The sequence below is a fragment of the Melospiza melodia genome, chromosome 8 (genome assembly GCF_035770615.1).
Source record: "Melospiza melodia melodia isolate bMelMel2 chromosome 8, bMelMel2.pri, whole genome shotgun sequence".
Lineage (NCBI taxonomy): Eukaryota > Metazoa > Chordata > Aves > Passeriformes > Passerellidae > Melospiza > Melospiza melodia.
Window position 1 is genome coordinate 23,665,006 of NC_086201.1, and position 488,431 is coordinate 24,153,436.

General features: G+C 39.3%; 7 protein-coding genes and 2 long non-coding RNA genes across 15 annotated transcripts; 6 read left to right on the forward strand and 3 right to left on the reverse strand.

Moving 5' to 3' along the window:
- Positions 1-6,700: 6,700 nt before the first annotated feature.
- ITGA4 (integrin subunit alpha 4) lies at positions 6,701-41,362 on the forward strand. Its single transcript, XM_063162259.1, has 28 exons — positions 6,701-6,896; positions 6,983-7,104; positions 13,098-13,204; positions 13,295-13,418; positions 14,704-14,771; positions 15,420-15,549; positions 18,957-19,042; positions 19,370-19,429; positions 19,523-19,660; positions 20,311-20,422; positions 21,984-22,078; positions 22,391-22,481; positions 23,783-23,828; positions 24,197-24,351; positions 25,702-25,856; positions 28,386-28,535; positions 29,908-29,984; positions 32,215-32,365; positions 33,058-33,156; positions 33,588-33,667; positions 34,006-34,092; positions 34,683-34,773; positions 35,454-35,561; positions 35,773-35,892; positions 37,278-37,397; positions 37,915-38,013; positions 38,220-38,339; positions 39,056-41,362. Exons 1-28 carry the CDS (start codon positions 6,712-6,714, stop codon positions 39,146-39,148), a joined length of 3,069 nt encoding a protein of 1,022 aa, XP_063018329.1. The 5' UTR covers positions 6,701-6,711; the 3' UTR covers positions 39,149-41,362.
- Positions 41,027-93,146, reverse strand: CERKL (ceramide kinase like). The gene is made up of 13 exons (XM_063162260.1): positions 92,924-93,146; positions 71,859-72,101; positions 63,917-64,048; positions 58,890-58,953; positions 56,111-56,253; positions 50,039-50,113; positions 48,815-48,992; positions 48,486-48,554; positions 48,140-48,165; positions 47,949-48,057; positions 44,967-45,063; positions 43,651-43,817; positions 41,027-42,749 (listed from the first exon to the last, which is right to left on the reverse strand). The coding sequence occupies exons 1-13, from the start codon at positions 93,144-93,146 to the stop codon at positions 42,668-42,670; spliced, it is 1,608 nt and encodes a 535-aa protein (XP_063018330.1). The 3' UTR covers positions 41,027-42,667.
- Positions 93,147-102,790: 9,644 nt separating this feature from the next.
- NEUROD1 (neuronal differentiation 1) lies at positions 102,791-105,120 on the reverse strand. Of its 2 annotated transcripts, XM_063162262.1 has the most exons (2): positions 105,030-105,120; positions 102,791-103,945 (listed from the first exon to the last, which is right to left on the reverse strand). In XM_063162262.1, the coding sequence occupies exon 2, from the start codon at positions 103,934-103,936 to the stop codon at positions 102,848-102,850; it is 1,089 nt and encodes a 362-aa protein (XP_063018332.1). In that variant the 5' UTR covers positions 103,937-103,945; positions 105,030-105,120; the 3' UTR covers positions 102,791-102,847. The 2 variants fall into 2 exon arrangements, with proteins under 2 accessions (XP_063018332.1, XP_063018331.1); XM_063162261.1 differs by lacking the exon at positions 105,030-105,120 and having other exon boundaries at positions 102,791-103,951.
- Positions 105,121-107,597: 2,477 nt separating this feature from the next.
- On the forward strand, positions 107,598-116,708 carry LOC134421000 (uncharacterized). Its single transcript, XR_010028486.1, has 3 exons — positions 107,598-108,342; positions 114,356-114,486; positions 115,357-116,708. It is a non-coding gene; the product is annotated as an uncharacterized LOC134421000 (long non-coding RNA).
- A 27,690-nt stretch (positions 116,709-144,398) lies between these two features.
- Positions 144,399-163,862, forward strand: LOC134421388 (uncharacterized). Its single transcript, XR_010028589.1, has 7 exons — positions 144,399-144,507; positions 150,858-151,067; positions 153,757-153,881; positions 154,457-154,650; positions 155,006-155,079; positions 160,990-161,073; positions 162,107-163,862. It is a non-coding gene; the product is annotated as an uncharacterized LOC134421388 (long non-coding RNA).
- An 8,833-nt stretch (positions 163,863-172,695) lies between these two features.
- ITPRID2 (ITPR interacting domain containing 2) lies at positions 172,696-212,397 on the forward strand. Its single transcript, XM_063162263.1, has 18 exons — positions 172,696-172,930; positions 173,027-173,078; positions 178,039-178,088; positions 178,925-178,981; positions 181,614-181,650; positions 182,855-182,953; positions 183,412-183,620; positions 184,407-185,101; positions 188,619-188,691; positions 194,795-194,883; positions 197,928-199,142; positions 201,674-201,754; positions 202,122-202,249; positions 203,255-203,405; positions 204,684-204,749; positions 205,396-205,776; positions 210,642-210,766; positions 211,157-212,397. Exons 1-17 carry the CDS (start codon positions 172,708-172,710, stop codon positions 210,750-210,752), a joined length of 3,717 nt encoding a protein of 1,238 aa, XP_063018333.1. The 5' UTR covers positions 172,696-172,707; the 3' UTR covers positions 210,753-210,766; positions 211,157-212,397.
- Positions 212,398-220,230: 7,833 nt separating this feature from the next.
- On the forward strand, positions 220,231-261,369 carry PPP1R1C (protein phosphatase 1 regulatory inhibitor subunit 1C). Its single transcript, XM_063161386.1, is given in 6 exon segments — positions 220,231-220,397; positions 220,400-220,572; positions 222,885-222,945; positions 239,834-239,871; positions 241,656-241,716; positions 261,012-261,369. Coding segments are annotated over 6 exon segments (501 nt in total). The 5' UTR covers positions 220,231-220,318; the 3' UTR covers positions 261,101-261,369.
- A 6,260-nt stretch (positions 261,370-267,629) lies between these two features.
- Positions 267,630-456,121, reverse strand: PDE1A (phosphodiesterase 1A). Of its 6 annotated transcripts, none has more exons than XM_063162266.1 (17): positions 456,103-456,121; positions 408,740-408,853; positions 321,559-321,672; positions 311,537-311,719; positions 311,019-311,085; positions 309,968-310,084; positions 307,929-308,069; positions 302,859-302,959; positions 300,206-300,331; positions 294,217-294,318; positions 293,977-294,097; positions 290,239-290,320; positions 288,852-288,972; positions 286,944-287,128; positions 276,272-276,547; positions 271,117-271,233; positions 267,630-270,791 (listed from the first exon to the last, which is right to left on the reverse strand). In XM_063162266.1, exons 2-16 carry the CDS (start codon positions 408,841-408,843, stop codon positions 271,160-271,162), a joined length of 1,914 nt encoding a protein of 637 aa, XP_063018336.1. In that variant the 5' UTR covers positions 408,844-408,853; positions 456,103-456,121; the 3' UTR covers positions 267,630-270,791; positions 271,117-271,159. The 6 variants fall into 6 exon arrangements, with proteins under 6 accessions (XP_063018336.1, XP_063018335.1, XP_063018334.1 ...); XM_063162265.1 differs by lacking the exon at positions 456,103-456,121 and adding an exon at positions 419,229-419,248; XM_063162264.1 differs by lacking the exon at positions 456,103-456,121 and adding an exon at positions 409,080-409,533.
- Positions 456,122-464,415: 8,294 nt separating this feature from the next.
- On the forward strand, positions 464,416-486,491 carry DNAJC10 (DnaJ heat shock protein family (Hsp40) member C10). Its single transcript, XM_063162278.1, has 23 exons — positions 464,416-464,504; positions 464,778-465,136; positions 466,716-466,881; positions 468,590-468,640; positions 469,959-470,041; positions 470,209-470,340; positions 471,241-471,334; positions 471,554-471,631; positions 472,814-472,857; positions 473,212-473,349; positions 474,672-474,761; positions 475,498-475,611; positions 476,380-476,494; positions 478,228-478,355; positions 478,618-478,734; positions 479,479-479,580; positions 480,591-480,746; positions 481,657-481,790; positions 482,250-482,303; positions 482,673-482,820; positions 483,292-483,411; positions 484,518-484,634; positions 484,905-486,491. The coding sequence occupies exons 2-23, from the start codon at positions 464,936-464,938 to the stop codon at positions 484,914-484,916; spliced, it is 2,394 nt and encodes a 797-aa protein (XP_063018348.1). The 5' UTR covers positions 464,416-464,504; positions 464,778-464,935; the 3' UTR covers positions 484,917-486,491.
- The last annotated feature ends 1,940 nt before the right edge of the window (positions 486,492-488,431 follow it).

Consider the following 488,431-nt stretch of genomic DNA (forward strand, 5'->3'; position numbering starts at 1 on the left):
CTCACTGGAAAGGGGGAATAAAATTGGTCAGACCTGATCCCAATGTAACTAGAATTTGTAAATTTTTAGAGTAAGTGAAAGGAAAAGTTCAAGTCAAAATGTTATGAATTCTCAGGTCCATTTTGGAACAGAATACATAGCCCATAGAATATGAGATAAAAATACAAATGTACATGGTTTATACATGTATACTGGGCAATAAGTCTACAGATTTTACAAGTGCACAAAAGGCCACATACGTTTCAAATACATCCAGGTACAATTAAAACAATTCAGAAATAAACTGAGAATTAGGACATGTCAAAATCAAACCTAAAAAGAAAATATTTAAGGTACTACATGCAGTACTCTAAAACAGAGCAAGGACAATTCAGAGAAACTTTGTCAAGCAGAACAGCATCACATTGGTTTATTTCATTACAAGTTTTCTAGCAACAACATGTAACATTGTTTATAGTGCCCATTATATAAACAGAGAAAAAAACCCAGCCAAACAAACAGGCAAATAGACACAGCCTACTTTGGCAAAATAACGTGAACAACTAAGGTTACCTGTAAGTGGATGAACTCTTAGTAGTATATCCTCTACATAATTTGTTGTCTGCCTAATCTCAATACTACTACCTTTTCCTTTAATGTAAGTGTAACTTTAAAAAAATTCTCTTTCAAATTACATGACAATGATACAGATTTGGTCTTTTTTCTGCAAGCCAACAAAAATTATTAATGTTTAAATTGTCAGGGTCTAAACTTTTATTGGACCTGATAACTGTGAAATCACAGATACAAAGCTGGCAAATGACTACTTATGAATGTAATGCCAGTACTAAGGGCATTTTAAGTTGAGATTTTAACAACTAGAGCCATGATAGCTTGCCAGAAAATTTTTGTTTTCCCTAATTTTTAAAGAGGTTAATAAATTAATGAAGACACAGTATGGGGAATGGATGGGTTTTGGACTCACACTAAGAGTATCCATGAAAGGCGTACAAGAAAAATATTAATATACATACATAAGAAACATAACAATTTAGAAAAATCTTTTATTTTCATCTCTTCTGAAGAATTCCAAAAGTGTCAAATTGTTCATATGGCTATACAAAATCACCCAGTTTTCACTGTCTTCTACCATAATTCCTTCTTACCATATTGTAGTTCTGAATTTAGCTGTGGTTTGTCCTAGACTTTTCTCTGCAACTCTCTTGAACTCTCAGGCCTGGCTCCTCTTTTGAGATGCCTGTTTCCATTTTTACATAGATTAGGAGTTTGTGCAGCAATCATTTTGTGCATATCTAGGATTTCATGCTGGCATCAAAGAAATGACCAGTGGATGAGAAATATTTTTAATATGCTCTCTCAGGAAGCAGAATCAGACATAATGACTACCATCCTTCATAAAGGTGACCTGGAGTCCATATTCAGAGGTATGATCTCATTGTGATGTTGTCTGATGAAGCACAATATCACATCTTGAAAAATGTATGTTATAATATACTGAAGACAAGACTGAAATTGGAATGGCATTTCCTCCAGATGTTTCCTTTCAGCAGTTCTCTTCCAACAACTGTTTCAGTTTTGGTTTCTGGTGGATTATTTTCAAGAAATAAGGAGGTCTTGTGAGGTATTTTTTCTATCTGAAATATTAGCTGTTGTCACTGCTGGAAGAACATGGTCCATACACATCCACCCTTTCTAATTTGGGGCTGTTTTCATAGTGCTTAGTTTTTCTATGGAGCCAAAGGCTTTCAGCCTCAGCATCATTTCACTCAGTTTCTAAACTATTAATTGCCCAACTTGCACCAATCATTGACCATGCCTATTTTTTGTTAGAAATTATTTTATAAAACCCTTAAAAATAAATGAGAGAGACAACAAAGAACCTTACACTCCACTCAAACTATTTATTTAAGTTCTTATATAGAAACCTTTGGAAAATAAAAACAATTAGGGCAGTCCTGCATAACATAACGCTGTGATTGTATTGACATGTGCACATACTTAAACACTGATGCAAATTGAAACTAACATTAATGGTAAGTGCCAAATTCATTCATACCTGAGTACAGAACTGATCCTTCTTTTCAGCAAAACTAATATCTACTTGTTTAAATAACCAAGATTGTGCTTGTACCTTGTGCTCCAGCTTATTTTGCTTAGCAGATGCAACAGACCAATGTTTAGCTTAAAATTGCTTTGCAGCTAAGAAATAAATCTAGGCAAAGTTTTTTCAGATTCTGTTCCATTCCCATTGCATCTGATCTCATCAGCAGACATGTGGAACCTATGAAAAAATAGAAATATGAAAAAAATAGAAACATGAAAAAATAGAAATACCAATAAATGGTCAGATTTTTTTTTCTGTGCAGAGATGAATGTGTTGAAACATTAATTAATTATGGAAAAATAATTATGGGAAAGCACTGATTTAAATAAATTATTAATTTTTTTTAAAAAGAAAATTACATTTTTTTATGTTGAAATTCTCTGAACATACATATTTCCTTTTTATCTCAAAAAGATTAGATCTAACTAAAATATTTGTTTAAAAAACTGATAATAATGAAAAAATGCTGCAACTGTGCTGAACCAGACTTTTACAAAGAAAGACACAGAAATGGTGCATGAAAACACTCTTTGTTTGAATTTCAGATGGGAAAGTTTCAAAAGTTCAGCAATTCCTTAGGGATGGGAAAAGAAGTTACTGCCCAATTCTGCTCAGAACCAGTTATTTAGTCGTGTCTGGTCTCGCAACTCAAGAATCTTTGACAAAATCTTAAGAAATAAAAATCACATATATGCATGTAATGATTAATTTCCAGTTCTACCTATCTGTAAATCAAAATGCAGTTATTAGTTAGGCCGTTGTTAACTATAATTATCTTTTGTTTGCTTCTTCTAGTCAGGTTGCCATAGTCATTGTCTGTATGACATTATTATATGTTTAAATACTGGAAGGCTCTTTTGGCAGATCAGTCTTTATTTCAGCAGCACAATTTTTCAAGGGAAGAAAAAACTTCTTTAAAGAACTTCCTAAAAGCACATTATATGACTGTAAATATATTATAAGCTGATTAAATTAAAAGATTGTTTCTCTTTTCCTGATTCTAAAGGAAATTCAGACCTCTAAAGAGAATATAAGCAAAATTATAAAATTAAGACCCTTGCTAACATTTGTTTCTTTTTGGTGCCTCCAACATCTGTGCTTAATTATACTTGTCAGTGGACAATACAACCTCTTCATGAGAGCTCACATGTATCTTACAGCAGAGGGAAGATGAAGTTTCTTGAAGACAGCCTTAGAGGTAAGAGTGTATTTGCCTTCTCTAATTTCTCAGATGACAGCATATGAGTACTAGACTTTGTGGCCCACTGCCATTGTTGGGGGTGGTGGGGGAGAAATTTATATAAAAATAAGACATAGTTATGGTCTGACCAAAACCCTAGATTTTCCATGTTTCAGTAAATCAGAAAGGTTTAGAAACTTCAAATTTGAAATAGGACTATTTAAGTACTTAGACAATTTAAAAATTAAACTTTCATGTCTTTCTAGTTAGGAACAAGAACTCAACCACTGATTGTTTTTATTTCTAATTCAGAGTAGATTTGGAGACACTCTTCCGTAAGCAGCAGTAGGCTTACACGACACACAGGAGACTAGGGACAGCAGAAAGCAGCCATATCCATGACAATTTTTAGCAGCACGTGCTTTCATGTATTTATAACACAGCAAAAACAATCATGTGATCAGTTTCCCAACACCAGCCCATACACAGGACTTAATTTAATACAAATGCCTTCCAACTTAGGGAATCAAAAATTATATATTCCAAAGAAGAAAGCTGACAGACATTCAGAATCAGGATGTTCTTCCTTCAGTAATTTTCTTTCCCTTCTTCTCACTTAAGAAGGGAAAGAAACTGCTTCATTTTAAGTTAGATGTGTAGGTTTTAACTTTATAGACTTGCTACTTCTAGAAAGTTAAGGCTGTTACATGAGAAAGCTCCTAAAGCTGCAGCATCAGTTTCAACCATCCTATAAATGCAACCAGTATAACTGTCCAGCTACACAATATAAAAACTACAAATCAGATCTAGGTTTGGGGGATTTTGCTGAGTTATTTTTAACTCAGATCACTTCTCTGATGTGTTTCACTGCTCAGACACTGAACAATTTCAGTATAACAGGGGCAGCAGTATGACTCAAGAACAAGCAGCAAGAGATGAGGACAGTCAGATGAAATGTACACATCTGCTGTAAAATATGCTGCCAAACTGCAGACTAATATAATTAACAAATCATCCCACTGGCTCCTCTGAAATTGCCTTAGATGGTGAACCAAATTCAAGCACAAAAGCAAGTCACTGTTATATTTTGCTTCTAGTGTTATTAACCCACAGAAGACTGTGGGAGATGTGCTGTTGCGAATGAATAGCAGCAAGACATTTTGGGGAGGACTTCTTTTATTATTTCAGGATAACTTAGATATAAACTGATACATAACTGATATTTGATTTGTAAATACGGTACTTGGCTTCCAGTGTTGGTTCCACCTTTTCTGCAAATTCTCTTAATCCCTAATAAAACTCAAGTTCTCTCTCCATTACTCCATTGTCAGTTGCATTTATTCTGCTCTCTGCCTGGTACCTGAATGGTACTGAAACCTAAGAATATTTCTCAAAGTATGGATTTCTGACTCTCCAGTAATTTATATTCCTCTGATTTCATTGATGCCTGGTGGATCATGATCACATCCATTCTAGCAGAGTCTAGGAAGACAACACACACATTTCCTCCTGACAGGTGATGTAGAGGTCTCAATTTCATATCATAGCTGGTAAGCAGCCATGTACACACCAATAATTGAATCCCATAACTTTACAATCTACCTTTTCCTGTCAGCTAGGAACCCAGCCATCATCTCAACATGGTTCCTGCATCATGGTGGAACAACCATGTCACAATTTTTCGCCAACTAAACCACAATTTAGCATTTCAGTTTTGAATCATGTTTGTTTTGCTGCTTTGAAAATGAGGGTGAAAGCTTCTTGAGTAGTAGAAATGCAGATTCACAGCTGCTGTTGATTGTTTTAACTCCTTTGATGTCAGTAATTGGAAGGAAGATGAATAGCAGCTGAGAAGCTGTTTGACTCCTTTGCACGAAACAGCCACTGCTCCACATCAGTGTCATCCGGAGAAGCCCTCTGATGGCTCAAGAGATGAGGACCTAAAAAAAGATACACTACTGACTGGCTGTCAGATCTTCCACTGTGCTGATCTCATTCCAGAAGCTACACATCTGCATGTGGTCAGGATGACAAGATGTTTCGCTCTGCATTGCCTCAGTTCCCTGCTCTGGTAGTTGCTCAGCATTTTGCAGAAGTGTGAAACTTTCCACATTTCCACTAACTTAATGGAAATCAAAGGGGGGTATTTTTCCAAGAAACTTAAAATGCCACGTTCTAAATTTCCATTAGGGAAATCTCACTGTTATTTCTAATGTGTATAATATTTGATAGTTGCAATCATACTGGATTTTATTCCAGATGCAGGAAGTAATCTTTGTAACTAAAATTTTCATTTACAAGTTCTTCTGTTCTTGTTTCTCAGATTCAAAATACCATTACACATAGGTCATTCATATACAGGGATTATTATAGCAACAGGGAAGCCCTGGTATTCAAACGACTTCAGTGAGGCAAGGTTGGCAGATAGAAGTAAAAGCCTTGATTTCAGGATGAACTCAACTCAATATGAGCTAAATCAAGAGTCAGCAACTGATTGCCGAAAATACACAGAAAAGCTCCTCACCAAGATCAAGGGAGCCCTTACAAGGTCTGCCAAATACCAGATCTCTTGCAGAATGCTCATTTTCCTTTGTTCCTTTGCTGTCTGGAGGCATGGCTACTAACTTTGTCAGCAACTGAAGAACTGAAAAGGAATGTGAAAAAGTTACTCTAAAATGTAAAAAAAAAAATGCGACGGGGTGCTGTTTTGACTACACCACACGTGAAAGGAAGGAGCCATCAGCAGTGAGCAGTCTTGCGCAACACGGGTAGGCCAGGCTCACTGTGCTCTGCTGCTGCGGCACTGGTTTCAGGAATGAAATACCCCCACCGGGGGTCAGTAGGCAAGACCCCTCAGCACACCCACGGTGGGGAAGGCTTCAACACAGGGGTACTGGGATTTTCCTAAATGTAACGGTAAAACTCAATCCTCTCCACACTTCCTTCCTCAGAACACAGTCCTGCGCTTGGGTGGAGCTGCCCGCCCGCTGCTCGGCGGGAGATTTCGGGATAAGTTTCCAGCATCCCCTTTTGCCGGCCCGGCCGGCAAGTGCGTCGAGGCGAAGCGAGGGGGACGCGGCCCTCTCTGCTTCGCCGGGGTCGGGATGGTCGCGTTCCACGGGGCCGTGCACTGCCCGGGGACACGGGGGCCACGTCCCTTCCGCAGCGTCCCCGTGGGCGCGGACGGGGCGGGGAGAAACCCGACCCCCGCCGCCCGGGCAGGGAGAGGGGCTGCGGCCGCGCGGGGGGAGGCGGCGGCGGCAGAGTGTCCGTGTGACTCCCCCGTTCGCGGGGACACCCCCAGCAGGGCCGCGGGGAGGGTGACCCAGGGCGGGGCAGGGCGGGGCGCGGCGCTGCCCTGCCCTCTCCTCTCGCCGAGCTGAGAGGCGGGAAGCCGGCGTCGGTGCGCTGCCGGTCGGCCGTAGCCATGCGGAGCTGCGGGAGGGCGCGGGGCGCTGCGGGCTGGGCCGCCCCGCTGCTCCTGCTGTGCCTGTGCCTGCTGACGGCGCGGCCCTACAACCTGGACACGCAGCACGCGCTGCTCTTCCGCGGGGGCAACGGGACCTTCTTCGGCTACTCGGTGCTCCTGCACCGCCACGGCCAGGAGCGATGGTGAGTCCCGGCCCGGCCGCCCCCGCGGGGGCCCGTCGCGCCTTGCCCTGGCCGCGGCTCCTCACGCTGCCGTCTCTGCCCCGCAGGCTGGTGGCGGGAGCGCCCCGGGCCAGCTGGCCCGCCAACGAGTCGGTGGTGAACCCCGGGGCCATATTCCGGTGCCGGATCGGGGGCAGCTCCAGCGGAGAGTGCGAGCAGCTCCAGCTGGGTGAGTCGGCGGCGGGCCGTGGGCGGGGAGACCCCGGCGGGGCGGCGGCCGGGGACGGACGGACAGATGGACGGACGGAGGGTGCCCGCCGCCCTGCGCGCATCGCGGCTCCGCTCTGCTGCCCTGCGGGGTGTGCTGGGCCCTTCCGCCGTAAACTGCAGAGTGCTGTGCCTCTCGCCAAAGGGCTAATGCCCGAGGACTGTAGCGGCGGCATCAAGAGAGATGACATGACCAAAACTTGATTTGGGGAAGTTAGGTGTGACAGATGTTCCCACAGCCGTTTCTCACCTTTCAGCCTCCGAGTCAGAAGCCCCGTGAGAGTTTCGGTGTGAGCCCGCTCTGCCCCCGCTCTCAGGGCAGTGGGTGAATGCAATAAGCTCAGGGATGGGAGGGTGGAAGTATGTGCCTAAATCATGTTTTCTCCTGCAAAGCCTTCTCTTCGTAGAAGCCACCCTAAAGTAACTCTGAGCCACAGCTGTCTTGCTGATGGGTTCCTCCTGCTTGCAGATTTATTGGAGTTTCAGGCGAACAAAGTTCTTCTTGACTGAATCGGTGTTTATGGGTGCTGCATTTAACTTGGCTTCTCTCTATCTCCACGGTCTCCATACTTAGCAGATGTAACTGGCTGAACTTACTCAACTTTCAAGCGTTTGATACTTGTTAAAAAGGGGAAGGCTTTGCACTGGGCTGCCATGAACATGTGTGAATTGCTTTGGGCTCTCTTCCTGTCCATTTGCATACAGTGCTGTTGACGCTATTCATGTGCTATGGAGAGAATCTTCCCCAACTTGTACTGTGCCACCCTCCGACCCAGAGTATCCCATCCGTTATGAGCACACCACCCAGCGCGGGGAAGCGCGGGAAAAGGGCTATCAAAATATTTGAAAGCAATGGCACACCATGAACTGGTGGCTGTCAGGGCGGAGCTCTGTTTGGTGACAGCAGTCTGTAACCAAAAAAATACTAAAACAATTATTTCTCTACATGTCTGTGTATAAAACTTAGAACTGACAGGTTCTAGCCTTCTGTCAGTTTGTTTTTAGTCTTTTTTTGCTACAAATCAATATAAGAGTTTCAATTTGTAACTGGGCTACAAAAACCTAAGGTACTTCAGTGGTGTATTAGGTGTAGTCCTATAAGAAAAAAACAAGCAGTTGCTGCTAGAAAGAATGGAAATTAAATTTATACCAGCCCAAGTAGTATTTTGGGGGTTTGTTGAGTAATTTCATTCCAATACTATATCTATTAAAAAGTTATACATAACAAAGACCTATTTTTTTTCTGGCTGTCTGATTTTTAGGAGGCTTGCAAAAAATCTAGGAGGCCAACTAAAGTAGTGTCTTTATAACTTATGCTAAGAGTCAATAAATCCCTGTTCCTAGATTGGTAGTAAAAATAGTCCTTTACTGTGTGAGGGAAGAAAAGGAAGACTTGAAAATTTCAGATTCTTTGAAAACTACAAACATCTGCAATGCCTTTCACTTTGCTCATTTAGCCAATGGAGAAACAAAATCTCCAAAGAAATAATATGATGGGTTTTTCTTCAATAGCCTAAGGGATTCTAAGTGAAATGAGGCAACAGATATATGAAAAAGTTTATGTAGTTCCAAAGGCTCAGCTTAACATGGCCTCTATTCCCAGAATTGAAGGCTGCAGGTTATGCAACATACTTTTTAAAACAGTTATGTAGTTATGCCACATTTTTTCAAACTAGGTTTTCATTACTGCAAAGATGACATCTTTGCATCACTAAGGTTTGTCTGTAGTATTTCTGAAGTTAAATAGAAGCTGAAAAGAAGTGCTGTATTGTAAAACAGGTCATGGAGGTCAATGAAGAAGCCAAAGGCAGCTGTGCAACATGGGATGTGAATGAAGTGGCATAGTATCTGAGGTCAGAGAAATGTGCAGGGAAACTTGCAATTACAAAGCTGAACTTAATTATCTTTGTCTAACTCATTCGAGTTTGGATTCTGATCTCATAGAATAGGGAATTTCCTTAGAAAAATGTGTGGCAATATATTGCGCTGCTGAACAGGCACAGTAAGAAATAAATGTTTCTTTCTTGCTCTTAAATAGTTGAATTTGCATTTTGTTCTGGTAAAAACCTCTTTGAGGTGGTAAGTTTCTAATTATAAGTCATAAAAAAGTAGAGGTGATAACAGGCAATAGAAATGGCTTTCCAAATAAAAAGCTTGGGCTTCTGTAATAAATGGATGTGAATTACTTGGAGACATAAATATGTTAAAATACTTTGTCACTCCTTTTTGCTAAAGTAGCCTTGAAACTGCCATGACTAATTAATGAAGGATTCATGAACCATTAGGAAGCTTCTGATCACACAAAACTGCTCTTGTATTTTTACGTGTCGCAAGTCCCTATCTGCTTTCTCAGAAGCAAAAGGTCTGCTGGGAGCAGTCTTATGCTGCAGTCATCACAGTATCTGGGATAACTCATCCAGACATACTTTGAAGAATTTTAATGTTCTTCAAGATGTTGCAGGCCCTGGGCTGGTTTAAGAGCTGAAGAGAGCAATGAGATACACTAGTAAGGCTTCCTTTTCCTAGCCCCTCATTAACACTTTTAAATCTCTCTCTGATTGATGAATAGAAGAGTTTTCAGTCTCTTTTTGAGTTCTAGTACTTCTGTTTATGGTGTCAAGTGTTCTAGACTGCAGATTTATATGTATTCAGAGTATTTTTAAATAATGGCTTATGTTAGATGCAGAGGCTTGTTTGATTATGAAACTTCAAGTACAAAATACAATACTTCAGGTTGAGGCACTGTGTCCATCTTCTAGTCTTGAGTTTCAAATCCTTGCCCACGTCAGCTTGGGGTAGTCACAGATTATTGCAGAGGAATTTACACAAAGTTTTCTATACATTTTGACCTATTGAATTTTGGACATATAAAATGTTACAGAAATTCTTCAGTAGCACTGCTGTCAGATTTGAAACAGTGATTGACTGGCGAAAGTATATAGGAAATAATTTGTGCAATTTGCCGTCCTGTCTAAAGAAAAAAATAGTTTTAGCTACAAATGAATGCAGTAAATTCACTGCATACTGTTTAACATAAGGCCAGAAAGCTCTGCCTGCAGTTTCAGTCTTGCTCCCTCCTTTAAGTCTCTGCTACAATTAACCTGTGAACAAATTGCCCTCTAGCTCCCCCAGCTGAATCATTACAATGGAAAAGTGAACAGTTAATGGTTTTCCCCTAGGCAGAGCTGTGTCTGTTCAACTTTGATTTCAGTAAGTTTGAGTTTTGGTAGTGTGCTTTTTATGTTGCTTGCATTGCTCATACCTTGCAAGTGACCTCTTTCAAATAGCCATACTATTCCAAGGAACATGGGATCTTCTGGACCTAGGTCTGTTACAGAAAGATGGAAATGGATATAATTTAAAATGTTTTGGGTTGAAGTCATTTGAGGGACATAAGAGGGATAAACCCCATCAGGTCTGTTACAGAAAGATGGAAATGGATATAATTTAAAATGTTTTGGGTTGAAGTCATTTGAGGGACATAAGAGGGATAAACCCCATCAGATCTATGAAAGCAGAAAGTAGTTCCTGTGTGAGTAAAACTAGACTCTTAGGCCCTGACACCTAGGAGCAGGATATCAAGACGCTTATTGCCTTTGCAGCAGACTTCATCATTTTCATCAGTTAGCAATGAACCAGAGGAGTTATGGAAGGATAAAGTGGGTGATGAGAGGCTGTTGGGCATGGAAAACACTGGAGCAAGTTATATAAAACTGGTTTCTCAGATGACATTGCAAACATCTGTATTATGATCCTTGAGGCCAAAACCAGAAGTGGCTTTTTAAGTTCTGACCATATTTGTGTGCAGTTGCATTGTTTCTGTGGATGTGTTCAGAGGGGATTGCAGCAGAAGTGTATCTTCCAGCTGTGTAATGTACACAGGCATGGGCAATTACTTATTTCTCAGTGACTTTATGACAGCACGTGCTCCTTTTCCCTGAGGCAACCAAGCTGCCATGTCCTCTTGAGCTTATGCAGTGCTGCTCTGTTGCTTGTGCAGAATGCTGCATTTTCTCATTTGATAAAGCTTTTATAATGTCATACCCTGAGCAGGGACTCATCAGGCTGTCTGGGATGTCAGGTTCTTGCTTCTCTCTCCCACGAATGTCTGTAATTTCAAGGTGGTTGAATACTTGCCAGTCAGAGAAAGATAGGAAACATAAGGCCGCGTTTCAGTAGAGGGCCAAAATAATCCTGAATCAACGTATACTGGAGCAAAGGAAAAGGGGAATGCAATCCATTGAGTGTCAAAGAATGGTGGTGCTTTTTCTTGTTACAAACCTCTGAAAGAGGCACAGGAAGGAAACACTGAGACAGGCTGAACTTACTCATCTCTCACATCATCATTGTCTGGTTTTATTTGATTTAGTGATAAAAAGTCTCAGTCTCTTGGGGTCTCAATTTATTGCCCTGGTCTTCTCTATTTCTCCCATTTCCTGTAAGTCCACATAAAAGCAAGTCCCAGGTAAGTCATTATTAGAAGAGGATGGAACTCATTGCTAGAAGGGAATTACCAGAAGTGCCTTGTGCAGTTTAAAGGAGGACTAATTCTTACACATGGGAGTGTAATGGAGTTTTCTTTTCTGAGGATATTTCAATCAGATAAATCTGCTTTTTAATTCATGTAAACCATGGAAATGTCTCCCTTAGGTAGTGAGAAGTTTTCCATTGCATAATTCAGTTCCAAAACTAAATTCCACACTTGTTTCTGAAAAGCAGTGTATATTCAGTACATGGAAGCGTCATCTCTGACATTAGCCAATAGGATAATCTATATATTCATTTAAACTCTCTAATGCATTGGACAGTAATAAATGCCAGTTCTGCTCTCAGCACAGGTGTTTTGTTTGGTGGGTTAATTTTTGCAGGCTTTTTGGTGGGGCGAGGGGTGAGAAGGTGTGGGGTGTGATTTATGGGGCTTTTTTCTGTGCAAACAATATCCCATCAGCATTAGTACTCTGTGGTCTGTACTGACATCCTCTTCTGGATAACTAAACTAACACTTAAACCTCAAACATTTTGGGTTCACCTGTAGTTGTATTCAATCTGAGAAAGTTTTAAAAATTATGCAAAAGAGTTTGTTCAAATGAACTAATGTGTTTCCTTATTTTATAAGAACTTATTTTCATAAACTATCACGCTGATGCATAGAAAATACCAATTCAACAATTTGATTAATGCTTATTCATACAAACATCTTAAAAATTAAAAACTTCCTTTATATAACTTAGAATAAATGCGTAGCTTCTCCTTACTGTGGGGTTCGCTACTGCTTTCCAGAGGAAAGCAGATGTTTGCTAACTTGGCAATACTGTGGCCTTTTGAGCTGTGGGGCAGAATTAGAAGACATTTCAGTGTGTTTTCTCAAGGTTTTAAAAAGTAACTCTACTTAAGAACCAACACTAAGAGCTGCTAGTGAATAATTGCAACAGTGAAAGAAGCATGCAGGATGTGCATAGGTAATGATGTGCCATCCCCAACAGAGGTGGCAGTTATACAACCCTTATTTGATAGCCATTTGCAGTAGAGATTGTTTTAAGATCTGCTACCAGTAGACACACAGTTGGAGGGATGTTTGCTTTAGGCTAGAGTTTAGGTGGCACTCACAGTTATTACTTGTGTTTCTTACAAACATTTAGGCTGAAGAGCACTTACAGGGACAGCCCTTCACCAGAATTGAGTGTAATGTCACTTTCTATCTGAGTAATGATGGGGAAGCCCATCCTCACTGCCAGCCTATCACATTCAGAGCCAGGATGTTCCCTTTGGCTACCCACAATCATAACTTTGCTCAAGAAGAAAGTAAAAAGTCTGTGTGACCTGTGTGAGACAGAGGTCAGAGCCACCGTATCCAAATTGCAGCACCGTCCCCCAGAGTTCTTGGATTCTCCTGTTACCCACCACATTGTTCTTCACCTTGTCCCTCTGTTCAGAGCCCTGGTCTTTGTCTCCTAGGCCATCCCAGTAGCAACTACTGTGGGAAGACGTGTGTGGAAGAGCGGGATAATCAGTGGCTGGGTGTCAGCTTGTCAAGGCAACCAAAGGAGGACGGATCTATCATTGTATGTATTAACCACTGGGCCTGTTTGTCACACTGCAGCCAGCTTTCTTGGGCTTCCATGTCAAATGCTGTGTTTGTTTTATATCTATAGGCTTGTGGACATAGATGGAAAAATGTGTTTTACGTCAAAATTGAGCACAAACTGCCACAGGGCATTTGTTTTACCATCTCTCCTGATTTCCGAACTGTCGATGGAATACGCCCATGCCATATAGGTAAGCAAAAGGCTTGAGTCCTTTTGTAGGGAAGGGTGAGATACGCAATTGAATGGTGCAGAGTTTGTGAAAAGCCTGTGTTGTTATGAGAAGGTGTTCTGCAGCCAAAGGCTTGGAGGCTGAGTGCTGATGATATGAGCCCAGTTTGTGATGTAAAGATGTTTATCACTTCAAAGAAAACCTGCTTTCAAAAGGCAAAAAAAAAAAAAATGGAACAGGGCATCAGAGTAGTTTTTTCCCAGATTGCATTGCTGAAGGATGTGTGCTTTTCAAAACCAGGCCAGTAGAGGACATCCTTCCTTCCTTTACTCTTGTCATTGCTCTGGAGAGTCTCACAGCAGAGCAGCAGAAATACCTGCAAGTGATTGTACCACCTGCTCCTTAGCCTTTGATGCAAAGGTGCTGCAGTGCCTGTCACATTGCATGTCCTTGTCCCTTACTTGTCTTCTGCCAAGGCTGCTGCTGTGGCATGAGACCTTCAGGGGTTCTTCCTTGGAGAACTTCAGGGGCAGAATAAGAGGCAGCACCAGAATCTATCAAATGATTCCATCCATGCTTTCCCATTGTTATCTACCATCCACCCAGGAGAACAATCACGTGCCCTGTGCCTTGCCAATGCAAGGATCAGCTGACAAAGTGATCTTCCTGTGCAGACAGAGTAGTGCCATCAAATGTCCCACTGCTGGCTTTGGAGACTCTTACAAGGGGTAGTGAAATCATGTGTTTTTTATCTTTGGAGACTTTAAGTGTACAAATCTGTGTATGGAATGAAGGGAACCCTGATGGCAGGCAGTCAGCAAAGAATTGCAGGAAAGCAGAGCTGGGACAGTGTTGGATTGCTAGGATGAAAGCAGGATGTCCGAGACTGCCATAACACAAACCCCTCATGGCACCAGTGGAGCACAGGGCAAGTTCAATCAAGCCTGTCAGAGTATGCCTGAAGTACAGAGTGGAAGAGTATCCAGACGTGGTGCTCAAACTATTTGTCTGTTTCATTCAGGGAACAATTTTGAAAGTATAGCCTTTAAAGTCAATATTTCAAAGGCAGGTGTGATCAAGTGACACACAGTGTTTTAAGTTTGTTACAATAGTATATTGCACCTAAAGGCTATCTAGTAGAAACCAGTCGTTTTAGTTTTATTGCAGAACTGAAAACCAACTTTTTGGGGAGGTGTTTGTTTGTTTGTTTTTTCATAAGTTTTCTGAACTTCTATTGAAAGCCTGGTGACAAAACTCTGGAAGTACTTGCTTCTCATCCTTTTGAATATTTCTTGCCCATTCGCAGATCATGCACGAAAGTATGGAGAAAGACATGGGTCATGTCAGGCTGGAATATCTAGTTTTTACATTGAGGTGTGTATTAAAGATACCAGAAGTCTCTCTGTTTATATACTTACTTTTATGTATAATGTCTAAAAAGGGATGTGTAAATGCAAACATCAATGCTGTATTTTATTGTGGGAGGGAAAAATCACTTTTTAATTTATTTTTAATTAAATCTTGCTATGACTTGCATGGTAATTCCCAAGTAAGGCTTTCATTTTTAATCCCAAGAATACTTTTACACCTTACTAAACCTAAGTTATTTTTCATCTGGAAAAAGGGCATGGATATAGCAGAGGATGAAATTTTATTATTATCTTTAATATGTTTGATGTAACATTTATAATGCTTGCCTTCTTGCTTTACAGAGTAATACTCTCTATTATTTAATCTTCATTCCATCCTAAGATTGTGATTTCTAAAAAGCTCATTTGAGAAGAGAATATCCTGAATTGCTGTATTTTGTTGTTACAGTTTAAAGCTTTTAAAAATGGTATTTTTACAAAGTCTGGAAAATATTATCTGTAATTTAGTAAACCCCAGTGCTGAGCCAGATGCATCTCCAGTAGCATTTCATAGAATTCACAGGAGATCTAAACAAGAACATTTTACTTGTTTTGCTTATTTTCATGAATATTTCAATGTGAGTAACATGGCTTTGTTTTGCTTTTCTTTTAGGACTTAATTATAATGGGAGCCCCTGGATCATTCTATTGGACTGGTTCTGTGTTTGTATACAACACAACTGCACGTACAATCCACTCTTACACAGATTCCAGTAACCAAGTGAAATCTGGCAGTTATCTAGGTACTTAAAGGATTTAACACTTTACTAAAATATAAGCTAAATGGCTGGTCTTGGGGGGAGTGCACAATGTTTTTGAGTGTTTTCACTATTAACCCCAGAAGCAACAGTTCTACAGATGATTTCTAATTTTGTGAAGTATTACTCATGTATAAGGCTTCCTCTCTGTTCTTTTTATGAGGAAACTTCTCAAACAGTGGATTTCTATTCTTACCATCTCTCCACTGACTTTTAACCCTGTCTTGATTTGGAAGGTAGGAATGCTTCTGATTAGCAATGGTTTTCATTTTACTCAAGTCTGCAATGCTGCCACGAGCTTTCACAGAAAAGACAGTGGTTTCACATTTAACAGAAATATGAAAAAATTTTTACAGTGAAAGCTGCAGGGAAATCTTAATTGTATTGTCAATAAGGGGAACTATGCTGTGACCTTTAGAAACAAACTTTCCTCCAATGTTGTTTTTTTTTTTTTTTTCCTTTTTTGTTCCAAACATATTTTAGCCTGGATATGTGGGAAGGCAACCCTCATTTATGAATGTCTGTAACCAAGGCCGTGAAGTTCTACTCATGTGCCTATATCCAGTAACCAGCTGAATTTAGTGCTACAGTTTGGAAAGGTTTATGCCAAAAAAACAGCAGCAGCTTCAGAGTTCTCACTGCACTGAGAAAAGCTCATCTGTCCTTCCTGAATTCCTAAGCAAGAAAATTTTTGCTTGTGACCATTGGGTTTTGCATTTTCCCATTCGAAGTTCTGGTTCACGTGGATAAATATTTCCTGTTTCTGATTCCACTCCTCTGACAATAGGAAGTTGGCATATGTTATGAAATAGCTATTGTGAAACACAGTGAAACTAAGACTTCAGAATTCAGTTCTGGGCCTGCAAAGGCCACAGGGACTCTGTGGGAAAGTCAAGCAGAAGAGAGACTGACTGGTGAAGGGGGATCAGACACGCAGATGCCTAGGGTCAGCCAGTAGAACTTCTAACCTTTCACAGGACAAAAAAAGAGCTTCAGAGAGTGGAAAGCTCCAGTTTTCCAATAGTAATCAGCAGGAAAAGTACTGCACCTGCCTAGGGAAAATAAATTCATTCCAGATTTCGGCTTCTGAAAGTATAAGAATGAGAATTTCTGAATGAGTCAAATCATTGACAGCCAAAAGCCAGATCCAGGCAAATGGGTAAAAACCTGCATAAGGACTGTGTTGAGGAGAGGTTAGCGAAGGCCTTTGCACACAAATGTGATCTCTCTTAGTTGCCCTGGCCATCCAGGACCTGAAGTCAGCTAGAGTTTGCTTCACTCTAGTGATCTGGTGCATGTTGGCTCAGCAGAGCCATATGTCTTCTGAACTTGCCCTTCTACAGGAAGGTGAAGAAGAGCACCATTAACTCATCTGTATGTCTGTACAGTAACAGCTGTGATAAACTTGGAATTTTGCAGTTTCATGCTACTTTAACCTCTGCTCCTTTCCCTCATATTGCAGTTGAAGCCCCATGGTGTGGTTGAAAAGGTTTAAAGGTACCTTCCTTCCCTCCCTCAGCATCTGTGCCATCTTTATAATTGTTGAAGACAAAAATCTGTTCAGGGTTAATTCTGTTACCAAATTAATTTTTTAGAAGTCTGAGTCTATTGCTCCCTTAAGTAATGAATGAAATTATCCCTACCAAATGGTGGAAGTATATTGTGACCAGAGTATAATTCAAGCATGTAAGGAGATAGCATTATCTACTTACTCTATTCTTGCACTCATAGGGACAAAGGCATTGGTATCTTTAACAGTTTAATGAAAAACATAAATAAAGAATAATGATTAAGAACCTAGAGACTACAGGAAGTGCAGTAGTATTGTAGCGTTTTCCATAAGTTGGAGGAAACAAGGGTGTTCGTGTGCCAGACAACTGAAAGAAGGAAGGAAATTAGATATTTGTAATACATAACACTAGGTAATATTTTCTTGACTACTTGAAAATCTCTTGGAGAGGCGTAGCTGACTTCTATAAAAGGAATTTTCAAAATTATTCAGCCTTTCAATTCAGCTGGCCCTGATGAAAAAGTAACCTTAAGCACTTAAACTGCCGTAAAGAAATCATAAAGTAGAAGACAGTTCCTTTGAGAAATCTGAGAAGGGCAAGTAACATTTCAGAAAACTGAAAAACTGTAGTCATGGTAAAAAGGAGAAAACTATGACGTTGGAAATAAAATTTCATTTCTCTATTCCTTTAAAGGGTCAGTTATGTGATTTCCCGTTCCCCTGCCAAACATTTTAATACCATTAAAGAAAAATGAGAACTATGTAATTACTGTAATTCTTGTGTATGTTTGGCTTTTTTTTTTTTTAAGTCCTTAAGAATTAATAATGTTTGCACTTTGGCAAAACAAAAATAACTAGAAAGTAAATGTCAGAGGAGGTAAATTAAGGTTCATCCTTAATTTTTTGTTGAGTAAATAAAAGCTAAATGTTGACCTTCAAATGATAAATTGCTCTGTTCATCTCTTTTAGATTAAAATATGAAAAGAAAAAGGTGGCTTAATGAGAACTTTAATTCTAGGCAGTTGTGTTCACTGACAAAAGATTCAAAGCTTGTTCTCATCTATCTAAGATGATTTTTCCATTTCCTCTGCATTCAGGAACATCAGCAGTCATTCAGTAAATGCAAGAGTAGTGGAATATGTTATCTGTCCTGTATTCTGAGTTGTGATGTACTCTGGAAAGAGTAAGGATGACTTGTGCAGCTACAGGTTAAGGTGTTAGCCTTTATTTTGCAATTCTGTGTCTGGATGTCTGCACCAAAACATGGTCCTGTTTATAATCTCTCTCCACATACAGAAATGCTTTGTAATGTAGATTTATTTACTAAAGCTGATGTAATGGCTTCTTACTGCATAATAAGGCTTTTGCAGTTTGTTCCTGACATTTTCATGTGTGTGTCCATGGTGCTTTATGTGTGTATGTGCACATAGAAATAGCACTACATTTAATTTTTCTTAAATCCAGTTATAATAGTCAGAGTAACAATTGAATCTATTATTTCCACATTCCAGTGCATCTACTTGGATAATTTTTATTTGTATTAATAGTGTAGACTTACTGAACAATTGCAGAATATGCATTATCAGAAGGTGCTTGCAATTTATTTTATAAATAAATTTTTGAAGTATGACAGATAATTGAGTTCTTGGGAAGAAATGAGTGTTTCTGACACTTTTTCGTGCTTGATGGAACTTACTGTCTGTAGTGACCTTTTACTTATACTTCAAAAACTTTCTATTCTGCTTTCATTGCTGACTTGCATGAGGTCTGAATGTCAGACTCATGATAATTTATGGTGTTGAGAGCTTTTATAAGGCATGCTCCTATTCTTTCTTTGTTACATAGCATTCCCAGTATTGAATAGTGCATTTCTGATTTGCAGGATATTCTATTGGAGCTGGACATTTTCTGACACCATCCAGTATAGAAGTAATTGGAGGGGCTCCCCAACAGGAGCAGACTGGTAAAGTAAGGAATTGTCTATAATATTGACTTAATGAATATAACCCCAAAAATACTATGATCTTCCAATATAGATTAATATATTAAAGACAAGTATCAGATGTGACTTTTCATGGGGGAAAGTTGAGTAAGGAATTAGGGTAGGCAATCTGGATAACATTGACGTGAACTGTGGTGTTGAAGAAAGATGCAGGTAGGAGGCAGGAGGTAGCTGTAATTTGTGATACTGAGCACTGCTGTGCTGATTCTCTAGCACATGCTGTAGAGAAAGCACAGGGAAGTGTTCCAGATTACAGTTTGCTGAATTCTGCTTGTGTTTTCTTTTCCTTTTAGGCATATATTTTTAGCAAGGAGGGGGAAATAAATATTCTCTTTGAAGTAAAGGGCAAAAAGGTAAATCTGTCCTATTGCTTTTCTGCACCTCATAACTTCTAGTGCATCTTCATTAAAATGCAAAAATAATAATGATTTCTTGTCTGCACACAGCTTGGTTCTTACTTTGGAGCTGCAGTTTGTGCTGTGGACCTGAATTCAGATGGCTACTCAGACTTACTGGTTGGTGCTCCAATGGAAAGTACCATCAGAGAAGAGGGAAGAGTTTATGTCTATATTAATTCAGGTTCTGTAAGTATTTTCTCTTAAAAACACACGGCAACACAGCCATTCCGGTTTAACAGGGTAAGAGGAAGAGTTTACCTCTCTTCTTATTCCATATTTCCAGATATGGAAAAAGCAGCATTAGGGCTGTGATGACTGCCCCAGCAGGAGTGCACAGCCCACCCCCAAAGGCTGCAGTGTCAGCTGTAGCACAGTTACTCCCACCAGTCAGTGCTGGAGCTGCACACAGACTGGGTTCGTTTCCTAGGAGCTGTAGGTGGTGACAGCCTGCCCCTGCAGCCCCTTTCCAAGCTCTCCTCCACTGCTGTGCTTCCCACTGAACTGCCAGCTGAAGAGCAACTTACCAGGCCCTTCAGAAACAAACAAGGACTGAAACATTTGCATGCAGTTACTGGTACCAGTCAGGAAACAGACTGGTACTCCTGTTTTGCAATTGACATGGCTGGACAGATCATGCATTAGAATGGGCTTCTTTTCATTCTTTCTAAGGTTCAGAAGTGGAAGTGTAGTCGCTTTACTATTCTTACACTAAATACCATAAAATGTATCTGAAAATGCTTGCTTCTACATCAATAAGTTTGGTGGGGGTATATATTGGCAGTTTTAACATTTTGAGTAATATTCCATTCATGTGCCATGTGTCTGTTTTCCTTCAGGGAGCAAAGATGGTAGAGCTGAACATAGAGCTCAGTGGGAGTGACTCGTATGCAGCAAGGTTTGGAGAGTCTATAGCCAATCTAGGAGACATAGACAATGATGGCTTTGAAGGTAAGAATACAAAGAAAACCTGTTGGGTTTCATTCTCTGTGATCAGTGGAATGCCATGATAAACAGGAGGATTATGGAAGTCTGAGAATTCTTTTGGTTTGGGATTTGACTTTTCTTTTCTGACTGGAAATACAGCTGCTTCACAGTCATTGATGTTTAATACCAAGGCACCAGGTTTTGTCTAATGGAGAGCATGAGCATAAAGTGATAGCATAATCTGTAACTTTTGTAACTCAAATGGAATCACTAATCATGTTTTAAATATCTGAGATGAAGGTTGGGGAACAATTTGGCAATTTTGTAACAATCATAAACAAAAATGGAGTCAAAATCTGCTTCTTTGTCCCCACTAAGTACTAAATACATGGAGATATTGAAAGCAACCTTCATGTTGGGAGACTGCTATAAGAAAAAGGCTGGAAGCGAAAGATAAAGAGAAATTGGGTAATATAAAGCATTTTTCTGTAATAATTAAAAAGCAGAGCGGAGCCAACTCCTTCAATGATCTAAACCATCAGTATCAGCCCTGTAAAGATAGTGATGTGGGTGGTGGTGTAGAATCCGACCTCAGGAATGTGTGTGTAATTTTAACAGGCACAACTTGACTGTCCCATTTTCATCTCACTAGTAGAGAGATGTATAATGTGCTTTATGTGGTTTAGTCACCACAGTATGGGCTCAGTCAATGTGGATTCAATGAGAGAATTGCTGTGTAAAACCAAACAGTCAAAGGTTTGGGTTTTTTGTGATTTTGGTTCAGTGCAGCCTAAAGTATTTCTGATTTGCAGATAGTTCAGTTTTTGCTTATTTGTAAGTGTAAGCTCCCAGTTATTAACAGTGACTTTCAAGATGGTGTACATTATCTCCCCATCCCTCCCTGGTAAACAGCCTCTGGCTATTTGAACCATGGGAGTTTTTGGTAAGGGCTGTTGAGGGTGGATTGGCGTGTAGGTATGTTCATTCAGTTTGTTACAAATTGCCATACCCCTCTGGGATTAGGTCATCTAGGCATAAAACATATCCCTTTGTGGCAATATCCCTTTGTACTTTCATTTCCTTGTTAAATGCCTTTCCAAGATAATTATTAACTGTTATGAACACTTCATAGAAAAATAAATGGATTTTTTTGGGCACTGTAATAAGAGTACTTGTGTTTCAGTGACTTAATCCATGTGGGAAGAGCAGGAAAATCATCACTGTTCCATAAATATAAAGCTTGGGTTTTTTCTCTTTTTTTTAAAGATCATGATAATTTTGCCTTCTTTCATGGTAACCTTTTAACCTCTTAAGGGTCAAAATTAGTATTGCTAGAAATAGACTGTGTCTTTAACAAAATGGCAGTACTTGATTGTTGCTTTTCACACACAGTAATTAAGGTAGAATCAGATTACTGAGCTGGTCTGTATTGTTTTTGTTTGCTTTATATCTGTGTTCACAACTGCCTTTGAATTCAAGCAAATAAATCTGATCTGGCATTGCGTGCGTCAAGATTTGCATTTCCTCAGCTGCTCAGTGGTCATATTTCCTAGTCCATGATCATTGCTGAATTGTTTTTTCACAGATGTGGCAATTGGGGCTCCACACGAAGATAATCTAAAAGGGGCTATTTATATATACAATGGCAGGAAAGATGGAATAACACCAACATTTTCACAGGTATGCTTTTCCAATGCAAAATACCCAATCCAGAAAAACCCCAAGTTTAAATCTGAGAGAGTTTTCCCTTCATTTAACAGTCTGACCATCTGAAGTATATTAAAAGACTTCAGAAAATTTTTACATGGTCTGTGATTTCCAGTCATAATATAACCTGTAAGAGAAAAAAAAAATTGTTTTGGGAGCTTTAAAAAAGGTTTATCGGATTTAAGTTCACCATCAGGATTGTTCTGCTAACATTTTTCACTGGAAATTGTAACTCAGAGATTAGCTTTCCAGGAATAATTTTCTCTTTTGCATTTTTGTCCTCAGAGAATACAAGGAAAAGAAGTGAGTAATTCTTTAAGCATGTTTGGACAATCCATATCAAGTGGCATTGATGTAGATAACAATGGTTATCAAGGTAAATTAAGCAATTTTGTTTACTTTTAATTTTTAAAACAATAAAAATTCATAGGGAACAACCCTACTGTCCTACTTGATAGTTTTATCAGAAGCAGAATCTGTTATTGAGATGACATGTCACATCTCATATTTTGGGAAGAAAAAAGAAGAGGTAAAGCCGAGGCCAGGCAGTCAGGTTTCATGGTCACCTAACTATTATTTAAGGACTGAGAACAATGTAAGAGTGAGATCATAGTGCACAAGGGGAAGAGAAATGTTATTTATATTTTTAAAGCAGACATCTCATTTACAAATGTCACAATGAGGTACTTTGGGCACTGGAAGCATGTTTGTTGTCCAGACTAGTGTGCTAACCTGAATATATTGCTGGCATTCCCAGAGTCTGGATTCTGACAGGAGTCATGGGCTCCTTGACTCTCAGTCTGAGTGAACACCACTTAGGGCTCATGGCATTGAGCTAAAACCATTGTGGAGTTCTTGTGGCCATGACAAAGTAGTGCTAACTTGGTGCCAAGAATATATTAACTGCTTTATACACATCATCAAAACATTCTGACATTTTGCAGATAAGTCTTAGGTCAGGTCAGGTATGTCTGTCCTGTTCTTGGGGTGCAAAAGCACAAAGTTACCCTGTTGTGTGTCTGGCTCTGTCCACAGAAACATTTTCCAGGTTAATTTGTAATGCTGGCCTAAAGGACAGGTTACAAGTAGTCTGCTCACAGGTCAGCTGTTGGTTACTACTCTGGCAGTCACATCCTCAGGCCCTTAGATCATTTAGTCATCTGACAATTCACTTTTGCTACCTGATTTGGGAGGTATATAAACTGTCTATATTTCTTTCCTTCTTGCATGAATAGAGTTCAGTTCATTTGGAATAAAGGAAATACTATTATCTCTCTCTATGTACAATTTCATACATATAATAGACATAAGCAAATAAATTCTATGTATTAAAATCAGTATGTATGTGCATGTATAGCAATGTTGAATATCTGGATGGAGAAGAAAGCAAGTATCTCCTATTTAGCTGAGTTGTCCTTCAGTATCAACCACTTAAATGGGAAATAGAAATCAAACCATCACATTATCAATATGTGGAAGTCCAGCAAATTAGCATGCAGCATTTATGGACAGTGCACAACTATTTGAGGAGCTGTCTTTAAATACTAGTATATCTAGTAAATAAAGGGCAAATGGTGTCTTAATATTCACCAAAGTTGAATATGCTATAAAATGCTTGTACCTAAGAAGTAATTCCTCTTGACAAATTATGGTTATTGATACATTCTTTTTGTGCAGATGTAGCAGTTGGTGCATTTTTCTCTGATTCTGCTGTGGTGTTGAGGTGAGATTGCTGTGTTTCAATACTTTTGAAGACCATACAACTCTATTTTTTAGTGGAATTTATTAAAACTCAGTAATTTAATTTAACTCATTATATTCTTGATATCTTCAACTTCACCCATTAGGCTCTAGAAGGCTCTACAAGTGAAACATTTAAGTAAAAACATTGAAAAGATGAAAATATCATTCTGTAACTTTTTGAAGTAAAAATAATTTGCATACAACTGTTTGAAACTATCTGAAAAATGCAAATAACTTTAAAATTATAATTCTAAAATATAAGAATAGGTTGTCAGGGATGATTAGTTTTTGCAGAAATTCTGTAAGCTATATCTGAACATTATTTGTGTTACTCTTTTCTATTCTTAGAACAAAGCCAGTGATAATTGTTGAAGCTTCTTTGAAGCATTCTAATTCAATAAATCGAACTAATTTGAACTGCATGGAAAATGAGCAGCCTGCCACCTGTATGAATTTGAAGATATGCTTTGCCTACAGAGGACGGGAGGTACCTGGTTATATTGGTAAGCTACTGGAAAAATAATCCCCTGTATGTACTGATTTCAAATGCACCTATTTACAGAATAATGCTGCTGGCATTCAGTAGAGCATTAATCTGACTTCAGTATAAAATGAAAAGCTGAAAACGTGGATACCTTTTTTATGTCATGACTACCCTGTAACGTCAGGCCACTACACTTCTGTTCAGTTTGGAATAAGAGCACATCCCTGCTAGAACTGCTGCTTGGAGAGACAGCAGCATTAAAAGGGTGATATTTAGATGTCCTCTAACAGCAATCTTCTCAGGCAGGGACCAAACCAGATGGGACTGCTGGAGGATGCTGCCTTCCACTCAGCAATAGAGAGAAAGCATTGCTTCACAAACCAGCTCAAGCAGCTGATCATATTGTGGGGCACTTTTTGAAAGAGAAGGAATCCTACCAAAATTACTGAAAAATAAATCTTGTATTGTGTTTTATATAATGCATATTTTGCTTTTGGCAAAAAACTGGTCTTGCTAGAAGTGGTGTCTTTCAGAGGGAATATTCATGGTGAATTAATTTAACATAATTTACTGTCTAAATTTGCCTGTATTGCCTGAGTGCTTTTAACCTACTTGTCATGTGCTATTTGTAAACTGCAAACAGCCCTTCAAGTACATGGTATATAAAATTAAATTGCTCAACTCTTCTAGGTGAGAACAGACAATAACCTTAGGGAGCATGTTACAGAGAACACATGCAGTGATGAATTGTTAAGTTATGCATCTTTTGATCTTTATCAGATCTTTTGAAACTCATATTAATTTTGAAAGAGGAGCAGTCAGACTGGGTCACCCTTGCTGGACTTGTACATAAGACTTTTTAATTTAAAAAAAAGTACTGGTAGAAATTGTAGATAACCTAACCCTTGGCAAAAAAATTAGAAGTAATAGATCTGTAATGCTCTGAAACTTGTTTGCAACTTGTTACCATAGCAATTCATGCTAACTTAAATAGAAAAAACTGTGAAGGTAAACAATATTTGTCAGTGTTAGTTGACTTAAGTGTTTGTTGTAAGGTACTGTCAGCCCTGTAACTAACTGAAGTGGGTTTTCTGTAAATAGATTTTGGTAGAAAATATAAATACCACCTGATAAACTATCCCTGATATAAATGCATGTATTGGGGAACAGCCATGAAGCAATTTTCAGGGTATTAGAAGTTTTTCTTAGTATGGATTTATGTCAGTGTTTTTAAGCCAAGCATTTTAAAATGGATGTTTAAATATACTTATGGAAGTGAGTCAGAAATTGTAATTTCTACCATAAACTCATTAAGATTGCAACACTTGAAGATTTATAACCTTTATTTTCCCTGGGTTTTATTTTGTAGTGTTGCTTTATAATCTGAGTGTTGACGTGAACAGAAAAGAGGATACACAAGCAAGATTTTATTTTTCCTCCAATGGAACACACGATACAATCTCAGGAAAAGTAAAGATTTACAGCAATATTACTACCTGCAAAGATCATCCAGCATTTATGAGGGTAATGTAGTTTTCAGTATGTATTGTCTTGTAAATCCTTTGTTCTCCTCTGAAAAGCAGACCTGCTGCAAAAGAACCTATTCTGTTTATAATTGCACCACATAATTTTGGAAGTAAAATATTTGTATTCAGAACTTCCACAGTTAATATATTTTATTTCTGATGCTTTCTCAGCTTTCTCTGAGGAAATCAGTAGATCTGCCATCTCTTACATTGGTGAGATGTATGATAACAATAACCACAGTGATTAAGTTGGACCTTGAGCATTCTTGAAATTTTTTCATCATTTTAATGCATGACAGATCATATATAGATTGAGGTTGGTTTGGCGCAATCATGAAGATTCAACATTCATATTCTGCTGAACATTTTTGATGGAATTTTCTTATGTATTCCTTAATGCAAAGTCTTAAAACTTGTTTTGTCATCTGTAAGTATAACAAAGAACATGCATACGGTTTTGCTTCTGTTGTTATTGTGAGTAGATAAGGTAGACTCAGCTAAAAAGGAAAAACCCATTCCTGATCCACAGGAAGTGAAATGAAGATGGTTGCTAGAAAAGTCTGTAGTTCAAGGTCTGTAGTGGGTGTGCTCTGTGAGTGTGCTGCAAGGAGCCAAAGGCTGGCAGGGTGTGAAGCAGAGCTTTGTTTGGGATTGCTTGATTTTTTTCCCTTCAAGGAATGCAGCACTCACCCATAAACTGCGGGTGGAAATGGGGTAGGAAGAGCACTCGTGCATGACCTATCCCACTGAAAGGTGAAGAGGGACTTGCCTTGAAAATGGAATAAAACCTGTAATCAGGACAAGGATATAATATTTTTAAGGCCATTTAAATAACAAGAAAAAAATTAATCACTTTTATTCTATCAAACATTTTAGAAGCTTGTCTTCCAAAACAAAAATTTTGGAAAAACTTGGAAGTCCTAAACCACAACAAACAATAAAAATCAGTGGACACAAAGGAACCACATTTTATTAAACTCAGAAGAAATAGACTTCTCTCCTGTCAGACCTTATCTAGGAGGGAAGAGAGGGAGTATTTAGATGTAAGGGGAAATAAAGCTAATAAAATAATGGACTACTTTCCCTAACATTTTCTTTGAAATCCTCAAGGTAGCAATTCTGTGACCTTTTGAAACAAACATCTGTCAAGGTGACCGATGCAGTTGATCCTGCACAAAGGCTAGAAAATAAATTTTATTTTCTACAACTATAGAAAAACCTGCAGGGAAATATTCTTCAATGTATTTTTCTTCTTCCTTGATTTCCCTTATTTTTTGTTTGTGACATGATTAGAAGCCAGTTCTTCATCACAAAGCTTCAGGGTAAAAAGGGAAGCTTATGTTACCTACTGGAAAATTTCCCAGATGCATCTCAGCTGATAACTGCACCTAAGTGAATGTTGCTTGCAGGAGCAATGGCAAATTGCCACTTACTTTATAAGAGTTTTGTAAACAAATGGAGATGTGATTGACAGCTGACCTTGTTCAGATTGCTGTACCAGCATTAGCAGGTATTTGTGTAGGAGGAAGGAATTGATTTGCCTCATCAGTTCCTATAGTCCATCATTAGGGAGTTTTTTCCTACATAGAATTCAATTTTCGTTTCAATTTTTAATTAATAACATTATAAGCATCTCCTTCCACCCACTGAGGTTCCTGTACTTGTGTGAAGCTCCTAAAGTTAAGTAAGTGTGAATGTCTGTCAAGTACAGTCCTTGCAAGAGACAATATAAATTTTATGTATTTTGAGTAAAGGCTAATTAATAGCTAATTAGTATAATGGAAGTAATATAAAGCAGATGCAGAGAAGACCTTGTGGAAAATTATTACAAATTAGATAATATGTGATTTGGCCAACACAAGCTTGCAGATAAGAATTAAAACAGTGGCCATGTGGAAGGACAATCAGTGTCTGTCTATCCCCTACACTAAGGGAGTAATTTAATCAGGTTTGTTACTGTTGGTGCTTCAAGCTGTTCAGTTTTCACAAGTAGGTAGTTGGGGCTCTGATCTGAGCATTCCTACACAGGTAAGGCTTCATGTACAAAATAATCATTTATTTAATCTTCTTAATACAGAATGGAAAATTTTAATTGTACTGTGGGAGAACTAGTTTTGATTTCATATGTAAATACCCACTGGGTTTGTCTGGCCTCATTCTACTGGTTAGCTTTCTTCATTTTAGCCAACTTTGCCTTTTTTCCTACTTGGGCAGTGCAGCCTTTCATAGGTGTGTGAGGCAGGATCATTGACAGAAGTGGGTTCACTATTCAGTAGGATTTCTTATCATAGAAGATCATCCATTCTGAAATGGCTGATGCTGTCACTGAATGTATTCTGCCTTTATGCATTTCTGATTGCCTCCGTCAGCAACAAAGATGAAAGTGTATTAGCCATATGGAATTATTTTATATGTGAAAAATAGCTTATGCTGCTTTAGTGAGTTCTGGGCAACCTTGTAAGTTTAAAACATAAGCATACATGTTTTGTCTTATATGATTAACTCATTAGGTTTCCAATTTTCATAGAAAGATGTAAGGGATATCTTGACTCCTGTACATGTTGAAGCGAGTTATCATCTGGGGCATCATATTCTACAGAAAAGAAATGCTCAAGAATTTTCACCACTTGAGGCTGTTCTTCAACGCAGGAAAGAAAAAGATGTTATAAAAAGCAAGGTTAGTGTATGAGTTCTCTTTTTTCCAATGCAGTGAGTAAATATTCATGTTTTAATCTCCAGTTAAAAAAATTAATACTGATTCATAGCATGTGAAAGAATGCATTTTCCAGACCTACACCTAGGGATTGTGTCTTGATATTAATTAATAAACCAGAATGCTAAAAAAATGCCTCATTTTTTGCTAAAACAAATCTTTGTAGAACTTGTGTACCATCTGTATTATGGTTTAAAAATAAAGAAATGTGCAGAGAACTTGCCAGCATAAATAGTACTATATATCTCAGAACCCATATATGAAATACACTCTTTGAAATACCCATTCAACTACACAACATAAAAATTGTACTTTATTTCTGTGTTAAATACACAATATCAGGTTGGTATTAGTCTTGAAGTGTTGATATTGCTGAAACATTAGTTCTGTAAAAGTACTGCAGGTTTTCAAGTCTGTGAGGGGAAAGAAAGAGTATATTCTTTAGTAACTATGAAATTAACCTTTTTTCCCAAAAAATTCCAACTTAAGAGACTTTGACTTTAGTGAAAGTCAGAATATGCTGAATTTTTAACTTTTCACAATGGTAAGCTCCCCAGAAAAGTGGTCAGAGCTCCAAGCCTGAGTTCCAGAAGTGTTTGGACAATGCTCTCAGGCACAGGCTGTGACTCTTGAGGATGTCCTGGGCAGGACCAGGAGCTCTGATCCCGATGGGTCCCTTCCAACTCAGCTTTCTCTGTGATTTCTGTAACTGAGATACAGTTGGCCATCAGTACTCCCAAGATATGTAAGAGCTTCTTTTAAATGGCATGCTCTGACTTCTCATTTTCATTCAAAATTTTGTTTTAGAAACCTCAGAGTTATAAAGAAAGAAAGAAGGAGGGAGATGTTGAGTACAGTGACAGAAATGTGCTCTGTAACATACTGATAAACCAAGACATGGACACCTGCAACTCATGGTGTCTCTGCTCTCATCAAACCTTACTAACAGTAGTATAAGTAAGAGTTGTAATTAAACTCTTGCAAAAATTAATGTGCTGTATTACAGGAGAGACTGCACAGACATCAGTTCTGGATCTTCTAAAACATTCTGCCCTCCTTGTGTATTGCTGTAAAGATTGTCTGAACATACACCCACAGGTTTCACTGTGACAGACTGAGTCTGGAAAGCCTCCTCACTGTTACTCTGGATGCACAGAATGTGTTTGGAAAATGGAAAATCGTAGCCTGATTGAATTGTATGTTAGCAGTAAGAGCTATTAGACACTTCCTGGTGCTTAGTTACTAGGTGATGGGTTTCTTTCTCTGGAAATACTGTTTCTCACCATTGGAAGCATAAGACACTGAAGTTCCTTTTTTTTTAATTTGGCTTTTACAGTTTATTTTTGCAAGATTTTGTTCCCAAGAAAATTGTTCAGCTGACTTGAGAGTTTCTGGAAAAGTTGTTTTTCCAAAGTAAGTATAATGTAGCTTTCATTTTTGTGGACAATTTAGTAAGATTTTATTTAAATCGTTCTTTGATCTTTTGTATGTAAATTACAGTAATCCACAAATGCTCAGGACTCTCTGAAAAAAACAAGATGTAAAGCTTCTTAATTGAAGACTATTTGTAAATCATAAATCTTGCAGAAAATGTAACATAAATTTATATGATTGAAGAACTGTTATTGCATAATTAGAAGATTTTACAGCTCAAAAAATCATCTTAAATAACCATAAATTTGTGTTCTACGCTTCATATATAAATGGGCTAAGATAACGCTGCACAATGCCTACTCAATATGCAGACATCATAACTAAAATTGTAAAATTGACAAGCTATTGGTTATTTCTGCTGCTCTTTCTGGATATAGTGTACTTGCACTGAATGAAGTCTCAATCAGCAGTATAAAACTGAAGATATAATATTCTTATATAAAAGAGCCACTTAATTGTTTTAAGTTGTATTTTATCATCACAACCTTTTTCCTTACTGACTATTATATTTCAAAGTAAGGAATACATGTGAGCAAAAAGAGGAATTGTAGCTGTTGTGAATCTCAGCTATTTAGATATTTTACCTATAGCGTAGATTTTCTCATGTCATTCATCACTTTTAAAGTCGATGCTACTCAAATCAAGATTCTAGGTTGAACAACCTAAAATGGCATCAAAAGATGCTGACAGTCACCTAATGCAGATTAATCCCACCTGTGTGATCCTGAGCACAACCTTTGTCATCTTCACAGATTTCAGAGTAAGATGTGTATCTTTCTGCCTACTTTAACTTGTGGCCTGTAGCATGAGTCTTAAGCCCCTTTCATTTTCTTAGGCTGGATGGTTATTTCATTTAAACACTCATAAAGTTCTCAGAAAGAATGGTTGTGCAGAATTTGCATTTGTGACATTAGAAATGCAGTTTTGTAAGCACTTCCAAGCTCTAAGAAAGAAAAACACAGATTATAACATATCTGCTTGACATTAGGCCCAGTAGCAGATTTGCAGTGTAAATAAATAGTCTAAGTATCTTGATAAAGTGTGAAGTATCACCTTAAATTACCTTGTGCCCCTAGAATCTCGATTAAAAACTAGTTAACTGTGAAGTGATAATTTATTTTGTCTTGACAGAATGCATTCATTATCCTTGAAGAGCAGGGCAACCACCTTTGACTTTAAAAGAATGAAATCAAATAGGGATGGCAATGTAATGCTTTATTTACTGAGTAGCAAGTCTTCATGTATACACTATCATGTTTTGTTTAAATTGCTTAGATTTTGGCCTGCCCTGTAAGTTTCTAGTCTGCATCATGCATTTTTTAATGAAGAATGAAATATGATTACCGGGGAAAAGCTCTGGTTCAGCTTTGTTGTAGTCCCAGATGTGCACCTGGTGCTTTTGTGTACTTGTGTGTTAAGCTGGGAGGCATCTTTGTGACAGCATATTGTTAATGAGCTTGGCTTTAACGTGGGTAAGAGGAGTGAGTGCTGGGTATATAAGTGCTAAAACAACGTTCCAATTTAACCTAAACTTGACAAGCTACCAAAATGTTAACATTGTGTTTTTCTTTAATTTGCTTTTGTCTTGGAACCTATCTGCTTATGCAGTGCTTTTGCCTTCTGTTGCTTTTGTAAGTGCCAGCTTCTTTCCCAAAGGTGTTCAGTGACTAATGCTTTGGTTTCGAGCCAGAATATCTGATAAATGTCTATTTCTAGGCACCCTTTCTGCAAGTCTTAATTAAACTTTAATGTCAAGCTGAAGTTTACTTTCAGCCCCCGACAGGGTGTCTGTACTTGTAACATGAATATAGAACATTACACAGATCATAAGAGAGGCACGTTCACTCTGCCCCTCTTCACATTAACTCAGTCCCACATTTGAGTGCAAAGAGTCAATGTTGAAATAACATCTGAAAGTGCTGTAGCAGTGACACATTGCTATTCTGGCCTGTAAAGGAAAGGACTTGTAAAGGCCAGGAGCACAGCTGGACCGATGACAATTCCCTTGCTCCCTCAGTAACCACTCCAGCCTTTCAGGGGTGACCATCACGTAACTGGTGTCCTACCTTAGTCACAGAATGGAGTAAAACCTTCCCTTACATCTCCAGCTGAGCTTTGTCAGAACCAACTGAAACTACCTAAAAGAGCAGCTTTGCCTACAGGCTGTTTCTAAAATTACTTTCCATTTACATTGTAATTATTTTTATAGGTCTCACGAAAAGAAAACATACCTTGGTGTTGGAAGTGTGAAGACTTTATTGTTGAACATTTCTCTGCTTAATGTTGGAGATGATGCATATGAAACTCTCCTCCATGTTCAGATCCCTAAAGGTCTTTATTACATTCGAGTTTTAGAATTGGTAAGGAAAAAAAAATCTCTCAAACAGTAATCCTTTGATATTTTTATTTTTCTGCCTGGTGTTTTTCAAATTCCGTTTATGAATTGTTGAGTTTCTTTAGATACTGAACCTATGACCCTTCATCAAAAGCTGCCAAAGCATCAATTTTTAGATTCTTAGACTTCTAGCTACCTAAATCAAGTGCAATTTATCAATACAGATGATTTACATAATTTCAGTAACAACTAAATAATTTAAAAAAGTTTTTAAAATATTTTCAGGATATTACAGCTGTTTTTTGGCTTATGGTCATGTTTTCAGTGATCACAGAATATTTCCCAAATACACAAGCGTACAAAAAGTCATAAATCTAACTGTGCTCTCCTTCTGCATTTTAAAAATAACTGTTCTCCATGTAGAATGCCCCAGATCCATCTTGGTGAGTTGGCTTTTAACATGGGGGGGTCTGGGTCTGGTGCATGTGCCTTAGCTTCAGTAAAAGCAAGAAGCAGATGAAGTAACTGATACAATAATCAATATAATCTGTTATGTTAAAGTGATCATGGGTGTTCTGGATATTGGCATCAGTGAAATAACAAACACCTGGTTCAGGAAAATATAAAGCACCCAATTTTAGTCTGTGCATGTAATTTGAAGTGTCTGAAAAAACACCTTTTTTATTTTAATCATTAGTAACTTGTCCTTTATTTTAGGAAGAAAAACAGATACATTGTACAGTATTAGATAAAGAAATTAATGCAGTGACACTTGAGTGCAGTGTTGGCTATTTATATGTGGATCACAACTCAAAGGTAAGCTGCAAATGGAGTTCCTAGCTTTAGAAACACCCTAAATTTGCTATGAGGATTTTCATGGGGGGAAAAAAATCTCTGGCTCTCTTCTTCATTCCCAACTACCATCTCTTATCATGTTGGTGTCTGTATCTCTCCTGCTACTTTTAAATTAATTGCTTAAACACTCCCTGAAATAATACATTAAGGGCCAAGAGTGTTTGTTTTGTGCATTGATTGTGCTTGGCTTCTAGACAAGTGGGCTGACCAATGCCATGGACATATGTGTTAGGTCAATAGAAAGGGACTAGAAGACACAAAAATTAAGTATTTCCTTAGTTCTGAATTTTTTAGGGCAGAGAGTTCTAAATGAGCTTAATAAAATATTTGCATTGAAACTATGTCAAGATACACTATCATTTAATATAAGGAAAATTTTATTTGTTCTACAGCTGGATTATAGTTTCCTCTTGGATGCAAGCTCGTTAACCAGAGCAGATGAGGACCTCAACATCACCATTAATGCTACCTGGTAAAGTCTAATAAAAATTGCTCAATGAAAAATACTACTAGCTTTGGAAAACAGATAACTGGAAAGACCCAGCAAAGCAGGATTGCAAGGAAGTAAATTGGCTGCAAATCAAATAGAGAAAGAGAAACTACAAAAAAAAGATAGGTGATAGACATTTAAATTATTAGTAGGTTTCTGCCTGTAAAAATGTGGGGGGCATTAATGCCTGACATTTTGTTACCAATTAAATATGTTTATTCTAATAAGCTAAAAGGTCTGCTTAATATTTTTTACAGAAATAGTATATAGCTTATGATGGTGCCTTCAATGCAGACTTTTTTCTCTTTGCATTTTTGTAGTAAAAATGAAGATGGGAACATGTTGCTGGATAACACGCTGACTATACCTATACCTCTAAAATATGAGGTGGAGTTAAATACTCATGGGTGAGTCCCCTATTGGTATTACCTGCACATCACAGAACTGTTGTCTTGTTACTGTTCTAAATTCACTGAGTCTTTAAGCAGAAGTGTGACATAGCTAAAAAATCCTGGGACTGAGTTGGCACAGCTGTCCTGGGCACTGACTTAGACACTTGTAAGAGCTTTTTTCCACTGCTGTGGGGTGAGACCGTTGGTGTCTGTGGTGCATCAAACTTGTCTCTGAACAGACTAACATGTCTTAAAAAGTGGATTTTTTCTCCAGAAATATGTGTTTAATCAGAGCATAACAGATCCTCAGATTTTTTGCTTAACATGAACCATGATATGGGTTTGTTGTGGGGCATTCATGGAGTGTAGCTTTGGTGAGGATTTATGACTTCTTATGATTCATCTGCCGTTTTCAGAGGAAAGTACAAATGTAGAGGGTTTCTATTCCAAAGGCAGATGATTTCTACTCTTATGTTCTTAGATTTACTTAAAAGCAAACTTGGATGTTTTCTTACAACCAATCTTACTGGAGGTAGCATGAAGCAGAAAGCTATGCTAATGATATGTAGGAGTTCTGTTTATTAACAATTTCTAAACCATTGTAGGTTCGTGTCACCAACCTCATTTGTTTATGGAGCAGAAGAGAAAGATTCAGCAGTGACATGTATGAAGGAAAATATCAACTTCACTTTCCATGTAAGTTTTCCTTTGTAAACCCTGTCATCCTTGTTTGAAGGTTAATGTTTAGTGCATCTAATGATAGTCTAGACAGTCAGTAAGGAAACTTAAGAGTACGAGGGCACCATGAGTAATTTTTGTGCATTAGTGATGGGAAGTTGCTGTTAATCCCTCTTAGAAAACTTTTTTTGGCCTGGCAAGTCTTCCACTGAGTGATCAGAGAAAAATTTCCTAACACAAGCAGGATTGAAAATGCTAGAGCAGTTCTGACTTGCCACTTCTTCCTTTCAGAAACACTTCAAAAGGAATTATGGTAAGAAAAAGGAATTAGGAGCTTCTTGTAAGAGTACCTATGGCATGAAATTTGTCCTCAATGGATTAAAAGCAGGAGTTGGGTCATAAATCTCCCCTAGTTCCTTTTGCATCCTCTCCTGGCAGGCAGTCTGCATGGGCTCAGGTACTCATCAGAGATTAGCACTACTTACTCATCAGCTCTGGAGGAGGGAAGGGCTCAGTAAGCCCACAGAATGAATGAACAAGATGTTAACACTCCTAGCACAATCCACTTTCCTGACAGCACACAGAGCAGCTGCTACCCCATTCTGTGCAGTTTTATGTATTTGTATATGTGCAGTTTTGTTCCCTGAATAGCTACCTTGAAGTTTTAACTGTTGAACTCTTCACCTCTTCCCCACAAGGTTATCAGTGCAGGACCAAGCATGTCTCCAAATACCAGCTTGGAAATAATGATACCAAATGCTTTTCCACCCAGGGACATCAAATTATTCAACCCATTGGATATCAAGGTAAGCAAAAGCTACTTTATGTATTAGTAGCTGTATGAATTCTATGAAAAAGAGAAGCCAAACAAAGTCAGCTAGGCCCTCAGTCTGTGTTTGATTTGCTAGCCATGGTGAAACAGAGTGAACTAGAACAGGATCATCTTCAGCCCCATGTGTTTCAGAATTCTGGAAATAAAATTTACATTTTTAATAATGATGTTATATTTATTTTCAGACATCAGCTGGACACTGCTTCTATAATGAATATCCCAGAGACTGTACTGCAACAGAAAAAAATGAAAGCATATTAAAGGATGTCATCACTTTCTTTTCAAAGCCTATTAAGAGGCACATGGTAAGCTCTGTCTTTTGGCATCAGTGGGAAATGACTGTATGAATAAGCCTTAAGAAAAGAGTGTATCTTATATAGTGAAGTCACACAGTCATCTTCCAAGGATGTGTGGTGGGACCTGTGGTAAGTTCAGGATAGTCATAAGTGACTTTAGTGAAAGGGTGAGAACTGAGCTGAGAAAGTTGATTAATGACACATTGCTGAAGTCAGGGTGGATGACAGACACCTACAAAAAACTGCCAGAGGGGTATGAAACTGAATGAGTGGGCAAGCAGAATGGCAGAGGAAATTCAGTAACAAACAGAAATGATGCATAAGGGAAAAACAGGCTTTATTTTAATTACATGAGGTATGCAGATCAAATATTCATTGTCTTTTCCTCATCAAAGCAGTGCCAGCAAACATAACTAACAGGAGCCAGGTTAAAAAAAAAAACCCCAGATGTTAAAAATAACTGAATTCCAAGGAAGACTATACAAGTTAATGGAAGTCAAGAATTACAAAATACGTGGAAATCATATTTGGCTGGGAAGCAATTAAAAATGTTTGGGAGGCTGGGAGAGTGCCATACATGTGTGGCCTGTTCCAGCTCATCCCTCTGTTCCTGCTCACAGACCCTGCTGGAGATCAGACACTCCACAGTCCAAGCCGCAGCTGCTGTGTTAGCATTGCATTGCTGGGGCTTTGTCCTCATAGGAATCTGTTTCCTCCACTTTGTCTTTGACAAAGTACAACATTATTTAATCTGTCATCTTAAAAAATAACAAAAACAAACAAAAAAAAAACCCTACCTCTTTTTGAAAATTGTTAATTTGGGACTTTTAAGTAAGCACATTACAAGAAATATCAGCCAATGATTGAGATAAAGCCTGCACTAGAATATCCAGTCAGTATTCAGCATGGTAGTCTTGGATAAAGAACCATGTTAAAGATATAATAAACATAATCATGTACAGCCTTGTGTTTTTGTCTTCTCCAAAGCTATTTGAAGTGGTACTAGTTGTCAATGTACAAATGTAAGGATCAACCAATTACACTGTTTGCACTGGACAGCAAAGAGTTATTGTCATTCATCATTATTGATAAAAGCTAATTTGAAATAACAGTGTAAAAATAAACCCTAAATATGTAAACAAATTATGACACTTGTTCTTTTTCAGTCTTAAAATAACTGAATTTTTATTAAAAATTATGTATTTTGTATAACAATTAGGTGGTCTCTTGTTACTTTACCTTTAGCACCTCTGGAATGACAGTGATGGATGACAACCTCAAGTTATATCCTGAGTTTTCAAGAATAAACATGAATCCTTTTTAGTCAGTTTTTATTGTCTTGAAGATTATATAGTTGATAAAGTTAAGTTTTAATCTTTCCCTCCCTTGTACAGTACTGCATGAAGAATGACAGCCTTTGCTTGCAAATACACTGCACGCTGGGAAACATGGAGAGTGGAAAAGAAGCAACTGTTCACTTGCATCTGGAGGCTACTCCTTTACTTCTACAAATGGTAACACATGAATTTCTCATACTTGAGGGGAATATTTCAAGGCATATTTGCAGTATTCCCTGCATATAAATTCAAGTATTAGTATTTGTTTTCTATCAGTGAAACATGATTCAAACATGAGTAAATCTAAATCTTCTAGGTTTTAACTTATTTTATGTTGCCAATGCTAAGGCTCAAGGTGATGTATGAAAAACAAAAATATGTATTTTAGTTTGTCACTTTATGGTATGTATTGCTTTGCCTATTCTGGCTGGGTTATGTAGGATGGGGATTTAATTTCAACTCATAATTGTATTTTTCTAAGAAAAGCAGCATGGATGTGGACTTAAGTAAAATCCAACCTGGCTTCATTCCAGCTTCTGGTACTAATTTGTTTTGTGCTCAGAAAAAAGCACCATTCTGTGTTTGTGTGAGATTCTGGTTATGTCAGCAGCTGTACTATCATTTTTGCTGGGCAAGAATCAGTGTGTTAAAGTTATCTTTTAAAATATAGATTTTTATTTTTATTTTTTATCAGGATGATGCATCAGTATTGAAGTTTGAAGTAAGAGCAACGGCCTGGCCAGAAAAAAGTGCAAAAGTTATTGAACTACACAAGGACAAGCAAGTCACATATGTAAGAATTCTCTTATGAATTTGTGCTGAACATGTTAAAGTAGAAAAACTAATAGCAATTAATATTGTAGAATTCTATACAAACCTATACACCAGCAATGAATAGTGTTAATTACTTCTAAAATTAATTAATTTTCCTAGAGTTTTTAGTATCTATTAAGGAAAAAACCCCAACGGTTAGCACTAAGCTTATTTTCTGTTTTTCAGGTCTATTTGGAAGGAATGCACCACCAAAAGCCAAAATACCGTGTTACTGTGCTAATTATTTCCCTCGGCTTAATAGTTGGTGTTGCCTTGTTATTGGTTCTTTCATTAATATTGTGGAAGGTAAGTTTTGAGTATTCCTTACTTGCTTCAAGTCGGGAATTCATACTGTTGGAGGATTTTTGGATTACAGAATAAATAACATTTTACTATGTTATGTCCTCTCTAAAGAAAGAGAATTCCTCCTGTAACCTGGGGTTCTTCAAAAGTGTTTCTCCATTTTTTCATTTCATTTCATCTTCTGTATGTTCTACATTTTCTGTTGCTCAACACCACAAATCCGTTTACAATATTTTATATGGTATCTCAAACTGCAACATAAATACTAAAAAAATTCTGTGCCTAAGTAAAAGACAAAACTAATAAGGATGCAGATCCTCTGACAAGTGATTGAGAGATTGTTAACTTCTTTACCTATGCGAAGACTTTCTCCATCCATCATTTTTACATGGAGAAATGAAACATGTAGAAATGAAACAAATTTAACATTTTATTACCATATTTTTAAAAATACTGGATTCCATGAACTGTTAAAGTTCACAAGCCCAAGTCTTTACTCCATACAGAACAGCATTAGCCTCCCAAAAATTAAAAGAAGGAAAAGCAAACCTACTTTTTTGATTGATGAGTAACACTTGATTACTTGGTATGACAAAGCACTTGCAAATACCATACTTCATAAATACCATACATAGGCATTTTTATTTTAAATAATCTTTTATGGTTTAGATTTGATGACAAAGATTTGCTGACAACAGATTCCAAATTATTTATTTCAGATTGGCTTCTTCAAAAGGAAATACAAACCGATCCCTCAGGATGAGAACAGAAGAGACAGCTGGAGTTTTAAAAGTGGGAACAAAAATGACTAAGATGGCAAATAAACATTTGATTTTAAAATGAAGAAATTAAAATTCAGATTAATTCACAGGAGAAACATCAGCAACAAGAAATCTAAACCTTGAACTTACTTGCTCTTACAAAACATGCTTTATTTCCTTGAACTATATGGAGGATACACCTTACAGTACTGTTCTAATATGAAAATGGTAAACCACTTTGTTCTGAAGTCTCCCAGTAATATTTGAAATGCCATATATATATGTGTATATATATATATCTGGTTTCAAACAGACAGAAGAACACTAAAGATAAAGACAAGAATTACTTACCAAAAGGAAGTATTTGTAGAAAGTAATAATTTTGGCCAATCCTGGAAACTAAGATCTCAAACACATTAGCAGGAGTTATTCTCTAATTTTTAAAGTTTCAATAATATTTTGATCAGGCATTCAAGAAGAAATCCTCTCTCATCTTTGTCTGGCATTTTACCAAGGGTAAATTAGCTCAAACCCGTAGGACTGTGAGTAGGACACACAGACACAGAAAACAGCTCTCAGAAGCTCTGGGCTTCTGCAGGTAAGCTGGTAAGCTTTGGCTTCACAGGCACAGCCACATCACTGAAGGTACTCAGACACCCAGCCAAGCCAGAACCAGGAAGGCCAAAGGTGAATTCAGAGCAGGGAATTGTGTGGGGTAGCCTGGAGATGCAGCTGTAGAACGATTAAAGTATTGGAGAATATAATTTGTAGCCATCCATAACGTTGTACTTGCAAGCATGGTCAAATTACTTGTTTCATCCTTTCCTCAGACAGTGCTGCCATAAGGTTTTGGACTTCTCAAACGAATTATTTCTATGTGGGTTTTTTTAAAGCAAGTATTTATTTATATTTATTTGCAGACTTTTCTATAGTACTTTTTATAGGATTTAGTGCTGGCATTCTTCCAGAACCTGAAAAAAAGAGAGGCTTCAGCTGACAAAACAGAGACACAAATACCCAAAAGACACCAACTGCCAACCACAATGGGCCAAATTTTATCTTTAGATGAAGTACTTCAGAAAGTACTGAATAAGGAAGTCACTTGGAGAGGCAGCTTGGGTTCTTGGAAGGTGTCAGATAAATACCATCCAAACAGGCACCCTCAGCAGCCACTCAGAAGAAAGGCAAGGACTCACCAGAAACATGGATCAAACCACTGCTCTGTACTCCAGGAACTTTCTTCAGCTAGCTAAGTTTGCACTACCACCCAGCTTTGGTGAAACAGCACAAACCACAAGGGAAACAAACCTTCCTTTGCTCCCCAGAAGAGCTGGAGAACGTTCAGCTTTTTCAGTGACAGAATTTATTGCGGCAGAAGGACAGAGTGAGGCCAGCCTTGGATGTCTTTGTGAACTGCACCCAGAAAGGAATGTCCCCTGTGCAAAGGCTTCAGAGCTGCACCATCCATCCTGTGGGAATTAGCCTGAAACTCAAACCCACTGCAAGTGCCTTCAGCAAGCACTTCTGCTACCAGAGTGCTTGGTGCCATAAAAGCCATGTTGCCCACAGATTCCAAAGGTATTTGGGACCATTTTGTATCTTCCTTTCACTTCATTTGATGCCAAAGATGTAGATCACTCCAAAGTATGTTTTCCTCTAATATCTACAGTGCAAGGACAAATGAATGTGCAAATATTTTTTTAAAAAGGCAAAATGAAATATGTAAAGAATTAAATACTTTCTTGCAAATATGTGTGAAAACCGTACCAAAAACGCTTACCTTCCAAATGGCTTTAGTGAATTTTTGCACTTTAACCAAAAAAACCTTTGAACAGAAATTAGCTTGACATTACAGCATACTGTGAAAAATATACCTCAAATACTGAAAGAAGCATTCATGTTCTTTTGAGTACAAACAATGCAAGGAAGTGAAACAAAAGCATTTTATTTATCTTTGAAATAGTTTACATAAGTCAGTACATGTGATAATGATGCCTTGGAAATTGTACACTTTCTATTCAGGTTTGATTGTTAACATGTATATGTTGGCTGCCTTTTCATAGGATATGAAGCAAAGTTATGAAGCTTTTATAAACCAAGTTGACAAAAAATGAATGTACAATGTCCTGATGGTGGCAAGATTATGAAGTATTACTCAACTGCATTTTATTTAAAAAAACCCAAACAAGTTTAACAGATGAATGCTGTTGATTCTGTAAGTTCAATTCTTTTGTTAAATTTCATTTAATAAATAAGTTAAATCTACTAAGTGTTGCTGGAATGCCTTTTTAAACAACTTAAAGAAGCTTAGTTTGAATTGCCTTAGCATGTTAAAATAACTTGATGGGATAGAGTATGAATTTTAAGTGGAGACTGCTGCCTGTGACTTGGACAACAGGCAATAGCTTGGGTTTAGGAGCCAAATCCTCACCTGCAGTGCTTCAGGTGTGGTACTTAGTCCTGTGTATTTATCACACATAAGAATTTTTACAACTATTTAAAATCATAGTAGCTATAGAATCTCTTGAAAAGGCTTAACCCCTTGATTTAGCAACATCATACAAAGACTGGATTTCACATTACACTTGACAGCTTCCTGAAGAAAGCACCAAAACCAGCTCAGTCTTGCCCTGGCCCAATGCATCTTTCGTTTGTGCACTGCCTTCTGAACGGCTCCCAGAGGAGGGACCAGGAAAACGTTCATTACCCATGGTCCTGCCAAAACACAGGGGCTACTTTTCCTCAAAGGAAGCCAGTTCCTAGAAATAATATAGCCTTAATTTGCTGTCCTCTGAAATAATTGCCTTTAATATTAAGTAAATTACCAAAACCACAAACACTCAAAAATTATGTTTATGCCCTACAAGGAAATTATAAAAATTTAAGTCAACTATTACCTTATTTATCACAACTTTAGTCTCAGCAGCAACAAAAACTATGCTGAATAACGTTTCAATTCTAAACAGAGAAAATACTAATTTTATACAAAGAGCAGGTTTTAAAATACATTTTCACAAAGAAAAGGCATACAGGACATCAACATATTCTTTTGTATTATTTGATTAGAAACATTTTGAGAGAAAATATATTAAGGCAACGTTAAAAAATCATAACTAGAAATAGAAGCAGTTGATTAAAAAAATAAATGCATATATTTTTTTTTTGCCACTATTCTTCAGTTAGAGCTGGTGAGTAGAGGTATGGTTCTTCCCTGTGCTGAACTGAGTTACCTAAGGACATAAATAGCAGCAGCAGACTTAGAAGTATCTCAATCTAAAACAATCTAGACTAATGGAAAAAAAATTTCCTCTATTCTGATGGACACTTCTCAAACCCAATACAATCAATTTTCACTTTTTCTTTTTAAAGCCTAATACCTTCAATACAGTTAAATAGAACCTGCTAAAATATATAATTTAATAACAATTTAAACCTAGAATTAGAACAAACCCTCACCCTTACCAATTAAACTTCTGCTACAACTGATATCAGTACAAGTCCAGACCTTGGAAAGCTGTGCATAGGGGTGAGAACAGGATTCTTTATTACAGAATCTCCAGTTTGTCCCTTCTATATGCAGTTGCACGTCACTTGGGAACTCTCCAGGTCATCAGTGTTCACTCCATAGAGATCAATAAGTTGAGGATGCACCCTGGGAAGCAAGGAAGTCAAACTTTATCAATCAAGTGTCATCAACTCTTGCAATGGGTGTGCTGCTTTTGAGACTGGCAAGGAGAATGAACATGTACAAGCTTTTATATGGAAATAAATCCATATAAAAAGGAGAATTACATTTTGACAATTCCTATAGGTTCATCTTTAGAAGAATATATTAGATTTTGACAATTCCTATAGGTTGAATTACATTTTGACAATTCCTATGGGTTCATCTTTAGAAGAATATATACCCTACAACGTGATCTGCCTTTTATTTTACAGACCAGACTTACTCTGAGCTGTGTGCCTTCAACTAATCCTGTGTGCATTGCAGAAAAATGAGCTGCTGCCCCCTTAATTCCACTGATAATCCTCCCATTTGCTATGTATTTGTAGTCTCATTCTTAGAGCTGGATATGGGGACTATTCTCAAGCAGCATTAAGATTTCCACAATTGAAGAACTACATGTTTTTCTTAACCTTACACATGCTGCTTTCCAAGTAGGAATCCTTGTCCCAAAAGGAGCTCCTCATGGAGTCACATTATATACATCTGTTCTCCAAGAAATGGAAGGGTAAAGTAGCAGGAAAGAAGAAACAAGAAGTAGTAAAGTAACAAGAAAGAGGAGAAGTGGAGTGGAAGCTGATGAAGCACCAGGAAGGAAAGGCCATGTGAGTTATAACAAACCTTTCCAAAGATGAACACAGGGCAGCCAAGGCAGAGGCCCAAACGATGGTGGGAGAGCCAGACCCTGCAGTGCAAGCAGTTCTATGTAGGAGCATTTAGCTCACCTGACTGTGGGACCATCTGTGCCCTACAGAGATGTGACACATCTGAGATTGCAGCACTGATCTGTTGTGGGGATGTGGGCCCTAAATGGGACACTGAACCTTACCGGACATGAACCTCTGATGCCTCCTTCATTAGGTCTCCATCTATATTCCAAGGGTAGTTTCCTTCTGCACTCAGACACACATTTTCCTTGGCATCAGGGCCACTTTTAAGCCTTGGTTGTACTTTTACTTCTTGAACTGTGTAGGTCTCAACAAAGGGAAAATTGAACTAAACCAAACACAGAAATACAGCAAATAAAAATTAAAGATACAAGGTGATAGCCTAAAACAAAATGGGTTACTTGAAATCAAAAAGCTGGCACATTTTTTGTTCTAAGTAGGAACATTTAACTCAAGCTTTGACCACATGAGCCATTATATATTCCATCTAGTACTTATATATTAATGTGGTGTTTATATCCTAAACAGTGCCTCAGGAAAAAAAATAGTGTTCCAAATACTTTCAGAATATGTGAAAGTCCAAGCAAATTGTTTCCTGTGCTCTGCTCATCATTACCAGTCATCTTGTCCTAAACCAGGCTAGTTACAGTTCTAGTAAATGGTTGTCTCAAGCTTAAAGGAGGGCCCACATCTCCTTGTCTGATTTGTAACTACAAAGGCAGAGAGAAAATCAAGGCATTCCTTCAAAAGTACGCCTGGAAAGCTTAAGCTATTTCCTCAATTCAGCCATTAGTGTTGTCACCTGGAATTGTCACCCATCTCTCCCCCAAACTCCCTGTCTGTAGATGAATTCAAACCCAAACCTTCCTGTTACAGTAATTTCACATAATCCCAGAACACTTGAATGAGTACCAGTGTGCTTGGGCCATGCACTGGGGCTTTAGACAGCAATAAGATCTATGTTTGAATATCTCATTTTTCTCTTCCAAGACAGAATTATGACTACAATTTTGAAATACAGTTTTGCAAATATAACTAGATGGGATACATACCTGCTAAAAATCAATGCTCACAACTCACTGCTACCAGCAGAGCATGCCATGACCTGCTGAAATTACGAACTGTACCAATTTCTGACAGAGTTGTGTGATGCCCCCACAGTTCTGCATTTTTCATCTCTGCACTACACAAAATTCAGACACAGCATGCATTTCCTTATTGTGGTAGAAGGGCTTTACACCCATAAAACTATGGTACAACACAAACACAATTTAAACCACAACAGATGGACTGAAATAGGCTAATCTGTATTAGTCTAGTGATTTAAAAAAAGAAAAAAAATCAGCTAAAAAGGGGCTAATGTATTCTGACAGGAAGCTAAGTCTCCTTACGAGGATGCTAACATTAACTCTTGCAGCTTGTCTACTTTCACGATTAACTGTTCTTTTCGTAATCGCCAGGAAAAAATTAACAGTACCTGATTTTTTGCAGTGGTGTATCTTTTCAGATGCTTTATAAACTCTGTTCGAGAAGTATTTTGTACAACAATAAGAGCCATGCTTCCATTGTTCAACCTGAAAAGCAGACCAAAAAGATAATTATCTTTCATCACTAGTTTGGAAGTACAGCAGGCTCTTCAATAGCCTAGATTAGAAAGAAAAAATTTTAAAAGCCTACAAGAGTAAATTTATAGGATAGTCTCAATGGTTTTTCAAATATTTTTGCTGACTCCCACCCCATCGATCAATATAAATTATGCACTGAAGTTATTCAGCATCAATATATTTATAGCATACATTGTAATAATAACTTGTAGTTCTTTATCAATAGCCATAATTTGTTGAATACAATACATACAATCTAAGAAAAACTTGCTTTTCTACTTAACAGATGGTTTTTAAACATTAGGGATCACAAACTTCTCATTTTACTTTTCTCTCCAGCACCAAGTAACAGCTACCATAAGTGCTGTGAGGCAGAGCTGTACCCAGAAAACAGAGCCATCGTGCATGGGAGCCCCCCCAGCACAGAGCCAGTGCAGATGGGCTCCCTCACCCCCCCACCAACACCCATGCTGCCCTAACCAAGGCTGCCATCTCCAACTCACACTCTCATAGCAGTTCTTGGTACAGCTCTATTTATACATTTCACAAAACAGTCATGTACTAGAGATTAAACAAGAAGAGCCCCCACAGTGCAGATGCTCTGTGGCTCTCAGTATCCAGTCTCCATGGGTATTTTAGCATCTCTGAGAACTGTGAGCCAGTATCAGTTCCCCCATTCCTTAATGGAATGTACTTGGGCACAGAAACTAACTGGAATATCCATGCAACCATGCCTAAGTCCCATTTGAGTTATAGGGACAGATCAGTGTTCAACAAGAGTATCTGATGAACATGGCAATCCCTGCTGAGACTGCCTTCTGGAGAGAGCTGGTGTATTTCCTATCTTCTGCACTTATATACATACATATAATTATTTCTTTATTCAGCAACTATCTTAGGAAAATATCTTAAGAGTGTTAAAAAAAATTACTTCCAGCCTACCAGCCCTGAATGGGATAGTTCAGCTAGCCACTGAACAGCTGCATCAGGAAAGTTCTCAGACTATGGTAGCAGCACTATCTGGGAGGATAATTGTTACATAAACATTAAGCAAGTCACCTGGCACAGCAGTACTTTGCTGATTCAGGAAAGAGTGATGATGACATTTAAAAAGTTGCCTCCTTATCATATTTGTTTCAATAAAAGGGCACAGCAGACTACTGGGCATTCAGCACTAGGGCCTTTCATCTTTTGAAATGACTAAGAATTCTCATTAATTCTCTAAAAAGCCCATCTGCAGTGAAGCACAACACCTATGCTGTGAAAAAGACATCCCACAGGGCTCACAGAGCACAGACAGTTAAATGCATCTGGACACATTCCTGCAAATTTAGACCAGTGTAACTGGTGTCACAGGCAGCAGCCAAAGCTTGCACCCCACTTCAAATGTCTTCACACGGCAGAAACCTCGTAGGAAAAAAGGAGAGAGAAGAAACCTATGTGAGTTCCTTCCATAGTGGGTCTGGAATCTCTAACAACCAGTGCCATGTTTTTGTTTCCCAATTGGAAAGACTTACAGTCAATATGCCATTCACTATGACAAAGGAAACTCCCGTCTGAGTGTACCCTTCCTACTCTACCATCTGACCACACTTCAAGATTATTTTTAAAAAGAGATAAAAGAACAAAGGCTATTCTTACACACACAAAAAAATAGGGAGATCCACTGAGCAGCTACACTGGGATGGAAACTGGCTTATTCAAACCTGCAAAAACTGCATGGAGATGTCACAAAATTCCCTGTCACTGAGAAATGGGGAAGAACAGATAGAAAGAGAAAGCAAAGCTAAAATTCTCATTAGAATTTCCCAACTGACTAGAAAATAAAAACACTAAATGCAGAACAAAGTTTCTAAGATGGGACAGCATCAGAGCACTATCTTGAGGACTGTGAGACTAGCGGGACCCTGGGAGCAAAGAAAACTTCTCATTAAGAGTTTAATCATAAATTATTTGGTGCTACATTATTTCCAAGAAGTCAAATTCTACCAAATAGGCCAGTAATTTTGAAGAAAAATACTTCATCAATTCTTCTCTAATTTCAGCTAGTGACAATCTAATGAAAGAAAAGGGACTCATTCCATAAACTTCCCTGAGTGTTGAGGTTTTTCTGGTACACATTCATGCATGTTCACGTGAGTCTCTGCATTCTTTTTATGAGGGAGCATTTTGTACTTTGCATACAACTACAAAGTCTGTACTTGCTATTCTGCTCAATTGCCAACTGGATACAAGAAGTACAAATATTTACCACCTAAGAACTGGTTTGGTCAGCACAAAGCAGGCTCTCAACAAGGAGCTAAAGGCAAAATGAATAAATGTCAACAACCAGGTTACATACTCCTTTGCTTCCCCAAACCCTGCATGTAGAAGCTTCATTTCCCAAGTTCTGAGGGGAACTAAACAAAAAATAATAAGAAGAAAAAGACAAGTGTGATCTTTAGTCCTTAGTAACATGAGAAAGACTCTTATTTTTGCTGGCTTTAGAGCAGAAGACAAGGGCCACTTTTATATTTGAAAAAATAAAATTAAATCTAAGCGTGAAGTTTCCCCATAAAGCCAAATCCTATGACAGATGACTGCTCCATGACTACTACTTAAGTCAGACTTGCCAACTAATTTAATCACAGCAATTATCCACTCATAATTCTAGTTAGACTGCTTGACCTTATTTGCCTGATCCAAAAACTGATTACAATTCCTGGGATTATCGAGTCTGCTGCAGTCTCTGCTCCCTCCCCCATCCAGAGGGACTAGACTACCTAAACATAGGCTCATATTCTCGGAAAAGCCAAGGTCTTAAGGTAAGATGTCAGAATTTATAGACATGACTAATTCTCTAAACCCATACTGACCTCGTATTAGGTGCCAAGCCTCTTGGTGCCATTGAACACAGACAAGGGATTGCCATAATGCTCACATTCAGGAAGTGACCCTGAATTTTCTGCCATTGATCCTTGCTACCTAAATATAACAGAGTAACGCTATATTACTCCAGTTAATCAGCCATGGTTCAGTTTTAAAAATCCTAAAAGCAGAAACTCACCTTTTTTCGTTCTCTCTTTCTTCCTTCTAAAAGGGTGGAAGCATGTAGGTAAAAAAAAATTAAAGTCATTTGCACATTTAAGCAACACATAACTTATAAAAAAAGTAGCATATTAGTGGAACTGAAAAAATCAATAATACTGACTGGAAGACTGTCTTGTAACAAGATCCTCTATAACAGTCTACAGAAAACACTTTACAATATGTAAAAGTTTGCAGTTGTCAAAATAAATACTTTTTAAGCTTATATCACCTGTTGATTAAATTTGAACAAAGTAAAGAATCTGTACAATTTTATTCTTCTTCATTTCTGTAGCTTTGGAATTGCTTGAGTCAGTTTTACTTACCTGTCCTTCTCATGAGTGTCTTCCTGCAGAATTTGTAGAGGGAGAAATGATAATTCACATTCCTCTGGCCTAGAAAAGTAATGACATTTACTAGGATGTAAACAAGTATTCTGACTGTTAGACACACTTTTATCAAAGTTAAGATGATTTTTAGGAGATTCTGAATGTATAGAATTTATCTCCTCTTTGACTTGTAAGATACATCACATCTGAGTTAAATCTGTCTGCAATTAAGATAAACTACTGCTCTCTGTCTTTATGAGATTTATTATTTCCATTTCCTCAGGAAAATAAGAAACACTAGAAAAACATGACATCTCTTGGCATACCTGAGATCTGCCAGGGTTTTGATGAAAGCAAAATCCTTCCTCTGGCTGGAGGGCATCCAGCGGTGCCTCTCTGCCAAAGCCAGCGTCCTCGCCCCAAACCCGAACATGGCCGAGAACCCAAAGCGCAGCAGCTTCCTCGGAGTGCTGAAGGTGCACACATCCACTGCCTGGATGTGTCCTACAGGTGCACAGAGAGACAAGAGAAAAGAAAAACCTATGTTTCAAATGACACACAACTTACCATTTCTTTTTCCTCTACTTTAGCTAAGGGAAAAACCTGTCCAGACACCTCTCTCTCAGAATCAAAACCAGAATCCATCTAGATAAAATTAAGACTCTATCAAAGTAGTAATTTCAGATGCTTGAAAATTTTAAAGCTATAGTAAAGCATTCAGCTACTTCATAAGGCTGCAAAGGGTCTGACTCTTAATTTTTTGCACATTTTCAACAAGTAGAATCAAGGAAAATGTAATATTGCTAATATTTGCATAAATCTCTGCAACTATTTCACCAAATAAATGTAATGACTGCACATTGTACTGGAGGATATATGGGAACTCTTAAACATAGGTTTGAAATGTATTCATGTTTACAGTTATAAAATATAATTCTGTTCAAGATAGGATATATACATTTTTTCTTTAATAGACCCTGCATTCAGTGTCTCTGATTTCTAAAGAAAGACAGATTTAGATTTTGCCTGTAAAGGGTTTTGTATTATGACTTGAGAAATAGAGCAAAGGCTCTTCCACTGCAGACTGCAAGACCAAGAGAAGAGATACTCAAGAAGGACCTTAATCTTTTTTCTTTTTTTTTAATTTAAAATAAAATTGCTAAAGAAAGACTGCCTTGAGAGTAAAATTAACATTTTCTGACAAACTATTTGCTATTTCTAAGACCTAAAAATAAGGTTTGCACTAGCAACCTACTTTTCCCTTTCAGCATAATTACATTTTCACATTCAAAACCCATTTATTGTGCAGACCCAGTGGCAAAGGATACAGTTTTTTCTATGAATAAAGCTTTCTTATAGAAACTGTTAGTAATTAAGGGAAATGCACCTGGAGCTAAAACCAGGATAGAATCATTTGGGTTTAAAAGTCTTAGAATATAGGTTACAGTGACACAGCAAAATGCAATGTCTTTACTGAGCAACTGGTTATGACAAACTTCTACACACTGCTTTATTATTTATAATATGGTAGTGAATGTAAAAATATTTACCCATTACAATGTGCAGTGCTGCTGTCACTGCATGTTTAATACCATAGAGTGTATGGGCCAAAATATTTGTAGTACCTGTAAAAGTGAAAAAAAAACCTGCTGTAAAAAATCATGAGAGATAGAGAGTAACCAGTACAAATATACACAGCATTTTTAATTACTGCATTTTATAAAAAATAAAACCTGCCCATAAATTCTCTTGTTAACAGCAGAAATGCTGAATAGTATTAAATTAAAACCTTTAAAACTTCCAGAGGTCTATGAAATCTTCTCTGCAAATTCATTCATAAGTGCCATAAAAACTAAGCAGTGGGAGAAACAAGTTTTTCAAAATATTGCCTGCTTGGATCTTTTTTAAATCATCTCCTTAATCATCACCTCTTATATACCTAAGTGCTGTACTAAGGAACTGGAGACAGATTATCTAGTAAGATGCATTTGGGGAATATTTTAGGTTGGTAAAATAATACCAGACAGTGTAAAACTGTACATTTTTCAAGCCAAATGATATTTAATCTAGTCAAAGATAGCTGCTGTGCTTCTTGCAGGCTACATTTCAGACTCCTGGAATAGTGAACAAAATTAATTACTGCACATCAGCTTCACAAGTAAGAACTCAATGACTGAAAAACAGGGCAGGCAGAATGTGACATCTGACAAAGAGGGGACTTGCACTCAGTGCACCCAAACTGATCCTTCTCCCTTTTATTTGTCACTGCCTGGATGCTGGCAGCAGCCATTCTGCCAGCACCAGAGAGAAGAGAAGAACAGAACTTGACACAAGGGCGTGAATAAATCAGGTGACAAATAGAAGAAATAGTCAAAACCCAGCAATGTCAGCACTGAGTTGAAAAAGAGAGTGGAAAATCAGCTGTCAGTTTGCAAAAGAAAGAAGCAGAGTTCTGAAGGCCCACGACTGCTGATGATTGATATCTCAAGGCACTTTACCTGGGTAAGAAACATGGAGATATGTATGTAAATTTTGCCCTTCTGTTTTAATGCTTAGGACATAAAATACTGTGCATCAGCTGACTTTTGAATATAAATTTATTTTTAAAATCATGAAGAAGGAGTAGTTGTGTCTTTCCTAAATAGGTGTAGTTTAAAAAAAAATTCAAATTGATTTTTCTCACTTCTGGCATTAGCCAAGCAGCAAAAGAATTCACCTCTGGAAAAATAAAGGCCTGCCACCAAACAGGCAGAATATTGACTTCTTCATATCACTGATTAAGAGATGGATAATTCAATACATTTTTAATTAAAAGAACAAAAATTACATAAGAACAGTTTAGAACCTAACATTCTCATATAAAAATGAGCTCACATATATTTTATAATAATTTTCTTGTTTCAATTATTTAATAATCTACAGCAGCAATGGACAAATCTGGATGTTAAATTTGCCCTAAGTTTTATGGAAGATAAATACTTTCAAAAGTGAAAGATAGATACTTTCAAAAGTAGGGGAGAGAAGGGAAGAAAGGAAAAGACTACCGCATGTCAAGCAACAGGCACTCGATATTTAAATCAGCACTTTAAACCATAATGTACCAGATTGAAAAATTTTGCTTCTCCCCAAATTCTGCTTTTATGTCATACAGAGTGTAGAAAAAATACTGAATTTGCAAAGACTGATGTACATAATTACAAAGCCCTAAGGCATCATGCCATTCTTATTCAGAAATGTATCTTTGATTTTTTCCAAAAATTTCTTTAAATAAAAATTTTAGTGTAACAGGGAATCTCACAGATCACCTGTTACATCCTTAGTGCACCCTAGCCTCTGAAAGCAATTTAGAACTTTATGGAAAGCTGCCATAACATCAGAGAGAGGAGCTCTGTGTTCCTGCTATATGAAGGAAGTGAGGTACATCTTTTAAGGTAACAGATACCCAAAACCTACAAAACCCCCTACATTTGACCTAAAAAGCAATTCTTCCCAGAATACTACAAGTGTTTGCCCAACATTATCTCATGTTTGAATGACTTGACAATATTTCATGTTTGAATAACTTCATGTTTGATTTAACTTCCAGATCCAACTAGTTCTGCTTTGCCAGTGAAGGTAGCTAGGGATGTAATTAAAAAATACTCAAATATTTCCTTCAGTCAGTATTATACAGCTCTTATGAACTGTTATGAGTACCTCTCCAAAACAAAGGAAATCACACATACAAGCAGCAGATCGTTACAAGTCAGGCACATCATGTTTACTTCCTGTGTGTCAAGACAGGGCAGTTGTTATTGTAAAAAAATGTTTCACTTCTCACTGAAGATCAAGCTAATTAAAGAGCACAAGGTGGAATATAGTTTGGAAGATCAAGCTTGGTATGAGTTTAAGCTGCAATCCTGATTTAAGAGTAATTTATCAATGCAGATGGCAGCAAGATACCAAACAACCACAGCTGAAGTCGGTACCAATCTTCAAACTGGCTTTAATGAGACCTAAATCTCATTCCTACTAAACAGGATAGGCACAAGTAATTGCATCCTTCTCTTAAATCTTTGGAGCTTATTAACATTTGCAGAAGTAAACAAAGCAAAATCCCACCCTTTCAGGACTCTGAGGAAGATGAAACAAGTTCTGTGTTCAAAAACAAAAGCACCACATCCATCCTTCCACAAGCTGAAGAACGAGGCCAAGCGCAGTTTTGTGGGAGCAAGCACCATCACATTCTATAAAAACTCCACTTAGCACATGCCTAGCAGCAGTTTTAATCCCAATAATGACTGAATAATGTGCCTTATTAACTAAGTCCTATACAAGCAGGATGCCAGACAAAATAATCCAAACCAAAACAAACAAGCAAACCCAAACATGCAGCCTATAAACAAGGTAGAAAAATATACAAAATTAAGGACCCAAGCCCTTCTTATTTAAATAGTGATTCAATAATGGTTTTAATGCCATTATTCAAACTCCCAAGTAATCTCTTTTCCCCTATGCAAGCTCAAGATATTATTTACCAATAACAACAGTTCCCCTGAACACTATCATGTTACTTCAGAACTAAAAGCCTTTGATGTCCATGACTTGCACTGCTCACACATTAGTAAGTCACATTTTTAGTTCTCACTTCAGCTACTCAATTTAATGTGAAAAGATTTTATCCATACAATTCCACCATCTCTATCATTAGCATTTTTTATAGAAACAATTATTTTATTACTCCAAAATGAAATCCTGTTCAAAATATCAACCGATTTTCCTGACATTACAAACAACTTCCTACCACCTCCTTCCCACCAAAAGTGCAAAAGCATCTCAGTAAGAACAGAGTATCTGCAGGTCATGTAAAGCATGACTGATGAAGGTACCAAACAGAAATTGTAGAGAAAAAAATTGTCCTTGGAAGTGCAAGCACTTCTGCAGTACAATTAACTTAATTAACCAGACAACATGAATATTCATAAGGCTGTTAATGTCTCCCCCATCCAAACAGATAAATGTGATGTAATGACTTCCTAGTCAAGCATAGCTAAAATTCTGATGAAAACTGCACCAACATTTTGGTTCTTTGCCTGAAATATCACAGAAATTAACAGTTCCTCAGTAATATTTTATTTTCTGAATTAATTTGGAATCATGAATTTATTTATATGAACCCCTTTGGATCAAAAGGTTCGTAGGCATCAGATAAAGATTGTCTCTTGTTCTGTAACAACTGGATAGCTTTTTTAATGTCCTTCCACAGTTCCCCCTCCCCTTTCTCTGTTTCCCCCTCCATACAGTTTCTTAGCAGTAGTTCCCATAGCAACTAACACTCTTGCTAATGGCCAGCAGTACAACTGCAGGCTTCCCCACATCTCATCCATTTGATTTGGACCACAATAAGGCAGCTCAGTAGAGTATTTCAGTAAAAACATACTCCCCTCTGGACCTCTCTCTTCAGGAGGTAAATTGTTTCAAAAGCATCTTCTTCCCATCAAAAGGACTGAAAGTTCAAAATGCTGTCTTAGGTACTTATTATGGAGACTAAAACCAGATTTTAAACCACCCACATAATACTATCCTGTAATTCAGTTGTTGATTCTACTTGGCTGGAAATTCCTAATAATTTTGTACAATGGATTTCTGGTGGGGAAAAAAATGTTAACTGACCAGAGTTGCATCCTCATGAGAACAAGTATCATAATTACCTGTTTCCTAACTGAGCACCTCATGGAATATGGAAATCAAACAAACAACAGATTGTTTTTAAGAACCTATTAGGAGTTTCTCACAATATCATTTTATGAACTGTTCTGATCCTCTTTCACAAAATCTATGCCATTCTGTGTAAGAAACCCTACAGAATTCTTTTGGGTTTACAAGCCCTTTCTGATCACAACATATCTGTCCTAAAGTGAGGAGAGAAAGCACCACTGAGAGGCACAGTGACCCACACACAACATGGAGTCAGGGGCTGCAGAGACTCTGTCTCAGCACCCTTGAGATATTCACAGGAACGGAGCTGGTAAGCGATGGCCCAACTCAAATTCATTACCTTCATGTCTTTGACATTGCTCTCTCTTTTACCAAGGGCTTTTAACCTCAGAGAAAGCTAATGTAGTCTTGCTCCTTAAGAAGAAACTAATGGTCCTTTCATGTGTGGAAACCAAATCAAAGCATTTAAAAATCTGCTGGCTCGGCTCAAAGTGACATGCCCCTTTTTTCTGTAGAAAACTCAAAACAGTGATTTGCTGTTTTACTGGCTGTAGGAATGTTGTCCTTACCAGTTAAAAACATCTGAGGAACTATGTCAAGTAGTCTTAGCACACATTCACACCAAAGAGTACTGTTCATGCAAAAACACCTCTCTTCTTTTCAAGAGAAGTGATTCATATAGCAGTCCAGAATCAACCCTGACTGTACTGATTTGTGCTGCTTTTGGCTGGGGTAGAGTTAACTTTCTCCCCAGTGGCTGCTATGGGCTGTGTTCTGGATTTGTGCTGAACACAAGGTCGATAATACAGACATGTCTTTGTTATTGCTGAGCAGAGCTTACACAGAGACAAGGCCATTTCTTCTTTTTCTCACTTCCATACTGGTGAGAAGTTGGGAGTGCCTGGGAAGGTGAGAGGAGACACAGCCAGGACAGGTGAGCCCAGCTGACCAAAGGGATATTCCAGACATATGACACCATGCTCAGTAATAAAAGGGGGGAAGGGTGGGACATTTGGAGTGATGGCACTTGTCTTCCCAAGCCACTGTTACGTGTGATGGGGGCCCTGCTCTCCTGGAGATGGCTGAACACATGGGAAGCAGGGAATGAATTCCTTGTTTTGCATTGCTAGTGTAAGCAGCTTTCCCTTTTCCTATTAAATTGTCTTTATCTCAACCCAAGAGTTTTTCAGCTTTTACCCTTATTATCCTCCCCCAGTCCCACAGGTGGGGCAGTGATCAAACAGCTGTGTGGGGCTGGGCTTAAACCACAACATCTCTTGCTAAAGCCTTCCTGCTGGGCACAGCTACACCCCAAGGAGGGCCAATACAAACACTGAGGAGAAGGGATACACAAACCCCCCAACACAAACAAAACCACACCACCAGATACAAGTTAATAAAAGAGCAAGATGACTTTTTAAGAGAGATAGATTTTCATGTCTGTAAAGGAGAAAGTCGTTTTTTGCACACAATATTTTTTTTTACTATAATGCACACAATGTATTCCTGAGACACCATTTTAAAATAGACCCTAACCATGAATCCAACTGAGAAGAAAACTAGAGATGCAAATAAGGAAAATCTAGAAAATAAAGTTTTCACTTGGTATAATTTCTGTCGGGAAATAAGACTGAAACTTGATCTTGTATGGATTAGCTGAAAATTATTTTAGTTTTATTCTTTCTCAGCTTCTTCCTTCAGGCAAAGAGCTCATCTGTGCCATTACTATAAATTATCATTACAATTTAAAATCAAGTCATTTGTAATCAATATAAATGACCAATTTAGGACATTTATTCAATAGCTCCCTTACATAACTGAAGCTTTAGCATCAAGAACTGCCTTTAGTAGCCAAAACTGTAAAACATGCCAGAGGGACTAAAACCAGATGACTAACAAAATGTAACAGTACCTTTCATTCTCACCTGCTGGTATTACTCCAAGAGGAACTGGTGCTCTGACAGGCTTTGACACATATTCTGTGTCTTTCCCAGCATCTATCTGGGCTCTGAGGAGTAGCCCATGAGCAACTTCACTGACAGATCCATCTCCACCAACACAAACCACCCTATTACAAAACAAAAATGCCAAACAGTTCAAAACAAACTCTTTCATAGCTGAACAAACAAGTGGAAGGCAGCTACCCACACCATATACATAATGGTATTTCAAAAAGCTAAAAACATTCTTTCTTTAACAACAAGCTTGGGTTTCATTGTCAGATCAGTAAATGTTACTTGATGCTCCTTAAGCATTCTTATTTCTGCTTTCTGTCTGAGTAGGAGTAAATACACTTAAAAAATGACAAAGTTTTTCTTACCTTACCACACATCATGCACATAAACTGATCAGATGGAAGAACCAAACACATGTTTAAGTGCCTCAGTGGAAAAGCTCTTTGCATCTTTCAATGCTGACCCATACAAACATTCCAATGCCTTTTAATTGCCCTTACAATAACAACTCACCAAATATTGCAATAAAATAAAAAAACACTTGAAAACAGCTATTTTCCTACACTATGCAGGCAGTTGAGGGATTTAGCAAAGTATAAAATCCTGGTGCCAGCAATCCTTTGCACAAAGGTACTTAATCACTGCTTCTGGAGCACATAATTAAACTCCCACCTGCTGTGGCTATAGAGAGCAACGCATTTGTCTCTAAAAGCTCTGTTACAGCAAACCTTTTTTTCCTTGTTTTTGTTTATTTAAGTACATATTACAGTGATTCTCCAAGTTAGTAAACATATTTTAATGATAAGAATAGTAATAATACATTCCAAGCATTTATGACAGAAACATCAGAATTACTTTGGGAGCAATTCACCTAAATTATATTCTTTTCAAATATCTGTATGAATGCAGTTGTGAAACTGTGCCAAATCATTCAGCCAGGTAAAACTGGTCAGATCTTTATAAGAAAACACTCATTATATTATTAATGGTATCAAATACTTAAATTCAATTACCTCATCACCTTTCACATTTTCCTTCAGTTTCTATTATTATTTCCAAGCCAATTTTTAATCTCTAATTTTTAGGAATATTTCCTCTATCTAGCTAAACACTGCCACATTAAATTTAAAAAAATACAATATATAGCTGGAAGAATAGAAAATAAAAGTTTGAGGCACATTTTCTTCCTGCTTGCAATCAGGAGCCTTTGCCTTTCTTTTGACTCATTTTTTGTTTATTCCCAGGCTTAAAATTCTCTGTCACAGTAGCAAAACCAGTTAATCTTTGAAGTCTGAAAAACTGTATACCTTCTTGTATACAAGAAGGACTTGTGTCGATTGTCTTCTAGCTATTAAAACTTTTGAAAACAGATATATTTTCCTCTGATTTTGGAGCGCTGTGTAGAGAGAGTCCATGGAATAACATGAGAATGCTGCTAATTTTGTTTTTTACTATTTTAGCATTAATCATCAAGAGTTGCATTTTTGGCTGGAAATAGAGATACCAGCAGGCACCTGGGATTCCAAAGCCAATCAGTGAGAGCCTGCTATGCATAAAGAGTAGAAAGTCTTGAGCTAACAAATTTTACTTAGACCTTGAAGAAGAAAGAGAGAAAGAAACATCTTTCTGAGAAAAAGAAACATCTATTTAACCATCAGATGCAACTTTATTAATCAACTATTCACTAAGGACTGACTAACCCAGGCTACTCTAAATATTCTTGATACTTTAGGCTCCTGCCTAGGGAAGAAATGTATGTATGGGCATTGTCTATTTCTTTTTCTGTTCAGATAGGAAAACCCAGCTGAGACAGCAGCATCACAAATGCAGCCTCTCTATTTGTCACCAAAGCTCAGCCACAAGTCAGGGGCAAAAAGCCAAATTAACAAAGTGCCTCAATTTTCAGTGTCCCTAAAAAAAAATGTGGATAGCAAAAAAAATTTAGAGGGTATAAGACATCTGCCTGTGGTCTTTCAAAATAGAACAGTGACTAGGTAAATCAGAGAAATTATAAATACAAACAAACAGCTTTGACAAAGAATTAACACGTGGGAGTGTCACTTTCAGAAAGCACTGAGATATAAACTTCCAATTTTCTACTGCAAATCATAAACTTCAGTTTACCTCATATGCTGTTAACATGGAAGGAATCATAACTTTCCTAGTGAGAAAATCAAGCTCAGAAATACCATTGCTAGATTGTTTCCATACTGCAATAAATAAAAAAACCATGTTGTCTTGTCATTTCTACATTTTTGGGTCTCAAAAAAAAAAAAGGATAGCAAAAAAGGTAGAGGCACATATGCCTGTGGTCTTTCAAAAGGGTTCCAGCTTGGATCTGGTTACTGGAGAAAGCCTTATAGGGGAAGTTCTCAGTGTCTACCCAAAGATCAAAGATGAAACAATTCAAATATGACTCAGTGTAGAAGATACTTGTGAAAGAAGATACAATCCAGGCTTCGTCTTCTTTATCTTTGTATTCTTACAAATACAGAGACTGAAACCCTCATGAAGCATATCTTCAGAGAGCTTTATGTACATTTACCATTATTTATGAATCCAAGATGCATTTCTATTGTCAGTAATTAATAAACACCAAAGTGTTTAATGAGAACTGAATTTCCCAGGTTTCATATATATGAGAAACAGTGTAACTTTTTAAATACCCACGGACATAGTTTTTATTGGAATACCAATGAAAAACAACCTGATGCGATTTACCAACCTTCATAGTCACTAACCAACTTACCCATCAAATGCCTGCAGTTCACATTCTTTAAGTACTGAGAGAGCATGTCCTTCATATTCGGTTACTGTGGAAAACATCAATTAGCAGCAGATTAGATAATTTAAAATTATTTTGTCCATCCAACATAAGGAACACAGAGTAATTTGATTCAGATTATTTTTAAGTCATTAATGCATTAAAAGGATAGAAGTTATATTTTACAGTTATGCTAGCTGAAAGGCCAAACACTAAATTACAGCTGCTATCAGATACATGGCTATTTCATGCATTTAAATTTGGATAATTCAAGATGTTTGTTGCATCAAAATGCAAGTTCTAGCACTGACAGAGTTGGTAAACTTAAGGAAAATAAGCATTTCCTCAGTTAAGATAGAATTACTTCAGCATCAATCAAAGTTAATTGCCTTTGTGTTAGGATATGCAAATTGCTAAATCAAAAATAAGAGGAGTTAAACACAGAAGTATGAAATCAAGCCAAATACCAGTGACAACAGCATATAACACACAGAGGAAGGTGGCACAAGTATACACCAGAGTTCATAGCCTCTGGAGGAAATGAATCTGTCACTCCACATAGATGTCTCTGTGTTTGCTGATACCCCATATAGTACTGTAAATGCCAGTGAAGGCAGGATAAACTGGCATACTACAGATGGCACGAAGCATCATAACTACATTTAGCATTTTCTAGGGCAGCTTTGCCAGAAGAGACAGCCCAGCTGCAGCCACCCATCAAAGATTTTTGCTGACTGACATGACACTTGCAGATGGATTTTTTGTGTAAGAATGTGCATCATTATATGCAAAATTACATTAATCTTTCATGCTTGTCTGTCCCTGGTGCTCACATAGTTCAAGGCTTTTCTCCAGTGTTCCTAAACACTGCTAAAAATATTAGTCTTGATGTCTAAAACAATCATTCCATAGCTGTACCTGTTCCAACAGTATTTCTACAACTATTCAAAAGCTGCTTACAAGAATTGAAAATATCCCTATCTCTTCCTATTTAAACAAACACACAAGTATGTGTGTGGACATAGTGAGTGTATATATCTTTTCTCCCAAAAAATGAGAAGGAAAACAAAATCAAAACAAAGGTGATACAATTTTTACACTTCACACTAAAAATTTGTTTATATTGTCTGTAAGTTCAAAATCCCCCAATCAGTACCAGCAAAGTTCTCATGCTTTGTGTTTTGAAAATTCTTAATTAAAAAAAACAGAGTTGTTTTGATTATATGGAAGGCAGAGATTTATCATTTTGCTGCAGAAGCACCTATCACTGTAATAACTTTTGGGAATTATTTAGAGAATTTACTTTCATGCAGGGTCTCTCTGGAATATCAAAGCACATTATATAAGCTACCATATTCAGCCTTGCATTGCCAATGGGAACAATGCTTTTATCAATATCTGTAGGCTGTGTGAAAAGTGACCAATAAAAGTGTGCATCATGCAAAAATGCAGAAAGGTTCAAATATCTTACCATTGCTTAGCTGTGAAAGAAATTCTTCCCATGAAAATAGAGTTGGTTACCAGGTTACATGCCTTTTTAAATGAACACGATGACATTTAGAAAGTTATGAGTACAGTCTAATTAAAATGGAACAGTAAATAAGATTTATTTTGTAACAGAAAACATGCTCAGTGCTTTCCTAATGTAATGTAAGTTATGCTTACTGTTACAGAATTAATTCACTCAAGGAACAAGGACATAAAAATAAAGAGGGCTCATGTCTACGGAGAAGTCAATAAAGGCAGTAAAAATGACTACTGTTAGCCAGATTGAGAGCAAATCCATCCTCTTTGCATCTAATTGCTTAAGTTTGGAAACTATGTAAAAGTACTGTTAAGGCTTAAGACTGGGGAATTACAAGAAATTTAAAATTTGATGAGATTATGACAAAGGATCTATTTTGACACATCATGACAAAAAGGCAGTGAAAAAATGAGGTTTTCAGGAAAATCTTTGTGAGAACATATAGAGAATAATTCGAGTAGAAAAAGAACCTAGAAAAATCCAACACAGACATAAAAAGACCATGTGTAGAAAGTTTTCTGCAGGCTTGACAACCTCCAGAAGGGCATGTATAAATCATTCTGATAGCTGGAAAAAAAGCTAAGTGTTTGAATATTTGGCACTGTTCCAATTCAGGAGGAAAACAAACAAACAAAAAAACCTACTGAATGTGTTTTGTTAATAGGAAGAAAGCTTCTTTCATTGTTTGAGAAGGATCCAAATCTCATCTTTGTCAAAATCATTATCACAAAAATATAATTTGATTCTTTTTGACCATTTGTAATGCATAATTTAGAAAGATTTTCTCTTTCTTTAGTCCTTAAGTGCCAGATAACAGCATTCTGAAGGAAGGACACCAAAGGTGCACCCCATTTGAACAGAGTCACATACTCCAAAAACACTTCAACATCCTCTTCACGTGGCAAACAAGAACCAAGGGCTTGACCACTACACACAGAAAAAGCAATATAAAATTAGTTCAACACTTCAAAACAGGGGATGCTGTCACATGGCACCTGAACATGCTGGCACTCCTGCCACAGACTAAAATCAATGGGATTAACTGTTTCTGATGACAGCTTTTTCTCATCCAGCATCAACACCAGTTATCTGTTGGTATTTACCATATGCCAATGCAATTTACCATAAACCAGTGCTGTTTGTCCAACTCTCAAATATTCCTTTCTTTTGTGGTTCTGCCCTAAAAATAGGAGTTAGGGAAGGCTGTTATTTTTGCCTAAAAGTCCAGGTTGTAATAGTGCATAAGTGGAAGCAAGAGATTCAAAACTAGGAAGAGAAGTGAGACAAGCTAGGATTCTGTCAGGGTTTCTTTTATTTATTTTTCTTTAACTATGAGTAAGATTTTGCAAGACACTAATGTATTTCTAAAATAATAGTTCCAATTATCACAGTTTGCCAGTACCTGCAGGTATCTCAACTGTGGAGTGAGCTTTTGTAGAACTCAATTTTTGGAAGAGTCACTGTTCTTATCCTAGCAGCCACATCCCAGCTGCAGCACAAAAAAATTGCCCAATTCTTAAAAGAGGTCAGATTTTAACTATTGTTTCACCTTAGCCACAATTCAAAGTATTGCTTCAGTTTAAATTTGCTAATTCACACTTTCTAGAGCTCTAAGCACTTCAGAGGTTTGCTTACTGCATGTGACAAAAAAAAATCTCAAAAACCCAGCAAAACACAATCCACTCCAGAATACCTTTGATTATTTTTTACTGAAATTATTAAAGTGTTCCACACAAAGCTGTCTGGGAAAAAAAAAAAAAAAAAGAAAGAAAACTCTACAAAATTTTAAAACAATTAGAAAAAGTAAGTGTTACTTCAGCACTCACTTATTTACAGACATGTCTTTAGATTGCCACATGTCCTTGGGTAGGAGAAAATATTTCCACTCCAGACTTCTAAACACATTAAGAAGTTTATTCCAAGAGAAGCTATAATGAAGAATAAAATCTGGAAAGCCTCATCAGAGAGGAAGCAACAGCTACCAATGTACAAGACTGGCTGAGGAGAGCTCTGCCTTTCAGCACTCCACTGTCAATCTTTGATGTTCTGAAGTGGTTTAAGTAACCTGAAAATTTTTTATTTTTTATGCACTAGAAGCCACTTCAGAGGTTCAAATTTGCTAGAATTTTTTTGTGCTCAACAAATTTTAACTTCTCATTCAATGAATTTTAAATATGTGCATGTGGAAAAGTCTCAATGTAAACTATCTTCAGTGAAAAAATTGTACAAAAGCCTTCACAATTTCAGTGCCCAATACAGCTTTGTACATCACCAGTTATGTAAATATTGGCCATGCTCCAAAACAGCAGGAACAGCAGGAAGCACACTCCAACATCAAAAAATCCAAAACAATTATGGGAGGAAAAAACCCAGTTCAATTTACTTGAAATAAAGTGCTTGGTTTTATTAGAATAGGGTACCAGTGGACAGGATTTTTATTCAGCACCCACCACCACCCTCTTTAAAAAAAAAAACAAAACATAATCCTTAATTATTTAGTTCTCAACTAGCATTGAAAACTGCAATGTAGTTTTCTCATTTTGCCTGTAGGAGGAGTGTTAGGCAGCTAATAAGCACAGGAGTATTTCAACATTGCCCAAATAACCTTAATTAAAGGACAGGCCATTAAACATTTTTCTGGCTTCACTCAGAAGTTTCCTATTAAAAATTCAAAGACAAATACTTAAAAAATAAACTTTAAACTGTTTTTATTCCACTAGTAAAAAGGCTTTTGAAACCTCCACAAATTATATTCACAACTTGTATTAAAACATTTTTTTTAAATTGTGACCAAACAGGGCTAAGTCAATTTATAATATGACAACATAATTAGTCTGTTCACACTATGATCCATGCCTTCCAGGTAGAAAAATATGTCTGTGAAAATTAAAATTTATACAAAGCTGCTGGCATTCCCTCTCAGTTCAGGGTAGTTAGGAAATTATTGCTACAGAATTCTAATACAGACCATCATTTTCACATTTCTTCTAATGTGTCTTTAATCTTCAATTGCTTTTACTTTAAATTGTGGGCTAAGTAGTTAAAAACTACATGGATACAGGGAATAAAATTAGCAAGATAATTTTCATCTACCATTATTGCACTAGTATATTCTCATGGCTAAGTGAGATCTTACCAGAATAATTTTTGATTATTTTGCAACCTGAACTAGTCATCATTTCATAATAAATTTAAGGAACAACTACAAGATGAGATCATCTATAATTTTTCAAGTCAGTTACAACAGACATAGGAAAAAAGACTAGATTACTAGTATTGATTGCTACAGGTGAAAAGTACTGAATCAATAAGAGAATTACTAAAGCCCTTTTCGACAAAATAAAAATATATTGTGTTGTATTAACTAGAACTCCAAATGCAGTACTTGCAGTCAAAGGCAATAGGGATAAGCAGTAAATTGAATTTGTCTCACATGCTTAACTATTAGTTTCACAAAGGATTAAGTTATACTTCTGAAGCAACTTACCTGTAACATCAGTTTTTATGTCAGCAAGTTTAAAAAGAGGTGCAACTTTTTCATAATAAATGTCAGTGGCTTCTCTTTTGTGGCTGCTTGGATTAACAAACACTTTCAAGGATTTAGGTCTGTTTTGAAAACCTAAAATTAAAACAAAACATTCAAGATTACACACAATCTGACTATTTTTACAGCTTAAATGGTTTTTAGAAATCAGAACCATTACAATACTTTGACAGGACAAGTAAATTACAGTCTAAAAATGTCTCAATTTCTTCTTGCATTTGTACTACTTACCTTTAAATTACAGCATTGATTAATTTTGTTTATACAGGTAATAAATAGCTGTAGGAACCAGAAAAAAGTGCTTATGTCACAGCCCAGTTAAACCCTGATTCAGGAGCAGGGTGAATGTGAAGTTTGGGCACCAAAAAAGAAAAGAAACCCAAACATAAAAACGCATCTTTGTTGGAATTTAATGACTCATCCCAGCAGGTATACGAAAGTAACACCCAACAAAACTGACACAACAATCCAACTCTTTTCTTTTCTGAGAGTGCAAATCAAACAGTCCAAAGGAAATTTTCTCATAGTAAAGGAGGTTCAAAAATATAAAGAAATAGAAAATTGGCAGTACCATTTGGAAATCTGCTCATTTAGGCCTTTGAAGCAACAAACTCCAAGGAAATAACACTGAAATAACACTGTTATGCAAAGCTAAACCTTGTTTCGCACATTGAAGTAATTTTATTATTTGAAACATGGCATTTTGTTGAAGAGTAAATAACTCATGCTAAACCAAAAACATTACTTTTTAAATTCCCTTTTCTAGAATTCCTACAATGGCCATGGTTCAATGAGGCTGCTTTGCTGCAAGAAGCAAGCAGTAGTGTGCAATACTGCTCTTCTTATGGTGTTTATTCAAAAGACTTGATTTGAACGATTCTGAATTTGGTTTCAGGACCAGGGTAGACTATCACTTTCTTAGTCAAAAGCTAGAATATCTGGCAAGTGTACTGCTTTCAACATTCAAGAACAAAATTAGTAGTAGCCAAAGGAGCTACATAGGGAGCCAGGAATGAAAGCACATTTTCCTGCCCATGAAGAATACTACTTCAATTTTTGCAGCCACAGGTACCTTCAGAGTGTCAGCAGGGACTTCCTGCAGCTCGTTCCACTTACTCTACCTCAACAATTGAACAGAAATAGTTATTAAAGAAATTATAGCTAAACACTATTTCAACATTAAAGAGGAAAGTATTCATTAAGATCAAAACATAATTATAGAAGTCACAAAGATAATTTTTCCTTTTATTTCAATGCATCAAAGAATCGTGAAAGGAAAACTAGCTCTTTATCCAGTTTGTGTCAGAAAATTTAGAAGAGTTTCTTAATAATTTCTGAAGAAAATTATTGTATCAGTTTTCTGCTATAACCTCAAAATCTTACACAAAAAAATGTATAATCATGTTTATGTGAAAATGTTGCAGAGAGTGCCAAGTCATTGCACAGCAAGTTAATCCTGGAGAATCCTGAATGCCTGCAGTAACAAGCACCTGTGTTCAGAAGCATCTCTTTCAAAAAGGAGGAAAAAGAAAATAGGGAACTTGGAGAGGGCTACAGATGTGCTGTAGGGAAGGGTTGCTGTTCATGAGGGCCCTGATCAGCTACAAGAAAGGCCTGAGAAAAACCTGACGATGTTCAACAGGACAAAGCCAAGCCCAGCACATGGGCCAGCCAAACCCTCTGAGCATGGGATGGGGCAGGGCCCAGCAGGGAGCATCTCAGGGAGCACTGGCAGCTCCAGCAGGGAGCACTGGCAGCTCCAGCATCTCAGGGAGCACTGGTAGCTCCAGCAGGGAGCACCTCAGAGAGCACTGGCAGCTCCAGCAGGGAGCACCTCAGGGAGCACTGGCAGCTCCAGCACCTCAGAGAGCACTGGCAGCTCTGGCAGGGAACACCTCAGGGAGCACTGGCAGCTCCAGCAAGGAGCACCTCAGAGAGCACTGGCAGCTCCAGCACCTCAGAGAGCACTGGCAGCTCCAGCACCTCAGAGAGCACTGGCAGCTCTGGCAGGGAGCACCTCAGAGAGCACTGGCAGCTCCAGCACCTCAGAGAGCACTGGCACCTCTGGCAGGGAACACCTCAGAGGGCACAGGCAGCTCCAGCAGGGAGCACCTCAGGGAGCACTGGCAGCTCCAGCACCTCAGGGAGCACTGGCAGCTCTGGCAGGGAACACCTCAGAGAGCACTGGCAGCTCCAGCACCTCAGACAGCACTGGCAGCTCCCAAGGGACCAGACCCAACATCACTGGACGGTGCCAGGGCAGCCAGGAAGGGCAAGGGCTCTCTGGGCTGCAGGAACAAGAGGGCAGCCAGAAGTCCAAAGGATGGCACTACAGCCTTGTTGTCAGCACCTCCCGAGCCTGAAGTTGAAGAGCTGCCCCCCTTGCAGGCTCCCAGCCCAGGAGAGATGAAGGCAGCAGGTCCAGCACGGAGCTGCCCCCACAGCAAGGGGCCGGAGCAGGCCGCGGGCAGGAGGCAGCGGCAGCCGGCCTGGCCAGCCCCAAGGACAAATCTACCAAAATCTTTCCTTGAGCATCTCCTGTGCAAGCCACAGGCCTCCAAGCCAAGGCTTCCTGCAGATGCTGGGACAAAGAGGCCATGGGCACAAGTGGCACAAGGAATATTCCACAGTGAAATAAAGAAAAACACCCTTCACAATGAGGGCAGCTAGCCATAGATGACACTGTCCATCCTTACAGATTTTCAAAACTTCTCTGGACATGGTTCTTAGCAACCTGATCTTTATTAGAAGTTCACCTGCCCTGAGCAGGAAGCCAGAACAGATCATCTCCAGATATCAATTCCAACCTAAAATCTTCTTGATTCTCTGGAAACAGAAAGAAGCGCTGCAGGTATGTACTGCAGTGGAATGTCTTTTTACAGGAATTACAACACAAACAAGGAAGTCTAAATAAAAGCTTCCAAAGACAATTAATACATATAAATAGTTATCAGAAATTCATTGTGTCTTAATTGAAATCCACTAACTGGTATTGTTGCAGTCCTGTAGAAGTTATAAAAATAACAAGACCAAAAAAACAATTTCTGTGACTATCATTTGCCTAAAGCATCAAGCAAATTATAAGTTTCTCATTTCAAAATTAAATTGGAAACTTCTAAGAATAAGGACCCCTGCTTCAAAAGAGAAAAGATTTAACCAAATTCATAAATGTGCTGTCATGTTTCTTATCTTATTTACAAGAAACTGTGATCAGCTGGTCCTCCTAACACTCAACTCCCCTACCAACATCCACAGCTAAAAACTGACTTCAGTCATGGATATCTGAGTATACCTTTAAAGTTATAAAAAACAAACAAAAACCACACCCCCAAACATACAAATAAAAGAGTGCAATGGACAAAGCAGAGGGAAAGAATAGAAAATTAAAGTTTGTAGAAGTAGAGAAGGCAGATGAAGTGTCAAAACTTCTGTTACCCAGACAGTGTGAGTTACAGTTCTGCAAAACAGACATCGGGAGAAAAGTGAAGGGAGAAAAGCAAATATCACTATCTCACTTCAATATTTTTGCATGTGACATGTAAAAATTTAACCCTAGGTGGCAATATAAAGTTTCAAAATAAATCCTACGGAGGCAAAAGAAAATAGACTTTTCAGTTGGGGAAAAAATCCTAGATTTTTGAGGAAATGGTTGAATTTAAGTTTTTAAGAAAAATTAATTCCTTAAAGCATTCTAAACTAGAAAATTTATTTATAATTATGCATATTGGGCTATTGCTGAAAAGCATATCAGACTTAATAGATAAATCCCAGCAAGACTTTCAAGAACCAAATGAATTCACAGGATCAAAGTATTAAAATATTCTCTTTATGACTATTTGAACATCAATTTACTTTTTTAGAAAGATAAAATATTTCATTGACAGATATATTTTTCACAAACATTTGAGCAGAGATGGTGCCCTACTGAAGTGATTTTATTTGTGCCAAATAATTGCCAACTGACATGAAAGGATGATCATGACAAAATTTATTACTTTATCATTCCTGGTGTGCACTGGACACGTTAGAACGCACCAAACCACTGAGTTTAATGAAAGCATATCCTGCAACAGCCAAAGACTAAACTTTCACACAACATAATTGTGAAGCTTCTTTAAAGTGTTTTTGAATAATAATCTTTTAATTGTCTTTAAACAACATCTGTATGAATGAATCAATGTCATTGACTACCGTGTGCAACTGATCCCAGTCTGCCAGCCTTTTGGGGCTCCCCTAACTGGTATTCTGTTATTGTTTTCCCTGGCTGCTCCATTTGAAACGAGCCAGCAGCCTAAAGCAGGAAGGCCAACTGTTCCCCTAGTACTAACAAATGTGCTAATATGCACTAGTTTAAACTTGATCTATCAAGTGAATCAGTGAACCATGAAGGGTGGTGGGTCAATCAGGGTGTTCTGAAAACAAAGGCTCCTGGGGCAGCAGAGACGCTGTGCTCAGACATACATCTGTGCTGCTTTCAGGCCCCAGCCTCAGCAAAATGGGTTTATGTTACAAAAGTTAAGAGCCTGGAATCATGTCATTACCACCTACATTTATAAATACTTTATACAACATTAGGAATATTATACATGAGAAAAACTAACAATATGAGACAGAGTCGTTGATGTAACTATGGAGACACTGCTGTTAATATTAACTAAGCTAAGTTAATGTTTAACATTAATGGTTTAATTAAAACTTCATGCATGAAGTTTCAGGCTTTCATATCAAATCCCCATGTGATAGATACTACAGAACAGCAGATAAAAATAAAATGCACTTTGTGCTTTTTTTGCTACTTTATCATTTATTCTTAACCACATTTACTGTCTTGTTAGTTTACAGAGTTTTAAATCAAGCTTTTTCAAATCAGCTGTTAGTAAGTCTTATCTTGTTAAAAACAATTGATGAGCATTGACAACTGTACATTTTCTCTCATTTTTGAGCCTGCCTCAACCCTTTCAGAACCACTATGTATTTGCACGTGCAGAGGATTTTAGAAGAAACGGTGAATTCTACTGACACAGTGTGCCCCCACATGCCATGCCTGTAAATCCTGTACAAAGATGTGATGTATAAATGGAAACCACTGAGAGTGCGGTGTGCAGCAGGGCTGACACAAGATAACAGCACCCTAGACCCTGTCTAAGCTGCCCTTTGGGGCCTTACAGGAGCCAGCCCAGAGCCAAGGCTCCAGAGGTGCATGAAGATGGCAGTGGTTATCTTACAGCAGTTTAACACACATGTGATGTACAGATCAGATTTCAGGAACACTCTATCAATGAGCAAGCTCTTCATGTCTAGCTGGCATGCACTGCAACAGCAGCAACAGCTGGCAGAAAATAAGAACTTCCTCAAATATGGGAAGATGGTGGTACATTTATTTTGTTACTCTGTCACGCACAGGAAGAACCATAATGGCAGTCACTGTGACTAAATTCTAAACACTTATATCTGTGTGTGCTCACTTACATGATATCAGGCTTCATAAAAAATTACAGCTCAGTTAAACTTTAAATTGAAGTACTCTGAACACAAAGTCAAAGCAACAGAGGGCACTCCCTGTGAAGATAATAAGAATGAACAGGGAAAAACCATTTATGACATGACATGTGCCATGACAAACACAGATCACACTGTAAAAAGGAAACTGTACATGAAACTGCCAAAAAAAATTAAATCTTCATTAGAAACCTTCAGATAAACTTTGTCTCATGCTTGTATCACCAACAAACTTGCCATTGTTGTTCCCTAATTAATGTATATGCCTAAAAACCTAAAAAATTGTCAAAGAGTAAGGTAAACAAGTAGAAATTGAATTTATCTGCAGAGGAAACATACCTGTCAGTAATATGTGCTCCCATTTGTCAGAATGTCTAAATATTATTGACCAAATCTATATATATGTATATGTTCTACTTTGATAAATCACCTCCTTTTAATTTGATATAGCCCAGAATCAATAAAAAAATCCTTCATGTAAATAATGCAGCTGTTAATGAAAAATTACTTTGTGATCAGACAGACTGAGGGAGGAAGGAGGGCAGGGAAGTAATATTTACTACTTCAGAAGGATAAAACCAGAAGCAGCCAATTTGAATTCATGAACAACAATGATTCTAGCACTATTACAAAAAAAAAAAAAAAAAATTAAAAGGCTGCAGCAAAAACTATGAAAACCCACTATAGCTTCCCACAGAAATATCAGCCACTGAGAAATTAACAGAACTCAGCTGCTTTTAGTTCAGACTTAGGTGAATATACACATCAGCAACTGGTATGATGAGAATTTCATTTGGTTATTATTATCTGAGTCCTTTTTATACCTGAAGTAGAAAGCAAGGAGAAAAAATGTACTGATCAGAGATCCAAAAAACATCTATACAAGGTCTGAGCTTCTAGAGAAAGACTGAAGCAAGAACTTGAAACAGCATTGCACAGAACACATTTTTGGGTTCAGGTGGCTTCCAGTTACAAAGCTCTAAAGCACAGACTGCACCTCGAGGTCAAGGCAACCTGAGCTAGAGATACTGCAGCTTTTTTTCTGTGAACATATGGTATCACTGCTCCTGATAGATGGAGAGTAATCTAGGAACAAAACAGACATTTGCTCCTTATGCAAATGTCCTTGCCTTTATGGGTAGCTGGAGATCTACAGGAATCCTGGCACTTGTGCAGATTGAGATATTTCATCATAAAGCCTTTTAAAAGGGGAAAAGGGAAGGCACTTCTTAATGCACATCTTCATTGGGAAAACCCAAACCATACTGTAAACAAACAATGCAAGAATGTACAATTAATAACTTGTGTTGTTTCTTTAATATGTGCTTGTGAAACTTCAGTAGAAGCACACCATAAATTCTTATTCAAAGTATTGTCACAAGCACTACAGATGTACAAGATTTGAATTCCGTAATCTGGCTCAGTCTTAACAATTCAGCTGGAGTTCTAATAGTGTGTCACAAGATAGACTGCTTTTCTTCTCTAATAAACTCATTTTCTATAATCTGTAAATAGAGGCACCTTCTGGAGCTAAATCAGAGTTTGGCATTGGGGAAGGGATGTAGTTTTGGTTATTTAAATCAAAAGTGTGCTACATTATGTGCCTTTCAAATATAAACTACAGTGAAAGGTTTGGATTTCTTATGAGGCTCCTTTCCCTATATGGTGAATATTTTTCTCATAATTTTGATAGAGCTTCCATAAAATAAAATAAAAAACCCCAACCAACCAACCTTAGAATTGGTTAAACAAAGCATCCTGAAATTGGCATTAGCCTAGGCAAACACAGAAAGATATTTTTACAGTAAAGGATTGCATCCCATCACTATTGTCAATAAATTTTGTATCAAATCTAGCAACAAGAGTCATACAGAATCTTAAGAGCACTGCCACCTGTGAATTAATGAAGATGAGGAAATTCTCTCCCATTATGTTGCTAAAGAATATGGAAGCCTCAAGTGGGATTTCCTAAACCATCACCAGGAAGTTCCTGAAGAGTTCCCAGGAGTGCAACTACTCTAGTACTATCAGGTGTGATGTAATTTCAAGTGAAAATATCAGCTAAATATGTTCTTTCTCTCAGAAGCAGATTTCTGAACGGAACACTCTTCAATCAAAATAAAGAAAACCACTTCTTTTCAGTAGCTTCCAAGACTCTTCCAAAAATAACATCAATTTGTTTCATTTTTACAGATACATTAGTCAATTATTGTCACCTTCCTAGATTTTACACTTGACTATGTAAAACTTCAGTAGTAAACATTTGCCAGAAGTAAGATTCATGTCTGTGTTTTAATTTCCACAGGCAAGATGTTTCTGAGCTCCAGTCAGCCTCATGTATTGCCAATAGAAATAAATATGACAGCAACCTCTATTTAATGCTTACCATTTAAAATTTCCTTCAGATGTCTAAACCATGACTGACAATGATCTTCGCTTAGGTTATTTAAATGGATAGCACAGTCTGTAAGCTTGTTCTCCTCTTTATGCAAGCATTTAAAAATTGTGATACCCAACAAAGTACCACCTTTTTGCTGCCCTGCAAAACGACGACGCTTCAGTTTTACTGAAAATACATCCTTCATTTCAATAATCTCCTCTTGAGCCTTTAAAGCCACACTGGAATCACCTGTAAGGAGAAAAAAATTAAAAGAAAAGCATTACCACAGTGACTGGGAGTAACAACTAAAAGTATTGTTAGGACTTCATCTCTACGTTCACTTCTTGCATCTGTTCATGCTTGCATTGAAACTTATGGCATATCATTTCCCTCAATCATTGGTCTTTTGTTTTACCAACTTTGTTATGTATCCAGCTGTACAAACAAAGCAATTTCAAAGAGGTTATTTACTCAGCTTTCTGGTGTTCAAAAAAATTAATAAAATTTCACACTCTAAGAAACACCTTTTTTAATTTGGATTCAAAAAGCAAATTCTTTATTCTATTCACCTAAATCACAGCAATCATAGCAGTCATACTTGTAGTGTCATAGTGTGCTATGACCCAAGCTGAGTATATTTTTGCATTTGATACAACCATTACCTTTTGTGTTTACAGCAGAAACATGTCAGAAAACAGTCAAGGAAAAACAGACAAATAAGCCAAAACTGTGTTACTCATCTTTGCTTTCATTTTTGATTTATGAATTCAGTTTAGAAGACAAAACAGTTTCCAAAAAGTTCTTGTCAGAGTTTGAGATCCTCATCCCAGGGGAGACTTGTGTTAGCCAAGGGAAGGTTTTGTTATCTTGGGGCTGTTATTTGCATGGATGCTGTGGCTGCAGATGCTACCACCTCATTTCCAAGTGCCTTTTGGAGATGTATCAACTGAGGCACTGTGGTACAGGCTTCTCCTTTTTCTGCTCTCTTGAGCTGCATTCAGATTCCTCAAAACCAAAGTCAAATACACAAAGCGAAGGAAAAATATCACCCTTCCTGTAGGTATCAGATTCTTTGGACACAGAAAGAAAAATTTCCCTGCTTTCTTCTTAATTACAGCAGATCTCATACAGCACATCAATAAAGGTCCTTTTGCAGCCCAAGGCAAGAAATGCTAGAAAGCAGAAAACTTCCCCAAATCTAAAAACAACTCTGGTTTCTCAAGAGAAAAAACTACAGCAGATTCTGTTTGATGAATAGTTGATACATGCTGTACTGGAGTGTTGGGAAAACTATTTTAATTGTCACCCAGGGAAAGATGGACAGCACCCCCAACTTCATTACCCCACTTGAAGCTGAGGGTTTCAGAAAGTCATATACTTTTCCTGGGCAGGAAAAAGATGACTTTGTCAATTCTTGTAACAGTCTGACACTGTCATTGCTCAACATCATTTCTTAAAGGAGGCTAGGAGTGATCATTTCTCTGTCCAGGAATCCTGGATGACTTCTCCTCAGCCATGCTAACACTGCTAAAGCTCAAGTCAATATGACTTCTCCTCATAATTCTCAACCAATTCATTTTCTCCTGCTCTGAACCAAGCATGACCTTGTTATACTTCCCACATATTTTTCACCAACTTGTTATACTTTATCATCCTAATATTTCCATAAATCAGCTACTAAGGTGCAAAACTGGACTGAAATCCACTCTTAGCAGGAATACTGTGACAAATAATTGAGAGTACTGTGCATTGAGACAGAGTGCATATTTTCAGAAGTATACAGCAAATAAACTGGAGAAAACTCACCTAAAGACTTTTTTTAAAAACCCCAACATAAATCCTGAAGTACTGCAACAACTGTTGTAAAAATATTTTCAGCCAATGTATCCTTTAAAAATGAGGGAACTGAGGGGGAAGAAATACTGTATGATTCCAATTGAACTATGATGTTACACAAACTCAAAGTGGACATTGTACAAACAAACTTGGTACTAACATTACCAAACCCAAGATCTTAATTTCTGTCAAAATTTGTACTGCTCTTCTGAAACATTTAAGAGCAAATAGTCTTTGCAGGCCTGAAATGAAAAACTGACTGGTGATGTCCCAAATTACCTAGAACTACATAGTTTAATATCTACATTAAAGACTTATTTAACTTTTAAAATAGAATTTTTGAGGGGTCTGCTTAGGTTTTTTCACAAAGTCTCACTGTCAGACATACAGTACACTGAAAATGCCAGCACACTACCTCAATGTTTCAGGAGAAAGGAAATATGCCCACAACCATTCTGTAGCAATAACTGAGCTGCAACACTCATTCATTAGAATACAAATATTCTAAGTGGGTTTGCTTTTTAAATTCTTTAAAATAAATCATATTTTGGATTTAACTCTTAGTTTTGCTGAGGAGATCATGAACTCTATTATACCAATGTTATGGATGTGCACCACATATAAGTTACAAACATTGGTCTATTTATCCCACGCAAGTCAAGGAAAATGAAGGCCTGACAAAATACTTTTTATTCTCCACTTGCTTTCATAAAATGACGTTTAGTCTTAAGTCAGGTAAGGTCTGCATTTTCTTTTCACGGCTACTTTAGCCAGTTACTTACTTGAATTTATCAAACATTCTTACTAGCTAGAACTAGATTTTCAAAACCATCATCTGACTTTGCTGATTTTACAGGAATACATTTCCAGATGAATCTTGGAAAATGATATAAACTCTAGGAATGCTGAATTGTAAAAAACCATCATCCTTGAGTTTTAATTTCTAGAGGAAACATTGAATTAGCTAGTAGGATTAGGATAGCCCATTTTTTTCCTAAAGTTGTAAAGAAATCTGCATAAAATCCCAGGCATATTCTATAATTTTCATTTTCTCTGCTTACTGAAAATAAGACCATCTCAAATGTAGTAAAATTTTATAAAACAACTCATCAAGATAAAGAAAATTTAGGTCATAAACTGTGTTTATAAAATATTTCTAGAATGAGGTGACAACCAAGCTTACTTGTGCAATAAAGTATATATTGTAGTAAACACTTTTTAAACTTTGAAAACCGTATTGGCTTGTTACTATCATATTGGTTATTGCAAGCAGTTTCAGGACATTAACTGTCCTCTCACATTACTCAGAAAGATATTGGGTACCATCTGTTCTTGCAAGAGATTTAAGTGTACATCTATTAGATATCATGCTATTTATTTAATTCAGTACCCACTTCCCATTGTTGTATCTTCTGAAAAAAAAAAGTCAATTTAATTACAAGGAATAAAGATAATCTCTTCTACCAGGCTGCCCTGTCATCAGGAAAGCAGAGAGGCAACCTGCATAAAGTAGGTTACAGGCGTTAGGGAAGAGCAAAACTAACAGCACTTAACATTTAACAAAGATCTAACAAAACCAGAATATATGGCACTTTAAAAAAAGTTACTATAAGCCAAGGGCTTGTCTGAATCAATCTCAGCACATCTGTCTGATGTGGAGCGTAAACAGGATTAGAGTTGGATTTATCTGCTTGACGCTAATTGTACTCACAGTTTCTGCACATGTCCACTTTTTTTTTTTTTTCCCAAATACAGCATGAAAAAAAGAAAAATCTGCCTGGATAGATGAATTTCTAGGAAGTTTTATGCTGCTATTTATCATCTCACTAATTTCAAGCAATGAGACTATCCTATCTTTTTCCTATTTATGGTGATCAAATCTCTAATTTAACAAAAAATTATGTCTGAATCAACCAGACTGAGCTAAATCAAAAGATGAGGAACTAATACACTCAAATAGAGTTTAATTGTAAATATTAAACCAAATTTTACTTAGTTAAGAGTGTTAACTACCTCATGTCTACAGCAAAATTGATGAAAATATACACAAAGAAAAAATGCAGTACAACTGAAAAATAGAACAATTTTAAAGAAAATGTGCTATTTAAATATAAACACCAACACTTCAACAAGGAACCACTTTTTGGACTGTTACCTTACCACAGAAGCCCAGCATCCAGATATGGTACTTAAGGACTTAATTTCCGTAACAAATATCTGGAGTATATGGAAAATACCAGAAAACACACATAAAATGTGGCAATAATACAAGAACTGGACAAAAAGCAAAGAGTGTCACAAATGCTTCCTATGACCTTTGGCAAGATACCTAGCTCTCCTGACTATAATGAATAAATAAAGCTTTTACACATTTTAGGCTCTCTGCCCCACTGTGTTCTCAAAGTTTACTTCCTTAATAGTTGATTTAGCTGAGTGCAGTGTAACTTAACAGAAATAATTAGAAATTTTTAAAAATCCTCAAGACCATACTAAAGAAAATACAGTGATCATTACATATTAAAGAAGTGGTTTATTATAAAACATTTATTATAAAATTGATCACAGACCATCCTATACTGTATGAATACTACTTTTAAAATAAGCATTCAGGACATACAATAAGCATAACTATATTAATATAAACCCAAATATAAATAGAATTTTAAATTAATTTTTGACAGTTTGTCAATAAATCTATGTTTAGGAATATTTAATATAATGTCTAATGCCTATAAACCAGCCCATCAGTTACTAAGCCCATTTTTCCCTCACTGTAAATCAGCAAAGCACAGAAAGCAGCATGCAGCTGATTCATAAAACCTCTACAGTTTTCAGCTACTTATTGATCAAGAAGGGCTGGCAGTGAGAAAAGCAGATATGATCATTCTTGCCAGAAAAGCCAAGAAAAAGTGTAAAGCTTTTCTGGCTATTTAGCACTTATTTAACTACCCTAAACATGAGACAGAAAATCTATTTCAAAACACATGAATTTTGAATGATTTCTTATTGCAAAAAGGTAAGTCATGCAACACTTCTGGCAAAATTTGATGCTATGCCTCTTACTGTCTTCTGTAAGCAGAGAGATCAAAATTCCAGTTTCTGCTTGCCAAAAGTATCCAATAGTAAGCTGAAGAGAAGGTGGTACAGCCAGGGCCAGGCTGGGGAGGGGCTGGTTTTTGTTTGAAGATTAGTTTTACATTACTCTAGTCCTTTTTAAAGGAGTTACAGGAGAAGTTTAACACAAGCAAGGGCCTAATCTAGAAATACATTTCTCAGACTGTGCAATGACCTGCTTGGGAGCAGCAAGGAGCTCAGAAAGTATTACAAGGGACTGAAGAGATGCATCTCAGTTTGTGCAGAGCTGGAGAGAAAAAGCAGGGTGCAACTACTCACTTCACCTTTTAATGGCAGCTATTCACTTGCAGCAGCAGCTGTATTCCTTCAGGGCAGAAAACTGAGCTTAAAAACATCTGACAGGGATACAACCCACTTTCATTCTCCTTCTCTAGAGAATCTTAGGGAGAAGGGATGTATTTTGCCAAGCAAATGCAATAGCTTCCTGCTAATCCCTCTCTCAATAGACACCCACCCTCCACTCCCCTGCCATGACTGCGCAGCCCAGCCCTTTTCCTGAAGTCTGGCTCTGGACAGAGCCCAGCTGAGTCAAAGCAACCCCTAAAGTAACAGAGATTGCCCACTTTTCCCTGGCTTAGTCTGCTGACACATTGTTTAGTACAATCAGTTCAACACAAGTCCTATAAAACTAGAGATGCTACAAAGCGCTAAGAAAATTCACAGCAGGGAAGAAGGAAGAACTGGGACTGTCTGCTTTCATCAGCAGGAAGTCAACATGGCCTGAGCCAATCTGCTGTGCATTTTCACTTCCAATTGCCAACTCCCCAAAGATCACACAGATCAACAAGAGTCAGTGAGAACTGGAAAATATGCACAATGGCTTCTCTTAATGCTTCAGAGCTCTAGTGACATCTCATACATTAAAAAAAATAAATTACAAGTCTCAGAATAAAATTCCACTTTGCAAAACAATGACACATTCAGTTATGTTTCATTGGACAAGGAGTTATTCACTATTCTAGCTTAAAGTCATCTTATTTTAAACTACTAAGCAATTACAGATAGCTAAAAAGAATATTTTTATGAAGAATAATGGACATATTTAAAAAATAAAATTCCAGAACAAATTTGTACTTGATGTTTCAATTTTTCAACACAATACTAGCCAAAAACCCAAGTACTTTTCCAGTGCAAATCTCAGTCATGGGATAAAGGTTCACATTACATAATAGAATAATTCCCTTGTTCCTAAACAATTTTGCTATACTAAAAGCATGGGTAAATGTAACCTCCTACCTTTCATCTTCCTCTCTTGTCTCTCACCACTTTTCAAACGGGTCTTTCCCCAAGACACCACAACCAGCTGATTCCAGCCCCTGTTCTCCACGATATCTGTTAAAGACTATTCCTCAAGCTTCTGAACACCCCCACCAAACCACAGGGCTGTTGCACACACAGCCCCTGTGCACAGCATCCTTCCAACTGAAAGAAGGGCAGCCTTAGGGAATGTTTGGTGTAGCCCTTGAAGTCTTGAGCTGGATCAGACTCAAGCTGGATCAAGACTTAAAATTTGGTTACTACTTAGTTCTGGCTGAACCAAAAGAAAAGAGGATCCCATACTGTAAGAGCATAGTTTAGTACAGCTCAGAGGCTGGCTTTGCTGGAGCTGAGGCCTTGTGGAGAAAGGCCAGGCTTGGGGACTTCCCTGGGAGCATGACCAGATCTCAGAGTGACACTTGTCACTCATCAGAGTGAAACATCCTCCTGAGTCTGCTTGGTGCCCAGCAGGCCATGGAAAAGGCCTTTCCTCTTGTAATGAGGCTCATCAGACATCTATCCATCAAGCTTTCATTAGTGCCTCGACTCAGCTCTCACATAGAGCAGTGAATTACCTTGCTTATTAACTACAGGCTAATGGCAGAATTTCATTAGAAAAATATACTGACACTGGCAGTTTGAAAAGAAGTCAGATAGCTTATTGAATAAATACCTCTGAAAAAAAAAAAAAAAAAAAAAAAAAAAAAAAAAAAAGTGTGATTGAAGCTTTAGCAGAAGGCCTAACACTGTCCCAGAGAAAAAGCTTCACCTTAAGGAAGAGTTTCCCCCTCATTCTACACGTACGTTTGAGGGAGATGATCAATTTAAAAATAGCATAAAGATCTATCAGGAATAATGCTAGAACAACAAGGTAAGCTGAAAGGAAGCAAGGCAGACAAGGACTGATTCCCCTCCTGAAGCATTTGAGAGGATGCATGAAGCAAAAGCTTTGCTTTTAATAATTACACTTCCTTATTAATACCAGAGCAAGAAAGAGGTCACTGGAAATGTACTATAGAAAGCTCTACATTTTATATTAAGAACATGGCCCACATACTGCCTAATTTCATAATATGATTTGACAAGTAGCTGCAAACCGTTTGTTTAGTGGCTTAAACTTTGAGATTTTTCATTTAGTAAGTAAGAGGACTTATGGTAGAAACTTCAGAGCAACATTTTAAAAAGTGTCACCGATTTCCATCATTTCCCAAAACCTCTGCAAACATATGTATCATATAAAATGACGAGTCTTACACAGACCAACCCTACATCCATCATAAAATGGAATTTATTTTGAGAGAGATTTCTCAAATAAAGAGAAGACTGGTATCTAGTAGCCTGCATGATTTAATAGAGTGGGCTAGCAGAGCTGAAATATACTAAAGAATTCCCAAAGAGGAAACATGAGCCTAATTTTACATTTCCTCAAAAGCATCTCACACATACACAGTGTTTGGTACCCACTAATTTATGTTACAATCACAGCAATTACTTCTGTCATTTCAGAAAATAAGGGAAAGCGGAGAAACAAATGACTTCTTATGGCCACACAACATTACTGAGTTTGATTAATACAAGTTAACAATTACTTTTACTTGGAGCCTTACTTGCACCAGATCTGCCTCAGCCTCAAATACAGATTTATAAACTATCCATATTGCTGAATATCAGTGGTCAGGGAATTCATTATATCTCAAATATCTGAATTTTAGTCTCTTCTGGAAAAGGCTTTCAAGAAACATTTTCTTCAGGAAAAAAGAACCAGCGGCCTCTTCTAAACACAATTTCCTTCTGTAAACTGTGGATAATTCAAGTACCCTAGCAAGTCATGCTTTTAGTTATCAAAGCACAGCTATCAGCTGCTAGATGACCTCATCCACAAATTTCTACATGTTTGGCTTTATCCTCATTGATGTCTGGTCTGTTTCTTTTTTTCCAGAGATTTATGAAGGAAACTCTGTGATCCTTTGTATCAGTGTATCTGCATCTCCTGCCCTAGCCCAAGGGCAAGAGATGGCAATAGCACCACCAGAATCCTCTGACAAGCATAAAACCCTTCCCTCAGCCCAATGCTCAGTTGCCACTTAGGAACAGGAAGAATCAGGCTACACCACTTTGCCTGCAGGGGTGAGTGAATCCTATTTTGTTCATGTACACCACACTTGTAACAAACTTAAAAGAAAAGGGCCAAAAAAACCCCCCAGAATTGTATTGGACGATCTCTGTAATATAGATTTTTCCCCCTTTCTCCTTATGAAGACTGTTCATGTTTCTCTAACTTTATAAAATATTTTGTCTTAACAAAAACATAATTTATACTACATGATAGATGTACAATACAAAAATTACTTAGAATGCAACACCAAATTTAAAGTATTCTTAGTCAATTGTGCAGTAAAGAAATTAGCACTTCATATAAAGAGAAGGCCTAAAAATGCAACACTCCAGAAGCTTTCCAGTATTACAATTATTTTTATTATCTGGAATTGACTCCATTTGCAATGATGCATAATTCTGTGACTGAGGAAATTACAATCTCAGACTGTCATAAATTTTAATTTTTTTTTTGTAGCTTAACACTACGACATGGCTCTCACAAAAGATTTGATACCAATATGATGTGACACAACTGAACCAAACCTTAATTTCACTCACAGTGAGAAATCACAGGATTAAGTAACACTGTGCAGTCTTTTAGAAAAGTTTATTGCTTCCAGATGGATGCAAGTTTCCTTTCAGCACTGATTTTATCTTCTGTACACAGGGTGCCAATGTTACTATAAATATAGTCAAAAGCAGTTATAAAGATAAATTATTAAAATATTGACATAAACAAGCTCATACAATAGCTCCTCTCTGCACAAAGTAAGGACAGCTACATTAGAGTGCTGTCTGTCTCACAAATGTTCAATACAACAACACGCACTCCCTTTTCAGAAATTACAACCCATACATGAACAAGCACAAATTTCCAAGGTATCCACAGAATGATTCTGAATTCCAACTGCGTGCTCTTTGCCCCATGTTGTGTAGTGCCATGTGTTTCCCTGCGTGGTGCCACCAGGACACCCACCTGTGCCCGTGGATCTGCACTGAGCTCAGGGCAGGCTCACTGCATCGAGCAGCAGCACTGCTGCACACACACTGCAACACACCCGTGTCAAAGGAAAACTGGAGATAAGAAATATCTCTGAGCTAATTTAAATTTTGGTACATTGCATCACACACATATAAAGTCTATCAACAGGCCTACACAATGTTTAGCAGAAAAAATAATACTAGGGAATATCTGATTAGTCTATAAAAATTGTATATATTGCTATTTTAAAAATTAAAATACACTCAAAATGATCAGGTGAAGCCCTTAGAGTTGTTTTAATATTTTATGTTATACCATTTAGAAATTATAATTCTAAATTATAATTTCTATTACTATACCTAAAACAATATTTTAAATTACTCATTACCATTAATAAATGGTAATGAGTCATTTAAAATATTGATTGAGATTTTCACGAGATTCTCAAAAATCTGGAGATCTCAATTTTGAAATGTGACATAACCAGTCCATAAAGTAGAATAAGTTAATGCATGCCAGAGAACATGCAGAATTCATAAAATGCTTTATGAATAAAAGGTCAACATTGAGTATCATGAAATTCAAAATTAGGTATAGAGATAACTTGCACTTTGATATCAATCTAAATTAGTGTACTAAATATATATACAGAAACTTACCTATTTTCTGACTGCTTTAAAACAGAGCTACTTGCCAAAAAAGCAGCCAAAAAAACCCACCCCAAAATGCTCCACAATGTCTGCTTTCCATCCTGGCATGCACCAAAAACTTCCAACAAACCTCTCCAATGTACTTTAAGCAAGTCCTTTGGCATCTACCACCAACTCCTCCTATCTCCAGTATGGTAACTGCACACGCACTTCACATTTACATATCCTGGTACGAAGTACTAAAATCAAACAGAAAGATTACTTGGCATATGACAACAAATACGATTGACATATAACAACAAACAAACAAACAAACAAACAAGCCATTTCTGATCAGTCTTCACTGTTGAATAAACATGTCAGCTGACAAAGATGCGCTTCAAATCTCCCATAATACACACAAATTTTTACTCCCTCAAACTTTTAAATGCTAGCATTACACCAATATGCACAGGGATTACCACTACGAGGCTGAAGTAAGTATCTTACTTGCAGATCCTACAAATTTTACTCACAGCATCACAATCCTGCATATGGTTGCAGAGTCAGGGGGCAATTCCCATTCAGAGCACCCACACAGCAACAGAGAGATGCATCTTCAAACTCTTCAGCATGCACTTGCACAGTGTGTTATTGTTATATTCCATGCAAGTTTTCCTCTATCTCAATATTAAACCTATTTTTCTCGTTTAAAAGTAAATTTAACAAATATTAGTTCTTGCACATATCCAGCCACACATTACACATCATACAATAATCTTTGACTTAACCATAAAGGGAACTGTGCAATAAATTATCACCACCTGTGTTCAAGAAATGATCTGTATTGATATCTTGGCACATATCTTTAAGTGGCTGACAAAACTAATGGAAATGGATGTTTTGTATTAAGGGTTTTCTTCTGTGAACATAAGAAATCTTCTCAAACACATTTACGGATAAATATAATTTTTTCCATAAATAATTTTTAAAATAAATATATTTTTTCCATAAATATATTTATGGAAAAATACCATCAAAGCATATTGAAGTTACACTTTTTCCCTATTCTGAAGTTGATCAAACTAAAACATTTGTAATTGTTTCAGACTCTTATCCTATACAAGTCTAACTATGTCTTTGGAATTTACCTTCCTATCTCCACAACAAAAAATAAATATATAAAAAACCTCAATACTATAAATAATTAGAAGCAGTCATATGAACAATATTTTCAAGGGAATTATGGCTAAGAAATTCAGGTTTCCTAAACATTCTGCTACTGCACTGTAATACTTAACCAACATTTAATAAAAGGAAATGGTATTTTGTTAGGCAAAGAACATACTTCTTTAAACTGTATTGTTCCACCAATAAAAAGAAGCACCTTGCAAATGGAAGACTAGGCAAACTGAAGTTAAGATTTTATCATTAAATTGGCACTGCAGACACTGGTGGAATTGCAGACTACTGATGTGTGTGCTTTTACTCAAAATATCATTTAAATATAATTTAACTGGTTTCTGGTATGTAAGAGCAGCAATACCAGGACAGAGCAAACGTCCATCTGTGCCAGTATCTTATATCAAACCATAGCCATAAGCAGATGCTAAGAGAAGAGAAGGAATAAAGGAAGCATTTATTCTGTTTCCCACTAGTACTTTTCCATTCCCCACCTGTTTTCATTTGGGACACCCTGAGCTGACTGTGGTTTCTAAACATTTAAGAGCAGTAAAATGAGGCCTTCCATATCCATCTGAATCCACAAAATCTTTTAGCATTAACAATCCTTTGGCAGTAAGTTTTACAGTTCTCTTAGCTATCCATTTGGTCTTCAGCCTGGTTCTGCTCAGCCTAATTAGAAGCACCATATTTACTCATGTCCAGAGCCCATCTCCAGTACTTTCCTTTCAGACCAAGAAGTGCCAGCCTAGTCTGCCACTCTCATCCAGAAGCCATTATGCACCTTTACCCATCGTCATCCCCTGAACCTTCTCCAGTCCCACATTGCCTTTGCAGACACCAGAACTGCACACAGTATCCAAGATGTGGTTAAATAACTGCTGGTTTATAGAGCATACAAACATCTGCTTTAGCCTCTACTTACGTTCTAATTATCCTCACCATAATAATCCTAACAACTGTTTAAGTGACAGATGACATTTTGCACATGATAAAATATAATCGCACACATTAGGAATGGTATAGCTACAGCTCCTGATCTTTATTCCAAGCTGATGGCATTCAAGCAAGAGATCAATACACTAATAATTACACTATGTGTAATTCTTCCCACTCTTGGACTCACTGTCCTGTTGCCTGGTCAAATCTGTAAAACTGCCATGGCTTTGAAGTTGGGCTGTAGGAAAGAACTTACTTTATTGCTCTGCTCCCACATAAAATTAATATTGCTAAATGCTGATGAAAAAAACAGTATCTGTTTTAAGCAAGACAAACATTTGTATACATATAAATAATTGTAAATTCAGTACTGAATTTCTGTGTGTACCTTCCCCAAACTGTTTCCATAAAACAAGTGAGACCTGGGGACAAAATTTCAAAACCACCACCTGCTCATTTCCATCATATTTTAAATAATTAAGTACTCAGCAAATGCAAATCCTAAAAAAAACACCCACCTCTTATTTAATTTTAACTTGTACTACAATTAAAAAAAGAAACAAACATCGATCAGGTACTCATTTTTCTACTAAGCATTGTTTCCCAAACCAACTCCAGTTACTACTGGCTCTGTTTAATGTGTGTGTTGCAGTCAAGTGTCCAAGAAACATTACATTTGACATTAAATACTCTGCATATTCTTTTTCCTTAAATAAAAACAATACAAAATTAAAAACAGACATCTGTATACAATCTTTTGTATACATACAATACATTTAGGTTCACCAGAGAATGTCAGCTGCAGAATCCACGGAATAAATCTGTTCAAAGTTTGATGTTGACATGAGCTACCACCATCTATAGCCATCTAACTGTTAGTGTATTATTCACTGGCAGCACAATAATTTTGATCCCTAGCTAATCACCTCACTCCAAGTTAAATTACATAGATGTGACAGAGCAGGCCTTTGGGAAACCCAAAGCCATCCAAGTGTGAAATCTTCCAGTACCTTTCTTGACAGAGCATTTTGACAAGTCTCCAAAAGGCCATGCAACAAACAGGAGAGCAGGGAGAGGACTTGGACAGGAGCAATCTCATTTTGAACCATCTTCAGATCAGCCAGACAAAAATGTGCTATTTTCACATAGAAACCCAGCAAGTCACCTTGAATTTTTTCCCCATTTTCTGTTAGCAATTTATTTACAAGAATTTTCACTACCTAGAATTACATAGGCTTTTTCAAAAGTCATTTTCATATGTTATTTTTAAGTGAGAATATTCTATTTCTACTATGCTGTACTAAAACAACACGGAAAAATATAACTACAAGATAATTTTTAAACTTTTGTCAAATGACAGGAGGGTGATATAACAATAAGCATTTAATTACCCAAACTCAGATCAGTATGTGCAAAACAGCATTATATTTAGTCATAAGGATTTCTTGCTGTTACCCTTAACTTGATCATTCACGTGTCAAATTTTGTTTTTCCAAGACCGCCTGCACTGTGTAAAGACCTGTTTCCAGGATACCTATAATTGTGCAGTACATAACATCTGTTGCTTTGCATTTTGAGAGCCTCACAAAGAATACTTTCCTATATTCACTTGAGTGTATGGACTGGCAGAACAGATATATTGTCACAGTTCAAATAAACTGACAACTACAGCAACTATTCAGTACTGAAAAGCATCCAACTAACTACCATCTGACGTTGCTCAAACAGGCAACAGCCAGGAAATTCAGAGTTCAGCACTGAATTCTGTTAATGAACTGACCATTTGTTTAAACTTGCAGCACACAGGTGAGAAACAGCCACGTGCTGGACTGGAAACCTGTGAGTTACACCAAGTCATTGAAAAAACTGTTGTAAGTGATTTAATATATTCCTTTCAAAACTAGGTGAGAAGCTGGGGAAGGAGGAAGTTCCATCAGATCTTAAACATAAGTGAATTGTGTTTCATCAAATCCCTTACAGGTCAGCTACCAGACATCAAATCTCACAAAAAAATTCAGGCTTACAATTTCAACTTTTTTAATAACACATGGTTTTACTGTTCAAATCTGCTCTTCAACTAAAGGGGGAAGAGTTCCTAAATTGCAAGTCTAGAGTTCCAAAACTACTTCCCTAGAGAAATAGTTTGAGATGTACCATCCACACTTTTAGTCCCCAGACACCTGTATTTTTGAAACAACCTGAACAATTGAATTGTAAAATATTCTAGTCACTTATTTCAAGTCAGCAGTTTTAAAAGTTTAAAAAAAAAATCACAACCCCAAAAATTGACAGCTAATGTCTATGAGACAGGAATCAATTTAGAAAAGGATCCTGGTAAAACACAATTCTATAGCAGTCACAGCACTAAACGACAAAAAGGTCAAATTTTGAAAGGAAACAGCAGATACCACCACAAAACTAGCAGATGTTCCTAAAGGATCATCTGTACAAAAACATAAGCATATGTGAGAGAAATCCAACACTATCACGAAATCAGTTGGTGTCTAACATAATAGCAGTTCCTTATGGCAATATGGTAATACATGTATCAGATACTCAACACATTATGGTTTTTTGTCTGCACATACTGCTACAACATAAGTCATAAAAACCAGGACCACTGATTTTCTCAAAAGGAAAACATTAGTTCCACAGCCCACAAATGTTAAGGTACACAGACTACTCTGTTCTTCAGGTTATGTTCTCAGATTTTCAGCCACTTAAGCTTTTTCATAAATTGTCTTAGTAGGATAAAAATACCTTTAGAGAACTGCATGTCCTGAATAAATACTTCCTCTAAAGGCAGTGCATAACATAGCCAGGCATACCTAAATGAAACAGCAAACAAAAAGGGATTTCTTCTATCCAATATCTATTTGTTTGGGTTTTACATAACTGCAATTATTTACCTGCTGCTTCTGTGACATACATAGTTAACAAGACATTTACAAGGAGAGGAAGATTGTTTTTCTAAGTTTACTTTTATTGATTCCAACAAGAGCAGATGACAGACTTCCCTACTTTTATTTCTGTTTTGCAACTGCAGAAAAAAATTCATTTTCATGCGTCTGCCAATTAATTACGTTTAAAAGTTAAGATAAGCAGGCAATATTTGATGCAATAAAAAAAGACAAAGGTGCATAATAGAGGGTACAGATTCGGGGATGATATGGTAAAAGGACAATCAAAGAAAGAATACAACAGCATCTAGGATCTGAAAGAGGGGCTAAAAAAATTAATGTTTCTGAAGGGCCAAAACCCAGGATAATTAAGAAACTGAGACAAGAGATTCGACTGCATATCCCTACTTCAATAAGGGATTTGACTGCATATTCTTCAATAATTTTGAAAGAACAATAATTTACACTGAGAAAGGGACTCAGTGTTACAGCACCATTGTGGATATGAAAACATCATTAGCATGGGCATCAAAGATTGGTTAGCATATCAACTTATTTTTTAATATACACCATGATTCTCTCCATCATGCTCTGTAAGCAGGACCATCATTTGGCTCTTGCACGCCTTTGCCCAAAAGGCATAGTCAAGAGTGAACTGTGAACAAGATAATTATGGAACCTTGATACCTTTTTTTAAAATAATTCACATTCTACTCCTCATTACCTCATGATGTCTCCTCTAACTCTCCAGTGATTCCCCAGGCTGTATCACACACCCCCTCACTGCACAGCACCACCCTGCATGTCTCCCTGTCTGCCCAGGAACAGCTCCAGTGTCCCCTCCAGTCACTTTCATCCCTCCCGCACACATCAGCTGCCCCAAACCCCCCACGCTCCCATAACACATCCTCTCAGCCCCACCACAGCGCTCCTGACTGCCCCTGATGCCCACCCATCTCCCTGCAATCCCCTGCTCAGCAGCCAAAGCCCAGCACCAGCCACGCCTGGCTCGTTCCTGGTGTGCCAACTGGCCCATGGCGCACAAGGTGCTGTGCCAAGCACCCAGCCAGGCACCAGCCTCGCTCCCCAGGCAGGCAGAGGAGAGCAATAAAGCAAAGCACAGCCTTATCTCTAATAATACGACATGGCAAAGACCTAATTATTACACAGCGCCACAGGAGAAACAAAGGAAAAAATCTCACCCACAAAAACAAAACCCAGCACCTTTATCCAAGCCTAAAACTTGCTCAGTTTATGGCCTACAAGAGCTTTAAGATAACACAAACCACAAATTCATCAACAGAAAGTCTTACATTAAACAGGCCATAAAGTAGACTTACTTTCCATGAAAGCTAAATAAATCCTGTTATTTCAAATTTCCATAGCATCAGAATCCAGCTCACTAACACAGGCAGAACTTAATATGTATGCAAACCTGAACACACAAATACAATTTTCAAGAACTAGCACAGAAACTTTTTTCCTGAACAAAGTTTTAAATATCTGATCTCTCTCTTTGGAGGTAGAGAATTAAAGTGCACATAAAAGGCCCTATTAGGTATCCAGAGGATGTTAGCCCTTTTCAATGGAAGCAAAGAGGTGGATAAATGTGTGAAATACAAGAAAGAACAGAAAGAATGAAACAACCTAAGTTGTGCCACAAACACGTGAACTGATCTTCTGATAAAGGAAAAAAAAAAACACATGGACAGTCAAGATATGTTCAAAAGTCCCCTGAAATAAAGAACAAAATTTAAGACTCCTTTAATTAGTGTATCCTATTTCCATATATACTTTTCAATTTCCACAATAAATTGTAGATTAGTAAATTATTTTGCAGCTTCATACAGCAGTTTTCTAAAATACATTAATTTTACAGACTTCCTGGAAAAATATTTGAGTGCTTTATAAGTTTAGATACCATGGGATTGTTTAAAACTGCATGCTTTCTTCCTTCAATTTACATCCTAAAATGTACATATGTATATAAAATGTCACATATTTATGTGGCACATGTCACTTTCAGTTACACTTCATATTTCTTACGTCTCTTCCTTAAAAATAGTTTTTCTGTTTGGATAACAGATAAGCCACTTAGAGAAAATATGCTCTCTACATGTCAGAAGTAGAATCAAAAGCTTTGAATTCAGTCCTCTTGGAACTTCAGTAATTCACATTTTGTAACAGCCAGTTTCCATTTCCATTATTCCTGACTGACCGATAGACTGACAGATGTCTTACTTTAGAGATCCCAAGCAGACTATTGGTATCTATTTCAGCCACATCTGTTCCTAAATAGCCTTGGCAACAGGCCACTATGCACTCGGAATTAATTTTAAGTCCTTTATTGCTGACTCTTTCACTGTTGAAATACATCAGTGATTCTTTTTCCTTATTGCTGCACTTAGATAGAATATCTGTAAATCTATATTTTAGATTAATAGCAACAAGAACTACAGCATGCTATAGAAAAGAATACTATACATAATATATTGATTAGTTTAAATTCATTATATAAATATAATTTTTTTATTATTGTTTCATTCATTGTGAAATGTGTCTTCAACAGTACATTAGCCTCTGGATTGCTCCAATATCTTATTTTCTTGTTCATTAATTAATTTAGAAATTATGTTCAATTACTTATAATTAAAAAGAAAGTTTCATCCAAATTATTACTATTATTATCCAAATAGCCCAGCCCAAAGGCTGTCAGTCAGAGAATAACTTCATGTGCAGTTTAGTACACTACACACACACAAGAAATTACACTTATAAAGTTTATCAGGATGATCAAAATCCTCCAGGCTTCACATACTGGTAAAGCACTGGACAATTGCCAGTTTTGTTACATTTCCTACCTGACAGAAATCTGCTGAAAAACTGCAATTATTGTTAATCAGGAAACTCAGTGGCAAACTTTAAAAACATGCTGGAGGCTTTAAAAATTATCAGAATTACAGTCTTTATTTAACAACAAAAAAACTGTGTGCATAAAGAGGATACAAATGATCTTCTAGGAACTTAGAAAAATCACATATAATATTCAAATCTGTACTTAAGATCGCTTTCGCTGCTGTAGTTTTGAAGCAGCATTCAAAATGAGAACCTCCACAGTTCAGGGCTGGAATATTAATAGAGAAGTCTTGCCTTTTTCTTAATTGCCATGATTATAGCACAGGAATGCCACATAGAAAGAGGCTAGAGAGAAAAACTACCAACTACTGCCTGTGAGCTCTGTGTCTCATTGAGGCACCCAGTGCACTGTCAAAGGCAAGCAGCCAGCTATGGGCCAAGGGGTTCTGCCTCCAGGGAGGAGAACAGGCTCAGCTGAGCTGCACACCCAGGCTGGAGCTGCAGCCTTTCCAAGGGGGCCCTGAGCTGTGCCTCACTTGTCCACATTCCCACCTGACACATTCCACAGGCTCCACACCCAGCCACCTGCCCAAGACTCACTTCTGCCATAAGCTCTGTGATAACAAATAACACACAAAACTCATAATGGGCCATGCTTATTTCAGAGGTAGGAACTTTGCTGTGGAGTGAACAGCAAAGGAGGCCATCAAAAGTCATCAGCGAGCATGGGTAGCCAAAAACCTCTTGGAGACAAGAGCTGCAGAACTCCAGGACAGAGTAAAGGAGGAAGTCCTCCTGATAATCAGGCTGCCTAGAGCCCCCAGGAGCAGCACAGTGGAGCAGAACTACACATACATACATCCCTGTGACATGACTGGGCCCAGGCACAGCAGATGTCCCCTGCCTGGGGACTTTGAGCTACAGCTTTGAGCTCTGGTGGAACCTGGAGGAGCCAAGGCTGCACAAAATACCACGTGTAAGAACAAACAATCGGAACCTCAGAGCTGTGGATGACAAACGACAACTTCAGCAAGACAGGAATTCATCTGGAGACTATGGGGGATAGGAGGTTAGGAAAAAGGGAACAGAGTAACTACCTTATGGTTCTCTGCTTTTGACAGACTGTAGCAATTGCCACAGAAAAAAGACCTTTCCCTAAAATAGGAAGAATTGCTACAAATGAGTCCAAGCAAGATATTCTGCAGTGCTTGCAAAGCGTGAAGACCTGGCTTGACCTCTTAGAGCCTCAGGCAAACTACATGAGGAAGCTTTTGGGTTGGAGAGAACATGCATAAGCCAAATCCCAGTGGAAAGACTTGTCCAGAGATCCTTTAGCCATCTCTGAACACTCCACTGCTGTACTTATCTACGAATGAGTCCCTACCACAGATGGCTCCTCCCAGCACCGGGACAGAACACCCCAGGGTAAGTGCTGCTGGGAGCCAAGAATGAGGGAAAGAAAAAACATTCAAGCTCCAGAACCTGCGTTTGACTGCTGCAACTGCAGCCTCTCAAAAATGAAACTATTCAGCAGCTCAATGCCACATAGTATAAAACCAAATTACCAGAAAAGAAGTTTCAGCATATATTTAATACATGTGCAGTAAAAGCTCAAATCCTGATAAAATTGGCAGCAGTTTGTCAGTGCTGCTTTTCATAGGACTCCTGAAGTCCTGCCATCTGCTACAGGTCTGACTATAGGCACTGCTAACGTCATTACCTCTCAGGAGCTATGAAAAGTTTCTGATGTGTGGATGAAAGCAGCTGAGAGGGATGAATTTTTTCCTAGGAAAACAAACAAACCAAACCAGCCAAACAAAAAAAGCCAAAACCACACAAATTCCAAAACACAGAAAATGCTCCCCATCTCTGGAAGCATGAAGCAATATACACCAGAATCTATTCTTCCTGTCTGCACCTTAATATCCTTCCCTGAGGACAATTACAGACCCTAGTTCCTGATATACGGCAATTTAACCTACATTAAAGGAGGCAGAACATAAAGTGACACTCATATTAGAGCTCTACACACAGAACTAAATAATTAATAAATCACACTACAGATCACATACACAGAGACCTGTAGATAGTCCCAAATGAGAAGGGAGAGAGCCTCCAGCGCTAGCAGCATTACCTACGGCACCCAGACCGGCTCCCCAGGAGGAAGGGCTGTGCCCCACACCGGGTGTGGGGGCGATCAGAACTCAGCAGTCCGGCTGCAAAGCAGGTATTCCAGTGTGAGTGCAGCACTGCATTAACACGGTTACACTGTGCACAGGAGAGGAGTCAGCAGCAGGGCACGACTGTGTACTTGATCAGTTTCCATAGCTCTGCTATCCCAACATTAAATGAACCATAATGACTTCACCTGCGAGCATCTAACTACTTCTTTGCTTCACTAAATGCTGACTCTATGGCGATGAGATCTTACCTACAGGAACTTTTAATTTCTGTCCAATACAGTTCTAAAATAAATGTGGTATTTTAAGCCTGGACAAGCAAACCATGCCATCCCGGAAGGCAAACACGCTGCCTGGAAACTGCATTCCTGAATACAACTTTGACTTCTCTTTCATGTAAACACTGGGAGGTCACTGAAATAAACAAGGACGTTTAGGAGTGTGTACGCAGTTTTACAACTATATGTATGTTTCAACAGTTTCTAGGAAGAAGGTATCTATTTGGATATGTTCAAGCAGCACTCCTTTGCTTCTTAAACTTTCGTATATAATTTGTTTCACTTGATCAAATCCTGTAACCACACTTTCTCAGCGTGTTGCCGTGTGAACGCCATAGAGCAACGACGACCTGCAACAGAAGCCTCATCACAAAACTCAGACACATCCCGCAAAACCATACTCTCCTCTCTGTGCTCTAGCTTATGTACCTGCCAAAGAGTATAAGCCGGGAAAAGTTGATGCCGCAGAAACAAAATCAAATCCTCTTACTGCTCTGCCTGGGGCTAAAGAGGCCATACAAACATGCTCTCTACCTTCTGTCCCTTCCGTATGACCCACAAAGAAGACAAGACTCTTGCCAGAGAGAGCTGGTTCAGGTACAAGACACTCAAAGCGTTATGAATAATTTCTTTCTCTTTTCAGTCAGCAAAGTAACCCCGAAGGGAACAGAGGTGCCCGCAGCACTGCCTCTAAGCACTCTACTGCAATCCCGGGTTAGGGTGCCTGTTCCGCGCTGCCCGGAGGGCCCCGGCCGCCTCTCCCCGCGGGCCCCAGCTCGCCCCGCCCTGCCCCGTCCCACCTGTGGGGCTCTCGGGCAGGATGGGGCTCCAGCGGAGCCGCCGGGCGCTCAGCACCACGTCGCAGCTCCTCTTGCCGATCTCGAAGATGCCCCTGAGGAGCGGCTCGTCCCCGGCCCGGGCCGGCGGGGCCGCGGCCAGCGGGGCCACCCTGCGCCGCCGCTCCTGGGGCGCGGCCCGGGCGCGGCCCACCGGGCGGGGGAGCGGGGCGGCGGGGCCCGGCATGGCGGCAGCGGCACCCCCGCTCCGCTCCGGCCCCGCCGAGCGCCCGCGGCCCGCCGGGCCCAGCAGCGCCCGCCCCGCCCCGCAGGCGGGGCCGCACCGCCCGGGGGCCGGCGGGAGGGCGCCCGGGCCGGGCCGGAGCTGGGGCCGCGTCCGTGCCTCGCCGGCAGCCGCGGGACAGCGGGACAGCGGGTTCGGCTGCCGGGACAGCGGGGCTCGGCTGCCGGGACACCAGGACAGCGGGCTCGGCTGCCGGGACAGCGGGTTCGGCTGCCGGGACAGCGGGCTCGGCTGCCGGGACACCGGGACAGCGGGCTCGGCTGCCGGGACACCGGGGCTCGGCTGCCGGGACAGCGGGACAGCGGGACAGCGGGCTCGGCTGCCGGGACAGCGGGGCTCGGCTGCCGGGACACCAGGACAGCGGGCTCGGCTGCCGGGACAGCGGGACAGCGGGTTCGGCTGCCGGGACAGCGGGTTCGGCTGCCGGGACACCGGGGCTCGGCTGCCGGGACACCGGGACAGCGGGTTCGGCTGCCGGGACAGCGGGTTCGGCTGCCGGGACAGCGGGCTCGGCTGCCGGGACAGCGCGGGCGCCCCGGCGCCGGGCAGAGCGCAGGGCGGCACCGGCCGGACCCGCGTCAGGTGCCCTGCCCGCGACGAAGAGCGGCCCGAAGGCACTCGGGCATCGCAGCGCTGTGCTCTCCTCAGTTACTTCTGCAAGGAAGGAAAGCTCCCACTACATAAATTAATTTTCCTTGTCAGAGAGCCAAGTCTTCCACTTTTCTGTTATCATTAACAATATTGCTGTTACTTAGCTTCAGAAAACTACGACGTAAAGTTCTAATAGCCCTTCCGTACTAAAAAGGCTGAGTCTTTCACAAGTTGTGACTCTGACATAACCTTAATGTAAATTCCACGCTGGCATTCCTGCTGCAAAACAGATTATTGCCATAAACCCGGGTGGAGGCATCATCCAGCTGTACCCTTTATTCATAAGAATCCAAAACATTGCATTCGAGCAAAACAGTGACTTGAGGTCTGCTACTCACTCGTACTAGAACAGATCCACTGTCAAGTGGGCCAGTGCCGAAGGAATACCCAGGAGGTTGCGTAGTCATCCCTCATCCTCAAAGCTTGAAAGCAAGGGAGGAAGATCACTTTACTCTTGCTCTATGAATGATAGAACTTTACTGCTTGGAAATACGACAGTTTTACTCACAGCTGCTGTAAGGTTCACTGGTGACAATCATGTTAGAGTGCAGGGCCAACTCCCGTTTATAAGGTGCTTCTGAGCCTGTAAGGGCTAAACTTGGACAATTATAAAGTTTTATAATGTCATGGTGGCTTGCTAGGGCGTGAAAAGGATATTAGTTAACAAAAAGTTCAGTAATTTTAACTTTAATGTTTGTCACAACACAAATGTAACTGTCCTCCTGAGAAATAAGCAATATATTGAAAACATTGCCCTTTGCTGATGGATACAAGATACAGTTTAAGCCACATGTTAGAGTATCCTGTGATGTTTAGCCTTGTAGAAGAGAGTCAAACCAGCCAAGAGCTCACAAGATGATGCATGTTTTCAAGGCATGTTGCCTTCTGTCATAATTCCATAAAGAACAGTAACAAGCTACTTATTATGTAGCTGAGAAGACAGGTTTAAGACACATTTTAAAAAGTCATCATGGTACAACTTTTTGATACTTATTTCCATCTATTACTTTGCCATGTTTAATGTATATTCCAAATATTTGTTAAATATGCAGCCTGTTTTCAATTTGCATCAAGCCAATTATACAGCTTTTACTGAAATGCAGGCCTCACCAATTTGCCTTTCTGAATCACATGACCACATAAGGTTTAGGTTTGCTTAAAACCTTTAGTACTTATTACAATTTTTGTTTTGTTCCTTAGGTCTTTTTTGTTGGGATATAAATATCTCAACTGCAAAGTAATCAGATAGAATAAGGTATAAATAATTGAAATTATGTGTAGAGTGCAGAAGTTTTGTGCAAAATATCTTTAAAAAAAAAAAAAAAAAAAAAAAAAAAAAAAGACTGATGAGGCAGGAAAAACTGTGAGCCAAACAAGCTTGCCTTAACTTTTATCATTCTGATACAGCAGTAGATGATCCTATTCAATTTGTGCCTGTTATTTGGTGTCAGTGATCTTTAATGTGTCTGCACTGATGTCATTCAAAAGGAAAGCTAAATCATTAACTGGAAGATAAAGCATAATATGAAGCTAGGTATAGTCAAATCTCTTTTGAGGCCATATGCCCTCTATAATTCCCTGCAGTCATTTGTATTTGTTTCTGGGACAATTTATTAGCCTACACCACCTAGTGTATATTATATATTACCACCAGAAAATTTCTCCTAAGGTAGAGGAAAGGGTAAATTGATAACTGGCTTAGAACCCTAAAATAATAGTGTTTTCAGTACCACCAGTGGGAAAGTACTGCAATCCCTCAGAGACTTGTAATATCCTTTGACTGATGTAATTAAAACTTCTAACACCTTCTTATAGGCATTACTTTGAAAGTCTATTAAATCAGTAACAGTTAAGGTACTAAATATATTAGATAAAAACATAAAATAGTAAGAGAACTTAATAGAATAGTAACAAAACCCATAAAAGTCTGTTCATTGTGTTTTGCTGCTGTTCAAAAATCCTCAATGACCACAATTCTTTCTAAATCTGAGACAGACACTTTTTTCCTGGGGGAAAAGATTCCAAACAAGTCTATTATAACAGCCTTTTTTTTTTTTTTTGTTTTAGTTATCACAAATTTCAGGTTGCACATTGAATTTGGAAATGCATGGAATAGTCCAGCAATATACTTTTATCAATTTTTCTAGGCTATGTCTGGAATTATCACACATAAAACTCCCTTTAACTTTCTTGTAAGAAACGGTTATTTGTATGGATGATCTATCTTCTGTTCTTGTATCAGAGAAAGAAGATGCAAGACAGTCAGTAGGAATTGTACAGCAGGCATTCAAGCAGCATGGAGCACTGAGCCTACATTCAACAGAGCAGGGAAGTCAGGGGAGGGTGTTAGACTCCATCAAAGACCCAAATCATCAGCCAGGTTTGCAATGATGAGGCAAGTCTGCATCAGCAGGGTTCAGAGCCAGGTCAGGATTGTGGCTGAGCTGCAGAACATCATCCCACACCATCTGGAACTGAAAAAGTTGTAGTCCCAGAAGGAACTTGAATAGAGCTCCAGGCTCATGCTTAGGGTCAGTGAGGGGATTGCAGGTGGGGATGCTCAGGGTTCTAAAGGCTCAGTACTGGCTTCATGGGCCTTGCAGCCAGAAGAACAAGAGGAGGAATTCTGAGCAACAGTAGGAGCAGGCTGCTTCAAAAAGGAAATGGGGTTTAGAGTGATTACAAGTCAGGTAGGAGCCCATATACCTGAGCAAGGTAAACAGAACTGCGTGTAGCTAAGTTCAACAAGAGCCCAGTCAGCCAGACAAACCCCTTGTATCAAGGTAGGTCCAGCATCAAGCTGAAAAGCACAGTCATTAGGCCAGGTCAGGTGGCAGTAGCAGTGTCAGTGCTAGCCCAGCAGCCACCAGGGAAGCTTGTGTTATCAAGGCAGGTCCAAAGTCGGACAAGAATTTTGAGTTTGTGGGTCAGGACCCAGATATGGCACAGACAGGGCTGCAATAAGATGAAGGCAGATACCACGCTTAAGAGCCTCTTCCAAACCACAGATCTTGCATGAAGGAGAGGAAATCTCCCTTGTGGTTTCTTAGAGTTTGTTCTCATCAGTCTGGACCCAGGGGAGGTTTTGTCCCAGGTCAGGGTGCTGGCCTTGAGCACAACCAGATGGCCTAGGAGAGGGAAGCATCCTATGGAAAAAGAGGTAGTAGGAAACAAGGAGAGGAGCTAAGCTCTCCTTAGCTAACAGTGTCTCTTTCTGGAAATCATCCCTTGCTCTCTAAGCTACTAAGTAGTGAGAGCCTCAGAACTCTTTTGCAGAAGAACCCTGTGAAGTGAAGAAAGAGGTAGGACAACCTGTGACAGAAGTAGTGAGTGAGGGAAGTGCAGCTAGTGTTAACTGAAGGACAGCAAGTGGGTAAAGCTTGCTACTGGAAAATATGTCCTCCCACCTCAAAAAAAGTGTCTGTAAAAATGCAGTGAGGTATCTAGGCCAGCTTTGGAGTCATAAGAAATGTGATGTTCAAGTTAAGGAACAGGAATTTAGACCAGAAGCAATAAGGGGACACTCTGGGGAAAATATCCCCATCCTAGAGCTTTTGACTGAACATTTCTGGTAGCTGACTTGTTTTCTGTAGCTAATGGAGATTTCCTTCTGGAGAAACCTGAATTTTGAAGTTGGCAGCATACCCTTGGCTTGTATGTTTTTCTGGCTACAGTGTGTGTTTATACAATGAGGGTTTCGTGTATAGTCAGTTATACTTCAGCTGTTCATTCACAGATATTAGCCCTCCTAAGTATGCTCCCTTCTTACATTTCTACTTCAGAAAATAATTTTTGTAACTCTTAATATTAATTCAGCTCTGTTGAATTGGTTTACCATGAAGAAGCGACATTAAGCAGAACACCAATTTTTGCCATGATAAGCAAAGCCATAATTATTCTGAAGGAAAATGGTATAAATGGTCTGTAGAAGAGGGCACTACTATTGCTGTACATCTTCAAATTTTCAAAAGAAGGAAAGCCTTAAAGAACAGAGAAAAAAAAAAGTAGATAAGGAAATGGACAAACCTTTGCAAAGAGATCAGTGAAATTATTATGCAGGTATAAGAAGCTGCAAAACTGCAGTCTGAAGTTGCAGACATTTGTGACACTCCCATGAATTGAAATTAATCAGAACAATAGAGAAAAATGTGGTAATAGGAAGAATATTAAATGAGAATGCGTTGCTCAGGGTATATTGTCTTTTCTTTGCATTAGGGCTGGTATCTTTTTAAGGTAATTTTCTTCTGCTGAATCTTATTGTCTCTTGCTTTGTCACAGTGTTGGTAAACATGTAAATATTAGTTGTTTATATTTTATTTCATGCAAAATGCAGTGAACTCTATGCTGCAAACTATTACAAGCTAGGGAATTGAAAACTAGGGCTGATATTCTATGTTTTACATACCCTTTAGGCAACCTAAATACTTAAGAGAATGCTTTGAGAGCATTGTCAGTTTTAATTTTGTATTGCATAGCTTCTGACAGTTTGTTAAATACATATATGAATTATTTAAAAAACACTTATGTAGATATTAGTGTATTTGTAGATCTTCAGCTCACTGTTTCAGTATGTATTTATATACTGTGTTTTTCAAGGATTTTTTGTAATATGGGATTTTCAGATAAGGAGAAACTGTAGACCATTTTTAATTTCTGAAATAATTACCATACCACCCATTTGGTCAATAAAAACAAAAACCAATTTCTGCATATTTTCCCTGATACGGCACCAGGCAGAACTCCAAGTTTCATTTCTGTTCTTCCTCAATAGAAATGACTGAGAAATTAGGGGGTTTTGCTTGATTTTTTAAATTGTAAGATACCTTTAATATATATAAAAGAGAATGAAATGTAACTCTGTAATATTTAAAACTATTTGAAAGAATGGTTCTCTGACCAGAAGTATTGTACTTTTAAAAAAAGAGACTTGTGCTTTTAATATGTCAAAAGCAATTGATAAGGTCAAGGTGGATCTAGTTTTAATCAGTTACAATATTGAAATAATTGTGAGATGTCTTTACTGTTACAGAAGATAGAATTGTTTTTCTTGCCCTCAGTACTTAGTTTAGAATTATTTCTACTAACCCTTATTGCCTCTGGAATTGCATGTTGCTTTTCCATGTTCGTTTATTAATATTCTTTAACAGTATCTTTTGGAGAAAGAGGCTGTCTGTTTTCTTCTGGTGAATCCAGGAATCTTGGTTCTCCATGAATCGACTTCCCTTCACCTGGAGACTCCTTCTGAGTGCACTGGGCCAAGGTCTGATGTTGTTCAGGCACATTGTTCATTTGGGCTGGGTAAAACCAGAGAGTTCAGTCTTTCAGGCATCTTGTGGATGTAACCTGGAATTCCACCATTTCAGACTCCTCAGCTGTGTCTGTCACAGCCAGCAATGGGTCCACAACCTCCACAGATCCTCTTCTGTTGTTCCAGAACATCAAGAAGGGAACAGCTGCTAGTCACGACTCTTTCTTGTGTACTGTACCTGCAGATTTAACCTCAAGCACGCACTGGTGGCAGAGCAATTTCTGCTGTCAGAAGAATGTCATAAAGAAGAAGGGAAAGGCCACTGGTCACAACCAGCCCTAAAAATAGAGTTTTAGGCCTGTGCTGGCTGACGCAGTGTGCGTGTGGGCACAAACCAACCCCAGAGTTGTCTCTGCATGCGGAAGTTGGATAATCCCTCAGTTAATTAGCGATATGTTCATAGGATAGGAACAGTGTGAGTAATTCTTTCCATTAAAAGAGACCTTGATAGACCTTCCTGTGGGAGTCATGAGCAGAAATTTCAACATTTGGCTTGATGTTAATAATATGAAAGAAATATCATGGAGACATCAGAAGCATCAGCAAAGCAGGGGATGGGGGAAGGTCTCCAGTATTTTATAAGGGTGGTGATGGGGAAAAAAATCACCCAAAACTAATCGAAATAAGAAAACTCGCAAGTGATTTGTAAATTAGAGCCTCTAGTTACTAAAATGCCTAATTAATTTTCCTTATTAGATTGCTCATAACATTAAAACATTACTTTCTCTGAAGTATCACAGTAGCAAATACTGAGATAGCCTAGATAGATCTTTTAAGTAGGTTGCATTGGCTGGAAGAGTTGAATTTTGTTATCAACAGTGGAAAAAGAAAAGGTAATTGAAAAGGTTTCTTGTGCTTTGGAAATGCCTTCCAAATATTCATTAAACATTTAAGCAACTAAATTTGCAGAATATGTTCCTGACATTGGCACTGGTTCTGTGGTATTTCTCTCATCAGATGGAAGTACTGTGTGTTATGCAGAGTGCATTCATGCATAAACAATATCATTTTCATAAATTAAAACCTCCCCTGCAGAAGGAACATCTGTGCCTGCCTTTGAATAAAAGATGGTGGCATGTGAGTTGCCCCTTGACTGACTAGAAGAATCCTTGTATTTAGGAGGAAGGTGCATAACCAAAAGGCAAGCAAGCCTGGGTCAGCTTTTTCAATTTTATCTGAAAAATCATCATTCCTTTATCCCCCTCGGCTTATCTAGGGCACCCTTACCTATATTGCCACTGACTGGGAAAGGTTTATGGGTGCTTGAAAAGTTGCCTTTAGCTTTCTTTCATTTCAGATTCAGCAACAGTTTTCGCGTGTGGAGCTGCAGGCTCTGGCGAAATGCAGGGAGATGCTGCAAAATGCATCAGTCTGCGTCGCAATTAAATTTTAGCATGTTTTTAAGGAGGAAGCCTGGCAGCAGGGGCTGCTGAACTGCTAGGGCAGGTTTGCTATGCTTACACGTTGGATTTCCGTAGCTACAAACACCTTTAAAATAGACGCCAAAAGCTTGATTTCTCCTGGGGAAAAAAATGCCCTCATCCATAGGAAAGCTTGTTTACTTTCTGCTGGGTTTAGCTGAAATATTTATGAAATACCCCTGCTTTGCGACAGGCTTCATGTAAAGTATTTCAGGCAACGTCTTAAATCTGTTTCTGACGGTCGGAGGCAAAGACCTGTTGATAATTGTTCCCGGTCATTAGGGGAATTGCCCTCCCGCAGGTTGTGTCTCCGGCTTTCTTAAGCCTCAGAATAATCAGCGAAGATTAAAGGAATACGTTTCCCGTCTGCAAAGGGGAAGGGACGATCAATCGATAGCGCGGGTCCAGGTCTGCCTTGCGGGGGGAAGGCGCACCTGCTGCCCAAGCGCGGGGACCGAAGCGCCCGCTCCCGGTGTGCGGATCCCGGCCGGGGCCGGCTGCGGACACCCCGGGGCCGGGGATGGCTGCGGACACCCCGGGGATGGCTGCGGACACCCCGGGGCCGGGGATGGCTGCGGACACCCCGGGGATGGCTGCGGACACCCCGGGGCCGGCGGGCAGAGCCGCGGGCGGCAGGGCCGGCACCGGGAGCCCGGCGCAGCCCGCACCGGCAGCCGCGGCTCCCAGCGAACGGCGCTCCGGCCCCGCTCCCCTCGTCCAACAAATCAGCATTGCAAATAGCCGGGTCTATCTGTAAACAAACGAACGCCACCCCCCACCCCCCGCCCGAGCACTTCTCAAGGTAAGTAAAGAACCCGTGTCCTTTTTTTTTAGACCAATTTTATTCTACAAATAATAAGTGTTGCACCTTTCATGAGCTATCCGAATAAAACAATAATCCCATAGGAATTACTTACACTAAGAAAAAAAATCACATTTAAGGAAAAATGCAACATTCGACCAAATGTTCAATACTATGTTGTTGCCAAAGGATGGATTTTTTTTTTCTAAAATCCCAGTGTGCATTACACCATAATATACAGGATTACAAACAAAATTACAGTACAGATTGATTCCAGTTGAACCAGCGTTACATTTCAAACAGCACTTATTCTGGACTGCATTGTACATGCAATAGCTATTGTTCTAATTACGGATTAAATGGTTTGAATTTGTTTCAAGCTACCGTACTAATCGACTACAATAGGTATATAGCCCGACTTTAACAACCTGATTAGATTTCGGTTCAGATTTATAAGATGAGCATATGACAACCACGGATTGTGTGAACGTGTATAAAATCATGCATTTATAGCGCCTGGAAACATTAACATCTTCAAGTTATCTTTAAAAAAAAAAAAAAACAAAAAACAAACAAACCAAAACAAACAAAAAAAAAATCCAACAAACCAAAAACCACAGGAATGCCAAGGGGTTCAAAGACTAAAAAGAAACAGTGCAAATTGTATGTGATAGTCAAGCAGCTTTCGATTTAAAAAGGGTGTTGGCATTTGCTTATAATCTTTATATACAAGTTTGTGCAAGTAATGTGTTGAAATGATATGTTTTAATAGAAAATAAGTCTATCGTTCTTATATCTTCTCAAGACCTAGGGGATCTGGTTCTTATTGTACGGGGTAAAGGAAAAAGAAATTAAAAAAAGAAAAAGAATGAAAAAAGAGACTTGGATAGGAAAGAAATTGCCCGGATTGTGCATTTTTTTTTCTTCTTCATCTATTTGAAAAGGAAAGAAGTGCTAAGGCAACATAACTTCTCTAAGCACTTTTCTGCTGGTTTAAATTAGTTAAATCATTTTGTATAAATTAGATATAATTCTACCTTTCCAATATGTATAAAAATTGATGAAGCTGCATGGTTTAAAATAGGAAATTCACGTTATAAAAAGTCATTAAAAATTCTGTACAAAATCACAACAAAATAATTCAGCATGGGAAAGGTAACAAGTAGTAAAACGTTGGTTGAAAAATATAGATTTCATATATATTTTGTAATTGGCCCATCGCTAGTTTAAAAATTGCATAGATCCTAATTATTGCTTGTGATTTTGTTATCCCGATCAGGTAATTGACGCGATCCCAATGCCCCTACCCCAATTTACAGCGTCGCTCCGAGGAGCGGCAGCGCGGACAGCGGGCGAGCGGGCCCGGGGCGGCGGCGGGGCCCGCCGGGCCGCCCGCTGTAAACAAGGCGGTGGCGGGCGGCGGGCGCGGCTCCCGGCGCTGCCTGCGGCCCGGGCGGGGGGCTCAGTCGTGGAAGATGGCGTTGAGCTGGGCGCTGAGGACGCGCTCGTGGTGCGGGTGGCCCTCGTAGGGCGCCAGCCCGTCCACCGGGATCTCGCAGCGGGAGGCGGCGGGCGGGAAGATGGCGGCGTGGGCGGGCGCGGCGGCCAGCGCGGCGGCGGCGGCGGCGGGGTAGTGCATGGAGAAGGCGTAGCTCTTGTCGAAGTCGGCGGCCGGCTCGTGCTTGAAGGAGAAGTTGCCGTTCACGCTGAGGGGCGGGCTGAGCGGCCCGTCGAAGGCGGGGCTGGCGCCCTCCGCCAGCCCGCTCTCGAAGAAGGGCTCCAGCGCGGCGCCGTAGGCGTGCGGCGGCTTGAGGTGGAAGAGGTGGGAGCTGTCCATGGTGCCGTAGGGCGGGCTGGGCAGGCCCGGAGACTGGTAGGGGTAGGGATGCGCCGGGAAGGGCGCGCCCGCCGCCGCCGCCGCCACGTGCGGAGGCACCTCCTGGCTCTGCTCGGGGAGGAAAGTCCGCGGGTTGAGCTGCAGGCAGCCGGCCACCAGGTTGGTGGTGGGCTGCGACAGGCCCTTGCAGAGGGTCTGCACGAAGGACACCAGGTCCGGGCTCTTGCCCGAGCGGAGGATCTCGGAGAGCGCCCAGATGTAGTTCTTGGCCAGGCGCAGGGTCTCGATCTTGGAGAGCTTCTGCGTCTTGGAGTAGCAGGGCACCACCTTGCGCAGGTTGTCCAGGGCCGCGTTCAGCCCGTGCATGCGGTTGCGCTCCCGGGCGTTGGCCTTCATGCGCCGCAGCTTGAAGCGCTCCATGCGCGCCTTGGTCATCTTCTTCTTCTTGGGGCCCCGCCTCTTGGGCTTCTGGTCGTCGTCTTCCTCCTCCTCCTCTTCCTCCTCCTCTTCGTCCAAGTCGTCCTCCTCGTCCTCCTCCTCTCCGTTCCGCAGGGAGTCCTCCTCGGCCTCGGCGTGCAGACCCTCCAGGTCCTCCTCCTTCTTGTCCGCCTCGTGCTCCTCGTCCTGGGAGCTGAGGCACTCGTCCGTCCAGCTCGGGGGGCCCTGCGGCTGGGACTCGCCCATCAGCCCGCTCTCGCTGTACGACTTGGTCATGGTGAGCCTCTGCATGGCGGAGGGGACAGAAAAGAGACGTGTCAGCACCAGGAGCAGCGACCGTGGCCACCCGCGGGGAGAAGTTGCCCGCACTTCGCTCCCCGGTCCCGCCGCCCCCTCCCGAGGGAAGCCCTGGATTCCCCACCGTGCCAGAGCAAACTTTTAATTGTCTCCGCGTTTCTGCCTTGTAATTAAATTGACATATGTTCAAATACCATTATGTAACTCGCCGATATTAGCGGGGAATATAAGCAGATTATGCGTGCGGGAGTCAGCCCGGGCGGCACGACGCAAGTGGACCAAGAGTGGGTTGTTTTGTTTTGTTTTGCTTTAGAAAAAATCCTCAAACATTTTTGCCGAATAGGGGAAGGGGGAAGGAGGACACACGCGCACACAGGGCACCTGCAGGGACGGCTGGCGCCTGTGTCGCCTGTCCCCGCCGCTCTCCGCCGTTCCCCCTCGCCGCCTCCTTGCGTGGGGCTTGTCCGCCCCAGCGGGCACCGAGCACCTGCTCCCCGGTGCCGCCTCCGTCCGCAGCACTGTCACCGGGCTGCGCGGCCCCTGCCCTGCCCCTGCCCCTGCGGTAACAGGTGCGGGACTGGCCCCGGCTTCCCGTCTCCGTCGTCCCCTCTGTCGCAAACGAGCATCGGTTCCCCGCTTCCCGTGCGGGGCTGGGACCGCTCCCGGTAGCGTCGGGCGCACCGGGAAGGAACAATGCCCCACGGCCGCCGAGGCACAGCCTGCGCCGGGACCGCGGCGATCGCGCTCCGGGAGGAAGGGAAGCCCAAAGTTCGGAGGTGCATCGGTGGAAGCACATTAACATATCTAACATGCGGCTGTACAAACGGATTTAAATGCGTGCATGGACGCACACACACATTTACATATATACATATATAAATGCACACACACACGTACGTGTGTATGGATGGATACAGGTGTGCCCGCGCACACCAGCAGGAACGACAGCAAGCGACAATAAAACCTGAAGCCGTTCCGGCAGAGGAATATCCCGTCAGCCCCGACGTCGCAGGGTCCTCTCCCACCCCGGCAGAACCCTTTTCCCCGGGGATAACACACGGTTTCCCGTTACCTCCGTCGCTCAGCCTCTCCTGCGCGGTGACGGTCTCATAACCCCGGCGCAGCTGTCCGTGCGAGGGCGCCGCGCGTGTGTGCGTGTGGCGTTTATTTCCCGAGGTTGCCCGGCGCCGGGCTCCCCCCGTTATATAGCGGGACGGAGGATGCGCGCCGGGGGGCCGGCACCGGGACCCGGGCCGCGCGCGCCCGCCGCCCCCCGCGCGCCTGCGCCCCGCCCCGCGCCCCGCCCCGCCCGGTGGCACGCGCCATATGGCCGCCCACGTCAGGCGCGCGGCGCCCCCCCCACGTGACTCCCCTTATTTGTATGCGGCCTCGCGCCCGCCCGCGGAGCCGCCACGCCCGCGCTGACTCGCGGGCCGCGCCATCTGTCACCAGTGACACCGCCGACACCGCCACCGCCGACACCGCCACCGCCGACACCGACACCGCGCCGCTCCGCACCGCTCCGCGCCCGCCGCCGCCCAGCCCCGGCCCGCGGAGCCCCATTGTTCCCATTGTTCTGGGGTGCGGCCACCGAGGGTCTCCGCCGGCCCCCCCGTTACATCTCCTCACGCGCGCCTCTGGCCCCTCGAGACTCCCGGTCCCCGTCCTTGTCACAGGCCCCCTCCTCTTTCCCCGGTTTGCGCCGGTGCTGGGGAAAGCGGACGTCCCGGGGCTGTGACACTCACGCACACACACACACACACACACACACACACACGCACGCACACCTGCCGCTCTGTCCCAACGCCCGGAGCAAACGCCGGCCCGCTTTTCCCGGGTTTTCGGTGGGAATGCTGCCGGTTAACGGAAAGTTTGGAAGAAAGACGCCGAGTGGGGCGGCTTTAGAGTCTTCAAATGTCTCGGCGGAGTTTGCAAAGGCCGCCAAACCTTAGGGATGCGCTTTGAGGAGGGATGTAACCCCCTCGCATGATAGCTGTGCTACCGGCACGCGTTATCCGGATATTTATTCAATAAAAATAAAATTATTTTCACCTCTTGAGGCTTTAAATGCGGAACAAATCATTCCCCCCTGAGGAGATGGATTTGGACGATAATTTTCCAGGTCGGGTTATTTCTAAAATGTTTCTCTCCTGTTGGTGACCTACATAGCCCGGGGCAGCAGGAGGGGACTCCGGGGATGTTCGCCTTGTCGGTAATCAAATACAGAGGGCAACCGGCTACTTTTTGTTCCGCCGAATCTGGCCGGTTCTCGGTGGCAAGCGGGGGCCAGCAGCGCGGTGTGCGCCGACAGGTCCGGCGGGCGCGGCTGGAGCGGGGCACCCGCGGGTCCCGGCGGCTGCGGCCCTTCCCTGGGGCACGGAGGGGACGGAAGGGACACACCGATGGATGGCCCCTGCCCTGGCCACCGATGGATGGATGGCCCCTGCCCTGGCGAGCCTTCTCCGGCCACAGAGGCACCCCCGGGCCGGGGTCCGGAGCATGCCCGTTCCCTGGGCGGCTGGGCCGGGCCGGCAGCCCCCGAGAGCGCGACCCCATTAACGGGAGCTGCTGGGGCGGCCGCGCTGCTGGAACGGACAAATTTTGGAGGCAGCGAGGTTCAAACAGGTTTGGAGCGTGCAGGAGAGAGATGGGTCTGGTCCAGCCCTGTCTAGATTACTGGAAAATGTCCCTTTGAGTGACTCTGTCTGGGAAGACACCCGGGAATGTGGGCACTGGGGAAACACTAGACAAGAATATTGGGAGGAGGACACTGACAGAAAACTGCATCTCGGGGAGCGGTGAGAACTTTGGGGTGCTCGTGTGCTTCTGAGTGTGATGAACACAGTCATCTTTCCTGGGAGCAAGATAAAATCAACACGTTGTCGATTGGCAGGTAACTAGAGGGACAAATAAAGAAGCAGGCAGTCGGACAGAGGGGCTTAAGCCCGGCGGGCCCGGCTCGTCCCACCCCAGTGGGTGACTGACGAGGGTACCGGTGGCCGGGCCCGCAGGTGCGGGGCGCTGCTCCGGTGCCGCCCGTCGGGGCCGGGGACGAGCGCAGCGCTGCGGGGGCCCGGGGCTCTCCGCCGTTCCGCCTTCACCTTCCCGCCCTTGCCGGGGCTTCGGCGCTGCTTCTGCTCCCGGTCCCGCAGGCAGCCGGCTCTGCCTCCCCTACTCGGGCCGTCCCTGGCTCAAGGGCTCCAGTTTCCCACCTTCCCCGTTCCTCCTCTTCCCCCAGCCGCTTGATTTTATCGCTCCAAGCGTGCCTATTTTTTTCTCCCTGACCTACAGACTCCTCCTTCTCCATCTGGCTTCTAATTCGGCTTCTGTTTATTTTTCCTCCCGAATCCTTTGATTCTCTTTTCTCTCCCTATTATTTTTTAATTATTTAAAAATTTTTTCCCTTTGTCTTTTCTTTTCCTTTTCCCTTTATTTTTTTCCCTTTATTCTCTCTTTTTTTTTTTTTCTTTCATTTTCCTTTTCTTTTTCCTTTCTGCCCCCCATCCCTCCCTCCCTAGCTGGCTTCCCGCCCCCCTCCCCTCCTCCCGCTGCGCGGCACGCGAACCGCACGCGTCCCAACAAAGCTCCGTCCGTCCGTCCGTCGGTCCGTCCGTCCGGCCGCCCCCGCTCCCGCCTCAGCTGCCGCCCCCCGGCGCTGGCAGGAGGCGCTCCCGGGGCCGCCGCTGTCCCAGCCGGGAGCGAGGGGGGCTCGCTGCGGGGGGAGGCAGCGCTGTGGAAACGCCTTACAGTTGTCCGGAGCGCGAAATCCGCTCCCGACGAAATCTCTTGGGTTTGCGGCATTATCTTAATTAAGATAATTGATTCATATTGCACCTGCGAGAGTGCGGGGAAAAGATGCCTCCCCAAATAGCTTGGAGCTATTGGAGAGAGGAAGCCGCGCTTATAATTGAGCGAGTGATTTACTGCCCGGGTAGCCCGGGCTGCTCGGGCTCTCCTTGCGCTGCCAGGCTTCCCGTTCTCCCTCTCCAGAGAGGCACACACGCAAAACAAGGAGGTTATCCTGAATAAAAAACAGAGAAGGGAAAACGTCTCTGCCCGCTGTCCCTGTCGGTCTGTCCCTCCCCAGGGCACGGCACCGCGGGGCCGGAGCCCGTCGGGCTCGGGAAGGGCCGGCTCGGGTCTGCCCGCGGCGCTGCCCCGCTCCCCAGTTCCAAAGGCTGCGGGGACAGGAGGGCACGGGAGGGGAGGGCAGCCCCACCGCCCGGATCACGCCGAGCCGGGGCCAGCCTGCCGCGGGAATCGCCGCGGGAGAACCGCGCCCTGGATGAGCCGCGCCGGTACCGGTTCGGCGCCACCGGCGTGAGACCGCTCCGCGCTTCGTGGCGTCTCTCTAGGACACAGTGTACATCTGGGCTCCAAAACTGGTACGGCTGATTAAGGTGCCTTTTCTGCTCTTTCTCCCCTTAAAACTCAGTGTATTAATTTTATTGAGCCTTTCCCTGCTAGATAAACGCTGTTGTTATTTTAATTCTATAAATGTAAACTTCTATTTAGTTAATGGAAAATACATCACCACCGAGGTTTAATTATCAGCTTTTTAAATTACTCTTTTAGTCAAGTGCACACAATTATGAAATCACAATAGATTTAAAATATAATTCAAATTGATTAAAAACAAACAATTCAGAGAAGTACGTACCATTAAAGCAAATGTCTAAATTGTATTGGTAGGCCGGCTACCTCCTGAGCTACAGTTGAAATAGCGTCAGCACTCCGCTATCGGTGTCAAACCACCTCTGTCATTAGGAAAAAGGATTCTTATCAGAAGGGATTTAGATGCTGTTGTAACTGCAAAACCTAATTATTTTTGATCCAGGCATTTACCCCCAGAGTCCCACCTTGTTTAAATAAAGTGTTTTCTTTCCTCTTGAACAAATGCATTTCCATTTGAATTAAATATTGATAATTTGACCTTTTAGTTCCTTTAACTAATCAAAAGGAAAAAAAAATCCAAATGTAGATCCTAGTGCCTTGCCCTAGTGGGTCTTTCCGCTTGAATAGACACTGAGATTAAATGAGTCAAACTTCCTCTTTCATTGCACTCTCTTTGCACTAATTGCTTATGCAAAAATGCAGATTTGTATTAATTAGTAACTCCACTGATTAGTTCGGTGGTATTTTCACGTAATAAATCATGCTGCAGACACGATTTTTGGCACATCCCCAGTAGTGGCTCAGGATGCAATAAGTTTTCCATATTAAATAAAATCTTAGCCTAAATCTACCTTTTCGTTGCAGGTACACTGTGTACCACCTGCTGTACGCACCTGCTACGGGAAATTACCTTCTGTCCCTGGCAAGGCTCTTTCCTTGATAATGCACTCCTCTTCACAGGGTGTAGACTTTAAAATGGGACACGTGAATCACAGAATCAAAGAAGGAGAGAAATCTGATGTTATTTTTAACCCTTTCAAGTGAATAATGTTAATTTTAAAGGGGATGAAAGATACATGTATCTATGTAAGATACCCCAATGTAGATTTTTTTTCCTTTTCTTTCCTATGCCCGGCCACATTATTCCCTTTTACAGCATCACTCACTGCATGCCCAAATTATCAAACCCAAGCCCATTTTTATTTTGTACATTTCTTTCTCTTTCCTCGAGCTGCAGAGGCTGAATTTGTACAAATATCACACTAGTTAACTGGAGCCCACATCTCAGTTGGATACAGAGGCCTCAGCAGCAACAAGGCTCCACAGCATCTCTGATGGTATCTACACAGTCCCAAACCCATCCCTGCTTGCTTGTATCCTGAAACCTCTATAAAAATCTCTCTAGATCACACACAGCCTCCAGCAGCTGAGATCTACATGTGAAAAATCTTTCCCAATTCTTTCTAAAATCATCCTAGACATTACCTTTCTCCTGGTTCCCTGAGACTGAGTGCTCTATACTTCACACTGTGTCCTCAAGCAAGGCAGTGCAAGGCATTGTTGTGATATTTGCCACAACAAACAATGTCAGTTGGTGCAGTGCTTGTTAAAAAGGATATGAGGCTCCAGAGGAGCATAAAGGATGATGACACTGGTGTCATTTCCTTACAGGTGATATTTCCAGGGCGGATCCTGACCAGTCTTTTTTTCCTTTCTGATAAAACTCTCCCTCACTTAAGCAGTGCTGTTGCCACAAACACACTCGCAGGATCTGGCCTTTGGCCTCAGTCTAAGGGGTACAATGGGGTGGAAGAGCATCAAACACAGGTGCCAGCAGATTATCCAAAGCTTTGCTGAGATTAAAATCTTGTCTCAATATGACTTATTGCATATTCTCTAAATAGAAATCTCCTTAGTGGTGGCTTTAAAAGGTCTGCTTTTTTTTCCTCTGAGAGAAAATAGCAGTTGAACCCCAGGCTGTGCACATAAAAGCTTATGTGTTTGTTCCCTATGGCCATCCAATCTGAACATTTTGCCAACATTTTACACTTCCTGGAAAAGCTACTGCTTCTGTTAGTGTTCCTTTACTGAAGAAAGTTAAAGCAAAAACACTCTTAAAGGGTTATACACAAAAATGGTCCTGATTAATCTCAGAACACGGTTACTTGTTTAAGCAATATCCTGAGAACAAAACAAGAAAGGTTAAATCAATGATCCACAGGGATGGAAAAAGAGATTCAAATAATCATTAAATCTTATTACGTAATGCGGCTTTGTTTTTACCTCTTGGAATGAGTTCACACCTGGATCTGTGCTTTAAGTGCTCCACAGTGAGCTGGGCACGATGGAGAATCATTTCCCATCACAGAACAGTGTACCTCCCACAGCTGAAACTCTTGCTAAGCACTGTAAGTGTATATGAGGATATTCTGAGTTATACACATCACCGCATTGTAAGGGATTGCCTTCCTCTGCCGTTCCTGTCATCGCTCCCCTTTTACCCCCTGACAGTCGCTGTCAGCTCACAGCATTGTGTGAATGCCTAGGAGTGTGTGTCACCACCTGTGGCTGCTTCTCAGAGATGCTCCTGGGACATTAACCATCCCAGCTATGGGTGTGACTATCCCAAAACTACACTGACATGATGTTCTTCTCTGTTTCTTGAGGAGATGTCTCAACCTCTAATCCACAAAGGACAGGATAAGCATTAGATAGGACACTGTGTTTTCCCTCTTTCACTGCAAAGATTCACAGAAAAGATGCTATCTTGTCATCAAAAAAAGCACTTTTGTTCTTATATCACTTCCTGCAGAGTGTGGTTTTATTGCCCTTCATTGTCTGGAGGAAATCTTAAAATTCACCTACAGGAGGTATGTACATATATATGTATATACATACCTATATATTTCAGCCCTAGGGCTGAAACCAAGCACAACCTAGACATAAATAAACTGCAGTCATGTCCCAAGGGCTTTCAAAGGCAAATGTCCACGAGGACCAAAAATATGTCCAAACCCCAAAATATTTTATTGTAAGTTCTTGTGCAAAATTAACTTTCTGTGATATTTCAGGAGGGAAGATGCAAGCCTTGTTGAGGTGCTCAGTGTCAGAGAACTGATGGCTGCGACTCTAAGTGACTGTGGGAGAAGTGTGGACAAGGAATGGTCTCCACACTGTAGCCTGTCAGGGATCCTTTGGAAAAAGACTGGCTGTAGTGGAGTTCTGGCATGGGCAGGCAGTGATGCAACAGTTAAGGATGTTCTGGCTGGAGTAATCTTGCAGAGAGGCATCCTTAATGCTGAGCTTTAGCCCAAAGCTCTGGGTGGGACTGTTTCTGGGGTGCTGGGACTGAAGCTGTGTGCCACAATGCACAATAACTTCTCTCATGTACCAGGTAGATCTTTCCTGTTAATTTGTGATGACTCGTGCCTAGGAAAACATTTCTCTTTGCAAATCATCATCTGATCCCAGAGATGTATGCCCAGTGTGTCCTAAAATCCTGTAGCTCTCTCATCTTGCTTAGTCCTTCTGTCAGAGATTTTTCTCAGTGCTGAACCTTTGCTTGGTTTATGTGGATTCCCAAGAGAGGAGGAACACACTTGTAAATCACTGTTTTCTCTACAACTGAGCTCCAGTTACATGCCACTATGATAATATAAATATTTACTCATTTTGTCCCTCTTCACCCTCGCAAATGGATAAGAGCATCTGGCCCTTTCTTAGTAGCCTATTGTGAGTTTGCTAGAGCATCCAGTTGTTTATGCTCACTTGAACAAGAGAAATAACCCTGCTCTCCACTGCTTTGCAGAGTGGGGTCACTGCTGAAAGGGGGTGTTAACCTCTCCTTCCAACAGGAGTGGGGAATTCTCACCTGGTCACTCTTCAGGTGTCTTGCAGATATGTAGTTCACAATTTCCCATGTGAAGCAGTGGAGAAGAAATCCATGATTTCTGTATTTCTGTATGTTTATCCTCAGACTTCATGCTGTGTTATTTACAGAATCCTTTTGACAACACAAATAACTTAAAAAACCAATGACAAGACAATGGAGAATGAGATCTAGCATTTTTAAAACTGACTTTTAAAAAGCGGTGGAAGCAGAAATACAGAGCATAACATTAAGATGTATTTTCAAAGATCTATTTCAAACTATCATCTGTTGTTCTTCTGTATCCATGTCACCTCTAGGTAGACTGATGCTCTGTAAAACTATCAGTAAAGAGAATGACTACATATTCTTTCCAAAATTATTTTAAGGGTTGCAGTTGTCCAGAATTGAAAGGCAGCTTTCAGTAGGTTGTTTCTTTTTGTTTGGTTTTCTTTTAAACTGAGGGGTTCACAACAGCAAGAATCCCTACTTCTGATAGATTTGTACTTGTAAAATGATTTATTATTGAAAAGGGTTGGCAATTTCAGCTGGTGTCAGGTTTACTCTATCTCAAGTAATTTATAGTCCATTTCCTCTACTGTAGATCCACGGGTAGTTACAAGTTTCTTGGATCACCTTGATTTCCAATTTTCTGTTGCAAGTTTGGGGCAGCTCGTTCAGTGAGCAGACATTGGGAGCTGCGAGCAGGAGGGAGCAGCAGCGAGGAGTCAGCCCGGCCAGGGGTGGGCAGCACCGCTGGATTCCCACCCTCGCCTTAGGGGCTGAGGAAACGAGCCCGAGGGGCACAGATCGGTGCGTGCAGCACTCGAGGGCTCAGTAAAGGCCATTGCAGGGCCGGTGCCACCTGTGCAGCTGGGGAAATGTAACAGCTTGCTGCTGCTCAGGAGGGGAAGGCTCACTCCCTCTGCCTACTGCTCTGTTTCTCTCTTCCCTTTGCTCTTGTTGGTGGGATCTGCTCCATCCCCTGATACAGATCTGGTGTCGTGGGACTCAGCTTAGAAAACTCTTTTGACACTGAACTGGCTACATTGGCTCATAGAAGACCTGACAAACACCCCTTCACAATGCAGGATAAGAAGCAGAAGCACACAGCCAGGAGAGAATAAGGACAGGGAGAGAGGGGGAAAAGGAGCAGATGGAGACCCTCACTTTTTCTGCTGCAATGTGGTTCTGCGTTGAGCCATCATGACTGGTGGCACTGCACCGTTTTCTGCTCCTTGTTAAACAGTCTGGGATGGATGTGCTGAAAACACCATCACCAGGCTAGATGAACCTTTGATCTGGCCCAGTATGGGACCACATCACATTTACAGTATTTTGTACTTTTTCTCATTTTTAGCTTTGTAGGAATGGCAGAAGGGAAGTCCTGCCTGTCCTAGTTTGGGTCTCTGAAAAAATGATCCCTGAGAGGTTTTCAGTGAAGCTGAAGTCTCCCTGGATGGCTTAAGCCCATGCCATCCTACCCATTACATTGTTCATCTGCAACGTGTTTCATTCTCACTCCAAGTTAGCCCCAATGTGTCACCTGTGCTCATCACCCTGAAGAACAGACACACAATCCTGCTTAGTTCTGCATTTGCAGTTTGAAGAGATAGCAGCTTTCATTTATCTGGCCAATAGATTTGTTTTAGTCAGCAACCAAACTAGCAAGAAAATATCCAGCCAAATTCGGAATTCTGTAAAAGGATTCACAGCAATATTTGGGAAGAAACAGACAAGAGTCCACATCAGACTCAGAGAAGAAGGCATTCCGTGTCCATCTCTAGTGGCACAGGACTTCATGCATCAACCATCAGAAGTTGCTTCTAACAGCCTTAGGGCTAACATTTATTTGAGAAAAAAACTAGTATTTTCTATGAATTCCTTTCACAAATGATTGAAATTGTTAAATAGACTTCATGCTAAAGACAACTTAAGCAAGGCTTTACTTTGTTTTGTTTCCAGTTAGAGAAGAGAGAACATATTTTCATTTCTTTGCATTGAGATGCAAACTAGAGATGTTATTCTTGACCATTATGGTGAGGTAGTTTACAAGAGACTGAGAACAAGACATACAGACATTAGAATATTAAAGGGAGCATAAAAGAATTGATCAGATATTTTGCTTCCTACAGGCAACAGAGAAGAAATGGAGCACCTGCTGGAAGTTCATTTGTATGTATTACTGCTGTGGTGGAGAGATGGATGACCGTGGGGGCAGAGCTGTGCAGATGAGTGGGAGGAGTGGGGGAGGCCGTGGAACAAGGTAACTCAGAGCCATTTCTGTGCTCATTTGCCTCCCGCATTCCCAATCAACTTCCAAAATAAATTAGAGAAGATGAAGAATATCTCCAACTCACACCAGCTGCCAGTTGCCTTGCACAATTAAAATGTGCAGAGAGGTGCTGCCGTGCTCCATGATCTGCAGGGGCCGTGGGAGCCCTCAGCCCTCACTGCTGTATCCTCAGCAGGCCCCTCTGCCTGCCATCCAGGACAATGCCACGCTCACACAGCTCAGGGTTCTGTCTGTGGGTGCTCTGTCCTGCTCTGGAATTGCAGTAATGTCTCAGCACCAATTTGTTTTTTCTCCACCTCTGTTCTCTGTTCACATATATAATTCAAAATGGCACAGAGGGGTTGCTGTAAAGTCAGCAATAAAGTGATGATAATGACAGTGACTCTCTTCTCCTTTGCAAAAAATTGCCTGATTTTTGGGGGCAGAGAAGATGGAGATGTCCTTTTATTGTGTACTCAATAGAGCAAATTGTTATTAGATTATGAAAATAAGAAAGTTAACTCCCCTCAAAAATATTCAATCAAACAAACCCCAAACAAACAAACAAAACCACTATCTTCACATTTGCATTTATTTGAAAAAAAAATCTTTCTCCCCTATTCTAGACATGAATGCTCTGTGTGCTCCATTTATTTCCATATAAGTAATTTCATACATAAGTAATTTCAATCATATATATTTCATATATATGTATATATGTGTGTACTGGAGGATTACAAAGTATGGTACAAATCTTACAATTCATACACACACACAAAAAATTATCTGCCGCTAGATTGCATCATTCTGTTTAATAAGTTGGCAGAAATAAATGTCTATTTTGACATTTCATCTTCTCAGCCCTTCATGTGGCTCGGCTCCACACTCGGTTCCCGCCGGTCGCGCCCACCAGGAGATGGCACTGGAGAACCTGTCCTGCAGAGAGAAGGCAAAAATGCCGCTTCACAATCCGGCTCTGTGCTTGTGAACACGAAATAATCCGGAAGGTATCTCTCCTCCGCAGTATTTGCTTTTAGGAAGGACTTAAGGCTTTGGCTTTTTTTCATTTTGTTCTCAAACATGATGAAGAAGAAACTAAAAGGAAGCCAACCACAGCACCCAGTGAATGCCATCTGGGTTTGCCTAGTGAAGCACATTCTATTTTCTCAAGTAAGTCCTACAACACTGATAAGCTTTCAAATAGAAGATTTTATCAGCAAAAAGGGTTTTTCTCATATAATAACAATTTATAACACCCATTTTCTGAATGAACAATCAGTTAATTCAATTTTGAATAGAACTACAATTGTGACTGAAAAAAATGCACTGTAGCAACTTAATGTGGGAACTTTTTTCAAACTTTAATAAAAAATGCAAAGGATTTTCTAGTGGCATGAACATTTCCACCTTTTAAACACTTATGTGGTACATACTAAATCTTTCTTTGGATTCTTGAAGCATTTTTCAGTCACTTCATACTCCTGTCTCAAAATGCAGAACCATGCTTTCAGATAGGTTCCTCCTATGGAATGACAGCTGAAGGGATGTACATCTTTCAGATTTAGCAGCACAGATATGAGAAGAAAGTAGCCATATATAATATTTTGGGGAGCAGCCTAGTTACTTAAGAAAATGTAGAGATTACAAGATGGAAACTTGCTCACAATCTCTTTCTCTCCAATAGCTGTTACTTCTCGTGAAGATTGATGAAAATGTCTTCAACACGATCTAAATGGCACTTATGCCTCAGGGTTCACTTCGTGTCTTTTGATGTGTCCCTGATCAGGCTTTGTTTTGGGAGGTGTGATGGTATAGGACCATTAACCGTTACCAGTAAGTGCTAATGTTAATTACATTAAGCACAATCCTCCAGTTGGTCCATCTGTTACTCATTTTTTATGTGCTACCTATTATTGTTTGGGGTTTTCTCTGTGCTCCGGGAAGATATCTTCTAGCTTTCTTCTCGGCTTTATTTAAAGTATGTTAATTTATGTATGCCTCGATGAAATACTTAAACGCATTTCAAATTTAGTTTTCATTTTCTAGGGATTTTTAAAATATTATTTTTGCCTGTTGTTTTAGTATTTAGTTGCGGCATTGCACCGGAATGTATAGCTTAGTAAACCACTACGGCATCTTGTATTTCATATAGTGTGCGTCTTGAAAATGATCAGTGTCATATTTTTAGATGAATTTGGGCAGTTTTCCTCACATTTCAGCATCACAATTTGTATCTTTGTGTGCAAATTGCATGGGTTTCCGTTTCCCTCGCTGTATTTCCCTTTATTTTTCGGATAAATTCTAAACTGTAATTTGTATTTTCGGTGTTATTCACCTGCTGCTTTACTTCTGGTAGCAATCAGCCGTGCCGCTGGCTGAAGGCGCAGGGACAGGGACAGGGACAGGGACAGGGACAGGCTGCTGATCTCCAGCTCTCGGCCCGCGGCGCTTCGTGCACCACAGCCAATTACTGCAGAGCCACGGACCGACACAGAGCGCTCAGATCAGGATTTAGATAATTGCGGCGTGCTTAAACTGCGGCTCCCGGCTGCTGCAGCCGCCTCCCGGGAGCGGTGCGGGGCCGGGGCAGGAGAGGGAGAGGAGCCGGGATAGGAACGGGAGCGGAGCGGGGCAGGGACGGGAGCGGAGCCGGGGCAGGGACGGGAGAGGAGCCGGGGCAGGGACGGGAGCGGAGCCGGGGAAAGGACGGGAGAGGAGCCGGGATAGGAAGGGGAGCGGAGCGGGGAAAGGACGGGAGCGGAGCCGGGGCAGGAGAGGGAGAGGAGCCGGGATAGGAACGGGAGCGGAGCCGGGGAAAGAACGGGAGCGGAGCCGGAGTAGAACGGGAGAGGAGCCGGGATAGGAAGGGGAGCGGAGCCGGGGTAGGAACGGGAGAGGAGCCGGGGGAAGGATAGGAGGGGAGCCGGGGCAGGGACGGGAGCGGAGCCGGGGCAGGGACGGGAGAGGAGCCGGGGGAAGGATAGGAGGGGAGCCGGGGCAGGGACGGGAGAGGAGCCGGGGGAAGGATAGGAGGGGAGCCGGGGCAGGGACGGGAGCGGAGCCGGGGGAAGGACGGGAGCGGAGCCGGGGAAAGGACGGGAGCGGAGCCGGGGCAGGGACGGGAGAGGAGCCGGGGCAGGGACGGGAGCGGAGCCGGGGGAAGGACGGGAGCGGAGCCGGGGAAAGGACGGGAGCGGAGCCGGGGCAGGGACGGGAGCGGAGCCGGGGCAGGGACGGGAGCGGAGCCGGGGCAGGGACGGGAGAGGAGCCGGGGCAGGGACGGACGCGCAGCTCCCCCTCCCGGGCAGGGGGCTCTCGCCGCCCCGGGGGAGGCTCCTCTGCCCGGCCCTCTTCACCTTCGGGTCGCTGAGCCCCTCCCGGAGTGCCAGCTCACTGCCTGGCCGCTGGACAACGTTAGCGAAAATCCGAAGAACTGGGTTTGGGACGGGTTTAACCAGCTCAGGACAAGTTCTGGAAAATCAGATCTCAGCAGCAGTTTCCTGTGGTGACTTGAGATGTCCTCCCAAACAGTCACATTGGAAAATAATTGAATATCTTTATTATTAACTTCCACCCAAGTCTTGTGTTCCCTCTTACGGGCTTACACTTACAGGTAAACCTAAGGGGACATGATACACTGACCAGCACACTTCTCTTTCCTATCTGTAGGATACTCTGAGGCAAATTCAAAGCTGGGTTTGAATGTTGTATTTCTACTTTGCAGGAATTGTAGGTGATCTTGAGTTTTCTAGAAGTCCAAGAGTAAGCATAGCACAAGGAGTTAGGGCAGTAGGGTTCACAGATGGATCCCCTGCAGTGTTTGGCAAAGTTGCATGAGATCATCGGGGACTGGCCTCATGAATCTGATGCCTTATTCTCAATTTTCAGGCAGGGGTGGTGTTAGTCTGCTTTTGTGAAGGCTTTAGGAGAATATGAGACAACTAGGACTGCAGGATCAGATTTATGTGTTCTTACAAGGTCTCTTCAGAGAGGAGAAAGTGTGGTACAAAATGAAGGTTTCACCCGAAATTTTGGATAGGTCTCCTGGAAGTTAGGATCAAGATTTGGTTTTGGGTAGCCATACAAATAAATACCAAGTTAGGAAGTTAGGAGAAGCTAATGTGATATTTTTAATTTTGGAGTAATTTTAGCAACAGTTTATCTTATCTATTTAAAGGTTCTAGTTCCAGAGTAGAGAGCAATACCATGCATTTCAAAGTGCACACAGGGATAGATGAGATATCCTTCAAAGCAGCCATGAGTTTCTGGGCTTTGGTAAGGGCTAGTGTTAAGGTTGGAAGTTCTGCAGAAGCAAGTTAAGATCTGCAGGTTACTTTAGACTATTAGATGACGCCTGTTGCAGTTAGCTGGGGATCTGCAAGGCTGGATGTAAGGAGTTTAATTTTTCGGGCAGCAGGTGGTGCCTGGTCCCCAGGATGCCGCAGTGCCGGGAGCCGCAGGGCTCGCTGTGACTGTGGTGGGCCCTCGCCGGGGCTCTCCGCAGCCACAGGGGCCGTCCTTGTGCAAATCGCCACCAACACCGGCATCTGTTGGAGGAGGGAACGGAGTGTGGCTGCGTTTGAAGCAAATCACGAGCAGAATGGTTATGATAAAGAGTATCAGAAGTTAAAGGAGAGAGAACTCTCCCCCTTGTTCTCAGCCAGGCTAAGCTGCTGACACATCCAGCCAGAGCTGTCTCTGGAAAGCAGGACGGGGAATCCACATCCAGAAAGCACGCACACCCAAAGATCAGCGGGTGCTGGGGATTTCCAGGATCCTGTGGATATCCATGGGATAGACTCCCCAAGAAAAGTGCTGAGTACAGTGGTTTCCAGCTCATCTTGCTTGGCCACAGCATCTTGAGATGGGAGTTTGCCCTCAATGCTCTCCTTTCCATTGCCATGAGTTGTGATAATGTTTTCAGACTTGCACAAGAGACTTGGGAGGCTGTGTCCTGTTTCAGAAGGTGACATAATTAATCAGAAGGACAGGGATGTCCTCCTGTGGCAGGCAGAGCAGTGCCCAGCCCAGCACTGGCTGGGAAGCCGTGCTAACATGATGCTCTGCCTTCTCCCACTCTGCCAAGGAAGGGATGCTCAGCAGGGGAGTGTGCAGGACTGGCACTGGCAGCAACAGCAGTGTGAAGCTACAGCCAGGCAAGACAAATTAGGAAATGAAAATCATGAAACAATAGACAGAGCTTTGCTTCCAAAATGTGCCATGGAAATAGATGGGCTGTGAAAGTTTCTTTGTCTCTTCATTCCTGCTGAAGATTTTAATTTTAGATCAGAAAAACAAGCTCAAAGGAGTAGAAGGATACTTTGGTTTGTTTGGGAAGTTTGTAAAGGCACCTTGGATAAATGCTAGCAGTAAGGGACTGAGAATATCACAATGCTTGGAAACAAAAAAGTCATCAGTTATAATTTTTGCTTACTGTACCCTGAAAAATAAAAGCAGTGGTGTCACTGGCGTGCGGTCCCTGACAGCTGCTGACAGGGCAGAGGCAGGTACCTCTCCTTTGGGGCCACTGGCCATGCTCCCCCTCTGCGGTGCAGAGCCAGAGGCGGCACCCCGGCACGGCAGCGTGCGGCCAGAGGAGGCGACACCCGGCTAGCGGGGGCACTCGGGTCCTCATACAGAGAGGGGAGCTACGTCTACAAGCTGCATTCTGACACATGTGTGATAACATAACACAACACCCAGAAAAGAGAAGGATTTTCCCTGAAGCAGCCTCCACTGGCAGCTGCCATGTGCTGTGTCTGTCCCTGTGACACAAAGCAGGTCCCTGCCCGCGCTGCAGGCAGTGACTCCTGCACACCTTGCAGCTCGTGGCAGCAGCTGAGAGCTTGGGGTGTGCTTGTGCCTGAATAGTTAACAAACACAAACCCATTTAAATTGTTGAGAAGTTTTAAATCTAAATTTCTATTTAAATCATTCCCTCGTTAATTAGAAATATATTTTATTTTCTGAAAATACTGGTGTTACCTTGTCAGAACATAATGGATCTGGGCTCTTGGAAGAAGCCTTACAGCTTTCTTTGACATTGAAAATTTTCAAAATTGATTTTAAAAAATTTTCAAAATAAACTGTTTTCATTTAGATGCCAACGAGTTGGTTAAAAATATTTGCCTCTGCAATTCCTGTAGAAATTGGTATTTTCCCGATGGTGGTGTTTTCACTGCTGACACTTGGTGGTGCTGCAGCTAACAGGTTCATATTTTTCTGCTGTGACTTGTTTACTCCTCTCCTCCATTTGCCGATATGCTTGGGCCGCCGTCGAGGTCCCAGAGAAAAAACTTTATTCACATTCCTGAGGATCTACAACGCATTTTTCAGCAGTTCTTAAGTGAATAATAAGAACGGAATAACAACAACAACACAGCTGCATTTATGGTGCATTTCCTTTCAGAATGCAGAAGCATCGTTCAAGTGAAGAAGTGCAAACACAGGCAAGGCCCTGGAATTATAAGCATCAGCGCAGAGGGGAAGCTTCAAAAAGGACCTCGAGAGATCATGGAGTCCATCCTCTGCAAGAAGGAGCAAGGATAGCTGGAGGTCTGCCCAGCTTTCTCTGGGATAATAGCAGTGCAGGCTTTATGGGCACACCTGAAATGCTCTGATGTGTTTTACAAGCACTCACCCACGCGGGATCCTCGCCCCAGTGAAGGCAAAGGTGAGGCACAACGTGGTGTTTGGGTATTTCAGCCTGAGAGAACAGAAATAGTCATTCCTGCCAATGGACAGTGCAACTGGGGCTTTGGCTTGTTCCAGCTTTTCTGTGGGCTTCATCTGTTCACCATCCATGGGTGCCAGAGGAACTGCAGGACTCCACTGCTTTGCTCTGAGACTCCCCAGGTTTTCCTCTGGACACCCCAGAGCTTGGCATGCCCCCTGCCCTTCCCCCTGAGACTCCTCTCAGGTGTTCATGGCTTTAAGGAAGGCACTGCAGGTGATCCTGGCACGATCCCAGCAAGGTTTCTCTGTCGGGAAGGAGGTGCATTCCTGCATGGCTGTGATGGAAAGCTGTCTCTGCTCCCACTGCCACAGGCACAGCCCACCACCTTTGCACAGCTCCAGACTCTGTTTCAGACAGAAAACAACCCATAGGGACAAATGACCTTAATTATGAGGACAAAGGTTAGTTGTTTAAGTGCAGAATCTTAGTATTAATACAAGAAATAATCAAGATATGTTGTTGTAATTAAATTGAATCTGTTCTTTCCTCCCCAAAGATTTCCCTCTCAATCTAATTTATTATTTGGTTGGTTAATCAGTATTAAAGATCCAAAGCAATAGTGGTCCACACATGATAAGCATGGCCTAGAGCCTGACTGCTATTACAGGCTTCCTGGGAAGTGCTCAGGTTCCAGGCTCCAAAAAAACCAGTTCTGTACTGACAAATTGCAGTGAACACACATGCATGGAAGCAATAAGAGCACAATGAATGTGCTTCTGCTGAAACAACAGGGACACTAAGCTGATGTGGAAAAATTGTCTGCTTAGGCAGGAAAATATGTTCTTACTTGGTGGTTCTGTGTGGTGGAAGCCTCAAAACATATGGGATCAGTTTTGGACACATTTTAATGCTTTTTAACATGCCAGCTTCCTTCATCATTGGTCTTGATAGGTAAAAGTGAGCTGCTTGTCACAACCTGCTGCTTCACAAAGGCTCATGTTATGTGCTGACTTTGGATTTGGGGCAGAAAAAGGGAATTATGTGCCAAAAGGAAAAAAAAAAGAGATGCCATTGACAAGTTATGAATGGGAGAAATTGGAACATATACCATATATCACCATATACTATATACTCAAGCTCTCAAAAGGAAAAAAAAGGGAAGAAAAAAGGCTGGAAATTCCATTCATAATCTGAACAGAATTGTACTTTTTTTCCCCAGAATAAAAACATGTTTGTACCTTTATTTGTTTCCTTGGTTTATTTTTATTGTAGCTGTTTTTCCCTATTTTTCTTAATATTTGAAGACTAGATATGTTTTCTAAGAGAAAAATTTTTGTTTAATCTTCACCTGGGGAAAAAAGTTTGTTTTCCTTTGCACTATGAGGTCTGTCCTTTTTACCAAGGGATTTTATTACATGTGATTTTCCCCTGGAAATTATAGAGACACTCTCACTCTTCTGGGAACGAAGAGAGTAAAATGTAGTCCGACATATTGAAATGGTTTTGCTGAACTCTTCTTCAGAACTGTGCCCTATTTTTTATTTTAAATCTGCTTTAAAACCAACATCAAACATTGCTTGAGCTCTTATTTTGGTTCATATTGTACCCAGGAACCTGTAGGTCATGAATTTACAGATGCATATTTACAGATGCACTTGGATATCCTGTTACCCCTGCTGAAACTCCCTTACCATGGCATGGGAACACTTGAGGAGGATTTGACTACTATTCTCTAAGAATACGTTTTCAGAATTATTTCCAATACTTTTCTCAGGAAGAAGTGTCTGGTTTGGGGTTTTTTTTGTTTTGTTTTGGGTTTTTTTGTTTTGTTTTGGGGTTTGTTTTTTTTTTTTTTTTTTAATTTGCTTTCTATTTTTATTCACAGAGAGATATATACCTGTTAGGCACAGGTACATATTTCTTTCATGTTTTCAAGATTGTCTTATTTAGTCTTCCCAGTGGATTTGATGTAGACACTCCCTGTTCTCAGGGTGGTTTTCTCTCACAGAGTTGGATGCAAGCTGGACCTTGCAAAGGAAAGCAAAGACACAAATATCATGAAGAAAAGCAAGCAATAGCTATGTGTACACCATGTACCCTGTGCATACCTATCTTATCCCAAATCAAGCAACTCAGCAGACAATAAGAGCGGATGTTGCCAGGATCTTGCTCAGCAAGAGCCCTGAGATGGCCAAGGTTCTTCTGCATTTTCCTGGTGCTGTTACTCTCTGTCTTGGTTGGAGATGCTCTGGAGACAGCCAGCACCTCCACCTGGGCTTGGGTGCAGGCAGATTGTGTCTTTACCTTGTTTTGTACACACTGCTACTCATACCACTGAATTAATTATTAAAAATATTGGGGAAGAAAGTAATCTTTGGGAATGATTGCATGCTTTTAGATTCGAGAAGGTGAAAACCATATTAAAAATATATCTTCAGTGGAGAACAAAGATTTGAGACAGCAAAACCAAAATGATTCAATCCATTTTGAATGAGCCCTGTATATCGAAAGGTATGATTCATTGTGAATGAAGAAAAACTTGCCTTAAACCAACACTTAGTAGTTATTGAATAGAAAATATATGCACTCACCTTTGAATAAAGATGACCAAGAAAGAGAGAAGGACCTCAGCATGAACCTCACAGTAATATTCTATATATAAATAATTTTAATATTATTATGGTGCAAGCCTTTTTGCAGAATTAAAAGAATACCTGGTGTTAGCACCCAGCTACTCAGCAGAAACTGACAGGGAAGAACTAAATCTTCTTCCATGTCAGATGTCCTAATATGTAGATTGTATTAAGGAGACAGTGGGAATTGGATAATCCCATTCTGAGCCAAAATGAACACTCCCTGAGGAAGCTTTGCTGGCTGGCAGATAATGGATACAGTGGCATGACCCTCCCTGGAAGCACAGCTATATCCAAGTCCTCCTTTCTAGACCTTCTGCATACCTGGGTACTGTGGCCCAAAAACATCTCTCTAGGCTGTGATCCCCCTGACAAAGCACAACATTTAAGATTCCAGTTCATTCCAAGCTTTCCATGGAGGAGGTAAGAAAATGCTGTAGGGGTCCTGTGCCTGTATGGGCGTGTGAGAGATACCCTCAGCTGCTGGAGCAGCTCTGGCAGCTGCTGAATGACAAACCCTCACTGTGACTGAAGGTCCAGCCTCTTGCTCCTGCAAAATGAATACCTGTGGGATAGAAGGTGGTTTTTTCATGTTGCTGGTTGTTATTGGAGTTTTTCCCTTGGAGGTAATTTCTGGCCTAGTCCCATGGTTCACACCATGGTCAACAGCCTCAGCACATATCAATGACTGAACTAATTTAATAAACTATTCCCCATAAATAGGAGAAATGTGGTGTTAAAATGTCCTGCTCCTCAAGACTTCACTCTTACTTGAATGCAATGCTCCTAACCAGAGCTGGAAGTAAAGCAGTTTACTAAAGTATGCATGGCTCAGATTACAGTGTGTGCCTCCTCCAGACCGTGCCAAGGCAGATGGGAATCTCTACAGAGCATTACTCCATTAACTGCAGCACCATTCTTTTCCCATTTCATTTTTTTTAAAAACCTTCTTTTGTCTTATCTATGTACCTATAACCTAAAACCTGACTTCCTGAGGTAGGTGATATTACAGCTTCAGTGAGTGGAGCCTGTGAGACACAGAGCAGTCTGAGTGCTGCTGCTGAGCTGCCAGAAGCTTTTGAGAGAAAACTTTCTTTTGAAAGCTGTTTTGATTATTTTTGCTTTATAAATACATATAAATGCTAGATCTCATTTGCAGACTGCCAAAGTGCACAAAGGGATCATGGTCAGATGCTTTCTTTGTGCTTTGTGCTTTGGCTGAACCTTGTAAACAAGCTACAACCCTTAAAGCAAATTTTGGGTTATGCATCCTGTAGGAGGTGTATGCCTGCTCTGCTTTAAAACCATACACTCTGAGAGTACTACCTTTGGTTTTCCTCTTCTAAACATTTAGTTTATTATAGCCTAAAAATAAAAGTTTCAGTCTTTTATCTGTGCTGTGCTTGAAGCATGTAATATTTCTCCCAGCAAAATGAGATAACAGTGAGCCAGGACTGAGGGAACAGCACAGCATATAAGAAGAAAACACAATTTGATCTGTCCTTATGGACTCATGGCAGTGAATTACAGCTGCCAGTGGGATGTGCTCAAGAACAGCTGAGGCTGCCCTACACCCTGTGAACAGCCAAAGGGCAAAGGGGCACCCAGGTTCCTTCATGTAGAGCATAACTGGCTCTCAGAAGCATTTTGTGCATCACCTTGGTGGTCACCTTCCCAGTGACATCTGGTGGGCCAACACCTGGGCCACCATGGGGAATTGTGTACATCTCTCCTCCCCACAGGTGTCCCACTCTCTCCCAGAAACCACATATGAGCCTGGTTTGCTGCATCCTGCAGGAGCTGGGCTGGCAAAGCTGCCAAGTCCTTGAGCCAGCAGCGGCTGCCAGGCACCGTGCATGGCAATGCCTTGCCCAGGCTGAATGGAAGGAAGAGGTGGTGTGTGGGGAACACCCAGTGCTGCTGGAGCAGGGGCTGGCCAGTGTGTACACCCTGGCTCAGGCAGCCTGGCCAGCAGAGGCTGCTCTCAGGAACTCTCCCTGGAGTCAATCAGCATCCCTTGTTGCTGCTGCCGCTGCCCTTTGTGTGCAGGGTCTGTGGTGTTGGGTGAATCCCAGCTCTGAGGCTGCTTTGGGGACTTACATGATGTGTGCCTGACCTCAGCTCCTCTGGCTGTTCACCTGTGATTTTCCAGCCTGCCTTTCCTCGAGCTGCTGTGCAAAACAGAAGCTTTACCCCTGAGGACTCTGGGTTTGTGTCCCCCAGAAATACACATCTCATCACACATCACCTGGGCTGCTGTTGCTGCTGCCCATCCTGGCCCTTCTAGGGAGGTTCTGCTTGTCCAGTCTCTGCTTCTGCTTGGTATTCTTAGCCAGAGACACTTTATAGAAAAAGACAATTCTATGAGCAGTTTCCTATGGATTTACTCATGTGTATTTGTGTCTGCTGAGCTGCAAATTCCATTTAAAATAATTTTTCATGAACAGAGCATTCAGAACATCCCCCTCCAGAGTGGCCTCCTGAGTTTCTAGCAAGAGGTGGACTCTTACATCACATCTCTTCTTGAGGTCATTAATAGGCCTCTCCCCTTTCCTGTGAAATGCACAAACTTAATTTTATGTCTTCTCCTCTAAATGGGGCAGAAATAAGTCAGAGGCTCAAGAGCAGCTTGGGAAGGAGGGGGAAAAGGTGATGGTGAGCACAGATCCCGGTTTCCTTAGGAAAGCAGCCCAGAAACAGGATGAAGGTATATATAGAAAGAGGCTTGCAGTTTTATCTCCTTTATGATAAAGCAGTGCCATGGAAAGTAGCTGGGCACAGGGAAAGTGGCTTTTCAGGACGTTAAGTTTCCTGCAGTGTCCAAGCGGGGACAATGTGTTTTTTAGCTGGGTAAAAGAGCTGTTTCAAAAGGCCTTTCCTCCCCTCCAAAGCCTCACAGCCCCTCCTGTGTTTCTGAGATTGCATCTGGAAGGAAACAAAAGATGCAAACACCAGACCCAGCGTGCTAACTGAAAAAAGATATTTTTTCAGTCAAGCAGATGGTGAATAGAAACCTGCCATAGCAACCAGCTTACGCAACCCTCCCAGCCCCTGTGTGCCTGGTAAATACAAACTGCCAGATAGAGCAGCCAGATAGAGCTGGGCACAACAGCCCCTGCTATTAAAGCACTGACCCCAGGAGCACACAGAAATTCATAATGAACTTCTGAAGGAGACATAAAAGTGCAAACGCGGTGATGTAATCTGAGGGCTGTTCCAAGGCGCTACAGTTATGGCTTCTGTTCATTGCAGGGCCCCCCAAAGCCTGTGAATCACCAGCAGAGATGTGAACAAGCCCTCTGTGGGAGCACAAGTCAGCCAGAGGTGACAGTGGGGGCTGCTGGAAGCTGCACAGGCTGAGGCTTGGCTGGAGGAACAGGAGAGAGCAGGGCAGCCCCCACCTGGCTCTGCTCCTGGGCACAGGGGAAAGCTGCACCAGGAAAGGTGAGGAGGCAAAGCTGAGGGTGAGGAGGAAGATGGTGAGGCAATCCCATCTTCGCAGGCTCCCCACTGTGAGGATGGGATTGCCACAGCCAGGTGCCACAGTGCTGTGCTGGGAACAAGCCACAGAAGCACTTTTGGACAGGCTGGTCTCAGGTGGGCATCAGAAGCACTGAAACCCAACCCTTTGGCTTGTCCTGACTCCTTCCAGCAGGATGGCCAGGAGATACGAGGGCAGCTGAAGGAGAAGAGGCAGCCCAGATATTTGTCCATCTCCTATGGTATGACATGTTAGAAATTAATTATGTGGATTAATTGTTTACTACAAGGACCTGAGTCATAAGACAGGATTTAATGTTGGATGGCAGACAACTTCAGCTGGGATCTTCAGTGCATTATGTTATGTTATCCACCTTCTATTTATTCAGGCCTCACCTAAAAATTTGGGGTATTTCAGAGGATAAGTGCTGTTCAAAGCAGCCTAGTTTAGCTCATCTGGTTCTGTTATGTGCAGAAAAATAAATATAAAGTTTGAATTTTTCTGAAGTGTTAGAGGGTATTTTCTATTGATGAGATAACAGGATCCAGTGTGGCAAAGACTGGCATTTGAGTTTTAGATACTCTGAACAAACCTATTGATTTTACTGCTAGTTGTCTAGCTCTCACTTCTTTTTTCCCTAGATTTAAAAACTTTTATTTAAAACAGTCACTTGGGCCTCTCACATGGGTTGCAAATACTGACAGCAACTCTCCCGTGTCCACATCTTTCCTTATAGAATTGTATTTTTGATTGACTTTCATACAGCAGAAGCTCCCAGAGGATCTGGTTGAACCATATGGGTCCTATCTTTTGACATAACAATTATTGCCTGATAATAGCACAATAGCAATAGCAGCATGTTTGGGAATCAACAGTGAAATACTAATGAATGTTAATGCATTGTTTTAATTTACTACATTTGTTTTGTTGATGTACTTATTAACCTTCAGGTCTGTGGTTAATAAGGCATTCTATTTTAAGGTACTATTATCTGGGGGAAGAAGAGAAAAACAACACTGATCAAGTTAGACCATTTGTTCCTAATTTCATTCATACTTTGGTAATTGACAGCAGATTCACCCACTGACCCACAGACTGAAGGGACATGGATGTAATTTTAATAACGCAGTGAGAGAGGGACAGTTTCAAAAAGAGGCAGCATAGCTTATTCTAGCAGTGCATTATGGCCAGGAATGCCACCCACAGGCATTCCTGCCAGCCCAGTGAGGCAGCCCAGGGACTCTGCTGCTCACACAGAGCCCTGCACTGTGCCCAGAGCACTCCCAGCAAAGCCAGCGGCCACCACGGCCCAGCTGCAGACAAAACCAACAGTGAGGGGGCACAGGGCTGTCCTGTAGTGCTGTGGGGAAAGGCCTCCTCCTCCCTGCTTAAATTACTCCCTCCCAATCCTTCTGCCATTTCATTGTCACTCCTTCTGGCTGCCATGGCCACACGGATGTATGTGCACCCTGTTCATGCGCACTCAGCTGGGTTTGTTTAACTGGCACAGGATTTGGGAGTTCTCCAGAGAGGACAGAAGGATTTCATGGGAAAAGAAATACCCTTAAGGCTCCTTCCTCTCATCCCCCTTTCTAGAAAACTTTTCCACTCTGGATGAGATTTATGGAAGTACAAAAGTGGTATATTAAAGAATATAAGTTTCACTGACAGATATCAAAATTCGCACTTCTAAAACATTCTGGCCTATTTAAAATTTCCCTCTTAGTGACTTTTATTGCCATGGTAAGGAAAGCAGCATCCTCATCTACATTAGCAAGGAAGATGCCCTGAAAAACTGGGAAGATGGAGTGTGATTTTTCAAGCACAAACTGTGTGTGTCTGTCAGAGGCCTTGCTCCAACTTAACAACCTTGCTCAGCCTCATCTGTGAGCCCACACCCCCTGCCTGGGCCCTATTTAAGCACAGCCAGAGGCCGCTGCTCCTTTCTCAGATAGTGCTGTAGAATGCTGCTCTCAGTCCTGATAGTTTTCTGCCTTTGCACTGCCCACATCCCTACCAAGGAGGAAAGTTAAACCTTTCCAAGGTTTTGAAAGAAATGGTAAGGTAGAGAACAGCTTCACAATCTGGGTTCCTAAGTAAATTCCCTTTCTTTATGGGTGCAAAGTTTGTACTTTGGGTCTTGAATTGTATACTTATGCTGTGTTATTTGAAACAGCTAAAGCACACTTGGTTTGCATTAGAATTTGGATGTCTAATGCACTTGAATAGATTTGGTGGCCTCTCTTTGAAACTTTCACTTTAATACCATCAACAAAATGCATTTAGTGTTTGACTCTCATATGTAAGTAGACTCTGTGGTTCCCATGAGAAAGTTATGGGTTTTTTCTTCCCATTAACATTTCTTTTAAAAGTTTTCATTTCAAATAAAGGAAAAAATTCTTGCATGTAGGGTGAGGGGCCTGGATTTTATATCACTGTTTACAGAAGTATATATGCATATGAAGCAGAACCTGCCATTTCCTGCAGTTCTTATAGTAGGGCAGCTGAAGGAAAGGGGAGAAAGCAAACAACAAAGGCAGGAGGGCATTTCAGTTAACTTAATCACTAAGCTGTTCTAGAGACTAAATGCTCTCTTTTCTGAAATGGAAAAGCCAAATTCCTGTTAAATCAGGTAACCCCAAAAGAAGATATTCCTCTACCCTGGGTCTGTATTTGGGTGTTTCTCTCTAGGGACCATGACTGCACACCCCTGCTCAAGCATCTCTCTGGGCAGAATCTGTATCCTTGTCTTAAGCTTAGAACTCCTCCTCAAGGGCTGTGCTTGAACAAAAACCTCAGATTTTACACTGAGACTGCAAAGTTTTGGGACGGGAACACACATTCAGTATCCATCTGTGGGCTAAATAATGTGCCTTGGGAATACTGGAGCCCACCAGTCTGTTAGTGGCTGTGTGCATACTGAGATTTTTATTTCTGTTCACAAATGCCAGCAAGAGAATGAACAGGGTGGAACAGAACCCTGCATTCATTACACTGGACTCTCCTTTTGTATTATTCCTTCTCATTCCTATTTCCTCTGAGGTAGCTGTTTATTATATACCCTGCTGGTGCAATTAATGAGAAAAACAAGTTCTGCTTGTGCTGACTAATGCAGAAACCCCACAACTTTCCAGCAGCCACAGTGGGAAGGAAAGGTATCCATGTCATTTATCTCCTGGAACAGGGATAGCTGCAGCCTAAAAGTGCTGGCATTTGGTCTGTGCTCAGGAAGTCCAATCCAAACCTTAATCCACACAGGTTTCCATGAAAAGCAGTTATACTGTCAAGTTGTCATTCTTATTACACATACAACCACTCTTCAAAAAACTTTAGACATAACTCTAAACAGATAGAGTTTGGTGCAGAGCACAACAATCAAATATTTAATAACCATTTTTCCCCATAAAGTAATCTAAAAGAAAATGCACAAATATTTCCTTTGAAGTTTTTTTTTTTCCTTTAAGCCCTTTAAGTATGTGCATTATACAACTACCACCTCACTCTCTTCAGAGTTATGCATACAGTATGTTGCTTTTTCTTCACAATCTTTGATTCCTTGGAAATTGTATTGATCCATGGAAGAGAAACATCTGCAATTCAGTAGCGTTTTCTTGTAATCATTTATTCATTTCCACCTAGATTCCAGTGCCTGTCCCCAGCACAGGCTGGCACATTATTCTATTATCACTGTTCAAAGTATCCTCCAGGTTTTTGAAGATCTGACCAGCATCAAACAATTCCAGTGCACTGGTATTATTGATTTGCTCTATAATGTCCCAGGTTGGCTAGGGAAACATATTAAGGGTCACTTCACAGTGCTTAGAAAATAGACAAATGTATCAGCAGACCTCAGATAACACTAGAAATGTAGCCCCATGTCTGTTTCCCCTGCTCTTAATTTTTCCTGTTGTTAGGACTGGGATGTAAAGGTTCCTTAACTGCAGAGAATTGTTTGCTTTCTGCTTAAAAGTTTGATAAAGAAACCTTAACTTGATCCTTGGATAACTTCGAATAAGATAGTTGCTGTGTGGATTCCAGGTTCATCACACTGCAAGGGAAAGGCTTCTTAGTGAAGACCAAACCTTAGGTTTTTGTGTTTTCTTTGAAGTCTGGAAGTGAGTGGTCCTGGTGATTGAGAAAGATTTTGCTGTTCAGCAGCTCCTCTGTGTTTATGCTCTCAGAAGTTTGGCTCTTCCCACTTCTCCATCCTGTGAGAAATTGTGTAGGTTCTGCTGTGTGACTGTGCTTGACTGTGTCACTTGCTTGGTTCCGCTGTGTGACTGTGCACAAGCTGCTCAACTCTGACTTTGCTCACTTGGAGGAAACACCTGAGTGCAGCTCTAAGTACAAGACAGCTGAGCTTTGTCAAAAGCCAACAAAAGGGTTTAAAACTCCACCAGCTGAAGTGGAGTCATGCAGATTTAACTTCCAAGGTAACCAAGTGTTACAAAACACAAACCAATATAACCAGTGATGTTCTGTAGAACTGGCTTCATTAGAGGGGAAAAAAGTCTAGTCAAAAAACCATCAACAGAGTTATTATCAAACAGATTGATAAGGCTCTTGTCCATCAGAAAGGGATGTGACAGTATACAGCAGTATTTTGTCATTCACATCTCAAAAAAGCAAAACCCATTCTTGCAGTCCTGTGACACCTCTCCATCATTGCTATATATTAGGAAAAGAAGTCACACTTTTCACAGCTTTTTCTGGAACAGGCAAATAAAACTGGGTGTATTTATAGTCTCTTGAAGAATACAAGCACTGATATTTAAAGTGCAGTTGGTGATTCATGGAACACTGATAAACATTAATTTCAAAACAATGGTATGGAATGCTCTCATTGTGCTGCCTTTAGCTGCCTTTTCTTCTATCTTGCCTCTTAGTCATGCATCCTGAAACACCCTGAGATCTTCCCTATGGCAGGCTCTATTTGTGCCATGTGTATCAGTATTCTTTTTAGGTTACTTGTGTTCTTAACACTGTCCTTAATATGCCTGTGAAAGAACAATTCTATCTCTAAAATATGAATTTGTGAACATCTCAGACATGCCAGTAGACTGTCAGTAGCACTATCACAAAAAATTGTTACTAGCCTAAGTGACACATACTTTTGCAGTTTTACAGAGCTATAGGAATTTTAGACAAGAAAATTACTTTTAACTGGTCTTTTTGTACTACAGCTCAGGGATTTTTTTGCTTTTTTACTGCCTGTGCCTTGTGTGTCTTGAATAAACATAAGCTGCCAGAATGGACAAACCAGATTCTTTTTTAAGCATTTAGTACTGTGAAAAAGATGGTTGTATTCACTTGAACTCATTTCCTGAAACATTATATAACCTTTTTGTTTAGCAAAGATAAGAGGCAAAACACAATTGGTACTAATCTCTCCTCTAAATTAAAACAATGAGGACTTTGGGTCTACAGTAGAAAAGGGGGAAGTTAGAAACTGTAATTCTTCAGCTCAACCATCCTTTGAGTTGCCAAAGAGCTGTCACCAGTGTACTCTTCTGAGTAAGTGATTATAGGTGGGGAAGCAGGGATTTAGGAAAGGGTCTGGGAGGACTTTTTTTGTGGTTGTTTCAAAAAAACGAAAAGAATTGGCGAGGATGTGATGATCTGATTCATGTGGGATTAGAAACCACCCTTGTGTGCAACCTGCCCAGGAACCTGAGTCTGGCTGATGGATGAAAGCATCTGTGAGGGAACACATGCAGAGTGAGGGAATGTGCTTTTGGGTTCCTCTCTGCAGCGTGCTCTCCCTGGTGAGAGGGACAGTGTCCTTTCCAAATCTGGAGGAATTTTTGGGCTCTGGATTTCCTGTGTGAGTGCTGTCACAGCTCAACAAGGAGCTGCAAAGAGCCCTCCCTAATCCTCTCTTCTGTGATCAAGGCATAAAGTTTCTGTTGTGGCAGACCTGTTGGTTTCTGGCTCTCTCAGTCTCATAACACAATGCCTGTAAATAAAAGGTGTGCTATGGCCTAGGATGATTTTTATTCACTGGGTGTTACTAAAGCTTCTCTTGAGTCAGTCTCAAGGAATTATTTTCTCAGAACAATTTTAATCCGTTCTCTGATCAAACCAGGTTCTATGTAGCTACTATAATAGTATCTGAACTGAATACACTGAGACGTGATTGATATGGCTCTACCAATTAAGGATGTGGCTTTTCCTCCCCAGCTATATCAAGGCAGAGTAACTTTCTGATAAAACATTTCCCTGAGAAGCATACTCAGAAATGCTAATTCCATTGTTAATAGAAAACTTAGCAGGACTTTTTGGCCTTGGAGCTGAATTGGCCTGCACAGGAGTCCCAGGCTGTGCTGTGTTTGCATTAGAGTAGTCTGGATCATGGCTCCTTCTCCAGTGCAAAGCTGGAATTGGCAAGGTGAGGAAAGAAGTTCTTTCTAGAATATAAAACCTGTGGCTTGCTTTCTGTGTGGTGCTAAGATCCCAGTGAACAGGAGCTGACAGATCATCTGTCTGCTGAAGCATGAGACTGGCTCACAGCACTTGACTCAGGATTTAATGAGTAACTTCACAAATGTTAATGAATGTAGAAATGTAGTCTTCTTCTGGGCACTGCTGTGGGCTGGGTTTGGCTGCTTGCTGCATCCCGAAATGCACCTGCAGAGGGTTAATGCAGTTCCAGCAGTGAGCTGGGCCTGTTACTTGCGACCCTTTGTCCTCCTGAGTCTGAGCCACCTCCTGAACTTGGATGGGAAGTGACAAGGAGCTAATTGTTTAGGTGAAAGCTAATTACATTCTTATTGTATGTTCACTGGTCAATAACATGTACTGCTTGTCATAAATAATGGTGCTGGAAAGGAGTGCCTGGATCAGTTCAATTCACCCTCAACATCAACCAACCTACTTTTCATTTTTGCTGTGTGTGCATACAAAGCAGCAAGCTCATTCCCTCAGCTCCATTATCTCTTTCTGTGTCAGTGCTGACAGGGAGGAAGGCACTGGGGCAGCAAGAGCTGCTCAAACACATGCAGGTTTGTTTGGAAGGGTGAGCAAGAATCCTGCTGCCCTTCAATGTGAATTGTGAAAGGAGTTATTTTTATCACAAACAGCTTGCATAAAAATATATTTGTAAGCATCTCTATTGTTTCTGAACAATGGAATACAGCAAATAATGGAGGTAAAGTTATGAAAGAATGGGTGTAGGTCTTTTTTCTACTCAGATTTTGGGGTTTTTTAAAAGATATGAAACTTGCATATAGTAGCAGAAGAATGTTTTTTGTTAGGACTTACCTTCCCACAGCAAATTAAGAATCTGTGCCAGAGCCTGTCAGTGATAATTGCTGTGATTTAATGACACCCAGAGCTTATGGATTCTGGCCCCAAAGAAGGATTTCTGATTTTTTGGTGCAAAAGATTTGAGAAGCTTACAGGTCCCAGTTTTACATCAGTAGTATGCAATGACATTAAGTGTTTCTCATTGGCACTGGGGAACTCTCTTGACACAGGTGGTTTTTCTGCTTGGAAGAGATGCTTGTTAGCATGACAATCCTGTAAAATACGCAGTAAACAGCATCTTCAGACAATGCTAGCCAGAGTCTGCACAATCACTTTGGGTATGCAGAAGTACAACCCATGGCATTTTCCATACCACTTGTGTATTTTCCTGCAGGAGAAATGAGAGCTGGGAAAACCACATCTGTCTTTATTTTATTACCTTTTTTACTTATCCATGAGTTGTCTTCCCTCAGTGCTGAAGGGATCCCAACAGTCAGAGGGTCATAGATATTCTGGGATAAGAGAACCTCTTGCAATAGCATCTCTCCTCTCTGCCTGCACTGTAGGGAACTCTCCATTTCTTTGCCAAGTGATTTAAGTGTTCCCACCTAAGCACTTCACATGAGATATATCTTGGGTAAAATGTGCAGTATTTTAAGGGACAGCAATGAGGTTTCCTCAGGGGCAACCGAGAAGACCTTCAGTTTTGGGGTAGCTTTTTGCTCTGTAGTTATGTGCAATACTCAGTAGGAGTTTTGGTTTCAAAAGCCTGAAACCTCTGAGGTATCCCTGGATTGGGCAGAAGTGTGAGAATCTCAAACTCACAAGAAGTCACCTTGACTTTTGTTGATCTTGCTTACCAGCTCATTCTTGCATTCATTATCATTAGGGAAATTCCCTATTGTGACAGCCTCCACCTTTGCCATTCTTCCCTTTCAATGTAAATTTTTATTCACTATTTTTGGTTCTTTTTCCTATTCTTAAAAAGTCTTCGAATTATTTTACATATATATTCCATTTGTTTCTCCACTTTCTGTATCAAAAGTTAATATCAGAATCATTGTAGTAAGACTTTAGGAGCCCAGTATTTTAAGAGCATGTCATTGTTTTCAGATGAAATCTGGATCTATACGATATATTGGACCATATACTAGTCCACAGTGGTTAATTTTCATAAATAGTAGCACCAGCACCCTGATAAGTTTGTTTTTGTCCTGTTTGTATAATGAAAGGTTAGACTCCCAAGATTTTTTTTGGAGTTAGCTGAAACTGCTGAAGTGGAACAGATACCCAGTATCAGTGCCCTACATTTACAGGTGCCTGTGTGAAATCAGATACGCTGGGTCTCGAGAACACTTTTGCAACCTGCATAGAGGATTGGGAAAATAGGATTGGATGCAGCAGGCCAAACAGGAAAGAGCTTGTTTGTCGTGGGAAGTGATGTTGTGTTTCTTCTGGTTGCTCCTGTGTTGCTTTTCCATCCTATTTCAGTCTACAAGTGCCCATGAGGCTCTCAAAGGATGCGCTGTTTGCTGCCCTGCATCAGCGTAGCATATGGGGAATTTCCTGAGGGATTTTAGAGGTATAAATTGGAGAAGCACTGCAGAAGAGCAGGATTTCTGCTTGCAATCAAGTTTGGGAGTGATTGCAAGAGCCCAGACCTGTAACAGCAGATCCTGCTCTGTTTGTTTATCCTCGAGGGGTTCAGCTGGACCAGTCTGTGATACCTGCTGCTATCAGGGGTGGTGCAATGCTCACAGCGCTCACACAGTACTGGCACTGAGGAAAGCAGGTGCATTTTGAAGGAATGTAGGTGAGGTTCATGCTAAAATACTGTCCTCTTGGATAAGAAGCAAGTTAGCAAGGTAAAAACTTTAACAACAAAAAGAACTTGTCTGCCTGGGAAAGCCAGTTGTACAATGCGTGTTTTAATGTAGCTTATACAATGCCCAATGGGACCTAATTTTCATTAATGTGAACACAAGTGACCTGTCTGTGGTTTGGAAATGAATTCAGCTAAAATATCAGCTTGAGTTCTAAGGGAATTTGCCAGCAGAGGCAGTGAAGTGGTTTAATGGAGCTGCTCCTGGTCAGGTAAAGGTATGAACTGCTGTTACTTCTACACCCCATGAGGAGGATACTGCATGTAGACTTGCTTTAATAAATACAGAGATAATTAAAAGCATGTGAAGATTTTAGCCTGCCATCAGTAGGTCTGACCCTTATCCCTCATGTAGCCATGAATTCACCTGATGTGAAAACCAAGGACTTTCTCTGCAGTCTTATAGAAGAGCTGGAATTTTAACACCCTTTTTTAATTCATCATGGTGAAATATGTCCTTTACCCAATGAAAATAAAGCTTAAAGTTATTGCAAATGTACTTTCATCTCAATGTGCCAACTAAGAAACATGTACTTGAATTTTTAGGATCTGATGCCTGATAACTTGTTGGAGTTGTTTATGTGCAGAGCTCAGCAAACTGTTTTGGTTTTTCATTTGTTTTGTGGTTTTGTTTTGGTGTTTTTGTTTGGTTTTGTGTTTTTTGGTGGTTTTTTGTTTTTGGTTGGTTGGTTTTTTTGCTTAGCTTGGTGGACCAGACTCATGGAAGAGGAAAGGATGTCTCTGGTTAGCTGAAATATTTCACTTTGGTTTTTAAAGTGTGCAGTCATTTTTTGAAAGTAGTCAAATTTTTGAATAAACACATGTAGAATTTAAAAACCAGTTAAAAGTGCTTTGTAGTGCTATGTTTTCTGGTAGATTATTTTTAAAGAAACTATTTCACAGAGATGTGTAGGGAGTAGAATACTGCTGCTGTTTTTTGTGCTCAATTTAAAAATTAAGGTTAAAACCTGTCCTATGTTTTAACACATAAGGGTTACCCTTTCTTAACATTCATTGAAGCAAACTGCTGTGATAACTGATATTTGAACTGTAGTCACGTGCTTTGGCATGTTTCAAGATTCTTTGCCTTATCATGCAAAACCCCTATTAAAGAATATTAAATCTAATTTCCTTGAAAAAATTTCTTTAGCAATAGCTATACTTTGAAGGAAGTGTAGCAACTTATTTTACTTTTTACAGATAATTTTTTTCTGTTTTCTTTATGCAGTCATACTAATGCTTTAAGACTTTCCAGTGAATTTAGGGTTTTACCTAGAAATGGCCTGACTTGCCATACTGTGGGAAGAAGGGATAGCAGAGAAGTCCTGGAGTGAGAAAATAATTTAAATGCTAATAAATCTGGCCCAAGACAAGGTGTTTACCAAACATGAAGGGAAGGAATGTAGTTTGGAATTACAATGAGAGATCAAAAGATGTCTGAAATAGGATTGCAAAAGGAAATTAAAATATGTATGGTAAAGTATAATTAATTTAATTAAAGGCTTTGTAAAACAGATACAGAAGTAGGCACAGAAATGGAGGAATGTTTGAGATGAGCAGCTGATGTAATGTTCAAACATGTTAACAAAAATATGGCAGCTTTTCTCTGCCAAGAACAAGAGAAATATAACTACAAAGTGCTGATCTGTGGAGACAGAGAAGGGCTGGGCAGAGACACACAGGGATTCTTGAGAGATGTCTTTGCCAGAATTTCCCTCTTTACTGGAGTGTCTCAGCTGAGCTGGGGCAAACTCTTGTCTATGAAGAGACACTTGTGTCTGCATCTCCTGGAGCAAGGGCAGCTCATATGAGCTGCTGGAGGTGGCCTGGCTCTGCTGGGAGCACGAGGAGGAAGGAGTCTGGCTTACCAATGCCAGCACTGGAATTGGCATTACTTGGCTTCAGCTAACTGGCTGTGGGCAGCAGATGGTGATCCAACACCTTTCCTGGCCATCTCTGAAAGGTGCCCAGTCACTGTAGAGGTGGCTGTGTCCAAAGTCATGGACAGGGGAACCTTCTGGGTGCATCCTCCTCAAATCAGCAGGGTTTGAGCTGGTGTTTTATGGCTCACTTCAGTGTAGCTGTGACCCAGGACAGGGAGAGTTCTGCTCCTGCAGAGCAAGGACAAGAAAACATTTGGCCATGCTCTTGCTGTTTGCATCTCAGCAGCTATTTTCAGACCAAAACCGATGTGTGTAAATCGTTTCACCCTCAAAGTGAGAAGAGGTAGCTTTGCCAAAATCAACAGCAGGTTTCAAAGCCTTCCAGGTTCCCTGGAACACAAAGGCTGACTCAGAGCTGTGACTCACCATCAGGAAGCAGCGAGGGGGGGCCCTCCTTATCTGCCTTCATATCTGGGGTGTGGGACCAGCGGCGGGGTGGGGTGGGGAGGGTGCGTGTCGGTGGGAGAATAGAGGAAAGGTTAAACATTATGACAGCTTCCACTTCTTTGGAAAGCAATTTGGAAACAGTCATCCTTGCTTATGTCCTTCAGCAGCTGGAATTGTTTTAATAAGCAAAGCATGGGAGCATTGTGGATCCAGTGACAGTTGTACAGTAAATCAGTCTCTGGGTGAATTATCCTTGTGCAAAGAGATAGATTCATTTCTAAAGTTTTAGAAGTGATGAGAGTAACTCCAGGCACACAGGGAATTGTTGTTGCTAAGTTAGTGATGGCTCTGGGCTCTGTCATTCTCTTCTGCCAGGTGCTATTTGCTGTCACTGACTTGTGAGCAAGATATTGCAGGGCTTTTGCATCTGACTTTCAAGAGGCAACTTCTTGGGCCTGGATAGCAAAATTATAACTTTCACTGGGGATTTTTAAAAGCAAAAAGGTGCTCCAAGTCCTGGGATATTACCAGTGAATAATGAGGCACAGCATCTCTCTTGGCAAAGGTGCTGAAGGATGCAGAGACCTTCCTGCTTTAGGCCTGTCTGCACTATGCGCGTCTTTCAATACTCCTTGGCTTTGAGAAGAAATCGTTACTTCAAGCTTCAGAAGAGGCTTAATGGTTTTTCCACTTTGATTCTAGGCAACATTATTCAATTATTTCATCTCTATCATTGTTATTGGCTTTCTGACAAAGTGTCCAGCGGCTGGTCAGCCCTCTGCCTGCAGCAGATGTTCCTGCATTGTTCTTAGTGGGCTGGACATCTCTTCCCTCCTAGCTCTACTAATGAAAAGGTTTTCTGACCTCATTGCTTATGTCTCAGGAGGAATGACCTTCACTCTCTTGGCATGCCCTGGATTAGCTATGAGTGCTCAAAGTTTTCTTTATGGCCTGGCTCATGTTTTGCTCACCAGGTACCCATCCCTTCCCAGCCCCCTCTGCTATCAGGCTGTGTCTCAGATCCACGGCCGGGCTGGGCAGGCTGGGCTTTCCCTTCCTTCTTTCCCTGCCCCATGCAGAACTGTGTGCCTAGGATAAATGAGGGTGGTGATTTAAAAAAAAAAACCAAAACACCAAAGGAACATTTCTTCCTTCTGCTGGGCCCCAAGGAGACAGATGTTCCGGTGAAATGTCTGCTGCAGAGCAATCCAAAGAAGTGACTGCAGCTTGGACTGGTTTGGGTGTACCTGTACAAAATTAATTTACCTGAGTAGCAGCTGAGCCCTGGCCCTATGTGTTTGGCCCAGGCTGCCACACAGGCTCTGCAGCTGGGGCTCAGCTCTCCCCAGACAGCCCCTGGTGAGCTCCCCAGGCAGGCTGTGAGGTGTGATGGGCCCCAGGGCACCCTTGGGGCAGCTGCTCCCTTGGCTGCCCCTGCCAAGAGGTCTAGCTGACCCTGCTGATGAAAAAGGAGGGAGAAACAAGAGAGGAATACCTGCTTTTCATACAGCACTGGGTGATGCTTTTTGCAGTTCTGTAGGCTGGGACAAGCAGCCAGAGAATTGCTGCTGTTGTGTTATTAGTGGTCACATTTGGGAGTGGTGCAAATGGTTGCACAGGTAAAAGGGAGTGGTGGCTGTGCTCACAGCAAAGTAAACTCTAGAAGGTATCACCTGTGCTTTTCCTCAAACACCAGTCTTGGATTGACAACACTAGAGTTACCTGCTGATCTACATTTAGTGTGCAGAAGTGTATGTGAGAATTCTAAATTTCCGTGTGTGTGTGCTTTAGATTCCATCTCTATTGCAGAATTCACTGAATAAAAGTATGTTCTTTCTAGCATAAAGTCAATTTTGTGAGCAGAAGTGCCCTCCAAGCAAGGCACCCTGTCATGCTCTGTCCCAAGTATCAGTGACTGCAGCTACTGGACTCCTTTATGCCTGCAGCAAAAAGCAGTGTACAGACCTGTGCCATTTTCTCTTTTTTAATTCAAATTTTCTACCAAAAAGAGACCTGTTGAGAGCAAGAAGAAATATTCATCTTAAAAAAATTAGTAACTTTCTACCTTCTTTTTCAGGTCTTCCAGACACTTCCCTCTTCAAGTCCTATTTCTTCCTTTCCTTGATCCTTTGTTGAACATTATAATCCTGTGTTTATATCTGTCTGTTGCCATAGGAATAACTGTTGCTAACTAAGCTTGAAACTTTCTTGAGGGATAAAAGAAAAGGTTATTCCTTGTGATTGTTTCATCCGTGTGAAAATAAAAAGTCTCCCGATGGATGTCTCCTCAAAGGTCAGGAATAAACTTCTCTGCTGTAACATGAAAGAAGTGAGGTCCTTCCAGTGGCATTGCACTTTCCTTTTCCCCAAGAGCAGCTCTGACAGTGTGCTTCTGCATCCTGCCTTCCCAGCGGCTCCAGCTCTGCCTCTCCAGGGCTGAAGGATGGGTCAAGCTTTCTGCTCATCACAGCTTTGCTACTGACACCACAAACCAGGTAAAGGCACCAAAGCCCCTTCAGAAAGAGCCTGCGTGGTCAGTGCCATGTCAGTCACTCACTGCTGGCCAGGATCTGAGCAGGGGACCTGCCAGGGGGTGTGAGGAGTGACTGTCCTGTCCCCAAGGCCCCCATGCTTGTTTGCCTCTGAAAGTCCCTGTCTGTGTGCACTGCTGTGCCACCCTGCCTTGGACACACCTTTTAAACTCCAAAGATCATGTACTGCACTTGCCTTAATGCTGCTTTTGGGATGTGTGACTGCAAGCTACCTCAGCATTTAGGTAAAGATGAGCTTTGGGGGGAAACAACAGTGGTACTTCTATTTAAATCCAGGTAACATCTCACCTCTCTTTTTGATTGGAAAAAGCAGAGAAAGGGGGTGTGGTTTTTGTTTTTTAGTTGGTGTGATTTTTATTTTTTTTTTAGCTTATTAAAAATGTTAGTTTTATGAAGGAGGGGGTTGTCTTTTCCATTGTAGGGAGAAAGAAAGCAAAGAATTGTACAAAACAATGCAAATTGAAAAGGAAGTTTGGGGCTGCTTGGGAGGCTGCTTTACATCCAGTGCAGTGTGTGGAAACCATGGCCACCCTTGGGTAGAACCATCTCTAATTCAGCAGCTGCTTCATGAAATAGGGCAGTTGTAGCTCTGCCACAGCTGAGCAGCAGGAGATTCTTTGGTCTGCTCATTTCAGATAATCCTGAAAAATAAACCAAGCCCCATCCTGGTGGGCATGTGCAGCTGTGGGTATCCCTTCATATCACTGGTCTTTAAAGCACTGTATAATGAATTTTTCTTCTTCCCTGCTTTTTTCTGAGTTTTACTCTATATCTTCTCCCTCATCTCTAATGAAGCCCTACCAAATTTTAATAGTCCACCTGTTCACTCTCTATTCTACCTAAACTATTCCTTAACATTTCTTCTTGAAAACACTTGAGGAACTGAAATGTGGGCTCAAAATTTCAATAGTCTTGCACAGCTCAAAACTTACTACAAAAACATTCTTAGGTATAATAAGCTTCACAGCCATTTAGAAGGTAAGTAAATATGCTGCATATGAGTCAACTGAAGAATAGACATTTTTTAAAGGTCATAAATAATTCAAAGACAAAACAAGCAATGAAAAAGATCCTGTGGTAAGATAAACTTCTCCTTATACTAGACCCAGATTTAACTCTCATTTTCATTGTAGCAACATGATGCTCATGTAGAAAGAATAAAGGAAACAAGAAATGTGATAATTTGGGAGGGATGGGAAGAGAATAGAAACAACAGGAGTGGGAGAAATGTGCAATGCTTCTGGCCTGGTTGCTTCAGGTTGTGCCCAGAGAGGCCTGTCCTTTTGCAGAGCAGAGCATGGTTTTGCTGTTGAATTTGTATCCATAACCATACTGACCTTGAAATATCCAGATGTCTCCATCCTTCATGCGCTGGTCTTGGAAAAATAAATTGAGAGTGTTGGGAAACAATTGTTTTAGCACATCCTAGGCAATAACAGTTGCTTTCCATAATTTTAAGTAATTGCTGAGCTCTTTGAGATGTGCATGTGTTCGGGTTTGGGTTTTTTTGGAGTACTGACCTCTTCAGAAGCAGCAGGATGTTGGGGTCCACACTGACTCCTAATTTGACTAGCAGCCACAGATTTATTTTTTTTTCAGGAAGTTTTTCATCAGCTATGTCATAAAGACAAATCTGCTCTGACTTGATAAAAAATTAGTCTGAGCAGCAGCAAGTGTAAATGATGAGAAGCAGAGCTGGCTGGTCTCCAGCTCCCCTTCCTGTTTTCCTCATTAATACTGATTTTTGGGTAATGCCTGCCTCCAGAGCAACTCTAAAACATCACAGTAGTGATCAAGTCCAACAAGGCCAGGTTTTAGTCTTGTCTTGTGTCTAGAGAGGGACAGATCTGTCCTTTCAAAACCTGAGGTAAGTGCAGAATGAAACTATGACTCTGGCTGCCTGTTCCTAATGATCTCCTGTAAAGAAAACAGATGTTGAATACAGATTTTCTTGGAAGCGCAGTATAGCAGTAATTTAACCAGCTGGAATTTGGTTATAGCATGCTGACCTTTAGCAGTCCTCTCATAATTTATAGCAGTTTTCTGGTTAAAAACTTGCTTGGATAAAACCTTCTTCCTTTATCTCCAATTTTGAGCTGAAAACCCTTAAATGAATGTGAAAATAAAGTTTTCTTGGTTTTTGTTCCTTTATAGATTGTTTTCTAAGTATCTACAAGAAAATCAAAAGCAAATATTTTCTGGGATAATTAAAGCCAGTATTTGAACAAGTAAGGGAAGAAGTCCTATAAAAATATGCAGTCGGAAGCAAAAATTGAGGAGAAAAAATATATGTTACAAAGCATAAATTGAAATACTTACCTCGGCTTGGAAAGCTCTGGGAGGATGATGTCTGATTCAAGGAGAGGCAGGAGGAATCCTGATTTCTGCTTGCTGGCCTGACCTAGCATTGACTCCTTGTGGAGCTCAGTCTGGCTCTGCCGTCCCTCTCGGACACGGAGTTGGTGCCCGGTTCTTGGGGAGCTGGTGCTTGGGGAGTTGGTGCTCGGGGAGTTGGCTTTGCTCAGTGTGCACTCGGGGTCACCTGTCCCTGCCAGGGCCTTCTGTCCTTCTGCCATGGAGGGGGAGGTTTGAAGCTGTACAGACAGGAGCTGCCTGCCAGCCAGCAGTGCAGGGTGGCTTTTGCTGGGGATTTGGATGTTGCTGAGGTGCTGCTTGAACCCAACCCTTTGCACTGGAGCAGGATTGAATCATAGCAGTGACCAATGTGCTCCACCTTAGGCTGTGGTTCTGTCCCTAAATAGATAATGCTGGAAGAGTGTTGTAGTAAACACTTGACCTATTCCTCATTTTGCTTATGGTTAAATATTTAATATAGGGTAAATATTTTTAAATGTTTTTCTTGTGGATCACAATTGCCTTAATCATCTGGATTTTCCCACTGGATCCCTGCAGGACGCAGTTGTGCCCTGGTCATCCAGATTTCAATTTTAAATTCCCCTTGGAGCTTTAATTAGTGTTGTTAGTCGGGAGGTGAGCACTGAAAATGCAGTTCCTAGTCATGGAAAACGTTTGTTTAATTTCAGTGGATAAGATGTACCATGCTGGTTTTTAAAATGCCACTTTCAACGGGACACAAAGGAGCCCTTGGCCCCCGTGACAGCTGGGCTCTTATTACCAGGGGCACAACTTGTGCTTCTGCTCATGGGCATGGCTACTTACCAACCTGAGGGTGCCAGCTGAGAGCATGGAAAGGTCAGTAATTCATTATTTTGTAAATTGTTTTGTTACTGGGGCTATAAAAGGAGTTTCATCCTTCAAGCCCGGGTCAGTTTGTCACGAAAATACCCTGAGGTGACAGGAGGCTGAAAAAGGTGCTTTTGAACTTCCTGTGCTTTCAGCAATAACTTCCAACCCCGCTTTACAAAGCGCAGAAGAAAGGAATCTGAGGAATGCACTCAATGGCTATTGAGCAGAGCCCAGCTCCTTTCACTGAAGGTAGCCAAGTAACGCTGGAAGCTGAGCTCTGCCCTCCCGTGCCAGGGCAGGGGGCTGGCAAGGGCTGCCTGGAGGAGCCCTCCCCTCCTGGTGAGCCCCCTCCTCAGCACAGGAATGTGGGAACACACGGGTCCATTCCCCTTGGAAGGGAGGCAGTCTCCCTCCTTAGGTTAGAATCATCAAAGCACTGTGGTTCTGCATTCATTTTGTGCTGCTGCTGCTGAGATTTTTGGGCACGCAAGAGTAAAAATGGATATTGTACAGAAATGCTGTGCTAGCTGGGAGCTGCTGCAAAAGGAGCTGCTGCATGTGCCGTTTCTGGGAGAGGAGCCTGGAACAGCAGGGCCACTGCTGTGCTGGCACAGCCAGCCTGCACCGTGACCTTGAGGCCTCTGGCACACAGAGTCAGATGAGCAAATTGGTTCTCTCCAACTGGGATGGAGTTAGGAATAGGGGCAATGGTTCTAAACTGAGAGAGGGTAGAATTAGACTGGATATGAGTGGGACATTTTTACAGGGAGGCCAATGAAACAATGGAACAGGCTTACCAGAGAACTGGGAGATGCCCCCAGCCCTGGAAACATTGAAGGTCAGGTTGGGCAGGGCTCTGAGGAACCTGTTCCAGTGGAAGTTGCCCCTCTCACTGCAGGAGAATTGGCCCAGATGACCTTTAAGGTCCCCTCCAACCCAAACCATTCTAGGATTCTAGAGAACCCCAGGTTTTGCCTGAAATGGAGAATGGCCTGTAATAACATGGGAGTTTATATTTATTTAAAAACTTTTAAGTGCTTCATTTTTATATCTTAAGAAGTAGAAGAAACAGAGGAACATGTGACAAGCAAACACTTCAGTACCTGAAGTTAGATTGGCATGCTGCTAAAAATACTTAGCAGGGATGGGAATGTGCACAGCATGGGCTGGGGAGGCCTTCAATTTGCACTGGCAACATGGGCAGCCTTGTATGGACTCTGCCATGTGTGCTGTGGTAGACTACAAAAAGGGGGAGATTTCATGCTGTGTAAGTAGGTGGGATCTCTAGTATAAACTGGTGCTGAATGTGGGTCATTAAAATATTTCAGTGGAATTAGGCTTGTGTGAGGAATTTCATTGAGGTGTGGGATACACAAGATACACAAAGTCAATCTGCCCAGGTTGTAAATTTAATGTTGCAATCAGCCATACAAACTGTACCTAGAGCTGTCTTTTTACAGAGGTAGTGCTACTTTCTGTCATGGTTTGAGCTTAGCGAGATTTTTCACTGCTCAGAAAGGCAATCTGCATTCACCAAAAAATTAGCCAGGGTTAAAATCTTTATTGTAGTCAGTTCTTGGACTGAATTGTTCTTGATGGGCTACCTGTGAAACTGCTGTCTAAGCTATAACATTAAGCAGAAGAACCTAAAGAAAATCACATAAATTTATTTTATTGCCTTGCCAAGTTCCCTCTCTCATGAAGGGATTCAAGTCCCTATGAATTATTTGCACTGTATATATGTTGGTTTACACCCAAGATATGCTCTGAAGTAAGTTAACCAGAGTTCTATGTGGGCAGGGAGCAAGTCTTTCTGCTCTGCTTCCAAGCATAGACAGTAGGATAATGTACATCAGAAACCAGGACCCACATGAAATGCAATTGCAGCTTGCATCATTTGCATCATTAATCCCATGGATCATGGTGGGCCACCTACATAAATAACAAAGGCAGTGTAAAATTATCCCTTGTCTGGAGATGTCTGTGTAAAAGCATTAGCTGGTGCACAGTGGTTGTGTCAGAACACATCAGAAATTCAAATTATCTTTCATAACACACTGAGTGTAAGTGTTAGCTTTTCACTGCATCTGCAGCACTCTCATGGCTGTGACTGAGACGTTGCCTTCATCAGAGGCCATGTTATTACCCTAAATAAACTTAACTGGAAACTGCAGTGTCCCAAAAACAAGTGAAGTTCATCTGGATCTCTCCCACTAATGCCCTTTGCAGCTGTGTCTAGGCAGTGACTCACAAAGGAGGAAACCTGGAGGTAAGTGGGGAGCAGGAGCTCCTCCAGCCAGAGCTGCCTGCAGCCCTGCCAGCGGATCCCTTGTGCTGGGATGGTTTGGGGTAGCTGGTCCCCAGCTGTGGGGAGTGAGCAGGGCACTGGGACTCCCAAGGAAGCAAAGTCTGACAATCCATCAAATCTGTGTATCCATTTCAAAAGTGGCAGAGCCATAGATAGAGCCTGGGCGTTTGACTTCCCGTGAGGTCTGTTAGGACACTCCATAAGTCTGGTGTTGCTGGGCTTCTGGACAGACAGAGATCCTTCCCAGTGACCCTACTGGTACTATGGGAAGAACAGCTTTTGAAAGGACAACATGGCAGAAGCTAAAAATTGATAAAAACATGGTGTAGCATTAAATGTTTAACGTTAAAAGTTAAACGTCTGGCCAAATTCTATTCCTGAGATGTTAACACAACTGTAAGGACAGAAATACCTAATCAGTCAGAGGAAGAGAAGGCATTGGAAAGACACCTCTATTAACAGATTTTTAAGATAACAAGGAGTGTGGGGGATGCTTTTGGTTAATCCTTTTGTTTGTCTTTTCTCAGCATTGGCTCATGTTTCTTGCTGGTTTGGTGTTGTGAGCATCAGACTTGTCATATTCTTGAAGCTTAAAAGCAAATGGGAAGTTAGCAGTCCCAGTCCAGACCTTATTTCCTGTGCTACAATGCAGAGACAACTCAAGGGACCTTTAGGGTCAGTAAAACAGACATTCCTTATCCTTCTGTTCAGAGGGGTTTTTTACTTGCTCAGCCTAAGTGTTGGCAGCTGGAACTGTACATATTTCATCTTGATCTTTGGCTTCACCTTTCATGAATGGCCAGCTCTACACTGCCTGTCCTTATCCTGTGCACTCAGGTCTGTAGCTGAAGGCAAACTACCTGTTGTTAAACATAAAAAAAAGTACATAAAAATCTTGTCTAGGGCAGAGCATTGGTATTTGTGAAAGAGTGCTCAGGTATAAAGGCAGGAGAAAGTGCTGAAGGGCATCCTTTCTGTCTGCCTGTCCCATCTGACTCTGCCCTGGGCTGAATGAGTCCCTGCATTGTTCCCTTGTGCCAGGGATGTGCTGCTGGCAAAGCCTGGCTCAGGACCTGGTGCTGCTCTGGCCCCATGTCTGCTAGCACAGTGTGTACCAGTGACAGACAATGTGCTGTGGGGGATGTACACCATGTCCTGATGGAAAAAGTCCGCTAAGGACAGCACAAAGGGGAAAAATCAGCATTTTTGCTGTCGCCAAAATGTTTCAAGGAGCTGGAGTGAGATGAATATTGACAGTCATAGAATTTTTAAATAAGAAGTTATCCATATTTCTGCTGGAAAGAAAAATGTGTCAGGAAAAGATCTTTGATTTTCTTTTTACAACATCCATCTACAACAGCATAAAACTAACATGTTTAGTCCCAGTAAAATCAACTAATGGGTGAGCTAAGATGATGACGCTGTCATATGCAATAACTCTGACAAAGCTGATGGAAAAGTGACTCTCGGTTTAATGGAATAAATTCTGTTTTCCCCACTGGTACTCTTTTGTACTCTTTTAAGAGGAAGACAAGGATTTCTCCAGCATTTGTCTTCATTAGTTGCATATTTATGATCAAATCTCTTGAATTCAAACTTTGCAGTTGGTTGTACTTAGGTGAAACTCCATATAACTCCATAAATCTAGATAAGGGAGCTACCCCAACTTTTTAAATAGGAATTCTTAACTGTCAGAGATGATGATTACACTGATTTATTTAAAAAAATATATACTTCTACCATGTGTTCTGCTACTTAATTGATTTCCTACAAGGCTGTCTAAAAGCCCTCTGAAGCAATTTGAGTAAAACTTGATAACCAGATTTGAAATGTTGCACTGATTTAATTGAGTTATTTGTAGTTTGGATAATTATTTGAAATCTCATCTATCTGGAATGAATAAGTAGCATTACTAATTTGATAAAGGTTGTATGGCCTCTCTTGAAATGGTAATTCTTCACTGTTACTTTTGAAGTATCTCTGGTAACAGCCAAACAAACACACAATTTATGATGTCACTTAAAACTATGTTAATTTACTGGCCAACTTCAGATTTTAGTTAAAAATGTCTGGTAGCACTGGAAAAACATACCTATTTGGCACACTGTCAACTTTTTTCTGGGTCAATGCTCATAAAAATATCTTTTATTTACCAAGCTTAAACAATAGCAGTTTGTTTTCCATTTACTATCATAAAACAATCATGGCATGAAATCTGGTACATTCTGCTAAGAAATATAGGTCCAATTAGTTCATTTATTTCTGTCAACTCTTTGTCCAGGCCTGCACTTACAGCTCTTGATGGTTCCAGATCTATTTTTATGGATTCAATTTTAGCTCTGAAGACTGGAACAAACTAGTGTACAATCTATCATTCCAGTAATATTTATTTCAAAGCAAAGCAAGACCAAGTCGTCTGTTGTATTATATATTTGTTTCCTTTTAAAGCCATAGCAATTATACATTTACCTGAATTTGATTGATTGAACATTTCTAGGTTGCTACGTTTCTGGACTGAACAAAGAGTCCTGCACCAAGGATCCTTAGCAGAACATTGTTTTCTTGTAACAACTGGTGTTTGAAGCAAGTAGAGCCTCAAAGTGATGTTAACCAGAATATTATCTGTTTGGGTTACAGGATTTTCTTACATAATACTCTTTGCTGTTACTTCCAGAGTTCAGCAGCTGTTAAACAAATATTGTTCCAGAGTGTCTGCAGATTTCAGTGTTTAATTTCCCCATGGCTATTGTTTGTCATTCAACAAAATGGAAGTGTGAAAGGCTGTTCAATAGGAAACGAAAGTGGCTTCATTAAACAGTGTCTCAGAAGGAGCTACACCTTTGTAATCAAAGTTTTCTCTAGCTTTCACTTCAAAAGAGGCAGTGTAGGAAGCAATAGTTATTTTTAAGATAGGAATTATTTTTTTACATGATGACATAATAAAAAAATCAGGAGGTTCATGGATAGAGCAGAGCAGTAATAATGTCTGTAATGTTCTATGAGGAGCCCCTTCATGAGACTCCTGGTGAAGGTTTATTTCCTTGTAGAAGTTTGGAGCTCCTGTGCCCAAGGTATATATTTTTAATGATATTTACTTAATGTTGTTTTCTAGGTAAGTAATGACCTTGTGAATTATATTTACTTTGTCTTAAGCAGTGACTGCTTTGTGCTGTAAGAATTTAAAAATCGAATAAGTTCATGAAAATCATAGCAGGCAAGAGAGATTTAGAATATAAAAGTCACTAAGTAGACTGAGGGGAGTGCATTCCTCTCATGGCTAGAAATGTCTGACAGTTCCTTTTAGTCACAGAAATGTGTTTACAAGCTCATAAAGGATATTTGCCAACTTTTGAACTTTGCCTAAAAGGCAAAGCTCCCACCACCTTTATTCAAGCCTTAAAATGGAGAGAGCTGCCTGTGAACTGTAAGGCAGGACTCTGACAAGTGTTAGTATTCCACAAGTGTGAGGGGGAGAAAGCATAAAGAACATGTGAAAAGGAATAAATATATATGTGTAAAAACATAGCCACTGGAGATGAAACACAATGCTGTGGTCAGAATGAGCCTTGGACACAAGACCATCAAGTGACCCTTCAAACCCTCCTGTTGCATGTGATTTTTGCTGAACCATAAAGGAAGCAGGTATATTTTAACAAAAGTTCCAATACTCTGCCTTGAATTACTTGGAAAAAACCCCAAACCAAATATGTTTTTTCCTCCTTTCTTTTTCATAACTTTGCAGCAAGAGATGCTACAGAAGGGGAAGGAAATGAAACTTGAATCATGAACTTTAGAAAGGGTACAAATAAAATGTCCAGGCTATTAATTAAACCCATTTCCAAATGAACAATCTAATCTCTTGTCTGTGTAATTTCATTATCAACAATTTGAAAGGGCTCAAATATTCCCTCCAATGTTTGAACAGCAGCTGTGGACTAGACTGCATGAATTGAGAGAGATTGTTTTTCCAGTTGCCAAGAAACAGACAGCTTTCTTTGAGAATGCAGAGTTGTGCTCACAGCCTCAGCATCCTCCTGCTCTCCTGCAGGGTTTGGGAAGTTGGTGTTCTGGTGACCAAGCTTCCCCCGACAGCAGTGGCATGAGCTCAGCTCCACTAAAGGATACAGAGCACCAGTGGGCAACAGCCGATGGTCAAACATGTTGAACATTTAAAGAGAACACTGCAGTTCTGCCAATGACTTTATACCTTCAGGAAGGGAATTAGATTTTCATGATGAAAAGAAGGGAAGATACATATGTAAGTGAAGATTTCTGTCAGAAAGTTTTAATAGAGTAATAGTAAATCCATTCCAAGCTGGCTGCCAGGTACTGTGAAAAATTCTGTTCATGTTGTCTGAGTGCTGTAGTTATACTTTGTGAGTTTGCTTCCTGATGCCAGTGATTGTGATGTCTTGTTGCCCTTTTCCTGACATAAAATGGGCCAGGAAATCCGGAATCTTTAACTCATAGGACTAACAAGCCAAGAATTGTGATTAACTTTGAGCTATGAATGTTTAATAGAATGGATGATAGATGCTTGATAACCTTTTCTGATGTGGCATGCTTTTTATGGTATTTTCCACTTTGTAATTGAGCTATTTGTTCATTAAATTGCAGCCATCACTTTTGTCAGTCATCCATGCCTTCTGGTATTTCCAGCTGTTTGTTTCCATCTCAAATGTCTCACCTTCCTACTTACAGTCTACCAGCTTGCTGCTCAAGCTGCTCCAGGTGCTTGTGCTCTGGAATTCTGTACCTCAGCTCAGGGTTGCAGCTTCTGGAGGTGCTGAGCTCCCAGCTCAGGGTGGAGCAGAAGCTCATCCGGCAGCCTCGGTGCTGAGGAATGCGGGGTCACCAAGGAACCTCTCCCTGTCCCTGCACTCAGGCTGCCCCACCTCACCCTGGCGGTGATGCCTGATGGCCTGGGCTGGTGGCTGTCACCAGGCTGCCCTGCTGCCTCTCCCAGGGCCCTGCAGCCGTGTCCCTGCTCCAGAGGGAGGCCCTGGGGCTGATGCCTGCAGAGCAGGAGAGGCTCACCTTGCCCCCAGCTTGTGGCATCTCCAGGCTCTGCTGCTACCTGCATTTTCAGAACTGACAGCAGCAGAAGTTTCTATTGGAAACATTCAGTTTGAAGAGTTTTACAATCTGTTTTAGCCATGTATTTTGTTTGGCCTAGTGAGAAACATGCCAACCTTCACCTTTCCATGTCTTAATGCCTTTTGGAGGGTCTAGGCTTCCTGTCTTTTTGTAATGTACAGTGTTCTGTACCAATTACTCTTATATTAAGATGATTTAACTTTCAGCAAACTTTATCCTGGATAATCTGGAGAATTAGTTCAACAGAGTTTATGTTAGAGAATGTCAGGCCAGATTTTCAAAAAAGAGGATCTAGAGAGCTAAAATGCAAATTAAGGCCAAATGTATTCACCTGCATCTAAGATGAGCCTCGAAGAGCTCCAGTAGTTACACACAGCCAGACATCCATGGGTACCCATATTTGTGCCAGACAAGCTGTGTAGCTCTGGGAGTTGCACTCAGCCTGGTCAGAGCTACTGCATTTGTAGATAAGCCTCTCTGCCACCTGGGATCCCTCATGCAGAGCCTGCCTCTGGGGCTGATTTGTGAAATGTCATGTGAGGATTAGTAGGATTCAGTGATTAAAAGGAGGTCAGCAAAAAGCACAGAACTTGCATCCCTACTGTCACTGAAAATTACAGTAGGCTGCAGAAGGGAGCATTGTTATTGAACAACCTGGAGGCCCTCGCTGGGATGTGAGAAATGAGCTCAGCCCCATTTGCAGACAAAAGGAACTGCAGTTCACATTCTTGCTAGACAGGAAACCATTAAACTCTGCAGCTCCTCTGCTAAAGGGACCCTTTCACCCTTCTCTGGGAAGAGCATGAAGCCATGGTGTTCCAATAAGATATGCATGGCGCCAGGAGGGCCTGGCACTGTGGTCTCATCATAAGAAAGATTTACCTTTAGAGCTCATAAAAGTTTTGTTCCTGGTTGCTCAGACAGGAGCTGCTGCTATATTTTGTGTGAAGGCTGGGAAAGCAAAGGTATTTTTAAAAGAGCAGAATCAGAGTCCCTGTCTTGGGCCTTGAGTGGGGTGAGCTTGTTCCCTGGAGAATGATAGAGACATTTCACTACAAAGCAGATTTGATCTATAATCTGGCATTTGGATGGTGCTAACACCTGAAGAAGTTTTTCAGGTGTTCTTCCATGAGGATGTTGTGCATGCTAACTGCAAGCATCGAAGACTTTCACTGCACAGAGGATGTGAGGACTCAACTCAGGTTTGCAAATTCCATTCCTGCAGCTGAACACCCCCTGTACCATCAAATGGAGCAGCCATCCCACAAGCCTCAGCACAGTACAGCTGGGGCTGTCATCACAATGCTCAGATAAACTGTGGGATGGGTTAAGGCTGTAATACAGTAGGCCCTAGGAGATGTGATTTGCAAGATAATGTAGTTACCTGCTATAAAATGGAAGAGCATTCTTGGCATTTTATAAACATTGCAACTTGGCACTCCTGAGAGATGAATTTGTGCCTGAAAATCCTTTTTATCAATACTTCATTGTAATTGGAGCTGTCTATAAGCTGTATCTCTTCTTTCAATTAGAAGCTACTGGACAACTCAGCTGAAATTCCCTTCTTTGCATTATCAAACCACAAGTTCACTCTTCAAAAAGCAAATGTTTTTAATATTCTGTCCAAGCTATAGGATTAAATTCTCATGTTTTGTGTTCCTTCAACAATCTGTTAGTCAGATATGCCCTTTGTATTAGTATTAGTGTTTACCGGTTTTCTATGTAACGAAAGTAATTTTCCAGCAGCTTGCTTGTGGGTTCAAGGTATCCATTATTAAGAATTAGACACATTTGATTTGAACCTACAGTAGCTAAATGTAAAAAGTGTAATATACTCTGTCCCTTCACAGTGCTGGGAAAACCTCCAAAGGTCTGGATTGAAGAGAAGAGATGTAATGCCCATACATGGGGGTAAAAAAGCATGAGGGACTGATTGGGAATCAAGCATTCAGCCTACAGCCATTAAAGGGAAACAGTAAGTTGAAGCAGAAGCCTTTTGATCTTTTGCTTGTCAGACTTCTCAGAAGTGCTTGTTCTTACTCTGCTATCTTCAAGCTGTCTTATTCTCCCAGGCCAGGGAGCAGTAATTCACACATCCCTGTGCCTCTTTCTCTTAATGCCTGCCCACACTTGAGTAGCAAAAAATGTATCCTTGCCTAGCAAGGAACTGTTTTTAAACCTAAGGATCTCCAAGACCAATATTGTTCTATCAGCTACATAGAACAAAGCTGCCCTTTGTTACAGTAAAAACTTCTTATCAGTCCTGCAAATATCTCTCTTGTCTCAGCTGTTTTCTTTTTCTGGCTGGCACTTGGCTATTGCTGACCCCGGTGCATGGTGAATACAGTTGTTCTCAACCTTCGGCTACAGCACAGCCCTTCAGGGGCTTCTGAGAAAATGTTTGCTCTTATTGCTGTCACCTCCGTGGCATTTCTCTCTTTACTGTGCTTAAGATAAGTAAAATTACATTTTCTTCTAGTTTTGACAATTCCTTAAACTGTGAGAATGAAAAGGGCTATAAAAATTATTCTGTTGTTTGCTTGTTTACAGGTTGGTTTGTCTTTTTCTTAAAGCCATCAAGTTTCAGCTACTATTTTTCATGCAGTCACCCCTCCTCCAAGGTGTGTTACATGTGGCTGTAACATGTTTGTAGCCAGAATTTTCTCTGGAACCAGCACACACAGAGCAAGATGACTTTTTGGTGGTTCTGCAGTGGGATACAGCTGCAGAGTGCATCCAGCCAGGTAATGTGAAGGAAACTTTTCACCCCTTTCATAACAAAGCCTGAAATTACAGGATCCTAATTCTTTTCAAACTTTAAACAAATGGCCTTGAGCTTCTTAAGAAGGAATTCTTGGGCTTTGTTATTTTAAGTTAGTTATGCCTGAAGGGAACCACATGCTGTGTCTCAAGTCTAACTCAACAAGCTGTAAAATAGCTTGCACAACTGTGTGCAAATAAACAGCTGTTAAAACCACCCAACAAAGAGAGAAGCCAAATCTGATAGAAATGAAACAGCAGAAACAATGTTCATATTTATTCAAATGCCAAAATTACATGGGTTTTTTTTTCCCTTATTCACCCCCTCCTCCACTCTAGGATGAACTGATGCAGATGCTTTCTTGGGAGGAGGAGGAGGAAGAGAACACTGAGAAGTGTCTGGTTGTGAAGAGGTAAGAGCTCTGTGAAAAAAATAAAAGCCAGGCTGTTCTGTTTGAGATTTGTTTGCCATTGTGTCTTCTTGTGCACATGTGCAAGTGTGTTAACCTTTGAGGATTACTGCTGTGCTCTATCTTAGCTTTTTCTCAGATTGTGATTATTCAGAAAGAAGTGTGGGCTGCTGGGCCTGTCAATGAATTCACTGTATGCCATCATTCAAAGGCAAACACTGGCCTCACCCAGGATGCATTTGGTATACAACATGCCTTTCTTAGAGTCAATCTCATCATGACATTTGCATATTCAACAACATCCATTTAAGTTTTGGGGTTTTTTTTCTGAAATGCCTTTACTTGCTTTGAAGAGAAAAATGATGAGGAATGTTGTCCTTTTGTAAGCAAAAAGAGGTTGAAGAAAGAGTGAGCTCTTGCATTTGTTAGTGCTGTAACTGAGGGAAAGGCGTAGAGCCACACTGTTCCCCATGGCTCTGCACATTCACTAGCCCAGAGCTCAGCAGCTGGAGTTTGGATCCATTTCATCCACTCTCCCCTTCTACTGACCAAAATTGCATGTGTGGCTGTATACCTGTCCTCTCTCTGCCTGTGGCAGGTCCTTGCTTGTTTTACCAAAGGAATATGGAAGAAGGTTTGAAAGCAGATCTCCTGCAGCTAGGCCACAACCTGAAGAATAATTTCACTTGAGCTCTCCTTTCTCTCTTCTCCTCAAACCCATCTCTCTCAAAATCAGAGGACACTGACCTCTAACCTTTCACAAGCCCTTCTGGAAGCCCTGCCTTGGTTTGCCCATACTCACTGCTTTTTGGAGAAACAGGAAATCAGCTTGTGCTATTTTAATCCTGGTGCTTTTATATAAATATGTGCTATTATTTTTAACAACTTTGCGGAAGGAAAAATATGTTTACAAGCACCAAAAATTGTGTCTCCAGTACAAAACATTTATCTGAGAAATAGTGATGGGAACTTGATACTGCCTTATAGAGACTGTAAGGCAATGCCACTGTTGTTCATGTCCCTTTCATTGGTTCTGATTCTTCTATCTGTGCAAAATATAAAGGAGGTGTCATCTTTTCATGGATATTACTAGTTGATATTTTAGGGATGGCTGTCATTAATTAAAGGGCTGAATAGCACAGCTCTTCATGCCTTACATCCTTCACACTCTGCTCTAAAGCACAGCCATAATCACAGCAGGAACTTTTTTGAGAACAAATAAAAGTGAAAGGGTAACATAGCTGGAATTTCTGCTTCAAGTCTCCCAGTACTATAACTTTATTCGATCCAAACACTTATTTCAAGCAACCACAGTATGTTTCACTAAAATTTTTTACTGGACACATTAACTGCACATTAATGGCTCTTGCATAGCTGATGTATTTGTAGCTCTAGGGGAAGGAAAAGCAAGGCCACTTTGATATTGGTTTATGTAACACAGATTTTGTTTCTTGGAAGGCTGGAGGCCATTAAGAGTAAAAGCTATACTGGAATATGTTCCATATGGCAATTTCTCAGGTATTGTGATAGCTAATCCAAGTTAATAATTAAAATCCACTTTTATCACTCTTTCCTTCAGGATGCAAGAAGGGGTTGGAGGTTTCCTTTTAACACCATATCATATTTTTCTGACTATGTGCTCCTGTCCTTACTACCACAGCATTCTTAATGTTTTATTATGTAATATTTCATCTGGGTAAACTAGCAAAAGGAAGGAGGATTCATTTGTTCTATAAGATTTTTTTTGACTAAACTGAGCCCACAATAATATCAGTGATTGATGGAGCACTAATAGCACTGGCAGCCCTAAGACCCTGTTTCCAGAATAGTAGTGGAAAATGTCCTCTGCTCCTTTTCTCCTAGCTGCACACTTGATGATGTTTTTATCTTGGTTTGGGCAGCCACAGAGATGCCGTCCTTGTGCCCAGCAGCTGCTGTGCTCAGCTTGAAGTATTTTTGGATTTGTCTAAGTTGGAGGAACTTTCAGAGGTTGAAGGTATAAGAGTAACCATGAAAGCAAGATTAAGCTCAGCAGCCTGGTTTCATGCTCTTGGCACATTTCACCTCCTCAGTTATAAAACATGAGGTTTTGTCTGCCTGCCTGGCAGGATGCTGTGATCTCATGAGCACTGGATGGTGCATCCCTATACTCAGCCCATAAAGGAACAATCACCGGTACAAACACAGGAACTAGCTGGAAATATTCAGAAACCTGAACTTTCAGAATTATTGCACTTCAGGCTTGTTTCTTGGGATTTTCCGCCCATAAAAAGTTCTGCTAGGAAGAGCAGGCCATACATGAAATGGAGAATATTCAGTGTTCTTCTTCAGTATACAGAGATAGGTCTTTGGGGTCCTATCACCAAACCAAAAGAAAAGCTTTAGACTGCGTTACCAAAAATGTGAAAGAAAATAAGTGCAATTCCCACTTGGCAGGGCAGCTTCTCCTCACAGCTGTAGGTAGAGCTGTACAGGTTTGCTCATGGCAGAGCTGCAATTTAGTGACTCTTGCACGCGACCACCAGATAATCCTCACAAAGACCCCACAATATCAACTCCTTCCCTTTGCCTAAGAATGGCAAAATGAAAAGGGTTTACTTAAAAAATGTCCAAAGAGCAGGAGAGGTTGGAGACTCAGGAATATCCACTTGCAGATGCTTTCACCCACTGTCAGGAGTGGTGTCCAACCTGCTCTCTGGCATGTGGGCTGATGGACTTGCCCTGTGCCAAAGATTTTCATGTTCTGTGTTTTTTCTGCTGCATAGCTGTCAGACAGCTTTGGAGTTCACAGTGGGAGCATTCAGATGTAGTGCAGCTGTGCCTGTTGCTCCAACAACTACTTTACATCCCAGGCAGGTCACAGAACAAGACAAAAAGCAGCTGTGCTGCAGTCCATGAGTCACAAAGCATCTTCCACCTGGGAAGAAAACAGTTGCATCAGTAGATTATGTAAATTGATTCTCCAAAGTTAGTATGAAAATGATAATCAGTTGATTTCTACCTAATGTTGTAAACTGCATGGCTAGAGCTAGCCCATTGCTAACATAGGCAATACTTTTGAATTAAGACTTTTTTCCTGTATTTTCACTAACATGAGATAATAAGCTAAGTTAAACATCTTTGCTAGGTGTGCATCTGATTTCAGATTTCAGCAATTTATTACTGAAGACTTACCAATGAAAATTTTTATCAATGGAAATAGTTAATCAGACAAAATAAAGTTAATGTTTTTTCTCAAATAATGCATATTTATGACAATGTTTTGGCTTATGATAAGAGGAAAAAATGGGTGAATTTTGAACATCACTCTCTTTTTCTTCTGGCACAACTTTTCAGGTATTTAAAACCAGCTGCTTTCTCCTTTCAAAGCCTTGAGTGTTTGTGGTCAGAGGACCATATTTGCTGACACCTGGGACCAGAGCTGCTGCCAGTGCCCACACAAGACACTGTGTGCAAATCTAGATGGGGGCACTGGCAGCAGCTCTGGTCCCAAGTGTCAGCAGATCTGATCTTCTGACCAGCCTGGGGAGACCTGCCAGATTTCTGCCCATATCCAGTGCCTGAGAATGCTGCACCAATCTTAAAGGGACTCTGCTTTATTTCCTCCTTCATTTTGAATTAATGCTTTATGAGAAAACAGATTGTAAATCTATATAAGTGACAGGTTTGTTAGTGCTTATCAGATAGCTTAAAATTCAGAAGAAGCAAGCACACGTATATACCATTCTCTCTGGGGAGAAAACCTACCTGCAGGAATTTAGCTGATTCCATTTATTTATTTATTATTACATTATTTATTTAGCAGATCTGGAAGAAATTACTTGCATTTTTTAAAAAATAATTTTCATATTTCTTAGAGGAAAGCAATAACAGAAGTCAAGTTACCAGGTACATGTTGCATCTGCTAAAACCACCCCCAGCAGGTGGGAACAGCAGCTTGCCACTTCTAAGTCAGGAGCAGCACTGCTTCTCCCATAGCAGTTCACTGGTTTTAAGATGTCTGGACTTGTAAAAAATTTTTGCTACTGGTTGTTGGGAGATAGTACCTGTATATTCATTTCTTAAACATACCACAACTCCATGGTGGTTTTTGTAAGCTCTGGGTAATGGCCCAAGCTGAACAAGTTTCGTGTCTTTTCTCTGAAGCTGCTTTATCATCCTGTGAGGAGGGTGCCCAGAGCTCTGAGGTGTCTTTTTGTCCCCACTCCTTCCAAGAGTAACATTTGGCTATGCCCAAGGACAAGAACTCCTTCCAAAGTCTTTCTGGAGTGTCAGCATGCAAAATGTGCCATGGAAACTGGAGGGGACAGTCCCTGCAATGCTTGGAATAGTACAGAATGCTCTCTCCAGGGCAAACAGTTTGGAAAGGCTAAACTACTTAAAATCCCTTTATACAGCAAACTGGTGCAGTCAAGGAAGAGCAGGAGAGTCAAGAATCTTGCAGTGTTTAATATACTTTTGCAAGGATTATTTGACAGTCTCTTATTTTTGTGATGCTTAGGAGGGAGAATTGCTGTCTATCATCTTAGCAAAGGGTAAAAAATACTTGGGTCCTGCACTGCAGCTGTGGTGATTTTATATGAAGACAAATTCCTGAGGCTGGAATACTCTGACTGGTCTGAAAAAATGTTGCACATTCTTCTTTCTTCATTTAAATAGAAGCAGCATAGAAATTTTGCAAAGAATGGGGGTGGAAGAAATGTCTTCTGTTTTCCAAAAGTGGGCGAGATGTTGAAATACAATTGCAATTACATTTTTCACATGTCATTGATGTAGAGATGAAGCTTGTTTGGATGGAGTTTTTCACTACTTCATTTCAATCGTCTTAATCACAGTTTTTGAGACCTTATGTACTGTATTTAGAGGTGAATAGGAGCTTAGCTGGAAGGCCCCACAGTTGGAAGCTGAGTATCTGACTTTCCAGCAAGCAGTAAGATCAGCTGATATATATATATATCCACAATATAAGTGCTGTCACAGCATTAGTTTTCAAGAAGTGACATATTAGGAAACACATTAATGCACAAAAGACTTGTAAGGGGCTGCAGTTTGTATGTTGCAAAAAATAGGGATCTGTATTTAGAGCCATTAATTTCCTCTTCTGACAGATTTCTGAAGTGGGGATGCTTTATAAGTCTTTACTGCTGAGCGCTCTGGGACCTCTTTTTGAAGCATATCAGCTTTCCCCTGGTGGAAGTGGATGAGCAGGGCGGTGTAATTCTGTCACTGCAGGCAGCACAGATCCTCAGGGCTGACTGACTCTGCTGCCTTTGGAGTCAGACAGAAAACAGGAGCTGATGCAAAGTGTGTTTTTTGAACCATCACCCTTTGTCAGAGGGCATCGATTCCCTAAACACCATCAGTGTGATGGAAACAAACTGAACTCCTTTGCTCTGCTATTATTAACTGCTAATGAGCTCTGTGAAACCCAGCAACAGGGTGTTACCAGTGAATGACTCTGCCAAGGCAGCAAGGTGGAGTTGCATGTGGGAATGAAGCCCTGTTTAATCAGGTTTTGTAACTACTTTGATACAATTTTAGCTGCAGCGTGTTCAGTCAAGCAGCTCCTGCTGTAATGCACACACTGTTTCGACTTCAGTTGCAGCTTTCAGAATATACCAAATACCAATTCAATAATCATTTTTTACCATTGCACACTGATCATCTACAAATATGCCTGCATTAACTGTACATGGTGTTTTTATTTGTTTTTACTTAGGAAGACAGTTTTAGATGCCAAATCTCCCCTGAAGTCTACTAAATTTTTGGGTAGGCTTTCAAGATGAGAAAATTCAATCCTCAGCTTGAGCTGCCAATAAAGGCAGGTGAGCACAGCAGTAGCAGAGCTTTTCCCTTTCTAGTGTCAAAGCATGGTTTAGTTTAAAAGGCTTTTTTTCTTAACTTTCCCCTTAGGTCAAGAGGAGGAAGATCTTCCATTGTGAGGTGTAGCGGGGACAGGGCAGTTTGGGAGCAGGAGCACCCAAGGGGAGCTGGCAGGTGAGCAGGGTCTGAGCTGCACAGCAGCCTGGCAGGTTCTCAGCAGGGACAGCCTGCTATCGGGGCACACCTCAGCCACTGGGAGCACACACACAGCTACAGAGAGTTTCTAGCAATGGAAGGTGGTTATTTATAGGCAATGGGAAAGTTTATGACTTGTGTTTGCAGTTTCAGTTGAGTAAATATACAGTGAAATTGTACTTTATCCTCTTTGTTCAGTTGTTAAACCCCCAGATTCCTTTCCCAAGAATCATACCTGTTTCTCTTGATTTTTTGATTTAACATCTATAACCAAGGAACCCAGCAATTAATCTGAGGATTTATAGAGCTGCTTTTTTGGTTTTGTTACTTTAAAAACAAACAAACTAAAAACTCAAAAACTCCCAGATTCTAAAGTGTTTCTGAGGAAAAAAAAGTTGGGGTTTTGGTTGGTGGAGTGTTTTTTTTTGTTGTTGTTTTTTTTTGGGGGGTTTTTTTTGGTTTTTTTTTTTTCTGAGAAGAACATCTTATAATTGGGGAAAAACCAAGAAATTAATGTTTGTAGCAAGTGAATTATAGCCTGCAAAGTAGCTTGAATGTTTTCAGCTGAAAGCTGCTTTGGAAGCTTAACATGGGATTAATTTTTGAAGTCTGCCTGGACTATCAAGAAGTTAATTGATGGAGTGTGAGCAATACCCACTTAAAAGGCACAGACAGGGAAATCAGTGCATTCTCTGTGAGAGGCTCTTAATGATTTCCTTTCAGAGAATGTGCACACTATCTTAATTATACAGGAGCCTACGTAAAGGTACCCTTGGATTGCATCCAATGAAAGCTAAAACAAACAATATGACAACAAAAAGGGCACTTGCGTCATTTCACTTTAGCATTTATAAGACAAACAATAACTAGCAAATAAAAACCTCCTAGCCTATGGTGTGCTTACCAGTGCCAGGATACTTATTCCTTCACATGTAATCTTTAAAACAAAGAGCTACATATCAGAAAATGCTGGGACAGTATTTTTATTTTTTTTTTTTTGTCTGCACAAAAGCAAGACCATCTTACAGCAAGGAGACGTTTCCTGTGGTGCTCTGCTGGCTTCATGAGATTAATGACCTCAGCACTTCACAGATAAGTCTTTCTGTGTGAATGTGATCTTCTCCTGTGTGTACAAGGGCACGCAGCCACTAAAAAAACACATGCATGAGAAAGAATGGATGATAAAGCTAGCAGTGAAACTGAGGTGCTGGAGCATTCTCATTAGAGATGCCATTGTTTTGTGTAAAGTGTAGATTTCAATATATTCAGTAATGGTGATTAAAATGATGAGTTTCCCTACATGGTAAGCCTTGCCACTCTGATCAAATCCACCTTGTGAAATTCTGTATGCATGAGATCCCAAGATATAGTTTTGGCAATCTCAGCTTTAACATCTGGGTTCAGCTGTGGCAGTGCACTGCTCACATGCTTATTCTAACAACCAAGGGGGAAAATGTCCAGATCTTTGCATATTAGTTCCTAAAAGGGTACTGATATGGCTTAAAATGTCAGGCCACTCTGGCATTTTTCTGAACCTTTGATCACTTTAGGAATATTTTGGTGATGCCATTCAAATGTTTCTCAAAAAACTGTTGCCACAAAGAAAAATTTATTGCCGTGTTACTTAGAACCATGGCATAACCAAACCACCTGGATGGTCTTGGGGAACTTCCTTCAGAGGATGGAAGGTAGAGGAAGGGATTCTCTCTCATCCCCCATCAGCCTTTTTTACCTTCATCTGAGCACTTTGGGAGCAGTTCCTGTCCATGGAAAACTTCAGCCTTTCCTTGAAGCTGCAGAGTGCCATGTCAGGCTTCGGAGGCACCTGCTCCCACTTCTGGGAGGAAGACCCTGTGCAGTGTGTCCCGTGCTCCCTTCAGGGGACACCCAGACACACACTTGCTGTGTCCCAGGGTGGTTTGAGGAGTGCAGAGCACGTTTTCTGTAGGAAAACAGAAAGAAACACATCCCTCTTCCAGCTTTGTATGAGTCAAAAGTTCTGAAAGGTCTGCACTGCCAGGACAGGATCCATAGGCATCAGCATGACAAGAGTGACACTCAATACATGTTAGAGATTGATGTACAACACCTCTCATCTCTACAGAGTATGGTACAGAGGAAAGGAGGACCACAAATGGCATGTTTTGAGGTAAAAAACAGCTGCCTCCATTCATGGAGGGGTCAAAATCATCTTCAACATTAATGACTTTTTAATTTATGTTTTCCAGTGCTAGTGAAGCCTAACTAATATATGAACAGTGTTTTAAAACCAAATTCTTGTTCCTGTCAGGAAGCCCCAATTCAAGATGCACTGATCCATTCCTTCCCATAGTGAGATTAGGAATTTGTTGAAACGAGGGGTGTGCACAAAACACACCACCACAGTCCAGTGTGTCCTGCTATAGCAGCACAGGTAGGAGCCTTGAGAAAAGTATGTCATGTTCTTATCCTGCAGCTAGTGCGTTCTGTAGCATCTCCTCTATTCAAACCAGCTCCTAACTTATTTACACAAAAGGTGGAGTCCCCATCTTTAGTTGGACAGGCTTCTTTCTCGCCCTTCCATATCTACCAGCCTGCATTTTCTATCTGTGATAATTGAACCATTCCCATAGTAAATGACTGTGTGCTTGGAGAGAGGCCCAGGTACCAAAGTGTGGGAGTGCTGCGTGACTGCAGGGAAGTGAGGAACTGCAGCAAGAGCTCTGTGGGTTTAACCAGCTTCCTGGGGAACATGCAGTCACTGACTCTTCCCAGCGCACAGCACGGAAGGAGGGTTTTCTTCTGTCTGACAGCTAATTTTCAAGAGATGCATTTATATTTTTATACACTGCACTTGGAATTCCAGTTAATATTTCAATCTATCAAATGGATATGGACAGTTGATGGCAGAATTCAGGGACTGGAACTATGTGAGTTTGAATTAATACTCTAAAGGGAGCTGAACAGATAAAGCCCTCTGATAATGTAACACCAGAAGGCTTGAACTTCCTTGTAACAGAACTAGACAGGACAAATTTTGCTCCCATTTATTTTTGGTGTCAGTTTTACCACTCCAGCCCCTGCTATGCCCTTTAGGGAGCTAAGTTTAAAGTTAATGGGGCTTCCTGCACAAAGGGCTGGCCAGCCATAACTGCAGAGAGCAATGAAGTGCCTGATTAGTGCAAAATGTGACGCTTTCACCACTTGGCCTCCTGCCCAGTGGCAGCTACTTCTGCTGAGCACATCAAATGAATTCATATAAGCCACCAAAGAACTGCAGGCCAGGAATGGCTGTTGGTTGTTACTGGATCAGACCAGCTTCTGACCAGTCAGCTAAAGAAATATCCTGTGCTTCAAACACTGGACTATCCATTTAAAAACATTTAAAAATACATACAGTGAAATAGAGTTGTTAGACTGGAAAATCCTCTTTAGCATGATACCATCTGACCATTAAATGTCTGAGGAGTTGAAATAGCTTAGTATCTCATCAAGGACTTATTGAATTGCGTAAATAAATCTTTCTTTAGAATTTATTGATTGGTGTGGAAGAGCTTGTGAAGTCAAACATGCTTCTTTGTTTTTAGGCAGCTTCATGCAGGAAATTTGGCCTTTACCCAATTCTGTGACTAACCCCAAATTCAGAGTAGTTATGTTAATGCATCCTGCAAGAGAAAACCACTATTTTCTTCCTTTTATTCCAGCTTCATTTTAATGGGATTATAGACTGGCCTTTTAAGTGCAGAAACAAATTTCTTCTGTTGCGTGCTACAATAGTTTTTAATTGAGAGTCTGCTGCTGGCCAAAGGTAATCTCAAAGGAGCTGTAGCACCTGGATCCCCTCCCTCCCTCTCTTCTTCCCATGCTACTGCTGCCATGGGTCAAAGGGGTACCAATGCCCTTCTGAGCTCAGTCATTTAAACTGATGTCTCAGCACTGAGTGAATGAGATTTATAGGAAATAATGTGAATTTTTAAGACTGTCTAGCCCACCTTAGCTGTGGTTTTGCTTGGGAACTCTTACTAGTTTCTGTTTAGAATTTTCTCCTGATGCTTTTTGTTCTACTGCTTGTCGCAGCTATAGGATAACTTGGTCAACACCCAAAAGTCAATACTATTATCACTCTGGAACTCCTTGTACTGCCCAGGGAAAGGAAATGCATTAATTTTAGAGCTGAGTCAAGCCCAGAAATGAATTAGCACATTGGGTAAATATCTGACAGTACATTTTTAAAAGTAACTAGTCACGCACCCTGAGCAGATGCCAAGGAAGGGACATGTCCTCTGGGCTGGCTTATGGACAGCCTTTGTGCCAGCTTTCTGCATTTGTTTGTTAATCTCATTTGCTATGAAAACAGGTATTAAGTGGATTCTTTTCTTCTCCTCCTCCTGTCATAATTCCTGATCTCGCTGGCCACTTTCAGCCCAGATCTGGAGAGGGAAGAGGACTCAATGATGCTAAGTATTCATTATACTTCATGATATAGATGGTTGGAGAACTGTGATCTGGTGCAAAGGTTGAACCACCATGAAGTTGCTCATTATCTGACAGTAGGCAATATATAGAAGAGACAGATTACAAATGGTCCAGTGATGAAAGACTTAATGGAAGCAAAAATATCCAATCCAAATCCATAGAAAATATGACTGTATTCATTCTGGAGCTGATGAAATTTTATTTCACAGATTCATTGCAAAAACCCAAATTGATTCAGTGAATTGATTAAACGGATTTGGAAGGAAATGTAGAGTAAGTTGGTCAGATCTGGATATGCTGTGTTCCCTTGTTTTGTATTCCTGCAGGTTGCTGTGAATGTGGACAGTGAAATGCCTCCCTTGCTCAATGCATGTTAGAAAGCTTACTTACCCTAAACACACACAGCTTTATCAGGGATCCCAGTGAGAGCAGAAACAGGACAAAATATCAGCTGAGTGCTTTTGAAAGATAAGATAAAGAAAGATCTTTTAAGTGCAGAGAAATATCTCTCCTTTATTTTTTATGTGTAGTTCTTTTATCAGCCTTTTGGAACACATAAGATTTAAAACATATGAGCAGTAACAGTACTTGAAATTACCATCTTAATGTACTTCAACTGTAAAAGCAGAGAACAGAATCCTACAGTAGAGGAGACAGATGCATAAATGGACATGGCCCCAGTGCATAGTCTTGAATGGGCAGTGCTCAGAAAGGGAATGAACACAGTCGCTAAATTTAAAGAAAGACAGCATTGAATGAGAAAATGCATGGAATTGGCTTTAAAATTACCAAAAGCCTTACTTTCCTGAACCTGTGGATTTATTTCCTTTGCCTGATCTCATGGTAAAGATATGGACATCAAAAATTACAGCCACCCACTGACATAATTCAGTGACATGAAGTGCGTTTACTTCTTGAGAGATTTAAAGCTGCTTTTCACTCTTCCCCATGCTGCTTGTTTTCACACATTTATGTGTACTTGGCCTCAGCTCTGTCCATCTGAGTTGGTGGTGCAGCTGTAATCCACTTCAGTACAGATATCCGGCTCTTCCTTTAGAAACTTCCTCTTGCTATGCTATAGCTCTTGTAAACGCCCTGGCGGAAGTGGCTTTTTCCTCCTTCCTACTCCTGCAAGAGGTCCCAGAAGTACAAGTGGCTTAATGAACCAGACAACATTTGGTTTGAAAAGAGCCTGAAGAGATGTAGTTTGCATAAACTTTAATGCTTTTTTTTCTTGCCTTATAGAAACATCATGCATATCACTCATGTTTAAACAAAATGACTGGCAAAGCTGTGGAAGCTGTAGACACTGTCCTAACACTTTAATTTATTAGAGCAAAACTGCCAGGTTACTTTCCATCCTTTCTACTCTACATGTTTGAGAGAGAACATCTGTCTCGCAACAGTAATTTTTCCAAGTCAAGTATATGATTTCTTTTCTCCACAGAGAAAGATAGCTGAATGATACTCTAGATGTAATTGTCTTTCACTTGCAGCAGTAATTTTAAAAATAAAAATTTAGGAAAAAATATGATGCACATGTTATTAGTGTTTCATGGCACAGTTTTGATTATTTATCATCTTATGTTAAATATATTTTATAGGATGAGAGGAGACAGTCTGTTCTGCCTTAGCAGTACTATATTAGCAATATAGTACTCTGGTTACTCAGTTTGGTTCTGGCAAGACAGGATGGTATGAAAACAAGTGAGGTTCTCATTTTTAAGTATGTTAAGAAAATTCCCCAAAGGTCTGAAATGCCAGATATAATGGGTGTGCTTGGTGTCAGCACTGTGAGAGAGGCAAGGCCTTCAAAAGGCCTAAAATAACAGACAATGGCTTAAAAGGCCAAAAAAAAAAAAAAGAAAAAAAGAAAAAAGAAAAAAAAGAGGCATTTTAATTGGTAGAGAGAATACTTCAGATGCTCTGCAGAAGACAGAGGTGCTGGTTGGGCTCCTACCTAGAAGGACCAGGGAGGTGAGATATACATGGAGAATCTGGGAAGTTGCCAAATCTGCTTGAAGAAAGGCAGCAGCACCTTCCCAGCTGCCAACACCCTGGAGAAGCTCTGCAAGGACTGAATTCCAGCCTTTTGCTCTCCTTTGCAGATGCAGGGTGCAAAAGCCAGGAGACAAAACTGCTCACCCCTGTGGCGGGCCATCTGAACAGAAGATTGCAAAAGGCACTGGTGGGCCCTTTCTCTTGACTGGGAATAGGTACTACCCATGTCTGACCAGGTTGTCTTTCTCCTTTACAGCATAGCAGAGTCCTCAGTAGACTTTTAAATTTTTTTATTTAAATAATCTTGGCTTAGAAAGAAATTGCTTAATTTAACAAAGCACGTTTACTAAAATGGAGCTGTGGAAACTTTTAAAGATGTGCATGACAGTGGGTTGTGTGTTTCTTCATGCATTCTTCAGCTCTCAAACACCCTGCCAAAGCAAATAACTGCACAGTATTTATCATAGTTTTGTTACTATGTAGGAATATTTTTTTTGTAACAATGCTTGCAAAGGTGAACTATTTGTTAGCTCCTCCTCTCTTCTGTCTGCCAATAATATGGAAATCCAATTGTGGTCATGAAACATTGCTGACTTGGAGCTGCAAGCCCCAGGACCAAACCACATTAGGCAGCAGCATGGAGTTTCTCCCCCTGTCAAGAACCGGTTCTACTGCCACGTGAAAGACCAACAGAAGGTTTTTGTCATATTGCACTACATCTCTGAATGCACACCTATGAAATAACTAACTCTCATTACTGCTGTCAAAGGAAGACACAAGGCACAGAGAGTTTTGGGGGGTTTTGGTGTTTTTTTCTTTCTGGGTTTTTTTGGGGAGGGGAGTTTTTGGGTTTTTTTTTAGTTTTTTGGGGTTTTTAATTTTTGTTAAATTTTATTTTTCTTCTATTTTTGTCTATAAACTTATTTGTAATTACTCAGTCTCGTAGCTTCTGTATGTGTAACCCATTTGTCAGATATCTTCTCTGTGGCAAGATCTGCCAATGGGGCTTTGATGGCTGGTCCTCCTGTAGATGGTAATCCCAAGAAGGTGGGCTTAGCCCTCAGCTGAGCTGGAAAACGGAGGAAACAAATTCCAAATCTGACCAGCCCAGATCTCATCAGCACTTTTTGGTCTCCTTTCCTCCAATCCTCATCCAGCACTGGACGCCTACAGTTGCTGGGAAGGCAGCAGAGGACAAAGCATAGGCTTTGACCATGCTACCAAGGGCCCAGATTTGCAGCCTGGCAATATTTCTTTGGTTTCCAGAGGCTTATCCCTATCTCCCCATACTGTATGGAGGAATATAGATAAATTGTGTAATCCTTCCTGAACACTGGAGGCTCTCCTGATGTACACAACTAGCAGGGACACAATGTGCTCAAAAGCATGGGGAAGCCTAGCCCAACTGTGGCAGGAAAATGCTCCTTACAGTGCACTCAGACATGGGAACAACTGCCCATGGGAACAGGTGGAAGCACCTCATTTGTATCTTTGAGTTATGTAGGACTGTATTTTTTCACACAATACTTCATCTGAAAGAATTCTCTGCAGGCAAAAATTGCATAAAGTCCATTCAAAGGTTTTTGTTCTTTTAAGAAAAAAGTGACTTAGTGGTATTTCTGGGCTAAATTGTATTTCTCTGTGTGTGTATTTACACACATATTTATTTACTCAGGGCCCAGATGAAAAATGTGAGAATTATTCTTAAAAAGTGGGTATCTGTGTGCTTTTTACTTGGTAGTACTTAGTAGTACTGCTAATGGTTCTGTGGTTATAAATCTTCCTTTAGAAATTTACAACATAATGTAAAGCACAATTTATCCCTGATTTAATTAATGCCTATACAATGTTTTATTTGAATAGTTTCAAAATAATTTGGGAGAAAAAAAAAAGTTGGTCTAATTTAAGTGATCAGATGACACGATTTTTTCCCCAATTTGTGCTTTGAAGTACAACTACCAAATTACATTCTGATGCAAGAGAAACTTTTATTATAGAACAAACTGACTTTTTGATGACAAATATTAAAAGAAATAACAAGCCACATATTTTCCTTGAAAAATGTTCTGCTTAATATAGGATTTGATTGTGCAATCCTTACTCATATAGAGACAAAAGGGATTTTCCTGGTATGGGATGAAGGTGCAAGACAGAGCCCAGTGCTGTACTGGCAGGACTTCACTGCAAAAAGCTATTGGCTGCTGTTTACATTTCTGACATTCTCTGAGTAAGTGTTGTCACAACAGACAAGCAATTATAGACAATAATGTCAGTAATTTGTGGATTAAGAACTCCTTAAGGATGTATTGGCACGGTCAGACAGTAGCTGCTTTTAGCTCACAACTGTTCACCCTTGGCTGTGCCAGTGAAGCTGAAACTTTCAAGAAGAAATTGTGCTCCCTTTTAGGCAGCAAACAATGGCAGGGGTTAAACTTCTCTAGGCCCTCCCTGCCGCTCCTACAGCTCTCATGCAGGCAGCTCAACCTCAAAGGGCTGCTTTTTAATAGGTATGTGTATTTATGCATACACATAAAATGGAAATATAGGCCATTATGTTGGAGAAATACTGTGCTAGGCACTTGCAACAAAGCCAGAAAAAATCAGATTTTAAGATACCAGTACTATAAATACGCCTGTAGGAGCCTCAGCTGAAGTCCAAGCCCCAGCACAGTGGTGGAGGATGCAGGACCTGAGCTGACCCTCTGACTCACCACTTGGGACACCCGTGGCTCAGGACACGCTCCATATTAGCTTATGCAAATCCTGCACTGTGTGACACATGCCCTGCTGAGAAAATTATTTGATTATTTTGAGGATCAACGAGAAAGATTCAAATGTAGTTTGCTGTTTTTTTAAGAAATTCAAAAATACCATCTCAAAACATGCACAGAAATGATATGTACTTTCAGGGTCAAATTAAATACAAATAAACTTTTTTTGTCCTTTGTGCAACTGCTCTTCTGGTTTTATTTCAAGACAAACCATTCAGAAAATTAGAGTGTGTTTAGGAAATTGACTTGTGGTGAGGGGAAATTTACTAAGGCTGTATATGCATAAAGTAGTGGGTCGGCTAGAGGGGTTTAGGAAAAGCAAGAAATTTCTTGAAAGATTTTAACTATAAAATTAGATAATGAAAGAATATTGATTTGGTACCATTAATTTTTTTCTTCCAAAGGCAGATTTGCCTTTAAACATGAAGTACGTCATATGCCTGGCTGTCAACACCAGTTTTACAACTCCAGAAAACATGTGTCCATTTTGCTGCTTGTGCTTACTAATTCGGCATCTTTTCATGAAAATGTTGTAAAAGACCTTTTTCAAAAGCTTATTTCTCCCAGACTCCATGGGTGCAGGTGAGCTCTCTGGGCATGCAGGGCTCCTCCAGCAGTGTCTGAGATGTGAAGTCTGACCCCACGCAGGACGGGAGTGCCCTGCTCCCCATCCAGGGTGAGCACCAGCTGGCCTGCCATGCCCTCAGTGACTGACCCAGCCAGGGTGGGCACCAGCTGCCCCATTGTGCCCTCAGTGACTGACCCAGCCAGGGTGGGCACCAGCTGACCTGCCATGCCCCCAGTGACTGACCCAGCCAGGGTGGGCACCAGCTGCCCCATTGTGCCCTCAGTGACTGACCCAGCCAGGGTGAGCACCAGCTGACCTGCCATGCCCCCAGTGACTGACCCAGCCAGGGTGGGCACCAGCTGGCCCGCCATGCCCTCAGTGACTGACCCAGCCAGGGTGGGCACCAGCTGGCCCATCGTGCCCTCAGTGACTGACCCAGCCAGGGTGGGCACCAGCTGACCTGCCATGCCCTCAGTGACTGACCCAGCCAGGGTGAGCACCAGCTGGCCCACCATGCCCCCAGTGACTGACCCAGCCAGGGTGGGCACCAGCTGGCCCACCATGCCCTCAGTGACTGACCCAGCCAGGGCGGGCACCAGCTGACCTGCCATGCCCTCACTGACTGACCCAGCCAGGGTGAGCACCAGCTGGCCCACCATGCCCCCAGTGACTGACCCAGCCAGGGTGGGCACCAGCTGCCCCACTGTGCCCTCACTGACTGACCCAGCCAGGGTGGGCACCAGCTGCCCCACTGTGCCCTCACTGACTGACCCAGCCAGGGCTGCTGTCAGGCTGCTGTCTCCTCCCCAAGCAGGAGACAGTCCTTAAGAAATGGCACTCGGCCCCCACAGTGAAAGCAGCCTTTTGTTGGCACCTCCTTCCCATATATGGGGATTCGTTCGTCTTTTGCTGGGTTTATCAGTTGATTCTGGTGGCCTAAGTACATCCTGAAGGAGATGATAAAGCTAAGATTTTTAAGAGGCCAGTTTTGGTGCTCCTGGTGTCCCTGCAGCCCCCAGCCTGTGCCCGAGCAGAGGCTGATCTAATTTCACACTCCTGGAAGCGAGGCCGAAGGCTGTGTGTACCCAGCACACATCCTGTATCTTTTCCTTGTGCCTACTCTCCCCTCCCCAGGATAAAACCTTGCAAAGTCCCTCTTCGTCGCTCTGCATCGTTTACAGTTTGGAAATGTTCTTTCCGGGCCCAGGCCACGGGCGGCCCTTCCGAGCCAGCCCAGGCCCGAGGGGCCGCGCTGCCCGACCCCGCATCCCTGTCCCGCATCTCTGCCCGTGACGGCGGCCCGGCCCCGGCAGGAGGCCCCGCTCTGCCGCCGGCCCCGCCGCCGTCACGTGGCCGCCGAGTTTTCTCATCCCGCAGCGGTATGAGGAAGTCAGAGCCGCCGCCGCCGCCGCCGCCCGCAGCCCGGGCGGGCGCAGCCTCCTCCGTCGCCTCGCCGCGGCGCGACATGTGAGTACCGCGGGCAGCCGGGCCGCCCGAGCTCTGCCCGCCCCGGCTCTGCCCGCCCGCTGCCCCCGGACGCCGGCGGGCCGGGGCGGACACCTGCGGGGTCGGGAGCAGCCGGGGGGCGGCGGTGGCCGGGGCTGGGGCGGGCCGGGCCGGCGTGTGAGCGCGGGGAGGGGCGGCCGCGCTCCCGGGGGCTGCGCGGGCGGCGGCCCCGCGCCCCCGGCAGCCCCGCGGCCCCCGGACGGGCGTACGGACGGACAGCCGGACGGACGGGACATCTCCGCTCTCCCGGCAGGCTGGCTCTGTCCGGCACTCGCCTCCCGGCGTGAAGCCCCCGCCGGCGCCGCCGCCCCGATGGAGCAGCCCCCGGCGGCGGAGGAGTGGCAAGGGGCGACCCAGAAGAGGAAGGCCTGGGCCAAGAGCCGCGACTCCTGGCAGGCGTCGGAAGCGGAGGATTTCGCGGCAGCGGCGCTGGCCCGCGGCGAGGAGGAGGAGGAGGAGGAGGAAGAAGAAGAGGAGGAAGAGGAGGAGGAGGAGGATCCCGGCGGCGGCGAGCTGCCGCTGGCGGCTGGAGCAGGTCAGTGCTGGGGCAGCAGCCCGAGGGCCACCGGGACCCCGCGGGGCGGCCTCGCTGTTGCTGACTGTCGGCTTCTCTCTCCCGCTCTGCCCTCAGGCTGCCACAGCGTTCCCAACGAGAAGATCGCGATATGGCTGAAGGACTGCAGGTGGGTGCTCCCGCCGGCGGGTCGCTGCGGCAGCGCAGGCGGGCAGGGAGGGAGGCGGGCACGGCCGCGCCGCGGAGCGGGCACCGGCGCTGGCACCGCCGCTCCTCCGGCCGGGTGCGCCGGGAGCCCGCGTGGCCACAGGGCAGCTGGCGCTCGGCACCGCTCCTCTCCTGGGCGTCTCATTATTGCTTCCAGCCGCCGCGGGAGGAACGCAGCAGAGCGTCAGGAAGGCAGCGTTACTTTTGAAGCTGCAGTGGTTCTCACCGAGAGGCTCCAGTTTAAAGCTTCCGCTGTTTCCTTGCCTGGTTTTTGGTGCAGGTTTCAAGAAACGGTGCTTCCGCGGCATGACCTCTGTGCTTACGGGCCTTCAGGAGGGATGCCACAGTTTAGACTAACTAGATTTATCTGAGTCTCTTAATGTCTTCTGTCCTTAACTTAAGGCATGGTATATGTATTCTGCATTTCTGTTACTGTTGCAAAATAATCTTTGGTGTTAGAACAGGTACTGATAGAATTACTTTTTCTTCATCCTCAGTCACATAAAAGCACAAATGCTACATCAGTAGCAGCTGCTTTTGTCCTTTTTCTCTATTCAGTCCTTGGAGGCAGAGTTGATGGGGAGAAGCTAACAATTAACTTTCCAGTAGCTGACAATGACATTTCAAGACCTCTGCTATTTGATATTTCTGGTTTCTTTCTCCTTTTAAGAGCAGCTACATGAAGGCAAGAATTTACCACTGAGATTAGTTGTGCCTTTGTGATCTTTTGATCCAGTAAGCAACTGACTGATCTTACTCTGTAACTGAAGTGTGGGTTGTTTTACAGCTACAGGATCTTCCATATAGTTTTCCTCAGATCTTTACAGGCTGTGCCTTGGATAGGGTGTTGGCAGCTAGAGGCTTGAAACCATACTAATCCCTGAAATATAATGTTCAGATCTGACCTACCATTCTTCCAAAATGCTAGAACTGGAGAAGATTTTTCTGACTTTACCTCAGATCTGGTGTCCTGCTGGTCTACTAAAAGGTTTTCTTAAAATCAGTATTACGAATTCAGTGCTTTATTGGAAGTATTTTTTGAGTGGGGAGGGCAAAAAATGTAAGGACGGGAGGGGAAAGAGGCCATTGGGGGTGATATTCTTCCTGATGCTGCGATGCCACTATGTCTAAATTGCAGGATTTCTGTCTAGAACCTTCCCTGGCCCTGTAGTCCTTAACATTTCCATACAGAATTTGAGGAATGGCACAAAGCTAAACTGACAACATGAACATCTAGTAAATGGCCTAAAATCCTGAGTACTAACACAAAACTTGCAGTTTCATACCCATGCTTTGGTAACTATCTGTTGTTAAAACTGGCAGCACACATTTCTGTGGAATGTGTTTGCATCTTTGGCTGTTGATTCCCAAAATAAGGGAATCTTGTTTTACAAATAACAAATGAAGCCCAAGTTAACTTTTTTTTTGCTAATACAGAAACACAAATTTAGGTAATTCTTGTTTGTGAAACCTGTTGCTCTCCTTGCACAGTAGCCTTTTAAAGTACAGTTGTTTACTATTGTAAGTATTTTCAGAGGACTCTTGTGTTCTGCTCAGAAGGACTTTTAAAGCCAGATTTCCTACACAATGCTATTCAGGCAGGAGTTAGCATCTGCTCTCTGTGGTGTGCAGGGTGCCAGCACCTGTGGTTCATGGCTGGAAGATGCAATCCCAGCTGCCTGTGAAGGGCTGCACAGTTCCTTGTGTTTTAACTGCAGAATTGTTTAATTTTTTTGTGCCTAATGTACATGCAAGCAGTTGCTAGCATGTGCAGTAAAGTGATAATTCAATTTGCAGTGTTATAAGTGATTGTATGTATAGAAACCTAGATGACAATATGCATAGGAAAAGAGCACAGCATTAACAGAGGACAACAGAATAGCCCTGCAGATACTACAGTGTTTTGTTTAAAAATAACGATTGTGAAATTTACAATTCGTAAGTTGTTCTCCCTGAAATTTCTTGCTTGTTTAATAACACTGGTTTTGCTGTCAAGCTTTGGTTGCTAAAAAGTGTGAGCATACGCAAACGGAGCTGCTATTTCTGGTTCATGGCGCAACCTTATTCTTACAAGTTAGCTCCATACAAGTTACCATGTAGCTATTACTACGAATGAAGATTCAGTAGCTAAATGCCATATTTTTTCTGTTACATGTTTTCTAAAAGTAGTCCTTCACATTTTCTGAGTTTCTGTACGTGTTTATGAAACCAGAAGAAAACTGGCACTTCTAAAATCTCATTTTCTGGTTTGAGTTGGCAGCAGCACAAAAAACCTTAATATGAACCCACTGCATAAATAGATCTTCTTATAAGTTTTATTCCTTTGTTTGTTTCTAAAGGCATCAATAGTGTTCTAATATGGATAAAAAGAATTACTAGCTGTCCTTTGATACTTATGTTAGTGGTTTGGGGCTTTTATTACTTGGCATCTCTGTTTCACATCTGCTTTAGAGGAGATGAGGGTTCCTAATTGCCCATGTTATTTACTTTGATAGATCCGCTTTTTGTTGTTTTGGGATTTTTGTAAAGAAATAACTAGCAGCAAACCCCAAAAGCAAAAAAGCAAGCATTTATCATACTGTGATTAGAATTATGGGGGCATAAAAAATGTCAGATGTTACTCAAAGTCTCTGGTTCATTCACATTTTGGGAATCACATGCCTTTGAAAAAGGCCTCTTTTTCTCTCTCCCCTGTACTTTGAAAAGGCACCTTAAAGTAATAAGACAGCTCATAAAAGTTAAAACACAAGTGTTGGTATTATACTGATAGATGAAAAGAAATTGTTGTCAACTATTATGATGACGTGTATTATTTTGATTGAATATATTTAAACTCTGCCAGTAATACAGGGGATGTGGGAGGTATCTAGGAGCCATCTCCTGTAGATATGCAGGAAGTGAGTTCTTGAAATGCCTCAGAAAAAAGAGATTTTTTGCTTCAAGTTTAAAATAAACATGGCTTCTGCCCAGATAAGGTTTTAAAAGCTGTGATTTAAACACTTCCACAGCACAGTGCAAAACCCTTGTCTTGTTCTGAGACACCACCTGACCACAACTGGGAGCTGAACAAAGTTCAGATGGGATGAGAGGAAGCCTTGAGGCTGTGTGAGGCAGGCAGACCCCATCCTGAGGGCACAGCAAGGGGAAGGGTTCCGCAGCCCTGACATTCCCAGGTGCACAGGGTTGCTCTGAGACAGAGCATGGGCCTTGCTGGTGGAAAACAGCCTGGTGCAGACAGGCAGAGCTGTCGTGCTGTTTTCCAAAAGGATTTTTGTGTGGTACTTCTCCATTGTTTAAACTCATGTTTTGCCTAGTTCTTAAGAGCAAGTGTTTCAAAGGCAGGGGTGTATGGCAGCTGTGTGCAGCTGTGCAGGTAGGGCAGCCAAGGGTGGTTGAAAGGATGCTTTTCTGGTAGCTGCTAATGTGCTGTAGTGGTGACAGACTTCATTTCGAAAGGAAAATGCCAGCTTTGATGGATGCTTTTACTGCTCTCTGCCAGCCACTGCATGCAGCACTGACCTTGGCTGTCAGAGTCAATGCCAGCAAGTTTCTACATTGAAAACATAGAGGCATGGGAGTCACCAGGGAAGGAGAGGGAGAAGATTGGGAGTGCACCCATCAGGGCCAGGGAGTAAACATCCAGCATAGTTATTACCTCAGAACATAAGGCTTCTTGTAGCTTGACAGGTTTAGACAATATAGCCTAAGTTTTTTCAGACTCTGACTGGACAGACATCCAGAAATGCAGGAGATCTGAGCCTCAGCAGAGTGTGTCCTGTCACCTGGAATGTGCTTATGCACTGGATGCTCTGGCTGTTTGCCTTGGAGTCCCACCACAGTGGGGCTTTGCTTTGCTTTGCTTTCCAGAAGGCATGTTGAAGTGAGCTTGCCCTGTATCAGCAGGCTGCATCTGGAGAGAGTGAGCTCTTTTCAGAGGGGAAAGAAAAATAAAGTTGTGAAGTGTAAGGTCTGTTAGAAAGCAGATGCAAACTTTCCTTCCTTAATTTGGCTATGGCACTAAAATAAATACTGTATCAGAGCACTGTTTACTTTCAGGTCTTCGGGCAGGTTTATGTGTTTGTCTAATTAAAAATCCAAATGAAACATACATAATGTAGGTGGATAAATCATCTGCTTTTCTCTTCTTTATGAGTATTGTGTTTCTGAATTTGTTTTGAGCATTGAAAGTTAATGCTGTGCTACTTAGAAGTGACAAGGCTTTGGTTAAACATGACTGAGAGACAAAATGTGGAAACATCTAGCCAGTGTCAACAAATACAGTGTGAACCCAGAGTGGGATTGGACCTGTCACTTGTGAGGCTTCTGCTGCTCCTTTGAGGCACCATGAGGTTTGGCAGATCCCCTGCCCTTCAGGCAGCAGCTATGGGAGGGATCATCCAAAAAAGAACTAGTGTGAACAGCCTGTAAGGCATCAGAACTGGCAAGTGACAGCTAACATAGCTGTCAAGATTTTTTACCTTGATTCTTCCTGATCATCAAATACAGCTTTTCACCCCTCTCTCCAAAAAGTTTTAAATGTGTAGAAAAATGGCAACAGTTTTTGCTGCTTAAATGAGATTGAATTAATCCATTCAAAAATTCATGCTTGTTTTCTCTGGGTGTTTTGCTGAGAAGCCCATGATTTTCCTCATCAGGGGCTGCTGCTCCTGAAGGTGTTTGAGCTTTGCAGTTATGCAGTTATTATGTTTTGTTGTTTTTCTCTGCAAGGTGTATTTATTTAGAGGGCTGGGGGTTGTTTAGGAAGTTATTGCCAGTCGTCAGATGTTTGTGCTTTCTGGGGGCGGAGGGAGGGAAGGAGGGAGGGAGGGACAACTGCTGCTATCACAAGCTTGTTACATGCTGTAAGGAAGGACATGAAGCAGCAAGTTTTTAAGCAGTGTTAATCTCTTCTGTGGTTTCAGAACGCCTCTGGGAGCCTCCCTGGATGAGCAAAGCAATCCTCTGTTGAAGGGTAAGGAAGGGCTTTACCTACTGAAATCTCTTTTGCTGGAAACTGTTTTCAAGGACATTCATGTGAAACTTGGTATCTTTAGTAGCAAACCAAAGCCAGGTCAGTATTGCAGAGTTATTCTCACAGCAGAGCAATTGTGCCTGAGGAACTGGAGAAGGGGGAAAAGAACCCGAATAAGTCTTTCTGGAGATCTTAGTAAGCTCTAAAAAAACTCCCAGATGTGCAAAACAGGGAGGTGATTTTGTCTCCAAACTGGTGAGCATTAAGCAGTCTCTGCCTCTAATAACTGTGGTTGCCACACCTGAAAATTTTACTATCCGAGCAGGTCTGAATACTAAAGTTCAAAGTACAGTGGGAATGGGCAGGTAGTGACAGTGAAGAAGAATTACTTGTTGTGCCTGGAGTCTTCACTTCAGCTCCTAGTCTGGTACAGGAAGGTGAGAGGGGAATGCCCCAGCTGGACTCAGACTCTGGATTCTCCTGGTAAGATGTCTGGAGAACAGATAATGCAGCAGCCAAAGGCACAGATGGGCTGAGTGGTACCTCCAGGTTCCCACTTGAAGTTAATTTGCTCACACATTGACTTGGAAGTGTTTCTGAGTGCAAAACCAAAGCAGTGTCATAGTTGTTTCCTTTCAAAATCATTTTGCTATGTTCTGAAATGTGACTTCTTGCTTCTTAATGCATTTTAACTGCATGAGTAATGCAGGGTTTGTAAATAAAGTCGAGTTATTTCTTGTATCAAATGAAGTGTCTTGCTAATATCTTTAGATAAGCAGCTGGAAGGAAAACATTGGAGCATTGTAGTTGTTGAAGTGCTAACTGTATGTTTTCAGGCATGTTGGTGAGAAATGGAGGAAGTTTTGAAGATGACTTATCCCTGGGAGCCGAAGGTGGGTGTGGCAGATTATGACTCTTTTTCTAGCAAAGAAAATTATACTCAGTCATCTGATTTTTATTTTGAAGGACAGCATTGGCTAGAAAAGCAGGATGAAGCACACAAAAAATGCAGGAAGATTCACTTTTTGAAGTTATTTAGACTATTGCTAGAGTTAAACACTCTGAGTCTCTGACCCAAAGGCCAGAGGCAGTCCTGAATTTGCTTCTGCCCTCTCATTTTAATACCCACAATGACAGGACAGCCTGGAGCACTTACCAAGGCTGTGAGAAAATTATTTCTCCTACTTGCTCTTCTTGTCCATGGGTTACTCTTGGCAGCCATGCATGCCCCACTTCCACTGAATCCCTTGGGAGTGGCTGTGCAAGCTTCTGAAAGGAGGAGTGAAATTCTGTCAGCAACGAGGCAAACCCATTAAGAGCCAAGTGCTTTTAAAAGTGAAAAGCACCAAAGCTGAGTAAGTATTTTGGATCAACCACAATATACACTCTTCTGTTGCTAGCTGCTTGCCTTTTCTTTCTCTTCCCTTTTTTAAGGGGAAGGAGATGTGGCTGTTCCCCATGGACTTCGTAAAAAAGGCTTCTAGCCTTGATGTTGATCATAGATCAGAGGTGTCCATAAACCAGCTAGCAAAAGCACTGTGGATTCTGTTCTAACAGAAGCATCTTGTGAAATAGCAAAAAAAAAAAAATTCTTACAAACCATGTCCTGAGATTATCTGTCAGACAGAGGATATAAGACATTATCTGCTTTCAGTGTTTAGAAACAAAAAGGCACAATTCCCAGTTTAGCTTTTAATGTTTTTGAATTACAGCTTTTGCTAAGTACCAGAACTGATGTAGTAGAAAGCCCTTTCCTTCCACGTTAGTCTTGCCAGTAGTGTCAGAGTAGTGGGACAAGGCCTGGAGGAAGGGAATATCTTTAATTTTTAAAGATTTAAGACTTCTAAGGGAAAAAAGTTTGTCTGGTAATGATCTTGATCTGATTATGATGGAAAAGCAGCAAATGAGTCTCCTATTGCAATAGATTAAATAGGATTAAATTTTCCTATTGATAATCTTTTCCACTTGTTAGATTGCCTGCAGCACAAAGATTTCATAGAAAAAGTTTCTGTGTAATGATAATCCAAGGGTCTGAGCCTATGACCAAGAACACAAAAATCAGTGGATTTTAGTACATCATGTCACTTTTTTCTTTTCAGTTTTTCTCCTTATAATTTCTGAGGACTGCTGGTTTTTGTGGGTCTTTAGCATGATTTAGCTTGTTCAGATGAAAAGATCCCAGTACTAGAACTGCTGGTTGACTTTTCTGGGTAATCATGCAGATGTTTCTGCTGGTCTTTGCTTCCCATCCGAGAACAAGGGGACAACAGAGCTGCTTGGAGCAGGGCTGCGTGCCCTGCCAGACAGACAGTCCCTTTGAGGCTGGGATGAATGGCCTTGCCTTGTGCAGCCACGACTGCCTGAGTCCAGATGCAAGGCAGAGCCCTGTGTGAATGGCACAGAGGGCATTGGGCAGGACCTGTAACCCCAGACCGCTGCTGAGCTGGTAAAACCCATGGTTCAGCTGTTCAGCTTAGTCACTGGATAATCCTTACAGATAGGCTTACCTTCCTATTATAGGCAAGAATATTGAAAAGAAGAGATGTGGGATCTGTGTTTTGCATACATTTCTTTGTGATGTCTCCAAAACACAGAAGAGAGGCTGAGAGGTTTCCATGTTTTACTCACGGTTGCTGACTTTACCCTGCTCGCACAGCCAGTCGAGATGCAGAGTTTTCCTGGCAGTGTGTGACATCACTCTTTTCATAGCTGATTCTGAGGGCTGCTATGACAGACACGTGCTCCTTGCCTGTCTCCTGGGGCAAGTTGTTAGTGCTGAGTTGCCTCTTTGAGGAACCCATAATTTAAGTCCGAAGTTCAGTTCTGAAAGAATAATGCTGCCTGGAACATTCCCATATGATCCAGCTGTGGAAAGTGCTGACTTCCCTGTCAGCTTGGTGACCAGGTGTTTGGTACCTGGGAGACAGCCTCTCTCCTGAGGTTATCAACTCTGAGCCCTCTCAACTATCCCTCCTGCCCTATCAATGTCTGCTGGCCCCATCAGCACTGGGGGCTTCACTGTGGTCCAGCTCAGACAGCCAGGGCCCCGCTCCACTTTGCTGATGGAAAGATGAACAAATAGTCTCTGCACTTGGCTGTGGGGCCAGCTGCCTTTCTTATATTCTTTCCTTTCTCACCTGGAGCAATCTTTGCATGCCTGCTTATCCTCCTCCCCTTCCCACCCAGGAACAGCCCTGCAGCTGGTAATCATGTCTTCAGTTGCAAAGCAATAAATGGTTTATATAACAATTACCAGCTTATCGCAATTGAAATTTCAAGTAATGAGATTAATGACAGGATGTAAACGTGTGTCCATATGAGATTTAATTTTAAACAGAACTTTAATAAACCAGATCATTTTATATTAGCCATATACTAGAAACCCTTGACAATCATTTATATGGAAGAAGTAAAATCTGGTTTATGCAGGACTGTTGCTAAACATGCTCACTGCTTCTTCATACTGGTTGTGAGAAGTGTAGTTCTGAAGAGGTCTGGATATAACTTCTTTTTCTTTCTCTACAGCTAATCAACTACGGAGTGATGCCCAAACAGAAACATGGTAAACATATTTTTTTGTGTTTGTTTACTTCAGAGGAATATTTATACTGAAGGGCAGGGCGGTGGAAGTCATGGGGGCTACCACAGAGCTAAAGCTCTTCTGCTTGTGTCTGTTTACATGAGAGTGAAGAAAGTGATCCAGATAACACAGAAAGAGCCGTTAGGAGGTGCAGCAAAAAAAATTTTATGTTCTTTCAGTAGACCTGACATAGATTTTGGAGTAGCAGGAGGAAAACAGAGAAATGACAAATCTTGCAATGTAGCATGATTAACCTTCTTTGCCTCACTGATTGCTCACTGTTTCAGAAATTTCAAGGGAAAATTAGTTTTGCCTGTCACAGCACATGTGTTTTGGGAGCAGGGAAAAAAGACTTTGAGAGAGGAGAGATGATTAAAACTTCTAAATAAAATGTGCTGAAACTAAAACCCCACTGAAACTTCAGTGAATACTGCGCAGCCCCTGTGGAAAGCATCCTCTCTATTCCTTCTGAGTTGGACGCCATAAATAAATACACACTCTTAGGTGAATCCTCTGCCACCTTTGGTTTCTTGGTGGCTGTTTGGAGGGGGGAATATTTTGTTCCTCAGAGAGATTAACCAGAAATGTTTGAACCCAGGATGCCACCTAATGCTCAGGCAGCTTCTCCAGATACAGGGAAGAAATAGTTTGGGATTGGGAAAGAGGCTGGCCAGCAGTGTGGGCTGGGGCTCCTCTTGCTTCATTTCCCTGGGAGCCTGTTCAGTTTCCTCAGCCAGCTCTGGGCAGGTGGCACCTGGGAGGAGCAGGGTACCCAGGGTGTGGAAAGGGTGGCCTTGCATGGAGAGGTGGTACTGCTGGAGGAGGCAGCAGCCCAGGGGAGGCAGGAAAAGGCAGGACAAGGACAGCTCACCCGAGGCTGGGCTTCCTTACTGGAGGAGGATGGGAACAGGGAGGGTGGGGCAGCAAGGGCAGGTCTGGGGTTGTTTTCTCAGCTCTCATTTGCCTTCAAAGTCGTACTGTCTATGTACATTTTTACTGAGGCAGCCCAGGGTTTGCTTTTGTTTCTGTATTTCAATAAATGACATGGATAATATAAACCAGAGAACACTGAAGGGAAAAAGAGAAGTTCAGCGGTGCTGGCGGGTTAGCTCTCCGGTGAGACAGAGAATCAGGTCCTTGAACAGAAGAGGTTTATCACAGGGGTCCTCTCTGTTTGTGTTGACAGCAATGGTGTACTGGCAAAGGACAGGAGGCTGCAGTTCCATCAGAAGGGGAGAAGTATGAACTCCACCGGCTCTGGAAAAAGCAGCGCGACCGTTTCAAGGTAAAACTCTGCTTAGAAGGTCTGCTCCTCAGTTACATGGACTTGGCTTGTTTATGTGCCTTACTGCACTTAGTAGCTGAGAAAGGAATTTTCATTTGGTTGCTTGGAAAACTTCTGTTTGTCTTTTGTTGTGGTTTTTAGTAAATGCTAACAAATTGGCTTAAACATTAAAAATGCCTGAACTTTTAATGGCTTTTTAAAATTTGGGCTCTGCAGAATAGGACTGATTTTAGAAATTATGGGATTGGATCTGTGATGTGTCTGGGCCAATGGCTCTCATAATGGGAACGAAAACTTTAGATGCAGAGATCTCCACAATTATTTCCAAAACTAGTCTGAGCTGTAGGAGTCAAAAGTTCAATAAACCAAAGTGGTTACTGGGCTGAGTTAGCAGTTTGATAGAAGGGACTGGATCTTAAAAGGAGACATGTGGATGGTTACATCTTTCATTTGTCTAGTGTTTCTGAATTACTGGAGCTTTATGAGGAAGATCCTGAAGAAGTGCTCTATAACCTTGGGTTTGGGAGAGATGAACCAGATATTGCTTCAAAAATTCCAGCGAGATTTTTTAATTCATCGTCGTTTGCCAGAGGGATAGATATCAAAGTGTTTTTGAATGCCCAAATACAGCGCATGGAAGTGGAAAATCCAAGTTTTGCTTTAACAAGTAAGTATGTTTTTGAAGCACAGTTTATTTATGAGTTTATTAACTATGTAAACAACCCCAAAAGAGGTGTGTATCTAATATTCTGGCGAAACTCTGTTACAGCCTAAAGGCCAACATTCCATTCAGAATTCATAATAAAACTCTTGCTTAGTCTTCAGTAGGCAAGAGGTGACCAGCAGGGTGGTACTTCTTGGGGTGAGTGGAAGGATTTTAGTGAGGGAGGGAAATAAAAGGCATCCTCTAAGGTATGCTGCCTTCTGGTTTGTATCATTCTCATCTTCTGATGCATCTCTAGAGCACTGAAACAAAAAACAATATCCTTCTGTTTCTGGTGTTCTTCAGTCACTGGGTGGGATTTTTTTCCTGGGTGGCAGTGACCTATTTTTGTCATTGTTGAAATCTGGGGCAGTATTTCTATGGACTTGGACAAGAGCTTTGTTGGATCAGTAATGAGCGCTGCTGAAATGAGGGCATAGCTGTCCTTTTGTAGTTGTAGCTGGAGAGAGAAATGTGAGTAACACTTCCTTTCTAGCATTTTGTAAATAAACTTGTGTCACACACACTTGCTACTGATTTAATTTGGGAGAACTTTGCGTGCTGTTCTTGTGCATTTAGTAGAGATTCCTTTTTTCCATAGTAGGGTATGACTTTCATCTTACAGGTCTAGGAAGTGTTCATTCAGCCTTAGAGGCACCTGATAAAAGTAGGAGTAGGTTGGTGGGGATGGGCAGAGATTATGATCAAAATTCCCTCTTCAGATATGCCTTGTGTTTCATTCCTGTGCAGGTCGTTTTCGTCAGATTGAAGTGCTTACTACTGTGGCCAATGCTTTTTCTTCTTTGTATTCTCAAGTCTCTGGGACTCCTTTGCAGAAAATTGGTAGTATGAATTCAGTGTCTTCCAGCAAAGAAGCATCCAGCCCTCCCCCTTTGAATCGCAGCAACACAGCCAGTCGCTTAATGAAGACCTTGTCAAAACTCAATCTGTGTGGCACACAGCAAGCTGATGGCAGCAGCTCCTCCAGTCCTTCGCCTGTTGAAAAAGGGAAAAGTCCAGCTGAAGTAGGGAGTGAGGAGAATGATGTAAAAAGTGAATCTAAATTGCCAAAATATCCTAAAAAGAAAGACTGTCCCTCTTTTTTGGCTCCTGTAAAGGAGGAGATAGCCGGCAGTCAGACAAAGGCTGCAAGAGCAGAGAGACCCACGCACCTCCCTGCTGTGGCTGACGGAGCACAGGAGGGTTCTGTGCCTTCAGCAGACGGGCAGGGTGGCAGGCTGGCAAGTGCCCAGGATAGACCATGCGAAGAACCTGGGCTTTTGGACTCTCCAGGCCTCAGCAGCAGCTCCAGCACCTCTGACAGCAGTGTCCTGACACAGAGACTGTGCACGGCATCGCCAGCGAGAGACCCCTGCGCTCCCCTCGCAAACCCGTCCGTCGTGAGCCTAATGCTGCAGCAGAAGGACTCCTTTGAGATGGAGGAGGTGGGTGAAGATACATGACTTTCTTTGTGCATACAGTTTACATAACTCCTGTCTGCCAGCACAGGAATGTTCCCTCCTGTGCAGTTGACAGTGTTTTCTCCAGGAATACTTGAAATTCTCTGAGTGTTGCGCTTTCTCAGCAGTTGCAGACTGCTCTAATTGATCCTCTTAAGAAGGTAACTTGGTGCTGCTGCTGCTGTTGTTCCTAAGTCACTGGGAAAGTTCTCATTCTTTTTTTAAAATCAAATTCAGGTAATTGCTATCACTGGGATAACTCCTGGGAAGGTTTCCCTATGTAAGTAAATCTAGGTTAGGCTTTGTACGCAACAAAACTTTGTGTGTTTAGTTTTTACTTTACTTAAATTGTTAAGTAGAAATCATTACTTTCGTTACCAAAAGTAAATTCCGTTTATTAATTGATGTTTATTAAAGATAAATTCATGAATAAAGCAAGAGTTTTGTTGCAGTGAAACAGAGGAGGGACTTTCATGTAACGTGAGGTGCTCATCTTGTGCAACTTTCGGTTTTGATTACAATCTACTCTAAGTTGATTTATTTGTTCTCTGGAAATTAGCACATTGAAGGTCGCTGTGACATGACTTTTGGCAAGGCTTAATTGCACAGTCTGTGCTAGGTGTCTTTTAACATCTTCATATATACAGATACCCATTTTCATATTGAAAATTGTCCCAAAGGAATTTTAATTCCCAGGTTCCTGTAAGTGATTTGTTTGTTAGGCTAGTAAACATGCAGCCTACTGATTCAAGAATGCAATTTTTGCATAGACTTAATGCTCAAATTGTAAAAACTATCTCAATATTCTTAAATTAGTAGATGCTTTTGTGGACACATTTCAATGTGACTGTTCAAAGTTCAGCAGTTAAGTTTTTTGTCTATGTGAAATAGATACATAAAATGAAGGATATTGTGATTTCAATGGTGAAATGAAGAAAGCAAGTGAATAGAAAAGCCACAGAATTTTACAGTGAATGATGAAGTGATGATTTAGAAGATACTGTGTCTGGTGTCATATTGTCATGACAAGTTCTTCTAGATCATCTAATGTTGTAGCTGAAGGCACTCATTAAGCAAAAAAAAAAGGTAATCAAGCCTCTTGTGCTTCCTAGCACTTGTTTATTCCAGTTTGTCCTACCCATATATTGGTGGCCATCTACTGAACCAGAACAAAGGACTAGTCCAATTGAGAGGGGAAGAAGAAACTCAGTGTATTTTGATTTATTTCTTTTTCCTGGCTTAGTTTTCAGCCAGATAATTTTCTTGATACAGCTTGTTGTGTAGCTACAAAAATGTTTGCATTGGCACAATTGGATGGGACTGAGCAGCAATGCATTTTGCTGTATATTTCAGAGGAGAAATCCATTTTTGGTACCCTTGGGCAAAACTGAAACAATTAATGTATTTTATATACATGTATATACATATGTTTATATTAAAAAGAGGTGTGGAATTTTCCTTCAGAGTAAGCTGGCTGGAAAGGCTCGCTGAATTCTGCTCAAATGTGATGTGTTTGCAGAGTTTGGTTGCACACTTTGTGCAGTGATGCCAGGCATAAACACAGCTGTTTTAGCAAGACAGCATCTGATGTGGGATGGGATTTTGGTGGATTTTTTGTTTATGCAATATAGTATATACTGATCAACTGCCTACAGATCCCTGGGAGGGATGGATTCAGTTTTGCTGAACAATTCCTGGCAGTGGGATTTTATTTTTGTGCGTCTCTAAGCAGGGTGTAATGAACAATAAACTGTCTTAGAAACAGTGACAGTAACTCCTCCCCCTGTTTTCCTAGCTTGGCATGGAGTGCATTCTTATGCATAAGAAAGATGACAGATATATCAAGGAAGTTCTTTCCAAGGCTTACAAATGCCTTGGAGGTTTGCGTGCCCTTCGGAAGTCTGTGGCTGTGAAGATAGCTAGTGTGGGAGTGAGTCAGGACAGGATTTCCCCCAAACACCCACTCCTGAGGTGGCCAATGACAGTGCTGAAGGTCACTTCCCAGCATGAATATTGGCTGGAGGGATGGAGAAGGAGCTTCTGTGTGCTTGAGGAGCTGCACCGTGCTGCGGACACAGTTGGAATGGAATGCTGTCTCCCAGCCAAGGACAGGAGGTGGATGGTATTTAAATGAGAAGAACCTTAGCTTTTGGAAGGCTGCAAATTTAGCCATCAGAAACTGGGAGGTTTGAGAGAATCAAGACACTTTTATTAAAGTGTCTGTAAGATTACTTGTTGTTCTTTGTTAAAATAAAAATGCCAAGCTAGTTTTTTCCTAATCTTAAATGGTGACCCCCTTCTAGACTCCCCTGCACTTGGATGAAATAAGGATTTACCCCTTTGTTACAGCCTTCATCTCCTAAAAGAACAGAAGCCACAAGGTTTATTGTGTAAAAGTAAGGTTTATTGTGTTAAAGTAACTAAATATAAATATGGTTGCTATACACATGAGATCAATGCAAATATAACCTCTTCTTTAGCCAAATACGAATTTTGGCTTATCAACATCAGTATCTTGATTTTTACATTTTTAAGTTGATAAAAAATTGAGATAAATTCATTGTGTTATAGTTTTGAAACTGGGCTGGCAGCCCATTAGAGGGAAGGGTTGGGGAGAGCTGGACAGGGGGATTGTGCATGTAGACTTGCGTGTGATCCATTAGGATTTTTTCAGGATCACATGCAAAAAGAGAGAACATATTCTAGGTTTTGAACCAAACAAAGACCTCCCTGTTGAGATTTTAGGCATATTGTTTTCATTGTTTGAACATTTGCCTGAGAACTGCTTTCTTAATAAGACTGTGTTTCACAAAGTTACTGAGTGAAAGGATTCATTTTTATGTAGTTTTACATTTTCCAGTTGAAATGTGCATGGATCTGAATTATCTTCCTTTTCTGTGCTGGAAGACATAGCAATTATTTCCATGAGTAGTGGCATGGTGAAGTCTGGAGTAGGTTCTGGCTGGGTCTGGGTCCTTCTGCTGGAGGTTTGGTGGCTTGTAGGAAATAGTTGGTAGGGCAGCAGATGACAGTCCATGAGTGCTGACCTCCTCATACATTTTTCTACATCTATTGTACTTGTTCTTTAAATTCAAATGAAGGGCCAAGAGTTCTGACTGGAAAAAGACAGTAGTGTAAAGGTGGTCAGAGGTGTTTTCACACAGTAATTTTAGTGTTTTTTCAAAGAGGAACTGAGAGCTCTGTGTTGTCACAGGATGTGATTTCCAGGTCTTTTGCGTGCAGAGGGTAGCCAGAGGGGAGGTCTGTGCTCTGTGTGGGAGGTGCTGCCCAAGGATCACTGTTCTCCTCCAGGAGCATTGCTGAATGCCTGGTGAAAGTTGGTTCAAGGAGATCACAATTTGCTCCTTCCACCAGTATAGGTTGGAGGAAAAAGCCACCAAAACCTCCTCCTGCATGTGCAGTGTGTATAGCTTAGGCATTCCTAAGCACAGGAATGTATTCCAGTTGGCCTGACAAAATATTCATCTCCTCTTCCTGATAGATCCAGAGTACAGAGGGGGATCTACCTCACGTTTCAGCTACACATCAGCTAGCAGTGACCAAGTCAAGGAAAGGTGAGTAGACTGCAGCTTCTGTGAGGACATCAGACTGCTGTGTCCTTCCATCTCTGAAAGGCTGATTCAGATATTTTAAGCTTCTAAAGTTTCTTTTCTCTCTAGAAATAAAAAGGATTTGGGTTTCTTTTTTAGCTAAATCACAGAACATTACTACAAAGTGGCAACCAAATTACAGGCAAGACAACAGCCCTATAACCTCACTGGCTGTTTTCACTCTTGTGTAATTGATGGTAGTTCAGATGGCCTGAAATGTTAATTCAGATTGTGTGGGATTTTTTTTTTCCTTAGTAGATCCTGTAATTTAAGATACCCATTTAAACTGAAATTACATTGTTTTAAACCTAAATTGCGTGATACATGCAGCTTTTTCCTACGCACTACTGCTCTGTCTGCAGGCTGCCTGCACAGAAAACTAGTGTCTCTACACCCACGTGGAAACTGTAGTCCCTCACATGGAGAAAGCTGTGCACTGGCTGTTGTGGTTCACTTAGTTTGTGCTTTCATCTCAAATTCTTATTTATGTGTTTTATGGCTTGGACGGGGATAAAGCTGATTTTTACATTTATTTTGTGATTGTTACTTTGCCCAGTGTGGGCAAGTGAAGGTCATTCTCTAGCTGATACATTTAATTAAAGAGGAACTGGAGCTTGTTACACTTAGGGAGGTGCTTAGATGCCTGCAATTTTTTGGTGAAACGTGAATAGCATCTCTAGATACTTAAGAGAGGCAGAAAAACCTCTCTAAAGAAACACAGATCATCTTATTTGCATTTGCACAAATGAATTGACAGTTGTGTGACCTGTCAGCTGAATTGCATGAACGTGGTTGAGAGTGCCCTGGACTAAGTGTGGGAGAGTAGTGCCTGGTTAGTGGTGATAGCTTGTGCTACTTGTTCATCAGTGTTCTGCACAACACAGCCTGGTGCTCACTAAGCTTCCTCTGGTACAAACATAGGCCACTAAGGATTGCCAGAAACTGAATCTCTGACTGTTCCTAGTACTTCCTCCTTACATGCTTCCTCTTTCCTCCACCTGCTTTACATGACTACATGAAAAGAGGTGCAGTCTTTATAGGGCAGGGCTCTCCTGTTTGCCAGCCTCTCCAGCTTCAGGGAGAGCTTTTCAGAGAAAACCAAGTTAAGGAACCAGGAGCTGCAGTCAGGGAGGAGATAAAATAATTTTTTTTCATCTTTTCTCCTCCCAGTAGTTATTTTACGCTCTTCTTCCACCACACAAGAAAGAAAAGTGAGATGGTCGTGTGTGTACTTGCTGAAAGCTACCAACAGTTCTAGCAGTGGGACTTCAGTCTGACTGAAGTAGGCCAGGTCATGTTTCCCAGGCACTATGTCTCTCCTATTTCTGAATACACTTCACACAGATTAGTGGTGACACTTTATTAACAGGCAGGCATTACCTAGAGTTTTCTATGACTTATCTGACAAGGATATCAATACCTGAACATTCACTAAAAGTTAGTCTGAGACCAGCATTTTATTTCACCTGGGAGACACAAAAACTGTAGGACTTTGTTCTGTGTGTATTTCAGTCAAGTTGCCAAGAGGGCGAACATTGATGGAGAACTAACCCAAAATGCAGAAAAACTGTAGCCAACTTTTCTTTTTGCAAGTTGTCCAACATGGGACAACATGGAGGCCTTTCAGCCTGCTTTCTCAGAGGGTGGATGTTCACCAAGTTAGAAGGCATACAAAGTTAGTGGTCACTTACTAAACATTCTGGCCGTTGTCTGAATGTGAAATTCCACTCTCGCTAGCAATCTCATGAGGTGGGATCAGCATGGAATTCAACCACAGGTCCTCTGTTGCAGTGTGATTTAATTTGACAATCCTTATACAAACCCACCTTTTCCAGTGGCTTTTTCTCTGTGGTGCATAAGAACACATAAAGATTTGTTCCAGATGAATACTTCCCTGAAGGAATTCTTCTGTACCTCTTTTTCTATGTGGTGGTATTTCTTTGTCAGTTAGTAGGGTTGGTGTTCTTTGGTGCAGGTTATTAGAAACCTTACGGTGTCATTTTACATCTGCACAGAGGACTGTGGATGCTTTCTCTGAAATTTACAGCGGTTTGTAAGGCATATTAAGAGGGCTTTTAATAAGAAGTGAACTATTCAAAAAAAAAGATATTCTCTTTTCTTACTGAAATAGTCTGGCTGACTGTTGACTATTATGGTTGAACAACACAGTCTACTGCTGTTTAGACTCCTAACTAAAGCATGTGTCTTATCTCAGTTGTTTTAGGAACGCAAGAATGAAAAGCTTCAGCTAGTTTGCAAACACACAGCACTGCTGAATGTCCACTATAAAAAAAGCGTATTGCAAAGTTATCTGGTAGAAAGGTTTGTTAATGCAAAAACAAAATTCTTATTGACATATCATACAGCAGCACCTTCAATTCCAAAAAAAATGCCCCAAAAGAAAGACAAATGCAGGTACAATGCCTAGAGGAAAAAGTTTTCTCAGGACACTGCAAATCATGAATCTCTGGTTGTTGGCATCAACATGGCTCTGTGAAATTTTGAGTAGCCACAGACCTGTTTCTTTTAAGGCATTAAGGTTATTGGTTTTGCAAGTTTAATCCTTGAAAGGGAAGAAAGCACATCATCAGCACTTCCTGTCCTTAATAAATTATTGTATTTATAGCTCTCTGTGGGTGCAGCTCCACAGGAGATTGGAGATGGGGGAGTAAGAAGAAAACATCTGGAACACATTTAGTATTTGTGGGAGTCTGTGCTTATCTGTCCAGATGCAAGGAAATCCCCAGGGACTCAGAGTTTTTGCAACAGGGCTCCTATTGGGCTGGTTTTGTTAGTGCTGGGGTGCATGGTGGGATCAGTATGTAAAGAAGGGACAATTGATATTTAATCCTATAATAAAATACCTCACAGTTAAATTGGGAATGTTAATTTAATTATTATCTTATAAAATTCAAAGTGCATTTGAACTTTTCCAATAGTGCAGGTACAAGAAAAAAATGTTAAAACTTTATGAACAGTTTCCACATATTTCTTCTCCTCTTCTGTGTGAGCAGTTGAGTGACACAGAAGAGGTGAGACTGACACTGGTAGCTCATTATGATGTTGCAATAGATGAACTAATCATTTCCCTGACAGGGATGCTCTGCTGAATCTGCCCTCATGTTTTGTAAACCACAGACTTGTTTCTTCATCATGTGTTCTTTGTTTAGAACTTTTTCTGTTTATTTAGATTATTTATGAATACACAATTTTCTTAACATATATTCAGTGCCCAAATACACTTTGATTTTTTTTTAATATATAGTTTAAAACAACAATCCAATAAGCCATTTTATTTGTGCTCTGTTAAACTGGGATGGGAGTTTGATTGTTCCTGGTGGTTTTGTTTGTTGTAGCTGGTTCCTTCTTCCACACTTTCGTTATTATCCTGCCACTGGCCTCCTCCCAGTAGTTCAGAAGATTTCCTGTGTGTAGTGTTGATAGTAGCTTTGAGTGGCAGAGTCAGTGTTGTGCAGTGGTACCTTTTTGCAGAAGGTATATTTGCCTTCCTGGGGTTGCGCAGGGCAAGGGATGATCCCAGCCTATAAAACCAACCTTTAGTGCTGAGTTTTCTGTATTCAAGGTGAAGAGAGGGGACCCATATCTCACTGCAAACTCCTTGTCCTAAGATTCTCCTTTGCCAGGAGGACCTTTAGTCAAGAGCCAGATGTAACTCTGTGGCTTTTTTTGAAGTGTGTTCCTATTTTCCCCTTGTTTGCTTGAATCTGAGAGATATCCAGGTGCTGTAGAGCAGGCTACATAGCTGGATCAGTCTTGTCAAGAGGGTGGATATCATTATGTATCTGTATATCCCAGTGTTCTAGTTGGTATTTCCAGTATTTACAGTACCAAACCTTGTCATTTCACTACTGATTCAGTAGAGATTCCAACTCTTTATAATTTTTTACTGCATTTACATCATAGTGATGTTGTGGAGAGCCCTAAGAACTTGCAAAGGACCAGGGTAAGGTGTGGTAGCAGATGACTACTCAGAAAACATATTTTCTGATTTGCTTTAGAACATTAAAAAATCCTAGCAGCTCTGTAGCACTGAAAGCAAGGGATACCTGTAGAAAGGACTAGGTCTCCTTAGGTTGAACCAAGGCAGTTTTGAATCTGTTCATACTGTGCCAGTCACTTGCCATAAATGAGGCCAGTGTGAATGACTGCTCTAGGCTGATCCTTTGCCTGGTGGTTTCTGTCCTGTGAGACTGTCTAAGCATGTCCATAAATAACCAGTGCTATGGAAGATTATCTGAAAGACTCATTTTAACTTCAGTACTGTGTCTCTGAGAAGCCCAAGAATTGATTTCAGAAAACATATAGATGTAATTTTCCTTTCTATAGCTGAAAAGGAAATACTGACTGAGAAGGAAGCAGAAGGGCAGGTCAATGTTCTATTGAACAGTAATGAAGTTCATGCACATGCACTGGTGAATTGCTTTATCTGAAGTAATTGGGATCTCTTCCCTAAGAGAGGCTAAGGCTTTCACTAGTAGTGGGTTTTTTTCTCTTCTGTTAAAGTTCCCCAGATAAGAAAAGAGTCAGAGGAGGCTGAATATCTGGCAACAAAATTAGATAACTATTCACCATGAAGAAGGTAACAGCTTCCCCCCAGCTTCAGCTGTAGTGGCAAGCTGATCATGGCATGCTCTTTCAGCTGTATTAAGTGAATTAGTCAGTTAATAAGATCCAGTTCTCAGGGAAGTAATTACCATTGTCCTTACTGGGAGTTGGGTGGGGATGTCTGTCTTGAGGTAGAAAAGTTGTTTGTCATCGCAGGATATTGTGGCTACTATGATAACAGAGCAGCAGCACAATTTGAAAGGCACTCCCTAAAAGCTGTGTGACATCACTGATACAGAAGCTTAGTGGGCAGTTTGCCTCTACTGGTGTTCACAGACTGTGCAGGCTCTTACTTATTTCTGTGTTAGTAAAGTGTTTATCAAAATGAATACTAAAAAAAAATTAGTTGTAAATATCCAACAGTTTTCATAATGCATGCCATTGCATTGAGCTGTGAGCTGGGATTAATTATATGACTACATTTAACTGGGGCAAAATTCTGCATTGAGCCTTTGAGGAGACAGCAGCAAGCTCTTGCCTAAGGCTCCAGAGGAGAAGGTGGCAGGCCACTGTAGTTCCCATCTCCAAGATTTTATACTTCTGCTGTGCTCTAAAGGTGAGATAAGGTTGTTGCCCACCTCAGGCTGGGTAAAATGTTTCTGGTGCCATAAGGTAAACATTGCACTTGGTGAGTGCTTCCTGTGTCCAGTCAGGAAAAATATACATGCAATAGTGTGCTGCAGAGCTTGCTGAGATCTCCCTGCAAAGCTGCTTAGTGAGTGCAGTGCTTGCACCAGGGGAAATCACTCCTGGGAAGCACTTAGGGTTTTAAGAGCCTCTTTAGGCTATTTTAATGCTTACCTAATAAGAGTAGAAAGGAACAAGTAGGAGGATCTTATCTCTGGTGTATAAAATGAGCATTGGGAATGTGCTTTGGCAGATTGCCCATTGATGTGTAAGGGATGTTCTGCATTTGTCTGCTAAGCCAGTGGAGGATCCTCTCCAGTAGCTGGCAGAGTCTTCCACATGGCCCTCTCTGCCCATGTGATGCTGTCCTTCTGGGTGTCTGGGGTGGTCTAGGCTGGTGAGAGACCAGTGATCTTCAGAATCTCCATGATCAGGAGAGGTGTCAAATCTGTACTTTTCAACACAAAAGCAACTCTTCCACTGCCTGTGTGTGAATTAATCCGTGATGCAGTTTTGTGAAAGGAGAACTCCAGCAGGGGCAATATCTGCAGAGGTTTTTTTTTCCACAGCACAGGAAGGAAAAATGTAAAAAATGGTTGCTTGAAGTTTCACAAGTAGGGCTTTGGGTGAGAGAGATTTTGCTTGACACAAAAAAGTTGTTTCTCGGTTTTGTTCAAAGTGGAAACTGAAAAGCAATTGTATTACCCATTTCATGTTTTTTGCTGTAAAAGGAAAGTTTGCATTCAGTGAGATTGGTCTTGAAAGGCTGTGATTTGTAAAGTAATTCCAGTTGGGTTTTGGTTGTTTCAAACAGATCAGCTCTTAAGGACAGCAAGTCAGCACTCTGACAGCAGTGGCTTTGCTGAGGACTCTACAGACTGTTCTCCATTCAGTCAGCTTCAGGTAAGGTTCTCATCTTGTGGTTGAAATACTCCTGATTAGTGTGAAACAGTGTTTGACTGTTACTATGACTGTCAGTCTAGGTCTATAAAATCATAGTTTTCAGAGCTGGACCTGCCAAGTCTCTGTGTTCAGACTTGAAAGCCTTTTTAGTAGGTTAATCTGGGTATACTTGGGACTGGAATAAGGTCTAAATTCAGTATGTTCTGTTTGCTGTTACTGGTGTATCTTTTCTCACTGTTGATTCCTCTCAGTAGTGGGTAGAGATTAAGGTCTTGAAAGATTAAAGCTGATCTGGTGATTGTTTCATGTTTTTATCATTTTTGCCTTCCCACTGCCCATGTACTTCTCCCCCCTGCCCCCTGCATTTTTTCTTTTTTTTCTTTTTTTTTTTTTTATTACCAATTGACAGAAAGTGAAAACAATTTCACACTAGCTTTACTATGAAGATGGACTAATTTTAGTTGATTTTGACCTTCCATGCTCTTTCTTGTTCTGGTTTCTTTGATCTTAGTCCCAGAAATTGCTGTGATGCTGACCTGAGAGACCTCATATCTTAGGGAAAACTTTTGTTCCAGCCTGGTGTTTAGGTGTGTGCTCAATACACATGCTTGACTGCATTGTATCTGATATTTTGGAGAGCTGTTCTCCTGGTTCTCCTAAAACATTCACACAGTAATAGCCATGATTTGATTGGCCTGTCAGTCAGCCAGTGAAAGGCCTTGAGTTGGATCCTGCTCTCAAGGCCAGCTATTCCTGAGACCTAGACCACAGCCCAAATGAATAAATGGGATTCTGGGTATCTCCGGCAATTTCATCTCTATAGCTTGTATCTGCTGACTTGTTTCTTATGCTACCATGTGTTTCTCCCTTGTGGCACACCAAGCACTTTAAAAGCTGTTTGGCAGTTACTAGGAAGAGTTTTTTACCCTCTTCATCCATCAGTGTTGCTTTTTCATTTTGGTACTGGAATTCTGGGTTTTCCGATTTAGTAGTTCTTCAACTGAGTGCCAAAATAAAAGCCATGATAGTGTTGGTCTTTGTCTCCCTTAAACATCAGCTTAGTGCTTTTCAAGAGCAAGAAAAGGAGTAATAATGAGTAAAGGGAAAAATGATCCTGAGTTCCTGCAAAGAGCATGATCAGCTGACATACTTGTTCAGCTCTCTACAGAGCTGGGAGTGCACTGAAGTTGACAGGCATGTTAGAAGGTGACTCAGAGGAGAGTTGGTCACTCCTGATTTTTATGTTGGTTACAACCTGATGAAGAGCCCACTAAAAGTATGTTGCAGCTAAGCACCCTTTCACTGGGATATTGCTGGAGTTTATCTGTGTTGGCTGTAAAGGGAAGAGATTTCTGTTTTCTGTTCTGCTGTTTTGAAAAAGTATTTTGAGGCTGCATGAGGTTTGTGCCATGGAGTTGCTAGGCTCTCCTCTACCCCCTTCAATTCTTAATTCTGACCAAGTGCTGAGCTGAATTCAGAAAATATGGGTGAATGATGCAGCTAGGGGAAATGAGAACTTGGCAGCTGGTGAAGAGAACCTGAGAAAAAATGAAGGGGATACAGAGGAGTATATATTGTTTCTTAAAAGTATGGTAATTTAGTGCCATCTACTGTTAAATTATTGACTCTAGCACCCATAGCCTTCCTCTGAAACTCAGGAGAGAACTCAAAATTTAACCCATATTGCCTTTCATCTCTGACTTCCTTAATTAAGATTTCTGAGGGAGATTTTGATATTGAGATAGGGTATTCTGCAGAAGGGTTTTGTGTTAGCAAAGAAGCCAGAATTCTCCATCCAAGTTCTTATGCTTTACTCATAATTGAACAATGTGATGGAGGATTAGGAAACAGATAGACACACATGTAGCCCACATGATTTCACCTAAACATTATAATGTTTTGCTCATTTAGTACCTTTAACTTGAAAACCATCTGAATGTGCACATTCTTTCACAATAATTTGTTGCTGTGCCAGTGAGTGCAATGTTAGATATGTACTTGTGAAGATGACATTCATGGCTGAAATCTTCTAGATGGTTGGAGAAGGAACTATTGCCTGAAAAACATAATCTCTTTAGAAGGAACTAATAACTAATATCCTAATGGCAGCAAGAACTGCAGAAAGTAGAGATAGGAAAATTTCTAGTTCATGCATCAACTATGGTAAATTTCCAAGAGTATACTTTATACCACATACTCTTAGGGAAATGTCTTGTGCACTTGTAAATACAGCAGTCAGTCAGGCCCGCTTCAAGAATGTGCTTTACAATGAATAGTTCTCTTCTTTTTTCCTTTCTCTTAAATGTTTTTCCTGCCATTTGTTACCTACTAAATTAACAACTCCCTCGTCTATGTACTCTGGTTTAAATTGTTATTTAGAATGAAATAAATAGGGGAAGAAGATTCAGGAGAAAGGAGGGATTGGCTAATAGTACCAGATGTGGTCTCCAACTGAGATTAACATCCTGATGTGATATTCTCAGTCTTCAATGATTCTTTATTTAACAGGCTTAGTTTATGGGCAGACTGGCTTTCCCATTCTTGGTGTTGTCCTGTAACACAGTTTCACTACAGTCTGTAGTTCTCCTCGCTTCTCTGTATACATTTCCTAATGCAACCCTTCATTTCACTGTTGTAAACCTTTATAAATGGGAAATGCTTTGTTCCATGACCCAGCTATCTGTTTGTCATCACCACCTAAAATACTAGCATTGTATTCTTCTTGCTCTTACTCTTTTGCCGCTTCTATTCTTCTTACAGTATTGAATTTATTGTCAAATCAAAGGAATGTGTGGAGAATTTTCTCTTTAGAGAAAATAAAAACCTCCTTTTGGTGCCATACTTCATTGTACTCCCAATGTATCTGATACTACAGTTTCTTTGTTCTACTTCACCGTTTCTCTTACACACTAAGTGCATTATTCTTTCTGCTCCCCCCTCCAATGCCCTGTGAAGGTGTTCTTGGACTCATGGCCTGACTCTTGAGAAGGCAGTAGTTGAGTGTCCAGTACATTCACTCCTTTGCTGTCTCATATCTTTCCTAGGTTCAGGAGTCTTTGCAGGGCATGGGAAGCAGTGCTGACAGCTGTGACAGTGAAACAACTGTGACATCGCACAGTGAGGAACAGAAGACACCGATAGCCAAGGAACTGCCCTGTTTTGATAAGTTTGAGGAGGAGGAGGAGGAAGATGATGAGGAGGAGGATTATGATGATGATGAAGAGGATATTATCTCTCAAGTAGAGAGACGAAAATCTTCTGATAGCAGAAGGAGTGAAGACAGAAAAATTAGTGACTGTAAAACTGAACAAAATCAAGGACAAGAAAGCAAGTCATCTCATATATCAGAGACAGTCCAAGGAGAGGTCAGCTCTAAAGAGGAAGACATTTCCAGTGAGCAAAAAGAATCAGACCTGCTGGAGGAAGGCAGCGTGTTTGAGTTTCCTCAGTATCACACACACCATATCCTCAAGTCGATGCAGTCTCTGGAAGGTGATGGCTCCTCCACATCATCTGTGGACAGAGTTCAGGTTGCCTTGCAAAGAGCTGAGATGAGGATCATCAACTCACCTGACTCCAAGGCCAGATGCACTCTGCTTAAGTCAAAAGATCTTCTGAGGAAGCAGAGACTCTGGTTTGCTGAATCGGGCTATCCTCTAAGGCGGTCTCAGTCTCTCCCAACTGCATTGCTGAATCCAGTGAAAGTGGTGTCCTCTGTGAATGTTCAGTTAACTCCAGGAAAAGAGACTCTCTGCAGTCCTCCTTCCTTCACCTACAAGTACACACAGGTGGAGGAGGACAAGGAAGCGGCATCTGAGAATGACAGAAATGAGGAGGAGGCAGCCTCCGGCCATCCTGTGTGCAAATCCACCCTGTTTATTGCACCTTCGTCCTCCAAGAAAGAGGTGCCCCAGGCAGGGCCCAGCAGGCTGTCTGAGGAGCTCAGTCCCACCAGGGTACAGAGCTGCCCCCTGCACATGCCAGCAGCCATGTCCCGCTCCACGTGCTCCCTCCATTCCCTCCCCACGGAGTGGCAGGACCGGCCGCTGTGCGAGCACATGAGGACGCTCAGCACCCACAGTATCCCAAGCATCTCTGGCTCTTCCTTCAGCGCCATGCTTTCCCCCTTCAGCTGCCCCTTCTTTCCAAGGCATGGAGTTCCTCATCGTCCTGCTGCTATGAACCCACCCTCCACTGTGGAGATGCAGCTCCGCAGGGTCCTCCATGACATCAGAAACTCTCTGCAGAACCTCTCACAGGTAAGAGGAAGCCTGGCTTTGCCCCTGGTCAAAGGGGCTCCTTATTTTATCCTTACCAAACCAAGGTGATAACCTGAATATTCCTTTGTGTAGTTCAGCAGATCAGGAAAAAAAAGATATTTTGTCCAAGTCTGATTTGCTACTGTTTTAGGAGCTTTTGTTTAAACAGGCAAGTTTGAAGCGTTCAAAGATGGGAGTTTTAGGTTAGATATTAGGAAAAAGTTTTCCACCCAGAGAGTGGTTGGTCACTGGAACAGGTTCCCCACAGAAGTCACAGCACCAAGCCTGGTGGAGTTCAGGAAGCATTTGGGCAATGCTCTCAGGCACATGGAATCACTCTTGCAGCTGTCCTGTGCAGGGCCAGGAGTTGGACTTCGAAGACCCTTGTGGGTCCCTTCCAATCAATATATTCTGTGATTCTGTGATCATCTTTTCAATGCTCCACTTTTTTGCATTCAATGTTTTCTTGTTCCAGTTGATCCAGAGTGATTTTTTTTCCAGTATTTTTTATTTTTTAGCTTTATGGATATTCTTGGATGGGGGGGAGGAACAGCGTACTCTTTATCAGCTATTATTTTATTTTAAGATGAGAATCATTAGATTTAGATTTTAAAATGCATATTTATAGAATCACAGAATAGTCTGGTCAATCCTTTGATTTCTCTTCTCTTTGACATACTTCTCATACAGCTGTTAAAAGTGCATCTTTTTCCTTATAGTCGCAAAACTTCAATAATGATGTCAGTGATTGATCTCCGTGTGTTTCTGTACTGTTTCATGCCAATCTTTTCCACTTGCAACTCTGGTGCTAGCCAGCATGTTCTTGATAACATCAGTCTTTTATTAAGAATTGATTTTGTCAGAGCATGTGAAATTTTATCCATCTCATCACTCAGAGAAGAAAAGCTTGAGAATGCAAGCACGTAAATTTTACCAATTTCTGCCACACCTTCTGCTCCTCCTCTCCTGATTGCCAGCTGTTCCTGCCATCCTGGTTCTGCTGTTTTCTTAGGTAGTGGTCCAACTTAGGATCCTGCAAGCTCCTGCAGGAGGCTGTGTGGGCAAGGTAGTTACAGACTCTGCTCGTTTATGTATGAATATGTGAATACTATGCAGTTGTAGACCTGAAATTTCTGTGCATTTTACCCAAGAGCAAACATGCACCTGCCTGCACCATATTGCATGTGGGAGGCTGTAGTGGCCTTTTTTGGGCCCCTCTTATTTTACTGACTTTGCCACTTGTCAGAAGTTAGAGGTGAGTCCAGTCTTCCTTTGGTTCTATCAGCTGGCCTTGCTTCTCAGAGCAAGATTTGGTGACCAGCTCTGCAGCAGGAAGCTGTGATAACCTGTGTATTAAGTCACCTATTGCTCAAGGTGGTGTTCATGGTGTTCCTGGGAGAAAGTGTTTGCAGAACTTAACCTTCTCTGGAGAATTCAATTCTTTCAATTCTCTCATGTGTACCACTTGCAGCCTTGATCTGTGTAAGGTTACAGTGTGCTCAGTACTTCTGCCACACATACCATGCTAACTGAACCTGCTGAAAAAGAAATCTAAAAAAAAAAAAAGAGAGAAAAGGACATTGGAGGGGATAATAAGGTTTAGCCCACTAGTTCTTCTTCAAGCATATTTTGTCTAAATTAGTTTCATTCTGGGGCCTTGGTCCTTCTCACAGCAGAGATTGGTTTCCAACAGTAGAGATTGAGTTTGACACATAGCATACTCAATGGCTAAAGAAAAAGTTGAGATGTTAAAACATATGATTGTGATTTTAAGAGGAAATAAGGAGGACTAGATAAGTTGCTGATAGAACAGGGAACAGAGAAAGCTGACAGAGGAAAGATAAACCCATCCCCTTGATGTGATCATGTTGGAGCAAGGCTTCTCTATATGAATGAACATGCTTCAGATTTTCCATGACATATCAGTAGTCCTTTGCATTCTTTCAAAATTATATTGGACAAGCTGTCTTTCATGTTTGAGAAGGTAAACATTTTTGCTGTTTCCACTGTTCTTTGTTGTGCTGTGTCTCTACATGTAACAAACCTCTGGATTTTATCTTTTTGCTCCATATGTTGCTGCAACATGCAAATAGAAATTCTTCAGTCTTGTTTTCATAAGAGATCATTAGCAAGCTGGGGTCTTTGGATGAAGGCAACGTAGTGAGATTATAAACCAAAAGGAACAGAAATTCCCCAAACTAAGAACTGAAGAAAATCCCATGACAAATTTGACTACAACCATGATTTCAAAATGGGGCATAGTTTAATTTGCTCAGTTACAGTTTTGGAATTGTTTTTATCATTAGCTGAGACAATTGAGACTACTGAGTTTTCAAGCATAAATTGTTGCACGTGTGTCAGTTAAGAAGTGGTGCTGACATTTTGTAAGGTTGCCTCTTTGCAACACAGTATTTCCATGGATTGCAGAAATCTTAATGCCAGAAAGTTTGTGTTTTAGGGCTGCTTTTGGAGTGTCTGTGTGTTCCAGAGGGTGCCTTTCCCATTTCAAATTGTTTGTTTCTTCCCCCTAGTACCCAGTGATGAGGGGACAGGATTTTTCAGCTGCCACTGGTTACACTACTCAGAGATCATCCATTCTACCTCTCTACGAGGTAAGTCACCCTGTTTATGGAGTGGTACTCAGTCAAAATAAAATACAAGGAGACATTCTAAATGTGTCACAGATTGTGCTCACTTTGGGCAGTTGTTTGTCTTTGTTCTCAAGAGAGAGCTTCCCACAAATAATGTTAGAAAGGAATTAATCTAAATACACTTTCATGTGTTTGCTCGTATGATACAGCTGAAAATGTTGTTTTCTTGAGTCCTTGTGATGGCACAACATGCAGCTTCCATCATGTGCTGAAGTTGCTGAGGTGCTGTTAACTCAAAGGGCTCATCTGGGCAAATGTGGCTACAGGATCCAAACTTACTTTAATTCATTTTCCCATGTAATTCATGATTATATTTTTATTTCCCCAGAATACTTTCCAGGAGCTACAAGTGGTGAGAAGAAATCTAAATTTATTCAGAACCCAAATGATGGATTTGGAATTGACTATGTTGCGTCAACAGACCACGGTTTATCAGCACATGACAGAGGAGGAAAGGTAAAATTACCTTATTAAAAAACAAAGAGAAAATACCCTGGCATATCGGAAAATGTGTTACTGCTCTTGAGATCAGCAAGAAATCTATTAATTTCAATTTGAACAGGGTTGGAGATGAATTTTTTTGCCAAAATCTTATTTACTCTTTTCTTTATGCATTTTCATTCTAGATTTTTTTACTCTTTGTCTCTTCCAATCTGTATTTCTCACTAATTATTTTTTCTGCATCCTTTCTCCAAAGTGATTCTACAGCTGCAGATATTAAGGGTTGTTATCATAGGATACTTGAACATAGGATATTGCAGGGGAAAGAAATCTTAAAAAATTGATTTTAGATCACTCCCATCTTCATAGATGTAAATAAAGAATGAAAACTGTAGCATTCAGATGATTTTCCACCCTTCAGTGGCTACTCATTGAGCTACAGATGGCGTTCATATTCTGGCTCCGAGTGGTTGTGCTCGCCAGGAGTTGTAGTAGCAGCAGATCTGGAACAATTTTTGAAACTTATTATATAATATTTAGTTTAGTTGAATCAGCTCTTGGCCTATCACTTTAAAAGTAAACACATTTGAAATCAGTTGGCTGCCTTAGACTGTGGCTTCCTGGCCAAAATGTAGCTCTGAGTGCTGGGGAAGCTATAACCACAGAGGAGAAGTAACATGTGATTTCTGCATTACTCTGTGGTGCTTGTTCTTATCAGCTTTAAATTTAATTTGATTAGATATATGTAGAAATACTGATTTCTTCTGCATTTAAAGCTAAAATTTTTGGAGATTGTTCTGTGGTACACTATGTGGTTTTGTTTTTTCTGTGGACTGATACATCTTTTCTATAAACGGAAAAAGACTTCTGTGCCACGTAGGCATTCAGCTAATATTGCTGTGTCCTGCTTTGAATTCCCTTGTATGAAGTCCTTTACTTGTGGCACTGTCCTGCTCAGTCACCCCTTTGCAGCTGGGTGCAGTGACTGCTTTTGTCCTTTCTGTGGTGGCCTTGCTGTAGATTCGAAGCTGACCAGCTGCAGAGCCTGAGGAAGTCTGTCCGCATGGAGCTGCAGGAGTTGGAGATGCAGCTGGAGGAACGTCTGCTTGCCTTGGAGGACCAGCTCAGAAGTCTGCACATGTCTTCACCTTACAGACCTCAGGCACACATAGTAAGTATTAGTTTTGCAACAGCATCATGTTTTTTCTCCATATAATGTTCATTAGAGAATTGTAGAATAGTTTGGGTTGGAAGGGACCTTTAAAGATCATCTAGTCCAACCTGCAATGAGCAGGGACAAATAATGACTCATAACTGATATAACTCTTAGAATGAGATGGAATCTAATGATGCCATGTGTATCAGGGGTCATGTTTTCTCATTTTCAGTCACTATTTCACCTTGGGGAAAAATTTTGTGACTTTCTTGGTGTTCATACATATCAATACATACCTTGGGGGGTTTTAGGGCTGAGAAAGACAGACCTCTTCTGTTAGTGCTTTCTTTTTCCTCTTCATGACCCTGAATTTTCACAGTTTTGGTAGCTAGCTTATGTCTAAAATCCTTGGAGCATGGTGATGGGCTTTCTGGAGTTCTACACTGATTTTCTTGAGAGATGAGACATTCACAGTGTTTCTCTCCCAAGAAACAGACTGTGCTTTCTCTCTAGCTCTGCCAATCCTTGGGAACAAAAACAAAAGTAAAAAACCAAAACAAAAACAACAACAAAAAAAAACCCCCACACCAAAAAAAAAACCAACCCCACACACGCAAAAAAACAAAACAAATAAAAGGGGAAAATCCCATTGTCATGAGTTTTTTCCTCCGTTGCCTTTTGTCGCTCCTTCAGATGAAGACATGGCTGCCTGACAAACAGCGGGCAAAGCTCTGCTCCCACAAACGCTCCCCAAAAGTGCAAGAAGGGGGAGAAGAGGCTTTGTCTGTGTTTATTGGTGGCATGGCAATATACTTTCTCTTCTTTTCCACTCAGCGAAGGACTGTTCCTCTCTTTTTGTGCTGCAGTTCTGCCATCAGCCAAACAAAAGAAGCACAGACAAAAATTGTCATATGCTCTTCCTGGGTTTCATTTCTCTTTCTTAGCCAGTCATCTTCTGTAGAAGCAGCACAGTCACAGGCCACATCTTCCTCTTCAGTATTTTGTCATGGGAAAAAACATTGAAACCCAAGAACAGGAAAATATGGTATTACTGTGATCTCAAGCCAAACTTGCATTCTTTGAACCGAATAAATAACTTTTTATTTGTAAATCCTTTTATAGAAGAGCGCCAGCTTTAAAAATGACTGAAATTAACTTTCTCCAACCAGCTCCGCTTCCGGTTTCCAACTTTCTGGTTTTACAGAAAGTTTTCTGACATGCAGCATGTTTATATGCTAGCTTCTGAGAGCTCTAAGAAATTCCTAAGTGCATTAACTTAACTTAATTTTTCAGGGTATGTATGGAAGCAGAAGTGCTGATAACCTGTCATGTCCTTCTCCATTGAACGTCATTGAACCAGTAAGTGTTTACTCTGTGTTTTTCAGATGAAAAGAACCAGGAAGACTTTACTTTAAAATAGGTTGCAGGAGATTAATTTGACACATAATTTTAGAAATACTTTACTCCCTTAAATAGCTTTGTTGATGCCATTTTCCTTAAGCAGATTTAGCTGTAGGTCTAAGTGCCTGTAGAGTCTTGTTAGCTTTTAAGAGGAATATGTAGAAGTGAGATATTTTTTCATTTAGTTGATACAAATGATGGTACTACCTCATTAATTTTCTAGGGAAATTTTTTTTTTATATTTCTGCACATTTTCTGTTACTGAAAATAAGTAGTTCAAAAACTGCAGAAAGGAAAGAGCAAACAAATGAAAATCAAACCCTTACGTGTGTGCCTGTCAATGGCTCTGGCAAGATGCATACGTGTTGCAAAAGTCGGTGGCTTGGGGAAGAGCCACAATTTTTATTTATGTTGGCTTTTAAAAAGGCACATTCCTTTTCATGATTCTCTTTGTTGCAGTAATAAAGGCAAAGGATATATTTATTCTATAACTGTATTTGTTACATGGAGGGAATGAGTAAGCGATTAAATAAATAGCAAGAAAACATAGTTATGTGACTTTTTTGTTTGCTTATTCAGGACTGTTTCTTTTCTGAATCCTTAGGTCTCTGAGCTTATTCGAGAGCAGTCATTTCTGAAGTCTGAACTGGGTTTAGGACTGGGAGAGCTTGGACTGGAAACTCTCCCAGCAGAGGGTGCAGAGTCGGTATTCTCCCATGGAAACTCGGATTCCTCTTCAGTGTGCTCTGGTCACACAGGTAGAAGAGCCAAGAGTCAAAGCAAGAAGTTGTACCGAGCCTCTGTTGCCTTAACACCAACTCCCCCGCTGAGAGCAGGCACTGGACAGCCAGTGGAAAGCTCTGAGGAGCTTGCAGACTCCAAGCCAGAGGTGGAGCACAAACTTGAAAAATTCCCTCTCATGCCTTCAGCTGATGAAATCCACAAAGCAGTGGAGCAGGAGGAGCTACAGCAAGTCATACGGGAGGTGAGGAAGGAGGGGCTGAGATCTGGGATGTTTGAACTGAGTTTCCTGAAACCTAAAGGCAAGGCTGGTTGTAACTCCTATCCATCAAGGTTTTCTCTTCCCTCTCCAGCCAAGGCTCCATCCTGTTCCTGTGCTGTGTGTGAAAGCTCAGAACATGTCACTAGGTGTTGGAGCCTCAGCTCTGTTTATGTGCAAAGCAGTGGATGTTTTTTCAGTGGTAGTGGTTAGCATGTAAATTAATAGCTAAGTATGGCTGGGAAAGAATTTGCTGTCTCTACTACTTGGTTAAGCAGCAGTATTTTCGATTCCCAAGTGAAAATTTCTGTCATGTTTGCTTGTTAAAACGCCAAACTGGAGTTCATTGAGTGGTGAAATAGTGTTTCTGGAACAACGCTGTAGTAAATGCTAAGTGTACTTTCTAGTCCCTCTACCCCAACCACTAAGGACCATAGGAATGTAAATGAAACAAGCTGAAGGCAGGTGGGAAGTTATTTCAGAGTTTGAGTGATTTTGGACCAATTGTACTGGACTAGTTTTATTGGCAGTCAATCTAAGTGAGGAGTGCTTGGTTATTTTTCCTGTGGGCCAAGTTAAGAAACACAACTAAAACTATGTGTTTTGTTAGTGGCATGACAGAAAAGCTCTCTGGCAAGCAATATAAATGGAGAAAGGAAGCCAAAGAAACTACTTGTTCTGAAATGAAGTGCCTGTGAAAAAGTGGAGCAAACTTTGCTCTGAATACAGAAATGGGAATTGAGAACTTGTAGATTTTATTCCCTCTTCTTCACAAGAGAAGGTTCACTTAGCCTTTAGCTTGTCCCTTGAAGCTTTTGTATGGCTCTGCCATAGACCACTGAGGACTAGGTAAGATATCATGCTTAGAAATGTACAACAGACCAGGCTGTAATGCCGTGGTACCTTCCAAGTCTGTGTGTGTTGAAGCTGTGGATAATTGGAAGCAGCTTTACCTTATTTTTGTCTGTGAAATGGATGAGATGCATGCCACTCATCAGAAGAGTGGTCCATGAGATGTTTAGCGCACCTTGCACTGTGCTTCTGATTCTGCAGTGAAACCAAGGTGGCCTGTGTATCCAGGCTGTCTGTAAAAATCCACATGTCCGTGGTGTCATGGTGGAAGGCTGCTAAAGGAGAAACTGAGATAGGAAGGAGGTAGGAAGGAGTAATTCAAAAGTACTGCAAAAGCAGTTTAGACAAAAACCAGTGGGCTGAAGTCAAAGGACAGGATTATTTCAGTCAATATTTTTTTCTGAGGTTAGCCTCTGTGAAAGTTCCTCTTTAGCTTCATTAGTTGGCAGCAAATAAAGTTGTGTACTCTTTGCACAGGGATTGTTATTTGGGTTGTGTGGCACTGAGGACCTTGTAATGCTGAAAGAATCCACACTGAACTGAGAGGCTACTATTCAAAGATGAGTAGTCAGCAAACAGCTGAGCTTGACTCACTTTGTGAATATTTGAGCACACAGAAAGATTGTCCCTCAGTTTAACTTCATTGGCAGTGGGTTCTGGATCAACTCAAGATTCTCAGCATGAGGAGTTTTGCAGGTCAGAGTGGAGATGCATTGGCTCACAGCACTTGGTGGATTTTGCAGAACCAGAGAATGCTATTAAACACATATCAGGAAAATCTGTATTATTTCCTAAGAGTTAAAACAGAGCATAAACTGAAATGATGCCTTGCTTAAATAGCCCTGTTGTTAGCAAAGGAATTCCAGTTTCATTGTCAAAAGAAAGAAATCTGGTAGGATGCATTCTTGATGTATGCACTCACAAATATTAAACCCTTGTTCATTCCTCCCATTCTCTGTAGCTGACCTTGTGTTTAGGGGAGGGAGAAGCCAGGCAGTGGGTGTGATATGCCTGGGTGGGCTGTAATGCATGTGAACTTTGACCTGTAACTATTTGTTCTGTGAAAAAAACCCATGGTGTTAACTTTTGGCATTAATGGACTAACTCCCTCGGAAAAACATTCAGCAACATGAAGTGTTAAAATAGCAAACAGTAGCTCTCTTGATGAAATGCAGCCTGGCCTCCACAGGATTATCGCATGAAATACTTACTGCTTGACTTGAATAAGTCACAGGGTCACTAGGAGGGCCACCAGGCCCTCTCACTCTGCTCTTCTCCAGTTTAAAATATGTGCTGGTTTAAAGATCTTTCTGCTTATGAGAGTGGAAATTCTGATTTTGCTAACAGTTCTTCATTATAAATGACACTTAATGAAGCTACACTTTAAGGAAATGTATGATTTTCCTGTCATCATCTGCTTTAAGAGGCTGTAATGAGTCTTAATGGGACAGAGATGGTCTGGCAGATAATCATCCCTTTTCCATTTTCCATTCAAATCTGTGTTAGCTCAACATCCCTCAAAATGTAGGTTGTACATGTGTGCAGGTGTTGGGATTCCTCATCTTATTATTTTGAGCATAAAATCTCACCAGCTGCTGCCATGAAGGAGTGGCATGGGAAGAAAACAGAATAGGAAGCAATTCCTTTAATTGTAGAAAATTTACTTCAGAAATATAAGCACTGTGAAAAGCCTTGTTCCCATTTCTGGTTGGTTGGTGAAGAACACCTATCTCCAGATTTGCTGTAAGTGGTACACTTCACTCTCAATCAGTTCTTTAGCAGCAACATAATACTGCAGTAATGGTAATTCTTTTCTAGGAGGGGAGGTCATTGGTTTACTGTTGTTAAAATGGGAGTGATACTGTGTTTTCAATGCAATATTGTGTTGGTGTTGTATCAGTGTAGTAAATGTAGCATAAATGAGTGGTTTTCTCATTTTTCAAATGATCAATTTTTCATTCACTTGCTAAAAAGTAATTGATGGAGCATTCATTGACTGCTTTTCTGTCTTCTGTACAGAGGAAGCCTTGGCAGGGGGCTGAGCCCTCTGCAGAGCAAATAGAAGGTGCACCTTGACCTAACTAATTTATAATGAAAAAGGCAAATATTGGCCATTGGTCACGACACACGCGCGGTACTGAGTCACTGCGGCAGCCAGTGCTGGCTCACCACACTGGAGTGACCTTGCTGAGTCTGGAGGGGGAGGAAGCAGAGCCTGTGAAAAGAGGCAGTGGAGGGTGGCCTTGTTGTTGTCCAGACAGGAAGGTGAGAAGCAGAGGGCTCAAATAATCAAGGTCAAGCCAGAAGCTGTTGGGAAGAGCTGAGAATAGAACAGGAGCTGCTTTGCTTCCAGTCTCTACTTTTTTACAAGACTGTCTGTTGTACTAGATCATTTACTTGCTAATTTGGGAAGCTTTTATGAGCTTTTTTTGGAAAGCGAGGTTTATTTTTGTCTGTCTGTTGAGAGAAGGGTACAAAACGACTGTTCTGTAGCATACTCAGACCCACCCCATGAGATACTGAAGAAGAAAGGCAGAGAGAGCACTGGGGGCTCTCTTATGCCTACTGGACAGTTGGGGTGCTGTGTGCGGGTTTCCCTGTGCCTACATTTCTAAATCCCAAAGCTCTTACTGTGCTGACAGTGGTTCTAAAGCTTTGTACATCAGTGTGTGCATCAGCATAGACATCCTCTGGGCTTTCAGCTGTTGGTGAAACAGGCTCTATTGCACAGTGGCTTTTCTTTTGTCTGTTAATCAACAAACAACCCAACTGGAACGCATTTCCCAACAATATCGTAGTCAAGGCAGTCTGAATTTCTGCTTGATGCAAAGTAGTAATGAAATGAGGAACTTTGCCACACTAATGGTTTAGGGATTGAATTGCCTGCCAAAGAGAACAAGGGATAAATAACCTGCTGCTAATGCTGCTGCCACCCTTCTGACGTTGTTGCTTAATCCTTTTGACGCACCAGGAAAAGGGGAGACTAACATGAAAAAGAAAAATGTATTGCTTAACTGGGATGCTGAGTGCCTCTGTGTGACCTTAGGCCAGACTCTGGCTCTTACCCCCCTGCACCTTCTCACAGTTGTTGTCCTCCTCTGTCCTTGGAACTGTATCTGACTTGTCCCTCCTGAAGACCATCCAAAAAAATAAGTTGGTGCCAATGATTTCCTGTACTTGCAAGAAGCCCACACTGTTTTTCTTTGTCATTCCCTGCTCTTTTCCAACATAATATGCTCTTGTAGAACTGTGTTTTGCCTCCTTTTCTCATTTGTTTTCTTGACTGTAGCAGTCAGTGCTCTGCTCTTTTTTGTTGTAGCCTCAGCCACATTCACATGCCTGCTACTGGAAACTCTTAGGTGTGTTTTATATAAAACTTAATGAGTAATTCCTTTGTCACAATCCTGTGAAAAATAGCTTTCACTGGCATAGATTAAACCTCTGTTGGCCCATTGATGATGTGAGCAACCGCTGAAATTCGTCTTTCCTGCTGAAAGTATGCAATTAGGATTTGTCTCCTTTTTAGTAATTTGAAAACAACAGCTTATGTTCACAGACTTGGACCTGTTCTACTGTGTAATCCATTTGTGAGAGAGATCAACCTTCCTTCCTTTTCAAGAGAATAACAGCTTGTCAAAAAGTAGTGCATTTGGGATGCTTATGATGTATATATCTTAAAATGTTTTTCTTCAGAACTTTTCATAGTTGAAATGTATTCTTTTCTTAGTATAAAACCAGATATTCTAAGTGTAAAACATAAATGTATTTGCCATCTGGAAATATAGAACTAGTTTGGTTTTCATTTATATAATTTGCAAGAACTTCAAAATGACTTACAGTTATTTTTTCATCCTTCTAATGTTTTTTCCAGTCACAGTTTTGAAAGTTGAATTTTAGTGGTACATGTTGGTAGTATCAAACATATCTGCAATATCATTTAGTTTTATCCATTGTTTATATAAATTACTTACCTTTAAACTTTGGCTAATCCCTTTCAGATCAAGGAATCTATTGTTGGTGAAATAAGAAGAGAAATAGTAAGTGGATTGTTAGCAGCTGTATCGCCCCAAAGCAGATCTGCAACTGCAAAACAAGATACACAGCCGTGAAACTGGTACTACAGGTAATCTTTGGGGATCTGCAAGAACCAGATTTTATTTTTATTTTAATTGTGTTATATATCATTGCTAACTTATACCTTGCTTTGTTTGCATTTTCTCCTTGAAATGTAAGTTATCAAATTTGACGTTCATTGAATACAGAGAATACTGATAAGCCTGGATAGATTTAGAAAGTAAGCTGGTTTGTAGTTTGGCTGTCGGCTTTCATAGAGTGGTCCTTGAGTTTTAGTTTCAGTGTGCTCTATGATGACTTTTTATGTGAAGGCATCATGCAAGAGGATTTCTGCAGTTTGCCTGCCTTAGATGTGAATAGTTTCAAAATACATACTTAAACATAACAAACAGACTTCCAAAAATCTAACTTAGGTCTTCACCTTTTTTTTTTTCCTAAGGTTGGATGTAGTTGGAAGTGCTGTGGGATTCTGCTCTGGGCAGCACCCAGTGGTGGAAGTGCCAAGTTGGTTTTGCTTCAGGAAGTGTTAAAGCTGCTGAGATGGGCTACTGTGTTTGGCGCTGGGTTCTCTGATGTGGACCTTTCCTTGAGTTCATCTGTAAGGACTTAGAAACTTTAACATTACTTTCTTTAAAGCATCAGCAAAATTGTGTCACTCTGAAAGGTTTTGTATTTATTTGTATGTCCCTGTTGTAAATTTTTATGTAGCTAATTTCTTTGTCTAATGATGCATCATGAAACTTGAAGATTTCCACACGTAACCAATTTATAAATAACATGTACACATTCAGTCTAGCTTTTTTTTTAAAAAAAATAGAAAAAACCCACAACAGTCCCTCCCAAAACACTGACCTCTATGAGGTATTTATTGTGCAATAACTGATCCACTTTAAGAGCTTGAAATAACCAATAATGGTTTCCACTGCTGTTACTTAGTGCCACTTCAAAAGAAGGAAACAACCCTGTTACACAAATTGCTGTTAATTCTTGAGGCGGTTACTATTAGCAGAGTGGTAGAATGACATGAGGTTACTCTTAAAACTACTTAAAGTTCTGACACTGAAAGCCTTATCTTTGTGTAGAAGACAACTTTTAACTAATTTTATTTGCTTCCTTGCTGTTTGCTCATCCCTTTATAGGAAAGTGCCTTATTTAAGCACTGGGGTGTTTTTTTTTTTGGTGTTGACTACTTGCAGTCATACCAAGAGAAGTTCTGCTTCATATTAACCAAAATGCAATAAAAATGCTATCTTCTGAAAGCAATTAGGATTTGCAACTTGGAATGCATGAATGACCTTGCTTATATTATGGGGAAAATGGAAAAAATCTCTTTTCCTTCTCCATCCCTCACAGAGTGTATGTTCAGTCAGCCTGGTGAATATCTGATTGTTCCAATGGAGAAAATTGGAAGTCATTGGAGTTTTTATGTGGTCAAATAGACATTTAGTGGATATGTAATATCCCTTTTGGCTGTGCTTGAACTCTCTTTACTCCTTTGCCTTTTCCATCTACTAAAACTCTTCACAGTATGTCAAGGTCTTTAATCAAAAATAGTTTCAAATATTACAATATTATATGAAAAAGTTTATAAAATTTTAAATTGTGTTAGGAAGACACACAAGGGCTGATTTCTTTAAAAAACTGTATATTAAACCAATAAAATATTTATTTTGCCTATAATTTGTGTCAGTGTTTTGTATTGTGCATGGTTTACTCTTAAGCAAAATATGATAGATTTGATCAAACAGTACACAGAATGGGGAGCAGCAGGAAAGCCTGGGACTTGGCTTTCCAAAAAGCTTTCAGATATTCAGGGATCCTGGAGTGCGAGAGCAGTTTTGGCACTTAAAACCACTGTCTTAAAGTTGTTGGCTTCTGTTGCTGGTCCAAGAAATTGATGAGGTGACCTCTCATCAGAGTTTGTCCCTGTAAGTAGAGGCAGGGCTTTCTTGAAAACCTTATTGTGCACATTGAAAAGCTGAAATACAAACTCTGGCAGCACTGGTACGTGGCAATCCATACAAGGTGGTACTTGCAGTAGATTTCTGCCTTGCTTTGCAGCTTGCATGAGCATGCAGCTCCATTCCAGAACACCGCAGGAGATCAGCCAGCCAGAGCCACGTGTCTGCGACCTTCCTTTGCAAATGCAGAAACCCAAAGCATACTCAACCTGCTCCCCTTGTCAGATTAATTAACACTCTTGACCACTTATGTAGGTCCTGTGCCTTTGAGCTGCTCAAAGCAACTTTCCAAGAAAGGTGACAGCTGCAGCTCTCAGGGAGTGCTGGAGGAAAGCACTTTGGGAGCTGGTGGCAGTTGAGCAGGAGCATCTTCCATGGAGACAGCAGCCTGACTTCCTGCTACTCCACCAAGAAAAGTCACTTGCTGGTAATGTCCCAGGGTGTCTGAGGTACTTCATCTTGTAGCTTGTAAGAACATTTGATCTCAGCAGTACAAATCCTAATGTTTAATATATCCTGAGAAATGAAAAGTACTGCCAAATTTTCATCCAACTGATGGAAGTCATATTTCTGAGGTTTGGCTATAATTTAAAATAAAGACATTTCAAAAAGATGTTTATAAAAACTGTACTAAACCAAATGGATATAAAAGCACCTTTTTTCCATAGTCTGGTTAACAAATTTTTGCCATTCTTAAACACACTTCCAGATAATATTTTCTGAGTGACACTTATATATGGAATGCCTATAAACTGTTAAAAAAATTATTTTAATGGTTCTGTCGTATAGGCTAAGTTGAGTTGGTGTCAACTTCTGTTGACAATTGTTTGTGCCTTAGGAAAAGCCATCATTATTGATGCCTATCCTGGGTGACTTAGCATAATGGTTTTCTGAGCATGGACAGTTTTAATTTTGTTTAATGATTCAAACTGCTACTTTCCTTGCAAATTAGTGTTGTCTTTTTTTCTGCCAGCCTGGAATTTGATATGGATTCTATGCAGATTCAGACAGCTTTATTAGTGGCTGATTAATACTGGTCAACTAAATTTGCAGTGAATGAAGCCAGACTGTATTGCCAGAGATATTTTGCATGCATTTCTAAATTTTGCTATGACAGTGACCTTTCTCATTGCCTGTTGGCTGTAGGAGTAACAGGAGAACCCACCTGATCCTGTGGCTTAAAGATTTGTACCATTGGTGGCATTTTGGCTTTTTCAGTCATGGGTTGGTCCATGTGGCACCAGGCTTGTTGGAGACAGATTGTGTTCACTGGCTAAAAGGGGTAAAGGATTCTAGACTGTGGGTTGGTAGTGGTGATTTGGGAGGGCTTTAAGCTGGTTTGGCAGGGGGAGGGAGATAAGGCTTGGCTCAGTAGAGATGGGCCTAGGGGCAGCATGCCAGTGCTGGGGTGGAATCAGTAGCTCAGCTGATGTGCTTCTGCAGCAATGCACAGTGTCAGTAACAAACAGCAGGAGGAACTGGAAGCCATTGTGCAGCAGGACAGCCATGACATAGAGCCCCTCACAGAAATGTGCTGGGATGACTTGTGTGGCTGGAGTGCTGCAGTGATGGCTGTAAGCTCTTCGAGGAGGCAGAGGGGTGCCTTTGCACATTGGGGAGTATTTATTCTGTGCAGAGCCGAGGATAGTGATGATAAGGGTGAGTGCCTGTGGGTGAGAATCGGGGTGGGGGGGAAACCAGCAAGGCAAAAATCTTGGTGGGAGTCTGTTACAGACCACCCAGGATGAGGCAGCAGATGAACTGTTTGATAAGTGCCTGGCTGGTATTTCATGATTGTTGGCCCGTGTTCTTGTGGGAGGCTTTATCTTCCCAGATGTCTCCTGAAAACTCCAGCAGAGGAGAGGGGGCAGTCCTGGAGTGTGCAGAAGAGAACTTCCTGACACAACTGGTAAGTAAGGCTACAAGGGGTGGTGCCCCACTAGATCTGTTTACAAACAAAGAGGGGCTGGTGGGAGACGCTGTGCTCAAGACAGCCTTCAACCACAGAACCACACAATGGAAGTTTCTGATTCTTGGTGAAGTAAGGAGAGGGATCAACAAAACCTCTACCTTGAACTTGTAGAAGGCAGACTTTGGCTTGTTCAGGACACTGGTTCAGAGTGTCAGTGGGAATCAGTCCTTAATAACTAAGACACTCACAAGTCTGTGGGGCCAGGCGGGATTCACTCGAGGGTACTGAGGGAGGTGGTGGAAGAGCTTGCCAAGCCACTCTCCATCATTTGTCAGCAGTTCTGGTTAACCAGAAAAGTCCCAGCTGGAGACTGCCCAATGTGACACGCACCTGCAAGAAGTGTTGGAAGGAGAATCCTGGGAAGGAGAGGCCTGTCAGCCTGACCTCAGTGCCAGAGAAGGTTATGGATCAGATTAAGTTGAATTCAATCTCATGACACATAGAGGACAGCCAAAGCATCAAGCCCAGCAGCATGGATTTAGGAAAGGTAGGTCCTGCTTAGGCAGTGTGATATTTACATACCAGGTAGTGCACTTAGCCTTGGCTCCTGGCTTGTCCCTACTCGTGGAGCAGCCCCATTCCTGCTACTCCCAACACCTGTATAGGAAATAGCAAACAACTGTGCCCCAGCCAACCTGCCCAGGTCACCAAAACCCAGATCCTTTCCTCCAGGTGTGTCTCAGTCCCTCCCTTGCAGATGCTACAGGCAGGACCTTGATTGTTTTGACATCTTTTGGTCTAGCATGTTCTTAGAGGGGGAGGAGGAGGAGGCAAGAAAGAAGGGCCATCTGAAGTCTCAAATTCAAAAATCAGAATTTTAAGGACATGTTCTGAAATTGGCATACTGAGCTTTTACAGGTACTTGGTGACTTTTCATTTTCTGCCTGGGAATGTGTGTTTGCACAGGGGTTTTCTAACTCAGATTCTGAAACTGTGGAAGTTTATTCCTTGGTTTATCTTCTACGTGTTCTATATTTTAACTTGTGTTTAAAAAATTTACAGTAACAACTGAATTTTATATTTCAGTTGTTTATTTAGTGATATAGTCAGGCAACTTTTGCATTAAAGATTTAATATGGAAATAATGTAATATAAATTTATTCTAAAACCTATGTACACTACACAGTTTTGTTTATTGAAAGATGTATTAGATTTATCATATTCTTGGTAAGGAAGCAAATTGTAGCATCTTTTCCTGCTGAAATACCCTCCTAAAATCAGTACCAGAGTTTTTCTTTCTGCACTATTGAACTATAGTCCATATTAGGCAAGAATCTTTTGACTGTCTGCTCAGGTCATGTCCCATTAATCCAGCTCCTTTCTTGTGTTTTGGACGTGTGTATTCTACTGATGGTAGTGGATGGGATCTAGCAGTAAATGTTTGTACATTACTTCAAAGTGTGGGGAGCTATGAATTTCAGAGGAAGACTGGAATAGACAGTGTAAGTTCTTCCGTGCTCAGATAAAATAACTTTAAACTGATTCTGATTAAAACCATACTGCTGAGGAATTATTTATTATCTTAACTAAAGAGCTTGTATAAATAGAAATAGCTGTATCTCTTTACTTATCTAGGCTTTATGTACCCACATATATAGTTAGTACATAAACAAGTCCAAACCTGATACTCTGTGGATAAGAACTGGCAATGGAAATTTGGGTTAGACTGTTATCAGGCCAACAGCTCTCTCTGAATGTCCCACTGACTCTGACACTGCTCAGAAAGACTTTCTGTTCTTCTTCTTGACATGACTGTGGCAGCACTTGGCACTCATGAGGCAGATGAGATCTGCTCTGCATTCTACCTCCCTGGCAAATATGAAATTCTTTGCATTTTCTATATATAAATAGCAGACTGTGTTTCCAGCAGCTCAGTGGGAGTCACCCTGTTTGCAATGCTGTTTGGAAAGGAAAATTTCAGTGTCATTTTGAATATGTAATTTTTTTATTCTTGGAAGACTTCTGTTTGATTTTAGCACCCATGAGTGAGGCACAGTGCAGAGCCCCAAAGGGCAAACTGATGCCCCTGTCTGGGCAAATACAGGAAAGAAGCTGTTCATCAGTTTTTAGAAAAAGGCAGAAGGAAGAGGCACATGGAAGCCCTTTTGGCTGTAGCAGAAAGCCAGAGTGCTTTGCAGTGTTTCTCCCTCTGATGCTGCTGGGGCTGCCCATGCTGAGGATGCATTGCTGTGAGGAGAGGGGCCAGCTGGAGAGCCCAGGGAAAGCACAGGGCAACATACCTTTGTTAAATCTCTCACATAGCAGTGGCTAAAATGGGAATTAAAGTTGTGTCTGAGACACACTGGGAGGATTGCCACGTCTAAACTTGCTCTGCAAAGGCCCCTGTTGGATCAAGGTGCTGCAAATTAATGCTTCTCTGCATCTGCACTGGTGAGTTTCGGAGCCAAAGCCCTAAGCAGGTTTGTTTTACAAGGAACTCCAGCTCTCCTCTCCAGAGTGATGCTGCAGTTGTCTCTGACCACACCAGAGGAGCTGAGGCAGATCAGGGCCACAACAAAACTCGTGCAAAGAGTGCAGAACCAACACCCTTGAATTGCCGTCCCAGAAGCCTTGTCTTTGGCTGGAAACAAGATAAAAACCTTTCCTAGACACCAGGGGAAATAGCTCAAGCAGGAACTATGCCTGATGGGATGAGTGCTTCCACAGCTCATCCCTACAGCAGGATATTCTAAAAGGCTTCATACCAGAACATAGTGAATGACATAGGAAGGAAAGATCTTGGACAGTTCTTATTATTTTTAATTCCATTACAGTTTTAGCTGAATCATGAAGGCATCTGAAACTGAAGTTGTGGGGAGTGCACTAAAAACAGAAGATGAACTACAAGGATGTGTCAGTACTTAAGTGTTTCAGCTGTCCCCAGACTATGTGCAGGCTATAGAAAATGCCAGCACATTTTGCCTGCAGACTTCTAATGCTGCAAATTGGTGTGAGAGGGAGCCAAGGTAGGCATCCTCAAATGCTATAGCTGAGTGCTCTCTCACTATGCCTCTTATACTATTTTAAAAATACTGGTATTGTATTAGTGCATGTGAAGATTGTTGGGCTGCCAGCTCCAAATAGGCACAGGGAGAAAAGCTGCAGGGAGCAAATGCTTCCACATCACATTGTTGGGGGGCCTCTCTCCCAATCCTAGCCAGCCCCATTAAGGATTAGTCCTTGTGTTCTGGTCTGTCCTGTTGTCTGTCTCCCTTCAGAAGCTGCCAAAAAGTGGTTTTGTTGGTTTGGGTTCTTTGTAAGGCTACTCAGCTTGTTTCTTATATACCATTAATAAAGATGCATTTGAGACATGATTCCTTTGGACAGCAATGTCCAACAATCTAGTGCTGAAACACACTGTTATAATCCTTTGAGCACTTAATATTTTAATAATTTTTTACTGTCTGAATATGGTTTATAAAATTACTTTATCATTGACATAAGAAATGTTAAGCCTTTGCAGTGAAACTATAGCTCCTGTGATCAGTAACATATATTAGAATTGTAATCGTACAATTTAATACATGAAGTTTCATAGACATCTAGAATAGATATTTTATGGAAAACAGGTATTTTCTAGAGAAACTTGATATTTAAAATATACAATTTATTAATACTTATGGTATCAATGTATCTGGAAAACATTTTTCTCACAGTATCTCACAGCAAAGCCAAACATTATTTTCTTTCAAGTACCAAAGCTCAAGAGGAAAGCCACTTCAGATCCCTGCTTATGTCCTCCCCCAGGTGTAACCCTGTGTATGTGTGTGTGTATATCCCTGGTATGTCTCTGAAGCTGTCATGGAAGATAATGGCACATCTGTGCATGAAGGAACTGTGAAATTGGATAATCAGATTGTCCTGAAAACAATTCTCTAATTGTCCTGTTGAAAGCAGAGTGTGTCTCTCTTACTTTAGTCCCTTAGACTTCATTGTGCCACCACAACTTTTACAATTGCACTCTTGCTCTAACTGAGGAAGTCTATAAAACAAATTATGTTTTGTCTTTGTAGGAACATAAGTGAAGGCTTAAAAATGGGCATATGAAACACTGAATATCAGTGTTTTGTGCATCTCTTTCATTTGTTGTGTTAAATGAAGCTAAGCATTTCACTTAAGCACCAAAAACATTCAGGATTCAGACTGAGAGGTCCCAGTCCCGACCAATCAGACTCTTCTGTGATTCAAAAGTCACCTAAACTATCATCAGAAATCAAACAGTAAAGTTGCCAGCTACTAGTTGTCAGCTGGGAACAACTATGGTTCACAGTAGCTTTGATTTGGATGAAGAGGGGAATTTTGGCCCTCATGGAGAGTTATTTTTGATCATTGAGCCAACTGGATCCTTAGATTAAAGTTTATCCTCCCCTCCTAAGCTTTATCAGGTCCTTCCCAAACCAGCTAGCTTGTGTGCTTGCCTCTGCTCAGAAACAGCCCGGTGTTCCTAATGTGTCATGGTTTTAATTTGCAAAAATCAAAGCCAAACAAGTATTTAATGTCTGACTTGCTGGTTTGTGCTGTGTGTATGGCCAGTGCATTGCTCTCACCCTCAATCCTCACTCCTTCCCTGCCTCCTCCACTGGCACAGGTGGGAAAGTACTCAGTGACTCAATAAGCTTGTGGTGAGCTGTGAAAATCCTTAGTGCTCTCAGCGGCCTGAACATTTTCAAATTCCGCTGAGTTTTGCAAAGAGGTAGGCTAGATCAGTGATTGCGGGATGTTGTTTCACACACTTCTTTTGAAATAACATGAAATTACAAATGAAAATTAATTATATTCATGAAGGAGTACTATTGATATGATTGACCAAATTATTTTCCTGATCTTGGAATGAGGCACAGATTTTAAGTAGGATTTAGCCTCTGAATTTTAGTCATCCAAAAGTGGTTTAACTAGTCTGAATCATCTTTCCTTTTTCTAGAGTTAATGGAGAGAAAATGTAATCTTGAGTAAACACTATATCCCACTTGACTTGGATAGAATTAGAGGCCTGTTGATGTGCTTAGCACAAGGGAGCCCAGAGAGCAGGCTCAAATGTGAGTGTTCTCAGTATCTGGAGTCACGTGAAATGGAGCCCACCAAAAGAAATCACAGTCTAAGTATGAAAACCAGGCCTAAGGTGCAAATCCACCAGTGAAGTGTCATGAAATTGTGGACAACTCTGTAGAATCATCATCAAAAATCTTCCTGTAAGATTTAGTAGAGTCTAAAATTGTAGGATTAAAAAAATGTTTGAAAGAGCAAAGGGAATTGTTTGATATGTGCAAAGAGGAGAGCGATTCTGGCACACTGTAGCAGAGATCGAATTTTTGAATCCACCCCTTCTGCTACCTCCACCCCCAAAATCTGAAAACTTCCTGATTTGTGTTCATCAATAATTAAGAGCCCATCAGCAATACTCAGAGGGAGCTTGCATTGCACTTCTGAGCAGCCAGTTAGTAATATACGGTGGAGAGATCCTCTTTTTCAAATCCCAAGGCTCCAGGCCGTGCAGCGCTAGTATTGCATTTTCAATTAGCCCCTGAGTGAATGCTTGGCATATGTGGAAGTGAGCCGGTACACAATTAGCTTATTGTTCCTTCCAGCTTTCTGCTGAGAGGATCTGAAGGGCTGCTGAAGAGAGGGGAAAAAAAAAAAGAAAATAGCCAAGCCAGTGGCATCTCTGTGGATGTGGAGCACGGGAGCCGCTAGGCTGGCGCAGATTCCCGGGCTAAGTCGGGAGTTACAGCTGTTCCTGCGGAGCTCCAGCCCGGCCGCGGCGACGGCGCCTGGGCACAGCACAGACCCAGCTCCAGCTCCAGCTCCAGGCTCTGCTCTCGTCTGCCTCACCTCAGCATCGCCATGGAGCCCAACAGCCCCAAAAAAATACAGTTTGCTGTGCCCCTGTTTCAGAGCCAAATAGACCCTGAGGCAGCTGAGCAGGTAAGGAGGATGAGTTTCCTTCACTGTTTCCAGGGAATGGGGCAGGATGTGGGTGATACTTGTGGCCTAAAGGCTTTCCTAGCTCATGTTAGTGAAACTGTAGATTAAATACTCCGGAGGTTGTAGTGGTGTTTGATATGCTTAAAGAGGGAGAAGGATATGTCCTCTAGCCAGAATAAGGCTTCTTCACCTTGGGTAGGTTTATTAATGTATATTTGTTGTGCTTTGTCTGTAACTGCACTTCTACCCTAATACTTACATTTCACATAAAAACACTCAACAAATGCATTCTCAACAAATCAATTCAAGTGTATTATATGTACATAAAGCAAAGCATAAAGTTCATAATAGGTACCTAACAGAAGTATTGGGAAAACATCTTATTTACCTTTCATTTTAACATGAGAAAATACAATTAATTTTTTGCACAATAGTCATAATTTCAGTTAGTTCCTATATTTCTCATGATTTTTTACAGTCTTCAAGTCATTTTTTCAATGTTTTACGTGCCTGAAAAATATATACATGTAGAAATACGCTGTACTTATGTCCTTGCTGGAAAAATATTTGTGCTATTTTAAGTTTTAACTCACTCCCAAAAGATACACATAATAATATATATATACATATATATATATATATATATATATATATACATATATATATAGTACTGATATATATATATGTATCTCAGTACTGATGTCTAAGGAGGAAAATATACCCATTACTGTGTACAGATATGTGTACATGTGCCTAATAAAAGGTCACAGGCAGTTTTGTGAGAAAACTGTATAAATCTTAATTAGGTGACCCAGTATATTTCTCTCTGTGCAAGTTGTCCTCAACATTTGCTTCTATTTGGGTACATCTGATTTTAGATGATACCAGGGGAACATTATAACCTTGAAATTCCATACCAGTGGCCATGAAATTATTTGTACCTGGTTTCTTGAATGCACTGATGTTGTGTCTCTTAAAAGGCAGAGAGCTTTTCCAGAAAGTGATGAGTTGGGAGTGATCACTGAATGCGAAATATTAGAAGGGTGCAGAAAAGAATTGTTGTGGATCCCCATTTTGTCCGTAGGCATTTCTGAGCTGTGAAGCTATCCAGCCCTCACAGAACAGTTCTGCAGTGAATTCAAGCAGAATGTGTTCTGGTGTTTTTCTGCAATCTGTGAGAACCATAGGATTAGGATTTCCTGGAATTCCCATGGCTGTTGAAATGCTGTATCCTATTTTCTGCCTGGTATTTATGGGCAGTCCTTTTTTTTTGTGTGTGTGTGTGTTGTGAGTTTGATTCCAAGTGCTATACAGTTTCACTGTGGGTGTGTGATGAAATTAAAATAGTAAATTCTACAGTCAGCTACAGTTACACTAATCTAGAATAAACCCATTAACCCTGATGATGTAACTTTCCATTTACACCTCTGAAAGCAAAATTTGAACCTAGCTAAGTACAGATATTGGCTCAGCAAACAAAAAAGAACAAATGCACTGACATTGAGGTTTTGTGTCAGAAGGTTTCTAGCTTAAATGCTGCTGGTCCCTGTCTTAAATTCAATAGAATATCAGGCCTGGAGGCTTTTGCGAAGCAGCACAATGCTTTCAGTGCAAATGTGTGCATTATAAGAGGCTATGCCAATACCATGTAATTCAGCCACTGTTAATGGAACAAAAGTAGTTACCCAGATAAACTCTGAAGAATTGCATACAATTCAGGAGTATGTGTTGGTATGTAAAATCTGCTATATTGGAAATACTCTTTTTAAGGTCTTAAATACAGGAGTATTTTTAGTTAAAGAACTCTTACTGTAGTAACACCTCTGACAACAGTTTAGAAACATGAGCTCATTGGAAGGCATACCTGCAAAACTCTGAAATGCACTTGAAAGATATTATTAATTATTACTTGAGAGAGCTATGGCAGTACTAGGTATTTGCACAAGCTCAGAAACTATGAGATCATCTTCCTGATGCAAAGCTAAATGTCAATATTTTAAGCTATGACTGATATTTTTCAGCAATACATATCCAAAAAACTGAATTCAAGATGATTACAAATCCTAAAGGCATTTTGGACAGCTCTCCCCATGCCTTTGGTCTCCCTGGACAAGCAGCAGCATGACCCTGATTGCTGTCAGAGCAGACAGGCTGTCAGCAAGACAGTGAAGTGCTGCTGTTCTTTAAATAGTTTCCTTTTTAACTTTGCCTGGTCTATACTCTGGAGGACGCCAGACAGATTTTTAGCTTTGCCTTGTGTGTGTGGCAGCTGATGGGCCCTACTGACTGCCCTTGGTTTGTATCTGTTCCAGATCAGGAAAAGACGGCCGACGCCAGCATCACTCGTCATCATGAATGAGCACATGCCCCCAGGTGAGTGCTGGCATACCTTCTAAACCACTGAGCTTGTATGCACAGGACTGGCTGCAAACTGGGTTGATTAACTACATGAGTTGAAAAATCCAGCATTAATTTTTTAGCTCTAAATATCAAACAATGGATCTTAGGACTGTTTGGAGTAAACCCCGTGAACACACGTAACTCCTGGCCTTCAGATAATGTCACTGATTCCACAATTCTATCCTCCATGTCAATCTTGGTCATATGTAGAAGGAGAATTAATATGACCCAGATCCAGTTCTTCCATCCGCAAATATTTTCTTTCCCTGGGTGGAGACCTTGGAGACCCATGAAGTCTGATTTCTGGAGATACCAGACTGGATCCAATGTTAATCCAACCCAAGGAGTTGTTTCTACAAAACAGATTCTCTTCTGGTTTCCTGATGAAACATATAATGTGTTTTTTCATTATTCTTTTTCAACTGTGTATACGTTATCTTCATCCAGGACTGCCCACAGAAGATTCCCTGTGGGATGGGATGATTTGAGGTTGAGACATACTTTGTCATATAAATATGACTTCAGAAAGATTCCTTAATAAGCTGTTTAGGGAGTGTTATAAACAAAATAATCCACAAAAAGGAGAAAATCCTCAATACTTAATCCCTTGGAACACAGTGCCTACTTTATATCAAACTTTTCCTTTGTTGTGCACTGCAACATTTTTTTCCTGCCATATCTCTTAGTCACCTGAGTATTTTTTTAAAATCTTTTGGGAGAGTAGCTTTCTGTCCTGAATTTCAGTAGTTCAACTCTCAAAAATGGTGCATGAAAGATCTGCTTTGAACTGACTTTCTTTACCTAAATAATGGGATATATACTGTCTGTGTTGCTAGGACTTAATTTAAAGCAAATTCACCCTAACTGTTAATCTCTTCTGCAATTCCCTTTGTACACTTTGTACTGTCATATTTCCTTTTATAAACAGATATTTGGTACAATACCAAATCAAAACCAAACAAAGAATAAGAACTCTTTAATTTACAGGAAATTTTACTGTAAACAAAGTGGTACCTGTCTGTTATCACCTTTCCTGCAATGTTCATAATAAGTCTCTAAATAAATCATTTTTATTATGAGTCAGGATTGCTGCAGGTTTCAGCCAACTTCCATATAAGCCCATGAGTTAGTATTTGTCTTCACTTACTTAGATTTGTTTATTTAGATATTATTTGTTCTTTCTAGATACTGGGAACTAATATTAATGAATTTATTATTTGGCTAAATTATAAACTTTTCTGATTTAAATTTTCCCATAAAGCTGGAGAAAAATTAGAACTTTAAAAGCAGCTTCATTTTCCTGCCCTTCACCACAAGGTTCATGCAGATTTTGATAGGGGATCACTTGCTTAATATGGGCAAATGTTTTGGACAGGGTATGTGCAGGTAGCTCTGTAAGCCTGCTGAGTAAAAGGACAGTAAAGCCAGCTTGGAAAGGCAGGTTTAAAATTGATGTGCAAATACTAAATACAGCCTTTGTGGTCTTCATCTGGCAAGGTTCTGGGATGGTTGTGTGCCTTCAACTTTCAGAGCCAGCTGGTCCTAGGGCCTCTTGACACCTTGCTGATTAAACCCCAAAATGCTGATAAGTTACTGGATTTTGAATAGAATTCAGGGGGATGCTGAATAAAATACTAAATTCATCACTGCAAATGGATGCAGTTAATTAAAAAAACAACAAAAGTAGGGATGGTAACCTGACAATCCAACAAATTTCTTTAGAAGTTTGATTCCCTAGAACAATGGGAAAAGTGAGCAGTAGAGAATTCCAGTGATACTGGCAGAGCCAGCCTTTTTTATTAGAGCTGGGCTAAACAAGAGTCCTGTCCCTTGAATTTTACCCACTGGAGTATTCCACTTCCTTCATTAGGAGCGAGGAATAGTGAAGGATATGCTTCCAAGAGTTTGAAATATGTGTCCTAATGCAATCCTAAATAATTGGATGTCCGTACAAAGTTTACTCAAATTATCTAAACTTCTCATTTTTTGAAAACCAGAGACAGGCATACTCTAAGAATCAGACTTTTCTATAGCCTTCTGTTACAGCTGCTTCTGATTGCAGCTGGGGAAAAAAAAAGTAGCATATTTGTGGTATTCTGGTGTTCTGGATGCACACCCATCTGGAAACCAGAAGGCAATAAAATGTGTTTGGACATTTAAGAACTTCATAATAAATTCAGCTTGAGTTCTTCTGTAAAAGGTCTAAAAGTTGTTTTCTATTAAGTCTTTTCATCCATCCCTGATGCCTGTTACAGCTTTGGTAGGGATATGTCTTCACCTATTTAGGTCAGGTCAATTGTGCTATAAAGTGGAGATGGAATATCTACTAAACCTAACTCATTTTAAACCAATGACAGCTGCTCAAAAACTATAAGAAGAGAATGAAGAGTCAGCTTGACTTCCTTGCTTTCAAGGAGGCAGTGTTAGACCACACTGAATGTTTTAAAGTCAGGTGATAATCATGACTACAGGAGCTCATATCCAGCCTGTAGCATCACTGACTCTCACATTCCCTCATGCTCACTCTGGTTGGCATCATATGTAGGTGCAATCACGGTCAACAAAAGAGAAATTTGAGTTGCAGCAGCAACAGTGATTGCAAGTGGACAATATGAACTTGTGAAGCAGAATAGCAATGAAGAAACCCTTAACTCTACCTGTAAGTTCTGTGTAAAGTGCTCTTAGATGGGTTATGTCACATTTGAGCAGAGAAACTAGCACTAGCAAACTGAGACTTAAGTTATGAAGTCACTTTAATCTATTGTGCTTTGGTTGCCACCAGTGGAGCTGTATTTTCTGAGCATCTGATGTTTGATTTTGTAACAGCAAAGTAGTTTACTTTTATTTGAAATTGTAAGACCTTTTGGCTATCTGTGAAGGCAAAGACAAGTATAAAGTGAGAGAGCTGCATGAATGGGCAGCATCTCATCCTGTGAGGGTGGTGCATGGGTAACTGGGGTAACCCACTCACATCCTGCTATAGCCACAATTGCTCTACACCTGCCTTTTGTAAAAGGAAAATAAGCACATGCTTAGTTTTAAAGACATATTTCACTATTACACTACACAAGTGTCTAACCCAAAAATTGTTAAAGCTCTCCTGCTTCCTTTTCCCCTTGCAATGTCCTTGGAGTCAACAGAAACTGAGTATCACCATCACAAGCAGCCTTTTCTGTGTATGCACAACCTCCTGTCTCCATGCCCAGCGTAGCAGAAAATATGGGAATATCAATTCTTATTAGCTGGAATAAACATCTGAGAATGCTTTAAAACAGCAGAATATCATAATGCAACAGCTCAAGAAAAACCTGGTGGCAGAGTAGAGAACTGATGGCTGAGGGAAGAAAGCACGTCAGACCACAACTCAGGTTTAATGCCATTAGGGCTGCTTTGATCAGAAAACAATGCCAGCGTTCCTGCACAGACTGGCTTTGTCACAGAGCCAACACAACATCAAACAGTCTGGCTGGCAAAGGCTCTTCAGATTATGTCAAAATGTTCAGTCTTCTTGAAGCATTGGAATATGGGTAAACATTAGGATAAATTTCTGTGTATCTAAATTTTCTGTGTATTTGCTATTTCCAACTCTCTGCCTTGTTGCCTGTTTTGACATCCTTGCTTGTAATGTAAATGTTAATCTGTGTTTAGAAATACAGCTGCCTTTTTGGGATTTGCAAACCCCATTTCAAAGCAGTAAGGGTATATTATCACTGCAAAGCCAATATAAAACATACCTTCCCAGTATAACACAGTACATCTGAGCTTCCTGAATGCTGGAAATCATAACTTGAAGAAAAGCAATCTGTACCTGTCTCTGAACAAGGAAGGTGCTTGCAGCTTGTGTTTGGGCATTAGCAGTTTTGCTTTCTCATTCTTCCTAGCTGATTTTTGATTTTCCAGAAAGGATCCATGCCTTTCAGCTTAGTGTCACTTCCCCAGAGCTCTGCTGAGATGCCTCAGGGGCAGTCTCAGTATTCAGTGCAGCAGCAAACAACACAGCCAGGTGAGTGGTGGAGGAAAATCTGTGCTTACACCTTTGTCAATTCCATGACAACCCAAAGTAGTTGAGGTTTTAATGCTAAATTGGTTTTAGACACTCCTGGACTTTGCCTGCACAATAAATCTCATTACCACGGACAGATGTGCTTTTCTGCTGATGCAAACAGTACCAGCAGCACATTCTTGATGGGATTAATGTGAGTCACTTTGCCCAGCATTAAGGTTTGTGACTAATATTAGTTGGATCATGCTTCTAGGTGAATGAATGTGTTTGGGTTTAGATCTAATGATCACTTTTTTTTTTTTTTCTTCCAAGACAAAATAAACTGAGCTCAAGAAAAGACCTACTTAGTAAGAGGCAGGTGTTTCTGAGCATTGTCAAGCAGTTCTGCTCTACTTTCTCAAGGAAAAATCTCAGCAGTAAACTCTTGGTCTCAGAGTTCATGGAAACTGATATGTTTTTCAAGCTATTGAGATTCTGGTAGGACATACTGCTTACTTTGGTCCAAGAACTAGAGAGTGAGTAAGCCAAATAGCAGCTGTTTTCAATTGCAAATTTAGGCTTCTAATGTGGTAATAGAGCAGTCAGAAAAGCAGTACATGAATAAAAACTGTCATTAGCTGTATTTTTTTTTTTGTAAAACCAGTTGGTCTTTCTATATGCTAAATGTACATGCCATTTAAGTATTCTGTCTCTTTTTATATCAGCCCAGGAATCTGTGGAGGCATTTCAGTAAGCAATGAAACCATTTGTGTTCCCTGACAGCAGAGGGCTGGTACAGCCCAGTGTACATTCCTGATGGCACCAGGATGTTCAGAGATCAGCGTGTCTTGTCAAGGCAGTGAGGGCCTTCCTGTGCTATCAGCCTGGGCTGGAAAGGACTATCTGGCACAGGCAAACAATGAAATATGTAAAGTAAACTTTGTGTAAGAGAGACAGGTGAAAGGGGTTCCAGAACAGAGATAAAAATGTCTGTGATTGAAATTATCCTGCTGTTTGCAGGATGACGTGTGACTGCAAATGCTCAGTGGCAGACAGGATCCCTTCTTCTTACCTGTATACACTATGCTCACATGCTTCTTCATTTGGGTTACTCTGAATTTATTCTGCTGTTCAGACCCACAGAATTCCCTGGGACAAGGTACAGCAAAAGTTCCTCACTCATATGCAGTGTGAATACAGACTCCATGAAATCTGAAAGGAAAGCTCAAGGACTTGAAAAACAGAAAAAAAGCATCAGGAACCTGTGCTTGAGCTGTTCTTTATTCAGCCCAGAAGGAGCAGCTCACAGGCTCCAGAAAGAAACCATGAATTTTAAAAAGGGATTTTTTCATCATTCATGAAAACATTCCATTTCATGAAGACGCTCCATTTTCATGAGAGGGTGAGGATATTATATGTCACTGTCACCACTTGTCAGAAGACTTGCCATGCTCCCTGCAGTGCAGTAATGGCAGCAGGCTGGAGGACAAAGCCTGGGTTGCATGGGATGCAATGAGCAGTGCTGTGCCTAGACTGAGGGTTATCACCAAAGCAGCCAGCTGGATTTTCACAATTTTTGTGATCCTGAACACAGTAATTCACAAACATAAACATTCCCTGTGAATATTTTAGCAGTTGTGTAAACCATATAGTGTGAAACAGTAGGAAACTTGTACTATTTCATATAGAGTCCAAATAGAGTCTGGGCGGTCTCTTCAGTCAGTAAACAGTGAAGGGTCTGACAGCTACACAGGGACAGTCAAAACAAAAAGCTGCTTTGCATGTTCTGGTCAAAATTCACTTATTTTACTGAATTTTTTGTTTATTTTTATCCATGCTTCCTTCATTTTCAGTGTTTGTTGATTGACCGTACAGGTAAATTTTACATGACCCATATAAACTAGTTTCTCCTAGTTGGCTGAGGTGAGTAAATTTAGTCAAAACAAGAATGAGTCACTCACATTTACCAGAGCCTACTGACCCTCTGTGAGATGGGGCACTCCAGGGTGCAAACACTGCCTGGGGAAGCTCTGGAGGATGGACATAGAGGTTGGATATTCACAACCAGGACTCAGATTTGTGCCTACATCAGAGAAGTGGTGCAGCTGAGAGGGCATGAAGCTAAAACTCCAAAGCTTTACTAGCTTTACTACAAAGCTTTGCTTCCAATATGGATCAAATTGCATGAATCCATTACTCTTGTTCCAGTCTTGAGTACCCAAGAAATGAATTGAAATATTTTTTTATTTACAAGTGCAGCTAAACTCCTAATGTGTACAGTGATTTCACTTGTTCCTCCTGCTCCCTCCCTCCCATTGGTTTTGTGTTGGAAGGGTCAATGTCCGTGGAACTATCTGAGAGTGAATGGGATATTTTTAGAGGCTGAACTTTGTACTCTTCATCTGTTTTCCTTGTTCCTTATACAAAAGCACCATAGAAACAGCCTTCTTCCACCCCAGGAGATTATTTGCAAATTATTTTTAATATACATGGCTTCACATTACAGCTCTCTAGCTGCGTGATCACTCAGGGTCAGGGCTGATAAGCGCTTGGAATGTTTACATTTGTTATCACCTCTGTGAGTACAGCACGACAGCAGAGCCGTGCCCTGGGAGGGAATAGCCATGGGCAGGGATGCCTGACCTGCTGAGGAAGTCAGCTGGACAGATTCTAAATTCATTGCTTTCAGAAGGATAAATATTTTGCTCTCTCTAAAGAGGAGCTCTTCACAGATTTGCACTGTGCCAAATAATTACCTCATATAGTTCATTTTACTGAGAATTCGGAATAAATGGTGAGCTTTCTAGTTAAAAAATTAATTGCCTAGGTGTAATTACTTCTTGTTTCTTACAGTCAAAATACTTAAGCTATATTTAATACAACTACATGAGCATACAGTTTGAGGTGTTGATGGTATTTCAAAAAAAAGACTTTCGATCAATGTCTAGTTTAGCCTGTGGCAAAGATTCTGTTTTTTCTCTGGGGAGGGGTGTTTAATGGTAAAAAAATTCAGAAAATATTTGAAATTGAGTCTATTTAAATGTTATAAGATTATTTTTTAAAATAAGAATATCAAGATAGGTGATTTTTTTGAGATTACGTTTAAATGAAACTTCAATAACATGCTAATATTGATATTTTCAATGTATTTTTTAGTTCACATCAGGTAATAAACTAAAATCCGTTAATAGATGTTTCAGCCTTGCTGAGGGGAAAAGACTACAACACAGGGTTTTTCTGACCTCTGCTATTTAGTACTTAATGCAGCCCTCATTTACCATGGTGACGTGTGCGGAATAAATAGATAATGCAGATAGATGAGAGAGAATCCAGCTTTTAGCACTAACCTCATTATGTTCAGAATATTGGGAAGGGGTTGCACTTAAAGCATCAATCAAGGTAGCCCATTTATTGAGCTTTTAGAGACAGAATTTAACTCTTTATATGGCGTAACTGAAGTTAAAACTTCACTTCAAAATACATCAAAAGTGGGAATTTAATGAATCTGGACCTAAAGCTAGCAGAGACTAAACAAATTGAACCTATCAGTCCTGGAAGGCTTTGCCAACCGCAGAAGGCTGCAGAAACTCAGTGAGAGTGCAGGGAGCTGCAGAGCTTAGCTTTGCTTTCCTGTGAGCCTGAGCTGCCTGTGTCACCAGCTGGTGGAAACAAGATCTGATAGACCAGTCAAGTCTCTTTTTACAGTAACCAAAGCACTTTGGGGTAGAATCAAGCTTTATGTCTATTGAAAGGACCTCTGTTTTCTCCTTCTCCCCTTCAAAACTTCTGATTTCTGTGTCTGTATCTAAAATAACTTCTGATTTTTTTTCTCAAATGTCTTTACTGGAGGATCAAGAGACTATCAGAGTAGCAGAATGAAGCACAGGGACCTGCTCCTTCTTTGTTCATGTTTCCCATGGGATACCCAACATGCAAATGTCCCACAGATAATTGATGTCTGGGTATTATTCATCTTGTGGACCAAACACCACCAACTCTAGTCAGCAGTGTTAAGGAGATGAAGGTGCATTGTAAAGGTTGTGTTTTTTACCTGGGGCCATGTCCCTCATTCTGATAAGACAAGCTAAGTCACACAGAAAATGAACGTGAGCAAGGCAGATTGAAAGTTCGGCGCAGCAGTGAGCTCTGTTGCACCCTGCAATGGCTTATCCTGGGACCTGGACACCCCATACCCTGCACATTCCTGCGTGAGCCTGCACCCTCAGTGACATGGAGGGATGGCATTCCCTTCAAGTCTTGCTGGGGCTCCTGCCATAGCTGTTCCCAGATAGTGGTAGAAAGCAAAGATTTGGATGAGCCTGTCCTGCTCTTTCCTTGGCCACCTCCACAGGGTAGCTTCTCTGGGATCAGCTGCAGTGCTTGTTCTGCCTTCTCCCTTTTGTGTTAGGGCAGCTGCACCATCAGGGAGCCATTTAACCTAAAAGCCAGGTTGGTCTGAGAGCAACACCTTGTATTACTAAATACTAGTTTGTACGGGGAAGAGAGGAATGGGGGTAGGGGAGAAAAAAGATTTTTTCCTTTGAAGAATTGTGACTAGCAAGATTTTTGACCCTAATGAATATTAGGCTTTTACTGTCTGTTTTTTCTGTTTTTGAGATACAGTAGACAGCAAGCAGGCTGTTATTGTTAAGAGGTGTGCTTTCAAGCCCCTGAAGTGCTGCTGCTGGTGTGTGACTCAAGCTTTAATGTCTGCAGCATATCCCATCGGAGCACGAGGCTCCTTCCAAAGGAATCACAGCAAGGTGTTTTTCTGACTGTGACAGTACAGGTGGAGATGTATAAAACAGAAGCCACTGTGTCCCCTCTGTCTCTGGTATGTAGTAATGTTAGTAGAAATTCTGAAAAATGCCTTTGGAAACTACAGCTGACTTATTCTGAGCTAACAATGATTGCCCTGGGCTGTTCCAGCCCACCTAGTTGTGCTTAAGGCAAGAATGAGATTATGGAACCTGGCTTTGCTGACTCTTTGAAAGCCTGGAAAACCCAGCAATGGCTTTACAAAACTGATATTTGCATCTTTTTTTTTTTTTTTTATAAAATAAGGGGTCCTAACCCCCAAGAGGAGCTATTATTAGCAGCTGACTTGATTCCCATGTAAGATGATACATGTATGTGAGGAACTCTCTGCATGTGCATTCTAACCACAAGCAAGCCACAAGCAGTTGGCCAGGACCAGCTTTACAAAGCATTCTTACTGAAATCCTGGAGGTATTATTCCAAAAGGAAGGAAATTGCTAAGACAGCAATAATAATCACTGGCTAAGGAAAAATTTTATTGTTTTGTAGGTTTTCTTCTCCCATGGCAAATGTCACTTTCCAGAATGTACAAACGCAATCAGATAGGATACATTTTAAATGGTTTTATGAGCTATAGCATGCTAAGAAATGTTTGGCTGGGCTTTCTTTGGTTTTGGCTGCTGCTGGTTTTTATTTTAGAGCTTAGAATATTCCTACAGCTCCCAGCCAAGAAACGAACCACTCACAGTGATGGCATTTGCAGCTGTAACACTGATACAAAGACTGCAATGGGTAGGTCACTTCTGAGCCATTTTCCATCACAACTGATTCCTGCACATGAAGCTATTAGAAAATGGTTTAAAAGTTTATCCTGGGATTTGCTAGCACTATATTTCTGATAATAATGAATTTTACTTCATGATCTTTGCCTCAGTATTGTATTTAGATCTTCAGCCTCTTCAGTCACTTGAGCACAGACTAAAGCTAAAGCAAGCAAGCAGATGGAAAGCAGCCCTTCACTAATGCTGTGCAGTGTTACTGATGGACTCACAGCCCTGGGCAGGTGTCTGCTCAAGGCACTTCCTTCTGTATTTGAAAGTAATTCATGACACTGTTAAGTCTTTTCACAAACTAATAACATTTTTGTGACTTCATCAATGTACAAAAACAATTGCAAGTTGCTTGAGAAGTTTTTTGAGCATGAGCGTTGGGTATATTTGGTTAAACAAATAGCAATCATTAAACAAGTAGCAATCATTAACAAGAAATTTAGTAGTCTGGCAGTTTGCTTTACTTGGGGACACTCATGGCAGACTCATGTTTCTGCTCTCTGAACCTGTTTCTCTGAGTATTTGCTAGCAGCTTCTCGACAGCTCTGGCCTCCAACCTCTCCAAAGACTTCTTATCTCCACTGCTCTCCTATTTCCTTCAGGTGATTCTTGTCTCTCACTGCCAGGGTTCAGGCCAGGTGAGAGTGGGCTGTGAGTGTGGAAACTGCCCTTGGTCCACACAGCAAAGATGAAATCTTTATTGATGTCTGTCATGTCAGAATAGCCAATGTAAGCTCACAACCCTCTGTGCCAATGTAGCCTGACAATGAGATGAGTTCTCCTTCTAGACAGCTGGAAAACTTTGAGACAGCATTTTGTGATTTAGGTCTACTTTGTAGTCTTTGTCCTTTGCCTCATTCTGTATGTCTGTGAAATCTAATTTTCTAAGGTTTCCTTGTGGTTTATTTTGGCTCTCCAGCACTGCTTGGGGCACCCAGAAATGATGGCTGTCCAGTTCCTTTCTGGTTCGTGCCAGAAAATTAATCTGTATCATCCTGGTTTACATTTATAAATGCAGAATAGGGAATTTTTTTCTGATGTGTGTTTCAATCTAAATGGGAGATTTTAATCATTCTAAGTAGCTGTTCATAAAAGGGCCATATGTAGACCATCATGTATCTTTTAAGTCTTACTTTACTCATTTTGAGACCTGAGTTTACCAATAGCTTTCCTGATAGACTGAGGACTTTAAATACCACATCAGTAATCTCAGCAGTTTTCTTCAGTTTGTCTCGTTTATTTTTACCTATTTGAATGTATCAACCTGGCCCTTCAACAGTGTAGTGAATATTAAGATGACTGTTATTACTTAGTTTAGAAAATGAGCAAGAGGTTTGACTAGGAGGCAGTTTATGTACAGCTGAAGTTCCTTCCCAGTTGCACTAACTCTAGAACTATTTAGTAAATGAGAATGTATTTTGCCTTTTCTCTCTTTTTTTCTTTTTTTTAACCAGTTCATGCTGTATATATAGGATAAAACATTGACTTTAAAGTCAATGGCAAAACTTGCTGTTGCTTATGAGCTAATAAAGTCAGTGATGAAATTATTGCCTTTCACTTCTCTCCAACATTCCCCTTTGCCCAGTTTGCTTTGCTGGTGCAGGATTTGCACTGAGCATGTGTTGAATTCCCATGGGACTCATTGTGCCTGTAACACCCCTCAGCTCCCCTTAACACCCACAGAGCCAGGCACTGATGAGCTCCTCTCTTTGCCAAGGCTCAGGCCATAGCAGACACCCCAGATTCCTGATTGAGCTCAACTCTGTCCTGCTGGAAACAGAAATACTTGGCTGTTAAATAAGTGGTATCTCTTTGGGATGAGTAAATTTTAGGGAGTTTGGAAGCAGTGTGGAGGCAAACCCTGATGCAGAGCTCCTGCCCTCAGTGACCCCCTGTGGTCCTGCCAGGGGCTCCTCCCAGCTCTGATGCCAGGAGTTCACAATGGTCAGCTGCAAACTACATGAAAAGTTTGGCTCAGAGTCACTCCTGGAAAGTTAGTCAGGGAATTTTGTTTGGGCCAGAAAATGTCCCATCTGAGAGATCAAAAGAGAAAACTAAGTGCTTACCTCCTCCTGGTTAATCTTATTTAGTCAGTCATTCTTTGGAAGTTGGCTCTATTTTATTCACCAAAGAGGAGTTTGTGCTGCTTAGAAAGCAACTAGAAGAAAATATCTTCAAGCACTGTTTATATTGTGAATTAAAGCAAATCTTTACATTACTTGTCCAAACAGAATGTTTATTTCATACATGTTTCTCCCTGGGTTGATTATCTCTCTGGGAAGACCTGTCAGCTCTGGAATCGCCCCCATACCCAGGACTTCACATTCAGGAATTCTGTTCCCAGTGCCTTGCTCACCTGACCCTCTCTCATGGAGCAGGACAGGACCTCCCGTGTTTCAGAAAAAGAAGATTCTGTGTGGAACTATTCTTTTCATGACAGCTTTTCCCCCAAAACCCATTTTATGTCTGGTCATTCAAAGCCAGAATAAAGCCTTACAGAGCTGAAAGCAAACGGAAGGCCACAAAGTCAGGCAGAAATGCAACACCAAGACAAGAGGCAGAAAAGTAAGTACTTGTTAAGAAGGGAGAAAATAATAAAATTTTAATTCTCTTTCAAAATATATTTTGAGAAGTTATATTTGATTTATGGTACTTGTTTAGAATTTGTCTTATATTAATCTTTATCATGTATTTTAGGGAGAGAGTATGAAAAATTTGGAATAAAAATGCTTAGGAGAAGGATGGCCTTTCTTGTAATAATTCATGATTGCTCTGTGGTAAAGCTGCAGATCTTATTCATCACTCTTGTATTCCAGTTTCATGCCAGTGAAATGAGACTGATTTCCATGAGTCTGGCATGAAGCTGGAATAACAAGGTGGTGAATCAGGCAGTATAATTCCTTTCTGAGAATCATGTGATGTAAACAAATGCATTCAGATTCACATTTGAGGTTTGTAATGTCTCCAGCTTCTTCCAAAATAGATTATGTTTACCAAAATGCAAGTTTTAAAGAAATTTTGATCTGTGTAGCTGTGAAAGGTGGTTTTATTTCATATTTTTGTGGCTGTGCAGCTTAAAGTTGATTCTTAGATTCTGTATGATCAGAGATGTTTGGATCAGATGCTGCTGTGTGCATCAGGAGGAAAACAATGATTGTTCTTCTCATTTAGTGGCTGACTTTGAGCACCATGAGGAAGGATTTAGTCTAACAAAAGAGATTACAGCCCTTACTCTCAGTACTAGTAATGACTACTTGAATATTGAAGGTGGAAAATACAGGAATGTTTAGAAAACTGATTTACCTGGGAAAAAAATGTAAATGTCCAAAGAGCAGGTTCATTTGGCCTGCAGTATTTTAATGAAGTATGAGGGGCTGGTTACAGACAGGAGCTAGCTGGGAAAAGCTGTGCTATGATCTCTGGGACAGAGGGACAGGAGGTCCCGTGGTGACAGCGCTGTCAGCACAGAGTGGGACCTTGCCCAAGATACACACCTGAGCTGCAAGCTCCTGACAGGGCAGATAGGCAGGCAAATGCCTCTGTGTATGGCAAATTCCTCTCTGCCCTATGTTTTCATTAATGCTTGCTGTACAAATCCTGTTATTAGTGCTCCCTGAAGGGGCAGGCAGTAATTTAGATGCTGATGAGCGAGTGGGATGCAGCAGCAGCAGCTCTCTCCTGTCAGCACTGCAGTGAGGAGGGAGCAGAGCTGCCACAGCAGCTGCACTCGGCAGCTAATGAGCTGCTCTGCAATGGGAATATTCTCAGAAACACAAACTCACTCCAGGAGGGCTTACCAGGATATTTCTTTGTAATTAAATGTAATGACATCTAAACCCGTAGTCAAGTTCTCATTGATAAACACTGGCAAATAAAATCCAGCAAGTGAAAAATCAAACAATTATCTATGTAAGCATTTGTAGGATGGTCTTTTCTGAATTTTTTTCCTTTTCCTACCTCAGCGGTTTAGTAAAAAGCAATGAGATGCTAGCTGATGTGGCAATATGTAGTTAGGAGTCTGGCAAAAAGAAAACATTAAATACTGTTTGATCTTGTTATGTCTTCTAGAAGAACGGAAAAGTGGTTGTGATAGCACAAAAAACAAACATTATGTCAGTCAATTTCTAAATCAGAGTTCAGCGAGCTTGTTTTACAAATACCAATGATTAATACAGATCATGGTGGTCAAACACCAGTGAGGTAAACTGAAAGATCAAAAAATATTTATTTTCTTTTACTGATAGAAAAATTGAAATGTGAAATGACTGAAAGATAATTTTTAGAAAATTTCATCTTCTTCTGCCACTAAATGGCAGGAGAAGGAAGGATTATTTTCTGGTTTTAGTTTCTAAAATTGCCTGAGTCCAAATCTATCAACCCCATATGATTTTTATCTGCTCAGCTATGTTTTCCCAAAGAAAATTCCAAACTATCTATGAGAAGCTTTCTCCAACAATTATACCAGCCTCTTACTGAGTTTCTTTTGTGTAAAAACTGGCCTCTCTGACCAGTTCTGTTTCTCCAGTGCCTGACTGAAGCCCCACAGAAAAGGCTTTTATTTGCTCGTGCTGAGGGGACAGCAGGCAGGGTACTCAGCTGGATGAGGTCAGCCTTTGCTGGATGAGACCTCTGCAGAGCCCACGGGTGACATCAGAGGGCAGCTCCTTCCAAACAGGTCACCTCTCACCCTGCGTGGCTGCTCTGAGTGCATTAACATTGTCCAGGGGGACAAGCAGGGCAGATGAATTTTGATCTCACTCTAAAACAACCACAGAGCTTCCCCCAGCATGGACACGATGTTTGCACAGCAGGGAAGATCCATGAAGGAGGGATCTGCAGCACCAAGCAGATTTCATTCCAGCCACAATCAGCCTCCTTCCTCTGGGCTCCTCTCTGCCTTCAGATGAGGGCAGGAGCTCAGCTCTTAGATCAGCTAGGCTGGGGGGTTGTTCCTAGTAAGACTGCTGTAAAAACATGCTTTCATTACTATTTTAAACTGTGTTATAAGGTAACTTTATGAAGCATTATAAGTTACACTGGAAAATGCCTCTTTGTCCAAGGAAGAGTGTTCACACAATTATTAATGTAATCCTTCAGTTAAGATGAAGATGCCTCCAAGTTTATGGCCAGGCAGAGAACTCCTGACTGAGCTCCAGCCCACACTGCACTCCAGCTCTGCTCTCTGTCATCCCTACATTTCCCCTTTTACTCTGGGTACAATGTTCCTGTCTCTTATTGCTACTTCAGTTACTCACAAGCCCTTCTATCTTCCTTCCATGTTCCCCTTGCCTTTCTTTTCCTCCTCACCCTCTATACATAGAGGGTTTGTTTGTTTATCCTCTCTGCCTCAGTCTATGGCATTCTGTATGGCATTCTGAGATTTAGGCTTCCGTTGTTCCCATTCCTTGTCACCTCTCCTTAAAAATCTACATTCTTGATTGAGTCTTATCCATCAAAACACCTGTCAAAAATTAGCATGTGATTCTCCTTCTGTCTCAAAATGAAACTCGTGCCAAAATGTGCCATTGCCCAAACTTCATTTCCAACCAGCTTTCCTTCATCTTGTTCCTTATGCAAGAATCAGCTTGGGTTCACAAAATATTATTTTAATCTGGGCAAATTTAGATTTTCAGGAAGGAATGGGACGTAACTTAGTCTTCATTGTTCTTTGCTGAAAGTCCCTGATTTATTCAAGTTTCATCATTTAAGCTAAATCCAGTATCCTGAATAATAAAAAAAGTCTAATGTTGACTAATTGATTTGTTGGTTTGCAACCAATAAGAAAGGCTACAAGCACATAAATAATCACCCATTTAACCAGCCTGACTTCGTAGCCCAAAGTGTTTTATGGGCTGGAAGAGACACTTCTATACTGAAATAGACATTGCTATACTTATTTACAGGTAGGGAAGTCCAGGAGGAGATCAGTGACCTTGCCAAAGTTCACGCAAATGTCAATGGCAGGAAACTCCTGATTGTCTTGTCTAATTCTGTATCTGTGGGATCATGCTTTAGTAATCAGCCCTGTTTTCAACTACACTTTTTAACCCTGAGTATTAGTGATTTGAATATCTTTCAGAGAGACACAATGGAAAATACTTATATTGAAAAATCTAGTAAATCAATTAATGTTTGCAAGATGCACAGACAATGGTAAAGAATGCAATAGAGAATGTGATCTATCCAGCTGCATGGACTGGCTTGTCCCCTCATACACAGCACACCACAAGAGGCCAATATCTAGAGAATAAATCAGATTAAATGATATTGCCTAGGCCCAATTCTTTGCTTAGACCTGTGGTTACAGATCTGTCCCACAGATCAGTGAAAATTACACACTGAAATCTGCTAGTGGAAAATTTTAGAAGCCCCATTGCAACGGTGAGAGATTGATGTCTATATTTTTAGTGACATTTTATTTTAGGACTCCAAACTATTGTGTATTAAATATCCTGCATGATCTTTGTCAAATATTTGTTAAATCATTAGCAGAAGACAGATACATTCTGGCCATTAACCACATGAAGACAACAGCAGCCAAATAATTTAGCTCATACAAAAACTGGTTATGTGCCATGGTTAGGAAGAACCTTGAGCCTCCTCTGTGTCATACAATCATAGTTGTTCATACAGATTCTCACAGGCACTTATTTTTAATAGAAGCCTCAAGTTCTGCCAATTCTGCCATACATATAGTCTAAAGCAAATTAAGGCAACAAAAGTAAAATGTTTCAGGAAAAGTTTCAGTCTGGTAATGTCATAAATTTTTTAAGGTGAAAGATCACTCTTTGGTAAGCTTTTTTTTGTTAATTTTACATACTACTGCAAGGCACTTTTCAGCACCAGTATTGGTATATGAATAGCTTACCTGAAGGGAGGTTCTTGTTATTATTTGAGAGCAGTAGAACCCTTTGTGGGTTTGCTTCACACCATTTGCCAGCCGTAGAAGAAATCTCAGTGCCTGGGCAAAGCAGTTCTGTACCCTGATACAGCCCCAGCTGCAGGGCCCTGCTGCCAGCCAGGACAAAGGACCTGCTGCTCAAGGAACTCCATTGCTCACTGTTATTCACAGACAAAAATGGGAGTTAAGTGCTGCACATGCAGTGCTTATGTCTAAATGCTAATCAGGGCCTCTGGCTTTCTGAGACACACAAATGAGAAAGAAAAGCTGTAAATTAGAAGGTCAAGTTCTTATTTACAGCAGTGCTGTAGGTTCATGGCAGAGTTACAAATGTTAGCCCTGAGAAACGCTTCTGTACTAACTTTTCTCTTTTCAAATGTTTTTCTCTAGAAAAAGACGAGAAGAGAACAACCATCTCACAGGCAGAGGTAAGTGATTTTATTTTTTTTCTAACATACTTTTTGTTAAAATAGTTATATTGCTAAAAACTCTTGGAAACTCACTGATTCATCTTGGTGGACACTTTTATTTACACTGTCATGCCATCTGCAGTAACACAGCTTTTTAAGAACCATCATTTTCAAACCAGGGCTGTGTAAAGCTGTAGCAGGGACCTGGGAGAGGCCAGCTTCCCCTCTGCCTGCTGCCATGCCCTGTCAAAGCACAGCACGGCCAAGGTGGCCCTGCCAGCTCACCCCACCCAAGCGATGTTGTGGATCTGCAGCTCACTGCTGGGCACAAACTCCTCTCCACTCTGCCCATCACTTGTCAAGCCTACAGCAGGCAGTGCAGTCATGTTGTCTGCACAAGAGTTGAAAGCTGGCTCCTCTGATCTCATTTTCTAACCTCCCCTTGCACGGTTCCTGCAATTCCCTGATCTCTTTCTCCTTCACCCACTGCTCAGAGCAGCGGGCAGCACCTTAAATAGCAGCAGGAGGTATTGATTGGTTCAAATTTGAACTCCAATGCAAACATGTAAAGATTTACTGGCATGAGATTCACCAAGCTATCCCATAGTGTTTATAAATAGCTTTCTCTTTCCAAAGAAAAAAATATTTTATTTATAAATGTTATCATTCTATCCACTGTGATAAGCTAAGTCAATAGGATTAGCCTTACTTGTGTGAAACATGTCTCAAATGTTCCATGAAGAAATAGATCTGATTAAAATTCATGGTGTATATATTAGGCATTTTTAGAAAATGTTTGGGTAAAGGCAACATCATTACTACAACTAGAAATTGATAAAATGAGAGGGGGGAAAAAAGCTTGGTTAAACACTGTTTTTCCTTAACTTTTTGGTTAGGAGTGTGTTATGGTGCTTATGTCTTCCAAAGCTAGCAGAAGGTGTACTCTATGAGTATTTTTGTCCTTTTTATGTAGACGTAATTCATGTTGGTATAATATTGACACCAATTTAGCTGCTTTCATTTTGCAAAAGCTGCTCTGCTTTAGCACTGAATATACTAGTTAGTTTTTGTTAACTAAACATTGATATAATGTAGTAATACCATTATTACTTTATGTGTATTGGTATAATAAAATAATACTATTATTACTCTATGTGAATTTTACTGCCATTATTTTGGAATAATTTATCTTTTGTGCATAGATGCAATTTTGGGGCCACACAAAGTTTAACTTAATGCAGCCTTTAAATGAGGCTCAGTTAAAGGCTGAGTGATTGGCTGCTGAAATTATTATCTTGGGTTTAATAGAACACATTGAAAAGGTATAGGGGAAGGGATTTTCCACTTATTTATATTAAAATGTGTATAGTAATATTTCAGTAGTACCTTACACATGCACATAATCACTGATTACACTGTAATTGGAATGTTGGCTAATGTAAACCTTGCAACTATCTTAATGTACATGGACATTCATTTGCCTTAAGAGAATCAATTACACAGGCTGTTAAAAGCACAGGCTATCCTAATTTTATGTTTAACAATATTTGTATAGAGTGAAGGGTAATTTTCAGTAGTATGGGGTCTGTTTTGCCTGGGAGTCATAAAGGTTGTCCATTAAACACACGTTTTTGTCTTAGTTGTCCTGTGTACGTGACAGCCCAGGAGCTGGCATCAGTTGTACACGGTGTGTTTTCCTCAGAAGCTCTGTGAGGGCACCCAGGTGGGTGCGCAGGGAGCTGCCAGGAGCAGACAGCTCTGTCTGTGCCGTGTCTCACTGTCCTCTCTGTCTGTCCCTGCAGTCGCAGAGCGCCTCCCCCAAGCAGAGGAAGCAGAGCGTCTTCACCCCTCCTGCCCTCAAAGGTACTGTCAGCTCCCCCCGGCCCTGCCCTGCCCTGCCCTGCCCTGCCTCGGGGCGGCTCTGCTGGGGGACCCAGGGCACTGCCACAGGGTCCTGCCCGGCCATCCCTGCCCTCACCCTCTGCTCTCACTGCCCACCTGCCCGGGGCTGACCAGCCCTCCATCCTCAGCACTGAATCCTGCTGCAGTTGCAAATTTATTTGTGCAAGGGAAAAAAAAAAAAAAGAGTTTTTATGCTTTGATTAGTTTGCTATAACAGATAATTCAATGCCAAGCTGTGAACAGAGCTTTTTGAATATGTAAATTCTATTGGTGCTGGCCCTGTAGAGTTTTCTGTTTCTTATTTGCAACCACTCCCCCATATTCTGCCTCTCATTTCCAGGCAGCTGTGAAAAGGAGAACAACAAAAACTGTGGTCTGGGTATGTGACAGTAGGGTGTGTGAAGACTTTCTTGGGAAATAAGGAAAAATGAGTAGTCTTGATAAAAGTTTTGAGGGATGCTTTTAAGGAATATGTTCAAAAGCAGCAGGAATATCACCTGGCATCAAAATAACTACATTTAGGCCTTGCTTCTTATGTAGTTCTGAACAGAACTTGACTGGATGGTCATTGCAGTGGAGCAAGATCTGAGGTGATTCACCAGCACTTTGATTGACACTTGTCAGAGCAGGATTATTTTCAGACTGCAGTCTAAAGGCCATCCTGCCAGGTGTCTCTTGATAGATAATGAATATGTAAATTTCCATTTGTCTGCTTAACACAGTTTATTACCTGGGATATCTGATTAGTTGTGTGAAATACTGCTGCTGTCACGAGGCAATCTACCACATCAGTCAGTTCTATGTATCTCATTCTGTAGCTGCAGCTCTCTAGTACTTGTCCTCGAATAAAATATCACTCAATATCACAGCTGCCACACAAGACTCTGTTTGTCAAAATAGGCTGAAGTTCATATACTGGATATTATAAATAATCTTATGACGTTCAATTTAATTTTTTTTCTGGAAGGAAAATGCTTTGCATGGATAGCAATACCTATTGCTCTCACTGCTGTATTATTCTGCTCTGCAAGCCTAAACTACGTGCTGTGCAAATGAAGTGCAGTGTAAAACAGGTCCTCATGGCTCCTCTCCTCTCTGCATGCCTCAGCATCCCTAAAAGTGTCCAAGGCCAGGTTGGTTGGGCCTCTGGGAAACCTGGTCTAGTGGGTGGTGTCCCTGTCCATGGAAGGGGGACTGGAATGAGGGGATCTTTAATGTCTTTTCCAACCCAAACCATTCTATGATTCTGTGATTCTATTCTTTGATATATATGGGGACATATTTTTTCCTTCTGCCATTGCACTTATTAAACTAAAACTCAACATTATTATCTTTCTAAGACCATCCCCAAATATTTCAGTTTCATCATTATAGAAGCTTCCTCTAGCTCCAGGCTGGGCTGTGGCTGCTGCAGCAAGCTGTAGCAAATGTAGTGCAACAGGCAGGTTCTTATTACTGTATATCTCTGTGTACTTTGGCTCCTGCTTTTATTTTCCTAAACAAAAACACAGCAGAGTTCCTACAGACAGAGCAAATAGCTGACTCATCTCAGAGCATTGTTCTTTTTACTGGAATACAGTGTGCTGGAAAAATCAATGTTAGAGCTATTGATTTAAGTAGTAATCTGGAGAGGGACTCAGCCAGCCAACCAGATACCAGCTGGGCATGGTGTGCTTCTTAGTGTTATATTACCAAACCTAATGGATGTCAAAGAGGTTTTCCATTTTGCTTTCATAGATATTTCTTTCCTAACCTGCCTCACTAGTGTTGAATTCCATGCTGGTATGTAGCATACAATGTTGCAAAATTCAGTATCTGAAGATTGCATCAAATGACTCCATTCTATTTTCTGTATGTTGTGATTCACCTCTTGTCATAGTTTTTTTCTTTCTTAAGCAGCAATCTTAACTGAGCATTCATCACCTATAGTTCCCCTCTTTGTGCCAGTTTTTCTTCTGTTACTTGTGTGCTTTTATGCCTGCACTTCAAATTTTCTCATTCTTTAAGGTCTTCTTCAAGTGTGAAGGTTGGCTTGAACCTCCCTATGAAAAATACCATAAAAACAACCACAGGAATGTTTTTCAATTTGAATAGTCACCACTTTTGCCTTGGGCAATCTTTTCCAGTCAGTTCTCAATGTGTAAGGCCTTTTTTTTCCTATTTACTAATCTGCTTCTTGTTCTTCTTCTGTATGACAAAACCAAGAAGAATCCTTTGATCCTTTTCCAAAGTAGATGTTCAGTTGTTTTAGCACAAAGGTCCATCCACCCCTCAAAGCACAAACAGCATCTTTAGAAATGTCTTCATCATTCTGCTTGGTGGGCTAGAGGAGCCCCTGGAAGTCTTGCTGGAGGCTCATTTTTTACCCTCACACTTGCCAGAGAAGTCTAAAATGGGATGATAGCCCTTCCAGATAGAGAGGGACCAAGTGAAGGCATCTTAGACTGCCAAGGCAGAAGTGCAGGATTGCACTCACCCCAGGTAAAGGTGCTTCCTTGGTGTCTCACTTAAAAATCAGAAGAGCACCTTTGAGTCTCAGAGCTGCAGCTTTCCCTGCCAGGGCATGCTTCGTGCTCAGGCAGGTTTCCTTTCACCCAGGTAGTCATGTTTGCTTTGGTAGCTCAGCTCATCCTTGGAAGGAAATGCAGAGGGCAGTGGCAGGAAGCAAGGTTTACAAAGAATAACAGGAGACAGCCTGAGCTGTTCCCAAACCTGCATTGCTCCCTGGAGGTCCCAAATCCCACATTATCTCCCAGCTATTGCTATTAATACTAGTGGCTATTTAAACAACCCCTGTGAAGGAAGTGCAGGTTCCCAAGTGATTTGAGGATTTCATTAGCCGTGAGTCTACTGGCCTGGATGTGCTAGAGGGCAGGGAAATAGGAAAACTTCGCTCATCTTAGTTCACTCTGCTAGAGGCTGTTTAGATCAGATCAAGATCCTGCTAACTCCATCAGGCTTTAAAGAGAGTTACTGTAGCTGTGTTCACTGGACCAACTTTGCAATGAGGAGACATCAAATCATAATGAAAGTCATTCCCACACAAGTAAGAGATACATTTTACTGTTTTCTTTCTCAGCCTTTTGGGAAATAAATGCTTTAAATTCCTCTCCTAATGTATTTTTCTTTGCATAAAAACAAAGGTCTTTTCCTGAGCTAGGCCCCAGCTACAAGATTTGAAATGGGATTAAATCAGAGCTCTTATAAATCTAAGGAACTTTCAAAGACATTATTTTGGTTTGAGTCATTAAAACAACCAGAACTCACTGGCTTTTCCCAAAGTGTTCAGACCCAGGGATTTGATACATGCATAATTCTAGTACTTACAATGATGGTTGATATTAAATGAGCTCTTTCTAGCTCCTGCCATGAATTTCAGATGCTCTGCTGGTTTAGTGCCTGCTTGTTCTTCTCTCCAAAGGAAACAACATGCAGAATAAATGATTAAAATCATGATGTCCCTCCTGAAATATGTAATTTATTAGAAGCAATTAGTACAGTGTGTGGCCCTCATCCAAATTTGCAACCCCTTAGGCCAGCCTGACGATGTCTGATGCATCTCATTACTTTGTGACTGAAGGTTAACAACAAACGTGGGTAGAGTCTGGAGACATTAAAGATTATTGTTAGTATGGTAAGCACTGAGTTTGGAGCCCATGAGAATCATTGTGGAACAAAAATCTCAGGCTAAATTTACTTCAAGTGGCACAAGAATGAAGTTTCTAAGGCTTTAGCAGTCACTACAAAAACTTGTATCTTTTTACATGGCAAACTCTGCAAAGAGCTTCCAGTGTTAACTAAGCACAGCAGTGTAAGAACACAAAACATCCCACTATTCTAGAAACAAAAATACCATGTCTTTTTTTGCTTCTACTTCATACATGGGCTTAAATTTAATTTTAAGAAATGAATGTTAGCTGTAACATCAGGCATCTTACACAGACTTCTGAACATCAAGTCCAGGCTCACAAATTGAACTGGAGCCCAGTCAAACTTTTCTTATGTGTGTGAGTCACTGACTCAGCCTCTTGCATTTTTCCAATTCTCCAATGATGATCCTTTTTCAAAGATGATTGTGCTGCGCATCAGTCATGTGGCCAGAACAGAAGATGGGGATGGTTTTCCATTATCCTCTCAGTGCTGAGTGGTACTTTGGACCTCTTTCCTTTTCCAGTAGGCTAAATGGCTGTGATTACTACTGGGCAGGGGGCAAGGACTACTGCACAAAACCAGGCAATGTCCAGTGGTTGGAGCAATTCCTGAGGTTGATTCTTTCCTCTAACACCTTAGCAGAGCTGCCATGTCCCTGGTGGAACATCTCTTCTTTAGCCTGGTAGTACCAGCTCTCCACCACATTCCTTTTAAGTAGAAAATCTGTCTCAGTAAGTTGTTTCTTGGGTTACAGAAGGCTAAGCTCTGCCTCGTTTTTCACGTGCACTGCTCTGGTTTGTTCATGTGTTGTGATGGCACAAAATGCCATCAATGCACTTCATTTCCTGGGTGGAAGGCCCACAACTGTCTGGATCTGCTGAAGAACAGGGAATAGAAGATTTATGCTGCAGTTTTGTATCATTGTGCTTTTTCCTTGTCCCTAACTTGGTCACAAGAGGTGCAGTTCTGTTTCCCAAACTACTTGTTCTACTTGTTCTCATCATTTAAATACTGTTCTTATCCACATCTGTGTCAGTGCCCCTCGATACAGCCACACCACTTGATGCAGAATGGCCTTGAATGAATTCCCTGGCTATCTTTACCAAGATGTTACCTTCTAGTGCCTGGTCTCTTTCCCCCTCTCTCTACCCTTCTCTCTCCTTCCTCAGGCTTGGACAGTAGGATGATGACAATAGAAAGTTAAATTAATTAGTGAATCACTGAGTTGGTGACAGGGATACATCAGATTGCTGCCATCTCAAGTTCAGCTGGCTGCCACTGCTATGGTACTGCCCAACACGTTGGCAGACACTGGTGCTGTCTGTATTTAATTTCCTACTGTTGGCAGCTTTGAATACATTTCATTTCACACAGCTGGCAGCTTCTGCTTCAAAATGGCTCTGGCCTTGGCTGCAACAAATACTGCAGCACCTACAGAGAGACCAAGGTGTCCAGTGGAGACTAAGCTTGACATCTGCTCCAGAGTAAAACTGGGATGTTTGTGTTACAGCCTCCATTACCTGGAGTGAAGAAGAAAGGGCTGTGTTGAGCACTAATGTCAGTCCCTAAATTACCACGTGTGGTCCAGCACAGGCCAAATTCTGGGGGAGTATTTCTGCTGGCCACATCTGGCTCAGTGTGAAATCCACATATCTGATACAGTTCCTTCTGATCTTGTGCAATGAATTCCAAAGGGGCCTCCTTCTAAAGGTACAACTTTATTTTTATGATCGAAAATAATCTTAGAGAACTGCTGTGAAACAGCATTTATGACTTGAAAATAGTGTTATGAAGCATTGTTGTATTAAATACAAGGCAGTGTAAATATCATACTGTTTCTAAGCAGTAACAGACAACATTAAAAACCTTTTAAAAGCTAGCAACATAAAATACTGTAGAACAAAAATATGGGAGACATAGTACGTGTTTTAAAATGTAAAGTAGAAATCCCAGGAAAGGCAGCATGTGTTGTTCTGGTTACTTTTTTTACAAGATGTATTTATAGTGAAATTACAAGGATTTTGGCAGTGTTGAGTTCTGAATTGAAGCAGCTTTTGAAGAAAAGATAATATTTTTATAGGAGAACATGTAAGATTCTTATGAAGTCAGCCATTTGACAGGGCATTAAATTTTATTTCCTTGCTGTATGTTCTATGCTGGAGGTTAACAACCAAGCCACATGGCAGACCCTGACTGCAGCCAGCCCTACTGTAATAAATAATAATTGCCCCTCTGTTTCATCTAAAGCTTTGTAAATCTGGAATTTGATCCCAAGCAAGATGGCAGGATGAAGACCTAGACTGCACAGTGCTGCTCCTGTTCAGTGTTTGCCATCTCCCAGGCAGGCAGGGCAGGATTGTGCACGCAGTGAGGGCAAGTGCATCCGTCAGGGAGTGAGGCCTTGGCTCAGTGGGGAGAGCACGCTCCTCCTGCAGCACTGCCAGGGCCATGGCTGGGGCCTGGGGGAGCTTGCTCAGGCCATATTGGGGTGCTCTGGAGGTAGGTTCATTGTGTACATACACAGGTACCTCTCTAAATAGTGTACTTCTAAAAAGTCCCCACAGTATGCCGGCTGCTGTCTCATGTAATTTACCCTCAAAAAGAAAAGCCTTCCCTGCATTTTGTACCTCACTGCATATTTCTACAGCCCCTCTTTGTCTATTAACGGTTCCTCTCCATGTAGTCAAATTTCAGATATAAAAATCCCCACCCCTCCAAAAGTCAAAGCTTTCAGAAGACAGAATGACTGCAGGCAGGCTCAAGGTTAATAGTGAATTTGTACAACATGAAAGGCAGCACTGTGCATTGAGCAGTGGCATCAGCCTGACACAGCAAAATCATCCCATGACCTTTCAGCTACGATTCCATCAGCTGTGCTGCTCCTTGTGGGCATGTGCAAGGGGGTGCCGGCTCACAGCCACCAGCCCAGCTCTCACCACCTGCTCTGCTCCTCCTGGGACCAGGGCAATGATTTCCATGAGAGTGGCTGCTGGCCACAAGCTGCTCTTCCAGGGACAGTAGCTTGCCATTAGCTCTTTGCTTCAGGTTTCACCCTGACCCGAGCCAAGGTCCCAGTAGCACATTAGCTTTGTGACGTCTCTGTTTCTGAACAACCTGGTCCTTATTTCTGTGGTTAAGCTAAGAGAAACATAGAGAAACCATGCTTCTGATTTTTAGGGACCATCTGTGCTGGGTTTCTTGTGGTAGGGATTTTTAGTATTTAATTTTTTTTTCCTTTTGAAGTGGATGCCTATTTGAATTTATCAAAACCCAAAAATTTTCTACAGAAGGCCATGTGGTTCTTCTCCCCTCCATAATTTCTCCCTTCCTTCACCCCTTGAGATGCAACATTGCCCAGTATAGCAAGAACACAGAGTTCCCAAAACCATCCTCCAGAGCTTTGGCATGGAGACAAGAACACGAGCAGCTTGAAGATTTCAACCACATCCTTTCAGGCCTGCAGCTAGCACTGAGTGCTCACATGAATTATGTGTGTGACTGTGACCAGAAAAACACAGGAAATACTGCAGCTAGCATATGGATCTGCAAAGGGATTCATTTTCCTGTGAGCTGCACAGGCCAGCAGGATGTTGTTTAAAAGCTCTCATCTGATGGAGCTGCTGGTTTCTCTTGAAACAGAAGGAGGGAGGATACTTCAGGCTTTTCAGCTCTCACACAACCTGAGAACAAGCAGTGTCATTCCACAGATCTTTTATAGCCAGAGGAGATGCTTAGCAGGCTCTGAGCAATTTACAGAGTAACTGTTTCTGACAAGACAATTAAAGAGTTGTGGGATCTAGAAGGAAAGCACTCCCCTGAAGTGTTTGCTGTGGCTGTCCCAGCTCAGGGTGCACCTCTGCTGTGTATGCTGGCACACAGCAAGCAGAAAATGTGCACACACATCTGGTAAGCCCTGGGAATGCTGCAGGTTTGTGGGCTACTCCCTGCAGTGGCATCTTTCCAGGTGACAGGGACACAGGGCACACCTGGTGAGGTGCAGGACACCCACAGGCACCTCTCCAGCTCAGCTGGGACTGGGGGCAGCCATGAGCCCCACGGAAGGAGTGGAAGGGAGAGCAGGGGAAGCACAGACACTGCCAGAGAGCAGCAGGGAGAGGGGCTGCCTCTGCCCCAGCACCAGGTACCCAGGGACTGGCCAGCTCCCACAGGGCCAGAGGGAGGAGGCAGCCTTCTCCTGGCTTTTTCAGCAGTGAGGAGAAATTATGTAAATTCAGCTTCCAATGTCCTCGCAATCTGAAAGTACAGAGTTTTTAAAAAAAAAACAGTGGGATTTTTGGCATGCAGGCTCCCTCTAGTGACTCCTAGTGCAGCTCCACTCTTGGATGGAAAGAACAGTTACAAGGAGTGGAATGATATCAAATCTGACTAATTTCAACTTAAAACCTGTGAGATCATTACTGCCTTTCATCTGCATTCCAGCAGTGGAATGAGTGGTTAGAGCCTGACTTTTATTTCAACTCACTCTTAGCAAGAGCTAAAGTAAGAAGTGTAAAAAACTAATTTTTACAGAATCTATGACTGTGATCTGAATGTGTCTAAACCTTTAGAGGAGAGCCTACCTTTTCTATATTTTGTCTATATTTTCCCCAATTAAATTGAGTATACTGAGTCTGTAAAACTAAAATTTGGCTTGTCCCTACCTCTAAACAGACTTACCTTCTGTAGCTGAAATACCGAGCATTGTTTCATGCTGTCTATAGCATCAGCTTTCGTAAGTCTTTGCTGATGTGATTTTCTAGCTGTAAGACTTCCCACTTTTAGCCTCCTAGCTTATTTTAAGATAGTCAGGCTACAGAGGGGCTCCAACTGGACACATGGGCTGGAGAAGCATGTGGTTAATCCTAAGAATGACAGAAGTTGCCTGTGAAAGTGTAAGATGGTTTAATTTAAAGAAGCTGTGTTTAGAAAATGCTACTCACTAACTTTTGAGGCCAGTGAGTTCTAAGACATAGTTTGTGACAGTAGCAGAGCTTTTGACTTCTGTTATTATGGAGCAGCTGATTAGAGGTTTGAAAATGTGGCCTTTAATTTGGTGGAATTACTGTAATCCTTTGACATAAGGGAACAATTCTGCCAGTGCTATGATTTTGACCTACTCTCAGGCAGACAGCTGCCTGACTGAAAGTGGTGCTGATGTCAAAAGTGAGGGCTTAGCAATTCCAGCAAATGAACACACTGCCCAGTAAGGTTTGGTTTCCAGACAAGTGCTTTTTCAGAGGAGATTCTGGCTATCTAACAGGCTTCCCAGGACCCGTCAAAGCACAGCACCTTTGAAGGTCTGCCTGCACTGAATTCAAGCACACTTACCAGCAGTTCTAAGCCTGTCTTTTAGCTGTGAAAAATTGGGATGGAAAAGTGTCAGCTGGAAAGCTCTAATCCTCTCCTGATTGCTGGCCCCAGCTGCCTGGTCAGAGCAGCACAGGGGCCGTGAGGAGGAGAGTTTTGCAGTGCTGCCCGGATTCATTACTGACATGGAAGCCACCTCTGCATGTTTTTCTGATCAAGGTTCTGGGGTATTTGACCAAGAGCCATCCTCCACAGAATCAGCTAAGAAATATTTTCTGGTTTTCCAAAGGCTAAAGCCACCCCTTGATGGCTGACTGCAGGAGCTCCTGCTCTTCATGTGAGCTCCAAAGACTGGCTGCCTTCTGCAGTCTGAGGGCTGGCAAGGGAGGGAAGGACCAGCAGAACAAGGTGGTTCCATAGATGGTTCCATACCAGGAGAGGTCGTCTGGGGCAACAGAAACCTCTCTGTTTACTCTTTAGGCCACTGTACGTGGGAGATGCAGCCCCTTCAGCCATGGCAAAGCTGACCCCTCTCTCCAGTGCAGGTTCTGGCCAGCCTGTGGAGGGCCAACAAAAGCCTTTCTGTGCAAGGAGCTCCTTCCCCTGACTTGTAAGGGGCCAGTGCTGCTTCAAGGCATTCCGAGAGGGAAAAATGGAAAGTGGAAAGGCAATGTCTCAGAGAACAAACTGGAAAGTAGCCAGGCATTTGGAACATGATTTTTGCTGCTCTCATACAGTCTTCATTGTAATAATTTAACAGTGAGCCTTTTGACTGAAAGTAGCCTCAAATGAGCCTCAAGATTTGTCATTTAAAAGGCTCACCATGACAACTGAGGATGGTATGACTTGAGCTAAGAAAAGAGTTAGCAGCAACCAGCAGACATTTAGAAAATTAGTCATACTTTGTTGCTGGGTTTCTGAATGATCATTCACAAACCTCTACGGGGCCATGGTGACCTGCGGAATATGCTGATGATCTGATCTGCTCCAGATCAGATCTGTGACCTACATAAACCCATCATATTTGCCAATGCCTCAGATCATTTGTTTTGGTTTAGTCATGCATATTAGAGAGGAAAAAAAAGTAAATGAACTTGCAAGGCTGAATAATGTCTTGGGCTCATAATCACAACTCATGAGAATTTTTTTCTCCTCATTTTGAGCTGAGATGTAAAATAATACAACACATGGAGGAGGTCTTTTTATTATTTATATATTGCCATAATGCCAGCCTAGTTTAAACTGCCCCATTGATGCTCCAGATTCTTTTCATTCTAAATGTTGGAGGTCCCCCATATCTGCTGCTGTTTGAATGTTGATTTACCATTTACATCAATGGTAAATCACAGAGTGACAGCCTGACTTTGCTTTTTCTAGGCTAATCTAAACAGCAGTTTGAGAATATCTAGTGCACCTGCTTTCTGTATCAACTCATTTATCTCATATCTCGAACTTTGAAGCCACATAAAACAGTAATTTACAGTATTTTACATAAATTCATTGCAGATAATCAGTAAGCTGGGGTTTTGTCTTTATAACTGGAACTTAACATCGATAACATATGTTGACTCTTCTTTCTTTAACAATAGTAGGAGAAAATCTCATTAATTTCCGGAGGAATGGGACTAAGATCTGTATAATAAAGAAAAGACCTGGTTATGCTCAAACTCATTGGCCACTGGACCAAGGCCCACCCTTGCATGTTGGTTATCAAGCTTCTGTGAAACCTTGCTTAACAGAAACTCACAGGCGTGGGTACCACTCAGAGTCCCTTGGGACTGCTGCACTGTGCATCATTTTTCAGTCCTTCTCCACAAAGGACAACCCAAAGTTTAGAAAACTTTCAAAGGCTGTATCAAGCAGACTGTTCACAGTTACCAACATCTATAAAGCAAAATTTTCCACATCCCTTTATTTTTCTTTTGCCTCCCTCGTGTTTTTTCTGTTCACTCACTCATACACGGGGGAGTTGCCAAGGCCTGAGACTGTGTGTTTTGTTGTGTTTTATTGTTGTCATGTCATAGGTAACTTTTTGATACTCTTTGAACCGCCAGCAGCTTAGAGACCACCCAAGGGAGTGGCTGCCTTGGGACACACAGCCTGGGCTCTTGTTGCCAGATCTTCTTGGAAGCAGGATTAACCTCTTGCCATAGGTCATCTGGTTTGACTATTGAACATGAGCACCAGCAGATGAAATAATAGCTGCCTGCTTGTAGGACTGAAGCCATTCTACTGGGTGGGCATGAAGAAGCACAAGGAGAGATGTGTAAAATGCATCTTGTGTTTGCATACAGACATCAGCCATTGTCTGTCTCTCTGTTCATACTCAGTAACATCCACTGATCACTGCACACAACAATTCTTGTCATATCATATTGGGGTTAATGAAGCACCCAGGAACCCACACCAGGAATTCAGTCCATGCCACATAAACCTTGTTCAAACATTTAACAGAAGCTGGTTGTTGCAACAGGGAACTGCCAGCTAGGGTGTAGCAATCCAGCCCAAGTACTGATAGAAAATGTTAGGGAGGAAAGCAACAGTCTTCATCTCAGCAGGCTGGCAACAAAAATGTTCTCAGTGTGTTTCTGAAATTTCATAACTGAGGATTTGGATATAGCTATGGAGGCAGATAGTTGTACCTCTCCAGAACTTTAGGAGAAGGAATGAAAATGCTAATCTAAAAGCCTAGCAATCTGAGAAGCAAAGCTGTATCATTTCCTGATTTGAGTAGAAATGATGCCCATAATATACGATGAAATTCAATTTTCCTTGAAAACATAAATAGCCACCATTAGTCTGAAATATATTGGAGGGAATCAATGGAGGCAACTCAAGGGGGAAAGTAGTGGCAGGAGAAAAGGTACATTTATAAAGCCAGGAGAAGGAGATGTGGTAGTAGTGAAGACCCCAGAAAAAGGAGAGTTTCGAAGTCTGGATAAATAGTAAAAACTGTATGAGACACATTAAGCAAGAAAAAACATGCAAGACTCAAATGACAATTGGATATGGGGATCTAGAGAGGAGTGGAAATCAGAAATGTGTAAACCTAAATATTAGGAAAAAATGACAGTGTTGTTCATGGTAGATGAATGTTTTGGACAGGACTTCACATCAAGAGCTTGATTTTGACCACTTTGAGGTGCTGTCTTAGACTTCCACCAGCTTGCACAGAAGATGCGCTCTAGAGTTTTAACTTGGGCAGAAGGGAAAATGACTCTCAGAGAATGGCAAGGAGAAAGGATTACAACAGCAGAAGAACCAGCTTGCTGATATCTTTGCCTCTGATATCAGCAGAGGAAGGAGAACCAAGGCAAAAATTGTCAGAGGCAAAGATATCAGCAAGCTGGAAAAGATGGAGAGAGAGGTCACTGGGAACTTGGCCAGAAAGCTGAGACTGGGTCCAAGGGCAACTGGATCAAAGGAAATGGAGGGTGGGCTGACAAGGTGGAACCAGTGAGCATCATTTTTGGTGAGCTGAATGGTAGAAAGAGAAGAAGGGGAGGCAAGTAGGGCTAAGGATAGGGTTAATGGTTTTTAAGAATTACTAATGAAAGCCTAAGCACTGAACTCTGACTTGTATGCAGGTTGAGCTTATCTAAACCACTCAATGAAGTAAAAATGGATTAAAGGTTTCAGGAACTGATTGTACAGATGAAGGAGAGAGATAACAGGCCATTTATGCAAAGAGGAAACAAGAGAAAGCTCAAAATAGGTTTTTGGGAAACTGTAGCATTTTTCTTACTGTTCTGCTCTTGTACGCACTATATATACCCTCCTGTATTTCAGCTGTTTGAAAAAAAATTAAAAGTTAAATATTTAGTAGGATTTAATTTCTTTCCAGCCAAAGAACCAAATTTTTGATCAAGAAAGTCAAAATGCCTAGGAGATGTGTGTGCAGGGGTAAGTTTTGAGTTTCTCCATGACCAGTAATGACAGCTGTGTTTCTGATATCTTCTCCAGATGGGGCAGAGAGAAGACAAGACACAAATTTCTTGCATTTGAATAAATTGGGCAGCGTAGCTGGCATGTACCTGACAGTGAACATTTGAAGATGATGAACTGGATTTTTCTAAACTTCTATGAAGCATAAAGTGCCAAGAATGGAGGCTAGTGAAGCTGTATTCTGTTGAACTGAAAATCAGAGAGGAAAAGTTTTTAATGATCATTCAGCTTTTGTCAAAGAAGGTTTCTGCCAGGCAGCTGCTCCTGCAGGCTCTGATGGTCCTCAGCTCCTGCTGGAGGTGGGAAGAGCAGGAGGCATTGATGCTTTTCAGAGCTGAGACGGTGTCCTGTGCCTGTCAGAGCTGGATTGTGGTGCTCGCGGCAGGGACAGGCTCTGGACTCTCCCACTGGCACTGACCAGCAGAAGGGAGCACGTTCCATCCCAGGGAGTACCAGATGTTTCTGGAAACATCTGGCAAACATCTTGTGAAGCCTAGGGAGTCTGTGTTACTCCTGTGGAGCAGGTGCCTAACTGAGCAAGAAAGGCCTTTCTTGTGAAACAGGGTGCACAGGCCTTGGTTTTATTAGCACAGTGTGGTTCTTTAACCTGTTACACCTGCAGGCAGCTGAGTATATTCTTTTAATTGGCAATCAGCACCCCCAGGCACCACAGCCTGGTAGTGCCTGAGACAATGATGTGCCCCTGAGGCCTCAAGGGGAGATGAGCCATTTCAGCAGCAGTGCCAGCACCCAGAGGAGCAGCTCTGTGCCTCCCTCTCAGGAATCACATTTTTCTGTTGCAGTTTCACACACTGGGCCACAACTGGGGTGTGATTTCTATGTGAGATTTTGGGGGTCTCATGGGTGTATCTGTCACATACAAGAGATGCTCCAGGTTCACTGACTTTAATCCCATTATTTTCATCCCCTGTGTTTGAGGAATACAAGGCTCACACACATATATATATATGTAAATCACAGTGGAGCACATAATTAAGAGTTTGTATGCTTTCCAAAATCAGCACAGAAATATTGATTCAGCCTGGCCCCATGGTTTTAAGTAGTGAAGAGGAATCTTGTTCCTCAAATAAGCCTGACTGGTGCACTTAGACACTTCATCACTTTTCCAGAGAAAGGAGTCATTTGAAGCTCCCAGGCGGATCAATATGTAGCCCATGTAGTTAATGTTAGTACATTGTTATAAACTGTAGAATGCATTTACTGAGTTTTGATTTCATAAAATCATACAGTCATTTACGTTGCAAGGAACCTTGGGAAAGTCCATACTTCAGCCAGATGCATAAATCAGAATTAGCACCAAGTTTAACAAGGTTGTCCAGTGCTTTGTCTAGTTCAGCACTGAAAATCTCATTGAAGAGACAAATCACATTTTCACTGTGAAATCACACCAGTGTTTAAATACACTCACTGGAATAATTTGTTCCTTATATCCAGTCAGAAAATATTATCTTCCAATTCACAACCAGACACCTTCACCTTCTGGGTACCTTTCCTGGGTACAGGCAGGCTGCTGTTAGGTGCCCCAGAGGTGCCCCTGAGCTGATAACAGCAGCTGCTGTTATCTCCTGTAACCGTGGGGCCATCCCTGCACATGGAGGAGGCTGCCCTGGAAGAACTCCCAGCTTCCTTTGGCTCTCCACAAGGGCTTTCCATTGCACCCAGCCCAGCCAAAGACCTGTGGTGGATGCTGGATTTAATGACATTAATTTGAGGTGTTTTTTTCTGGTTGTTTTTTTGTTGCTGTTGCTTGTTTGGGGTTTGTGTTCTCTGTCTGTTTGTTTTGTTGGCATATTTTAAATCAAAACTTGAATTGGGAAAAAAAATCATTATGAGGAAGACACATTGGAGAAACATAATTGAAACACATTTAACTAATGCAAACCAGAATATACCATTACAAAGAATAGTCATTTTTCCTGTTTAGTGGTATGAGCCTATAATATTGCTTTTGATATTCTCATTTTTTCAAAGGAAAATAGAAAACAATTAATTTAGCACTGGCTGAGATGTTTTTATTTTGCTGTTATCCTCTTTGACCAGGTCTGTTTGCATAATCATTTCAAAGTGATTTGAGTTCTGAAACGCTGAAAATGAGCCTGTTTTATCTGTGCCTTTCACTGCTTTCTGCAAATCTGGAAATGTGTTTTTGATAGAGAGAGGATCAGCTCCAAATCATAAAACTAAATAACCCTTCAAACTTTAGGGAATTCAAGCTGCCAACCAGACTTCAATCCTGAGTTTGGTAAATGTCAACACCCTTCCTTGGGCAGTGAAGCAGAGTGAAGGAAGAAGTGTTAAATAGGATGGGGAACTGCCTTAATTACTTGAATATTTTTAAATTTTTTTTCCAGGAGACATTTAATTCAGGAACACTTGGTTGTTTCAAATCTTGTGACCCTACTTAGCTTTCTAAGCAGGTACTTTGGTTAGATGGAGAGAAGCTAAAAGACAGCTGCTGATAAAGCAGCATGGGTGTGATGTGACTACAAAAATGACACAAAATTGTCCCATTCTCATTCATAATTTAAAAGAATCTAGAATTCTACGAATAATCTTTGAAACAATGACTTCATCTAAAAAGGAATTGCCAGTTCAAATTATATTTGTATATGGCTTCTCAATCTGGTTTGGATTTATGGGTTTGTTTATCAACATTAATTGTATTAAATTACCTGCAGTGAAATATAAGCCCTTTGAGAAAAAACAATTCTTTAGCAGTGTTCAGACAGACCTTGCTCTAAAGCAGCATAAGGATGAGTGTGAAGACATTGTGGGTGCTGGTGAGAAGGGGCAGTGTTTGGTCTGGAAGGGGTTTTGCTGCCTGACATCCCAGGTGAAGAGCAGAGCCCCAGGCAGAGGGTGACACTGAAGCAGGGGCTGGGTCGGGTGCAGAGGGGATTGGGAACCCATGGGGACAGGGGATGGGTGGCACCCTGTGAGCCCCATCCCCAGGAAAGGGCAGAGCAGGGCAGGGCACCCAGTGAGAGAAACGGGACAGCATCAGGACAGTGCAGGCACAGCAATTCAGGGAGCTGAGTGCCCACAAATTCCTTGCTTGGAAAAAGGGACTTTGATGGGACTGGGTGACTGCATGGATCAGCATTCACAGTCCTCCCTATTTGCTACTGATACTGTAAAGCTTGTGCAGTTTATGTGGAATCAGTAACTTGATGTTTCTAACTTGGATGTGCTCTTACACACAAACAATTTCTTCTAAAATATCCTGGGTTTGTTTTGCCTTTTTTGCCACATGTAAAATCTTACAGTCTGTATTTCATGCTCATCTTTACATTGTGTTCAATCAGTGAACAGAAATAAACCCCAAACTACAGCATTTTGGTCCTTCTTGGTTACTAGCTGAGAAAGCTGAGGTCACGAGCTGTGTCACTGGTACAAAGATTGGAAATATGAGAAGGAAATATCCTGTCTCATAAATTAGCATTGCCATAGTCGTGGTTGTAAAACCGGCTGAGGTGACCTGAGTAATGAATTTTTATTCAGTCTCTAAAAGAATCTAACCTTTCAGCAAACAATAGATATTGCAAAGATAAATAGATAATAGATATTGCTAAGCAAAGATGCTGAACTGATCCAGCAATGCACTCTGTGGGTAGAGCTTCACCCCACTACCTGCTTGTCACATGGCTCATATTGACAAAGGGCAGGGCACAGCCTGAATAACCCCTCTGGAGCCACCCTGGAGAGCCACTGTCCCAGCCTCTGCTCTTGAGCTGTGCCTGAATGTGCCCCAGTGTGCCAGTGTGCACCTGCCCAGCTCTGGTGCCTCCTGACCACCCTTGGCAGCCACTGTGGGCTGCTGCAATGTTGTGTGGCTAGATATGCTTTTAATCCAGGAGTTTCATTCCTGTAACTTAACTATTTTTATTACTCCAAACCATTTTTTGCACTGTAAAAGTCTGCAGCTTTGTGCAGGAAATGTATCTTTTCAAGGCAGTTAACAGCATTTCCTGTCATATATGTTCATATGTTACTGACAGGAATTTCATTACCTCTATGTCAATTCACACTGGTTTATTCCATTGTGTAGATGAGCATCTATTTCATAATGCCACACCAAGGTTCAGTTCATTCTGACAACCTGATGTGTGAGAACATCTTGAGACTTATATATAACTACATGAAGTCTTGTGCACTTACTGGTCAGAGGAGGAAACTTCCAAGGGACACTGCAGCATAAAATGACTGGCAGAGGTGAAGGCTGGCTGCAGAATGGAGTTTATGAAAAAATCATTAAATAAGATCAATAGCTACTTGCCATGCAAAAATCAATGGGTAATGCTCAGTGATGTAATTTCTCTCCATTTCCTACAATTTTCATATTTAATATTGCAATTAAACCACACGGCCAAAAGACTTCACTCCTACAAAAAAAATACAGTTCCATGGTTTCATCATACCATGCATGACATGCCTTATTTTCTGTCCATAACTTTGCCCTTCTTATCTTTGAAAAGCTCCCTAAAGAAATTATTCCCCCTGGCTCCAGTAATTTCTGACAGAATTGAACAGCAGCTGTTAGATGAGCACTGTGAATTGTGCAAGAAATGGCTCTGTAAGTGCAGAGGAAATAACAGGAGAAAAATTTACCTTAAAAACAAAACATAATTTGGAAACAAATGTCCATTAACCTGTAGTAAGGTGAAATCATATTTAAAATGTTTGTCTTGCTAAAGGGTGTTGCTAAAGAGCTTGGTAGTAGCTGAGCACCTTCATGTATCACAGTTCTTAATTGGAAATGGCTGGATTATTGCAGAGCACCCTTACAAGAACTGTGGCCTTGGAGCATTAATGTATTTGCTTGGTTTATGTCAGGACAACAGCTTCCCAGGAGCTGTGTGCTGTCATTTGTGTGGAAGAAAAGAGAGAGAGGAGCCCAGGGCCCAGCACAGAGTGATGGGCTCCTGTTAGAAATAGAGCTGGTTGTTGTTCAACCATTGCAAGATACTGTTTTCATCTATTTGTAAAGTTGTGGAACTGAAATTACTTATGCTGAGATTTTTTTCAAGTGATATTTGGGAAAAAATCTATCCTGTATTTTGGAGTGGTGTGGATCTAAACAGTGAGGTGTAGGAACTTGCAGATGAAGAGGCACTGGGGCCAAAGCTCTTGGACTTACACCATCATCAGTTCTTCTTACTCACAATTAGCAGTAATCTGGATCTTGCCCTTACTCCTCAAGGGCGAACCCCTTTTTGAAAAATGTGCTCCTACAAGTGCTATGATTTGCAGAGTGCACATTGGGGTGTTTGATTATCTAGTGATAACGTAAAGCAGCTGGGGTGTCCTTTCTCCTCATCACAGAGAGGAAGTGATACAAAAGGGAAGCATTTTTCCTAACAGTTAGAGATGGTTACTAGAACTATGTATGGTCTTTAATGAAATAAAAAATATTTTTATGCAATGACAGTAGTGGCATCAGATAATAGCCTAATTCAGGATTATGTTTTGTTCAAATCATGCAGTTTTGATCAGTAGTTATTTCCCCACTTTGTTTGTCATAAACTGGGGGACTCTGAGACTAATCTTGCACATTTGCTTTTTAGGTTTTTTGAAAATAACATTTCCTCTCTGGTCTCTCTGTCATCTTTTTGTCTTGATGTTGCTTCCTTTTCCAGCTCAAATTCTATCACACCAAGGCAGAGCTGAGAAGATGGTATTTTCCCATTGATTGAAATCTGCTTTCTTGTACTGAACATGAGACAGGGAAACATCTGTAATTTGATTCATTTTCATAAAGTCTACTTCACCTGTTGGCTGAAACCAGCCAGCAGTACCCACTTCATAACTTCCCTCAAACTAAAAACTTGATATAACCAAAACCAGGATATTTGAACTTCCAAATATCCTGTGATAGGTATTTACCCTTTTCATCCTGCCCCTCATGGTACTTGGAGGTCAAAAGAACACATTGTCCACGTAAGAAATGGTCCAGTGTTGTCACAGGAATGATCCATGTCAGAAATGGTCCAGTGTTGTCACAGCTTTGGTGCCAGCAGTCTCCTCTCTGCCAGGACAGTCTCTGTCCGGCTCTCCTTGGCTCAGGACAGCTTTGCAATGGTGCTCAACACAAACATGACCAAGGCTTACCAAGGAAAAAAGAAGCAAATACTGTTCAGAACCTTTATTCAAGGAAGAGAATATCTCTGTTCTAAATACACCATCATGTGACTTGAACTGAGAGGCTTGCTAAAAAAGGAGCAAATATGAGCATTAAACTTGCCCTTATTTTGGTTTTCTGTTCCTTCCTCCACAAAAAAATACCTAATGTCTGCCAAACACCACAACCTTAACCATGACTTCTGTGTTTTCAGGGATCAAGCACCTGAAGAGCCAGAGTGAGTCAGTGTTTCCCGAGGAAGAAGAGGCGCTTGGCGAGCGGGAGGAGGAGTGGGGCCATTAGCCAGCCCATCCCGGAGCCCATCCCGGAGCCCATCCCGGCCCTGCCGTGTCCTGCCCCGGCAGCATCCGGGCCCCGCAGGCCCCGCACACGGGTCCTGTCGCCCTCCTTCCCGGAGACAAAACTGATATTTTAAACTCGGGTTTTTTTCTTTTATTTTCTATGACTTAGAAATGTAATTCGCAAATGTGTTAGCTCCCCGAGGTCAGTACTGCCAGAGCTTAACTGCTGCGTGTGAGCTGTATCTAAGGCTTGTTGTAAATAAAAGTGATTTAAGAGGTACAAAATAAATAATACATTAATTTAGACAAGATTGTCTGTTGTACAGAGGGTTTGTCTTGCTAGGGAAATGTTCATATAAAATGATCCTTTCATTAGGTTAAGGACAGTTTTTACCCTTGTTGGTGGAGTTACTTGCAGTGATGTGGACAGAAAAAAGGTAATGAAGCGAGCAGAGGGGGCTCTGTCCAGAGAAGGATGCAAAGACTCTCTGCCCTGTGCTCCCTGGATATGGGACACTGAAATACTTGCTTTGCTTTGTTCTGAGGCTGCCTTGTCTCAGCAGGCAAAACAATTTCTCTCACACAAGATCACTGTTATCTGGGGGCAGTAAAACACCTTTCATGTGGGAGTGAGGAGCACAGGCGTGTGCAAGGCCTGGGAGCCGGGTCCCAGCCCCAGCCGAGTCATAGCAATGCCACATGCCCATCTGTCCCCTGCAGGCAGGACGGGTCACAGCCTTCCTGCCCCCTGTGCTTGGCTCAGTCTGAGCCAGTGAGGGACAGCACTGCTAGCTGCACAAACTCACCTTGGGAATCAGTCCCAGGGCTTTGGCTGAGGTCAGCATGGTCCATACCATCCTTTTTGTTTTCCAGATCACAAAAACTCTATGGCATAAAATGAAATAAGGTGGAGAAGGAAAAGAATGTTTCTTCAAAGTCACACTTTACAGATTATTTCAATTTTTCAATCAATGGCAGATTTTTAAATAAATTCGCTGTCATTTTGTATTAACTGCTTGATACAAAAATTTTATCCTCACATTAACATTCCACTGATGCAAGTCTCTTTTAAAGGGCTGAGCTAGCAAAAAACCCCAAACAAAACCAACAAACTAACAAACAAAATAATACTATATATTAAATATAGGAAAACACAGAGCCTTTTGTGTATGCCTTGCATGGTGATTTCACTGATCTCACAATCTGAGGTCTTCCACGAAGACCTGCTGAGAACAGTATCTGTCAACTAGTGTTTCTTTATATTTAAGAGCCATTTTTTCCCTCCATCTGTATCACTGTGTCCTGTCCTCTTTGGTTCCATTTTCTGTAGAAACACTGCAGTCAGGATCCATTACTGCAGCTCAGCAAGGGTGTGCAAGAAGGACTAAAGAAGGACTCTGCAATTATACAGGAGCCACTACAGGACTTACAGGACTGAGAGCTTTTTATGTCCCAAACAACAAAAAGAAGGAAATGACCCTTCAGAAACTGTTTGAATGGCCCCAGTCAGGTCTGGAATGGCAGCAAGAAGAGCTGGGCTCTGGTCCCAGCTTTGCCATGGCTTTGCTTTCACACAGCACCAGGCTCTTCACAAAATTTCTTGTTGCCAGAGTCTGTGTATCAGTCACTGGTGTTTAATTTCACACACATCTCTCTGTGCTGCTAGCTAATGAAGCACTTTGGATGTTAATGTCTTTCTGCTGGTTATTGGTACCCACAGGCTGCAGATGAGAGCTGTGCAGGACCTGTGAGCAAAGAAAAGCATGGACATGATTTACAGCGCTGGAGACCAGGACAAGGTATGGAGCACTGTGGAATCTCAGCATTTCAAAGGCAACGCCCAAAACATCTGACAGGAGCTTGGAGAATTCACCACTGAACATCCTGTTTCAGGCTCACAGTTGGACTGGAGATTAATTACACTTTATAAATAATAAGGGGAAAAAAACCCCACCAGATTTAGTTTGAACTGTATTTGACTTTCAGAATGGTGTGTGTTGTTTATTCTCCAAGTGCAAAATCAGATCATACTTAAGTAGACATTAAGAGTCAAGATTTAAAATTTCTTTCTAAAGCATTCTGAAGTTGGTTTTCTAAAGCATGCTTTCCACTGAAGTCAGAGGAATTTTGCTTGAGAAAGACCATAGATTTTGGCTGAAACATACTTTCCTTTGGGGAAATATGATGTGGAGTGTACAGGAAAGCTTCTATTATCCTGCTATCAATTTAATTACTGGATTTCTTGCTTTTTCTTTTTTAAGATTGCTATAAATTCTGCTAAAGTCTTCAAGAATTTACCCACTATCTTCTCATAGCACCATTATTTCTCCCCAGTAATGTAAACTGAAAAATCTCCATTAGTTCTTGCACTGTTGGTGTTATTTTACCAAAAGTATCACATCCAACACTGACTCTGAGGCAGGGCTGCAGGAGAGGTTCCATTGCCTGTGCTTGTGCAAGGGCCTCCCATGGTGTCCAGGGTCCAGGCACTCAGTAAGGAAGGGGCTTCCAGTTCATCTGCACCTCCTGTAGCACCAAGCACCAGGCTGGTGGTGGCTTTCCCTCTTTAAAAAAAAGCATTTCATTTACTCCAGAAGGTGAAGCATTGGGGGCGCTCTCCAGAGCTGGCCTGGGTTGGCTGTGATGGTTGGGGAGGGACCCAAGCAGGGCTCCTGCAGGCTGCAGCTCTGCTTCTGTACAGCCGGCACTGTACAACAAAATGTCCGGCTTGGCGCAGGGCTCCCCTCCTCATTTCTTTTCTCTTGAGACAAGTTTTTTTCATGAGGGACCTTATTCCTGCAGAAAATAAGGCATTGTCTGTCCACTAACCCTGGGGGGACAATGTAAGGGCACATTTAAAACATGCTGTCCCTCAAACTCCCCTTTCTTCCTCTCCTATTGCATCCATGCTAGTACCCAGGCCCACAGATGTTCTTTTTTCATTCTTTTTATTATTTTTTTCTATAGCAGCTCAGCGCAAGAGTGAGCTCCAGAAAGAGCCTCAGTTGTTCTGTTGATTCCTGACATGTGCAATTACATTTAACCTTTTCATGCACAGCATTATGCTTGGCAGCTGGGTGGATGCTAAATGCCGTCTGCTTTGCTGCATTCCCTCCTTTATCCTCCACTGAGGATAGCAGCACTTGGAGCAAATCTCAAGCAAGATATCTGTGCACCCTCTGCTAAACCTCAGGCTGTTTCATCAAAGTGGGCTGATGGGGTTTAAACAAGTTCAGTGTCTATATTCTGCTGCAGAGTTTTTGTGGTTTTATTAAATAATCTGGGGGGATTAGGGCAGAAAAATTATTTGGTATTCTGCTAGGCCATACACTCTCAATTTTGTAATAATTCATTTGCCTAGTATATACTGACCCTTAGTGGTAAACTGAGATTTTAATTGCATTTCCAAGTTCCTAAATTTTGCTTTTCTCTTTGGCCCAACTGTTCAGAAAATAGCAGGAATATTTGCTGTGCATCAGGATAGTCTATCTATGTAAATAGCCCACAATGTCTTCAACAGACATTAACAGGCATGTGAAAATAATGATGGCAGGTGTTATTAGCTCTTCTGAAGGGAGGGCTGTGGGAAGCAGGAGTGTCGAAAGGTTATTCCAAAATGCAAAACAAGAAGGCTGGCATTGAGAGGCAATACTCTCCACATAATGAGAAACAAATAAGAACTCAGTATCTGGCACTAACGAACACCTCAAGCTAACTGTGGAATGAGTATTAATTAGGTTTCCAAAATAGCATCTTTCTGAAAAGCAGCTGAGGTGTAATATTGCTCCTTATTAATCAAAGCAATGGGACAATGTGAACTCTGCAAAAAATAAATGGTTTGCAGATGGCTGTGTGCATCTTTAATAATGACAGAAGAACACAAGTTACAGCTTTAAATGCCAGGGACCCTTTCTGCATCTTCTCCCTTTCAGAGAGCGATATTTGCAGTTTTCAAGGCAGTGAGGAAAGTGTGTTGGTTTCTTATTACATTTTCCCTGCAGCATAAATTCTGTTGATGTGCTTCCCTAATCATTCTAATTATACTGCCATATGTTGCTCTCATCTTTCTTTTTCTCTCCTAATGGGACATAGATTCTCTCTTTTGAATATGTCATTTGTTTATTACATTTATCAAGGGTTTTAACATTATATGGGACTTTTAATTGCTTTTTTAAACACTCAGCAGATTGAATATTAAAAACAGACATGAAGGTCAACTATAAATAATATTTAAATTGCTCATGACATTTTTATTCTCTAATTTACTGGAAATATCAACTCTGTAGTCATGGTCCTGTATCTGCTATTTACTTGAAACCACACACGTCCTCCAGAGCTACTTTGGCTGCAGTCACAGTTCTGCCCTACCCCAAACCACCTTGTGCCTAGCAGATTAGGAGTCTTCCCTGGGTGGGAACACTAAAATAAAGGTGCATCATGTATTAAAATGTTTGACCCAAATATGCTGCCATTATTACCAGTTGTGAAGTCCTGCTGAACCCTAAACAATAAAGGTGAATGTTCATTTCTGACAAGTAAGAAAAATACACTTCTCTCTCAAAGTCGAGCAGTCTCAAAGATAAAGAAGGACAATTTCAATAAAAGAATTCAATATGGCCTAAACTTAAACACATGCTTTGTACAGAGACATTAGGCCCTCAGAGTACCCTGCACCATAGAAAACAAAATCTGTAAGCCAGCTGAATACAGAGAAAGCAAGAAACAACCAATTACTATCCAATTAACAAATTAATTTCTGGTATAATGACACCATCTCTCTTGGATTTCATGGAAATGCATCATAGGTGAATTTGACCCTTTGGCTCATTGAATTTTGATTGAGATAATCATATCTGACTTTGTACAAATAATTACCAATACTTTCATGTAACTTTAAATTTATTCATGGTATTATGATACAAGTCCCACAGTCTTTCTTGCAGGTTCAGGAGTGTTGCTTGTAGGTGCGCCCGCATTAGTCCTATGTGGTGATGAGAAAGCTTTAAAACTACAGTCCAAATAAAAATGAAGAAACTTCTGTTTCTGCTTAACTTCCATCTTAAAGTCAAGAGTGCACCTACCATTTTGATTTTTACCCCCTTATTTGGCCACAACTCCATTACTTCTGGTTTGTAATAATGACCTATGCAGGATGTTGCAAATGCATAAAACTCAACAGCTTTAAAGTTCATGTACTATGTAATTTCAGAATAGCTGATTTTGTTAAGATATTATCTGTCCGAGTTCAGCTCATGTAAAGTTCCCCAACAATTCTCCACTCAAAAGCCACAAGCAAAGGACTGGCCTAAGCACAAAGAATGTATTTTGCAGCAAAGTTCATCCCAAAAGTTTTATAAGAGACTTTTTCCCATTTTTTATAACAGATTTTTTCCATTTATAACTCCACAGTTATGACTTTCTTTGTTCCCAGGGGAAAACTTAGATATTCACAGTTTGGTAAAACTTCTGATTGTTTGCCCTGGGACATGGAAAAGGAGTCTCTGGAGACACATTAAGTACTTAAATGACCAGGAAAGTAAAATTATTCCAGGGAAGTAGCCTAAATGTTTGCATAGTGTTTGACAGAGGACAGTTTCTTTTACTCATAGCATTAAATTCAATTCCACTCATTTTTCCATACTGTTTTTCAAGGAAGAGATTTTTTAAAAAATTATTTTAAAAAGATGTACTCCCCTTTCAGACAAACCTTTTTCTGCTAAACTACTCTACACAGAAATCTCCAATCTGCTGCTGGAGAATGTTAGTCATACTTACATTTTCCTCTTTCTCATACAATAACTGTACAGTCTGTTCTAAATACACATTTTAGGCACTTACCACTAGTGACCTTGATTTGTTAATTTGAAATTATTTTTATCACAGTAGTGGCTTGTTTGACTTCTGGCATCTCTACAAGAAGAAGGTCCTTTGTGCATGTAGCTGAGATGGCACCTGGAAAAGATGAACTGCAAAGAATGTGGTATAAAGTAGTTGTCTTGATTTATTTTCATCATGTACCTAGTCAGGATTTGTACATGTTTGAGCCTATGGGAATCTTTCCATTCATTTTCAATCCAAGTGGATAGGGGCCCTGCTTAATTCCATTTACACTGAACTTGGATTATAAAATTTACACCATGCCATGGAGGTATCCCTCAAAATCATACCCTTCCTGAAGAATTGTTGCTAACAAGTACAGTCCCAGTGGCTCCTTCAATTTCAACCACAGTATGTATTTTTTTTGTATAAAAAATATTTTATTGGTTATGATTTTCTTCATGTGAGGGCTGTTTTAGCCATAAAGGCTAAGAAGGCAAGACTAACTTAAAAAAAATGTTTTCAAATGGGTCATGAGGATGTGAGTGAGTTTTGTGTGGCAAACTGAGACAATAATGGGAAAACTGTGGAGTCCCAAATGGGTGAAAGGGTTGGAAATGACCATATATACACAGTGTCACTTCTCAAAGTCAGTCATACACAAAGGAGCAAATTGCTCCAGGAAATCAAATTTGTAACTAACACTCAGGAGCTTCACAATCCTTGCCCTCAAATCAGATTTATTTGGGAATATCATCATAGGAAATATGGACAAATACAGCAGAATAAAAACACACAGTTGTAGATTGCCTCCTTGAAAATTAAATTAAAAAAAAACTGGCTAGATCATAACCCATAACAATATTACATAATATATCTGTCATATATCTCAAGATAAAAGTACAAAATAAAACTCTTGAGGGCTCATTTATAGCTACAGCTGGTCGGTGTGCTCGATGCAGGGTACATGCCCAGAATGCTGCGGGAGAGATGCAGATACAAACACCATTTCTTAGGGCCCCATGCAGTGTTTTGGTAGCGCAGCCTTACAGGTTTCAGAGATAAAACTACTGTTCTGGGAGAGGCTCTCTCAAGAAGCCTTTCTCCCAAATGAACCCAAATTTCACCCAGCCCAAAGCCTAAACCAGCATGTGTTGGTTCTATTGGTCTTTTCCATCACAGAAATTTTCTCCTAATCCAAACAACACACCAAGCTTTGGGTCATGTCCAGGCAAAATCTTGCTAAGAATAAAGGAAGGAAAAAAGGAAGAGAGTCAGCTGACATTAACAAAAAAACTAAAGACTCTTCTTGTATTTCAGTAACATCTACCACAGTGATAAAATCTGAATACAAATGAGCAATAGGATTATTTATAGAAAAATCACTCTTCTGTCCTAATGAATGAGATCTGCAGGCAATGAGCACCTCCTGTGAGACCAGGAGCTCCTTCTAGCTTCTGCAGAGGGAGATCTTGGTGCTCACTGTGACAGCAGGACACTGAGAGCCCCACAGGGTGCTTCAAGTTCTCTGCAGAATCTGTTATATTTTCTGCTTGTATTTCCAGGGGAAAATATTTGCAGTGTAATAAATGTCAACGGGATAGAGACACAGGAAAAAACTTTAAGTTCAATATGGTAAAAATCTGAAAGCGAAAATACAATATAAAGATTAAATTCTGATTGCTTCGGACTTTCAGGCTCAGTGAATCATAAATTATCATGTTGAAAAACAGTCAGTAGCAAATATCTAACTGGCCCAGTTTTTAAAGATAGTAGTTGTCTTTTGTTCTTTTCAAATTTGGTGGGAACTATAGATTATCTACTTATCTAAAATAAGTTTCTGACTTCTCAGATCTTAATCAAAAAGATTTTCCACTGCCACAGCATATGGCAACTTTCAATTAAAAAAAGTCTGATATGACCATTAAATTTCTTCTCTTGTCATAAGGACAATAAGAAGCCATAAGATGGTTTACATTTTATTACAAAGGAAGAAAAAGAGTCCAACATTCCCAAAAAGGATGCAAAGGTGCACAGAGCGGTCCAGGCTACTAATAATTTGCTCAAACACCAGCAGAGAATATATATAAATTCTTAACTCTTAGCAAAAAATATTGATTGCGTTATAACATCTATGATACAATTTCATCTGTTAACATTTTCATTCGTTAACGGCACTGTACAGAAATTTGTCCATGCTAAATACAAGCCTTGGACCAGATACACAAAACAATTTAAATGTATTTTTTACATCCTATATGCACAAACATTTCTTAAGTTAAAACTATGCATACTACTTATGCATAGCACATATATGGCTTACATATTGAACGACAGGAATTCCACCTCTTGGCATGCCCTTGTCCCAGGGCTCAGAGCTTACACTGTTCCCAGCTCAACTTTGACTGCTCTGCTGTCAGGAAAGAGACAGTCAACAGGTGTGGACATGTAAGGGTCAGCAAAGGGGATTGTTTGGTGATTCCTTCTTCAGTCGGACCAAGCGTGCCCTTGTGGAGGTGGAGCCTGACGCCTGCTGAGCTCTGGTTGTTGGGTCCCTGAAGCAGCACATGAACAGCACACAGGTCCCAATTGCCCCTGGCACAAAGGAGAGTGCCACTGCCCCCACAAGTCCCCTTCAGAGCGGACCATGGCTGATTAGAAATACTTTTTCTTCAGTGAGGTAATAACCACAGGGTCCAAAAAGGAGAACAGGGAGCGTCGGGAGCCACCTGAGCGCCTACAACCTGAACGGGAGCCTAGAATTTCCTGGCAGGTTGCAGCAGAGGGAAATGAGGTTGGCTGCAGCTGTGTGAGACACCCAGACAAATCAGGAGGGGTCATGTGCAGCTCAAGGGAAGAAGAGATGAAAATGGAGTTCCTTTATGGGCACAGTTTGGGCTGGAGGGCTCATTCTGAGGCTTCTTGCAGAGGTAACTGCCTGTGTGCTGCTGTTTTTGCTGCCCCTCAAAAAGAAACAAACTCTAGGAAAGATGCTGCTGGATGCATGTTGTCACCTTTGCATTTGAGATAAACCATGACACAAGGCCTCTGTGTCACCTTCCAATTCTGTCTGAGAGGCAACACAACATTTTGCTGAAGTGAAGCAATTTTCATGTATTTCTGTTGCTGTCTCTTCCACCCAATAAAACAATAAGTACCAGCTTCATGGAAGGGCTGACACCAGTAGTGTTGTTGTTCAAAATATTACAGGATTCAGAATGTTTTAATCTTTAATGCCAGATGCTATTCAATTAATTTTTAAGAGAAATTTCAAAACCTTTCAAATTTGTTCAATACCAGTTCTGTCCATATGGCAGCCACTGCAGGGGGGAAGAATCTTCATTTGTGCAGGCTGGTCAGCGTAACTTTGCAACTTCCCTGTACAGTCTACAAACATTTATTTCCAGATATTTTAAGGAAGATAACAAGTAGGACTTTTATGGTGCATGCAGCATGATTGCATGAACAAGTATCTAGAAACACACTTCGTTTTGATTTTCCATTTTCAGTGGACACCAGCAGCAGTGACACGTAACAGCAATCCCAGGCAGATGACAAACATCATGTTTTCACATGTCTCATGATTAACTGGAAATGTCTGGTACCAGTGATGCAACAAAGCAAGGTCCAACTTTGGCTGAAAAGATTATTTTGGCTAGTTTAAGAAAGCAGAATAGAAGAGGAAATAGCAACACAAAAACAACTGAAATCTTGCGAATTTTTAAGTGCCTTGAGTTACCAGCTCAGGGTTTTACATTTTACAGTTTTGAACATTTTGTTCAATCACTCTCCACAGAAATAGGATGATCCAAGAACAAGTTGACAGATAACAGCCTCTGAGATCATGAGGTAGGAACAGCTAGAGTTCTTTTCTCCTGCAACAAAGGTCAAATGAAAATTCATAAACAAGAGATTTCTGATACTACTACTTCCAATATTCCATGTACTTGAATTGAGGATGATTTTTCACATGATCATTTAGTCTGACACTAAGGATTCAGATTTAAAAGTATTGGTTTTCCTTTCTTTATACTGGATTTTTTTTTAAGGTGACATTGAAAGTGGGGTATTCTGTGTCCTCGTTTCAACATTTTGTAATGTAAGGACAACTAGGATGGAACAAAGAGGTTAAGAATAGCACTAAGCAAGCCTTTATGGTATAATACACTCCCCATTAAAAGAAAGAAATTACCAAATTACCTGTCCTGCCTGAAATGTCAGAAGCTTATGAGAAATAGCAGATCTAGTTCTGTACCAGTGCTTCTGTCTGCTCCGTGGCTTTCACAATATCTTCTGACTTACAGTGTTTAGGCTCCCCTGGAAGACAAACAGATGAGATTGGCAACCTGAATGGGGCAGTTAACCAAGTCAAGAGAATCTTCACAGCTATAGACAGACAGAATCTAGTTCCTCAAGATATTTTAAGGATAAAATGAGGTTTCAGTCACTGCTTCCTTTAATTGCTTTCTCACCAGAATAATCATCAGCTTGAATTAAATAATCATTATGGTTAATCCACAAGGCAAAAGATAGAATGAAAGCAATAGATCACAGCATGAAACAAAACTCTGAAGACTTTTACATGAGTGTGAATAAAGTGGGTTTGGTTCATTTTTTTGTTCCAGCTTATTGAAAGTCAAAATTCACCCTCTGCAAAGCACTGTTTAAATCCTCTTTACCGTAGGCTTTCAAATCAGAGTCTGAGTTCCTCCCAGATAATGAAAGATGCCAGTGTCAGGTTCTAAGAACTAAATTCAATCAGATAGGAGAAATGACACAGAGTAACACAAGCAGCTTTCAAACTAAGTGATACAACATGAATCTCAAGTAGACAATCATAGAATTAAACTGTTACTTAAACTATTCCTTCAGTAGCTTTGAATGAGTACAGCTGAGGGATTTATACCCTGAGATGGCAGGCAGGGTACAATGTAGCAAACTCACAATGTTATTTACTAACTACATATAATAACTTCTCAGTTTTATCCACTTGATAGAGAGATCCCACCAGGAAGAACACTGACCTGAAAATGTCAGAAAGAAAAAGCATAGAAGTCTCAAAAGTGGAAAAGATGATCTGGGAGAAGTTTAAAAGTTATAAAAATAGTGAGTGGAATATTTTTGAAAGCCAGAAAACTAAGGTAGAAGTAGCTGAAAGAGAAAGCAGATGATGCATGATCCGAAAGGAAAATTGAAAGATGATGGCGAGTTGAAGAGGCTGACTGTTTAGAAAAGAGAATAGGAAGAGAAGAAAGAAAACTCAAGTGAACAGGCATGAAGAAAAAAGAAAATTAATACCTACAAATCTGCCATGGCTTCACTGTAAACAAATAAGAATTGCTACTGATTTCACCTTTGTTTCACTACCTTGAATGGTGGCAGAGTGTGTGCTGCCCACTCTGTAATGCAGACACAAGCAGATGGACCACATTCCCAAAAACTGCATCCTACACCACCCTTTATTTTCAATCAATTTAATGTAGGTGCAATACAGACAACCAATACCTCAAAGGCTTTTAAAGTCTCAAAACTGGAATAGCATTAATTAGAACAAGAATGTCTACAGATCCTTCAGCCTGTGGCTCTTTTTGGAGGGATTTAGCAAAACTTTATTAGCATTATTATCTGTAAAAACAAAAAAAAAAAAAAAAAGGGGGGGGGTGTGGGAAGAAGTATGAAAGCAAAAGCTATTTATCTAAATATTCAGATTTTAAATTTAACACTTGAGTTTGGGAAAGCCTTAAAACAAGTCAATTCATGGAATTACAGAAGATGCTGAGTTGCAAAGGACCCCCAAGGATCATCGTGTCCAGCTCCTGGTCTCACTCAGCACCATTTCCAAGAACCACACCCTATGCCTGAGAGCCTTATCCAAATGCTTCTTGAACTCTGTCAGCCTTGCTGCCCAGGGAGCCTGTTCTGGTGCCCAATCACCCTCTGGGTGAAGAACCTTTCTCTATTATCCCACCTAAACCTCCCCAGCATAATTTCAGGCCACTCCCTCAGGTCCTGTTGCTGCCACCACAGAAGAGATCAGGGCCTGCCCCTTCTCTTCCCCTCATGAGGAAGTTGTAGCTGCAATGAGGTCTCCCCTCAGTCTCTTCTTCTCCAGGCTGAACAGACCAAGTGACCTCAGCTGCTCCTCATATGGCTTCTACTCCAGACCCTTCCCATCCTGTGGCCTCCTCTGGAAGGTCCCTAATAGCTTAATATCTTTCATATATTGTGGTGTAAATTTAAAAAACTAAACAATAACTTCTAAGGTGTATACGGTTTTCTGTTTGTACATCAAGTTTTTTTATGTGATAAAAAAAATGAGATTGTTAATGGCGGTTATCTTCTAAACCCGATCTTTTCTATAAACACATTATTTGCTTTTTAAATCTAACCTTCCCTCCATCCTTACCCATGCCTGATCAGGGCTGCCTTCCCTTAGTCCCAGGCTCTGGTGTACCCAAGGAAGCAGGCAGCACAGCAATCTGCTCCTGCTCTGATGGGACACGGAGATTCCACACTCGCTGAGCCACCGCAGCACTGAGCGGCCACCAAGCCTTTGCCTGGCACAGGTGATCCCCTGGTGCCACCTGCAGCACCATAAATCAAACTGGCTTGTGGATGGCATGGATCTGCCCACTGCTGTTTAGCCTGGCTGCTCTCACAGGCTGACTGCTGGTGGTGTGGAATGTGCTGCACACTCGGTGGGACTGGGCAGTCGTCCCCTGTCACAGAGAGTGGAGCTACTGGCAATCCGTTTTATCACAGATTTATTATCTCCCTTGCATTTTGATATTAAGGATTAATGTGGCTATCATCACAAGTGAGGAGTTAAGTTTGCCAATTAGCATTTATAAATCACTGAAATGTGGAGACGTTTAATTAAACATAAGCAGTTTTTAAAATTAATGTTCTAATTAATAAATCACTCGGGAGAAAAGGAAAATCATCACTTTAAAAAATCATCTTATAATAGTTTCATTTAATCTTGTAGCATTCAATTAAATTAAAGTGAGATGATGGAAAGGAAAAAAGGTATTTGTGGAGAAAAACAACATTCAGTCTCAACTGCAGTGGTTGTAACAGTGACCCTCCAGTCTTCCCTTTGAACCAACCTGGACCCAGGGCAGAGCTACTCCTGCCACTAAAATGTGATGGTCTACAAGAACTACACCTAGAATGAGATGTGACACAAAAAGCAGAAAACAGCCCCTTTTTATTTTTTTTTAATGGGGAACCCCCACATCATAGCACATCCAAACATTCATTGACAGCTCCCAAGAATGCACACACATCATCTTCCAGTGTTCCCCAACTGCTGTAATTGAATCACAGAAAACTTAACTGGATTTTCTGCTTTTTATAAAAGACAGAACAATGATAGCTAACATATGAAATTTCAACCTGAATAACCATGTTGCTTTTCTTTTTCCTTTCTATCTCACTCTTCCAGCCCTAGCACCCACAGGTGCTTACTTCTTCATCCCAGGAGTCAGCAAGCACTCTGGACATCCCCTTAGCCTTCTACCCCCCAACCCTCAGTACAGAACTGCAGAAGTAGAGAAGCCTTCTTGGAAGACACATGGAGAGTGTCCTGGCAGATGTATGGTGTCTCTTAGAATACTCAAATACGTAAACAGAGAAAGGTCAGGTGTTTGCTACCCTCTGCTTGCTTGAAGCAGCATTCCATTGAAAATGTCTGACCTTGGTTAAAAGAGTCCTGTCTGGATCCACTGGACATCAACAGAGGTGCAAAAACAGTATTGAAAACCTAATGGCTTCTTACTCATTTAATAAATTTCTCAGTTTGAAGTTTCAAAGTAAAATGCATTCTCTAAAAATTTTCCTGCTTTAGAAAACAAATGAGATTAGCATGCTATAAGATATCTCTTTTCTCATTGGAAGGGTGGAATGTAGAGATTGAAAGGTGGAATGTAAAGCTCACGCAACAGTGTGAACTAACTGCATACTGAGTTGTATCTGATCTCTCAAATATCATTTTTGTTGATCAGCCATCTGAAGACCCACAAGTACAGCTACACCACAGCTGCCTTCTGCCAAGTCTGAAAGATAAAAGACGCAGCTTTTCCTACAGCATTTCTCATCCAGGAGATGAAGGACTTCTCTAAGGCACTTAAATTTTAAGCTGAGCTTTAATACAAACCTGTTGTAAAAAATACATGTCAAAAGATAAAATGTCAGTTATTAGACAACGTCAAATGCTGTGAAAGTAATTTTAGTGTAAATATTTTGATTTAGGGCCCTAAATTAACCATCTGCTATTTCTGATGGAAAAAACCTGTCAACAATAAAAGCATGGAGCCATGGAATGTGGAAATCTAGAGTAGGTGGGAGTTCTCCATAAAAAGGTTTTTTGAGAAATATGCCAAGTCATATACTCATGTCTAAGCTAAGCATTATAAGCACTTCAATGCTGCTGCTCAGACAATGCCATACTTCTGGCAGAATATTGCAAGGCTTGCTGTCATTAAAGCATTAATGAGTTTCACATTTTAAGTAAAAGTGAGGAAAAGAAGTGTCATTATATCCTTGATTCTTCTCATTACCCTAACACCTCAAAGCTTATTCTAACTATAAGCAAACTTAGAAAATAAAACGAAGATGTACAGCGTCTTCCTCTTTCTTTGATAATGTCTATTCCTCATGGCTTGGGCATGTTGCGCTTGACACTGTGTTGCAATCTCCAGGTACTGGACATGGTCATCTTGGGATAAAATACTTATGCTCTAAAAACATATTCTGACATTTCAGCGATGTTCTGGCTGCTCTACTTGTCTAGCAGCTACAGTCAAGAGACTGATCCTCCTGATTAAGTGAATGGCACAGTCCCATGACTACTACAGTTGGCAAATTCCATCTACTTAAGCTTAACTGTTGGATTCACGCTATGTTTGGTACATAGGATGTGGTTTACAAAATAACAATCGTATTAGGTACCCAGACTAAGGGGAGCAGATATTAATAGTGTAATTACTTTTTCTTTTCAAAAAGAAAATGTTAAATAGATCTGTTCTGAATAAGTTCACCTTATTCTTTAAATTATTCTAAAACCATTCTTCAAGTTCAACTAAAGTATATTCTCTAAAGAATTTTTCCAGTAGATCCCAAATAGCTGATATCAAGAGGTTGGTATTTTTTTATATGCTTCTATTTGATGTTTTAGGATACTACCACTTTTACACAGGCCTGAACAAACTGTCCTGTGCTGGTGGTTTGTCCAACACCTTATTTCAGTATTTTACATTGCTGTTGATGTTTGACAGGGAGATACCAGACACTGCTGCAGCTTCACCCTGGACAGCTCCAGGAGACTGGCTTGTGCTCTGTGATGAAGCATTACCATTCAGTGGGGCTGTATTCTGGGTCTCTTGCTGGGCATCGCTGAGATCTTTCTGGTTCGGATCAGAGTTAGTGCATTTTTCTGAGCTGGGTTCATCACTCAGAGGAGTGTCCAAAGAGACTACTTGTAGGACGATGGATCTGGGAGGACAGGCTGTACCATCACTCCCCTGACTACTCTCATTTTGTGTCCTTGTTGCCTCTTCCTGTAACTGTGCATCTGTGGAATTTCTGCTTTGGTCTTTTTCCTGTTCACCAACATTGTTCACAAGTTCTTCTACAAAGAGGGAACAAAATAGGTGAATTAGATAAGAAGGATATGCCACAATTTTTTTATTTCAGAGTAGTGACATATAGAGCTGCACACAGGAATACTGTGAACATCACTTTCTGCATGAGGCCATGCCCAGTGTTTAATATGGGTCAGATTCTGCTCCTGATTGCACGACTGCAGCTGAACCATAGCAGTCCTCTTTCTGGTTTGGTGTCTAACGTGTCTCTTTTTTGGCCAAAATACAGAGCAAGGAGCATCATCAGACAACAGTAACCTGAAGGATTGGAGCAGGAGGACCCCTTCTGCAGGCATGTCCCTCTGCAGTGGTGTTTACAGCACAGGAATTGGAAGAGCAGAGCTCATCAGTTCTGCAAGACGGAGAGGGCATAGAGGGGAATGCCCTCCTGGGGATGGGGCAGGCATCAAAGCTGAGGGGAAGCCCTGAAGGAAATTGGCCTATCAACCTGGAAAAGTCCCAACCATCCATTTGGGAACCAGCTGGAACAAGCTATAGGGTGTTATGTATGTGCTGTCCCATACCACTGCCATTTTGGCTAAAGGCACATCTAGAATGGGAAGGGACAGATATGGGGGAAACTGTGCTTCAGAGGACAGCAGCAACAGGAAAAAATAATGTTTGTGGAAGGCTCTACTCATTACTTTATTGTGGAGACCCAGAGAACAGTACAAATGAAATGGCCCAGAGTAAAAGGAGAAAGAACAGAACAGTACAGAGAGGTGGCACCAGGAATAACTAGATGAAAAAGAAACAGAGAACGGAAAACTTGTGATGGCAGGTGAAGTGTCCAACAAAAAATAAATGTACCATGTTCATGGAAGGCCTATTTTCTCGCTATTGTAATGTGCGTTTCATAAATTTAGATTTTAGAATCTGTACACTAGTATAGAAGATACCAAATACTGTCAATTTAAAAAGTTAGCATTGCAGTTTGAACAACATGGGCATAAAACAGCTGCGTGATATTGCACAAAATTTCTAATTTGGATGTTAGAAATTACTAAAGAAGGAAGCCAAGCATTGAGATACTGATGGAGTTCAACTCCCAGAAACTCTGATTTTGAGTGACCAGTCCAAATGCAGGCCACAAGGGATTGCACATGACAGCTGAAAGATAACCCAGACTGTAAGCACATTTTTATTGCTGTCAGCATTTTGCACCACCTCACTTTTCTAAATCCAGATAAAAGTTCCCCCTGAAGTACAATTTGGTCTGTGAAATGGGATGGAAGGGAGTATCTTCAAACCCAATGTGCAGAAGCATGGAATGATTAATTTCCTTTTTTGTCATTTATTCTTTCTAGTACACTTCTTTTAGAAATCAAGAACTTTAAAATTTGATCAATTTCTACATTTTAAACCTTTTTTTCCAAAACTTTAGTGTCCTGCTTGGTTTACATTCCAAATCTTCTGAAACAAGGACAGGTAGTCTTTTTTTACAGACTTCAATGTAGCTCTTACAAAGAAGAGGTTGGGTTAAAGCCATTAAAAACTATGTATATGGAACTTGATGCAACTTATGTTCAATCTAGAGACATTATTTAAAGCACCTGTCACTCATGATATAACCTACCTACATAAAGATTTTTTCCTATGAAAGTGATTTATGCGCCACATTCACCTCCAAATGGAACAACTACAGTATTTTTCCTTAGCTTCATAAAAAACCCCCAAGAAAATTAAAAGATAAAATATTTCACGCATTTTTTAATATTTTTTAACTTACTGTTCAGGTGCATCAGTAAGTTAAAAAAAGCAAAGCTGAACTACAAACACACATAAAACTGTAATATTAATGTAGCTCATGCTGGTGAGATTTTTTAACCAAAATCCTAGTAAGAAGAGAGTATTTTTCTCATTGAATGTTGTTTTAGGACTATTCTAGCCAGAATTCAGCTGTGTCTTGGTGTAACTGGATGGCTGACTGTTTTATTCTCAAATAAGAAAGTTTAGAATATTCATACATGCAAAATCCACTGTTATTTTTTGTTCAAAAAGCTGAATATCCAAACTTAAAATTGTTCTTCTTCACTCCCTAGCAAACTTAAACTGGCAAATGAAGGTTAAAAGTTTAATTATAAAAAATCTGATGCTTTTTTCCTCGTTTAAGTCATTATGGTCTCCAATTTCTATGACAGTCCTTGACATGATCTCAGATTTGTCAGTTTAAGGATACCTAAACCAGAGCCAATTTCTAATTTGGGACTAACTGATGGATGGAGCTTTGAAATGAAGTATCTCTGCACCAAGATACACTTGGTTATATACCAGATAAAAGTGAAGCCTTCTGCAGTTAAACTGGTGTGAGACTACAGGACCACCACCGGGAGCGGCTGCTGGGAGTGACTGAGACTGAGAGGCCTCAAGTACAAAATTCTCTATGGTGATGTCACAAATGTCATTAAGAACCCCCCCCCCCTGCCATTTTCTTAGTATTAAGTCTGTCACCTGCTGGATGTCTGATTCTATGTTCTGACTTGCTTTGCTCCCCTCAGCTTTAATCCACTGCTAGAAAGATGAAAAATGCTGTGTTCTTGTGGTGTGTCAGCCACTTGTGGAATATGCTAAATGTGCTGGGAAAATGTAGATTTCTGCTTTCTATAACAGCTAATAATTGTACTCTATAATACATGGGACCTTTATAGTGCATATAATATTTGGAATTCTCTATAATTTCTGTTGTCCTATATCACTCTGATGAAACAGAATTATCTAGCAGTCTAAATGAGGCTGAGACCGGGACAGTGACCAAATAAGTAGAATTCAAGCAGGGCAATGCTAAATTAATCCTACTAGTGTAAGAGAAATGGAGCTGGCATGATCTCTGACCGCCAGTGCTGTGCAGGAGGAACTGTAATAAACACTGTGGCAGTCTCTGCCTCCAGCCAGCCCCAAAATGCCAGGACCCTCACCCTGCACTGGGCTTCTGGGAAAAGCAAGCTCCCCCTTCCTATGGGCACATTCCCATGGCCAGCCAGAGATGGAAATGGAGTGTGCTAAATGCACCAGGTAATCTGGCATTTGAGCAGTCTCAATAATCAATATAAATAAATAGATTAATAAGATAAAAAATATTAAACAACTACCTATCTTGGCTGTCAGAAAAGTTTTTGTGTTTTGGGCTGTGTCTGTTAGGCACTGAGGAGCTCAGGGACTGTCACAGCCATTCAGAGAAAGGCAGGCAGGAGAACATTGTGCAGTGCAGTCAGCTCAGGGTATGTGTTGATGTTTCCACTGGTTTTGCTGTCTCTGCTTTAACTTGGCAAAAGTGCCAGGAGCCAGGCCTGTTTATGCATTTTTCAGCTGTTGGGTTTGTTTTCCTTACAAGAATCCAAGTGTTATTCAGCAAAATTTGTGTGAATTCCTCTATAAAATAAATGGATTCTATTAACCCTTCTCGTAAAGGACTGTGCTTCAAGGCAAGAAAGAGCACAGAAATGCAGAACAGTCCTTTATGGGAAGCAATAGTGGCATTCAATACAAACATGATAGAAAGGGTGTCCTTCCTCCATTGTGCTCACGCTGTCGGTAAAATAACTGTAATACAATATTTTGTATTACAATATTTTGTAATATCTGTAAACTGGCAGGACTTGTAAGGCAATAGCCAAATTTCAGAATAGCTGAAAAATTCTGGTACTCAGTAATTTTGTATTTGCAGAAAATGTGTTAACTAGTGAAGGCAACTTCTTTCTTCTTTTAATCAGATTATACACTTTTTTCATTAAGTCACTAGGGTTTTTTGTTTTGTTTTTCACTTAACTGGTGTCAGAAAATTTAATTGATTTCTTTAAACTGTGTTTTTTTTATTGTTTGCTGGAGTGAATGGGAGTACCGAATCCCTATCAGTCCAATGAAAGACTGCAATGTCCATGGAGCACTAAAACTGCCACAAGACTCAATCTCTAGCCCCCAGCTGTAGCAGTCTGTGGTGTCCCCAGGGAACCCCAGATGCCCTGGAGGTTCTGTACCATCAACTACCACACTGCTTTCCACCAGCCCTGTTTGTCACTGCCAATGTGTGCAGCAACACTTTCAGGACATGGCCCAAGTGGTGAGGAAGCTTTGCTGTATTTTGGAACTTTCTCTTCTGTCTTTGTCCATCAGCTTTCTTTTCTCACCTTTCTGTAGCACACAAAAGAGGTTTCAGCCGCTGTGACCTGCACAGTATACATGGCTTGTAAAACACCTTCCTCTTTGCAGCAACTTGAGCATGTCTTGATTTAACAGGAATAGGGAGGAAAAACCCAAGAGCCATGTGCAAGCAGGACATCTCAAACCAGCTAATGGCAGTGCCTGTAAATCCCAGTAAAACAAATACCTGCTCAATCACACTGCTATTGTGTTGAAAATAAGCTACAATTCTTAACCCTTACGGAAAGACATGATGACATGAGAGTTTTAACAATTGGGAAACTATTGAATTAGAGAGGAAAGCTGTTAATCTTCACTAAGAATTAAATTATTTGAGGACTCGGTAATGAAGAATGCTGCTGGATGTAATGGAATCTCTGTGTATACTATGACAAACTTCGCTTTCTAGGTTTCTCCCTTTTTTTACTGTAAAATGAAATTCCAAAAAGCAGTGACAAAAAACCCAAACCAGGACAACATGGGAAGGAAATGTACCTTTCTAGGAGACACGTTCTCACATCAGCCATTTTAAAGAGAAAATTAAAAGACAGGACAGAGCATCAAAATTCTGCAGAGAAGGAGAAGACTGATCCTGGTGTCTCTGGAACTACCAAGTAAGTTTAAAGATGTGTCAAAAAGTTCCCAAACAACTATGATTATCCCCAACCAACCTATCATTTTCAAATCCAAGAAAATATTGCAGTAATGTACAGAGTTATTTAGGTACTGATTCCTTCCACTTTCTACTCATCACACCAATTTCATCACAGTTATAGGAGTATATAAAATCACTGCAAACCATGTAATCCAGTGGCACTTATTGTTATAGCATTTATAGCATTATGTCATATAGAAAAAGTATCAAAGACTAAATTAGCTAATTCAATCAAAACTTTTCACTATAGGACTTGGTTAAATATAATTTGTGAGTTTATGGCTTCCTAGAGTTGCTACCTCCACCTTCTACTTCTGTTTAGCTGTAAGCACAGGGGATTGAATGCTGGAAATTTTGGGACAGGGAGTGGAAGGGACATGCTGCTGTGATCCTGCTAGAGAGAAAAGGTTCTTAAAGCGATGCAGACTGTCGTGCAGAGATGGGCCAGCTCTCTGATGTGTACTCCAGAGAGATCTAAAACAGGTCCCATTATTAGGTCAGTTACCATTCCTTTGTCTGTGATTTACCAGGTATTGCCAATACCAACCATTTCTTCCCACTTTTAGCTCATCCCACTCCCTCCACTTACTCAGACCATGCTGAAAAATTCTTCTTTTCCCACTTAACACGCATCTGAATTAGTTCAGAAACTGTTTATGACCTAAGCATTTTAGCACTGCAATTAAAATCACTGTCACTGATACTAGATGGGACTCCTTTAGCCTCCTGAATTGATTAGTTTCCAACAGAATAAAACCGTCCATTAGGGTAGATTTCATGTGCCAAACTGTCAGTCAGTTTCTGTGACTGTCACACACATCCTCCCACGGCCCGCCCTTCCTAGCGGCTGCTAAGTCACATTAACATGCTATCAGATCATCACTCTCAGATTTTCACATTTCAGCAGCTGCTACTCTCTTCTTGTTAGTGAGTCTGCAGAGAAAATCTTTCAGACAAAATGGAACTGAGCCCTGTGGTTATTGTGACTGGAAGTATGCAGAACTGAAAGTGCCCGAGGGGAGCCTGCAGGTACCATGCACAGGTCTTTCAGAAGAAACATTTGTCATTAAAAATTGCTGCCCATGGGGGAAAAAAAGCTGATCTCTGCTCCAAAGGTGCAATAGTTGTTATTTTGTCACATTTTTAGCATCAAAATTAAGCAGAGGCCAGTGTGAGACACTCATTCAACCTCACTTATTTGTCATCCCACCTTGATGTAGTCAGCCATCCCCAGCATGCACTTCAGCCCAGTGCACTGCCAAAAGTGTTGAGGACAACATTTGTCACTGATGTCTTTCCACACAGATAATGCAAACTTTGTTCAGGTTCTGTACCACTGAATTCTTTAGAAGAGTTACGTAAGCATAAGATGAAAACAATAAGTTTGTAACACAACTGCTGTTGTATTACCCTGAAGATGGGCCCATTTGATGGACAGCTGGACTTTTGGTGTGCTGTTCTGCATACCCTTGTGTTGTCATATGACCTCAGGTGAGTGTCCTGAGCTGCCTGTGCCTCTTTTCATTATAAACAGAAATTAATGATACTTTTTTATCCCTGTAACTTTATTTACAATGATACCTACTGAAGAGATTAAAGCATGTGTATCAGCAAGCATGATTAGTCTGTACCCTTACATTCTGTTAAGAGTACCTGAGACCAACTTTATTATTAAATCTTTGGAACATTTTTATAGAACAAACCAAGTATGAATAAAGGAATAAACTGTATTTTTAAAATATTAAATAATCTTTTACAATTACGTTCTAAGAAGGGCACCATGAAAGATCTTACATGGTATTTAAATCTTTCCTGATAAGTTTTGTGCTTCTTATGGCTTTCTCAGTTGATCAATAACTTTCAGACCTTAAAATCCACTTAGAACACATATTCTCTAATGAAAGAACCTCTCAGATACATCTGAGCACATTTACTGTCCATTTGCTACTATACAATAATTGCAAACAGCAGCAGCCATCAACAATATGTGTTGAAAAAAGCTCAGGATGGAATAGTATCTTCATCACTGTGTTGAGTTGAAACAGAGACAGATTATCTGGTGATTGGGGCTTGGAATATTAATTAAACATCAAGGCTTTCAAATTAGAATCCCAGATGTTTGATCATTATGGTAATTCCCTGTTAACAGCACTCCCTGAAAGGCCTGAAAAACATTCCTCTAATTCTCCAGTGGTGAAAGGTTGAAGACCCTTAGGCTATAGAGCACTGAGCTCCGCTGCATCAATTACACAAGACATGGCCTTTTTAGCAGAGTGGAGCCATCCCATTTACTGAGCTTTCTGTTAAGGAGGCTTTCAAACAGCTCAGTGCTCTAGGTAGATAAGAACTTCCCTTTCTAACAGAGGCCTTTCCAAAAAGCACACTATTCCTTGCACAAGCTGCTTGCTCTGAATCAAGCCTCCACAGCAACTGTCTTTTCAGGGAGAGGTAGTGCCAGCATCTCCAGCACAGCTTCCCTGTCAACAGCACTGTCACTGAGAAGGAGTCTTTTCCTCTGGACAGCCTGGCACAGGAGTCAGACCATCTCCTCTGGCTCTTGCTAAGGCAGCCCTTGCTCCAGCTGAACTGCCTCCCACAGGTGCCACACATGTAACCTTATCCTGAAAAGCTGGCATGAGCTCAGGTCATCCTCAGGAAATTATATGGAATGTTGCTAGTTTCCTTTCTGTACTCCTTGGGCATCTGTAGTACTACATTTTATAGAGACAACTTCTCCTGAGCCTGTGAACTAAACTGGGAACAATGTTTGCAGAGCCCATTGACAAGAATGCAGATGGTTCCTTTAACAGCACCAGCTCTGTTTGTCATAGTCAGCTCAGGAAGCGTGTTTGAAGATCTGCACTGAGAGCCAGCCTATTTACTAGCACAACATGGTCCTCAAATGTGTGACCTCCTCAGGGCATTCAGCACTTTGTGACTTATCATAAATTATCTACCTAGGAGCAATGATAGCACCACTTTCACCTGGCAGTGATTTTTCTCTTACATCTCTTCTCTCAGTACATGCTCCTACTAACACACAAATAAAACACAACTTCATACACATGCTCAAAGCAGCCCAAAGATTTTTCATCAAGCATGGAATCAGAGAAGGTAGCATGAGATCTAGACAAGATGAGACTAATCAGCTGAAGTTCAAGGGCTCAGGTTATTGACTTATAAGCATAGTCAAACTTGGTTAATCTGAAAATAATTTAAAGGGAAGGGGGATGTATTGCAGTATTTTTTATTCTTTACTAGATGTTCATTTTGCACAGCCTGATTAAGGATTTTCAGTCATTGCAGGGTACAGCTTCAGAGCAAATATACTGGACCAGTTGAAGACTCCCTTTTCCATTTAGTGGCAAGGATTACGTGCTACCTCAGGAAGTCCTCTACAGAAAGCTATTGTTACTTAACAAAAAACTCTTCTACAGCAGTCCTCAGGGCTAACGTATGGACTGTGGATGCAGACATTCCATTTCAAATGAATGGAACATACAAGTTCCACAAAACCTATATAATCCACCCCACAGCTGTTAATTAATAAAAACACCTTACTATCTGTTTACTAACAAAATATAAATGCGTACTCAAAAGTATTTGCATTATTCACAAGGTTTCCTCTACAGGCATGAAGGTCTCTATGCCATACTCCAGTCAATTGCAGATGTTGCAGCAAGTAGCCTCTTTGTGGCAGCAGATTTCTAAAAATCTTTTCCTCACAGAGTAGCTCAAAAAACAGATTCAGTCACAATCATACAGAGACAATATCATTCATCATGCCCTGGCCCCAACACCAGCTATTTTCACTTACCCATCAGCTTCCCTAATGTATGTTTTACTGCAACTCCATAATTCTGTTCAGGAAGTACTTAGACATGCTTCATTACTCAAGTTGATGGAAGAAAAGGAGGTTAGGACAACAAAAATCTCAACAAAATCCATCCAGCTTCGAACAGTAACATCTCTGGTTGTCAGAGTAGGAAGCATGCCCAGTTTCCCGGATTTTGCTGGGCCCCTCATTGATATTGACTGCAACCTTACCCAAAGTAATTTTTAAATCTCTTGCTGCAAGTAGCCTTGTGTTTTCAATGCCTGTCAACTGTCCTGCAAAACTAGGCTACATATATCATTAATTTATAGAGCCCAACCAAGCCCTGGGAATGAAGTGGAAACTGCCCTTTGACAGCACTGTACCCCTCCATAGCTGCAGACCAAAAAGCTGATGCACCAGAATCAAGCTGGTTAGTTCTGTGTAACTGGAAATGGTAAACTTCCAGAACAGTTCTCCATTATTCCACATTGAAGGACCTTTCACGTCACCAGCTCAGGGCTGCCTGATTTCTGCAGTGTGTAGGTAAGAGGCCGTGGGCATTGTGATGGTGTTCTACTATTACTGACCACTGCAAATTAGAAGTTTTTTCCTTTCACCAGCCATTATTAGTTAGGCAACACCAAAGGAAGCAATTGGTTATATAAAGCTTCTCAGAAAGAAGAGACAATATTAATGGAATCCTCTGCTCAGCTGCCCCGTCCACCTGACTCTTTCAAACCTTTGTCACAGAAGATGTGTGGAAGCTTATTCTTAATGTCCTTCTAATGAGAATATTCATTTGCAATTTAGCACTAAATTAGATTTTATCACTGTTCAGCACTCTTTTTCTGTCTTGTCTGACACCTCTTTGGGAAAAAAGACATTGATTTGGATGATGGGATAAAAACAAAGCTGGCACTGGGTTCCAGGATATCATTCCCAGCTGTCAGTGTCAGGTCATGTACAGCAAGACCAGCCTCAGCAGTGAAATGCTATGCTGAAATATTCCAGGTACTTACTAGGAAATAACACAGACTGTAGACAAAATATTCCCAAATGGCATTCACTTAATCTAGATTGAAGCTATAAAGTCTTCTCAACAATTATCACCCAGGTGATTGAAAAGCATTTCACTCAAGTAACTGTAATTTCAGGCAATTTTCAGGTATGGCTTATGAACTGAGATACTCTGTGCAGGTTTGGCTTCACCAACTATCTACTGGCAAATGAAGAGTCACTTTTGGCTTGCTTGGGCCTAATGCATGCAGTGATTGCCCAATTCTTTAGATCCACTGGGTCATTTAAATAATTGCCTACAGCATAATCCCAGAAGCCTGCGATACAGAATTCTGTTATATACAGTGGGGAACAAATAGCATTTCTAATAGCAAAGTACAACTTTCACATTTCTGAAGAAATGTGGCAGCACACGCCACTTTGAATTGTTGATTTTGGCATTTAAAGCAGATGTCAGTATTAGTTACAATTAAAAGTGCAAGAATGCACATTTCTAAACCAGACCTCTAAAGATAAGCTGTGCAGCACAGAGCCTCATTGCACAGGCTAAGAGATTTATTCCCATCCCCTAACCACCTACACCCCTTTAGACCCCCTGGGAGAGCAAAACAGGAGCATCTAAAACAAACATTAAGACATAAAATATATGAGTACAACACAACTATGCCTTTTTACAGGTTGATAGAAATTAAAAAACAAACGTAGGCAAGGTCTTAGGAAGTAACCTATAAAAACATTCTACCTTAACATGTCATACCTTCTGCTGCTAATTCTTTCCATCTTTCTTTGTTTGCTTGAATGATCTTCATCAAGTTGTCCTTGAAGGCCCTTAGATCTACAGTTGCTAGAGAATTTTCTGTGTGAGTCCCTCCATCACCCGTACTTTTAAACCCAGGTCGTCTTTGTGCTTCAGCATTGCTTACTGCTCCCAAACTATTTTGGCTGGACAAGGGAAAAAACCCCAAATTACAAAAACAGTCAGGCAATTTTAATAATACACAAACAGTTCATGTCAATCAAGTTGCTTAGGAACTAACTTGAAAAAATAGTTTTTACCAGAGTGTGCCTAAGATACAAGATGTCTTGCTGACCATTTTTCAGGGAATTCTTGAAAAAAAAAAAGTGAAAACTGAAAAATACATTACTTGTAATCCAGTTCTTAAAAGAATTTTTACACAGACATTTTGGAGCAGCTTCTTAGCTGTGTTTTTGCATGATGAATGATATCTTTGGCTCTCACAGGAAAGACATCTGATCATTATCTTCTGACCCATTTAAAAAAAAAGGAAGACGTATAACAGGTAAGTTTTGCTTGAGCTGAAAAGTCTCTTCAAGTTACAAAGTTCCAAGTATAGACAAAGAAAGATGTGAGTGGCTTTAAAATTCACTAAATAGAGACTGCAGCTACATCTACAGGTGAGTAGAAGAGAAATTATCCATATATGTATATGGTGGAAAAGGTGGGGGAAAAAAGAATTAATGCTCTTTTTTTCTTAGAATTAAAAAATAAGACCTATTTCCAACCTTTTGCAGGTACTCATGTCTTAGTAGGTTTTGTTTACTCAACTTTGCTGCATGGTTTATCTCCTTGGTACCACAGACAGATGCTAATAGACATAGTTGCAGTGAACATACCAATAAGAACTTCACAAGAAGAGTTAACTGTAATTTCCATGTGCTCCGGAGATGTTAAATGGGATAGAATGGAAAGAATAAACCACAATTCTGGTGTTTTCCAGGCACTATCTCATGGTGTCCATGCAGTAGCCTCTGTGCAATTCTCTGGCTCAGACTTTTCTGTATCATGCTACAAGCTCTCCACTCCCCTCAAAACTGTGCCACTTGGTTCCATTCAAAGAAAAAATCCTTTTATCCTCCATCTCACATGAGGAAGGTTTTGCTGGATCATAAGTGTTTTTTCATTTGCCCCTCAGTCATGAACATCAACCAAAACTGAAGCCTGAAGCTGCTAATCATTTGCAGCTGCTAATCACTCATTTGTGGAGGAATATGTAAACAAATGTGTTATCAATAATACCTTCGTTTAGCACTGTTTCCCCAAACACCAAGAACACTATCATAAATACCTACTTCTAGTAACTCCTACTTGCTTCTAGTAAGCAAAATCTAGGAAAGCACTAGGTTCACCCTTTTGTTACTGAAATCTAACTAATGCCCAGCAAATAAAAAATTGCCTTGCAGAGTTATCACTTAGCAACCTCAGTGAAAGCTCAAATTATAGTTTTAAAATGAAATATAAATATGATAACAGAGGCAGTATTTGTAAAAGCAGTATCTGATTATTCAACAATGTTTTCAGCAAGAAGCCACTCAAATTACACTGTTGCAGCTACTTTGCCTTATCGGTACAGGAATTTCAATAGCCTGTTGGAAAGATTATACTTAAAATATAGAACTAAATTTCATGGTTTGTATGTGTTTATTCTGATCATTATTGGGATTTTGCCTTTTTATATGTACAATTATTCAGTCAATGGGGCACAATAGGACATTGCAAATACAACGCAGCCCCACAGGGTGGCAATACTGCACAGCTGTTTGTTACCTCCCCAGCTCCAAATAACCGAGATCACTCTGAGAATCACATTATTAGGATTACTATGTGAGCTTATGTTAGTTCAATAACAAAGCAGTGTATTCATACCTGGGGGTCCCAAATGCAGGACTTTCAGATTTTGTCGCTTCCTCTATAAGAGGCATAACAATTTTCTCCATTGAATCAGTAAGAAGAGAAAATGTTGGTTCTACTATGAAATCAATGAAGCCTAAAGAAGAAAAAGAGAGAAAATCAGGTTTCCTATTTCCACAAGTCTCAAAACTAAAAATGAATACTTGCTATTGGGCTGATTTTCTAACTGCAGTCCCAATTCAATATACTAGATACCGCTAGCATAATCTTGAAGAAAAAAGCACAATTGAAACAAAAACCACCTGAAGCTGTATAGATACAAGTGGATATTAATAATTACAGCTTTTCATTCTTTGTCTTGTAAATTTTATGCACTGCTGAACACACCTACCATTTGAAATGAGTATTAATTATTGAATAGAAGGGAAGCTACTGTTGAGCCAAAGTGCTACAAGCCACGCTGTCTCTTTTAGCATTCGGAGCTTCTTGCCAAGGAGTTAATATTTCAAATTGCTGTTTATTATTCTGTGGAGGTAAAGTGTTATTTCACAGTGTGTAGGAGGGTTCTGTCAAATCAGTGAAGAGAACAAGTAATATCCTTCGGAGACAGCATTCATCCCACAGTTCTGAGATGTCAGCTCTGAACAATGTCTTTTACATTCTAAAGTGCTCATCATGGTATGGAATGACACAGTGAGAGAATGAAGCATTATTCTCTACTGAGCACTTAACAGAAAAAATATGCTAAAACATGAGCTAGCAATGGATTTCCAGATGTCTTCCTGCTCTAACCCATGCAACACAGCATGAAGATGAGCAACAGGGAGTCAGTCTATAATCCAGCTTCTCTCCTGCAGTAAATATGATGCTTAAGTACATTGGCTTCAAACTCCCAGTGAAATGGAACAAAGGATACAAAAAGTGAGTGACCCAGGGAGGCTTGACCCTCTGTAGTTTGACCCTGAGACACTGATAGGCTTACTTGCAGTCCAGAGGGCTGATTTATTAATTAGCTTTAAATTGAGATGCATCTACAAATTGGTACTTTCAGATTATAATAGAGAGAGACTTGTGAGTTCTTAAGCAAGAGATAAGCAGTTTGAGGACATGATTTGCCAGACTCTAAAGTGTGTACAGTAGAAGCTGGGCTTATGTCCAGTATCTTGGTTAATCCCTCTCCTACCCCTCCCTCACATATGGTGAAATTACATCATGTTCTTTTGAGACCAGCATCATTCTACTGCAAAAGCACAGGAGTTTGGAGAACAGATAGGTGCAAAGAAATACCTTCCACATGATGGAATTTTGAACATTCAAAAGTCAAAATGGGTAAATGAAATGTCCCTGTGAATTTCCATACTCCTACACAGACAAAAAAGATAAAAACACAGTTTGTCATTACCTATTTGAGACTGAGCTACCAAAGTGGACTTGCGGTCACAAAGTGGGGAAAATTGAAGACCTAAAGCAGCCTCCTTGTCTCCCTGCAAACAACAATGTTTAATATTATAAGCATATATTTGATGGAGAGACAGAAAGACAAAGGAATCTGAATATTCTTAGTATTTATTCAAGATTACTTCATTAATTTATATTCTTAAATAAAAACATGTCAGAGACAAATCTTCAAATTTTGATTAAGTGTCTAAATTCTGACTTTGGCACTTTTATGTAAAGAAGTTTACTGCAAGTTCTCCTCAGCAAGGGATCTGCCAATGAGATTTAAAAAATATGAAGTCTTTGTATTCATAATTTAGTTCTGCGGATCCAGATGTAATGGGACTAGAGATACTTAGACATGTTTGTAATAGTATGCCAAATGCTGAGTGCTTCCTTCTATTCCACTGGTTCATCAATGGATTTACTCATGTCAAGTGTATGAACCAACTTGAACTTGTTCTCACTAGCAGGCGTGTCTCTCTGCTGCTGAAGCCACAAAAAATACAAATTCAGTTTCATGACAAGGATGATTTGTACAACCTAGCTCTGAAGTTTTTTCAGCACTCAGCAGATTAGAGAAGAGTCTTTTTTGTTGCAATAGTCTTAACAGGCAGGAAGGTGTATCTCCATTTTCAGCATGGTAGACCAACTGATTTACAAAACCTCAAAAGAAAAGACCAGTGGCACAAAAAGCAAGCAAACAAACAAACCAAAAACAACAACAACAACAAAAAAAAAACTGAAGAGACATCTTTCAAAGGAGGTTATAATTGGTGTTGCTGGACAAACCTGGCTGCCAGAAGCACTGATATTACAGACATAGGAAAACCTAGCCTTGCAAGTCAAACCTACATATTTGTCACGGAGAGTACTGTTAGATGATCATTCAGGGGAGAGCACTGCATGAACACACCATTCTCCCAAGGAAAACTGGGAAAACCTAAACTGGTGGATGAAGGGGGCAGTATTAACCTTCCTTAGTCTTTTTGTCATGTATCACTGAAGTATATTTGGGAAAGGTTTAGAACCATAAAGGCAGTAAAAACAATGCAGCCACAGAAACAGATGCAACTCACAGATTGCATTTCATGTGAAACTGGAGAGCTTTATCACTAAGGTCATTACATTTTATACTGAAGTGTTAATAATTTGAACTCAGAGTGTGGAAGAACACATGAACAATTGCTACTAGGAGCAGTGGGAGTGGCATCTCCATGTAAATACAGGGGCCAGATTGCAATATCTTATAAACTGGGGTAGTTCTAACTACCCCACTGGATTTTTTTTTTTTTGTTTTCAAGTAGTTCTGAGTTATGAATTACTTTGCAATCAACATAATATCAATTAATACTTAAGTCATTTAAATCTAGGACTGTAAATTGTAATAATGGACACAAAACTGACATTTAAACCAGTTAGAATTTGATGAGATTTAAAAACAAGATACAAATCAAACAGTAAAAAAATTCTTTGTCCAGGCCATGGACTCACTTTTTAACTTTCTTTTAATGTCTCTGCATCTATTCAGACTGAGAGTAGAGTACTACAGGCACTGTGGTACTTCTTTGAGTTACTGGAACTATGTATTTCTTTACTTTTAAAGATTTGAGATGGGCGGCTGTTTTTCTATTTTAAACAGGTAGCTCAGATTTTCCTTGGTATTGCAATATACTTTCTGCAGCTTTTGCTATTAAACTTAAAGTGTTGTTGGGCTTTTTTTCCCCTGAAGTTAACACTGGCACCTATCTTAAACATTAGCTGGAGTTAACAAAGTTTTTGTCAAGGTGAATGTTAATTTTTTTGCTGGTGAGCTTTGAAAGCTGCTTGTGAAAGCATGGATTTGCATCAGCTTCTTTCAGAATCTACTGCCTCTCCCATAAGGCACAGAAGTAGCTGAATCTTTAAAGAAAAGAAAAGGAAGAATTAAGGGGTTTCATATACATTTGGGCTACTTCATCTTGGTAGTCATGGATTTGGAAGTCCCAGAGATTTCTATCACACAGGCTCGGATCAACAGACCAGAGGATGCACAACAAGCCAGTGCATGCAGGGAGTAGGAGACCTGCTGTGTCTGCACTGCTCACTGCATTTATGTATGTGCTGACACTTCATCACATTTTAAAGAGTGCTGGAACTACTCCACATTGTCCTTAGCAGTACATGGAAAGAATTCTGTTTCTGATACACTCCTCTGCAGCCTGGAAGACTTTGGTATTTTTACTGCTGAGTTGCATGTTCCTTTTTACTTGCTCTTGTTAAATGCCTTTTCGAGTTCTTGAGCAGCATTTTTGGGATCCAGTTACTTCTTCTAATGGATGGATAAAGGAATAACTAAAACATTAGCTGGTCCTATCCATTCAGTGACCAGTGTGGTACTGTTTACTGCTAATGCTACCTCCACTTGGCTGGACACGTTGCCTCACTGTCCCAAGGGCCCTGTCTAGTCTGTCTATCTGTGTCTTAAATGTTATTACAGTTGGTAATTTTATGTCTTTTTCTTGAGCAATCTGCTCCTCCTTTTCGCTCTCAAGTTCAAAATTCTCAAAATTTCCCTTGACAGAGGTAGACACAAATTCATGACTGCTCATTATTTCCATAAAAGTCAATCCATCCATTATTTATATTAAGGCACCAGCTCTCCAGTCTGCCTTCTCAGTGCAGTCTAGAGTCAAAGGATGCCCGATGTTCCCTACTGAGAATTCACACGAAGAATCCCCAGGACCTGAGCAGAAACCTTATATGGCAGATGGGTCTAACAACCTCATGGTTTAACATGCTTTCTTTCTTATTCTCTGGTCCCTTTTTCCAGCGTGACCCTTCTGATTTGAAAATGTCAACATATAGCAAAATTAAGACAACCAAGCTGAGAAAGACATTGAGTGTTCCCTGATTTAAAATCTGTGCATAACTCTAGAAATTGTCATACCTAAACTGGACTTTGATTATCAATTTTACTTCAATAACTGTTATGCTGACAATGTGCATGGTCACAAATATTGATTACAAAGAGAGTATTTTCCCGCTGGAGAAAGGCTTTTTTCTTTCACCTGCTGAGGTGAGTCAAAAAATGACAGCAGTGACACCAACATCTTTTGGAATTCAGTACCTCACAGAAATAAAAAGGCTTTCACAATGGTATGTCTTCATTTTTGGTTTAGGGTATATGGTCACAGCATTAATACAATGGTACTGTCTAATCTCTGGCTTTGGATCAGGCTGTTATGAAAGCAACACCTTCAGATCTGTGTGGCATATTCATGGCAAATACTAGCAAGGAAAAGAAATAGAAGGGCTTTCTGAAATGAAGACAACTTTTTGCCTTCTTTGCTGAACATGAATTCTTCCTAGTTTCTCTCTTCTGGTGCTTCTTTATAATTCAAAGCATATATAAATCTCTGTCTACAGAACGAAAACAGCTTGACAAGTTATATTATAATTGAAAGGGAAAAAAACCTACTACAACACTCAGAATACTGATATCAGCTGAAATAGATGGAGAACTATAACCATTTTGTCTTATTCACACACATAAAAGTTGAATCAATGTCAGTGGTATGTATGAAGAATAAAGAATATATACTACTGACTATGCCTGTCAATCACAACCAACAGCAACCTTGCTGGCAGACTTAAGAAAATATTCAATCATGTAACCATTGCTTCTTGAACTAGATGTATTAAAGGATTTTAAAAATGGCACCTGTCGAAAAAATTCTTCCATCAGGGCCATGGTCCACCGGTAGTGCAGCTCCCAGGATTTTGCTGGATGGCTTATGTCTGCTGCATGTAGAATCAAAGACATGGCTTTGGCTTTGTCTACCCTGTCAATTCAAGGACATGCTCCAATTATCTCAAAACAAAGGCAACTATTTAAATTCTTTTCTTGAATATGAGCTCATTGAAAGGCTACAGATAATGAAGAGAATGGAAAACAACCTACCCCTGTGCCTGCTGCAGAGTGTGCCGCATTGTTTTAATTTGTTGGAAATGACCCGACATGTCTGTAGACAAGACCATCTCAATGACCAAGCTACGCAACTCCCTAAGAACAATTAAAAGCAAAATGACTGATTAAAATTCATTTATTCTCTGTATGGTACATTTGTTTAAGCGGTATTTGTTAATTTATAACTTTCAAAACAACATCATGGGTTTTATTACGTTTTAAAAAGCATTTAAATAAATTATTAACAACTTGAATATTGTATCCTAGAGGGATTCTGAGAAAGCAGTGTACCTCAGAAAATGTACTCTGCAGTCATTATTTCAGAGCCACACTATTTTGTAAATCCTATTTCCTAGTGCATAAACTAATATTACATGCAGTTCTCTCGCCCATTATAAGTCATTCCTTATTTTTTCCAGCAGTAGAGTATTCAAAAAACAAGTTGTTCTCTGGGCTTACCACCACACAACAGCATCCATTTTTACTGCACTCGTGTTAGTGAAGAGTGTGCATAACACTAAGCCTAGGAAGAAGGCTGTGGAAACACTCAGAAAAGTAAGAGGTATTACATCTGAAATACTATCAACATTTCACCAATATAAGATCATTATGACTATCTACCTTTCAGTCCAAAAGTATTGTAATACCTATTCAATGAATCAGAACAAGTTTGGGATTAGTAATTTATCTCTGTCTTGGTGTTATGATTAGAGATGTTGGCTTGTCCATCTTTCTATTAAATCCATATGAAACTAATAAAACATGAATAATGCAAGAAACTTTATTCTGCTTGTAAATAAAAAATGTAATTAATTTTATCAACAATAATTACTGGCTTAGAAAATTCTGTCTCCTTGATGTAGAAGGATCACATATAGGCCATGTAGGAGTCCAGTGGGTCTTTCTTTATACACTTTTTAAATGGCCTAGGAGGACAAGCGGTGCTTACATGTACATGGGGAATTTCCCACATTAAACCTTTCATTATGTACCATATATCTTCATGACCACATTCCCAATCTTAAAGACGTCCAAGTATCAAATAAAACAGTAAAATCCTACCTTAGTAATTCTTACTGATCTTTCATACCATATTCATATGTTTGACTTAGGTAAATCAAAAAACATGCAGGTTTGTTCAAAGGACTATGGTTTAAAGAGGTAATTTGCAGTTTTCTTTAGGGCTATTAGAATACTTTGTTATAAAGACTATCAAGACTTTTTTGATCCAAATAAATTACATATTCAAGCATACATTTGTTGCTGATTTTTATGTATATATTCCTGACATGCTTTAATGTAACTGGATAAAGACTCAATGCTCTCACTTCTACTCAATAATATGCAGCCATAGCAACTTGTGTTTAGAAAATGCCTTACCTTATCTGACCTCATAATAAGCTACTAATTATTTTGCATCCCAACTGTTCCTCCTCCACATTGCTTTGAAAGCGTACCCTTCAAAAACAGTCAAAGCCACTAAAGAAAAAAAAGCAAAACAAAAAACCCCAACAAAACAAAACAAAAAACCCAGCTAACACTACAAGAGAAATGAGGGCTCTGCATTGTTAAACCCTGTTGTTTTTGAGACTGAGATAATTATCACTTCTCCTTTCCATGGGAGATTTTCTTAGGAACTTTCAGTGTCTGAACTTTTCAGAGTCATCAGAAAAATCAGAAATAAGTTCACCCTCGCTCACAAGATACCTCACCCCTGCTACGCAAGACACTCACAGAGAAGCAAATCCACATTTTGAGTTTACTCATATTGCGATGGCAGGAGGAAAAAACCCCTAATTCTTACCTACAACATCTGAATTAGGATCAAACAGTATAGCACTGTCCTGTCACGTACTCCTGAAGATTTCAGGACAATAAAAATCTGCTTAACAACAAAAGAGAGACTCCTGTGCCCATATCCACCACAATCAGAGGATAGAATTGAAAACCTGATGGGGAAATGGTAGGTAAAGCTCTACTGGAGCTACAAATGCTTCATCTGCTATCATTGCACAGAAGGTTGATCTTGGGCTGATCCCATCACCAAATTGCTTCCCAGGGAAAAAGGACTGTCTCAACTTGCACACCATGAGACCTCAGCTGGTCTCATAGGTGACTCCTGGACAGAAATCTCTCCCAGTCCTCATCAGGCAGTCCCCAGCTACAAGCCTCAGGATAATACAGGCACCTGCTACCACCCAAACAGACACATAGATGCTGTCATACTTGAAGGGGAGTGGTAACAATATTCACATACAGCACATGGCAATCTTTCAGGCCCCATATCAGAAAATTACTGGGTTTGAGTCTACCATTTCCACTTTACTTAAGTAAATTGTCATCTTCTATGCTGGCATCCTTTATAAACCCTCCCCCCGACACAAGTCCTACAGATAGGATACTGTAAAAAAACATAGATGCAAGACTATGTGAAAAAATTACATGAACAATGCTGTAATAAAGAGACAAGGAGTGATACATGAATTTCTTGAAAAAGTAGTTAGTCAAGAAATAGAAACTAGCTTTACCTGGATTTGTCCATGACAAAGACATCTAGTCAGCTGGAAACTAATCAAAAAAATGCAGGAACAGATTAAGATGAGCAAAGGCAAGGTGAGAACTGAAGACATAAGACTCATCTTCAGGTTATAGTTAACCCTTAAACAGAAGAATCTCAAGGGGCTTTGTGGAAGAATGTTGTTCATTCTGCATTATACATAACACCTACTGTTTTGTCTCTTTTTTTTTGATAATCAGGAAATAAATCACTGTATGCCTTGGGGTGGTTTGAGACATTAATACTGCCCCACCACCTACAATGACATGCATGGGGTGCTGAAACACTGGGAACCTGCTAAACCAAAGGAGAAAAGGGGGCAAACAAGGATTCATCTTTAGTTATTTAAGGGCACAAAGTGAAAGAAACAAAACAATATCAAAGACTGGAACAAATTTTCAGAGTCAAGAAAAGACTGAAAAATTGCTATGAATGTCACATGCATTATCCACAAAGGACATCATCCTCAGAATGTTGGCAGTGCTCCCCAGCTCAGACTAGAAGTCTAAGTTTTAAACTTAATTGAAGCTGGCAGTTTATTAGCACATTTATCTTCTTAAAGTTAACATGTAGAAGAGAAAATTGAATACTATAAAGTAATTTCAGTCATTTTGCTTCATTTTGCTAGAATAATTAGCAGAACCTCAGTTTAAATAGTCAGCAGTGTTAAATTTTTGAAAAATGAAACTCCTGCAACTAAAGAAAATAGATGTGACAGAAGTAAAGAAATTAATCAGTGCCAGGAAGTACATTGAAAAGTTGAGCAGATTATCATTTCAATTTACTGACAACTTGATTCAGTGCAACCCCTTCAAAACTGTTAGTTTAACAGCATGAATTTCAGTATAGATCCAAGAAAATCACTCCAGCAATAATATGAAAATTGTGTCTGTTAAGTGGCTACCAGATCCATCATTGCACCAATGAAATGGCAGGGTAACAAGAATTTCTGGGTAATCGAAATGAATACCAGGAAACTGTCATTTCCATGACTGACCCTCTAAATTGAAGTAACACACTGCAACAGGTTGTGCAGGTTGGCACAGACAGGCACTTTGGAATTTACTGCTTGCTTCAAAGAACAGAGTGTAATTGCTGAGCTAAGTGACAAAACATGGAACTGAATGTCCTTGTTTAGATTCTTGAGCTTATTAGTCAATTCATATATTTCTTCTGCATTTTACTGAATATACTCAAAAAGAGATGATAAATTCTACTTTTCTCTGGTTGCCAAAACTCACCAGTTTCAAACTGGCTGCATATAGAAGAATCTGTGTAATCTACACAAACAAAATTTGCAAAACTAAAGTAAGATCTTCTAGGAAAACATAATTGTGTTACAAAGAGAAGAGATTGGAAAGCAAGTGTAAGCAGATCCACTGTGTGATTGTGCCAGTTCCAAAAGAATGTGGCAGCTTATCACAGGTTCAAAAACCACAGAGAAATAAAATGCAGCTAAAGTTAGACAAAATGCTCCACAACTGAACTGGACAAAGAACTGTAGGAAGACCTGCCCAAGCAATCTATGCAGAGAAGAGTGTGCTTCAGAAGAGAGTCTATCACATTCCCCCCTTTCTTGTTTTTGCAGTCCAGCAGAGCAGTGTATATGAACATCACAACCTGGAAATCACAGGTCTCTCTTTCCCCTCACAAATATTTGAGTTTCACCCTGATACTCCTTTCCTCAGTGGATAACAGAAGGGTATGACTGGGATAAACTGCACTAGCTGGCAGCCAGATTTCTATCAGCTGGAGTCACTCTATGTTGCTGCAGGGATTCCCAGACTACACTGATTTATGGTGGTCTCCAGTGATGAAGAAGCCTGGACTAGGGATGAACAGAAGTGTCTTCAAGCCACCCTTTGAACACTCCTGGATTGAAATTCAGCTGAAGAATTTCAGCTCCTTTCTACTTGGAAGCATCCTCTGGTAGGATGCAATATGAAACAACACCACTTCAAAAAAATAAACTCAAGGCAACACGTCTGAAGATTTGAAAATAATTTTCCCTCTAAATTTACGGTTTTAAAAGACAGAATATGAGTTTCTGATGGCTGCATACTGGCACAATAATCTTCTCCATAGTCAATAGCTAGAACAAGCAAAAATAGGGTCACAGAGACCTATCAGCCCCAAAACAGCTTCACAAGGAGCAAGGCTGGCTCTTGTTGGCATTGAAAATCTGGGTGCATAGACAGTTATCAATGAAGTTTACAAATTACTTCTGCAGAAATTTCTCCAGAACTAAATGTACAACACAAATCTTCTGATAACTAAATCTAAATGAGTATCCTCTGAGAAGAATTCTTTTAAGAGAAGTAAAAATGGTATGCTTTCTCTCTCACTTTGTATTACATTTAAAAATTATAGATTTTTAAATATTTTTTAAAACAGGTACAGAATAATAATCAATTGAAACCCAGAAGGACCAGCAGACTCACCTTTAATAAATGATTTATTTAGGGGTTTTCTCATCATACAAATGAATGAAGACATGTAAATCTACCATGTAAAACAGTCCATCTGTAAATATACACCTCAACAAAATATGACCTGATGTTCACGTATATTCCTTCATAAATGTATAATTTTGTGAAAATACAAATAAAGAAGAGTTTAGCTTTGTTATTAATGGTAGCACCATTCACAGTGGGAGACTTTCACCTAGCAGAACATATTTCTCTGAACTTCACAGTCCATCTGTCTCCAAGGGTTTTTTTTAGGGCCATTGAATAATATCTGTGTTTACAGAAACACAGAAGACTCATATTTTAAATACAATATGTATCCTTCAACGAGATACAAAGATAATATTTCCTTTTTAATAACAGAGAGACTCTAACACTTGAATTTTAGCCTTACAGGTCTTATTATTTGTGATATATCAATTATGATACTTAATCTTTCAGCTGGTCAAATTTTCTTCAGGAATTAGGTTAAAATTAAGAAGAAAAAGGCTCTGTAGCACTTCTGGGCCTTTGTTATTTTTGGACTGTCCACACAATCCATTTTTTAATGCTTAACCAAGACGTGACTCCGCTGAGATCCCAGGAGCAGCAGTGCCCAAGCTGGCAGCAGAGTGTGACTCTGCACTGTGATTTCAGCCCACTGGTTGTGCTGGACAAAGGCAACCCAGCTCAGGCAGCATTGTGGTTTTCCTAAAGAGCTCCTTCACCTGAGACTGTCCACACACTCCAGCACTGTGCCTCCTAAATGCACAGCTTCACTTGGAAAATTACACAGAATCTCCCAAGCAGTACTTCTTAACACCACAGCAGCCTTCCCTAGGCTCTAAACATCCATCACTCTTTCCACTGTCAACTTCCTGTAATTTGAACTCTTAAAATAGACTCCTCAGGGAAGGCCGGGTGGTTTTTATTATTTTTAAATGCTGGGAGTATTTTTGAATGTCACAGCAAGTCTTACCTCCAGTCATCTTTGTTTAGATTAGCCAGGATGTTCATCTCTTCTTCCTGCATGAGTCTATAAGCAGCACTTACATGATGATTTTCAAGAACAGAACGATCATTGTACAATATAGCAACATCTGACCTAGTGTGGGGAAAAAGAGGCAGATTTTGTAATAGTGTTCCAATGATGGCACTGGGAAAGGTAGTATGTGTTCTCTATCAGAAATATTGACTATATGTACCTGTATAGAGACAGATATATCAAATTATGTTTATTTTTTCCTACTGTATCAAATACTAATGAATTGTCCATCTTAAATGCATTAAAAATTATCATTATACTATTGCATTCACTGTTTGTGGGAAAGTAATATTTTAAAATGTGTGATGTTTCATTGATATGACCTAACTGTGGCAAAAACTCATGAGATCTTTGAGCTTCTTGACTGCAGATAGGATCACAGAGCATTAGAAATGCTCCAATTAGCCTACAAGAGTACCCTTACATGATGCACCCATTTAAAATGCAATGTGTTCACCAACAGTGGGGGTCCACATGGGTATTAAGAAGTTACCCCCCTGCTCTAAGAGATGTGCTTTGGCCCATGCTACTCATTATCAGAAGATGCTGTAAAAAATAAGGTATTGAAATTTCATATGTTTTGAACAGCCACCATATTTTCTCAGAAGAACAGAGAAACCTTGAGCCTCATCACAGTGGGATGGCAGAGATGCGTAGCTGCAATTTGGAAGCACTCAAGCATTTCTTAAAGACAGACTCGTACCATAATGTTAGCAAACTTAACAAACTTAAACTCCTTTCCTTCTTAATCAAAGACTAATGTACAATTCCAAAATTACACTGAGACACTCACACATTTGGATGTGGTGTGGATTTATCATACTTAGCTTCAAACATCATTAATTCTTGGGAAATCTGTTTCCCCGAGACCTGATCTAACCTGCTAGGCAATCAATGTCAGGAGACACCTCTCTGCTGCAATTCTGTTCTGATAAAACTATTTCTGAATATTTCAATTTGGTCCAGTGACAAGTCTGTACTAGAAGAAAGGTGTGTTGCCTTAGCAGTGCAGCTCACTCTGACATCAATAAGCTAAATAAACCTCTTGTTCGGTTGAGCAACAGTAAATATTGCCATGTATGGTACCAAGGAATATAAATAATTTAAATAGGATTGGAAAGGTTATTTAGAGGAAACAAATCATAGCCAGGCTAAATAATCAATATGTTTACATCCATAATCAAACTGAAATTATGGGGAAATCTGTGTTATGCCAATCACATATGTTTATGAAGCACACTTTGATCAACATAGCCACTTATGACTATGTTTAAGCAGTGCTAAAATTTGCTATGATTTTGGCAGCCATTCCATCCATTTTCCTCAGGCAAAAGACACTTGGAATCACAGTCTGGGATGCCACATCAGGGCCAAGTTACAGAAGGAGAGAAGAACAAGCTATATCACATAACAAATACCTGTTTGCAAGTATGCCTGAGTAAAATTCAAAGGCTATCAGTTTAATTAGTTTTCCACTCTTGCAGTACTTCATAGCAAAATATTAAGGACAAAAATAGAAAATTAATATAAACTTGGAACTACAAACTGAAGTTTATTTTTAGCCAGGCTATGCTGAAGGAGAAAAGAATTGTGTCCTTATTTTAGCTGCAAATCTAGCATTTTTCATCACTGAAAGCCACATCTTGGACAAAAACGATGTTATAGATTTAATTTAAATGTAATCATTGTTCAGTTGATCCATATAAGTGAGTGTGAGGATGTTTTTGTCCAAAGTAATAATATTTGTAGCACTGAACTGTTTTACTAGAATATGCCAGCGCTATGCTGACTTTTTTTAAAGAGCAGCCAGAGCAAACTCCTCAACCGAGGATACTAAAAACAATGTATAGCTCAGTGTAAGAGAAAAATAAGATGGTTTGTAGAAGGTTAAGTATCAGATATACCATTTTTGGTCAGGGATTTTCCTGTGATAAGATGAAAATATTTTAAGGGAGAGAACTATATGCTCTTGTACAGGAGCAGCAGCTAGAATGATATGCTGCACCTGCAGGAGAGCACAGCTAGCCTAACTTTCAACCTGGATTCCTTCCTAGATTTCTTTTTCATTTCTAGAGCTGTTGCTTTCAAAACATGCTAGGAGATGGCTCATGCTAGATGTTTCTAAAGCTCTTCTTGAAAGTTTCTCCCTTTGCACCAGGACCCTCTAAGTTCAATACACAAAGTGAAACAAGATGTAAGCACATTGCTGTAAGTGACAAGGCATTTTTATGGGGATACAGTAAAAGAAGTTTTTGAGTCAGTAGTATCAGAATTTTAGTGAACAATAGGGGGTGAACAGCTTTTAAGTCCATGTTCTGCATGTTCTGAATATTTTCAAACTTCCTCTTGACATATCAGCTCCAAAATGGAATTATTTCAGACATTATGGAGCTATCTTAGTACTTTTCCACTGTTTTTGACCATGTGACTGATCCCATTAACTGGACAGAAGTTGATGAAACAATTTGTAAAACCAGGACTGACCTGGCTGCTTCCTGGGTTTATAAGAGAGTTATGAAACAGTTCAGCAATTAACTGAATAAAATGCAAACTCCAGATATGATTCTTAGGAGACTGCATCACTTACCTTGTCTGAATATGAAAATTGTTTGTGGTCCCAGTATGTTCATAGTCATGGACGGCAGCTGCAAAGATCATTGCTAAAATTTCCAGTTCTGTGAGCCAGTGCTGGGAAATGAAAAACAAATAATAGTCACATTTTCAATAATAGCCTAGCTCAGATTAAACCCTACAGTACTGAAAATGTTTTACCTTCAATGCATTATTTTCAACTTAAATAAACTTTCCTCTAACTCCAGATAAGTATATATCCATAACACTTCAGCACTATACAATAAAATATGTCCTTGTACTTATGATTTCTCTGAGACCAGGTTAACATCCTTATGGCCACTAGCAAAGTAAATATTTGCAGCCAAAAATATAAGAAGTTATCAAAAGAATTACACAGTTCACTTTACAACTCCTTTAAGTATCTACTCTGTTAGCTCACATGTGGCACTTGCCAAATTACAGTATATTAATCCAAAAAAGTCTTATATGAAGTTTAGGTTATAATTTGTCTTTTAGTAAACTATATATACAGTTAATTATAAGCTGAAGGTACAAAATTAGTATTATCTATATTTTACCAGTGTACATAGCACTAAAATTAGGCTCATGGGAGATTTCTCTGTTCTAAATTTGATCGTACTTTGTACTGATGAAAAAAAAAAATTAAAAAAGTGCAGAAGGCTAGTATACAGTTACACAGAACAAAAGGTAATGTAGGTCATGTATACAAAATAATGCAGACCCTGGAGTTTTGAGCCCTTTTATAACTCTTGCTAAATGAGGCTGTTCTGTATAGCACAGCTTGTAAAATAACCTCTGTTATCTTCTTTCGAGTTCTATTTCTTGAATGACAAGAAGTCCTTGAGGAGAAAACTTACTCCATCTAAAGATGGGGGCAGAAAAATCATATGATAATTAACCCCCACAGTCATAGGACTGATTAAGTCAAATGCCAGTCAAGCATTTCCACACATATTTCAGATGGTTTTGGTGTACAAGTAAGCTTCTGTACTAAAGGATCAAAGAATTATTTCAACTTCACACACCCCAATATGCACAGATGAATGTGCATGTGTGTGGATGAATGGATATGAAATGCATAAGTTGCCAGATGTAGTAAAAGTTGCCAATAGTAGTTCATCTTTCAAAGAAGAAGAAAGGAAAGAGTCAAGATTCATTAGCAATGTAAGAATAATTAAATAGGTCATTCAGTGACACAATAGGGCTGCTGAGGAACAAGTACTGGCTGCTGGTGAAGCAGTATAGGTTTAGAAAGGTCACAGGCAGAGGAATGAGAATGTACTGTAAGCAGTTCTAAAAATGGAAACCATGACCTTCATCATATTGTGTGTCACAAGAAACCAGGCCATGACCAGTCCTGGCTCTCACAATGTTTTCAACATACCAAACAGAACAGAAACACAGAAAGTGTAATGAAAGCTAAACATAAACTGTTCTTTAAGATGCCTTTTCAAAGGTCAGCTTTTGTAGCAAATAAAATAGTTGCTAGACAATGCATTCATAAGCAGAAGAACATTCCTCACAGACAATATCTATGGGCTACACAGAGACTTCATACAGTAAGAAGAAGAGCAAATATTCTACACACACTGGTATAGTCAAAATTGAGATCAGTAATCAAATTGAAGAACCAGAGAACTTCTTTAGCTAAAAGATTTCTAAGGAAGTAGAAAAATACTCTTACAGAGACAGTTAATAAGTGTGTTTTGAAAGGGAGAGGGAAAAACAAGTATCTGGGGGTCTGCAAGACTGAGAAGAGCTGAAACATGCTTCCCTCCTGAAAGATACTATGTCTTGTGGGTGTCACAGTTAATATAAATTATGTCTTCTATGGAAGTATTATGTATTGCTTATATGTAAAGAAATACATGGCAACTTATGAGTTCTGTTTGAAACTTTTTTTTTACAGTGATGGATTAAAAACTGAGCAAGAAATGGAGTCTCACAATGCACTTATTGGCAGTAAAGGCATTTTTTCCTTTACTTTGAGCAATACAGGTACGTGGGAGGAGAAAAGGGATGGTGGGAAGATGATCGATGACTCAAAAGTTCTTTACAAGATGTATTCACTGGGACTTGGATTCTTAAACCTTCATAAAGATGAAAACTTCATGAATGTAAGCTTGACTTATACATTTCAGTTGCATCATCTGGGATTTAGTCTCTTGGGAAGGTTAATAGACTGTCTGCCATCTGTGATACTTAACATTCTAACACATTGATCTGAGGTGGCTGGATCTTCTTTCTTTAGAAAGACAGCAAATTTTGAAAAATATAATGATTATTTCATTTTTTTAACAGCCGCTCTGGATATGTCTTATTCTTCACCAGAATCTCTCTAGGGGCTTGTGGAGAAGCATAAGCTCTGATCAGCCAAAATTTTTTGGCAAATGTGGAAATAGGGCTGTTTTGAAGCTTCCTGTAAAAGGTACAAAACATATGACCTCAACAACAGGAATCATGCAAAAGCTTTCCTAAATCCCAGCTTTTGGAAACATTTGCTCCAGTATGTGTTTCAGAAATAAACAAGGAAGATAGCAACTGTGCAAGATTTGGAGTTAGTACCAGGTCCTTAAGAGAAAATGAAAGCAGAAAAACATCTAATTGCAAACCAATCTGGAAAAAAATAAAAAAACCAAACAAATTATAAACCACAGGAATTTGATCTAGAATTGCATCATATTTACTCTAATCCAGGTATTAGAAATAGAGCAGAGTTTTAAAAAAGGATCACAATGAACATGTCTGAAAACTGTTGGCTTGAGAAGCAAACTCCAAATTGTTATTGAGTAAGGTACTGGCAGGTTAACCAGGCAACAGGAAAAAAAATCCAGCAAGTTAAATAGAACATTTTCATTATACTGATGCTTTCTCAAATTGCAAGTGACATTTGGTAGAAAAATACTTTGCAAGCTGCAGAATCACTAGGCCCTCTTTCAAACACTGATTTCCATAAATGTTCCTTCTGCCTGGCAAGTACATCTGTTTGAAGGCACTCTTGGCTAAGTGGTGTTCTAGTTAGATTTCTTTCCAAGAACTTTCCAGTATCACAGCACCATAGAATCATAGAATGGTTAGGGTTAGAAGGGACCTTAAAGATGATCTAATTCCAACTCCCCCTGCCACAGGCAGAGAAATATCACAATTCAATGTCTCAATTTGGCAATTAAAATGTGAATTAAACCTGGACTAATTTTATAAAAATATTTTGTAGCAGTGTTGCAACACTAATGATATTTTGCAGCGGTAAAGTCTAGACTATTTTGAAAATCATTTTCCAAATCACATCTAAGGCAGAAGGTTAAGAGGCTGATAAGGATGGAAGGGCCTTTCTCACACTCATGTGCACGCAGTGAAATAGCAGATATTAAAATATGAAACAGATTTCTTTATTCAGTGTTCATAGACACACAAAGTGTCTTTGAAAGTGGTTTAAGTAATGGCTAAATGTACCAAAATTACATGGACAGTTCTGGAAGTTGGGACTTTGTCCTGGCATCACAAGAAAAATCTGAATGTTACTGTGTTTTTGAAGGGCAGAGGGGCAGATACAATGGGCCAGAGGGATGTTTATAATAAAACAAAAGGATTTTCCTCCTGGTAAGATCCAGGTGTATACCTGCAACAAAGACATGGCTCACATCACTTAACTCTTGCAATTAATCTAATATTCTCAAGAATTTTCCTTTACTAAAATATTATTTTGATAGGTGAATATTGTATACAACAACTTTGGTTTGGACTCCTCTTGGCAAGAGCTGCCTAGCCTCTGCTTCAGTCTGATATGGAAGTGCTTTTTCAAGAAAACTTCTCAATCTGAAAAGGAATCTTGGCTGGTGAAGTCTCCAGGCTACACTTACGTAGTATTAGAGTTAAAATATAGCTTTAAACACTTACAAGAAAAATACTTCCTTCAAGTAAAAAAAAAAAAAAAAAAAAAGTGCAATGCCTGGAGACCTTTCCTTGCCCACTCTGAAGCCAAGGGCATTTTAAGTGAGAAAAGGCTTAACATAAGTGATTGACTGCCATTTATTGTGTATATATAGGAGCAAAACCATCCAGAGTTAGTTCTAAATTTTTTCTATCCAAAGTCTTCTGGAATTGTCTCAAAGTTCTGCAAACAGAAATCAGACACTATTTCTTCCCAGCTGTTTCATTTGTTGTTTGGTTTTTGGTTTGCTGGGTTTTTTTTAAACAACTGCATTCACAGTGAAGACAAATTATCAAAAAGCCATTGACAGCAATCTCCATTTTCTTTCAGTCAGTATTTGCTTTTGCCTAGCAAGCTGATAGTGAGGAGAATTCCACTGCTGGTATTTAATTTAAGTGTTAAGAAATAAAAATGCTTGCACAGATTCATTTCAGTTCCCAAATAAATAATTTAAAATATTGTGATGTTTCAAGGCAAATGCAATAGCCTGCCTACCATGGGCACATAGAGTATACAAGAGCAGTGCTAAAGAAGGTTAAAAACTGAAAGAGTTTAAGGCCAGGCTGGATGGGGCCTTGAGCAGCCTGGTCTGGAGGAAGGTGTCCTTGCCTATGGCAGGGTGGCTGGAACTGAGTTGTCTTTAAGGTCCCTTCCAACCCAAGCCATTCCATGATGATATCATTCTAAGCCTGCACTGATTCAGGTGATGATATAATTCTAAGCCTGCACTGATTCAGTACATTTTTCAACAGCCAGGACCTCTGCAGATACTAAAGCTTCCTTGCCTGATCACACCTCCCATGCTCTGATGTGAAAGTAAAAAAATTCTCACCTGCCCACTCCTGCAAATCTATCTCATTAAATATGATATAAAATACCTAAATCCAGGCGATGAAAAGCAAAAAGGATTTAAAGATTATTTTTTCCTTCGTTTTCCCCTCTGCATTAAGAGACGTTCAGCCTGGAAGAACTGTTAAAATGAAATAAACTTCACAGCCTGAACAGCAGTTCTTGAATCTCTCTCTGCAAAAATTTTCAACTGAGCTTTTTCCATTAGAAAAGAAACATGTACACATTTATTCAAAACAGCAGAGTCTGAGAAAAGAAATTGAATTTCACAATACTTCTTACCATGATGCCAGTGTGAATCATTATGTAATGCACAGTTTGAGTAACATCAGCTGCATGGATCAAATTGTGATAGGGATTTTTGTATTTGCTGTAACCAACTTCAAGAGCTTCAGCAAAAGAAATAAGATTGGGAACAGGGATCTACAGACAAGAAAACATTAAAATAATTGTTTTTTCCTGCAACAGCTGCAAAGTCAAGCATGCAATAAATGAATCACAAATAATATACCATGGGATCTAGTGGGCAAACAATAAAAGAAAAATTTAAAATATAAAGATCTGGTATCATACATACACCAATGAGCCTCCACACAAATTCTGTAGGTGTTGTATCTCTCTTCACACACCATGCACAAGACACTGCAGAGCTTTTAACAAAATGGTTTTCAAGGTATGTTGGTCTGCACTGGGGATGCAGAGGTTGCATGTATTTCACAGACATGGCAGATAGGAGTCTAACAATAGGATTTTCTCCTTTTCTTCACTACTTTTACCTTGCTTCAGATAAGGTCTGCTTTAATGTCACAGTACAACTTCCCTTCCTCCAGACAATGTGTGAATGACAGGTACTATCTGGTCCCAGTCATTTTTGCATTGTGCTGGTTTTGGCAGGGATAGAGTTAATTTCCTTCATAGTAGCTGGTATGGGCCAATGTTTTGGATTTGTGCTGAGAACAGAGCTGATAACTCCAGGATGTTTTAGTCACTGCTGAGCAGAGACTGCACGGAGTCCAGGCCTTCTCTGCTCCCCATCCCACCCACCCTGGGGTGCACAGGACGGGGGGCAGGGACACAGCTGGGACAGCTGGCCCTGCTGACCAGGGGACAATGCTCCACAGGGCCCCGTGGCCTGCAGCCCCGGGCTGGGGAGCCTGGCTGGGCACTGCTGCCTGGGACTGCCTGGGCAGCGCTCAGCTGCTGCTGCTGAGCAACTGCTTTCATCTGCAGCCTTTCTCCTTGGCTTTGATTCCTCTCTTAAATATTAATTTTCTATATTGTTATTATCACCATCATTATTAAACTGTTCATATCTCAACCCACAAGTTTTCTCACTTTTCCGCCTCCAATTCTCTTTCCCCCCATCCTTCTGGGGAGAGGAGTGAGCAAGTGAGTGGCAGTGTGGTGCTTGTTTGCTGCCTGGGGATAAACCACTTCACCCACTTTAATAAAATTACATATCCCTTAATAATTTTGTCTTTATTTAAAAACCCTGAAACATAAACAATGGGACTGAGAATGGGCTTAAGCCTACACTGGCAGTAGCATGATGTTCTTCGTGTCTGTGTTATAATGGTGGTCTTGGTGTGGTTCTGACTTCAAGCAAATGAAGCCTGTTGGGAAAAGATGGGTTGCCAGCCTAAAATTAAAATATTCAAGAAACTTCAGGATGAGACATCCTCTTCAAAAGGAACACAGAGTTTTTGCAGTGAAGAGATTTTGCAACTATCAGAAAACTTTCATTTGGTACTATAACAATAAATTTATCTTTTGATTCATTTTTTTATCTCAGCTTTTCAAAGTTGGCCATAAGGACTCCATATATTATTGAAAAAACCCTACCTTGAAAAAGACCTTGGAAAACCAATTTTTCTCTTTATATGTCCCCCAGGTTGTTCAGGAGAGGAAGGTTCAGCTGAACCCCCTGCACAGTGGTGATCAACAGCGTGATCCAGACCATGAAAAAAGTATTTAGGATTCACTATGGTTTTGTGCCTTTTTGGTAATTTTTGGTCTATAATGGTGGGACACTGGTTCAGACCTGCTGAGTAAATAGCCTGTATTCTATTTATGTAACACAAATGACATGACAAGGGTCTACATCACTTTCCATTTTTTTGGGTTGCAGAAAAATTTGCATGTTCTGTGTGAAGTTTCATTTGGTAGAACAATTGACATTTTTCAATATTTCATTTGCCATATTCTTTGAAATTCTACACTGCATCATACAATAAAAAACATTTCAATGCTGGTTTTCTTGTATTTTAAACTTGACACATGTATTTTTGCATCCATATTTTTCTTTATGTTTAGTTCCTGACCTTGAAACGGCTCAAAAGGTCGTATCGGGTTAACAGTTCATACATCATAAATTTCAGACTGTGCTCTCCACTTGCTTCATTAAGGGCAAATACGTCAAAAGACCACTTATCAACATCCTGTAGATGAGGGAAAAGGAAAACAACAAAACAAAAAAAAAAACAAAAAAAAAAAAAAAAATTACATTTCGATCCATTTGGCTAGTATCTAGAGGGAAGTGGGAGAGGTTTGGTGGTTTTATTACCCAACTCTTTCAAATTCCTAATGTAGATAACATATTAATGGCTACTACAATATTGATGATGGAAACAATTCTGTCAGTTATGAATAAAATACTTGCAACATGACCAAGGCCATTTGCATGCTTTGAATCAAACTTCCAAGTTTAACTTGCTCAGTACGAACTGTCTATACAACCTCATGAAGCTACTCTGAATATCACCCTTCAAACAGGCTATTATGCAAGGTCATTAACACTCATGTCATTAAACATAAAGCAATTTGAGAATAACATAATTGTTTGGCTTTCAGGGGAAAAGTGGAGGTACTTAGTTCTCAAGAAATCTCAGTTTATAATTGCATTAATAGACATAGGAACTCAGCTTACTATAAAAGATCATCTTTTGGCTGAACTAGAGTAATACTTTAAATATACAGCAAATACTGTACTTGTTCCATAAGCTTCAGCTTCTTTTGTTAGCTCTATCCCAATACTATCTCCTTTTTCTTGCCTAAAAAGGAAACAAATGCTGCTGTCTGAGACACTGATTAGGATACCACTGGGAGCTGATAAAACTGTCTCACATTTCTATAAGAACTTCTATACAAATTTAATTCTATTACTCTAATAGGATCTAAATTAAGTCAGAATTAATCAGAATCATATGTTATTTCTGAATTTTTAACTATTCATTTCTCTGTACTTTGTGCTCAGTTCTGTAGTACTAACTATGGCTAGGGTACCTTCAGTAGAAAAATATTAATTGGACCCTAAAAGTCACTAAACATAAGTGCAAATACATTCAACTTCCACAATGATTAAACTTCTTTCACCTTAAATGTGACTATCACTTCTGCTGGATAAGCCAAACCAACCATGCTTGAAGTTTTCCGGTACATCCTAAAAGAACAAATAAAATATTAAGAATTAGCTCTTCTTCAAAAATGTACTGAAAAAGTTTATCTTTTTTTAAATTTTTCTTTCAGAGTTTGTGAAGTAACATGAATCTATTTAAGGGTCTGACCCCAAAGATTTATGTAATCTTTTATGAAGCTATGAGACAATCCCCTTTGCAAGTATATTACTCTTTAATATTAGAACAGCTATTGGTACAATTTAGTGTAGAAGTTACAAAGACATTGAGTTCATCCCCAGAATTTTCCAAGGCTTAAGAAATTTTAAAAATTAGAGGTTTCATCTGGAATTCTGTAGAGAAAAATGGAGTGGTTGCAGAAAATGAAGCATAAATTCTGGCTCAAAGATTTGCTCCAGGTTCACTCCAACATTTAAAGGATGGCAGACACTGTGGTTAAATGCAGTGCTTGCAGTAACAAGAAAACAAAACTCTCACCTTTCTACAAAAATCCCAGCCTGTACAGCATGCACAATGCTTCGGAATTTGGGCTTTTCCTCAGGTCTCCTCTTTACTATTCCCATCTCCCTCGTGAATGTAGAAGCTAACCAGTCCCGCACTTCCAGCGGGACCGAATCCGACTGGATGTCAGAGAGTTCATCTTCAGTGTCCAAAAGTTTCCTACAAAAAAAATAATACAAGGTAACCAACAAGACCTTGGACCTAACAAGAGGAAGTACTCACATGTGAACAGCTAAAAACTTGATTTAAGAGGAGCTGAGGTTGACTGTAGGACCAACTCAGCACATCACAAAATGTCTTCTCTGGCAGATGGACTGACACCAAGGGGAAGCTGTGCACAGCAGATATCATCTCTCTCTCCCACTGCTCACGTTCCAGAAGTTAAAAGACAATAAAATGCAATTTATTCAACTGAAGACAAGAAAAGATTTTTCTACTAAGTTGTCAGAGCAGTGGTGGATTGAAGAGTAATCAATGAGCTGTAAAATCCCAAGACCACCTCTAAAACAGTAATGACAGAACTGTCAGCAGGGTTGCTGCTATAAGTGAGAGCCCCATTAGTCTATTGATCTGTACCCCAAAATGGTACAAGAAGTGTTTTGATACTTACAAACAAAAGTAAATGATGCTACATAGCAATGATGTGGTGTGCATGTCAGTGAACGCCCCGTACACATGCTCATCCTGCTGTTGCAGCACAATAAAAGCATTAAAGAGAATTAATTCCTTTATTGAAAAGAATTAATTCCTTCTATGTAGAGATCTCTATTCCTATTGAAGGCAGGGTAAAAAAGTCATAGCAGTAAAGATTTATACAAGATTGGATTGCAAGTCAGTTTTCAAACTTGTTAGCAGTTCAAAAAGCTAGAAAAGTTATATATAGCTCTTGCAAAATAGAAGTATTAAAAGAATCTTTACTTCAACAAAAGTGAATTAGAGGTCATCAGTTTACTTAGAAGAAACTTTTAACTAAATACTCTCTTTAAACAGACTCAACACTTCTGTTCCACACTTCTATAAATCTTTTTCTTACAGTTATTTGCCCTTATCACTCAGAGTGCTGGGGTTTCCAGAAAACAAATCCCTTATTTTGTCTGATATCAATTTTCCTTTCATTCAGTTATGCAAGAAACCCCAGAGCAGGGTGACCTGAATATATACACAGCATGCTACCCTTTCAAAATATTTTCTTGAAAGTGATACCAATTGAATTGTAGGCATTATTTGATTGCATAGGTCTATTTCTATTGTGCTGCGTTTCTGAAACATGGATGAATAAAGAAAGCCTGAGTGTGGTGTAGTTCAAAAGAATCTCCACATAAATTTAATCCTATCTGAGGGATCATAGTAATAGGAAACATGTCAGAAGAACCATATTAATTATTGGTGAACTGTGAGCATAGCATATTTGTGCTCAGTTTCAGTAGCCCATCTGATTGACAGTATATTTTCTGAGATTCTTCAACTGAGGTTTAAAAAATATAAATGCGTTCCTTGTCCTTCCTTGGTTTACTGAAAGAACAGTAGAAAAATTCTTATTTTTTCAGAGGCATAGAATTATCAGGCTAGGAAGGCTCCTTAAAATGGAGTAAAAGAAGGGCAGAATGAACAAGGATTATGAAATTTTCTGGCAGTGGGACCACAGCCAAAAATCAGAAACTTAATTTGGAAGAGGAGAACTTGTGTGGATGAAAGGATTTGAGCAAATTATCTTGCAAAACTGAACCAAGGCTGAGACTGGCCAAAGGTCAAAGGCTACAAGTTGGCTTTATACCCTACACTAAAACCTATGTTATAGTCCACTTAAATCCATACTAGTCTAACACTGTCATTAAATATTCCTGGAGAAATCAGTACATTTATATTTCTGAGGAATATTCAACATTTGATATGTTTTTTGTATAACAAGGAAAAAACCTTACAATCCCTAAAACATATTTTTGTAACTATTGCAACTTTTATTCAAATGAGATGCAAATATTCCCACAATTAGAGGGCCATGGGCATTAGGCTACCTCAGAGCTTGCAGCCAGGATATTCCACATCACCTGTGCAGCAGGAAGCAGGCTTCTACATCAGTTTGCTATGATGAGAAGCAGATCTAAATTTGGGATCTGAGCTCTGCAGATATGAGCCACTGGAGTACAAATTAAGACTAGAAAAACACACTGCAGTCTCTCTCATCTCTTTAACCATTCATCTGTAAAGTAGGAGAACTATTCAGTCTGTAAATGACAGTAAGCAGGAGTTATTTCATGAAGATGGAACAGAGAAGATAGTATTTGAAATAAGTGTTCATTTATCTGTCATTTTCATGAGGCCACTGCTCTCTGATGAGAGATGGCTGAATAACTTGCCAGGGAAGAGAGAGTTTCAGTGGATCTGCTTCTAACTTAAATATCAAGAAAAGCAACTGCAACACAGAATTAATTTGCAAGCACAAAATCTTATAGATCCCTCATCACATAAGATTAATAACTTCTCAAAAAGGATTAGTTTCTTTCAGGTGCCTAATTGAAACAACATTTAAGGAGAGGAAACCAAGGCTAGTCATTCATCTCACTCAAACCCATTCAAGCATTTTATGCCTTTAAAAAAGAAAGATGAAGATCAAATAAAATCAAATTACAGGTTCAAAACAAAGGCACACATTCAAACACTTAACTTCCTATGAAATATTACAGGGTTTTTTGCAAGATTTTGCAACCTAACTTGTAATTATAAATTGTAAACTGTAATATAATTTTGTGACATTTCAAAACGTTTAAATTGCCACATAGGTTAAAAAATTTCATGGAAAAATTAATGGGAAAAGTAATAGACATGTGGCTATAGCTGTCAAACAGAAGGCTACAGCCTTTGGCTTAGCAAGTATTTGGCATGGAGTGACTAAAAGGCCCAAAGCCTCATGCTCCTAATCAACCAACCTGAAGATAAGATATTGTGGGTACTTAAAGCTAGATAGTTATTCCATAATCAGTCTTAAGTAAAACTCTGCTGAGATAAATTTCATTGAACCAGGAGGCATGAACTCAAATATCCCAATTGAATTACATAATTATACTAATAGATGCCAAGACACATATTTTAATTTTTCTTCCATAAAGCAAAGGAATACCCTAAAATGCTAAAAAACAAAACAACAAAAAGAGCTCTACTAAAACGTGCCACAGAAAATACTTTTTTTTTCCAACACATAATCAGGATTTCAGGGTTGCATCCACTTATTTTGCTCATGTATCATCAGCCTGTTAAGTAGATGCAATACGAGGAAGGAGAGGGGGAGGCTTGGGTTATTTAATTCTATTCATTCCATGAGTAGAACTTTCATTGACAGTTGTGGGAATAAGTAAGACATGGCCCTTGGCATTTCAGCTTAGCAATCAATTAATACTGCAGTCATAGTAACTAATAACCTGATCTTCTTGTCGCAGTACTGTGTTTTTTGCCAAGAATAATTTTTCAAAATTCAAGTAGTGATAATTTCTAGCTCTCTTTTCATTTAATCAGAATTTTAAATATAGTAATGCACTAGTCAGAAGTGTATTTCTTTTCCCTTAGGAATATATCAGATGTACTATGGAGGAGAAGAAAGAAAAGAAAATGAAAAAAATTAAAATTAGATAATGGCTATGGGGAAAAAAATTCCATCTTTGTTGATCAGTCATGCTGCCTAACAGAGGTAGTGGAAGATTTCCAGAGAAGAGGTTGAGAAGGTGGTACTAGCTCTTTGCTCTAATTACTGAATTAATCAAGCCCTTAAGAGTGAATTAAAGTCCTCTCCTATGCCTAGAATGCAGGAGAATTTACAGTCTAAATAGTCAGTTCACATTTTTACCAATTATTTAGTTCTATTATCTCCCTATCTTCCTGAATAAGCATGAATCAATATATTCAATCAATATTTCCATCCTCTATAGTCCATTACAACTTCCACTTACATCCACTAAAAGGTTCTCTTGACTCCCAATAAGGATAAACAAACTGCAAAAACAAATGAGGGGCATTTTTAGTACATAAAGGTCTTTCCAAAGGAAATTATGATTTTTACCAACATGTTGTAGTCATAAAATTAGCACATTCTTAGAAGTATTGTCCACATATGAAGAATTACCAATTAATTAAAATAAACTGAAAATAATTTGGAATAAATGCAGGAAATACAACAGAAGAGAAGCAATGTAGGAAGAACCACTGTTACTGAAATTTTCACTTGTTGATATGTGCTACCTACTCAGAAATGCAGAGATATACACCAAAGGCAAACAACAATCTTAAGGTTTGGCTCAGGCTAATCATGATTAAAAAATGTCATTTTTCAGATTACAGACGTGAGCCACTGTCTTTTCTCTTTTTCCTTTCCTTTCCCTTTGATACAGTATTCTGGGAATTCTATAGGACAAGAACTAATTCAGGGCATGATTTAGAAATTAACAGCAAAAACTTTGAAACAGAAAAATTCAATAACTTTGGAAAAGGGATGCTGGCCATTTATTAAATACCCTAACTGACCTGAGAAGCTTAGTCAGAATTTAATAGATTTTCAGTGATTTTAAATGCTTTTTTTTATGCAACTTGAATGCTCTTGTAAGCTTTCCTCCCAGAAAAAAACACAAAAAACCCCCAAAAAAGCAAACCACGTTAGCTTAGTACAAAAGATTTCAAAGGCTTATTTTAAGCTTTTATAAGGGTGGAATGTACTGAATTCATCTCAACACAATAAGCTTTTTCTCAATAGCAGCTTTTGCAAAAGTATCAATTGTAGATTCCCTTAGTGGATAAACTGAATGATTCACTTCAAATGGTACATTTTGTTGTTCGGGCAAAGTACATTTAACCATGGGTTGGCAATGGAGGACAGCAATACATGCTCAGCAAACTTGACTGAATATTCAAGATTAAAATTTAACTTCATGCTTAAATAATTGCCTCTTCAAATATCTCCCCAGCTAGGCCAGCTGAGAGAGGAATCACAGACCGTATTTTTCATCTGGTAAATAATTACCAAATAGAGTAGCCCATTCCACCTGTTCTGTCCTTGGCATTAGGCAGATTATGTTCTTTAATATTCATAGATTTTTCTCAAAAAGGTAATTTTCAGGATAAATATGTTCTGGATCTTTCAAAAGAAATTACATCATTGACTGAATGCCTTACTGTTCTGTGAATGATACATTCACCTTCATGTATAAATGAGCAAATTAATCTGTCTTTTCAGATTGAGAGATATGGGATAAATGTTTTTAAAAATATGTACATCTCTTTGATGTAAGAAAATTTAAGTTTCTCGACCTTGCACCATCAAAGACACTTTGCTGGTGTGACCACCTCTGCTGGTGTCCCTGAATAGCTATTGGTGCCTGAACTGGCACAATTCCTTCCATAACCAGAGCCTTAGAGCCAGTGAAACTCTGTGACTCGCAGTCAGCTCCATCAGGTGAGAACAGAGTGCCAGTGGTCCTGCATTGTCAAGGAACAGTTTCCTGCTGGGAGTTTCCTGCTAGCTCAGAGCCTTACAATGCTCTGTTCAAGCCTTACAATACAATGTTCAGGCACAGTACAAGAACTGTGTCTGCCATTGTAGTGTCATTGAAATATTATTTCCAGAGCTCTCATGCAAATATATATTGCTACAATGTCACCCTTAATGACATCACCTTTTTCTTCATGAACCTGTATTTGTTATTATGCCTTGTTGACTCAAAGATGCTAAAAGATCCTGCCAGTATATAATACAGAGCTACTTCATGCATTACAGAAATGCAGTCTCTTCTAAGTCAAAAGTTCTCAAGTAGTTAAAGCCTTATTAAAGGGGCATTATACAGTCTGAAATAAGCAAAAACCCTGTATGGAACTGCAACTGCATAGATAAATATGCCCCTGAAATCAAGTCTATTTTCTAACATACTGAGGCATATAAAAATGAAACATAATTGGAATAAACTATTCTGATTTTATACAGAACAGCATAAAAGTAGTCTCCACAATACGGATTTTTTCTTATTATTACTATTATTCTTGCTATTTTTATTATTTAGCTTTGGAATACATTTTTTCCCTTTCATCTTGTAATGCTTATCTAGATTTTATTTGACTTATTTTCTTTTCAGTTAGCATGAATGAAGAGCTGCATTTACAAGGAATGGAACATCTGTCATGACTGAATTATCAGGCTGTATTTATTTCCTGTTTGACTCTAAATATCCTTCTTCCATTGCCTTGAGCCAAGTGGCAGGTACTAACGGAGAAAATTCTGCAGGATTTGTCAGAATTATTTATAATATCTATTAATTTTGAACTTCCACAGAGCAAATCTAAGGGGCTGGAACTGTGAGAGTCTTCTGGTTATTTTCAGCTGATGATGGATCTCAGCTTCAGCTACCAGAGTGTTTGATCTCTTTCAAGGAAGAAGTTGGTGCAGCACTGAAAGATGCAGCAGTCAAAAAGGAGCTTGTTAAACAAGCTAATTGAGTGACTTGGGGCACAGATAATGGAGCTCATAGGAAAGCAGCACTTACTTGATGCCTGGCCTGGTGTCTGGGCTTTCCAACTTGCCATCAGCTCAGAACCTTTTATAGAGATATCGACAGTCACTGCCCCAAACCAATTTTTCCTCATTTTGGAAGGTTATCCCTAGTGCCTATCCCTGTTTCTAAGAAGTCTACTCTCAGAACTTCTTAAATAAAATCTGTTGCATTGTTTCGCTGCTTTTGCCCTAACCCAAATCCACAGAGCTTTAGAAAGCTCAAGAATGGAAATGAGTATTGGCAAATATTACAAAAATGCTCAAATAAATGGCTATAGTGTAAAGAAACAAAGGAATAGAAAAAGGGACAGTCAGGGGACCTGAAAAAATGTTTCATCCTCTGCTAAATGGTGTGAATTCTACAGCTATTTGAACCTGATTGTTGCACTTTAAATAAAGATTCAATATGTCATCAATGTACATGTTTGAATGCTCTTCCATGTTCACACACAACTTTATAATATGATACAGGTTTTTCAAGAAATTCAAATGAAGTAACGATATATGGGGGGGAAATGGGTATCTTCTACTGAAAGAAATTGGAACTGCTCACTGATAAAACCCTCACTCTTATAAGGAGAAAAGTGTTTTTGCCAGAATAATGCCAGAGATTCATTTTTTAAGTAGGGGTGGTTTCCTGGAGCTGTGGAACATAGAAGGCTCTTCCTTGATCCTTGGCCCCATTACTGACCAAGTTCTGTGAGATATGTCATACTTGGACCTCTTTATTGACCTTCACTTTGACTTTTCCTTTTGCTGTTTTCTTCTCTGTGCCTGTGAAGAATTGCAGAAGGTCCTTCAGCAATAGGTGGGGGACCACTGTCAGGAGCATTTTATCATCCTGTTTCATAGCATATATATCAGAACAGAAAGATGAAATAAGAGGATTCAAGTAACAAACTCTCTGTTTAATACTATTCTTAATCTGTAGAGGTTGCTATTCCTGTCTACAAAGATATTTAAATGACCTTTCCCTCAGCTGATATTGAGGTCTGTTGCCCAAAAAAGTGGGGAAGAAGAGAACACCACAAACAGGATGCAATTTTAGATTGCTGGTTGAAGCTGAGGTCTTCCTCTGCTTGGACGCTTCAGCAATGGGTCAGTAAATTCATCAAGACAAAATCCAGGGATCAATACTGGTCTTAAAACAGCATGGGTATTTTCACATGAGACATTGCTGACACTGAACAGAAATTCATATATAAGACACTTACTGAAGTTATTTGAATTTTGTGATGTATAAAATTGCATGTTCAGGCTCAGCAGGAACAGGCCCTTTTGCTTATGATCTAAACTATTATTTCTAATCTACTAATGAGTGCAATTAACTCAGTTCCAGACTCCCACAGAAGTAGCTCTGTGCAAGACAAAGAACCTGTATTCTTTGGTGGGAACAAGGACAAAATGCAACCCCACAAGGTAACTCAGCTAACTCCATTTGACTCAGTGACACATACACTGCTTTGTTCCTTAAGGATTGGCTTCCCAGGAACTCAAGAGACCCTTTTTGAGTGCTTACATTTTTGAGTGACTTAGGTTACAGAATAATGGCCACGCTATTTAAAACATAATTATCTTTGCAGCTTGCCATGGAAAAGATTGGTACTATGAAAGTACCAGTCACAACTATGGTGTTTTCCAGCCTCACAATAAATTTACTATTTGCAATTGTCAGTAAATTATAAATTTTACAGATGACCATTTACAATTGTTTTTAATGGGGAAGTGTCAAAATTTAAAATAGACCCATACTTAACCCATGTCCAACTAAGATATGGAGGGTCAGTCTACATTTCCAGGATAAAATTAACACAAAAACCACCAGGTTAAAAAAACCCATCATACTGATTCTGAATTTCATGGAGACTGCATTAGTCCAAGGAAGAGAAATCAAAACCAAAATCAAATACTGTAAACCAAAAGGTACAATACAGAGGTAAAACAGTGAAGTACAAACCACTAAAATTAAAGAATAAAAGTAAAAAGTAGGTTTCATTATAGTGTCACTTTTAACTATTATTTAGAGCAGAATTAGATTTATATTTCTAAATATATACTTCATAAATACAGATATAGGTACAGAAAGATATACATAAAATGTATGCTTAATGCATATCTATATGAGTAATGCTACCAAAATTTGGTAGGTCCACAAACTCTCAAGTTTCTTTGGTGAACACAGGTATTCAACAAATAAGAGCAAAATAAGATACCTGTCTCAAGTGTATCCTGACTTAGTACATTGAAAAATCAGAATATTCTGTAAAATACTGGATGCAATAAATAAATATGATTAGACATCGTTGTGCAGTGAGCTCCAGAAGAGAAAAACTTTATTCATACACTGAACTAGCATTTTTGAAAACAGTCACCATTACGAGGACATTGTGGTCCTAGAATTAAGAAAATAATCAGCGGATTATGAAAATCTTTCCAATCACTATAAAATTACATGTGTTTGTTTTCTTCAGGGTATTTTAATAATCTTGCTGTCAAGTTCTATGAGGGCAAATTAGCTAATTTAAAGATTTTCTTACGGCAAAAGCAATGCACCTGTTGCTGCCAGAGCCTATGTATATTCAGTGGTAGCTGTTTTCTCTGAGCATGAAATGCCTGCTATTTGTCTTGATATTCCCACACAGAGGCAGAAAGACTGGATTCCTCATTGTGACACTACTGTTCATCTGCACAGAAGCTGCCTCAGTTTAGAAACTAAGTAAATCTCAATTTATTTTCCTGGTCCTGGCACTACTGCTCAGACAGAGCATGAATACTACACCCATTTAATCCCAGTGTTTGGGAGGTGTATGGAGGAATAACCAGTGCTTTATCTCTGAAGAAGGACTTCAAGCTCTGTATCATCTATGCAGATTTGCAAGGGGAAGGCACATGCCACAGAGAGAATGCTAGGTCCATGAAATAATTCACAAATGTAGAACTGAGACATGTGCTGCACACTCCAGTGGTACCAAGGAAGTTTGGACAGACATCTTTGTGAGACCATTCTGCTTAGAAAAAAAACTTAGAAAGGCCAGCATGCAGAAATAAAACCAGTGAGTTAGCCAGCTAATTTCAATACAGTCCATATCTTAAAACTCTTTCATTTAACCAAATACTTAGAACTTCTATTTTACTTGGAATTAACCCACGTGATTGTCAGTAATACTGCCAACAATAAACAGAAACTAAGCATCAAACGTAATAAAATAAATCACAGCTTTTCATTCATTTGTGTATTTACTGACCAGCTATTCTGACTCATTTCTGTGAGCATTTCTTTCCAGACAAGAGTTACATCTGACCTTTGGAATCTCACTTGCTTTAACTTTGTCATAAACGACCCAAGAGCTACATACGCTTCTTCTGATGTGCACAGACCTTCAGCTCATGTCAGTGACAATTGCATGCAAAGACCAAAGTTCTAAAATACAATTTGCAACATTCTTTCATTTTGTTTTCCCCCCAGACTTACCTGGTTTCATCAATATAAACTGCCTCCAGCACAGACGCCGCATATTCAATATTCTTTTTTAAGTCCACCACATTAATGTCACCCTTCTCCAGCTGCTTTACCAAGCATCTTAATCTGTAGGAAAAAAAATAAAATAAAAACATCAGTATGATAATTCTATCAAATTTAGTGACTTCATTTTCTAATTGAAACATTGGAACCAACAAAACAATGTAGAGCCAAGGGCTATCACTCCATCTCTTGTCTTGGTTTAAGGAAATCTTGCTTTAGAATGCACTTAACACTGACTGGTTTAATATTTTTATAGCTCGCTAAATTCATAAGGTGTACTAAAAAATGGCTTACACATTCCAGAAAGTCAGAGAGGACATTTTAACCATCATCAAAGCAATTTCCTATTCATTTGTGACATTACTATTATGCCTCAGTCTCTAATTTTAAAAAAATAAATAAAAATTAAATTAGCGTGTTGTCTCACTATAATTTTTCCATGCTTAGGTGGTTAATTATATTTTTATAACCATGGTATACTGATTTTTCTTCACTTAAATGTCTTTAGTTTTTATTTAGGCCTCCAGTATGTTTTTGCTGCAGAATTTATTCTCTTATTAGTGTGAGATAATATGGAAGTCTGTTGTGTCTGTGCTTATAAAAAATTCTTCATTATACCAGAGGAAAGGCAGAGCCCATGGCAGTAGAAAAATCCAAATATTCCCAAGTGTGCTTTAAACTTTTAGTTTTGAAGACTTTGTTTTACAGTACAAATATGGATACGCCCAAAGGGGATTTTGTAATGCACCAACTCATGTCTCTGCAGCAATGCACTTCCACAGACACACTCCTTGAATACTAGATTTTTCCTAAACTGCTGACAAGAACACTTCTGACACTGCTCAATTTAACCATGCAGAGTAGATAAAGCACTAGAGTGAAATTAAAACCTTAGAGGTGTGACTAAATGGATGCTTAAAGTATAGGTATTTTTCTTCTTCCTGAGCCCTATCTCTGAGTAGAAATAATCTACGGTTTTGTAACAAGTAAGATAAAGATTTCTGTAACTAAGGATATATCTACTGTTACATAACTTCCAGTAAATAATCCTCTTTACATGCAGGAAAAATTGTGAAATGACCATTTAGATAAAAAAGTGCAATGAAATTGATTCAGCATTAAGACAACTACTTTCAGGAAAAGATCATATTTGTGACATACACCAGCATACATAAAATATGCAAATATTATATGAAGAGAAGACTGAGGGGACACCTCACTGCAGTCACAACTTCCCCATGAGGGAAAGAGGAGGGGAAGACACTGATCTCTTCTGTGCTGACAGGGACAGGACCCAAGGGAATGGCCTGAAGTTGTGTCAGGGGAGGTTTAGGTTGGATATCAGATAAAGATTCTTAAACCAAAGAGTGTTTGGGCACTGGAATGGGCTGCCCAGGGAAATAGTCCCAGCACCAAGACTGGCAGAGTTCAAGATGTGTTTGATCAACACACTCATGCACATGGTGTGACTTGGGGATGTCCTGTGCAGGGCCATGAGCTGGACTCAATAACCCTTGTGTGTCCCTTCCAACTCACCTTACTCTGATTCTATGATAATAATATATTTCATATATATATACTATAAATTATTTTCATTGTGTGCGTATATTATTTCATTGGATCTAATTAAAATACATAAAAAACAAAATTAAAGTGATATTTTAAAAAATCATAGACTTGGAAATACTGTTCTATCATAAAATCATTTTCATGTTTTTCTACATATTTATTTGGCCTAAGTACAGTTACGTTCCAGCGTGTAAAGGTAATTTTAGCAAACGGGGTTTTAAGACCAACCTCCTCAGTTCTCTAAAGCCTTAATTCAATTCAAATTAGCCTAGCACATGCAATAAATAAGGCTCTTAGCAACCATATTTACTTGGTATTTTACACAGTGCATTGCATATCAGTGGAATGGAAAACGTAGCGTTAAGAAATTTTCTCGGAGAAATGAAGTGGGCAGATGAAATACTCTGGGAGCTCATCTCCTACACAGAAATAATCATATGCATGGGAGACATTTCCAGTACATAACTTCTTCCACTTCAGAGGAACCTGTAGCTGCAGAAGGTTATTCACAGACAGCTCCCAGAACCCAACACAGGTATCTCCTGGGGTGTGTGCTCCTCGCTACTGCACACAAACACACACTAAGCACCAGTGCCAAAATGCCCAGGTGGGGCTGGCAGCATCAGCGCCACTGCTTGCAAATAGCTGTAGGGTGTTTCTGGCACTTCCACTGCTCCCTCCATATTTGACTGAGCACATCTCCAAATCACGCTTTCCAAAGTGGGAGCATAAATAAATTTGAAAACTTGTTTTCAAATACACAAAAATAAATTTGTAACACTGCACGGCAGGGGGCCAGGCTCTGGTAGAACAACATCAGCTTAAAACAGCTTCAAATCCTACCATTTCCTGTGGTTCCTCATTATCTGAGGCAATAGATCAGATGACAGGTATTTGGAACAATTTTTATGCTTGTAGATGTAAATGAGTCCCTGGGGGAGCCTTTAAGGCACAATGATCTTGCAATGTCTCACTGCATAGGTGACAGCCAACAGAGCTAACCTGCCCTGTGGGTATAGCTCATGTTCAGGAGGAATGCAGAACACAATAACAGACCAGATGATTTGGAAACACTGCTCAGGCAAATCTGAAGTGATTCTGAAGATATTGCAGATTCACAGAAGGACACAAGTGACCTTTTCTCATGCATCATTCTTTGTGAAGATGTCCTCAGGAGTCCTTAGCTCTCCCAGTGCAGATCTATCATAGTATCAAGGGATAATTTGGTTAAAGGGACCTCTACCAGGTACAAGCTCTTGCTCAAGACAGGGCTAACCTCAAAGATAGGTATAACTTCAAAGTTAGATAAAATTACTCACAGTATTTGTGTTCAAGCTTTGAATGCATGGAGATTTCAAAAACTCTTGGAAAAAAACGGTTTAAATGGTCAATCAGCCTCATGGTGCATCATGTTTTCACAACATCTAACTGGAGTGTCCTTTGTGGCAACCTGCGTGCCCAAACTTTGCTGCGCAGTTCCAAGAAAAAACTGCCTCTGCCTATGGTACAGCTTCCCACTAGGAAGCTGGACACAGCAATAAAATCCTTCCATTTTGTCACTGATAAGACACTTCTCGTGTGACACTAATGAAGGCTACCCCAGAAGTTAGAAAAACTGACTTTCAACAGCATAATTAAGTGGGTTATAGCAGTATATGAACAGTCTGAGCACACTCAATATCTTCTGCATTAAAGTGAATAGCCACAGAGCTTAGGAGCTGACATTTTAATAATGAAACTAATAATTTAGCAAAGAATAAACATCAATTTATAAGACTAAGTAACAAGAATTAACACACCTGTAGTCCACCATTCAACAAGACAAAGAAACTTGTGAAAAGGACAAGGAAAGGTAATTAAAAATAATTATTTCTTCAGCTGTATTGGGAGGATTTTTATTTGTTTGTTTTCTTTTCATTGTCATAAATTGAAAATGAACATTAGAAATACTATTTGAAAACCTGAAGTGTTACTTAAAACTGGAAGTAATTGTGTTCACACCCAGCCTGTGAACAGTGCTACTAAGAAATAATAGACAGCAAAGAGAAAAAACCGGAGGAGCTATTTTGTGAAAGAGAAAAAAGGACTATTTGAGCTGGTTTAAGATGCAAAGAAAATTGTACACAGAACTAATGTGATAAAAAAACATGAAAAAAAGATTATGCATCTGAGGGCACCTGAAAACTGCATTATAAAAAACAACAGCCCCAGTTTGTAAGGGAGAAAAGAGACATCTGCAATTAATAAAAGCAGTGGGTGGAGAACCATCTTCTGTCATCTTGGGTAAACATCATTAACAGTGCTGTGGGATTAAATGCTCTTGTGGACAATCCAAATGCACTCTGCTCCCATCTCTCTTCAATAATGGGGCTGTGATGTTGCTGGGGCCTGTGTGTCCCCAGCCCTCACCTCTCTGTGCAGCTGATGCCACTGTCCTGCTGTGGGCAAAAACCCCTGAGGCCCACCCAGCAGAACCAGAGCAAGCAAGGATTTTACTGGGAGACGAAGAAGCATTTCTTGATTAAAAATATCAAAACCACAACTCACTTGCTTCCAATTTCCCCACTAAAATTCTCCCATGTTTGAACTAAAGTTTTTTTAAATCTACTGTAACTTTCTGGGGTTATACCAAATTAATCGAGGATAGTTTTGTGATGTTATCATGTTATTTCAAAAAGCTTCCTATGACATTTTCAGTTACTACAAAAAAGGAAAAAGCAGAAAAATTTTTAAAAGGTAAGGAATAGGTGATCAAATATGACTTTTTTCGATGTCCTCATGAGAAAGTCTTCTTTTCTATGGAACCAAGGAGAAAGTCCAATGAGAGAAGTATGTTTGGAGATACTGAATAACAATCCTAAACATAGGCTGAAGTGCTAACAAGGAAAGGTGCAATGATGGCATTACTTAAGAAGGGGTATTTTAAAGTAGAGAGGCAGACAAGTTGGACAATTTCAATTTCAGATTAAACTGCCACTTTTATTTCCAAGATAAAATAAATTACTAGCAATCACTGAGAATAAATCAGTGTTAAAGGCCCAGCTTAAGAGTCTTAAAGAACTAGAAGAGGAAAATTGAGCCTGAAGTTAACTTCTGAACCTGAGAGAAAGACCCTCTGCCTGCTTTCCCTAAACCACCTTTATTTTCCTCGTAAGTCTCCCCACCACTGACCATTGCAGAAAAACAGCTTTCTAGCTTACACATCTGGACTTCACTTAAAACTGTTTTGGAAACTTTGAACAAAAAAAAAAAAAGCTGGCTTTTGCTACAGATCCTGTTAAAAGGGAAGTGAAATAAACTGTAAAAAATAAACTATAAACTAACCTTGCTTCCTTCTACATTTTGAAATTAGTGAAAGTCACTGTTGAAGATGGGCAATGAACACACTGGTAATTCTTTAAAATAATAGACACTTTATTGTCAAATAAAGAGAAATTATTATTGATGTTCATATTCACAGTGCTGTAAAAACAATTATCTGTGTTGTTTAGATCAACTCCAAGATGTAAATCATTATCTTCCCATGAACTAATTGAGAAAAGCCTAGCTGTGACAATTGTGACAATGTGTGAAAAAGTCTAAGGACAGAAAAAAGATATATTTTTCTGTAAACAAGTGTTTCATGTTCTGTTTGGGCTATTTAATATTGAACAATAAAATCAGGTGGGTTATTGTCAACTTTATTATAAAAGCCATTTGACCCTCTAAATGAACATCACAAAGTAAAACTGGATTGATGTGTAATGTGAAATTAAAACTAAAGAAGAGGAGGGTAACAATATCCTGACAATATGGACAGTTAAACACCATTAGTTTTTCAAAACTTTGGAGAAGGGGAACATTTTCCTCTAAAGTTATCTGTAATTAAACCACAAACCAGTTCTACTGCCTATAGTGATTCTTGTAAGAATCTGTTGAATAATTTTCACCTGTAGAAAGCATCACTCGCTCAGGAGTTCCTCAGCTTTCCAAGGCAGAAATTACATCCTCGCTCAAACATGAATGCTCTTAAAAAGGGTCAATATCCAACAATTCCAAATCCCTATATGAATTGCCCAAGTTCCAGTTATTTTTATGTGAATTGGTATAATTGGAATTTTACATCTTTCTATTAAGAACATGCATGTATAAAATAAATCTTTGTATAAATACACCATTCCATCCAACAAATTCAAATAGATGAGAGATGCTGAAGAAATATACACAATATGGTAGCAAAGATTCAGGAGTGACCCCTTTGGGTTGCCACTCCTGTTTCCCTGCTCCTACCCAGTCACAAAGTGGCCAGTTATCACAACTTCAAGATGGCTAACCTTGAAGTAAAGGTATTTTACTTAATGTCAGGGAAACAAAAGCTGATATTGAAATATTTTGCCCAGCAAGGCAAGGCCAGCATATCAATAGGGACTAAGGGTTAGAACTGGCAGCTCTTGACACAGACCTTGTGTTTCACTTCCTTGAAATCATAAAAAATGCAGCTCCAAATGCAGTTACCTAATAGGTCTTCTGATTAGAGGGGCTCTCAATAAACCCCTCAGTGGAGAAATACAAAAAAGTGTTTTCACTGCTGCAAATGTGTCTTATGAACTTAATTCTCAGCCACTGCTGTGTCTGAGCTTATGCACAGGAAGTCTTGTGGTTGCTAAGGGTTTCATGAATCACATGTATTTCATGATTATTTTAAGCATTTAAGTGGTACACGCTGATCTGTAATTATGATTCAGTCATTAGAAAATAAATATTGATCATGCTGGTAATTCAGACAACATTTTAACATACCAAAACTTCAATCCCATATTGAAGAATTGAAATAGAAGTTGTGCAGCTATGTAGCAACAGTGAATTTTACATTTTCTTAATGATGATACTCTGCTTTTTCATGATGATCTAATTGACTTGGTTGTTCAAATATTATTTTTATGCAAGATGAAATGGTTTTCCCTCCAACAGGCATTCTCTATTAGGCTTCAATTTGTTTAACCTTATCCTATAAATATAATATTTACCACTCTAATAGGACATAAATATTATCCTTTGTGTCTCATTTAGTAACATTTTTTAAAACATTTAGTCAAAATTCCTACATTTGCTTTAGCACCCAGCTGAAATCACAGAACACCATGGAAACTCCACAGGTTTTCCACCTGAAACCATAAACCAATTCAAGGCATTTTTTAACTTTTGCATAATTCTCAACAAACCTAATAAAACAAATGCCAAGTGCCCGAGAAGCCCCAGTGTCCTGACCCCAGTGATACCAAAGGTCTGCTTTTTGCAGCGCTGGAGCTTTTCGCCATCCTCCATCATCATCTCTGGCTCCCCCGGAGAGACACCCCAGAGGAGGAGGCTCATCTGGGGCCCTGGTCCTGCTGCTCTTCCCTGCTGTCTCTCACGCCTCCCCAAGTTACTCATCCTTTCCCAAAAGTCACTTTCACCGTTAGATTCATTATATGTCATGATCACGAATTCTCACACATTTGAATTTCTCTGACCATCCTTTGTGCACACGCAAGCTACAGAATGAACTTAGCCAAGCTTTAAATGTCTTTCAAATTTTTCTCTCACTTCTGCTAAAGAACCATCATTAATACTTATTTGATTCTGCTATTCAATTCCTTTCTGGGTTGAAGCTTAATCAAAAATCTTCAAATTCAAATTACTTAGTATGTACAAACATTTGGGCATTTTCTCAGTCTTTTGTTAGATCCAACAAGTAATCAACTAGTCTCCTTACCCTAAACACTTTAACTCTTTCTATTGTCTCAATTACTATTTCCATTATCTGACATTTCTATTTCACGATCAATCCATGAAATCAAAGACAATCAAAATACACAGAAGTGATTTGGAAATTTCAAATTATTCTTCTAATGGCTTTTGCTGAATATTTATGTTTTGTCTGTAGATTGAAATTAAATCCACAAGGTTTTCCTGAATTCTCTATACATTATATACGGTCCTAGCCAAAGCTATTTCATCTTGAAGTTGCCAAATACTACAAGATGTCTCAATATCTTCATCATGTACTTGCTGAATTCACTAACAAGTTGGGAAATCAAATGCAAACTCATCATCTATCAAAAAATCATGCTTGAAGATGATGGCCAACCTTTGGTATGTTTAACTTGTTGGAGCTAATATGATAAGCACATAGAAAAGGCACAAAGCCCTTATTTCCAATAGTGCTTTAAAAAGCTTTATTTTTCCTGCAGACAGCAGCTTTGAGCAGAGTGATCAAAGCTGCTAAAAGGCAGATTATCTCCTTCAGACCATGGGACCAGAAAATGTGGGTTGATAAATGTTGATACTCGTCCTTTGAAAAGGGCATGCAAAGAAGTAAAAAAGCCCTTCTAAAAATTTGATAACAAGCTACCATATAAAAAGCCAACTGAAGCTCTTTGATTTAAAACTGTATTAAACAGAACTGGTAACTTTGTACTGAAAATATTTTGTATGCTAATACTTAGAAAATATATTGCTGTCATTGCTTTTGAAAGCCTTTTTGATGCAATTTCTGCAGCCATTAAGGAGACAAGATTCGTAAGTGTTCAGCAGTAAAATAATGTCATTGTCCAATGATTAAAGAATCTTCAGCCATGATCAAAGAATCTTCAACTATGACAGCACAAGTATCCTTTCCTCTACTTGATAAAATAACATATGAGCAAATAATACAGAAACATGAAAATAATGACAGCTTGTTCTATGATTTCTATGTGGAATCAAACTACAGTAAATACTATATAATCTGTATATAATTAACATCTTCATTTTCCTGAGAAAGAAATTAGAGCCAGGACAGAATATCCTTGCTGCAAACCACAGGTCAATTTTATAAATGTGGCTAAATCCTAACAGATAACACTTCTGGTAACTCTTAAATTTGTTGCTTAATAGTTACAGATTTTTTGAGACATCAAAAACCTGCAACTGTGAAACCTTTATCCTAGTAAGTAATATGGGGACTCTGCACCTCTTTATAAAGTACTTTATATTTGTTTCTGACCTGCTGACTTCTTTGGACAGAGCATGAAGTATTTTGTTGCCCAGTATGCAATAGAACCACAGAATCACTAAGGCTGGAAAAGACCTCCAAGGTCATCAAGCTCAACCTTTGGCCCAACACCACACTGCCAACTAAACCATAGCACCAAGTGCCTGGTCCAGCTGTTTCTTGCCAACTTGCATGTCTCTCAACACACACAGAGCTGACAGCTGATAATATATCAAGTGAACAGAGGTTACCTAAAGGCCTCTATAAAAATGCAGTAGAGAAGAAGAGTTTTTTGAAATGGCAGTCCCTCATACTTGGTCTAAGCAAAGGTCAGATGTCGTGTCCCAGCCATAGCTGCATGATCCATTCCAACTCCTTTTTCTGGGAAAAATTGCCCCACTGCTCCCATATCTGATAGCGCAAAGGTATGGGTAACAATATCTCTTCAATCTGATGCTGTCAAAACAATCCAGTTTACCTTCAAGGTCCTTCACATCAGTTCTACTGAAGTCTGTCTGCACGATTGGAGGGAGTCGCATGCACGCGCAGCTGTGCTATCAGGTGAACCAGGGTAGCTGGTTCTGCCATACTAACAGAGCAACATAATCACCAAGACAATCCTACTTTGATCCAAGCTCTCACTTTTCAGTGGACTTGGAAGTCCTCCTTTTCTACTTATAACTAAACTTAAATACTTGAAGTACTAAAGTACAAAAGTTTTACTTTTAATATATCATCACACCTTCCAGATGGGATGACAGAGCCAATTTATCTTGAATTTTATTTTTAATTTGTGTCATGGGTTCTGAGGAACCAAGTACAGACCTGTATTTCTGGAGTAAAATTGTAAAATATAGAAGTCGCAAATATTTGCATTATGAACTATTACAGACTATTGCATGAAATCATTTAAGAGTTATCTTAGTCTGCCTAAACTATTGTAGAAAAATATCACCACCTTAATTGTCTTTTCTACTTAATAATTAACAGCTTCAACAAATCTATTTTCACTAAAAGAATTTTTCATTCAAAAGACAGAGCAAGACATAAATGCTTTAGCACAACAGCTGTAGTAATTACAGTACAATTTTGCTGTAAAATCATTACCATCTCAGTGGTTCTGAAGAAAGAATAAAGTACATGTAATGTATATGGCAATGTAAAAATATGAATAGGGTTTTTATTTAAAACTTCAATACTGCAATTAAAATGTAGGGGAAAAATAGGAGATGCTAGAATTCAGCACTCTATGTTATGTGTGAAACTAACTTCTGGCATTTGGAATTGTTAAAAATAAATGTTCTGCTGAAGAATTGCCAAATAAAGTACTTCAAAGCAGGTCTTGGTAATGAGAAGTAGAACATCAGATTAGTTTAAACACTTCAGAGCAATATAAGTGTTTTAAAGAGGAAAGAATCAAGGGGGTGAACCTTTTTCCTACATTTTGTAAGAATGCTCATAAATAGGATGAAATGTAACATGGCCATTCTTCTTTACACATGAGACCCTGATTTAGGATTTGTACATGGGATACTAAATTTGAATCAGGGGAAGATAAGAAACCGAAATTCACTGTTCTTGAATAGCTCCATCTTTGAATACTTCAGGATTAGTTGCCTTAATCAGATAAAAGACCCCGGACTTCATCAGAAAAAAATATTTCCTAAAAAGCAGTTCCTGAAGAATATCACACTTAATCCATTATCAAGGGGACAGTATGTATGGTCTGTATGCACACTGTTTTTTTGTTCTGGACACAGTTGTGACAGGAAGTGTATCAAACCATATAAAATATCATTTGTAGCCACTGCTGGTGTACAGCTGCCATTCTCCTCAGCCTGCAGAGTGCCTTGCACTTCAGTATAAAGGGTTCAGGTTTGTAGGCCTGGAAGGCAGATTGGATTAGAGGCCATCCCTTAGTTCTTGTTATTTTTTTGCCTTAAATCACACAACATGTAAGAGTTTCTCCTACATGACTCTAATCTAGAGGACTCCAAGAAGAGACAGGCAGCTATCCTTACCAGAACTGCCTTTGTTTTCCATACTGTGCTCAGGACTTGGATGAGATTGTGTTCATACACACCCCACAAAGCCCTTTAACTCCTCTGCTGCAATAAGATGTACTAACCTCACATGCAAATCATGTTGTCTTTCCTGATATGCTTTTAAACCAACCTGATTATCGACCTATTGACATATTTTCATAGTTTCCAGTTGATGTCCCAGGTTTGAAATACAGCATCCCTCAGAAGGTGTAGTCCAGAACCTAACAGCAAAAGCATTATTTTTCTTGTTTTGTTTAAAATGAGAAAATCTAGCATACCTAGACAACTTAAATTTGCCCTTTCATATACACTTTACACATATTATAACCAGATTCAATTGAAAATTTAGAACCTTGTTCTCAAACTGATCATAGAATACTCATGATGTAAACAATACTGACCATCTTAGTTGCTAAATGATACACTGCCCCATTAGTTTCTAAAAGAAGTCCTAAACTGGTCTCAAAATTAACCACAGAATTAATACATCCAGCTATGTTTAATTACTTGTGAAATGGCTTGAAAATGTTCTGTTTACCAGAAAGAGCTTTCAGCTGGAAAATTACTGGGAGTCTAGCAAGAATTTGTTGATAAGAAAATTTCAAACCCACCTTCTAATGAGCCCACCTTCTATCCTTAATGTCTGTCTCTTTTGAGAATGCAGAAATTAAAATGTGACTTTTTCAAAGTGATGACAGTACAACATCCCTAAATGTTCTTCTCTATGGGTGTGAAATCTAACCTGAAAGGTTCAACTCACTGTCATGAATAACAACATTCCCAAATTTTGCTTCATTTTTCATAACTCTACTGAATGAATCACTATCCTTCAGTTCTCTACAAAGCATTGCCATTCCTTTCAAGTTAATAGTTATAGTTTAATTTTAAAATAGAAAACTAGTCAGTTCTTGACTCAATATTATAAGGTTTGTTTACACACTTACTAAGGAAGAAGTCTGTGTGTACAAAAGTGAAATAGGTAATAAAACAGTTTCTTAGAAAGTGTAACTACATTTTGCCTGTCATATTCTCAAACAATACATTGTTTTGTTTTCCATTACTTTTCAGATCATTTACTGCAGCATATTTTTGATTGGAATTCTCAGTTTTGAAATCAAGCTATTCACTTCAATCTAAAATACTCAGAGAAGTAAGCCTGTTTCGAGGAGAATAGGCTAGTTTGCATACAGCAGCAAACAGTCCAGGCATTGATCACAAGGGAATGCTTGAAGAAAGACCAGAGAGAAAGAGTACAGCAAAGTCTGCAGCAGTTAAATTTCCTAAAATTAATGCAAATGAGAAAGTGCCTTGTTCAGTAGTCTCCTACCAACACATTGGTTTCACCTGCAGATACCTACATGATGCCATGAATATGCAATGCAGGATGTTCTTGGATGGATGGTGGAGCAAGGGACCCAAGTGCAAGGCTAATGAACAGCTCAGTTCTGGCCAATGTGGGCTCACAGCTATGCCTTAGCCGAGCACAGCTCAAAAGTAAGAGCTCAGGGCTAGTGAGAGAATTTACAGCCTCTCTGCAATTTCACTCTGGAAAGACAATGTGACAATGCTGATGATGAATCAGATGGATATCATGGTTTTGGTCAGTCACCACACTTTCCTAGGTCAGCAAATGGCAGTGGCTGCTGTGCTTGTTTGGCTTGGACCCGCAGGCCAGGGCCTGGCCATCTCCTCTGCAGTGCTCAGAATATTCCCTGTATTTGACCCTACCAGCAAGTGAGCCTTCTAAGCCATTTTATATATATCTCAGCTCATCATTTCTGTGGGGTTTGAGGTTTCCTTAATGGCATATTTCACAACTGATAACTAGGGATTCAGTTATACAACACTCATTTCTGTGGACTCTGTGGTTTTTAAATGGATTTAAAGATTCAAGGACATGATTCTGAAAAATGTGTGAGAGATTTCAGTGTCAACGGTAAACAAGGGTTTCCATCTTTTGCAGTGATACGCACAAAGGAAGGGAAAAAAACCCTCTCAACTTAACATTGAGAGGATACACCTAAAAAAAGTACAGAAAACCAAAGATATAGTAAAACACTCAAATGAAAGGTTAATATACAGCTGAAAACTTTGCTCCAGCTTATTAAAAACTTCATAGCCAAAAACTTATTAGAAGTATTCCCACATAAAAATACATTACATATAAATTGAAGTAGAAAAAGTGCACTCCCCATGGCGCTGTGGGATCAAACAATGGAGAGATCTAAATCTATCTTTTTAAGATCTGAGGCAGATGCAAAAGCTGTTAAAACATGTATTTGCATCCTTTCTAGGAGAGCTGTGTTGAAATGCCTGATTAATTAACTGAGAGCATACAAAAAATCATGTAAAAGAGACCCTCTAAAATAAAAACCCAAGGAACATGAAGGAAACAGGAACATGACAAAGTATAGACATTGGCATTTCATACAGTAACTACACTACCAAAAATGTTTTTTTATGAAGAAATTTGCTAAAGGCCCAGAAACATTCAATTAAAGTGATATATGCAGGAACAACTAACAGTGACAAAAAAGCAGGCATAGGAGCACCCAAAGAAAAACATATAGTCCATGGCATAACTGTTTAGAGATCAAAGGACTTTTAGTATTGTCTGTAATGTTTTTATTAATCTTCAGTTTTCTTAATCTTTGCAATTTGCTGTCTGACAAATGTGATCCTAACTCTGCATACATCAGCCTATATCTGAAAATCTTTATTCTACTGTTGGATACATGTTAGTATTTCACATGGAGAAGAAATGTAAGTAAAAAACAACGTAATAATTTTTCCCCCAGTATATCCTAAATCAGGTATTAAGGAAAGATATTTGTATTGTGGTGAATCAGATTTAATGTGAAGTTAATCCAGGGAGTATTTAAAATATGCTTTGCCATAAAATAACTGTTGTCTACTCTTAAGATTTTCATTCATTATTGAATGACTATTATTTTGATGTCATATCATGGTACTTAGTTTAAATTTTAATCCAGAATAGTTAATCTCAGACTCTTTTCTGGATTATCCTTAATAAAATTCAAATTGGAGCACCATTAAAAGGACAAAAAAGAGCAGACTAAAATATTCTTACAGTTAAATTATCAAAATTATCTCAGAAATTACAATAACTCTTAAGGAGGATTAATCAAAATAAGATTCAATTAATTTCTGCTCTTACTTTCTGCACCAGGACTCTGCTAGATTCTGATATATTGAATAAAGAGATCTTGGCACCTCCACCCCAAACATGCTTACAGAAATGACATTAATTAATTTCAGAGGCAGCATAGCTTGACATGCAGATACATATTTGATTACACATGACGTTAGCCCCCAAGTATGACAACATACAATTTAATCATGCAAATCATTCCTTTATGAGGTAGATTTCTGACTTGTACCCTAGTGATTTATCCCCTCTGACTACAAACCAGACTGTCCTAACGATTTCAGGCTAAAAATCCAGCCTGTGATTCTTTTTCATTAATTACACCAACCTCACAAGTCTAACTGCACCGTGCACTTACAGTCCCTTTTCTTCTGAAGCCTATGAAAGATGTTAAGAGATGGACATTTTTTAAATAGGAGGTAAATGCCAATGATCATTGTTCCATTTATCCTAATGACACATAAATACAAGTTCAAAGATTAGAGCAACAAAATCTGTATCTTCATTTGCTTTGCCATTCATCTTTTCATTCCTTCCCAGCTGCCTCCAGCTCTGATGGGGCATAGGCAGTTCCCTCTTCTCTCCACATGTTCCTGCCAGGACTCATGGATGCACACTCTGCATTTTCATGTTCCAGTCATGAAAACCTCCTTAACCTCTTTAGCATTCCTTTTAATCCTGGGGCCAGGCACGGGAAATACTGACTTTGCCCCTATAGGCCTTCCTCACTTGTGTTCCTTTTGCTCTAAACTGAGCCTGACCTTTTCTATTTTCATTTCTTGGTGTCTGGCTGAGATTTTTTCTTGTCATTCAACTCTGCACTCACACAGTCATGCCAAAGTGGTGAACTGAAGAGCAACATCACTAAGTTGGCATTTTCATTCACCTTGCCTTTCAACTACAAAATATCCTACACAGAGCTGTATAGCTCCCACAGTGAGGAATTTTATTAATACACATCTTCACTTTAAGTTTTTAAGATCAATTTTTTTCCCATATTTATCTAAAATATGAAAGGATCACCCTTGAAAGTATATAGCAGTCAGATCACTAGGCAGGGCAGCTTGCTACAGATCAGTCTGCTGAGTCCAGCTCTAGCAATGATACAGGTTTTTCTGTTAGGCATTACAGGTCAGCATTTTAGGTGGCATGAAACTCACAGCGCACAGAGGAGTTCAATTAGTTCACACAAGCATGTGTGCTTTCGATCACATTTTGGTATAATGGCATGAAAAAACAAAATTATGTTTTCTAAGTGAAGAGTACCTGCACTTTTTTTATATATAAAAGTTTCATTACAAAGCCACTAACAACTTCAGTTATGAAGACAGGTAAGAGTCATCAGAGAGAGAATTCATTAATACCTCATGCATATGATAAAGATGCATGGATTAACAGTTCATGAGGGATATTTTACTGTTGTCACCAGTGACACACAGTTCGTGCTTCAAATGCACCAAACTAATTTGCAGTGCTCTTCAGAAGCATTTCACTCCTGAAAATACCTAAAGCAGCTGAGCCAAGTGACTGGTGCCAGTAAGGCAGGACTCTGGGACTTGCAAGACACAACAGCTCTCCCACACACAGAGGAGGGATTCATTACACAAGTATTCCTCAAACAACACAAGCACCAAACTGTCTCTTACTATACCCACATCTACACATCCAGACTCTTGGAACTTGTGACTTAGCACTAAACTTCATTGGGAAGAACCTTCCTTTTCCTCACCCCAGTCTTGTTACCTCCCAAGAACCTATTTGATCAGGATAGTTTGTTTCTGTTGAAATGCTGGAGAGCCTCTTACAAGCTCCAAGTTCTACATTTGGTACATGCCAGAATGATTTTGAAATTACATGAAATGTCCTTAGAGGAAAACACATAATCTTTAACAAAATAATTATTTGATTTTTTAATCTTTTAATGCATGCACCATTTAACTCCAACAGATATCTCCTAGCAGAAGGTTTAAAAAAACATGTCTTAAACTATCAGTTTTATGTGTCTCATAAAGCAATCAAATTTTCCATTCATTGGTGGTGGGATAAATGCTACCTTAAGCCTCACTGTGTTTTTCAGTAGCATCTTTTATAACAGTGTAAATTTAATACATGTTAGGCCTAGATCTGCTTTGGAAATTATAATTACTTTTTCTTTAGATTTGCTCGAATGTCTTCTTGTGATAAATAAGGTTGGTTTTGAGTTGCCTTTCTGAATCTTGTCAGCACTTCCCAATCCCACATTTGTACAAGTGTGGCACTTTTCCAAAACATACTGTCTCCTAAATCTTATTTAAACAGAAAAATCTTTAAACAGTATTTTGCAGACCTACATCGGTGAATGAACTTGGAATCTTTTCTTTTACAAATAAGATTATAGAAGCTCCACAAAAGTAATTTAAGAGAATTTTCAGACCTTTTAGACATTTTGAATTTTAAAAAGAAGATGAGATAAAAATATCATGATAATCCTATTCATTATGCTTATGGATTTTCTATTTGGTAGACCTGTCATTACATTTGACTAGCAGCTCATAATTATTAAAAATATAAACACTGCTGTAAGATGGATTAATGGTGTTGTGTTTTCTCTAACAATAACAAAAAGTCTCAGCAGTTATTCTACTGTTGGATTACACAATGTAATTATGTGATCTGTAAGAACATTTAAAGCAGCCTCCTATAGAACAGGACTACTTTTATTTAGCTACTGGATTTTGCTGTCCTTCTAAAATTTAAAATGAGAATGTCTAATTTTGTACTAACGTTACAGTGGTTCTCCTAAAGTTACCTGTTCCATTCCACATTCAGATTTGACACAATTGTAGTATTTGACATTTATGTTTACAATTAGGGCTACAGGCATTCATATAACTTAATACAGAAAACAAAAGCACAAAAGTTTTGCAACCTTTCAATAAATCCCTGGAAGAAAACAAAAAAGCTATTTCCAAATAATATAGATATCATCAAGTAGGCTAGGATGAGAATGGATGTTTTTCTCAAGCAAAATTTCACTGAAAAATGTACAGTATCAGAAAAGCTTCTGGGTTTGAGCAATTAGCATTTCCTTATGGAAACTAAGCATGTATATTGCCAAAAAAACTTATCAGCAGAGCACAGAAAGTGGAAGCCTTTTGCAGTCACTTTACTTTTCTTCTGAATGTTCAGAGTGGTATATGACACAAGAACCACTTTATGCCTTAAGCAGCTGATTCTCACGTGGATCATCTGATAAGGACCATCTGATAAGGACTGTTCTGTTGCGCTGCATCACTGAGTGCAGAGACCTCTGCTCAGCTGACGTAATACAGATCAGCCAATTCCTGAATATCTGCTTTATCAGGAGAACTCTCAGCAGCCCAACAACAGCCCCCAGTCTGTTCCCAGTTCCCTGGTAATCTGCCCCATGGACTCTCAGACCAGGACACCAGAATGGAATAAGAGCCAGGGTGTCCAGCTATGAAAATAAGCATATGAATTCACAATTCTGTACTTTCTTCATACACATAATTAAGGCAATTTACCCATCTTTTCAGAGAGTAGCAGGTAGTAAAGCACTGACAGAGAAGGAGGAACAGAAATCATATATGTAAGAATTGAAAAGGAAATTAACATAGAAAGTTCCCATTTATATTTCTTTTAATGAAATTAAATTTCCTCTTACAGCTAAGTAATAAATTCCTATTAACATTATTTTAAACCACTATGAACATGTTTTCAGCTCCAAAAAAGGATTACAAATTCCATATTTTTTAAGCTCAGACCACCTAAAAAAGAGCTATTTATGAAAGAACATATATGCATTACAACTATAATACCTCAGCTAGTTCAATATCTAAGAGAAAAGAATCATTATCTCCTTCAAAGTTTAATCTTAATGCTGCATTTGACTCTATGGAGCCAACTACACAGGACACAAAATTGCCATCTCAGGACAGATGTCTTGTGCTGGAGACTTTTGTCTTGTACAAAAGTACCTGATCTAAAGATCTGCTCAACCCAACACATTCAGATTTCTGCATTTGATACTTCTTTCACAGATATACAATAAATATTAATTATTATATTTAGCAAATATTTTGCCTATATTACCAATGTATGTTTAAAAAGCAAATATTCTAGATAGGATTATTGGATGTGTTAAAAAAGGTAAAGGTTCTGGAGAACTGGACCATAATGCATCTACTATGTAGAAATTGTAAATGTTCCTGAAGGCAGAGTGTAGATTTTTGTTCCTGCTTTTTTCAGTCAATTTTGATAGAATGACAGAAAATTTCAGTTCAGTTATTTCTCTCCAGAGAGGCACACATCAATTGAAAATATCTATCTATAAATATCAGAAAGGAAGAAACACTGTGTTAAATTGCTTAAAGAATCACAACTGGCATGAAGCCAAAAGCTCCATTGAACATTAACCTGTCTATTGATACAGAGGGCTGGCCATTGGCACCAGCTGCAGAGCTCACAAAGATGGAAATATCTGGGATAAAACCAAAACCAAACCACACCACCAAGAAAGAATAAAACCCACTGCCACAGTAAATCTAAAATTTTCTTTTAATGCCTTTTCTTTAAGGCATTGCCTATACCTGGTGTACTGGAGGAATTGGCTTCCTCCCATGACCTAACAAACAGTGCCAGAAATCACTTTGCTGCCTGTGTGATTTCTCAAGTGAGGTCAAAGGAAAGGAGCCATCCTAAAGGGCAGTCCAGTCTGTCTTCAGGTTTGAGGGTTGGCACACATTTCAGTTCTTGGTGTTATGTTATAACAAAACCTTAAATGAGACTTGAAAAAGTATTAACAAAATAGATAATTAACTGTAGATATGGGGGGGGGGGGGGGGGGGGAGAAGCATTCATAATAAAGCTATTATATACCACAACTGCTACCAATACACTTCTCAAGCCAGGAAATGCTTAAGGAACAATAGAAAGGTCCCTCTTATACTGATTTTGCTCTAAATCCTCAGCATCTAAAGCCATGCCACCAGTTCAGTCTGCAACTTTTGTATGTTCAAAAGCCATCTCACTGGGAATACTCTAGCCTGGTTTTCTGTCTTGTTCTCTGAACTAGAAAGAAAAGCAGTGTAGGCACAGAACTAAGGAGACGATTACAAACTGATTAAATGCACACACAATACAATAAAAGAGACAGATTTTCCATTTCCAGCAGCCAAAAAATCAAATCAATCTCTTTAAAAAGCTGGTTAGGTCATCTGAAAGGCTTTCTATATAGTAAAGAATTGAATTATGGTTTCCTGTTCCATTATTTGTTGTCTTTGGTCACCACCCAGGTGCATGGAAAAGTTTTCAAAGTAATGTTTATCCCTGAAAAAAGAAAATTCTTGAGAGCTACAAGCTGGGTAGCTCCTTTAGAAGGAAGAAGAGGATTTGCTTAATGTAGTTCTGGCACACAAAACATAAATCTGGTCTCAGAAAGAGATGCTGTATAATCTAGTCTTTTGCTTCTTTCAAACTGTATGCTGCCAGAATTGACAGAAGATTTTACAATCCCTGAAGTGCAAAGCCTTCTGTGCAAAAATACACATGCTCATTTTTAGTTATCAGCTTAAGAAGTTGTGTGGCTTTGTTTCCGTAATATTGTGAACAAGACAAATTTGGAATGGTCTGTCATTTATAAAAGTTCCTGTCAAGAGGAGCAGCTGCCTAGGCAGAGCACCCAGAGAGGGAGAGCTCAGCTCTGTACATTTTACCCACAGCAGTCAGCAATTACGTGTACAAGCAGTTCCATTAGCAGCCAGAGGAAGACGATGTAATTACAGATTTGTGCAACTTGGCCTCAGAACAAAAAAAAGAAACCAAACCAGGAGCTTAATTAGTCATTTTATACACTTATCATACAGCATGCCCAGAAACAGGAGGCTCAAATCAGTTCCCTAAGACAGGCATCTTGCTGCAGTGGAGATGCCCTGGGGTACCTCACCTGGTCGCCAGCTGCTGCTCCAGAAGAGCGCAGGTGTCCTGCTGGTCCTGGGTCATATCTGCCAGCCCTGGGCGGATGTCTCAGGCACCCCTGGGTGTCTCAAATGGCACTAGATACTGTATCTGAGCCACTGATGCAAGCCTAGGCTGTCAGCTCTGTACAGGTAAGCAGACACACTCCTTCAGGCAGAAGATACTCAGTTCAGAAATCACTGAAATCTACTTGAAGACAAGCGAGAGAAGGGTTACACTTCTCAGAGACAGAGAGTGTGTGGGATGGTGCTACTGCTGCAGTATGACATAAAAAGCCTGGTCTCGTACATGTGTCGTGAGGAGAACAGAAAAAGAGAGAAAGCCACAGACAGAGCAAGCACATAGATACTGCAGTCTTCTGACATGTCAGGAGCACAGTTACCCCTTTTTTGTACAGTTCCTCACCTTCTGTGACTGATTATAACCTGATTTATAGGACTTTTCACCACTTCCACCATGCCCAGGTTTTACTCCACTTCTCAGTTAAGTGTGATGCCTAAGTAATCTGAATAGGAAAGCAGCATACATTCTTAACACCACAGACATTTTTACACCACCAGAACGGTACTAAAGGAGCAGAGATTTAGTCCATCTCCACTGCTGGGCAAATAACATACTGGCCATAACATAAATGGGAACCAAACCAATGAGAGAAAATCTATGGCAATGTTTTCATTTTGTCAAATCATCTCCGTTCTCTGATCTTGGGCTCTATTTTGTATCCAGTTTATTAGTTACTAGGTCTGACTACCAGGTTACCCAGGGAACATGTGAGTGCTCCAGTGTAACAGCTCCCACCTCCTCTTTCCTGTCTCCCAGTGCTGAATCTTCCCAGCTGCTTCCCTCTCCCTTCCAAAAGGAGGGACACATACTGTGGTTCCCTGGGGAGAGACCAGCTGAGATTTCTTTCCACAGTCAGCTGTGTGAGATGGTACCTGACCCCTCCAACACGGCTGACATCACTGCTTATCACACACAAAGCTGGAATTCAGCCTTTCACCTCTCCTTCTCTTGTTCATTTGACCTTAAAATCCTTCCAAATAATACCCATCTACTTTCACGTGAGGGCAGAAAAGGAACTAAAGGACAAACTTGTTTAAATGTGATGGTTATCTCAAAGCCAGTTTTCAGAAATGAGCTAATAATAAAAAGCTACATAAAATGAGAGTGTCTTAAAAGATAGTTTATCAACATAATCTATATTAAAATAATGGGAAAATGGTTTACCATGAACAACCACAATTTTTAGGTCTATGTGACGACCAAAACATTTAATTTGCAAAACAAGAATATTTTTAGAGAGTTCAAATTGTGTAAGTACCATGGACACTGGACTTTGAGACATGTATTTTTATGTTGAGCTAACACTCATAGTTGGAGAAAAAGAATCAGCATCTGACAGAAAAACAAATGAATGTTCATTTAAATGGCTAATTACCAAAATTCTGCCTGGATTTAATGATACTGCATCTGAATTCGTATTTTAACTAGGACCACAGGGATTTGAAAAGTCTATCTGTCAGGAGGCACAGGCTTAGCTTTCCTTAGCTCCAGTTCCATTTATAAAAAATTACGGACAATAATTTCTGTAGGATACTTTATACCACAGGCCAATAAGAGGAACTTACTAAACCAGTTGCAGTAACTTTCCTAAGATCTTTCTATATGTAGAATTTAGAGCCACCTCAACATTCTCCCTGCTATTTTGCCATGACCATGGTACAAGTACCATTCTTTAAGGGATGATCAGCAATGCTTATGAGTTTCCCATTTCCCAATTTTCTGAAAATCATTATGCAGGTATGAATATCATTATGCAGGTACGAACAGGTACCATTGCATACAACAACCCAATACATAAAGTCTTAGTATCTCCCCTTTTTAAATGAAAACAGCATTTGTCAACACAATTTCATTTCATCCACTACAAACTAGAAAACAAATGTGTCCAGGCTGTGGAAAACATCTGTGATATCTATGCAAGCGTTTAATGTAGCAGCTTTATATGTTCACACAAAGCTGTTTTTGAGACTCATCAAAGAAGGTGGCAATTCTGTTCTTTTACCTCCATTCACTCAGCACTGTAAAAAGTGAGATACAACCATCTTAGGCTGCTTTAGAGAGAATCCAGCTACTAGAAGTTACTTGACTTGGTTCTGGCCTATGGCACAACTATTGCCATATAGACGTTTTCTCCTAAGAAGTCATCATAAAAGTAATATAAATAAACACATGCTTCTATTTTTATACAATCTATTCTACTAAAATAAGACTACTCGCTTTATTTTTGAGGAAACTATCCAAACATATTAAGAGCCTATAAAACTGAGAAGAAAAGCTGGCCTGTCAATAACTGTTTCAACTCTTTTCAAATCCCAATGATTTTCTGAGATTTCTTACCCACCTAAGACAACAGAAGAGCCCTGGCCCCACACAGGGGCAGCTGCACAGCAGACACCTGAACACAGCTGTCACAGCACTGAGACAAAATTGTTCAGCTCGTGCTTCTGCAAACACTTTGCTCTGGTGCAAATCTGGAATTGGAATATTTGCAGTTTTGCAAAGGTAGGAAGCCCTATTTGCTAAATCAGGAAGCCTCATTTGTGAACAATGGAAAATACTACTAACCTTTCAAATAATGCCAGTTATTTTGCTGTAGAATTGCACAGCACACCATATCACGTCACTGGAGCCTAAAATAAAACCTTCCCAGAAACCCCAGTGCCCTATAATGCTAATTTTAAGAAGTTCCAAAGTTATTCCAAGCAAATGTTTTTATCTAAATTTGGCTATTAGCCCCTATAGTCAAACTGAATTTGGAAAAGGTTGTATGTTTGGGATAATATAAGAAACAACATGGAACAACATGCTTTCTCTGTGCATCACATGAGCTGTAGGTCACTGAGTGCCAGCTGAAAGGGAGACCTAAAGGTTATGAGGATATTCTCTTTTCACTTGTGATTCTGCCTTGTCACCAAACTCCCAATGGCTGTACAAATCCATCTTACCACTCAGTGACCTCTGAAAAGATTCTCCACAGCAATATATCCCTGAGTGTCTTTCTAGAGGTTAAAAAGTCATTTGTTAGTCAGATAAGACCAAAGGGCTCATTCAGGCTCACCCACCAGGGCATATTCATGTTATTAAAGCTTTGCATATGTACCAGATACTACTGGCATTACTGAAATTTTGTCATAATAACAGGTACCTGAAAAAGAGAAAGAAAAATAGAAAGAAAAAGAATAGGTGCATCAGCAGAGGAGCATAATAGTACTAAAAATGTATGGAAGTTCCCATGACTTTTCCTATTTTCTAAGAAAAACATGAAAAGATTGAAGTCTCATCCAGCTGTTTCCTGACACAGGAGAAACCAGCACCATTTAATTGTTAACTGCCCTGCCACTCCTGACTGACACTTTCTGCTGAAAGATGCATTTACTCATTTACTGTGACTGAGCCTGTTGGGCTGCCCAGAAAATCTTCAATTCAGCTGAGACAGGGCAGCTGCAAAGGCCTTGAAGTGCTGAAGTCTCATGAGTCCTGACAGGAATTCCCTCCCAGGTCAGGGACAGTCATACCCTGCACATTCCCCAGCAAGAAGAATTTTGTAACAGGAAGGTAAAATACAAAAAATTACGTCAGGAACAAGGAAAAATAACCCTAACATTCATGTTTTGTAGTTACTAAGCAAGGACATTCAGTGCAAGGGAAATTTTTTAGCCTTCTTGTCTTCACATCTTTTTCATCAGTTTGAACAAGGAGAGGTTGTGACATTAAAACTATGAATCTGACCTGATGACTTTCAAAGAGAAAGACAAAAACCTGCTTTTTGCTTAGTTTTAATTTAGAAAGTATTTATCTTCATTTGAAAAACAGAGATAAAAATATGGTGATTTTAGGTTACTTAGCACTTTTAGAAATAGTGGATAATTTTATGGAAAATATAAAATCTCATTTTTGAATTTTCCAAAATCAAAAGTAAGTTTCAACTTAAAAGAGGGGATTAAAAAAAATGCAAGCCCATTCTCACAAAGAAAACATATGCTATGCAAAAGAAACCATTTTGTTGAAAACAATCATAAAAATACAAATCTATCAAACATCAAATGGCTTGAAAGTAACACATTTAGAAGTAATCTGTAATTTGTCACATTTTATCATTTAGAACTAAAAGCTAAAAGCTCTACAGAAAGAAGCTATTTGAATTTCTTTTATAACCTGTGTATTCTACTCTGTCTTCATCCTAAATATGCCACCTTGGAAAGGGTTGCTTTATTGTCAATGTAATGTGAAAAGCTGACTCCATTAATAATCTATTATAAATTTAATGGATTTCTACCAATTTCTTATTCTGGGGTAAAGAAGGAGATTCTGTTATCTTCCTGCAATTTCAAGCTTCTATATCTACCTTACTTCTCCACTCAGTCTTGAGCAAAAGACAGCAATGCACATAAATAAAGGCAGTAATAAGTGGTTCTTCATATTTTATAATGAATACATGATAAAGAGTTTCTATGCTGAATAAATACAACCAGTAGGTTATCTAGGCTTTCCTCATGTTTTCCTTTAATTGCTGAAAATTTAAAAATAAAAATCTATCCACTAAATGTGTTTCAATCCCAAGGCATGCACTCAAAGCTAGGAGCAAACTTACATATAAAGCTGTTTGTCAGAGACACAGGAATTTCCATCATTATGACAATTTATGACAATGTACTTAACATCTTGTGAATTAACTTCTTTGTTTTTGCTATCATGTTTTATTTGCATAAAAATTAGCTGGGCTAAAACGTTAAGACAAAGCAAAAGAGCCTGGTAATGTGGGGATGTATTTAGTAAAATAGATTACATTTTCACAGCACTTTCTATCCAAGGATATTGTGACATTTTATAAACAAGCTGAGACTTACACACCAAATTTTATCTCTGTTCTACAAATAGGGATCCTGAGGAACATGAGAAGACAGGTACCAGGGGTCATGGGAAACAGGACAAGATTCTCTTGGCTCCCAGGCTAATTCCTGCCACTCTGTGCCTGGTGATTCTCCTGCACGCTGAAAATCCAGCAGGGATTAGTTCCATTGCCCAAATCTCCAGCCTCAAGGCTCCACAGTGACTGAAAACTACCTGCCTGGCCAAACCTAGCTGTTAAACCAAGGTCAAGGCTTTTCCTACAGGTTCCAGTCCTGATGTTTGCATTCATCATTCTGCTGAATTCTGTTTTATTTAACACAGTCATAAGACTGTCTAGCTCAAAAACCACAGATAATGGTTTCAGATGAGTTTATTGCTCCAAATCTATGAGATGGTTAAATGGGAATAAAGAGACCACTTAAAACGCCCTGAGTCATTTTAAAATGCAAACATTCCATTACTTTGGAAAGTTACATATTTTACCTCTCCTCTTTCCTTGCTGCATAGGTAAATGATAAAATGAGGTCATATTGCAACTCTTACAACACAATGGATGCATATTTGCAGGTAAATAACTGATTTGTTTAACAAACTACAATATTAATATCAGTTATAAAAAAAAAGGAAAAAAAAGTTGAAGTTTTCAGTAAGGTACTCGATTAAAGCAATCATTTCATGTTTGCTGCTACATGCTATGGTGCTGCTTAATGCAGATTTCTCCCAATTAAATCAAAGATTAGTAAACAGAAAAAGTGCATCAACTTGCAAATCTTGCAAGCTTTAAACCTGTCATTTTTATTTTGACTTTCCTCTTTTTTTTTTTTAATTATTTTTTCAAAGTGCAGAAGTACTAGTAGCCCAGGTAAGGCAAATTTAACACTCAACATTTGAGTATTAAATGAGGAAATTTGAAGAATAGCAAAAGTACATGACAATAATCACATCAGACACTATGGTATATTTCTATCCAATATATTCCTAATATTGGAGAATCTGTCATAAATCTATGAAGTCAATCTCCCACTGTAAAGAAAAATACCTTCATTATTTTATCTAAATCTTAAATTAAAGAAAGAGGATTCTAGAGTGTCAAAACCCATAATCAGTCAGATCAAAAAATTCTTGATTTTCAGTTGCATCTGTTCAAAATGATCATGAGGTTGTGCTTCAGTTCTTGACAAATTTGTGGAACTAATGGTAACTCTTCAATATTGTAAAATTCAAATTACATTTATGAAATCTGGGCTCATTGGAAGCCCATTTGGAAAACATCCTTGTTTCCAAGTGACCTTTAACTGTGAAACTCAGTGCTGCTATTTGTTACCAAAGTGACTGGTTTTTGCTTTTAAAATAAGCAAGAATAATGGGGTTTTCTTCATCCACAAATCATTTAGAAGTCTTATGCTCAAAAACACAATAATGCATAACATTTTCTTTTGCTCAAACCACATGAGAATAATTGTGTAATGTTTCCAAAGTTCTCCCACAGGATGAGATACATACTCCAGTATCATTAAATGACACATATCCTAAATTTGTTTCATCTTTTCTAAATTTGTCTCTGATACACAGTGATTGAATTCCCCATTGCCAGTTCTATTGCTTCTTAGAAAACAGCCACTCTAGGGGACTATTACTGCCTATTATTCATTCAGTACTAAAATCAGTTGTCATATTTTGGGGTAGATGTTCAAAGATGTATTGATGCCAAGATTTCATAACATAAAAAGCAATTTTGTTATGTAGAAACAAAACTGCTTTGTAAGCCACTGGGAGAGAGAGCACATTTTAATATGACAACATTTCTGAGCCAGTTTACTGAAGAAACAGTTCTACAGCAGAGAATGGAGGGATGGTGTTTCTCATGTGCGATATTTACAATATTTAAAATTATTTACTACTAACCCCAGGAACATTCTCAAGACACACTTTTAAAAACATTTAATTTCCTTTTAGCATTTACATGCCACTGAAAGGTACTGATTAAGAAACTCAGATTATTTAGCTACATTTTTCTTTTGAAAAGGCTCCACAATTTGCCTCAGGTTTTGTTCCCATTTACAAAGAAATTCCTCAGAATCAAACTGAAATATATACCTTATTTCACTGTGATCTTGAAAAGTTTTTGTACTCCAAAATAAGATATTTTTCAGCTCAGTTAAGATCTCCTGTGCTGACTGCTTGCCCAAAATTTTCATCTGCTATACAGATGGGGAAACTCCACCCACAAGCAATGGTAAAGGCATATGAAGCCGCTAGTGGAAGAAGTAGTTTCCTGAAACTATCAGAAGTATCCCACATGCCTAGGGATGTGGGCAGGCATCACAGGCAGGCACAGTACTTTCAAGCAAATGCCTCTAGCCTTCTTCTCTCTAATCCAGTCTGCCCAGATGCTAAACACATTTTTCCTGCTATTTCAGAGATGCATATTGCTTGACAGAGTTCAAGTGCTTGATAACCAAATGTTCTACTTAAATTCATAGCTTTCTCTGACGTGCAGACCAGGGCAGCTATCAGCAAGCAGAAGACAGAATTAGCCCTTCCACCCGCAGGCTATTTAAGCACAAGTGTGGCTGTAAGGTCGTGCCCAGCCCGTTTCAGCTAACAGCCTATTTCCATGTTTAAACTTCACAGGTCTGGGTGTTAGAACACACAGCTGAACCCACCTACTCTGACAACTTGCACAAGGTTTTGGAGCTGCTCTTGCCCAAAGTTAACAGTGATCACCAATCCTTTCCAGCCTGCTTCCTCCCCACTCCCCAGCATTTTTTCCAAGCAGGGATATGTCTTGGATTTTCTTGGTGACTTCCTGCAGAGCCCTGGCAGGCAGAGCACAGAGCCCCATCAGCTGCTGACCACAGGCACACACGTACCTGGTGTCACATCAGGAGAACTTCACAGAAAAATGTGTCTGTCTGCTTTTCATTTGCATATCAGAACTGTGCCTCAGTGTCCTCTCACGAGATCCTCACATAAAAGGATTTACAGAACACAGCAGTGTGACACAAGTCTCTTGATTTTGAGAATTACCAAAAAAACCCAGTGGTGATTGCTGCTTTACACCCCTTTCTGAACTTTAAATATCATGCTGTAGCTGTACAATATTAGAATAGATTATTCAGAATATATAAGGGCAACTATATGCAGAGATTGAAATATTTGTAATTCTTCAAGGGGTTTTTGTACTACTTAAACTTCTGGAGAATTTATTCCAAAAACTTAAAAAAGTTTTATTTAAACTTCATTGATTTATGCTTTATGGTGCAATAGCTTTTGTCCAGTTGTGTTTTTTATTACTTCACAATAAATAGCCAAGCTTTCTCAACACAATGTTACATTATTCTCCATAAAGAGAACCAGAGTACTTGTCCCAGAAGTTCATGGTCCAGAATTCAGTAGGCATGATGTTTTCTCTCTGATAAACATGTTTCATGGCAACATCTCAGCTGAAGTACGTGTATTAATTGTGGAACAGGTGATAAAGCCAGAGTTCTTTAGCTATTGACAGATATTTTAAAAAGAATAACCCTAGATTACGTTATCTCCATCCTTGAACTCCAAGAATAGACCCAGTTCTTCCAAACTCAGCTTAATAATATCCTGCAAAAATCTAATCAGACTGGGGAGGTTCCTTCCAACTTAATTTATTCTACACCCCTATGATCTAGTAAAGGCTATTGCAAAAAACTCCTTCTTCCTGATTATCAAATCAGGACTAAATTTTCCTTTCTCACACTGTAAAGTTACCTTTACTGAGGAAAAATCATTACAATAAGCTGCAATAACTAGAGCAAGCTTGGGATCTTGAAAAAGAAAATACTAAACAGCTATTTATCCACTTAATTCAATGAAGTTAAAGATGTGATAACTACTCATACCTTATCACATGGGTTAACTTTTAGTTATTAATCACAGTGGAGCTCCTTTAATCATCCTGCGGTTCTTACTGGCTTCTGCACACTTAAAAAAAATGTGTTAATTTTGCTCACCTGATTATGCTGCTGGGTAAATATCTTGAGTTTTTATAAGTTTTACATGTTAGATCAAATGTATTTTCCTAATTCAAGCAATATTGGTCTTTTCCCTTTCCATTTACCTTTCTTTAGCATTTCTAATGAAATATTATTCATTTATGAACTTAGCAGCAAAGCTGATCTCCAACGCTTTTATTTTTGTTCCTGATAACATAAGCACATCTACACTGGGTCACAATGAAAGTCCATCTCATTCATATACAGTTTTGAAAATGTCCAATGTCATATACATTTGAGAATGGCAAAAGCAGATGTCCAGGGAAGAGAAAAAGAGCAGAAATAATGTACAGTGATCCTGGACTGCCAGCATGCCAGCCTCTGGCTACGTGGGGGTAAAGGACTCCCTGATACAGAGGTGGTTTCTATGTGTCTAGAAATAAATAACTCTTCTATGAAGTTTCTCAGTCTCTTTCTGCACTCTTGTACATTCCTGGCATCCACAATGTCCTTTGTCAAGGAATCCCTCAGTATATTGTGATGTGCAGAGAACCATTTATCATTTATTCATAAAATGTCATGATGATCTCTCTTTTTGTTTCTTGGTAATTTTGTTTCTTGTTCCTATTTATTCTGAACATATTTATTATTCACATTTTGGAACCCTGTTGGCACTATATGTAGCAGCAAAATACTAGTCCACTTTAACCCACAGCCACTTGTGCAAGTCACCAAAAGATTTTGTCTACAGAATACAAAACTGTGTGCAATATATTTAAGAAGGTTGCTCTTTGGTTTAACATCTAGCCTTCAGAGTATAAAGCTCCCTGTACTATATGTTAAAGTGGATTCCTATCAGAAAATGTTATGTTCCTTTCCAGTATAAGAAGGAAGTTGGGATACTCTTAAAAAACAAAGTTCTTATCTTTATCTGTTTCATGTGTGTCAGGAATGCCTCTTCCACAAAGATCTAGTCGGTCTTTTAAGTCTGCCTTTCATTTGACTACTTCCTTTAGTCCCAAAATAGTTCCCTGATACTTTCTGAAGCTGCCATCTTCTTGAAGAAACTTTTTTGTTGTCCATAGTGGCATTCTGGTGACTGCTACAGCCCTGCTAAGGAAATCCCCCGTGTCACCATTTCCATCAGGTTAGGAAGCAGGGATCTGCTCAGAGGGAACTCCATCTGCATCCAAGGCAGCACTGACTGAGGAGTGGGGTAAAGGTATCTGTGTCAAATCAGAACTGAGCTAATACATCAGATAGAGAGTTGCATAAACCCTAAGTTCATTTGTTAAGCTCACTAGGTCCAAAAGCTATGTAGAGAGCAAATCCCACAGCACAGCTGCTTGAATTACTCCGGTATTGAGATAACTAACTTCTCTGTGTGCTCTGAAGGGAAGATTTACAAAGGTTTTCTAGGCACTGAGGTGGTCCAAATGCAGCTGGCAAAGGCAATGTCTTATATAACTGACTGTTACGAATTTGCCAGGATACAAACAGTTATATCCAAATATTAAAAAACCCATCCCTACTTTTAAACTGTGCTGACAATTGAAGTCACCCTCGTATAAGCACTTGCTAAAAGCAAGGTCTTGAGATTTTTGTAGTTAATCACAATAATCATCATGAACAGGTTTACATAGGAAAGAGTTTCATACATACCAATGAGTCCTAACAAAAAAAAAGGAAAACTAGCAACAACAACAAAGTGATAGCCAAAGGAAGTAAACTGTAACATTTCTGGCTGCTCATTATCAATGAGTAATTTGAATTTGCATGTCCCTAGTAATTCAGAACATAGAGTAGGAGAATAACATGCTGATTAGTTGGGGAATAATGGAATTCTGAGCTATTTAACTTTCTGCTTTTTATAAGGACTGAACCAAGTAATCTCAAGTGTCTTCTTGATGTAACAGTAAAACAAGTAGATTGATTAAGTAGAGTAGAAATTATATTACCAATTTTTCAGAAAGATTTAGACACTTGAATACCTGGTAATGTAATTCAAATTGGCTCACAAAGGGAGGTATTTTTGAGAATTACAAATTGGCATGAAAATCATAAACGCAATAACATCAGGATGAGGCTTTGTGTCTTTGGTAATATTCAGGACTAAAACCTTTTTCTTTTACTTATTTTTCAATAATGGAAAAACATTAATGGAATTTTCAGGTTTTCAAGTCAGGTGGTAACAAAGACAATTTTAAAGATATTGCAAATGCACAGAAAACAATGTTAAGAAAATAATCTCATAGCACTGGAAGCAAACAAAAAGGTGAAAGAATATATTTCAATATGCATTTCAAGGGGAGAGGTGAAAATGAATACTATTGAGATAGATTTCGGGAGACCAATATTCATGCTAGTGTGTAATTAAAAATAATTCTGCAATCTGGATATATTTAACTACATCTTGGAAAAGAAAGAGGGCATTATTTCTCATATTACTTTGGTATAAGAAAATAAATGGAATTAAATTTTCCTATAACAAAGAAAATCCATGGAAAGTAGAAATTGCTCAAAGAGGGCATTCACTGGGAGCTTTAAATAGTCAGTGAAGGAAAGTTAAAAATAATTAAGTATAGATTGGTTCACATTTGACTGAACTAACAGCATCTACAAATATTTTAAGATCATAACAAAAAGTAGAGCAGTTATTCAGTATAAGACTCTCATATTAATAGCCTGAAATTAAACATGGAAAAATTGAGGCTGAGTATCAGGAAAGCTTCCTGGCAGCGAAACAAACTGGGCTCCCAGGGGAAACAATGGAATCCACATAGCTTCAAACTTTTAAAACTAGACTAGACAATAACAATCAGTGTAGGGGAATATTTTTGTATTGGCAAAAGATATATTACTTGATACTGGTAGGCCATTGCCATCTCTGGTTGAAATAAATAAATCCCCCCTGTAGATGATCACAGATAAAAAAATAAAAAACAAAACACACAAAAAAAAACCCCTAAACCAAAGCAAAAAACCCCACTGTGTTTGAAAGAAAATATTTTAGTTATTCAAAAGAAATTCACAAAAAATCATTCCAAAAATAAGGCAGAGCCCGAACTCATGTTTGTTGTGCTCTACAGTTTGTTCCCATATAAAATAGAAAGGAAAAAAAAAGAAATTATTTTAGGTGAAGTGTTAGCCTATGTTCTGCTGATTTGATGTATTAGCTTGTAAGTAAGTATGCTGCCAAGTAATTCTGCTATGTGTTTTGTGAGTTTAAGTTGTTGTCATGGTGACTACAGTTGGTCTATAGGTGTCTTTTTCTCATTTAAAATCTAAAGAGATATTTTTAATAAAGCCAGTGGGAAAATGTTTTTAATTTAAAGTTTAATCCTATTGTCAACTATTTCCTCTTAATATGCCAAAACTTTTCAAACCCTCTTGATACTCATTCCTTCCTGCACCCATTATTTTCTTTTCAAGCAGAATATTTTATGTTTAGTGCCAATTACTGATCTTGCTTAACTTCCATATAAACCTGGCTAACATCAACACAAATGCACAGGTGTGACTTCCACAGAGCAGCAACCAGTCAGGCACAGTGAGTTAAGAACCATGCTATGTAAGAAGATGCCATTAAATACCATGATTGTCCCAAACCAGAATGTTTTAACAAGTTGCACAGTTTATCAATATGCAGATACTTTCCTAATTTAATTTTTAACCACTAAAAAAAAAACCTTACCCTTTATGTCCTAAACGCGAAAAAAAATGCCCAGAACAAAGTTGTTCTGCCTGTTATTTATGTCACAGAGAAACAAAAGTTAATATTCATTTACCGGCTAATCTTTGTAACATGGAAACATTTTGCTTTCCAAAATTAGTTGGTTGATTCAGGGTGAGTTATAAAAACCTCCTGTTTGTTTGAGAAACAAATCTGAACTGGCAAAATATTTAAAGCAGTGTTCAGCAACTATCATGAAAAAGGATTACAGAGAAAAGAAATCACATAACAGGAAGAAATATTCCTTTTTTAAAAGTTATTAAATAAGAAAGAGCTTTTCATTCTGAGGACAATTAGGAAGAAGAGTATTGCTGCAATACAGTGATTTTGTACCTTTTAAAACTGTTGAAATTCACTCTGATGTACTAAAATAGTATCAATGGTGGAAAAAGTAATAGTGAGAAAGTGCTAATAAGTCCAAAGAAAACATGATACTTATTTGTGAAGCAGAAGGTTTGATGGCTCTGTAGTTAAGGATGCCTTGTGGCTTTTAGAGCTCTGTTTATATTTCCAATACACTATGCAAACTTGCTTCAGCTAAAAAAACATGCAGTAATGGAACCAGAGAGGAACAGGCTATACTGTGAACAATGATTCTGTGACACAGCCATTACAGGGTCATGTCCCCAGAATGGCCAAGAGATGTGAAGTCCATTGTCCAGATTTCTTTTGCTGTACAACAGACATGCATCTCTCTGCACAAGGCAAAATAAACTTCACCCATCATTTAGGGGTGAAAGTGGAATTTAAATGGTCATAGGTCTACTACTGACCTTAATTTCACTGCAGACTGGAATTTCAGAGTTATCAGCATAATTAAATATACAAGGGAAGTTAAATTAGTAACACAGAAATGATAAAATATATTGAAAGGCACCCATCCTTGAGATAATTTCCTGGCCTTGACTATTAAGAATGTAGTGCATCTATGTGAATTATTGATTACAGTGATAAATCTGGTATATCAGGGCCAACTTTTGCCCAATTATTTTACACAGAACTGTTCTCCACCCATTCAGACAGACCTAACCTCACATTCCACCAAATGAGGGTAAAAGTGTCTGACACCCAGTGCAGTGACCGTAGTGTATTCTCCCATCCTCCACGTGCTACTTTCTGTTTCTCCAGAAGGGACTTGCTGGAGTGGCCACAAGCTGAGTCACTTCAGCAGCCTGAGGGAAATGAAAGCACTCTTCAAAATCTGAGTAAACAAAAAAGGGACGGGGCTCTCCCCAGCTCACCTGCCTACACTGACTCACCTCTTGGCTCTGCTGCATCCGGCTGTGGCAGGGAGGGGAGGGAAATGCAGCCAAGGGCACCGCAGTGTAGAGGAGTGGCAGGCCAAGGCTCCACTCCCAATGACACTGCAGGCTGTTTTTCCAGGCTCAGTGGAACACAAGACAGGCTGCTCCTTACCAAAGCTATGCCTATAAGAGCACACAGCCTGTGTTTTTCTGACCTTTAATGACATCACAAGTAAGAAGCTCACTCGGCATCCTTAGAGTGTGTTGTACAATGAGGGTCCCATGGCTGCTGCAACCAAATACTTGTTTTCTTTTGGAGAATTATGTACCTTCTGAATTCCTATGACAGTACAAACCAACACACTAAGAAACTGAGAGGTGTTTCTGGCTTACAGGCCACCCAGTTTGATGCCTCATCACCTTCACCTTTACACATTAGAGCAACTCTGTACAAACTCTCAGAACTCTGTTTACTTCCAGCAGCAGATCTGAATTACTATGTTTTTTTTGTTCAGGTGGTCTTTACACAAGGAGTCAGACAAGAGACACCAGTAAGTTTAGATGTAGCCAGAAACTGTATTTTGAAAGAAAATCAACAGTTTGGAAACCTTTGCACAAGGTCATACCTAACGTCAGAATGAGAAAACACTGCATTAGCCGAGCAAATTTTCTGATCCCAGTAGAGGAAAATCTTGCAGTGAATGTTTTCAGTGCTAGTCTTGAAATATTTCTTTTCTGTACCTATATTTGTAGAAAGATTGTTTAACTAAACATTAGAGCATTGAGATGTGCTCATGTGCAGGACTGACTCTGTGTATGTTGTAGCTTAGATTAGCTACAAAGCCAATTCTGCCTGGACAAAAGGTAACACAGAAATATAACAGATTGACAAAGCTGTGGCAAAAGAGAAGCTGGTAAATAAATTAACTGTAAGGGAAAAAAATTATATTGAGAGAATCTACATCACTTTAATTAAGCAGAGCAACAAGGGCTTAAAATATGAGCATTAAACTGATTAAAATCAATGAGATCAAAAGGACACCTTCAGCAAATTTTATATAAATTATGTAAGAAACAGCAGAAGTAGCCTGCAGCACAGATTTTCCCATTAGTCTTTTCAGTATAAGGACTCTCCAAACCAAGTGGCATGAGGTGAGTGCATTTTGAAGCACTGGTAAATCTACAAGTGAATCTGCTTCTTTATCTGTTTTGTACCTTTCTCCTCTATCCTGGGAAAATTTCAAAACTGCTGACAGGCCCAGCATGGAAAACCATGACTTAGTACAGTTTCCCATGTAACTGTTTTCTTACCTGTGCATGCACTAATGATCAAACACAGTTCTTGCCCACATCTCTTTGAAGAGGGTTGCATAACATAGAGGCAACTTGGTAATGTTATAGAAGCTATTTGTAATCTTTCACCCTTCATGACCAAATATTAGTTTAAACATAAAAAGAAGAAAGGTGACTGAAGAATGAAACTCTCCAGAAAACATGAAAACTCTTCAGAAAATTCTTTTAAGTTAAAAAAACAAATTATATTTTTACATTGTTTATCATAATGTTGTTCATAATATAGTGAATGACAGCCCTTATTTATTTCTAAAAGCAAATCTGAAGATATGATCAATGCTTGAAGACATCAGTGTTCACTGAGCACACACATCCATGGTCAATGCAGAATAAGAAGCAAAGGAGAAATTTTCAGGATAATAAATTTTTAGGTCATAACCTTAGTCCAGACAGGGTAAGATGAACAGAGAGCCCACACTCCAAAAGAGTTAATCGCTGCTTTTCAAGTCTTATTTGAATGGGATCTAAGCAATCATCAGCTTTAAATGAAATTATAATACTAGTGAAGCGCTACTTTGAACCCACAAAATGAGTCTTTGTCTCCTTTTTCAAAATGCATGAGAATCCTAAGAGGCTGTGGACACACTCAAAAATAAACACAATATAATGATGGTGAGGAACCAGCCAAAGATTCAGAAGTTTTTGATTGCTATTTAAAATATGCAGTTTAACAGAATAGTACACATCAGTCAATCAAAACCTTTTTATAGAATGTGGTTTAAGATTCTTTTAGTGGAAGGAAGTAAAATTAAATATTTTTTTAATATCAAAAAAAGTAAGATCATCTAAACAAACTGTAGGCTGACCACCTGTTCTGTGTCAGACAGAAATTAATTCCCAAATTACAAAGATAAAATATCTTAAGATAAAATATCTTAACATCATATCTCTTTTCTATTAGATTTTTAAAAGAAATTCAAGTTCCCCTTTTTCATCAAACAGAAGCATTACTGAATTAATTTTATGAAGAATTCTACTCTACTTTCACAGCAACTAAATAAATAAGAGTTGTACTACGGCAGACACATTTTACACAGATGAGAATGGAGGACTGAGAAGAAGTCAAGAAGAATAACAGAGAAAACTAAAGGAATTTTCCCATGAGCTTTTTGCTCTCTGCATGCTATAAACCTTCTCATCTGAGAAAACTCAGATGGTCACATCATACCAAAAATTACCAAGTGAGCTGGGGGTAGGACAGTAGGGGACTTTGCCAAGCAATGACACTGTTTATGCACTCTCGTTGCCTTGATGACAGTACTGCGTTCTCATAGTAAAACAGATTTTAGAAGTTTGCTTTGCAGTAACTCTTGAGAGAGAAGAAAGAATTTAATCAACTTGTATCAGAAGAAATATAACTAAAACAAATACTAAAAGCAGAATCAAATATTTATTGGTGTATTTCTGATTTATGTACTTCCTGAGAATGCATGATATTTTCATTGTTTAGTGAAAATAAAAGGTAAAAATAGGTAAAATTTATGGGTTTTTTGTTCCTCTTTAACAGCAAATTTTTTAATACCTTTTAATTCATGGCGAGAACAGATCGTGGAAATATTTAACAGCACTGGTTTATGTTTCATTTTGTTCTATTTCTACAAAGGTTTCTGGGGGGAAGAGGGAGAGGAAAGGGGATGTTTTCTTATGCAGAAAAGTAATTAGGTAACTACCCTTTTATGAAAGCTGTGCATGGCAGGACTTCAGTTTTAGAGTATCAACAAAGAAAAATCTGGCACAAAAAATGGGCCTGCTTTTCAGCTTTCTGGTCTAACTATATTATATTGTACATGGAGCTGTCAGGAAGAAAGCAACCAGAACATATGCTGATATTGCGCTGGCATCAAAATTAAGGTGGTTTTCATTTTACTTTTTTTTCTCATGAATGTAAATAAAACTCAGAATCTGTAAGTGCTTTTGATATGGTTTACTGAGCAGATTCTTACTCAGCTTTATAGAGCAGTTGTAGTTTTAATTATTTTGACAACCTTGATTTTTTGCCCTGAGCTTCAGGTCTGCAGGAATCTCATAGCAAAATTGCTAACAAAAGCACTCTGGAGAACAATGTGACTGGCTTGGAAAGTCCCTTAGCATAGCTACTTTGGAATTTCAAATCCAACCCAGTTGGCACAGAGGAGCTGTGAAGACAGAGTCTCTCCCTGAGTTAGACAGAATCCCCTGGGGACTGGGCTTAACAACCGTACCAAGCTAAAAACCCAGTCTACTAACAGAAAATTTAATAGAAGGTTTTCACTATCAAATAGACACAAAACTTCATGAAGTCAATAAAAGATACAAAACAGATGACAAAATGACCTCTCTGTCACATTTCAAGTACCAAGAAATCTAAAAACCACTTCCAAGTAAAATCACCAGGATTTCAAAGTGGGTTAGGCAAGGTTATGAATGAAGGAAGCAGGTCTTTGTAACCAAAGTGCAAAGTATTGGGTAACTTTCACCCAACTGCATTTTGCAATTTCTATTACTTCTACTATATTTATATCTTATTGTCTTCATTTCCCACTTGAATTGCATTACTGCCCAGAGTTCTGTCTGCATCCAAAGTTGTTTTTCTTTCAGAAATGCTCAGTCCCCCCCATCTCCTGCAGTGACCTACTGCAGCAGATGTTAAAAATAGTGCAGGAGCACTGAACACAGCACTGCCTCCTATTAGGGCTGCAGATCAGGCATCATTGTCTTAGAAGATCATGACCTCCCATTTCAGAAATGTTATCCGATGGATATAAATTTGTTTCAAATTAAGAATTTTTTCTTTTCCTTTTAAATACCATTTTCTTACAGGTTGCTGTCCTGTGCTATTTCAAGTTATACTCACATTAGCAATTTGTTTCTGCAAATGCTCTCCAGTTAGTTGAAATTTTTTAATCCTACTCAATATTTTATTGTGAAATATTTTGATTAGGAGATAGAGCATCTCATCTCTAAAGCAGAATAGAAACAATAGACTGTATACACTTGAAATGAGACAAAGTTTTTCTGTCCACCTCAATCAGTTTATAACAGCCAGCAATCACTGTACTCTGCATAAGGTTCCATAAATATTGGGAAAGAAACCCCAACTTTTGTATATCTGTAATGTACCCAGAACCCAAGGATAAAATACTTCCCAGGGAAAAAAAAAAAAAAAACTTACAATGTTTAACATATAAGAAGATATTTTTTATATATTCACTCACCACATCAAAAGAAATCCCACTTTACTCAAGGTCAGATACTATCAAAGATTTCCATATTGTGACTCCAGCTTAAATAACAAAAATATTTTGAAATGCTCTTCTCCAAAAGGGCAATAAAAATAGGACATTATTTATTTGTGTTGAGAGGTATTCAAAAGAAGAAAAGTTCTGATAAGATAGGCTAAAGGCATCCCTAACTAAGTCTGTATGTCCTCCAGAGAGATATCAAATATTTTAATTATGAGTTGACACATTTTAAATTAAAATACAATGAAAAAAAAAATCTATGATTCTCAATAATACATATAGGTATAGAAATTTCAAGTCCTGAGCATGTTCTAAGTGTCTCTACAGCTCCTTTGTGAGGATATTTTACTGTTTTTATTTACTGCCAGGGACACAAATTTTTGTAGGAGTTGCTGAAGGGCTTATTCTGAAAGGAAATGTGAAATATATTCAATAGTCAGAACATCCTCACAGAAACCACCTGTCAGCTTCCTCTGGTATTCCCAGAGTTTATGATTCCAGTACACTCAATAGAAACATTAGTACCAGATGTTTGAAATAAGCCAAAAACTCTCAAAGCAGAAAATGGAAAGAACTTCAAAAAGTTAGGAAGTGCATTTTACACAAAGTGAAGCACACATTTGTAAGCCTGATATATCAATTCCTAGCTTAGCTTTTAACATTTAGTCTTGCAAATTTATAACTTCCTTTTACCCTAAAAGGCACTTTTACTTTCCAACATCTATAATTTTGTTGGTTTCTGCTCAAATTAAGGAACACTTTTGACTGCAAGTCTTATATATCAAAACTTCATTGGCAAATTTTTAATTACAGAAAAATGGACCACTTTTATAAGATTTCACAGCAAGCATACTGCTCCTGAAACTGCAAGCCACTAGTCATCTTTAATGACCACTTTGCAAAAAAGAAAGTCTGACACAATGCTGCCCAGCCTTAATTCACATCTTGAACATTGAACAAATTAAAAACAAATAAACAAACAGAACCACAAATCACTCTTTCTACAATTGACGGCATGTTTATCAAGCTAGAGCTAAAAAAAAAATATTTGTGAAGCTGCAATGGCCTGTTTCAGACAGAAGTTTGGGACCAAAGACAGTTTTACTTACCATAAACCATTGTTTGCATATTTGCAAAAAAACTAAGTAAAACAAAACATGTTCCTATTTGGACCTGATATTGCACATATGGTATTTTCTAATGCAATTTGGGTCTGTCTGGTCAAATTTCAGGTTTGGTAATATGAGAACATTCTGGATTTTCATAAAGTTCTACGAAACTGATAGAATGGCAATCCTTATAGGAGATCTTTTATTACTTTTCCAGAAGTATTTCATATGGATTTGTATCAGATACAGTTAATATCTGGCAAATGACATATTGGAATTGTGGGCACAGGAATTGGTACCCACACCACTGAGCTCAGAAGGTGCCTGATATTTCCACAGCAGTGCAGCAAAACTGCTCCAGTGAAGGGCCATGAGATGATTGTGGATCAAAGTAGCTCTCACACAAGGACAACTGCAGAGCCTGCCTAAGTATTTTTGACATCATGTTCCCTGTGATGATGATGATCTGACTTTCAACATCCTTGCCATCACTTTGGAATCTTTAAAGTAAATCATGAACATTTGTATTATTTTCAGTAAAACTGCAGTCCTCAAGGAGCTGTCGCAAATGCTGAAGAATGTCAGATAAGTGTTGCAATGGATGTGACAATCTACTGAATCAGCACAAAGGCTCTTGAGTGATGTTCTGTTTACAAGCTGAGCATTATTCATAAAGAGCTTAAAATTCCCTCAAGCCCTCATGAAATTAGTCTGTGGATCCAGTTTTGGAGTTTACAGAACAATTACATTTGGACTTTTACATAGGGATGGGATTTAAACTACTTTGGTTAGACTTCCTTCTCATTGCTTCTTCCACCAAATACTCCATCAGAGGACAGATATAAGAACTGCTCACATGAAGGCCCACACTAATGAGAAGCTGCTCTCTTGGAGATTGCTGGTAAGGAAGCTGTTGCTTGCCCACCAAGTTTCTCCATGTTCAAGAATTCTTCACCAATGGGTAAAGCTATCCATGTAGGTACAGCTGTGTGCAATACATCCAGCATTGTAAGGGTTTTCCTGGACAGCTTCCACGTAGATGTCAAGCAACTTTTCTTGTGAGATTTTGGAAGGATTTTTAATCATCTGGGATAAAAGAGTATGATTAAAGGATGGCTGGCTCAGCTGGTGCTGACAAATATACTGGCATCTGCTCTACCTCCTCCTGAAAATTCTTTTCCAAGGGAACCAAATCAGTAACAGACTGAGCAGTAGGGGGAATAAATATGTCTTTCATGGTCTTTGTGGTGAAACCTTATGGAGTTTTGAGATATCCCACTTGAAGAGCTGAGGCCCAGACAGAAGGTTCCCTGTAAGCAGGAAATTAAACATGTCTGTGTCAGGGAACTTCAGAGAGACGGGATCCATGTGGTTTGAAGTATAAAGTCTCTCTGTTGCCTTGCAAATCCGATGAGTATTGCAATAAACCTAGTTCTTTTGGAAAGCGTCAAGGTAGACAGCAAGGAACTGCAGAAGGGAGTGCAATGTCACTTTGTCTTACAAATCTGTTTTGACTGCCACGTAGGGTTAGAAGGCTGGATAATAAACTCAATTAAAACTATTTACTGACAAGTATGCATTTGCTTTTAGCTAATAAATTAATTTTAATAGCTATTTTAATTCCTAAAATGTGTCAAAATTCACATCATTAAAATGACACGAGATTTCATAAATTACTTAGAACAATCAACACAGTTTAAACTCCACCTGATCATTAAAGTTTACAATTTTTAAAATCTTCCCTCTGTCTGATTTATGGAAGGGGAATATTCTTCTTGTATATTTCTTATACATTATGGATGTGCCTTAATTGTCACGGCATAAAACAATCACAAAGTCATCTGTTGCTGACTCCTGAAAGAATCACAAAGCTAAGTTATTTAGCCCAGTGATTGAGACATCAGCATGGGAGCTGTGTCATTTCAGGTCAAATCATTTGAACAAAGTCATTTTGTTTAATTCAATAAATTTAGTAGATCTATTTTTTTTAAGGTTTCAATTAAACAGATATACACATGTAGTCTTCCATAAGTATCATGAGGGATGCCATGCAAAAATGAATCATCTGAATATTGTACTTAAAGGGAGTCAAGTACTATTTTGGACATATAACAAGGGAATGAAGAAGATGTAGAAGTGCTATACCTCTGCATCTGACCCTGGGGGCATCAACACTGAACACAAGTATCCAACCAGCTGCTCATAATTGAAGGAAGATTTTGAAAACTGGCTATACAACAGGAGATAAAATCCATGAATATAAGGTTCTGAATGCCTTAGAGTAAAATTTCTTGAGATATATACATGTCTCTACACACACACACATATATATGTATATATACATGTATAAAATACAGAAGTCTGCATTGTCTAGCTAGGGGGCAAAAACTCAAAATTTTTTAAAATTACTGCACACTGTGAAATTTTAACATTCAGATTCCATCTGCAGTATATCATCTGATATTGAAGTACTGCATCATGTATATTACAAAGGTAATATTAACAATAGTGCATTATTTCTCAAGTGGTCTTCACACAGAGCAGCACCTGTCCCAAGAAATATGCAGCACCTGTCCCAAGAAATATGCAGCATCTGTCCCAGAATCTGGGCTAAAGCTTCTGCAGAGCTACATGGTAGAGCTTTAAAAGTAAAGTATTCGCATTAAAGAAATGTTATTTTGCAAATTGATTCAACAACTGTTGCATATACCACACTTATTCAAACTTTTGATGACATGGCCTTAAAGAGAACTGTTTATGAATATGTCCAGGTTGCTAACTAACTTCCTTCAAACTTGTTTACAAATGTGACGTTAATTAGTGCATCGGCCAAGAAACCTCAAATTCTAGAACTAAAACCACTACACTTTTTTATATTTAAATGTAATTTGATTATCATTCCATGTACGACAGATATCTTAATGTTTTTCTTTTTTCATTGGTAGGAGAATCAAAAGTAAAAACAGCTCTGTGTTCAATCCAAATCAGCGTTGGACAAAAAGTTTATTTACCTTACATTAACTGACACTGTGAAACCCTGTGTCGAGAGTTTTCAACCCAAAGTTTTCTTATGCACAGTTTCCTCAATTTCACAACACTTATAATTACTTCTAATGGGCACAGTATTTGTAGAATCACATTTTTATTTAAGTAAAGAAACACCTTGAAGGAAAAAAATATGATTATAGAGAAATCAAACCTCTTTACCAAACTGGTGTGCAAGTTTCTATAAGAGCTTATTTGGCAATCTCTGAAGGCCATTTCACATAAAGTTTCAGACATCTGTGCTGCAGCCTACAAAATACATTAATGGATCTCTTCAGGACCTACACAGCATCTTGGTATGGTGATGATAGCAATCCAGTTAATTCAGTCACTTTATATTCTGTGAATATTCACTATACAAAATAAGGAGTGTTTCACGTATGAGCACCTCCCTTCCTCTTGTTTTAAACCAGCCCGTGTAGAACAGCAGGTGTGCTTTTAAACATCTAAACCTGAAGAATTTGCAATGTATGTAATCTATGCTGTTTCCCTATTAGATTGTATTTCACTTAATTTCATAAGACACTTTTCCAGATTGTCTTCAGCATGGTTAATTAATTTTGCTTTCACTTCTGAATTTAATCACAGCTTATTTACCAGCAGAATAGATGCAAATTTGCAATTAGTGTGTTACCCCACACTAAGTTTAGCTGGAATCACATTCCATCTTTAAATGAGAGGTGGTAACTCCTGGCTTCATTGCCCATGTGAGCAGTTCTTCCAGAGCCAAGTCAAACATTAATTTCAACCTCCTTTGGCAAGTATTTAAACTAATTTATTTGACTGCTCTATAATGAAGGAGAACTTACTGCTGCTACTGGGTTCCCTGTGGGAGATAATTCCTAACAGCAAAGACACAGCAACCACCATATTGTCCTCCCAGTCTTTTGACTGAAGAATTGGTTCTACCTTTTACCTTCTGGTCAGTACTGCAGCCCTGATTTATTTTCTCCACCTAGTTGGTGACACTTAGCACATACATAATGTGGGATATAAGGTATACTTAGACATAACTGTGGTCTTCAGGTCATAGTAATCTGGCATGCAGTAGGAATCTAATAACTCTGAGAGACAAACTGAGATGGCCTGCTGAATTCACCTATGGATAATAGTCACAGAGGCAGGTCTTTCCATTGCTATTTCAGATGCTACAGAGTAAAACCACAGTGGGTGGAAAGCAAAATGGTACCAACACCACCGTCCTTTCTGTTTGCATCTGGTAAGTCTTAGCCCATAAAACCATCTTGATGCTGTGGACATCCACCCTGATGTTAACAGCCAGGCTCTGTGTTCCTGCCCAAGAAAGCTGGCCGGAACTGCCACTCAGTCTGGGAAATGTCTGCCAAGGACATCCCTCCACAGTCCAGGAGAGCAGCAGGAGGGCCTGTTCCAGTGTGACATTTCCCAGAACAGTGGACTTCATCAAGATGAATATAGAGCATGGATTGAGGAAATTAGCCAACTAGTGAGGGCTGCAGTTAAACCAGCAGCCACACAGACTGCCTACTCATGCCAGTGCTCTGCCTTCACTGCAAGTCAGAACACCCAAACCCCAAATCTTCTAGCAAGAGGAGTAATTCCTGCTGGTGAGAAAATTCACACCTCACTCTCCTGCTAGGAGGAGTCAGTACAAAATAGTGGTCAAAATGTTCTTCTGCCTGAGGCACGTGATCCATTCTCACATGGTGCTGCTCCCCCCTGGTCCCTGCTGCTGGCACTGCCAGACACAATCCTCAAAGCCATGAAGCAATCAGCAGCACAGCAAGCATTCTATCTCCTACTAAAGGCCCACAAGAGATAGATAAATATGCAGACAAATGGTGTCAGGCAAAGAGAATAGAGATATACAGAGCCACTACAGCAGAGACCAAATAATGAAGTAAATTTACAAAGCACTGCCAAGATGAGGAAGTAAAGAAAATGCCAAAAGCACAGAAAGATAATGAGACCAGAGCTCTGAGGATTTTTTTCAATAAAATAACATGGCAGAGCACATTGTTGGAGACAACTAGTTGTTTCAAGAAGTAGAGATAATTACAGAGAGAGAGAAATGATGGGCCATTATTTCAGTTTTATGCACAATAATAAAAACATGATGGGAAAGTGCAAACAAATTCTGCTGAAAATTATGAAATCTTGGAGCCTAAAGTTATAGGAAAAGGAAGGAGAAAGCAAGGAGCAGAAGAAACAGAGTGAAAATGGGAATTAAATCAAAAAAGCTGAGGCATAAAATGAATGAAACTAACATGGAATTGCATAGGCAAAGCCTGATGAAATTCACTATGACATAATTGATGAATTAGCTGAGTGTTGCTCTGTCATTAGTTAGAGCTTCACAAGCTAATGGGGAGAGTGTATTAGAGGGCTGAGGAAAGGCACATCTCTTTGGGGAGGTAAAGAAGTACATGGGAAACAGATCTCTCTCCTTCCTGTGATTCACTGAAAGAAAAAAACCTCACAGCTAATAAATCCATTTATAAGAGCATACATGTTTAAAACATAATAAAATACAGCCAAAATGACTTTGTCCAAAGCAAATCATGTCAGAATGCTTCTATTTTCTTCTTTGCTAGACTAAATGGTCTAACGTGTAAGGAGGAAGTGCTTATGAAATATATTGATTTTAATAAAGTCTTTCCTGCTGTCCTAACTCTCTCATAAAGAAAGAAAAGAAATACAACTTGATGAAATTACCTAAGATAAGGATATGTCTGTGGTTGAATAAGTAATTATCAATGGTTTACTGCCTAAGAAGAAGCTGGGTATCATAAGAACCAGCTCAGATCCATTGCATATTCTCTTAAAGAAATAAAGCTCAGTGGTAAGGGGTTATGGATACCAGAATATATAAAGTTGCAAGTATATAGGAGGTTGGGTAAATATTCCATCTACAGTAATGCTCTTCATCACACAACAAAACATTTAATATAGACAATTTAAAAATGTTTTAGAAAGAAGATGGAGGCAATGGATGAGGCAGCAACCATGCAGAAAACAATGTGGAAAGTATATTGAGAATGATAACATGAGTAAGAATTGATGATAACACAAAACTGAAAGTCTTAGCAACATGATCTAAGAAAGAGCTGTGTATACAACAGCACATACCATTTTTCCAATATATATGCCCTAAATAATTTGTTTGCCCAAACACTCTGGGTGAAGAACTTTTTTCTAATATCCAACCTAAACCTTCTGATGTCCTCTCTCAGGTCCTGTCATGGTCACCACAGAGTGGAGATCAGTGCCTGCCTTGCTCTTCCCCTCACAAAGAAGCTGTAGCTGCCGTGAGGTCTCCCCTCAGACTCCTCCATGCTGAACACACCAAGTGACCTCAGTCACCACTCATCCAGCTTCTGCTCTGGACCCTTCCCCATCCTCACAGCCCTCCTTTGGACACTAACAGCTTTGTACCTACTTTATATTGCGGTGGCCCCAGCACTGGAGGTGAGGCCACCCCAGAGCAGAGCAGAGAGGGACAATCCCCCCCTTGCCTGGCTGGAGATGCTGATGTCCCTGGTGTCCCCCAGGACACATTGTCCCTCCTGGCCACCATCGATCAGGACCCCCAGGTCCCTTTCCATGGTGCTGCTCTCCAGCTGTCTGTCCCTACAGCCAGGGCTGCCCTGTCCCATGGAGAGCGCTGAAGGACTGGATTTGTTTTCTCAAGCAAAGAGATGACTGAAAGCAGAGAGGTACACATGGAAAAAGCTCTTACTAAGAAGTTGATGAGAAACCACTCCTTCATGCACTGAGGAAACAAACATTTCAAACTGGGCATGTTTTTCAGCCTATCTCACTGTAGTGCACAGACAGAGAATATGCAGAGAAGCTGAGTCAGGAGGTAGAAGCAGTCAGTAGCAGAGGAGTTCAGCCTATGCCAAGACAGACTTCAGGATTCCTAAGAAAACCTTTATGTAGTCTGGTTTTACATCAGGTAATAGAATCATTAAAGTTGTTTTTCACATTCCAGGAGGATGGAATGTAAAAAAGGAGACCTGGCAACACAACAGTAAATTTTAATTTAGGCCCTGAAGGGACAATCATTCTGGCTAGATCAGTCATGTTGAAAATAGTTTAAAATCTCTATACATTTTTATGGGAACTTGGCAATTTATTTCTGTTCAGAACAACACCAACATACTGATAATTATTTGGAAACAATATCCCAATTAGTGAGGTATTATATTAATTTAATTTTAATGAAGCATGTTATAGAACTGAAATCCTTTCTCCAGCATTAAGGAAGCCAATATTTGCTTCACAACATTTTAAAAACCCCTTGTAATTGTCCATTATTAATAGAAAAAATTACTGCAATACCTTAGTTTTACACCAATGCATTTTACCTGTTTTACATGAAACAAAAGTTTCAGTCTTTGTCTGTGCAAAGCCACACATCTAGTTTACAAATGAGATGTTAACAGGACCTGTTCTAGTTGTGAAAGGTAAATTTCCTAAAGTTAGGAGATTCATAATTTAAGAAAGATGAGCTCAGCACAAAATGTTTCTCAGTTGGTGCCACCAGGAAATCAAGCTGATTTTCTCCAAAAGTACAAACATTTCCACATAAATCCCATAACTATCACCATAACAGAGCAAGAGGAACATTCTTTAAGGTCTGATCATTGGCTGAAAGCTTTTGCGCTCCAGCAAGCAGAATGGCAGCACTCGAGAACAGAATCATAGAAGAAAATAATCATTTAGGTTAGAAAAGACCTTTAAGATCATTGAGTCTAATTTTAAACATAACACTGCCAAGTGCCACTACACCATGTCCCAAGTGCCACAATTTCAGATTCAGGCTTAATTTCTGTGTTGGGCAATGTTTCAAATACTAGATGAAGATCTGGATGAAAGCCATCTATCACCATTTCTGGTGATCAGGAAATTGCTTTACCTAATTTTTGCAAGCTGAAAAAAAACCCCACAACCCCACCAGAATCCACGTAGTAAATGGATTTTCCAGATCCCCTAAAGTACCTTGAAAATCAGACATTTTTGACAATAAAAAATATTACAAAGCTCACTCATGCCAATTGAGAAATGTCTCAGCAACTGATCTTGTAATGCCTCTTGAATTCATCGTTAACTCTAGAAAAGTTTGCTTAGGAATATTACAAAGCAGCACATCAGCAGTGTCCCAAACAGACCATCAAGACAACATTAAATATTCAATAAATTTCAACAGTGTCACTCTCTGTAGTCTACCTACAGATAACATGGAGTAATTACCACAATTTATGTTTTAGTGTATTAAGTAATGAGTTAGTAGTAGTGAAAGTTACCAAATGCTTTTGGTAACTTTCACTAGTGAAAGTAGTGAAAATTACCAAATGCTCATTAATTTCTTTGTCAGCTTACCATCTTGCTTTTCTTTACATTTCCACATTACTCATTATATTCTGTTACTCATTCTCTTCTTCTTCTTTTAATTTTCCTTTAAATTCATTTTTCTCTTTTCCTTTTTTCTCACCACTTTTTTTTTTTGGCTTCAGATTATTTCTATAAAGTTTCTCATCATTCTCCCTTTCTCAATTCCAAAAACTCCTACCCAGCTTCTCAGTGCTACTCTGCCACTAAAGCCAGATTTTCATATTCACATATTCACCACCATAGTCATCATCAAGTTCAATTCTGATGCTGACATCCTATATTTAAAATTCTGACTTTCATCTGCAGACCTGGGAGAACAAGGAATATTTTTTTAATAAACTTCTAAGCAGCTAAAGTCTACAACTTCATGTGCTACCCACAGGTACTTGTTTACTAAGTTGCTTCTTCTTCATCTGTTATTCTGATTTGGTACCTTTCCACAGACACAAACTGAATGGGTGCCAACAGCAGCTCTACCCATGCAAAACATAAATATGCCTCTTCAGTACATACTATATTGACACCAGAGTATAAAGAGAGTAAGATAAAACTCACAAATAGAACCACAGTATAAAGATGTATCTCTTGTACTTGGTAAAACTCCTGAATATTTCAAGCATTCAGGAGAGGAAATAATTTTTAAAAAGGAAAGAAGGAGAAGCCAAGAAAGGGTATTACTCTAATGGTTATTTTTTGCTAGAAATGACATGTTAGTATATTTTATCAAGAAGAAAAGAGTCTCTGGCAAAAACTTTAAATGTCTAGAATTTGTGGAATATTTTATAATTATTTACTGTATTTATAATTAAAACTCAAACACTACTGATATTACTGATATGGATTGTTATTACTCCACAAATTACAGCAGTATAAACATCTTCTGGAAATCAGGTGTCTGTAAAGAATATTCTGTACAGTATATAATTACCTATGTGCTCTATGGCAGAATAGCTTCTACCAATTGATAACAGTAGACAACAGCACGTAGTATTTAAACCCAATCTTAGTGTAAAATAAAATAATGAATCAGCTACATATATTCTGAGGGACTAGAGACCAAAGGACTGGACTGGGGCATTTCTTAGTGAAGAATTCCAAGTTCCAGAGAGATCCAGTCCAGTTAACTGCAGTTAATACAGCATTTGTAAACGTAAATGAGCAAAGGCACTGGAACAGCAGCAACAGTGTGAGGAGCTCCTCTCATGTGCAGACACCAGAGAGAAGGTGACACCAGAGAGAAGGTGACACCAGATCTCCCTACAGAGCAGGAAAACTGATGGGTTTCACCTTATTCTCTCTCTGGCTCTCAGCACTGTCAGCCCCTATTTTCCTGTTCCTCTTACTCAAAGGGAAAACCCTTGATCCAATATTGCATGAAACCATAGAAAATGTGCAGAACAAAAGAGAAAATGTGCGGAACAAAATTTTGAAGCAAACGTATTAATACTTCTTAAGCACATTACGAGCCTTAAATCAAAGACATTACACAGCAAGGACAAATTCTTTGTTATTATCCAGCTGTCTTTGACCTGGAAATCTCAAAGCCCATGGGTTTCTTGAACTATTTCCAGGCTTTTGTGGACCCTACCAAGGCAAAGACAGCCAAAGAACAACTTATCTTGTGACACCCTGATCCTTTTGCTTCCATTTACAGACAAGACCAGGAAGGCCAAAGTCATACAACCCAACCCACTCCCTAAAGACTGAAAGAGAGTGCAGAAAAATGTTAGCTTCAGTAAAAGTTTTGATTAATGACTGTGTAGATTCATATTTTAACAGAATTCATAGAAATTTGAGCACTAGAACACCTATTATGTCATCTAATCTAGGCATACTAGATTGACAGAGACAAATTTGTTCATAAAGTATATTTTATATGGCTTTATTCAGTTTCATTTTAAATTTAGGAGCCATGAGGCTCCCATTGCTTTCTTTGAGAAAGTTGATTTGTTTATTGCTTGAATTAATTTCACTGTATCCAGTCACAGCAAATATGCTCAAGATGCTGTTCTTAATAAAAACATGGAATGTCCTCAGAAATTTATGTTAGCATTAAAATAGCCAGTGAATATCCAAGCTACACATTCTGTTAAAATATATCTTTGCATGTAGCAGATTCTTCCTTTGATATTAATGAATGCAGGAATCTGTAAGTATTTGGCAATGTTTTCTGATGCAATTAAAAAATTTTATCCTAATTGATGTGCTTTAGTACTTTAGTAATCAGTTCAATGTGATTCATAAGCTTGGAGGTTTTTTTACACAGTTATCTTTCTGAATTAATTTAGTTATTTCCAAGCACTGCTGGTAGCAAGTACCAAACATTACATTAGTTCCCACTATTTTTTTTTTATTACTTCATGAATTCAGAACTTGCAAAAAATTGTAAATAAGTCATAAATATCTTCTTGTCATTGAGTTTTGCATCTTGACACATAACACCCATCCCACTCTTATGTAGAGTATTGGCAATATTGAAAGGATAATTTTGAATAAATATTTAATTTCTACATTACTGGAAAAGCAACAAGTAAAAGTTCAGATCCACTGTAAATGCAACTTTGCTAAGTAGGAAGATACTTATAGGTACTTACTGAGTTGCAACAATTCCCAAGAAAGATGTATTTTTAAAGAATAACTATAATTAGTGTTGGTTGTCAGCAAAACATTGGTAAATATAAATATATATCAAATTTTGGATATTTTTTTCTCTTCTTTTCAAGGAAAAAATTTGGATAGACTGCTGATTCAGTTACCTTAATGTAAGATTTGTACCCAGTAAAACCATTTCACTTATATGGACAAAAAAACCACAGGATTCAAAGGACTGAGATTAAATCTTCACAATTCTTGCATGAGAACACTTTTTCACTAGAGAAATATTTTCCAAAGTCATAAGGAAAAAGAACATGCATTTAAAAACCAGCTCTTTAATACAGGATAGCATCTGTATTTACTGTACATGATACAATCTTTATGACATACGGAGATTGTTTTTCTGTTCGAGCCACCTAAAATATTATGCTGGTCTCGACCTTGGAAACATTTCTTGAGCATTTACTGTAGTGTTACAGGGATCTTTTGCCAGAAGAGTCACTGCAGAGCCATGGACTCTTTGGGGGCTTTCCATATTAGGGGTTTTCTCACTCTGGATTAAGCATGCCAACAGTATTTAGTTGCTGTTCTGTATTTAGAACTGATTTGATGGAATGGATTTTGGTAAGAAATGTTGAAACTTCTTGTATTTCATTGAATTAAGTTCACTCCCACAAGACAGTTTAGGGAAACATCCATTAAGAATGCTGTTGCAGACATCCAGTACTACACCAGCTACAGCAGATTTCTATAGCACATTTCCAAACACCAGGAAATATGCATTTATTCACCCACAATTCTAATGGCCCCAAAAAACTGTGAAGAATGCACATTTTGAATTTTTTTTTTTAAATTGCAGCTTATAGGATAATTATCACAGATCCTTGGAAATAGTTACTGATATTCAAACAATTATATTCCATTAAACTATTAACTTAAATAAAAATACATGGAAAATATCAAACATCTCTTGATTGTCAGTCAAAAGCTTTCTGTGAAAGAACTTTTTAGCTCCTCTTCATTGAAGTGCAAAATGCTTAATTTTTTATGATATAAATTGCATAGCAGATACACACTGGTGATTCAAATTTAAGGTTAATAGTTATGTCATTTCAATTCAATAGTAACCTCTTAGTATCCAGATTCTCCTTTTGCCCTGTAACTGTAGTAGTACTGGAAGATTTCTCCACATTTAAGGTTAGTAAGACATAATCCTGGGACGATTACCTGTCTGAATTTACTCTGGAGCTGCAATGCCAACTGTTACTGCACTCCCATCATATATGACATCAGTAGTGGCGATCCAATAAATAAAAATCCTGTATTTACTCTGGGACCATGTTTAGCCTTATATTTATTTGTCATATCAACACTGTGGTTACAATATCCTACTGATGTCACCCAGTAAGAGTTGTGATTTTGTTAAAGTTGTCACCAACCATAAACAGAAGTGTGAACTATTGAAGATTTGTTTAATCTTCCAGCCTTATTCCTAGAAGTTTGAGAAATATTATTTCCCACTCAAGGTCATTTGGCCTGAAGCTAGGACTTGATAAAAGAAAGAAAGAAAGGGGTCCCCTGTGGTAGAAAGCACAAGTAAACTAGATCTAATTCTGATCTCTAAAGGAACTCTACAATTTACTTTAAAATATAAAATAATCAGAAAGATGTTTCAGAGATCAAATTAATATATAGAAGATGCTTTGAAGGATCACCTCAGTAAAATTCCAACTTCTTATTCTTTAGATTGAACCCTTACTATCAGAAGTGTCTTACAGATCATTTGGACTTTAAGCACTTGTCTGCACATCCCAGCAAGCAGGCTACTTTACTCTGAAAGGTGTATCATTTCAAGTATTAAAACTGTGCCATCCAGACAAAACTAGCAAAATCAGCCAAAAACCATGTTCCACTTTTAAAGTTTTATAATTCCAGAATACACTGAGGGGCTTTGGAGATGTAGGAAAACAGAACACACAGAAAAGTTTTCAAAAGCTACTCCGCCTCTCTTTCATAATAAAGACAGTCCCACACAAAACTTTAGAGAATGCAGAGGACAGAGAGGAGAAGAAAAATAACTTTTATAAAGTCTCAATAAAAGTTGAAAAAAAATAAATTCGGAGAACCAAAATCACTTAATATGTTACTAGGCTATGCAACATTAAATCCTTTCTCTTCAACAACTTTTTGTGCGCTTGCATGCGAACTTTAAGTTAACAAATAGGACTAGAGAGTAAAGTTCATAACATTTTCAGTTTAAAGTAATAATAGCATCACTTACCTAAAGATTGGTCTTTGGAGATGCTTTTTCTTGATTGTAACACAATCATCCATTTAAAGTGGGGGAAAAGACTTCTTCCAGCAAATAACTCCAAAAAAACCCAGGGAGTAATCAGGAAATTTGTTCTTAGCTACTGTGCTGCAGAGAGCACACAGAATGGTATTTTGGTGCTGGGGGAAGCCTCCCTCCCTCTTTCTGACAGTGGAGCAGAAAAGGGCCATAGAGGCCACAGAAGCCAGGCACAGCCGTGCGCTACCAAACCGGGCAGGCTGAGCACAACTGGAGTCAAGTTGATCGAGGCGCAGAACTGCACTGGATTCCTTTCAACTGTGCAAGAAAAGGGGGGAGCTCTGCCAAGCGCTACCCAGGTAAAAATCTGTTAGATTATCCCAGCCATGAGAGCACTTCTTACACACACTGGTCAAAGTCTTAAATGCAGAGTCACTCTCTCTCTCTCTCTCTCTCTCTAAAACACACTGTTCCGAGGCTCAACTTTTTTTTCTTCAAAATAAAAGTTGTGCAGCTGTTTCAGCATTCCCATGCGAGTACCTTCAGAAAATTTGCTCTGGTAAAAAAAAAAACTGTATACAAATTAATGAAGACGGATGGATCTGGTCTGTAAGGCTGGCTCTACTTCAAGAGATTGTAATTATTTTACAATCTGGCTTTTATTCACTCTGGATGATGTGTGGATATAACTATGCAAATTAAAGCGCTGCTCATAATTTTTAGCATACATAACCTAATGACCTAGAATTGGCTGAAGCAGAATATGGTGTTTGCAGCTGGTAGGACCACAGCTACATGAACCAAAGCAAAGCTACATCAGTGAGGAAAACAAAATGACCAAGTTCAGATAGTGTCAGTAGCAAACTGTTACTGTTTGCAAGATAAGATTTCAACATAGATCCAAACTGAAAATCTTGCTCTGACATCACGCTGACATAAATCAGGAAGAATTCAACCGCAGCGAGCACAGGCTGTAAACAAAGCCATAAAGCAGAAGCGGCTGACCGCGGTTCTCAGTGAACTGAAGCCATGAGGGCTTCAGGTGAGACACAATCACCCACACACGTCAGAGGGCTCACAACAAACCTGTGCTGGCACAGGCCCTGATGGGAAACATGGAGCCCAGCCAGAGGAGCGGCAAACCAGCAGCAGGGCAGCAGCACATCTGCAGCTGCACACCCAGAGCCGTGTGCCCCCTCGGTCCTGCCACAGCCCTGCACCCAGCACTGCAGCTCCCTGCGCTCCATTCCTGCAAAGGCCTCGGTGTGGGCCAGGTGGAGCTCCTGACACGGGCAAGCAGGACCAGGATGGTTGGGATTCCTCTGCAATCGCATTTGCGCTCGGGCAGAGAGGAGAAGAGGGGCAGATTTATGCAGTTAATGCATAACACTGGCAATATCAAAGTCTGAGGCAAGATAAGGAAGTAAGATGTGTCTTAGGTTGTATATAACCATGAAAGATCCCGTTACTTTATGCAGAAACTATTATTCAATTAACAATATTTTCATTAAATAACTCCATATAGCAGAGATAACACATATTCTATTAACATGTATTTTCACAAAGGAAAACCTAGGAGCTGGGTGGGTTTTTATTGAAATAGGTAAAGTCTCTTCCTAGAGGTAAAATATACTGTTTTTAAAACAGAGTGATGGTGTCAAGTTTAGTTAGCCTGAAAGGACCCAGTAAGTGATTCCCACACCGTATAAAACTATTTTCTTGACACAGCCATGGAGGAACTATCTAAACAAAAAATTATCAGACTGTCATCAGCAGTTATTTTGTGTAGTTCAGTTTCATTTCCCCCACTATTTCTATTCCTCTGAGAAGTAGAGAGAAATACATCTTCACCAGGAAAAAAATACCTGTGTCAGACTGAAAGATCTTGAAGGATCTGAAGATCTTTATTCAACAATATGCAGCATTCAGAGTGCTGTCATATTTTTAAAGACCTTCATCTAGTCATCATCTCATTCATTCTTGTCTGCCAAGATTTACTATTTCCTTCATATAGTTTTCTTGCTCTAGGTTTCAGAATTTCAAAATAATTTGCTACTTTTTGAAGAGTGCTCACTCACTGATAGTACACAAAACTAAAAATCACAAAGAAATCTCCCTTTTCTTTCTGTTCCATGTTATATGCATATATTGCTATACTTCTTTTATTTAGAGGGATTTTCTGTAGCTCAGGGTAAAAATCTAGAAAGTTAAAAGGAAAAAAAAAATAATTCTCCAAATTCTCAATGAAAGCTCTACCAAATATGTTTCCACTGAACTCCCAAACCTTTTATCTAACAGTTTTATTGGTTCTGAAAGTAGCAAACATCTTAAAAGTAAATTTTTCTGGGCAGTTTCTATGTACATTGTTATTCATGGGACTTTCATTCAAGAATGTTTTGAAAAAAAGTACTGTTAATAGGAAATGCTAACATTACTTTAATGGCATTAGTTTAATCTTGCAAAGAGACATTTTTGACCATTTTTTTCATTCAACACAGCAACTACCCACTGACTTGTTTATAATATTCAAAAATCTTTTTTTTCCATGTTAAATAAGTATTCACACAAGCCCTTTGACAGACGGCATTTCAGAAACATGTGCTAGATTAACTAGACTGAGGCCTGAAGCCTGAGTCCCCCTGGAAAAATAACATGTATAAATTTCACCACTCTGCAGATAGCAGAATTGGAGCATATTGGAGTAATATTACTCCAATCTGGAGTAGTATGCTGGACCTGATACACAGAAAGCACTGAAGAGGTGCACGTTAATCATAATGAGGAAGTGTAATTATAATGAGTTTTTCCTTGAAAGCATTATTATAATTTTAAAACGTCCTCTTTAGACGAGCTTCATCATATTTCTTACTTCAAGCTAATCTTTTTAGGATTAATTAGAATGGTAAAAATCTATCTAAATTATACTCTAGAGATATATTATTTAATTTTCCAACATTGGAAAACAACAAAATTAATCATCAAGTAGAAAATATCTAAATTATTTTTTCTCAATTTATTTTCCAATTATTGTTGTTATTGTTTGCCCATCTGAACCAATGACCACTGCTCTTGATTGCACATGATGCAAATTATTGTATTTCACATCCCATACATATGTTAATGTGAACAAAGACTTTTTGGACCAAAACCTTGTAATCCTTTACTCACAGAACCTGAGCTTTCCAAACTTCAACATCTATAGCAATATTTAAGTAATTTGGCATTTAATACTACGTCTCAGGGCAAAAGACTACATATGAGGTAGAACTCAAAACCTTCCAATCTGCTTGTTGTAATGCCACATATTTCTTATTGATCTGTAGCTCTTTGCCAGAAGTCTGGAAATGCAATTATTTCTCCTACTTTGATTTCAAAGCTGTGGGCAATTAAGATGGTAAAATTAAGAACCAGTAATCTGTATTTGCCAGGCACTTGATGCTTTCTACTTTCTAGCTAAAACACCTTCTGGCCATGAGGATATGTGTAAACATTGCTGGTTGGGGTTAAGACCTCTTCAACTTCTCTAGGAAGACATATAGGTGGGAGAATCAACAGAAAGGGGAGACAAAGAAACTATGAACCATATACGTGAAAAAGAAATTACCTTTATAAAAATGCTGGAATATCAGTGAGAAAAATAACTGGCAATCTGTTCTGTAAGAGTAGTAATTCTGTCAAAGTAGAAAGATAATTTATCTAAGCTTGCTGTCTCAAGGCCAGCACTATTCAATATTTTCTTCAATGGTTTGGATGGAGAAAGGAGTTATTCCAAAATGATATTAAGCCAGTAATATTTTCTGAATGTCCTTGGCAAACTGCAGAAATGTTCAGGAAATAAAGAGGATATAAAAAATACCAAGCTCTACATACACATGGGAATAATCTGCAGGACAAGGGGCTATTGGCTCAGCAGCATTTCTTTGGAAAATGCATGGGAAGCAGCAGTGAATAATACACTAAACAATCACAGTCTCAGGCAAAAACAAGCATGACTCTGGGAGATATAAAAAGGAGTATTGTCCAGAAGAGCAACCTGCCACTCTCTGTGTTCCCAAGGCTCACCTGAAGCATTGTTTCTTGCTTTGGGACAACACAGTTCAGCAGACACGGGACTAAACCCTGACAAAACAGAAATTTAGAAAACATCTCACGAGTAAAGACAGAAGGTCACACAATGTAGCCTAAGGAAAAGGAAAAGAGAACCTAATTAAAAATATTCAAGAACATAAATATAGTTGTGCAATTCATGAAAACAAACTGTTTTCCCTACCTCTGTGGTCAAGAAATAACAAAATAGCTCATGGTCGTGTAAATTGTGGTAATAAAGATTCAGTGGTGAAAAAATACTTTTTAAAGAAAAGTAATAAGGACATTAATTGCTAAGGGAACCTGTTGTTGGAAACATGAGTAGCTTTCTAAGCATGGATTTTTAAAAGGCTATATAACATGTGTCAGAAATTATCAGCCTTGACTTGGATGCGAATATAGATCAAATAATCTCTAAATACATAATTCAATCTCATAGTTCTAAAATTCTTTGGTAACCAACTGCTGTTATCAGCTTCTAACTGAACCTGCTAATTAGTTTTGTATTTTAGTGTGCATTAAACCATTTATCAGTTAGCTGTAGCACTTGGATTTTTCAATCTTTCACTTGTTTGCCACTTAATCCAAATTGTGAACTTTGGTCCTTAATTCTGGCAACAAAGAGTGTCACTTAAAGCTTTATTCCATTAAACACCATTTCTGTTTTGCTTCTCTATGTAAAGGGTCAGATGTTTTCCCATATTGTTCACAAGCAACAAGAGAACAAGTGAAGAGCTAAGTTTTGTACATCCATTTTCTGCACTAATTAAGTTTTTTTAAAAAAAGACAGCATATTTCTACATGTTTCTCTTCTTACGGACCTGGAACATAAAAATCTAAAGCAGAACTTGTGAAAAGAATGCTATCTTACTTTTCAGTACAACATCTTGCACCAGTTTACTGGTTAGGAAACTTGTAATGTAATTAAATGACCAAGTAATGCATGAAGAAAAAAATATATAGTAAAAAGGCAACATACTTTGTTCAACCAATCCCTAACAACATTTTTCTAAGCTTGTTGGAATAAATTCACTCAAAAAAGGCTGTGTACAGACTAAAGATTCAAACTTGGTGCATAAGAAACCAGAGGGGATTATGTGAAATCTATCTATACCATCAGTGTCAGTTCAGCAAGGTTTTCCAAGGCTCTTTGCAAGACAAAATAGCTTCCAGAATCTTCCTTTCCCTTAAAATGAGAGGGATAAGCCTCTCAGTATGCCTTTTACCAGCTTCCAATCTCCATGGAGGGTCTCCAAATCAATCCATAGCAAGCTAATAAAATTGTCCAGATGTCTGATGTCCCCAGGAACAGGTTAATTGCTAAAGGAGATGCTGTGACTGCCTGCCATGCAAAAGGTAATTTTATCACAAGCATGTCATGCTTGATAAAGAATACCACTTACTAGAACTGTGTTTGTATAATGGTTTAATGGCTGAATTATAGTTACCCCATTCTTCATATTCCTTGGCAGAATTCATCCTGTTAAGGATCAGGCTGAGTGGTTTTTCACCCAACTGTTATAGCAGGTTTGCATTATTCTTACTGCACCCTGAGCAGTGTAGGACAGCCTCAATTGGTTTCCTCACGTTGACGTCAGCAAAACCCACTCTAAAACTTCACCTAATGACTGCTCCAAGCTTGACAAACCAGACAGAACTAAAGAGAATTGTGACTCATTCAGAATGCAGATACAAGAGTTTGCAAATGTCACTGGATCTATTGTAGTATGCTTGCTAAAGCTCTGTGAAAAGAGTTCTGTAGGCCTTTAAGTTCTGCTTTCCCTTTTTACCTTTCCAAAGTAAAATGAATTGTAAATTAAATCCTAAATAAAATAGTGTTCTCTCTTACTTTCCCTGTTTACATGCACACACAAACTGAGTAGAGATTTACGTCAATGCCGTCATGCAGGAGATTAATTTCCCTGCTAAGACTTTCCTGCTCAGACTGGAGCACAGGAACTTGGCTTAAGAAGCTTCCCAGTGCTTTACTTGTGCTTTTATATTTTACTGCATCGTAAAGTCCAAGCAAAACTCAAGCAAATAAGTAGAAATACAAAAAAAATACAAATACCAATGCCTTTTGAGAACATTAATTTTCCTGATTAATAAAACTCTTCTGAAGAATGTGACCAGTATCATAGCTGTGTTTTATTGGATTCTACCTATTAGGACTTTCTACTCTGCATCTCCAGTTAAGGGAAAGAGGGGGATGAGAAGGAAAGCAAGGGAGGGGAAATGAGAAGAAAGAAATTCCTTTGGGATATATGATGCTAAACTAGCACTGAGATACACAAGTCAAAACATGGCATTCTTTGGTTTTGAGCCAGTGCAATATTATCATTGGCCACAGTTGATGGAATTCCAGTCTCTATCAGAAAACACTGTAATTGATGTGCCATGTGTTTTCTAAATGTATACATATAGTGGCAACTATACACTGACAATTCAGCAACAACTGACACAGCTCACTGTTGCTCTTTAGGGTGGAAAAGGGTAATAAAACCCTCAGAATTTAGTACAGATGGGCTGCATAAAATCAAACAAAAGATAATTGCTAAACATTTTAAAGGTAATGATTAAAATATATGTCAGGATAACTGTTTGCTACAGTACTTACAGATTGAAAAAGAAAGTTTAGAAATCCAAGATTGTCCAGAAAGGAAAACATGACTAACTGTGCCATTTGTTAAGCGTGGCTATTGGACAATGTCAAAATCATGACCAAAAGAATTTCTGCTGAATTGAAAATATATGGGCACTTAGTAGGAAGAGGCTATTCTAAAAAGAATTAGAAGGTATATGATAGACTGCATCAATTTTCTCTATATACAACAGTTCTCATCTGAATGTCTGGAACAAAGAGGCAAGAATCTATCATTAGCTACCTCTTCACTACAGTTTTTTCTTTGTAAGTCACAATCAAATCTGTGTAGGTGGCAGAGTTTGAAAACCTTTTTTTTTTTTAATTTTCGGTTTTGAAAATATTTTGCTCTGTCTTTCATCATGGTCTCCAAGATTATGTATTTCAAAGTTTTCTGAAACATACTTCATTAAAATTGGTTAAAACACCCTGGTCTATGCACAGTTATTGAGATTTTCTGGTTTTCATCATCAGATTACTGGCACCCAGTTTGACTGACACAGAAACTATCTGGAAGTACAAACCCTTGCACTTCCTAGGGGAAAGCAGCAGTATCTGCAGTATCTGAGACTTGTTGCAGTATCTCTTCAATCAGCTAATTGTTCTTTGCTCACATTGCCATTGGGTAGGTACAAAAAAAGATGGCACAGCAAAAACGCTACAGGTGATAACAAATCATCCTATAAAACTGTTTCTCTTTGCATTCAGATTATGAAAAATTGCTTTTAAACAACAGTTTCTCCATAGATGTCTTGAAATCTGACATTCATAATTTTTAAGTCTTACAAATAGTGATAAGTGAAATTCTGAGTTCAGCTCTATCCTCAGATATCTAACATGGCCATAGACAAGAAACGTCTCGTGCATGACTCAGAAATCTATTATTCTAAGACAATAACATTTTGATTTCATTCTTATCTTTCTGTTACAAAGATACTCACAAAATTTAATGTATACAGCAATGATCTATTTTTTTCTTCCTATCTAGATTCTATTATGGCCTTTGCAATACACAGTACTGTCTTCCAAAGATAGAAAGACACGCACAACTTGTTATTCTCCTTTTACTATATTACCTATATTATTTTCCTCCTTATCCCAGCTCACCATCCCCCCAGCATCCCACACACTTCTTCCCAAGTCTACTCACTGTGATGACATTCCTCCAAACATGCCAAGTATATGTGTACTCATGAGAGGAGATTAGCAGGAAGTTTATCTTTTCTAGCAAAACTTTTTGGAGACTAAGAAGAAAACTCACCCTGTTATTTGGCAACAGCATTTCCAGAGAAGAAAAGCAACAAGCAAAGGAGAAACAAAGAAAGTAGAATTGTATATATCAAAGAGTTTTCTCTCTCTCCACCCCATTTATTTAATGCTTAGGATGATCAAATTAACTAAAACAAGGCTCTCCTGCTAACTGTAGTCTAGGCATGCGAAAAACTCTGAAATTATTTCAAATGAACTGATAATTATCCTCAGGAAAGGTTCCCTAGTGTGCTCAAGTTCAGGACTCTGTGGGATAAATTTTGATAGTCAGATAATCTACAATGAATATGTGAGTATATCACTTGTTTAGTCAACAAATTTTAAAAATAAAAAATGGTGCTCACACTTTTCATCAAGGGTCAAAAGTTAGTCAAAGATATAAAACAAAAAGAACCTGAGAGAATGAGAAACACACCAAACATTACAGTTTATAAACAAGAAATGACTCATGGTTTCCTACTGTGTGCCTAGATTTTTTTCACTTTCCCCTCTTCATGGAAACACCTCTTTTTTATTCATACATTAGAAATCCCATTTCAGAAAAATTAATCTCAAAGCTTTATTAGAGCTGCAAGCCTAACCAAAACTTGAATATGCATTCATTTTATACCATACTCTGAACTCAAGGCTGAGGCCGAGTAATTTTGCTACTTAAATTCTCCAAGATGTTTGAACGTGGGTACAATGTAGCTGACTTCATTACCAATGCAATTATTTCCCCTATTAATTTGGTGTACAGGTAATGGCTATGCTCCCAGCCCCAGAGAATGAGCTGTTGCCATTATCTACTAAAGAAACAAGGTACTCACCAGGGCATTGTTAAACTTCTTATGTATTGTCTGTGTCTACCTAGACCAAATAATGAGTTGCAATTTTTAATACTAAATCTCAAAACTGAACTAAAAGCAACAAAGAACAGAAATTTTAATATAATCTGTGCAATGATGTTTTTTGTAGAGCTATTAAACTTCTTGTGAGTTACTCTTGAATGGCAAGCTAAACCACAATATTCAGTAAGAAAAAGGTTTTCCAGTGTGTAATCACATCTTGGCAACAGCTGAAAAATAAATTTTAATAAGATGTAGATTTAAAAAAATGACTGCTGTATAATGTTTTCTGTTATCTGAAGACTGTGTGTAGTTTTTGTCCCTTCAGAAGGTGTCAATTTTGTAACTCTCTTTAGAATTTTGTCATTCAGTTCCCCTCATTACCTAATGGAAAGATAAACTGATTTTCTTCACACCCCATCTCAGCTTTTCCTCTGAAACTTAACAAAAAAGATGCTAAGTTGTGTTACTTGTTCTGATTCTAAGCTATGTTATGTGGGTACCTCCTGACTACAATCATATACAATTGAGCAGAAATTTGAACTAAACCACTGAACCACAATTCAGATGAATATCATTATTGCAAAGGTGCAACATTCTTTTGTTGTGTCCCAGGAGATTCAAGGTTCCTCTGTCAGCACACTGAAATATTGTGCACTTCCATGATTTACTCTTTACAAATTCTCATGACAAAATAAAAAGTTGCCATTTCACTGTGTAATACAGTGTGTCATTTTGACATTTATTTCTTCTTTAGCAAGTAAATTTCACACCAGTATTTGTTTACTTTCTTCTACCTACCAAATTTTTGACCATAATAATTAACTTTTATGAGTAATAAAATCAGCTCTCCCCAAATATTTAATATTTTCCTGTTACTATAAACCACATATTCTCAACAGCTTTTGAATACCATTTCCATAAGCACAGTAAGTCTCCTCTGTTATGCGATTATTGTCAAGAAGTATAATGAGACTAATTTAAAATTAATTATATAAATTGCCAAACAGCAGATTTTTAATTAAATTGTTGCAGAACTTATTTATAAGTAGGGAGATCTATACATTGATTAAAGTTATCTGCCTCTATCTTGACAAGTCAAGGTAGAAGTGGAATTATTTTATCCAGGATAACAACATCCTATCCAGTCAAACAGTGTGTAACAGATACTGCCATGTGTATCACAAAGTGATGTTTTCTCTGAAGCTCAGCAGGATGCTATAGGGAATGTCAAGCATTTAGCAGCTCTGCTATTATCAGTCTCTTATTTTTTCCACTGCTCCCTGCTTTTGAATATTCAGAGCAGACCACTTGGTAAAAGAGGCAAACTTATGCATATTAAAAAAAACAATATAAGACATACTGGTGAAGTAAGCAGCCCCAGCCAGTGGTGATGGCTGCAGCTGAGCACAGGTAACACCATAAATCCATGGAATAATCATAGAACAGTTTAGGTAGGAAAAGACCTTAAAGGTCATTGACTCCACCTGCAAGCTTAACACTGCCAAGTCCAGCATTAAACAATGTCAATAAACACTGCATCTTCATGTCTTTTAATTCTTCCAAGCATGGTGATTCTACCATTTCCCTGGGCAGCCTATTCCAAAGCTGGATAATCCTTTCAGTGAAGAAACTTTTCATAACATTCAATCTAAACCACCCCTGACACAACCTGAGGCCATTTCATCTGATCGAGTACTAGGCTTGTTACTTGGGGGAGAGAACAAAACCCACCTCACCAGCCTATTTCCTTTCAAGCAATTGTAGAGAGGGATAAAGTCTCTCCTGACCCTCCTTTCCCCTGGCTAAACAGCCCCACCTCCCCCAGCCATTCTTCACCAGACTTCATTTCCAGCCCCTCCAGCAGCTCTGCTGCCCTTCTCTGGACTCACTCCCACACCTCAAATCTTCCTTGTAGCCAGGGGCCCAAAACTGAACTCAGGACTCGTGGTGTGGCGCCACCAGTGCTGGGTACAGGGGGACAATCACTGCCCTGGTCCTACTGGCCACAGTATTCCTGACACATGCCAGGACGGCACTTGCCTTCCCAGCCACCTGGGCACACACTGGCTCATGTTCATCTGCTGCCAACCAGCACCCTCAGGTCCTTTTCTGCTAGGCAGCTTTCCAGCCACTACTCCCAGCCTGTAGCACTGCCGGGGGGTGTAATTGTTACTCATTAAGAATAATCAACATAGTTAAAAAAAATGTAATTACTTCAGCATTTCCCATCATGAGTTGCAGAAGTCTCATTTTGGACTTTTGAAAAACAGACCATCTTTCATTCACATTGGAGAGAAGTTGTAACATCGGTCCCACCAATGTCAGTAGCATTCACTATGACTAACAATCAGTGTGATCCTCAAGGAGCAGATGGAGCAATATTCATTAAATTTGTTTTACATGGTAAATCATGCTCCCAACTAACAGACCTATCAAGTTATGATAGGTCTTAACTAATCAAGACAACTGCAGTAGCAAATAAAATGTGCACTTTGAGATAGACTTAGGAAGAAACTATTTCTTTAAAGAAACAGGTTTTGGAGCTCTTGAAGTTAAGGGAAAACACACTTTCCACTGAATTTTAAAACTTTCATGCCCAAGAGCCCTGAATTTGGGTATTCCCTGTCAGATACTCTTCCGGATATATTATCAAAATGTACTGCAATTTCCCAAGTGAGGAATTGCACCCTTTCAAGCAACAGCTGTATCAGCCATGATGATGCTAAACATGTCTCCACATAGCCCGATGGCAGCACTAGCACAGCTCAGAAACCCAAATGTTAGAGAAGAGCCCTGATCAGGGGCTTTAGCACAGAATCTTCTGCAAGCCTTAGACCGAGATTGTCAGTAAAATTTCCATTACAACTACAAACTTTTTTTCACTTGGATCAATGCAATTTAATTATCCCCTTATCGAGATTAGTTATATAAATTCTTCCATGACACTCTTTAACCTTAAGGAAATTATTCTTTTAATGTTGTTATACAGACCAGGTCATAAACCACGGTTAAGAAAAACATTTCTCAAAAACATATAGCTTAAGGAAAATGTCACAGGCTACTCAGGTCAACTCTGCTAAGGTAGTTCGGTGTGAACATTTTTAGAAAAGAAAATTAAGGGAAGACCAAGGAAATGCCAGTAACATCTCTATATAAAACCCTGATGCTTTCTATATAATACCTGTCTTTCGTATCCCGTGTGGAAATCATTGTTTTGGTGATTTGGATTTTTCTGGTTTGGGGAGCCATATCTTCAGGGAGGGATTCACAGGACAGTCAGTGACTGTGCCGTGCAGAAGCTCATGTTACAAAGCCTTGGAGGAATAATGATCTGGCATAATGATGAAGTGAGCTTCCAAGAGAGTCAGGGTATCAAAAGCTAGAAACATGACTGTAAGGAGGGAGCCACTGAAAACTCAGAGACCTGCAGCTTTCTGGAAACACCAGGAATAATTGCAGATTTAAATAATCTGGTGTCTTCATTGGTCTCTTCCAGCAATGGCTGCCAGCCATGAGGAAATAAGACAGAAAGTAAGTTTAGTTCTTAGAATAACTGGGTCTGATACACTTCACATCTCAGCATGTTCCTGTTAGATCAAATATGACACTATGAAACTGCATTTGCAGATGCTGAAGAAAATTGCATTCCATCTAAGACTGAAAATTTCAAAACTGAAAACGCATATTCCTGAAAAGGATAAAAATGAGAAGATCCAATCACTCATTAACACAAACATGTAGTCCAGTGCCCTGAAAGCAAACAAAAAAAAAACCCCAACAACAACAAAAAACTAAACAAACAAAAAAAAACCTCAACCAAACAAAATACTATGATAATTTGGGACAAATATTTCAGAATTATAGGCTGAAATACTGCATTTGCTCTTCACAAGTTTGATCTGCAAATAAAAAACACTTTGCATTTCAGGTTGACATTGTAAACACTAAAAAGGGTACAAAACCTTTCAAAAACAGCACTGTGATGGACATGTAGAGCTCTAAATGGGATACATAAATAGCGTTTTGCAAACAAGAGAAAAAACACAATCCAAGACAATGATCAGTGTTTGGAAAGAGAAGCATGAGCTGCACAAGTCAGATGCCTGTGTCAGTTTTCACAAGTGCTAGCAGAGATTATATCTCCCAGCATGATGTTTTACTTGTTTTCATAACAGCAGGACACTTCACTATTGTTCAAGTTTTTGATTGCCTCCCAGATCCTTTTCCATGATATTGCAGTGCAGTTGGTTTAACCCCATCATATATTTGTACAGCTGATTACTGCCACATAAACACGGCAAAGGGATGACAATTTTATTGTGTTTTAGGATAATTTTGAATTCTAATTTGTCTCTCACTCTATTTACAGGTCTTTCTATAAGTTAATGTTATTCCAAAGAACAAAAATGCACCCATGTCAGAGGTCTTCAGAGCCATGGAAACATCTTTCTTTTCTGACAAAAAAACCCCTTTGATAATTCTTGGCCAAATACACTTTACAGCCAGTGTATGATTTTTAGAAAGTTGTTCTGAGCCCTAAAACCAATTATATGGATATGTATCTCAAGGAATCAGAGAACAACAGAGGTGATGAAGCAAGTCACTGTATTCACTCACAGTGACCACAGCTGTGAAAAACTATGTCTTAAAGGCAAAGCCAACACCCAGCAAACAGTTCACCCTTGTACTCTAATTTCAACCAACTAGTATCAAAATCATACCTTCAAATTTGCAGGAAAATATACTTCTGTTGACAACTATTTTAAGGAATGATCCTTACTTGGATCTATCTATCCAAAGTGATGCTGACAACTAAAATTTAAATATAGATTGGATATTTCCCAACTATGAAGCCACCTTGGTAACTTACACACATTATGACTGGTAAGTCAATTATGCTCACAATTTTTCTTACATTTATCTAAAGTTGTGACATTGAACTGACATCTGAATACATACTAGGCAGCTTCAATTTTAACTTAAAGAAATTGAGCTTGTTATTGCTAATATTGTATAAAGCCTTGCACACTCGTGCCATATTGATGGTGGAAGCTGATCACAGAATGTCCTTTGTTAAGTGATGTGAGTGGCATTTAAAGTAGATTAATGGCAAAAATAACCTGGTTATTTTTCCTTTTTATATGAATTTAAACAGCATGGACTGACAGATAAGACTCTGTGTTGGGATCTAAGAGCCCTGAGTTTTTCATGAGTCCATGGACGTGATCTTGGACAGGTCACTTTCAACTCAGACTGCCTAAGTTCAGCACTGAACTTTCTGGTGAAATTTCTTCCCTTCAAAAGCTGTTTTACTTTATGGACTAAAAGTATTTGCCAACACTAGGTATTTTTTCTACCTTTGTTTCTTTACCTATATGAAGCAAACTTTCATTTCAGTGACTCAAGTAGCAACAGCTTTTTCTAAAACCCCTTTCCTATGCAGTCATTTCTAGTAGCATCTTTTTTTGTCCCTGTTATATAGCAGGTGTCCTAGTTTCAGACAGAGCTTGTTAGTTTGAGGATATGTAACTCACTATTTCTTACTAGCACTTGCCACACATTGAAGTATATCCTTTGTACAAGCTTTAAGGAACTGCTTGAAAGTGACAAAAAGTAAATATCCACTTTTTCTCAAGATTTCTGCCTTGTTACAAAACCATACTTACTATTTGGAATACTGCAGTGATTTCCTGCTGGTACTTTGATCCAAGAATATCATGAGCTGTGCAGGTGGTTTCTGTCACACTGTCATTCATGTTTTTGACAGATTTTGAGTCTGCATAATATTCCCTGATAAACTTCTTAATGTTATCTGTGCCAAGAAAGGAAAACTTTCATTCTGCCAACTTGCTGACAAACCCTATTGACAATATCAGACACTTGCTCAGTCAGTCAGGAATGCAAATAAACCTTCAAATCACAGTGAGAAATACTAAAGAACCTTGGAAAAGGCCACTATACTTGACCAGTCTGACTGACTAAACCATAGGGATACATGTAATTTGTTGCATACACATAATCTTAGTTTTAGGGAAGAACCATCTTCAGTCCAATCTGGAGTTCAGCAAACCTACTTACCCTTTCTCATCAGCACAATGCAATCTTTCAAGTTAAGCAACATTATAATGCAAGAATGCATCTGTGAGTAACTCCCCTTAAGTTACAAGCACAGAACTAAAGCAGGGTATCCTGTTTCAGCTTCTTAAGGGACTCTTCATCTTTGACTGAGGGAAGAGTTAGTAAAAAGAGTACTGGAATTTCCCAAGTCAGCTTCATACAGGTTTCCTGAAGGAGTCAAAGATAACTAATCTGGACTCTAAAGAATATGTGGATACATAGGAGTGTTTGGCATCCTTCCCAGCTACCTAATTACTCTAATGTAAATCTAGAAATGAAATCTACTTCCATCTCTAGCACTTTCTGATACCATGAAATTTTAAAAGGTAAATCCAAGATTCTAAATGGAATATCACAATACACAAAATATCCGTTCATTCTCCTGCTGTAAAAGTATTGAAAAGCATGCACACTTTGACAGTCCTCCTGGGCAGAAAGTAATTCAGTCATTCTAAAGCTGAAACCTACTTTGAAATTCTGTTTTGTCCCAGCTGGGCAAAGTGATGGAAGGAATTCAGATAGTGTGAGTTATGGCCATTCCACAGCTATTACTTCTGGGGATTTTTCCCTCCCTGGCTACTTCCACTGAAGTAATTTCCCCCTCCCTTTCTGCTGCCCTTAATATTTCTTTTGTTACACACCACTGGATTCCTCCATTTTGAGCAGCATTCCAGGATGAGATACATTTAGGAAAGCTTTGATTCTAACATACAACAACACAAGGTCACAGGAGAGACCCTCAGCTAGAGTTGAATGTCACAGAATCTGGAGAATAAAGGCAGTTCTTTGCACCAGTCCCCTGGTTATGAGCTGAGGTTAGGTGACATGCAAAAAATAAGTGCTGAAATACTAAATAACAGCATTATTTTTTAGGCAAAAACTTTTCACTGACACAGAAATCATTCATAACAACTTGGAAAAATTTTTCCTGTACTGTAAAACTTTTAAACAATGTATTTTAAACATTTGTTTGCTGTGATACTACCCAAATTTGCCAGTGGTAGATAAAGACCATCTGTGTAGTTGCTATACAAACAGAACAAAAAAGCTCATTGCTACCCCAAAGCTCTCACAACATATGTTATGTGAGAAATGAGTACACTGGTATGTTACCAAGTCTGATTTTTGTTTTAGACTTCAGGCAGTGACTGGTGAGAATGCATCCCACATCCCAATTTACTTATAGGCAGAATCAATTATGCTTTGAGTCATTTTTACGAGGTTCCAAGCACAGAGAAATTACAACTATACCTTGTCAAAATAAGATTCTTTTGTTATAGGTAATGGCCAGGGAGCACCTAGAAGAGTGAAGCTACAAGTGATTTTCTTAAACTGTGTTTAAAAAGTACATCAGCTGAATACTAAACATAATTACTGTATCTCCAATGTCCCAGTCCAGGTAAGAGGTGGAACTGGTTTCAAATTTGAGCAGTCAGCTTCCAACAATGACAAACAATAGCTAAACCAGTTGAAATCCTTTCCCTTGCATAGCTACTACTGTAAACTCAGCATATCCCACCTTTACACTGATGTGAAATGTGCCATGTTTCTTGCAGGCCAATCTAAAGGAAGGCAGCTCTGAGAGTCCCACAGATCAGCATCCTTTCCTGTTTAAAGCACACACCTGTGATGCTCTTGATTCTTTTAAGTTGATTCAGTTGAAACAATAACTTTTGGAACTTACAGTAACATTTAGCAAATCTTTCAAGGATGCAAGTAGATAGAGATTGGTGACTGCAGTGATAATTACACTTGCCAGGAAGTGATGAATCATTTCATACACTTTTGCTGGTCTTATTTTAAAACTAAGAACTTGGCACTTTTCCTTTTGTATTTTGGCACATGCCCAAAAAGCTGCAGCATTTTTTTCCAGACCAAGGGTTAAAACAGACACAGAAAAATGAGACTCTGCTTTAACTGCCAGACTGTTAAACTTTCCACACTGGTATGGGGAGAAAACTTGAAATAAAACACTAGGAAAAAACTGCTGAACTAGAACTCAGAGGAGTTTTAAGCTATGAGTTATGATGAAAGATCTGCAGAAACACAGACACATGTAAATGGAGCTAAGAAGAGGGGAATGGGTAAGAAGACAACAGCAGATTGCATTTGTTTCTTGTGACAAATGGCTACTCCAGTAACATAATTTGTGTTATGCCCATTATCCAAACAGAATCTTTAATGGTGGAATTTATTAGCACTACATATTGAGGCAAGACTATCAAAAGTCTTATTAAAAGCCTCATTAAAGTCCATCAAAAGTTCAGGCCTGGGCACTTAAACATTCTAATTACTTCCTAGAAGCTCAACCTTCACTTCTCTATTTTGTCTGAGATGTCAACAACAACCATCAGTCACTCCCAAGCACAGTTTCTTATGCCCTGCACACAACTATGCTCTTCACTGAGGTAGATCAAGAGAAGAATGTTCAGAAACTTTGATTTAGAACAGTTAAATGGAAGCAAAGGAGAATTTTCTATTTAATTCAACTGCATTAATAGACAAAATCAGTGCCACCTTTTACAAAGGATTAATATATAAGAAATATTTTTGTTTCCATGCTTTTTCTGAAAGCTTTGAAGCACTTGAGGATCATACAGACACTGAGAGATGCCTAGGGAACATTTGGTTTAAACATTTTCACATTCACATTCTGCAACTGCCACTGAAAAGAAGCTCCCTGAAAGGCTTAAAAGTAGCAGGCAACATTGCTTGGTTTTTTTCTTGCACTGGTCTAACAAGAAATTAGAAATTTCAAGCTCCTGACCCTGACACAAAAACCCCTCACAAAAGTGCAATAAAGAATTTTTTTTAAAAGTGTCTGCTTGGAGTAGCAGTAAATGCTAAATAAAATGTGTACTGGCAGCCTGTATATTCACATATAAATTCCTCAAACATCTTGCATTTAAGCTCTGGGTTTGGTTTTCTTTTCTGATTATCAGTATTCTGCATTTCATCACATATGTCAGACTTGGACTCACAGGGAGAAGCACCACTACCAGAGCAGCCTATCAGCTGCACCAGCAGCCTGGAACCTAAACAGCCCAGAGGACAGAGCCCTAGAAACTCAAATCTTTTTGCATGCTCTACTGTAATTAATAATAACATGTGCTTTTACAGGAGCTTACTGATCGTGCTGGTTTTGGTTTGGGTTTTGGGGTTTTTTTTTGCTACAAAATATCTTTCTGTGCTATTCTCCATTAACAAGACCTGCCTGAACTGTGGAGATTGCATTGCTCTACTTCTGAAGGGCATTGTCAGTTTTGTCTAAAGTAGCAACTCCATGTCATAATTTTATATTATTTTCCTGCTATTTATTATAGTTCCAGCACTATTTCACTTTGGAAAACCCACAGTACAAAAAAAAAAACAAAACAAATCTATATAAATTTATCCAAAAGCATGGACGCATCCAGCCCCTCAGATACATTTTTATCAGGGGCAGGCAGTGATGCTGCCCCTAAAGACTATTTTTAAGTAAAGTGAAATATTCAATTAATTTCTTTTTCCATGGTTTCTGAGGGCAAATTGGTGTTGGTGACTTGAATTGATATTGGTGCATATAACCAAAATTCTTGACAGCATTCAAGTTCATCTAAGTAAGAATATGAGAAAGAGTATCCATCAGATTTGACAAGTATTTGGAAGGAAAAAATGCCACTATCAGTAAGAGGAATTTTGACAGATCTTGTGTGTGTATATATATATATATATATATATGTTTAACATAGCTCGTTATGAAAACTAAAACTTATTTATTTTACTTTATCAGCCAAAAGTATAGTTACATAAGAATCAGCAAAAAGGAGGTAATAACTTTGTGCGATCCATGAAGGCAGCATGCTTATCATGACATTTACGCCCACTCAGATGTTCATCTGGGAAAGTCATATTGACAGCTGAGTGCTTGAAGCCATCATTGTTCACAGACACATACAATTAATAGCTAGACAGTAATGAGATGGAAGTCTACATGAGTATGCAGAGGGTGGAAGGTTGTGGTGCACCCACATATAACCACTACAAAAACTCCCTACTGCAAAGACTGTCTTTGTAAGCAGATCAGGAAATATCAGACTAAAATGCTATTTTTGTGAACCCTAGAGACTTACTTTCCACGTCTGGCCGTTATCCAGACTTTTGTTTGGAGGATGGAGCAAAGAGCCATCCACTCCAAAAGTACCACAGTTCTTCTTAAAGGCTAATGAATGAATGATGAGAGAAAATTTATTGGTATCATGTGGTCTGTTTTGCTTGAACAAACTAATTGGTAAGGAGCCACAGGAACTTGCATTCTTGTCAGGATTTCACTAAACACAGAATGTAGCATCCATCTTTCAGAAAAAATAGAGGGGGATGACAACCTGCTCCATCAACACTGACATAATCTATGTTTAAGACTAATTTTTCAAACATCAGTAGGAAAAGAATCAAAGTAACACATTTAAAAACAAAACAAGTGCATAACCTTGCAGGGAAGTGAGTGGTTTCATGAAAGGAAAAAAAAAAAACGCTGTCTTTCTCTGCTGCTTTCTCTTTGTGAGTCACATTCTGGGAGTGGTAACAGAATGGGTTGTTGTCCTATTTCTATGGAAAAAATCCTTGAGCAAGTTCATTCTTGATTAAGTTAACATGGTGCCAAGCAAATATAAAGCACTGCATCTTTGATTATGTGTTTTCCATTGTTCCAGTTGTGCTGGGGGAGGGAAGCAATCTCATGGTTGTGTTAACAGTGCTTCAGCACTGGCTTTGCCATGAACAGTTCTGGCATAACATTTCCCTGTGTTTTTCAGCTTCACTGAGGGAAAATCTTTTTGATTTTAGAAATGAATTTAGGCATTTCATTTCTCAGCACACCAGTTATGACTGTGACTTAATACTAACACCCCAGCTCTGATAGTTCATTCCTATTCCATGCCACATCCATTATCCATTTAACCATGCTAATAAGGCAGATCCTTGAAATTACATGGATTCCTACAAACAATGTGGATTAAAGGTAACTCCTCTTGCCAAAAAAGATTGCGGAAGTAAGTGAGAAGCAAAGAGCTTGACTATTGAAGCAAGCACATGTCTTTGAATTCAAAGCTATGAACCGAAGCTGCCACAGATGAGTGGGATAATTTCTGGTGTTAATTTTTCCAACAGTATAAATGTGACCTTTTTAAGATTAAGTAATCTTTTAAGAAAGTGTTAATGTGAACAGAATAAAAGCTACCTTCCATTGAAGTACAAAGGCCTGAATAGAAGTGTTACAATTGTGTAGTCACTTCACTATAATTGGAAATATATTGTTTCCCAGATAACACCTTTCCTCATTTTCAATTTCATAATCCATTTACAAAGATAAGGCAATCTGGGTAGTTGTAATTACCTGTGTATATCTTGATGTCTTATGGACAATAAAATTTAAATTAAAAATAGTAGTCTACATTTGCTTATTAGTAGTCTACTTTTGGTAATGTGATAGTTTACTGAGTAAAACACCTCTTTCACATATGCAAATGCTGAGCTTAAATCTTTGCACATGAAGAAATGGCAGCTTCTAGCCTCACAACGTTAGGCTTTCAGTGTTAATTATGAAGGGAAGAATGGGGAAACTGAAATATTTGTGATGGGAATAGACATTTTGTAACAGGATAATAATGCAAAATAAAAGAGTTCTTTCAATAGGGAAGGCTGTATTTAATCATGAAGTGAAGCAACAAAGGCTTTTGTGCTTCTGACATTTTCTTCTGAGGCAACTCAAAGAAAAAACAAAACTTCTAACTTTCATTAAACACTTTTAGAAGTGTATACAGAGAATCCTTCAGCTACCCGTAAAAATGCAAGCACAACATTTAAGACTTCATCACTTAATGTGGTGGATACCTCTACTTCTATACCAAATACTGTCCAATCTTGTGCCTGCCATGCTAATAGAAATGAATGCAGTGTAATTACTTGGTTTGAGTGAGGATGTTATTAGATAAAGTTGGCCCCTCCCTTTCCTGCTGTTCCCATTCCTCAAATCACTACAGATAAACTGCCAAAATAAAATTTTAGATGATGCTGTGCAACTGGTTTTTTCTTTCAAGGTCTAACTCCCCTCATCTGCACTGTCAAAGCTTCACAGTTCCATTAAATGTGGTGAGATTTTTTGTGATAATCGTAATACAAATTACAATCTGCTGATTTTATTGTTAAAAATAAATTTAATGACAAACTGGGATACAATTGAATGCATGTGAGCTGAGGAGCCCATCCTTAATTTGTCTATCTGCAAAAACATAGCTCATTAGTGAGAGTGGCAAAAATCCAAAATCAGAGCAATAAATAGCAAATTCAGTGCAATCTGTTTCTGTGTTACTACTATAGCTGCAGCCAAGTGATAGACAAAGGGAGGTAAACATGGTTCTTTCCCTTGGGAGAAGGGGAAAGGGAAAAAAAAAGGTAATTCAGGGAATCCTTCTATCAGGTGATTTGTTCACTTACCAATTAAGAAAATAAGAATCATATCCAATAAGAACTAAGACTGAAAACTATAACATGCCTGACATAGCCCAGTGTTCATAAAAAGGAATTACCTTAGCCAAATTCCACTGCATCCATGAAATGCTGTGCTCTTTTGTCACAATAAAGTAAATCTGTTTTGAGGTCTCATTTATTGTGTTGTAATTCAATAGTGTCCAATTATGCTGGTTTAAGTGAGACCAGAACCAGGCTAATTTTATTTGATTATTGACTGGATTGAGAAATCACAGGCTGAAGTTCTATGGTCTACCGGCACAACTTGAACATTACTATCTTAATTCCTCAAAAACTACTACATATATTTTCTATTATTCATTTAAAGACCCCAAACCATTTTCATGCTGTTCATTTCAGAAAAACCTGTAGTAAAACACACGTTGTACCTAAAGGAAAAATTGATTGTTGGATCTTGAAATTTTCTTACATCTCTGAACTGCAGTCTTGTAAATCTAAAGGATTTTCAGACTGAACCACAAACCCCCAATACAGCCAGGAACTGGAGTGCATTTAAATATTATTAGATCATAATAGACTGAATAAAACCAGATGACTGAGCAAATAGAGCCATAGCCTGGCCATGAAGTACTTCTTGCTGAGATTCAGAATTACAATATGAAGCAGCTCTTTTGTGAAAAATCAACTAATTTTCAAAAGTGAAGCATCATATGTAGATTTTTGTAATCACACCCATATAGAAAGCTAGAATTTATCCCATACATGTGGTACTCTGCCAACTTCAGTAAGGCATGGTTGCCAGCTAAAGACAGATTTCATATAGCTTATACAATGTAGAAAAATTTTAGTTCCATGCCAGGAGTATCATCATAATGAGAATCATTGTCAAACGATAAGAATGCATTTTAGTGTGAGAAATCACATCTGTTGTCACTTTACAATGCCATTATAGAGCTTTACACAGGATTTTTTGAGTCTATTTCAATTCAGTCACCATATGTAAAGTTGCAATACCATTTTTCATTACTGGAAATGAAAAGAATACAGTTAATCTCTAAAACCACTATGAATTCTTCCTTTTCCTGAGATTCTTCGCCTTCCTCTATTGAAGACGATATAGAAAATGAAGCACAAAGTTTCATGCTATTCCCTTGATCATTCAACCTAAAAATGCATTTGAGATTGCATTTAATATATAAACATTGAAAAGGATTTTAAAATTAAATTCTGTTAATAACAATGTTTTCCCAAATTGTAACACAATTCAAGAATTCTGCAACTCCTGAGTCCTCCCTTAAACCAAGATGATTTTAGGATTGAACTGAAACCAAGATGATTTTAAGACTGAACTGATGATGAGAATATTCCAAACTTTTACACTAAATAGTCTTAGCTAAAACTCATGGAAATTATATACTTTCAGCAACTCGCTCTCCACTCTACATTTTGCTTTGAACTTCTGCAGGAACATAAGGATCCTTTCATATCACAAACACAGCATTTTGGATGCAGCTCTTTGCCTTACAGAGAAGATGAGCACAGTACTAGAAGGCTAAATATGACCTCATTCTAAGACAAGGTTGACTCTGTCCTGTATCAAGAATTTATCTGGTCAAAGCTGATTGTAAGTCAAGACAGGAAATAGATGACAGAGCTGGCTCCATATGGTTTTATGTCCACCAGAGCAACTATATTTTCAGGAATTGATAATATTAAAATCTTAAGGCATGTTTGCTCTTGTTGAAGCATTAAATCAAAGCAAGATTTTCTTTAAGAATTCTAGTACCATACTTATTTTTTCTTTTTATGTCAGCAGGCATAATGACCAAATTGTATTACATCTATCACAATTTAGTCTTCTAAAAGGCTCCACTTGTTTTAACACAAACTTTGGTTTGGGGTCTCACAGTGATAGAAGCAACTCAAAGTTTGGATGGAGCTATAAACTTTCACAAATCCCATAACCATTTGAGATTCTCATATCCTGTGTATACCTTGTAATACAGCTCTAGAAACGGATTTGCAGTTTTTGTATGATCAGATTCAAAATGTTTGTCCCTATCTGCTATAAATGCAAACCATTTTTCTTCTAGATAATGTTCACTTTCATACAGCATATGAAACACATTCAGTACATCAGTGGAGAAGGAAAAGGGAAAGGTTTGGTATATTAAACTAAAATTAAGGATCATAAGGTCTAAGCCCCAAGTGTTCATGAGTTGTCCATTGGGCATTCTTGAAAAGGTAATTTCTCTTGCACAGAAACATTATTGCCAATTTTTTATTTCTTACCAAGAAGTCTCTAGGTATGCATCAAGCTTTTTTTTTTAACTACAAAGCCAGGAATACAATTACCCGTATAGGTTTATGAGTGTATGGAAACAAAACATTTTAACACTTTCATGTCTAGTTACTTCTAAACATTACATATTTAAATGTTTCTGGAACAGTAGGGACTTTCTATCAATCAAGTGGAGAGGGAATCCCATTTTGTAGTATAGCTTACACAAAGTAGAAAATGGCTAACTGAACTACCCAAGAAAATAACTAAAAACAGAATCAAATATTTCCCTCTTGAAGGCAAAGCCTCCTCACAATTATCGCTATGTATTTACATGTGTATGTTATTACCACTCTTCATTTTAACATGTCTTTGATTTGAATACTGCTTGTTTCTCTAAAGTATTGAAAAAAATTTGTCAATCTGCTTAGAAAGGAACTTCAAAATCAAAAGGTCAAAATAAGCCAAATTTTCTATTTCTCACATTTTAAGTTAAGAACAAAATTTATACCAATCAGATGCAGTAGAAATAAATTTATTTTGAAGATTATAAATTTTTTTCACTCCTTTTACATAGACACGCACTACTCTAATACTGTCTATCATTCAAGGCTTGCAGTTTTCCTTCCAGAGGCAAGTGTGCTATTTCACTCAATAAATCAAGATAGTTTGGTAGTTTTGAGGAGTCTTCAGGATAGAAACAAGGACTCAACACTTTGCAGCATAGAATAATATTGTGCCATATATATAAAATGTGGTAAAGGCACAAAATACAAGCATTGCATTAAGAGATGGAGACAAATTTCAAATACTCACAGGTAAATTAATTTGAAGCCTCATCTTTGTTCCGATGATTTAGAATGAAGACCTATAATGTCTTCATTCATGTATCAAGAAAGATACAATACTAAAATAGGGATTTCTTGTCACAGCAGCATATGCCAGGGAAAAGGTTATCTGTGTCTTACTGCCATTGACTGTTACAGATTTATCCCATAAACCTGGCCTGTCAGCTTTAACTGAATCATAGCTGGTGAGCATGTCCTGGTAGCTATTGAAACATAGAACCTTTGATACTTCAGCAGTTTTCTATGAAAGAGAAGCATCTCATTTTCAATTACCTATAAAATCCAAGGTCTTTCTAGTTACGCTGAAAACAAATAAATCAGAGTTGGTCAATAATTTTATAATTTAACTTCTTCAATGGAAAATTTCAGATTTCATGCACAACTTACTTTGCTTATAAAATTATATCTATCTCAGAGATTTCCTGACTGTAGGTAACTATTTCTCTAGATTTCTCAGAGATCAGGACATCTTTGCAGCACAGGGACTAGGACAAGCAGCTTTCAGTTGAACAGGTTGCAGCAGTTTAAGGGTTTGGAAGTTGAAAAGGCAGAAAGAGATACTCATTTAAAGTTTTTTAGAGGCATTTCAGATTACTCATTCTTCTGAGCTTTTAATATTGGTGGTCTTTTCCAAGGATTTTTTATATATTCTTCAGAGCAGGAATTCTACATTCCAGCCCACCCCGATGGAAATTAATGCCAATGGTGTAATGCTTTTTGCAGTGCAGTTACCTGTGCATCAGAAAATCACACATTGAAGATATAAAGGAACTGTGAAAAGAGACAACAATTTGCAGCTCCAGCTGAGCCTGGAATATCTGGCATTTCTGCCAAACAGGTATCTGAGTTCTCTTAAGCTAATGTATTTGAGATTAGGAAATACAGTGATATAAATAAAAAATCTTCAGTTTAGAAGAAAAATACTCAAACCTTCATCAAGCCTTTCATAAAAATGGCAAAAGAAAGCCACAGAATTATACTAAGAGGTGTCCAAGGTATTGCAAAATAAAAACAAACAAAAAACATAAACTATTCAAAACACAGTAAAGAAAAATACAAAATATATAATGGCAGGTAAGCAAGATGTTAGGCGTTGATTCTTTAATAAATTCTGCCGACAACACAGAAGGGAAAAAACTTATTTAATTTCAAATTTCCCAGGTAGAACAGTTCTATATAGTAGAACAGTTGAATAAAGAAGTAAATTCTACCCAGCAGTTTGTTCTTTGCTCTGGCGTAAATTACACTAACAGTGAACAATTCAAATGTAGCTGCCTTCAAACACTATTTATCAGAGAAATTCACAACAATTAAATGTCTCCATAATATTTATGGAGGCTACTTGTTTTCCTGGGGCGCCAAAAGTCTGGAGAACGTTTGGGTCAAACAAACTGCAGCCAATGTCAAACAACAGATAAAGGAGCATAAGCACTTGTACAGACAAACATCTTCCGTGAGGTCGCTCCTAGTTAAATAATACTGCTTCAAATAATAACTGCATTATGCTTGGTGGGTTGAACAGCTGGAATTCAACTGTCTCATTCTGAGAAACTTACTAAATACATAGCAACACAATCATGCAAAAATGCTAAATGATAATGACTACAAACATGAGATCAGTGAAGACAAGAAAAAGCACTTTTCTTTTTTTTTAATGGTGGAGTGATATTTATAGCGCTGCTAATCCTGAAAAAAGCAAAGCTTTAACATCCATGTTATTTTAATGTTTTCCAGCACATGATACCTCAAGGTATAATGGCTTTTCTGGAACATCTAAAATCAGACATATTTGCATAAATTGTCAAAGAGACAAGCAACTTGGGAATGCTTTTTGTCATTTCACAACACTGACTCAAATGAGCACACTTCTCTTACTCATTCAAAATAAACCACACTAAATCTCATTACAGTCCGGCTTTGTGTACAGACCATAAGCAGCACAATTGTAGCTAATGAGTATTCATTCTCAGATCATTCACTTCAAGAATAAAAATTCTAATAAAGCACTTTTCAGCTTTTTTTTTTGATTTGCAGATTCACGAGATATTGTCAGCAGTGGCAAAGGGCCTTATAGCCAAGGCAAACAACCTGGTTATAGGTTACCCAGCAGTATTTCACTGATTCAGCTGAGGTGCAAATAAATGATTGCAATTGTCCTGAATTAGCCCAAACACAAAACACGGATGTTTATCCTGGCCTTCTTTCAGGCCAGCTATTTGTAGGCTACAAAAGCACAGATGTTATCTGTGCATCATAACTCTGCAGTGACGTGGGCACTGCTTGATCTTCATAAAACCTGCAAGTTCAAAGTTAACCTTTCAAAAACACCAGAACAAAATTGAACCCTCAGAAGAAGTTCACATTTGATCAACATCTTCTGTCATGTTTTGTTACAACACTAGGTACCCTGGGACGAGATTTACAATACCATAGAATCAAGGACTTGAAACATAACAAACGCAAGACCATTGCAGTTTTCTTAGAGAGCTGCTCAAGTGAGACCATCTTCTTTAACTTCAGGTAGTCCCAGCCTCAGACAACTCTCTCCATTGTAAGGATGCAACTAGGTATGAAAACACAGAGGGAATCCAGCCCAGGAGCCAATAAAAATTAAGAAAAAAAAAAAAAAGCTATTGCTGTTTTTACCACAGAAGAAATCCCTGGGTGGTATCACTACCAGTCACACTAGAACAGCTAACAAAAAAACCACAAGAGCATGGAGTAAGCAATCAGAGTTGGGAATCAAGAATGTATTGTGGGAGACAACTTAACCCACAGTAACTGCAGAAAATGGTCACCTTTTATGGATATTGCATCTGAAAAATTCACTCCACTCACAGAAAACCAACCACTTTGGAAATCACGTTTTTAGCAAAATCCACAGGAATAAATACAATATCATGTTAACAGCATTTGACTTCAGAAATAAAATTACATCAGCCGGCCAACAGTCAGAATCACAGAGGCTTTTAGGAGCAAGTCACATACTCCTTTAAAATCACTATTCCTTGCATGTATGTGTTCAGGAAATGTGTGTCTGTGCTGTGACCAGCTGCAGCCTTTAACAGAAACTGGATGTAGCAGTTCTTTACAAATCTAAGCATCTTTGTAAGAGAAAAGAGAGGTCAGGGAGAAGGCTGGCTTCTTCAGTCTGCAGCACTGCCTGACTAATTGCAAAGCTTTATGGACTGTGAAAACTGAGTCATTTCATTGTCAGCTGTAACTTTGCAAGTGATGTACTCAATTTCTGTTTAGCTTCCCTTAACCACAGCAGAGTGCAATTTTCTCTCCATTTAGTCACAACTGCTCGGTTTTCCCCATCTCCCTAGTAAAATGAAAGGATTTACTTTGTATGAAGTTCTGACTGCCTCTATAGAGCCTCTTTATGAAAGCCTTGCTTTAAAAGTTCCACAAATTGCATTGGTGACCTCAAGTATGAAATGAAATTGTATGGGAAGGCAGTAAAGGAAAAAAATCAATCCAAAGATCTGCTGTTGTCTGAGAAGGTGTAAAGAACTCTGTCACTGTGCAGTCTGTGGGCCAAGCCTAGTCCATTTGCCCCTTAGCTGGTTAGTTGGTTATTTCTCTTCCTTTTGGAAGGCTTTGAATGTCTGGAGGGGGTTTTGACAAAAATAAACCTTTCATGTTAGATACAATACAGTAGTACTGGAGGACTTGCTACCAGATTAGGTCTTACACCTTTTTTGCAGTCTTATTTGTCAAATAGTCTCCAGTAAATGGCAGCAGAAATAATTGCAACTGTTTTGTTCTAGCCCTTCTCCAGAGATTATACCAGGAGCAAGCCAGATCAGAGAGAAAACACAAACAAAATGGAACAGTACTAAATGGGTTCACTCCTAAAGGATTATTTTGACATCTTACAGGAAAAATTCTGTCAGGCACAATTTTGATAAACCTGAGGTTATGTTTCTCTTTTAGATGTATGAAGTGAATGCCTATTTTTATTATAGCTTCCACTGGTAACTATGTAATTTCAGTATTTAGGCATTTGCATTTTTCTAACTCTATATAATTAGCAAGACAAAAGGCCTTTTTTTCTCCTATCCAGATATTTTGACTTCACTCTGTTGTGGAGGTGGAGCAGAACCTGGGAGTTACATGTGGGAGGGCAATAGGAGCTCTGAGGTTTTGACCCATAGCTCTGAGAAACTGTGGCAGGCCTCAGTGGGCAACAGCTAAATTAGAGAATGAAGTTTTTAAAGAAATGTTTGTAAAAATTGGTCAGAAATCAAGGACCCCTGCACAAGGAGTTGGCAGGAGCTCAGGAGGAAAGTCATTATTTGTGTAGTCAGCTTCACAGAATCTCTTTCTAAGCAGAGATCTGAATAGAACACTTATAAGACAAATAGCCACAGAAAGTATCTTTTAGGAAATTTTAGAAGTCTCAGTTGTAACATAAGTACAGTCAGATGTCTAAGCTAAAAAAAAATAGAGAATATATAGATTTAATTATTGTTTAGTAGTCAGCTTCGTAAAATGTTATCTTTAATTTCCTTTTCATTGTCCTTAGATATAATACTTAATTTTAATTGGACACCAACGTGAGGGATGTATAAACATGTTTAAAGCTCTAATGGGGAATCTCAGTATTTTATTGTATTATTCAGAGACACCTGTAAAAACACTGCTGCTGTTCTTACTGGTATCATAGGCAAAATATGGTTTGTGCACACATTTGAGCACAATTCTTCAATTTGCAATCATTTCTAGTACAGCTTCCTATGGGCACAGCAATTCATCTACTCACAGTAAACTGGAGGATCAGCATTTATTCTAAACCATCAACAGCATTGGTACATGCCAGAAATTGAAAGAACTTAGTATGAACCTGAAAATTAATTCTGTGCCCATTATCTATATTATAATAATGGAAATACCTTTCCAACAGTAAAATAATATGACTGGATACAAAAGTTCTCTAAATTTCTAATGTTAAGTAGCTTAACATCTAGACTTATTGAAAATTTGAAATTTTTCATATTATGTTTAATTAGATACATATTTATAAGCTACAAAATTATAATTATAAATTGTTAACCAGACTACTCCAGTGCAGAAACACACTTTGCTTTCAAAAGCAAAAGAAGCTGTTCGCAATTTATAATGAAACTATTCTTAGGTAATTATAGCAATAATGAAATGCATATCAATCAAAAGGCATATCATCATATACCTTCCATTTTCTGTTTAGAGCATTTCTGAAATCAATTTTAATTTCACTTAAAGTCCCCTGGGAAATACCCGTAATTTTGATTACTTTTAAGAGCTTATGACTTCATAGGAAAGTTTTCACATCACAAGAAATTAAAAATAGGTAACATGACAAGTAAAAAGTACTTGAACTATATACCCATTTGTTCCTGATGTAGTTAGCAGTAAGTGAAAATCTGTCTTGCTACTTTTTACCAGAGGTATGCACCTGTAATTCTGTCTCTTCTCCTCTTTTTGTTTATTCAGTACTCACAAATTTATACATTTTTGTATCATAATATGTTCTGTTTTGATAATCTCTTCAGTTAAGCTATACTGAACTACTATAGTTGAGGTAAATGGACAACAGAAACAAGGGCAATAAGCAAACTAAGCAAACATGAAATACAGTATAAAATAAATTGTAAACAAGCAGCTTGAAAAAAGAAAGACTTGTGTCATATCTGGAAACTGTTCTACTGCTGTTCCACCAGTATCCATGGACCTAGTGAAGGAATGACTGTTCTCTAAATAAAATTACCCATTCTAATCTGTTTTAGACCTAACTAGGCTGCTAATCTGGATTCTATTTAATGTCTTTAAAAGAATGCTATCTTCTGATAATTCAGCAGGTGCACAGGAAGCCATTTTTCTACTTTCTTTGACATCAAGCCAAATTTCCCCAAATCAGTGACTAAGGCTCCTTTTTGTCTCAACAAAATGTGTATGCATGCAATTTGTCACTGCAGCATTGCAGGATCAACAAACTGGGTGTACATGCCTGTCCCTTTCAGTACCTAAAGCAACTTAGACTCTCCTTCCTGCAGAAATCAGGGTTTCTTAATGTTGAATGTTGAGGAAAAGAAAGGGAACAAGGTAAGGAAAGAAGCTCATGACTGTTTTTCAAATCCCTTTTGCCATAGACGTTATCACAAATTAGTTTTAACCAGTGATGGCAATGACACATTCTCATTTTAAAGCAGTAAAAATTTCATAAAGTAGTCTATACCAACCACATGTGAATTTCCAGTCCCCAAGTTCCTGGAATCTTGGACTTTAACTTTTCTCATTCAGACATTTTTCTGGCCAATTAGAGACAGTTCTAGCAAATACAGATATTTATGAAAATCAAGTTAATTACTCACTAATGAATTCAAAGCTCAGAAAAGGAGCCCACCCCTAATACTATGTCCATCAGTGTTGAGGATAGCAGAACCTGCTTGCAAAGGTACCTAAGATGTCTACTTGCAAAATAAAAAAAGATGGTGGGGGGGATGTCTGGCTGTTCTGCATTAACATTGAGTGAAGTGGCAAAAAGACACAACAGACAGCACAGATTTCACACACCAAGGAACAATACAGACTTAAGTCAAGTCTATGTGCAGATTAAGGAGAATACCAAACACTGCAAGGCCAGTAAGCATACAGACATCTGCTTTATACCCGGTTCTCTGCATTCCAAATCAAAAGGCTTTTAAAAAGCAATTTTTTTTTCTGAGCTCCCTAGCAGCAGAAGACAAACTCTCCTAGGCAGCAAATCATCTGGATCTATTGACACCATAATACATTTAAGCTGGCAGTTTATTTACTCTCTAAAGAAAGATTCAATCCAATAGAGAATAAGTGTTTGTGAGAGAAAAGGTGTAACTGGTGGCATTTAAACAGGCTGAAAAGGAGCCCCTTGGCTGGGCTGTGACAAGGTGTTTTTTGAAGTGGAAGATATACAACACTCCCCTTCAAGTCAGGCAGCTGGAGTTCCTGCAGTGGCTTGAATGGCTTTTGTTTTTATTCTTCTGCGTAGCAGAGAATTATAAAAGCCACACTATTACATAAGTTATTTAGCTGCTCCTTGTTATTTGTTTTTGCTTTCTCCATGAACTACAAAACATTAGAAGCTTGCAGTCTGCATACTGAAAATATCTCAATTCAAAAACCAGAAGCTACAGTCAAGACAAATTTACATGACTCTTTCACACTTCTTGTTTCACTGAGCTTGTGTTTTATATATTCAGGCATCAATAAAATCAGCACCAATGCTAAGGATCAAGTTATGAAATTCAAATATCTTCTCTGACAGATAATGTCCTTGGTTGCAGCACTGCTGCAATTCCAGTGTAAGGAAAACAGAGTGAGATTTTTACTTGTCATCTGAAAGTAAGAACTTGGCTGTAAAGCATCATAAACCAAATAAAAGTTATATATCATTTTAATTTTATTCCAAACATCCCAGTCTTTATTGCAACACTTAGGCTAGCAAGATCTATGAAAGTCTATAGAATAGAGAACCTATAAAAAGCCCTTTCAGTCAAGCTTCCACAGTGACAGCTTTTCTTATTGGGCATTCAAATAAGGATTTTCATTTAGCTTTAAGTGCATTCAACTCACCTATCTTCTAGAATAGCCTCTATTTCATAAAAATGAATTTAAAAAAGCCAACAAGCTAACAACAAAAATACTCCAAGACATACAAAGTTAAATGGACTTCTGCTGCCAAATTTTTAATTAAAAGTCTATTATGAAAAAAGATGTAATGCTAGCAGAAAATTAAAGCTGATTTTTAATAAGGGTCTATTGTACAGCTTTTGAACACTATTCAGATAGTTACCTAAGTTAAATCCAATGTTCTTTTAGAAATAATGACCTGCTTGCAAGAAGATAATCAGCACTCTTGACTGGCAAAATACTGTAAAACTGCATTGAAATCACATGAACATTATGTAGCTCTATGGACTCTATCAGCAAGAACAGATTCAGCTTCATAATTCAAACCACGAAGTCCTGACTTCAGTGTAAATATACTACTGCACACTACTTTAAAAGCTCAATAATTTGTCATCATATGTAGTTACATTAACAGTTCCCATCTCTAACATGAAACAATTCTCCCAACTGTTTATAAAAGATTTCCTCCCAAGTCAGATTATCTGGCAGTTCCACTTATCTGTCCCTCTCCCCTACCATATATAAACATGCTTCTGCTTTGATATCTGCCCACAAAAAAAATGAATCCTTTTCCTTAATGATTGCTGCTTATAGTATAAAGTGAGCCCAGATATCTACTCTGGAAATTTCAATTCTTTGAAATTTCCCCATATAATGTTCATAATATCGACTAGTCAGTGATTTCCAATTGACTAGTGAATAATTAAAATGGAATATTGGTAAGTCTGAAAAACAGTCAGCTGAGAACATATCTAATAATATAACCTGCTTGCTTTTTAAATACACGTATTTATTTTAGCATCATCTTGTTGCAACATTCATGAGGTTGCCTGTGAAAGGTGCAGTGTTTCCAAACAGGTAAGTTCCATTTCTTATTGACACACTACAAATTCCAAATATCATCTTAACTACTCCTAAAAAAGCATAAACCTTATTTCCTGGAGGTCTTGTACTGTGTCACCAATGTTGAATTATTTGCATTAGTTTGCTGAATGGTACCATTCCAGAGGCAGCTGAAAGGAAACGCTCTAACCCAAGAGTCTAGTGCTAACAGAGAACTTAGAGAGCAAAAACAGCAGCTAAGACCCTACTAATGGAAATCAACACAAATTGATGGAGGTCTTTGGCAGCAGAAATTCAGGGGCAAAATGTGTGACATCATCAAACAATCAAAATATTTGCTCTGCTGTGTACACTTTGGAGATTTTTATGGGGACATTTTTCCCAAAAATGCGATAAACAGAGTGATGATAGGATTCAGAGCAAATATTCAAATGCGTATCACAGAGAAGTTATGATAAATCCCTGGCCACACCTGAAAAGTGACTTTCCAATCAAGCAAACCAATTTCTCCTTAAAGAGAGCAGATGGTGGAAATCCCCTTCCCCACAGCCACTTTGAGTCTCTACCCAATGCACAAGGGAAACAGGCAGTGCCATAGCTGACACATCTAATCCTCCACACTTAAATAACCTGTTTACCTTCAACAGCTGAGGCACTATTTAGCATCTGTGGAATATCTTTAGAAATCCAGGATTACAAATCTTCCCAGCAAAAATAACAGTGCCATTTCTTTGCTTCAACAAGTGTAACATGCATTTATTTGTAACATCCTGACATCAGCTTTCAGATCAAAAACCTGGCAAATACTGAAAAGGAGATGTTGACATTTGAGGGATTTAGAATGCACTAGTTTGATAGAGTTTACTCTGACAGGTTGCAGATGTTTATTTACCGATCATTTGCACTGAAATGAAAATTGCATTTGAGAGCAGTGAATTAGACACAGCAGGTACACAGTGATGCCCTCAAATACTCCTTGAAATAGTTTCTAGCATTATTGAACACCAAAATAATTGACAAAAACCAGACAGAGCAGCTTCCTAATACCTAAGCACCTTTTAATATTTACTTCTTTACCTTCAGTCTTAAAGAGAAAGTATTAGTTCCTCCTATAGAATTGCAGTAATATACTTACCCATACACACTGACAACAATGATGAAACAGCTCCAGAAATGCTGATTCTGAAGATAACATTTACAAAATCATATCAGAGATATGGAAGTGCTAACTTGGAAGGACTTACCTGTATTTCAATTTGGATAATAACTCTCACTTATACATCTTTTAAATGAGATGACTGAACCTAATAGAGAGTCTGACATTAATCTAAGCACCATCGTAAAGCAGAACGATGTACTGTATTGTGGGAGCAAATACTGTTCACAGCTTAAAGATAACTCTCCCGTTTGCTAATTAGACATTTTAACAAACAGAAGAAAATTATCTTTCCCAAGGAACAGAAAAAAAGCCAAGGAGACAAGCTACTCACATTCCTTTGAGTCGTTGCCACATTTTCTCTGCATGTCCTCCTATTTGGTACTGTACAGAGGCGCTTTCCAGTTCCCGAGTTGTTTCTGTCGCTCGAGCCCCCATCGTTATTGTCCTACAGCAATACAGTTACAGTCAGGCTCAGCAGCAAGTAAAAGCAGTCCTTAGTCCACTACAAATTTCAGAAGATCCACGCATGTTAGACAGTAGCTGCTGTCATAGCAAAACACATCAGAATTACAACAGCTGAGGGACGATCCTGCCTGAATCGCTATTCACTTTGACAGACAAATCCACTCTTCCCCCCCAAGCACAGAGCAAGTACACACAGCTCCTCTGACCTCACAAGTCTAATCCATACGGGAGAGCCAGCTACTTATACTACTGACTGCTCAAGCTCCTTTCTCATACACTTTTTCTGCTGTAGAAATACACACAGAAGCACAAAAGAGTCCTTAAAATGGACTATAATTCATTGCCATGCAGAATAAATGTGAATGGCTTTAACAATCCAGAAGGAAAGAAAGGCTGGTTTCTGCTTTGCAGGTTGGAGAAACAGGCTGCAATAGGAAAGCAGATGGTAGATGCCAGTATCAGCCACATCACCCTACAAAAAGAGTGTATGTTCAAATGCCAGAGCTTTCCTCTCTTTAGCTGATCCTGAGTTGTTTCTTATTGAATAAATATCTACCAGCCTGTCAATAAAAATATGACTGCACAAATGCTAAGTCAGTAGCACACGTCTAAATCCCTGCAGAAGAGAAATCAGCGAGCACTACAGGTTGTTATTGAAGGAATATGCTGTAATGATGACTGTTCACCTTCTCCTAGCAACTCCACTCAGTAGGTAACTGTCAATTTTACTGGTGGAAAATGCAGCAGCTGCAAGACAGCCCACTCTGCGAGTCCTCCGGGACAGCAGCATGTGTGTGTCAAAATCTGATGCTGAACTCTGTGTGTCTGCCAGCAGAAAAACAATTAAGTGCATACAAACAGCAAAAGGGTTGAGGATTAATCAGTACATGAGCCATGCAGCAGATCGCCTGCTCTGCCTTCCATGTGCAAACCTGAGAACCTGTCTGTACAGCCCAGGTCAGGGCTGGGAGAGGGCAAAGGAGGAGATTTCCCTGCTGCTTGCTCAGTCACAGACTTGAGTTTGCACAGCGCTTCTCTACTCTGAGAACAGCACCTGTCTTGGTTGGTGGGTAAAAAATCTCCATTTCTGAAGCAGCAGCCAAATAATCAAATATACCCGAGACTTGTCTCAGTGATCGTGTTTGTTTCAATCAGACTAAGAGCGGTGCAAGAAGCCAGGCAAGAGCAGTGTGCCAAGAGGGAGTAAATGTGTCAGCTTTGTCAGCTACTGGCGCCACTGCCAGTTGGGAAAAGGAGCTTTGGGTCCACATTGGAAAAGTCAGGATGAGAGTCCTCAGATGGTGACTGGAAGGAGCCTAAGGGTGAGGGAGGAGTATTTCAGTATGGTTATAACTAAACAGCTTTATCTGTGTTAAATCCTGCGACAGAGTGAGATAACGAGCATTCCTGTCTGATGCAATTGGCAGAAATGGATATTACTACTAAGTTCTCAGGTTCCCACAGGAAAATAGAAAAAGGGGCTCACAGCTTTGAAATAATATGAACATTTCACAATTTCCTAATCAATTTTTTTTCCTCTATGGCAACCTTCATGCATTTTATAGAGATAAATTACACCCTATGAGAGCTATAAACCAGTTTGAGTTGCATCTTTTGCATGCTAAGAGTCAATCCCATTAAATTTACTGATAATTTCTGAAAAGCAGCCACTGGATGAGTAAAATCACTTAGAATTTTCAAACATTAAGGCACAAAAGAAGAAATGCAAATATGTATTTTCAACAACTGTAAGGCATTTATTTGGTCAAATGCAGCACTAATACCTTTGAACAACTTAAAGCCTTCCAAAGTTTCCACTCCTGTTTTGCATGGAGTCCAACCAAAGTTTGTAGAAAAGAGCATAAATATTCTTCCATGGAATAATTAATAAGAACATCTCACACTAATCTGGGCTCTTCTCTGCCTTCTAACTGCCAAATATCTGAAGAAAAGCAAAGAAATTAAGTATTTATAGAAACCACATAAACCTCCGGGGACAGTGTGGAATTTTAAGGGCCTCTACAAGTATTTCCAGCTCTTGTTGTCTAACTCTACAATGAAAAAAAAGTGGTGTTTGCAAGCTGTTCTCTCTCCCTCAAAAGGAATTCAGTAGTTGAAGATACATTGCTTTGATTTACTGGAGAACACTATAATGAGAAGGCAATATCCTCCCGGAAGGTGCAAACTACCCAAACAGTATCCCTGTAAATGGAGACACCTGCCAATGTCACCAGAACTCCACAAAGGAAAATTGTAAAACCTCTGCTCCCTGAAGGACCCTGCCACTACTACAACAGAAATTCCAAGAGCAGAAGCACCCAGCATGGCTTAAGCAAAAGACAAACACAGCAGCCTTTGCTCCAAAGGTTTGTCCTGAGAATTGATAGAGCAAACCACCAGAGAAGACACTAAAGGATGAAATTGTATCTCTGAAAGTTAAAGAGCAGGAAACAAAAACACAGATCGAAACCAAGAAATTTACCAGAACATGTCCTGTAGTTCCCTAGGGAGACAGAAGCAAACTATCTAAAACAAAAGAGGAACTTTTAAGTTATCTGGAAAACACGAGCAAAAAGCCCTCGTGGAAACACTGGGAAAGGAGAGACCTTTCCTCCCTTTAGCTTCTGTGAATAAGGCTCAGAGGAAGAAGTAGCTGAGCCTACATCCTTCCCCTGGCTCAGTGCAGGGCACACGAGGCTGAGAATGAGGCAGTGCCTCCCCAGCTCCTGCAGCCACAGCCAGCCCTGCTGCCCAGACACTCTGACCCCTGCCCTGCAGCACGACCAGCTCTAAAGATACAGAACACTAAACTGGGAGCAGCTACCTTAGTAAGCAAGGCCAGTCTAGAGGGCTAGTATCTGAAATGAAAAATTATCCTTCACTTTGCTTCTTTCCACTTCCTATTCTTGAACCAGTTTTCTGTTCTAGCCTTACCTAACTCATCATTTGTGCTACAGTGCCAGCAAGTTGTTGCTACAGTCCATGTAGCAACATGTAGTTGCTATGTAGTTCCATGTAGTCCATGTTTTTCCTCCCCCAAAAAAATCTTTTTTGTACTTTGTCCACAGTTTTTTCTGTTATTTTTAGATTTCAGTTTAAAACTTCCATTATAAAGTCAACACACACTTCTATTAGCCAATATGGAGACACATTAAAACAGGAATAATTAACTTCTTCACCCTTAATTATGGTGATAAGAAAACTCTCCCAGTGACATATAATCCTCAGATAAGAAGCTACACTTAATGGAAATTTAAACTAAGATTTTTTTTTCATCTAGATGTAATTTACGCCAGTAGTAATATCAATGCAAATAAATAATTTTAAAATATATGCACCAGTAAAGAAATCAGATTGTCTTTTCAATATTGACTACTGACAGACCTTTACAGTTATGCTAAAATCAAACAGCTGCAATGAAAAAAACTTACCTTGAAACTGGGAAAATCCTGCAGCTCCACCAGTTAATTAGCTATAAGAAGAGGAAAGGGATCATGCAGGTTTTGATGAGGAGAATAAGAGCTTTATTTTAAAGACATTGTCTGCTCCTGAAGGGAAATTAAATACGCTGTTTGCTGTTTTGTGTGAAATTAATCTTCAAAACATCTAATTCATGACACATGGAAAATAAGAAAGTATCAAGAGACCTGCAGGGTGACTTGTCAAGCTAATACCCATGCTTCCAAACGTGACAACACAAACCTCCCTGCGGTGGAACCGCAGGAGAGCCATGAACCAATTAAGAAATCTGAAAACATAGGGGAAAAAAACAAAACAAAAATCCTCCAAAAGATAAGATAGGTTTATTGTAATTATGACAGCAGGTATTAGATTTGCACGCTGTATGTCCTGGCCCTGCTCTGCCAAGCACTAATACACATTTAATTTTAAGCAGGTAAAGCATTGCATGTATTTGCTGGGTAAGACAGGGTTCAACAGCACTGTAAATAACAGTTAAACCACTGAAGAACTGCCTGCCAGTGGACTCGAGTGCTACAGGGTGCTTTGTGAACAGAACCTAAGATAGCAGAGACATCTCATCACTCAAATTCCACCCTTGCAGAAAAGGAATGGTTTGTTAGTCAGTGTTCTCCTTTTGCCCTCCCCATGAAAATAAAATGTATTTTCATTTGTGATATACAATCCTCTTTTGCACAAGCAGAGCTTCCCTCTCACTTGCAATGTCCAAATATCTGAATTATTATTCAATAGGAAGCACAGCAGAGGAAGAAGAAATATTTGGTCTTATTAAAGTTCATTGACTTTATTTAAATACATAGGTCTCCAGCAATCTGCCAATGGAAAAACATTGATGTTACAGTAATCTTGGACTCTCCAAGATTCTATTGGATTCTCCACAGAATATATTAACAAAATTAGTACAGTTACATAATTGAGGAATAGCAACTTTATAAAGTTATGCATATGGTCTACTCAGTGTATTGGCATTGACTCAATTAAGTAGGCAAAAGAGCTGGGTTTGATACATTAACAGTGCTTACTTAGATGACCTATATAAGGAGACCCAATAGGAAACATTTTCCCCTTTATTTTTACTTTAGTATTTTTTGCACCATCTGATTTACCATATTTTAGGCTTGTTTATATAAAATGTGTATGTTCATTTATGTGTCCTTCAAGTATCAACTTTAAGTTTGGCAAGGAGAAAAACCACCTTTTGTTTGTTACATGCACATCCTATCATATTGGTAATGAACATGGTGTCAGATTTATCAAAGCTTTTAGGCAATTAAAAATGAAAGCAAATACCCACAAAGGCTTGCAAGCAAATTAGCTAAAAAGCTCAGAGCACAAATAGATATATATCTGCAAGTCTACCTATGACACATAAAGACCTTATCACATTTGATTGTTCAATTGCCCCTTACTAGAAGCAACCAGCACCAAGAGCCTCTCACAACTGTGTGGGTGTTCACAGACCAATTCAGTGCCAGGTCAAGTCAGGTTTATGAAGGGACATGTCTGAAATCTGCACCCATGCTGGACCTCACTGCAGTCCGCAGAATTTAGTTGTTCAGGCACCCTGTTAAGCACATCTATCTTTAAGTTTACTTTGAATAAGACCTTACACTCAATTTAGAACCATAGAATCAGTCATTGAATTCAGTGAACCAAACAATCTGACAAATTCAAGAAGATGGAGAGAGCAAAAAATGAGTAATTGCCAAGATACATAATACATGAGAGATGTGTTATGGATAATCTGAAAAAAAAAGAACTGCAGATGAAAACTTGCTACTGCACCCTAAGCAGAAAAAAACAGAATGAGATAAACAGTGTGTCTTGAGCAGCTGGACCTGGAAAGAGGCTTTAGAACCAAAGTTTCAAAAGAGACAGCAGTCAATCAAGAAGAAACCAAATGTTCAGTAGAAAGTGTATTGCATATCAGTGAATGAAATTACACAGAAGTGGTTCACGGCAGGGTGATTAAACATCTTGACCTGCCTTGTAAGACAGATGCTCAGTTGGCATCTACATCTTTCTCCAGGTATGTTTAAACTGGTCAGCAGTTTAATTCACTAGTAATTTGAGCTAAAAGATAATGATTTCACACACAGGGGGAAAAAACAGATGTAGAATGAGCAAAGTATGGTCGGTACAAACCAGTTTTGAGATTTTCTTCAGTCTTACTTCCCTTCGAAAGTGACTATTTTATAACTTCTTAGTATTTAATTGCAGTACTTCAGGAAAGAAAAGATTACTATAGAGAGCTATGACAATTGCAATACATTTTCTGAAAACAGCAATTGCACATAGCTCATACAGTATCAGAGGGCAATCAGCACAACTGAAGAAAAGAGATTACAGATTTTTGTAAGGCTTAGTGACTTTTAGCTTCTTTATTTGGAATGAATTGGCTGGTATTGAAAAGCATGAATTGAAATGGAGGAGTGACATTGATGGAACAAACAGAGGGTTTTAAGAACTCCTTAGGAAACAACTTAGCTACAAAACTAATGTGCTAATTTTTGCAAAGAGAGGAGACTGATCTAGAACTGCCGTCAGCATTGAAATAAGAGGGACTGAAATTGCCACAATCACAAGGGTGATGTTGTACTTCATAATAACATGAGATTGATACCTAATGATGTCAGAAAGGCAAGACTACCCCCGTAGTGAAGCACAAACAGTTGTAGAATAAATACAGATGTTTCAGACTAATTAGGCTCCTTTTATCAGAGCCCATTGCCTATTTCCTCACAATTTGGATGCATTCAATTAATCCTCTAGGAGGTGTTATACCTTTGATAATCATGTACAGAAGAGGTAGTGGTAAGGTATAAAAGTCATTTGAACACAAAAGCTGTGGTTAAGCGTGAAAAAATCTAACTGCCAAGTTAATGGTACCTGCATGTAACTGGAAAAGAAAGAATATGGAATACCAAACAATAGGAAATGGTAAATCTAGATATGACAAAGCTTTTGCCAGTATATCCTACTGAACTACACCAGCTATAAAGAAAATAACTAATTCATGCTGGAAATAAGTGTAGATATAGAACAACATGGAGTCATTCCAGCTAATCATTGTCTAAAAGAGATTTTTCTAGCAATCATGTTGAGCCACTCCACAAAGAAAACAAGAAAATAATTTCCTTTTGCTAAACACTACTGACACAAGGACCACAGCAACAAGAAAATGTTTCTTGATATTTATAATATCAAGCAGATGCCAGCAAAAAATTATTTTCATCTCAAACTAAAGAGATCAACTTGGGAAGCTACCCTGACTATAGCTATTTTTACTGTACAGAAACTTTCCACTAGTAGCTATCCCAAAGAGGGGGAATCAAATCATCCCACCCCACACAGGATTCTTTCAAAATCTTAATTGCAGATCTGAGCTTTCAGGATGGAATGGCAGAGTCTCACCCTCTTTGAGACAAAGCCACATCATAACCCCAAGTATTGCCTTGACTTTTGGTGCAGTTCGGTACATGTTGGAATATGCACAATAATACCTGATTCAGAATTAGTCTGTTCAAACCTCCACACTTCAGGGAATTGCTGCAGAATCTGAAATCTAAGGGCAGCTGAAAAAGCCCTTTCTTAATATATTCTGGATTTTAACCTTAATTTCAGCAAGATGTTGTCCATGTTTTGGCTTTTAAACACCTTAAACATTGAGTGGATTATTAAGCTGATAGAGAAAATCAGCAGCATGAGTATTTTTTTTTTCATTTTGCTTACCAAAGACCTTCCCAGTACCTAAACTACATATTACATATTGGTCCTCAAATTTGGAAAACATTGATTGGTCCCTGTGGCCTATCTTAAACTGAAATCTGCTTATTGTTGCACTATGAGAAGATAGGTCTATTCCTAAACACTGATCAGCCATTACAGAGTTTAAAACTTGTCTGAATCATTGCTGCATTATTCATAAAATTTTAGAAATTATGCTTTCCTATAGTTACACAACGAAGTTTTCAGTGAAAGATTGCATTTCATAGAGAAAATAATTTTGCAAAAACATTAGATGCATTCAAAAAGTTTGAGTTGCATTCTGTGAAGATAGAAGTATACTAGTGAATGTAACTGAAGCCAAACTATGCAGTTTCATAAAAAAAAATACTGGCTTAGTGGATTTTTAGGAGGAAGCCTAAACCTCTCAAATTACCAAGTGATCCTTTTCTGTCAATAGTATGGGTATTTTAAAATTACACAGTTCAGGAGTGAGACTGTCACTGGGAAGCTGCAAGCAGTTTATGAGTCCTCATGACATTTCAAAAGGCAAGTGACTGACATGGCTCAGTTTGGTGACACAGGACCCTGAGCAGCAATGCTTTCCAGCACCTCCCACTCGGGTAAAGTGTTGTCCTTCTCCCATTCACCTGTCCAGTAAAGGAGTTATCCACAAATCCTGCTTGCCACTCACAGAAGAGCATGCAGTCAGAAGCAAAAAGGTTACAACTCACTCTCAGGGAAAGTGAGACCACTTCTGGGCTCAAAATGTAAGCTGCAGCAGAGCACAAAAAGCAGGTAAAAAAACATCCCCTCTGCAGATGTCCAGTGCTAAAATCTTGCTCAAGTGCCATGCAAATGCTGTGTTCAGAGTGAAACTTCCTCACCATGAACTTTGCTGTGTTATGGCATCTTTCCAAACCAGTTAAAACTTGACCAAGTTCTGTTCTGAAGAAGAAAGAGCTTCTGGGGCTAGAGAGGCTGATTGCTCAATAGAGTTGCTAAAATTAGAAGAGGTTTACACAATTTTTATGTACACAGGAACATTTCTTTAATATCACTTTCCCTGTCTCTTGAAAGCCTTGATAAAGAAAACCAGAGAAATTGAGCAGTAGGGGATAACATAATTTCTAAGACAGTTCTAATATATACTCACCTTGTATAAAAAACAGCTAGAAGTTAACTGAGAACTTTCTAACTGATGTTCTGAATTTCCTAACTAGTTTCTTAGGTGTGGGAAGTTATATTAAACCATGAGGCAAACAGCAGAAAAATAGAAAAACAAGAAGAAATGTAGGTTATCCAAGTGCTGTGACAAGTACACAAGACAAAAAAGTAGCAGTGCAAGTTTAAGAACAGAACAAGACAAAGATTTCATCTTATACTTGTCTTTAGATGTCAGACCAACATTGTTTCTGCTTTTCTAAGAGAGTGAAACAGTATTCATGTACCATTTCTGAGATCAAAGATTAATTGCATTAGGAAACCTAACAAACATTTTTCTGGCATCAGCAACATACTGCTTGATATTTTTCACACCAGAAAGCCCCATTGTGTCTAATTTTTTTACTAAATAATAGCTCAGATCACATAAAGACTATTTCATACTGGGAAATCTGGAGAGAGAAAGATGCAACAGTAAGATGAAGGCTGTCTTTGTACTTCCTTATTTCAACATTATACACACCAGTGAATCCTCACCTGTCAATATCCCACAGAAAAAAGAGACTAAAGCTCCATAGGTGCAACCTAGACAACCAGGGTTTCTGCAAGAATGGCAACCTATTCCCCTTGCCTTACTGACTGGTCTCAGCCAAGAAATTCCCATAGTATTGGGATGGTTACTAGCACTAGTGAAAGAAAAGTGCACACAGAGGTGAAGATAGGATCTGGAAAAGTGGAAAAGAAGGCACGGTAAAGATTCCCAAGTACATTATGTGGAAGGCATTTAAAAATAATAAAAAGAACACTTTACTTTTCCATGTAATGGCTTGTCCTGAGGGTTTCCAAGCCCCTAAGCCTCCCAGCACAAACTGTGGGAGTGCAGCAGTACTTGCTGTAGAGAGATGAAGGCAAGGAATCCTTTAACTAACTTGGACATAAGTGAATCCATGAGATTGGAGTCATCCAAAGGTGCTGAAGGAGACAGACAAGGTCCTTGTGAAGCTGCTCTCTGCCACCTATGACATACTGAGGGAACTGGAGAGCCCACAGCAGAGGAGGCTCAGGGGAGCCCTTGCTGCTCCCCAGCTACAGGCACCTCGTCAAAGGAGAGAGATGAGATGGAGGCAGACAATCCTCAAAGGTGCACACTGACAAGACAAGAGGTAATAGGCAAGTAGAAACATGAGAAATTCCAGCATCTGGGGGAAGAATTCACCCCTGGAAAATCCAATATTTTGAAAAGAACTTTCATAATGAGCAATTAAGTACTGGGGCTGTGGAATTGCCATTCTGTGAGTGTTGAAGGCTCAGCTGGACACATCCCCAAGTACCTTTATCATGTCTGACTACAGGACCTCCAGAGCTCCCTAGCAGTTAAAACTGGGGCTCTAGGATTCTAACATACAGCAAAGTACTGCCACTGTGGAGAAAGCTTACTCCAGTAAATTAGGATTTTTCATTTCCAATTACTTGAAATTTGAACACTTCACATTGTTTCCAGCAGCAGGATATAGACAATACAATTTACCTGCAGAATTCATTGCTGCAGGATGCAATTGATTTAATTATGTTATTAAGATTTTTAGCAGATTAAGTATAAAAATAATTCCAATCATTATTAATGTGACATAGGACACAAATAAAAAGGCTAGCAATTCTCAGGCTGTAGTCAGACCATAAGCATATCACCAGATAGAACAAAAGCAAAATTATCTTGTTACAATAATACAAAATAATACACAATACTATCAAAGACAGAAAATTGAATTATTTAACTATTTTCCTACAGGTTATATATCGGTTTTAATACTATAGGATTTAAAGAAATATTTTGTGTATTTGATTTTTCAGGATAAGTAACAGACAATACTACACATCAGTAATTATTTCTCTGCCTTTCCCTTTACTCATTCCTCCATAATATAAGACAACAACTAAGACAGTATGCAGAAGACTGATAAAATATTGAATATTTTACTACTTACAAATTATTGTTGAAACGTGTCTACTAAACCGATGTTTTTGTATGCAGAGGCACTGCAAAATAGATTTAAAATTTAATAATCAATGCTCCAAAATATTCAGCCCAAACAAAGGCTGAAAACATTAAAAGGCAAAAGCCTGGAAGAATTATCTGCTTTGTTTTAAAAACACAATTAAAATGAAGAGACGTTAGCAAATTTAATCTGCTATAGCTGACATCATTCCTGGGCATTGATTCAAACTCCAAATTTAATTTCGATGAAGCTTTAGTAAAAGTAATGCCTTCTGCAGATTCTGACCCATCTGACTGAACTTATCTACTGACGACAATAAAAAGTAACTTAACCAAATATGGGTTCTGTGCACAGCTTTAAGGATAGGAAAAATATATCTTTAATTGCCTTGGGACAGCATTCTATTGGATGTTGCTTACTATGAGCATGGCTTGTGCCCTTCCTAGTAGTATCAGCAGAGAGTTCAAAGTTCTTTAGATGGCTTTTTTTTTTTTTTAAGACAGACACCTGTGTGTCAAAATTTGATGAATTCTGATATTTTGCTGAGGTGAAAGTGTACTTACTACTAAAGAGAGATGTACGATATAGGCAAGGCAGAGAAATAAAGAAAATCCAAGCTGAGGAAATTCTCTGCCAAGGCCTACTGCCATGACATTTAGCAATGTTTTAAACTTGTGACAACTGTAAAAGGAAGATTCATCACTTTGATCACATCAATATAGTAACTTTTTACACAAAAAATCTGCCTCCAAAGTAAGTATTATTATAAAAAAGTATTTTACTTCTTTTAATGATAGATATCAAAGGGGACTTAGCTTATCCCTGTTACTGACTTCACAAAATTGGCAGGAAATCGCATGAGTTGAAGCTTTCTTGGGTAATCTTAGGTTCCAAATTCACTCAGAAAAATTATTCAAAAGTACACTTGGCAGAGGCTTCTATAATCTCACAAAAGACCACACTGGAATTTGCTGGGGATTGACACAGCTCCAATCACATACATTTGCATATGCAAAAACCATTACTTGCATGAAAAAAAATTGCATTTCTTCCTACAGACTGATATTTAGCCAAATCAATTAAATACTAACTTAGATAACAGCTCATTAATCCTCTTTAGTATGCATTTGTATAGTTCCTATGATATCTACTTGTTAGTATCTGAAAGGGTAAATACTTTTCACTTGTAATGAAACATACACATGCTCTATTATTTTCTATTTTTTTAAATTATAGCACTTAAAAACATGTCACAAAGGCGCCAAGCACATAATAATAAAACTCTTCTCCTTCTTCATTCCCTTCTCAGTTCCTCAACTTCATCCTTCATAGGAATAATTGCTAAACAAATAAGTACACTCCAAAATAAAACTTTAAAGATAAAATCCAATTCTAGGAACTTTTGAAAATTCTTCTCTACTCCTTAGAGATAGAAGCTTGGAGATCATGCAAAAAAACCCCAAACTTTGCTAATTCACTCGGCGCATCAGGTTCTTCAATACACCCACAGCCTCCAAGCTGATCAGTGAAAAAAGAAAGAGCTCATCAGTGAAAAACCTACTTACAAGTGTTTCCTTAGTTTTACCATCAATAAAAACCTTCAAATTAAATTTCTGTGGGTAAGAACACCATAGCTGACTGTATACTACAATAAGGTATTTTAGAAGGAAACATCTAAAAGATACAAAAATAGATACATTCAATCCCTTTGTGGACTATGAATATGCCCTATGTTAACAAAGTCACTGAACACAGTTACACTGAGTACAGAGAAGGCAAACACCTTTTTCTTTTCTTAACAGAATCAACATAATCTCCCAACATTGCCCTGTACAATTACTATCAGATAAAAGCAATTCTTCCTACAAGACTCCAAATTCCTAAATCTGGATCTTCAGTCTCGATAGTTTTTTATTCTATATTACCTTACCAATAGCCCTAATAACCTGAGTGGGGTTTGTTTTCCTTGTTTTCTGTGGGTTTGTTGGTCGCATTTTGGTTGAGGTGCTTTCTCTGGTTGTTTGAATTTTCTGGGGGGAGGAGAGGAGGATATTTCTTAAAAAAGGAGAATAAAAAGAGGATCAAACACACAGATTTAGATTTCCTGAGGTAATTATGAACTTTAGGAAGGTGATAACTGAGACTGAGTTTCAAAAACAAGCCTGATCTGCTTGGTCAGAACTGTTTTATAAAGCAGGCTATAGTCTTCATTCAATGCAAATGAACACCAGAAAGTCTCTCCCAAATTACTTTGTCAGATACCAAAGCTCAGCCATGTCAGACACGAAGCAATCGATCTCCTTTAAAAGCTGTGGATTTGGAGTTGTAAGGATGTGCAACGATGGCAGGTCCCACCCTTTGAGGGTTTCTGGGCAGCTGGAGGCTCGTGGGGCAGCGTTTGCTGACAGGAAGAGAGGCAGGAGCAGCACACAGCCCATAAAGGGAGAAGCCAAGAAAGGCCAGCAGGGATAACCTCAGCCTATTTGCTCATTTTTCATATTATATTTGTAAATTATATATGCTCAAATTATACATATATATCCATATATAATTTATTGCTTCTTTGTGTATCTGGTGAGACACAGATCAGAACAGGAAGTTAGCATAACTACATCCTTTTAAAACATTTTCTATCACATTTTTGTAGGTGAAAGTTTTTATTCAGCCTGAATCTTTACAGATGTGAAATACTTGGTATCACATAGTCTATGTCAAACTCAGGAAAAAGTAATAGATTACAGCATGTGATAAAAGGGCTGTGCCTCTGGCTCAAAATTATGCAGAAGAGAAGAAATAAAGACCAACTTTCACTCTATAACCTACAAAATAACCTAATACCAGGCCAAGGCACCAAGGGCTATACCAATAAAATTATGCTTAGAGCTGCTCTAAGTTTCAAACAAATGTGGCATTTTATAAAAACATGTATTTTGTTCTGTGGAATCCATTTAGTCCAGAATTTCTGATTCTCCCTATTCTCTAGATGCTTTTAATAGGAAGTATCTGGTGGATTAAACTGAATATTTTTGATTTCAAAATGTAAAAGTATGTAGTATCTCAAGTTTCTCAATCTCTATGTATTTTTCAAAGCAGCTTTTTGTTTTATTTTGTGTACAAGGTTTCTGCCACTTTGATGAAGACAGCAGCTTAAAGAGATCTTTTGTAATGCACTAGAACTGAAAGGGAAAAAAAGCCCTGAAAGGTCTGAAAGGTTTATGTTCAAAATTCTTGCTGCAAATTCAGCATAAGTAGAAGTAGACATAATCCAAAAATCACTGTAAGCCAATGGCATCCCAAAGGATGCTGCAATAAATGTACAGAGATGCTGGGAAGATCCAATTGAAAAGAAACAAAGCAAAAATAAACTGACAATGACAAAGAAAACAAACAACAGGACAAAACCAAAACATTCATCACTCTGATCACACTAACACAGATACTATTTTACCCAAAAAGCTGTCTTCGAAAAGGAAAAAAAAAATCCTGTTTTCAAAATAAGAAAAAAGACCCCATGGAATTTAAGTCTAAAAAGAACTTTCCAACAAAGAACTTGTTATAATGAGTTCCTAATCAAACTGGGCATTTTCTCAAAGCAAGAACATCAAGAATACTGCTGAACTTACAAACTGAGACCTCAAAGAAATTAGATCTTTGCATTTTATCCTCCTACTCATTTGATTTTTGTCCTTCTTACATAAGTGCATTTAGGATTTAATTACATAAAAACCACTTATTTGGTCCCAGGCCAAGAATCCTTTTTCTGAACAAAAAGTGTAAACAGGCGAATAAGTTTTAGAACACATATTTCAGATTTTTCATCAGCTGATGAAAATGTTTCTTGTTGGAAACACACATGAAATACAAACTGAAGCTTAGAAAAGCAAATAATGAAAAGCATAGATGTGGTCCCAGTTCAAGCTAAGGCAGAGTGAACTTGAAGCTACCTTGGGAGTTTCTCAAGTTGGCATAGAACAAAAAATATTTCCTAAAATTTTATTATATGGAAAATGCAGCATATACATTCTGCTTCTTAAAATTCCTATATAAAAACCAAACATTTTATATTAGTACAAGTTACAGCAATCTGGCTCCTTAGCTAAGCCATTGACTGTGGGAATCACCAATAAAATCTCACTGATTTTAGGTATCACTGAGGATGCCTTATGCTTCTGAGAGCCATTAAAATTAGACCCTATACTTCTGCTTTTCTGTTTTACCATATAGAAATAAGTAGATCATCTTTTTGTCACATAGAATTTAAAAATGGGAAGGAATACAGGAGAGGAATCCTTGGGACAAAATTACAGTAATGCATGGGATATATTCAATGTACCTATATCCTACAGAAAACCTTTGGGATTTAGAGCTATTAAATGAAATACATTCTAGCATAGCAATGGGACACTGATATTCAAATTTATTTTACTCAGAGTTGCCATTCTTTCTTATCTGCAGTCTCATTTATGTGATTCACCACAGTCTCCATGTGTTCCAAATACTAATGGTGCAATACCAAAGTTCCATAAACTCAGCCTTTTCAAAAGCAAATGCATCATAAAATGTTCTTAGATGTAAGTTGTCCCTTATTTAGTCTTCAGTGAAGACTACAGATGGGAATACCATTTGCTCACACTTTATTGCAGAGAAGACTATTTAATAATCAACGTGTTGGCACACTGTTCATTTTGCCTTAAAATAAGTAGCTTTTAAAAGAAGTAAGTTCCAGCGGATGAAGTTCCAAGAGGCTTCTTTTTCCTTTAAAGACAGCATGGAAGTTCAATGAATGTGCAGACCAAAATCCTAAAAGACTTTACAGCAGATCCAGCCAAGGATATACAGGAACTCACCACTACCAGCACATTAGAGTTGTAATGTCCTTCTGACTAGTTAACACAACACTGTTCAGGTTTAATGAAAGGAGACCTTTAATACTCATTTGACAATTTAAAAGGGAAAAAACTGATGCTAAGTGATCACTCAGTGATGATACAATCCTGTAAGAAATGACAGTGAGGGACAAGAAATCACCCATGTGCTATTTTCTTTGTACGTAGTACACAGAAATGTGACTTGAACTAACACCCTGTCCCTGCCATAAAAATATAACTGCAAAGCAAAGCTAAGATGAACTACTCTTCCTAACAAACCATCAGATACTTTGTTCACCAGCAAAAGTAATTTGGCATCATTTTTATACTGTCCAAGAAAGTCAATCTGACAAAGGAAATAAAGTCTAAAATTATAAACAGCTGCAAAGAGCAAAACTTGACTTAAGCAAGGTAGCACAAATAAGAAAACATATCCTGTAAAGTCATTTGTATATTCCATATTCTCTGTCAGCTAGCTGCAGAGCACTCCCTGAATTACATAACCCAAAATGTAGCATTTAAAAGGACATGGACGTAATGGGGCACTAATGTTTCAAGGCTTAACTGTGCATTGTTGTCTGCATGGTCACCTATTTATTTAAAGTGGTGCAATATGTAGCCTTGGAATCCTATGAGTTCCTGAGCTGGACGGGGCCCACAAGGATGACCAAGTCCAGCTCTTGGCTTCTGTAAATACAAACCCCAAGCCCCTGTTAGAAATTGCTTGCACTCCATCATCCCAAAACTACTTGCAATCTGCAAAAATAGAATTTTTCTGGTTTTTTGTTAAATTGTGCACAAAGGCATGTTCTGCCCAAGTCTCTTATTTTAAGTACATTTTTTATTGTGATGTACTGTATACAATGAGAAAATCTATTAATTTCAGATAATCTATTCTATCACATATCCACACAAGCCACACATACTTCACTAAGAATTCACTGTGGCACACAGAAACTGGGCATAAGGACATCTGTGTGAATGTTAAGCCTGTGACAAAAATTTAAAATAACCCCTGTATCTACTTGACAGAACATGAAAGAGTACCCCTCTTTATTCTTAATAACTTTTTATAATACTCAAATCAAGTGATTTTGTAAGAAAACTGATTTTGTAACCACTTGTCTCCATGGACATCAGCCATGCAAATAAAACTACAAGTTTAAGAATTCTTATCCTTTAAACATTCTGATAGTTCTGTATCTATCTTCCATTGACAAAAACATGCTCTATGAAAGAATTGCAGTGTTCTCCTTTCCAAACCACAAACTGGATTTATTAGCTTCACAGATTTATTAATGACATAACATGTCACATCAGATGGTTTGTTCTGAATTACATGAATACAGGAAATGTACTGAAGGTTCTAATCAAGGTGAGTTTACACTTGGAGCAACACTGAGTAAGAGCTAAGAAGAGCAAGCTGCGCTTTTTTTATTTTTTAGAAAAGGTATCTTAAAGTATAGCTTTGGCAGATCAAAATTCAGTATCACATTAACTGTGCATTTATAAACTAGTCTAATTAAATGCAAACTCATACACACAGGAGTTTTCGAAATCATTTGCTGAATAGATGTGATATCCTAAGAATATATTCCAACTATTTTTTATAAAATTTCCTTTATACTCCCTGATATAGAGACCTGAACTTCAAATTGCTGTGATTAATTTTTCTGAAAGTATTATATTGATATTAAAATGTTATATTAGATTACACTTAGTAAGTTCGTCAGATCAGCTAGGTTTAAAAGAAAAAAAGTACCATTTTATGTGCAGTTGGTTTTATTTATATACTGAGGATGTAACTTTTCCTAGAACTTAATTAATACTCTGGTCTCTGAACACAATTTGTTACAGAAATACAATTAACTTACCATGAGTTTTTTTAAGAGCCTTCTGAAATACTTCATCTTTTAATTTTTACACATTACCAGTGATACCATTTTCTCAGAGAAATGTATTTAGCAATGACCACAGTGGAATTAAGTGTCACCGTAAGAACACCAACCTGAGAATCTGGAGGATTTATTTTGGTCATGCACTGCCTGTATGGCCTTGCCTAACTCAGTTTCCCCATGCCTGAGACTTCCTTTCAGTAAGCGAAGACAAAGCATGGGTCCCATCATAGGTTTGCTGGTGTAGTATTTAACATTTTTATCCCTTCCTTGGCAAGTTTCTTAAAGAGGGAGAGGGAAATCAGGATGCCAAAACAACCAGTGAAGGCATTTTTGCAGCTATCTGGTATGCATAACATCTGGAGCAGATTTTGAGGCTGTTTTTCAATTTCTTGGGGGGGGGGGGGGGGAACTTTTTGGGGGGTGCAACGGGGGTTGTTTGCTTTTTGGTTTCTCTGGGGTTTTTCAATCACGAGTCCCAAAAATCTGAAGACTCCCTATGTTCAGATTATCCCAAGTTTTTCCAAGTTCCTGTCTCACTCATTGTAATTCAATCTGTGTCCCTCCAAGAGAATCCCACAGCAAGCCCAATCCAGCATTGTCTGGAACACTCAGACTCACTTGCAGACATTGGACTTTCCAAGCTGCACGCACGGCATAGCTCACATGGAGGATCTGGAAACACTCCTGCAAAGCCTCATCATAGCTGGATGTGAAAGGAACAAAACAAAACAAATCTTTCTCAAGAAAAACTCAGCTGCACCATCTGCTAAGGAGCACTTTGCTCCTTGTGGCTAGTTAAAACACTGTGTAGTCCTTTACAAAGACTTTTGCTGATGATGTTCTATCACTTTGTATTGCCTCTGCAATAATGTTTTCCAAACTCAGCTGCCCATAAATTCTAAAATAGTACTTAACTGAAGAAATATTTTAATCTGTGTAAACAGTTCTTTTGACATAAGTGAAAAGGTGTACATCCAGCTAGAACTATTGCAATACACTTGGATTCCTAACTAAGCTCAGTTTCTTTTCAAGTAAATAAACATTCATAGTCCATCACTGCAATAACAGTTTTAAAATATCCAAAGTTTTATGCCTTACATGGGCCTCTAAAAATATCAAAACATTCTAAGGTTCAGGCAGTTATACTTTGGCAATTAAAGTTGCAATTATATTGCATTGTGTCTTCATATATTATGCACCTCAAATATATCTTGAGACATACCTCAAATGTTTATTTTTGTATGCCTGTTTTAGTTGTCTGAGTTACATCACATTTTCTTCCTGCTTTTCATCTTTTTTGTTCCCCACTAACTGATCCACTGCTGTTACAAGCAGGTCTAGGCCAGGTCAAATTGAGGGCCACAGAACTCCATGTAAACATACAGATTCTGTTTACAAGATGGATCCAAGCAAAAGCTCCCAAGGGTGACTCTCACAAGAGGTATTTTACTTCAAGAGGTTTCTTTTCCCCTGAAGCAGAGCAAGTATGAGTTTTAAATGAAAACCAAGATTTTTGAGTCTACAAGGGACGCAGTTGCAGCAGAGCTCCTGTAGCCTCTCCTGCCATCAGCAAAGGCTGATTTCACCAGGAACACAAGGGGTTCTGCTACTGCACTGCTCCTGCACCTCATTACAGCTTGCATCATACTCAAATGCTTTCACTGGCCCCTGAAGAACAGTATTTTACTGGGGGAAAAAAAAAACCAACTCCAAAACCATGGAAAAACTGTTCCCTTCTGCTCTCATTACCAAAGCTTATCCATTGCACTTTGGGCTCCCTTCCACCTCAGCCTAAATAAACCTTTCCCCTTGTATATTTCATGTCACCCAAGGCTGCCAGGTATAGCTGGGCCATGAAGTGCACATTCTGAAAAGCTCCTTCCATTGCCTTCATTCAAAACCTTTGGAAACTGTGATGGACACAGAATTTCAGATCTGCATCCTGTTAATGCAGACCAAGGTAAGATAATTAGATGAGTCTTTTCTTACAATTTAAGTCTTTTGTTTCATCAAACCAGCAGGCAAGTCCTTTGGCCTAAGTCCACAGTAGAAACAGTATAAAATAAAGGACATGAATTATAAAATGTTATACTAATATACTACTAGCAAATTTGAATATTCTGACATTTTCATAACTCTCAGTACTTGTTAGAGCATGTTCTCAATAAAACAGTGAATAAATATCCACTTGCTGCCTCAGCTCCTTTCTTTTTTTCCACGGAAAGTGCCCTGTTCAGAGTTATTCTCCTGGGAAACATGAATTTTTACCCCAGTCAACTCCCAGCTCAGTTAATTACTCAATGGATTGCAATAGGAGTAACTCTATAGAGCTGAGGGCATGATGTCTCTTTTCCATGTGTGTCAGAGGGATTTACCCCAGAGGAGCACTGACCCTGTCCCTTGGATCAACCACCATTTAGAGCTGGAAAGCAGTGTATGTTCCTGGGGAAAATCTTATCTTACCTTCACCCAAATGGGATCAAGTTCATGTTCTCCAAGACAGATTTGTAATGTGAATGGAAGCCTGATAGTCAAGGAAGATTATGACCATCTGCAGGACCAGAGGGGAATAAACTCAGTCACCCATTCTTATTTGCCATTAAAAGAGAGCAGAAGTTTCCTGTGTTTGCTGTGACAAAGGCACAAGACCTACTAATGCTTTGAGCACACCAAATAACTTCTAGGAGTCAGGAAACAAGAGAAAGACATCTTAAAGACTAGAATTTTTAATGCCAGGAGAACTCCTAAAATTGTCATTTGTTGGCCAGCACCTTTAGCTGGAAAAATAAAATGGGAAAGAAAAAGAGAACACATTCATGGTTCCTTAACTCTACAGCAAGAAGCCAGGAAAGAAGACAACTCCACACAAAGGCTCTCCAAAAGAGCAAAAGCATTGGCAAATTTGGTGCAAATACTGTTAATTATCCTCACTCTGAAATTTTCATTTCTTTTAGAGTTAATCCAGAGAAAATCAATTAATAATTAACATTATTTAAATCATCTCTTGGGACATCTCAATTAAGACATGGCAATGCACAAAAGCGTCAAGAAGAAATAAAACAGATGCAATAATTTGCATAAATACTTTCTAAAACAATATTTGATTGGAATGCAGCAAAAATGTTAGGATCCGATATGTCACAGTCCTTTCTACACCAGCAATGCCCAGAGTTTTGCTCTGAAGACAGCTGCTATCATTTTTAAGGCCACCTAATAATTTTCCTTGAACATTCCTCAGATGTAAAAGCTATTTTCCACACTTTGTTTCCATAGATACAGTGAATTTTTTTATTAATCAGAATGATAGCCTGCAAACTGCTAAGCAAACACATCATCAGCAAGCAGTTAGCATTCCGAGCTGTGTCTGTTAAAAGGGTCCCACTCTGATCACATTTAATTTTGGACAATTAAGGCAGAGTGGAAATGGGCAACGTGATATTTTCTAAATGGAGAATTTAATACTGTGGTTCAAGACAGAAGCATGGGTCAGTTTGCACTTAATGCTAACAGTTACAGAGTATACTGAGAAAAACAATCAGTTGCTGCTTCAGGGAAGAAAAATCCCTGTCAGGGAGACCAAGTTAAAGCATCATTTCATCCAAGTATTTGACTAAATTGAATTTTAATCCAGGAAAGCTAAACAAATAAACCAAATACTAGAGGGGAAACAGTTCGCAATCTGTGGAGTTAAACCAAACAAATCTGGAAACATGCATTCAAAGTAAAGGCTCCAGCATCTTTTGCAGAAACAGTGATTTGGGGTTTTTTTCCTGTCTGCCTCAATAGGCCAGTGAAGCAAAACAGATGGGCTAATAATTATTGCTAGGTTAAAGTTGTTGCATTAGCTTTCCTGGTCTGAAAAATCTCAGCCTTACAACTTCAGCATGTAAAGTATCTGAAAGATTCTGAAGAAGTAAAGGACTCAGAAGTATTCAGAAGTTAGAGACATTTTAAATCATATCCACAAACATTCTCTTTTCTTTATCATCTCCAAATATCTGAATCACTGAAGGAGAAGAATGAGTTGATATCAAGAATATTTGCAGCAAGTGGAAGAAGTGAAAAAAAGCATAGTTTTGTAACAAAAAGAGGCCAAAGGAAAGGTGTTGCAGAAACACAGTATTAAAACTGATCCTCCCTGAGGAGCATTCATGAGGCAAGTAATTGATCCTCATGTTATGTCCAATACTGAAATATTCCAGCCCATCTCATGTACTTATGCGGTTACATTTATTAAAGAAAGCAGCAGAGTGTTGGACTTCCCAAAAGAGACACAGAGCTGTGATCTGAAACAAAATGAAGCTTCATTTACATTTGTGACAGAAATTATTTCCAGTTTCTTGGTGCTGCTGTGGCTAATGTATCTGTCATTATGTTAGTCTGACAAGTTCTTATTGCAACTTTTGAGGCAAGTCCACCACCAGTGGGCAGATATTGCTATGGCAACTCAGCACAAGCGCAGAAACTTCTGAAGGTGTTAGGCAACACAGTGCCATCAGCTGCTGATGTTGCTCAAGTTTAGTGCAGCTCTTCTTGTCCAGAGCCATCTAATCAGGTACACCAAAAATAGAGCTTTCAGCAAAGTGATGTGGAAACAACCTGTGATAGAAAATTAACAAATTACAATACAAAGTGGGAAAAAAGAATGAAACAGAAAAGTGGCTCACTTTTCCCTTTTGCAAAATCCAATATAAAATAGTGAATTCGTTTAGTAGCTTTTCAAATGCAGGGCATGTAATTCTTACTAACACTTATATAATTAGTTGGGAAAATGTAACACAATTTTTTTTTTAATTTTGTAAAATGAAAATTTTGAGTAGTATTTTTAATTTAGAACACTCAGTTCCTATCCCTGCAATAATTTAATTTGGCTTGCAGTGGTCTACATAAAACAAATCTTAGTAACCTTCCTGATAAAGAAAATTCTTCACATAGTTTTAGGAGGGAAAATAATCAGAAATGCCCTTCATTTTGGCTAGCACAAAAGTTAAGAAGGCTACAGAGAAGTGCTTTCTCTCCCACAGGGGATGGCTCCTGCAGAAGAGTGAAGTACCTTTCCTGAGGACTGTGGGCAAGCTCATGCTGCTGCTGCTGCCATGGGCTTGCTAAGGGAGGAAAAAACCTTTGGGGAGGAAAAACACCTTTCTTTTTGGTGCAATGGAGCAATACATTCAAATACAGCTTTTAAAGCAAGGAATAGTAATTGAACTACAAGTTATTATTCAAATATTCTGTTCCAGCTGTCTTCTGTCCATGCTGAGTATATGCTTACAGGTCTGGAAAGAGGACAGAGGCCGTGCTAATACCTTGGAGAAGTGTTCCTCTACATCCAAAGGGAACTCTTTACTAACAACATCCAGTTAATTGGTAATTGTCAAAGGAAATGGAGAACAGGTGATGCTACAAAGATGACTGAGAAAAAGAATGAAATACGCAAGTGCAAAAGACTGAATGAGACAAAATGAAGACAGGTGTTATGTTTACAGTTCACAGGCACAAAAATTATTTTAGAATGCTGTAAGACACATTACATAAAACTGTCACACAGAAACTAGTTTAGACACTTCATTACATGTGGACAGGTTTCTTGGGGCCTAATGCAGCTAAAAATACTGAGTGGTTTACACCCTGAAGGATCCCAGCACTACCCTCCCTGCAGGGGTGAGCACAGAAAAACCCAAGTGCAGACGACTGCAGATGCACCTACGCAACTCTTCAAGTAAAAATAAGATCAGTAACAACAGTTTTCATCATTACCTCCAAGACTACATGGAACTCTTATATATTAGAGGCCTTCTCTCCCCAGCACCTTGGGACTGCAATGCTCTTAATTATTTATGGTACTCCTGCAACGTTACTTGTTTTAGCTTTACCCAAAACACCCATGGCAAGGTCAGATGTCCCTACCTGAAGAATTGGAGTTCTCTAACAGGAGTATCTCATCTGATAAATAGATTTCTTTGAGGAAAGTGACAACTTATTGGAGATTTTCTGTTATAACATTTGAAACACAGAAGCTGACACAGAAAAAGTAATCATGAATGCAATATTAAGTTTTATTTAATATAAAAATTATTTCAGGTTATAGATCCTGGATAGCATTTATCAAATCCTAACTCAGCTTGACATCACCTCTTCATTTCACAATGACTATCCATTGGAGAAATATCTCCTGGCATTGAGTTCATATGGAAGGAGAACAACTTCAGCTGCCTTTCCTTTTAAGCAACACAAAACAAAACCCCACCTTTTTAAAATGTCTCAAAACCACTGATTTTTTGATTCTGAAAAAACGAGCTAGGAAATATCTAAGACTAAATATCAATTGATTTGTGAAGTCAGACTTCAACAAACCATGAGGAACCATGTGGAAATGTCTTTAATCCACCAAAAAAGCTGAGGGTCAGTATAATTGTAACATAGTTATTAAACCAGTGATAAGAGAGATTTGTTCTAAAGCAAGAGGGACTAACAGACTGCAAAGGTGTCCAATACATTAATATTTCAGTAACTACTTTTTATTTGACATTTCACTAATTATACTAGTTATGATGTGAGCCATGAATCTGTATGTGTTCCACCAAAGACAAAATGATCCATCTGTTGAAATGTAAAAATGATGAGTTTTGGCCCTATTTTTTTATTACATCACTTATTTCAGGAAAACAAAAAACATCCACATAATGAATGTTTTCAAACGAAACCAACACTGAGTCTAAACATCTATTAATTTTGTTTAGATTTCAAAAATGAATCCAGGAGGATCCATTGGCATAGTCTGTTGCTGGACACTCTCCAAACATTTATTTTGCATATTTATTTTTATTTGGCAGCTTGTGCTATTGAAAATATAAGCTAAGAATATAGAATAATATGCAGTGTGTGATATTAACTGTTTTCTCTTACCTTCTCTTCTAATTTAAGTAAAATCACTATTACATAGTTCAGAGATCTTTTTCTCTGATCACTTCCACAAGGGAAGTAGCTATTCTTGATCAGTTCTGCAGACCAGATTTTCCAAAGGCATCTGCAAAATGCTAGACACCAATATGGGTATTCTTGGGTCCCTTCCCAACTCCATTGAAGTCAGTAATGAAATGCAGATCTGCTTAGTGGTAGAAAAATTGAATTACTTATTTGAAAAACAAGTTTTAGAGAATTTTTTAGTATTCAAGCTATAAAATCTGCAACGAGGGATGCTAAAAACCACCTGTGCACTCACTGAGTGTACAAAGGTACTGAGTGACAGCCATGGAAGCCTATAATGCATTTACAAAGCTTAGCGTGCAAAACTGAAAAGTCATTGTTTGCATACTTTTTTGCCTCTGGCAGGCAAGGCTTCAGTCTGCTGGAGATTAAAGATCAATGAGTTCCTCATTCAACAGCACAGAACCCATTTTTGGATCCCCACCTTTGCTGCAGTGACCTCAGCCCATAGGCTACTGGCAACATATTTGCTTTCCTCAGGATTTTTCATCTTCTCGTGCCTTGTAGTGAATGGTCAGTCTTGATCTTCACCACTCCCACCTGATGGGCCTCCAGTTTCTAGTAGAAATGCTGGCCCATAAAGGCAAACCCTTACCTTTCCTATTCAATTTCCTATTGTCATTAGTTTCACAAGGTCATGAAATCACATTTATGCAATATGTTTATGATCACCCTCACTATTTTGTATCTCCTGACTTTGTAGCATGAATAAACTGAAATCAGTACATTCCTGCTTTTGTGCTATGGCTCCTATTAAAAGCAAAGTCCAAGACCAGCCTGTAGGCTAATGTTTGGGAGCAGTATCTAATAATCTTACTACACCCTTACAGGCTTTGCCTGTGCCAAATTGTGTCTCTTTTTTCCATAGCTGTTTGTCCCCAAGTGATATTGCTTAATTATTCTCTCCTTCAAAAATGTGGGTTTTGTGTTATTATTTTGATAACAATGGCATCTGCAGTTTGCTTCACTCCCTTCAACTTCAGTTATATTAAACATCAACTCATCAAATTACATAAAAACCATTCACCTTCCACTGCTATCAGGTATCTGGAAATAATTTTATTCCTTTTGGATGATCCTATTAAAATGCTTTGCTTTTCCTTTCAGATGTAGAAATCCTCATTTCACGTAGTTGTTTGTGCTAACCATGCTTTTTTTGTCTACATTTTTCCTGAAAACTGAAGCCAAGTATTCATTTAAGTTTGGGGGCAATATCCACATTATCTTTAAACTCCAATTGGAAAATATCTGCTAACAGAGAATAAAGTCAAATGTAAAATTACTTTTTTATGAGGTATTTTGTTTCAGATATAGATTGTGAAGCAAGTGCTTCTTTCTCATGAACCCTGAAACAATCACAGAGCCATCAGGAATGGATGCCATTGAGATGTGATTTTACTAATTAGTGAGGACATGTAAGGAATTGCTTTAGGGACAAAAGAATGAGTTGAAGAGCAACAGCTATTTAGCTCTAATTAAATAGATAAGTAAAAGGAGTTATAGTATAAAGATTTGTTTCTAAGTGTACAAACTTTGCTTATTAACAGAATGATTTGGAAATTAAAAATTCAAATCTGGAAGACACTAGACATATCTTTCAATTAATGATTCTCAGACTCCCTTTCCAGAACTGCCACACAGTACTGAAGGGTAGAACAGGGTCTCTCTTACATAAGGGGCACATCTACAGGACCGGCCATATGGCTGGGAAAACTCTAAGACATGAGATGCTATTTGCATCTCATGGATGTAATATTTGCATTTTTCTTGATGGGAAGTGTGCATTTACTTACATTTTTAGCGGGGATATATCAAGGATGTGCAAAAATGCATAAGAAGGAAAGTCCAAGAAAAATTCTCTGCCACTCCTTTAGCTTCTTCTATCACCTGCGGATATCACTAGCAACTCTTACGAGTTACTGAAGGTCTCTGCACACATGCAGATTGTTGCTGCCACATGATTAGAGTAGTCATTGATGGCAAGGATTCATATGCCACTTGCACTTCAAACACAGAGGCAACAGACAAAGATCAGCCTAGAATTAAAACAGATCTAGTACAAAGTCTGGGTCAGCTCTCTCTATTGTGCACAAGAGAAGGAATAACAAACCTGTGACCCAGTTTTTCTCTACTGCATGTCCTTCAGCTGAAGGCAAGCCTGCACTCACCCTGCTGAGGCTCTAGACCAGTCTGCTCATCCATGGGCATTGATGGGCACAGCCACCATGAGGGCAGGTCCTGCCCCTGCACCATCCTGTCCTGCAGGAGCGTTGCGTGCACCACAAGCACCTCCAGGGGCTCCGCACCGGGGCGTTGCCCACAATAATTCATCCTATCCACCTCACTAAGTGACAGTACTGCAGACAAAGCTAAAAGGCATACTCAGATCAGAAATGGCTCACTAAAGCAGCAACTGCACCAATTCTGAGTTTCAGGTGAGAGGATTTTGCTGTGGAAGTTAAACCGCAGTCCACACTACAGGAGAGATGAGAAGAGGTAAAGTGCTCTCCAACAGCAGGAGCTCCTACAAACATTCTGTGTGAGTCATTAGGAATTATTCTTAAGATGAGTGGAGAAAGTTGAGTCATAAATGACTCATCCACTTAGCAGATGGGAGGCAAGCATATATGAAATTTGGGACTGCCACTTAGTGAACATCATGAGCCACTAATTCCCAGTCTGCTTCACTTCCTGCCACGAAACAGGGAGCATGCAGAGCGATGGAAGCAGAAGCAATATACACACCTTCACCTTCTGCTAAAGTGTATCACAAATGAAAGGTGTTTAGAACACAAATTCCATTTCCATTTAGCCACCAAGCAAGCAGGAATGTTGACTGGCCTTATCCAAACAAGGCTCACATCTTAACTTTCACACACCTGTAAGAGGTAGACTGTAAAAAGTCAGGAAATGAAAAAGATTTTGTCATGTCTGCTATGTTGCAGGTAACTTAGTTATTAAATATAAATAGGTGATATTCTACCAAAAAAAAAAAAGCTCATTAAAGACTGATGAGCAAAGATAGACATCTGTAACCTTACAGAAATCTGTAACTGTTCCAATAAAACTGGAAAATCAAGGCAGAGACTAGGAAACAGCTACTCATCTTCTCAATTGCTTGCCAAATTTTGGGATTATGCACTTCATGTTTCAGAACTAGAAATCTCAGAAAGCAGAAATAGCAGCTTGAGAATGTGGATTTACAGGGAATTTCAAATCCCTTCTTTTGATCTCCTATTCTCCCTACTGAAAGCCTCTCTGCCCTGCCTGTGTACATTCTGGAAAGTCCAAAACACCCACTCCAGACCCCGAAGCCCTAAGCAGTTTGCTCTGACTTGAAAGCTTTTATAAATCAGCTTCAAGCTGACATCTAAAAATAAAAAGCTCATAGTTGCCCATCATTTTTTCAGGGTCTGACAGTTCAAGGTTAGTCAAGGGCCCATCAGCCCTGTTTTACATAAGTCAGACAAAGCTGTAAGGTTTTTGTTTCCACTCTTATGGTCCAAACATTCCAGATTTCCACCTGAGTGAGTGCAGCAGCCTCCTTGACAGCGAGTTATTCTGAAGCTCTAATGGAACAGTAATCACTCAGCATAGCCTTGCACTGGGAGTTAAAGATGTAGCTTCTTTGGCAATGAAAAGCATTTGGAAATAGGGTTTGTCAGGTGCCACTCTAGACCTGAATTTAAAACTCAGCTCTGGTCACTCTATAGATGGGTATATCCTTCCAGTTACAGTACAGACTACCTACTATAAGCATGTTACAAATTTCCATAATTCTAGTCAAAATCCCCACATTGACCTAATACACCATAAAGTTCCCACTTTTAGCTGGAATACCATATGTAATTTCTGATAAAAGCATCATCATTAAGAAAATTTAGCTACAGAAGGAGTTTTTGCAGTAATTAAAAAAAAAAAACCTCAGTTTCTACTGGTCTGTGACACTAAATAGCACTGCATATATTCTGACCAATCCAAACATTTAAATTTTTGCCTTAAAAGACTTGGGAATTCATCTGCCAGATGAGAAGAATCAAAACTATTTATTCAGCCTTGGTCTCAAGTGAGACATTCTCCTGAATTGGAGTTTGCTTAGCAGACTACTGCTAAATTACCCAGAAGATGGTGTTTTATTAAAGCACAGTCCTGGAAGGGAAAAAACCTGGAAGGTATTGCTTTTTCCCTCTCCCACTGAGCCCTACCTTAAAATAAGTTGTAATGTTTCTACTTTGGCTTTTTTATTTGTGAAAGATGGAAGTGTAAAGCAATTCAAAGCTGTATTCAAGAATTTCAAATCCATATGTAGCTACTGCAAATGGAATATAAGAACAAATAGTTAACACTGTTTTTTTAACTGAATGCTTAAACACACTAGAAATAAAGATTTACAGAACTGTCAGAATAACAATTTCTCTTTGACCAGTCAAAGTGTTAATCAAATTAAAATCTCTAAAGATCCATTGAAATTCTCAGGGAAAAGAAGTGGCAGAACAGGGGACAGCAGAAGCTCTGTAAAGAACTGAGGTTTGGCTTCCTGAGCTAGCCTCATCCTCTCTTGTCCCAAAGACAATCCAGTAATTACTCAATTTTCCTTTAAGGTACCAGAAACTAAGTAGCTCTAAAATAAGCTAGAGTTTCTTCAAGCCTGGAGTGTGTTTTACTAGAGAGCAGATACTACAAAAGCAGCCAGTGGGAGCCAGGTTGCCTCCTAAAGCTATCTGGAATGAACATGTGCTGCTCAGATGAAATGCAGCCCTTGATATGGCCACAGAAGATATGTAAAGCTACCCAGGATCTAAGGTCTCCTGCTGTTGTTAATGACTCATATCCTGTATTTTTCACATAGGACTGCAAGTTCCAGCTATTTATGGAGCAGCCCATTAAAAATTTCTTTTCATGAAGAAAAAGTGCTGTCAGTCGCCATTCAGGAGTTGATGTAGGAGGCCAGCTAGCATGTTCGAGAAATTACCAGAGAAAAACACTACAATCACAAAGAGCCAAATGTTCTCTCTTGAGCCTTTTGAGATAGCAGATGCATAGTCATAAGCAGAATCTTTTGTCTCTGATGATTTTGTTCATACACAGATCACCAAAGAAAAAATAAGAAGGGAAAAATATGGTATGAGCTATTACAGTCCGCTCAGTTCTGTGCTGTGTATCTCATGGACACCTCCATTCTGCCCCAAAATGCAGCATGTGAGCATACTGACACCACTGTGGAACTGGATGGGGAAGGAGAGAGTGTGTATGTACCTGCTGCTGATTCACATTGTACTCAACATCTTCCAGGAAAAACAGGGAGGGAATGCTACTTAAGTACAAAGCTATAATTTACATTTGTTGCATTAAGGCCTTAACTGTCTAATCTAAGAATTATTTGTCCATCTAAAGAGAATTATCAACATTATAGTTGAAATTTTACTGAGTCAAAAATGAGATACCCAAGCTTTCTACTACCTACCCATCTCTCTCTGGTGTTATGCTCAGATTTTCACTGTCCCTTTGGGTCCCAAGGTCAGTGACTTCTGCCTACAGGAACATTATAGTGAGTCCTCAGTGTGCCAAATCCTGGTGAGACAATCTTGATGAAGATGAGGAAGGGGCGAGTCCTTCCTTTAGAATTTGATATTACATTGATTATTTCTTCCTCCTCATCCTATGGACCACTTCACATTGTTTTTATACATTTTTAAGATGTTTTTACATCTTGTTTTTTTATGACATGTTTCTACCTGGTAGTTATTGCCTATAACCAGTAGGAGAAGCTCAACTACGTAATTACTACACTATAGAAAGTTAAAATAATACCCACAATTATTGATGTCAAATTTCAGTTGTGAACTGACTCAACAGCATATTACAAAAATTTAAAGACATTTCTAGGTAAAATGCCCTTTCTCCATACAAGTGGAATAAATTTTAATAGATGTCTTGTTTTTTAAGTTATAATTTTTGACTAATTTATGGAATCCAAACACTTTATATTTCATTATATATACAACAAGAGGTCCCAGTTGCACCATGCAATTAGTTTCAAGGTAGTCCCTCACTGCTCAGGGATGGTTTATAAAACCAAAATGGCCCTTTAAAAACATCACCAGGTAATACAGTTTACAAGTGCAGAGCATCAGTCATTTAGGAAATTAAGGGTTAGGAGACTTGAGTATGATATGGATTAATCTCTCCAGGGCAATATTCTGCCACCACTCCCCTTGGAATCAGCAGGAATTCTGAATGTTCATCAATAACAGGATATTATGTCATTATTAAATGCCTTAGGGATGATTTATACAGTGAAAAAAGCATTGAGATCATTCATGACAGGATTATTGACAGTATAAACACAATCCAACACAGGAACTATGGTTCTCTTGTTGGAAGGAAATTTTCACAGAATCACAGAATGATCAAGGTGTGGTTGGATGGGACTCATCAATATCATCCAGCTCAAGCAAGGTCACCTACAGCAGATTGAGCAAGACCATGTCCAGTCAGGATTTGAATATCTCTAGGTGTATCTGTAGGCATTATTTCTGTCATCTCTCTGGGGAACCTGTGCCAGTGTGTGACCACAAACTTCCCGACAGAAGTGCTAACAAAACTGCCTATCCCTATTAAGAATTGATCCAAGTAAGATAATCTATTTATGTCTGTGCTGCCAGATCTTTGCCCATGCAGTTTCAAAGGGGAAATTTTGATTCTTTTTCACTGTCAAGTAGTGACGGGTCAATTCTGACATGCCAGCCTTTGGAGATATAAAGGAAGCACCTGCAACCTGTATGTACAGCCTCTGACCAAAATATTTACATCTAGAAGTGATGAGGATGGGAGGTGAATGAGGAGTTTTCACTATCTACTTATGGATCCTAAGGATTATTTAATGAGCATAAAATACATGCATTGCTTTTATCTAAAAAAGTTACACAGACTCAAAGTGCAAACAGGATAATGTAGAAAAGGGCAGCATATAACTCTGTGATTCTAAGCTAAGATTATTCAAGTCAAAAGCTACAGTGAAGGATCAAAGCAAAAGACAACTGCACTACTCAGTAAAGCAAATACTTATATTGTCAAAGACAGAAGAAATCAGTTCTCAAGTCCACTCCACGTCATGACCACTCCAGTTTCTGATATTCTGCAATACTCTTACTGTGAAATAACCCAAAGGAAAGAAAGTTTCCTAAACTTGGATTCCTACAGTCCTATTCAGGGGGAAAATAGATCAAAAATAAAGCCAGGGAAGAAGGGATAAAAAAAATAGGGGTGGCTTCAGGAAGCCTCTAGTCCCAGCTCCTGCTCTAATCCAGATCAGCTATGAGTTTAGGCTGCTCAGAGCTTTGTCCAGGTTAAATTTTTCCAAATCAAATTTGTAAATGACTCCTCTGAGATTTATGTGTATCTGCAGAGAAACTGGCAAACGATCAGAGTCTAGCTGATTTACAGTCTACAGCTGAACTGCAAAAAAATATATGGAAAAAGATAGCACCAATGTCAACAGACAAGTCAGGATTCAGACACTTCTGAACTACTATGAAACTTCCTGGATCATTGGAATAGCACATAAACATGGGACAATGAATCCCAATTAATTTGTGCACAGTGCTGGACTCCACAGGACATATTTGAAATACTGTGCTTCAGAGAACTTTATCCTCTGTCATACTAAGAAACTTTATTGCAGCAATAAAGCAATTTTTAAGGCTTAGACTTTTAGGCTCAGACTTTAGGGTTTCTAGTTCCAAACAGATTTGCAGTCTGGCCCACAGGGACTCTTAACCTGATGTTCTTCCACCACAATAGAATTAATCAGAACAATGCATTTAGTAAACTCTTCTGAATCATGTGTTGAGCCAAGCCCTATTCAGGGCCAGAGGAACACAAGGCAAAAAGCAAGAATGGGACAGAGATGTTCTGCCCAGGGCCAGAGTGCTTCTGCTTTTGGCCAGATTATTCTGGAGGTATAAAACACAATTGTTGCATAACATCTGGGAATCCCAACATATACCCATATTCTACCAGAGACTAATTACAACAGCTTCACATTTAGAAAACTTGAATTAGCAGAAACACTAAAATGTCAAAAAGCATTTGGGGAAAAAACACTCCAGAAATTTCCAAAGCTTACATTAGCTCCAGTATGAAAAAAAAAAATAAATAGGGTAGCATTTGAGAGTTTGCAAAATCTCTAGGCAGGGAAAGAAAAGTCAAAACAGTTCAAACACACAAACAAAACCACAAGCCACAACACACTGGTCATTGTTGTGTTTCCGGATCCCAGTTCTTGTAATTAAGTTTACCTGAAAAATTTACAGTTTTAATGTTAAAAATTAGGAAATAGCAATGAGTGGATAACTCAGTTTTATTTACTGTATTTGGTCTTCAGTACATGCACTTCATCAAAACCATTAGGCACAGCTTAGGTATTATCATGCAAAATTTCCACTGAAAAGCCTGTGCTCATGTGCTTGCAATGAAATATGCAAATATGACTCCTGGGAGCATGCAGCTGATGGAAACAGTGCGGTGTTAAAAATTGTATACATCCTACACCAAGTGCTTTTGTTAATCCTTTGCCTATTCAATTAATTTCTCAAACACCTCAGAGTCTAATTAATAGTTCTAACATTTACTAATCATATAAATAAAGATCAAACAAATGGCCAAAGAAAGAATAATCCATTAGTGCACTTCATTTGACCTTAAATTACCATCCATCAAAAGATTCCATGTATTTAAATTTTTTAATGTCATCACCCACACAGTCTCTAAAACGTAAAAGAATTAAAACTAAAATTAGAAAGAAATCACTAAATAGTTCTTCATAAACGTGTCTAAATTTATCTCTTCAAAAGGTAAGAACAAGCAGGAAGGACTCATTTTCAGCAGCACTTTGAAATCCACGTGCCAGAACCTGGTTTGCAACTCTGAACGGATGCCATCTAAATGACCCTTTCTTTGATCCAATTAATTAAGATATAAAATCTCATAAACTGATTCAGCATTGGCAGTGATTGTCTCTCAAGTACCTGGACTTAATCATCAAGATCTTTCTCACATTCTCTGTTGTTGTGTTCTCATTTCATTGTTTATTGTTCCTATTACACAAATTCTGCAATTCTAACGACAAAATTCAGAACTTAATCTTCTAAATGTCTGTCTTCATTCCCCAGCTCCTTAAAAACATCCAAAGCTCACATTAATCTCAAGACTGGAAAAGCTGATGATATCTTAATGTTGGAGAGAGTATAAAGGGAAAAAATAGGAGAGAAGCATCCTGAGGGAAAACATTCTAAGATTTGCTGCCAAGCAAGTTCAGAATATTTACATTTCATCACACATCTTTTCAATTTTTGTTGTGTCTAGCCCTTCGTATGTTTGAAAAATGACAATATTAGAAACATCATCTAGCAATATCTGTATTGAAGAGTACAATATATTTCACACAGACCAGTGATAAATTACATACTTTGTAGAAGTGTTGCTGCATATCTGGATTTAAGGGTTTCTTACTCAAAAGAATTATCAAAAGTTAGAATAAATATTACATTAAAAATGCTACCTGAATACAAGCATATCTAGGCTGCTTTGTCTCACACTTATGGTTAAATTGAGGCCCTATTATTCCACTTATCAAAACACAATCATGAGTCTTTCTCACCCTCAAAAAAAGAATGAAATTATTTTATCCCTGGATAAGCTCATATCATAAGAATAAATACATAAATCAAACTAATTAGAGATTAAGAAAGGATTCTGAAAGTCTTAGAGGATTTGCAAACAACAATAAATTGTTGGTTGAAACAGAGTCAGCCACATATTTGTACCACAGAAATGTCTTGACTGAACAAAGACAATAAATACTTCCCTTTATGTAGGGTTTCCATCTTTTCTACCTGCTCTTAACTTGGAATTCAACTTTCCCTACATTTAGTCATGTAGGGATAATGATTTGCCTAAAACATTAACTTTTGCACATTAACAAAAAACCTCAAAAACCCATAATTTAGGTCTAAACCTCCCCCAAATGTTAACTCAGAAACTTCTTATTTTGATATCCACTGAGAACAGAAACAGGCATTGACTTTAATGACCAGCACAAACCTTCCAGTTTCTTTTGCTTCTCCCTGGAAATCAGCAGCAAGCAAGGAGTAAACAACTCTGCCTGGCATTGCACCTGCAACAGGTAAGCATTTGCAAGTATGTACTATCACAGACCAGCAGGAACACTGGAACACCCCATTTCTACAGAAAGCAGCAGCTCTTCACTCCAGACCAGCTCCATAGCATCGCACATCTGGCCACAAGTCAGTCAGACTGCACTTCTCCATAAAGAGAAGTTCAGGACATTGGAGGGTTTCAATTTGAGTGCTGGGATTGGCTAAGAAACCAGTCTGTTTTAAAAAATAGAGAGGCTCCAGCTCTGTTGGATCTTGCTTGGATCTGTATTTGTCACTCCTAAAAGCTACTGCTACGTCACCACAAAACTAAAATCCCACTAAGAAACTCAAAGAGTTCAGTTTACTTCTGAACAAAAGAGAAACAGCAGCAGCAATCCTTACTAGCAGATGAACTGAGAGGCCCAACTCAAATGTGCATCTTGGGCTGTGGAAAATAATTTGTATGCCTAGAACACAAGCATTAAATTGTTTCCTTTAAGAGCTGGATACTTTTAGAATAAAAGTTTTCTGACTATGGCAAAGAGCAATAATCAGCAGGCAAGAAAAATGTCTAATATAACAAATCTGTGTATTAGCAACCAATGATTGTACTACTGAACTAAATGAAAACTAGTATCTGCAATACCATTAATAGCAGAACTTCTCTCTCCTGGAGGCCAGCTTGCTTTCTTTCTTTCATTCAAAGCTCCTCAACATCACTGTGAGTGGCTAACTGTTGCTGCAGAAATGAGGTAAAATGCCTGTGCACACAAGATGCCTCCTCCCCTCACACAGCAACAACAGATCTTCACTTTCAGGAAGGAAGTTTTCAAGTGCCTTGCTTCACTGTGCATCAGCCAGAGAGCCCTGGTATAATGGACCTGCCAGGGAAAGCAGAGCAGTGACACTAGAAAAGGTGAGAGACACTTCCAACCCACTGAAGGACCCCAGACATAAGTGATAATAGTCACAACAAGTGCAATCACTTCACTTCCATTCTTTAACGGCAGAAAACAAGGCATGGGCTTCAATGGAGCACAGCTACCCAAAGGAGCAAGCTCCTTCCCCATTCCCCAAGCAGTGCCAGACTGCTCCTTCCCTTGTCTCAGTGCCAGCATTTGTGCAGCTGCATGGTGAGTTTGTCAGGAAACTCATTTGGATAGAACTAAGAAGTAAAAAGAAAACCATAAAATGTGGTTTGCTTTCAATCAGCATAGTTCCTTGCTCCAGCATGCTGTGTGCTCCCTTGGCAACAGCTGCAAGGACAGGACAAAACACATGGCAGAGGATGAAAGGGAAGGCAGGATCTCTCATTTTAATAAAAGCCTGGCTTAAAAACACTGAATTTAGAGACATGGTCAAACATAAGTCAAACATTCTGAAGGGAAACTGTAGCCATGGACTGCACATCTTCTATCCTCAACTAGGATGTGCTGTAAAATAGATCACAATTACCCTAGTCATTAACATCAGAAATACTTGGTCCAGTAAAACATCTTTGATTATAGAGTGCATGTGATCTTCTTTAAGCATATCAGTTTACTGAAGTGAAAAGTAACACTGTTGTTGTCTTTCTAGAGGTGAAACTTGGTATAAATGGTGCACCCTTCACAAAACAGAAAGCCTGCTCTGGAGACCAAAATAGTAGCTCTGCAGTCAGTGTTCCAAAACACGAAAGCAGTGGCTGGGTATGCTATTAAATGAATCATAGCTGGGGAGTGAATTAATCAGTGTAAAAACCTTGATGCATAAAGTAGAAAAAGTAACAATTCAATCTGCAGATCCTTTCATTTCATTGCCTTTTCAATATATTTCCATGGTACAGCCACTCTTTCACATCATCTCTCTGAGGCATCATCATTGCTCAGGGCTCCTCAGGGAAACTAACCACATTTGAACTGCATCAGTTCCACATCATTTGGACATACCTGCAAGCAAAGCTTTTCAATTTCATTATTGACCAAAGAGCACAATCCAATTTCTTGAATTCTATTTCTTATGTAGTCATATTTTTATCTGCATTCAAGACCAATAAGATAACTTAGCATGCAGAAGAGGTTATGCAAAACTGTCTATTTCTACCATAAGAGGGTGCGGGTAAGAGAACTTGTATCGTTCCACGAGAAACTTTAATGCAGAAAAACACCGCTTATGTTAAAATGTCATTCCTGTGACATTTTTGCCTTTTTTGGAGATGCGTGGCTTGTTTAAAAGATACAAGCACTTCGGAGCTCACAGCTCCCCAAGGAAATGGAAATGTGAGTCTGATTCCTTGCAGTTGCAGAAAAGCACAAAAACCTCAAACATGAAATCTTAACTTTTGGTTTGATTATTGCTGAAGGACAACTTTAGGATCTTTTACTCCTTGAAAAACTTCTTTTCCTAAACAATTTCCTCTCCTAAAACATCCTATCAGCTTGACTTCTCGTGAAATAAAACTCATATTGTTCTACTGAACTTGGAGAGCTGCAATGAAGAAGTATTCTCAAACCTTGTAGCTGATTTAGACTGCTAAAAAAATCCTTTATAAAATGTCACAAAACCTGCGATTACACCAACTCCATTTACAGATGCTTGATTGCAACTGAAATGAAATTCAGGAGGTATTCAACTATGCATAAGGATTTAATTAAATCCTTCGAATACTTGACATTATAGATATTCATAACACTGAATTTGGATCCCAGAATTTCTTATATTTCAGCTCTCTGTGCCTTGAATGGAATTCAGTTACATATTCAGTATTAGACATGAAAGAAAACAGGAAGAATCACTAGTATGAGTGTCTGGCTTTAGAGCAACCTGCCTTTGAAAAGGCTGCAAAAGGCATTTACAGTCAGTACTGAGCTCTACAACATTGACTCAAGCAGGACTGCTGCAATGGCCCTACTTGGACAATGAAAGGCAGCACCTCTAAGGAAAGGTATGTGTTCAAAACTCTTGGATAGCTATATCCCCATTTCCTCCCATTCTCTAACTGACAATGCCATTTACTTCCAACTGGAGGATTCTCCTTTTATAAAGTGATATCAATATTATAGCACCCACCTGGCACTCAGCTGCTAATTCTTTTGCCTACTAAAGGCACTAAATCTGCATTTCCTTTCCAATTCATAAAACTATTGGTATTTTGTTCATCAGTGAAAAAAGGGCATGGCTTTCTCCCACCTGTCTACACACAGGTTTTCTCTCCATCTTTACCCCACTCATTCTCATTCAAGGGTTAATAATAAAAGTGGCCTTGGTTTCTCCCAGAATTTTAATCTCACCAGCCCAGTACAAAGGTGTTTTAAACTGTAGACAGTTCCTATTTTTTAAAATAATGTGGGTTTCTACTAATTTCACTATACAACATATAATACACAACATTACAGTCACTCAACTCAAACTCTGGGCCAAAACAGCACACCTAAAAGTGCTTCGCAAAAGTAAATATAACCTGTGTATTAATCAAAAAGGGCAAATTTTGTGGAATTGTTTTATGATGCCCACTTTTTTTACTTCTGAGTTACAGAACTGTACACATGGTGTACAGAAGTCAACTACCATAGAGGAACAGACCAATCCTGTTAAGAATGAAACAGTAAATGTCAATGCCTCTAACTCCATGATAGAAATACAGGTGCATTTCACAGGTAATTTTTTTTTTAATTCTAAGATAACAAAATAGCCTTTATCATTGAAGCACTTAAAAAAAGGAAGCAAATTAAACATATGTATATTCCTGTCACCTGTAACATCTAATGCAGCACTCCTTGTCTCCTTATTTCAGCACTCTTCTGTTCTCTGCTGCACCACTCTGTGAGCACTAACTTGCCTGTGATTCCTGTATCTACAGAAACACACACCTGTTACTGTGGTTACTCTTGTTAAACAAACCTGCACCCATCACATCACAGCTCTGTACAGGGAGTTAGCAAGGCCTATTAGCATCAAGGAATACTTAGGAACAACTATCCATCCAAAACGATATGACAAGTGACACTAGAGTTAAAAAATAGGATCTTCTTTGGATAAAGGTATCAACAATTCCACAAAAAGCAAAGGACACCAAGTATGCAGTTGTGTACCACATGTACAGTTATATATGTGCACATACATAGATTTGTATACATATGTATCATTAAATATTCTATTTTTTATATCCAGTCTGATTCTCTAATGCATTATACTAATGAATAAAAGGAAAAAGATTGCTTGCATTCAGCATCTTTAATAGATTAATTCTATTTTTAGAATGGCAACACAAAGAGATCAAGTCAAGGCTAAATTATCCATAGTTTGAGGCTGAACTCACATACATCCCATTTATTTATACTTGCTAGACAGTGCTGTAGTCTCTAAAAAAAGCACTTTCTCCATTTCTGCATGTACATTAATCTCACTTGCAACATAATGAAAAAATCTGGCTTTATCTCTCATGATTGCTTTTTGAAAAACAGAACAATAATCTGACTAGCAATTTGCTCATGCTGCAAGTAACACAGTCTATCTGTCCTTTCTAAACAAGAACACATTTAATCAAGTAACCTTAGACCATGCTGTTAATCAGCACTGGAATATCATTCATCAGTACCCTCTACCAGTTTAATTTGCTAAAATTATTAAATAGCTTATGGAATTACAACTATATAAAGGAGAAACTATGACACTATTTGACAAGAGAAATGCTAGACATAGCTCTTATCTCTGGATACGCAAGATTCTGAAAAAATTTTGAAAATCAGATTTACATGTAACATGAATTTTTCTAAAGTGAAAAATTAATGTTTAAACTAGGAAAAGAGATGTATTTTTTAAGACAATCTGTCAGATTTTACAGTGTTCCCTGAGTATTTATAAGAAAATAAGTGACTATATATAAAATGCATATGGCTAACAAATATTTGGAAAAAATATATAACCTTTGATTGCATAAGTAGCAATAGGATATTTGCTAGATATGGCAGTGGAGAATCCACCTGCCAGTATTAGCACCTGGGACATAAGGTGATGATTATAAAATATTACACATTACTTAATGTTAAGGTTTAGAATATATTAAAATGTTTTGGTCAAATCCTGTAAATAGGATACTTGATCTAGTAGAATCAAGATCCCACACGAGGGAATAAAAATCAACAATCTTTTTGAGCCCATTAGTCATACTGGTGCTGCCAGAGATTCAGAGTATTTGCTAACAACATTGCCTAAGCTAACTGTTGTGCATAGAGAGGAGCTCATGCTTACAGAAATCTGAAATTACATTCAAAGAGCATTCACTCAACTATCCCTCACAACTTGAGACATGAAATGTCATTAGCACAATGAAAGCTGTTCATCATTTAGCAGGAGTGGGTCTTTGTTTCTTAAACAGGAAAGTAAATATTTTCAATAACTGAAACAATTTCATTTTCAAAACAGTCACAGAAAATCCTAAATTGAATAACTTAATAGGGTGGTGGAGTCACCATCCCTGGATGTGTTTAAAAAAAAACTGGATGTGGCACTCAGGCTTAGTTGTGTTAGGGCATGGGTTGGAGTCAATGGTCTTGAAAGCCTCTCCCAACCTAGTGATTCTGTAATATAAGGTAGAACAGCAGAGAATTCAAAACTGTCAGATGACTTCTGAACTGAATAATGTATCATGTTACACAAACTACACAAGAAAAACTTAGCAAAATGTGGTTTAGCAATGAAAAAATTACTGTCTAATTTCAAAATACTGCAAGTCATCCCAAATCTGAAATTGAGGACATGTAGTATTGTAAGAAGAAAACAACCACTTCTTATTTTCTAATTAAGTACATCATCTCTCTTCTACACTAAACCCTCATTGTTTCAGACAAAGGGGTGAAACACAGAAGCCAATTCCATATACTGCAGCAGGAGAAGGCAGAGAAGAGAAAGCAAACTCTGGTTCATCAGCTAATATGGTGCAAATCAGCCAAAATAGCAGCGTCTACCCAAGGCTCCTGCCAGTCTCCTTTGCACTCCAAGTTTGGTAGAATCACAGAGGACATCCTCCAAAACTTATTCTTGCAAGTTCCCAACTTCATGTTCACCCCTTATTCATCATCTCTCTTTTACAGATTCATCCCCCTGGCTTAAGGTAACTTTAGTTTTGATGATGATACTCCTTTCCATTCAGCTTAGACCATAGAATTTTGGTTTTATACAGCAAGAAATAAATTACTGTTCAGCAAAATATAACAGTCTCCAGAAAGCATCTGCCTAAAGGTAATGAAGGCCGCATATTGATAAGGAATTAAGAGGAAAGCACAATTACCCTATAAACTTCTTAGGATGGACCAAATGTGTTACTCCGATCTTAATCATAAGTATTAGCTTCCTAATTCCTCACAAAATAGGAAACAACTCTAAATGAGCTGTAGTTCATTGAAATTTATTTTGTATACCTCTATAATATAATAAAATAAAAATAAATAAATAAAATTTCAAAATTAAAAATAAAAAATTAGACAAGGAAAGCCCCAAACCAAGCCCCAAACCAAAAAAATATATAAAAAAAAATTAAATAACTTTAAAAAATAATTTCAAATTAAATAAAAATAAACAATTTAAAATAAAATTTAAAATAACATACAAATTAAAACATTAAAAAAATATTTTTTTTAAATGTAATGTAATTTACTTGAGATCTTCCCAATTATACTGGCATCAGCAACAAAACAATATTTCCCCAAAATGGATAATAAACAAAGTAGATAAATGTTTAAAACAAGTGTATTATTATTAAATTAATCTTTTATTATAGACATACAGTGAAAACATCAAGCTATATTCACATAGCCCCTGAAATGCAGTCATTTTATTGTGGAAACATGTGTCCTCATCACTTGGATTAAACAAAATCCTTCACTAACTCTTGTCTCTAGTTTGTGAATCATCCAGAATAAGACAGAGACTGGACAAAAGAACAACAAAACAATCCACACAAAACCCTTCATCCAAGTCCAGCCAAACAAACTCAAGCCCATAAACTTTCCAACTACTACACAAGGAAACAGGACACAGGACATCTATTTCCACTAAACATGTTTCCGTAGCAATCCCCAAGTACAGATTTCCAGTGGTGTATTATTGCTCTTTACACAGCTTCAGGTCAAGACAGCTAGTTATAATAACATAAGGTTCTACCAAGAGATCTCTTATTATGTTGCAGCTCCACCCTTTCACATGAGAGAATGCAAACAAAATATTTCTCAGAGTACTCACAAATTCAAAAGAAATGCCATAATAATGAGTTTTCTTCTTTACACGATGGACTGGAAAGTACATAGAACAAGTAGGCAAGTGTTTGGGACTTGACACACACCACCATCACCCCTTTGTGCTAAGTGGAAAAACCCTGCTGTGATTTACTTCTGCAGCTTAGCAATCACCTTTAACACAAAACTGTAAGAATTTTCTGTTTTAAGGGCACTTCAAAATTTTTATCTTAAAATAGAACTGCATACATGGCTAGAAGTAGAGACACCAATTAGTTTTCAGTTATTTTCTTTCAACCTTGTTATTCATGTAAACAATTATAGAAAGCTAGAATTATTTTCTAAATGCATCACTGTGATGCAGGACCAGCATATTCTTCGTTCAGTCTAATGGAAACTTGTGAATTACTAGTGATTGAATTGTCAATCATTCAAACAAATAAATAGCTTTGCTCCTCCAAATTAAGCTTTCAGAAGATTTTCACAGCCATTTAACCTCAGCATCTCACTATTTTTGGGTTGTTAGTCCTGTCCCGTGCAGAAATCTTCAGATACTGGGAAAATTCTGAGATCCTCAAGTCAGTACTTTCCCAGATTCTCAAGCTGAATTTCTGAGATCTGGCAAGTATAGCCTTTTGCCAACACCTGAACACTGTTTAATACATCAATCCCAGCCAGGTAAACTGTTGTCTGAAAAATACTTAGAACATTACTTGCACAGGCAGTCCTTCAGTGAGAGACTTTCCCTAATTTGAGCTTGCCATGCTCTACATCCAATAGAAATAGCTACTTGAACAGGAGGTGCCTTTTAGAGCCAAACTCCCCAAGACAGTGGGTAAATGAACACTGAGAAGGCAGGGAACTGACAAAATCAATGTGGGATTCACAAGCCTTTGTGGGGCAACACACATTATTTTGGTAATGGAAAAGTAGTGGGTAGTCATAAAAGATTTCCTAACATGACAGCTTGTTAAGCTGCAAGTAGCCTACAAACCTGGGACTATTTTCTCTTCTTGGTGTTGCTGTGTTACATAAAGACTTTAAGAAGTCCTTCTCTCTCTAGCTGCTCATCACTGTACTTCTGAAAAGGGAATTACCTCCCAAATCTGCTGCCAATTTGCTGTGTAATGGACCCTAGCCTGTTTTAACAAGAAAGAAAAGTTGCATCAGAAGAACTAACTACATTCCTACTGTTTCTGCTAACTCAGCTTATTTTTATTCCAATGGGTAAGGAAGTGCTGATGTCACAGACCTTCAGGAAAATAGGAGTGCTGTAAAGACATGCATCTGGACTTCACATTCAGTTTCAGAAGGCTAAGGAGTTTTTGCTTTTCTTTTCCTAAATGGTGTACATAAAGTTGCTTGTTACTGCAGTATTGACCTGAGTATCATACTTGCCCGTTTCAAAAAGGGAATAGATATATCCTTTTGCTTGAAAGGTGTGTTGGAAAAAATCAGCTGGCAGATATTTAAAACCTTTCTGTAGATCCATACTAAGCACCACAAAGACCGGTTCTGTGGTCTGGTAAAATTACCAGTTCTGTGCTCATTCTGTGCTATGGACAGAGAGCTTTAGGAAAAGCACTGACTACTCTTCAAACCATGAGAACAATATTAATAGTAGCTTTGCACTGCATGTATACAATCTTTCCGTCAATATACTTTGATATATTAAAACACATACACAAACATACATAAGAGCTGCTAATTGTAAAAAATTGTACAAGCAACTGAGATTTATAATTATTAGGAGTAATTTTCTACTAATCTTAGCAAAGCTTAAGAAAACAGTCCTTGTGATTAGAAGGACAAAACCACAATAGTCCGGGAAAGCCAGTCTGCAGTAAATCATGTGTAGTGCATAGTGACAAACAGTATCCATGCTGAGGAAAGATGTTTAGGTTTGTGCTTTCTGTTAGAGGATTCTAAGAACACACTTAACAGATGGATGGAGAGAGGGTGTCCTGATAAATTACATACATCTCTGCTCCTATTTGAATTGTAAATACAATGTTGATACTACCTACCCTGTGAATAAGTTGCAGCACACACTTACATAATCATTTGCTAATGCAGTGTTGAAAAAAATGCTTGCTGTTAGAAGCATGACAAAGGGCTCTGAATGGAAGTAAAAAACAGTTAATATTGAATGCTATCTTTATAAACAGATTTTGATGGATTTAGCGCCAACATTTTTAAAATAAGAGACTAAAACTGCAATTAGGATATTGAAGGTCTTCAGTATTGAATCCCTTGTGAATTGCTACATGAAATGTGGAAGTTGTCCCTCAGAATTAATAAATTCTCAACTATCCTTTATGAATAGAAATTTTGAAAACATTACATCTTCCAGTTCCTTGAAGTCAAGTATTCAGCACAGTGAATATAAGGCTGGGAAGTTAAAATTAAAGACTGTTTTTAAATCTCATCCAGACTTGCACTCTTAGTTCAAGTGAGCCCAGTTGCATCCAGACGGAAGCTGGTAACATTTCCCATCTTGTGGGTTTGACTGATATTTTGAGTATATAATAGGAGGAGATTGGGTGGGCACAACCACCTGAAAGTACCATGGGCAGGAAGCACAGGCACAGGATGGAAACAACATCATGCAGAACAGGGGCAGCCCTAAGCAAACTGTCTTGTACAAAGCCTTGCTAAATTCTAAAGCCTCTTTATTTAGTGAGGGGAAAAGTGCAATCAAAAGGTTAAAGACTGCAGTTAAATAATTGCTATAGCCATGACCCCTGGGTTGCTGTAGCATGACACAAGGTCCTTTGCCCAGGGGCTGTCACACGCTGCTGCTCATTGCTGCAGGAGCCATCTTTTATGTGCTCACTGACACGTGGCAGGAAGTTACATGCAATGTACAGGCATTCACAAACAGAGGTAAAATCTTGTCTTCTAGCAGATCACAAATGTCTCATGTCTCCATGCAGCCTGAACAAGCAGAATGCCTCAACACACACGTACTCAAACCTTTCCTCTGTGTTACTGCACTCACAGGGTCTTGAGAGTTGTTTAAAAGAGAACAGCCATAAATTGTTTTCTATTACGTAAGCACCAGAACAGATTCCTCTATTGTACTCTTTTCATAGTACTCAAAAAATGAAGAAAGTGGTAAGGGACAACTGCCTTCGTGAATTGAAAGACTGCCAAAAATGCTTTGAACTAAGTGTGCTATAGTACTGTGATAGTTTCTTTTGTATCACAAAGCCATAAGAAATTTCTTTAAATTACTCATTAGGAGAAACAGTTTTGTCTTTGTGAAGCCATTTCTCTCAGTGCAGACAACTGTGATAGGGGCTCCCTCTAGTGTCTTAGCTCTGACACAAACTTGGAATTATAAAAGATTGCATCGGTCACTTGTAAGTGCCAACATCCTACTTAAGTTACCTTCTAAATAAAAGTTCACTGTTCATGAAAAACAAAAATCACATTTCCAGTTAAACAGGTTTATGTATTTGTACATATCAAATTCTTAAATCAGTGTAGTAAATGTTGTGGTTCCATATAACAAACATAAGATCAAAATATTATGTAATTACACATGTAACTTCACACTGAAGTGTAAAGGAAGGAAAACATTACATGAAATCCATTTTGAGATATTTTAAAAATCCAAAACTAATCTTAGAAGTGGATCCCCTATTTGTATATTAAAAAAAGAGAATCTTTTTAATACCTAAATGAATACCTTACATATATGCAAAAATATCTCTTTCCCCATGAACACCTTAAAGTTGTTTCAGTAATTCAAGTAGAATTCACAGCAACCTGGAGTTTAATCTTGCTTGATCCGGGTCAGTAGATGTTTTCCCCACTGATACAAGCATGAGAACACACAAGGTTCTCAAGTAGGTTATTAAATGCTCCACAATAACTAAATCAGGGCATTAAAAGTGTGCGGGTGGATGGACAACTTTGCCATCAATTAGTGAAATTGTATTAAAAGCCACACTAATGGAAGACACATTCTTGTCTTCCCCTCAGAAGCCCAAGCCATTCTTTTCCCACCAAGCACACCAGAGAAGCCAAGCTGAAGCAGCATGGATGGGCCAGTGGGCTGAAGCAGAAAAGACTTTGTTTTCCCTTCCTAAGCAAAGGAAACCCATATTGTGAATCTCAGGATACTGTCCCTGACACAATGCCATGAGCAGCTCCATGTAAATGTTTAGTATTTCTTCTTCCATATAATACAATCAGAAGTTTTGACAAAGCATGTAACAATTTCACAATAAATTGTTTTATTTCATTTTCTATAAACTGCTAAAAGAAAAGAAACAAACTGAAAAAAAAAACTCCACAAATTTTACACGCATAAAATCCCTATGCCAATCTAGCACTTGCCCAACCTTGTGTTTTTATATTTTTTGTTTCCCACTCATTGGAGAACACAGAGCTTTGCCTTGAGAAAAATATATTTTAGATATGACAGCCTCTTCTAGGACAAATAAAGCATTACCTGTAACCTGACAATTACATATATGCAATTGGCAGAGCTGCATATATAGGATATAACCAAAACAAACCTGTAGATTAGAATCTGTCATTGACAGAAATACAAAACATAAAGACTCATGCTTCCCTCACTTCCTAATGCTAGGATTCACACTCTCGTTTTGCTCCACAGTCCTCAGTATAAATATATTTTACTTTAAAAAACAAAAATAAACATTTAGCACATCACTAGATTAAGAGGCCTATTAAGCCCTCTTCAGAACAGTTAATATTTTTCATCTAACACTTTTTCCTTGCAATGTCCATGGAGCATTGCTAAGGCTGGTTTCAGTCATCCTCTGCAAATTCACTGAATCACACAGAAACCCAGAGTACTCTGGTGGGACCCACCAGAGCGATTGAGTCCAACTCTGAAGTGAATGGCCCATAGAGGGAAAAGGTACAATGAGCAGAGTCTGACACCTTCTCTATCTTAGTCTTCCTTAAATTCCTTGGCTGAGCACAGACCCTGGCTGTACAATCTCTCAAACAGTGGCACTGCCTAAAAGAACATGTTGAATGGCATCAGGCAGAGTCTTGGGCTTTTAGTACATACATGCCAGAGTTCAATCAGTTAACAGAACTACAGACTTAAAGGAACTAGATTCTAATAGGGTTTCTCATTTTTTTAATTAAGAACAAGACAAATAGAAATAAATACATGATGTCACATTTTCCTTTCTCGATTCTTCAGTGCAAAATTACATGGATAATTATATCCCAGATTTTCAATACTAATGCAGTCAACGCTTCTTTTAGTTTCAGCTATTAGTAAAACAAGCTAGCCCCCATCATTATGGGTTGGAAAGTATTGCCAAATATTGCATACATCATCACCTAGGTTTTCAAACACAAAATTAATTTACAACCTTCTACAAAGCTCAATTATCCTACAATTCATATGAACTGCCTTATATCTTTCATAGGTACTACAGGTCTCCACAGGCTGGGTAAATAATGGTGTTTGGGATTTTTTAGCATGCTTGGAAGATAATTTTTTGAAAAATAATCAAAGGAATAAATAGCTATCAATTTAAGTTTGTCCAGGGAGACCCCCTTTTGGTAGCTGTGTATTTTATGTCAAAGAGTTTCAGTCAACATTCTCTCTAATCCTTAAAATATTGCATCCCTCAATACAACATCAAAAATCACATTTGTATTTAGTCTGTGATTGAAGTAGTTTTATGGAAGCATCCTATACAAAATAAGAGCAAACAAATAAAGTGAGTAGTTATTCTGACCTGTGTGTCCAGAGAAGGACAATGAGGATGGTGGAAGATCTGGAGCAGAAGTCTTCTGAGGAGCAACTGAGGAAATTGGAGTTGTTCAGGCTGGCAAAAAAAAGGCTCAGTAGCCTTATCACTCTCCAGCTACCTGAAAGGAGGATGTAATAGAAGTTGGGGTCAGTCTCTTCTCCCAAGTAACAAATGAGAGGACCAAAGAAAATAGCCCTATGTTGTCCCCTTATTTCAAAAGTTCCCATACCTTCTCAGTAATCTCTCATGGGCAGCTCCTCACAGCACTGCCTCCTTCTTCATAGCCAACAACTCCAACTCCCTTCACAGCAGAACCAACAAATTGCATCTCTCCTCACAGCACAACCAAGAAACTCCATCTCTCTCCTCACCCAGCTAACCCACTCTTTTGTAGCACTCCTCTTCTTATTGGACACTGCTGTGGCCTGTTAAGGGCAGGCCTGTTCCTAATCTTTGGTGATTAGTACAGCTGCAGCTCCTCAGGGGTGAGACTACCTTCTGCACTATTTTCTTACATTCTACCCCCTCCACAGCCCTAAGTTATGCCATGGAAGATTTAGACTGGATATTAGGAAAAAATTTGCTGTTAGACTTCATGATCTTGGATGTCTTTTCCAACTTAGACAGTTCTATGATCCTAAACCACTTCTCTATTGAGCTCCTTAGGAAATCAGCAGCCACAAGAGCTAACTCACTATCCTACCTCCAAGCAGGGTAACTTTGCAGCTCCAAGCTCTTACTGCAGCTACTCCAGCAAACTGTTTTGCCTGGGGCTGAGCCAATGCAAATATTCTTAAACCAGACCAAGGCAGCTCTTCTGGGAGCTTTGCTTTGTAAGGTGCATGGCATGGAGTGCAAACAGAGAGATCTGAGCATTAAATTGCTCCCTCCTAGCTGGGATGAGTTCCATGTTTTTTCCCTTCATAGAGGATAATAGTGGAAAAACATCCCTTTCAACTGAGCCTGGTACTTTCTGATCCAGTGCTCTTCCATAGGCCCACTGTGCTGCTGAGGTCAGTGCAACTGGGTGAGCCCAACTCCCCTGTGCCACAGCCCAGTTCAGGCAAGTGGCTGCACTCTCACATCCCTGACTTCATCAGAGACAGTCCCGCCTGGAACACAGAAGCAAATCCAGGTGGGAGCTGAGCCTGTGTGGGACCCAGGTCCCACTGCAAGAGCACACAAACTGGCACTGCTCTCCTCCTGCCATGGTCCCAGGGCAGGACAGAGCTGCTGGAGGGCAGCCTCACACCTGCCATCCCCCCCAGCACAGCCAGCTTAAGCAACAGCAGGGCTTGAATGCTGAGAGTAAAGTTGTTTACTCTAAAGACAACAACAAAGCCCCTAGTAAATCCAGTACTCTTGAACAAATGCCAAGCAGTGCAAAACTGCTTACATACCTACAATAAATATCAAAGACAATCAGGATTGAAGCATGTTGATTTGCAATGTATGAATGATAGTTTACATAACAAAAATAAATCACAATAACTGGCTTCAACCACATTCTGATAAATTCTTGCATCAAGTGAATACATTATGGCAGTTCTGTAGCATTTAAATCTATGACCTTGATTGCACAGATGAAAGTTCTGCCAACATTCACAGACACATTTGTTTGTTTGTTTTTTGAAGTATAAGCCCTTCAGTGTAATCATGGTTTGGGTTGGTTTTTTTTCATATGCTCATGAATGCAAAGTGCTCATAGAACTGAGACCATGTGTGCTGAACAGTTTCCTCTTACTTTGAATAACATTTAATTCATAATAGTGCTAATAATAGCCTTTTATTTGCTTATAAGAAACAACATATTTTACAAAAACTTTTCACATTAAACATAAATCAAGAACAGAGTCAAAATCAAACATAAGCAATTTTTAAAATTCAGACACCACTCAGTAAAGAAGTTGAAATAACACAAGCTGTCCAGGGTTGTGAAGAAGCCATTGTGATAGTTCCCAGGGAGTTAATAAAATTACACCAGTTCACACCACAAGAAAAGCAGTTTAGGATCCACCCCAGCAACCAGACTGGGCATTTAAAACAGTGGGGTTTTGACTTTAGCACACATGTTTATGGCAAATGTCTCAAGTGCTGACTGAATTGATAGATGCTTTAAAAGCTACTGTTCCTTAGAAATCATTGCTTTATTACAATTTCAGCATATAAGTTATAACTATATGATGATTCAAAGCATGAAATAAGGATCTATTATGGATCATGAATCTAACAGGAGCAGAGGGAACAATTTAAAAGGAATACAGATAAAAATAATGCTGTTAACATTAGTTTTAAATTAATGAGGAAGTTGAGTTGGCAGTCATTCCTCAGGCTCATTAAAGATCTCTGAATATGAATCACAAGAAATTTCAAATAATGTATTTGGTTTATCCACTGGGAGTTTAAGCATTTTCTTTTCATTATGAGTAATAAATACAATGTAAACAAAGTAGAAATGCAAATAGATCAGTTTTAAATTCTCTGCACTATCTCAAAGGCTCAAACTGCATCATCCTGTACAGTCAGATGTATAAGCAATGTATATGACATACCAGTGGAAATGAATGCTTTTCCTCACAATGCCACCTTCAGAACCAAATTAAGTGTGATACCTAATGTAAAACCCCACTGTACTTTAAGACAGCTAGAATATAGGTTGAAGATGTCATGTTAACACAGAACCCAAGTGTATGCAATTTGGTGTTTTATCCATAATGGATAAACCTCTACCTGTTTGCAGTGTGGAAGGGACAGCATCAGCTCCCCAGACAACAACAGTCAAACACCTGATTCATTCTTCAGTAGTTAAATATTAAATAAAACCAAAAGAATGACCTATGTGAGGAACAGTTGCGTTTCTAGTCTGCAGACAAGCTGCCACAGTGTGTAGGAGAACACAGAGATAAATTGAGGATGTATGGTTTACACTACATGCTGCATGTTATGGTTCAGGTTAGAAGAAATGCAACAGCCACGAGGAAATACTGAAGCACAAAGACAAACAGAATGCAATTCTGATAGACTTGTACACCAACCCTGTGCAAATAACGCCATACAGCTTGCTCTGAAAAGTCACCCACTTTACAAGAATAATGCTCATTATGTCCAAGGCTATTTTTGTGAATAAGTGTTCAACAGTGAGACTAAAGATCACAGCCTGAGGCATTAATACAGAAAGGTACTAATCTTTAAATAACTAAACTGGTATACCCAAGCAGTCCCTTTCACTGCCTTCAACTAGCAAGACTTGTTATCTCCTAGCCTCAAACCAAATTTGCCCAATCACTGACTTTTTTCACCTTTATAACTTTTGCCTCTGCTTCCTGTGAACACATCTTTTCCCAGTCCAAGTAGCTAGATTTGGACTAAAGGGTCTACAAAGGGAATAACTGCACTCCATAAAGAGCACAGCACCCAGGTATAAACTCATCAACTGGGAGCAGAAAATCTGGGTTTCAGCCTGGAGCAAGTCACCCAGCCAGACATGCACACACACCAGGAGACCCAACATTAAGGTACAAGAAAGCTTTGCAGTGAAGGCAGGAAGCAGGAGAAACAGACTTGTCTCATTGTGTCCTAACTCATATTATCAGCTTAAAGTCAATAATTTGACTTTCTCTTCACGGGCCATAGCTGTAGTATGCAGTTTGTGGACATGGGACATCTCTGTAGTGCAATAGGAATGCTTTGTTTTGTTTCCAAACAGTGCCAGACAGCTCAGAATTGCCAAAAAGGGGCCAGTGCACCACACAAAGGGGCTGCATGTCAGCAGAACTAGAGCAGGCTGCTAAAACTCTGAAACCCCCAAAGGGAAGTTTAAGTGATAAAGGAGAAGCAGAAACCTCATCTTGTACAAAATATTGACTAAATACCGTGAATATTAAGAACATCTTCCATTTTTTTGCCCTTTTCTTGTACATTGACAGATGACTGACACTCTTTTCCAATGTGACACATCTATAATTTTTCAAGGTTTCTGCTTTTAGACTTTCTGAAGAGCTGTAATCTTGGGGTTTATTTCTGTTTTCTTTAATAAAAACTTCTTCAAGGATACTCAGACAGCTCCACCAGCTGCTACAATGCTGCTGTTTGCATGCCCCTCTATGTGAGGTCTCACTGCAGATGTGGAGCTTTTTAAGACCCAGTCAAGTTTATGGATTTGCATACAAATTAGTCACCCCATCCTTAAATTACTACTGAATTAGAAAAAACTCTTATGCCATTACAGAGGAAGGGAAGACAGGGGTGTTGGAATCAAATCTGTCAACATTTTTACCCTTTCAGCCAACTATAGTGAAGTCATCTCTGAATGCCTCTTCACCTAAGATGCCTGAAAATCCTGCAAAATATTGGCTCTCACAGCTTATCTGTCCTATTTTGATTTACAAAAGCACAGGTGTTAACACTATGTTCTTATAACAGTGTCTGTATATGTAAAACTGTGCATCAAAACAGTTATAAAGATTTCTGTGAAGCCATTAGGAAACAAAGTGAGATGCAAGGCCCTGGAATGTACAAGAGAAAAAAAACACTTTATAACACCATAGGCAGGAATTCAAAAATCAACAACTAGCAGACCACATCAGACAGAAAACATATTTTTGTGTTCAAGGTCTGTAAAGAAACCCCTAGACTGTGAAGAATACGTTACAGGAAACTTCTGCCCCCACAGCTATATACCTCATTTTATCTCCTCATCTTTTCAAAACTGGCACAAACCACCCTGCAAACAGCTTTCCAACTGCATCAGAGAACCTCCAAATAAACCTGGAAGTTCCAGACAAATACAGCTTTGCCTGTTCAATTCACCATGCTCCATTTACAGATTTTGAAAACCTGCTAACAAGGATAAGGAATTCCTTGTGAGCTCCTTTGAATGTTTAGGTTTTAGTTTGGATTTGGCAGGTGGCTTTCATCTGTGCAAGGATTCCCCAGGAATTTTGCCACTGGGAATGACTGAAGAGACATCTCCCTTCTGCTCACACCCCTTCTCCCGCCAGGAGACACAAGTTATGTGATTCTGGGAGTTCATGCTGACTCTTCAGCAGCCTGCAAGACGAGCTAGTCTGCAGCACTCTGGCCTGAAAGAGCAGTGTCTCATGACACTTTCAGCTCCTGAGCACCAAGGAAATAGTTGGGAGGAAAAGGCCCAACTGATGAACGGAATACAATAAAACCCAGTTCCTCGTCAATTACCCACCAAGCAATCTACACAAAGCATCAAACTGCAGCTTTTGATCTTTAAACTGTTAGCAAGAACAAGAAACTTCACTGACAAAAACTGGTCTGTTAAAATAAAGTTCAAAAAGTGCTAAATGAACAGAATTTCTGTTCAAAGTCCTCTTCATTAACAGTTATTGCATATTTCACTGCAGGGAAAAAATAAGCAAGTCCTTTTGAAAGCTGAATACTAATTTTAAAGCAATCAAAAATGCATAGATGTTTTAAATTAAAAGAAATGGCTTTCTAACATCTTGACTCTTTCAACAGAAGCAGATGGTTTATATTGCTTTACTGCTTAATTAAACATTTTATATATTCTGTAAAATGGTATTTGATGGCACCCTTTCCAACTGGCTTTCTAAATTTAAATTACAAAGTAATCTTACATATGTACCATATTAATCAGATAATTAAATAAAATATTCATATCTAATACCAGCTTACTGACCTAGCTTCTATCTTCTAACACATATGAAAAATCTAGTTGTCCACTGCATTCCTATTTCTTCTTGGCAGTAATACTAACTTTTTCCATAATTCTACTGGTTTCCTTTATTTTAAATAGTCCTAATTTAAAAGCCAATATTTTAGACTTTTCCTTTTTATTTCCTTTACAAAATCAGGATAAATAAGATGAAATATTTTATGAAATGAAATATTAAAACAAACACCAAACAAGATACAGGTTTGGATACTGCTGTAAAAGCTAGACGTGACTACTGATGAGTGTGAGAGGTTTGAGATAATGAAGAAGACTTAATGAATTCAGAAAGCATTTCATAAAAGACAAAAAGGGATGTTGTCCCCAAGTTCCCCAGGGGAAAACAAAATCAGATTACACAGCTCCACAAAGCCACAATCAGACAGTTAGCAGAAAAAGGAGGGATGAACAGAAAAAAAATTGAGCCTAGTGAGAAAAGTTCTCAAAATCCTTACGAAGTACAAATTTGATGTGGTAGTTCCAGCAAAAGGAAGGGTTTCACAATTATTATGTATAGCTCCTGGCATGACTTTATAGAGCTGATTCAAAACAAACAGTAGAAGGCAGAAATAGACAAAACAACAATACAGTCACTGAGCCAGGGGTTTTTTTAACTCACTACCAAAGGCAACCTTAGACTAGAATGGACTTCAGTCTGTTCTCCGGGTTTATGGATCAAAGAGGAGAGAAAAGGTAACAGTACGTGCACAAATGGCCCTGCTTACTTACACTGCGGCAGGGTCCTTACATAAGCAGGTGACAAATGCCTATCACAAAGTGCAGCATGAGTTAAGTGACTTGTGAGTCATGTGGAGCCATTTGGGACACGAGTCATTACACCCTTCATGAAAACCAAAGGCTCTGGGACTAGGGCACACTGCACATTTTAAGCTACAGCAGCTTTTCCTGGTGCTTCCTGGCCCCTTGTTCACCACACTGAAGCTCAGAACTCCACTTCAAGTCCCTCCTGCTTCCCTTGAGCCAAGGCCACACCACTGAGCAGGGGAGAAAACCAAAACATTCACAGATATTCCTTAATCGATGAAACGCTGCTATGTAACAGCACAGTTCTTTATGTATGATCAGCAAGGTGTACAAAGAGAAGCAACCCATCTAGACATGCAGACACAATTTCATAAAAATCAGCAGCTGCCAAAAAAAAAAACCACACACAATAAACAAAACCCAACAACAACACAACAACAAAACAACAAAAACCAGAAGCATTTTATTAAATCAGAACATCAACTTGAAAAAAAATTCAACAATATGATAAACCTAGGATAGTTAGGTGGCAAAACGATCAGAATCTTCAAGACTATATCAAAGCATTCACTCACCATCTCTTTTAATGCTCAAATCAGCCATTCAAAGACATTGACAAAATGAACAGCAGAGTAACTCATAAAACTTAGCACCATTAGGAATTCAAGCAAACTAATTTTTCAGGTACACTATACTGGAGCATATCTTTGTATTTGTTGATTCAATAGGTTTTTTCCCGAAAATATTTCACCACAGAAATTTATTCAGTAGCTGAAACTAAGGAGCAAGTACAAAATTAATTCCCTTTCAACAATGAGCCTTAGGTACTTCTATGTTACTTTAATATTGTCAAAAGCAAAAGTAGTCAGAACTTATGATCAATTCCACCTACACAAACGAGAGGGAGTGAATGAAGAGGTTGGACATAATTTCAAACAAAGCAAGTGCATAGAGGGGCACACGGTAAGAAACACTCAATTGTAGGCATTACAATATAATCCTGAATTGTCTTTGGAACAGAAAATACGTGCAAAGATTTCTTGCAATGTGTATGTATTTTATAACCTGCTTTTTAGGCCCAGCTCATTAAACAACGTACTCCTTTTTCTCCACAAACGGTGAAAACTGTTTAGTGCTTAAACTATTAAGTATTTAATGGTGCTTAGCCCTACGTGAACTTTTGAAAGAATTCCCCCGCAACCCCCAGAACACGCCGCCGCTGGCTCTAAGTCCCTGGAGGCTCTTCGGGCGGGGCGTGCGCTCAGGGCGCGGATGGGGCGAGAGCCTGCGGCAACCGCCCCTGCCCAGCCCCGCCGCGCTCCCCTCCGCACCCGCCGGGGCTCCCCGGGCCCGCGGTGCCGGCAGCAGCCGGGGCGGACCCGGCGAGGAAGGGGCGGGCCGGGGCCGGGCCGGCGTGCCCGGAGGGAGCGGTCGGGAGGAGCCGAGCCCCCCGGCCGAGGCGGGCGCGGCGGCCACGTCAGCCCCGGAGCCGCCCCGCCCGCCGCCGGCCCAGAGCCGGATCCCGGATCCCGCCGCCCTTCCGCCGGCGCCGGGGAAGGCGCAGCCGTCCCAGCCTGCCCCGCGCCCGGCCCGCTCGCACCGCCGGCTCCCGCAGCCCCGAGCCCGGCGCCGGCCCCGCTCCCGCGGCCGGGAGGGCAGAGCGCGGCGGCCGCCCCGCCCCGGTGCCTCCCCAGCCCTCCCGCCGCAGCCCGGCCCCAGCTCCGGCCCCGGCCCCGCAGAGCTCCGACCTGCGCGCTCCCGGCGGCAGCGGCGGCTCCCGGCGCGGGGCTCGCCCGCCCGGCTTTGTCTGTGAGGGGCGTCCGCAGCCTCCTTGGCGGGCAGCCCCCGCCCCGGGGCGGCGGCCGGCACAGCGGCACCGGCCCTTCCCACGGAATGAGCCCCGGCAGGGCTGCTGAAGGTAGGTATGAACCCTCCTACACCCGCCTTTTCTAATGCGGTACAGGTGTGGGGCTGTTAGTGCCATCCAGTGCAGCTGTGCATGATTACCCCCTTTAAGGTAACAGTTCAGAGATGCTCTACCACTTGTGTGGTTTCCAGAAAGAAGATAATTAGCCACCCAGAAACTTAAATGTTCACGTGCAATCCGCACAAGCCGATGTTGGGGTGTGTTACTAACCTGTGTTTGTTGAAGAGGTAGTGTTTAATTGTTTTTTCTTCTGTCATCTTCCAGGGTGTCTCTTTAGCAAGACTTGTGACATGAAGTAGAATAGGCGTTTTGAAGATCTCTGCCATAATTGCAGCTGTATCTCTGAATGTTGGCGCATTTACTGGAGACTCTTCCCAAAGTCTGTTTGAATCAGAGCCTGTGAAATTTCCAAAAGCTTCATAATGGAGTTTTTAGCATCCAAAGGAGATTATGTGAAATATTTCAAAAGGTCTTTATTGCTACTTTTAGTATGTGTAATAGTTCTTGTATGCACTGATCAAGACTACTATAGTTTACTTGGAGTATCCAAAGAAGCAAGTAGCAGAGAAATACGACAAGCATTCAAAAAGCTGGCATTAAAGTTGCACCCTGATAAAAATCAGGTAAGTTACCTTTTCAACATGTCAAAGGTGTTGACTTAATGAATCTTAGTGTTTAAACAAAAAGCAGTTTTAATTTATCAAAAATGCCTCTCTGTGAACCACCTGATAATATAGTTCGACCCAGATTTTCTGCAGAGAAAATTTACAAAAAATGATAGAGTTGAATTTGGGCTGTGTTAAATTGCAGTAGTGAAAAGAGTCAAGATTCTCTAATTCTCGCTTATATTTTTGTAACTAGAAGAAGACTTATTTGTGTACTGTATTACCTTGTTGGTAAGCTGTTGAGTTTTCTTCTGTCCATTTAGTTTTGGGGGACTTGCTGTTTCCCTGCCCTGAAGTCTCCTCTAAACATCAAATAAGAACAGCCTGTTCTGAGACATCAGTCTCCAAGTACCAAACAGGACAAAACAGATATCCTGGAACTGCCAATGGATAATGGTGGAGGTTACTCTGGACTAACTGGAGAGAGACGATTGGAATGGCTTAGTCTGTGCTGCTGTATTTCTGAAATACAAAGAAATCACTTTTAAACATCATCAGTTTCTCCTTGAAATGACGTGAAATAAGCAGAAATTCACAGGAAATAAAAGGGTTTAGAACTTTTTATGTACAACTGCATGGAGTCCCAAAAGACAGCAGTATTTCATATCAGCTCAGGGCCTGCCTTCACTGACTACATTGGAGCCTCTGACAGCTCAGTGAGAAAGGCAAATGTCAGCAAAGTTAGGAGTGCCAGCTTGTAGCTATGAAATGAAAGTTTTGTTTTCTCTGTTGGTACTTTCAAAATGATGGCCTTTGGGGTCAGATTCTGGTGTTTCTGAGCATGCAGATACTACTAAAGATTTTTCAACAGGTTATTTTCAAGCTTAGCAATGATATATAGAAGATGAGCCCATTAGACAAATTGCATAATGGTAATTAATTTCCTGTGTATCTAGCTAAAACAAGAATCTTAAGAAAATGTCTTTTGAATGAAACGTGTTAGCAGAAGTTAAAAGAGCAGGACTGTGTGGCACATTTTGCACACCACTGTTATACTGCACCTGTCAGATCCCAAACTTGAATTCAAAATGTGTCTGCAGATTTTTCACCATTCTGACTCCCAAGCTACCTAGAGCAAAAATGCTTTTTAAATAAAAGGAGGAGACATTTGTCTACACTGTCAGAACCAGAAAGGATTGGTCTGTCTCTAGCAGAGATTTTGAACTGGTCAAGTAGGGATTCTAGGGGAGTGGAAAAGATTATGGAGGAAATGGTATGTCTTCATTCTTCAGTATTTATTTAAATTCCACTGAAAAGAGAGTTGAAAAAAGATGGTTCACTGAAGAATGTTACAGCCTCCAACCAGTTCACTTTGTATTTCAATTGTACTTAGTGAGGATGGAAGACATAAGAAGAGAGACCTGGTTTGGGAGAGGAAAACTTTGCTGTAGTTTGGTTTGAGATCACAATGCAATGCTTCCATCACAACTGACATCCTTAGCAGGCATATAAAAATATTTCCAAAGATAATTTTCTCAGCACTGTATGCACTATATGGTTTATTGATTAATTACTAATTATAGTTTTCCTTACACAGAATGATCCAAATGCACATGACAATTTTTTGAAAATAAATAGAGCATATGAAGTACTTAAAGATGAAGATCTACGGAAGAAGTATGATAAATATGGGGAGAAGGGTCTCGAAGACCAGCAGCAGGGAGGTCGGTACGAGAGCTGGAACTTCTATCGCTATGATTTTGGTAAGTTTTGATGTGTGTTTGTGACTTGCTTAAAACAGTAAAAGGAAATGTCATATTCAGATCTATATCAGAGCTTTTTGCATGTTTCTTATGTGCCCTCTCCAGATTTCTGTCTGCTCTGTAGCTATCACTTTCTCTCTGCTGGCCCAGTATTTTATTTACCTTGTTAATGGCTACCCAAATGTGCAATCTATTTACCTGGCCTTTTGTTCCTGCTGCTTGCCTTTTTATAGGTCATCTAACTTCTTGTTTAGTCTTTTTAAAGTGCAGAGAGTTTTTTCACTTAAATGTCAGTGTTAATATTTCATCAGGATTCTTTTTAACTTTTTAATGCAGGAAGACCTTCTTTGTTTAGTATCCTTCAGGGGGATTTTGAGAGGAAATTTTTGCACGGTCAAGGCTATTTGATATGCAGTTATGCAATTAGACATCAGTAAAGAGGTAGCAGAAACTGAAAAAAAATAACAGAGTCATACCTAAAATGATCTTGAGACAAGCTGCTTAATGTTTGTCTCAACAAATTTTAGGTAGTTGTAGGGAAAGGTTGCAATTAATGATTCTCAGAGCTGCTGTAACAGGAGTAAACTACAACAGGGAACTGAGGAACATAGTTGGATTGGGATGAAATGAACAGCTGAAGCGAACCTCTGCCTTGGCAATGATTTTTTTCTAGTGTTGTTTGATTTAACATGTCCCAGTCTCTAAGAAATTAATGTCTGTGCAGATTGAAATTGAATAAACCAGTGGCACAAGTATCACAGGAAAATATAGAAATTAGCCTAAAACATCTTCAGATTTAAATTTTATCTCCCTGAAGTTTCACTGCTTGATTGAGAAACAGTATCCTGAAATATCTATTAATCAGTGATTTAGGGAGCATCTATTTTTGTATTTTATATGTGTGTGTACCTATATGCAAGTATAGCTATATATATATTTATATGTATGGGTGAACATATGTACTCTATTATGTGAGATATAAATGGAAAGTGATATGAAAAGTACCTTGTCACCTGTAGATATTAATTTCTCTCATTATTTGTTTGCATTTGATCCTTGTGTACTTCAGGTGAAATGACATCTCACCATGTTAGGTACTGTAAAAATCTGCAACCACAGTACCATAATAAAATGCTCTTTATTAGTATTTTTGGTACTCTGCACTGCCTTTCTTGTGTAGTTGAAGTAGTGGAGTGTTTTGTAGTGATGCCCTAGGTAGGACTGGTTAGCTTTGTCTTCCTTAACTTCCTTACCCACTTCATTCCACTGCATTCACACACACACTTTGTTAGTGGAAAAGCCTGTGGCTGGAAACACCTTTGTGGTCTAAATGTTTAGGTAACCAGAGGCTGAGAAAGTGTGGAAACTTCTGGTCGTTATATAAAGCTCTCAGTGAAAGCTGAGACTTCTTGAATTTTAATCTGACAGCTGGATGATGTTATTTCTAACATCATTTCTCTTGCCATAACAGCAGTAGTTCTGCTGGCTTCATGGTTGGTTGCTAAATTATCAAAAGAATGTTCTGATAGTGGCTGTGGTAGCAAGAGAGTGAGTGAGCAAGCAAGAGGTTAAATAAGGACAGCATTTTTGTAAAACCTCTTTGCCAGTTTAGTATTTCAACTTAAATCTACTGTCTTCTGTTGTGCATAAGATGATTGGTTGTTTTAAAGGTGGAAAAATAAAAGACAATTGTTGATTTTTTTAATAGGTATTTATGACGATGATCCCGAAATTATAACATTGGATAGAGGAGAATTTGGTAAGTTTTTTAAATAAATGGCTGTTTGACAACATGACAACCCAAAGTACAATTTTTACATATTGAGCTGTGTCTTAGTAGGCTTTTCTTACCTGTCTTTACAAACACATGTTGGAAAATCATCTTCACATGAGAAAACAAACAATAAAAAAACCCTTAATGCTTCCTGTTAAACACTAGTTGGCAAATCAATCAATATCAATATACAGCTTACATTAAGTTTTAGAGCTATTTTGTGAGGTCTGTAAAAGGAAATTATTTGAATTAAAATTTTGTTTCTCCTAATTTATTGTTGCTGTTTCTGTTGCATAAAAATGCACTTGACAAAACTTTTCTAATATAATTTTTTTCTGTGAAATCCAGTCACTTGTGTGTAGTTCAAAACCAGAAGGTGATACCAGATACTAAAAGCACAGCTAAGGAGAACAAGGTGTGGAAAGAGAACAGTTTCTATGTGAATATTGTCCAGGTTTTTTTTCTTTTAAAATTACAACTAAGTTGTTTGTAACTAAGAGAGGCTAGAGTAAAAAATACTGGATTTTGTATAATTTTTCATCTGCATATTGAGTATGGTTTCCTGTGTGCAAAATTGGACCTACGTGCTGAATTTGTCTTGTAAACTGTTGTAAGAGCAGACCCTCATGATTTCCCTGAGACCACAGGCTTTCTTTGGTTAATCTATTTGCAGGGTCAACATATTCCTTAGTTGTCTTTTTTGTGAGGTTATTTTAATACAGTCAAATAAAGGTTACAAAATCCACTACATGAAAATTGGACAGGCTGAAAGCCAAGTAATTAAAGCTGATAACTGCTCTTTGTGTATATTTTGTTGCTGTTGTTTGCTTTCATAAGCAAGATGATTTATGTTTTCCTTGACTTTTCTAGTAATTACATTAACTTGGATTTTTAAATTACATTAGACATGATTTCTTCATAAAAATACTGCCAGGTGAGACTCACTAAATACATAAAGTAATATAAGGAAATGGAAAATTCTAGTGGGTAAAAATCTTTTAGACCTTGTATTTTGTAACTAGATTTACACTATCGCACATTTCAGCTAGAATAATCTGCAGACAGTACTTTTTTTCTTAATTAATAGAACAGATACTAAAAGTCAGAGTGCTGATACCTTCTGAGATAGGATTTTCATGCACCTGCCTACAACAGTATGTTCATAAGAGTTACTGTTACTGTGCCTGACATTAAGTACTTAATACCGCTTTTGGGGAATACAGTATAGCAAAAATATACATCCTGAATGTTACTACATTGCACATGTGCATGATTTACTTACAGTTTTCTTCTCTCCACCTAGATGCTGCTGTTAACTCAGGAGAACTGTGGTTTGTGAATTTTTATTCTCCTCGCTGCTCCCACTGCCATGATTTAGCACCTACGGTATGTAAACCAAGTAAATGAACTCTGGTTTTAATAGCACAAAACTTAATGAAGTAGATTTTTACACTGAAGCTGAAACCAGAGACAACAATTCAAAATTCCAGAAATAAAGCATGAGTTCATTATATCTTTATAGGCAAATAGTCTCTTTTTAAATTTTTTTTTAGTGGAGAGAATTTGCTAAGGAGCTGGATGGAGTGATACGCATTGGAGCTGTGAACTGTGGAGATAACAGAATGCTGTGTCGAATTAAAGGCATTAACAGTTACCCCAGTCTGTACATTTTCAAAACTGGAATGGTGAGTGATAAGACTTCAGGTGTTTTTAGAATGAAATCTGGAGACGTGTTTCTTTAGTACTTGTTCAGTCATAGAGTTTCTTTAAAAAGATCTTGCTTTATAGTATGTTACTTCCTTTAATAATAAATACAACTTTCTCTTTACCTGGGTCAAATTATTTTACAAAGTTAACGTCAAAAAAAAGTATTTGTTAATATGTATAATTTATATTTTATATATAAATAAATTTGAAATAAATGCTAATATATTTTTACAAGGGTTTTTCTGAATAATTTTTCTGTGCAACATATCACTTCTGATTGGGAAGCTACTGTCAGCAGTGGTGCTGTAGCAAACAAGTCTCCTTGAGCAGTTTCTCTTATAGTGCTGTAAAGGACTTTTCAAGTACAAAGCATAGTCTGTGGTTTTGAGTCTTAAAGAATATGACCATGTGCCTAAAGAAACTTGGAAATTCCTTCTGCAAGATTCCCTCCATGCTACCTGCATGATGTGTGTCACTCTTTATAGCTGCTTGCTAAGTCGTGGTGCTGGGGTGGTGTATAAAGTGCACTCGAATAGATGGGTACATTTTGACAATGGTAAGTTTTAAGAAGTTGAATGCTAAATGGAGTGATATAAGCAATTTTTATTTAAACAGAAATACAATCATTGGGAGTTAGTGTTTCTAAGACTAAATTATCCTCATGTTGCAGCATTTGGAAAGAAATCACATTACAAAATTTAAATAAAGGTTAAATTTCAAACATTCGGATAGGAGAGGGAGAGAACAGTTAGGGTGGTAGTGGGGGTTGGTCCTGCAGTTGCTTAAGTACTCTTAGAAGAACACAGTAGGTTTTGGGTGGGGTTATTTGCCTTTTTTTCTTTCTTAATTTTATAAACTTTACTTTTTGTCTTCTATAGCAACCAGTGAAATATTACGGAGACAGGTCAAAAGAGAGCCTAAAGAACTTTGCCATGCAGTATGTTACAAGCACAGTCACTGAGTTATGGGCAGGTAATGTTCATGTGTTTAGCTTGGGGGGCTGTTGTTGAAATTGTTTTTACTATATAAAATAGGGTAGAAACTATGCATATGACTGAATCTGTCAACTATTGCTAAGTCTTCTTTTTGAGAATAAAAACAGTTCATGTAATTTGCTAATACAAATAGAAAATCTTGTTTCATGGCCATGTTTAACTAGTCGGAAACTGATGCAAATTGTTTCATTCTTAGGAAATTTTGTAAATGCTATTGAAACTTCATTTGCATCTGGTGTTGGTTGGCTGATCACCTTCTGTGCTGAACGTGGGGGTAGGTATATTAAATACTTTTTAAATAATGTGACAAAAAAAGGACTTCTGTTGCTAGCGGCATAATCCCTTTTGCTGCTAAAAAACATCTTAGGTCGCCACAGTGACCTCTGATTTAAGCTCTCTGTTAAAAGCAGTTTGACAAAAGGACGTTATTGGAAATATTATGTTATTGTGCTTCTGTAATGTCCTGTGAGTCATTCAAGCAGCACTGGAGTGTAACCCATCAGGAGGGGAAGTGGCAGAAAAGGTTTCTCCTTCAGTTTCCAGCTCAGGTGACAGCTACTGCTGAGGTACATGCCAGCTTCTTATCATAGCTGAGCAGCAGAAAGGCTGTGTCTCCCCCTTAAACCACCAATATTAAAAATTAGCTGAATAAGTTAGTTAATAAGTTAGGTTTGCACACAGTAATTGCCTCTTACCATTGGTTTCACATCAGAGTCGTTTTTTGTAGCTGTTTGTGCCTGGCTTTCTTAGGATCAGTACTGGATACAATATAGGAGAAAGTTACCTTGGTTAGCTGGTGGAGCTAAGTAAATGCACTACACCTTGGACAAATAAAAACTTCTCAGCCTTATAAAGAGACCTTTGTTCTGAGAACTGAATAGCCAGAGCCTCAGTCTTGGATTTACATTTGTAAATAGCTTGATTTCAACTTGCAGCCCTTTCGTTATTAAGTTTTCAACTTTGTTTTAGTTAAGGAGAAGTTGATGCATCTTATTTTTAAAAAAAAATCTGCATCCAAAGGCAGTCATTCAAAGCATATGCTATATTTATAATAGCGAATTATTATTTGTATCACAGAAAATTTATATTTCTGTTGAAACATCATCCCAAGACTCTATGTAGATACTTAGATTATTTTTTTTACAACAGTGATTAACAAATTTTAAAGGTCAGTCTTTACAGTAAAGAAAATAGTAAAATTGTTTAAATGAGGATTCTGTGTTGATGAAGCAAGAGAATGTTATTTTTGGGAGTTTTTTAAGTTAGAGTAGACAATCATTAAGTGCTGATTATTAGATATGAAAATTCCAGGAGTACTGGATGAACAGCCAGGAAGCATGCCATTAGAAATGGTCATATTTTTTGGGAGGAAAGGGGAAATTCTAAGCAAGAGTAGATTTAGTGCATTAATAAGGTGAAGTTTTATGTTTGTAAATAAAAATTTTTTGTTTCACAGATTGCTTGAGTTACCAAACCCGCCTTAAGCTAGCTGGGATGTTGGTAAGCAGTGTTTCACTTTAAAAGCATTACATGTTATATTTAAAACAAAATAACAGAAGTGAAAGCATCAAATTGTAACTAAAACTTTCACTGAGTTTAGTAGAACCAAGATAACACCTGTTAACTTTTAGAAGAATTCAGTACTTTGCCCAAGCAGCTTTTGAAATAACTAATTTTTTAAGAATTTTATAAAATAAAATTAATATTACATAATAAATTACAGTGTTGTTTCTTTTTATTTTTTAAGTGTTACAAATAATTCCCTGTGTTGGGATTTTCAAAAGCATTCTGTACCTGAAATTTAGAAATACTTTTCTTTGGATTTGTTTTGTGTTGTTTCTTTCCTAATTACAGGAAGGTCTTGTTAATGTGGGCTGGATGGACTGTGGCACCCAGGGTGAGCTTTGTGATAACTTAGATGTCTCATCTAGTACTACTGCATACTTCCCACCTGGAGCCACCATAAATAACAAAGAGAAAGGAGGTGTTTTGGTATGACTTGTCTTTCATTATCTATTTAGATAAACAAAGTGATAACCATGCTAAAGGAATGTATAGATCATTTCCAGACTGATGATACCCAACTGAAAAGATGCTGTTTTCTTTTTTCTTCTAAGCTGGTATGCTCTGCATGAGTTCATGTCCCTGTGCCCGCTCAGGCAGTGATGCTGGAGGTGATTCCAGTTTGCTGGGAGAGTGAGCAGCAGCCTGTGACTCTGCCTGGCCACCTCCCCAGGAGGCTCCCGAGCAGCTCTGGGAGTTCAGGGCTGGAAATGCTCTGTGACTGCCCCAAGAGCTGGTTCTAACCCTGCTGTCCTGGCAAGCCTGGGAGTCTCTTCTCCCAAGTAAAAACTGACAGGACAAGAGGAAATGGTCTCAAGCAAGGGATGTTTAGATTGAATATTAGCAAATTTTTCTTTAGCAGTGGGTTTGTGAGGCACTGGAAGTGCCCTGAGGGACGTGGTTCAGTCAGTATCCCCGGGGTATTTAAAAGACAGGTATGGACATTGCACTTGGAGACGTGGTTTAGAGTAGTGAACTTGGCAGCTGCTTACAGCTTGGACTCAAATGATCTTAAAGGGCTTTTCCTAAATTGTACTATGGTCTTTGATGTGCCCCGGATTTTTTATTCCAGAAATAATATGCAGCAGGTATCACAAGTTTGAGAAATGCTACCCTGACATGTGTGATAAAAGTACTCCTACAGTGTCTGTCAGTACAAGTTTTACTGCTCAGTTCTATTCTAAAATTGCAATCTACATTTGTGTGGTAGTTTTAACTTCCCTAATTGATGGGAGACATTTCTGTTTGAAGCACGACTTGTTCCTTTATTGTCACTACTGTTACCTTTATTTTTAAAAGGAGGAAAATAAATTGCAACCTACCTACTTTGAACCTTTTAACTTACCACTCAGTTACTGATTCATATTACTTCCAAAATTGTACAAGTTAAGGAAACCTAAATATCTCTACAGTGCAGTTATGGAATGCTGTAAAACTAAATTGGAAATCTTGTAAACTTGATTGTTGGGTTTGGTGTGAAATTTGAATTTCACACTCTTTGGTCACTGTCTTGACAAAATACAATTTCTTGAGTTGAATATTGTAGGCAAGTGAGTTAAAAGCAGTATTCTGAGAGTGATGTTTGTGGAATTACATGTATGAAAAAGAAGTTGATCAAATAAAATATTATTAACTGCATTCTCCATTTGATTGAAGGGAACAAATCAGAATAAATTCCCTGACACTTTGAGTACTAATCAGGTTGATGTTTGTAATTCCTTGTAATAAAGACAGTTAATTCTCTATCCTAGTTTCTTAACTCCTTGGATGCCAGAGAAATATATCAGGAAGTAATGCAGCATCTACCAGACTTTGAAATCATCTCTGCAGCATCATTGGAGGTAATATTTTAAAAATATGCTAAGATTTCTTCAAATAATATATTTTTATTGTTATTTTCTACGTTTTTCAAATACTGTTGACACAACAACTTAGCTTTTCACTGAATATTACTTCTTTTTATCTCTACCCAAAATTATTTAACATTGTTTGTCTACATTCACTTCTGTTGTTTAGCAAAATAACAAAAGTAAGGGGAGGAGATTTCATAGGAATGTAAGAAATCACAGAAATTGCCATTGCAACTCTCTCTGCAACTGCAATTTTCTAGTAATTTTTTGAATCAACTACATTGTAGAAAATTTTGGTTTAAGTGTGTTTTGTTTGGGAATTTAGAAAAGAAAAAATACTTGTTTATCCATGATAATTGGTGTATGAACTGAAATTGAGTCTTAAATGTAGCTCGTGTGTTGGAGGAAAAACAAAAGTAAACCTCTTTCCACACTGGTAGTTGCACATAGCAGCATAATTTACCACAGGAAATGCACACAGAAGCAACAACATTAGAGTGCAGCTTGTAGCCAGCTTGCTGTCAGATTTTTTCCACTTCCTTGATTATGATGCAGTAAGAGGAAGTTTAGTGGAAGGACTGCATGAAAGAACTTGTTTAGTGGGGGTCTTTTGGATATGAATAACTGGACATTTGCCTTTATAAAGCACAAAAGAATTTTACACATTGGTGTGGTTGGGATTAATTTTTTGTGGTGTTGTTGGTTTGTTTTTCCCTGTGGTTTAAAGGACCGTCTGGCTCATCACCGGTGGCTGCTTTTCTTCCAGTTTGGGGAGAGGGACAAATCAAATGTGCAGGAGTTCAAGAAACTTAAATTTTTACTGAAAGATGAGCATATTCAGGTAAGAGTGCTCTCATCTAATGTTAAATGCTGTTTACATTCCAAGAACAAATCACGGTTTTCATTGTTATTAGCTTTTACCCCACATGACACCTCTGGTACTGGAAGAGATGTACTATCATATAGCAGATCTGCAGTAAAGTTTTTTATTTAAAGAAATCACTTACGTTTCCTGTATGTTTTTAATAATGGAAAAGTATAGAGAGATTATATTTTAAATCTGCTTTGTTTTTGGAAATGTTCCTGCATTTCCTGTTCTGTTAATAATTATAAATTAACATTCCAACATCAAATTTATGTATGTGGAACTATATTTTAATTATTCAGAAAACCCTGTGATCCTGTTGATTTTTTTCTTAATAAAAAGAAACCAAGTTCAAACTTTGCACTAAAGGCCTACAGATTGTATTAATCTATGAAGTATGTATTTTTTTTTAATTGTTGCTTTGACTAGAAGATTTTAATGTTACATTTATTTTAGGTGTCTTCTTACTTCCTTGCTGTTGTATTTGGAGGGAGGGAAAAGATAATTCTTTAAGTTTTTATTTCCCATTTTGGCCTTTAAATTAAAAATTAGCAAGCAACCTAATATAGGTGTGCGGGTAGTTTTCCTTGAACACCAATTTTTAAGATCTCCGTTTTTTATCAAAAAGGCTATCAGTTTCCCATATTTTTACCTTTGTTTTCTAACTCTTACTTCCTTTCAAAATATGTTAATTGATATAAATTAGGCTGTTTTAATTAAAATGACATTGTCTGTTAAATATAGGTTGGGAAGTTTGACTGTCTTTCCTCACCAACCATCTGCAACAAACTGTATGTTTATCAGCCTTGTTTAGCAGTCTTCAAAGGAAAAGGCACTGGAGATTATGAAATTCATCATGGTAAGGGAAACTTTGGCAAGTTTAAATCATGACCTAATCCCTTTGAGATGACAAAATCTTTGGCAAACCACTTTTTTTTTTTTTTTTTCCCAAAGAACAGTTTTGTAGCTTTAATATTTGCTGTCTTTCTTCTGGCCATGATGTAGCCTTACACAACCTATTTATAATTTCCTTTGGTTTTCTTTTTTCTGTTTTTCCTGGTAGGCAGTCATGAGATGCTGAGGGATCTAGTTTGTCTTTGCAGTCTGTTTCAACATCATTTGCATAATGACATACAAATGAAATCTCTGAAGCTGATCAGGACAGCTTCTGCTTTGGGTAGGATAACTAAAGAATGTTGTAAGGCACACCCTTCAGAGAGGCCCAACATGCTGGTTTCACAGTTTAGCCAGTTTGACAAACTTGGATTTGGTTTCATGTATCACTGCACTAATTCCATGCTTTGTTAACTTCTGTCCAAGATATTGAGACTTTTACTTCTTACCTTCATTTCCAACATCACAGTTTCCTTTCAGGAAAGGTTGGAACTATGTTACTATTTACTGCTGAAAGGATTCAGTGATGCTGGTTGAAGAAGAAATGAGCCTAAAGCCAAACTGTAGCTTGCAGGAACAGGTGTAGCTTCATCCAGAACGTGGCACAAAGCAGTTATGCAAGATGAAGTTCTCATTTTTCAGCCGCTGAGGTATTAGAAACAGCCTGCTAGGATTAAGCCAGAACCTCAGTACTGTTATAAAACAGGAAAAGTGAAAAGTTTTTCACTATTTAGAAAAGATTAGGCTTATCAAGGGGAAAGGATGATCCCATACATCTAATAATTGGTGTATAAGAAAGAGCCTTCTATACTTCCTCTATATACATTGCTGCAGAGAGGGCAGGAAGAGGTCACAGCCATGCAGCATTTTTATAATGGTGTGGATTGCAGTGGAAGAGAAGTACATTGGACTTCAGTGCATTTTTTTCTGAATGGTTTGGTTTACTATTTAGAAAATAGAGGGCATGTAGAACATTCACCAATAGCCATCTCACTCCAGTCTTTATGGGAAAGTAATCCTCAAAAGAATCTGGCCTTTTTATATGCTGTGTTGAAGGGCTTCAACAGTTTAAAATCTAAGAACAGTAATAAATCTTGGTAAGTCATTGTGCAGTGACTTCAGATTTGATTAACCTGAAGTTCTTATTCTCAGACAAACTCATTTCTGCTGACAAATACGTATACAAAGGTTATGAAGAGACTGGATCTTTGCCCACTGGAGCTGTGTGAGCAGTAATTTCAGTTACACCTAAATAGCTGTGATTTATCAATATAATTTATTTTGCTTGAAGTTTTTACCTTGTCAGTCCCTTCGCCAAGTCAAATGTATCTAGAATTGTACTTTTTAATTCCAACACAAGTAAGATGATAAAATGACCAATAATCCTGTCACAAAAATTTTATCATTTTGTTTGACAAAAATATGTTTTTTCTTGGATAAAGTATTTATTCGACTAATATTGAGTAACTGGCTAGTTTAATATTTAGCCACATATCAACTATAGTATGTCCTGCCTGTGTAGGTTTGGACAGTTTAACATTGTCCTCCTAAGGAAAAGCAACATAATTTTATGCTACATTTACTTAAGCAGGCTGGGTTTAAAGATTAGACAAGGGACTCCTATTTCTTTCAAAGAGTTTTTTAATTACACCTCTCATAGGTAAAAATTGAATTTCCTTTCTACATTGTTTTTTGAAGGAAAGAAGATCTTATATGACATTGTTGCATTTGCCAAAGAAAGTGTGAATTCCCATGTCATCACACTGGGACCTCAGAATTTTCCTGACAAAGATAAGGAACCATGGCTTGTGGACTTCTTTGCACCGGTAAATATTGGATATCTATATATTCCTTCTTCTAAAATCTGTTCTGTAATTATGTAACAAGGTACTAAGGAGTAGCTAGAAAGTGCCCTTCAGCATCATGAGAAGGTGTTCTAATTCCTCATTCCCTGGCAGCTCTAGTTTCTAACTGGGTTTTGTGTTTAGTGCACTCTGTTGTCAAAACAGCAGATGATTAATCTCAGATACTCTCCTGAGAGCTACCTGTGGGAAAAGCAATTGCACTTACTTGCATTTTGTCTTCTAGTGGTGTCCTCCTTGTCGAGCTTTGTTACCAGAGCTGAGAAAAGCATCTAAACATCTTTATGGTCAGCTTAAATTTGGGACGCTAGACTGTACTGTCCATGAAGGCCTTTGCAACATGGTAAGCTGCAGGAACTAAAAATAAAGAAATACAAATATAATATTTTCAAACAATATCATTTTCTTTGAATTGGGGGTAGGAGGATATGGGCAGACAATGTTTGTCCTTTAACATTACTTTCCTAAAGGGCAGTAAATTAAACAGGCACTTTGTATCGTATTTTTTTTAAAGAAGCAAACTATATAAACACTATAGATAATGTATTAATGCAGAATACAAGTCAGATTTTATTCTAATTTCATAGTGCTACTGGAAGACTTCAGAAGTCTCAGAATTTAATAATTCTGGGGGCTGGGGTTAATGTCTGAAAATGCATGGAAAATGAGCAAAAAAGTTTTATTTACATGTGTTTACCCACTGAGGAATTCAAATGATGGGAACTGGCTGTGTTCAATGGTAAACAATAGTTATTCATACAGTCCAAACATTCCATCTGAGGACTGGGAATAGTTTTAAAGCTAAGGCTTAGGAGGCCCATGGATTAATTGCTGTGTTTGTGGAGCATGGCAGAAGAATTACTGGCTGGTTTTTAAGTTGAGACACTATGCCATCTCTGAATACAACTGGCACCTTCTCTGTACTGATTTGTTATGATGTCAGATTCTCACCTGCCTGTAAGCCTGAGCACTTGTACTGTACAAACTGAACAGATGAGCAGCTTGATCCACCAATACCAGGGACAATTAGAGGCAAGTCCAAGAGCCTTAATAATTCTGTGGAATTTGTTATTGTTTGTTTTATCAGCATAACATTCGAGCTTACCCAACAACAGTTGTGTTCAATCAGTCTGATGTTCATGAGTATGAAGGACACCACTCAGCTGAGCAAATCTTGGAGTTTATAGAGGTATGTAAATGATTATGCTGGTTGCAGTCTTCTTCTATGCAGTTCATACACAAATACATTCTTCAGTTGGAAGATTCTAAGATTTTTTTTCTTTTAATTGGACAAAGAAAATAAAAAGTGAAAAAACTTCAGGCAAGAAAAGTGATCCAGCAACTGTAGTCAGAGACTTGACAATTAGTGGATTCATTCCCCTACTCTGTCACATAATTTATTTGAGATCATTAGCAAATAAAGAAAGATCCCTTCCAATCTGCAAAATAATGATAATTATTTCTATCTTATTGAGAGAATAAAGGAATTAATATTACAATATTTCCAACTTTTAAGGTGGAAATGCTTCACATACACACCTTGATATAGGAAGGGGTTCACATTTTTGTCAAGTAGATTGCTGGTGTCCACATTTTTCAGCTGTCCTTGAGCTTTCTTAACTGCAAATTACTGGTATTGATCACTGTTGATACTAGAGTTCTGGCACCAAACTTGGCTCCAGCATTCAGGTTCACTGCTATATCCACAGGCTATTTTTCACTTTTTGAAGGGACATTTCTCTCCAGGTAGCTCAGAAAAAGCAGCTTCAAGAACACACATGCAGAAATAGGTAGGGATTAGTCTTTCAGTTGGCATTCAGAGGCCCATAGTGCACTATATGTATTCCAGCTTAAATAGCATGGCTGAGTTTTGTAACACCTGTTGCTGCTAGATAAGCTGGATTTCCTGGTTTTTACCTTCTTTTATTGTGAAAAGGCAGAAAACCTCCCTTTTGGACCCTGGGTGTACATTTTTGATAGTTTTTCTCAAAAACTTAGGCTTTTAAAAATTAGGTTTTTGGGTTGAAGGAATGTCTTTTAGTGCTTCTATGCCTTTCAGTGGTGTGGAGTCTTCCCTGACAGAGCAGCAAGCCAATTTCACAGAACATTCTTGAAATTTGGCACTTTTATACATGATGGCCCTAGATAGGGGATACACTGTGCAACAATGAGTCATGTCTGTGAGCTATCTTTATTTAGGATCTTAGGAATCCATCAGTGGTGTCCCTAACACCAGAGACATTTGCTGAATTGGTTCAGAGAAGAAAGCGAGAGGAGATCTGGATGGTGGACTTCTACGCTCCATGGTGTGGACCTTGTCAGGCCTTAATGCCAGAATGGAAGAAAATGGCCAGGGTAAATCACATTCTAACACTTTTCTGCTTTTGTTCCTCTTCTGGGCAATTGTTGAGATGGCACAACTGCTTTCTTAAGAGAATTGTCAGCTGAGAAAATATAGAGTCTAATACTGCCACCAAAACAGGCAATTCCTACCTGACAGTTTTGTATTGTTCCAAATACAAAGTTTTTATTCAGCTTTTTAAAAGCTTCAATACAATGATACTGTATTCCAGTTTTTCATGTTGGTTACAAGTGTGTAAGGTCATTGTAGCATTCTCTCATTTGCAGAAGTAATATTATTCTACTGACAACCATTCCTGGAGGTGTTCACAGGAATTTGAACTAGAAAATTTTGGGGGGAAAAAGAAGGGCTTTGGAAACAAGCCTGTGACTTAGAGACATTTAGAACTCTACTACGAATTATAGCCAGGATTTTCTATCCTGTTGGAATGTCTGTGAAGCATTAGTAGCTCTGTAGGACACATTCAGTAATCATCAGCTTCCCTGCCCATGCTGGGTAGTTTGGGCCAAATTTGCAGCAAATAGAGTGTGTTCAGGACAGGCCCACTGTGACACTGCTGGCACATCTGCTCTGCACCAGCCTTGGCACAGTTCCTGAGCTGTCATGGGGCACACAGGACCAGGGCATTCTTTGCACTAATTAATCCCACTCCTGAGTACCTTTGAGGTAAGGGAGGTGACTTGTGAGCCCTGTGCATGCAGCTTATACTAAATGTGTGCATGATGGGAGTGCATCTGGGTGGCTGGCTCTGGTACCCGTGATCTGTTTACAGGGAAGAGAAAAGCCTTGTGATAATCTTGGTTTGTTTTGCTGAGATTTTTTCCCCCAGCTAAGAATTATTACTGAAATTGTAGCAGTATTGGTTAACATATTTGATGGTAGGTTTTCTTCTTTCTTTTTCAGATGTTAAATGGATTAATCAGTGTAGGCAGTGTGGATTGTCAAAAATATTACTCTTTCTGTCACCAAGAAAGTGTTCGGGGCTATCCTGAAATCAGAGTCTTTCCTCAAAAATCAAACACAGCTCATCACTATTAGTAAGTACATTGCTTCAGTTTGGGAAACATTCCATGCTGTGAAACAAGACAAATACACCTCTTCTGTTGTCTAGAAGAGGTTTATCACAGCTATTAAAATAGGCTGCTAGGATATTACTGTACTGGATACCATTGGCTTTGTTACTTCAAACTAGAGATTTTATTTTGCCTTTTCATTTCAGTAATTTGAAATTACACAGGAATCTTAGTTTTTATTTCTTCTTTTTCTTGTCTTGGTCTTCTAGTCCTTAAGTTTATAGGTTTTAATTCTATCTGTGAAACTTTTCATTTATTCAGATTTGAAGGCAGGGTAGAAATGTATCCTAAAACATATGCATTTACATTCTTTATTTGATTATCACCACTCTTCAGAGTAAGTTGTTTGTAAGGTTTTTTTCTCAGAATAATTCAAACTACTGTGCAACTGGCTTTTTGTTTTTTTCTTTTACATCTGTATAGTAGCTACAATGGGTGGCACAGAGATGCCTATTCACTCAGAGGCTGGGCATTGGGGTAAGTTACTGCACTCAACTTTGTTCACAAGCTGCTTGCTAGGATAAATTAATATTTAAATACTGTGTAAATCAAGAACTAGAAACACTTGGGTATATGTATTGCTTAATTTAAGATGTTCAAGTTTATACATCTTTTAACTTACTACTTTTAAAATTTGGAGAAATAGCATACTCCTTGCTGTCTACCCATCTCCTGCAGACCATATTTTGTTTACCACATTTAAGAAGTTATTCTCCTATAGTTCAAAGTGTGAAATAGGGATTTCCAGACTACAAATGTTCCTAATTTCAGAAGCTTTTCTGAAATGCAATTTGCTATTGTTTAAAGTTTTGAATGTATTTTGATTGTTACTCTTCCTTAACACAGGTATTTGCCACAGGTGTCTGTAGATCTCACCCCTCAGAGTTTCACAGAAAAAGTTCTGAATGGAAAAGATCATTGGGTCATTGATTTCTATGCTCCTTGGTGTGGACCTTGCCAAAATTTTGCTCCTGAATTTGAGATGCTTGCAAGGGTATGTTTTTAAATATACTGGCAGCTTGTTATAACTGTAATGGTTAAAATCTTACTCATCAGCACTTTCTTTCTTAGCAGTCATGCAAAACCCACAATACTTCCACGAGCCTCCTACTCAGGGAGTTTGCACACTTCGGGGTCCCACTAGACAGTGGGTGTTGTCTTCCACAGACAGACACACAGGGACCCTCTTTGGAAACAGATTTCAGCTTTTGATGGAGTGGCCTTTAGAGCTGTGGTGTGCTTTTCTGCTTTGCCCTGAATTCAAGTACAAGTTCTCTCTGAATACATAGAGAGACACCTGGTACAAGGCTGACAGTCTGGGAAGCAAGCAAGCAACTACTCTGAAATATTTCAAAGATTTCAGCAACAATTTTCTTTTTCGCCACACTGCTGGCTTATTCCACTTATTTGGTTTTACTCACCCATGGAAGCTTGTAGTTTGTTTCTAATAAACATTTCTTTTCAGGCCGTTAAAGGAAAAGTAAAAGCTGGAAAAGTAGACTGTCAAGCATATGGTCACACCTGTCAGACTGCTGATATCAGAGCCTATCCTACTGTTAAGTTCTACCCCTACCAAGGAACAAAGGTAAAGGAACTAAAGAGAATACTTCTATAACACATTAAAGTGAATTGTTTATATATTACCGTGTCTCCAAATAATCAGTTTCAGTAATACTTAAAATAGTAGGACAGTGATACAATAATAATAAATTGCAAATTAATAGAACTAAATAGAAGTAGAATTCTAATATTAAAATGTGGGCTTAATCAGAACTAGGGTTTAATTTGCAAGGTCTTGGGTGACAAAATGTTTTTCAACTCTTACCAATTCCATCACCAACTACCCTAAAGTAGATGGTCTCTCTCTAAATGAAATACAACTTCCTTTTGGCTAATGAGAAGTATAATTAAATGATGTTACTATATTGAAAGACCAATTTTGACATCAAATGGTGTTTGATGGTATTGTAAGACAGATAATTAATGAAAAATAGATGGTTGTGTTGTCTGAAAAACAAACCTTATCAAACTATTTCAATTATCAGTGGGACTCTTTCAGATCATCATTTCCTACTAACAGAGTAATAGTATAAATTAAAAATACAAAGAGTATTCAGATAGTTATAGGGATTGCCTTTATTTTTGTAACACTAATAAATTTCAGAAACATTATAGTGACTTTTTTAATGTATCAATGCTGAAGAAAAAGTATTCACTGGTTTCTGATAGAGAATTGGCTTAACTTACTTTCCTTTTTTTTAACTGAATTTATAATGGGAACTTCTAGAAATCTTTCATGGCACAATCTCACCAAATTCTATGAGATTTTCTGTGGTGAAGTGTAAAGTCTTCAAGGTAGCCACCCACAGCAACAGATTTCACATAGATTACAAAGTGGCAGACTTGTAATAGCTGTCTAGCTTAAACACTCACCTCAATAAATGTGAGCAAATTGTAACTATTTCAGGTTTCTCTAATAATCAGGACAAAATTAGTGTTGTTCTGAAAACTAGCAGCTAAGAGTGGTTCTTAGTACCATGCAAATTAGCATTGTTTAAACAGTGACAAAAATATATCCATGAATCATAAATCAAGCTACCAAGGCCATTGTATTCTGCCGGTTTTTTTCTTGAATTTTGTCTGAAAATTGTGTAACATATTACCCATGCTCTATTTTTGTTTTCTTTTAAGAAAAGTGTTCTTGGGGAATACATAGACAGCAGAGATGCAAAAGGTATAGCTGACCTTTTGAATGAAAAATTAGAAGCAATGGAAAAGAAAGAAAAAAGAAAAAAATCTAGAAATAAGGTAAGAACACTTACTGCGGAGCCTTAGCAAAAGACTTGCTATAAATAATAACTACTTAAAATGATGTTAGTATTTGTTCTTTATCCATAGAATTAAATGCAAATTACAGAGGCAAGATTGGGTAAACTTAAGAAGATATTAACACATAGCTGCTTAAGAAATATTTCTCCAATTGAAAAATTATTGCTGCTGAAAATTGTAAAATCATATGAAAAAATATTTTTGTTTGTAGTTTCAGACAAACTCCATTGTTAATTTTCTTGTCACTAGGATGAACTCTAACTGGTACTGAAGGTAGATACAATTCAAAATATTCTGAAGCTGTGAAGATAGAAGACACCACAAGGAAAATATAAGGATAGTTACATTGGTGACAGGACACATGAAAACAAGTTTGAGTTCACAGGCATACACAACTGTATGAGTTCTGTTAAACTGTGGGGAGATGAAAACATTTTGGTTTTGGTGGAGGCAATGTTTCTGCATGTCCCTCATCTGATATACCAGCTACCTTCTTCCTGGCCAAACACTGGAGTTGACCAGAAATGTGGACTCTATCACTTTTGCCTACCCATTTACTAGTTCCTTATATTTTTTTCTGTCTCTTCTCAAATGCTTTTTGAATGTGGCACTCAGCCTGTGGCTGAATATGCACTCGAAGCACTCTGCAATGCAGAACACAATGATGGATTGTCTATTTGACAGACAAACAGTTGGACCTGATGATTATTCTGCTTTGGGGTTGCATTATTGTCTAGTCAATGGTTAAGGAATAAAATCAAGAACTGGTAGGAAGATATGTTTATTGAATTAAATTGCTCTTGCTCTCGAGTGGATTACTCTGTTGTGGCAGTGTTGATGCTACCTGGATGAACAGAACTTTGAAGAGCTTTAGTTCCTTGGTTTGGTTTTGGGATTGTGTTTATTCCTTTTTTAAGTAAGAAAGAAAAAATAAAATAATTCAAATGTGGTATTAACTTTCAAAGTTTAAATTATGCAATAGATGCATCTGGTTAAGTCATTAGATCATTACTTTTATCATTGTCTTTTTAAATATGAATGTATTCTGTGGACATAGTTAACCTCTTTTGGCATTACCACTTTCCCTTTCCCTGCAGACATATTTTTAGGTGGGGGTTTTTTTTGTTTGTTTTTATATAATCTTCAGGCAAGCAGGAGAGCAAGTGCCTTCTTTAATTTAATAATGAACACTGTACATTGCAATGTCTCCTCATACGTCTTACTAGAATTCCTGCTCTAAAGGGTAATATTTTTCAGAGCTTCTCCATAGACAATAAAAATTACAGCAGATGACAAAATGTCTGCAAACAACTGTTTCATGATTTCAATAAAATGCTCCCTAGCTCTTGACAGATGGAATTTCCTCCCTTCTCTCTACGTATTTAGACCTAGCATGACTGGTCAGTGTATTATGAGTATTACAAATTTGTAAATACATTGTTATTGACAAGTAACTTATTTCATGAAGAAGGCAGCAAGAAATGAAGAGATACAAGTAACTGAGACATTCAGCTGTTTTTCCCCTATTCTCAGGGTTGCCTCTATTGATTTTTCATTTTTGCAGCATATTATTCTAAGAATGAAGAGACTATTGCATCTATTTTTTAATAAAGTAGATCTTCCTACATCCAAATTTAACTTCAAATTCAATCACAGTAAAAAATTAAAATTTTAAAACAAACTGTTTTGGTCAGTTTTTGCATATCAGTGTAACTGTACTTCCTGCCTTCTATGCCCTTCTTGGAGAATGAGGTGTAGGAAAAGTTTTGAAACATATTTAGGCTGTGGGGAAGAGGCTTTAGTTTAAATATCAATAAAGTTCATTTTGAAAAATAATTCTGTATCAAGGCATTCTCTTTGTATCCAGATTTCTAAATTTATGAGAGACCAAATGGATGTGTATGGGTGGGGGAAAATAAATTTCCAAATTAGATAATGGAAGTTTCTAAAGTTTTCCACGTTTTCATGGATTTTTTTATAAAAAGACTTAAAATGTTTCATTATTTAAAGTTTTCAACAGGAATGCACAAGAACTTACTTGACATCTGAAAACAGTGATGTTCCAATCCCCAATACTTTCAACCTTGGTCTTCTCTCTCTCTGCTAGAATGCAATACTAATTTTATATTCCCATATATGTAAAGCCACCACAATTTTGATAATAAACACCTAAAGGTAAATCATCAACGTGATACAAAGTACTTATCCCTAACACTGAACAGACTCCTCCTTTTACTGCCAACTTTCTAGGATCTAACAGACTTCTCTAGCTGCCAACAGAAAGTAATTACAGTTAGTAGAGCAAAAAAGAAGTTTCCCAAATTAATGTATATGATAGCTGTATTCTGCAGAGTATTTCTTTACTAAGACCACAGAAGCCATTTTGGTTAAAATTTGGAGTGCAATTCTGCAGAAGCCAATACTTCCTGTAAGAAAATGACTACTTTACTTATATGTCAGATTATCAAGAAAACATTCAAGAGCTGAATTAAGTAGGGGTTGGGTTGCTGTGAAAACACATTAGTTCTAGTTAATTCTCACTGTACAACTGAGCTGACATGGAAAATACAGCCTGAAGATGTTCTGCTTTTTAGGGCTTAATAGACAAAAAGCAGAATATGGGTTTTCCAGAAAGCAGTTCAAATTAACATGAAGAAGATAAAATTTCTGCATGTTATAGGCCACTATGGAGTCACATAAAGTTCCCTTATTCTTTTCCTACCTTAACAGACACATTAGGAAGAATACAATTCAGTCAGAATAAATTACAGATCAATTAGAAATTCATGTAGCTGACATGATCTATTTCCAGAAAATAGTTTCTCCCCATAATATGTATTTTAAATAATATTTATAATCCTACTAAAAAATGAAAATAATTTCTTTCTCTTGTTACATGCGTATGTGTGCGTTAAACAATCCCAGTTGTGCTCTTGTAGATATGTAATTCTTTCACCTGGCAGGTTGTTTATTTTAGTCATGATACAAGATCTCAGCTAGTCCAGTAACAAGCCCATACCCAGGATATTTCGATTTTTCATATCCAGGGTGTTGTTTTATTTTTGATGAAGTTATAGCAGAAAAATATCCTATGTAAGCAATGGAGAAAAGTTAATATATTCCTACCCTGTTTTTTCAACTGTAGTTCAATGCTCTTTTTGGTAATTGTGTTCACTTACTTTATTATCCTACCTTTGGTCATGAATCATTATTTCTTGAACAAAGGCTGCATTTATGCTCCTCAACTTCATGCCAGAAGCACCTCAAGTCCCACCACTCATCTTTACACCCACAGAAGGCAGCATTACCTCTGAATTGAGTATCCCATCTTTTCCTTGCTTACTGCAGATGAAAGAACTCACTCACCTGGCAAAAAATGGTGATTGCACATAATACAGGTAAAACGTTCAAGTTTTAGATAAGAGTTTTATATTCTAGGAATGAACAAGTCCCCTTCCCAGAACTAATCACAAATTCTTTTAAGCCTTAGCAAAGAGGTTAATATATACCAGGTTGATGTTAATATATACCAGGTTAATGTGAAACAATCAAGAGAATACATTTATTTTCAGACCTTCTTGGAATTTTTTCTTTATCTAGTCCACTTAAAAAAAGATTATGGAAATACCTGGCACGTGTTCTACATTGTGGCAGAACTGGGCAAAGGCACACCACCACCTGCTGGACAAAACTGGATCCCTGTCTCACAGAGCACTGTGGTGAACAGCAGCTGCAGGGAAGACAGAACTGTGTAAAAGGTTATTTGCACATTCTAC

Excerpts from the sequence above, each read along its gene's own strand:
- ITPRID2 (XM_063162263.1), top strand. The coding sequence starts at position 172,708 with ATGGAGCAGCCCCCGGCGGCGGAGGAGTGGCAAGGGGCGACCCAGAAG. Across the intron at positions 202,250-203,254 it reads CACATGACAGAGGAGGAAAG|ATTCGAAGCTGACCAGCTGC; the intron begins GTAAAATTACCT and ends GCCTTGCTGTAG. Across the intron at positions 205,777-210,641 it reads TACAGCAAGTCATACGGGAG|ATCAAGGAATCTATTGTTGG; the intron begins GTGAGGAAGGAG and ends AATCCCTTTCAG.
- ITGA4 (XM_063162259.1), top strand. The coding sequence starts at position 6,712 with ATGCGGAGCTGCGGGAGGGCGCGGGGCGCTGCGGGCTGGGCCGCCCCG. Across the intron at positions 23,829-24,196 it reads GATTCTGCTGTGGTGTTGAG|AACAAAGCCAGTGATAATTG; the intron begins GTGAGATTGCTG and ends TTCTATTCTTAG. Across the intron at positions 35,562-35,772 it reads TCAACCCATTGGATATCAAG|ACATCAGCTGGACACTGCTT; the intron begins GTAAGCAAAAGC and ends ATTTATTTTCAG.
- PDE1A (XM_063162266.1), bottom strand. The coding sequence starts at position 408,843 with ATGGGGGCTCGAGCGACAGAAACAACTCGGGAACTGGAAAGCGCCTCT. Across the intron at positions 321,673-408,739 it reads TGGCAACGACTCAAAGGAAT|ATTAAGATGCTTGGTAAAGC; the intron begins GTGAGTAGCTTG and ends TTTTTCCTACAG. Across the intron at positions 271,234-276,271 it reads GAATACAGCCCCACTGAATG|GGGAGCCTAAACACTGTAAG; the intron begins GTAATGCTTCAT and ends TTTGTCTTCCAG.
- NEUROD1 (XM_063162261.1), bottom strand. The coding sequence starts at position 103,951 with ATGCAGAGGCTCACCATGACCAAGTCGTACAGCGAGAGCGGGCTGATG.
- CERKL (XM_063162260.1), bottom strand. The coding sequence starts at position 93,146 with ATGCCGGGCCCCGCCGCCCCGCTCCCCCGCCCGGTGGGCCGCGCCCGG. Across the intron at positions 56,254-58,889 it reads GAACTGCAGGCATTTGATGG|GGTGGTTTGTGTTGGTGGAG; the intron begins GTAAGTTGGTTA and ends GTTTTGTAATAG. Across the intron at positions 48,166-48,485 it reads GACACTCATGAGAAGGACAG|AAGGAAGAAAGAGAGAACGA; the intron begins GTAAGTAAAACT and ends CCACCCTTTTAG.
- DNAJC10 (XM_063162278.1), top strand. The coding sequence starts at position 464,936 with ATGGAGTTTTTAGCATCCAAAGGAGATTATGTGAAATATTTCAAAAGG. Across the intron at positions 479,581-480,590 it reads AAATCTTGGAGTTTATAGAG|GATCTTAGGAATCCATCAGT; the intron begins GTATGTAAATGA and ends ATCTTTATTTAG. Across the intron at positions 481,791-482,249 it reads AACACAGCTCATCACTATTA|TAGCTACAATGGGTGGCACA; the intron begins GTAAGTACATTG and ends ACATCTGTATAG.